The 434,060-nt window shown below is 52.5% G+C and overlaps 1 protein-coding gene across 9 annotated transcripts; it reads right to left on the minus strand.

The window, feature by feature from the left end:
• Nucleotides 1-36,350: 36,350 nt before the first annotated feature.
• STON2 (stonin 2) lies at nucleotides 36,351-315,404 on the minus strand. Of its 9 annotated transcripts, XM_073638157.1 has the most exons (5): nucleotides 315,274-315,404; nucleotides 273,227-273,316; nucleotides 39,738-41,552; nucleotides 38,569-38,771; nucleotides 36,352-36,870 (listed from the first exon to the last, which is right to left on the minus strand). In XM_073638157.1, exons 3-5 carry the CDS (start codon nucleotides 41,515-41,517, stop codon nucleotides 36,787-36,789), a joined length of 2,067 nt encoding a protein of 688 aa, XP_073494258.1. In that variant the 5' UTR covers nucleotides 41,518-41,552; nucleotides 273,227-273,316; nucleotides 315,274-315,404; the 3' UTR covers nucleotides 36,352-36,786. The 9 variants fall into 9 exon arrangements, with proteins under 9 accessions (XP_073494254.1, XP_073494256.1, XP_073494257.1 ...); XM_073638153.1 differs by lacking the exons at nucleotides 273,227-273,316; nucleotides 315,274-315,404 and adding an exon at nucleotides 237,764-237,881 and having other exon boundaries at nucleotides 36,351-36,870; XM_073638155.1 differs by lacking the exons at nucleotides 273,227-273,316; nucleotides 315,274-315,404 and adding an exon at nucleotides 105,237-105,365 and having other exon boundaries at nucleotides 36,351-36,870.
• Between the last annotated feature and the right edge of the window lie 118,656 nt (nucleotides 315,405-434,060).

A 434,060-nucleotide genomic window follows, 5' to 3' on the forward strand; every position in this document is an offset into this window, starting at 1 on the left:
CTGTTCCCATGGCACAGAGGGGGCACTGTTACCATGTGGAGGCACAGAGGGGGCACTGTTCCCATGTGGAGGCACAGAGGGGGCACTGTTCCCATGGCACAGAGGGGGCACTATTACCATGCGGAGGCACAGAGGGGGCACTATTACCATGCGGAGGCACAGAGGGGGCACTATTACCATGCGGAGGCACAGACGGGCCACTATTACCATGCGGAGGCACAGAGGGGGCACTGTTACCATGCGGAGGCACAGAGGGGGCACTATTACCATGCGGAGGCACAGAGGGGGCACTGTTACCATGCGGAGGCACAGGGGGGGCACTATTACCATGCGGAGGCACAGAGGGGGCACTATTACCATGTGGAGGCACAGAGGGGGCACTATTACCATGTGGAGGCACAGAGGGGGCAATATTACCATGTGGAGGCACAGAGGGGGCACTATTACCATGTGGAGGCACAGAAGGGGCACTGTTACCTTGTGGAGGCACAGAGGGGGCACTGTTACCATGTGGAGGCACAGAGGGGGCACTGTTCCCATGTGGAGGCACAGAGGGGGCACTATTACCATGCGGAGGCACAGAGGGGGCACTATTACCATGCGGAGGCACAGAGGGGCACTATTACCATGCGGAGGCACAGACGGGCCACTATTACCATGTGGAGGCACAGAGGGGGCACTATTACCATGCGGAGGCACAGAGGGGGCGCTATTGCCATGCGGAGGCACAGAGGGGGCACTATTACCATGCGGAGGCACAGAGGGGGCACTATTACCATGCGGAGGCACAGAGGGGGCACTATTACCAGGCGGAGGCACAGAGGGGGCACTATTACCATGTGAAATCACAGAGGGGGCACTATTACCATGTGGAGTCACAGAGGGGGCACTATTACCATGTGGAGGCACAGAGGGGGCACTATTACCATGTGGAGTCATAGAGGGGGCACTTTTACCATGTGGAGGCACAGAGAGGGCACTGTTACCATGTGGAGGCACAGAGGGGGCACTGTTACCATGTGGAGGCACAGAGGGGGCACTGTTACCATGTGGAGGCACAGAGGGGGCACTGTTACCATGTGGAGGCACAGAGGGGGCACTGTTACCATGTGGAGGCACAGAGGGGGCACTATTACCATGTGGAGGCACAGAGGGGGCACTATTACCATGTGGAGGCACAGAGGGGGCACTATTACCATGTGGGGGCATAGAGGGGGCACTATTACCATGTGGAGGCATAGAGGGGGCACTATTACCATGTGGAGGCACAGAGGGGGCACTATTACCATGTGGAGGCACAGAGGGGGCACTATTACCATGCGGAGGCACAGAGGGGCACTATTACCATGCGGAGGCACAGAGGGGGCACTATTACCATGCGGAGGCACAGAGGGGGCACTATTACCATGCGGAGGCACAGAGGGGGCACTATTACCATGCGGAGGCACAGAGGGGGCACTATTACCATGCGGAGGCACAGAGGGGGCACTATTATCATGCGGAGGCACAGAGGGGGCACTGTTACCATGTGGAGGCACAGAGGGGGCACTGTTACCATGTGGAGGCACAGAGGAAGCACTGTTACCATGTGGAGGCACAGAGGGGGCACTGTTACCATGTGGAGGCACAGAGGGGGCACTGTTACCATGTGGAGGCACAGAGGGGGCACTGTTCCCATGGCACAGAGGGGGCACTGTTACCATGTGGAGGCACAGAGGGGGCACTGTTCCCATGTGGAGGCACAGAGGGGGCACTGTTCCCATGGCACAGAGGGGGCACTATTACCATGCGGAGGCACAGAGGGGGCACTATTACCATGCGGAGGCACAGAGGGGGCACTATTACCATGCGGAGGCACAGACGGGCCACTATTACCATGCGGAGGCACAGAGGGGGCACTGTTACCATGCGGAGGCACAGAGGGGGCACTATTACCATGCGGAGGCACAGAGGGGGCACTGTTACCATGCGGAGGCACAGGGGGGGCACTATTACCATGCGGAGGCACAGAGGGGGCACTATTACCATGTGGAGGCACAGAGGGGGCACTATTACCATGTGGAGGCACAGAGGGGGCAATATTACCATGTGGAGGCACAGAGGGGGCACTATTACCATGTGGAGGCACAGAGGGGGCACTGTTACCTTGTGGAGGCACAGAGGGGGCACTGTTACCATGTGGAGGCACAGAGGGGGCACTGTTCCCATGTGGAGGCACAGAGGGGGCACTATTACCATGCGGAGGCACAGAGGGGGCACCATTACCATGCGGAGGCACAGAGGGGGCACTATTACCATGCGGAGGCACAGACGGGCCACTATTACCATGTGGAGGCACAGAGGGGGCACTATTACCATGCGGAGGCACAGAGGGGGCGCTATTGCCATGCGGAGGCACAGAGGGGGCACTATTACCATGCGGAGGCACAGAGGGGGCACTATTACCATGCGGAGGCACAGAGGGGGCACTATTACCAGGCGGAGGCACAGAGGGGGCACTAATACCATGTGAAATCACAGAGGGGGCACTATTACCATGTGGAGTCACAGAGGGGGCACTATTACCATGTGGAGGCACAGAGGGGGCACTATTACCATGTGGAGTCATAGAGGGGGCACTTTTACCATGTGGAGGCACAGAGAGGGCACTGTTACCATGTGGAGGCACAGAGGGGGCACTGTTACCATGTGGAGGCACAGAGGGGGCACTGTTACCATGTGGAGGCACAGAGGGGGCACTGTTACCATGTGGAGGCACAGAGTGGGCACTGTTACCATGTGGAGGCACAGAGGGGGCACTATTACCATGTGGAGGCACAGAGGGGGCACTATTACCATGTGGAGGCACAGAGGGGGCACTATTACCATGTGGAGGCACAGGGGGGGCACTATTACCATGTGCAGTCACAGAGGGGGCACTATTACCATGTGGAGGCACAGAGGGGGCACTATTACCATGTGGAGGCATAGAGGGGGCACTATTACCATGTGGAGACACAGAGGGGGCACTATTACCATGTGCAGTCACAGAGGGAGCACTATTACCATGTGCAATCACAGAGGGGGCACTATTACCATGTGGAGTCATAGAGGGGGCACTGTTACCATGTGGAGGCACAGAGAGGGCACTGTTACCATGTGGAGGCACAGAGAGGGCACTGTTACCATGTGGAGGCACAGAGGGGGCACTGTTACCATGTGGAGGCACAGAGGGGGCACTGTTACCATGTGGAGGCACAGAGGGGGCACTGTTACCATGTGGAGGCACAGAGTGGGCACTGTTACCATGTGGAGGCACAGAGGGGGCACTATTACCATGTGGAGGCACAGAGGGGGCACTATTACCATGTGGAGGCACAAAGGGGGCACTATTACCATGTGGAGGCACAGAGGGGGCACTATTACCATGTGCAGTCACAGAGGGGGCACTATTACCATGTGGAGGCACAGAGGGGGCACTATTACCATGTGGAGGCACAGAGGGGGCACTATTACCATGTGCAGTCACAGAGGGGGCACTATTACCATGTGGAGGCACAGAGGGGGCACTATTACCATGTGGAGGCACAGAGGGGGCACTATTACCATGTGCAGGCACAGAGGGGGCACTATTACCATGTGGAGGCACAGAGGGAGCACTATTACAATGTTGGAGTGCTATTACATATGGAGGCAAAAAGGGGCACTACTATACAGGGCCGGCTCCAGGTGTTTCTGGGCCCCGTGCGAAAGAGTCTCAGTGGCCCCTTTAACACATGCCACGATTCATAACCCACAGATACCGCAGAGAAATATATATATATAGTACAATGCCGTAGATTTCATTTCTTACATTACATGAGTGATATAACGCTCTATACAGGATACTGGCCCCCATATAACGCTCCATAAAAGATACTGGCCCCCATATAACACTCCATGCAAAATACTGGCCCCCATATAACGTTCCATACAAGATTCTGGCCCCCATATAACACTCCATGCAAAATACTGGCCCCCATATAACGTTCCATACAAGATTCTGGCCCCCATATAATGCTCCGTACAGAATACTGGCCCCCATATAACGCTCCGTACAGGATACTGGCCCCCATATAACGCTCCGTACAGGATACTGGCCCCCATATAACGCTCCGTACAGGATACTGGCCCCCATATAATGCTCCATGCAGGCTGTTCCCCCCTTATATAATGCCCCATGCAGGATGTCACCCCCGATATAACGCCCCATGCAGGATGTCACCCCCCATACAATGCCCCATGCAGGATGTCACCCCCAATATAATGCCCCATGCAGGATGTCCCTTTCCCCCCCATATAATGCCCCATGCAGGATGTCCCTTTCCCCCCCATATAATGCCCCATGCAGGATGTCCCTTTCCCCCCCATATAATTCCCCATGCAGGATGTCCCTTTCCCCCCCATATAATGCCCCATGCAGGATGTCCCTTTCCAACCCCATATAATGCCCCATGCAGGATGTCCTTTTCCCCCTATATAATCCCCCATGCAGGATGTCCCCCCCCCATATAATGCCCCATGCAGGATGTCCTTTTCCCCCCATATAATGCCCCATGCAGGATGTCACCTCTCCCCCACATATAATGCCCCATGCAGGATGTCCCTTTCCCCCCCATATAATGCCCCATGCAGGATGTCCCTTCCCCCCCCCATATAATGCCCCAAGCAGGATGTCCCTCCCCCCCCCCCATATAATGCCCCATGCAGGATGTCCTTTTCCCCCCATATAATGCCCCATGCAGGATGTCACCTCTCCCCCACATATAATGCCCCATGCAGGATGTCCCTTTCCCCCCCATATAATGCCCCATGCAGGATGTCCCCCCCCCCATATAATGCCCCATGCAGGATGTCCTTTTCCCCCCATATAATGCCCCATGCAGGATGTCACCTCTCCCCCACATATAATGCCCCATGCAGGATGTCCCTTTCCCCCCCATATAATGCCACATGCAGGATGTCCCCCCCCCCATATAATGCCCCATGCAGGATGTCCCTTCCCCCCCCCATATAATGCCCCATGCAGGATGTCCCTCCCCCCCCATATAATGCCCCATGCAGGATGTCCTTTTCCCCCCATATAATGCCCCATGCAGGATGTCACCTCTCCCCCACATATAATGCCCCATGCAGGATGTTCCTTTCCCCCCCATATAATTCCCCATGCAGGATGTTCCTTTCCCCCCCTGCCTATGACGGTTCAGGGGAGGGCACGGTGGAAAGACGTCACCGCACCCTCTGACCTGAGACATGACAGGTAGCGCACAGCAGGAAGAAAGCGGATCTGCAGAGGCACGGGGAGAGGTAAGTATCCGGCAGCCGGGGCCCAGAGCAAACGGGAGAGAAGGGCGGGTGCTGGCACCGCTCTCCTCCGCCCATAGCCCGGCGGGGTGCCCGACCGCGAGTGGAACCCCCGCCTGCTCAGGGCCCCGGCACTTGCCCGGGTGCGGACGCCGGCCCTGATACTATATGTGGGGGCACAGAGGTGCACTGTTACCTGTGTAGTTACACAGGGGGAGCTATTACCGTCCATATGGGGGCACTGTTATTGGGGTGCACAAAATGTGAGTATTATTAGTGTGTAGGACATCAGTGGGAGGTCTTACTCCTGGGGCACTGGGGTTCGGTATAGTATTATGCTGTTTCTGTACAGGTGGGAAAAGTGCGGACCCCAAGACGTCTGTGACATTCTGCAGACATGAGCGGTGGAAGGATGAAGCTGCCGGCGCCAAATGGAGAGAATCAGCAGGAAGCCACTGGTGGTCCCAAATCTGTGCACTATACCCCGAGCGCCGCTGGGGTCTGCTCTCTAGCACTGTGTGGTCAGATGGGGTCTCACTATCGCGGTGTTATCAGGTTATGGTCTGGCGCCATTATCGGTACAGTAGTATCGATACTTTATCTGTAGAGCAGACGATAAATCAATAGGAAAAGCAGCGACCCTATCTGATGTATCAGCCGATGCGGTAGCGCTGAGAGCCGGAGCCCCGCAGCCACCGGCAGAGGAGCCACAGGCCCCGCAGCCACCGGCAGAGGAGCCACAGGCCCCGCAGCCACCGGCAGATGAGCCACAGGCCCCGCAGCCACCGGCAGAGGAGCCACAGGCCCCGCAGCCACCGGCAGATGAGCCACAGGCCCCGCAGCCACCGGCAGAGGAGTCACAGGCCCCGGAGCCACAGGCAGATGAGCCACAGGCCCCGCAGCCACCGGCAGATGAGCCACAGGCCCCGCAGCCACCGGCAGATGAGCCACAGGCCCCGGAGCCACAGGCAGATGAGCCACAGGCCCCGCAGCCACCGGCAGACGAGCCACAGGCCCAGCAACCACCGGCAGAGGAGTCACAGGCCCCGCAGCCACAGGCAGATGAGCCACAGGCCCCGCAGCCACCGGCAGATGAGCCACAGGCCCCGCAGCCACCGGCAGATGAGCCACAGGCCCCGGAGCCACAGGCAGATGAGCCACAGGCCCCGCAGCCACCGGCAGACGAGCCACAGGCCCAGCAACCACCGGCAGAGGAGTCACAGGCCCCGCAGCCACAGGCAGATGAGCCACAGGCCCAGCAGCCACAGGCAGATGAGCCACAGGCCCCGCAGCCACCGGCCCCGCAGCCACCGGCAGATGAGCCACAGGCCCCGCAGCCACCGGCAGAGGAGCCACAGGCCCCGCAGCCACCGGCAGATGAGCCACAGGCCCCGTAGCCACCGGCAGATGAGCCACAGGCCCTGCAGCCACCGGCAGACGAGCCACAGGCCCCGCAGCCACCGGCAGAGGAGCCACAGGCCCCGCAGCCACAGGCAGATGAGCCACAGGCCCCGCAGCCACCGGCAGATGAGCCACAGGCCCCGTAGCCACCGGCAGATGAGCCACAGGCCCTGCAGCCACCGGCAGACGAGCCACAGGCCCCGCAGCCACCGGCAGAGGAGCCACAGGCCCCGCAGCCACCGGCAAACGAGCCACAGGCCCCGCAGCCACAGGCAGATGAGCCACAGGCCCCGCAGCCACCGGCAGAGGAGCCACAGGCCCCGCAGCCACCGGCAGAGGAGCCACAGGCCCCGCCTCCATTGCATCTCCAGGATAATTTGCATCTGGTCTCAAAGCTTGATTTCTCAACGCTATTACATCGATTACTACAGGACGAGCATCATCTGTACTAGGACAGGCACCGCCACCTAGAGGCCACCGGGGAAACTACACTGAGCACAGTCCGGGATCAGTCTCATACTAATGCTCCGACTCCAGCCTGCACCAGCCTCCAGCACATACACCAGCCTCCAGCCTGCCCCAGCCTCCAGCACATACACAAGCCTCCAGCACATACACCAGCCTCCAGCACATACACCAGCCTCCAGCCTGCCCCAGCCTCCAGCACATACACCAGCCTCCAGCACATACACCAGCCTCCAGCCTGCCCCAGCCTCCAGCACATACACCAGCCTCCAGCCTGCCCCAGCCTCCAGCACATACACCAGCCTCCAGCCTGCCCCAGCCTCCAGCACATACACCAGCCTCCAGCCTGCCCCAGCCTCCAGCACATACACCAGCCTCCAGCACATACACCAGCCTCCAGCCTGCCCCAGCCTCCAGCACATACACCAGCCTCCAGCACGTACACCAGCCTCCAGCACATACACCAGCCTCCAGCCTGCCCCAGCCTCCAGCACATACACGAGCCTCCAGCACATACACCAGCCTCCAGCACATACACCAGCCTCCAGCCTGCCCCAGCCTCCAGCACATACACGAGCCTCCAGCACATACACCAGCCTCCAGCCTGCCCCAGCCTCCGGCACATACACCAGCCTCCAGCACATACACCAGCCTCCAGCCTGCCCCAGCCTCCAGCACATACACGAGCCTCCAGCACATACACGAGCCTCCAGCACATACACCAGCCTCCAGCACATACACCAGCCTCCGGCACATACACCAGCCTCCAGTCTGCCCCAGCCTCCAGCACATACACCAGCCTCCAGCACATACACGAGCCTCCAGCACATACACCAGCCTCCAGCACATACACCAGCCTCCAGCACATACACCAGCCTCCAGTCTGCCCCAGCCTCCAGCACATACACCAGCCTCCAGCACATACACCAGCCTCCAGCACGTACACCAGCCTCCAGCACATACACCAGCCTCCAGCACATACACCAGCCTCCATCACATACACCAGCCTCCATCACATACACCAGCCTCCAGCCTGCCCCAGCCTCCAGCACATACACCAGCCTCCAGCACATACACGAGCCTCCAGCACATACACGAGCCTCCAGCACATACACCAGCCTCCAGTCTGCCCCAGCCTCCAGCACATACACCAGCCTCCAGCACATACACCAGCCTCCAGCACGTACACCAGCCTCCAGCACATACACCAGCCTCCAGCACATACACCAGCCTCCAGCACATACACCAGCCTCCAGTCTGCCCCAGCCTCCAGCACATACACCAGCCTCCAGCACATACACCAGCCTCCAGCCTGCCCCAGCCTCCAGCACATACACAAGCCTCCAGCACATACACCAGCCTCCAGCACATACACCAGCCTCCAGCCTGCCCCAGCCTCCAGCACATACACCAGCCTCCAGCACATACACCAGCCTCCAGCCTGCCCCAGCCTCCAGCACATACACCAGCCTCCAGCCTGCCCCAGCCTCCAGCACATACACCAGCCTCCAGCCTGCCCCAGCCTCCAGCACATACACCAGCCTCCAGCCTGCCCCAGCCTCCAGCACATACACCAGCCTCCAGCACATACACCAGCCTCCAGCCTGCCCCAGCCTCCAGCACATACACCAGCCTCCAGCACGTACACCAGCCTCCAGCACATACACCAGCCTCCAGCCTGCCCCAGCCTCCAGCACATACACGAGCCTCCAGCACATACACCAGCCTCCAGCACATACACCAGCCTCCAGCCTGCCCCAGCCTCCAGCACATACACGAGCCTCCAGCACATACACCAGCCTCCAGCCTGCCCCAGCCTCCGGCACATACACCAGCCTCCAGCACATACACCAGCCTCCAGCCTGCCCCAGCCTCCAGCACATACACGAGCCTCCAGCACATACACGAGCCTCCAGCACATACACCAGCCTCCAGCACATACACCAGCCTCCGGCACATACACCAGCCTCCAGTCTGCCCCAGCCTCCAGCACATACACCAGCCTCCAGCACATACACGAGCCTCCAGCACATACACCAGCCTCCAGCACATACACCAGCCTCCAGCACATACACCAGCCTCCAGTCTGCCCCAGCCTCCAGCACATACACCAGCCTCCAGCACATACACCAGCCTCCAGCACGTACACCAGCCTCCAGCACATACACCAGCCTCCAGCACATACACCAGCCTCCATCACATACACCAGCCTCCATCACATACACCAGCCTCCAGCCTGCCCCAGCCTCCAGCACATACACCAGCCTCCAGCACATACACGAGCCTCCAGCACATACACGAGCCTCCAGCACATACACCAGCCTCCAGTCTGCCCCAGCCTCCAGCACATACACCAGCCTCCAGCACATACACCAGCCTCCAGCACGTACACCAGCCTCCAGCACATACACCAGCCTCCAGCACATACACCAGCCTCCAGTCTGCCCCAGCCTCCAGCACATACACCAGCCTCCAGCACATACACCAGCCTCCAGCACGTACACCAGCCTCCAGCACATACACCAGCCTCCAGCACATACACCAGCCTCCATCACATACACCAGCCTCCAGCCTGCCCCAGCCTCCAGCACATACACCAGCCTCCAGCACATACACGAGCCTCCAGCACATACACCAGCCTCCAGCACATACACCAGCCTCCAGCACATACACCAGCCTCCAGCCTGCCCCAGCCTCCAGCACATACACCAGCCTCCAGCACATACACCAGCCTCCAGCACGTACACCAGCCTCCAGCACATACACCAGCCTCCAGCCTGCCCCAGCCTCCAGCACGTACACCAGCCTCCAGCACATACACCAGCCTCCAGCCTGCCCCAGCCTCCAGCACATACACGAGCCTCCAGCACATACACCAGCCTCCAGCACATACACCAGCCTCCAGTCTGCCCCAGCCTCCGGCACATACACCAGCCTCCAGCACATACACCAGCCTCCAGTCTGCCCCAGCCTCCAGCACATACACCAGCCTCCAGCACATACACCAGCCTCCAGCACGTACACCAGCCTCCAGCACATACACCAGCCTCCAGCACATACACCAGCCTCCATCACATACACCAGCCTCCAGCCTGCCCCAGCCTCCAGCACATACACCAGCCTCCAGCACATACACGAGCCTCCAGCACATACACCAGCCTCCAGCACATACACCAGCCTCCAGTCTGCCCCAGCCTCCAGCACATACACCAGCCTCCAGCACATACACCAGCCTCCAGCCTCCAGCACATACACCAGCCTCCAGCACATACACGAGCCTCCAGCACATACACCAGCCTCCAGCACATACACCAGCCTCCAGTCTGCCCCAGCCTCCAGCACATACACCAGCCTCCAGCACATACACCAGCCTCCAGCACATACACCAGCCTCCAGTCTGCCCCAGCCTCCAGCACATACACCAGCCTCCAGCACGTACACCAGCCTCCAGCACGTACACCAGCCTCCAGCACATACACCAGCCTCCAGTCTGCCCCAGCCTCCAGCACATACACCAGCCTCCAGTCTGCCCCAGCCTCCAGCACATACACCAGCCTCCAGCACGTACACCAGCCTCCAGCACATACACCAGCCTCCATCACATACACCAGCCTCCAGCACATACACCAGCCTCCAGCACATACACCAGCCTCCAGCCTGCCCCAGCCTCCAGCACATACACCAGCCTCCAGCACATACACCAGCCTCCAGCACATACACCAGCCTCCAGTCTGCCCCAGCCTCCAGCACATACACCAGCCTCCAGCACATACACCAGCCTCCAGCACATACACCAGCCTCCAGCCTGCCCCAGCCTCCAGCACATACACCAGCCTCCAGCCTGCCCCAGCCTCCAGCACATACACCAGCCTCCAGCACATACACCAGCCTCCAGCACATACACCAGCCTCCAGCCTGCCCCAGCCTCCAGCACATACACCAGCCTCCAGCCTGCCCCAGCCTCCAGCACATACACCAGCCTCCAGTCTGCCCCAGCCTCCAGCACGTACACCAGCCTCCAGCACGTACACCAGCCTCCAGTCTGCCCCAACCTCCAGCACGTACACCAGCCTCCAGCCTGCCCCAGCCTCCAGCACATACACCAGCCTCCAGCACGTACACCAGCCTCCAGCACGTACACCAGCCTCCAGCACATACACCAGCCTCCATCACATACACCAGCCTCCAGCACATACACCAGCCTCCAGCACGTACACCAGCCTCCAGCACATACACCAGCCTCCATCACATACACCAGCCTCCAGCACATACACCAGCCTCCAGCACGTACACCAGCCTCCAGCACGTACACCAGCCTCCAGCACATACACCAGCCTCCAGCACGTACACCAGCCTCCAGTCTGCCCCAACCTCCAGCACGTACACCAGCCTCCAGCACGTACACCAGCCTCCAGCACATACACCAGCCTCCAGTCTGCCCCAACCTCCAGCACATACACCAGCCTCCATCACATACACCAGCCTCCAGCACATACACCAGCCTCCATCACATACACCAGCCTCCATCACATACACCAGCCTCCAGCACATACACCAGCCTCCATCACATACACCAGCCTCCAGCACATACACCAGCCTCCAGCACGTACACCAGCCTCCATCACATACACCAGCCTCCATCACATACACCAGCCTCCAGCACATACACCAGCCTCCAGCACGTTCACCAGCCTCCAGCACGTACACCAGCCTCCATCACATACACCAGCCTCCATCACATACACCAGCCTCCAGCACATACACCAGCCTCCATCACATACACCAGCCTCCAGCACATACACCAGCCTCCAGCACGTTCACCAGCCTCCAGCACGTACACCAGCCTCCATCACATACACCAGCCTCCATCACATACACCAGCCTCCAGCACGTACACCAGCCTCCAGCACATACACCAGCCTCCATCACATACACCAGCCTCCAGCACGTACACCAGCCTCCAGCACATACACCAGCCTCCATCACATACACCAGCCTCCAGCACGTACACCAGCCTCCAGCACATACACCAGCCTCCAGCACATACACCAGCCTCCAGCACGTACACCAGCCTCCAGCACGTACACCAGCCTCCAGTCTGCCCCAACCTCCAGCACGTACACCAGCCTCCAGCACATACACCAGCCTCCAGCACGTACACCAGCCTCCAGCACATACACCAGCCTCCAGCACATACACCAGCCTCCAGTCTGCCCCAACCTCCAGCACGTACACCAGCCTCCAGCACATACACCAGCCTCCAGCACGTACACCAGCCTCCATCACATACACCAGCCTCCAGCACATACACCAGCCTCCAGCACGTACACCAGCCTCCAGCACATACACCAGCCTCCAGCACATACACCAGCCTCCAGCACATACACCAGCCTCCAGCACGTACACCAGCCTCCAGTCTGCCCCAATCTCCAGCACGTACACCAGCCTCCAGCACGTACACCAGCCTCCAGTCTGCCCCAACCTCCAGCACGTACACCAGCCTCCAGCACATACACCAGCCTCCAGCACGTACACCAGCCTCCAGCACGTACACCAGCCTCCAGCACATACACCAGCCTCCAGTCTGCCCCAACCTCCAGCACGTACACCAGCCTCCAGCGCGTACACCAGCCTCCAGCGCGTACACCAGCCTCCAGCATGTACACCAGCCTCCAGCATGTACACCAGCCTCCAGCACATACACCAGCCTTCAGTCTGCCCCAGCCTCCAGCGCGTACACCATCCTCCAGCCTGCCCCGGCCTCCAGCACGTACACCAGCCTCCAGCCTGCCCCAGCCTCCAGCACGTACACCAGCCTCCAGCACATACACCAGCCTCCAGCACATACACCAGCCCCCAGCACGTACACCAGCCTCCAGCACATACACCAGCCTTCAGTCTGCCTCAGCCTCCAGCGCGTACACCAGCCTCTAGCACGTACACGAGCCTTCAGTCTGCCCCAGCCTCCAGCGCGTACACCATCCTCCAGCCTGCCCCGGCCTCCAGCACGTACACCAGCCTCCAGCCTGCCCCAGCCTCCAGCACGTACACCAGCCTGCCCCAGCCTCCAGCACATACACCAGCCTCCAGTCTGCCCCAGCCTTCAGCACGTATACCAGCCTTCAGCACGTACACCAGCCTCCAGTTTGCTCAAGCACATACAGCAGCCTCCAGTCTGCCCCAGCCTCCAGCACATACACCAGCCTCCATCACATACACCAGCCTCCAGCACATACACCAGCCTCCAGCACGTACACCAGCCTCCAGCACGTACACCAGCCTCCAGCACATACACCAGCCTCCAGCACGTACACCAGCCTCCAGTCTGCCCCAACCTCCAGCACGTACACCAGCCTCCAGCACGTACACCAGCCTCCAGCACGTACACCAGCCTCCAGCACATACACCAGCCTCCAGTCTGCCCCAACCTCCAGCACATACACCAGCCTCCATCACATACACCAGCCTCCAGCACATACACCAGCCTCCATCACATACACCAGCCTCCATCACATACACCAGCCTCCAGCACATACACCAGCCTCCATCACATACACCAGCCTCCAGCACATACACCAGCCTCCAGCACGTACACCAGCCTCCATCACATACACCAGCCTCCATCACATACACCAGCCTCCAGCACATACACCAGCCTCCAGCACGTTCACCAGCCTCCAGCACGTACACCAGCCTCCATCACATACACCAGCCTCCATCACATACACCAGCCTCCAGCACATACACCAGCCTCCATCACATACACCAGCCTCCAGCACATACACCAGCCTCCAGCACGTTCACCAGCCTCCAGCACGTACACCAGCCTCCATCACATACACCAGCCTCCATCACATACACCAGCCTCCAGCACGTACACCAGCCTCCAGCACATACACCAGCCTCCATCACATACACCAGCCTCCAGCACGTACACCAGCCTCCAGCACATACACCAGCCTCCATCACATACACCAGCCTCCAGCACGTACACCAGCCTCCAGCACATACACCAGCCTCCAGCACATACACCAGCCTCCATCACATACACCAGCCTCCAGCACGTACACCAGCCTCCAGCACGTACACCAGCCTCCAGCACGTACACCAGCCTCCAGTCTGCCCCAACCTCCAGCACGTACACCAGCCTCCAGCACATACACCAGCCTCCAGCACGTACACCAGCCTCCAGCACATACACCAGCCTCCAGCACATACACCAGCCTCCAGTCTGCCCCAACCTCCAGCACATACACCAGCCTCCAGTCTGCCCCAACCTCCAGCACGTACACCAGCCTCCAGCACATACACCAGCCTCCAGCACGTACACCAGCCTCCATCACATACACCAGCCTCCAGCACATACACCAGCCTCCAGCACGTACACCAGCCTCCAGCACATACACCAGCCTCCAGCACATACACCAGCCTCCAGCACATACACCAGCCTCCAGCACGTACACCAGCCTCCAGTCTGCCCCAATCTCCAGCACGTACACCAGCCTCCAGCACGTACACCAGCCTCCAGTCTGCCCCAACCTCCAGCACGTACACCAGCCTCCAGCACATACACCAGCCTCCAGCACGTACACCAGCCTCCAGCACGTACACCAGCCTCCAGCACATACACCAGCCTCCAGTCTGCCCCAACCTCCAGCACGTACACCAGCCTCCAGCACATACACCAGCCTCCAGCACGTACACCAGCCTCCATCACATACACCAGCCTCCAGCACATACACCAGCCTCCAGCACGTACACCAGCCTCCAGCACATACACCAGCCTTCAGTCTGCCCCAGCCTCCAGCGCGTACACCATCCTCCAGCCTGCCCCGGCCTCCAGCACGTACACCAGCCTCCAGCCTGCCCCAGCCTCCAGCACGTACACCAGCCTCCAGCACATACACCAGCCTCCAGCACGTACACCAGCCTCCATCACATACACCAGCCTCCAGCACATACACCAGCCTCCAGCACGTACACCAGCCTCCAGCACATACACCAGCCTTCAGTCTGCCTCAGCCTCCAGCGCGTACACCAGCCTCTAGCACGTACACGAGCCTTCAGTCTGCCCCAGCCTCCAGCGCGTACACCATCCTCCAGCCTGCCCCGGCCTCCAGCACGTACACCAGCCTCCAGCCTGCCCCAGCCTCCAGCACGTACACCAGCCTGCCCCAGCCTCCAGCACATACACCAGCCTCCAGTCTGCCCCAGCCTCCAGCACGTATACCAGCCTTCAGCACGTACACCAGCCTCCAGTTTGCTCAAGCACATACAGCAGCCTCCAGTCTGCCTCAGCCTCCAGCACATACACTGGCCTCCAGTCTGCCCCAGCCTCCAGCACATACACCAGCCTCCAGTCTGCCTCAGCCTCAAGCACGTACACCAGACTCCAGTCTTCCTCAGCCTCCAGCGCGTACACCAGCCTCCAGCGCATACACCAGCCTCCTGCACATACTCCAGCCTCCAGCCTGCCCCAGCCTCCAACGCGTACACCAGCCTCCAGCCTGCCCCAGCATCCAAAGCGTACACCAGCCTCCAGCCTGTCCCAGCCTCCAGCACGTATACACCAGCCTCCAGCCTGCCACAGCCTCCAGCACGTACACCAGCCTCCAGTCTGCCCCAGCCTCCAGCAAGTACACCAGCCTCCAATCTGCCCCAGCCTCCAGCGCATACACCAGCCTCCAGTCTGCTTCAGCCTCCAGCACGTACACCAGCCTCCAGTCTGCTCAGCCTCCAGCGTGTACACCAGCCTCCAGCGCGTACACCAGCCTCCAGCACATACACCAGCCGCCAGTCTGCTCCAGCCTCCAGCACATACACCAGCCTCCAGCCTGCCCCAGCCTCCAGCGCGTTCACCAGCCTCCAGTGCATACACCAGCCTCCAGTCTGCCTCAGCCTCCAGCGCGTACACCAGCCTCCAGCATGTACACCAGCCTCCAGTCTGCCCCAGCCTCCAACACGTACACCAGCCTCCAGCACATACACCAGCCTCCAGTCTGCCTCAGCCTCCAGCGCGTTCACCAGCCTCCAGCACATACACCAGCCTCCAGTCTGCCTCAGCCTCCAGCGTGTACACCAGCATCCAGCATGCCCCAGCCTCCAGCGCGTACAACAGCCTCCAGCCTGCCCCAGCCTCCAGCGCCTACACCAGCCTCCAGCCTGCCCCAGACTCCAGCATGTACACCAGCCTCCAGCCTGCTCCAGCCTCCAACACATACACCAGCCTCCAGTCTGCCCCAGCCTCCAGCACATACACCAGCCTCCAGTCTGCTCCAGCCTCCATCACATACACCAGCCTCCAGTCTGCTCCAGCCTCCAGCACATACACCAGCATCCAGCCTGCCCCAGCCTCCAGCGCGTTCACCAGCCTCCAGTGCATACACCAGCCTCCAGTCTACCTCAGCCTCAAGCACGTACACCAGCTTCCAGTCTTCCTCAGCCTCCAGCACGTATACCAGCCTCCAGCACGTACAACAGCCTCCAGTCTGCTCAAGCACATACACCAGCCTCCAGTCTGCCCCAGCCTCCAGCACATACACCAGCCTCCAGTCTGCCCCAGCCTCCAGCACATACACCAGCCTCCAGTCTGCCCCAGCCTCCAGCACATACACCAGCCTCCAGCACATACACCAGCCTCCAGTCTGCCTCAGCCTCAAGCACGTACACCAGCTTCCAGTCTTCCTCAGCCTCCAGCACGTACACCAGCCTCCAGCGCGTACACTAGCCTCCAGCACGTACACCAGCCTCCAGCCAGCCCCAGCCTCCAGCGCGTACACCAGCCGCCAGCGTATACACCAGCCTCCAGCCTGCCCCAGGCTCCAACGCGTACACCAGCCTCCAACCTGTCCCAGCCTCCAGCACGTACACCAGCCTCCAGCCTGCCCCAGCCTCCAGCGCATACACCAGCCTCCAGCCTGCCCCAGCCTCCAGCAAGTACACCAGCCTCCAGTCTGCCCCAGCCTCCAGCATGTACACCAGCCTCCAACCTGCCCCAGCCTCCAGCAAGTACACCAGCCTCCAGTCTGCCCCAGCCTCCAGCATGTACATCAGTCTCCAACACGTACAACAGCCTCCAGTCTGTCCCAGCCTCCAGCCTACCCCAGCCTCCAGCATGTACACCAGCCTCCAGCATGTACACCAGCCTCCAGCCTGCCCCAGCCTCCAACGCGTACACCAGCCTTCAGCCTGTCCCAGCCTCCAGCCTGCCCCAGCCTCCAGTCTGCCCCAGCCTCCAGCATGTACACCAGCCTCCAGTCTGCCCCAGCCTCCAAGCGCGTACACCAGCCTCCAGTCCACTTCAGCCTCCAGCGCATACACCAGCCTCCAGCCTGCCCAAGCCTCCAGCACGTACACCAGCCTCCAGCACGTACACCAGCCTCCAGCCTGCCCCAGCCTCCAACGCGTACACCAGCCTCCAGCCTGTCCCAGCCTCCAGCCTGCCCCAGCCTCCAGCGTGTACACCAGCCTCCAGTCTGCCCCAGCCTCCAGCGGGTACACCAGCCTCAAGCACGTACACAAGCCTCCAGCACATACACCAGCCTCCAGTCTGCCTCAGTCTCCAGAGCGTGTACCAGCCTCCAGCACGTACACCATCCTCCAGCCTGCCCCGGCCTCCAGCACGTACACCAGCCTCCAGCCTGCCCCAGCCTCCAGCACGTACACCAGCCTGCCCCAGCCTCCAGCACATACACCAGCCTCCAGTCTGCCCCAGCCTCCAGCACGTATACCAGCCTTCAGCACGTACACCAGCCTCCAGTTTGCTCAAGCACATACAGCAGCCTCCAGTCTGCCTCAGCCTCCAGCACATACACTGGCCTCCAGTCTGCCCCAGCCTCCAGCACATACACCAGCCTCCAGTCTGCCTCAGCCTCAAGCACGTACACCAGACTCCAGTCTTCCTCAGCCTCCAGCGCGTACACCAGCCTCCAGCGCATACACCAGCCTCCTGCACATACTCCAGCCTCCAGCCTGCCCCAGCCTCCAACGCGTACACCAGCCTCCAGCCTGCCCCAGCATCCAAAGCGTACACCAGCCTCCAGCCTGTCCCAGCCTCCAGCACGTATACACCAGCCTCCAGCCTGCCACAGCCTCCAGCACGTACACCAGCCTCCAGTCTGCCCCAGCCTCCAGCAAGTACACCAGCCTCCAATCTGCCCCAGCCTCCAGCGCATACACCAGCCTCCAGTCTGCTTCAGCCTCCAGCACGTACACCAGCCTCCAGTCTGCTCAGCCTCCAGCGTGTACACCAGCCTCCAGCGCGTACACCAGCCTCCAGCACATACACCAGCCGCCAGTCTGCTCCAGCCTCCAGCACATACACCAGCCTCCAGCCTGCCCCAGCCTCCAGCGCGTTCACCAGCCTCCAGTGCATACACCAGCCTCCAGTCTGCCTCAGCCTCCAGCGCGTACACCAGCCTCCAGCATGTACACCAGCCTCCAGTCTGCCCCAGCCTCCAACACGTACACCAGCCTCCAGCACATACACCAGCCTCCAGTCTGCCTCAGCCTCCAGCGCGTTCACCAGCCTCCAGCACATACACCAGCCTCCAGTCTGCCTCAGCCTCCAGCGTGTACACCAGCATCCAGCATGCCCCAGCCTCCAGCGCGTACAACAGCCTCCAGCCTGCCCCAGCCTCCAGCGCCTACACCAGCCTCCAGCCTGCCCCAGACTCCAGCATGTACACCAGCCTCCAGCCTGCTCCAGCCTCCAACACATACACCAGCCTCCAGTCTGCCCCAGCCTCCAGCACATACACCAGCCTCCAGTCTGCTCCAGCCTCCATCACATACACCAGCCTCCAGTCTGCTCCAGCCTCCAGCACATACACCAGCATCCAGCCTGCCCCAGCCTCCAGCGCGTTCACCAGCCTCCAGCACGTACAACAGCCTCCAGTCTGCTCCAGCCTCAAGCACATACACCAGCCTCCAGTCTGCCCCAGCCTCCAGCACATACACCAGCCTCCAGTCTGCCCCAGCCTCCAGCACATACACCAGCCTCCAGTCTGCCCCAGCCTCCAGCACATACACCAGCCTCCAGCACATACACCAGCCTCCAGTCTGCCTCAGCCTCAAGCACATACACCAGCTTCCAGTCTTCCTCAGCCTCCAGCACGTACACCAGCCTCCAGCGCGTACACTAGCCTCCAGCACGTACACCAGCCTCCAGCCAGCCCCAGCCTCCAGCGCGTACACCAGCCTCCAGCGTATACACCAGCCTCCAGCCTGCCCCAGGCTCCAACGCGTACACCAGCCTCCAACCTGTCCCAGCCTCCAGCACGTACACCAGCCTCCAGCCTGCCCCAGCCTCCAGCGCATACACCAGCCTCCAGCCTGCCCCAGCCTCCAGCAAGTACACCAGCCTCCAGTCTGCCCCAGCCTCCAGCATGTACACCAGCCTCCAACCTGCCCCAGCCTCCAGCAAGTACACCAGCCTCCAGTCTGCCCCAGCCTCCAGCATGTACATCAGTCTCCAACACGTACAACAGCCTCCAGTCTGTCCCAGCCTCCAGCCTACCCCAGCCTCCAGCATGTACACCAGCCTCCAGCATGTACACCAGCCTTCAGCCTGTCCCAGCCTCCAGCCTGCCCCAGCCTCCAGTCTGCCCCAGCCTCCAGCATGTACACCAGCCTCCAGTCTGCCCCAGCCTCCAAGCGCGTACACCAGCCTCCAGTCCACTTCAGCCTCCAGCGCATACACCAGCCTCCAGCCTGCCCAAGCCTCCAGCACGTACACCAGCCTCCAGCACGTACACCAGCCTCCAGCCTGCCCCAGCCTCCAACGCGTACACCAGCCTCCAGCCTGTCCCAGCCTCCAGCCTGCCCCAGCCTCCAGCGTGTACACCAGCCTCCAGTCTGCCCCAGCCTCCAGCGGGTACACCAGCCTCAAGCACGTACACAAGCCTCCAGCACATACACCAGCCTCCAGTCTGCCTCAGTCTCCAGAGCGTGTACCAGCCTCCAGCACGTACACCAGCCTCCAGCACATACACCAGCCTCCAGTCTGCCCCAGCCTCCAGCACATACACCAGCCTCCAGTCTGCCTCAGCCTCCAGCACGAACACCAGCCTCCAGGACGTACACAAGACTCCAGTCTGTCCCAGCCTCCAACGCGTACACCAGCCTCCAGTCTCCCCCAGCCTCCAGCGCGCACACCAGCCTCCAGCCTGCCCCAGCCTCCAGCATGTATACCAGCCTTCAGTCTTCCGCAGCCTCCACAGCACGTACAGCAGCCTCCAGCCTGCCCCACCCTCCAACATGTACACCAGCCTCCAGCCTGTCCCAGCCTCCAGCATGTACACCAGCCTCCAGTCTGCCCCAGCCTCCAGCATGTACACCATCCTGCCCCAGCCTCCAGCCTGCCCCAGCGCGTACACCAGCCTCCAGCATGTACACCAGCCTCCAGCCTGCCCCAGCCTCCAACGCGTACACCAGCCTTCAGCCTGTCCCAGCCTCCAGCCTGCCCCAGCCTCCAAGCGCGTACACCAGCCTCCAGTCTGCCCCAGCCTCCAGCACGTACAACAGCCTCAGCCTCCAGCGCATACACCAGCCTCTAGCACGTACACCAGCCTCCAGTCTGCCCCAATCTCCAGCACGTACACCAGCCTCCAGCGCATACACCAGCCTCTAGCACGTACACCAGCCTCCAGTCTGCCCCAGCCTCCAACGCGTACACCAGCCTCCAGCCTGCCCAAGCCTCTAGCGTGTACACCAGCCTCCAGCCTGCCCCAGCCTCTAGAGCGTACACCAGCCTCCAGCCTGCCCCAGCCTCCAGCGTGTACACCAGCCTCCAGCCTGCCCAAGCCTCCAGCACATACACCAGCCTCCAGTCTGCCCCAGCCTCCAGCACGTACACCAGCCTCCAGTCTGCCCCAGCCTCCAGCACGTACACCAGCCTCCAGTCTGCCCCAGCCTCCAGCATGTACACCAGCCTCCAGTCTGCCCCAGCCTCCAGCACGTACACCAGCCTCCAGTCTGCCTCAGCCTCAAGCACGTACACCAGCCTCCAGTCTGCCCCAGCCTCCAGCAAGTACACCAGCCTCCAGTGTTCCTCAGCCCCCAGCGCGTACACCAGCCTCCAGCGTGTACACCAGTCTCCAGCGCCTGCCCCAGCCTCCAGCGCATTCACCAGCCTCCAGCGCATACACCAGCCTCCAGCCTGCCCCAGCCTCCAACGCGTACACCAGCCTCCAGACTGTCCCAGCCTCCAGCAAGTACACCAGCCTCCAGCCTGCCCCAGCCTCCAGCGCGTACACCAGCCTCCAACCTGCCCCAGCCTCCAGCACGTACACCAGCCTCCAGTCTGCCCCAGCCTCCAGTATGTACAGCAGCCTCCAACATGTACACCAGCCTCCAGCCTGTCCCAGCCTCCAGCATGTACAGCAGCCTCCAACATGTACAGCAGCCTCCAGCCTGTCCCAGCCTCCAGCACGTACACCAGCCTCCAGCACGTACACCAGCCTCCAGCATGTACACCAGCCTGCCCCAGCCTCCAGCATGTACACCAGCCTCCAGCATGTACACCAGCCTGCAGCCTGCCCCAGCCTCCAACGTGTACACCAGCCTTCAGCCTGTCCCAGCCTCCAACCTACCCCAGCCTCGTCTGCCCCAGCCTCCAAGCACGTACACCAGCCTCCAGCACATACACCAGCCTCAATTCCACTTCAGCCTCCATCGCTTACACCAGCCTCCAGCACGTACACCAGCCTGCAGTCTGCTCCAGCCTCCATCACATACACCAGCCTCCAGTCTGCCCCAGCCTCCAGCACATACACCAGCCTCCAGTCTGCCCCAGCCTCCAATCTGCCCCAGCCTCCAGCACATACACCAGCCTCCAGTCTGCCCCAGCCTCCAGCACATACACCAGCCTCCAGTCTTCCAGCACATACACCAGCCTCCAGTCTGCTCCAGCCCCCATCACATACACCAACCTCTAGGCTACTCCAGCCTCCAGCATGTACACTAGCCTCCAGTCTGCTCCAGCACATACACCAGCCTCCAGCCTGCCCCAGCCCCCAGCGTGTTCACCAGCCTCCCCCAGTCTCCAGCGTGTACACCAGCCTCCAGCCTGCCCCAGCCTCCAGCGCATACACCAGCCTCCAGCCTGCCCCAGCCTCCAGCACGTACACCAGCCTCCAGAGTGTACACCAGCCTCCAGCACATACACCAGCCTCCAGCACGTACACCAGCCTCCAGCACATACACCAGCCTCCAGCACATACACCAGCCTCCAGCCTGCCCCAGCCTTCAGCACGTACACCATCCTGCCTCAGCCTCCATCACATACACCAGCCTCCAGCCAGCCCCAGCCTCCAGCACGTACATCAGGCTCCAGTCTGCTTCAGCCTCCAGCACGTACACCAGCCTCCAGTCTGCCTCAGCCTCCAGCGTGTACAACAGCCTCCAGCGCGTACACCAGCCTCCAGCGCGTACACCAGCCTTCAGTCTGCCCCAGCTTTCAGCACATACACCAGCCTCCAGTCCGCCTCAGCTTCCAGCACATACACCTGCCTCCAGTCTGCCTCAGCCTCCAGCACATACACCAGCCTCCAGTCTGCCTCAGCCTCCAGCACATACACCAGCCTCCAGTCTGCCTCAGCCTCCAGCACATACACCAGCCTCTAGTCTGCCCCAGCCTCCAGCACATACACCAGCCTCCAGTCTGTTCCAGCCTCCATCACATACACCAGCCTCCAGTCTGCTCCAGCTCCCAGCTAGTACACCAGCCTCCAGCACATACACCAGCCTCCAGTCTGCCCCAGCCTCCAGCCTGCCCCAGCATCCAGCACGTTCTCCAGCCTCCAGTGCATACACCAGCATCCAGTCTGCCTCAGCCTCCAGCGCGTACACCAGCCTCCAGCACGTACACCAGCCTCCAGTCTGCCCCAGCCTCCAGCACGTACACCAGCCTCCAGCCTGCCCCAGCCTCCAGCACGTACACCAGCCTCCAGTCTGCCCCAGCCTCCAGCGCGTACACCAGCCTCCAGCACGTACACCAGCCTCCAGCATGTACACCAGCCTCCAGTCTGCCCCAGCCTCCAGCACGTACACCAGCCTCCAGCCTGCCCCAGCCTCCAGCACGTACACCAGCCTCCAGAGTGTACACCAGCCTCCAGCACATACACCAGCCTCCAGCACGTACACCAGCCTCCAGCACGTACACCAGCCTCCAGTCTGCCTCAGCCTCCAGCACGTACACCAGCCTCCAGCCTGCCCCAGCCTTCAGCACGTACACCAGCCTCCAGCCAGCCCCAGCCTCCAGCACGTACACCAGCCTCCAGTCTGCTTCAGCCTGCAGCACGTACACCAGCCTCCAGTCTGCCTCAGCCTCCAGCGTGTACACCAGCCTCCAGCGCGTACACCAGCCTCCAGTCTGCCCCAGCCTCCAGCACGTACACCAGCCTCCAGCGCGTACACCAGCCTCCAGTCTGCCCCAGCCTCCAGCACATACACCAGCCTCCAGCACATACACCAGCCTCCAGTCTGCCTCAGCCTCCAGCACATACAACAGCCTCCAGTCTGCCTCAGCCTCCAGCACGTACACCAGCCTCCAGCGCGTACACCAGCCTCCAGTCTGCCCCAGCCTCCAGCACATACACCAGCCTCCAGCACATACACCAGCCTCCAGTCTGCATCAGCCTCCAGCACATACACCAGCCTCCAGTCTGCCTCAGCCTCCAGAACATACACCAGCCTCCAGTCTGCCCCAGCCTCCAGCACATACACCAGCCTCTAGTCTGCCCCAGCCTCCAGCACATACACCAGCCTCCAGTCCGCCTCAGCTTCCAGCACATACACCAGCCTCCAGCACATACACCAGCCTCCAGTCTGCCTCAGCCTCCAGCACATACACCAGCCTCCAGTCTGCCTCAGCCTCCAGAACATACACCAGCCTCCAGCACATACACCAGCCTCTAGTCTGCCCCTACCTCCAGCACATACACCAGCCTCCAGTCTGCTCCAGCCTCCATCACATACACCAACCTCCAGTCTGCTCCAGCCTCCAGCAAGTACACCAGCCTCCAGCACATACACCAGCCTCCAGCCTGCCCCAGCATCCAGCACGTTCTCCAGCCTCCAGTGCATACAGCAGCATCCAGTCTGCCTCAGCCTCCAGCGCGTACACCAGCCTCCAGCGCGTACACCAGCCTCCAGTCTGCCCCAGCCTCCAGCACGTACACCAGCCTCCAGTCTGCCCCAGCCTCCAGCACGTACACCAGCCTCCAGTCTGCCTCAGCGTCAAGCACGTACACCAGCCTCCAGTCTTCCTCAGCCCCCAGCGCATACACCAGCCTCCAGCACATACACCAGCCTCCAGTCTGCCTCAGCCTCCAGCACATACACCAGCCTCCAGTCTGCCTCAGCCTCCAGAACATACACCAGCCTCCAGTCTGCCCCAGCCTCCAGCACATACACCAGCCTCTAGTCTGCCCCAGCCTCCAGCACATACACCAGCCTCCAGTCCGCCTCAGCTTCCAGCACATACACCAGCCTCCAGCACATACACCAGCCTCCAGTCTGCCTCAGCCTCCAGCACATACACCAGCCTCCAGTCTGCCTCAGCCTCCAGAACATACACCAGCCTCCAGTCTGCCCCAGCCTCCAGCACATACACCAGCCTCTAGTCTGCCCCTGCCTCCAGCACATACACCAGCCTCCAGTCTGCTCCAGCCTCCATCACATACACCAGCCTCCAGTCTGCTCCAGCCTCCAGCAAGTACACCAGCCTCCAGCACATACACCAGCCTCCAGCCTGCCCCAGCCTCCAGCACATACACCAGCCTCCAGCCTGCCCCAGCATCCAGCACGTTCTCCAGCCTCCAGTGCATACAGCAGCATCCAGTCTGCCTCAGCCTCCAGCGCGTACACCAGCCTCCAGCGCGTACACCAGCCTCCAGCAAGTACACCAGCCTCCAGTCTGCCCCAGCCTCCAGCACGTACACCAGCCTCCAGTCTGCCCCAGCCTCCAGCACGTACACCAGCCTCCAGTCTGCCTCAGCCTCAAGCACGTACACCAGCCTCCAGTCTTCCTCATCCCCAGCGCGTACACCAGCCTCCAGCGCGTACACCAGCCTCAGCTTCCAGCGCATGCACCAGCCTCCAGCGCATACACCAGCCTCAGCTTCCAGCGCATGCACCAGCCTCCAGCACGTACACCAGCCTCCAGCCTGCCCCAGCCTCCAACGCGTACACCAGCCTCCAGACTGTCCCAGCCTCCAGCAAGTACACCAGCCTCCAGCCTGCCCCAGCCTCCAGCGCGTACACCAGCCTCCAACCTGCCCCAGCCTCCAGCACGTACACCAGCCTCCAGTCTGCCCCAGCCTCCAGCATGTACAGCAGCCTCCAACATGTACACCAGCCTCCAGCCTGTCCCAGCCTCCAGCCTGCCCCAGCCTCCAGCACATACACCAACCTCTAGTCTGCCCCAACCTCCAGCTCATACACCAGCCTCCAGTCTGCTCCAGCCTCCATCACATACACCAGCCTCCAGTCTGCTCCAGCCTCCAGCAAGTACACCAGCCTCCAGCACATACACCAGCCTCCAGCCTGCCCCAGCCTCCAGCACGTTCTCCAGCCTCCAGTGCATACAGCAGAATCCAGTCTGCCTCAGCCTCCAGCGCTTACACCAGCCTCCAGCACGTACACCAGCCTGCAGTCTGCTCCAGCCTCCATCACATACACCAGCCTCCAGCACATACACCAGCCTCCATCACATACACCAGCCTCCAGCACATACACCAGCCTCCAGCCTGCCCCAGCCTCCAGCACGTACACCAGCCTGCAGTCTGCTCCAGCCTCCATCACATACACCAGCCTCCAGTCTGCCCCAGCCTCCAGCACATACACCAGCCTCCAGTCTGCCCCAGCCTCCAGTCTGCCCCAGCCTCCAGCACATACACCAGCCTCCAGTCTGCCCCAGCCTCCAGAACATACACCAGCCTCCAGTCTGCTCCAGCCTCCATCACATACACCAGCCTCCAGTCTGCTCCAGCCCCCATCACATACACCAGCCTCCAGGCTACTCCAGCCTCCAGCATGTACACTAGCCTCCAGTCTGCCCCAGCCTCCAGCACATACACCAGCCTCCAGCCTGCCCCAGCCTCCAGCACGTTCACCAGCCTCCAGCCTGCCCCAGTCTCCAGCGTGTACACCAGCCTCCAGCCTGCCCCAGCCTCCAGCGCATACACCAGCCTCCAGCCTGCCCCAGCCTCCAGCACGTACACCAGCCTCCAGAGTGTACACCAGCCTCCAGCACATACACCAGCCTCCAGCACGTACACCAGCCTCCAGCACGTACACCAGCCTCCAGTCTGCCCCAGTCTCCAGCACGAACACCAGCCTCCAGCCTGCCCCAGCCTCCAGCACGTACACCAGCCTCCAGTCTGCTTCAGCCTCCAGCACGTACACCAGCCTCCAGTCTGCCTCAGCCTCCAGCGTGTACAACAGCCTCCAGCGCGTACACCAGCCTCCAGTCTGCCTCAGCCTCCAGCGTGTACAACAGCCTCCAGCGCGTACACCAGCCTCCAGCACATACACCAGCCTCCAGTCCGCCTCAGCCTCCAGCACATACACCAGCCTCCAGTCTGCCTCAGCCTCCAGCACATACACCAGCCTCCAGTCTGCCTCAGCCTCCAGCACATACACCAGCCTCCAGTCTGCCTCAGCCTCCAGAACATACACCAGCCTCCAGTCTGCCCAGCCTACAGCACATACACCAGCCTCTAGTCTGCCCCAGCCTCCATCACATACACCAGCCTCCAGTCTTCTCCAGCCTCCATCACATACACCAGCCTCCAGTCTGCTCCAGCCTCCAGCAAGTACACCAGCCTCCAGCACATACACCAGCCTCCAGCCTGCCCCAGCATCCAGCACGTTCTCCAGCCTCCAGTGCATACACCAGCATCCAGTCTGCCTCAGCCTCCAGCGCGTACACCAGCCTCCAGCGCGTACACCAGCCTCCAGCACGTACACCAGCCTCCAGCACGTACACCAGCCTCCCGTCTGCCTCAGCCTCCAGCACGTACACCAGCCTCCAGTCTGCCCCAGCCTCCAACGCATACAACAGCCTCCAGCCTGCCCAAGCCTCCAGCGTGTACACCAGCCTCCAGCATGACCCAGCCTCCAGCGCGTACACCAGCCTGCCCCAGCCTCCAGCGCGTACACCAGCCTCCAGCCTGCCCCAGCCTCCAGCACGTACACCACCCTCCAGCCTGCCCCAGCCTCCAGCACGTACACCAGTCTCCTACCTGCCCCAGCCGCCAGCATATACACCTGCCTCCAGTCTGCCCCAGCCTCCAGCACATACACCAGCCTCCAGTCTGCCCCAGCCTCCAGCACGTACACCAGCCTTCAGTCTGCTCAAGCACATACACCAGCATCCAGTCTGCCCCAGCCTCCAGTCTGCCCCAGCCTCCAGCACATACACCAGCCTCCAGTCTGCCCCAGCCTCCAGCACATACACCAGCCTCCAGTCTGCCCAGCCTCCAGCACATACACGGGCCTCCAGCACATACATCAGCCTCCAGTCTGCCTCAGCCTCAAGCACGTACACCAGCCTTCAGTCTTCCTCAGACTCCAGCGCGTACACCAGCCTCCAGCCTGCCCCAGCCTCCAGCACGTACACCAGCCTCCAGCGCATACACCAGCCTCCAGCACGTACATGAGCCTCCAGCCTGCCCCAGCCTCCAACACATACACAAGCCTCCAGCCTGTCCCAGCCTCCAGCACGTACACCAGCCTCCAGTCTGCCCCAGCCTTCAGCACGTACACCAGCCTCCAGCGCGTACACCAGCCTCCAGTCTGCCCCAGTCTCCAGCATGTACAGCAGCCTCCAACACGTACACCAGCCTCCAGGCTGTCCCAGCCTCCAGCCTGCCCCAGCCTCCAGCATGTACACCAGCCTCCAAAGCATACACCAGCCTTCAGCCTGTCCCAGCCTCCAGTCTGCCCTAGCCTCCAGCATGTACACCAGCCTGCCCCAGCCTCCAGTCTGCCCCAGCCTCAAAGCGCGTACACCAGCCTCCAGCACATACACCAGCCTCCAGTCCACTTCAGCCTCCAGCGCATACACCAGCCTCCAGCCTGCCCCAGCCTCCAGCATGTACACCAGCCTCCAGCCTGCCCCAGCCTCCAGCACGTACACCAGCCTCCAGCACGTACACCAGCCTCCAGTCTGCCCCAGCCTCCAGCATGTACACCAGCCTGCCCCAGCCTCCAGCATGTACACCAGCCTCCAGCCTGCCCCAGTCTCCAGCCTGCCCCAGCATCCAGTGCGTTCACCAGCCTGCCCCAGCCTCCAGTCTGCCTCAGCCTCCAGCGCGTACACCAGCCTCCAGTCTGCCTCAGCCTCCAGCGCGTACACCAGCCTCCAGCGCGTACACCAGCCTCCAGCATGTACACCAGCCTCCAGCGCGTACACCAGCCTCCAGCATGTACACCAGCCTCCAGCATGTACACCAGCCTCCAGCACATACACCAGCCTCCAGTCTGCCCCAGCCTCCAGCACATACACCAGCCTCCAGCCTGCCCCAGCCTCCAGCACGTACACCAGCCTCCAGTCTGCCCCAGCCTCCAGCGCGTACACCAGCCTCCAGTCTGCTTCAGCCTCCAGCACATACACCAGCCTCCAGTCTGCTTCAGCCTCCAGCACATACACCAGCCTCCAGTCTGCCTCAGCCTCCAGCACATACACCAGCCTCCAGTCTGCCTCAGCCTCCAGAACATACACCAGCCTCCAGTCTGCCCCATCCTCCAGCACATACACCAGCCTCTAGTCTGCCCCAGCCTCCAGCACATACACCAGCCTCCATCATATACACCAGCCTCCAGTCTGCTCCAGCCTCCATCACATACACCAGCCTCCAGTCTGCTCCAGCCTCCAGCATGTACACCAGCCTCCAGCGCGTACACCAGCCTCCAGCCTGCCCCAGCCTCCAGCAAGTACACCAGCCTCCAGCCTGCCCCAGCCTCCAGCATGTACACCAGCCTCCAGCCTGCCCCAGCCTCCAGCACATACACCAGCCTCCAGTCTGCCCCAGTCTCCAGCACGTACACCAGCCTCCAGTCTGCTCAAGCACATACACCAGCCTCCAGTCTGCCCCAGCCTCCGGTCTGCCCGAGCCTCCAGCACATACACCAACCTCCAGCCTGCCCCAGCCTCCAGCGCGTACACCAGCCTCCAGCGCGTACACCAGCCTCCAACCTGCCCCATCCTCCAGAACATACACCAGCCTCCAGTCTGCTCCAGCCTCCATCACATACACCAGCCTCCAGTCTGCTCCAGCCTCAATCACATACACCAGCCTCCAGTCTGCTTCAGCCTCCAGCGCTTACACCAGCCTCCAGCCTACCCCAGCCTCCAGCACGTACACCAGCCTCCAGCCTGCCCCAGCATCCAGCACATACACCAGCCTCTAGTCTGCTCCAGCCTCCATCACATACACCAGCCTCCAGTCTGCTCCAGCCTCCATCACATACACCAGCCTCCAGTCTGCTCCAGCCTCCAGCATGTACACCAGCCTCCAGCCTGCCCCATCCTCAAGCACGTACACCAGCCTCCAGCCTGCCCCAGCCTCCAGCATGTACACCAGCCTCCAGCATGTACACCAGCCTCCAGCACATACACCAGCCTCCAGTCTGCCCCAGTCTCCAGCAGGTACACAAGCCTCCAGTCTGCTCAAGCACATATATCAGCCTCCGGTCTGCCCCAGCCTCCAGCACATACACCTGCCTCCTGTCTGCCCCAGCCTCCAGCACATACACCAGCCTCCAGCACATACATCAGCCTCCAGCACATACACCAGCCTCCAGTCTGCCTCAGCCTCAAGCATGTACACCAACCTCCAGCACATACACCAGCATCCAATCTGCCCCAGCCTCCAGTCTACCCCAGCCTCCAGCACATACACCAGCCTCCTGTCTGCCCCAGCCTCTAGCACATACACCAGCCTCCAGTCTGCCCCAGCCTCAAGCACGTACACCAGCCTCCAGTCTTCCTCAGGCTCCAGCGCGTACACCAGCCTCCAGCACGTACACCAGCCTCCAGGCTGGACCCAGCCTCCAGTCTGCCTCAGCCTCCAGCACGTACACCAGCATCCAGCACGTACACCAGCCTCCAGCCTGCCCCAGCCTCCAGCGCGTACACCAGGCTCCAGCCTGCCCCAGCCTCCAGCGCGTACACCAGCCTCCAGCCTGCCCCAGCCTCCAGCATGTACACCAGCCTCCAGTCTGCCCCAGCCTCCAACACGTACACAAGCCTCAAGCCTGTCCCAGCCTCCAGCCTTCCCCAGCCTCCAGCACATACACCAGTCTCCAGTCTGCCCCAGCCTCCAGTATGTACACCAGCCTGCCCCAGCCTCCAGCGTGTACACCAGCCTCCAGCCTGCCCCAGCCTCCAACACGTACACCAGCCTTCAGCCTCCAATCTGCCCAGCCTCCAAGCGCGTAAACCAGCCTCCAGCACGTACACCAGCCTCCAGTCCGCTTCAGCCTCCAGCGCTTACACCAGCCTCCAGTCTGCCCCAGCCTCCAGCACATACACCAGCCTCCAGTCTGCTCCAGCCTCCATCATGTACACCAGCCTCCATCACATACACCAGCCTCCAGTCTGCCCCAGCCTCCAGCACATACCCCAGCCTCCAGCCTGCCCCAGCCTCCAGCACGTACACCAGCCTCCAGTCTGCCCCAGCCTCCAGCATGTACACCAGCCTGCCCCAGCCTCCAGCATGTACACCAGCCTCCAAAGCATACACCAGCCTTCAGCCTGTCCCAGGCTCCAGCCTGCCCCAGCCTCCAGTCTGCCCTAGCCTCCAGCATGTACACCAGCCTGCCCCAGCCTCCAGTCTGCCCCAGCCTCCAAGCGCGTACACCAGCCTCCAGCACATACACCAGCCTCCAGTCCACTTCAGCCTCCAGCGCATACACCAGCCTCCAGCCTGCCCCAGCCTCCAGCATGTACACCAGCCTCCAGCCTGCCCCAGCCTCCAGCACGTACACCAGCCTCCAGCACGTACACCAGCCTCCAGTCTGCCCCAGCCTCCAGCATGTACACCAGCCTGCCCCAGCCTCCAGCATGTACACCAGCCTCCAGCCTGCCCCAGCCTCCAACGCGTACACCAGCCTTCAGCCTGTCCCAGCCTCCAGCCTGCCCCAGCCTCCAGTCTGCCTCAGCCTCCAGCACGTACACCAGCATCCAGCACGTACACCAGCCTCCAGCCTGCCCCAGCCTCCAGCGCGTACACCAGCCTCCAGTCTGCCCCAGCCTCCAACACGTACACAAGCCTCAAGCCTGTCCCAGCCTCCAGCCTTCCCCAGCCTCCAGCACATACACCAGCCTCCAGTCTGCCCCAGCCTCCAGTATGTACACCAGCCTGCCCCAGCCTCCAGCGTGCACACCAGCCTCCAGCCTGCCCCAGCCTCGAACGCGTACACCAGCCTCCAGTCTGCCCAGCCTCCAAGCGCGTAAACCAGCCTCCAGCACGTACACCAGCCTCCAGTCCGCTTCAGCCTCCAGCACATACACCAGCCTCCAGTCTGCTCCAGCCTCCATCATGTACACCAGCCTCCATCACATACACCAGCCTCCAGTCTGCCCCAGCCTCCAGCACATACCCCAGCCTCTAGTCTGCCCCAGCCTCCAGCACATACACCAGCCTCTAGTCTGCCCCAGCCTCCAGCACATACACCAGCCTCCAGTCTGCCCCAGCCTCCAGCACATACACCAGCCTCCAGCACATACACCAGCCTCCAGTCTGCTCCAGCCTCCATCACATACACCAGCCTCCAGTCTGCTCCAGCCTCCATCACATACACTAGCCTCCAGCACATACACCAGCCTCCAGCCTGCCCCAGCCTGCCCCAGTCTCCAGCCTGCCCCAGCATCCAGTGCGTTCACCAGGCTCCAGTGCATACACCAGCCTCCAGTCTGCCTCAGCCTCCAGCGCGTACACCAGCCTCCAGCATGTACACCAGACTCCATCGCGTACACCAGCCTCCAGCATGTACACCAGCCTCCAGTCTGCCCCAGCCTCCAGCACATACACCAGCCTCCAGCCTGCCCCAGCCTCCAGCACGTACACCAGCCTCCAGTCTGCCCCAGCCTCCAGTGCGTACACCAGCCTCCAGTCTGCTTCAGCCTCCAGCACATACACCAGCCTCCAGTCTGCTTCAGCCTCCAGCACATACACCAGCCTCCAGTCTGCCTCAGCCTCCAGCACATACACCAGCCTCCAGTCTGCCTCAGCCTCCAGAACATACACCAGCCTCCAGTCTGCCCCATCCTCCAGCACATACACCAGCCTCTAGTCTGCCCCAGCCTCCAGCACATACACCAGCCTCCATCATATACACCAGCCTCCAGTCTGCTCCAGCCTCCATCACATACACCAGCCTCCAGTCTGCTCCAGCCTCCAGCATGTACACCAGCCTCCAGCGCGTACACCAGCCTCCAGCCTGCCCCAGCCTCCAGCAAGTACACCAGCCTCCAGCCTGCCCCAGCCTCCAGCATGTACACCAGCCTCCAGCCTGCCCCAGCCTCCAGCATGTACACCAGCCTCCAGCCTGCCCCAGCCTCCAGCACATACACCAGCCTCCAGTCTGCCCCAGTCTCCAGCACGTACACAAGCCTCCAGTCTGCTCAAGCACATACACCAGCCTCCAGTCTGCCCCAGCCTCCGGTCTGCCCGAGCCTCCAGCACATACACCAGCCTCCAGCCTGCCCCAGCCTCCAGCGCGTACACCAGCCTCCAGCGCGTACACAGGCCTCCAACCTGCCCCATCCTCCAGAACATACACCAGCCTCCAGTCTGCTCCAGCCTCCATCACATACACCAGCCTCCAGTCTGCTCCAGCCTCAATCACATACACCAGCCTCCAGTCTGCTTCAGCCTCCAGCGCGTACACCAGCCTCCAGCCTACCCCAGCCTCCAGCACGTACACCAGCCTCCAGCCTGCCCCAGCATCCAGCACATACACCAGCCTCTAGTCTGCTACAGCCTCCATCACATACACCAGCCTCCAGTCTGCTCCAGCCTCCATCACATACACCAGCCTCCAGTCTGCTCCAGCCTCCAGCATGTACACCAGCCTCCAGCCTGCCCCAGCCTCCAGCACGTACACCAGCCTCCAGCCTGCCCCAGCCTCCAGCATGTACACCAGCCTCCAGCCTGCCCCAGCCTCCAGCACATACACCAGCCTCCAGTCTGCCCCAGTCTCCAGCACGTACACAAGCCTCCAGTCTGCTCAAGCACATACACCAGCCTCCGGTCTGCCCCAGCCTCCAGCACATACACCAGCCTCCTGTCTGCCCCAGCCTCCAGCACATACACCAGCCTCCAGCACATACATCAGCCTCCAGCACATACACCAGCCTCCTGTCTGCCTCAGCCTCAAGCATGTACACCAACCTCCAGCACATACACCAGCCTCCTGTCTGCCCCAGCCTCCAGCACATACACCAGCCTCCAGCACATACATCAGCCTCCAGCACATACACCAGCCTCCAGTCTGCCTCAGCCTCAAGCATGTACACCAGCCTCCAGCACATACACCAGCCTCCAGCACATACATCAGCCTCCAGCACGTACACCAGCCTCCAGTCTTCCTCAGGCTCCAGCGCGTACACCAGCCTCCAGTTTGCTCAAGCACATACAGCAGCCTCCAGTCTGCCTCAGCCTCCAGCACATACACTGGCCTCCAGTCTGCCCCAGCCTCCAGCACATACACCAGCCTCCAGTCTGCCTCAGCCTCAAGCACGTACACCAGACTCCAGTCTTCCTCAGCCTCCAGCGCGTACACCAGCCTCCAGCGCATACACCAGCCTCCAGCACATACTCCAGCCTCCAGCCTGCCCCAGCCTCCAACGCGTACACCAGCCTCCAGCCTGCCCCAGCATCCAAAGCGTACACCAGCCTCCAGCCTGTCCCAGCCTCCAGCACGTATACACCAGCCTCCAGCCTGCCACAGCCTCCAGCACGTACACCAGCCTCCAGTCTGCCCCAGCCTCCAGCAAGTACACCAGCCTCCAATCTGCCCCAGCCTCCAGTCTGCTTCAGCCTCCAGCACGTACACCAGCCTCCAGTCTGCTCAGCCTCCAGCGTGTACACCAGCCTCCAGCGCGTACACCAGCCTCCAGCACATACACCAGCCTCCAGTCTGCCCCAGTCTCCAGCACGTACACAAGCCTCCAGTCTGCTCAAGCACATACACCAGCCTCCAGTCTGCCCCAGCCTCCGGTCTGCCCGAGCCTCCAGCACATACACCAGCCTCCAGCCTGCCCCAGCCTCCAGCGCGTACACCAGCCTCCAGCGCGTACACAGGCCTCCAACCTGCCCCATCCTCCAGAACATACACCAGCCTCCAGTCTGCTCCAGCCTCCATCACATACACCAGCCTCCAGTCTGCTCCAGCCTCAATCACATACACCAGCCTCCAGTCTGCTTCAGCCTCCAGCGCGTACACCAGCCTCCAGCCTACCCCAGCCTCCAGCACGTACACCAGCCTCCAGCCTGCCCCAGCATCCAGCACATACACCAGCCTCTAGTCTGCTCCAGCCTCCATCACATACACCAGCCTCCAGTCTGCTCCAGCCTCCATCACATACACCAGCCTCCAGTCTGCTCCAGCCTCCAGCATGTACACCAGCCTCCAGCCTGCCCCAGCCTCCAGCACGTACACCAGCCTCCAGCCTGCCCCAGCCTCCAGCATGTACACCAGCCTCCAGCCTGCCCCAGCCTCCAGCACATACATCAGCCTCCAGTCTGCCCCAGTCTCCAGCACGTACACAAGCCTCCAGTCTGCTCAAGCACATACACCAGCCTCCGGTCTGCCCCAGCCTCCAGCACATACACCAGCCTCCTGTCTGCCCCAGCCTCCAGCACATACACCAGCCTCCAGCACATACATCAGCCTCCAGCACATACACCAGCCTCCAGTCTGCCTCAGCCTCAAGCATGTACACCAGCCTCCAGTCTTCCTCAGGCTCCAGCGCGTACACCAGCCTCCAGCACGTACACCAGCCTCCAGGCTGGACCCAGCCTCCAGCGCGTACACCAGCCTCCAGCGCATACACCAGCCTCCAGCACGTACACCAGCCTCCAGCCTGCCCCAGCCTCCAACGCGTACACCAGCCTCCAGCCTGTCCCAGCCTCCAGCCTGCCCCAGCCTCCAGCACGTACACCAGCCTCCAGTCTGCCCCAGCCTCCAGCATGTACACCAGCGTGCCCCAGCCTCCAGCCTGCCCCAGCCTCCAGCATGTACACCAGCCTCCAGCCTGCCCCAGCCTCCAGCATGTACACCAGCCTGCCCCAGCCTCCAAGCGCATATGCCAGCCTCCAGTCCACTTCAGCCTCCAGCGCTTACATCAGCCTCCAGTCTGCCCCAGCCTCCAGCACGTACACCAGCCTCCAGTCTGCTCCAGCCTCCATCACGTACACCAGCCTCCAGTCTGCTCCAGCCTCCAGCACATACACCAGCCTCCAGCACATACACCAGCCTCCATCACATACACCAGCCTCCAGCACATACACCAGCCTCCAGCCTGCCCCAGCCTCCAGCGCGTACACCAGCCTCCAGCGCGTACACAGGCCTCCAACCTGCCCCATCCTCCAGAACATACACCAGCCTCCAGTCTGCTCCAGCCTCCATCACATACACCAGCCTCCAGTCTGCTCCAGCCTCAATCACATACACCAGCCTCCAGTCTGCTTCAGCCTCCAGCGCGTACACCAGCCTCCAGCCTACCCCAGCCTCCAGCACGTACACCAGCCTCCAGCCTGCCCCAGCATCCAGCACATACACCAGCCTCTAGTCTGCTCCAGCCTCCATCACATACACCAGCCTCCAGTCTGCTCCAGCCTCCATCACATACACCAGCCTCCAGTCTGCTCCAGCCTCCAGCATGTACACCAGCCTCCAGCCTGCCCCAGCCTCCAGCACGTACACCAGCCTCCAGCCTGCCCCAGCCTCCAGCATGTACACCAGCCTCCAGCCTGCCCCAGCCTCCAGCACATACACCAGCCTCCAGCCTACCCCAGCCTCCAGCACATACACCAGCCTCCATCACATACACCAGCCTCCAGCACATACACCAGCCTCCCGCGGGTACCCCAGCCTCCCACACATCCTTCCATCTGATTTTCCTTTTGATAGTAAACACAGCACAACATTCGGCTTCTGGTCCTTTTAATGAACATTAGAATGGAGATTTTGCTCATTGTGCCCTGCCGCCCCTCCCCAGGTTACGACCAGTCTCAGAATTGTCCCTTCTATGGAGGAAGGCGAGTACGGACGGGTTGTGTGATTTTCCGCCCTGTAGTGCAGCTCTGCGTGTTTTTCCGCCTTCTTGGTCCTCTATCAATGTCTTCTACAGTTTCCTTCTCTAGTGCAAATACAACGTCTAATGTTATCAGTCTGTTTCCCATTAATGTTCATGAATGAGCGGCCATCAGGATTTAACATTGTAAAGTTACTTGTCATCCTGCCCAGGAAAGACGGAGCCCTGGGACATGTGGCTCTGGTGATGGGCACCTGGGCTCAGCTTTGTGCCCGTCTCCTGCCACCATTACTGCTGCAGATATTGCTTCACCCCAGTTTCCTGGTCATCTACTGTGCAATGCATTCAGCAGGATTCTCCACAGGCTCGTCCTCAGCCTCAGGGTTCAGAGTTTTCTTTTGCTCAATTTCCACCTGATCATAGGAAGGGAAGAATTAGAATAAGGCTGCAACCATACATAGAGAAGTCAATGGATCGGGGGCCGCAGTGGGCACAGAAACGCAACCCCGTGTCTCCATTTATGTAGTTCAAGACTGGATCAGGTTCCCAGCTTACAGTGTCCATTTTAGGACATGATCAGATATCAAAATCAAACATCAGAATGATGTCAGTTTGAGCCTAAATACCCTGTCTGACGAGTGATCCTGACGAGTGATTTTGACGAGTGACTTTTACAACTGTAATAATAATAAAAAAAATTGTCACTGTTCGCTGATGGGACTTGAACCCAAAATTCTGTGTCCAGACACCAGTGCACTAACCACTGAGCTATTAACTCAGTTGTAAAAACCTATGAGTTCTATTTGGTTATGTGATTTTCAGTGCAAACTTGTCTAAAACTGATTGGGACTTATGCACAGACTGCAAGCAAGCCAAATCCAAATGATGATTGATTCTGATGTGTGAGTCTGATGTGTGACTTTCTTCAAACATCAGAATCACAATGACTTTTAGTCACCCTGAGTATTTTCATGGTTGATCTCATAAGACAAGAAAAGCTGCCAGTTATTATCATTTGACTGGATAGCCCAATGCTGAGGCATCAGCCTCTGAAACTACAGTGCCAGAGTTCAAATCCTGATAGGAAGAAGAATATATATATTTATTTTTTTAATTATGACTGTTTAGCACACAAACTACAGGGGTGTTTTACTTTTAATATCTGACACTCTGTCATCCTGACGTGTTAAGAGTTTCAGACACGCTGTCTATTTGCATGGTAAATTACATAGCCAAAGTAAATTGGGAGTTTGCAGCCAGTACTTGGGTGGATGGAAATAAAAATTTACAATAAAGACATTTTATCATTAGACCCCTTTAAGAAATGATGCAAATATAAAGTCACTTGGAAATAGATATGTAGTAAATTATTACCTCCCAATTTACTTTGGCTATGTAATTTACCATGCAAATAGACAGCGTGTCTGAAACTCTTAACACGTCAGGATGACAGAGTGTCAGATATTAAAAGTAAAACACCCCTGTAGTTTGTGTGCTAAACAGTCATAATTAAAAAAAGAAATATATATATTCTTATTCCTATCAGAATTTGAACTCTGACACTGTAGTTTCAGAGGCTGATGCCTCAGCATTGCGCTATCCAGTCAAATGATAATAACTGGCAGCTTTTCTTGTCTTATGAGATCAACCATGAAAATACTCAGGGTGACTAAAAGTCATTGTGATTCTGATGTTTAAAGAAAGTCACACATCAGACTCGCACATCAAAATCAAACATCATTTGAATTTGGCTTGCTTGTAGTCTGTGCATAAGTCCCAATGAGTTTTAGACAAGTTTGCACTGAAAATCATATAACGACATAGAACTCTCAGGATTTTACAACTGAGTATATAGCTCAGTGGTTAGTGCACTGGCTTCTGGACATAGAATTTTGGGTTCAAGTCCCATTAGCGAACAGTGACATTTTTTATTATTATTACAGTTGTAAAAGTCACTTGTCAGAACCACTTGTCAGACAGGGTATTTAGCCTCAAACTGACATCATTCTGATGTTTGATTTTGATATCTGATCATGTCCTAAAATGGACACTGTACCAGCTAGTCTCTAACATATCTTGTGGTGGTCTCAGGATTTTCGGCATTTTCTTACCTTGTAGTAGTAATGAGCAGAGTACTTCACCCACTTCTTGATTTCCGTCCTTTCCTCTACGGAAATGGATCGCACCGCTGTCTTGGAGGCAGATGCTGCAGGCATAGAAAATTCCACCTCCACGTACTTGGCAAAGATTGAGGGCACTTCCCTGTCTGAACCCAACTCCAAGTGGCAGTAGAAGCAGTGTGGGTGACACCATCCTAGGAGAGACGAAATCCATGTCAAGTATTACTGGGACTTACGGCGCCAGTGAGACGCTTGATACATCTTAGCTACATTAAAAATATATTTATTTTTGTTTAGCTAAAGGGGGATTATTACATGCTAATCCTCCCTAATCTGGAGGGGTACTGACCACACAGTCAACCTACAATCAACTAACCTCCTAGATTTCACCTACACAAGGCCTAAAGAGCCATCACCAAATCCAGAGAGCCACCAACGCAAACACGTGAAAGCCATCAATCCCACCCTAAGAGCTACCAACTCTACAGAGCCACTAAAACAAACCATTGAAAGCTATCAATTTTGAGAGCCACATCTACGCTAAGAGACACCAACTCTAGAAACCACCAATCCTTGGGGTCCAGTAACATAAGAAGCCACCACAACTCTGAGAGCACCCAGCTCTTGAGAGCTACCAACTCTACAGAGCCACTAAAACAAACCATTGAAAGCTATTAACTTTGAGAGCCACATCTACGCTAAGAGACACCAACTCTAGAAACCACCAATCCTTGGGGTCCAGTTACATAAGAAGCCACCACAACTCTGAGAGCAACCAGCTCTTGAGAGCTATCAACTTTAGAGAGCTATTAACACCAACCTCCGAAAGCCACTTTCCCTTGAGAGCCACCACTACTCTAGGAGCCAACAACTCCAGAGACTCACTAAAACCAATTCTTGACAGCTACCAGCCCCTGGGACCCACTAACTCCAGAACCCAGAACTCTAACCCTTTAGAACCAGCGACTCCAGAGAGACACCAACCACCAGGGTTCTGAAATTCTTAAAAGAAATCCAACTCTAGAGCCTGAACTGATCCCCACATTGACTACAGATGATTCTAAGGGCTGTTTTTCCAAGGTTTTGGTAACCCAGCAAACCTCGAATACTTTGATTTTAATATAAAATATTGTCAGTGCATGACAGACACTTGTCCTCACCTGAGTTTTTGTCAGGAAGTCTGCTAATCCTCCATACAATGGCGTTATATGCGTGTTCATATTTTGCAGTTCCCAGTGTAACTCTCATAGCTGGCTCTGAACCAGAGTAGCTGGGAGAACCGAAACTGGCCTCCCTATTGACTTTAGCTTTTAGTGATCTCTCCCCAAGTACACTGTCTCTTCGGAAATAGTTCACCCACTCTGATGGCACTGGGTGTCGGATAGTGACGTTTTCGCAAGGAACCTGGGACAGACTGTCTCTGTTAGAAGAGAAGCCAGTAGACATGACCACCCAACTCTGCAGCTCGACCTCTGCTCCACGAACACAGGCCATAGTTCTGAGGGTGAAGGGCAAAGTCTTTTCAGAAAACACAGTCCGGAACCTCATTAACTCAAACCTACAGGCATCAAGTGGGGTGAACAGAACAGTTCTGGAGCCAAGGAAAGCCTCTTCATCTACTGACGAATGGAATTGGCAGTCATGTAGTCTCACCCACTTGGTTGTTGTAGTTGGCATTATGTCATGCCTGGAGACAACTTCATTGCCTTTGATGAGAACATCGTTGAGTCCTATCCTGCAGTCCGTCATCCCTGAGATAAAACTGAGAACATGGACGTGTGTGACCACAGAGCAATGAAGAAGCTGGTTGTCCCTCTTGGCCAGAATTCCTCTAAACTCATCTCTGACATTTATGGTGATCTCCTCCTCAATGTAATTCTGGTGAATGGTGCTGAGGTCCACTGTGGCCGGAAGATGGAACAAAACATCTTGCACGGTGGAGATAAAGCTAATAAAGTCCGTATAGTCAACTGTCCCCAGCTTTATCACCTGCTCCCTCTCTCCTGGGTGAGTGACTAGCGGCATTGGCTGATATTTGCGTTTCTCCCTGTATAATACTCGGTCAATGCGGATGGTGTGAATCCTTCCACTCTCGTCATAGTTTTGGAGCTTTGGCTCTGAGATCTCATGGTTGACCTCCAGTTTAAATTCTCGGAATGGTTTTTCCAAACCCTTCTCATAGAACAGCTGCAGGAATCCAGCTTCATTGACCTTCACATAGATAGGACCCCAGTGTCTAGAAGACATAATGTTCTTTTTCTCCGGAATTCTCAGCAGCATTGGCCATCCTTCTTTTAGCTGAGGCTTTGTGAAAGATAAAGAGGGGCCGATGGGTTCATCAAACTTCAAGGGGTCATCTGGTAGAGAAGGGCTACCAGGAGAATCTGGGTCCTCTATCTGAATCTGCTTGAGTTGTTCCACCACATCAGCTTGTAAGACCTTCTTCCGATAATCTTCAAACTGTTCCGTATCGAGCTCCTCAGCAAGAATGGAGATGGACTTTCTTTGGCTGGACCCTGGCCCACTGGATAATGAGGAGTGTTGAGAGCGTTTCTCCTGCTCCTCAAAGAAGGAGCTAAATGGATTAATAGGGGATGGCTGGACATCCTTCAAGGCCTCGTCAAGAAAAGGATTAGGAGCCTTGGGAGGAGTGGAATTTAAGGAAAGCTGTCTGTGCAATGTGGAAAAGTCAAGTCTCTGAGTCCTAGAGAGGTCAATCAGTGAGCTCTTGGGTCGCTCTCTTTTTTTTAAGACTTTGACATTATTCAAGTTGCTGTCAGGGATAGGGGGGGATTGTGGACTGTCCATAGGTTTCTGGGGAGAATCTTCAGGACTAGGTGCTATAATTTCATCTTCAAAGGTGACCCAACTGGGGAACCGAGTTCTTGTGCATGACTTCGGATGACCATTGACTGTGCTGGGCCAGTTTATAGATTCCATGTCTAGGTCTTCATCTTCCTGGAAAGAAGAGTCATCTGGAAGAAGAACAAACAACATAACTGTTAATAGCGTTGTGGATGTCTCTAATGTCTGAGGGATAGGAGAGGAATTAGCAGTATAGCAATAATCAAAGAGAAGAAATACAGCAAATATCACACAGTGCTCCAACCTTCAACTATTGGTGACTGCAGACAGAATCTTATCATGTATCTCTGCATACAGGGAGCTCCCCCTAGTGGTGGCTGCAGACAGGATCTTATCATGTATCTCTATATACAGGGAGCTGCCCCTAGTGGTGGCTGCAGACAGAATCTTATCATGTATCTCTATATACAGGGAGCTCCCCCTAGTGGAGGCTGTAGACAGAATCTTATCACGTATCTCTGTATACAGGGAGCTCCCCCTAGTGGTGACTGCAGACAGAATCTTATCATGAATCTCTGTATACAGGGAGCTCCCCCTAGTGGTGGCTGCAGACAGGATCTTATCATGTATCTCTGTATACAGGGAGATCCCCCTAGTGGTGGCTGCAGACAGGATCTTATCATGTATCTCTGTATACAGGGAGCTCCCCCTAGTGGAGGCTGTAGACAGAATCTTATCATGTATCTCTGTATACAGGGAGCTCCCCCTAGTGGTGGCTGCAGACAGAATCTTATCATGAATCTCTGTATACAGGGAGCTCCCCCTAGTGGTGGCTGCAGACAGGATCTTATCATGTATCTCTGTATACAGGGAGATCCCCCTAGTGGTGGCTGCAGACAGGATCTTATCATGAATCTCTGTATACAGGGAGCTCCCCCTAGTGGTGGCTGCAGACAGGATCTTATCATGTATCTCTGTATACAGGGAGCTCCCCCTAGTGGTGGCTGCAGACAGGATCTTATCATGTATCTCTGTATACAGGGCGCTCCCCCTAGTGGTGGCTGCAGACAGGATCTTATCATGAATCTCTGTATACAGGGAGCTCCCCCTAGTGGTGGCTGCAGACAGGATCTTATCATGTATCTCTGTATACAGGGAGCTCCCCCTAGTGGTGGCTGCAGACAGGATCTTATCATGTATCTCTGTATACAGGGAGATCCCCCTAGTGGTGGCTGCAGACAGGATCTTATCATGTATCTCTGTATACAGGGCGCTCCCCCTAGTGGTGGCTGCAGACAGGATCTTATCATGTATCTCTGTATACAGGGAGCTCCCCCTAGTGGTGGCTGCAGACAGGATATTATCATGTATCTCTGTATACAGGGAGCTCCCCCTAGTGGTGGCTGCAGACAGAATCTTATCATGTATCTCTGTATACAGGGAGCTCCCCCTAGTGGTGGATGCAGACAGGATCTTATCATGTATCTCTGTATACAGGGAGCTCCCCCTAGTGGTGGCTGCAGACAGGATCTTATCATGTATCTCTGTATACAGGGAGATCCCCCTAGTGGTGGCTGCAAACAGGATCTTATCATGTATCTCTATATATAGGGAGCTCCCCCTAGTGGTGGCTGCAGACAGAATCTTATCATGTATCTCTGTATACAGGGAGCTCCCCCTAGTGGTGGCTGCAGACAGGATCTTATCATGTATCTCTGTATACAGGGAGCTCCCCCTAGTGGTGGCTGCAGACAGGATCTTATCATGTATCTCTGTATACAGGGAGATCCCCCTAGTGGTGGCTGCAGACAGGATATTATCATGTATCTCTGTATACAGGGAGCTCCCCCTAGTGGAGGCTGTAGACAGAATCTTATCATGTATCTCTGTATACAGGGAGCTCCCCCTAGTGGTGGCTGCAGACAGAATCTTATTATGTATCTCTGTATACAGGGAGATCCCCCTAGTGGTGGCTGCAGACAGGATCTTATCATGTATCTCTGTATACAGGGAACTCCCCCTAGTGGTGGCTGCAGATAGAATCTTATCATGTATCTCTGTATACAGGGAGCTCCCCCTAGTGGTGGCTGCAGACAGGATCTTATCATGTATCTCTGTATACAGGGAGATCCCCCTAGTGGTGGCTGCAGACAGGATATTATCATGTATCTCTGTATACAGGGAGCTCCCCCTAGTGGAGGCTGTAGACAGAATCTTATCATGTATCTCTGTATACAGGGAGCTCCCCCTAGTGGTGGCTGCAGACAGAATCTTATTATGTATCTCTGTATACAGGGAGATCCCCCTAGTGGTGGCTGCAGACAGGATCTTATCATGTATCTCTGTATACAGGGAGCTCCCCCTAGTGGTGGCTGCAGACAGAATCTTATCATGTATCTCAGTATACAGGGAGCTCCCCCAAGTGGTGGCTGCAGACAGGATCCTATCATGTATTTCTGTATACAGGGAGCTCCCCCTAGTGGTGACTGCAGACAGATCTTATCATGTATCTCTGTATACAGGGAGCTCCCCCTAGTGGTGGCTGCAGACAGAATCATATAATGTATCTATGTATACAGGGAGCTCCCCCTAGTGGTGGCTGCAGACAGAATCTTATCATGTATCTCTGTATACAGGGAGCTCCCCCTAGTGGTGGCTGCAGACAGTATCTTATCATGTATCTCTGTATACAGGGAGCTCCCCCTAGTGGTGGCTGCAGACAGAATCTTATCATGTATCTCTATATACAGGGAGCTCCCCCTAGTGGAGGCTGTAGACAGAATCTTATCATGTATCTCTGTATACAGGGAGCTCCCCCTAGTGGTGGCTGCAGACAGGATCTTATCATGTATCTCTGTATACAGGGAGCTCCCCCTAGTGGTGGCTGCAGACAGAATCTTATCATGTATCTCTGTATACAGGGAGCTCCCCATAGTGGTGGCTGCAGACAGAATCTTATCATGTATCTCTATATACAGGGAGCTCCCCCTAGTGGTGGCTGCAGACAGAATCTTATCATGTATCTCTAAATACAGGGAGCTCCCCCTAGTGGAGGCTGTAGACAGAATCTTATCATGTATCTCTGTATACAGGGAGCTCCCCCTAGTGGTGACTGCAGACAGAATCTTATCATGAATCTCTGTATACAGGGAGCTCCCCCTAGTGGTGGCTGCAGACAGGATCTTATCATGTATCTCTGTATACAGGGAGATCCCCCTAGTGGTGGCTGCAGGCAGGATCTTATCATGTATCTCTATATATAGGGAGCTCCCCCTAGTGGTGGCTGCAGACAGAATCTTATCATGTATCTCTATATACAGGGAGCTCCCCCTAGTGGAGGCTGTAGACAGAATCTTATCATGTATCTCTGTATACAGGGAGCTCCCCCTAGTGGTGGCTGCAGACAGGATCTTATCATGTATCTCTGTATACAGGGAACTCCCCCTAGTGGTGGCTGCAGACAGAATCTTATCATGTATCTCTGTATACAGGGAGATCCTCCTAGTGGTGGCTGCAGACAGGATCTTATCATGTATCTCTGTATACAGGGAGCTCCCCCTAGTGGTGACTGCAGACAGAATCCTATCATGTATCTCTGACAGAATCCTATCATGTATCTCTGTATACAGGGAGATCCCCCTAGTGGAGGCTGTAGACAGAATCTTATCATGTATCTCTGTATACAGGGAGCTCCCCCTAGTGGTGTCTGCAGACAGAATCTTATTATGTATCTCTGTATACAGGGAGCTCCCCCTAGTGGTGGCTGCAGACAGGATCTTATCATGTATCTCTGTATACAGGGAACTCCCCCTAGTGGTGGCTGCAGATAGAATTTTATCATGTATCTCTGTATACAGGGAGCTCCCCCTAGTGGTGGCTGCAGACAGAATCTTATCATGTATCTCAGTATACAGGGAGCTCCCCCAAGTGGTGGCTGCAGACAGGATCCTATCATGTATTTCTGTATACAGGGAGCTCCCCCTAGTGGTGACTGCAGACAGATCTTATCATGTATCTCTGTATACAGGGAGCTTCCCCTAGTGGTGGCTGCAGACAGAATCATATAATGTATCTATGTATACAGGGAGCTCCCCCTAGTGGTGGCTGCAGACAGTATCTTATCATGTATCTCTGTATACAGGGAGCTCCCCCTAGTGGTGGCTGCAGACAGAATCTTGTCATGTATCTCAGTATACAGGGAGCTCCCCCTAGTGGTGGCTGCAGACAGGATCCTATCATGTATCTCTGTATACAGGGAGCTCCCCCAAGTGGTGGCTGCAGATTGGATCCTATCATGTATATCTGTATACAGGGAGCTCCCCCTAGTGGTGGCTGCAGACAGGATATTATCATGTATCTCTGTATACAGGGAGCTCCCCATAGTGGTAGCTGCAGACAGGATCCTATCATGTATCTCAGTATACAGGGAGCTCCCCCTAGTGGTGGCTGCAGACAGGATCTTATCATGTATCTCTGTATACAGGGAGCTCCCTCTAGTGGTGGCTGCAGACAGAATCTTATCATGTATCTCTGTATACAGGGAGCTCCCCCTAGTGGTGGCTGCAAACAGGATCCTATCATGTATCTCTGTATACAGGGAGCTCCCCCTAGTGGTGGCTGCAGACAGGATCCTATCATGTGTCTCTGTATACAGGGAGCTCCCCCTAGTGGTGGCTGCAGACAGGATCTTATCATGTATCTCTGTATACAGGGCGCTCCCCATAGTGGTGGCTGCAAACAGGATCCTATCATGTATCTCTGTATACAGGGAGCTCCCTCTAGTGGTGGCTGCAGACAGAATCTTATCATGTATCTCTGTATACAGGGAGCTCCCCCTAGTGGTGGCTGCAAACAGGATCCTATCATGTATCTCTGTATACAGGGAGCTCCCCCTAGTGGTGGCTGCAGACAGGATCCTATCATGTATCTCTGTATACAGGGAGCTCCCTCTAGTGGTGGCTGCAGACAGAATCTTATCATGTATCTCTGTATACAGGGAGCTCCCCCTAGTGGTGGCTGCAGACAGAATCTTATCATGTATCTCTGTATACAGGGAGCTCCCTCTAGTGGTGGCTGCAGACAGAATCTTATCATGTATCTCTGTATACAGGGAGCTCCCCATAGTGGCTGTAGACAGGATATTATCATGTTTCTCTGTATACAGGGAGCTCCCCCTAGTGGTGACTGCAGTCAGGATCTTATTGTGCATCTCATCAGGTATCTTGCCCCCCGCCAGCTATAAAGCTATATAACGACATCACTGGGGCTGAGGGAGGCCACGCTTCTATCTGACACCTTCTGTCTGGCTCAGTCCATATAACCTGAGAATGTGAAGGGTAAGAAGATTTGGCTCCTCAGTGTGACGGGTGGTCCGGTGCCTCTGGGACAAGTGTTTTCTGGAGTTTTGGGAGGTCTTGGAATCCCGATGTTCCCAGGCCGGGGGCCGGTGGAGTAAACAGGAAGCGACGTCCCAGAATCTCCCATCCGCAGTGTCAGGAAGAGGCAGAGACCGGAGCGGGAAGTGTGAGCCGAGGTCGGGGCCTCCGATGTCAGGCCGGGGGACGAGCACCATCATGGCGCTTCCTTAATGAATTCTGGATAAATGATACTTAGAAGCCGACCAGAAACTGATCTGTGGGGTCTTCACAGCGAAACTCAATGGTGTCACTGCGGCCATTGCCCCCCGCCTATCCCATGTACTACAGGCTCATCACATCGCATAGGCCGAGGGGCAAAGGCTGAAAGATCTGCCCAAAGCAACCAATCACACAGCGGCTTTCATTTTTCAAAAGCAGAAGATAAAATGAAAGCATTGCTTTGATTGGCTGTTGTGGGCAATAAAGAAAGTGAACATCATTTGTATCTAATCCTCTCCTGTGTGATACTGTCTGCTGAGCCGTGTATCTAATCCTCTCCTGTGTGATACTGTCTGCTGTGCAGTGTATCTAATCCTATCCTGTGTGATACTGTCTGCAGAGCCGTGTATCTAATCCTCTCCTGTGTGATACTGTCTGCTGAGCCGAGTATCTAATCCTATCCTGTGTGATACTGTCTGCAGAGCTGTGTATCTAATCCTCTCCTGTGTGATACTGTCTGCTGAGCCGAGTATCTAATCCTATCCTGTGTGATACTGTCTGCAGAGCCGTGTATCTAATCCTCTCCTGTGTGATACTGTCTGCTGAGCCGAGTATCTAATCCTCTCCTGTGTGATACTGTCTGCTGAGCCGAGTATCTAATCCTCTCCTGTGTGATACTGTCTGCTGAGCTGTGTATCTAATCCTCTCCTGTGTGATACTGTCTGCAGAGCCGTGTATCTAATCCTATCCTGTGTGATACTGTCTGCTGAGCCGTGTATCTAATCCTATCCTGTGTGATACTGTCTGCAGAGCCGTGTATCTAATCCTCTCCTGTGTGATACTGTCTGCTGAGCCGAGTATCTAATCCTATCCTGTGTGATACTGTCTGCTGAGCCGTGTATCTAATCCTATCCTGTGTGATACTGTCTGCTGAGCCGAGTATCTAATCCTATCCTGTGTGATACTGTCTGCAGAGCCGTGTATCTAATCCTCTCCTGTGTGATACTGTCTGCTGAGCCGTGTATCTAATCCTATCCTGTGTGATACTGACTGCTGAGCCGAGTATCTAATCCTATCCTGTGTGATACTGTCTGCAGAGCCGTGTATCTAATCCTCTCCTGTGTGATACTGTCTGCTGAGCCGAGTATCTAATCCTATCCTGTGTGATACTGTCTGCTGAGCCGTGTATCTAATCCTATCCTGTGTGATACTGTCTGCTGAGCCGAGTATCTAATCCTATCCTGTGTGATACTGTCTGCAGAGCCGTGTATCTAATCCTATCCTGTGTGATACTGTCTGCTGAGCCGTGTATCTAATCCTCTCCTGTGTGATACTGTCTGCTGAGCCGAGTATCTAATCCTATCCTGTGTGATACTGTCTGCTGAGCCGTGTATCTAATCCTCTCCTGTGTGATACTGTCTGCTGAGCCGAGTATCTAATCCTATCCTGTGTGATACTGTCTGCTGAGCCGTGTATCTAATCCTCCCCTGTGTGATACTGTCTGCTGAGCTGTGTATCTAATCCTATCCTGTGTGATACTGTCTGCTGAGCCGTGTATCTAATCCTATCCTGTGTGATACTGTCTGCTGAGCTGTGTATCTAATCCTATCCTGTGTGATACTGTGTGCTGAGCTGTGTATCTAATCCTATCCTGTGTGATACTGTCTGCTGAGCCGTGTATCTAATCCTATCCTGTGTGATACTGTCTGCTGAGCCGAGTATCTAATCCTATCCTGTGTGATACTGTCTGCAGAGCCGTGTATCTAATCCTCTCCTGTGTGATACTGTCTGCTGAGCCGAGTATCTAATCCTATCCTGTGTGATACTGTCTGCTGAGCCGTGTATCTAATCCTCTCCTGTGTGATACTGTCTGCTGAGCCGAGTATCTAATCCTCTCCTGTGTGATACTGTCTGCTGAGCCGTGTATCTAATCCTATCCTGTGTGATACTGTCTGCTGAGCCGAGTATCTAATCCTATCCTGTGTGATACTGTCTGCAGAGCCGTGTATCTAATCCTCTCCTGTGTGATACTGTCTGCTGAGCCGAGTATCTAATCCTATCCTGTGTGATACTGTCTGCAGAGCCGTGTATCTAATCCTCTCCTGTGTGATACTGACTGCTGAGCCGAGTATCTAATCCTATCCTGTGTGATACTGTCTGCAGAGCCGTGTATCTAATCCTCTCCTGTGTGATACTGTCTGCTGAGCCGAGTATCTAATCCTATCCTGTGTGATACTGTCTGCTGAGCCGTGTATCTAATCCTATCCTGTGTGATACTGTCTGCTGAGCCGAGTATCTAATCCTATCCTGTGTGATACTGTCTGCAGAGCCGTGTATCTAATCCTCTCCTGTGTGATACTGACTGCTGAGCCGAGTATCTAATCCTATCCTGTGTGATACTGTCTGCTGAGCCGAGTATCTAATCCTATCCTGTGTGATACTGTCTGCTGAGCCGTGTATCTAATCCTCTCCTGTGTGATACTGTCTGCTGAGCCGAGTATCTAATCCTATCCTGTGTGATACTGTCTGCTGAGCCGAGTATCTAATCCTATCCTGTGTGATACTGTCTGCTGAGCTGTGTATCTAATCCTATCCTGTGTGATACTGTCTGCTGAGCCGAGTATCTAATCCTATCCTGTGTGATACTGTCTGCAGAGCCGTGTATCTAATCCTCTCCTGTGTGATACTGTCTGCTGAGCCGAGTATCTAATCCTATCCTGTGTGATACTGTCTGCTGAGCCGTGTATCTAATCCTCTCCTGTGTGATACTGTCTGCTGAGCCGAGTATCTAATCCTCTCCTGTGTGATACTGTCTGCTGAGCCGTGTATCTAATCCTATCCTGTGTGATACTGTCTGCTGAGCCGAGTATCTAATCCTATCCTGTGTGATACTGTCTGCAGAGCCGTGTATCTAATCCTCTCCTGTGTGATACTGTCTGCTGAGCCGAGTATCTAATCCTATCCTGTGTGATACTGTCTGCAGAGCCGTGTATCTAATCCTATCCTGTGTGATACTGTCTGCTGAGCTGTGTATCTAATCCTCTCCTGTGTGATACTGTCTGCTGAGCCGTGTATCTAATCCTCTCCTGTGTGATACTGTCTGCTGAGCCGTGTATCTAATCCTCTCCTGTGTGATACTGTCTGCAGAGCCGTGTATCTAATCCTATCCTGTGTGATACTGTCTGCTGAGCCGTGTATCTAATCCTATCCTGTGTGATACTGTCTGCAGAGCCGTGTATCTAATCCTATCCTGTGTGATACTGTCTGCTGAGCCGTGTATCTAATCCTATCCTGTGTGATACTGACTGCTGAGCCGTGTATCTAATCCTATCCTGTGTGATACTGTCTGCAGAGCCGTGTATCTAATCCTATCCTGTGTGATACTGTCTGCTGAGCCGTGTATCTAATCCTATCCTGTGTGATACTGTCTGCTGAGCTGTGTATCTAATCCTCTCCTGTGTGATACTGTCTGCAGAGCCGTGTATCTAATCCTATCCTGTGTGATACTGACTGCTGAGCCGTGTATCTAATCCTATCCTGTGTGATACTGTCTGCTGAGCCGTGTATCTAATCCTATCCTGTGTGATACTGTCTGCTGAGCCGTGTATCTAATCCTATCCTGTGTGATACTGTCTGCTGAGCTGTGTATCTAATCCTCTCCTGTGTGATACTGTCTGCAGAGCCGTGTATCTAATCCTATCCTGTGTGATACTGACTGCTGAGCCGTGTATCTAATCCTATCCTGTGTGATACTGTCTGCTGAGCCGTGTATCTAATCCTATTCTGTGTGATACTGTCTGCTGAGCCGTGTATCTAATCCTATCCTGTGTGATACTGTCTGCTGAGCCGTGTATCTAATCCTATCCTGTGTGATACTGTATGCGGAGCCGTGTATCTAATCCTATCCTGTGTGATACTGTCTGCGGAGCCGTGTATCTAATCCTCTCCTGTGTGATACTGTCTGCTGAGCCGTGTATCTAATCCTCTCCTGTGTGATACTGTCTGCTGGGCCGTGTATCTAATCCTATCGTGTGTGATACTGTCTGCTGAGCCGTGTATCTAATCCTATCCTGTGTGATACTGTCTGCTGAGCCATGTATCTAATCCTATCCTGTGTGATACTGTCTGATGAGCCGTGTATCTAATCCTATCATGTGTGATACTGTCTGCTGAGCTGTGTATCTAATCCTCTCCTGTGTGATACTGTCTGCTGAGCCGTGTATCTAATCCCCTTCTGTGTGATACTGTCTGCTGAGCCGTGTATCTAATCCTATCCTGTGTGATACTGTCTGCTGAGCCGTGTATCTAATCCTATCCTGGGTGATACTGTCTGCTGAGCTGTGTATCTAATCCTCTCCTGGGTGATACTGTCTGCTGAGCTGTGTATCTAATCCTCTCCTGTGTGATACTGTCTGCTGAGCTGTGTATCTAATCCTCTCCTATGTGATACTGTCTGCTGAGCCGTGTATCTAATCCTCTCCTGTGTGATACTGTCTGCAGAGCTGTGTATCTAATCCTATCCTCTGTGATACTGTCTGCTGAGCCGTGTATCTAATCCCCTTCTGTGTGATACTGTCTGCTGAGCCGTGTATCTAATCCCCTTCTGTGTGATACTGTCTGCTGAGCCGTGTATCTAATCCTATCCTGTGTGATACTGTCTGCTGAGCCGTGTATCTAATCCCCTTCTGTGTGATACTGTCTGCTGAGCCGTGTATCTAATCCTATCCTGTGTGATACTGTCTGCTGAGCCGTGTATCTAATCCCCTTCTGTGTGATACTGTCTGCTGAGCTGTGTATCTAATCCTATCCTGTGTGATACTGTCTGCTGAGCCGTGTATCTAATCCCCTTCTGTGTGATACTGTCTGCTGAGCCGTGTATCTAATCCTATCCTGTGTGATACTGTCTGATGAGCCGTGTATCTAATCCCCTTCTGTGTGATACTGTCTGCTGAGCCGTGTATCTAATCCTATCCTGTGTGATACTGTCTGCTGAGCCGTGTATCTAATCCCCTTCTGTGTGATACTGTCTGCTGAGCCGTGTATCTAATCCTATCCTGTGTGATACTGTCTGCTGAGCTGTGTATCTAATCCTCTCCTGTGTGATACTGTCTGCTGAGCCGTGTATCTAATCCTATCCTGTGTGATACAGTCTCCTGAGCAGTGTACCTAATCCCCTCTTGTGTGATACTGTCTGCTGAGCCGTGTATCTAATCCTATCCTGTGTGATACTGTCTGCAGAGCCGTGTATCTAATCCTGTCCTGTGTGATACTATCTGCTGAGAAGTGTATCTAATCCTATGCTGTGTATCTAATCCTGTGTGATACTGTCTGCTGAGCTGTGTATCTAATCCTATCCTGTGTGATACTGTCTGCTGAGCCGTGTATCTAATCCTGTGTGATACTGTCTGCTGAACCGTGTATCTAATCCTATCCTTTGTGATACTGTCTGCTGAGCTATGTATCTAATCCTATCCTGTGTGATACTGTCTGCTGAGCCGTGTATCTAATCCTGTGTGATACTGTCTGCTGAGCCGTGTATCTAATCCTCTCCTGTGTGATACTGTCTGCTGAGTTGTGTATCTAATCCTATCCTGTGATACTGTCTGCTGAGCCGTGTATCTAATCCTATCCTGTGTGATACTGTCTGCTGAGTTGTGTATCTAATCCTATCCTGTGATACTGTCTGCTGAGCCGTGTATCTAATCCTCTCCTGTGTGATACTGTCTGCTGAGTTGTGTATCTAATCCTATCCTGTGATACTGTCTGCTGAGCCGTGTATCTAATCCTATCCTGTGTGATACTGTCTGCTGAGCCGTGTATCTAATCCCCTTCTGTGTGATACTGTCTGCTGAGCTGTGTATCTAATCCTATCCTGTGTGATACTGTCTGCAGAGCTGTGTATCTAATCCTATCCTGTGTGATACTGTCTGCTGAGCCGTGTATCTAATCCCCTTCTGTGTGATACTGTCTGCTGAGCCGTGTATCTAATCCTATCCTGTGTGATACTGTCTGATGAGCCGTGTATCTAATCCCCTTCTGTGTGATACTGTCTGCTGAGCCGTGTATCTAATCCTATCCTGTGTGATACTGTCTGCTGAGCCGTGTATCTAATCCCCTTCTGTGTGATACTGTCTGCTGAGCCGTGTATCTAATCCTATCCTGTGTGATACTGTCTGCTGAGCTGTGTATCTAATCCTCTCCTGTGTGATACTGTCTGCTGAGCCGTATATCTAATCCTATCCTGTGTGATACCGTCTCCTGAGCCGTGTATCTAATCCTATCCTGTGTGATACTGTCTGCAGAGCCGTGTATCTAATCCTGTCCTGTGTGATACTATCTGCTGAGAAGTGTATCTAATCCTATGCTGTGTATCTAATCCTGTGTGATACTGTCTGCTGAGCTGTGTATCTAATCCTATCCTGTGTGATACTGTCTGCTGAGCCGTGTATCTAATCCTGTGTGATACTGTCTGCTGAACCGTGTATCTAATCCTATCCTTTGTGATACTGTCTGCTGAGCTATGTATCTAATCCTATCCTGTGTGATACTGTCTGCTGAGCCGTGTATCTAATCCTGTGTGATACTGTCTGCTGAGCCGTGTATCTAATCCTATCCTGTGTGATACTGTCTGCAGAGCCGTGTATCTAATCCTGTCCTGTGTGATACTATCTGCTGAGAAGTGTATCTAATCCTATGCTGTGTATCTAATCCTGTGTGATACTGTCTGCTGAGCTGTGTATCTAATCCTATCCTGTGTGATACTGTCTGCTGAGCCGTGTATCTAATCCTGTGTGATACTGTCTGCTGAACCGTGTATCTAATCCTATCCTTTGTGATACTGTCTGCTGAGCTATGTATCTAATCCTATCCTGTGTGATACTGTCTGCTGAGCCGTGTATCTAATCCTGTGTGATACTGTCTGCTGAGCCGTGTATCTAATCCTCTCCTGTGTGATACTGTCTGCTGAGTTGTGTATCTAATCCTATCCTGTGATACTGTCTGCTGAGCCGTGTATCTAATCCTATCCTGTGTGATACTGTCTGCTGAGTTGTGTATCTAATCCTATCCTGTGATACTGTCTGCTGAGCCGTGTATCTAATCCTCTCCTGTGTGATACTGTCTGCTGAGTTGTGTATCTAATCCTATCCTGTGATACTGTCTGCTGAGCCGTGTATCTAATCCTATCCTGTGTGATACTGTCTGCTGAGTTGTGTATCTAATCCTATCCTGTGATACTGTCTGCTGAGCCGTGTATCTAATCCTCTCCTGTGTGATACTGTCTGCTGAGCCGTGTATCTAATCCTATCCTGTGTGATACTGTCTGCTGAGCCGTGTATCTAATCCTCTCCTGTGTGATACTGTCTGCTGAGCCGTGTATCTAATCCTCTCCTGTGTGATACTGTCTGCAGAGCCGTGTATCTAATCCTCTCCTGTGTGATACTGTCTGCTGAGCCGTGTATCTAATCCTCTCCTGTGTGATACTGTCTGCTGAGCCGTGTATCTAATCCTCTCCTGTGTGATACTGTCTGCTGAGCCGTGTATCTAATCCTATCCTGTGTGATACTGTCTGCTGAGCTGTGTATCTAATCCTATCCTGTGTGATACTGTGTGCTGAGCTGTGTATCTAATCCTATCCTGTGTGATACTGTCTGCTGAGCCGTGTATCTAATCCTATCCTGTGTGATACTGTGTGCTGAGCTGTGTATCTAATCCTATCCTGTGATACTGTCTGCTGAGCCGTGTATCTAATCCTATCCTGTGTGATACTGTCTGCTGAGCTGTGTATCTAATCCTATCCTGTGATACTGTCTGCTGAGCAGTGTATCTAATCCTATCCTGTGTGATACTGTCTGCTGAGCCGTGTATCTAATCCTCTCCTGTGTGATACTGTCTGCTGAGCCGTGTATCTAATCCTCTCCTGTGTGATACTGTCTGCAGAGCCGTGTATCTAATCCTATCCTGTGTGATACTGTCTGCAGAGCCGTGTATCTAATCCTATCCTGTGTGATACTGTCTGCTGAGCCGTGTATCTAATCCTATCCTGTGTGATACTGTCTGCTGAGCCGTGTATCTAATCCTATCCTGTGTGATACTGTCTGCTGAGCCGTGTATCTAATCCTATCCTGTGTGATACTGTCTGCTGAGCCGTGTATCTAATCCTCTCCTGTGTGATACTGTCTGCTGAGCCGTGTATCTAATCCTATCCTGTGTGATACTGTCTGCTGAGCCGTGTATCTAATCCTCTCCTGTGTGATACTGTCTGCTGAGCCGTGTATCTAATCCTCTCCTGTGTGATACTGTCTGCAGAGCCGTGTATCTAATCCTATCCTGTGTGATACTGTCTGCTGAGCCGTGTATCTAATCCTATCCTGTGTGATACTGTCTGCTGAGCCGTGTATCTAATCCTCTCCTGTGTGATACTGTCTGCTGAGCCGTGTATCTAATCCTATCCTGTGTGATACTGTCTGCTGAGCCGTGTATCTAATCCTATCCTGTGTGATACTGTCTGCTGAGCCGTGTATCTAATCCTATCCTGTGTGATACTGTCTGCTGAGCCGTGTATCTAATCCTCTCCTGTGTGATACTGTCTGCTGAGCCGTGTATCTAATCCTATCCTGTGTGATACTGTCTGCTGAGCCGTGTATCTAATCCTATCCTGTGTGATACTGTCTGCTGAGCTGTGTATCTAATCCTATCCTGTGATACTGTCTGCTGAGCCGTGTATCTAATCCTATCCTGTGTGATACTGTCTGCTGAGCCGTGTATCTAATCCTCTCCTGTGTGATACTGTCTGCTGAGCCGTGTATCTAATCCTCTCCTGTGTGATACTGTCTGCTGAGCCGTGTATCTAATCCTCTCCTGTGTGATACTGTCTGCAGAGCCGTGTATCTAATCCTATCCTGTGTGATACTGTCTGCAGAGCCGTGTATCTAATCCTATCCTGTGTGATACTGTCTGCTGAGCCGTGTATCTAATCCTCTCCTGTGGGATACTGTCTGCTGAGCCGTGTATCTAATCCTATCCTGTGTGATACTGTCTGCTGAGCTGTGTATCTAATCCTATCCTGTGTGATACTGTCTGCTGAGCCGTGTATCTAATCCTATCCTGTGTGATACTGTCTGCTGAGCTGTGTATCTAATCCTATCCTGTGTGATACTGTCTGCTGAGCCGTGTATCTAATCCTATCCTGTGTGATACTGTGTGCTGAGCTGTGTATCTAATCCTATCCTGTGATACTGTCTGCTGAGCCGTGTATCTAATCCTATCCTGTGTGATACTGTCTGCTGAGCCGTGTATCTAATCCTCTCCTGTGTGATACTGTCTGCTGAGCCGTGTATCTAATCCTATCCTGTGTGATACTGTCTGCTGAGCCGTGTATCTAATCCTATCCTGTGTGATACTGTCTGCTGAGCCGTGTATCTAATCCTCTCCTGTGTGATACTGTCTGCTGAGCCGTGTATCTAATCCTATCCTGTGTGATACTGTCTGCTGAGCCGTGTATCTAATCCTCTCCTGTGTGATACTGTCTGCTGAGCTGTGTATCTAATCCTCTCCTGTGTGATACTGTCTGCTGAGCCGTGTATCTAATCCTATCCTGTGTGATACTGTCTGCTGAGCCGTGTATCTAATCCTCTCCTGTGTGATACTGTCTGCTGAGCCGTGTATCTAATCCTATCCTGTGTGATACTGTCTGCTGAGCCGTGTATCTAATCCTCTCCTGTGTGATACTGTCTGCTGAGCCGTGTATCTAATCCTATCCTGTGTGATACTGTCTGCTGAGCCGTGTATCTAATCCTCTCCTGTGTGATACTGTCTGCTGAGCTGTGTATCTAATCCTCTCCTGTGTGATACTGTCTGCTGAGCCGTGTATCTAATCCTATCCTGTGTGATACTGTCTGCTGAGCCGTGTATCTAATCCTCTCCTGTGTGATACTGTCTGCTGAGCCGTGTATCTAATCCTCTCCTGTGTGATACTGTCTGCTGAGCCGTGTATCTAATCCTATCCTGTGTGATACTGTCTGCTGAGCCGTGTATCTAATCCTCTCCTGTGTGATACTGTCTGCTGAGCTGTGTATCTAATCCTCTCCTGTGTGATACTGTCTGCTGAGCCGTGTATCTAATCCTCTCCTGTGTGATACTGTCTGCTGAGCCGTGTATCTAATCCTCTCCTGTGTGATACTGTCTGCTGAGCCGTGTATCTAATCCTCTCCTGTGTGATACTGTCTGCTGAGCTGTGTATCTAATCCTCTCCTGTGTGATACTGTCTGCTGAGCCGTGTATCTAATCCTCTCCTGTGTGATACTGTCTGCTGAGCCGTGTATCTAATCCTCTCCTGTGTGATACTGTCTGCAGAGCCGTGTATCTAATCCTCTCCTGTGTGATACTGTCTGCTGAGATGTGTATCTAATCCTCTCCTGTGTGATACTGTCTGCTGAGCTGTGTATCTAATCCTATCCTGTGTGATACTGTCTGCTGAGCCGTGTATCTAATCCTATCCTGTGTGATACAGTCTGCTGAGCTGTGTATCTAATCCTCTCCTGTGTGATACTGTCTGCTGAGCCGTGTATCTAATCCTCTCCTGTGTGATACTGTCTGCAGAGCCGTGTATCTAATCCTCTCCTGTGTGATACTGTCTGCTGAGCTGTGTATCTAATCCTCTCCTGTGTGATACTGTCTGCTGAGCTGTGTATCTAATCCTCTCCTGTGTGATACTGTCTGCTGAGCCGTGTATCTAATCCTATCCTGTGTGATACTGTCTGCTGAGCCGTGTATCTAATCCTCCCCTGTGTGATACTGTCTGCTGAGCCGTGTATCTAATCCTATCCTGTGTGATACTGTCTGCTGAGCCGTGTATCTAATCCTATCCTGTGTGATACTGTCTGCTGAGCCGTGTATCTAATCCTATCCTGTGTGATACTGTCTGCTGAGCCGTGTATCTAATCCTATCCTGTGTGATACTGTCTGCTGAGCTGTGTATCTAATCCTATCCTGTGTGATACTGTCTGCTGAGCCGTGTATCTAATCCCCTTCTGTGTGATACTGTCTGCTGAGCCGTTTATCTAATCCTCTCCTGTGTGATACTGTCTGCTGAGCTGTGTATCTAATCCTATCCTGTGTGATACTGTCTGCTGAGCCGTGTATCTAATCCTATCCTGTGTGATACTGTCTGCTGAGCCGTGTATCTAATCCTCTCCTGTGTGATACTGTCTGCTGAGCAGTGTATCTAATCCTCTCCTGTGTGATACTGTCTGCTGAGCCGTGTATCTAATCCCCTTCTGTGTGATACTGTCTGCTGAGCCGTGTATCTAATCCTATCCTGTGTGATACTGTCTGCTGAGCTGTGTATCTAATCCTCCCCTGTGTGATACTGTCTGCTGAGCCGTGTATCTAATCCTCCCCTGTGTGATACTCTCTGCTGAGCCGTGTATCTAATCCTCTCCTGTGTGATACTGTCTGCTGAGCCGTGTATCTAATCCTATCCTGTGTGATACTGTCTGCTGAGCCGTGTATCTAATCCTCTCCTGTGTGATACTGTCTGCTGAGCCGTGTATCTAATCCTCCCCTGTGTGATACTGTCTGCTGAGCTGTGTATCTAATCCTCTCCTGTGTGATACTGTCTGCTGAGCCGTGTATCTAATCCTCTCCTGTGTGGTACTGTCTCCTGAGCCGTGTATCTAATCCTCTCCTGTGTGATACTGTCTGCTGAGCTGTGTATCTAATCCTCTCCTGTGTGATACTGTCTGCTGAGCCGTGTATCTAATCCTCTCCTGTGTGATACTGTCTGCTGAGCCGTGTATCTAATCCTCTCCTGTGTGATACTGTCTGCTGAGCCGTGTATCTAATCCTCTCCTGTGTGATACTGTCTGCTGAGCCGTGTATCTAATCCTCTCCTGTGTGATACTGTCTGCTGAGCCGTGTATCTAATCCTCCCCTGTGTGATACTGTCTGCTGAGCTGTGTATCTAATCCTATCCTGTGTGATACTGTCTGCTGAGCTGTGTATCTAATCCTCTCCTGTGTGATACTGTCTGCTGAGCCGTGTATCTAATCCTCTCCTGTGTGATACTGTCTGCTGAGCTGTGTATCTAATCCTCTCCTGTGTGATACTGTCTGCTGAGCCGTGTATCTAATCCTCTCCTGTGTGATACTGTCTGCTGAGCTGTGTATCTAATCCTCTCCTGTGTGATACTGTCTGCTGAGCCGTGTATCTAATCCTCTCCTGTGTGATACTGTCTGCTGAGCCGTGTGTCTAATCCTATCCTGTGTGATACTGTCTGCTGAGCCGTGTATCTAATCCTCCCCTGTGTGATACTGTCTGCTGAGCCGTGTATCTAATCCTCTCCTGTGTGATACTGTCTGCTGAGCCGTGTATCTAATCCTCCCCTGTGTGATACTGTCTGCTGAGCCGTGTATCTAATCCTCTCCTGTGTGATACTGTCTGCTGAGCCGTGTATCTAATCCTCCCCTGTGTGATACTGTCTGCTGAGCCGTGTATCTAATCCTCTCCTGTGTGATACTGTCTGCTGAGCTGTGTGTCTAATCCTATCCTGTGTGATACTGTCTGCTGAGCCGTGTATCTAATCCTATCCTGTGTGATACTGTCTGCTGAGCCGTGTGTCTAATCCTATCCTGTGTGATACTGTCTGCTGAGCCGTGTGTCTAATCCTCCCCTGTGTGATACTGTCTGCTGAGCCGTGTATCTAATCCTATCCTGTGTGATACTGTCTGCTGAGCTGTGTATCTAATCCTATCCTGTGTGATACTGTCTGCTGAGCCGTGTATCTAATCCTCTCCTGTGATACTGTCTGCTGAGCCGTGTGTCTAATCCTATCCTGTGTGATACTGTCTGCTGAGCCGTGTATCTAATCCTCTCCTGTGTGATACTGTCTGCTGAGCCGTGTATCTAATCCTATCCTGTGTGATACTGTCTGCTGAGCCGTGTATCTAATCCTCTCCTGTGTGATACTGTCTGCTGAGCCGTGTATCTAATCCTATCCTGTGATACTGTCTGCTGAGCCGTGTATCTAATCCTCTCCTGTGTGATACTGTCTGCAGAGCCGTGTATCTAATCCTCTCCTGTGTGATACTGTCTGCTGAGCCGTGTGTCTAATCCTATCCTGTGTGATACTGTCTGCTGAGCCGTGTATCTAATCCTCTCCTGTGTGATACTGTCTGCTGAGCCGTGTATCTAATCCTGTCCTGTGTGATACTGTCTGCTGAGCCGTGTATCTAATCCTCCCCTGTGTGATACTGTCTGCTGAGCCGTGTATCTAATCCTATCCTGTGTGATACTGTCTGCTGAGCCGTGTATCTAATCCTCTCCTGTGTGATACTGTCTGCAGAGCCGTGTATCTAATCCTCTCCTGTGTGATACTGTCTGCTGAGCCGTGTATCTAATCCTCTCCTGTGTGATACTGTCTGCTGAGCCGTGTATCTAATCCTATCCTGTGTGATACTGTCTGCTGAGCCGTGTATCTAATCCTATCCTGTGTGATACTGTCTGCTGAGCCGTGTATCTAATCCTCTCCTGTGTGATACTGTCTGCAGAGCCGTGTATCTAATCCTATCCTGTGTGATACTGTCTGCTGAGCCGTGTATCTAATCCTCCCCTGTGTGATACTGTCTGCTGAGCCGTGTATCTAATCCTATCCTGTGTGATGCTGTCTGCTGAGCTGTGTATCTAATCCTATCCTGTGTGATACCGTCTGCTGAGCTGTGTATCTAATCCTATCCTGTGTGATACTGTCTGCTGAGCCGTGTATCTAATCCTCTCCTGTGTGATACTGTCTGCTGAGCCGTGTATCTAATCCTATCCTGTGTGATACTGTCTGCTGAGCTGTGTATCTAATCCTCCCCTGTGTGATACTGTGGCGCCCCTGCAGGTTCGGTCACCACAGAGGTATTGCATCTCACCCAGAGATCTGGTACCTCACTCTCAGGTAAGTACAGCTCAGGACCCTAACACCTGCATCCACTACACCACATTTCCGGGGGACAGGGCGAGATTGCTCCTACGGGAGAGCACAGTCCCTGATCCCTGGCTGGAGTGGGGGGAACCAATTAGAGAGGGGGAACTATGTAGTGGATGGGTGGAGGATGTAGATCCTGGGAGCACTGGAGTAGGAGTATAAGTACGGGAGCCATCTTAGATTAGTGTTGAGTTCTAGTGATGGGTAAAATGTGATTTTTTGGTGAGCCGGCTCTTTTGGCTCCGAAAACGGCTCTTCATTTCCTATTACCTTTGGCTTTAAATTTGAAGCCAAATTCTGGTATGTTTTAACCCATGATTGTATACCTTTTAGTAAAAATCTACACATGTGCCAATTTGACATAAAACAGAATAGTTTCCAGAATAACCAGATTTTATATTATTTGCTGTAAAAACTTTAACAAACACAAAATGAAGATGCAAAATACCAACAAGATCCTAATTATCAGTGCCACATTGTAAAGCTGCGTTCACACTTGGCGAATTCGCTGTGGGCTGTCTGCTGCAAACAGTCTGCAGCAAAACTGCAGTGTGAACTGTGGCATCTGCATCCAGGCGGATTTAGATAAGGAATTTGCTGCGGAATTCACCCGTCCATTGACTGCAATGAATTTCGCATCTCGGATACTCGGCACATATTCACATGCTGCTGCTGCTGAAGCCAATTTCACACCTCATGTCAGATTCTGAATTTTTCCACGAAGTGAGAATGTGTTTTGGATAAAGACCATTGCCACTGTTGGCTTCTGTAAATGCCATGGCATGTCCACGCTGATGATCTGCATGGAAACTGCGCTGCAAATCCACAAAGTGTGAAGGCCGCCTAAAATTGTCTTTAGGGCCCATTGGATAGATAAACTAAGTGCCATAGCTTGGATGGACTGATGCAGTTTATTTCCTCTGTTATTATCTGTTTTTTTGGTGTCCCATCAAGGACCAACGTCTTTTGCCATCACTAATATAATGTCATTAAAGGGGTTGGATCACATGGGCATTAGTGTCATTAATTGAAGAGAACTTTTTAAAATAGGTTTATTCTCCATATACTTATTTTAAAAATTCTGCTTCAATCCTGCTGGTATTCCATAAAACCCTATGGAACTGTTTACATGGGTTTCCATGGAAGTTGTCCTGTGCCGGAGCCCTATTCCGGATGCGACCATGTTGTCGGGCAGCGCTCGCTGACTGAGCGCATGGACCATGCAGCCCCCGAGCCTGCGATCCAGTGATGCTCCATCCAGCCATGGTGTGTCTGCAGAGGAGATCCCTATCTGCCCATATGCATCGCTGGATCATTCAAGTGAATGGGAGAGAACAAGGGACGCACATTTACATCCGCTGTTTCTCCCTCGCTCAGCGAGGATTTACAAGCTGGCGGGAAATAACTAGAATCAGGCTAAATCCAGATGTCAGTGTTCCTTTAATAAACTGCCTGCCTGCTGCTTGTCACAGATTGGAGGGGGGCGGGGCTGTGAGTCAGTGCTATGTGCGGCAGCAGGAGGAGCAGCCATTCTCAGGATCAGAGTGACTACTGCCGGGAGGGAGGGGCCGGGAGGGGCGGGGCAAGAGGGGAGGGGCCGGGGCCAGAGGGGAGGGAGGGCCGGGGCCAGAGGGGAGGGAGGGGAGGGAGGGCCGGGGCCAGAGGGGAGGGAGGGGCCGGGGCCAGAGGGGAGGGAGGGGCCGGGGCCAGAGGGGAGGGGCCGGGGCCAGAGGGGAGGGAGGGCCGGGGTCTGAGGGGAGGGAGGGGAGGGAGGGCCGGGGTCTGAGGGGAGGGAGGGGAGGGAGGGCCGGGGTCTGAGGGGAGGGAGGGGAGGGAGGGCCGGGGCCAGAGGGGACTGACTGTAGAACGTGAACTGGCAAAGAGCCGTTTAAATTTCAGTTGGCTCCCTGCCAGGAGCCGACTCATATGATTCACTATAAAGAGCCGGCTCGTTCAGGAGCTACCCATCACTATTGAGTTCCAGTGAGACAGACTGAGGTGAAGACAGGGAGCAGGGGCTCTGCAAGAGCTCTGCTCCACAGGCGGGCCTAGTCAGGAGGCCTGAGCCTGAAGGAGAAGGGAGAGATAAGGGGAGCAGAAGAGGCTCCAGGACAGAAGAGAAGGGACCCTAGGGGTACGGGCCTTGCAGCAAGCCACCCGTATGCCCGCCGCTACCGGGAGGTAGGGGGGTCAGGCCAGAAAAGGGGAATCGGTCCCTCAACTAGCCAAGAGCTACAAAGCCCAACTAGAGAACCGGAGGCTGCAGCATTTCATATACCGCAGACCATAAGTCCATTCCAGTGTGCTAGGAAGGTAGCCACATAGGACCACGGGGACGGAACACACGTCGCCCACTAAGGCCCACACCGGACAGGAGTGCTACTAGGTGTGAGGTGCAGGGAGAAGGCCAGAGAGGACACACAGAAGGGGGTCCTGATAGATACTCTGGAGATATCTGAGGGTCGCCCGAGCCCCTCACTGCGTGAGCACAGGACGCCGTGGGCTCTTACACTGGCCCTGTAACTGGAACTGCTTAAACCGTGAGTAAAGGATCTGGGACTGCATCATCTGGACTCTGTGATTATTCTTCCACCGTGACACCTTGTACCATCACCACCATCATCCACTCCCGCTGCCTTGAAGCTACACTTCTCCTGTGGGGAGTCACATCACCTTGCTGCACACACCATCAGCTTCAGCGGACTGCTCCGCAGCGGCGGTTCCCAATAACCGCAATCCACAGGTGGCGTAGTCGGACTATACATAAACTACCCTGGTTTGACCACCCTGGGTCACGGACCGGGTCGCCGCCACGGTGACTACAACCCCCAGCATCTACAGGTCCGGCTCCGGGTGCCCCACGGCCCAGGGGGCGCGTCAATACTGTCTGCTGAGCCGTGTATCTAATCCTGTCCTGTATGATACTGACTGCTGAGCCGTGTATCTAATCCTCTCCTGTGTGATACTGTCTGCTGAGCCGTGTATCTAATCCTATCCTGTGTGATACTGTCTGCTGAGCCGTGTATCGAATCCTATCCTGTGTGATACTGTCTGCTGAGCCGTGTATCTAATCCTCTCCTGTGTGATACTGTCTGCTGAGCCGTGTATCTAATCCTCTCCTGTGTGATACTGTCTGCTGAGCCGTGTATCTAATCCTCTCCTGTGTGATACTGTCTGCTGAGCTGTGTATCTAATCCTCTCCTGTGTGATACTGTCTGCTGAGCCGTGTATCTAATCCTCTCCTGTGTGATACTGTCTGCTGAGCTGTGTATCTAATCCTCTCCTGTGTGATACTGTCTGCTGAGCCGTGTATCTAATCCTGTCCTGTATGATACTGACTGCTGAGCCGTGTATCTAATCCTCTCCTGTGTGATACTGTCTGCTGAGCCGTGTATCTAATCCTCTCCTGTGTGATACTGTCTGCTGAGCTGTGTATCTAATCCTCTCCTGTGTGATACTGTCTGCTGAGCCGTGTATCTAATCCTCTCCTGTGTGATACTGTCTGCTGAGCTGTGTATCTAATCCTCTCCTGTGTGATACTGTCTGCTGAGCCGTGTATCTAATCCTGTCCTGTATGATACTGACTGCTGAGCCGTGTATCTAATCCTCTCCTGTGTGATACTGTCTGCTGAGCCGTGTATCTAATCCTCTCCTGTGTGATACTGTCTGCTGAGCTGTGTATCTAATCCTATCCTGTGTGATACTGTCTGCTGAGCTGTGTATCTAATCCTCTCCTGTGTGATACTGTCTGCGGAGCTGTGTATCTAATCCTATCCTGTGTGATACTGTCTGCTGAGCTGTGTATCTAATCCTCTCCTGTGTGATACTGACTGCTGAGCCGTGTATCGAATCCTATCCTGTGTGATACTGTCTGCTGAGCCGTGTATCTAATCCTCTCCTGTGTGATACTGACTGCTGAGCCGTGTATCGAATCCTATCCTGTGTGATACTGTCTGCTGAGCTGTGTATCTAATCCTCTCCTGTGTGATACTGTCTGCTGAGCTGTGTATCTAATCCTCCCCTGTGTGATACTGTCTGCTGAGCCGTGTATCTAATCCTCTCCTGTGTGATACTGTCTGCTGAGCCGTGTATCTAATCCTATGATTTCTGGGGTCAGGGCTGCTGTGATACGAGGGGGGACCGGTCGGCGGCCGCTCATTTCTGGAGGTAATTGGGCGATGACTGTTGGGTCAATGCTCCTCGGCGGCCGCAGAGCGAGGGAACCGGAGCGTCGCCAGCGCCATAAACTGAAGAGGGAACCTGACCCTGAGCCGATTATACAGTCATGGCCGAAAGTGCTGGCACCTGGAAATTGTTCCAGAAAATGGAGTCTTTCTCCCAGAACATTATCACAATTGAACATCTTTTGTTATACACAGGTTTATTTTCTTTGTGTGTATTGGAACAACACAAAAAAACTGATGGAAAAAAGGCAAATTGGACACAATTTCACACCGAGCCCCAAAATGGGCAGGAACAAAATTGTTGGCACCTTTTCAAAATTGTGGGTAAACAACTTTGTTTCCAGCATGTGATGCTCGTTCACACTCACCTGTGGCAAGTAACAGGTGTGGGCAATATGAAAATCACACCTGAAACCAGATAAAAGGGGAGAGGTTGACTCAATCTTTGCATTGTGTGTCTGTGTGTGCCACACTAAGCATGGAGAACAGAAAGAGGAGAAGAGAACTGTCTGAGGACTAGAGAACCAAAATTGTTGAACAATATTAACAATCTGAAGGTTACAAGTCCATCTCCAGAGATCTTGATGCTCCTTTGTCCACGGTGCGCAACATAATGAAGAGGTTTACAACCCATGGCACTGCACCTAATCTCCCTGGACATGGACAGCAGAGAAAAACTGATGAAAGGTTGCAACGCAGGATAGTCCGGATGGTGGATAAGCAGCTCCAAGCAAAATCCACAGATTATTGTGTTATTCCAATACACAAAGGAAATAAATCTGTGTATAACAAAGCATGTGGGATTGTAATAATGTTCTAAAAGACATACTTCATTTAATGGTGCCAACACTTTTGGAAATGACTATATAGCTACACCCTTGTAATGCAGCGACTTGCTGGCATTACGGTAATGGTCCAGGATGTGTTTTACCTGACCATGTACCTTCCCCCCTCTGGTCACATGACTGTGACATAGCACAGGTCCTGTGCGCACAGAATGTCTGTCTGATCACATGACTGTGACATCAGCAAGGTCCTGTCTGTGTGTGTGTGCACGGGATGGATATATAAACCCTGCTTGATGGGAGACAGGTGTGTTCGGTGTGTTGGGCGTGAGGCCTGTTCCCCGTGTGTGGGGGACACCGTGATACCGTGAAGCCTGGCAGCCTGAAAGGTCGAGGCTGGATCTTGTGTAGATGCCAGTGGCCTTGGAAGGCAGCGGCTTTGGAGGATAAGCGTCCTGAAAGGCGCAGACTGGATGTGAGTGAAAACATACCAGTAGCCTTCGAAGGTACGAGGGCTGGAGACCCCCACCTGGGAAGCCTAAAAGTGGAAGTGGTGGCAAACTAAACCTGGAACCGTTAAGACCCTGCAGAAGGTAAAAGCGGTACGTTATATGGACATTGTGATATATATGGACATTGTTATAGTTTGCTGAAGCCAAGTGGGCATAGCTGCCACTGGAAAGGCTCGTGGACTTTATATGTGTGAACTGCGGTTTATGAAGTGCAATAATAAACTGCTGAATTGAGAAATACCGGAAAGACCTTGCTGGTGTGCATTAATTGACCCGGTGCAGCGAGCATCCCCCATTATGATGACTAGTGCTGCCTTACACCCTGTACATATATATCCACTGGGTCACACTTGGCTTCTAACAAGCTTGACCTGGCTGATAACAGAGAATGCACAGTGGCTCTGGTGCAAACATAAAGCTGTGCACAGCAGCAGCCGGGTGGGTGCTCTCAGGCATCTGGCAGCAGCCAGGCAAATGCTCTCAGGCATCTGGCAGCAGCCGGGCAGGTGCTCTCAGGCATCTGGCAGCAGCTGGGAGGGTGCTCTCAGGCAGCAGCTGGGAGGGTGCTCTCAGGCATCTGGCAGCAGTCGGGAGGGTGCTCTCAGGCATCTGGCAGCAGCTGGGCGGGTGCTCTCAGGCATCTGGCAGCATCTTGCCAGTTGGCTTCCATCTTTGGGGATGCACCTGACAGTGGCATGGAGGGTGTCACATTCCCTCTGGCTTGTGGCCGCCATACTGCGGTGCAGCCATTAGTCGTGGCGCCATGTGCGGAGCACATGTGTCGGCTCAGATCCACAGATATGACGGAAATGAGTGCGGTTTCTAGACAGGATCCAAACTCGGCCCCGGCCTTAACCCCTTACTGACACGTCCTCCTCATTCACAGATGTGAACCTCCGGCTAATGGCAAGAAATGCAGCAGATTGTGACACGAGGGTCTCCTGGAAGCTGCGGTGTCACTGCCTCATCGTTTGCTGCTCCGCACAGCAGCACATCTCATCCCAGTGTAACGTGCTGCAGAGGGCAGCGGTTCACATTATGGATGGTGGCCACATCCCAAAAAGCAAATCACAAAATCTGTCACTGGATGGCGGTAAGAGAGCCCCAAACACAACATGGCGGCATGTGAAGACCCTGCAGACGGCGGCAGCAGCGTCCGCTCATCATCCCCAACTAACTGGACCTGAACCGGTACACAGAACAGAACCTTGATCCCAACACACCAAGAAGCTCGCTGGCACACTGTGACGGATCCTCAGAGAGCAGCACAGGACACCCGGAGATCACAGTGCTCCTATTACTGATTATAGGGGGCACTTATTGATTCCGGCCGACTCCTCTTGCCCATGACTGCATGTTATAGAAAATATTAAGGATTTCTCCAAAACCCTCGTTACCCTTCCTCTGTACTATTTGTCACAGTAGAAAAGCTGGCAATCTACGGAGTTGTCTCTCTGCAAATTAGCACACACCGGAGAAGTGGCTAATAGGCAAATGCTAGCACAAAGGGAGCTACTAACTCAGTTAACATACGAGTGTATTTTCTATTGGCTCCGGCCTGTGATAAATATACACCTAGTTGAGAAGGACGTAGTCCTGGCTTCAAAAGAATTCTCTCTCACCCCCAGTGCATTCCCCTTTGGCTCAACAGAAATCTACAGTCTCGCTGGTGCCGACACAAAATACAGAATATCGGAAGTTCTATACTTCCAATAATAATGGGACACATATTTTTAGCGGCAGGGTCAGCTAAGGAACAATATGCATAGTATTCCGTAGCAGTGAACCCCTCCGGTGAGCTGTGGCGCAAAAGTACCAGAATAGTACCATGTGTAGTCTCTAAGGAAAGGTAAATTCGTAATAAAGAATATGGCATCACTTGCAAGCTTCTGTGATCAACCGGCAATAAGTTATCGTGGAAGTTAGATATTTTAATAAAAATATGAAGGCTGGAGCCCAGCCCACGTGATGTCATCACAGTTTTCATAAACACTGCCTCCCTTTTGGATTAGATATAACATTTAAAGGGAATCTGTCACCCCCCTGGGCGATATCAGACCTCTACTATGGGCATACAGGGTATAGAAAAGTAAATATACACATACCTCTATGGCCCATAGCAGAGGTCTGATTGCAGAGAAAAGCACTTTAATCAATTATTTTTCCCACAGGCTTGGTGTCCAGGGGACGTCAAACAATCCCCGCCTATCTATTTATTATTCCCCTAAATCCCCGCCTCTCTGCTTAATTATCATAACCCCCCCCGCTTTGCTTCATGCTGGCCCCGTCTACCTGTGCTCTGCGCCGCAGGTTTCTATTGCGCAGGCGCCGGGGGGGGGTCACTGTCACTTTCGGCACCTGCGCAATAGAAACCTGCGGCGCAGAGCACAGGTAGACGGGGCCAGCATGAAGCAAAGCGCGCTCTATGTGAGCAGCGCTTTGCGCATGCCCGGAAGTCAGGGAGCACAGGGAACGTAACAGGGCCCTGTGACATGCAGGGTAGGGGGGGGATATGATAATTAAGCAGAGAGGCAGGGATTTAGGGGAATAATAAGCAGATAGGAGGATTTCTTGCAGTCCCCCGGACGCTAAGCCTGTGGAAAAAATAATTGATTAAAGTGCTTTTCTCTGCTATCAGTACTCTACTTTGGGCCATACAGGTATGTATAGATTTACTTTTCTATACCCTGTTTCTCCATAGTAGAGGTCTGATATCGCCCAGGGGGTGACAGATTCCCTTTAATAGTCCTGTTTCTTTTGCTCTGTAATCGTTCCTCCCCCAAAGCCATATACGCTACCAGAAAGCAGGCGTCCGATCAGGCCTGTATTATATTTTAAGATTGATCGGTGGTGGCAGCAAATAATATTAATTGGGCTATTGTGAAGCTGACAGTGAGAGTACGGCGGCGTATACACATATTCCATGCGTTGGAATCCGGAGGTGTGTACGCCATACGCTCACTGGTCGCTTGCCAATAGCTACGTATTGAGTAATCGGGATCGTGTGTGTGCTTGAATCCCTGATGTTCCTGACAAATCTTGACAGAGTGATGGCAGCGGTGGGATATTGTGTGATCTCCCCGGTGTCGTCCCTGTGAAGCCCTGACACTGCATATGTGGGTGCCATCTATACACGGTGTGCAGAGTCGCCTCAGAATAACAGAGGATATGGGCAGTCACAGGAAGGGGCAAGAAGGGGAGGGGAAGGAAAGGAGGGAGAAGGGACAGGGAGGGGGAAGGGAGGGGCAAGACTGGGCAGGAGGGGAAGGATGGGGCAGGAAGGGGAAGGGCAGGAGGGGACAGGAAGGGGAAGGGCAGGAGGGGGCAGGAAGGGTCAATAGGGACAGGAAAAGGCATGAAGGGTCAATAGGGGGCTGGAAGTAACAGGAAGGGGCAGAAAGCGGCAGGCATTCACCCCCTCTCCCATCCGACGCTCATAGGGGCCATTGACATACTATTCAGCTCAGTTGTGATGTGTTGCAGCCAAAACAATGAGTCCAGGCTGCAGAGCATCGCAGGTCACAGCAGCTCTAAGTGCAGAACATTGCACTGACCCTTTCTGCCACCATCGTTTCTCCATGAATTTTCTCCGGGCCGGAGAAGAAAGCGCGGAGTCTGAATATAGGACAACGCAGCAGAAAACTGGAGCGTCAGCTCTGCAGCCGGGGGTCAGAGATAACATATATAACCCCCCCCTCCTGTATATTATACAGAGATAACCGCCCCCCCCGTATATTATACAGAGATAACCGCCCCCCCCGTATATTATACAGAGATAACCGCCCCCCCCGTATATTATACAGAGATAACCGCCCCCCCCGTATATTATACAGAGATAACCGCCCCCCCGTATATTATACAGAGATAACCGCCCCCCCGTATATTATACAGAGATAACCGCCCCCCGTATATTATACAGAGATAACCGCCCCCCCCGTATATTATACAGAGATAACCGCCCCCCCGTATATTATACAGAGATAACCGCCCCCCCGTATATTATACAGAGATAACCGCCCCCCCCGTATATTATACAGAGATAACCGCCCCCCCCGTATATTATACAGAGATAACCGCCCCCCCGTATATTATACAGAGATAACCGCCCCTCCTGTATATTATACAGAGATAACCGCCCCCCCCGTATATTATACAGAGATAACCGCCCCCCCGTATATTATACAGAGATAACCGCCCCCCGTATATTATACAGAGATAACCGCCCCCCCGTATATTATACAGAGATAACCGCCCCCCCCGTATATTATACAGAGATAACCGCCCCCCCGTATATTATACAGAGATAACCGCCCCTCCTGTATATTATACAGAGATAACCGCCCCCCCGTATATTATACAGAGATAACCGCCCCCCCGTATATTATACAGAGATAACCGCCCCCCCGTATATTATACAGAGATAACCGCCCCCCCCATATATTATACAGAGATAACCGCCCCCCCGTATATTATACAGAGATAACCGCCCCTCCTGTATATTATACAGAGATAACCGCCCCCCCCGTATATTATACAGAGATAACCGCCCCCCCGTATATTATACAGAGATAACCGCCCCCCCCGTATATTATACAGAGATAACCGCCCCCCGTATATTATACAGAGATAACCGCCCCCCCCGTATATTATACAGAGATAACCGCCCCCCCCGTATATTATACAGAGATAACCGCCCCCCCGTATATTATACAGATAACCGCCCCCCCGTATATTATACAGAGATAACCGCCCCCCGTATATTATACAGAGATAACCGCCCCCCCCGTATATTATACAGAGATAACCGCCCCCCGTATATTATACAGAGATAACCGCCCCCCCCGTATATTATACAGAGATAACCGCCCCCCCGTATATTATACAGATAACCGCCCCCCCGTATATTATACAGAGATAACCGCCCCCCGTATATTATACAGAGATAACCGCCCCCCCCCGTATATTATACAGAGATAACCGCCCCCCGTATATTATACAGAGATAACCGCCCCCCCCGTATATTATACAGAGATAACCGCCCCCCCGTATATTATACAGATAACCGCCCCCCCGTATATTATACAGAGATAACCGCCCCCCTGTATATTATACAGAGATAACCGCCCCCCCCGTATATTATACAGAGATAACCGCCCCCCCCGTATATTATACAGAGATAACCGCCCCCCGTATATTATACAGAGATAACCGCCCCCCCCGTATATTATACAGAGATAACCGCCCCCCCGTATATTATACAGATAACCGCCCCCCCGTATATTATACAGAGATAACCGCCCCCCTGTATATTATACAGAGATAACCGCCCCCCCCGTATATTATACAGAGATAACCGCCCCCCCGTATATTATACAGAGATAACCGCCCCCCCCCCGTATATTATAGAGATAACCGCCCCCCCCGTATATTATACAGAGATAACCGCCCCCCCGTATATTATACAGAGATAACCGCCCCCCCGTATATTATACAGAGATAACCGCCCCCCCGTATATTATAGAGATAACCGCCCCCCCGTATATTATACAGAGATAACCGCCCCCCTGTATATTATACAGAGATAACCGCCCCCCCCGTATATTATACAGAGATAACCGCCCCCCCGTATATTATACAGAGATAACCGCCCCCCCGTATATTATACAGAGATAACCGCCCCCCCCGTATATTATACAGAGATAACCGCCCCCCCGTATATTATACAGAGATAACCGCCCCCCCCTGTATATTATACAGAGATAACCGCCCCCCGTATATTATACAGAGATAACCGCCCCCCCGTATATTATACAGAGATAACCGCCCCCCCGTATATTATACAGAGATAACCGCCCCCCCCGTATATTATACAGAGATAACCGCCCCCCCGTATATTATACAGAGATAACCGCCCCCCCCGTATATTATACAGAGATAACCGCCCCCCCCTGTATATTATACAGAGATAACCGCCCCCCCCCCGTATATTATACAGAGATAACCGCCCCCCCCGTATATTACAGAGATAACCGCCCCCCCCGTATATTACAGAGATAACCGCCCCCCCCGTATATTACAGAGATAACCGCCCCCCCGTATATTACAGAGATAACTGCCCCCCCCGTATATTATACAGAGATAACCGCCCCCCCCCGTATATTATACAGAGATAATCGTCCACTGTGAATTATACTATCAGAGGACAGCTGCCCCTTCTCCCCACTTCCTGCTTGCTCAGTCCTTTCTCCCCACTTCCTGCTTGCTCAGTCCTTTCTCCCCACTTCCTGCTTGCTCAGTCCTTTCTCCCCGCGTCGTGCTTGCTCAGTCCCTTCTCCCCGCGTCCTGCTTGCTCAGTCCTTTCTCCCCGCGTCGTGCTTGCTCAGTCCCTTCTCCCCGCGTCGTGCTTGCTCAGTCCTTTCTCCCCGCGTCGTGCTTGCTCAGTCCCTTCTCCCCGCGTCGTGCTTGCTCAGTCCCTTCTCCCCGCGTCGTGCTTGCTCAGTCCCTTCTCCCCGCGTCGTGCTTGCTCAGTCCCTTCTCCCCGCGTCGTGCTTGCTCAGTCCTTTCTCCCCGCGTCCTGCTTGCTCAGTCCTTTCTCCCCGCGTCCTGCTTGCTCAGTCCTTTCTCCCCACTTCCTGCTTGCTCAGTCCTTTCTCCCCGCGTCGTGCTTGCTCAGTCCTTTCTCCCCGCGTCGTGCTTGCTCAGTCCTTTCTCCCCGCGTCCTGCTTGCTCAGTCCCTTCTCCCCGCGTCGTGCTTGCTCAGTCCTTTCTCCCCGCGTCGTGCTTGCTCAGTCCTTTCTCCCCGCGTCGTGCTTGCTCAGTCCTTTCTCCCCGCGTCGTGCTTGCTCAGTCCCTTCTCCCCGCGTCGTGCTTGCTCAGTCCCTTCTCCCCGCGTCGTGCTTGCTCAGTCCCTTCTCCCCGCGTCGTGCTTGCTCAGTCCCTTCTCCCCGCGTCGTGCTTGCTCAGTCCCTTCTCCCCGCGTCGTGCTTGCTCAGTCCTTTCTCCCCGCGTCGTGCTTGCTCAGTCCTTTCTCCCCGCGTCGTGCTTGCTCAGTCCCTTCTCCCCGCGTCGTGCTTGCTCAGTCCCTTCTCCCCGCGTCGTGCTTGCTCAGTCCCTTCTCCCCGCGTCGTGCTTGCTCAGTCCCTTCTCCCCGCGTCGTGCTTGCTCAGTCCCTTCTCCCCGCGTCGTGCTTGCTCAGTCCCTTCTCCCCGCGTCGTGCTTGCTCAGTCCCTTCTCCCCGCGTCGTGCTTGCTCAGTCCCTTCTCCCCGCGTCGTGCTTGCTCAGTCCCTTCTCCCCGCGTCGTGCTTGCTCAGTCCCTTCTCCCCGCGTCGTGCTTGCTCAGTCCCTTCTCCCCGCGTCGTGCTTGCTCAGTCCTTTCTCCCCGCGTCCTGCTTGCTCAGTCCTTTCTCCCCACTTCCTGCTTGCTCAGTCCTTTCTCCCCACTTCCTGCTTGCTCAGTCCTTTCTCCCCGCGTCGTGCTTGCTCAGTCCTTTCTCCCCGCGTCGTGCTTGCTCAGTCTCACACTCCTGTACAGGACCCTCCCGCTGCCCCAGGTGAGAGTCCTGGTTTGGAAACCGTCCACGAGGCTCCTGAGTCTTAACACGCCCGAGTATCAGTAGGTGAAGGCCGCAGGCGGTGACACTCAGGAGCTGAAATCCTTCATTGTTCCCCAAAACAAAGTCTGACGCTATTAACTCTTTATGTGCAGTAATAATTTGAGCCGTAAGCAGCGGCCGAGACAGAAATCAAGGCTGTACAATCCTGTACCGTAGTGTGAGCAGGAGATAAGCGGCAAATGAGAAGCGTCACAGCGAGATGCAGAGTTCTGCGACTGTCTAACACAATGTCTGTCTGATCTCTGCACGCTGTCAGTGAATTACAACATTCAGAGGCGGAAACATTGTCTGTATCCAGTTTACACAATCCTCTGTGAGCTCAACATAGCAGAGCACAAGTCTCTCCTGTCCGTACAGCGTGCCGTGCGTCAGTCCGGGATCTTCATCTGAGGATCGACTAGATGCAATTGTGACAAGTCCTCAGCTGTAGAAGTGTCAGGGCAGGTTTTCAGCTTCTAGATGTCAAAGAGAAAGTTCTCATTCACAGACGGCAGCAGAGTTACTGCTGATAGTAAGAACTGGTGCAGAGTATCAGGAGCGCCGGGGATCGGGAGCGCCGGGGATCGGGAGCGCCAGGGAACGGGAGCGCTGGGGATCGGGAGCGCCAGGGAACGGGAGCGCCGGGGATCAGGAGCACAGAGGAACGGGAGCGCCGGGGATCAGGAGCACAGAGGAACGGGAGTGCCGGGGATCGGGAGCACAGAGGAACGGGAGCGCCGGGGATCAGGAGCACAGAGGAACGGGAGTGCCGGGGATCGGGAGCACAGAGGAACGGGAGAGCCGGGGATCGGGAGCACAGAGGAACGGGAGCGCCAGGGATCAGGAGCACAGAGGATCGGGAGCACAGAGGATAGGGAGCGCCGGGGAACGGGAGCGCCGGGGATCAGGAGCGCAGAGGATAGGGAGCACAGAGGATAGGGAGCGCCGGGGATCAGGAGCACAGAGGATTGGGAGCACAGAGGATCGGGAGCGCCGGGGATCAGGAGCACAGAGGATAGGGAGCGCCGGAAAACGGGAGCGCCGGGGATCGGGAGCGCAGAGGATCGGGAGCACAGAGGATATGGAGCGCCGGAAAACGGGAGCGCCGGGGATCAGGAGCACAGAGGAACGGGAGCGCCGGCGATCGGGAGCACAGAGGAACGGGAGCGCCGGGGATCGGGAGCGCCAGGGAACGGGAGCGCTGGGGATCGGGAGCACAGAGGAACGTGAGCGCCGGGGATCAGGAGCACAGAGGAACGGGAGCGCCGGTGATCAGGAGCACAGAGGAACGGGAGCGCCGGTGATCAGGAGCACAGAGGAACAGGAGCGCCGGGGATCGGGAGCACAGAGGAACGGGAGCGCCGGGGATCGGGAGCACAGAGGAACGGGAACGCCGGGGATCGGGAGCACAGAGGAACGGGAGCGCCGGGGATCAGGAGCACAGAGGAACGGGAGCGCCGGGGATCAGGAGCACAGAGGAACGGGAGCGCCGGGGATCGGGAGCGCCAGGGAATGGGAGCGCAGAGGATAGGGAGCACCGGGGATCAGGAGCACAGAGGATCGGGAGCACAGAGGATAGGGAGCGCCGGGGAACGGGAGCGCCGGGGATCAGGAGCACAGAGGATCGGGAGCACAGATGATAGGGAGCGCCGGAAAACGGGAGCGCCGGGGATCAGGAGCACAGAGGAAAGGGAGCGCCGGGGATCAGGAGCACAGAGGAACGGGAGCGCCGGGGATCAGGAGCACAGAGGAACGGGAGCGCCGGGGATCAGGAGCACAGAGGAACGGCAGCGCCGGGGATCAGGAGCACAGAGGAACGGCAGCGCCGGGGATCAGGAGCACAGAGGATAGGGAGCGCCGGAAAACGGGAGCGCCGGGGATCAGGAGTGCAGAGGATAGGGAGCGCCGGCGATCAGGGGCACAGAGATTCGGGTGCACAGAGGATAGGGAGCGCCGGGGATCGGGAGCGCAGAGGATCGGGAACACAGAGGATAGGGAGCGCCGGAAAACAGGAGCGCCGGGGATCAGGAGCGCCGGGGATAGGGAGCACAGAGGATAGGGAGCGCCGGGGAACGGGAGCGCCGGGGATCAGGAGCACAGAGGATAGGGAGCGCTGGGAACGGGTGCACAGAGGAACGGGAGCGCCGAGGATCAGGAGCACAGAGGAACGGGAGCGCCGGGGATCAGGAGCACAGAGGAACGGGAGCACAGAGGAACGGGAGCGCCGGGGATCAGGAGCACAGAGGAACGGGAGTGCCGGGGATCAGGAGCACAGAGGAACGGGAGAGCCGGGGATCGGGAGCACAGAGGAACGGGAGCGCCAGGGATCAGGAGCACAGAGGATAGGGAGCGCCGGGGAACGGGAGCGCCGGGGATCAGGAGCGCAGAGGATAGGGAGCAAAGAGGATAGGGAGCGCCGGGGATCGGGGGCACAGAGGATCGGGGGCACAGAGGATCGGGAGCGCCGGGGATCAGGAGCACAGAGGATAGGGAGCGCCGGAAAACGGGAGCGCCGGGGATCGGGAGCGCAGAGGATCGGGAGCACAGAGGATAGGGAGCGCCGGAAAACGGGAGCGCCGGGGATCGGGAGCACAGAGGAACGGGAGCGCCGGGGATCAGGAGCACAGAGGAACGGGAGCGCCGGCGATCGGGAGCACAGAGGAACGGGAGCGCCAGGGAACGGGAGCGCCGGGGATCGAGAGCACAGAGGAACGGGAGCACAGAGGAACGGGAGCGCCGGTGATCAGGAGCACAGAGGAACGGGAGCGCCGGTGATCAGGAGCACAGAGGAATGGGAGCGCCGGGGATCGGGAGCACAGAGGAACGGGAGCGCCGGGGATCGGGAGCGCCGGGGATCGGGAGCACAGAGGAACGGGAACGCCGGGGATCGGGAGCACAGAGGAACGGGAGCGCCGGGGATCAGGAGCACAGAGGAACGGGAGCGCCGGGGATCAGGAGCACAGAGGAACGGGAGCGCCGGGGAATGGGAGCGCAGAGGATAGGGAGCGCCGGGGATCAGGAGCACAGAGGATCGGGAGCACAGAGGATAGGGAGCGCCGGGGAACGGGAGCGCCGGGGATCAGGAGCACAGAGGATCGGGAGCACAGAGGATAGGGAGCGCCGGGGAACGGGAGCGCCGGGGATCAGGAGCACAGAGGAACGGGAGCGCCGGGGATCAGGAGCACAGAGGAACGGGAGCGCCGGGGATCAGGAGCACAGAGGAACGGGAGCGCCGGGGATCAGGAGCACAAAGGATAGGGAGCGCCAGGAAACGGGAGCGCCGGGGATCAGGAGTGCAGAGGATAGGGAGCGCCGGCGATCAGGGGCACAGAGATTCGGGAGCACAGAGGATAGGGAGCGCCGGGGATCGGGAGCGCAGAGGATCGGGAGCGCCGGAAAACAGGAGCGCCGGGGATCAGGAGCGCCGGGGATAGGGAGCGCCGGGAAACGGGAGCGCCGGGGAATGGGAGCGCCGGGGATCAGGAGCACAGAGGATAGGGAGCGCTGGGGAATGGGTGCACAGAGGAACGGGAGCGCCGGGGATCAGGAGCACAGAGGAACGGGAGCGCCGGGGATCAGGAGCGCTGGGGAACGGGAGCGCCGGGGATCAGGAGCGCAGAGGAACAGGAGCACAGAGGAACGGGAGCGCCGGGGATCAGGAGCGCTGGGGATCAGGAGCGCAGAGGATTGGGAGCACAGAGGAAACGGGCACGCCGGGGATCAGGAGCGCAGAGGATCGGGAGCACAGAGGATAGGGAGCGCCGGAAAACGGGAGCGCCGGGGATCAGGAGCGCAGAGGATCGGGAGCACAGAGGATAGGGAGCGCCGGGGTACAGGAGTACCGGGGATCAGGAGCACAGAGGATAGGGAGCGCCGGGGAACGGGAGCACAGAGGAACAGGAGCGCCGGGGAACGGGAGCACAGAGGAACAGGAGCACAGAGGAACGGGAGCGGCGGGGATCAGGAGCACAGAGGATAGGGAGCGCCGGGGAATGGGAGCGCCGGGGATCGGGAGCACAGAGGATCGGGAGCACAGAGGATCGGGAGAACAGAGGATAGGGAGCGCCGGGGAACGGGAGCGCCGGGGATCAGGAGCGCAGAGGATAGGGAGCACAGAGGAACAGGAGCGCAGAGGATCGAGAGCACAGAGGATAGGGAGCGCCGGAAAATGGGAGCGCCGGGGATCAGGAGCGCAGAGGATCGGGAACACAGAGGATAGGGAGCGCCGGGGATCGGGAGCGCCGGGGATCGGGAGCACAGAGGATCGGGAGCACAGAGGATAGGGAGCGCCGGGGATCGGGAGCGCCGGGGATCGGGAGCGCAGAGGATCGGGAGCACAGAGGATAGGGAGCGCCGGGGAACGAGAGCGCCGGGGAACAGGAGCACAGAGGAACGGGAGCGCAGAGGAACGGGAGCGCCGGGGATCAGGAGCGCAGAGGATCGGGAGCACAGAGGATAGGGAGCGCCGGGGAACGGGAGCGCCGGGAAACGGGGGCGCAGAGGATCAGGAGCGTCGGGGAACAGGAGCACAGAGGATCAGGAGCGCAGGAGCTTTTCGCCTGGTTTCTGCTCACTGCTGTGGCAGAAAGGACAGGGTTAATTCATGGAAATCGTATGCAGCTGCAGAAAGGTCACAAACTGCAAGTGCCCAGCAGCTCAGAGATAGCGCAGGGTCTGCCCGCAGGAGGCACCGCTCCCACAGTCTCACATCTATACTGCTCTCCTGCCAGTCTGCTGCACCTGATACAAGCCTCATACCCCTGGTGTCCGTCTCTTACCAATACTCCCCCCAGTGTATGCCTCGTACCGATACCACCCCCCCCCAAAGTGTTTGCTTTGTACCAATACTCCCCGGTGTCCGCCTCCCAGTACCGATGTCCCCCGATGTCTGCCTCCCAGTACCGGTGTCCGCTGCTCAGTACCGATGTCCCCCAGTGTCCGCCTCCCAGTACCGATGTCCCCCGATGTCTGCCTCCCAGTACCGGTGTCCGCTGCTCAGTACCGATGTCCCCCAGTGTCCACCTCCCAGTACCGGTGTCCGCCTCCCAGTACCGGTGTCCCCCGGTGTCTGCCTCCCAGTACCGATGTCCCCCGGTGTCTGCCTCCCAGTACCGATGTCCCCCGGTGTCTGCCTCCCAGTACCGATGTCCCCCGGTGTCTGCCTCCCAGTACCGATGTCGCCCGGTGTCTGCCTCCCAGTACCGATGTCCCCCGGTGTCTGCCTCCCAGTACCGATGTCCCCCGGTGTCTGCCTCCCAGTACCGATGTCCCCCGGTGTCTGCCTCCCAGTACCGATGTCCCCCGGTGTCTGCCTCCCAGTACCGATGTCCCCCGGTGTCTGCCTCCCAGTACCGGTGTCTGCCTCCCAGTACCGGTGTCTGCCTCCCAGTACCGGTGTCTGCCTCCCAGTACCGGTGTCTGCCTCCCAGTACCGGTGTCTGCCTCCCAGTACCGGTGTCTGCCTCCCAGTACCGGTGTCCCCCCCGGTGTCTGCCTCCCAGTACTGGTGTCCCCCCGGTGTCTGCCTCCCAGTACCGGTGTCCCCCCGGTGTCCGCCTCCCAGTACCGGTGTCCCCCCGGTGTCCGCCTCCCAGTACCGGTGTCCCCCCGGTGTCCGCCTCCCAGTACCGGTGTCCCCCCGGTGTCCGCCTCCCAGTACCGGTGTCCCCCCGGTGTCCGCCTCCCAGTACCGGTGTCCCCCCGGTGTCCGCCTCCCAGTACCGGTGTCCCCCCGGTGTCCGCCTCCCAGTACCGGTGTCCCCCCGGTGTCCCCCCGGTGTCCGCCTCCCAGTACCGGTGTCCCCCCGGTGTCCGCCTCCCAGTACCGGTGTCCCCCCGGTGTCCGCCTCCCAGTACCGGTGTCCCCCCGGTGTCCGCCTCCCAGTACCGGTGTCCCCCCGGTGTCCGCCTCCCAGTACCGGTGTCCCCCCGGTGTCCGCCTCCCAGTACCGGTGTCCCCCCGGTGTCCGCCTCCCAGTACCGGTGTCCCCCCGGTGTCCGCCTCCCAGTACCGGTGTCCCCCCGGTGTCCGCCTCCCAGTACCGGTGTCCGCCTCCCAGTACCGGTGTCCCCCCGGTGTCCGCCTCCCAGTACCGGTGTCCCCCCGGTGTCCGCCTCCCAGTACCGGTGTCCCCCCGGTGTCCGCCTCCCAGTACCGGTGTCCCCCCGGTGTCCGCCTCCCAGTACCGGTGTCCCCCCGGTGTCCGCCTCCCAGTACCGGTGTCCCCCCGGTGTCCGCCTCCCAGTACCGGTGTCCCCCTGGTGTCCGCCTCCCAGTACCGGTGTCCCCCCGGTGCCCGCCTCCCAGTACCGGTGTCCCCCCGGTGCCCGCCTCCCAGTACCGGTGTCCCCCCGGTGTCCGCCTCCCAGTACCGATGTCCCCCGGTGTCCGCCTCCCAGTACCGGTGTCCGCCTCCCAGTACCGGTGTCCCCCCGGTGTCCGCCTCCCAGTACCGATGTCCCCCGGTGTCCGCCTCCCAGTACCGGTGTCCCCCCGGTGTCCGCCTCCCAGTACCGATGTCCCCCGGTGTCCGCCTCCCAGTACCGGTGTCCCCCCGGTGTCCGCCTCCCAGTACCGGTGTCCCCCCGGTGTCCGCCTCCCAGATGTCTGATATATCTCAGTACCTCTCACGTTGATTCCAGCCTGGAGTGAGCATTGCACCTGCTAATTGAAACCCCTGAGAGGAAAGGGTTAATAAAGCTGAGTATGATGTGTAAGATGGGTGAGGGTGGTGGTCTGTGGGCTGGATGCGGGGAGGGGGGTTCCCCCATTCATTGTGATTCTGATCCCCAGCCCCCACCGCAGGATCCCTGACACAACAGATACAAAGAGCCAGCGAGCAGGAATCCGCCACCTGTTACTATGGCAGCCAAGGGGGAATCTGCTCTGTTCTATGGAGGAGCCTGGGAAATTGTGCCACACACCCAGAAAGGGCGGCAGGGAGCGGGCGCAGGGGGCCACCCTGCTGCCAGACACTGAGACTGGCCAGGAGGGTCACTGCCATCTGTGCCCACTGCACACAGACAGTAAGTGCCAGTCTTAAAGGAAACGGAAAGGTATCTGCATAAGCGCAAGTGTGAGGGTGGAGAGCACTCAAGAGGAGCATGTGTAGGTGCGGGTGGAGAGCACTCAAGAGGAGCATGTGTAGGTGCGGGTGGAGAGCACTCAAGAGGAGCATGTGTAGGTGCGGGTGGAGAGCACTCAAGAGGAGCATGTGTAGGTGAGGGTGGAGAGCACTCAAGAGGAGCATGTGTAGGTGCGGGTGGAGAGCACTCAAGAGGAGCATGTGTAGGTGCGGGTGGAGAGCACTCAAGAGGAGCATGTGTAGGTGCGGGTGGAGAGCACTCAAGAGGAGCATGTGTAGGTGAAGGTGGAGCGCACTCAAGAGGAGCATGTGTAGGTGAGGGTGGAGAGCACTCAAGAGGAGCATGTGTAGGTGCGGGTGGAGAGCACTCAAGAGGAGCATGTGTAGGTGCGGGTGGAGAGCACTCAAGAGGAGCATGTGTAGGTGAGGGTGGAGAGCACTTAAGAGGAGCATGTGTAGGTGCGGGTGGAGAGCACTCAAGAGGAGCATGTGTAGGTGCGGGTGGAGAGCACTCAAGAGGAGCATGTGTAGGTGAGGGTGGAGCGCACTCAAGAGGAGCATGTGTAGGTGAGGGTGGAGCGCACTCAAGAGGAGCATGTGTAGGTGAGGGTGGAGAGCACTCAAGAGGAGCATGTGTAGGTGAGGGTGGTGAGCACTCAAGAGGAGCATGTGTAGGTGCGGGTGGAGCGCACTCAAGAGGAGCATGTGTAGGTGCGGGTGGAGCGCACTCAAGAGGAGCATGTGTAGGTGAGGGTGGAGCGCACTCAAGAGGAGCATGTGTAGGTGAGGGTGGAGAGCACTCAAGAGGAGCATGTGTAGGTGAGGGTGGAGCGCACTCAAGAGGAGCATGTGTAGGTGAGGGTGGAGCGCACTCAAGAGGAGCATGTGTAGGTGAGGGTGGAGCGCACTCAAGAGGAGCATGTGTAGGTGCGGGTGGAGAGCACTCAAGAGGAGCATGTGTAGGTGAGGGTGGAGAGCACTCAAGAGGAGCGCGCGCATGAGGTGGGGAGAGCACTCGTGAGGAGCGCTCGTGTGAGGGGGAGAGCACTCGTGAGGAGCGCTCGTGTGAGGGGTAGAGCACTCATGAGGAGCGCGCGTGTGAGGGGGAGAGCACTCGTGAGGAGCGCGCGTGTGAGGGGGAGAGCACTCGTGAGGAGCGCGCGTGTGAGGGGGAGAGCACTCGTGAGGAGCGCGCGTGTGAGGGGGAGAGCACTCGTGAGGAGCGCGCGTGTGAGGGGGAGAGCACTCGTGAGGAGCGCTCGTGTGAGGGGGAGAGCCATCGTGAAGAGCGCTCGTGTGAGGGGGAGAGCCATCGTGAGGAGCGCTCGTGTGAGGGGGAGAGCACTCGTGAGGAGCGCGCTCGTGTGAGGGGGAGAGCACTCGTGAGGAGCGCGCTCGTGTGAGGGGGAGAGCACTCGTGAGGAGCGCGCTCGTGTGAGGGGGAGAGCACTCGTGAGGAGCGCGCTCGAGTGAGGGGGAGAGCACTCGTGAGGAGCGCGTTCGAGTGAGGGGGAGAGCACTCGTGAGGAGCGCGTTCGAGTGAGGGGGAGAGCACTCGTGAGGAGCGCGCTCGCGTGAGGGGGAGAGCACTCGTGAGGAGCGCGTGTGAGGGGGATAGCGCTCGTGAGGAGCGCGTGTGAGGGGGATAGCGCTCGTGAGGAGCGCGTGTGAGGGGGATAGCGCTCGTGAGGAGCGCGTGTGAGGGGGAGAGCGCTCGTGAGGAGCGCGTGTGAGGGGGATAGCGCTCGTGAGGAGCGCGTGTGAGGGGGAGAGCACTCGTGAGGAGCGCGCTCGAGTGAGGGGGAGAGCACTCGTGAGGAGCGCGTGTGAGGGGGAGAGCGCTCGTGAGGAGCGCGTGTGAGGGGGATAGCGCTCGTGAGGAGCGCGTGTGAGGGGGAGAGCGCTCGTGAGGAACGCACGTGTGAGGGGGAGAGCACTCGTGAGGAGCGTGCACGTGTGAGGAGCGTGCACGTGTGAGGAGACAGCACTCGTGAGGAGCGTGCGCGTGTGAGCACTCATGAGGAGCGTGCACGTGTGAGGGAGAGAACTCATGAGAAGCATGCACGTGTGAGGGGAAGATCATGCATGAGAAGCACGTACGAGGGGAGAACATGCACAAGAAAGGGGGGCCATGCACAAAAAATAAGCAAGAATAATGTGTGAGAGGGATTGCACACAAAAAGTGTACACGAGAAGTGCGTATGAGAGGGAGAGCGCCCAGGAAAAGCATGTGTGAATGGGGGGGGAGTGAACATGTAGGGGAGCACACACACAAAGCATGCATGAGAAGTGTGTGAGGGGAACAGCATGCACGTGATGCGCATGAGAGGGAGAGCGCACACAGAAAGCATACACGAGAAGTGCCTGTGAGGCTGAGAGCGCACACGAGAAGTGTGTGTGATAAGGGGGAGCATGCACGAGCAGCGCGTGTGATGAGGGAGAGCGCGCACCTGAGGAAGAGGGTGCACACAAGAAGTGCGCATAAAAGCTCACACAAGTGCCGCACGTGTGAACTGAACATAAGGACTGCTCGTCGGTTAGCATTTTTCAGTTTCTCCAAATAATAGCAATAGGTTGCACCAAAATAAGCGCATGCTTCCATGTGTGAACGAGGCCGTGTAGCTCGCCACCCGCCACCCATCTTCTGCTCCCAGATGAAATCCAATATCCCCATCAATAACCAGCGCTCACCTGGTGAATGGCGCTGGGGCATCGCACCTCATCGTGAACCTTCTCTGATTGTAATGGATTCAATATGATCAGTCAGGAGATACAATTGTTAATATCCGGCCTGGCAGCGCAGGGTTAACAGCGTCCCCTCCCTTTGGCAGAGAAGATTCATCTAAAGGATGAGGGATCCACAGCTGCAAACGTCCTCACCCATCTGATGACATCACCACCCAACCTGTGATGTCACCAGCAACTGGGGCGCCAAAAATGCTCCGCTACGAAGCCCAAGAACAACAGGACAAACCCAGTGACTCATGCTAGTTGGGGAAAACAGCAGTGTGGGGAGGGGCAGCTCCATGGTGCCACCGGCAGGAGGGCGACTATCTTTCTCCAGCCACAGACAGGCAGATGTACTGACGCGTTCAGCCATGATCTGTAGCCTGCAGCACAGCAATGTATATGAACAGGCGCATACTGGGCACATTTCTGCCTCTATACATGTCTGACATGATGTGGAGCTGCAGGTCCAGAGCTCAGTGGGTGTCGCTCCCTCAGTGCCATGTCTGGGACTGCTGCTCAGAAGTCTCCTAACATGCCATAGGTAAGGAGAACACAGGTATATAGACAGCTGGATATACAGGTATATAGACATCTGGATATACGAGTATACAGACAGCTGGATATATTCAGGTGTAAGGGATTCACAAGGATTCGTGCGCACACGATCCCGATTACTCACTATGTAGCTATCGGCAAGCGAGCAGTGAGCGTATGGGGTACACAGCTCCGGATTCCAACGCATGGAATACGTGTATACGCCGCTGTACGGTCATTGCCAGCTTCACGATAGCCCAGGTACGAACATTCGCTGGCACCACTGATCAATTTTAAAATGTAATACAGACCTGATCGGACGCCTGTATATAGATAGACATCTGGATATACAGGTATATAGACATCTGGATATACAGGTATACAGATTTATAGACAGCTGGATATATGGGTATACAGGTATATAGACAGCTGTATATACAGGTATACAGACATCTGGATATACGAGTATACAGGTGTAAGGGATTCACAGGAATTTGTGTGCACACGATCCTGATTACTCACTAAGTAGCTATCGGCAAACGACCAGTGAGCATATGGCGTACACAGCTCCGGATTCCAACGCATGGAATATGTGTATATGCCCCCGTACAGTCATTGCCAGCTTCACAATAGCCCAAGTACAATTATTCGCTGCCACCACTGATCAATTTTAAAATATAATACAGGCCTGATCGGACGCCTGTATATAGATAGACATCTGGATATACAAGTATACAGGTATATAGACATCTGGATATACGGGTATACAGGTACATAGACAGCTTGATATACGGGTATACAGTCATGGCCAAATGTTTTGAAAATGACACCAAAATGATATTTTCCCATGATCTGCTGGCCTCTGGTTTTTATTAGTGTTTGTCTGATGTTTATATCACATACAGAAATATAATTGCAATCATATTATGAGTACCAATAGGTTATATTGACAGTTAGAATGAGTTAATGCAGCAAGTCAATATTTGCAGTGTTGCCCCTTCTTCTTCAAGACCTCTGTAATTCTCCCTGGCTGCTCTCAATCAACTTTTGGACCAAATCCTGACTGATAGAAGTCCATTCTTGCATAATCAATGCTTGCATTTTGCTAGAACTTGTTGGTTTTTGTTTGTCCACCCGTCTCTTGATGATTGACCACAAGTTCTCAATGGGATTAAGATCTGGGGAGTTTCCAGGCCATGGACCCAAAATCTCTATGTTTTGTTCCATGAGCCATTTAGTGATCACCTTTGCTTTATGGCAAGGTGCTCCATCATGCTGGAAAAGGCATTGTTGGGCGCCAAACTGCTCTTGGACGGTTGGGAGAAGTTGCTCTTGGAGGACATTCTGGTACCATTCTTTATTCATGGCTGTGTTTTTAGGCAAGACTGTGAGTGAGCCGATTCCCTTGGCTGAGAAGCAACCCCACACATGAATGGTTTCAGGATGCTTTACAGTTGGCATGAGACAAGACTGGTGGTAGCGCTCACCTCTTCTTCTCCGAATAAGCTGTTTTCCAGATGTCCCAAACAATCGAAAAGGGGATTCATCAGAGAAAATGACTTTGCCCCAGTCCTCAGCAGTCCACTCCCTGTACCTTTTGCAGAATATCAGTCGGTCCCTGATGTTTTTTCTGGAGAGAAGTGGCTTCTTTGCTGCCCTCCTTGAAACCAGCCCTTGCTCAAAGAGTCTCCGCCTCACAGTGCGTGCAGAAGCACTCACACCAGCCTGCTGCCATTCCTGAGCAAGCTCGGCACTGCTGGTAGTCCCATCCCGCAGCTGAAACAGTTTTAAGATACGGTCCTGGCGCTTGCTGGTCTTTCTTGGGCGCCCTGGAGCCTTTCTGACAACAATGGAAGCTTTCTCCTTGAAGTTCTTGATGATGCGATAGATTGTTGACTGAGGTGCAATCTTTGTAGCTGCGATACTCTTCCTTGTTAGGCCATTTTTGTGCAGTGCAATGATGGCTGCACGTGTTTCTTTAGAGATAACCATGGTTAACTGAAGAGAAACAATGATACCAAGAACCAGCCTCCTTTTAAAGTGTCCAGTGATGTCATTCTTACTTAATCATGACTGATTGATCGCCAGCCCTGTCCTCATCAACACCCACACCTGTGTTAATGGATCAATCACTAAAACGATGTTAGCTGCTCCTTTTAAGGCAGGACTGCAATGATGCTGAAATGTGTTTTGGGGGTAAAAGTTCATTTTCTGGGCAAATATTGACTTTGCAAGTCCAGTAATTGCTGTTAAGCTGATCACTCTTTGACATTCAGGAGTATATGCAAATTGCCATTACAAAAAATGAAGCAGTAAACTTTTGAAAAATTACTATTTGTCTCATTCTCAATACTTTTGGCCATGACTGTACAGTCATGGCCAAATGTTTTGAAAATGACACCAAAATGATATTTTCCCATGATCTGCTGGCCTCTGGTTTTTATTAGTGTTTGTCTGATGTTTATATCACATACAGAAATATAATTGCAATCATATTATGAGGACCAATAGGTTATATTGACAGTTAGAATGAGTTAATGCAGCAAGTCAATATTTGCAGTGTTGCCCCTTCTTCTTCAAGACCTCTGTAATTCTCCCTGGCATGCTCTCAATCAACTTTTGGACCAAATCCTGACTGATAGCAGTCCATTCTTGCATAATCAATGCTTGCATTTTGCTAGAACTTGTTGGTTTTTGTTTGTCCACCCGTCTCTTGATGATTGACCACAAGTTCTCAATGGGATTAAGATCTGGGGAGTTTCCAGGCCATGGACCCAAAATCTCTATGTTTTGTTCCATGAGCCATTTAGTTATCACCTTTGCTTTATGGCAAGGTGCTCCATCATGCTGGAAAAGGCATTGTTGGGTGCCAAACTGCTCTTGGACGGTTGGGAGAAGTTGCTCTTGGAGGACATTCTGGTACCATTCTTTATTCATGGCTGTGTTTTTAGGCAAGACTGTGAGTGAGCCGATTCCCTTGGCTGAGAAGCAACCCCACACATGAATGGTTTCAGGATGCTTTACAGTTGGCATGAGACAAGACTGGTGGTAGCGCTCACCTCTTCTTCTCCGAATAAGCTGTTTTCCAGATGTCCCAAACAATCGAAAAGGGGATTCATCAGAGAAAATGACTTTGCCCCAGTCCTCAGCAGTCCACTCCCTGTACCTTTTGCAGAATATCAGTCGGTCCCTGATGTTTTTTCTGGAGAGAAGTGGCTTCTTTGCTGCCCTCCTTGAAACCAGCCCTTGCTCAAAGAGTCTCCACCTCACAGTGAGTGCAGAAGCACTCACACCAGCCTGCTGCCATTCCTGAGCAAGCTCGGCACTGCTGGTAGTCCCATCCCGCAGCTGAAACAGTTTTAAGATACGGTCCTGGCGCTTGCTGGTCTTTCTTGGGCGCCCTGGAGCCTTTCTGACAACAATGGAAGCTTTCTCCTTGAAGTTCTTGATGATGCGATAGATTGCTGACTGAGGTGCAATCTTTGTAGCTGCGATACTCTTCCTTGTTAGGCCATTTTTGTGCAGTGCAATGATGGCTGCACGTGTTTCTTTAGAGATAACCATGGTTAACTGAAGAGAAACAATGATACCAAGAACCAGCCTCCTTTTAAAGTGTCCAGTGATGTCATTCTTACTTAATCATGACTGATTGATCGCCAGCCCTGTCCTCATCAACACCCACACCTGTGTTAATGGATCAATCACTAAAACGATGTTAGCTGCTCCTTTTAAGGCAGGACTGCAATGATGCTGAAATGTGTTTTGGGGGTAAAAGTTCATTTTCTGGGCAAATATTGACTTTGCAAGTCCAGTAATTGCTGTTAAGCTGATCACTCTTTGACATTCAGGAGTATATGCAAATTGCCATTACAAAAAATGAAGCAGTAAACTTTTGAAAAATTACTATTTGTCTCATTCTCAATACTTTTGGCCATGACTGTACAGGTATATAGACATCTGGATATACGAGTATAAAGGTGTAAGGGATTCACAGGGATTAGCGCGCACGCAATCCCGATTACTCACTACGTAGCTATCGGCAAGCGACCAGTGAGCGTATGGCGTATACAGCTCCGGATTCCAACGCATGAAATATGTATATACGCCCCCGTACCGTCATTGCCAGCTTCACAATAGCACAAGTACGATTATTCACTGCCACCACCTATCAATTTTAAAATATAATACAGGCCTGATCGGACGCCTGCTTTCTGGTAGCATATATGGCTTCGGGGGAGGAACGATTACAGGAAAAAAGAAACAGGGCTATTAAATTTTATATTTAATCCAAAAGGGAGGCAGTGTTAGGAAAAATATACAAAAGGTTTTACGAAAGGAGACATTACAATACAGAATATACAGTTACACAAATAAAATGGGATCAAAGAAGAACTTACTAAAAAGATCGCAGAGACGATTCCGTTTAGCTTGAGGGAAGCGCTCCAATGCCCGTTCAGCGAACGTGACCCGCGCTACACATAAATATGTAATTTCCAACATGAGTACTGACCCATCCTCAGCTGGGTCTTTCATATTGAAGGGGGGGGGGCTGCCCACACACCCACTGTGATGACATCACGTGGGCTGGGCTCCACCCTTCATATTGTTATTAAAATCTCTAACTTCTGGGATAACTTCTCGCTGGTTGATCGCAAAAGCTTGCAAGTGACGCCATGTTCTTTATTACAAATTTACCTTTCATTAGAGACTACACATGGCATAGCTGCGGTCCGTTATTCTGGTACTTTTGCGCCACAGCTCTCCGGAGGGGCCCACAGCTATGGAAAAGTAGGCATATTGTTTGTTAGCTGACCCTGCCACTAAAAATGTGTCCCATTATTATCGTATATAACTTCTGATATTCCATATTTCACGTCGGTGCCGGCGAGACTGCAGATTTCTGTCGAGCAAATGGGGGATGCCCTGGGGGTGAGAGAGAATTCTTTTGAAGCCAGGACTACATCCTTCTCAACTAGGTGTATATTTATCACAGGCCGGTACCACTAGAAAATATACTTGTATGTAAATTGGGTTAGTAGCTCCCATTGTGCTAGCATTTGCCTATTAGCCACTTCTCCGGTGTGTGCTAATTTGCAGAGAGACAGCTCCGTAGATTGCCAGCTTTTCTACTGTGACAAACAGTACAGAGAGGGAATGAGGAGTTTGGGAGAAATTCTTAATATTTCTATGACAACAGGTATATAGACAGCTGGCTATACGAGTATACAGGTATATAGACAGCTGGCTATACTAAGTATACAGGTATATAGACAGCTGGATATACGGGTATACAAGTATATAGACAGCTGGCTATACGAGTATACAGGTATATAGACAGCTGGCTATACGAGTATACAGGTATATAGACAGCTGGATATACGGGTATACAGACAGCTGGATATACGGGTATACAGGTATATAGACAGCTGGGCATACGAGTATACAGGTATATAGACACCTGAGCATGAGTATACAGGTATATAGACAGCTGGACATACGAGTATACAGGTATATAGACAGCTCCGTAGATTGCCAGCTTTTCTACTGTGACAAACAGTACAGAGGGGGAATGAGGAGTTTGGGAGAAATTCTTAATATTTCTATGACAACAGGTATATAGACAGCTGGCTATACGAGTATACAGGTATATAGACAGCTGGCTATACGAGTATACAGGTATATAGACAGCTGGCTATACGAGTATACAGGTATATAGACAGCTGGATATACGGGTATACAGACAGCTGGATATACGGGTATACAGGTATATAGACAGCTGGGCATACGAGTATACAGGTATATAGACACCTGAGCATGAGTATACAGGTATATAGACAGCTGGACATACGAGTATACAGGTATATAGACAGCTCCGTAGATTGCCAGCTTTTCTACTGTGACAAACAGTACAGAGGGGGAATGAGGAGTTTGGGAGAAATTCTTAATATTTCTATGACAACAGGTATATAGACAGCTGGCTATACGAGTATACAGGTATATAGACAGCTGGCTATACGAGTATACAGGTATATAGACAGCTGGCTATACGAGTATACAGGTATATAGACAGCTGGATATACGGGTATACAGACAGCTGGATATACGGGTATACAGGTATATAGACAGCTGGGCATACGAGTATACAGGTATATAGACACCTGAGCATGAGTATACAGGTATATAGACAGCTGGACATACGAGTATACAGGTATATAGACAGCTCCGTAGATTGCCAGCTTTTCTACTGTGACAAACAGTACAGAGAGGGAATGAGGAGTTTGGGAGAAATTCTTAATATTTCTATGACAACAGGTATATAGACAGCTGGCTATACGAGTATACAGGTATATAGACAGCTGGCTATACGAGTATACAGGTATATAGACAGCTGGCTATACGAGTATACAGGTATATAGACAGCTGGATATACGGGTATACAGACAGCTGGATATACGGGTATACAGGTATATAGACAGCTGGGCATACGAGTATACAGGTATATAGACAGCTGAGCATGAGTATACAGGTATATAGACAGCTGGACATACGAGTATATAGAGAGCAGGACATACATATAAGTCCTGAAATATAATTTTTTTTTATAGTAATCTGCAGGGTTTCAAGTATAAAAAATGTATAAAAAAAAAACTGCTGAAGGGGTCTCTGGACAGAAAGTCTCCTGCACCCTTTGGCAGCCTTCCTGACAGTAAACAGAGAATCGCTATGGAAAGTGACTGAGCTTGTGTGTCCTCCAGCGCTCGGCTCATCAGTAGGAGGGCACTGAGCTTGTGTGTCCTCCATCGCTCGGCTCATCAGTAGGAGGGGACTGAGCTTCTGTGTCCTCCATCGCTCGGCTCATCAGTAAGTGGGGACTGAGCTTGTGTGTCCTCCAGCCCTCGGCTCATCTGTAGGAGGGGACTGAACTTGTGTGTCCTCCAGCACTCTGCTCATCAGTAGGAGGGGACTGAGCTTCTGTGTCCTCCAGCGCTCGGCTCATCAATAGGAGGGGACTGAGATTGTGTGTCCTCCATCGCTCGGCTCATCAGTAGGAGGGGACTGAACTTGTGTGTCCTCCATCGCTCGGCTCATCAGTAAGTGGGGACTGAGCTTGTGTGTCCTCCATCGCTCGGCTCATCAGTAAGTGGGGACTGAGCTTGTGTGTCCTCCATCGCTCGGCTTATCAGTAGGAGGGGACAGAACTTGTGTGTCCTCTAGCGCTCGGCTCATCAGTAGGAGGGGACAGAACTTGTGTGTCCTCCAGCGCTCGGCTCATCAGTAGGAGGGCACTGAGTGTGTGTCCTCCATTGCTCGGCTCATCAGTAGGAGGGCACTGAGTGTGTGTCCTCCATCGCTCGGCTCATCAGTAGGAGGGCACTGAGTGTGTGTCCTCTAGCGCTCGGCTCATCAGTAGGAGGGGACTGAGCTTGTGTGTCCTCCAGTACTCGGCTCATCAGGTGGAGGGGACTGAGCTTGTGTGTCCTCCAGTACTCGGGTCATCAGGTGGAGGGGACTGAGCTTGTGTGTACTCCAGCACTCGGCTCATCAGGTGGAGGGGACTGAGCTTGTGTGTCCTCCAGTACTCGGCTCATCAGGTGGAGGGGACTGAGCTTGTGCGTCCTCCAGTACTCGGCTCATCAGGTGGAGGGGACTGAGCTTGTGTGTCCTCCAGTACTCAGCTCATCAGTAGGAGGGGACTGAGCTTGTGTTTCCTCCAGTACTCGGGTCATCAGGTGGACCTGTACATTGTTATACACTGTGAACACCAGGGGGCATCATACTATGTCAGTAAATGTCACAACTCTGCATTGATGCAAAGTTTATCCGACTGCGGAGCGATTGTAGGAGAGAAAAGTACAATATCCTGTTCTCTGTAACCAGCTCTTTCAATTTGGGGGAGGGTTTAAAAAGGAATCGGGTGGGGAAGGTAGCTTTGTAGTTGGCGCATTTTTTGGATTGAATGACTCAAAGACAATAAATGTGGATCACAATGATAATGGCGGCGCTAAAAGACAGAATAAAAACTGCACTGAATACACCCTGCTTGTGAATGCAAAAACAGTGTCAAAACTGCACTGTGTGTTCTGCGCTCTACTGCCCTGCAGTGATTCTGATCTTAAAGGGAATCTGCCGCCCCGGGGCGCTGTCGGCGGTTACTATGGGCACACGGGTGATGGCGTTGTTACGATAGTCCTCCCTGGAGCCTCATAGCTGCGTCTTGCTGCTGCGAAATAGACTTTTAATCTTCTATGTTATTTTGTTCTTCCAGACTCTGGGGCGCGCGGTGCCTCCGGTGTTAGTGCCACCCCCCATCATCAGTGCCACCCCCCCCATCATCAGTGCCAGTGCACTTCTCCACTCTGCTATGCGCAGTGGCTTCACAGTTCTTCTGCGCAGAATACTTGAGTAGCAAAGACTCGCTGGAGCAGAAGAATGGTGAAGCCACTGCACATAGCAGAGTGGAGAAGTGCACTGGCACTGATGATGGGGGGGGTGGCACTGATGATGGGGGGGTGGCATCTGTATGCCCATAGTAACAGCTTCCAGCGTCCGGGGGTGAAGATTCCCTTTGCGTTTAGGAGATTGCACTGCGAGCAGTTTCCCCGCACACATTTGCTGTCTTGCTCCGGTCTACACTTGGCTCCATCTTTTTTCCTACTTTAAATTCTTTTCACAAGTGACAGAACAGGTTTTTCTGGTGTGGAGGCAGCTTGGCCCAGAGAGGATAATGTCACCGCACTGAATGTGGGGTGGCTGGAGCCAGCAGCAACATCCGCTGCCCCCGGCGCCCTCACAATGCCCGATTCAGGCCAAAGCGTGTGGCCCGTGGGAGCGCTGACATCGTCCAGAGAGGCAAGGTGCACCCCCCCACCACCACCAGTTACCCCCCGACCGCAATCACCCCCCCTCCCCCAATCACCCCACCGGCCGCAATTACCTCCTCCGGCCGCAATCACCCCCCCGGCCGCAATCACACCCCCCGGCCGCAATCACCCCCCCTCCCCCAATCACCCCACCGAAAGCAATTACCTCCTCCGGCCGCAATCATCACCCCCTCCCCCAATCACCCCACCGGCCGCAATTACCTCCTCCGGCCGCAATCATCCCCCCCGACCGCAATCACCCCCCCTCCCCCAATCACCCCACCGAAAGCAATTACCTCCTCCGGCCGCAATCACCACCCCCTCCCCCAATCACCCCACCGGCCGCAATTACCTCCTCCGGCCGCAATCATCCCCCCCGACCGCAATCACCACCCCCTCCCCCAATCACCCCACCGGCCGCAATTACCTCCTCCGGCCGCAATCATCCCCCCCGACCGCAATCACCCCCCCCCTCCCCCAATCACCCCACCGGCCGCAATTACCTCCTCCGGCCGCAATCATCTCCCCCGACCGCAATCACCCCCCCTCCCCCAATCACCCCACCGGCCGCAATTACCTCCTCCGGCCGCAATCACCCCCCCCCCGACCGCAATCACCACCCCCTCCCCCAATCACCCCACCGGCCGCAATTACCTCCTCCGGCCGCAATCATCCCCCCCGACCGCAATTACCTACTCCGGCCACAATCACCCCCCCCCCCGACCACAATCACCCCCCCTCCCCCAATCACCCCACCGGCCGCAATCATCCCCCCGACCGCAATCACCACCCCCTCCCCCAATCACCCCACCGGCCGCAATCATCCCCCCCGACCGCAATCACCACCCCCTCCCCCAATCACCCCACCGGCCGCAATTACCTCCTCCGGCCGCAATCACCCCCCCCGACCGCAATCACCCCCCCTCCCCCAATCACCCCACCGGCCGCAATTACCTCCTCCGGCCGCAATCATCCCCCCCGACCGCAATCACCCCCCCTCCCCCAATCACCCCACCGGCCGCAATTACCTCCTCCGGCCGCAATCATCCCCCCCGACCGCAATCACCCCCCCTCCCCCAATCACCCCACCGGCCGCAATTACCTCCTCCGGCCGCAATCATCCCCCCCGACCGCAATCACCACCCCCTCCCCCAATCACCCCACCGGCCGCAATTACCTCCTCCGGCCGCAATCACCCCCCCCCCCGACCGCAATCACCACCCCCTCCCCCAATCACCCCACCGGCCGCAATTACCTCCTCCGGCCGCAATCATCCCCCCGACCGCAATCACCACCCCCTCCCCCAATCACCCCACCGGCCGCAATTACCTCCTCCCGGCCGCAATCATCCCCCCCGACCGCAATCACCACCCCCTCCCCCAATCACCCCACCGGCCGCAATTACCTCCTCCGGCCGCAATCACCCCCCCGGCCGCAATCACACCCCCCCCGGCCGCAATCACCCCCCCCCCAGCCGCAATCACCCCCCCTCCCCCAATCACCCCACCGAAAGCAATTACCTCCTCCGGCCGCAATCACACCCCCCCGGCCGCAATCACCCCCCCCGGCCGCAATCACCCCCCTCCCCCAATCACCCCACCGAAAGCAATTACCTCCTCCGGCCGCAATCACCACCCCCTCCCCCAATCACCCCACCGACAGCAATTACCTCCTCCGGCCGCAATCACACCCCCCCCCCGGCCGCAATTACCTCCTCCGGCCGCAATCACCCCCCTCCCCCAATCACCCCACCGGCCGCAATTACCTCCTCCGGCCGCAATCATCCCCCCCGACCGCAATCACCACCCTCCCCCAATCACCCCACCGGCCGCAATCATCCCCCCGACCGCAATCACCACCCCCTCCCCCAATCACCCCACCGGCCGCAATTACCTCCTCCGGCCGCAATCACCCCCCCCCCCCGACCGCAATCACCACCCCGGCCGCAATTACCTCCTCCGGCCGCAATCATCCCCCCCGACCGCAATCACCCCCCCCCCTCCCCCAATCACCCCACCGGCCGCAATTACCTCCTCCGGCCGCAATCATCTCCCCCGACCGCAATCACCCCCCTCCCCCAATCACCCCACCGGCCGCAATTACCTCCTCCGGCCGCAATCACCCCCCCCCGACCGCAATCACCACCCCCTCCCCCAATCACCCCACCGGCCGCAATTACCTCCTCCGGCCGCAATCATCCCCCCCGACCGCAATTACCTACCCCGGCCACAATCACCCCCCCCCCGACCACAATCACCCCCCCTCCCCCAATCACCCCACCGGCCGCAATCATCCCCCGACCGCAATCACCACCCCCTCCCCCAATCACCCCACCGGCCGCAATCATCCCCCCCGACCGCAATCACCACCCCCTCCCCCAATCACCCCACCGGCCGCAATTACCTCCTCCGGCCGCAATCACCCCCCCGACCGCAATCACCCCCCCTCCCCCAATCACCCCACCGGCCGCAATTACCTCCTCCGGCCGCAATCATCCCCCCCGACCGCAATCACCCCCCCTCCCCCAATCACCCCACCGGCCGCAATTACCTCCTCCGGCCGCAATCATCCCCCCCGACCGCAATCACCCCCCCTCCCCCAATCACCCCACGGGCCGCAATTACCTCCTCCGGCCGCAATCATCCCCCCCGACCGCAATCACCACCCCCTCCCCCAATCACCCCACCGGCCGCAATTACCTCCTCCGGCCGCAATCACCCCCCCCCCGACCGCAATCACCACCCCCTCCCCCAATCACCCCACCGGCCGCAATTACCTCCTCCGGCCGCAATCATCCCCCCCGACCGCAATCACCACCCCCTCCCCCAATCACCCCACCGGCCGCAATTACCTCCTCCGGCCGCAATCATCCCCCCCGACCGCAATCACCACCCCCTCCCCCAATCACCCCACCGGCCGCAATTACCTCCTCCGGCCGCAATCCACCCCCCCCCGACCGCAATCACCACCCCCTCCCCCAATCACCCCACCGGCCGCAATTACCTCCTCCGGCCGCAATCACCCCCCCCCGACCGCAATCACCACCCCCTCCCCCAATCACCCCACCGGTCGCAATTACCTCCTCCGGCCGCAATCATCCCCCCGACCGCAATTACCTCCTCCGGCCACAATCACCCCCCCCCCCGACCGCAATCACCCCCCCCTCCCCCAATCACCCACCGGCCGCAATCACCACCCCCTCCCCCAATCACCCCACCGGCCGCAATGACCTCCTCCGGCCGCAATCACCCCCCTCCCCCAATCACCCCCCAGCCGCAATTACCTCCTCCGGCCGCAATCACACACCCACCGGACACCCCCGGCCGCAATCACCCCCCCCCCGGCCGCAAATACCTCCTCCGGCCGCAATCACCCCCCCCCGGCCGCAATCACCCCCCCTCCCCCAATCACCCCCCCCCCGGCCGCAATTACCTCCTCCGGCCGCAATCACCCCCCCCCCCGGCCGCAATCACACACCCCCCCCCGGCCGCAATCACCCCCCCCCGCCGCAATCACACCCCCCCCCGGCCGCAATCACACCCCCCCCGGCCGCAATCACCCCCCCTCCCCCAATCACCCCCCGGCCGCAATTACCTCCTCCGGCCACAATCACCCCCCCCCCCGACCGCAATCACCCACCCTCCCCCAATCACCACCCCCTCCCCCAATCACCCCCCCCCCCCCCGGCCGCAATCACCACCCCCTCCCCCAATCACCCCACCGGCCGCAATGACCTCCTCCGGCCGCAATCACCCCCCCCCCCGGCCGCAATCACACCCCCCCGGCGCAATCACCCCCCCTCCCCCAATTACCTCCTCCGGCCGCAATCACCCCCCCTCCCCCAATTCACCTCCTCCGGCCGCAATCATCCCCCCCGACCGCAATCACCCCACTGGCCGCAATTACCTCCTCCGGCCGCAATCACCCCCCCTCCCCCAATCACCCCACCGGCCGCAATTACCTCCTCCGGCCGCAATCACCACCCCCCCGGCCGCAATCACCCCCCCTCCCCCAATCACCCCACCGACAGCAATTACCTCCTCCGGCCGCAATCTTTCCCCCCCCCGGCCGCAATCAACCTCCCTCCCCCATCACCCCACCGACAGCAAATACCTCCTCCGGCCGCAATCACCCCCCCCTCCCCCAATCACCCCACCGAAAGCAATTACCTCCTCCGGCCGCAATCACCACCCCCTCCCCCAATCACCCCACCGGCCGCAATTACCTCCTCCGGCCGCAATCACCCCCCCCCGACCGCAATCACCCCCCCTCCCCCAATCACCCCACCGGCCGCAATTACCTCCTCCGGCCGCAATCATCCCCCCCGACCGCAATCACCACCCCCTCCCCCAATCACCCCACCGGCCGCAATTACCTCCTCCGGCCGCAATCACCCCCCCCCCCGGCCGCAATCAACCTCCCTCCCCCAATCACCCCACCGACAGCAATTACCTCCTCCGCCGCAATCACACCTCCCCCGGCCGCAATCACACACCCCCGGCCGCAATCACCCCCCCCCAGGCCGCAATTACCTCCTCCGGCCGCAATCACCCCCCCTCCCCCAATCACCCCACCGACAGCAATTACCTCCTCCGGCCGCAATCACACCCCCCCGGCCGCAATCACCCCCCCCCCAGGCCGCAATTACCTCCTCCGGCCGCAATCACCCCCCCTCCCCCAATGAAAGCAATTACCTCCTCCGGCCGCAATCACCACCCCCTCCCCCAATCACCCCACGGCCGCAATTACCTCCTCCGGCCGCAATCACCCCCCCCCCGGCCGCAATCAACCTCCCTCCCCAATCACCCCACCGACAGCAATTACCTCCTCCGGCCGCAATCACCCCCCCCCCCGGCCGCAATCACCCCCCCCCCGGCCGCAATCAACCTCCCTCCCCCAATCACCCCACCGACAGCAATTACCTCCTCCGGCCGCAATCACCCCCCCCTCCGGCCGCAATCACACACCCCCCCGGCCGCAATTACCTCCTCCGGCCGCAATCACCCCCCCCCTCCCCCAATCACCCCACCGAAAGCAATTACCTCCTCCGGCCGCAATCACACCCCCCCCGGCCGCAATCACACACCCCCAGCCGCAATCACCCCCCCCCCCAGGCCGCAATTACCTCCTCCGGCCGCAATCACCACCCCCTCCCCCAATCACCCCACCGACAGCAATTACCTCCTCCGGCCGCAATCACCCCACCGGCAGCAATTACCTCCTCTGGCCGCAATCACCCCCCGACCGCAATCACCCCACCGACAGCAATTACCCCCCCCGGCCGCAATCACCTCCCCACCCAGGCCGCAATTACCTCTTCCGGCCGCAATCACCCCACCGACAGCAATTACCTTCTCCGGCCGCAATCACCCCACCGACAGCAATTACCTCCTCCGGCTGCAATCACCCCCCCGGCCGCAATCACCACCCCTCCCCCAATCACCCCACCGACAGCAATTACCTCCTCCGGCCGCAATCACCCCCCCGGCCGCAATCACCCCACCGACAGCAATTACCTCCTCCCGGCCGCAATCACCCCACCGACAGCAATTACCTCCTCCGGCCGCAATCACCCCCCCGGCCGCAATCACCCCCCCCTCCCCCAATCACCCCACCGACAGCAATTACCTCCTCCGGCCGCAATCACACCCCCCCGGCCGCAATCACCCCCCCCCCCCAGGCCGCAATTACCTCTTCCGGCCGCAATCACCCCCCCCGGCCGCAATCACCCCACTGACAGCAATTACCTCCTCGGCCGCAATCACCCCACCGACAGCAATTACCTCCTCGGGCCGCAATCAACCCCCTCCCCCAATCACCCCACCGACAGCAATTACCTCCTCCGGCCGCAATCACACCTCCCCCACCCCGGCCGCAATCCACCCCCTCCCCCAATCACCCCACCGACAGCAATTACCTCCCCCGGCCGCATCACCCCCCTCCCCCAATCACCCCCCCGGCCGCAATTACCTCCCCCGGCCGCAATCAACCCCCCTCCCCCCAATCACCCCACCGACAGCAATTACCTCCTCCGGCCGCAATCACCCCCACGGCCGCAATCAACCCCCTCCCCCAATCACCCCACCGACAGCAATTACCTCCCTCCGGCCGCAATTACCTCCCCCGGCCGCAATCAACCCCCCTCCCCCAATCACCCCACCGACAGCAATTACCTCCTCCGGCCGCAATTACCTCCTCCGGCCGCAATCAACCCCCCTCCCCCAATCACCCACCGCAGCATTTACCTCCTCCGGCCGCAATTACCTCCTCCGGCCGCAATCACCCCCACCGGCCGCAATCAACCCCCCTCCCCCAATCACCCCACTGACAGCAATTACCTCCTCCGGCCGCAATTACCTCCTCCGGCCGCAATCATCCCCCCCGGCCGCAATCACCCCCCCCCCGGCCGCAATCAACCTCCCTCCCCCAATCACCCCACTGAAAGCAATTACCTCCTCCGGCCGCAATCACCACCCCCTCCCCCAATCACCCCACCGGCCGCAATTACCTCCTCCGGCCGCAATCACCCCCCCCCCCGGCCGCAATCAACCTCCCTCCCCCAATCACCCCACCGACAGCAATTACCTCCTCCGGCCGCAATCACACCCCCCCCCCGGCCGCAATTACCTCCTCCGGCCGCAATCACCCCCCCTCCCCCAATCACCCCACCGGCCGCAATTACCTCCTCCGGCCGCAATCATCCCCCCCGACCGCAATCACCACCCCCTCCCCCAATCACCCCACCGGCCGCAATTACCTCCTCCGACCGCAATCATCCCCCCCGACCGCAATCACCACCCCCTCCCCCAATCACCCCACCGGCCGCAATTACCTCCTCCAGCCGCAATCACCCCCCCCCCGACCGCAATCACCACCCCCCGGCCGCAATTACCTCCTCCGGCCGCAATCATCCCCCCCGACCGCAATTACCTACTCCGGCCACAATCACCCCCCCCCCCCCGACCACAATCACCCCCCCTCCCCCAATCACCCCACCGGCCGCAATCACCCCCCCCCGACCGCAATCACCACCCCCTCCCCCATCACCCCACCGGCCGCAATCATCCCCCCCGACCGCAATCACCACCCCCTCCCCCAATCACCCCACCGGCCGCAATTACCTCCTCCGGCCGCAATCACCCCCCCCCCGACCGCAATCACCCCCCTCCCCCAATCACCCCACCGGCCGCAATTACCTCCTCCGGCCGCAATCATCCCCCCCGACCGCAATCACCCCCCCTCCCCCAATCACCCCACCGGCCGCAATTACCTCCTCCGGCCGCAATCATCCCCCCGACCGCAATCACCCCCTCCCCCAATCACCCCACCGGCCGCAATTACCTCCTCCGGCCGCAATCATCCCCCCCGACCGCAATCACCACCCCCTCCCCCAATCACCCCACCGGCCGCAATTACCTCCTCCGGCCGCAATCACCCCCCCCGACCGCAATCACCACCCCCTCCCCCAATCACCCCACCGGCCGCAATTACCTCCTCCGGCCGCATCATCCCCCCCGACCGCAATCACCACCCCCTCCCCCAATCACCCCACCCGGCCGCAATTACCTCCTCCGCCGCAATAACCCCCCCCCGACCGCAATCACCACCCCCTCCCCCATCACCCCACCGGTCGCAATTACCTCCTCCGGCCGCAATCATCCCCCCGACCGCAATTACCTCCTCCGGCCACAATCACCCCCCCCCCCCCCCCCCGACCGCAATCACCCCCCCTCCCCCAATCACCCCACCGGCCGCAATCACCACCCCCTCCCCAATCACCCCACCGGCCGCAATCACCACCCCCTCCCCCAATCACCCCACCGGCCGCAATGACCTCCTCCCGGCCGCAATCACCCCCCTCCCCCAATCACCCCCCCAGCCGCAATTACCTCCTCCGGCCGCAATCACACACCCCCCGGCCGCAATCACACACCCCCCGGCCGCAATCACCCCCCCGGCCGCAATTACCTCCTCCGGCCGCAATCACCCCCCCCCGGCCGCAATCACCCCCCCTCCCCCAATCACCCCCCCCGGCCGCAATTACCTCCTCCGGCCGCAATCACCCCCCCCCCCCGGCCGCAATCACACACCCCCCCCGGCCGCAATCACCCCCCCCCCGGCCGCAATCACACCCCCCCCCGGCCGCAATCACACCCCCCCCGGCCGCAATCACCCCCCCGGCCGCAATTACCTCCTCCGGCCACAATCACCCCCCCCCCCCGACCGCAATCACCCACCCTCCCCCAATCACCACCCCTCCCCAATCACCCCCCCCCCGGCCGCAATCACCACCCCCTCCCCCAATCACCCCACCGGCCGCAATGACCTCCTCCGGCCGCAATCACCCCCCCCCCGGCCGCAATCACACCCCCCCGGCCGCAATCACCCCCCCTCCCCCAATTACCTCCTCCGGCCGCAATCACCCCCCCTCCCCCAATCACCTCCTCCGGCCGCAATCATCCCCCCCGACCGCAATCACCCCACCGGCCGCAATTACCTCCTCCGGCCGCAATCACCCCCCCTCCCCAATTCACCCCACCGGCCGCAATTACCTCCTCCGGCCGCAATCACCCCCCCCCGGCCGCAATCACCCCCCCTCCCCCAATCACCCCACCGACAGCAATTACCTCCTCCGGCCGCAATCACCCCCCCCCCCCCCGGCCGCAATCAACCTCCCTCCCCCAATCACCCCACCGACAGCAAATACCTCCTCCCGGCCGCAATCACCCCCCCTCCCCCAATCACCCCACCGAAAGCAATTACCTCCTCCGGCCGCAATCACCACCCCCTCCCCAATCACCCCACCGGCCGCAATTACCTCCTCCGGCCGCAATCACCCCCCCCCCCCCGACCGCAATCACCCCCCCTCCCCCAATCACCCCACCGGCCGCAATTACCTCCTCCGGCCGCAATCATCCCCCCCGACCGCAATCACCACCCCCTCCCCCAATCACCCCACCGGCCGCAATTACCTCCTCCGGCCGCAATCACCCCCCCCCGGCCGCAATCAACCTCCCTCCCCAATCACCCCACCGACAGCAATTACCTCCTCCGGCCACAATCACACCTCCCCCCCGGCCGCAATCACACACCCCCGGCCGCAATCACCCCCCCCAGGCCGCAATTACCTCCTCCGGCCGCAATCACCCCCCCTCCCCCAATCACCCCACCGGCCGCAATTACCTCCTCCGGCCGCAATCACCCCCCTCCCCAATCACCCCACCGACAGCAATTACCTCCTCCGGCCGCAATCACACCCCCCCGGCCGCAATCACCCCCCCCCCCAGGCCGCAATTACCTCCTCCGGCCGCAATCACCCCCCCCTCCCCCAATTAAAGCAATTACCTCCTCCGGCCGCAATCACCACCCCCTCCCCAATCACCCCACCGGCCGCAATTACCTCCTCCGGCCGCAATCACCCCCCCCCCCGGCCGCAATCAACCTCCCTCCCCCAATCACCCCACCGACAGCAATTACCTCCTCCGGCCGCAATCACCCCCCCCCCGGCCGCAATCACACCCCCCCCTCCGGCCGCAATCACACACCCCCCCGGCCGCAATTACCTCCTCCGGCCGCAATCACCCCCCCTCCCCCAATCACCCCACCGAAAGCAATTACCTCCTCCGGCCGCAATCACACCCCCCCGGCCGCAATCACACACCCCCAGCCGCAATCACCCCCCCCCCCAGGCCGCAATTACCTCCTCCGGCCGCAATCACCACCCCCTCCCCCAATCACCCCACCGACAGCAATTACCTCCTCCGGCCGCAATCACCCCACCGGCAGCAATTACCTCCTCTGGCCGCAATCACCCCCCCCCCCCGGCCGCAATCAACCCCCCTCCCCCAATCACCCCACCGACAGCAATTACCCCCCCCGGCCGCAATCACCTCCCCACCCAGGCCGCAATTACCTCCTTCCGGCCGCAATCACCCCACCGACAGCAATTACCTCCTCCGGCCGCAATCACCCCCCCGGCCGCAATCACCACCCCTCCCCCAATCACCCCACCGACAGCAATTACCTCCTCCGGCCGCAATCACCCCCCGGCCGCAATCACCCCACCGACAGCAATTACCTCCTCCGGCCGCAATCACCCCACCGACAGCAATTACCTCCTCCGGCCGCAATCACCCCCCGGCCGCAATCACCCCCCCTCCCCCAATCACCCCACCGACAGCAATTACCTCCTCCGGCCGCAATCACACCCCCGGCCGCAATCACCCCCCCCCCCAGGCCGCAATTACCTCTTCCGGCCGCAATCACCCCCCCGGCCGCAATCACCCCACCGACAGCAATTACCTCCTCCGGCCGCAATCACCCCACGACAGCAATTACCTCCTCCGGCCGCAATCACCCCACCGACAGCAATTACCTCCTCCGGCCGCAATCACCCCCCGGCCGCAATCACCCCACCGACAGCAATTACCTCCTCCGGCCGCAATCACACCCCCCCAGGCCGCAATTACCTCTTCCGGCCGCATCAAACCCCCCTCCCCAATCACCCCACCGACAGCAATTACCTCCTCCGGCCGCAATCACACCTCCCCCCACCCCGGCCGCAATCACTCCCCTCCCCCAATCCCCCCCGGCCGCAATCACCCCACTTGCCGCAATCACCCCCCACCGCAATCACCCCACTTGCCGCAATCACCCCCCCCGTCCGCAATCACCGCACTTGCCGCAATCACCCCCCCCCCCCGTCCGCAATCACCGCACTTGCCGCAATCACACCCCCCCGGCCGCAATCACCCCCCGGCGTCCGCAATCACCACCCCCCCGTCCGCAATCACCCCACTTGCCGCAATCACCCCCCCGTCCGCAATCACCCCACTTGCCGCAATCACACCCCCCCCGGCCGCAACCCCCCCCCGGCCGCAATCACCCCCCCGGTGTCCGCAATCACCCCACTTGCCCACTTGCCGCAATCACCCCCCCCCCGTCCGCAATCACCCTCCCCCGGCCGCAATCACCCCCACGGCGTCCGCAATCACCCCACTTGCCGCAATCACCCCCCCCGTCCGCAATCACCCCACTTGCCGCAATCACCCCCCCCCGCAATCACCCCACTTGCCGCAATCACCCCCCCGTCCGCAATCACCCCACTTGCCGCAATCACCCCACTTGCTGCAATCACCCCCCCCGTCCGCAATCACCCCCCCCGTCCGCAATCACCCCACTTGCCGCAATCACCCCCCCCGTCCGCAATCACCCCACTTGCCGCAATCACCCCCCCCCCGCAATCACCCCCCCCCGCAATCACCCCACTTGCCGCAATCACCCCCCCGTCCGCAATCACCCCACTTGCCGCAATCACTCCCCCCCGTCCGCAATCACCCCCCCCCCGTCCGCAATCACCCCACTTGCTGCAATCACCCCCCCCCCCGTCCGCAATCACCCCACTTGCCGCAATAACCCCCCCATCCGCAATCACCCCCCGTCCGCAATCACCCCACTTGCTGCAATCACCCCCCCCCCCCGTCCGCAATCACCCCACTTGCCGCAATCACCCCCCCCCCGTCCGCAATCACCCCACTTGCTGCAATCACCCCCCGTCCGCAATCACCCCACTTGCCGCAATCACCCCCCCCCGTCCGCAATCACCCACTTGCCGCAATCACCCCCCCCCCCCCCGTCCGCAATCACCCCCCCCCCCCGTCCGCAATCACCCCCCAGATCACGTGATCACCTCTCAGCCAACACCACTTGTCTGAAGAGCTGACACTCGCGGGACGCCGAGCAGACAGAGGAGCAGCCCCAGAAACTGCGATCTAACCACTGGATGGTGCGGACAGCCCCCCAGCACGGACCCCAACCCCCCACCCAGCACCGGACCCCAACCCCCCCTCAATGTTCAGAAAATCTTCCGAAAGTCGGTCCCAAGCAACAAATCGCTTCCCCCAAAGAAGTCAGAAGACTGAAAGTCGATCGATCACATGATTTCTAAAAACTGCGAGCCCCCCTCCGTCCCCTGGACCCCTCCCTGATCATTTCCAGTCCAGTTTATGGTAGTGCCGGGACTTACCTGAGCCCAAACTGCAGCGGCCGAATCCCCGAGCAGATCTCATCTACCAGCACAGAGCCTGTCCCTACATCACTGCCGCCACCCTGCGCTGTGCAGAGCTGTGTGTGTGTGCGCTGTGCAGAGCTGTGTGGGGTGAGCTGTACGCTGTGCGGAGCTGTGTGTGTGCGCTGTGCAGAGCTGTGTGTGTGTGCGCTGTGCAGAGCTGTGTGTGTGTGTGCTGTGCAGAGCTGTATGTGTGTGCGCTGTGCAGAGCTGTGTGTGTGTGTGCTGTGCAGAGCTGTATGTGTGTGTGCTGTGCAGAGCTGTGTGAGCTGTGCAGAGCTGTGTGTGTGTGTGTGCTGTGCAGAGCTGTATGTGTGTGTGCTGTGCAGAGCTGTGTGTGTGTGTGCTGTGCAGAGCTGTATGTGTGTGCGCTGTGCAGAGCTGTGTGTGTGTGCGCTGTGCGGAGCTGTATGTGTGTGTGCTGTGCAGAGCTGTATGTGTGTGAGCTGTGCGGAGCTGTATGTGTGTGAGCTGTGCAGAGCTGTATGTGTGTGAGCTGTGCAGAGCTGTATGTGTGTGAGCTGTGCAGAGCTGTATGTGTGTGAGCTGTGCGGAGCTGTATGTGTGTGAGCTGTGCAGAGCTGTATGTGTGTGAGCTGTGCGGAGCTGTATGTGTGTGAGCTGTGCAGAGCTGTATGTGTGTGAGCTGTGCAGAGCTGTATGTGTGTGAGCTGTGCGCTGTGCAGAGCTGTGTGTGTGAGCTGTGCGGAGCTGTATGTGTGCGCTGTGCGGAGCTGTGTGTGTGTGCGCTGTGCAGAGCTGTGTGTGTGTGTGCTGTGCAGAGCTGTATGTGTGTGTGCTGTGCAGAGCTGTATGTGTGTGTGCTGTGCAGAGCTGTATGTGTGTGAGCTGTGCGGAGCTGTATGTGTGTGAGCTGTGCAGAGCTGTATGTGTGTGAGCTGTGCGCTGTGCAGAGCTGTGTGTGTGTGCGCTGTGCGGAGCTGTGTGTGTGCGCTGTGCGGAGCTGTGTGTGTGTGTGCTGTGCAGAGCTGTATGTGTGTGTGCTGTGCAGAGCTGTGTGTGTGTGTGCTGTGCAGAGCTGTATGTGTGTGCGCTGTGCAGAGCTGTGTGTGTGTGTGCTGTGCAGAGCTGTATGTGTGTGTGCTGTGCAGAGCTGTGTGAGCTGTGCGCTGTGCAGAGCTGTGTGTGTGTGTGCTGTGCAGAGCTGTATGTGTGTGTGCTGTGCAGAGCTGTGTGTGTGTGTGTGCTGTGCAGAGCTGTATGTGTGTGAGCTGTGCGGAGCTGTATGTGTGTGAGCTGTGCAGAGCTGTATGTGTGTGAGCTGTGCAGAGCTGTATGTGTGTGAGCTGTGCGCTGTGCAGAGCTGTGTGTGTGCGCTGTGCGGAGCTGTATGTGTGTGCGCTGTGCGCTGTGCGGAGCTGTGTGTGTGAGCTGTGCGCTGTGCAGAGCTGTGTGTGTGTGCGCTGTGCAGAGCTGTGTGTGTGAGCTGTGCGGAGGTGTGTGTGTGAGCTGTGCGCTGTGCGGAGCTGTGTGTGTGAGCTGTGCGGAGCTGTGTGTGTGAGCTGTGCGAAGCTGTGTGCGTGAGCTGTGCAGAGCTGTGTGTGTGCGCTGTGCAGAGCTGTGTGTGAGCTGTGCGCTGTGCAGAGGTGTGTGTGTGTGTGAGCTGTGCGCTGTGCAGAGCTGTGTGTGTGAGCTGTGCGCTGTGCAGAGCTGTGTGGGGTGAGCTGTGCGCTGTGCAGAGCTGTGTGGGGTGAGCTGTGCAGAGCTGTGTGGGGTGAGCTGTTCGCTGTGCAGAGCTGTGTGGGGTGAGCTGTGCAGAGCTGTGTGTGTGAGCTGTGCGGAGCTGTGTGTGTGCGCTGTGCGGAGCTGTATGTGTGCGCTGTGCGGAGCTGTGTGTGTGTGCGCTGTGCAGAGCTGTGTGTGTGTGTGCTGTGCAGAGCTGTATGTGTGTGTGCTGTGCAGAGCTGTATGTGTGTGTGCTGTGCAGAGCTGTATGTGTGTGAGCTGTGCGGAGCTGTATGTGTGTGAGCTGTGCAGAGCTGTATGTGTGTGAGCTGTGCGCTGTGCAGAGCTGTGTGTGTGTGCGCTGTGCGGAGCTGTGTGTGTGCGCTGTGCGGAGCTGTGTGTGTGTGTGCTGTGCAGAGCTGTATGTGTGTGTGCTGTGCAGAGCTGTGTGTGTGTGTGCTGTGCAGAGCTGTATGTGTGTGCGCTGTGCAGAGCTGTGTGTGTGTGTGCTGTGCAGAGCTGTATGTGTGTGTGCTGTGCAGAGCTGTGTGAGCTGTGCGCTGTGCAGAGCTGTGTGTGTGTGTGCTGTGCAGAGCTGTATGTGTGTGTGCTGTGCAGAGCTGTGTGTGTGTGTGCTGTGCAGAGCTGTATGTGTGTGCGCTGTGCGGAGCTGTGTGTGTGTGCGCTGTGCGGAGCTGTATGTGTGTGTGCTGTGCAGAGCTGTATGTGTGTGAGCTGTGCGGAGCTGTATGTGTGTGAGCTGTGCGGAGCTGTATGTGTGTGAGCTGTGCAGAGCTGTATGTGTGTGAGCTGTGCAGAGCTGTATGTGTGTGAGCTGTGCGCTGTGCAGAGCTGTGTGTGTGCGCTGTGCGGAGCTGTATGTGTGTGCGCTGTGCGCTGTGCGGAGCTGTGTGTGTGAGCTGTGCGCTGTGCAGAGCTGTGTGTGTGTGCGCTGTGCAGAGCTGTGTGTGTGAGCTGTGCGCTGTGCAGAGCTGTGTGTGTGAGCTGTGCGGAGGTGTGTGTGTGAGCTGTGCGCTGTGCGGAGCTGTGTGTGTGAGCTGTGCGGAGCTGTGTGTGTGAGCTGTGCGGAGCTGTGTGCGTGAGCTGTGCAGAGCTGTGTGTGTGCGCTGTGCAGAGCTGTGTGTGAGCTGTGCGCTGTGCAGAGCTGTGTGTGAGCTGTGTGGTGTGCAGAGCTGTGTGGGGTGAGCTGTGCGCTGTGCAGAGCTGTGTGGGGTGAGCTGTGCAGAGCTGTGTGTGTGCGTTGTGCTGAGCTGTGCGCTGTGCGGAGCTGTGTGGGGTGAGCTGTGCGCTGTGCGGAGCTGTGTGTGTGAGCTGTGCGCTGTGCGGAGCTGTGTGGGGTGAGCTGTGCGCTGTGCGGAGCTGTGTGTGTGAGCTGTGCACTGTGCAGAGCTGTGTGTGTGCGCTGTGCGGAGCTGTGTGTGTGCGCTGTGCGGAGCTGTGTGTGTGCGCTGTGCTGAGCTGTGTGTGTGCGCTGTGCTGAGCTGTGTGTGTGCGCTGTGCTGAGCTGTGTGTGTGCGCTGTGCTGAGCTGTGTGTGTGCGCTGTGCTGAGCTGTGTGTGTGCGCTGTGCTGAGCTGTGTGTGTGAGCTGTGCGGAGCTGTGTGTGTGAGCTGTGCGCTGTGCGGAGCTGTGTGTGTGTGTGCGCTGTGCAGAGCTGTGTGGGGTGAGCTGTGCGCTGTGCGGAGCTGTGTGTGTGAGCTGTGCGCTGTGCGGAGCTGTGTGTGTGTGCTGTGCAGAGCTGTGTGTGTGCGCTGTGCAGAGCTGTGTGTGTGCGCTGTGCGGAGCTGTGTGTGTGCGCTGTGCGGAGCTGTGTGTGTGCTGTGCGGAGCTGTTTGTGTGCGCTGTGCAGAGCTGTGTGTGTGCGCTGTGTGTGCGCTGTGCAGAGGTGTCTGTGTGCGCTGTGCGGAGCTGTGTGTGTGTGAGCTGTGCGCTGTGCGGAGCTGTGTGTGTGTGAGCTGTGCGCTGTGCGGAGCTGTGTGTGTGCGCTGTGCGGAGCTGTGTGTGTGCGCTGTGCTGAGCTGTGTGTGTGCGCTGTGCGGAGCTGTGTGTGTGAGCTGTGCAGAGCTGTGTGTGTGCGCTGTGCGGAGCTGTGTGTGTGCACTGTGCGGAGCTGTGTGTGTGCGCTGTGCGGAGCTGTGTGTGTGCGCTGTGCGGAGCTGTGTGTGTGAGCTGTGCAGAGCTGTGTGTGTGAGCTGTGCGGAGCTGTGTGTGAGCTGTGCGGAGCTGTGTGTGTGCGCTGTGCGGAGCTGTGTGTGTGAGCTGTGTGTGTGAGCTGTGCAGAGCTGTGTGTGTGAGCTGTGCGGAGCTGTGTGTGTGCGCTGTGCGGAGCTGTGTGTGTGAGCTGTGCGGAGCTGTGTGTGTGAGCTGTGTGTGTGAGCTGTGCGGAGCTGTGTGTGTGAGCTGTGTGTGTGAGCTGTGCGGAGCTGTGTGTGTGCGCTGTGCGGAGCTGTGTGTGTGCGCTGTACGGAGCTGTGTGTGTGCGCTGTACGGAGCTGTGTGTGTACGCTGTGCGGAGCTGTGTGTGTACGCTGTGCGGAGCTGTGTGTGTACGCTGTGCGGAGCTGTGTGTGTGCGCTATGCAGAGCTGTGTGTGTGCGCTATGCAGAGCTGTGTGCGTGCGCTGTGCAGAGCTGTGTGCGTGCGCTGTGCAGAGCTGTGTGCGTGAGCTGTGCTGAGCTGTGTGCGTGCGCTGTGCTGAGCTGTGTGCGTGCGCTGTGCTGAGCTGTGTGCGTGCGCTGTGCGGAGCTGTGTGCGTGCGCTGTGCGGAGCTGTGTGCGTGCGCTGTGCGGAGCTGTGTGCGTGCGCTGTGCGGAGCTGTGTGCGTGCGCTGTGCGGAGCTGTGTGCGTGCGCTGTGCTGAGCTGTGTGCGTGCGCTGTGCGGAGCTGTGTGCGTGCGCTGTGCGGAGCTGTGTGCGTGCGCTGTGCGGAGCTGTGTGCGTGCGCTGTGCGGAGCTGTGTGCGTGCGCTGTGCGGAGCTGTGTGCGTGCGCTGTGCGGAGCTGTGTGCGTGCGCTGTGCGGAGCTGTGTGCGTGCGCTGTGCGGAGCTGTGTGCGTGCGCTGTGCGGAGCTGTGTGCGTGCGCTGTGCGGAGCTGTGTGCGTGCGCTGTGCGGAGCTGTGTGCGTGCGCTGTGCGGAGCTGTGTGCGTGCGCTGTGCGGAGCTGTGTGCGTGCGCTGTGCAGAGCTGTGTGCGTGCGCTGTGCAGAGCTGTGTGCGTGCGCTGTGCAGAGCTGTGTGCGTGCGCTGTGCAGAGCTGTGTGCGTGCGCTGTGCAGAGCTGTGTGCGTGCGCTGTGCAGAGCTGTGTGCGTGCGCTGTGCAGAGCTGTGTGCGTGCGCTGTGCAGAGCTGTGTGCGTGCGCTGTGCAGAGCTGTGTGCGTGCGCTGTGCAGAGCTGTGTGCGCGGAGCTGTGTGTGCACGCTGTGCGGAGCTGTGTGTGCGCGCTGTGCGGAGCTGTGTGTGCGCGCTGTGCGGAGCTGTGTGTGTGCGCGCTGTGCAGAGCTGTGTGTGTGCGCGCTGTGCAGAGCTGTGTGTGTGCGCGCTGTGCAGAGCTGTGTGTGTGCGCGCTGTGCAGAGCTGTGTGTGTGTGCGCTGTGCGGAGCTGTGTGTGTGAGCTGTGCGCTGTGCGGAGCTGTGTGTGTGTGAGCTGTGCGCTGTGCGGAGCTGTGTGTGTGTGAGCTGTGCGCTGTGCGGAGCTGTGTGTGTGTGTGCGCTGTGCGGAGCTGTGTGTGTGTGAGCTGTGCGCTGTGCGGAGCTGTGTGTGTGTGTGCGCTGTGCGGAGCTGTGTGTGTGCGCGCTGTGCGGAGCTGTGTGTGTGCGCGCTGTGCGGAGCTGTGTGTGCGCTGTGCGGAGCTGTGTGTGCGCGCTGTGCGGAGCTGTGTGTGCGCGCTGTGCGGAGCTGTGTGTGTGCGCTGTGCAGAGCTGTGTGGGGTGAGCTGTGCAGAGCTGTGTGTGTGTGAGCTGTGTGGTGTGCAGAGCTGTGTGGGGTGAGCTGTGCGCTGTGCAGAGCTGTGTGGGGTGAGCTGTGCGCTGTGCAGAGCTGTGTGGGGTGAGCTGTGCGCTGTGCAGAGCTGTGTGGGGTGAGCTGTGCGCTGTGCAGAGCTGTGTGGGGTGAGCTGTGCGGAGCTGTGTGTGTGCGCTGTGTTGAGCTGTGTGTGAGCTGTTTGTGTGCGCTGTGCGGAGCTGTGTGTGTGAGCTGTGCGGAGCTGTGTGTGTGAGCTGTGCGGAGCTGTGTGTGTGCGCTGTGCTGAGCTGTGTGTGTGCGCTGTGCGGAGCTGTGTGTGCGCGCTGTGCGGAGCTGTGTGTGCGCGCTGTGCGGAGCTGTGTGTGCGCTGTGCGGAGCTGTGTGTGTGCGCTGTGCAGAGCTGTGTGGGGTGAGCTGTGCAGAGCTGTGTGTGTGTGAGCTGTGTGGTGTGCAGAGCTGTGTGGGGTGAGCTGTGCGCTGTGCAGAGCTGTGTGGGGTGAGCTGTGCGCTGTGCAGAGCTGTGTGGGGTGAGCTGTGCGCTGTGCAGAGCTGTGTGGGGTGAGCTGTGCGCTGTGCAGAGCTGTGTGTGAGAGCTGTGCGGAGCTGTGTGTGTGCGCTGTGCTGAGCTGTGTGTGAGCTGTTTGTGTGCGCTGTGCGGAGCTGTGTGTGTGAGCTGTGCGGAGCTGTGTGTGTGAGCTGTGCGGAGCTGTGTGTGTGCGCTGTGCTGAGCTGTGTGTGTGCGCTGTGCGGAGCTGTGTGTGTGAGCTGTGCGGAGCTGTGTGTGTGCGCTGTGCTGAACTGTGTGTGTGAGCTGTGCGCTGTGCGGAGCTGTGTGTGTGAGCTGTGCGGAGCTGTGTGTGTGCGCTGTGCGGAGCTGTGTGTGTGAGCTGTGCGCTGTGCGGAGCTGTGTGTGTGGGCTGTGCGGAGCTGTGTGTGTGAGCTGTGCGCTGTGCGGAGCTGTGTGTGTGCGCTGTGCGGAGCTGTGTGTGTGAGCTGTGCGGAGCTGTGTGTGTGCGCTGTGCGGAGCTGTGTGTGTGAGCTGTGCGCTGTGCGGAGCTGTGTGTGTGCGCTGTGCGGAGCTGTGTGTGTGAGCTGTGTGCTGTGCGGAGCTGTGTGTGTGCGCTGTGCTGAACTGTGTGTGTGAGCTGTGCGGAGCTGTGTGTGTGCGCTGTGCGGAGCTGTGTGTGTGAGCTGTGCGCTGTGCGGAGCTGTGTGTGTGCGCTGTGCTGAGCTGTGTGTGTGAGCTGTGCTGAGCTGTGTGTGTGAGCTGTGGGCTGTGCGGAGCTGTGTGTGTGCGCTGTGCGGAGCTGTGTGGAGCTGTGTGTGTGCGCTGTGCTGAGCTGTGTGTGTGCGCTGTGCGGAGCTGTGTGTGTGCGCTGTGCGGAGCTGTGTGTGTGCGCTGTGCGGAGCTGTGTGTGTGCGCTGTGCGGAGCTGTGTGTGTGCGCTGTGCTGAGCTGTGTGTGTGCGCTGTGCGGAGCTGTGTGTGTGCGCTGTGCTGAGCTGTGTGTGTGTGCGCTGTGCTGAGCTGTGTGTGTGCGCTGTGCTGAGCTGTGTGTGTGCGCTGTGCTGAGCTGTGTGTGTGCGCTGTGCTGAGCTGTGTGTGTGCGCTGTGCGGAGCTGTGTGTGTGCGCTGTGCTGAGCTGTGTGTGTGAGCTGTGCTGAGCTGTGTGTGTGAGCTGTGGGCTGTGCGGAGCTGTGTGTGTGCGCTGTGCGGAGCTGTGTGGAGCTGTGTGTGTGCGCTGTGCTGAGCTGTGTGTGTGCGCTGTGCGGAGCTGTGTGTGTGCGCTGTGCGGAGCTGTGTGTGTGCGCTGTGCGGAGCTGTGTGTGTGCGCTGTGCTGAGCTGTGTGTGTGCGCTGTGCGGAGCTGTGTGTGTGCGCTGTGCTGAGCTGTGTGTGTGTGCGCTGTGCTGAGCTGTGTGTGTGCGCTGTGCTGAGCTGTGTGTGTGCGCTGTGCTGAGCTGTGTGTGTGCGCTGTGCGGAGCTGTGTGTGTGCGCTGTGCGGAGCTGTGTGTGTGAGCTGTACGCTGTGCGGAGCTGTGTGTGTGCGCTGTGCTGAACTGTGTGTGTGAGCTGTGCGCTGTGCGGAGCTGTGTGTGTGAGCTGTGCGGAGCTGTGTGTGTGCTGTGCGGAGCTGTGTGTGTGAGCTGTGCGCTGTGCGGAGCTGTGTGTGTGGGCTGTGCGGAGCTGTGTGTGTGAGCTGTGCGCTGTGCGGAGCTGTGTGTGTGCGCTGTGCGGAGCTGTGTGTGTGAGCTGTGCGGAGCTGTGTGTGTGCGCTGTGCGGAGCTGTGTGTGTGAGCTGTGCGCTGTGCGGAGCTGTGTGTGTGCGCTGTGCGGAGCTGTGTGTGTGAGCTGTGTGCTGTGCGGAGCTGTGTGTGTGCGCTGTGCTGAACTGTGTGTGTGAGCTGTGCGCTGTGCGGAGCTGTGTGTGTGCGCTGTGCGGAGCTGTGTGTGTGAGCTGTGCGCTGTGCTGAGCTGTGTGTGAGCTGTGGGCTGTGCGGAGCTGTGTGTGTGCGCTGTGCGGAGCTGTGCGGAGCTGTGTGTGCGCGCTGTGCGGAGCTGTGCGGAGCTGTGTGTGTGCGCTGTGCTGAACTGTGTGTGTGAGCTGTGCGCTGTGCTGAGCTGTGTGTGTGCGCTGTGCGGAGCTGTGTGTGTGAGCTGTGCGCTGTGCAGAGCTGTGTGTGTGTGAGCTGTGCGCTGTGCGGAGCTGTGTGTGTGTGAGCTGTGCGCTGTGCAGAGCTGTGTGTGTGTGTGCGCTGTGCGGAGCTGTGTGTGTGTGAGCTGTGCGCTGTGCAGAGCTGTGTGTGTGTGTGTGCGCCGTGCGGAGCTGTGTGTGTGTGAGCTGTTAAGAGCTGTGTGTGTGAGCTGTGTGTGTGTGCGCTGTGCGGAGCTGTGTGTGCGCTGTGCGGAGCTGTGTGTGTGTGCGCTGTGCGGAGCTGTGTGTGCGCGCTGTGCGGAGCTGTGTGTGTGAGCTGTGCGGAGCTGTGTGTGTGAGCTGTGCGCTGTGAGCTGTGCAGAGCTGTGTGTGTGAGCTGTGCGCTGTGCGGAGCTGTGTGTGTGCGCTGTGCAGAGCTGTGTGTGCGCGCTGTGTGGAGCTGTGTGTGCGCTGTGCGGAGCTGTGTGTGTGAGCTGTGCGGAGCTGTGTGTGTGAGCTGTGCGCTGTGCAGAGCTGTGTGTGTGTGAGCTGTGCTGAGCTGTGTGTGTGAGCTGTGCGCTGTGCGGAGCTGTGTGTGTGCGCTGTGCAGAGCTGTGTGTGTGCGCTGTGCGGAGCTGTGTGTGTGCGCTGTGCGGAGCTGTGTGTGCGCTGTGCAGAGCTGTGTGTGTGCGCTGTGCAGAGCTGTGTGGGGTGAGCTGTGCGCTGTGCAGAGCTGTGTGGGGTGAGCTGTGTGGTGTGCAGAGCTGTGTGGGGTGAGCTGTGCGCTGTGCAGAGCTGTGTGGGGTGAGCTGTGCGCTGTGCAGAGCTGTGTGGGGTGAGCTGTGCGCTGTGCAGAGCTGTGTGGGGTGAGCTGTGCAGAGCTGTGTGGGGTGAGCTGTGCAGAGCTGTGTGGGGTGAGCTGTGCGCTGTGCAGAGCTGTGTGGGGTGAGCTGTGCGCTGTGCAGAGCTGTGTGTGTGAGCTGTGCGCTGTGCGGAGCTGTGTGTGTGAGCTGTGCGGAGCTGTGTGTGTGCGTTGTGCTGAGCTGTGTGTGAGCTGTTTGTGTGCGCTGTGCGGAGCTGTGTGTGTACGCTGTGCTGAGCTGTGTGTGTACGCTGTGCTGAGCTGTGTGTGTACGCTGTGCTGAGCTGTGTGTGTGAGCTGTGCGGAGCTGTGTGTGTGAGCTGTGCGGAGCTGTGTGTGTGCGCTGTGCTGAGCTGTGTGTGTGCGCTGTGCGGAGCTGTGTGTGTGAGCTGTGCGCTGTGCGGAGCTGTGTGTGTGCGCTGTGCTGAACTGTGTGTGTGAGCTGTGCGGAGCTCTGTGTGTGCGCTGTGCGGAGCTGTGTGTGTGAGCTGTGCGCTGTGCGGAGCTGTGTGTGTGGGCTGTGCGGAGCTGTGTGTGTGAGCTGTGCGCTGTGCGGAGCTGTGTGTGTGCGCTGTGCGGAGCTGTGCGGAGCTGTGTGTGTGCGCTGTGCGGAGCTGTGTGTGTGAGCTGTGCGCTGTGCGGAGCTGTGTGTGTGCGCTGTGCGGAGCTGTGTGTGTGAGCTGTGTGCTGTGCGGAGCTGTGTGTGTGCGCTGTGCTGAACTGTGTGTGTGAGCTGTGCGGAGCTGTGTGTGTGAGCTGTGCGCTGTGCGGAGCTGTGTGTGTGCGCTGTGCTGAGCTGTGTGTGTGAGCTGTGCTGAGCTGTGTGTGTGAGCTGTGCGCTGTGCGGAGCTGTGTGTGTGCGCTGTGCTGAACTGTGTGTGTGAGCTGTGCGCTGTGCGGAGCTGTGTGTGTGAGCTGTGCGGAGCTGTGTGTGTGCGCTGTGCGGAGCTGTGTGTGTGAGCTGTGCGCTGTGCGGAGCTGTGTGTGTGAGCTGTGCGCTGTGCGGAGCTGTGTGTGTGCGCTGTGCGGAGCTGTGTGTGTGAGCTGTGCGGAGCTGTGTGTGTGCGCTGTGCGGAGCTGTGTGTGTGAGCTGTGCGGAGCTGTGTGTGTGCGCTGTGCGGAGCTGTGTGTGTGTGTGCGCTGTGCGGAGCTGTGTGTGTGCGCTGTGCGGAGCTGTGTGTGTGAGCTGTGCGCTGTGCGGAGCTGTGTGTGTGCGCTGTGCTGAGCTGTGTGTGTGAGAGCTGTGCTGAGCTGTGTGTGTGAGCTGTGGGCTGTGCGGAGCTGTGTGTGTGCGCTGTGCGGAGCTGTGTGGAGCTGTGTGTGTGCGCTGTGCTGAGCTGTGTGTGTGCGCTGTGCTGAGCTGTGTGTGTGCGCTGTGCGGAGCTGTGTGTGTACGCTGTGCTGAGCTGTGTGTGTGCGCTGTGCTGAGCTGTGTGTGTGCGCTGTGCTGAGCTGTGTGTGTGCGCTGTGCTGAGCTGTGTGTGTGCTGAGCTGTGTGTGTGCGGAGCTGTGTGTGTGCGGAGCTGTGTGTGTGCGGAGCTGTGTGTGTGCGGAGCTGTGTGTGTGCGCTGTGCTGAGCTGTGTGTGTGCGCTGTGCTGAGCTGTGTGTGTGCGCTGTGCGGAGCTGTGTGTGTGCGCTGTGCTGAGCTGTGTGTGTGCGCTGTGCTGAGCTGTGTGTGTGCGCTGTGCTGAGCTGTGTGTGTGCGCTGTGCTGAGCTGTGTGTGTGCGGAGCTGTGTGTGTGCGGAGCTGTGTGTGTGCGGAGCTGTGTGTGTGCGGAGCTGTGTGTGTGCGCTGTGCTGAGCTGTGTGTGTGCGCTGTGCTGAGCTGTGTGTGTGCGCTGTGCTGAGCTGTGTGTGTGCGCTGTGCGGAGGTGTGTGTGAGCTGTGCGGAGCTGTGTGTGTGAGCTGTGCGGAGCTGTGTGTGTGAGCTGTGCGGAGCTGTGTGTGTGCGCTGTGCTGAGCTGTGTGTGTGAGCTGTGTGTGTGCGCTGTGTGTGTGCGCTGTGCAGAGGTGTGTGTGTGCGCTGTGCAGAGCTGTGCGCTGTGCTGAGCTGTGTGTGTGAGCTGTGCGGAGCTGTGTGTGTGAGCTGTGCGCTGTGCTGAGCTGTGTGTGTGAGCTGTGCGCTGTGCGGAGCTGTGTGTGTGAGCTGTGTGGAGCTGTGTGTGTGCGCTGTGCTGAGCTGTGTGTGTGCGCTGTGCTGAGCTGTGTGTGTGTGTGTGTGTGTGCGCTGTGCGGAGCTGTGTGTGTGTGTGTGTGCGCTGTGCGGAGCTGTGTGTGTGTGTGTGCGCTGTGCGGAGCTGTGTGTGTGTGTGCGCGGAGCTGTGTGTGTGCGCTGTGCGGAGCTGTGTCCGTGTGTGGGCTGTGCGGAGCTGTGTGTGTGCGCTGTGCGGAGCTGTGTGTGTGCGCTGTGCGGAGCTGTGTGTGTGCGCTGTGCGGAGCTGTGTGTGTGCGCTGTGCTGAGCTGTGTGTGTGTGTGTGCGCTGTGCGGAGCTGTGTGTGTGCGCTGTGCAGAGCTGTGTGTGTGCGCTGTGCAGAGCTGTGTGTGTGCGCAGTGCAGAGCTGTGTGTGTGCGCAGTGCAGAGCTGTGTGTGTGCGCTGTGCGGAGCTGTGTGTGTGCGCTGTGCGGAGCTGTGTGTGTGCGCTGTGTGTGCGCTGTGTGTGCGCTGTGCGCTGTGCAGAGCTGTGTGGGGTGAGCTGTGCGCTGTGCAGAGCTGTGTGTGTGTGAGCTGTGTGGTGTGCAGAGCTTTGTGGGGTGAGCTGTGCGCTGTGTAGAGCTGTGTGGGGTGAGCTGTGCAGAGCTGTGTGGGGTGAGCTGTGTGGGGTGAGCTGTGCAGAGCTGTGTGGGGTGAGCTGTGCGCTGTGCAGAGCTGTGTGGGGTGAGCTGTGCGCTGTGCAGAGCTGTGTGGGGTGAGCTGTGCGCTGTGCAGAGCTGTGTGGGGTGAGCTGTGTGGGGTGAGCTGTGCAGGGTGAGCTGTGCGCTGTGCAGAGCTGTGTGGGGTGAGCTGTGCGCTGTGCAGAGCTGTGTGGGGTGAGCTGTGCAGAGCTGTGTGTGTGCGCTGTGCGGAGCTGTGTGTGTGCGCTGTGCGGAGCTGTGTGTGTGCGCTGTGCGGAGCTGTGTGTGTGAGCTGTGCGGAGCTGTGTGTGTGAGCGGTGTGTGTGAGCTGTGCAGAGCTGTGTGTGTGAGCTGTGCGGAGCTGTGTGTGTGTGAGCTGTGCGGAGCTGTGTGTGTGTGAGCTGTGCGGAGCTGTGTGTGTGCGCTGTGCGAAGCTGTGCGGAGCTGTGTGTGTGCGCTGTGCGGAGCTGTGTGTGTGCGCTGTGCGGAGCTGTGTGTGTGCTCTGTGCGGAGCTGTGTGTGTGAGCTGTGTGTGTGAGCTGTGTGTGTGCGCTGTGCTGAGCTGTGTGTGTGCGCTGTGCTGAGCTGTGTGTGTGCGCTGTGCGGAGCTGTGTGTGTGTGCGCTGTGCGGAGCTGTGTGTGTGTGCGCTGTGCTGAGCTGTGTGTGTGCGCTGTGCTGAGCTGTGTGTGTGCGCTGTGCTGAGCTGTGTGTGTGCGCTGTGCTGAGCTGTGTGTGTGAGCTGTGCGCTGTGCGGAGCTGTGTGTGTGCGCTGTGCTGAGCTGTGTGTGTGAGCTGTGCGCTGTGCGGAGCTGTGTGTGTGAGCTGTGCGGAGCTGTGTGTGTGAGCTGTGCGCTGTGCGGAGCTGTGTGTGTGCGCTGTGCTGAACTGTGTGTGTGACCTGTGCGCTGTGCGGAGCTGTGTGTGAGCTGTGCGGAGCTGTGTGTGTGCGCTGTGCTGAGCTGTGTGTGTGCGCTGTGCTGAGCTGTGTGTGTGTGTGTGCGCTGTGCGGAGCTGTGTGTGTGTGCGCTGTGCGGAGCTGTGTGTGTGTGCGCTGTGCGGAGGTGTGTGTGCGCTGTGCGGAGGTGTGTGTGCGCTGTGCGGAGCTGTGTGTGTGTGTGCGCTGTGCGGAGCTGTGTGTGTGCGCTGTGCGGAGCTGTGTGTGTGCGCTGTGCGGAGCTGTGTGTGTGCGCTGTGCAGAGCTGTGTGTGTGCGCTGTGCAGAGCTGTGTGTGTGCGCAGTGCAGAGCTGTGTGTGTGCGCTGTGCGGAGCTGTGTGTGTGCGCTGTGCGGAGCTGTGTGTGTGCGCTGTGCGGAGCTGTGTGTGTGCGCTGTGCGGAGCTGTGTGTGTGCGCTGTGTGTGCGCTGTGCAGATCTGTATGGGGTGCGCTGTGCGCTGTGCAGAGCTGTGTGTGTGTGAGCTGTGTGGTGTGCAGAGCTGTGTGGGGTGAGCTGTGCGCTGTGCAGAGCTGTGTGGGGTGAGCTGTGCGCTGTGCAGAGCTGTGTGGGGTGAGCTGTGGGGAGCAGAGCTGTGTGGGGTGAGCTGTGTGGGGTGAGCTGTGCAGAGCTATGTGGGGTGAGCTGTGCGCTGTGCAGAGCTGTGTGGGGTGAGCTGTGCGCTGTGCAGAGCTGTGTGGGGTGAGCTGTGCGCTGTGCAGAGCTGTGCGGGGTGAGCTGTGCGCTGTGCAGAGCTTTGTGGGGTGAGCTGTGCAGAGCTGTGTGGGTTGAGCTGTGCGCTGTGCAGAGCTGTGTGGGGTGAGCTGTGCGGAGCTGTGTGTGTGCGCTGTGCGGAGCTGTGTGTGTGCGCTGTGCAGAGCTGTGTGTGTGCGCTGTGCGGAGCTGTGTGTGTGTGCGCTGTGCGGAGCTGTGTGTGTGCGCTGTGCGGAGCTGTGTGTGTGTGTGCGCTGTGCGGAGCTGTGTGTGTGAGCTGTGCAGAGGTGTCTGTGTGCGCTGTGCGGAGCTGTGTGTGTGCGCTGTGTGGAGCTGTGTGTGTGCGCTGTGTGGAGCTGTGTGTGTGCGCTGTGCGGAGCAGTGTGTGTGCGCTGTGCGGAGCAGTGTGTGTGCGCTGTGCGGAGCAGTGTGTGTGCGCTGTGCGGAGCAGTGTGTGTGCGCTGTGCGGAGCAGTGTGTGTGCGCTGTGCGGAGCAGTGTGTGCGCGCTGTGCGGAGCAGTGTGTGCGCGCTGTGCGGAGCAGTGTGTGCGCGCTGTGCGGAGCAGTGTGTGTGCGCTGTGCGGAGCAGTGTGTGTGCGCTGTGCGGAGCAGTGTGTGTGCGCTGTGCGGAGCAGTGTGTGCGCGCTGTGCGGAGCAGTGTGTGCGCGCTGTGCGGAGCTGTGTGTGCGCGCTGTGCGGAGCTGTGTGTGTGAGCTGTGCGGAGCTGTGTGTGTGCGCTGTGCGGAGCTGTGTGTGTGCGCTGTGCGGAGCTGTGTGTGTGAGCTGTGTGTGTGCGCTGTGCGGAGCTGTGTGTGTGCGCTGTGCTGAGCTGTGTGTGTGCGCTGTGCTGAGCTGTGTGTGTGCGCTGTGCTGAGCTGTGTGTGTGCGCTGTGCTGAGCTGTGTGTGTGCGCTGTGCTGAGCTGTGTGTGCGCGCTGTGCTGAGCTGTGTGTGTGCGCTGTGCGGAGCTGTGTGTGTGTGAGCTGTGCGCTGTGCGGAGCTGTGTGTGTGTGCGCTGTGCTGAGCTGTGTGTGTGCGCTGTGCTGAGCTGTGTGTGTGCGCTGTGCGGAGCTGTGTGTGTGAGCTGTGCTGAGCTGTGTGTGTGAGCTGTGCGGAGCTGTGTGTGTGAGCTGTGCGCTGTGCGGAGCTGTGTGTGTGAGCTGTGCGGAGCTGTGTGTGTGCGCTGTGCTGACCTGTGTGTGTGAGCTGTGCTGAGCTGTGTGTGTGAGCTGTGCGCTGTGCGGAGCTGTGTGTGAGCTGTGCGGAGCTGTGTGTGAGCTGTGCGGAGCTGTGTGTGTGCGCTGTGCTGAGCTGTGTGTGTGCGCTGTGCGCTGTGCGGAGCTGTGTGTGTGTGTGCGCTGTGCGGAGCTGTGTGTGTGTGTGCGCTGTGCGGAGCTGTGTGTGTGTGTGCGCTGTGCGGAGCTGTGTGTGTGTGTGCGCTGTGCGGAGCTGTGTGTGTGCGCTGTGCGGAGCTGTGTGTGTGCGCTGTGCGGAGCTGTGTGTGTGCGCAGTGCAGAGCTGTGTGTGTGCGCTGTGCGGAGCTGTGTGTGTGCGCTGTGCGGAGCTGTGTGTGTGCGCTGTGCGGAGCTGTGTGTGTGCGCTGTGCGCTGTGCAGGGCTGTGTGTGTGTGAGCTGTGTGGTGTGCAGAGCTGTGTGGGGTGAGCTGTGCGCTGTGCAGAGCTGTGTGGGGTGAGCTGTGCGCTGTGCAGAGCTGTGTGGGGTGAGCTGTGCGCTGTGCAGAGCTTTGTGGGGTGAGCTGTGCTGAGCTGTGTGTGTGAGCTGTGCGCTGTGCGGAGCTGTGTGTGTGCGCTGTGCAGAGCTGTGTGTGTGCGCTGTGCGGAGCTGTGTGTGTGCGCTGTGCGGAGCTGTGTGTGCGCTGTGCAGAGCTGTGTGTGTGCGCTGTGCAGAGCTGTGTGGGGTGAGCTGTGCAGAGCTGTGTGTGTGTGAGCTGTGTGGTGTGCAGAGCTGTGTGGGGTGAGCTGTGCGCTGTGCACAGCTGTGTGGGGTGAGCTGTGCGCTGTGCACAGCTGTGTGGGGTGAGCTGTGCGCTGTGCACAGCTGTGTAGGGTGCAGAGCTGTGTGGGGTGAGCTGTGCGCTGTGCAGAGCTGTGTGGGGTGAGCTGTGTGGGGTGAGCTGTGCGCTGTGCAGAGCTGTGTGGGGTGAGCTGTGTGGTGTGCAGAGCTGTGTGGGGTTAGCTGTGCAGAGCTGTGTGGGGTGAGCTGTGCGCTGTGCAGAGCTGTGTGGGGTGAGCTGTGCGCTGTGCAGAGCTGTGTGGGGTGAGCTGTGCAGAGCTGTGTGTGTGTGAGCTGTGCGCTGTGCAGAGCTGTGTGTGTGTGAGCTGTGCGCTGTGCAGAGCTGTGTGGGGTGAGCTGTGCGCTGTGCAGAGCTGTGTGTATGTGAGCTGTGCGCTGTGCAGAGCTGTGTGTCTGTGAGCTGTGTGCTGTGCAGAACTGTGTGGGGTGAGCTGTGCGCTATGCAGAGCTGTGTGTGTGTGAGCTGTGCGCTGTGCAGAGCTGTGTGTCTGTGAGCTGTGCGCTGTGCAGAGCTGTGTGTGTGAGCTGTGCGCTGTGCAGAGCTGTTTGTGTGTGAGCTGTGCGCTGTGCAGAGCTGTGTGTGAGCTGTGCAGAGCTGTGTGGGGTGAGCTGTGCGCTGTGCAGAGCTGTGTGTGTGTGAGCTGTGCGCTGTGCAGAGCTGTGTGTGTGTGAGCTGTATGCTGTGCAGAGCTGTGTGGGGTGAGCTGTGCGCTGTGCTGAGCTGTGTGGTGTGAGCTGTGCGCTGTGCAGAGCTGTGTGTGGTGAGCTGTGCAGAGCTGTGTGTGTGTGAGCTGTGCGCTGTGCAGAGCTGTGTGTGTGTGAGCTGTGCGCTGTGCCGAGGTGTGTGTGTGAGCTGTGCAGAGCTGTGTGTGTGTGACCTGTGCGCTGTGCAGAGCTGTGTGTGGTTAGCTGTGCGCTGTGCAGAGCTGTGTGGGGTGAGCTGTGCGCTGTGCAGAGCTGTGTGGGGTGAGCTGTGCGCTGTGCAGAGCTGTGTGGGGTGAGCTGTGCGCTGTGCAGAGCTGTGTGGGGTGAGCTGTGCGCTGTGCAGTGCTGTGTGGGGTGAGCTGTGCGCTGTGCAGAGCTGTGTGGGGTGAGCTGTGCGCTGTGCAGAGCTGTGTGGGGTGAGCTTTGCGCTGTGCAGAGCTGTGTGGGGTGAGCTGTGCGCTGTGCAGTGCTGTGTGGGGTGAGCTGTGCGCTGTTCAGAGCTGTGTGGGGTGAGCGGTGAGCTGTGCAGAGCTTTGTGTGTGAGCTGTGCGCTGTGCAGAGCTGTGTGGGGAGAGCTGTGCAGAGCTGTGTGGGGTGAGCTATGCGCTATGCAGAGCTGTGTGTGTGAGCTGTGCGCTGTGCAGAGCTGTGTGTGAGCTGTGCGCTGTGCAGAGCTGTGTGTGTGTGAGCTGTGCTCTGTGCAGAGCTATGTGTGTGTGAGCTGTGCTCTGTGCAGAGCTGTGTGAGCTGTGCGCTGTGCAGAGGTGTGTGTGTGAGCTGTGAGCTGTGCGCTGTGCAGAGCTGTCGGGTGAGCTGTGTGGGGTGCGCTGTGCAGAGCTGTGTGGGGTGAGCTGTGCGCTGTGCAGAGCTGTGTGGGGTGAGCTGTGCGCTGTGCAGAGCTGTGTGGGGTGAGCTGTGCACTGTGCAGAGCTGTGTGGGGTGAGCTGTGCGCTGTGCAGAGCTGTGTGGGGTGAGCTGTGCGCTGTGCAGAGCTGTGTGGGGTGAGCTGTGCGCTGTGCAGAGCTGTGTGGGGTGAGCTGTGCAGAGCTGTGTGGGGTGAGCTGTACAGAGCTGTGTGGGGTGAGCTGTGTGGGGTGAGCTGTGCGCTGTGCAGAGCTGTGTGTGGAGTGAGCTGTGCGCTGTGCAGAGCTGTGTGGGGTGAGCTGTGCGCTGTGCAGAGCTGTGTGTGGAGTGAGCTGTGCGCTGTGCAGAGCTGTGTGGGGTGAGCTGTGCGCTGTGCAGAGCTGTGTGTGTGAGCTGTGCGCTGTGCAGAGCTGTGTGGGGTGAGCTGTGCACTGTGCAGAGCTGTGTGGGGTGAGCTGTGCGCTGTGCAGAGCTGTGTGGGGTGAGCTGTGCGCTGTGCAGAGCTGTGTGGGGTGAGCTGTGAGCTGTGCAGAGCTGTGTGGGGTGAGCTGTGCGCTGTGCAGAGCTGTGTGGGGAGATCTGTGTGTGTGTGTGAGCTGTGCAGAGCTGTGTGTGTGTGTGAGCTGTGCACTGTGCAGAGCTGTGTGGGGTGAGCTGTGCGCTGTGCAGAGCTGTGTGGGGTGAGCTGTGCGCTGGGCAAAGCTGTGTGGGGTGAGCTGTGCGCTGGGCAGAGCTGTGTGTGTGAGCTGTGCGCTGTGCCGAGCTGTGGGGTGAGCTGTGCAGAGCTGTGTGTGTGAGCTGTGAGCTGTGCGCTGTGCAGAGCTGTGTGGGGTGAGCTGTGCGCTGTGCAGAGGTGTGTGTGTGTGTGAGCTGTGCGCTGTGCAGAGCTGTGTGTGTGAGCTGTGCGCTGTGCAGAGCTGTGTGGGGTGAGCTGTGCGCTGTGCAGAGCTGTGTGGGGTGAGCTGTGCAGAGCTGTGTGGGGTGAGCTGTTCGCTGTGCAGAGCTGTGTGGGGTGAGCTGTGCAGAGCTGTGTGTGTGAGCTGTGCAGAGCTGTGTGGGGTTAGCTGTGCAGAGGTGTGTGTGCGAGCTGTGCGCTGTGCAGAGCTGTGTGGGGTTAGCTGTGCAAAGGTGTGTGTGTGTGTGTGAGCTGTGCGCTGTGCAGAGCTTTGTGGGGTGAGCTGTGCGCTTTGCAGAGCTGTGTGTGTGTGAGCTGTGCGCTTTGCAGAGCTGTGGGGTGAGCTGTGCCGAGGTGTGTGTGTGAGCTGTGCAGAGCTGTGTGGGGTGAGCTGTGTGGTGTGCAGAGCTGTGTGGGGTGAGCTGTGCGCTGTGCAGAGCTGTGTGGAGTGAGCTGTGCGCTGTGCAGAGCTGTGTGGGGTGAGCTGTGCGCTGTGCAGAGCTGTGTGGGGTGAGCTGTGCGCTGTTCAGAGCTGTGTGGGGGGAGCTGTGCGCTGTGCAGAGATTTGTGGGGTGAGCTGTGCAGAGCTGTGTGTGTGTGAGCTGTGCACTTTGCAGAGCTGTGGGGTGAGCTGTGCAGAGGTGTGTGTGTGTGAGCTGTGTGGGGTGAGCTGTGCAGGGTGAGCTGTGCGCTGTGCAGAGCTGTGTGGAGTGAGCTGTGCGCTGTGCAGAGCTGTGTGGGGTGAGCTGTGCGCTCTGCAGAGCTGTGTGGGGTGAGCTGTGCGCTGTTCAGAGCTGTGTGGGGTGAGCTGTGCGCTGTGCAGAGATTTGTGGGGTGAGCTGTGTGTGTGAGCTGTGCAGAGCTGTGTGTGTGAGCTGTGCGCTGTGCAGAGCTGTGTGTGTGTGAGCTGTGTGGTGTGCAGAGCTGTGTGGGGTGAGCTGTGCGCTGTGCAGAGATTTGTGGGGTGAGCTGTGCAGAGCTGTGTGTGTGAGCTGTGCAGAGCTGTGTGTGTGAGCTGTGCGCTGTACAGAGCTGTGTGTGTGAGCTGTGCGCTGTGCAGAGCTGTGTGTGTGAGCTGTGCGCTGTACAGAGCTGTGTGTGTGAGCTGTGCGCTGTGCAGAGCTGTGTGTGTGTGAGCTGTGTGGTGTGCAGAGCTGTGTGGGGTGAGCTGTGCGCTGTGCAGAGCTGTGTGGGGTGAGCTGTGCAGAGCTGTGTGGGGTGAGCTGTGCGCTGTGCAGAGCTGTGTGGGGTGAGCTGTGCGCTGTGCAGAGCTGTGTGGGGTGAGCTGTGCGCTGTGCAGAGCTGTGTGGGGTGAGCTGTGCGCTGTGCAGAGCTGTGTGGGGTGAGCTGTGCAGAGCTGTGTGGGGTGAGCTGTGCGCTGTGCAGAGATTTGTCGGGTGAGCTGTGCAGAGCTGTGTGTGAGCTGTGCGCTGTACAGAGCTGTGTGTGTGAGCTGTGTGCTGTGCAGAGCTGTGGGGTGAGCTGTGTGTGTGTGAGCTGTGCGCTGTGCAGAGCTGTGTGGGGTGAGCTGTGCGCTGTGCAGAGATTTGTCGGGTGAGCTGTGCAGAGCTTTGTGTGTGAGCTGTGCGCTGTACAGAGCTGCGTGTGTGAGCTGTGTGCTGTGCAGAGCTGTGGGGTGAGCTGTGTGTGTGTGAGCTGTGCGCTGTGCAGAGCTGTGTGGGGTGAGCTGTGCGCTGTGCAGAGCTGTGTGGGGTGAGCTGTGCGCTGTGCAGAGCTGTGTGGGGTGAGCTGTGCGCTGTGCAGAGCTGTGTGGGGTGAGCTGTGCGCTGTGCAGAGCTGTGTGGGGTGAGCTGTGCGCTGTGCAGAGCTGTGTGGGGTGAGCTATGCGCTGTGCAGAGCTGTGTGTGGTTAGCTGTGCAGAGGTGTGTGTGTGAGCTGTGCGCTGTGCAGAGCTGTGTGGGGTTAGCTGTGCAGAGGTGTGTGTGTGTGTGTGAGCTATGCCCTGTGCAGAGCTGTGTGGGGTGAGCTGTGCACTGTGCAGAGCTGTGTGTGTGCGACCTGTGCAGAGCTGTGTGTGTGAGCTGTGCACTGTGCAGAGCTGTGTGTGTGTGACCTGTGCAGAGCTGTGTGTGTGTGAGCTGTGCAGAGCTGTGTGTGTGTGAGCTGTGCGCTGTGCAGAGGTGTGTGTGTGTGAGCTGTGCGCTGTGCAGAGCTGTGTGGGGTGCGCTGTGCAGAGCTGTGTGGAGTGAGCTGTGCGCTGTGCAGAGCTGTGTGGGGTGAGCTGTGCGCTGTTCAGAGCTGTGTGGGGTGAGCTGTGCGCTGTGCAGAGATTTGTGGGGTGAGCTGTGCAGAGCTGTGTGGGGTGAGCTGTGCGCTGTGCAGAGCTGTGTGTGTGTGTGAGCTGTGCGCTGTGCAGAGCTGTGTGTGTGTGAGCTGTGCGCTGTGCAGAACTGTGTGGGGTGAGCTGTGCGCTATGCAGAGCTGTGTGTGTGTGAGCTGTGCGCTGTGCAGAGCTGTGTGTCTGTGAGCTGTGCGCTATGCAGAGCTGTGTGTGTGTGAGCTGTGCGCTGTGCAGAGCTGTTTGTGTGTGAGCTGTGCGCTGTGCAGAGCTGTGTGTGAGCTGTGCGCTGTGCAGAGCTGTGTGTGTGTGAGCTGTGCGCTGTGCAGAGCTGTGTGGGGTGAGCTGTGCGCTGTGCAGAGCTGTGTGTGTGTGAGCTGTGCGCTGTGCAGAACTGTGTGGGGTGAGCTGTGCAGAGCTGTGTGTGTGTGAGCTGTGCGCTATGCAGAGCTGTGTGTGTGTGAGCTGTGCGCTGTGCAGAGCTGTGTGTCTGTGAGCTGTGCGCTATGCAGAGCTGTGTGTGTGTGAGCTGTGCGCTGTGCAGAGCTGTTTGTGTGTGAGCTGTGCGCTGTGCAGAGCTGTGTGTGAGCTGTGCGCTGTGCAGAGCTGTGTGGGGTGAGCTGTGCGCTGTGCAGAGCTGTGTGTGTGTGAGCTGTGCGCTGTGCAGAGCTGTGTGTGTGTGAGCTGTATGCTGTGCAGAGCTGTGTGGGGTGAGCTGTGCGCTATGCTGAGCTGTGTGGTGTGAGCTGTGCGCTGTGCAGAGCTGTGTGGGGTGAGCTGTGCGCTGTGCAGAGCTTTATGTGGGGTGAGCTGTGCACTGTGCAGAGCTGTGTGGGGTGAGCTGTGCAGAGCTGTGTGGGGTGAGCTGTGCGCTGTGCAGAGCTGTGTGGGGTGAGCTGTGCGCTGTGCAGAGCTGTGTGGGGTGAGCTGTGCCGAGGTGTGTGTGTGAGCTGTGCAGAGCTGTGTGTGAGTGAGCTGTGCGCTGTGCAGAGCTGTGTGTGGGTCAGCTGTGCCGAGGTGTGTGTGTGAGCTGTGCAGAGCTGTGTGTGTGTGAGCGGTGAGCTGTGCAGAGCTGTGTGGGGTGAGCTGTGCGCTGTTCAGAGCTGTGTGGGGTGAGCGGTGAGCTGTGCAGAGGTTTGTGTGTGAGCTGTGAGCTGTGCGCTGTGCAGAGCTGGGTGGGGTGAGCTGTGCGCTGTTCAGAGCTGTGTGGGGTGAGCGGTGAGCTGTGCAGAGCTTTGTGTGTGAGCTGTGCGCTGTGCAGAGCTGTGTGGGGAGAGCTGTGCAGAGCTGTGTGGGGTGAGCTGTGCGCTGTACAGAGCTGTGTGGGGTGAGGTGTGCAGAGCTGTGTGGGGTGAGCTATGCGCTATGCAGAGCTGTGTGTGTGAGCTGTGCGCTGTGCAGAGCTGTGTGTGTGTGAGCTGTGCTCTGTGCAGAGCTGTGTGTGTGTGAGCTGTGCTCTGTGCAGAGCTGTGTGTGTGTGAGCTGTGCTATGTGCAGAGCTGTGTGAGCTGTGCGCTGTACAGAGCTGTGTGTGTGAGCTGTGCGCTGTGCAGAGCTGTGTGGGGTGAGCTGTGCGCTGTGCAGAGCTGTGTGTGGTGAGCTGTGCAGAGCTGTGTGTGTGTGAGCTGTGCGCTGTGCAGAGCTGTGTGTGTGTGAGCTGTGCGCTGTGCAGAGCTGTGTGTGTGTGAGCTGTATGCTGTGCAGAGCTGTGTGGGGTGAGCTGTGCGCTATGCTGAGCTGTGTGGTGTGAGCTGTGCGCTGTGCAGAGCTGTGTGGGGTGAGCTGTGCGCTGTGCAGAGCTTTATGTGGGGTGAGCTGTGCACTGTGCAGAGCTGTGTGGGGTGAGCTGTGCAGAGCTGTGTGGGGTGAGCTGTGCAGAGCTGTGTGGGGTGAGCTGTGCAGAGCTGTGTGGTGTGCAGAGCTGTGTGGGGTGAGCTGTGCGCTGTGCACAGCTGTGTGGGGTGAGCTGTGCGCTGTGCACAGCTGTGTGGGGTGAGCTGTGCGCTGTGCACAGCTGTGTGGGGTGAGCTGTGCGCTGTGCACAGCTGTGTGGGGTGAGCTGTGCGCTGTGCAGAGCTGTGTGGGGTGAGCTGTGCAGAGCTGTGTGTGGTGAGCTGTGCAGAGCTCTGTGTGTGTGAGCTGTGCACTGTGCAGAGCTGTGTGTGTGTGAGCTGTGCGCTGTGCAGAGCTGTGTGTGTGTGAGCTGTGCAGAGCTGTGTGTGTGTGAGCTGTGCGCTGTGCAGAGCTGTGTGGGGTGAGCTGTGCGCTGTTCAGAGCTGTGTGGGGTGAGCGGTGAGCTGTGCAGAGCTGTGTGGGGAGAGCTGTGCAGAGCTGTGTGGGGTGAGCTGTGCGCTGTACAGAGCTGTGTGGGGTGAGGTGTGCAGAGCTGTGTGGGGTGAGCTATGCGCTATGCAGAGCTGTGTGTGTGAGCTGTGCGCTGTGCAGAGCTGTGTGTGTGTGAGCTGTGCTCTGTGCAGAGCTGTGTGTGTGTGAGCTGTGCCATGTGCAGAGCTGTGTGAGCTGTGCGCTGTGCAGAGGTGTGTGTGTGAGCTGTGAGCTGTGCGCTGTGCAGAGCTGTGGGGTGAGCTGTGCGCTGTGCAGAGCTGTGTGGGGTGAGCTGTGCGCTGTGCAGAGCTGTGTGGGGTGAGCTGTGCGCTGTGCAGAGCTGTGTGGGGTGAGCTGTGCGCTGTGCAGAGCTGTGTGGGGTGAGCTGTGCTATGTGCAGAGCTGTGTGAGCTGTGCGCTGTGCAGAGGTGTGTGTGTGAGCTGTGAGCTGTGCGCTGTGCAGAGCTGTGGGGTGAGCTGTGCGCTGTGCAGAGCTGTGTGGGGTGAGCTGTGCGCTGTGCAGAGCTGTGTGGGGTGAGCTGTGCGCTGTGCAGAGCTGTGTGGGGTGAGCTGTGCGCTGTGCAGAGCTGTGTGGGGTGCGCTGTGCAGAGCTGTTTGGGGTGAGCTGTGCGCTGTGCAGAGCTGTGTGGGGTGAGCTGTGCAGAGCTGTGTGGGGTGAGCTGTGCGCTGTGCAGAGCTGTGTGGGGTGAGCTGTGCAGAGCTGTGTGGGGTGAGCTGTGCAGAGCTGTGTGGGGTGAGCTGTACAGAGTTGTGTGGGGTGAGCTGTGCAGAGCTGTGTGGGGTGAGCTGTGCGCTGTGCAGAGCTGTGTGGGGTGAGCTGTACAGAGTTGTGTGGGGTGAGCTGTGCAGAGCTGTGTGGGGTGAGCTGTGCGCTGTGCAGAGCTGTGTGGGGTGAGCTGTGCGCTGTGCAGAGCTGTGTGTGGGGTGAGCTGTGCGCTGTGCAGAGCTGTGTGGGGTGAGCTGTGCAGAGCTGTGTGGGGTGAGCTGTGCGCTGTGCAGAGCTGTGTGGGGTGAGCTGTGCGCTGTGCAGAGCTGTGTGGGGTGAGCTGTGCGCTGTGCAGAGCTGTGTGGGGTGAGCTGTGCGCTGTGCAGAGCTGTGTGTGTGTGTGCGCTGTGCAGAGCTGTGTGTGTGTGTGAGCTGTGCGCTGTGCAGAGCTGTGTGTGTGTGAGCTGTGCACTGTGCAGAGCTGTGTGGGGTGAGCTGTGCGCTGTGCAGAGCTGTGTGGGGTGAGCTGTGCAGAGCTGTGTGGGGTGAGCTGTGCGCTGTGCAGAGCTGTGTGGGGTGAGCTGTGCGCTGGGCAGAGCTGTGGGGTGAGCTGTGCAGAGCTGTGTGTGTGAGCTGTGCGCTGTGCAGAGCTGTGTGGGGTGAGCTGTGCGCTGTGCAGAGCTGTGGGGTGAGCTGTGCAGAGCTGTGAGTGTGAGCTGTGCGCTGTGCAGAGCTGTGTGGGGTGAGCTGTGCGCTGTGCAGAGGTGTGTGTGTGTGTGTGTGTGTGTGAGCTGTGCGCTGTGCAGAGCTGTGTGGGGTGAGCTGTGCGCTGTGCAGAGCTGTGTGGGGTGAGCTGTGCTCTGTGCAGAGCTGTGTGGGGTGAGCTGTTCGCTGTGCAGAGCTGTGTGGGGTGAGCTGTGCAGAGCTGTGTGTGTGAGCTGTGCGCTGTGCAGAGCTGTGTGGGGTGAGCTGTGCGCTGTGCAGAGCTGTGTGTGTGTGAGCTGTGCGCTGTGCAGAGCTTTGTGGGGTGAGCTGTGCGCTGTGCAGAGCTGTGTGTGTGTGTGAGCTGTGCGCTGTGCAGAGCTGTGTGTGTGTGTGAGGGGTGAGCTGTGCAGAGCTGTGTGTGTGAGCTGTGCGCTGTGCAGAGCTGTGTGGGGTGAGGTGTGCGCTGTGCAGAGCTGTGTGGGGTGAGCTGTGCGCTGTGCAGAGCTGTGTGTGTGTGAGCTGTGCGCTGTGCAGAGCTGTGTGGGGTGAGGTGTGCGCTGTGCAGAGCTGTGTGTGTGTGAGCTGTGCAGAGGTGTGTGTGTGTGAGCTGTGCGCTGTGCAGAGCTCTGTGGAGTGAGCTGTGCGCTGTTCAGAGCTGTGTGGAGTGAGTTGTGCGCTGTGCAGAGCTGTGTGGGGTGAGCTGTGCGCTGTACAGAGCTGTGTGTGTGAGCTGTGCGCTGTGCAGAGCTGTGTGGGGGTGAGCTGTGCGCTGTGCAGAGATTTGTCGGGTGAGCTGTGCAGAGCTGTGTGTGTGAGCTGTGCGCTGTACAGAGCTGTGTGTGTGAGCTGTGAGCTGTGCAGAGCTGTGTGGGGTGAGCTGTGCAGAGCTGTGTGGGGTGAGCTGTGCGCTGTGCAGAGCTGTGTGTGTGTGTGAGCTGTGCGCTGTGCAGAACTGTGTAGGGTGAGCTGTGCGCTGTGCAGAGCTGTGTGTGTGTGTGAGCTATGCGCTGTGCAGAGCTGTGTGTGAGCTGTGCGCTGTGCAGAGCTGTGTGTGTGTGAGCTGTGCGCTGTGCAGAGCTGTGTGTGTGTGAGCTGTGCAGAGCTGTGTGTGTGTGAGCTGTGCGCTGTGCAGAGCTGTGTGTGAGCTGTGCGCTGTGCAGAGCTGTGTGTGTGTGAGCTGTACGCTGTGCAGAGCTGTGTGGGGTGAGCTGTGCGCTGTGCAGAGTTGAGTGGGGTGAGCTGTGCGCTGTGCAGAGCTGTGTGGGGTGAGCTGTGCGCTGTGCAGAGCTGTGTGGGGTGAGCTGTGCGCTGTGCAGAGCTGTGTGGGGTGAGCTGTGCGCTGTGCAGAGCTGTGTGGGGTGAGCTGTGCAGAGCTGTGTGGGGTGAGCTGTGCGCTGTGCAGAGCTGTGTGGGGTGAGCTATGCAGCGCTGTGTGGGGTGAGCTGTGCAGAGGTGTGTGTGTGAGCTGTGCGCTGTGCAGAACTGTGTGTGTGGTGAGCTGTGTGGGGTGAGCTGTGCACTGTACAGAGCTGTGTGGGGTGAGCTGTGCAGAGCTGTGTGGGGTGAACTGTGCGCTGTGCAGAGCTGTGTGGGGTGAGCTGTGCAGAGCTGTGTGGGGTGAGCTGTGCAGAGCTGCGTGGGGTGAGCTGTGCACAGCTGTGTGGGGTGAGCTGTGCGCTGTGCAGAGCTGTGTGGGGTTAGCTGTGCGCTGTGCAGAGCTGTGTGGGGCGAGCTGTGCGCTGTGCAGAGCTGTGTGGGGTGAGCTGTGCAGAGCTGTGTGGGGTGAGCTGTGTGCTGTGCAGAGCTGTGTGGGGTGAGCTGTGCGCTGTGCAGAGCTGTGTGGGGTGAGCTGTGCGCTGTGCAGAGCTGTGTGGGGTGAGCTGTGCGCTGTGCAGAGCTGTGTGGGGTGAGCTGTGCAGAGCTGTGTGGGGTGAGCTGTGCGCTGTGCAGAGCTGTGTGGGGTAAGCTGTGCAGAGCTGTGTGGGGTGAGCTGTGCACTGTACAGAGCTGTGTGGGGTGAGCTGTGCAGAGCTGTGTGGGGTGAGCTGTGAGCTGTGCAGAGCTGTGTGGGGTGAGCTGTGCGCTGTGCACAGCTGTGTGGGGTGAGCTGTGCAGAGCTGTGTGGGGTGAGCTGTGCGCTGTGCAGAACTGTGTGTGTGGTGTGCTGTGCACTGTACACAGCTGTGTGGGGTGAGCTGTGCGCTGTGCAGAGCTGTGTGGGGTGAACTGTGCGCTGTGCAGAGCTGTGTGGGGTGAGCTGTGCAGAGCTGTGTGGGGTGAGCTGTGCAGAGCTGCGTGGGGTGAGCTGTGCACAGCTGTGTGGGGTGAGCTGTGCGCTGTGCAGAGCTGTGTGGGGTGAGCTGTGTGGGGTGAGCTGTGCGCTGTGCAGAGCTGTGTGGGGTGAGCTGTGCAGAGCTGTGTGGGGCGAGCTGTGCGCTGTGCAGAGCTGTGTGGGGTGAGCTGTGCAGAGCTGTGTGGGGTGAGCTGTGTGCTGTGCAGAGCTGTGTGGGGTGAGCTGTGCGCTGTGCAGAGCTGTGTGGGGTGAGCTGTGCGCTGTGCAGAGCTGTGTGGGGTGAGCTGTGCGCTGTGCAGAGCTGTGTGGGGTGAGCTGTGCAGAGCTGTGTGGGGTGAGCTGTGCGCTGTGCAGAGCTGTGTGGGGTGAGCTGTGCGGAGGTGTGTGTGTGAGCTGTGCGCTGTGCAGAACTGTGTGGGGTGAGCTGTGCGGAGGTGTGTGTGTGAGCTGTGCAGAGGTGTGTGTGTGAGCTGTGCGGAGCTGTGTGTGTGAGCTGTGCGGAGCTGTGTGTGTGTGCGCTGTGCGGAGCTGTGTGTGTGTGCGCTGTGCGGAGCTGTGTGTGTGAGCTGTGCGCTGTGCGGAGCTGTGTGTGTGCGCTGTGCGGAGCTGTGTGTGTGCGCTGTGCGGAGCTGTGTGTTGCGCTGTGCAGAGCTGTGTGTGCGCTGTGCAGAGCTGTGTGTGCGCTGTGCAGAGCTGTGTGTGCGAGCTGTGCAGAGCTGTGTGTGTGTGAGCTGTGCGCTGTGCAGAGCTGTGTGTGTGTGCGCTGTGCGGAGCTGTGTGAGCTGTGCGCTGTGCAGAGCTCTGTGTGTGTGCGCTGTGCGGAGCTGTGTGTGTGTGCGCTGTGCAGAGCTGTGTGTGTGTGAGCTGTGCGCTGTGCGGAGCTGTGTGTGTGCGCTGTGCTGAGCTGTGTGTGAGCTGTGCGGAGCTGTGTGTGTGTGCGCTGTGCGGAGCTGTGTGTGTGTGCGCTGTGCGGAGCTGTGTGTGTGTGCGCTGTGCAGAGCTGTGTGTGTGTGAGCTGTGCGCTGTGCGGAGCTGTGTGTGTGAGCTGTGCGGAGCTGTGTGTGTGAGCTGTGCGCTGTGCAGAGCTGTGTGTGTGCGCTGTGCAGAGCTGTGTGTGTGAGCTGTGCGCTGTGCAGAGCTGTGTGTGTGTGCGCTGTGCAGAGCTGTGTGTGTGTGAGCTGTGCGCTGTGCGGAGCTGTGTGTGTGAGCTGTGCGGAGCTGTGTGTGCGCGCTGTGCGGAGCTGTGTGTGCGCTGTGCGGAGCTGTGTGTGCGCGCTGTGCGGAGCTGTGTGTGCGCGCTGTGCAGAGCTGTGTGTGCGCGCTGTGCGGAGCTGTGTGTGCGCTGTACGGAGCTGTGTGTGTGAGCTGTGCGCTGTGCAGAGCTGTGTGTGTGTGTGAGCTGTGCGCTGTGCAGAGCTGTGTGTGTGTGCGCTGTGCGGAGCTGTGTGTGTGCGCTGTGCGGAGCTGTGTGTGCGCGCTGTGCGGAGCTGTGTGTGTGCGCTGTGCAGAGCTGTGTGTGTGCGCTGTGCGGAGCTGTGTGTGTGCGCTGTGCGGAGCTGTGTGTGTGCGCTGTGCAGAGCTGTGTGTGCGAGCTGTGCGCTGTGCAGAGCTGTGTGTGTGTGTGCGCTGTGCGGAGCTGTGTGTGTGTGAGCTGTGCGCTGTGCGGAGCTGTGTGTGTGCGCTGTGCGGAGCTGTGTGTGTGCGCTGTGCGGAGCTGTGTGTGTGCGCTGTGCGGAGCTGTGTGTGTGTGTGTGCGCTGTGCTGAGCTGTGTGTGTGAGCTGTGTGGAGCTGTGTGTGTGTGCGCTGTGCGGAGCTGTGCAGAACTGTGTGGGGTGAGCTGTGCGGAGCTGTGTGTGAGCTGTGCAGAGGTGTGTGTGTGAGCTGTGCAGAGCTGTGTGGGGTGAGCTGTGCGCTGTGCAGAGCTGTGTGGGGTGAGCTGTGCGCTGTGCAGAGCTGTGTGGGGTGAGCTGTGTGTGTGAGCTGTGCGCTGTGCAGAGCTGTTTGGGGTGAGCTGTGCGCTGTGCAGAGCTGTGTGTGTGTGAGCTGTGCGCTGTGCAGAGCTGTGTGGGGTGAGCTGTGCGCTGTGCAGAGCTGTGAGGGGTGACCTGTGCGCTGTGCAGAGCTGTGTGGGGTGAGCTGTGCGCTGTGCAGAGCTGTGTGGGGTGAGCTGTGCACTGTGCAGAGCTGTGTGGGGTGAGCTGTGCAGAGCTGTGTGGGGTGAGCTGTGCAGAGCTGCGTGGGGTGAGCTGTGCAGAGCTGCGTGGGGTGAGCTGTGCGCTGTGCACAGCTGTGTGGGGTGATCTGTGCGCTGTGCACAGCTGTGTGGGGTGAGCTGTGCAGAGCTGTGTGGGGTGAGCTGTGCGCTGTGCACAGCTGTGTGGGGTGAGCTGTGCGCTGTGCAGAGCTGTGTGGGGTGAGCTGTGCGCTGTGCAGAGGTGTGTGTGTGAGCTGTGCAGAGCTGTGTGGGGTGAGCTGTGCGCTGTGCAGAGCTGTGTGGGGTGAGCTGTGCGCTGTGCAGAGCTGAGTGGGGTGAACTGTGTGTGTGAGCTGTGCGCTGTGCAGAGCTGTGTGGGGTGAGCTGTGCGCTGTGCAGAGCTGTGTGGGGTGAGCTGTGCGCTGTGCAGAGATGTGTGGGGTGAGCTGTGCGCTGTGCAGAGCTGTGTGGGGTGAGCTGTGCGCTGTGCAGAGCTGTGTGGGGTGAGCTGTGCGCTGTGCAGAACTGTGTGTGTGGTGAGCTGTGCACTGTGCAGAGCTGTGTGGGGTGAGCTGTGCAGAGCTGTGTGGGGTGAGCTGTGCAGAGCTGTGTGGGGTGAGCTGTGCAGAGCTGTGTGGGGTGAGCTGTGCAGAGCTGTGTGGGGTGAGCTGTGCAGAGCTGCGTGGGGTGAGCTGTGCACAGCTGTGTGGGGTGAGCTGTGCGCTGTGCACAGCTGTGTGGGGTGAGCTGTGCACAGCTGTGTGGGGTGAGCTGTGCGGTGTGCACAGCTGTGTGGGGTGAGCTGTGCGCTGTGCACAGCTGTGTGGGGTGAGCTGTGCGCTGTGCACAGCTGTGTGGGGTGAGCTGTGCGCTGTGCAGAGCTGTGTGGGGTGAGCTGTGCGCTGTGCAGAGCTGAGTGGGGTGAGCTGTGTGTGTGAGCTGTGCGCTGTGCAGAGCTGTGTGGGGTGAGCTGTGCGCTGTGCAGACCTGTGTGGGGTGAGCTGTGCGCTGTGCAGAGCTGTGTGGGGTGAGCTGTGCGCTGTGCAGAACTGTGTGTGTGGTGAGCTGTGCACTGTGCAGAGCTGTGTGGGGTGAGCTGTGCAGAGCTGTGTGGGGTGAGCTGTGCAGAGCTGTGTGGGGTGAGCTGTGCAGAGCTGCGTGGGGTGAGCTGTGCACAGCTGTGTGGGGTGAGCTGTGCGCTGTGCACAGCTGTGTGGGGTGAGCTGTGCGCTGTGCACAGCTGTGTGGGGTGAGCTGTGCGCTGTGCAGAGCTGTGTGGGGTGAGCTGTGCGCTGTGCAGAGCTGTGTGGGGTGAGCTGTGCAGAGCTGTGTGTGGTGAGCTGTGCAGAGCTGTGTGTGTGTGAGCTGTGCGCTGTGCAGAGCTGTGTGTGTGTGAGCTGTGCGCTGTGCAGAGCTGTGTGTGGGTGAGCTGTGCCGAGGTGTGTGGGTGAGCTGTGCAGAGCTGTGTGGGGTGAGCTGTGCAGAGCTGTGTGGGGTGAGCTGTGCAGAGCTGTGTGGGGTGAGCTGTGCGCTGTGCAGAGCTGTGTGGGGTGAGCTGTGCGCTGTGCAGAGCTGTGTGTGGGTGAGCTGTGCCGAGGTGTGTGGGTGAGCTGTGCCGAGGTGTGTGTGTGAGCTGTGCAGAGCTGTGTGTGTGTGAGCTGTGCAGAGCTGTGTGTGTGTGAGCTGTGCGCTGTGCAGAGCTGTGTGGGGTGAGCTGTGCGCTGTGCACAGCTGTGTGGGGTGAGCTGTGCGCTGTGCACAGCTGTGTGGGGTGAGCTGTGCGCTGTGCACAGCGGTGTGGGGTGAGCTGTGCGCTGTGCAGAGCTGTGTGGGGTGAGCTGTGCAGAGCTGTGTGTGTGTGAGCTGTGCACTGTGCAGAGCTGTGTGTGTGTGAGCTGTGCGCTGTGCAGAGCTGTGTGTGTGTGAGCTGTGCGCTGTGCAGAGCTGTGCGTGTGTGAGCTGTGCGCTGTGCAGAGCTGTGCGTGTGTGAGCTGTGCGCTGTGCAGAGCTGTGTGTGGGTGAGCTGTGCCGAGGTGTGTGTGTGAGCTGTGCAGAGCTGTGTGTGTGTGAGCTGTGCGCTGTGCAGAGCTGTGTGGGGTGAGCTGTGCGCTGTGCAGAGCTGTGTGGGGTGAGCTGTGCGCTGTGCAGAGCTGTGTGGGGTGAGCTGTGCGCTGTGCAGAGCTGTGTGTGTGAGCTGTGCGCTGTGCAGAGCTGTGTGGGGTGAGCTGTGCGCTGTTCAGAGCTGTGTGGGGTGAGCTGTGCAGAGCTGTGTGTGTGTGAGCTGTGCGCTGTGCAGAGCTGTGTGAGCTGTGCGCTGTGCAGAGCTGTGAGCTGTGCGCTGTGCAGAGCTGTGGGGTGAGCTGTGCGCTGTGCAGAGCTGTGTGGGGTGAGCTGTGCGCTGTGCAGAGCTGTGTGGGGTGAGCTGTGCGCTGTGCAGAGCTGTGTGGGGTGAGCTGTGCGCTGTGCAGAGCTGTGTGGGGTGAGCTGTGCAGAGCTGTGTGGGGTGAGCTGTGCGCTGTGCAGAGCTGTGTGGGGTGAGCTGTGCAGAGCTGTGTGGGGAGAGCTGTACAGAGCTGTGTGGGGTGAGCTGTGTGGGGTGAGCTGTGAGCTGTGCAGAGCTGTGTGTGGGGTGAGCTGTGCGCTGTGCAGAGCTGTGTGGGGTGAGCTGTGCGCTGTGCAGAGCTGTGTGTGTGAGCTGTACGCTGTGCAGAGCTGTGTGTGTGAGCTGTGCGCTGTGCAGAGCTGTGTGTGTGTGTGAGCTGTGCGCTGTGCAGAGCTGTGTGTGTGTGAGCTGTGCGCTATGCAGAGCTGTGTGGGGTGAGCTGTGCGCTGGGCAGAGCTGTGTGGGGTGAGCTGTGCGCTGTGAAGAGCTGTGTGTGTGTGAGCTGTGCGCTGTGCCGAGCTGTGGGGTGAGCTGTGCAGAGCTGTGTGTGTGAGCTGTGCGCTGTGCAGAGCTGTGTGGGGTGAGCTGTGCGCTGTGCAGAGCTGTGTGTGTGAGCTGTGCACTGTGCAGAGCTGTGTGGGGTTAGCTGTGCAGAGGTGTGTGTGTGAGCTGTGCGCTGTGCAGAGCTGTGTCGGGTGAGCTGTGCGCTGTGCAGAGCTGTGTGTGTGAGCTGTGCGCTGTGCAGAGCTGTGTGGGGTTAGCTGTGCAGAGGTGTGTGTGTGTGTGAGCTGTGCAGAGCTTTGTGGGGTGAGTTGTGCGCTGTGCAGAGCTGTGTGTGTGTGAGCTGTGCGCTGTGCAGAGCTGTGTGTGTGAGCTGTGCGCTGTGCAGAGCTGTGTGGGGTGAGCTGTGCAGAGCTGTGTGGGGTGAGCTGTTCGCTGTGCAGAGCTGTGTGGGGTGAGCTGTTCGCTGTGCAGAGCTGTGTGGGGTGAGCTGTGGGGTGAGCTGTGCGCTGTGCAGAGCTGTGTGGGGTTACCTGTGCAGAGGTGTGTGTGTGAGCTGTGCGCTGTGCAGAGCTGTGTGGGGTGAGCTGTGCAGAGCTGTGTGGGGTGAGCTGTGCGCTGTGCAGAGCTTTGTGGGGTGAGCTGTGCGCTGTGCAGAGCTGTGTGTGTGTGAGCTGTGCGCTGTGCAGAGCTGTGGGGTGAGCTGTGCAGAGGTGTGTGTGTGTGAGCTGTGCGGAGCTGTGTGTGTGTGAGCTGTGCGTTGTGCAGAGCTGTGTGGGGTGAGCTGTGCGCTGTGCCGAGCTGTGTGGGGTGAGCTGTGCGCTGTGCAGAGCTGTGTGGGGTGAGCTGTGCGCTGTGCAGAGCTGTGTGTGTGTGAGCTGTGCGCTGTGCAGAGCTGTGTGGGGTGAGCTGTGTGTGTGTGAGCTGTGCGCTGTGCAGAGCTGTGTGGGGTGAGCTGTGTGTGTGTGAGCTGTGCGCTGTGCAGAGCTGTGCGCTGTGCAGAGCTGTGTGTGTGTGAGCTGTGCACTGTGCAGAGCTGTGTGTGTGTGAGCTGTGCGCTGTGCAGAGCTGTGTGTGTGTGAGCTGTTCGCTGTGCAGAGCTGTGTGTGTGTGAGCTGTGCTCTGTGCAGAGCTGTGTGTGTGTGAGCAGTGCTCTGTGCAGAGCTGTGTGAGCTGTGCGCTGTGCAGAGGTGTGTGTGTGAGTTGTGAGCTGTGCGCTGTGCAGAGCTGTGGGGTGAGCTGTGCGCTGTGCAGAGCTGTGTGGGGTGAGCTGTGCGCTGTGCAGAGCTGTGTGGGGTGAGCTGTGCGCTGTGCAGAGCTGTGTGGGGTGAGCTGTGCACTGTGCAGAGCTGTGTGGGGTGAGCTGTGCAGAGCTGTGTGGGGTGAGCTGTGCGCTTTGCAGAGCTGTGTGGGGTGCGCTGTGCAGAGCTGTTTGGGGTGAGCTGTGCACTGTGCAGAGCTGTGTGGGGTGAGCTGTGCGCTGTGCAGAGCTCTGTGGGGTGCGCTGTGCAGAGCTGTGTGGGGTGAGCTGTGCGCTGTTCAGAGCTGTGTGGGGTGAGCTGTGCGCTGTGCAGAGATTTGTGGGGTGAGCTGTGCGCTGTACAGAGCTGTGTGTGTGAGCTGTGCGCTGTTCAGAGCTGTGTGGGGTGAGCTGTGCGCTGTGCAGAGCTGTGTGTGTGTGTGAGCTGTGCGCTGTGCAGAGCTGTGTGGGGTGAGCTGTGCGCTGTGCACAGCTGTGTGGGGTGAGCTGTGCGCTGTGCACAGCTGTGTGGGGTGAGCTGTGCGCTGTGCACAGCTGTGTGGGGTGAGCTGTGCGCTGTGCAGAGGTGTGTGTGTGAGCTGTGCAGAGCTGTGTGGGGTGAGCTGTGCGCTGTGCAGAGCTGTGTGGGGTGAGCTGTGCGCTGTGCAGAGCTGAGTGGGGTGAGCTGTGTGTGTGAGCTGTGCGCTGTGCAGAGCTGTGTGGGGTGAGCTGTGCGCTGTGCAGAGCTGTGTGTGTGTGAGCTGTGCGCTGTGCAGAGATGTGTGGGGTGAGCTGTGCGCTGTGCAGAGCTGTGTGGGATGAGCTGTGCGCTGTGCAGAGCTGTGTGGGGTGAGCTGTGCGCTGTGCAGAACTGTGTGTGTGGTGAGCTGTGCACTGTGCAGAGCTGTGTGGGGTGAGCTGTGCAGAGCTGTGTGGGGTGAGCTGTGCAGAGCTGTGTGGGGTGAGCTGTGCAGAGCTGTGTGGGGTGAGCTGTGCAGAGCTGTGTGGGGTGAGCTGTGCAGAGCTGCGTGGGGTGAGCTGTGCACAGCTGTGTGGGGTGAGCTGTGCGCTGTGCACAGCTGTGTGGGGTGAGCTGTGCACAGCTGTGTGGGGTGAGCTGTGCGCTGTGCACAGCTGTGTGGGGTGAGCTGTGCACAGCTGTGTGGGGTGAGCTGTGCGCTGTGCAGAGCTGTGTGAGGTGAGCTGTGCGCTGTGCAGAGCTGTGTGGGGTGAGCTGTGTGTGTGTGAGCTGTGCGCTGTGCAGACCTGTGTGGGGTGAGCTGTGCGCTGTGCAGACCTGTGTGGGGTGAGCTGTGCGCTGTGCAGAGCTGTGTGGGGTGAGCTGTGTGTGTGTGAGCTGTGCGCTGTGCAGAGCTGTGTGGGGTGAGCTGTGCGCTGTGCAGAACTGTGTGTGTGGTGAGCTGTGCACTGTGCAGAGCTGTGTGGGGTGAGCTGTGCAGAGCTGTGTGGGGTGAGCTGTGCAGAGCTGCGTGGGGTGAGCTGTGCGCTGTGCACAGCTGTGTGGGGTGAGCTGTGCGCTGTGCACAGCTGTGTGGGGTGAGCTGTGCGCTGTGCAGAGCTGTGTGGGGTGAGCTGTGCAGAGCTGTGTGTGGTGAGCTGTGCAGAGCTGTGTGTGTGTGAGCTGTGCACTGTGCAGAGCTGTGTGTGTGTGAGCTGTGCGCTGTGCAGAGCTGTGTGTGTGTGAGCTGTGCGCTGTGCAGAGCTGTGTGTGGGTGAGCTGTGCGCTGTGCAGAGCTGTGTGTGGGTGAGCTGTGCCGAGGTGTGTGGGTGAGCTGTGCCGAGGTGTGTGTGTGAGCTGTGCAGAGCTGTGTGTGTGTGAGCTGTGCGCTGTGCAGAGCTGTGTGGGGTGAGCTGTGCGCTGTGCAGAGCTGTGTGTGGGTGAGCTGTGCCGAGGTGTGTGGGTGAGCTGTGCCGAGGTGTGTGTGTGAGCTGTGCAGAGCTGTGTGTGTGTGAGCTGTGCGCTGTGCAGAGCTGTGTGGGGTGAGCTGTGCGCTGTGCACAGCTGTGTGGGGTGAGCTGTGCGCTGTGCAGAGCTGTGTGTGTGAGCTGTTCGCTGTACAGATCTGTGTGTGTGAGCTGTGCGCTGTGCAGAGCTGTGTGGGGTGAGCTGTGCGCTGTACAGAGCTGTGTGGGGTGAGCTGTGCAGAGCTGTGTGGGGTGAGCTGTGCAGAGCTGTGTGTGTGTGAGCTGTGCGCTGTGCAGAGCTGTGTGAGCTGTGCGCTGTGCAGAGCTGTGGGGTGAGTTGTGCAGAGGTGTGTGTGTGAGCCGTGCGCTGTGCAGAGCTGTGGGGTGAGCTGTGCGCTGTGCAGAGCTGTGTGGGGTGAGCTGTGCGCTGTGCAGAGCTGTGTGGGGTGAGCTGTACGCTGTGCAGAGCTGTGTGGGGTGAGCTGTGCGCTGTGCAGAGCTGTGTGGGGTGAGCTGTGCAGAGCTGTGTGGGGTGAGCTGTGCGCTGTGCAGAGCTGTGTGGGGTGAGCTGTGCAGAGCTGTGTGGGGAGAGCTGTACAGAGCTGTGTGGGGTGAGCTGTGTGGGGTGAGCTGTGAGCTGTGCAGAGCTGTGTGTGGGGTGAGCTGTGCGCTGTGCAGAGCTGTGTGGGGTGAGCTGTGCGCTGTGCAGAGCTGTGTGTGTGAGCTGTACGCTGTGCAGAGCTGTGTGTGTGAGCTGTGCGCTGTGCAGAGCTGTGTGTGTGTGTGAGCTGTGCGCTGTGCAGAGCTGTGTGTGTGTGTGAGCTGTGCACTGTGCAGAGCTGTGTGTGTGTGAGCTGTGCGCTATGCAGAGCTGTGTGGGGTGAGCTGTGCGCTGGGCAGAGCTGTGTGTGTGTGAGCTGTGCGCTGTGCCGTGCTGTGGGGTGAGCTGTGCAGAGCTGTGTGGGGTGAGCTGTGCGCTGTGCAGAGCTGTGTGTGTGAGCTGTGCGCTGTGCCGAGCTGTGGGGTGAGCTGTGCAGAGCTGTGTGTGTGAGCTGTGCGCTGTGCAGAGCTGTGTGGGGTGAGCTGTGCGCTGTGCAGAGCTGTGTGTGTGTGCGCTGTGCAGAGCTGTGTGTGTGTGAGCTGTGCGCTGTGCAGAGCTGTGTGTGTGAGCTGTGCGCTGTGCAGAGCTGTGTGGGGTTAGCTGTGCAGAGCTTTGTGGGGTGAGCTGTGCGCTGTGCAGAGCTGTGTGTGTGTGAGCTGTGCGCTGTGCAGAGCTGTGTGTGTGAGCTGTGCGCTGTGCAGAGCTGTGTGGGGTGAGCTGTGCAGAGCTGTGTGGGGTGAGCTGTTCGCTGTGCAGAGCTGTGTGGGGTGAGCTGTTCGCTGTGCAGAGCTGTGTGGGGTGAGCTGTGCGCTGTGCAGAGCTGTGTGGGGTTACCTGTGCAGAGGTGTGTGTGTGAGCTGTGCAGAGCTGTGTGGGGTGAGCTGTGCAGAGCTGCGTGGGGTGAGCTGTGCACAGCTGTGTGGGGTGAGCTGTGCGCTGTGCACAGCTGTGTGGGGTGAGCTGTGCGCTGTGCACAGCTGTGTGGGGTGAGCTGTGCGCTGTGCAGAGCTGTGTGGGGTGAGCTGTGCGCTGTGCAGAGCTGTGTGGGGTGAGCTGTGCAGAGCTGTGTGGGGAGAGCTGTACAGAGCTGTGTGGGGTGAGCTGTGTGGGGTGAGCTGTGAGCTGTGCAGAGCTGTGTGTGGGGTGAGCTGTGCGCTGTGCAGAGCTGTGTGGGGTGAGCTGTGCGCTGTGCAGAGCTGTGTGTGTGAGCTGTACGCTGTGCAGAGCTGTGTGTGTGAGCTGTGCGCTGTGCAGAGCTGTGTGTGTGTGTGAGCTGTGCGCTGTGCAGAGCTGTGTGTGTGAGCTGTGCACTGTGCAGAGCTGTATGGGGTTACCTGTGCAGAGGTGTGTGTGTGAGCTGTGCGCTGTGCAGAGCTGTGTGGGGTTAGCTGTGCAGAGGTGTGTGTGTGTGTGAGCTGTGCAGAGCTTTGTGGGGTGAGCTGTGCGCTGTGCAGAGCTGTGTGTGTGTGAGCTGTGCGCTGTGCAGAGCTGTGTGTGTGAGCTGTGCGCTGTGCAGAGCTGTGTGGGGTGAGCTGTGCAGAGCTGTGTGGGGTGAGCTGTTCGCTGTGCAGAGCTGTGTGGGGTGAGCTGTTCGCTGTGCAGAGCTGTGTGGGGTGAGCTGTGCGCTGTGCAGAGCTGTGTGGGGTTACCTGTGCAGAGGTGTGTGTGTGAGCTGTGCAGAGCTGTGTGGGGTGAGCTGTGCAGAGCTGCGTGGGGTGAGCTGTGCACAGCTGTGTGGGGTGAGCTGTGCGCTGTGCACAGCTGTGTGGGGTGAGCTGTGCGCTGTGCACAGCTGTGTGGGGTGAGCTGTGCGCTGTGCAGAGCTGTGTGGGGTGAGCTGTACGCTGTGCAGAGCTGTGTGGGGTGAGCTGTGCAGAGCTGTGTGGGGAGAGCTGTACAGAGCTGTGTGGGGTGAGCTGTGTGGGGTGAGCTGTGAGCTGTGAAGAGCTGTGTGTGTGAGCTGTGCAGAGCTGTGTGTGGGGTGAGCTGTGCGCTGTGCAGAGCTGTGTGGGGTGAGCTGTGCGCTGTGCAGAGCTGTGTGTGTGAGCTGTATGCTGTGCAGAGCTGTGTGTGTGAGCTGTGCGCTGTGCAGAGCTGTGTGTGTGTGTGAGCTGTGCGCTGTGCAGAGCTGTGTGTGTGTGTGAGCTGTGCACTGTGCAGAGCTGTGTGTGTGTGAGCTGTGCGCTATGCAGAGCTGTGTGGGGTGAGCTGTGCGCTGGGCAGAGCTGTGTGGGGTGAGCTGTGCGCTGTGAAGAGCTGTGTGTGTGTGAGCTGTGCGCTGTGCCGTGCTGTGGGGTGAGCTGTGCAGAGCTGTGTGGGGTGAGCTGTGCGCTGTGCAGAGCTGTGTGTGTGAGCTGTGCGCTGTGCCGAGCTGTGGGGTGAGCTGTGCAGAGCTGTGTGTGTGAGCTGTGCGCTGTGCAGAGCTGTGTGGGGTGAGCTGTGCGCTGTGCAGAGCTGTGTGTGTGAGCTGTGCGCTGTGCAGAGCTGTGTGGGGTTAGCTGTGCAGAGGTGTGTGTGTGTGTGAGCTGTGCAGAGCTTTGTGGGGTGAGCTGTGCGCTGTGCAGAGCTGTGTGTGTGTGAGCTGTGCGCTGTGCAGAGCTGTGTGGGGTGAGCTGTGGAGAGCTGTGTGGGGTGAGCTGTTCGCTGTGCAGAGCTGTGTGGGGTGAGCTGTTCGCTGTGCAGAGCTGTGTGGGGTGAGCTGTGGGGTGAGCTGTGCGCTGTGCAGAGCTGTGTGGGGTGAGCTGTGCAGAGCTGCGTGGGGTGAGCTGTGCACAGCTGTGTGGGGTGAGCTGTGCGCTGTGCACAGCTGTGTGGGGTGAGCTGTGCGCTGTGCAGAGCTGTGTGGGGTGAGCTGTGCGCTGTGCGCTGTGCAGAGCTGTGTGGGGTGAGCTGTGCGCTGTGCAGAGCTGTGTGGGGTGAGCTGTGCAGAGCTGTGTGTGGTGAGCTGTGCAGAGCTGTGTGTGTGTGAGCTGTGCACTGTGCAGAGCTGTGTGTGTGTGAGCTGTGCGCTGTGCAGAGCTGTGTGTGTGTGAGCTGTGCGCTGTGCAGAGCTGTGCGTGTGTGAGCTGTGCGCTGTGCAGAGCTGTGCGTGTGTGAGCTGTGCGCTGTGCAGAGCTGTGTGTGGGTGAGCTGTGCCGAGGTGTGTGGGTGAGCTGTGCCGAGGTGTGTGTGTGAGCTGTGCAGAGCTGTGTGTGTGTGAGCTGTGCGCTGTGCAGAGCTGTGTGGGGTGAGCTGTGCGCTGTGCAGAGCTGTGTGGGGTGAGCTGTGCGCTGTGCAGAGCTGTGTGTGGTGAGCTGTGCAGAGCTGTGTGTGTGAGCTGTGCAGAGCTGTGTGTGTGAGCTGTTCGCTGTACAGATCTGTGTGTGTGAGCTGTGCGCTGTGCAGAGCTGTGTGGGGTGAGCTGTGCGCTGTACAGAGCTGTGTGGGGTGAGCTGTGCAGAGCTGTGTGGGGTGAGCTGTGCAGAGCTGTGTGTGTGTGAGCTGTGCGCTGTGCAGAGCTGTGTAAGCTGTGCGCTGTGCAGAGCTGTGGGGTGAGTTGTGCAGAGGTGTGTGTGTGAGCCGTGCGCTGTGCAGAGCTGTGGGGTGAGCTGTGCGCTGTGCAGAGCTGTGTGGGGTGAGCTGTGCGCTGTGCAGAGCTGTGTGGGGTGAGCTGTGCGCTGTGCAGAGCTGTGTGGGGTGAGCTGTGCGCTGTGCAGAGCTGTGTGGGGTGAGCTGTGCAGAGCTGTGTGGGGTGAGCTGTGCGCTGTGCAGAGCTGTGTGGGGAGAGCTGTACAGAGCTGTGTGGGGTGAGCTGTGTGGGGTGAGCTGTGAGCTGTGCAGAGCTGTGTGTGGGGTGAGCTGTGCGCTGTGCAGAGCTGTGTGGGGTGAGCTGTGCGCTGTGCAGAGCTGTGTGTGTGAGCTGTACGCTGTGCAGAGCTGTGTGTGTGAGCTGTGCGCTGTGCAGAGCTGTGTGTGTGTGTGAGCTGTGCGCTGTGCAGAGCTGTGTGTGTGTCAGCTGTGCGCTATGCAGAGCTGTGTGGGGTGAGCTGTGCGCTGGGCAGAGCTGTGTGGGGTGCGCTGTGAAGAGCTGTGTGTGTGTGAGCTGTGCGCTGTGCCGTGCTGTGGGGTGAGCTGTGCAGAGCTGTGTGTGTGAGCTGTGCGCTGTGCAGAGCTGTGTGGGGTGAGCTGTGCGCTGTGCAGAGCTGTGTGTGTGAGCTGTGCACTGTGGAGAGCTGTGTGTGTGAGCTGTGCACTGTGCAGAGCTGTGTGGGGTGAGCTGTGAGCTGTGCAGAGCTGTGTGGGGTGAGCTGTGCGCTGTGCAGAGCTGTGTGTGTGAGCTGTGCGCTGTGCCGAGCTGTGGGGTGAGCTGTGCAGAGCTGTGTGTGTGAGCTGTGCGCTGTGCAGAGCTGTGTGGGGTGAGCTGTGCGCTGTGCAGAGCTGTGTGTGTGAGCTGTGCACTGTGCAGAGCTGTGTGGGGTTACCTGTGCAGAGCTGTGTGTGTGAGCTGTGCACTGTGCAGAGCTGTGTGGGGTTACCTGTGCAGAGCTGTGTGTGTGAGCTGTGCGCTGTGCAGAGCTGTGTGGGGTGAGCTGTGCGCTGTGCAGAGCTGTGTGTGTGAGCTGTGCACTGTGCAGAGCTGTGTGGGGTTACCTGTGCAGAGCTGTGTGTGTGAGCTGTGCACTGTGCAGAGCTGTGTGGGGTTACCTGTGCAGAGCTGTGTGTGTGAGCTGTGCGCTGTGCAGAGCTGTGTGGGATGAGCTGTGCGCTGTGCAGAGCTTTGTGGGGTGAGCTGTGCGCTGTGCAGAGCTGTGTGTGTGTGAGCTGTGCGCTGTGCAGAGCTGTGGGGTGAGCTGTGCGCTGTGCAGAGCTGTGTGGGATGAGCTGTGCGCTGTGCAGAGCTTTGTGGGGTGAGCTGTGCGCTGTGCAGAGCTGTGTGTGTGTGAGCTGTGCGCTGTGCAGAGCTTTGTGGGGTGAGCTGTGCGCTGTGCAGAGCTGTGTGTGTGAGCTGTGCGCTGTGCAGAGCTGTGTGGGGTGAGCTGTGCGCTGTGCAGAGCTGTGTGTGTGAGCTGTGCACTGTGCAGAGCTGTGTGGGGTTACCTGTGCAGAGCTGTGTGTGTGAGCTGTGCACTGTGCAGAGCTGTGTGGGGTTACCTGTGCAGAGCTGTGTGTGTGAGCTGTGCGCTGTGCAGAGCTGTGTGGGATGAGCTGTGCGCTGTGCAGAGCTTTGTGGGGTGAGCTGTGCGCTGTGCAGAGGTGTGTGTGTGTGAGCTGTGCGTTGTGCAGAGCTGTGTGGGGTGAGCTGTGCGCTGTGCCGAGCTGTGTGGGGTGAGCTGTGCGCTGTGCAGAGCTGTGTGGGGTGAGCTGTGCGCTGTGCAGAGCTGTGTGTGTGTGAGCTGTGCGCTGTGCAGAGCTGTGTGGGGTGAGCTGTGTGTGTGTGAGCTGTGCGCTGTGCAGAGCTGTGTGGGGTGAGCTGTGTGTGTGTGAGCTGTGCGCTGTGCAGAGCTGTGTGTGTGTGAGCTGTGCGCTGTGCAGAGCTGTGTGTGTGTGAGCTGTGCACTGTGCAGAGCTGTGTGTGTGTGAGCTGTGCGCTGTGCAGAGCTGTGTGTGTGTGAGCTGTTCGCTGTGCAGAGCTGTGTGTGTGTGAGCTGTGCTCTGTGCAGAGCTGTGTGTGTGTGAGCAGTGCTCTATGCAGAGCTGTGTGAGCTGTGCGCTGTGCAGAGGTGTGTGTGTGAGTTGTGAGCTGTGCGCTGTGCAGAGCTGTGGGGTGAGCTGTGCGCTGTGCAGAGCTGTGTGGGGTGAGCTGTGCGCTGTGCAGAGCTGTGTGGGGTGAGCTGTGCGCTGTGCAGAGCTGTGTGGGGTGAGCTGTGCACTGTGCAGAGCTGTGTGGGGTGAGCTGTGCAGAGCTGTGTGGGGTGAGCTGTGCGCTTTGCAGAGCTGTGTGGGGTGCGCTGTGCAGAGCTGTTTGGGGTGAGCTGTGCACTGTGCAGAGCTGTGTGGGGTGAGCTATGCGCTGTGCAGAGCTCTGTGGGGTGCGCTGTGCAGAGCTGTGTGGGGTGAGCTGTGCGCTGTTCAGAGCTGTGTGGGGTGAGCTGTGCGCTGTGCAGAGATTTGTGGGGTGAGCTGTGCGCTGTGCAGAGCTGTGTGTGTGAGCTGTGCGCTGTACAGAGCTGTGTGTGTGAGCTGTGCGCTGTGCAGAGCTGTGTGGGGTGAGCTGTGCGCTGTGCAGAGCTGTGTGTGTGTGTGAGCTGTGCGCTGTGCAGAACTGTGTGGGGTGAGCTGTGCGCTATGCAGAGCTGTGTGTGTGTGAGCTGTGCGCTGTGCAGAGCTGTGTGTCTGTGAGCTGTGCGCTGTGCAGAGCTGTGTGTCTGTGAGCTGTGCGCTGTGCAGAGCTGTTTCTGTGTGAGCTGTGCGCTGTGCAGAGCTGTGTGTGAGCTGTGCGCTGTGCAGAGCTGTGTGTTTGTGAGCTGTGCGCTGTGCAGAGCTGTGTGGGGTGAGCTGTGCGCTGTGCAGAGCTGTGTGTGTGTGAGCTGTGCGCTGTGCAGAGCTGTGTGGGGTGAGCTGTGCGCTGTGCTGAGCTGTGTGTGGTGAGCTGTGCAGAGCTGTGTGTGTGTGAGCTGTGCACTGTGCAGAGCTGTGTGTGTGTGAGCTGTGCGCTGTGCAGAGCTGTGTGTGTGTGAACTGTGCGCTGTGCAGAGCTGTGTGTGTGTGAGCTGTGCCGAGGTGTGTGTGTGAGCTGTGCAGAGCTGTGTGGGGTGAGCTGTGCGCTGTGCAGAGCTGTGCGCTGTGCAGAGCTGTGTGTGTGTGAGCTGTGCGCTGTGCAGAGCTGTGTGTGAGCTGTGCGCTGTGCAGAGCTGTGTGTGTGTGAGCTGTGCTCTGTGCAGAGCTGTGTGTGTGTGAGCTGTGCCGAGGTGTGTGTGTGAGCTGTGCAGAGCTGTGTGGGGTGAGCTGTGCGCTGTGCAGAGCTGTGTGTGTGAGCTGTGCGCTGTGCAGAGCTGTGTGTGTGTGAGCTGTGCGCTGTGCAGAGCTGTGTGTGTGTGAGCTGTGCGCTGTGCAGAGCTGTGTGTGTGTGAGCTGTGCTCTGTGCAGAGCTGTGTGTGTGTGAGCTGTGCTCTGTGCAGAGCTGTGTGAGCTGTGCGCTGTGCAGAGGTGTGTGTGTGAGCTGTGCGCTGTGCAGAGCTGTGGGGTGAGCTGTGCGCTGTGCAGAGCTGTGTGGGGTGAGCTGTGCGCTGTGCACAGCTGTGTGGGGTGAGCTGTGCGCTGTGCAGAGCTGTGTGGGGTGAGCTGTGCACTGTGCAGAGCTGTGTGGGGTGAGCTGTGCAGAGCTGTGTGGGGTGAGCTGTGCGCTGTGCAGAGCTGTGTGGGGTGCGCTGTGCAGAGCTGTTTGGGGTGAGCTGTGCGCTGTGCAGAGCTGTGTGGGGTGAGCTGTGCGCTGTGCAGAGCTCTGTGGGGTGAGCTGTGCGCTGTGCAGAGCTGTGTGGGGTGAGCTGTGCGCTGTGCAGAGCTGTGTGGGGTGAGCTGTGTGGGGTGAGCTGTGCGCTGTGCAGAGCTGTGTGGGGTGAGCTGTGTGGGGTGAGCTGTGCGCTGTGCAGAGCTGTGTGGGGTGAGCTGTGTGGGGTGAGCTGTGCGCTGTGCAGAGCTGTGTGGGGTGAGCTGTGCGCTGTGCAGAGCTGTGTGGGGTGAGCTGTGTGCTGTGCAGAGCTGTGTGGGGTGAGCTGTGTGGGGTGAGCTGTGCGCTGTGCAGAGCTGTGTGGGGTGAGCTGTGTGGGGTGAGCTGTGCGCTGTGCAGAGCTGTGTGGGGTGCGCTGTGCAGAGCTGTGTGGGGTGAGCTGTGTGGGGTGAGCTGTGCGCTGTGCAGAGCTGTGTGGGGTGAGCTGTGTGGGGTGAGCTGTGCGCTGTGCAGAGCTGTGTGGGGTGAGCTGTGCGCTGTGTGGGGTGAGCTGTGTGGGGTGAGCTGTGTGGGGTGAGCTGTGTGGGGTGAGCTATGAGCCGTCATTCATGGAAGCATTTGTTCCCTTTCATGTGAGTGCTGGGAGGACACAGACTGGAGAGAATAATGAGGAGGGAGTCGCTGCTCGGCAGAGTGTCAGCTCCTGGGCCCAGTGCACTGACTGACCTGTAGCCTCCGTCAAATATAAAGCGAGAACAATCTGATAATAGCAAAGTGGGAAAAACCGAAAGAAAGAGCGATGATTACTGCGACACCGTCACACCGCGCCCCGAACACAAACAGGAAAATGGGGGCAAAAGTCACCTGTGGAGCCGCCTGAGAAACCAACTGACACCCGGGAGGCAGGAAAGAGGCCGAGACCCCGACACCCGGGGAGGAGCAGGATCAGAACTCACATTACTAAACTAGTAGGACAGTAATCAGTAGTGGGACAGTAATCATTGGTAGGACAGTAATCAGTGGTAGGACAGTATTCAGTGGTAGGACAGTAATCAGTGGTAGGACAGTATTCAGTGGTGGACAGTAGTCAGTGGTAGGACAGTAATCAGTGGTGGGACAGTAATCAGTGGTAGGACAGTAATCAGTGGTAGGACAGTATTCAGTGGTGGACAGTAGTCAGTGGTAGGACAGTAATCAGTGGTGGGACAGTAATCAGTGGTAGGACAGTAATCAGTGGTAGGACAGTATTCAGTGGTAGGACAGTAATCAGTAGTGGGACAGTAATCAGTGGTAGGACAGTAATCAGTGGTAGGACAGTAATCATTGGTAGGACAGTAGTCAGTGGTAGGACAGTAATCAGTGGTAGGACAGTAATCAGTGGTAGGACAGTATTCAGTGGAAGGACAGTAATCAGTGGTAGGACAGTAATCAGTGGTAGGACAGTATTCAGTGGAAGGACAGTAATCAGTAGTGGGACAGTAATCAGTGGTAGGACAGTAATCAGTGGTAGGACAGTAATCATTGGTAGGACAGTAATCAGTGGTAGGACAGTAATCAGTGGTAGGACAGTAATCAGTGGTAGGACAGTATTCAGTGGAAGGACAGTAATCAGTAGTGGGACAGTAATCAGTGGTAGGACAGTATTCAGTGGTAGGACAGTAATCAGTAGTGGGACAGTATTCAGTGGTAGGACAGTAGTCAGTGGTAGGACAGTAGTCAGTGGTAGGACAGTAATCAGTAGTAGGACAGTAATCAGTGGTAGGACAGTAATCAGTAGTGGGACAGTAATCAGTAGTAGGACAGTATTCAGTGGTAGGACAGTAATCAGTAGTGGGACAGTAATCAGTGGTAGGACAGTAATCAGTGGTAGGACAGTAGTCAGTAGTAGGACAGTAATCAGTGGTGGACAGTAATCAGTAGTAGGACAGTAATCAGTAGTGGGACAGTAATCAGTGGTAGGACAGTAATCAGTGGTAGGACAGTAATCAGTGGTAGGACAGTAGTCAGTAGTAGGACAGTAATCAGTAGTGGGACAGTAATCAGTGGTAGGACAGTAATCAGTGGTAGGACAGTAATCATTGGTAGGACAGTAGTCAGTGGTAGGACAGTAATCAGTGGTAGGACAGTAATCAGTAGTGGGACAGTAATCAGTAGTGGGACAGTAATCATTGGTAGGACAGTAATCAGTAGTAGGACAGCAATCAGTGGTAGGACAGTAATCAGTAGTAGGACAGTATTCAGTGGTAGGACAGTAATCAGTAGTGGGACAGTAGTCAGTAGTAGGACAGTAATCAGTGGTGGGACAGTAGTCAGTAGTAGGACAGTAATCAGTAGTAGGACAGTAATCAGTGGTAGGACAGTATTCAGTGGTAGGACAGTAATCAGTGGTAGGACAGTAATCAGTGGTAGGACAGTAATCAGTGGTGGGACAGTAGTCAGTAGTAGGACAGTAATCAGTAGTAGGACAGTAATCAGTGGTAGGACAGTAATCAGTGGTAGGACAGTAATCAGTAGTAGGACAGTAATCATTGGTAGGACAGTAGTCAGTGGTAGGACAGTATTCAGTGGTAGGACAGTAATCAGTGGTAGGACAGTAATCAGTGGTAGGACAGTAATCAGTGGTGGGACAGTAGTCAGTAGTAGGACAGTAATCAGTAGTAGGACAGTAATCAGTGGTAGGACAGTAATCAGTGGTAGGACAGTAATCAGTAGTAGGACAGTAATCATTGGTAGGACAGTAATCAGTGGTAGGACAGTAATCAGTGGTAGGACAGTAATCATTGGTAGGACAGTAGTCAGTGGTAGGACAGTATTCAGTGGTAGGACAGTAGTCAGTAGTAGGACAGTAATCAGTAGTAGGACAGTAATCAGTGGTAGGACAGTAATCAGTGGTAGGACAGTAATCAGTAGTGGGACAGTATTCAGTGGTAGGACAGTAGTCAGTGGTAGGACAGTAGTCAGTGGTAGGACAGTAATCAGTAGTAGGACAGTAATCAGTGGTAGGACAGTAATCAGTAGTGGGACAGTAATCAGTAGTAGGACAGTATTCAGTGGTAGGACAGTAATCAGTAGTGGGACAGTAATCAGTGGTAGGACAGTAATCAGTGGTAGGACAGTAATCAGTGGTAGGACAGTAGTCAGTAGTAGGACAGTATTCAGTGGTGGACAGTAATCAGTAGTAGGACAGTAATCAGTAGTGGGACAGTAATCAGTGGTAGGACAGTAATCAGTGGTAGGACAGTAATCAGTGGTAGGACAGTAGTCAGTAGTAGGACAGTAATCAGTAGTGGGACAGTAATCAGTGGTAGGACAGTAATCATTGGTAGGACAGTAGTCAGTGGTAGGACAGTAATCAGTAGTGGGACAGTAATCAGTAGTGGGACAGTAATCAGTAGTGGGACAGTAATCATTGGTAGGACAGTAATCAGTAGTAGGACAGCAATCAGTGGTAGGACAGTATTCAGTGGTAGGACAGTATTCAGTGGTAGGACAGTAATCAGTAGTGGGACAGTAATCAGTAGTAGGACAGTAATCAGTAGTGGGACAGTAATCAGTAGTGGGACAGTAATCATTGGTAGGACAGTAATCAGTAGTAGGACCGCAATCAGTGGTAGGACAGTAATCAGTGGTAGGACAGTATTCAGTGGTAGGACAGTATTCAGTGGTAGGACAGTATTCAGTAGTGGGACAGTAATCAGTAGTGGGACAGTAATCATTGGTAGGACAGTAATCAGTGGTAGGACAGTAGTCAGTGGTAGGACAGTAATCAGTGGTAGGACAGTATTCAGTGGTAGGACAGTAATCAGTGGTAGGACAGTAGTCAGTGGTAGGACAGTAATCAGTAGTAGGACAGTATTCAGTGGTAGGACAGTAATCAGTAGTGGGACAGTAGTCAGTAGTAGGACAGTATTCAGTGGTAGGACAGTAATCATTGGTATGACAGTAATCAGTAGTAGGACAGTAATCAGTAGTAGGACAGTAATCAGTAGTGGGACAGTAATCAGTGGTAGGACAGTAATCAGTGGTAGGACAGTAATCAGTGGTAGGACAGTAGTCAGTAGTAGGACAGTAATCAGTAGTAGGACAGTAATCAGTAGTGGGACAGTAATCAGTGGTAGGACAGTAATCAGTGGTAGGACAGTAATCAGTGGTAGGACAGTAATCATTGGTAGGACAGTAATCAGTAGTAGGACAGCAATCAGTGGTAGGACAGTAATCAGTGGTAGGACAGTATTCAGTGGTAGGACAGTAATCAGTAGTGGGACAGTAATCATTGGTAGGACAGTAATCAGTGGTAGGACAGTAGTCAGTGGTAGGACAGTAATCAGTGGTAGGACAGTATTCAGTGGTAGGACAGTATTCAGAGGTAGGACAGTAATCAGTAGTAGGACAGTAATCAGTGGTAGGACAGTAATCAGTAGTGGGACAGTAATCGGTGGTAGGACAGTAATCAGTGGTAGAACAGTAATCAGTGGTAGGACAGTATTCAGTGGTAGGACAGTAATCAGTGGTAGGACAGTAATCAGTGGTGGGACAGTAATCAGTGGTGGGACAGTAATCAGTAGTGGGACAGTAATCAGTGGTAGGACAGTAATCAGTAGTAGGACAGTATTCAGTGGTAGGACAGTATTCAGTGGTAGGACAGTATTCAGTGGTAGGACAGTAATCAGTAGTGGGACAGTAATCAGTAGTAGGACAGTAATCAGTGGTAGGACAGTATTCAGTAGTGGGACAGTATTCAGTGGTAGGACAGTAATCAGTGGTAGGACAGTATTCAGTGGTAGGACAGTAATCATTGGTAGGACAGTAATCAGTAGTGGGACAGTAATCAGTAGTGGGACAGTAATCAGTAGTAGGACAGTAATCAGTGGTAGGACAGTAATCAGTAGTAGGACAGTAATCAGTGGTAGGACAGTAATCAGTGGTGGGACAGTATTCAGTGGTGGGACAGTAATCAGTAGTAGGACAGTATTCAGTGGTAGGACAGTAATCAGTAGTGGGACAGTAATCATTGGTAGGACAGTAATCAGTGGTAGGACAGTAGTCAGTGGTAAGACAGTAGTCAGTGGTAGGACAGTAGTCAGTGGTAGGACAGTAATCAGTGGTAGGACAGTATTCAGTGGTAGGACAGTAATCAGTGGTAGAACAGTAGTCAGTGGTAGGACAGTAATCAGTGGTAGAACAGTAGTCAGTGGTAGGACAGTAATCAGTAGTAGGACAGTATTCAGTGGTAGGACAGTAATCAGTAGTGGGACAGTAGTCAGTAGTGGGACAGTAATCAGTGGTAGGACAGTATTCAGTGGTAGGACAGTAATCAGTAGTAGGACAGTAGTCAGTGGTAGGACAGTAATCAGTGGTAGGACAGTATTCAGTGGAAGGACAGTAATCAGTAGTGGGACAGTAATCAGTGGTAGGACAGTATTCAGTGGTAGGACAGTAATCAGTAGTGGGACAGTATTCAGTGGTAGGACAGTAGTCAGTGGTAGGACAGTAATCAGCGGTAGGACAGTAATCAGTAGTGGGACAGTAATCAGTAGTAGGACAGTATTCAGTGGTAGAACAGTAGTCAGTGGTAGGACAGTATTCAGTGGTAGGACAGTAATCAGTAGTAGGACAGTATTCAGTGGTAGGACAGTAATCAGTGGTGGGACAGTAATCAGTGGTAGGACAGTAATCAGTGGTAGGACAGTAATCAGTGGTGGGACAGTAATCAGTAGTGGGACAGTAATCAGTGGTAGGACAGTAATCAGTGGTAGGACAGTATTCAGTGGTAGGACAGTATTCAGTGGTAGGACAGTATTCAGTGGTAGGACAGTAATCAGTGGTGGGACAGTATTCAGTGGTGGGACAGTAATCAGTGGTAGGACAGTAATCAGTGGTAGGACATTATTCAGTAGTGGGACAGTATTCAGTGGTAGGACAGTAATCAGTGGTAGGACAGTATTCAGTGGTAGGACAGTAATCAGTAGTGGGACAGTAATCATTGGTAGGACAGTAATCAGTAGTGGGACAGTAATCAGTAGTGGGACAGTAATCAGTAGTAGGACAGTAATCAGTAGTGGGACAGTAATCAGTGGTAGGATAGTAATCAGTAGTAGGACAGTAATCAGTGGTAGGACAGTAATCAGTGGTGGGACAGTATTCAGTGGTAGAACAGTAATCAGTAGTGGGACAGTAATCAGTAGTAGGACAGTAATCAGTGGTAGGACAGTATTCAGTAGTGGGACAGTATTTAGTGGTAGGAGAGTAATCAGTGGTAGGACAGTAATCAGTGGTAGGACAGTATTCAGTGGTAGGACAGTAATCAGTAGTAGGACAGTATTCAGTAGTGGGACAGTAATCAGTGGTAGGACAGTATTCAGTAGTAGGACAGTATTCAGTGGTAGGACAGTAGTCAGTGGTAGGACAGTAGTCAGTAGTAGGACAGTAATCAGTAGAAGGACAGTAATCAGTGGTAGGACAGTATTCAGTGGTAGAACAGTAGTCAGTGGTAGGACAGTATTCAGTGGTAGGACAGTATTCAGTGGTAGGACAGTAATCAGTAGTGGGACAGTAATCAGTGGTAGGACAGTAATCAGTGGTAGGACAGTATTCAGTGGTAGGACAGTAATCAGTGGTAGGACAGTAATCAGTGGTAGGACAGTATTCAATGGTAGGACAGTAATCAGTAGTGGGACAGTAATCAGTAGTAGGACAGTATTCAGTAGTGGGACAGTATTTAGTGGTAGGACAGTAATCAGTGGTAGGACAGTAATCAGTAGTAGGACAGTAATCAGTAGTGGTACAGTAATCAGTAGTAGGACAGAAATCAGTGGTAGGACAGTATTCAGTGGTACGACAGTAATCAGTAGTGGGACAGTAATCAGTGGTAGGACAGTAATCAGTAGTAGGACAGTATTCAGTAGTGGGACAGTAATCAGTGGTAGGACAGTATTCAGTGGTAGGACAGTATTCAGTGGTAGGACAGTAATCAGTGGTAGGACAGTAATCAGTAGTGGGACAGTAATCAGTAGTAGGACAGTAATCAGTAGTGGGACAGTAATCATTGGTAGGACAGTAATCAGTGGTAGGACAGTAATCAGTAGTGGGACAGTAATCATTGGTAGGACAGTAATCAGTGGTAGGACAGTAATCAGTAGTGGGACAGTAATCAGTAGTGGGACAGTAATCAGTAGTAGGACAGTAATCAGTGGTAGGACAGTATTCAGTGGTACGACAGTAATCAGTAGTGGGACAGTAATCAGTGGTAGGACAGTAATCAGTAGTAGGACAGTATTCAGTAGTGGGACAGTAATCAGTGGTAGGACAGTATTCAGTGGTAGGACAGTAATCAGTGGTAGGACAGTAATCAATGGTGGACAGTAATCAGTAGTGGGACAGTAATCAGTAGTAGGACAGTAATCAGTAGTGGGACAGTAATCATTGGTAGGACAGTAATCAGTGGTAGGACAGTAATCAGTAGTGGGACAGTAATCAGCAGTAGGACAGTAATCAGTAGTGGGACAGTAATCAGTAGTGGGACAGTAATCAGTGGTAGGACAGTAGTCAGTGGTAGGACAGTATTCAGTGGTAGGACAGTATTCAGTGGTAGGACAGTAATCAGTGGTAGGACAGTAGTCAGTGGTAGGACAGTAATCAGTAGGACAGTAATCAGTAGGACAGTAATCATTGGTAGGACAGTAATCAGTAGTGGGACAGTAATCATTGGTAGGACAGTAATCAGTAGTAGGACAGTAATCAGTAGTGGGACAGTAATCATTGGTAGGACAGTAATCAGTAGTAGGACAGTAATCAGTAGTGGGACAGTAATCAGTGGTAGGACAGTATTCAGTGGTAGGACAGTAATCAGTAGTGGGACAGTAATCAGTAGTGGGATAGTAATCAGTAGTAGGACATTAATCAGTAGTAGGACAGTAATCAGTGGTAGTACAGTATTCAGTGGTAGGACAGTATTCAGTAGTAGGACAGTAATCAGTGGTAGGACAGTAATCAGTGGTAGGACAGTAATCAGTAGTGGGACAGTAATCATTGGTAGGACAGTAATCAGTAGTTGGACAGTATTCAGTAGTGGGACAGTAATCAGTGGTAGGACAGTATTCAGTGGTAGGACTGTAATCAGTGGTAGGACAGTATTCAGTGGTAGGACAGTATTCGGTAGTGGGACAGTAATCAGTGGTAGGACAGTAATCAGTGGTAGGACAATAATCAGTAGTGGGACAGTAATCAGTAGTGGGACAGTAATCATTGGTATGACAGTAATCAGTAGTAGGACAGTAATCAGTGGTAGGACAGTAATCAGTAGTGGGACAGTAATCAGTAGTGGGACAGTAATCATTGGTAGGACAGTAATCAGTAGTGGGACAGTAATCAGTGGTAGGACAGTAATCAGTGGTAGGACAGTATTCAGTGGTGGGACAGTAATCATTGGTAGGACAGTAATCAGTAGTAGGACAGTAATCAGTAGTGGGACAGTAATCAGTGGTAGGACAGTAATCAGTGGTAGGACAGTATTCAGTGGTGGGACAGTAATCAGTAGTGGGACAGTAATCAGTAGTGGGACAGTAATCAGTGGTAGGACAGTAGTCAGTGGTAGGACAGTATTCAGTGGTAGGACAGTATTCTGTGGTAGGACAGTAATCAGTGGTAGGACAGTAGTCAGTGGTAGGACAGTAATCAGTAGGACAGTAATCAGTAGGACAGTAATCAGTAGTAGGAGAGTAATCAGTGGTAGGACAGTAATCAGTAGTAGGACAGTAATCATTGGTAGGACAGTAATCATTGGTAGAACAGTAATCAGTAGTGGGACAGTAATCAGTGGTAGGACAGTAATCAGTGGTAGGACAGTAATCAGTTGTGGGACAGTAATCATTGGTAGGACAGTAATCAGTAGTAGGACAGTAATCAGTAGTGGGACAGTAATCGGTAGTGGGACAGTAATCAGTAGTAGGACATTAATCAGTGGTAGGACAGTATTCAGTGGTAGGACAGTATTCAGTAGTAGGACAGTAATCAGTGGTAGGACAGTAATCAGTAGTGGGACAGTAATCATTGGTAGGACAGTAATCAGTAGTTGGACAGTATTCAGTAGTGGGACAGTAATCAGTGGTAGGACAGTATTCAGTGGTAGGACAGTAATCAGTGGTAGGACAGTAATCAGTGGTAGGACAGTATTCAGTAGTGGGACAGTAATCAGTGGTAGGACAGTAATCAGTAGTGGGACAGTAATCAGTAGTGGGACAGTAATCATTGGTATGACAGTAATCAGTAGTAGGACAGTAATCAGTGGTAGGACAGTAATCAGTGGTAGGACAGTAATCAGTAGTGGGACAGTAATCAGTAGTGGGACAGTAATCATTGGTAGGACAGTAATCAGTAGTAGGACAGTAATCAGTAGTGGGACAGTAATCAGTGGTAGGACAGTAATCAGTGGTAGGACAGTATTCAGTGGTGGGACAGTAATCATTGGTAGGACAGTAATCAGTAGTAGGACAGTAATCAGTAGTGGGACAGTAATCAGTGGTAGGACAGTAATCAGTGGTAGGACAGTATTCAGTGGTAGGACAGTAATCAGTAGTGGGACAGTAATCAGTAGTAGGACAGTAATCAGTAGTAGGACAGTAATCAGTGGTAGGACAGTATTCAGTAGTAGGACAGTAATCAGTGGTAGGACAGTAATCAGTGGTAGGACAGTAATCAGTAGTGGGACAGTAATCATTGGTAGGACAGTAATCAGTAGTTGGACAGTATTCAGTAGTGGGACAGTAATCAGTGGTAGGACAGTATTCAGTGGTAGGACAGTAATCAATGGTAGGACAGTAATCAGTGGTAGGACAGTAATCAGTAGTGGGACAGTAATCATTGGTAGGACAGTAATCAGTAGTAGGACAGTAATCAGTGATAGGACAGTAATCAGTGGTAGGACAGTATTCAGTGGTAGGACAGTAATCAGTAGTGGGACAGTAATCAGTAGTGGGACAGTAATCAGTGGTATGACAGTATTCAGTGGTAGGACAGTAGTCAGTAGTAGGACAGTAATCAGTGGTAGGACAGTAATCAGTGGTAGGACAGTATTCAGTGGTAGAACAGTAGTCAGTGGTAGGACAGTATTCAGTGGTAGGACAGTATTCAGTGGTAGGACAGTAATCGGTGGTAGGACAGTATTCAGTGGTAGGACAGTAATCAGTGGTAGGACAGTAATCAGTGGTAGGACAGTAATCAGTAGTGGGACAGTAATCATTGGTAGGACAGTAATCAGTAGTAGGACAGTAATCAGTAGTGGGACAGTAATCAGTGGTAGGACAGTAGTCAGTGGTAGGACAGTAATCAGTGGTAGGACAGTCATCAGTAGTAGGACAGTAATCAGTGGTAGGACAGTATTCAGTAGTGGGACAGTAATCAGTGGTAGGACAGTAATCAGTGGTAGGACAGTAATCAGTGGTGGGACAGTAATCAGTGGTGGGACAGTAATCAGTGGTGGGACAGTAATCAGTGGTGGGACAGTATTCAGTGGTAGGACAGTAATCAGTAGTGGGACAGTAATCAGTGGTAGGACAGTAATCAGTGGTAGGACAGTATTCAGTAGTGGGACAGTATTCAGTAGTAGGACAGTAATCAGTGGTAGGACAGTATTCAGTGGTAGGACAGTAATCAGTAGTAGGACAGTAATCAGTGGTGGGACAGTAATCAGTGGTGGGACAGTATTCAGTGGTAGGACAGTAATCAGTAGTGGGACAGTAATCAGTAGTAGGACAGTAATCAGTGGTAGGACAGTATTCAGTAGTGGGACAGTAATCAGTGGTAGGACAGTATTCAGTGGTAGAACAGTAATCAGTAGTAGGACAGTAATCAGTGGAAGGACAGTATTCAGTGGTAGGACAGTAATCAGTGGTAGGACAGTAATCAGTAGTGGGACAGTAATCATTGGTAGGACAGTAATCAGTAGTTAGACAGTATTCAGTAGTGGGACAGTAATCAGTGGTAGGACAGTATTCAGTGGTAGGACAGTAATCAGTGGTAGGACAGTAATCAGTGGTAGGACAGTATTCAGTGGTAGGACAGTATTCAGTGGTAGAACAGTAATCAGTAGTAGGACAGTAATCAGTGGTAGGACAGTATTCAGTAGTAGGACAGTAATCAGTGGTAGGACAGTATTCAGTCGTAGGACAGTATTCAGTCGTAGGACAGTATTCAGTGGTAGGACAGTAATCAGTGGTAGGACAGTAATCAGTAGTGGGACAGTAATCATTGGTAGGACAGTAATCAGTAGTTGGACAGTATTCAGTAGTGGGACAGTAATCAGTGGTAGGACAGTATTCAGTGGTAGGACAGTAATCAGTGGTAGGACAGTAATCAGTAGTGGGAAAGTAATCAGTGGTAGGACAGTATTCAGTAGTGGGACAGTATTCAGTAGTGGGACAGTATTCAGTAGTGGGACAGTAATCAGTGGTAGGACAGTATTCAGTAGTGGGACAGTAATCAGTGGTAGGACAGTAATCAGTGGTAGGACAGTATTCAGTGGTAGGACAGTAATCAGTGGTAGGACAGTAATCAGTGGTGGACAGTAATCAGTAGTGGGACAGTAATCAATGGTAGGACAGTAATCAGTAGTAGGACAGTAATCAGTAGTGGGACAGTAATCATTGGTAGGACAGTAATCAGTGGTAGGACAGTATTCAGTGGTAGGACAGTATTCAGTGGTAGGACAGTAGTCAGTGGTAGGACAGTATTCAGTGGTAGGACAGTATTCAGTAGTAGGACAGTAATCAGTGGTAGGACAGTAATCAGTAGTGGGACAGTAATCAGTAGTGGGACAGTAATCAGTGGTAGGACAGTAATCAGTGGTAGGACAGTAATCAGTGGTAGGACAGTATTCAGTGGTGGGACAGTAATCAGTGGTGGGACAGTAATCAGTGGTAGGACAGTAATCAGTGGTAGGACAGTATTCAGTGGTAGGACAGTAATCAGTGGTAGGACAGTATTCAGTAGTGGGACAGTAATCAGTGGTAGGACAGTAATCAGTGGTAGGACAGTATTCAGTGGTAGGACAGTAATCAGTGGTAGGACAGTATTCAGTAGTAGGACAGTATTCAGTAGTAGGACAGTAATCAGTGGTAGGACAGTAATCAGTGGTAGGACAGTATTCAGTGGTAGGACAGTAATCAGTAGTGGGACAGTATTCAGTAGTGGGACAGTAATCAGTGGTAGGACAGTATTCAGTGGTAGGACAGTAATCAGTGGTAGGATAGTATTCAGTGGTAGGACAGTATTCAGTAGTAGGACAGTAATCAGTGGTAGGAAAGTAAGCAGTGGTAGGACAGTAATCAGTAGTTGGACAGTATTCAGTAGTGGGACACTAATCAGTGGTAGGACAGTATTCAGTGGTAGGACAGTAATCAGTAGTGGGACAGTATTCAGTAGTGGGACAGTAATCAGTGGTAGAACAGTATTCAGTAGTAGGACAGTAATCAGTGGTAGGATAGTAATCAGTGGTAGGACAGTATTCAGTAGTAGGACAGTAATCAGTGGTAGGACAGTAGTCAGTGGTAGGACAGTATTCAGTAGTGGGACAGTATTCAGTAGTGGGACAGTAATCAGTGGTAGGACAGTATTCAGTAGTGGGACAGTATTCAGTGGTAGGACAGTAATCAGTGGTAGGACAGTAATCAGTGGTAGGACAGTAATCAGTGGTGGACAGTAATCAGTAGTGGGACAGTAATCAGTGGTAGGACAGTAATCAGTAGTAGGACAGTAATCAGTAGTGGGACAGTAATCATTGGTAGGACAGTAATCAGTGGTAGGACAGTAATCAGTAGTGGGACAGTAATCAGTAGTAGGACAGTAATCAGTGGTAGGACAGTATTCAGTGGTAGGAGAGTAATCAGTAGTGGGACAGTAATCATTGGTAGGACAGTAATCAGTAGTAGGACAGTAATCAGAAGTGGGACAGTAATCAGTGGTAGGACAGTAGTCAGTGGTAGGACAGTAATCAGTGGTAGGACAGTAATCAGTGGTAGGACAGTATTCAGTGGTAGGACAGTAATCAGTAGTGGGACAGTAATCAGTAGTGGGACAGTAATCAGTGGTAGGACAGTAATCAGTAGTGGGACAGTAATCAGTAGTGGGACAGTAATCAGTAGTGGGACAGTAATCAGTGGTAGGACAGTAATCAGTGGTAGGACAGTATTCAGTGGTAGGACAGTAATCAGTAGTGGGACAGTAATCAGTAGTGGGACAGTAATCAGTGGTAGGACAGTAATCAGTGGTAGGACAGTAGTCAGTGGTAGGACAGTATTCAGTGGTAGGACAGTAATCAGTAGTAGGACAGTAATCAGTGGTAGGACAGTAATCAATGGTAGGACAGTATTCATTGGTAGGACAGTAATCAGTGGTAGGACAGTAGTCAGTGGTAGGACAGTAATCAGTGGTAGAACAGTAATCAGTATGACAGTAATCAGTAGTAGGACAGTAATCAGTGGTAGGACAGTAGTCAGTGGTAGGACAGTAGTCAGTGGTAGGACAGTAATCAGTGGTAGAACAGTAATCAGTATGACAGTAATCAGTAGTAGGACAGTAATCAGTGGTAGGACAGTAATCAGTAGTAGGACAGTAATCAGTAGTGGGACAGTAATCAGTAGTGGGACAGTAATCAGTGGTAGGACAGTAATCAGTGGTAGGACAGTAATCAGTAGTGGGACAGTAATCATTGGTAGGACAGTAATCAGTAGTAGGACAGTAATCAGTAGTGGGACAGTAATCAGTGGTAGGACAGTAGTCAGTGGTAGGACAGTAATCAGTGGTAGGACAGTATTCAGTGGTAGGACAGTAATCAGTAGTGGGACAGTATTCAGTAGTGGGACAGTAATCAGTGGTAGGACAGTATTCAGTAGTAGGACAGTAATCAGTGGTAGGATAGTATTCAGTGGTAGGACAGTAATCAGTGGTGGAACAGTAATCAGTGGTAGGACAGTAATCAGTAGTGGGACAGTAATCAGTAGTGGGACAGTAATCATTGGTAGGACAGTAATCAGTGGTAGGACAGTAGTCAGTGGTAGGACAGTAGTCAGTAGTGGGACAGTAATCAGTAGTGGGACAGTAATCATTGGTAGGACAGTAATCAGTGGTAGGACAGTAGTCAGTGGTAGGACAGTAATCAGTGGTAGGACAGTAATCAGTGGTAGGACAGTATTCAGTGGTAGGACAGTAATCAGTAGTGGGACAGTAGTCAGTAGTGGGACAGTAATCAGTAGTGGGACAGTAATCATTGGTAGGACAGTAATCAGTGGTAGGACAGTAGTCAGTGGTAGGACAGTATTCAGTGGTAGGACAGTAATCAGTGGTAGGACAGTAGTCAGTGGTAGGACAGTAATCAGTAGTAGGACAGTATTCAGAGGTAGGACAGTAATCAGTAGTGGGACAGTAGTCAGTAGTAGGACAGTAATCAGTGGTAGGACAGTAATCAGTGGTAGGATAGTATTCAGTGGTAGGACAGTAATCAGTAGTAGGACAGTAGTCAGTGGTAGGACAGTAATCAGTGGTAGTACAGTATTCAGTGGTAGGACAGTAATCAGTAGTGGGACAGTAATCAGTGGTAGGACAGTATTCAGTGGTAGGACAGTAATCAGTAGTGGGACAGTATTCAGTGGTAGGACAGTATTCAGTGGTAGGACAGTAGTCAGTAGTAGGACAGTAATCAGTAGTAGGACAGTAATCAGTAGTAGGACAGTAATCAGTGGTAGGACAGTATTCAGTGGTAGAACAGTAGTCAGTGGTAGGACAGTATTCAGTGGTAGGACAGTATTCAGTGGTAGGACAGTAATCAGTGGTAGGACAGTATTCAGTGGTAGGACAGTAATCAGTGGTAGGACAGTAATCAGTGGTGGGACAGTATTCAGTGGTAGGACAGTAATCAGTAGTGGGACAGTAATCAGTGGTAGGACAGTAATCAGTGGTAGGACAGTATTCAGTAGTGGGACAGTATTCAATAGTAGGACAGTAATCAGTGGTAGGACAGTATTCAGTGGTAGGACAGTAATCAGTAGTAGGACAGTAATCAGTGGTAGGACAGTAATCAGTGGTGGGACAGTATTCAGTGGTAGGACAGTAATCAGTAGTAGGACAGTAATCAGTAGTGGGACAGTAATCAGTGGTAGGACAGTATTCAGTAGTGGGACAGTATTCAGTGGTAGGACAGTATTCAGTGGTAGGACAGTATTCAGTGGTAGGACAGTAATCAGTGGTAGGACAGTATTCAGTGGTAGAACAGTAATCAGTGGTAGGACAGTAATCAGTGGTAGGACAGTATGCAGTAGTGGGACAGTATTCAGTGGTAGGACAGTATTCAGTGGTAGGACAGTATTCAGTAGTAGGACAGTAATCAGTGGTAGGACAGTAATCAGTGGTAGGACAGTATTCAGTGGTAGGACAGTAATCAGTGGTAGGACAGTAATCAGAGGTAGGACAGTAATCAGTGGTAGGACAGTAATCAGTAGTGGGACAGTAATCAGTAGTGGGACAGTAATCATTGGTAGGAGAGTAATCAGTGGTAGGACAGTAGTCAGTGGTAGGACAGTATTCAGTGGTAGGACAGTAATCAGTGGTAGGACAGTATTCAGTGGTAGGACAGTAATCAGTGGTAGGACAGTAGTCAGTGGTAGGACAGTAATCAGTGGTAGGACAGTATTCAGTGGTAGGACAGTAATCAGTAGGACAGTAATCAGTAGTAGGACAGTAATCAGTGGTAGGACAGTAATCAGTAGTAGGACAGTAGTCAGTAGTAGGACAGTAATCAGTAGTAGGACAGTAATCATTGGTAGGACAGTAATCAGTAGTGGGACAGTAATCAGTAGTGGGACAGTAATCAGTGGTAGGACAGTATTCAGTGGTAGGACAGTAATCAGTAGTGGGACAGTAATCATTGGTAGGACAGTAATCAGTAGTAGGACAGTAATCAGTAGTGGGACAGTAATCAGTGGTAGGACAGTAGTCAGTGGTAGGACAGTAGTCAGTGGTAGGACAGTAATCAGTAGTAGGACAGTATTCAGTGGTAGGACAGTAATCAGTAGTGGGACAGTAATCATTGGTAGGACAGTAATCAGTGGTAGGACAGTAATCAGTGGTAGGACAGTATTCAGTGGTAGGACAGTAATCAGTAGTGGGACAGTAATCATTGGTAGGACAGTAGTCAGTGGTATGACAGTAATCAGTAGTAGGACAGTAATCAGTAGTAGGACAGTAATCAGTAGTGGGACAGTAATCAGTGGTAGGACAGTAGTCAGTGGTAGGACAGTAATCAGTGGTAGGACAGTAATCAGTGGTAGGACAGTATTCAGTAGTAGGACAGTAATCAGTGGTAGGACAGTAGTCAGTGGTAGGACAGTAATCAGTGTTGGACAGTATTCAGTGGTAGGACAGTAATCAGTGGTAGGACAGTAATCAGTGGTAGGACAGTAGTCAGTGGTAGGACAGTAGTCAGTGGTAGGACAGTATTCAGTGGTAGGACAGTAATCAGTGGTAGGACAGTATTCAGTGGTAGGACAGTAATCAGTAGTGGGACAGTAATCAGTAGTGGGACAGTATTCAGTGGTAGGACAGTAGTCAGTGGTAGGACAGTAGTCAGTGGTAGGACAGTAATCAGTGGTAGGACAGTATTCAGTGGTAGAACAGTAGTCAGTGGTAGGACAGTATTCAGTGGTAGGACAGTATTCAGTGGTAGGACAGTAATCAGTGGTAGGACAGTATTCAGTGGTAGGACAGTAATCAGTGTTAGGACAGTATTCAGTGGTAGGACAGTATTCAGTGGTAGGACAGTAATCAGTGGTAGGACAGTAATCAGTGGTACGACAGTATTCAGTGGTAGGACAGTAATCAGTAGTGGGACAGTAATCAGTGGTAGGACAGTAATCAGTGGTAGGACAGTAATCAGTAGTGGGACAGTATTCAGTGGTAGGACAGTAATCAGTGGTAGGACAGTAATCAGTGGTAGGACAGTATTCAGTGGTAGAACAGTAGTCAGTGGTAGGACAGTATTCAGTGGTAGGACAGTAATCAGTGGTAGGACAGTAATCAGTGGTAGGACAGTAATCAGTGGTGGGACAGTAATCAGTGGTGGGACAGTAATCAGTGGTAGGACAGTATTCAGTGGTAGAACAGTATTCAGTGGTAGGACAGTATTCAGTGGTAGGACAGTAATCAGTGGTAGGACAGTATTCAGTGGTAGGACAGTAATCAGTGGTAGGACAGTATTCAGTGGTAGGACAGTATTCAGTGGTGGGACAGTAATCAGTGGTGGGACAGTAATCAGTGGTGGGACAGTAATCAGTGGTAGGACAGTATTCAGTGGTGGGACAGTATTCAGTGGTAGGACAGTAATCAGTGGTAGGACAGTAATCAGTGGTAGGACAGTATTCAGTGGTGGGACAGTAATCAGTGGTGGGACAGTAATCAGTGGTAGGACAGTATTCAGTGGTGGGACAGTATTCAGTGGTAGGACAGTAATCAGTGGTAGGACAGTAATCAGTGGTAGGACAGTATTCAGTGGTAGGACAGTATTCAGTAGTAGGACAGTAATCAGTGGTGGGACAGTATTCAGTGGTAGGACAGTAATCAGTGGTAGGACAGTATTCAGTGGTGGGACAGTAATCAGTGGTGGGACAGTAATCAGTGGTAGGACAGTATTCAGTGGTAGAACAGTAGTCAGTGGTAGGACAGTATTCAGTGGTAGGACAGTATTCAGTGGTAGGACAGTATTCAGTGGTAGGACAGTAATCAGTGGTAGGACAGTATTCAGTGGTAGGACAGTAATCAGTGGTAGGACAGTATTCAGTGGTAGGACAGTATTCAGTGGTGGGACAGTAATCAGTGGTGGGACAGTAATCAGTGGTGGGACAGTAATCAGTGGTAGGACAGTATTCAGTGGTGGGACAGTATTCAGTGGTGGGACAGTAATCAGTAGTAGGACAGTAATCAGTAGTGGGACAGTAATCAGTGGTAGGACAGTAATCAGTGGTAGGACAGTATTCAGTAGTGGGACAGTATTCAGTGGTAGGACAGTAATCAGTGGTAGGACAGTAATCAGTGGTAGAACAGTAATCAGTGGTAGGACAGTAATCAGTGGTGGGACAGTGTTCAGTGGTAGGACAGTAATCAGTAGTGGGACAGTAATCAGTAGTAGGACAGTATTCAGTAGTGGGACAGTAATCAGTGGTAGGACAGTATTCAGTGGTAGAACAGTAATCAGTAGTAGGACAGTAATCAGTGGTAGGACAGTATTCAGTGGTAGGACAGTAATCAGTGGTAGGACAGTAATCAGTAGTGGGACAGTAATCAGTAGTTAGACAGTATTCAGTAGTGGGACAGTAATCAGTGGTAGGACAGTAATCAGTGGTAGGACAGTATTCAGTGGTAGGACAGTAATCAGTAGTAGGACAGTATTCAGTGGTAGGACAGTATTCAGTGGTAGAACAGTAATCAGTGGTAGGACAGTAATCAGTGGTAGGACAGTATTCAGTAGTGGGACAGTAATCAGTGGTAGGACAGTATTCAGTAGTAGGACAGTATTCAGTGGTAGGACAGTATTCAGTAGTAGGACAGTAATCAGTGGTAGGACAGTAATCAGTGGTAGGACAGTATTCAGTGGTAGGACAGTAATCAGTAGTAGGACAGTATTCAGTGGTAGGACAGTATTCAGTGGTAGAACAGTAATCAGTGGTAGGACAGTAATCAGTGGTAGGACAGTATTCAGTAGTGGGACAGTAATCAGTGGTAGGACAGTATTCAGTAGTAGGACAGTATTCAGTGGTAGGACAGTATTCAGTAGTAGGACAGTAATCAGTAGTAGGACAGTAATCTGTAGTGGGACAGTAATCATTGGTAGGACAGTAATCAGTAGTAGGACAGTAATCAGTAGTAGGACAGTAATCAGTAGTAGGACAGTAGTCAGTAGTAGGACAGTAATCAGTAGTAGGACAGTAATCATTGGTAGGACAGTAATCAGTAGTAGGACAGTAATCAGTAGTGGGACAGTAATCAGTGGTAGTACAGTATTCAGTGGTGGGACAGTAATCAGTGGTAGGACAGTAGTCAGTAGTAGGACAGTAGTCAGTAGTAGGACAGTATTCAGTGGTAGGACAGTATTCAGTAGTAGGACAGTAATCAGTAGTGGGACAGTAATCATTGGTAGGACAGTAATCAGTAGTAGGACAGTATTCAGTGGTAGGACAGTATTCAGTGGTAGGACAGTAATCAGTGGTAGGACAGTAGTCAGTGGTAGGACAGTAATCAGTAGTGGGACAGTAATCATTGGTAGGACAGTATTCAGTGGTAGGACAGTATTCAGTAGTAGGACAGTAATCAGTAGTTGGACAGTAATCATTGGTAGGACAATAATCAGTAGTAGGACAGTATTCAGTAGTAGGACAGTAGTCAGTAGTAGGACAGTAATCAGTAGTAGGACAGTAATCAGTAGTGGGACAGTAATCATTGATAGGACAGTAATCAGTAGTAGGACAGTAATCAGTAGTGGGACAGTAATCATTGATAGGACAGTAATCAGTAGTAGGACAGTAATCAGTAGTAGGACAGTAATCAGTAGTGGGACAGTAATCATTGATAGGACAGTAATCAGTAGTAGGACAGTAATCAGTAGTGGGACAGTAATCATTGGTAGGACAGTAATCAGTAGTAGGACAGTATTCAGTAGTAGGTCAGTAATCAGTGGTAGGACAGTATTCAGTGGTAGGACAGTAATCAGTGGTAGGACAGTAGTCAGTGGTAGGACAGTAATCAGTAGTGGGACAGTAATCATTGGTAGGACAGTAATCAGTGGTAGGACAGTATTCAGTGGTAGGACAGTATTCAGTAGTGGGACAGTAATCATTGGTAGGACAGTAATCAGTAGTAGGACAGTAATCAGTGGTAGGACAGTAATCAGTAGTAGGACATTATTCAGTAGTAGGACAGTATTCAGTAGTGGGACAGTAATCATTGGTAGGACAGTAATCAGTAGTAGGACAGTAATCAGTAGTAGGACAGTAATCAGTGGTAGGACAGTATTCAGTGGTAGGACAGTAATCAGTAGTAGGACAGTAATCAGTGGTAGGACAGTAGTCAGTGGTAGGACAGTAATCAGTGGTAGGACAGTAGTCAGTAGTAGGACAGTAATCAGTAGTAGGACAGTATTCAGTGGTAGGACAGTAATCAGTAGGACAGTAATCAGTAGTAGGACAGTAGTCAGTAGTTGGACAGTAGTCAGTAGTTGGACAGTATTCAGTGGTTGGACAGTATTCAGTGGTTGGACAGTATTCAGTGGTGGGACAGTAATCAGTGGTGGACAGTAATCAGTGGTAGGACAGTATTCAGTAGTGGGACAGTAATCAGTGGTAGGACAGTAATCCGTGGTAGGACAGTATTCAGTAGTAGGACAGTAGTCAGTAGTAGGACAGTAATCAGTGGTAGGACAGTATTCAGTAGTATGACAGTAATCAGTAGTGGGACAGTAATCATTGGTAGGACAGTAATCAGTGGTAGGACAGTATTCAGTGGTAGGACAGTAATCAGTGGTAGGACAGTATTCAGTGGTAGGACAGTAATCAGTGGTAGGACAGTAATCAGTAGTGGGACAGTAATCATTGGTAGGACAGTAATCAGTAGTAGGACAGTAATCAGTAGTGGGACAGTAATCATTGGTAGGACAGTATTCAGTGGTAGGACAGTAATCAGTAGTAGGACAGTAAGCAGTAGTGGGACAGTAATCAGTAGTAGGACAGTAATCAGTAGTGGGACAGTAATCAGTGGTAGGACAGTAATCAGTGGTAGGACAGTAATCAGTGTTAGGACAGTATTCAGTAGTGGGACAGTAATCATTGATAGGACAGTAATCAGTAGTGGGACAGTAATCAGTAGTGGGACAGTAATCAGTAGTAGGACAGTAATCAGTGGTAGGACAGTATTCAGTGGTAGGACAGTAGTCAGTGGTAGGACAGTAGTCAGTGGTAGGACAGTAATCAGTGGTAGGACAGTAGTCAGTAGTAGGACAGTAATCAGTGGTAGGACAGGATTCAGTGGTAGGACAGTAATCAGTAGGACAGTAATCAGTAATAGGACAGTAATCAGTAGTAGGACAGTAATCAGTGGTAGGACAGTAATCAGTGGTAGGACAGTAGTCAGTGGTAGGACAGTATTCAATAGTTGGACAGTAATCAGTGGTGGGACAGTAATCAGTAGTAGGACAGTAATCAGTGGTAGGACAGTAATCAGTAGTAGGACAGTAGTCAGTAGTAGGACAGTAATCAGTAGTAGGACAGTAATCATTGGTAGGACAGTAATCAGTAGTAGGACAGTAATCAGTAGTAGGACAGTAATCAGTAGTGGGACAGTAATCATTGGTAGGACAGTATTCAGTGGTGGGACAGTAATCAATGGTAGGACAGTAGTCAGTAGTAGGACAGTAGTCAGTAGTACGACAGTAATCATTGGTAGGACAGTAATCAGTAGTAGGACAGTAATCATTGGTAGGACAGTATTCAGTGGTAGGACAGTATTCAGTGGTAGGACAGTATTCAGTAGTAGGACAGTAATCAGTAGTGGGACAGTAATCATTGGTAGGACAGTAATCAGTATTAGGACAGTATTCAGTAGTAGGACAGTATTCAGTAGTGGGACAGTAATCATTGGTAGGACAGTAATCATTGGTAGGACAGTAATCAGTAGTAGGACAGTAATCAGTGGTAGGACAGTATTCAGTGGTAGAACAGTAATCAGTAGTAGGACAGTAATCAGTGGTAGGACAGTAATCAGTAGTAGGACATTATTCAGTAGTAGGACAGTAATCAGTAGTAGGACAGTAATCAGAAGTAGGACAGTAATCAGTGGTAGGACAGTATTCAGTGGTAGGACAGTAATCAGTGGTAGGACAGTATTCAGTAGTAGGACAGTATTCAGTAGTAGGACAGTAATCAGTGGTAGGACAGTAATCAGTAGTAGGACAGTAATCAGTGGTAGGACAGTAATCAGTGGTAGGACAGTATTCAGTGGTAGGACAGTAATCAGTGGTAGGACAGTAATCAGTGGTAGGACAGTAGTCAGTGGTAGGACAGTAGTCAGTAGTAGGACAGTATTCAGTGGTAGGACAGTATTCAGTGGTAGGACAGTAATCAGTAGGACAGTAATCAGTAGTAGGACAGTAGTCAGTAGTTGGACAGTAGTCAGTAGTTGGACAGTATTCAGTGGTTGGACAGAAATCAGTGGTGGGACAGTAATCAGTGGTGGACAGTAATCAGTGGTAGGACAGTATTCAGTAGTGGGACAGTAGTCAGTAGTAGGACAGTAATCAGTGGTAGGACAGTATTCAGTAGTAGGACAGTAATCAGTAGTGGGACAGTAATCATTGGTAGGACAGTAATCAGTAGTAGGACAGTAATCAGTAGTGGGACAGTAATCATTGGTAGGACAGTAATCAGTAGTAGGACAGTAATCAGTAGTGGGACAGTAATCAGTGGTAGGACAGTAATCAGTAGTGGGACAGTAATCATTGGTAGGACAGTAATCAGTAGTAGGACAGTAATCAGTGGTAGGACAGTATTCAGTGGTAGGACAGTAATCAGTAGTAGGACAGTAGTCAGTGGTAGGACAGTAATCAGTGGTAGGACAGTAGTCAGTGGTAGGACAGTAATCAGTGGTAGGATAGTATTCAGTGGTAGGACAGTATTCAGTGGTAGGACATTAATCAGTAGGACAGTAATCAGTAGTAGGACAGTAGTCAGTAGTTGGACAGTAATCAGTAGTGGGACAGTAATCAGTAGTTAGACAGTATTCAGTAGTTAGACAGTATTCAGTAGTGGGACAGTAATCAGTGGTAGGACAGTAATCAGTGGTAGGACAGTATTCAGTGGTAGGACAGTAATCAGTAGTAGGACAGTATTCAGTGGTAGGACAGTATTCAGTGGTAGAACAGTAATCAGTGGTAGGACAGTAATCAGTGGTAGGACAGTATTCAGTAGTGGGACAGTAATCAGTGGTAGGACAGTATTCAGTAGTAGGACAGTATTCAGTGGTAGGACAGTATTCAGTAGTAGGACAGTAATCAGTGGTAGGACAGTAATCAGTGGTAGGACAGAAATCAGTGGTAGGACAGTAATCAATAGTGGGACAGTAATCATTGGTAGGACAGTAATCAGTAGTTGGACAGTATTCAGTAGTGGGACAGTAATCAGTGGTAGGACAGTATTCAGTGGTAGGACAGTAATCAGTAGTGGGACAGTAATCAGTGGTAGGACAGTATTCAGTAGTGGGACAGTAATCAGTGGTAGGACAGTATTCAGTAGTGGGACAGTAATCAGTGGTAAGACAGTATTCAGTGGTAGGACAGTATTCAGTGGTAGGACAGTAATCAGTAGTGGGACAGTAATCAGTGGTAGGACAGTAATCAGTGGTAGGACAGTAGTCAGTGGTATGACAGTAATCAGTAGTAGGACAGTAATCAGTGGTAGGACAGTAATCAGTAGTAGGACAGTAATCAGTAGTGGGACAGTAATCATTGGTAGGACAGTAATCATTGGTAGGACAGTAATCAGTAGTGGGACAGTAATCAGTGGTAGGACAGTAGTCAGTGGTAGGACAGTAATCAGTGGTAGGACAGTAATCAGTAGTAGGACAGTATTCAGTAGTGGGACAGTAATCAGTAGTGGGACAGTAATCATTGGTAGGACAGTAATCAGTGGTAGGACAGTAGTCAGTGGTAGGACAGTATTCAGTGGTAGGACAGTATTCAGTGGTAGGACAGTAATCAGTGGTAGGACAGTAGTCAGTGGTAGGACAGTAATCAGTGGTAGGATAGTAGTCAGTGGTAGGACAGTAATCAGTGGTAGGACAGTAATCAGTAGGACAGTAATCAGTAGTAGGACAGTAATCAGTGGTGGGACAGTAATCATTGGTAGGACAGTAATCAGTAGTGGGACAGTAATCAGTAGTAGGACAGTAGTCAGTAGTAGGACAGTAATCAGTAGTAGGACAGTAATCAGTAGTAGGACAGTAATCTGTAGTGGGACAGTAATCATTGGTAGGACAGTAATCAGTAGTAGGACAGTAATCAGTAGTAGGACAGTAATCAGTAGTAGGACAGTAGTCAGTAGTAGGACAGTAATCAGTAGTAGGACAGTAATCATTGGTAGGACAGTAATCAGTAGTAGGACAGTAATCAGTAGTGGGACAGTAATCATTGGTAGGACAGTATTCAGTGGTGGGACAGTAATCAGTGGTAGGACAGTAGTCAGTAGTAGGACAGTATTCAGTGGTAGGACAGTATTCAGTAGTAGGACAGTAATCAGTAGTGGGACAGTAATCATTGGTAGGACAGTAATCAGTAGTAGGACAGTATTCAGTGGTAGGACAGTATTCAGTGGTAGGACAGTAATCAGTGGTAGGACAGTAGTCAGTGGTAGGACAGTAATCAGTAGTGGGACAGTAATCATTGGTAGGACAGTATTCAGTGGTAGGACAGTATTCAGTAGTAGGACAGTAATCAGTAGTTGGACAGTAATCATTGGTAGGACAATAATCAGTAGTAGGACAGTATTCAGTAGTAGGACAGTAGTCAGTAGTAGGACAGTAATCAGTAGTAGGACAGTAATCAGTAGTGGGACAGTAATCATTGATAGGACAGTAATCAGTAGTAGGACAGTAATCAGTAGTGGGACAGTAATCATTGATATGACAGTAATCAGTAGTAGGACAGTAATCAGTAGTAGGACAGTAATCAGTAGTGGGACAGTAATCATTGGTAGGACAGTATTCAGTGGTAGGACAGTATTCAGTAGTAGGACAGTAATCAGTAGTGGGACAGTAATCATTGGTAGGACAGTAATCAGTAGTAGGACAGTAATCAGTAGTGGGACAGTAATCATTGGTAGGACAGTATTCAGTGGTAGGACAGTATTCAGTAGTAGGACAGTAATCAGTAGTGGGACAGTAATCATTGGTAGGACAGTAATCAGTAGTAGGACAGTATTCAGTAGTAGGACAGTAATCAGTGGTAGGACAGTATTCAGTGGTAGGACAGTAATCAGTGGTAGGACAGTAGTCAGTGGTAGGACAGTAATCAGTAGTGGGACAGTAATCATTGGTAGGACAGTAATCAGTGGTAGGACAGTATTCAGTGGTAGGACAGTATTCAGTAGTGGGACAGTAATCATTGGTAGGACAGTAATCAGTAGTAGGACAGTAATCAGTAGTAGGACAGTAATCAGTGGTAGGACAGTATTCAGTGGTAGGACAGTAATCAGTAGTAGGACAGTAATCAGTGGTAGGACAGTAATCAGTAGTAGGACATTATTCAGTAGTAGGACAGTATTCAGTAGTGTGACAGTAATCATTGGTAGGACAGTAATCAGTAGTAGGACAGTAATCAGTAGTAGGACAGTAATCAGTGGTAGGACAGTATTCAGTGGTAGGACAGTAATCAGTAGTAGGACAGTAATCAGTGGTAGGACAGTAGTCAGTGGTAGGACAGTAATCAGTGGTAGGACAGTAGTCAGTAGTAGGACAGTAATCAGTAGTAGGACAGTATTCAGTGGTAGGACAGTAATCAGTAGGACAGTAATCAGTAGTAGGACAGTAGTCAGTAGTTGGACAGTATTCAGTGGTTGGACAGTATTCAGTGGTTGGACAGTAATCAGTGGTGGGACAGTAATCAGTGGTGGACAGTAATCAGTGGTAGGACAGTATTCAGTAGTGGGACAGTAATCAGTGGTAGGACAGTAATCCGTGGTAGGACAGTATTCAGTAGTAGGACAGTAGTCAGTAGTAGGACAGTAATCAGTGGTAGGACAGTATTCAGTAGTATGACAGTAATCAGTAGTAGGACAGTAATCATTGGTAGGACAGTAATCAGTGGTAGGACAGTATTCAGTGGTAGGACAGTAATCAGTGGTAGGACAGTATTCAGTGGTAGGACAGTAATCAGTGGTAGGACAGTAATCATTAGTGGGACAGTAATCATTGGTAGGACAGTAATCAGTAGTAGGACAGTAATCAGTAGTGGGACAGTAATCATTGGTAGGACAGTATTCAGTGGTAGGACAGTAATCAGTGTTAGGACAGTATTCAGTAGTGGGACAGTAATCATTGATAGGACAGTAATCAGTAGTGGGACAGTAATCAGTAGTGGGACAGTAATCAGTAGTAGGACAGTAATCAGTGGTAGGACAGTATTCAGTGGTAGGACAGTAGTCAGTGGTAGGACAGTAGTCAGTGGTAGGACAGTAATCAGTGGTAGGACAGTAGTCAGTAGTAGGACAGTAATCAGTGGCAGGACAGGATTCAGTGGTAGGACAGTAATCAGTAGGACAGTAATCAGTAATAGGACAGTAATCAGTAGTAGGACAGTAATCAGTGGTAGGACAGTAATCAGTGGTAGGACAGTAGTCAGTGGTAGGACAGTATTCAATAGTTGGACAGTAATCAGTGGTGGGACAGTAATCAGTAGGACAGTAATCAGTAGTAGGACAGTAATCAGTGGTAGGACAGTAATCAGTAGTAGGACAGTAGTCAGTAGTAGGACAGTAATCAGTAGTAGGACAGTAATCATTGGTAGGACAGTAATCAGTAGTAGGACAGTAATCAGTAGTAGGACAGTAATCAGTAGTGGGACAGTAATCATTGGTAGGACAGTATTCAGTGGTGGGACAGTAATCAGTGGTAGGACAGTAGTCAGTAGTAGGACAGTAGTCAGTAGTACGACAGTAATCATTGGTAGGACAGTAATCAGTAGTAGGACAGTAATCATTGGTAGGACAGTATTCAGTGGTAGGACAGTATTCAGTGGTAGGACAGTATTCAGTAGTAGGACAGTAATCAGTAGTGGGACAGTAATCATTGGTAGGACAGTAATCAGTAGTAGGACAGTATTCAGTAGTAGGACAGTATTCAGTAGTGGGACAGTAATCATTGGTAGGACAGTAATCATTGGTAGGACAGTAATCAGTAGTAGGACAGTAATCAGTGGTAGGACAGTATTCAGTGGTAGGACAGTATTCAGTGGTAGAACAGTAATCAGTAGTAGGACAGTAATCAGTGGTAGGACAGTAATCAGTAGTAGGACATTATTCAGTAGTAGGACAGTAATCAGTAGTAGGACAGTAATCAGAAGTAGGACAGTAATCAGTGGTAGGACAGTATTCAGTGGTAGGACAGTAATCAGTGGTAGGACAGTATTCAGTAGTAGGACAGTAATCAGTGGTAGGACAGTAATCAGTAGTAGGACAGTAATCAGTGGTGTACAGTAATCAGTAGTAGGACATTATTCAGTAGTAGGACAGTAATCAGTAGTAGGACAGTAATCAGAAGTAGGACAGTAATCAGTGGTAGGACAGTATTCAGTGGTAGGACAGTAATCAGTGGTAGGACAGTATTCAGTAGTAGGACAGTAATCAGTGGTAGGACAGTAATCAGTAGTGGGACAGTAATCAGTGGTGGACAGTAATCAGTGGTAGGACAGTAATCAGTGGTAGGACAGTAATCAGTAGTAGGACAGTAATCAGTGGTAGGACAGTATTCAGTAGTAGGACAGTAATCAGTGGTAGGACAGTAATCAGTAGTAGGACAGTAATCAGTGGTAGGACAGTATTCAGTGGTAGGACAGTAATCAGTGGTAGGACAGTAATCAGTGGTAGGACAGTAGTCAGTGGTAGGACAGTAGTCAGTAGTAGGACAGTATTCAGTGGTAGGACAGTATTCAGTGGTAGGACAGTAATCAGTAGGACAGTAATCAGTAGTAGGACAGTAGTCAGTAGTTGGACAGTAGTCAGTAGTTGGACAGTATTCAGTGGTTGGACAGAAATCAGTGGTGGGACAGTAATCAGTGGTGGACAGTAATCAGTGGTAGGACAGTATTCAGTAGTGGGACAGTAGTCAGTAGTAGGACAGTAATCAGTGGTAGGACAGTATTCAGTAGTAGGACAGTAATCAGTAGTGGGACAGTAATCATTGGTAGGACAGTAATCAGTAGTAGGACAGTAATCAGTAGTGGGACAGTAATCATTGGTAGGACAGTAATCAGTAGTAGGACAGTAATCAGTAGTGGGACAGTAATCAGTGGTAGGACAGTAATCAGTAGTGGGACAGTAATCATTGGTAGGACAGTAATCAGTGGTAGGACAGTAATCAGTGGTGGGACAGTAGTCAGTGGTAGGACAGTAATCAGTGGTAGGACAGTAATCAGTGGTAGGACAGTAATCAGTGGTAGGACAGTATTCAGTAGTGGGACAGTAATCAGTAATGGGACAGTAATCAGTAGTGGGACAGTAATCAGTAGTAGGACAGTAATCAGTAGTAGGACAGTAATCAGTGGTAGGACAGTATTCAGTGGTAGGACAGTAATCAGTAGTAGGACAGTAGTCAGTGGTAGGATAGTAATCAGTGGTAGGACAGTAGTCAGTGGTAGGACAGTAATCAGTGGTAGGATAGTATTCAGTGGTAGGACAGTATTCAGTGGTAGGACATTAATCAGTAGGACAGTAATCAGTAGTAGGACAGTAGTCAGTAGTTGGACAGTAGTCAGTAGTTGGACAGTAATCAGTGGTAGGACAGTAATCAGTGTTGGGACAGTAATCAGTGGTGGACAGTAATCAGTGGTAGGACAGTATTCAGTAGTGGGACAGTATTCAGTGGTAGGACAGTAATCAGTGGTAGGACAGTATTCAGTAGTTGGACAGTAATCAGTGGTAGGACAGTAATCAGTAGTAGGACAGTAATCAGTGGTGGACAGTAATCAGTGGTAGGACAGTAGTCAGTAGTGGGACAGTAATCAGTAGTGGGACAGTAATCAGTGGTAGGACAGTATTCAGTAGTTGGACAGTAATCAGTAGTTGGACAGTAATCAGTAGTGGAACAGTAATCAGTGGTGGACAGTAATCAGTGGTAGGACAGTAATCAGTGGTAGGACAGTATTCAGTAGTGGGACAGCAATCAGTGGTAGGACAGTAATCAGTAGTGGGACAGTGATCAGTGGTAGGACAGTAATCAGTAGTAGGACAGTATTTAGTGGTAGGACAGTAGTCAGTAGGTGGACAGTAATCAGTAGGTGGACAGTATTCAGTGGTAGGACAGTATTCAGTGGTAGGACAGTAATCAGTGGTAGGACAGTAATCAGTGGTAGGACAGTAGTCAGTGGTAGGACAATAGTCAGTAGTAGGACAGTAATCAGTAGTAGGACAGTAATCAGCGGTAGGACAGTAATCAGTAGGTGGACAGTATTCAGTGGTAGGACAGTAATCAGTGGTAGGACAGTAATCAGTGGTAGGACAGTAGTAGGACAGTAATCAGTAGGTGGACAGTATTCAGTGGTAGGACAGTAATCAGTAGTAGGACAGTAATCAGTGGTAGGACAGTAATCAGTAGTGGGACAGTAATCAGTAGTGGGACAGTAATCAGTGGTGGACAGTATTCCGTGGTAGGACAGTAATCAGTAGTGGGACAGTAATCAGTAGTGGGACAGTAATCAGTGGTGGACAGTATTCCGTGGTAGGACAGTAATCAGTGGTAGGACAGTAGTCAGTAGTAGGACAGTAATCAGTGGTAGGACAGTAATCAGTGGTAGGACAGTATTCAGTGGTAGGACAGTAATCATTGGTAGGACAGTAATCAGTGGTAGGACAGTAATCAGTAGTGGGACAGTAATCAGTAGTGGGACAGTAATCAGTGGTAGGACAGTAATCAGTAGTGGGACAGTAATCAGTGGTAGGACAGTAATCAGTGGTAGGACAGTAATCAATAGTGGGACAGTAATCAGTGGTAGGACAGTATTCAGTGGTAGGACAGTATTCAGTGGTAGGACAGTAATCATTGGTAGGACAGTATTCAGTGGTAGGACAGTAATCAGTAGTAGGACAGTAATCAGTGGTGTACAGTATTCAGTAGTAGGACAGTATTCAGTAATAGGACAGTAATCAGTGGTAGGACAGTAATCATTGGTAGGACAGTAATCAGTGGTAGGACAGTAATCAGTAGTGGGACAGTAATCAGTAGTGGGACAGTAATCAGTGGTAGGACAGTAATCAGTAGTGGGACAGTAATCAGTGGTAGGACAGTAATCAGTGGTAGGACAGTAATCAGTAGTGGGACAGTAATCAGTGGTAGGACAGTATTCAGTGGTAGGACAGTATTCAGTGGTAGGACAGTAATCATTGGTAGGACAGTATTCAGTGGTAGGACAGTAATCAGTAGTAGGACAGTAATCAGTGGTAGGACAGTAATCAGTGGTGTACAGTATTCAGTAGTAGGACAGTATTCAGTAATAGGACAGTAATCAGTGGTAGGACAGTAATCATTGGTAGGACAGTAATCAGTAGTAGGACAGTATTCAGTGGTAGGACAGTAATCAGTAGTAGGACAGTAATCAGTTGTGTACAGTATTCAGTGGTAGGACAGTAATCAGTGGTAGGACAGTATTCAGTAGTGGGACAGTAATCAGTAGTGGGACAGTATTCAGTGGTAGGACAGTATTCAGTGGTAGGACAGTAATCAGTGGTAGGACAGTAATCATTGGTAGAACAGTATTCAGTGGTAGGACAGTATTCAGTGGTAGGACAGTAATCAGTAGTAGGACAGTAATCAGTGGTGTACAGTATTCAGTAGTAGGACAGTATTCAGTAGTAGGACAGTAATCAATGGTAGGACAGTAATCATTGGTAGGACAGTAATCAGTGGTAGGACAGTAATCAGTAGTAGGACAGTAATCAGTGGTGTACAGTATTCAGTGGTAGGACAGTAATCAGTGGTAGGACAGTAATCAGTAGTAGGACAGTAATCAGTGGTAGGACAGTAATCATTGGTAGGACAGTAATCAGTAGTAGGACAGTAATCAGTGGTAGGACAGTAATCAGTGGTAGGACAGTATTCAGTGGTAGGACAGTAATCAGTGGTGTACAGTATTCAGTGGTAGGACAGTAATCAGTGGTGTACAGTATTCAGTGGTAGGACAGTAATCAGTGGTAGGACAGTAATCAGTAGTAGGACATAATCAGTAGTAGGACAGTAATCAGTGGTAGGACAGTATTCAGTGGTAGGACAGTAATCATTGGTAGGACAGTAATCAGTAGTAGGACAGTAATCAGTAGTAGGACAGTAATCAGTGGTAGGACAGTAATCAGTGGTAGGACAGTATTCAGTGGTAGGACAGTATTCAGTGGTAGGACAGTAATCAGTAGTAGGACAGTAATCAGTGGTGTACAGTATTCAGTGGTAGGACAGTAATCAGTGGTAGGACAGTAATCAGTAGTAGGACAGTAATCAGTGGTAGGACAGTAGTCAGTGGTAGGACAGTAATCAGTGGTAGGACAGTAATCAGTAGTAGGACAGCAATCAGTAGTAGGACAGCAATCAGTGGTAGGACAGTAATCAGTAGTAGGACAGTAATCAGTGGTAGGACAGTAGTCAGTGGTAGGACAGTAATCAGTGGTAGGACAGTAATCAGTAGGACAGTAATCAGTAGGAGAGTAATCAGTAGTAGGACAGTAATCAGTGGTAGGACAGTAATCAGTAGTAGGACAGTAGTCAGTAGTAGGACAATAATCAGTAGTAGGACAGTAATCAGTAGTAGGACAGTAATCATTGGTAGGACAGTAATCAGTAGTAGGACAGTAATCAGTAGTGGGACAGTAATCATTGGTAGGACAGTATTCAGTGGTGGGACAGTAATCAGTGGTAGGACAGTAGTCAGTAGTAGGACAGTAGTCAGTAGTAGGACAGTAATCATTGGTAGGACAGTAATCAGTAGTAGGACAGTAATCATTGGTAGGACAGTATTCAGTGGTAGGACAGTATTCAGTGGTAGGACAGTATTCAGTGGTAGGACAGTAATCAGTAGTGGGACAGTAATCATTCGTAGGACAGTAATCAGTAGTAGGACAGTAATCAGTAGTAGGACAGTATTCAGTAGTGGGACAGTAATCATTGGTAGGACAGTAATCAGTAGTAGGACAGTAATCAGTGGTAGGACAGTATTCAGTGGTAGGACAGTAATCAGTGGTAGGACAGTAGTCAGTGGTAGGACAGGAATCAGTAGTGGGACAGTAATCATTGGTAGGACAGTATTCAGTGGTAGGACAGTATTCAGTAGTAGGACAGTAATCAGTAGTGGGACAGTAATCATTGGTAGGACAGTAATCAGTAGTAGGACAGTAGTCAGTAGTTGGACAGTAGTCAGTAGTTGGACAGTATTCAGTGGTTGGACAGTAATCAGTGGTGGGACAGTAATCAGTGGTGGGACAGTAATCAGTGGTGGACAGTAATCAGTGGTAGGACAGTATTCAGTAGTGGGACAGTATTCAGTGGTAGGCCAGTAATCAGTGGTAGGACAGTAATCCGTAGTAGGACAGTATTCAGTATTAGGACAGTAGTCAGTAGTAGGACAGTAGTCAGTAGTTGGACAGTATTCAGTGGTTGGACAGTAATCAGTGGTGGGACAGTAATCAGTGGTGGGACAGTAATCAGTGGTGGACAGTAATCAGTGGTAGGACAGTATTCAGTAGTGGGACAGTATTCAGTGGTAGGACAGTAATCAGTGGTAGGACAGTAATCCGTGGTAGGACAGTATTCAGTATTAGGACAGTAATCAGTAGTGGGACAGTAATCATTGGTAGGACAGTAATCAGTAGTAGGTCAGTAATCAGTAGTGGGACAGTAATCATTGGTAGGACAGTAATCAGTAGTAGGACAGTAATCAGTAGTGGGACAGTAATCAGTGGTAGGACAGTAATCATTGGTAGGACAGTAATCAGTGGTAGGACAGTAATCAGTGGTAGGACAGCAATCAGTGGTGGGACAGTAGTCAGTGGTAGGACAGTAATCAGTGGTAGGACAGTATTCAGTAGTGGGACAGTAATCAGTAATGGGACAGTAATCAGTAGTGGGACAGTAATCAGTAGTGGGACAGTAATCAGTAGTAGGACAGTAATCAGTAGTAGGACAGTAGTCAGTGGTAGGACAGTAATCAGTAGTAGGACAGTAGTCAGTGGTAGGACAGTAATCAGTGGTAGGACAGTAGTCAGTAGTAGGACAGTAATCAGTAGTAGGACAGTATTCAGTGGTAGGACAGTAATCAGTGGTAGGACAGTAATGAGTGGTAGGACAGTATTCAGTGGTAGGACAGTAATCAGTGGTAGTACAGTAATCAGTGGTAGGACAGTATTCATTGGTAGGACAGTATTCAGTGGTAGGACAGTAATCAGTAGGACAGTAATCAGTAGTAGGACAGTAGTCAGTAGTAGGACAGTAGTCAGTAGTTGGACTGTATTCAGTAGTTGGACAGTAATCAGTGGTAGGACAGTAATCAGTGGTGGGACAGTAATCAGTGGTGGACAGTAATCAGTGGTAGGACAGTATTCAGTAGTGGGACAGTATTCAGTGGTAGGACAGTAATCAGTGGTAGGACAGTATTCAGTAGTTGGACAGTAATCAGTGGTAGGACAGTGATCAGTAGTAGGACAGTAATCAGTGGTGGACAGTAATCAGTGGTAGGACAGTAGTCAGTAGTGGGACAGTAATCAGTAGTGGGACAGTAATCAGTGGTAGGACAGTATTCAGTAGTGGGACAGTAATCAGTGGTGGACAGTAATCAGTGGTAGGACAGTAATCAGTGGTAGGACAGTATTCAGTAGTGGGACAGCAATCAGTGGTAGGACAGCAATCAGTGGTAGGACAGTAATCAGTAGTGGGACAGTAATCAGTCGTAGGACAGTAATCAGTAGTAGGACAGTATTTAGTGGTAGGACAGTAGTCAGTAGGTGGACAGTATTCAGTGGTAGGACAGTATTCAGTGGTAGGACAGTAATCAGTGGTAGGACAGTATTCAGTGGTAGGACAGTAATCAGTGGTAGGACAGTAATCAGTAGTGGTACAGTAATCAGTGGTAGGACAGTAATCAGTGGTAGGACAGTAGTCAGTGGTAGGACAGTAGTCAGTAGTAGGACAGTAATCAGTAGTAGGACAGTAATCAGCGGTAGGACAGTAATCAGTAGGTGGACAGTATTCAGTGGCAGGACAGTAATCAGTGGTAGGACAGTAATCAGTGGTAGGACAGTAGTAGGACAGTAATCAGTAGGTGGACAGTATTCAGTGGTAGGACAGTAATCAGTAGTAGGACAGCAATCAGTGGTAGGACAGTAATCAGTAGTGGGACAGTAATCAGTGGTGGACAGTATTCAGTGGTAGGACAGTAATCAGTAGTGGGACAGTAATCAGTAGTGGGACAGTAATCAGTGGTGGACAGTATTCCGTGGTAGGACAGTAATCAGTGGTAGGACAGTAATCAGTAGTAGGACAGTATTCAGTGGTAGGACAGTAATCAGTGGTAGGACAATAATCAGTAGTGGGACAGTAATCAGTGGTGGACAGTATTCAGTGGTAGGACAGTAATCAGTAGTGGGACAGTAATCAGTAGTGGGACAGTAATCAGTGGTAGGACAGTAATCAGTGGTAGGACAGTAATCAGTGGTAGAACAGTAATCAGTGGTAGGACAGTATTCAGTAGTGGGACAGTAATCAGTAATGGGACAGTAATCAGTAGTGGGACAGTAATCAGTAGTAGGACAGTAATCAGTAGTAGGACAGTAATCAGTAGTGGGACAGTAATCATTGGTAGGACAGTAATCAGTAGTAGGACAGTAATCAGTAGTGGGACAGTAATCAGTGGTAGGACAGTAATCATTGGTAGGACAGTAATCAGTGGTAGGACAGCAATCAGTGGTGGGACAGTAGTCAGTGGTAGGACAGTAATCAGTGGTAGGACAGTAATCAGTGGTAGGACAGTAATCAGTAATGGGACAGTAATCAGTAGTCGGACAGTAATCAGTAGTCGGACAGTAATCAGTAGTAGGACAGTAATCAGTAGTAGGACAGTAATCAGTGGTAGGACAGTATTCAGTGGTAGGACAGTAATCAGTAGTAGGACAGTAGTCAGTGGTAGGACAGTAATCAGTGGTAGGACAGTAGTCAGTAGTAGGACAGTAATCAGTAGTAGGACAGTATTCAGTGGTAGGACAGTAATCAGTGGTAGGACAGTAATCAGTGTTAGGACAGTATTCAGTGGTAGGACAGTAATCAGTGGTAGGACAGTAATCAGTGGTAGGACAGTATTCAGTGGTAGGACAGTATTCAGTGGTAGGACAGTAATCAGTAGGACAGTAATCAGTAGTAGGACAGTAGTCAGTAGTAGGACAGTAGTCAGTAGTTGGACTGTATTCAGTAGTTGGACAGTAATCAGTGGTAGGACAGTAATCAGTGGTGGGACAGTAATCAGTGGTGGACAGTAATCAGTGGTAGGACAGTATTCAGTAGTGGGACAGTATTCAGTGGTAGGACAGTAATCAGTGGTAGGACAGTAATCAGTAGTTGGACAGTAATCAGTGGTAGGACAGTAATCAGTAGTAGGACAGTAATCAGTGGTGGACAGTAATCAGTGGTGGGACAGTAATCAGTGGTAGGACAGTATTCAGTAGTTGGACAGTAATCAGTGGTAGGACAGTAATCAGTAGTGGGACAGTAATCAGTGGTGGACAGTAATCAGTGGTAGGACAGTAATCAGTGGTAGGACAGGAATCAGTGGTAGGACAGTATTCAGTAGTGGGACAGCAATCAGTGGTAGGACAGCAATCAGTGGTAGGACAGTAATCAGTAGTGGGACAGTAATCAGTCGTAGGACAGTAATCAGTAGTAGGACAGTATTTAGTGGTAGGACAGTAGTCAGTAGGTGGACAGTAATCAGTAGGTGGACAGTATTCAGTGGTAGGACAGTATTCAGTGGTAGGACAGTAATCAGTGGTAGGACAGTAATCAGTAGTGGTACAGTAATCAGTGGTAGGACAGTAATCAGTGGTAGGACAGTAGTCAGTGGTAGGACAGTAGTCAGTCGTAGGACAGTAATCAGTAGTAGGACAGTAATCAGCGGTAGGACAGTAATCAGTAGGTGGACAGTATTCAGTGGTAGGACAGTAATCAGTGGTAGGACAGTAATCAGTGGTAGGACAGTAGTAGGACAGTAATCAGTAGGTGGACAGTATTCAGTGGTAGGACAGTAATCAGTAGTAGGACAGCAATCAGTGGTAGGACAGTAATCAGTGGTGGGACAGTAATCAGTGGTGGACAGTAATCAGTGGTAGGACAGTATTCAGTAGTGGGACAGTATTCAGTGGTAGGACAGTAATCAGTGGTAGGACAGTATTCAGTAGTTGGACAGTAATCAGTGGTAGGACAGTTATCAGTAGTAGGACAGTAATCAGTGGTGGACAGTAATCAGTGGTAGGACAGTAGTCAGTAGTGGGACAGTAATCAGTAGTGGGACAGTAATCAGTGGTAGGACAGTAATCAGTGGTAGGACAGTAATCAGTGGTAGGACAGTAGTAGGACAGTAATCAGTAGTGGGACAGTAATCAGTCGTAGGACAGTAATCAGTAGTAGGACAGTATTTAGTGGTAGGACAGTAGTCAGTAGGTGGACAGTATTCAGTGGTAGGACAGTATTCAGTGGTAGGACAGTATTCAGTGGTAGGACAGTAATCAGTGGTAGGACAGTAATCAGTAGTGGTACAGTAATCAGTGGTAGGACAGTAATCAGTGGTAGGACAGTAGTCAGTGGTAGGACAGTAGTCAGTAGTAGGACAGTAATCAGTAGTAGGACAGTAATCAGTGGTAGGACAGTAATCAGTAGGTGGACAGTATTCAGTGGTAGGACAGTAATCAGTGGTAGGACAGTAATCAGTGGTGGGACAGTATTCAGTGGTGGGACAGTAATCAGTGGTGGGACAGTAATCAGTGGTGGGACAGTAATCAGTAGTGGGACAGTAATCAGTAGTAGGACAGTATTTAGTGGTAGGACAGTAGTCAGTAGGTGGACAGTAATCAGTAGGTGGACAGTATTCAGTGGTAGGACAGTATTCAGTGGTAGGACATTAATCAGTGGTAGGACAGTAATCAGTAGTGGTACAGTAATCAGTGGTAGGACAGTAGTCAGATGTAGGACAGTAGTCAGTGGTAGGACAGTAGTCAGTGGTAGGACAGTAATCAGTAGTAGGACAGTAATCAGTGGTGGACAGTAATCAGTGGTAGGACAGTAGTCAGTAGTGGGACAGTAATCAGTAGTGGGACAGTAATCAGTGGTAGGACAGTATTCAGTAGTTGGACAGTAATCAGTGGTAGGACAGTAATCAGTAGTGGGACAGTAATCAGTGGTGGACAGTAATCAGTGGTAGGACAGTAATCAGTGGTAGGACAGTAATCAGTGGTAGGACAGTATTCAGTAGTGGGACAGCAATCAGTGGTAGGACAGCAATCAGTGGTAGGACAGTAATCAGTAGTGGGACAGTAATCAGTCGTAGGACAGTAATCAGTAGTAGGACAGTATTTAGTGGTAGGACAGTAGTCAGTAGGTGGACAGTATTCAGTGGTAGGACAGTATTCAGTGGTAGGACAGTATTCAGTGGTAGGACAGTAATCAGTAGTGGTACAGTAATCAGTGGTAGGACAGTAATCAGTGGTAGGACAGTAGTCAGTGGTAGGACAGTAGTCAGTAGTAGGACAGTAATCAGTAGTAGGACAGTAATCAGCGGTAGGACAGTAATCAGTAGGTGGACAGTATTCAGTGGTAGGACAGTAATCAGTGGTAGGACAGTAATCAGTGGTAGGACAGTAGTAGGACAGTAATCAGTAGGTGGACAGTATTCAGTGGTAGGACAGTAATCAGTAGTAGGACAGCAATCAGTGGTAGGACAGTAATCAGTAGTGGGACAGTAATCAGTGGTGGACAGTATTCCGTGGTAGGACAGTAATCAGTAGTGGGACAGTAATCAGTAGTGGGACAGTAATCAGTGGTGGACAGTATTCCGTGGTAGGACAGTAATCAGTGGTAGGACAGTAATCAGTAGTAGGACAGTATTCAGTGGTAGGACAGTAATTAGTGGTAGGACAGTAATCAGTGGTAGGACAATAATCAGTAGTGGGACAGTAATCAGTGGTGGACAGTATTCAGTGGTAGGACAGTAATCAGTAGTGGGACAGTAATCAGTAGTGGGACAGTAATCAGTGGTAGGACAGTAATCATTGGTAGGACAGTAATCAGTGGTAGGACAGTAATCAGTGGTAGGACAGTATTCAGTAGTGGGACAGTAATCAGTAATGGGACAGTAATCAGTAGTGGGACAGTAATCAGTAGTAGGACAGTATTCAGTGGTAGGACAGTAATCAGTAGTAGGACAGTAGTCAGTGGTAGGACAGTAATCAGTGGTAGGACAGTAGTCAGTGGTAGGACAGTATTCAGTGGTAGGACAGTAATCAGTGGTAGGACAGTAATCAGTGGTAGGACAGTATTCAGTGGTAGGACAGTAATCAGTGGTAGGACAGTAATCAGTGGTAGGACAGTATTCAGTGGTAGGACAGTATTCAGTGGTAGGACAGTAATCAGTGGTAGGACAGTAATCAGTGGTAGGACAGTATTCAGTGGTAGGACAGTAATCAGTAGGACAGTAATCAGTAGTAGGACAGTAGTCAGTAGTAGGACAGTAGTCAGTAGTTGGACTGTATTCAGTAGTTGGACAGTAATCAGTGGTGGGACAGTAATCAGTGGTGGACAGTAATCAGTGGTAGGACAGTATTCAGTAGTGGGACAGTATTCAGTGGTAGGACAGTAATCAGTGGTAGGACAGTATTCAGTAGTTGGACAGTAATCAGTGGTAGGACAGTAATCAGTAGTAGGACAGTAATCAGTGGTGGACAGTAATCAGTGGTGGACAGTAATCAGTGGTAGGACAGTAGTCAGTAGTGGGACAGTAATCAGTGGTGGACAGTATTCCGTGGTAGGACAGTAATCAGTAGTGGGACAGTAATCAGTAGTGGGACAGTAATCAGTGGTGGACAGTATTCCGTGGTAGGACAGTAATCAGTGGTAGGACAGTAATCAGTAGTAGGACAGTATTCAGTGGTAGGACAGTAATTAGTGGTAGGACAGTAATCAGTGGTAGGACAATAATCAGTAGTGGGACAGTAATCAGTGGTGGACAGTATTCAGTGGTAGGACAGTAATCAGTAGTGGGACAGTAATCAGTAGTGGGACAGTAATCAGTGGTAGGACAGTAATCATTGGTAGGACAGTAATCAGTGGTAGGACAGTAATCAGTGGTAGGACAGTAATCAGTGGTAGGACAGTATTCAGTAGTGGGACAGTAATCAGTAATGGGACAGTAATCAGTAGTGGGACAGTAATCAGTGGTAGGACAGTATTCAGTGGTAGGACAGTAATCAGTAGTAGGACAGTAGTCAGTGGTAGGACAGTAATCAGTGGTAGGACAGTAGTCAGTGGTAGGACAGTATTCAGTGGTAGGACAGTAATCAGTGGTAGGACAGTAATCAGTGGTAGGACAGTATTCAGTGGTAGGACAGTAATCAGTGGTAGGACAGTAATCAGTGGTAGGACAGTATTCAGTGGTAGGACAGTATTCAGTGGTAGGACAGTATTCAGTGGTAGGACAGTAATCAGTGGTAGGACAGTAATCAGTGGTAGGACAGTATTCAGTGGTAGGACAGTAATCAGTAGGACAGTAATCAGTAGTAGGACAGTAGTCAGTAGTAGGACAGTAGTCAGTAGTTGGACTGTATTCAGTAGTTGGACAGTAATCAGTGGTGGGACAGTAATCAGTGGTGGACAGTAATCAGTGGTAGGACAGTATTCAGTAGTGGGACAGTATTCAGTGGTAGGACAGTAATCAGTGGTAGGACAGTATTCAGTAGTTGGACAGTAATCAGTGGTAGGACAGTAATCAGTAGTAGGACAGTAATCAGTGGTGGACAGTAATCAGTGGTGGACAGTAATCAGTGGTAGGACAGTAGTCAGTAGTTGGATAGTAATCAGTAGTGGGACAGTAATCAGTGGTAGGACAGTAATCAGTAGTGGGACAGTAATCAGTGGTAGGACAGTAATCAGTAGTGGGACAGTAATCAGTGGTAGGACAGTAATCAGTGGTAGGACAGTAATCAGTGGTGGACAGTAATCAGTGGTAGGACAGTAATCAGTGGTAGGACAGTATTCAGTGGTAGGACAGTAATCAGTAGTGGTACAGTAATCAGTGGTAGGACAGTAATCAGTGGTAGGACAGTAGTCAGTGGTAGGACAGTAGTCAGTAGTAGGACAGTAATCAGTAGTAGGACAGTAATCAGCGGTAGGACAGTAATCAGTAGGTGGACAGTATTCAGTGGTAGGACAGTAATCAGTAGTAGGACAGCAATCAGTGGTAGGACAGTAATCAGTATTAGGACAGCAATCAGTGGTGGACAGTATTCCGTGGTAGGACAGTAATCAGTAGTGGGACAGTAATCAGTAGTGGAACAGTAATCAGTGGTGGACAGTATTCCGTGGTAGGACAGTAATCAGTGGTAGGACAGTAATCAGTAGTAGGACAGTATTCAGTGGTAGGACAGTAATTAGTGGTAGGACAGTAATCAGTGGTAGGACAATAATCAGTAGTGGGACAGTAATCAGTGGTGGACAGTATTCAGTGGTAGGACAGTAATCAGTGGTAGGACAGTAATCAGTAGTGGGACAGTAATCAGTAGTGGGACAGTAATCAGTGGTAGGACAGTAATCATTGGTAGGACAGTAATCAGTGGTAGGACAGTAATCAGTGGTGGGACAGTAGTCAGTGGTAGGACAGTAATCAGTGGTAGGACAGTAATCAGTGGTAGGACAGTATTCAGTAGTGGGACAGTAATCAGTAATGGGACAGTAATCAGTAGTGGGACAGTAATCAGTAGTAGGACAGTAATCAGTAGTAGGACAGTAATCAGTGGTAGGACAGTATTCAGTGGTAGGACAGTAATCAGTAGTAGGACAGTAGTCAGTAGTAGGACAGTAATCAGTGGTAGGACAGTAATCAGTGGTGGGACAGTAATCAGTGGTGGACAGTAATCAGTGGTAGGACAGTATTCAGTAGTGCGACAGTATTCAGTGGTAGGACAGTAATCAGTGGTAGGACAGTATTCAGTAGTTGGACAGTAATCAGTGGTAGGACAGTAATCAGTAGTAGGACAGTAATCAGTGGTGGACAGTAATCAGTGGTAGGACAGTAGTCAGTAGTGGGACAGTAATCAGTAGTGGGACAGTAATCAGTGGTAGGACAGTAATCAGTAGTGGGACAGTAATCAGTGGTGGGACAGTAATCAGTGGTGGGACAGTAATCAGTGGTGGGACAGTAATCAGTAGTGGGACAGTAATCAGTAGTGGGACAGTAATCAGTGGTAGGACAGTAATCAGTAGTGGGACAGTAATCAGTGGTAGGACAGTAATCAGTCGTAGGACAGTAATCAGTAGTGGGACAGTAATCAGTAGTGGGACAGTAATCAGTGGTAGGACAGTATTCAGTGGTAGGACAGTATTCAGTGGTAGGACAGTAATCAGTGGTAGGACAGTAATCATTGGTAGGACAGTATTCAGTGGTAGGACAGTATTCAGTGGTAGGACAGTAATCAGTAGTAGGACAGTAATCAGTGGTGTACAGTATTCAGTAGTAGGACAGTATTCAGTAGTAGGACAGTAATCAATGGTAGGACAGTAATCATTGGTAGGACAGTAATCAGTGGTAGGACAGTAATCAGTAGTAGGTCAGTAATCAGTGGTGTACAGTATTCAGTGGTAGGACAGTAATCAGTGGTAGGACAGTAATCAGTGGTAGGACAGTATTCAGTGGTAGGACAGTAATCAGTGGTGTACAGTATTCAGTGGTAGGACAGTAATCAGTGGTGTACAGTATTCAGTGGTAGGACAGTAATCAGTGGTAGGACAGTAATCAGTAGTAGGACAGTAATCAGTGGTAGGACAGTATTCAGTGGTAGGACAGTAATCATTGGTAGGACAGTAATCAGTAGTAGGACAGTAATCGGTGGTAGGACAGTAATCAGTGGTAGGACAGTATTCAGTGGTAGGACAGTAATCAGTAGTAGGACAGTAATCAGTGGTGTACAGTATTCAGTGGTAGGACAGTAATCAGTGGTAGGACAGTAATCAGTAGTAGGACAGTAATCAGTGGTGTACAGTATTCAGTGGTAGGACAGTAATCAGTGGTAGGACAGTAATCAGTGGTAGGACAGTAATCAGTGGTGTACAGTATTCAGTGGTAGGACAGTAATCAGTGGTAGGACAGTATTCAGTGGTAGGACAGTATTCAGTGGTAGGACAGTAATCAGTAGTAGGACAGTAATCAGTGGTGTACAGTAATCAGTGGTAGGACAGTAATCAGTGGTAGGACAGTAATCAGTGGTAGGACAGTAATCAGTGGTGTACAGTATTCAGTGGTAGGACAGTAATCAGTGGTAGGACAGTATTCAGTGGTAGGACAGTATTCAGTAGTAGGACAGTAATCAGTGGTAGGACAGTATTCAGTGGTAGGACAGTATTCAGTGGTAAGACAGTATTCAGTGGTAGGACAGTAATCAGTGGTGTACAGTATTCAGTGGTAGGACAGTAATCAGTGGTAGGACAGTATTCAGTGGTAGGACAGTAATCAGTGGTAGGACAGTATTCAGTAGTAGGACAGTAATCAGTGGTAGGACAGTAATCAGTAGTAGGACAGTAATCAGTGGTGGACAGTAATCAGTGGTAGGACAGTAATCAGTGGTAGGACAGTATTCAGTGGTAGGACAGTATTCAGTGGTAGGACAGTAATCAGTGGTAGGACAGTATTCAGTAGTAGGACAGTAATCAGTGGTAGGACAGTAATTAGTGGTGTACAGTAATCAGTGGTAGGACAGTAATCAGTGGTAGGACAGTAATCAGTGGTAGGACAGTATTCAGTAGTAGGACAGTAATCAGTGGTAGGACAGTATTCAGTGGTAGGACAGTATTCAGTGGTAGGACAGTAATCAGTGGTAGGACAGTATTCAGTAGTAGGACAGTAATCAGTAGTAGGACAGTAATCAGTGGTGTACAGTATTCAGTGGTAGGACAGTAATCAGTGGTAGGACAGTAATCAGTGGTAGGACAGTAATCAGTGGTGTACAGTATTCAGTGGTAGGACAGTAATCAGTGGTAGGACAGTATTCAGTGGTAGGACAGTATTCAGTAGTAGGACAGTAATCAGTGGTAGGACAGTATTCAGTGGTAGGACAGTATTCAGTGGTAAAACAGTATTCAGTGGTAGGACAGTAATCAGTGGTGTACAGTATTCAGTGGTAGGACAGTAATCAGTGGTAGGACAGTATTCAGTGGTAGGACAGTAATCAGTGGTAGGACAGTATTCAGTAGTAGGACAGTAATCAGTGGTAGGACAGTAATCAGTAGTAGGACAGTAATCAGTGGTGGACAGTAATCAGTGGTAGGACAGTAATCAGTGGTAGGACAGTAATCAGTAGTAGGACAGTAATCAGTGGTAGGACAGTATTCAGTAGTAGGACAGTAATCAGTGGTAGGACAGTATTCAGTGGTAGGACAGTATTCAGTGGTAGGACAGTATTCAGTGGTAGGACAGTAATCAGTGGTAGGACAGTATTCAGTAGTAGGACAGTAATCAGTGGTAGGACAGTAATTAGTGGTGTACAGTAATCAGTGGTAGGACAGTATTCAGTAGTAGGACAGTATTCAGTAGTAGGACAGTAATCAGTGGTAGGACAGTAGTCAGTGGTAGGACAGTATTCAGTGGTAGGACAGTAAACAGTAGTAGGACAGTATTCAGTAGTAGGACAGTAATCAGTGGTAGGACAGTATTCAGTGGTAGGACAGTATTCAGTGGTGTACAGTATTCAGTGGTAGGACAGTAATCAGTGGTAGGACAGTATTCAGTGGTAGGACAGTAATCAGTGGTAGGACAGTAATCAGTAGTAGGACAGTAATCAGTAGTAGGAGAGTAATCAGTGGTAGGACAGTATTCAGTGGTAGGACAGTAATCAGTGGTAGGACAGTAATTAGTGGTAGGACAGTAATCAGTGGTAGGACAGTAATCAGTGGTAGGACAGTATTCAGTGGTAGGACAGTAATCAGTGGTGGGACAGTAATCAGTAGTAGGACAGTAATCAGTAGTGGGACAGTAATCAGTGGTGGACAGTATTCAGTGGTAGGACAGTAATCAGTGGTGTACAGTATTCAGTGGTAGGACAGTAATCAGTGGTAGGACAGTAATCAGTAGTAGGACAGTAATCAGTGGTAGGACAGTATTCAGTGGTAGGACAGTATTCAGTAGTGGGACAGTAATCAGTATTAGGACAGTAATCAGTGGTAGAACAGTATTCAGTGGTAGGACAGTAATCAGTGGTAGGACAGTATTCAGTGGTAGGACAGTAATCAGTGGTAGGACAGTATTCAGTGGTAGGACAGTATTCAGTGGTGGGACAGTAATCAGTAGTGGGACAGTAATCAGTGGTAGGACAGTAATCAGTGGTGTACAGTATTCAGTGGTAGGACAGTAATCAGTAGTGGGACAGTAATCAGTGGTAGGACAGTAATCAGTAGTAGGACAGTAATCAGTGGTAGGACAGTAATCAGTGGTAGGACAGTAATCAGTGGTAGGACTGTAATCAGTAGTAGGACAGTAATCAGTGGTGTACAGTATTCAGTGGTAGGACAGTAATCAGTGGTAGGACAGTAATCAGTAGTAGGACAGTAATCAGTAGTAGGACAGTAATCAGTGGTAGGACAGTAATCAGTAGTAGGACAGTAATCAGTGGTGTACAGTATTCAGTGGTAGGACAGTAATCAGTGGTAGGACAGTAATCAGTAGTAGGACAGTAATCAGTGGTGGACAGTATTCAGTGGTAGGACAGTAATCAGTGGTAGGACAGTAATCAGTGGTAGGACTGTAATCAGTAGTAGGACAGTAATCAGTAGTAGGACAGTAATCAGTGGTGTACAGTATTCAGTGGTAGGACAGTAATCAGTGGTGGACAGTAATCAGTAGTAGGACAGTAATCAGTGGTAGGACAGTATTCAGTGGTAGGACAGTAATCAGTGGTAGGACAGTAATCAGTAGTGGGACAGTATTCAGTAGTAGGACAGTAGTCAGTAGTAGGACAGTAATCAGTGGTAGGACAGTATTCAGTAGTAGGACAGTAATCAGTGGTAGGACAGTATTCAGTAGTAGGACAGTAGTCAGTAGTAGGACAGTAATCAGTGGTAGGACAGTAATCAGTAGTAGGACAGTAGTCAGTAGTAGGACAGTATTCAGTAGTAGGACAGTAGTCAGTAGTAGGACAGTAATCAGTGGTAGGACAGTAGTCAGTGGTAGGACAGTAATCAGTAGTAGGACAGTAATCAGTAGTGGGACAGTATTCAGTAGTAGGACAGTAGTCAGTAGTAGGACAGTAATCAGTGGTGTACAGTATTCAGTAGTAGGACAGTAATCAGTGGTGGACAGTAATCAGTAGTAGGACAGTATTCAGTGGTAGGACAGTAATCAGTGGTAGGACAGTAATCAGTGGTAGGACAGTATTCAGTGGTAGGACAGTAATCAGTGGTGGACAGTAATCAGTAGTAGGACAGTAATCAGTGGTGGACAGTATTCAGTGTCGGGACATTACGGTGCAGTAAACTCCAGTGCACCCACGTACAGTACCAAACATTATACCATCTCACACAATTCCCTGTAAGCGCCTCTTACCTCAGTAAGGCTCATCCTGGGCCTCCTGGTTCATGGGTAGAATACAAGGCTTGCAGTGAAGTCTGACACAAAACAGCTTTCTGTCACAGGCTGTGGAGCCGCATGAGGAGCCCTCTGGGCGCTGTGATGGCGGCCATTAGACAGACATATAGCATGATAACACGACCTCACAAAAGATGACGACTGAGCAGATCATCAGCCGGAATGTTACTGACTGTATCAGTCATAATTATGTGTAATAATGGACGGGGGGAACACGGAGCTCACAGGAGCAGTAAGAGGCGGTGCAGCACACGTACAGCCAGATACGGCTCCTCACCACCCCCATCCACCTGCGTCTCCTGCTGCTCCGCACCGTCATGTCCCGACCTGTCCCGTCTACTGCTGGGTCTGAGCTCAGCTTCTAGTGTCTCCACTGACGGGACGGACAAGCTCCAGCCTGCAGAACCCAGACTGTCCTCCACATGAAGAGCTCTGCACCTACCCTGCCTCACAACAGGGCTCCCCTAATGTACAGTATATATAGAATCCTGTATTATCCTCCAGAGCTGCCCTCACTATTCTGCTGATGCAGTCACTGTGTACATACATTACATTACTGATCCTGAGTTACCTCCTGTATTATACTCCAGAGCTGCGCTCACTATTCTGCTGATGCAGTCACTGTGTACATACATTACATTACTGATCCTGAGTTACATCCTGTATTATCCTCCAGAGCTGCACTCACTATTCTGCTGATGCAGTCACTGTGTACATATGTAGCGCCCCGAGGGTTCGGTTGCTACAGGGGTATTGCACCTCAACCAGAGGTGTGATATTCCACTCCCAGGTAAGGATGGAGTGTGGATCAGGGCTCAGTTAGCTGCATACATACACTTACACACTCCCCATTTCTGGGGGACAGCTCGACGGTGCTCCCATTTATTGCAGGCACAACTGTCCATGTCCCTGGCTGGAGTGGGGAGGGGGGAGAGAACCCAATGATGTAGGAGCAGAGGGGACGGTTTCTGGAGCATAGGAAGAAGCTCATTGGGTGCAGGTCACCTGAGCTCAGACACAGAGGCAGATAAAAGGTGGGAGCCATCTTTAGTCAGTGGTCAGTTGAGAGAAGTAGTTCAGCCAGAGAGGGCTGACTGGGAGCTGTGGCTCAGCCTGAGCTCAGCTCCACGAGGCAGGCCTGGGGAGAAGGCCGGGGCCAGAGAGGAGAAGAGAAGAAGGAGAAGGAAGGAAAGAGGACAGACAGAGGAGTAGAAAGGCTCCAGAAACGAGAAGGCAGAAGGGACCCTAACAGAGAGCAGAACGGACAGCAACCGTTACAAGCCCGCGTTATATCGGGTGAAGGGTCAGGCTGTGGAAGGGTACCGGATTCCCAAGTTGGTGGAGGTAAATTATCCCTCAGCCAAAAACCGGAGGTCGTGATCATCTATTGGTGCGACCCCTCGCTACACCCGCTAGGAAGGCACCACATAGGGTCAGGGAAACTGGCGCCAAGTTTCACCAAGAGAAGGCCCGAGGCAGCTGGACAGAAGCGTGGTCACTGGTGGGGCACGAGAGGTCAGAGAAAGGATAGAAGGGGGTCCTGTGCCATACTCCTGAACTACCTGGGGGTTGATCGAGCCCCTCACCTGGTGGAAGCAGCATGGCTTGGGCAGTCATTGCTGACAGAAGTGACTTGGATACCAACTGTGAGTAAAAGGCCTGAACTGCACCATTGGATTCTGTTATTTATGCTGCGCCGGCACCACCACCCCCAGCATCCTCGCACATTGCGCTGAGGCTATACTCTTCCCGTGGAGCGTTATCCTATCCCTGTGCTGCACACCAACACCAGCCTCAGCGGTCTGCCTTGCAGCGGCGGTCATCCCTGACCGCAATCCACGGGTGGCGTAGTCGGACATTCATAACTCTACAAAAAGACTGCAACAGCATTTGGTCTGACCACCCTGAGCCACGGGATCGGGTTGCCACTACTACCCCCATCATCACTGAAGGCCGGTTCCGGGTGCCCCATGGCCCAGGGGGCGAGTCACATACATTACTGATCCTGAGTTACATCCTGTATTATCCTCCAGAGCTGCACTCACTATTCTGCTGGTACAGTTACTGTGTACATACATTACATTACAGATCCTGAGTTACATCCTGTATTATACTCCAGAGCTGCACTCACTATTCTGCTGGTGCAGTCACTGTGTACATACATTACATTACTGATCCTGAGTTACATCCTGTATTATACCCCAGAGCTGCACTCACTATTCTGCTGGTGCAGTCACTGCGTACATACATTACATTACTGATCCTGAGTTACATCCTGCATTATACTACAGAGCTGCACTCACTATTCTGCTGGTGCAGTCACTGTGTACATACATTACATTACTGATCCTGAGTTACATCCTGTATTATACTCCAGAGCTGCACTCACTATTCTGCTGGTGCAGTCGCTGTGTACATACATTACTGATCCTGAGTTACCTCCAGTATTATACTCCAGAGCTGCACTCACTATTCTGCTGGTGAAGTCACTGTGTACATACATTACATTACTGATCCTGAGTTACCTCCTGTATTATACTCCAGAGCTGCACTCACTTTTCTACTGGTGCAGTCACTGTGTACATACATTACATTACTGATCCTGAGTTACATCCTGTATTATCCTCCAGAGCTGCACTCACTATTCTGCTGGTGCAGTCATTGTGTACATACATTACATTACTGATCCTGAGTTACATCCTGTATTATCCTCCAGAGCTGCACTCACTATTCTGCTGGTGCAGTCACTGTGTTCATACATTACATTACTGATCCTGAGTTACATCCTGTATTATACTCCAGAGCTGCACTCACTTTTCTACTGGTACAGTCACTGTGTACATACATTACATTACTGATCCTGAGTTACATCCTGTATTATCCTCCAGAGCTGCACTCACTATTCTGCTGGTGCAGTCATTGTGTACATACATTACATTACTGATCCTGAGTTACATCCTGTATTATCCTCCAGAGCTGCACTCACTATTCTGCTGGTGCAGTCACTGTGTTCATACATTACATTAATATAGGATGTAACTCAGGATCAGTACACTCCAGAGCTGCACTCACTATTCTGCTGGTGCAGTCACTGTGTAAATACATTACATTACTGATCCTGAGTTACATCCTGTATTATCCCCCAGAGCTGCACTCACTATTCTGCTGGTGCAGTCACTGTGTTCATACATTACATTACTGATCCTGAGTTACATCCTATATTACACTCCAGAGCTGCACTCACTATTCTGCTGGTGCAGTCACTGTGTATATACATTACATTACTGATCCTGAGTTACATCCTGTATTATACTCCAGAGCTGCACTCACTATTCTGCTGGAGCAGTCACTGTGTACATACATTACTGATCCTGAGTTACATCCTGTATTATACTCCACAGCTGCGCTCACTATTCTGCTGGTGCAGTCACTGTGTACATACATTACATTACTGATCCTGAGTTACATCCTGTATTATACTCCAGAGCTGCACTCACTATTCTGCTGGTGCAGTCACTGTGTACATACATTACATTATTAATCCTGAGTTACCTCCTGTATTATACTCCAGAGCTGCACTCACTATTCTGCTGGTGCAGTCACTGTGTACATACATTACATTACTGAGTTACATCCTGTATTATACTCTAGAGCTGCACTCACTATTCTGCTGGTGCAGTCACTGTGTACATACATTACATTACTGATCCTGAGTTATATCCTGTATTATACTCCAGAGCTGCACTCACTATTCTGCTGGTGCAGTCACTGTGTGCATACATTACATTACTGATCCTGAGTTACATCCTGTATTATACTCCAGAGCTGCACTCACTATTCTGCTGGTGCAGTCACTGTGTACATACATTACATTACTGATCCTGAGTTACATCCTGTATTATACTCCAGAGCTGCACTCACTATTCTGCTGGTGCAGTCACTGTGTACATTCATTACATTAATGATCCTGAGTTACATCCTGTATTATACTCCAGAGCTGCACTCACTATTCTGCTGGTGGAGTCACTGTGTACATTCATTACATTAATGATCCTGAGTTACATCCTGTATTATACTCCAGAGCTGCACTCACTATTCTGCTGGTGCAGTCACTGTGTACATACATTACATTACTGATCCTGAGTTACCTCCTGTATTATACTCCAGAGCTGCACTCACTATTCTGCTGGTGCAGTCACTGTGTGCATACATTACATTACTGATCCTGAGTTACATCCTGTATTATACTCCAGAGCTGCACTCACTATTCTGCTGGTGCAGTCACTGTGTGCATACATTACATTACTGATCCTGAGTTACATCCTGTATTATACTCCAGAGCTGCACTCACTATTCTGCTGGTGGAGTCACTGTGTACATTCATTACATTAAAGATCCTGAGTTACATCCTGTATTATACTCCAGAGCTGCACTCACTATTCTGCTGGTGCAGTCACTGTGTACATACATTACATTACTGATCCGGAGTTACACCCTGTATTATACTCCAGAGCTGCACTCACTATTCTGCTGGTGCAGTCACTGTGTATATACATTACATTACTGATCCTGAGTTACATCCTGTATTATACTCCAGAGCTGCACTCACTATTCTGCTGGTGCAGTCACTGTGTACATACATTACATTACTGATCCTGAGTTACATCCTGTATTATACTCTAGAGCTGCACTCACTATTCTGCTGGTGCAGTCACTGTGTACATACATTACATTACTGATCCTGAGTTATATCCTGTATTATACTCCAGAGCTGCACTCACTATTCTGCTGGTGCAGTCACTGTGTGCATACATTACATTACTGATCCTGAGTTACATCCTGTATTATACTCCCGAGCTGCACTCACTATTCTGCTGGTGCAGTCACTGTGTACATACATTACATTACTGATCCTGAGTTACATCCTGTATTATACTCCAGAGTTGCACTCACTATTCTGCTGGTGCAGTCACTGTGTACATACATTACATTACTGATCCTGAGTTATATCCTGTATTATACTCCAGAGCTGCACTCACTATTCTGCTGGTGCAGTCACAGTGTACATACATTACATTACTGATCCTGAGTTACATCCTGTATTATACTCCCGAGCTGCACTCACTATTCTGCTGGTGCAGTCACTGTGTACATACATTACATTACTGATCCTGAGTTACATCCTGTATTATACTCCAGAGTTGCACTCACTATTCTGCTGGTGCAGTCACTGTGTACATACATTACATTACTGATCCTGAGTTACATCCTGTATTATACTCCAGAGCTGCACTCACTATTCTGCTGGTGGAGTCACTGTGTACATTCATTACATTAATGATCCTGAGTTACATCCTGTATTATACTCCAGAGCTGCACTCACTATTCTGCTGGTGCAGTCACTGTGTACATACATTACATTACTGATCCTGAGTTACACCCTGTATTATACTCCAGAGCTGCACTCATTAGTCTGCTGGTGCAGTCACTGTGTACATACATTACATTACTGATCCGGAGTTACACCCTGTATTATACTCCAGAGCTGCACTCACTATTCTGCTGGTGCAGTCACTGTGTATATACATTACATTACTGATCCTGAGTTACATCCTGTATTATACTCCAGAGCTGCACTCACTATTCTGCTGGTGCAGTCACTGTGTACATACATTACATTACTGATCCTGAGTTACATCCTGTATTATACTCTAGAGCTGCACTCACTATTCTGCTGGTGCAGTCACTGTGTACATACATTACATTACTGATCCTGAGTTATATCCTGTATTATACTCCAGAGCTGCACTCACTATTCTGCTGGTGCAGTCACTGTGTGCATACATTACATTACTGATCCTGAGTTACATCCTGTATTATACTCCAGAGCTGCACTCACTATTCTGCTGGTGCAGTCACTGTGTACATACATTACATTACTGATCCTGAGTTACATCCTGTATTATACTCCAGAGCTGCACTCACTATTCTGCTGGTGGAGTCACTGTGTACATTCATTACATTAATGATCCTGAGTTACATCCTGTATTATACTCCAGAGCTGCACTCACTATTCTGCTGGTGCAGTCACTGTGTACATACATTACATTACTGATCCTGAGTTACACCCTGTATTATACTCCAGAGCTGCACTCACTATTCTGCTGGTGCAGTCACTGTGTACATACATTACATTACTGATCCTGAGTTACCTCCTGTATTATACTCCAGAGCTGCACTCACTATTCTGCTGGTGCAGTCACTGTGTGCATACATTACATTACTGATCCTGAGTTACATCCTGTATTATACTCCAGAGCTGCACTCACTATTCTGCTGGTGCAGTCACTGTGTACATACATTACATTACTGATCCTGAGTTACATCCTGTATTATACTCCAGAGCTGCACTCACTATTCTGCTGGTGCAGTCACTGTGTACATACATTACATTACTGATCCTGAGTTACATCCTGTATTATACTCCAGAGCTGCACTCACTATTCTGCTGGTGGAGTCACTGTGTACATACATTACATTACTGATCCTGAGTTACATCCTGTAATATACTCCAGAGCTGCACTCACTATTCTGCTGGTGCAGTCACTGTGTACATACATTACATTACTGATCCTGAGTTACATCCTGTATTATACCCCAGAGCTGCACTCACTATTCTGCTGGTGCAGTCACTGTGTACATACATTACATTACTGATCCTGTGTACATCCTGTATTATACCCCAGAGCTGCACTCACTATTCTGCTGGTGCAGTCACTGTGTACATACATTACATTACTGATCCTGAGTTACATCCTGTATTATACTCCAGAGCTGCACTCACTATTCTGCTGGTGCAGTCACTGTATACATACATTACATTACTGATCCTGAGTTACCTCCTGTATTATACTCCAGAGCTGCACTTACTATTCTGCTGGTGCAGTCACTGTGTACATACATTACATTACTGATCCTGAGTTACCTCCTGTATTATACTCCAGAGCTGCACTCACTATTCTGCTGGTGCAGTCACTGTGTACATACATTACATTACTGATCCTGAGTTACATCCTGTATTATACTCCAGAGCTGCACTCACTATTCTGCTGGTGCAGTCACTGTGTACATACATTACATTACTGATCCTGAGTTACATCCTGTATTATACTCCAGAGCTGCACTCACTATTCTGCTGGTGCAGTCACTGTGTACATACATTACATTACTGATCCTGAGTTACATCCTGTATTATACTCCAGAGCTGCACTCTCTATTCTGCTGGTGCAGTCACTGTGTACATACATTACATTACTGATCCTGAGTTACCTCCTGTATTATACCCCAGAGCTGCACTCACTATTCTGCTGGTGCAGTCACTGTGTACATACATTACATTACTGATCCTGAGTTACCTCCTGTATTATACCCCAGAGCTGCACTCTCTATTCTGCTGGTGCAGTCACTGTGTACATACATTACATTACTGATCCTGAGTTACATCCTGTATTATACTCCAGAGCGGCACTCACTATTCTGCTGGTGCAGTCACTGTGTACATACATTACATTACTGATCCTGAGTTACATCCTGTATTATACTCCAGAGCTGCACTCACTATTCTGCTGGTGCAGTCACTGTGTACATACATTACATTACTGATCCTGAGTTACATCCTCTATTATACTCCAGAGCTGCACTCACTATTCTGCTGGTGGAGTCACTGTGTACATACATTACATTCCTGACCCTGAGTTATATCCTGTATTATCCTCCAGAGCTGCACTCACTATTCTGCTGGTGCAGTCACTGTGTACATACATTACATTACTGATCCTGAGTTACCTCCTGTATTATACTCCAGAGCTGCACTCACTATTCTGCTGGTGCAGTCACTGTGTACATACATTACATTACTGATCCTGAGTTACCTCCTGTATTATACTCCAGAGCTGCACTCACTATTCTGCTGGTGCAGTCACTGTGTACATACATTACATTACTGATCCTGAGTTACATCCTGTATTATACCCCAGAGCTGCACTCACTATTCTGCTGGTGGAGTCACTGTGTACATACATTACATTACTGATCCTGAGTTACATCCTGTATTATACTCCAGAGCTGCACTCACTATTCTGCTGGTGCAGTCACTGTGTACATACATTACATTACTGATCCTGAGTTACATCCTGTATTATACTCCAGAGCTGCACTCACTATTCTGCTGGTGCAGTCACTGTGTACATACATTACATTACTGATCCTGAGTTACATCCTGTATTATACTCCAGAGCTGCTCTCACTATTCTGCTGGTGCAGTCACTGTGTACATACATTACATTACTGATCCTGAGTTACATCCTGTATTATACTCCAGAGCTGCACTCACTATTCAGCTGGTGCAGTCACTGTGTACATACATTACATTACTGATCCTGAGTTACATCCTGTATTATACTCCAGAGCTGCACTCACTATTCTGCTGGTGCAGTCACTGTGTACATACATTACATTACTGATCCTGAGGTACATCCTCTATTATACTCCAGAGCTGCACTCACTATTCTGCTGGTGCAGTCACTGTGTACATACATTACATTACTGATCCTGAGTTACACCCTGTATTATACTCCAGAGCTGCACTCACTATTCTGCTGGTGCAGTCACTGTGTATATACATTACATTACTGATCCTGAGTTACATCCTGTATTATACTCCAGAGCTGCACTCACTATTCTGCTGGTGCAGTCACTGTGTACATACATTACATTACTGATCCTGAGTTACATCCTGTATTATACTCCAGAGCTGCACTCACTATTATGCTGGTGCAGTCACTGTGTACATACATTACATTACTGATCCTGAGTTACATCCTGTATTATACTCCAGAGCTGCACTCTCTATTCTGCTGGTGCAGTCACTGTGTACATACATTACATTACTGATCCTGAGTTACCTCCTGTATTATACCCCAGAGCTGCACTCACTATTCTGCTGGTGCAGTCACTGTGTACATACATTACATTACTGATCCTGAGTTACATCCTGTATTATACTCCAGAGCTGCACTCTCTATTCTGCTGGTGCAGTCACTGTGTACATACATTACATTACTGATCCTGAGTTACACCCTGTATTATACTCCAGAGCTGCACTCACTATTCTGCTGGTGCAGTCACTGTGTATATACATTACATTACTGATCCTGAGTTACATCCTATATTATACTCCAGAGCTGCACTCACTATTCTGCTGGTGCAGTCACTGTGTACATACATTACATTACTGATCCTGAGTTACATCCTGTATTATACTCCAGAGCTGCACTCACTATTCTGCTGGTGCAGTCACTGTGTACATACATTACATTACTGATCCTGAGTTACATCCTGTATTATACTCCAGAGCTGCACTCTCTATTCTGCTGGTGCAGTCACTGTGTACATACATTACATTACTGATCCTGAGTTACCTCCTGTATTATACCCCAGAGCTGCACTCACTATTCTGCTGGTGCAGTCACTGTGTACATACATTACATTACTGATCCTGAGTTACATCCTGTATTATACTCCAGAGCTGCACTCTCTATTCTGCTGGTGCAGTCACTGTGTACATACATTACATTACTGATCCTGAGTTACATCCTGTATTATACTCCAGAGCGGCACTCACTATTCTGCTGGTGCAGTCACTGTGTACATACATTACATTACTGATCCTGAGTTACATCCTGTATTATACTCCAGAGCTGCACTCTCTATTCTGCTGGTGCAGTCACTGTGTACATACATTACATTACTGATCCTGAGTTACATCCTCTATTATACTCCAGAGCTGCACTCACTATTCTGCTGGTGGAGTCACTGTGTACATACATTACATTCCTGACCCTGAGTTATATCCTGTATTATCCTCCAGAGCTGCACTCACTATTCTGCTGGTGCAGTCACTGTGTACATACATTACATTACTGATCCTGAGTTACCTCCTGTATTATACTCCAGAGCTGCACTCACTATTCTGCTGGTGCAGTCACTGTGTACATACATTACATTACTGATCCTGAGTTACCTCCTGTATTATACTCCAGAGCTGCACTCACTATTCTGCTGGTGCAGTCACTGTGTACATACATTACATTACTGATCCTGAGTTACATCCTGTATTATACCCCAGAGCTGCACTCACTATTCTGCTGGTGGAGTCACTGTGTACATACATTACATTACTGATCCTGAGTTACATCCTGTATTATACTCCAGAGCTGCACTCACTATTCTGCTGGTGCAGTCACTGTGTACATACATTACATTACTGATCCTGAGTTACATCCTGTATTATACTCCAGAGCTGCACTCACTATTCTGCTGGTGCAGTCACTGTGTACATACATTACATTACTGATCCTGAGTTACATCCTGTATTATACTCCAGAGCTGCACTCACTATTCTGCTGGTGCAGTCACTGTGCGCATACATTACATTACTGATCCTGAGTTACATCCTGTATTATACTCCAGAGCTGCACTCACTATTCTGCTGGTGCAGTCACTGTGTACATACATTACATTACTGATCCTGAGGTACATCCTCTATTATACTCCAGAGCTGCACTCACTATTCTGCTGGTGCAGTCACTGTGTACATACATTACATTACTGATCCTGAGTTACACCCTGTATTATACTCCAGAGCTGCACTCACTATTCTGCTGGTGCAGTCACTGTGTACATACATTACATTACTGATCCTGAGTTACCTCCTGTATTATACTCCAGAGCTGCACTCACTATTCTGCTGGTGCAGTCACTGTGTGCATACATTACATTACTGATCCTGAGTTACATCCTGTATTATACTCCAGAGCTGCACTCACTATTCTGCTGGTGCAGTCACTGTGTGCATACATTACATTACTGATCCTGAGTTACATCCTGTATTATACTCCAGAGCTGCACTCACTATTCTGCTGGTGGAGTCACTGTGTACATTCATTACATTAATGATCCTGAGTTACATCCTGTATTATACTCCAGAGCTGCACTCACTATTCTGCTGGTGCAGTCACTGTGTACATACATTACATTACTGATCCGGAGTTACACCCTGTATTATACTCCAGAGCTGCACTCACTATTCTGCTGGTGCAGTCACTGTGTATATACATTACATTACTGATCCTGAGTTACATCCTGTATTATACTCCAGAGCTGCACTCACTATTCTGCTGGTGCAGTCACTGTGTACATACATTACATTACTGATCCTGAGTTACATCCTGTATTATACTCTAGAGCTGCACTCACTATTCTGCTGGTGCAGTCACTGTGTACATACATTACATTACTGATCCTGAGTTATATCCTGTATTATACTCCAGAGCTGCACTCACTATTCTGCTGGTGCAGTCACTGTGTGCATACATTACATTACTGATCCTGAGTTACATCCTGTATTATACTCCAGAGCTGCACTCACTATTCTGCTGGTGCATTCACTGTGTACATACATTACATTACTGATCCTGAGTTACATCCTGTATTATACTCCAGAGCTGCACTCACTATTCTGCTGGTGCAGTCACTGTGTACATACATTACATTACTGATCCTGAGTTACACCCTGTATTATACTCCAGAGCTGCACTCATTATTCTGCTGGTGCAGTCACTGTGTACATACATTACATTACTGATCCGGAGTTACACCCTGTATTATACTCCAGAGCTGCACTCACTATTCTGCTGGTGCAGTCACTGTGTATATACATTACATTACTGATCCTGAGTTACATCCTGTATTATACTCCAGAGCTGCACTCACTATTCTGCTGGTGCAGTCACTGTGTACATACATTACATTACTGATCCTGAGTTACATCCTGTATTATACTCTAGAGCTGCACTCACTATTCTGCTGGTGCAGTCACTGTGTACATACATTACATTACTGATCCTGAGTTATATCCTGTATTATACTCCAGAGCTGCACTCACTATTCTGCTGGTGCAGTCACTGTGTGCATACATTACATTACTGATCCTGAGTTACATCCTGTATTATACTCCAGAGCTGCACTCACTATTCTGCTGGTGCAGTCACTGTGTACATACATTACATTACTGATCCTGAGTTACATCCTGTATTATACTCCAGAGCTGCACTCACTATTCTGCTGGTGCAGTCACTGTGTACATACATTACATTACTGATCCTGAGTTACACCCTGTATTATACTCCAGAGCTGCACTCATTATTCTGCTGGTGCAGTCACTGTGTACATACATTACATTACTGATCCGGAGTTACACCCTGTATTATACTCCAGAGCTGCACTCACTATTCTGCTGGTGCAGTCACTGTGTATATACATTACATTACTGATCCTGAGTTACATCCTGTATTATACTCCAGAGCTGCACTCACTATTCTGCTGGTGCAGTCACTGTGTACATACATTACATTACTGATCCTGAGTTACACCCTGTATTATACTCCAGAGCTGCACTCATTATTCTGCTGGTGCAGTCACTGTGTACATACATTACATTACTGATCCGGAGTTACACCCTGTATTATACTCCAGAGCTGCACTCACTATTCTGCTGGTGCAGTCACTGTGTATATACATTACATTACTGATCCTGAGTTACATCCTGTATTATACTCCAGAGCTGCACTCACTATTCTGCTGGTGCAGTCACTGTGTACATACATTACATTACTGATCCTGAGTTACATCCTGTATTATACTCTAGAGCTGCACTCACTATTCTGCTGGTGCAGTCACTGTGTACATACATTACATTACTGATCCTGAGTTACATCCTGTATTATACCCCAGAGCTGCACTCACTATTCTGCTGGTGCAGTCACTGTGTACATACATTACATTACTGATCCTGAGTTACATCCTGTATTATACTCCAGAGCTGCACTCACTATTCTGCTGGTGGAGTCACTGTGTACATACATTACATTACTGATCCTGAGTTACACCCTGTATTATACTCCAGAGCTGCACTCACTATTCTGCTGGTGCAGTCACTGTGTACATACATTACATTACTGATCCTGAGTTACACCCTGTATTATACTCCAGAGCTGCACTCACTATTCTGCTGGTGCAGTCACTGTGTACATACATTACATTACTGATCCTGAGTTACCTCCTGTATTATACTCCAGAGCTGCACTCACTATTCTGCTGGTGCAGTCACTGTGTGCATACATTACATTACTGATCCTGAGTTACATCCTGTATTATACTACAGAGCTGCACTCACTATTCTGCTGGTGCAGTCACTGTGTGCATACATTACATTACTGATCCTGAGTTACATCCTGTATTATACTCCAGAGCTGCACTCACTATTCTGCTGGTGCAGTCACTGTGTACATACATTACATTACTGATCCGGAGTTACACCCTGTATTATACTCCAGAGCTGCACTCACTATTCTGCTGGTGCAGTCACTGTGTACATACATTACATTACTGATCCTGAGTTACATCCTGTATTATACTCCAGAGCTGCACTCTCTATTCTGCTGGTGCAGTCACTGTGTACATACATTACATTACTGATCCTGAGTTACCTCCTGTATTATACCCCAGAGCTGCACTCACTATTCTGCTGGTGCAGTCACTGTGTACATACATTACATTACTGATCCTGAGTTACATCCTGTATTATACTCCAGAGCTGCACTCTCTATTCTGCTGGTGCAGTCACTGTGTACATACATTACATTACTGATCCTGAGTTACATCCTGTATTATACTCCAGAGCGGCACTCACTATTCTGCTGGTGCAGTCACTGTGTACATACATTACATTACTGATCCTGAGTTACATCCTGTATTATACTCCAGAGCTGCACTCACTATTCTGCTGGTGCAGTCACTGTGTACATACATTACATTACTGATCCTGAGTTACATCCTCTATTATACTCCAGAGCTGCACTCACTATTCTGCTGGTGGAGTCACTGTGTACATACATTACATTCCTGACCCTGAGTTATATCCTGTATTATACTCCAGAGCTGCACTCGCTATTCTCTGGTGCAGTCACTGTGTACATACATTACTGATCCTGAGTTATATCCTGTATTATACTCCAGAGCTGCACTCACTATTCTGCTGGTGCAGTCACTGTGTACATACATTACATTACTGATCCTGAGTTACCTCCTGTATTATACTCCAGAGCTGCACTCACTATTCTGCTGGTGCAGTCACTGTGTACATACATTACATTACTGATCCTGAGTTACCTCCTGTATTATACTCCAGAGCTGCACTCACTATTCTGCTGGTGCAGTCACTGTGTACATACATTACATTACTGATCCTGAGTTACATTCTGTATTATCCTCCAGAGCTGCACTCACTATTCTGCTGGTGCAGTCACTGTGTACATACATTACATTACTGATCCTGAGTTACCTCCTGTATTATACTCCAGAGCTGCACTCACTATTCTGCTGGTGCAGTCACTGTGTACATACATTACATTACTGATCCTGAGTTACCTCCTGTATTATACTCCAGAGCTGCACTCACTATTCTGCTGGTGCAGTCACTGTGTATATACATTACATTACTGATCCTGAGTTACATCCTGTATTATACTCCAGAGCTGCACTCACTATTCTGCTGGTGCAGTCACTGTGTACATACATTACATTACTGATCCTGAGTTACATCCTGTATTATACTCCAGAGCTGCGCTCACTATTCTGCTGGTGCAGTCACTGTGTACATACATTACATTACTGATCCTGAGTTATATCCTGTATTATACTCCAGAGCTGCACTCACTATTCTGCTGGTGCAGTCACTGTGTACATACATTACATTACTGATCCTGAGTTACATCCTGTATTATACTCCAGAGCTGCACTCACTATTCTGCTGGTGCAGTCACTGTGTACATACATTACATTACTGATACTGAGTTATATCCTGTATTATACTCCAGAGCTGCACTCACTATTCTGCTGGTGCAGTCACTGTGTACATACATTACATTACTGATCCTGAGTTACATCCTGTATTATACTCCAGAGCTGCGCTCACTATTCTGCTGGTGCAGTCACTGTGTACATACATTACATTACTGATCCTGAGTTACCTCCTGTATTATACTCCAGAGCTGCACTCACTATTCTGCTGGTGCAGTCACTGTGTACATACATTACATTACTGATCCTGAGTTACATCCTGTATTATACTCCAGAGCTGCACTCACTATTCTGCTGGTGCAGTCACTGTGTACATACATTACATTACTGATCCTGAGTTACCTCCTGTATTATACTCCAGAGCTGCACTCACTATTCTGCTGGTGGAGTTTCATCAGTATAAATAGTGAGCACAGCTCTGGAGAATACAGGAGTGCTGATGTATAGTATTCCTTCTTGTGCATTGTATGTTGGTGTTCGGGGAGCCCACGGATTCACACGCTGACAGCTGCTGTTACACAGACTGTAAGGTCGGCTGTACTGACTGGTTCACCTGACCTGTCCGCGGGGGAAGAGGTCGCGCGCAGTGGATATTTTGTATGCCCTTTTGATGTGATTACCTTGGAGGAGCCTCATGGTGTCCGGTCGCCCTGTCCGGTGTCTTGGGGATGACTGAGACTACACAGGTCTGCAACACTAATAATGGAGCCCCCCTCCCCCAGAAAAAAACAGCCCCTCACCCCCACCCCAGTCACTGGTCTGTACTGATTCACTCTACAGGAGGCCAATCCCACCTCCATCTCACAGACCCCCCCTGTACTCACACCTGTCTCTACACCCCCTCCCCCGCCAGACACTTAACACAAGTACACACATCAGTGACAAGACCCATGACCCGACGCACCAGACACACACACGACCCGTGACCCGGCTTCCCCAACACACACGACCCGTGACCCCCCAACACACACACACAACCCATTGCCCGGCTCCCCAGAGACACACACGACCTGTGACCCGGCTCCCCCAACACACGACCCTTGACCCGACACACACACACGACCCGTGACCCGGCTCCCTCAGCACATGACCAGTGACCCAACACACACACGACCCGTGATCCAGTTCCCCAGACACACGACCCGTGACCCGACACACACTCACGACCCGTGACTCGGCTCCCCCAACACACGACCCGTGACTCGACACACACACACACACACGACCAGTGACCCGGCTTCCCCAACACACGACCCGTGACCCGACACACACACACACACGACCCGTGACCCGGCTACCCCAACACACAACCCGTGACCCAACACACACACACGACCCGTGACCCAGCTCACCCAACACACGACCCGTGACCCGGCTCCCCCAACACACGACTTGTTACCCGACACACACACACGACCCGTGACCCGACACACACACACGACCCGTGACCCGACTCTCCCAACACACGACCCGTGACCCGACACACACAACCCGTGACCCGACACACACACGACCCGTGATACGGCTCCCCAGACACACACACAACCCGTGATACGGCTCCCCAGACACACACACGACCCGTGATACGGCTCACGAGACACACACACAACCCGTGACCCGGCTCCCTCAGCACATGACCAGTGACCCAACACACACACGACCCGTGACCTGGCTCCCCCAACACACGACCCGTGACCCGACTCCCCCAACACAAGACCCCTGACCCGGCTCCACCAACACACGACCCGTGACCCGACACACACACACACGACCCATGACCCTGCTCCCCCAACACACGACCCATGACCCGGCTCCCCCAACAGACGACCCGTGACCCGGCTCCCAGACACACACATGACCCGGCTCCCCCAACACATGACCCGTGACCCGACACACACACACGACCCGTGATCCGGCTCTCCTGACACACACACGACCCGTGATCCCCAACACACACACACGACCCGTGACCCGGCTCCCCCAACACACGACCCGTGACCCGGCTCCCCCTACACACGACCCGTGACCCGGCTCCCCCAACACACGACCCGTGACCCGGCTCCTCCAAAACACGACCCGAGACCCGGCTCCCCAGACACACACACGACCCGTGACCCGGCTTCCCCAAAACACGACCCGAGACCCGGCTCCCCCAACACACGACCCGTGACCCGTCTCCCCAGACACACACACGACCCGTGACCCGGCTCCCCCAAAACACGACCCGAGACCCGGCTCCCCAGACACACACACGACCCGTGACCCGTCTCCCCAGACACACACACGACCCGTGACCCGTCTCCCCAGACACACACACGACCCGTGACCCGACACACACACACGACCCGTGACCCAGCTCCCCCAACACACGACCCGTGACCGGTCTCCCCAGACACACACACGACCCGTGACCCGGCTCCCCCAAAACACGACCCGAGACCCAGCTCCCCAGACACACACGACCCGTGATACGGCTCCACAGACACACACACGACCCGTGACCCAGCTCCCCCAAAACACGTGACCCGTCTCCCCAGACACACACATGACCCGTGACCCGGCTCCCCCAAAACACGACCCGAGACCCGGCTCCCCAGACACACACGACCCGTGATACGGCTCCCCAGACACACACACGACCCGTGATACGGCTCCCCAGATACACACACGACCCGTGACCCGACACACACACAACCCGTGACCCGACTCCCCCAACACACGACCCGTGACCCGGCTCCCTCAGCACATGACCAGTGACCCAACACACACACGACCCGTGACCCGTCTCCCCAGACACACACACGACCCGTGACCCGGCTCCCCAGACACACACACATGACCCGTGACCCGGCTCCCCCAAAACACGACCCGAGACCCGGCTCCCCAGACACACACGACCCGTGATACGGCTCCCCAGACACACACACGACCCGTGATACGGCTCCCCAGATACACACACGACCCGTGACCCGACACACACACGACCCGTGACCCGACTCCCCCAACACACGACCCCTGACCCGGCTCCTCCAAAACACGACCCGTGACCCGGCTCCCCAGACACACACACGACCCGTGACCCAGCTCCCCCAAAATACGATCCGTGACCCGACACACACACGACCCGTGACCCGACTCCCCCAACACACGACCCGTGACCCGGCTCCTCCAAAACACGACCCGTGACCCGGCTCCCCAGACACACACACGACCCGTGACCCGGCTCCCCCAAAACACGACCCGAGACCCGGCTCCCCCAACACACGACCCGTGACCCGTCTCCCCAGACACACACACGACCCGTGACCCGGCTCCCCCAAAACACGACCCGAGACCCGGCTCCCCAGACACACACACGACCCGTGACCCGTCTCCCCAGACACACACACGACCCGTGACCCGTCTCCCCAGACACACACACGACCCGTGACCCGTCTCCCCAGACACACACACGACCCGTGACCCGTCTCCCCAGACACACACACGACCCGTGACCCGACACACACACACGACCCGTGACCCGGCTCCCCAGACACACACGACCCGTGATACGGCTCCCCAGACACACACACGACCCGTGACCCGGCTCCCCCAAAACACACGACCCGTGACCCATCTCCCCAGACACACACATGACCCGAGACCCGGCTCCCCCAAAACACGACCCGAGACCCGGCTCCCCAGACACACACGACCCGTGATACGTCTCCCCAGAAACACACACGACCCGTGATACGGCTCCCCAGATACACACACGACCCGTGACCCGACACACAAACAACCCGTGACCCGACTCCCCCAACACACGACCCGTGACCCGGCTCCCTCAGCACATGACCAGTGACCCAACACACACACGACCCGTGACCCGTCTCCCCAGACACACACACGACCCGTGACCCGACTCCCCCAAAACACGACCCGAGACCCGGCTCCCCAGACACACACGACCCGTAATACGGCTCCCCAGACACACACACGACCCGTGATACGGTTCCCCAGATACACACACGACCCGTGACCCGACACACACACGATCCGTGACCCGACTCCCCCAACACACGACCCCTGACCCGGCTTCCTCAGCACATGACCAGTGACCCAACACACACACGACCCGTGATCCGGCTCCCCAGACATACACACGACCCGTGACCCGACTCCCCCAACACACGACCCATGACCCGGCTCCCCCAACAGACGACCCGTGACCCGGCTCCCCCAACACACGACCCGTGACCCGGCTCCCCCAACACACGACCCGTGACCCGACTCCCCCAACACACGACCCGTGACCTAGCTCCCCCAACACACGACCCGTGACCCGACACACACACGACCCGTGACCCGACTCCCCAGACACACACACGACCCGTGACCCGGCTCCCCCAAAACACAACCCGAGACCCGGCTCCCCAGACACACACACGACCCGTGATCTGGCTCCCCAGACACACACACGACCCGTGACCCGGCTCCCCCAAAACATGACCCGAGACCCGGCTCCCCCAACACACGACCCGAGACCCGGCTCCCCCAACACACGACCCGTGACCCAGCTCCCCCAACACACGACCCGTGACCCAGCTCCCCCAACACACGACCCGTGACCCGGCTCCCCAGACACACACACGACCCGTGACCCGGCTCCCCAGACACACACATGACCCGTGACCCGGCTCCCCCAAAACACGACCCGAGACCCGGCTCCCCCAACACACGACCCGTGACCCGACACACACACGACCCGTGAACCGACTCCCCAGACACACACACGACCCGTGACCCGGCTCCCCCAAAACACGACCCGAGACCCGGCTCCCCAGACACACACACGACCCGTGACCCGGCTCCCCCAAAACACGACCCGAGACCCGGCTCCCCAGACACACACACGACTCGTGATCTGGCTCCCCAGACACACACACGACCCCTGACCCGGCTTCCTCAGCACATGACCAGTGACCCAACACACACACGACCCGTGATCCGGCTCCCCAGACATACACACGACCCGTGACCCGACTCCCCCAATACACGACCCATGACCCGGCTCCCCCAACAGACGACCCGTGACCCGGCTCCCCCAACACACGACCCGTGACCCGGCTCCCCCAACACACGACCCGTGACCCGACTCCCCCAACACACGACCCGTGACCTAGCTCCCCCAACACACGACCCGTGACCCGACACACATACGACCCGTGACCCGACTCCCCAGACACACACACGACCCGTGACCCGGCTCCCCCAAAACACGACCCGAGACCCGGCTCCCCAGACACACACACGACCCGTGATCTGGCTCCCCAGACACACACACGACCCGTGACCCGGCTCCCCCAAAACATGACCCGAGACCCGGCTCCCCCAACACACGACCCGAGACCCGGCTCCCCCAACACACGACCCGTGACCCGGCTCCCCAGACACACACACGACCCGTGACCCGGCTCCCCAGACACACACATGACCCGTGACCCGGCTCCCCCAAAACACGACCCGAGACCCGGCTCCCCAGACACACACACGACCCGTGATCTGGCTCCCCAGACACACACACGACCCGTGACCCGGCTCCCCCAAAACATGACCCGAGACCCGGCTCCCCCAACACACGACCCGAGACCCGGCTCCCCCAACACACGACCCGTGACCCGTCTCCCCAGACACACACACGACCCGTGACCCGGCTCCCCCAAAACACGACCCGAGACCCGGCTCCCCAGACACACACACGACCCGTGACCCGTCTCCCCAGACACACACACGACCCGTGACCCGTCTCCCCAGACACACACACGACCCGTGACCCGTCTCCCCAGACACACACACGACCCGTGACCCGTCTCCCCAGACACACACACGACCCGTGACCCGACACACACACACGACCCGTGACCCGGCTCCCCAGACACACACGACCCGTGATACGGCTCCCCAGACACACACACGACCCGTGACCCGGCTCCCCCAAAACACACGACCCGTGACCCATCTCCCCAGACACACACATGACCCGAGACCCGGCTCCCCCAAAACACGACCCGAGACCCGGCTCCCCAGACACACACGACCCGTGATACGTCTCCCCAGAAACACACACGACCCGTGATACGGCTCCCCAGATACACACACGACCCGTGACCCGACACACAAACAACCCGTGACCCGACTCCCCCAACACACGACCCGTGACCCGGCTCCCTCAGCACATGACCAGTGACCCAACACACACACGACCCGTGACCCGTCTCCCCAGACACACACACGACCCGTGACCCGACTCCCCCAAAACACGACCCGAGACCCGGCTCCCCAGACACACACGACCCGTAATACGGCTCCCCAGACACACACACGACCCGTGATACGGTTCCCCAGATACACACACGACCCGTGACCCGACACACACACGATCCGTGACCCGACTCCCCCAACACACGACCCCTGACCCGGCTTCCTCAGCACATGACCAGTGACCCAACACACACACGACCCGTGATCCGGCTCCCCAGACATACACACGACCCGTGACCCGACTCCCCCAACACACGACCCATGACCCGGCTCCCCCAACAGACGACCCGTGACCCGGCTCCCCCAACACACGACCCGTGACCCGGCTCCCCCAACACACGACCCGTGACCCGACTCCCCCAACACACGACCCGTGACCTAGCTCCCCCAACACACGACCCGTGACCCGACACACACACGACCCGTGACCCGACTCCCCAGACACACACACGACCCGTGACCCGGCTCCCCCAAAACACAACCCGAGACCCGGCTCCCCAGACACACACACGACCCGTGATCTGGCTCCCCAGACACACACACGACCCGTGACCCGGCTCCCCCAAAACATGACCCGAGACCCGGCTCCCCCAACACACGACCCGAGACCCGGCTCCCCCAACACACGACCCGTGACCCAGCTCCCCCAACACACGACCCGTGACCCAGCTCCCCCAACACACGACCCGTGACCCGGCTCCCCAGACACACACACGACCCGTGACCCGGCTCCCCAGACACACACATGACCCGTGACCCGGCTCCCCCAAAACACGACCCGAGACCCGGCTCCCCCAACACACGACCCGTGACCCGACACACACACGACCCGTGAACCGACTCCCCAGACACACACACGACCCGTGACCCGGCTCCCCCAAAACACGACCCGAGACCCGGCTCCCCAGACACACACACGACCCGTGACCCGGCTCCCCCAAAACACGACCCGAGACCCGGCTCCCCAGACACACACACGACTCGTGATCTGGCTCCCCAGACACACACACGACCCCTGACCCGGCTTCCTCAGCACATGACCAGTGACCCAACACACACACGACCCGTGATCCGGCTCCCCAGACATACACACGACCCGTGACCCGACTCCCCCAATACACGACCCATGACCCGGCTCCCCCAACAGACGACCCGTGACCCGGCTCCCCCAACACACGACCCGTGACCCGGCTCCCCCAACACACGACCCGTGACCCGACTCCCCCAACACACGACCCGTGACCTAGCTCCCCCAACACACGACCCGTGACCCGACACACATACGACCCGTGACCCGACTCCCCAGACACACACACGACCCGTGACCCGGCTCCCCCAAAACACGACCCGAGACCCGGCTCCCCAGACACACACACGACCCGTGATCTGGCTCCCCAGACACACACACGACCCGTGACCCGGCTCCCCCAAAACATGACCCGAGACCCGGCTCCCCCAACACACGACCCGAGACCCGGCTCCCCCAACACACGACCCGTGACCCGGCTCCCCAGACACACACACGACCCGTGACCCGGCTCCCCAGACACACACATGACCCGTGACCCGGCTCCCCCAAAACACGACCCGAGACCCGGCTCCCCAGACACACACACGACCCGTGATCTGGCTCCCCAGACACACACACGACCCGTGACCCGGCTCCCCCAAAACATGACCCGAGACCCGGCTCCCCCAACACACGACCCGAGACCCGGCTCCCCCAACACACGACCCGTGACCCGACACACACACGACCCATGAACCGACTCCCCAGACACACACACGACCCGTGACCCGGCTCCCCCAAAACACGACCCGAGACCCGGCTCCCCAGACACACACACGACCCGTGACCCGGCTCCCCCAAAACACGACCCGAGACCCGGCTCCCCAGACACACACACGACTCGTGATCTGGCTCCCCAGACACACACACGACCCGTGACCCGGCTCCCCCAAAACATGACCCGAGACCCGGCTCCCCCAACACACGACCCGAGACCCGGCTCCCCCAACACACGACCCGTGACCCAGCTCCCCCAACACACGACCCGTGACCCGACTCCCCAGACACACACACGACCCGTGACCCGGCTCCCCCAAAACACGACCCGAGACCCGGCTCCCCAGACACACACACGACCCGTGACCCGGCTCCCCCAAAACACGACCCGAGACCCGGCTCCCCAGACACACACACGACCCGTGACCCGGCTCCCCCAAAACACGACCCGAGACCCGGCTCCCCAGACACACACGACCCGTGATACGGCTCCCCAGACACACACACGACCCGTGATACGGCTCCCCAGATACACACACGACCCGTGACCCGACACACACACAACCCGTGACCCGACTCCCCCAACACACGACCCGTGACCCGGCTCCCTCAGCACATGACCAGTGACCCAACACACACACGACCCGTGACCCGTCTCCCCAGACACACACACGACCCGTGACCCGGCTCCCCCAAAACACGACCCGAGACCCGGCTCCCCAGACACACACGACCCGTGATACGGCTCCCCAGACACACACACGACCCGTGATACGGCTCCCCAGATACACACACGACCCGTGACCCGACACACACACGACCCGAGACCCGACTCCCCCAACACACGACCCCTGACCCGGCTCCTCCAAAACCCGACCCGTGACCCGGCTCCCCAGACACACACACGACCCGTGACCCGGCTCCCCCAAAACACGATCCGTGACCCGACACACACACGACCCGTGACCCGACTCCCCCAACACACGACCCGTGACCCGGCTCCTCCAAAACACGACCCGTGACCCGGCTCCCCAGACACACACACGACCCGTGACCCGGCTCCCCCAAAACACGACCCGAGACCCGGCTCCCCCAAAACACGACCCGAGACCCGGCTCCCCAGACACACACACGACCCGTCTCCCCAGACACACACGTGACCCGTCTCCCCAGACACACACACGACCCGTGACCCGACACACACACACGACCCGTGACCCGGCTCCCCAGACACACACGACCCGTGATACGGCTCCCCAGACACACACACGACCCGTGACCCGGCTCCCCCAAAACACACGACCCGTGACCCGTCTCCCCAGACACACACATGACCCGTGACCCGGCTCCCCCAAAACACGACCCGAGACCCGGCTCCCCAGACACACATGACCCGTGATACGGCTCCCCAGATACACACACGACCCGTGACCCGACACACACACAACCCGTGACCCGACTCCCCCAACACACGACCCGTGACCCGGCTCCCTCAGCACATGACCAGTGACCCAACACACACACGACCCGTGACCCGTCTCCCCAGACACACACACGACCCGTGACCCGGCTCCCCCAAAACACGACCCGAGACCCGGCTCCCCAGACACACACGACCCGTGATACGGCTCCCCAGACACACACACGACCCGTGATACGGCTCCCCAGATACACACATGACCCGTGACCCGACACACACACGACCCGTGACCCGACTCCCCCAACACACGACCCCTGACCCGGCTTCCTCAGCACATGACCAGTGACCCAACACACACACGACCCGTGATCCGGCTCCCCAGACACACACACGACCCGTGACCCGACTCCCCCAACACACGACCCATGACCCGGCTCCCCCAACAGACGACCCGTGACCTGGCTCCCAGACACACACATGACCCGGCTCCCCCAATACATGACCCGTGACCCGACACACACACACGACCCGTGACCTGGCTCCCCCAAAACACGACTCGAGACCCGGCTCCCCAGACACACACACGACCCGTGACCCGGCTCCCCCAAAACACGACCCGAGACCCGGCTCCCCAGACACACACATGACCCGTGATCCAGTTCCCCAGACACACACACGACCCGTGATCCAGTTCCCCAGACACACACACGACCCGTGATCCAGTTCCCCAGACACACACACACACACATGACCCGTGATCCAGTTCCCCAGACACACACACACACACATGACCCGTGATCCAGTTCCCCAGACACACACACACACACATGACCCGTGATCCAGTTCCCCAGACACACACACACACACATGACCCGTGATCCAGTTCCCCAGACACACACACACACACATGACCCGTGATCCAGTTCCCCAGACACACACACACACACATGACCCGTGATCCAGTTCCCCAGACACACACACACACACATGACCCGTGATCCAGTTCCCCAGACACACAGGCTCACAGAAACTGAATCTTATTAGATAAATTAAAGTTCAACTTTTATTAAATATCTTTTAAAATCCTATTCTCATTATTAAAACAACAAACCCCACTATCAGTGCACAATACAGAAAATGAAGAGGGGTGCCCCTGACCCTGCATTGGCACGACCTAGCCCTACCTTGCAGCGGAGGTTGGCACCCTATATCCTGCGCTATGGCGCCCCCGCTCCTCGACGACTCACCCTACTCTCCCTACATCACCCTATAGGGACAGTAAACAGTTAGGAAAGTGCAAATAGTGCAAAAAGACTTTTTGAGGTAGAGTCGTATTGTTTTATTTCATCAGAGAGCAAACGGTAGAAAAATGATTATGTCTGCAGCCCTGATCAGTGCAATCAGCTGCAGACATACCAGTAAAGAAGAGAAACTAAGAAGTATGCTCTGGAGATTTAGTCCTATATATATTTCAGTGGTAAAGAATGAAATCCATTAATATGGAATATCAGATTCATAATATAATTATAAGTTTGCGGACCAGAAAAATTAGAATATCAAAAATTCAATAACATGCAATGTCAGGATGAATCCAATCCAGATTATCATAACTAGGATATCCAACGCCAGCGACTCAGAATCACTAATGATAACATGACTGCAAGTTTCTGATTACACATATAATGTTTATACACAATACCATACTCCAAGCATGAATGAATATATGGCCTAACCAACCCAAATGACAACTCGACGCGTTTCTCCTTTAAAAGGTTCATCAGGAGTAGTTAATCAGGCAGAGTTTATGTATAATTATCCAAGAAAGAAAACTACTTATCTGGATCCCATGCTTCTTCTGACCCAGATTTCGAAAGACCCAGCCTCATAGTAGGGTGTTTGAGGAGTCCAGGGTAAATCCCTCGCAGTCCCAGTATCTATCAGGATAATTTCTTGGATAACATGCATACATTACATTACTGATCCTGAGTTACCTCCTTTATTATACTCCAGAGCTGCACTCACTATTCTGCTGGTGCAGTCACTATGTACATACATTACATTACTGATTCTGAGTTACATCCTGTATTATACTCCAGAGCTGCACTCACTATTCTGCTGGTGCAGTCACTGTGTACATACATTACATTACTGATCCTGAGTTACCTCCTGTATTATACTCCAGAGCTGCACTCACTATTCTGCTGGTGCAGTCACTGTGTACATACATTACATTACTGATCCTGAGTTACCTCCTGTATTATACTCCAGAGCTGCACTCACTATTCTGCTGGTGCAGTCACTGTGTACATACATTACATTACTGATCCTGAGTTACCTCCTGTATTATACTCCAGAACTCCACTCACTATTCTGCTGGTGCAGTCACTGTCTACATACATTACATTACTGATCCTGAGTTACATCCTGTATTATACCCCAGAGCTGCACTCACTATTCTGCTGGTACAGTCACTGTGTACATACATTACATTACTGATCCTGAGTTACCTCCTGTATTATACTCCAGAGCTGCACTCACTATTCTGCTGGTGCAGTTACTGTGTGCATACATTACTGATCCTGAGTTACCTCCTGTATTATACTCCAGAGCTGCACTCCCTATTCTGCTGGTGCAGTCACTATATACATACATTACATTACTGATCCTGAGTTACATCCTGTATTATACTCCAGAGCTGCACTCACTATTCTGCTGGTACAGTCACTGTGTACATACATTACATTACTGATCCTGAGTTACCTCCTGTATTATACTCCAGAGCTGCACTCACTATTCTGCTGGTGCAGTCACTATATACATACATTACATTACTGATCCTGAGTTACATCCTGTATTATACTCCAGAGCTGCACTCACTATTCTGCTGGTACAGTCACTGTGTACATACATTACATTACTGATCCTGAGTTACATCCTCTATTATACTCCAGAGCTGCACTCACTATTCTGCTGGTGCAGTTACTGTGTACATACATTACATTACTGATCCTGAGTTACCTCCTGTATTATACTCCAGAGCTGCACTCACTATTCTGCTGGTGCAGTCACTGTGTACATACATTACATTACTGATCCTGAGTTACCTCCTGTATTATACTCCAGAGCTGCACTCACTATTCTGCTGGTGCAGTCACTGTGTACATACATTACATTACTGATCCTGAGTTACCTCCTGTATTATACTCCAGAGCTCCACTCACTATTCTGCTGGTGCAGTCACTGTCTACATACATTACATTACTGATCCTGAGTTACATCCTGTATTATACCCCAGAGCTGCACTCACTATTCTGCTGGTACAGTCACTGTGTACATACATTACATTACTGATCCTGAGTTACCTCCTGTATTATACTCCAGAGCTGCACTCACTATTCTGCTGGTGCAGTTACTGTGTGCATACATTACTGATCCTGAGTTACCTCCTGTATTATACTCCAGAGCTGCACTCACTATTCTGCTGGTGCAGTCACTATATACATACATTACATTACTGATCCTGAGTTACCTCCTGTATTATACTCCAGAGCTGCACTCACTATTCTGCTGGTGCAGTTACTGTGTACATACATTACTGATCCTGAGTTACCTCCTGTATTATACTCCAGAGCTGCAGTCACTATTCTGCTGGTGCAGTCACTGTGTACATACATTACATTACTGATCCTGAGTTACCTCCTGTATTATACTCCAGAGCTGCAGTCACTATTCTGCTGGTGCAGTCACTGTGTACATACATTACATTACTGATCCTGAGTTACATCCTTTATATTATACTCCAGAGCTGCACTCACTATTCTGCTGGTGCAGTTACTGTGTACATATGACGCGCCCCTGGGCCTGCTGTGTCGTGCGGCATCGCGCGCACGGGGGCTTACCCGGAGCCGGATCAGATGGGGGTAGTAGTCTCGTGGCGGTGACCCGGTCCGTCCCCAGGGAGTCAAACTGAGCGGCAGTCTTTAGCAGTAGATGTTAGAATGTTCGACTACGCCACCCGTTGAATGCGGCTATGAAGCCGCCGCTGCAGGGCAGACCGCTGAGGCCGGTGGTAAGGTTGTTCAGCGTAGCTGGTAGAACCCCCAACGGGAGGGGTATGGCCTCAGGGCAGCAGATGTGGAGATTGTGGTAGTGATGGTGCAGCAAGGAAGCTCAGAGACGTGTGGTGCAGTTCAAGGCTTTTACTCACAGGTGTTGCTCCGGTCACTTCGGCCAGCAGTGACCACCCGAGCCGTGCTGCGTCCACCAGGTGCGGGACTCGGCCAACCCCCAGGCAGTTCCAGAGCGTGGTCCCAAGCTCCCCTCTATTCCTTCCTACGGGCCGTCCTCACCAGGGACCCACCTTTGTCCGGCTCCCTCGGGTCTTTTGGGTGGCGAAACCTTTCCCGGCTTCCCTGACCCTATGCGTGGTTTGCCTTCCTGGTGGATATGGTGAGGGGTCGCGCCAAAACTTGTCCACGACCTCCGGTTCCTGGCTAAGGATGTTTTGCCTCCACCAGCTTGGGATCCGGTACCCTCTTCTGCCAACCCTTCACCCGTCTTAGTTCACTTGTGGGATCTCAGGGTTCCCTCTAATTGTGTCTCTGGGCCTTTCACTGGGTTTTTCCTCTTCTTCCTCTTTCTCTGCGCTTCAGGCCTGGCCCTGGAGCTGGGCCCAGCCGGAGCCACAGCTCCCTGTCAGCCCTCTCTGGCTGAACTCTCCCTCAGCTTCTCCTCAGACTCAACCCTGTCTCAAGATGGTGCCCACCTCTTATACTCCCTCTGACACCCGAGCCCAGGTGACTAGCACCCAATGGGCTCCTTCCTATGCCCAGAGTCCCTCCCCTGTCTGCTCCTACACTACTGGGATGTTCCTCCCCCCCTCCCACTCCAGCCAGGGACAGACGCTGTCGTACCTGCACATCTACCTAGTGGGAGTACCGTTGTTCTGTCCCCCGGAAATGGGATGAGTGTAGTGCATGCAGCTAACTGAGCTCGGTCCCACACTCCATCCTTACCCGGGAGTGGAATACCACACCTCTGGATCGAGGTGCAATACCCCTGTAGCAGCCGAGCCCTCGGGGTGCTACATTCCCCCCTGGTAAATCACAGCACGTCCTCGGGCTGTAAAAGAATAAAACAAAACATACAAAAATTTTTTAAAGTACACACTAACATATAAAACATTATAAAAAACATTATCAGAAAAATATAACGTTACAGGTAACTTTTTTTTTTTAGATTACTATCTTAGCAGCATAAACTTTTGATATTAAACTTTTCCATATAAAGCATTCTTGTTCCTCCGGCCACGGTGCAACTTATGACCGGGTAAAGTGCAACAGTCACTAGAGAAAAACAGTTCTTTATAAAACCAAAAGGGGGCGCTTTAGGAAGCGCAACTATTTACAGGGTATGGCCGCTCTCAGTCCTCGGCCAGTGGGGAATAAGGAAAATGGCTGCTCACAGTCCTCAGCCTGGTTAGGGATGGGGCACACAGGAAACAGTCCCTTTAAACAGTTCCACACTAGTCCCAACGGGGACCATACTCTGATTAGCAGCATGTCAAGTACCCTTACGGGTAACTATTTACAGTACTTTATTTGGGCTACTTCCCTTCAGTAGCGGTGTCTTCTCCTTGTCTCCGCCTGAGGATAGTCTTCAGACCCGTCCGGGTCCTCTTGATCTTCCTCCCACTGTAACTCCTCCTCAGTCAACCGATGCACGTGAAGGGCGTATGGTCCTTTGGCACACTGGTGCCGGGTGAAGGTAACCTCATCACGTCCTCGGTGTCCCTCCGGCAGGTGAGACTCGACATCCCTGCGGGTGACAAAGACATCGCCGGGGGTTCTGTGATCCCGGATAAAGCCCCAGCCATGCTCCAACTGGAACTTTATTACGGTCCCGTTGGCGCGGGGACCGTGGGCCGCACGGGGGTTTCGTCGGGCCCGGCGTTTCTGCTCCGCGCTTTGGACCTGCAGCTGTTCCTCGCGGATCCGCCTCTCTCGCCGTTCTCTCCCAAAGACCTCTAGCTGTTGATGGCAGCACTCCTCACGCCGGGCTGCGGCCGCCCGGGTTTCCTTGGTGAACTCCATGAGGTCCTCACCGGTCGGATCCCACGCAAATTGGGCCTCTTCCAATGGGAGCGGGACTATGTTGGCGGGCGCCGGAGCCGGGATCAGAGGCTCACACTGGGGCCACTCCTTCCGGAGTCGGGGGTTGACGTACTCCGGTGGCCACACGAAGGACTGCCCATCCGGGCAAGTGTGCTGCGTGAATAGGTCTTCACCCCGGGGGCAGCACTGTGGAGGTTGAGGGCGCGGTGGGGGCAGCGGCGCCCGGATTCACCAGGCCTTGCGACCAGGCCGGTGGCACTCTGAAGGTGAAGGGTACTGTGGAGACGGCGGCGCCCTGGGGTACTCGGCCCTGCGACCAGGACGGTGGCGCTGTGGAGGTAGAGGGCGCTGTGGAGACTGCGGCGCCCGGGGGTACTCGGCCCTGCGACCAGGCCGGGGGCTCTTCCTCTTTTGCCGCGCTCAGGGTCAAGGGGCGTGGCGTAACAGAGGGCACGACCGCGGCTCCTGCCGCTTGAGGCCTAGTTGGAAGCAGCGGCGGTGCGGCAACGGGCGCGGTAAGTGGAACTTCGGGCTCTGCGACGGGGAGCTGGGGCAGGCTTGCGGCTACGGGGTGATGACGTCCCCATTACCTGCTTCCATCTCTGCGGCTCCCTCCGCGTCGTCGTCTCCGGCCTCCGTTCCTCCTGCACCATCCTCAGGGGCAGACACGCTCCACGTTGCGGGTGGCATCCTCTGCTGGCGGGTTCCAGCCTGCTGGACCATCTCTCTCCTCCACTCGGCCAGCGCTTCTTGCTGTACCCGGGCCATCTTCCGGGCCAAGGCCTCCAGCGCGGTCTGTGCACGCTCCCGATTTCTGGGGAGCTGTGCCAGGATCTCCACCAGGCCTTCTGGGGTGGCAGCCTGCAACATGTTCCGGACCACAGGGTCGGTGCTGATCGACTCTCCCTCCATCTCCGGGTGCGATCTGTCCAGACTCCTCCAGGCCGCACCCATCTTCTTGGTTTTGTTCTGTATCCGCCCCCATTGAGGGTGGTCCCGGGGCAACTTAGTGATTGTCAGTTCCAGGGGCAGCCCTCTCACACTGATGGACATTTCTATCATTGCAGTCTCTGCTGGTGGGGGCGGTTTCCGCTTTTGGCGCCATTCCTTAACCTGGCCCACGATGGGAGGTGGCCTCTTGCCACCCTCTGGCACGCCCACAATGGAGTCCGCTCTGCCAGGGCGGGAAATCGTCTCAGATGGCGGGAATCGTCTCCTTATGGCGGGAAACTCCGTGGATGGCGGGAAAAGGCTGCAGATGGCGGGCAAACGGCGGGAAACGACCCGAGATGGCGTCCGATGGCGGGAACCCTCTGGAATTGGCGGGAGACTCCTTTTTACGGTAAATGTGAACTTTTCTTCAGGCACGCAGTACCCGGTGGTTGCGGGCACGTAATCCTGCCGACTACGCCAAAGTTGACGCGCCCCTGGGCCTGCTGTGTCGTGCGGCATCGCGCGCACGGGGGCTTACCCGGAGCCGGATCAGATGGGGGTAGTAGTCTCGTGGCGGTGACCCGGTCCGTGCCCAGGGAGTCAAACTGAGCGGCAGTCTTTAGCAGTAGATGTTAGAATGTTCGACTACGCCACCCGTTGAATGCGGCTATGAAGCCGCCGCTGCAGGGCAGACCGCTGAGGCCGGTGGTAAGGTTGTGCAGCGTAGCTGGTAGAACCCCCAACGGGAGGGGTATGGCCTCAGGGCAGCAGATGTGGAGATTGTGGTAGTGATGGTGCAGCAAGGAAGCTCAGAGACGTGTGGTGCAGTTCAAGGCTTTTACTCACAGGTGTTGCTCCGGTCACTTCGGCCAGCAGTGACCACCCGAGCCGTGCTGCGTCCACCAGGTGCGGGACTCGGCCAACCCCCAGGCAGTTCCAGAGCGTGGTCCCAAGCTCCCCTCTATTCCTTCCTACGGGCCGTCCTCACCAGGGACCCACCTTTGTCCGGCTCCCTCGGGTCTTTTGGGTGGCGAAACCTTTCCCGGCTTCCCTGACCCTATGCGTGGTTTGCCTTCCTGGTGGATATGGTGAGGGGTCGCGCCAAAACTTGTCCACGATCTCCGGTTCCTGGCTAAGGATGTTTTGCCTCCACCAGCTTGGGATCCGGTACCCTCTTCTGCCAACCCTTAACCCGTCTTAGTTCACTTGTGGGATCTCAGGGTTCCCTCTAATTGTGTCTCTGGGCCTTTCACTGGGTTTTTCCTCTTCTTCCTCTTTCTCTGCGCTTCAGGCCTGGCCCTGGAGCTGGGCCCAGCCGGAGCCACAGCTCCCTGTCAGCCCTCTCTGGCTGAACTCTCCCTCAGCTTCTCCTCAGACTCAACCCTGTCTCAAGATGGTGCCCACCTCTTATACTCCCTCTGACACCCGAGCCCAGGTGACTAGCACCCAATGGGCTCCTTCCTATGCCCAGAGTCCCTCCCCTGTCTGCTCCTACACTACTGGGATGTTCCTCCCCCCCTCCCACTCCAGCCAGGGACAGACGCTGTCGTACCTGCACATCTACCTAGTGGGAGTACCGTTGTTCTGTCCCCCGGAAATGGGATGAGTGTAGTGCATGCAGCTAACTGAGCTCGGTCCCACACTCCATCCTTACCCGGGAGTGGAATACCACACCTCTGGATCGAGATGCAATACCCCTGTAGCAGCCGAGCCCTCGGGGTGCTACACATACATTACTGATCCTGAGTTACCTCCTGTATTATACTCCAGAGCTGCACTCACTATTCTGCTGGTGCAGTCACTATATACAAACATTACATTACTGATCCTGAGTTACCTCCTGTATTATACTCCAGAGCTGCACTCACTATTCTGCTGGTGCAGTCACTGTGTACATACATTACATTACTGATCCTGAGTTACATCCTGTATTATACTCCAGAGCTGCACTCACTATTCTGCTGGTGCAGTCACTGTGTACATACATTACATTACTGATCCTGAGTTACATCCTGTATTATACTCCAGAGCTGCACTCACTATTCTGCTGGTGCAGTCACTGTGTACATACATTACATTACTGATCCTGAGTTACATCCTGTATTATACTCCAGAGCTGCACTCACTATTCTGCTGGTGCAGTCACTGTGTACATACATTACATTACTGATCCTGAGTTACATCCTGTATTATACTCCAGAGCTGCACACACTATTCTGCTGGTGCAGTCACTGTGTACATACATTACATTACTGATCCTGAGTTACATCCTGTATTATACTCCAGAGCTGCACTCACTATTCCGCTGGTGCAGTCACTGTGTACATACATTACATTACTGATCCTGAGTTACATCCTGTATTATACTCCACAGCTGCACTCACTATTCTGCTGGTGCAGTCACTGTGTACATACATTACATTACTGATCCTGAGTTACCTCGTGTATTATCCTCCAGAGCTGCACTCACTATTCTGCTGGTGCAGTCACTGTGTACATACATTACATTACTGATCCTGAGTTACATCCTGTATTATAGTCCAGAGCTGCACTCACTATTCTGCTGGTGCAGTCACTGTGTACATACATTACATTACTGATCCTGAGTTACATCCTGTATTATACTCCAGAGCTGCACTCACTATTCTGCTGGTGCAGTCACTGTGTACATACATTACATTACTGATCCTGAGTTACATCCTGTATTATACCCCAGAGCTGCACTCACTATTCTGCTGGTGGAGTCACTATGTACATACATTACATTACTGATCCTGAGTTACATCCTGTATTATACTCCAGAGCTGCACTCACTATTCTGCTGGTGCAGTCCCTGTGTACATACATTACATTACTGATCCTGAGTTACATCCTGTATTATACTCCAGGGCTGCACTCACTATTCTGCTGCTGTAGTCACTGTGTACATACATTACATTACTGATCCTGGGTTACATCCTGTATTATACTCCAGAGCTGCACTCACTATTCTGCTGGTGCAGTCACTGTTTACATACATTACATTACTGATCCTGAGTTATATCCTGTATTATACTCCAGAGCTGCACTCACTATTCTGCTGGTGCAGTCACTGTGTACATACATTACATTACTGATCCTGAGTCACCTCCTGTATTATACTCCAGAGCTGCACTCACTATTCTGCTGGTGCAGTCACTGTGTACATACATTACATTACTGATCCTGAGTTATATCCTGTATTATACTCCAGAGCTGCACTCACTATTCTGCTGGTGCAGTCACTGTGTACATACATTACATTACTCATCTTGAGTTACCTCCTGTATTATACTCCAGAGCTGCACTCACTATTCTGCTGGTGCAGTCACTGTGTACATACATTACATTACTCATCTTGAGTTACCTCCTGTATTATACTCCGGAGCTGCACTCACTATTCTGCAGCTGTAGTCACTGTGTACATACACTACATTACTGATCCTGAATTACATCCTGTATTATACTCCAGAGCTGCACTCACTATTCTGCTGGTGCAGTCACTATGTACATACATTACATTACTGATCCGGAGTTACATCCTGTATTATACTCCAGAGCTGCACTCACTATTCTGCTGGTGCTGTCACTGTGTACATACATTACATAACTGATCCTGAGTTACTTCCTGTATTATACTCCAGAGCTGCACTCACTATTCTGCTGGTGCAGTCACTGTGTACATACACTACATTACTGATCCTGAGTTACCTCCTGTATTATACTCCAGAGCTGCACTCACTATTCTGCAGCTGTAGTCACTGTGTACATACATTACATTACTGATCCTGAGTTACCTCCTGTATTATACTCCAGAGCTGCACTCACTATTCTGCTGGTGCAGTCACTGTGTACATACATTACATTACTGATCCTGAGTTACATCCTGTATTATACTCCAGAGCTGCACTCACTATTCTGCTGGTGCAGTCACTGTGTACATACATTACATTACTGATCCTGAGTTACATCCTGTATTAAACTCCAGAGCTGCACTCACTATTCTGCTGGTGCAGTCACTGTGTACATACATTACATTACTGATCCTGAGTTACCTCCTGTATTATACTCCAGAGCTGCACTCACTATTCTGCTGGTGCAGTCACTGTGTACATACATTACATTACTGATCCTGAGTTACATCCTGTATTAAACTCCAGAGCTGCACTCACTATTCTGCTGGTGCAGTCACTGTGTACATACATTACATTACTGATCCTGAGTTACATCCTGTATTAAACTCCAGAGCTGCACTCACTATTCTGCTGGTGCAGTCACTGTGTACATACATTACATTACTGATCCTGAGTTACCTCCTGTATTATACTCCAGAGCTGCACTCACTATTCTGCTGGTGCAGTCACTGTGTACATACATTACATTACTGATCCTGAGTTACATCCTGTATTATACCCCAGAGCTGCACTCACTATTCTGCTGGTGCAGTCACTGTGTACATACATTACATTACTGATCCTGAGTTACATCCTGTATTAAACTCCAGAGCTGCACTCACTATTCTGCTGGTGCAGTCACTGTGTACATACATTACATTACTGATCCTGAGTTACCTCCTGTATTATACTCCAGAGCTGCACTCACTATTCTGCTGGTGCAGTCACTGTGTACATACATTACATTACTGATCCTGAGTTACATCCTGTATTATACTCCAGAGCTGCAATCACTATTCTGCTGGTGCAGTCACTGTGTATATACATTACATTACTGATCCTGAGTTACATCCTGTATTATACTCCAGAGCTGCACTCACTATTCTGCTGGTGCAGTCACTGTGTACATACATTACATTACTGATCCTGAGTTACCTCCTGTATTATACTCCAGAGCTGCACTCACTATTCTGCTGGTGCAGTTACTGTGTACATACATTACTGATCCTGAGTTACCTCCTGTATTATACTCCAGAGCTGCACTCACTATTCTGCTGGTGCAGTCACTGTGTACATACATTACATTACTGATCCTGAGTTACATCCTGTATTATACTCCAGAGCTGCACTCACTATTCTGCTGGTCCAGCCGCTCCCTCTCTCCTCACACACATATTATACATATATACACAATAATAAGAACTTACACTACAGACTTCTGGTCTGGTTACCAAAGAAAATAATAACCACAAACAATAAATAAAATAAACATAAACAAAATAAACAATAGCTGACAAATATATACAAACTTTTTTTTTTTTAATTAATATAAAATAAATACTAACTATACAAATATATACAAGACAAAACAAAACCCCCCACACTGGAGCCCACCAGTCCCTCCCCGGCACTGACCTGAGAGCTGCTCCTGCGTCTCATGCCTCAGTCCATGTCCAACGTCCATAGGCCAGATCAGGCAGTGCCAGTTTTTCACCCAAATAACCAGTGTCCCACAAGATGAACCCACCTCCCCCCTTTTCCCTCCACCCAACCTAACACCTCCACCCAAACCCATATATACAATATATACAGAAACAAACAATACAATAACCACAACTGACAAAGCCCAAGTTCAGCGCCTGCAGCCCTACATCACTGTCTACTGATCAATAAAACAAAAATCTATGGTGTCAGCAGCAGCCCACCACCAGGAGAGATGACCAGACTAGGGCACACTAAAAGAAAAGCCCCTCCAGAGGAGAGCGGCCCTCCGTGTACCCAGTCTCTCATACTCCAGAGAACGCACCTTCACCAGGTCACCGAGTATGGTCCTAAACACATCGTCCACTGGGAGGATTTTCCGCTGCGTCGATACTAAGCACCGTGCGTTCCACGTGTGATACCTAACCACTGCGCTAACTAGAAATAAGGTGCAGTGGTCCCGACCACCCAGGTCCCCAAATGCTCCATAGGCCCATTCCGCATAAGAGAGACCGGCCAGCCGGGGCCAGCCAATGGAGGCGCCCACCCTGTTGTACACCTCTGTGTTAAAGGGACAACGAAGCAGGAAGTGGTCCATGCTTTCAAGCATGGTACCACAATGCTCCCGAGGACAGTTCCTGTCCTCAGAGCTCCTACACTTCAGATTGTCCCTCACACACAGTTTCCCATGGAAGCAGCGCCAAGCCAAGTCCCAAAACTACGAGGGGATCCTGATAGAATTCAAAAGATGCAGACCCACCCCAAGATCCCGACTTAGGCAATCCCTGAGCGCCAGAGGCCTCTGAAAATGGGTCAACAGAACCCTTTTGTCAAGGAGCTTCCTTGGCAGAGTCCTGACCTCCCACATTCCCAGACCCCACCGGCAAATTACCTTCAGAACCAGGGTAGCGTAAGCCGGGAGATGTCCATGCGGTGTGCGTAGATCCTTCACTTGCCCTCCTGTCTCCCATTCCTGGAAGAAAGGCTGAAACTATCCCTTACTGGAGAATACCCACAGAGGAGCCCTCTCTTTCCAGAGGTTTGCAATATTGATCTTAATGAAGGTATTCACAAGGAATACCACAGGGTTGACCATACCCAACCCTCCTAGTCTCCTCGTACGGTAAGTATCCTCCTTCTTGACCAGGTTCAGTCTATTCCTCCATAACAGTTAGAAGAACAAACTGTAGATCCGAGTCCAGAGAGGCTCCGGCAAGATGCACACACTGCCCAGATAGATCAGCAAAGGGAGCAGGTAAGTATTGATCAGGTTTACCCTTTCCCTTAGGGTCAAAGACCAACCCTTCCATTGGTTCACCTTCTGAGTGACGATCTCTAGCCTGCTGTCCCAATTTTGTTTGGGTTAATCCCCCTGGCCAAATTCGATGCCAAGAATTTTTGCAGAGACTTTGGGTCCTGGAAGGGTGTCCGGGAGATCAAAACCAGGATCTCCTCCTCCCAGCCAGAGACTCTCACATTTATCCCGGTTGATCTTAGACCCGGATGTCTCCGAGTAGCGATTTACCTCTGACATCAGCCACTCTGCCTCCCCATCAGAGGAAACAAAAACGGTGACGTCATCAGCATACGCCACCACTCTCAGAGTGGCTTCCGGTGCTGCCCGGTCCATCCCGATCCCAGCCAACGGTCCACGCTCCACCCTCCTAAGAAGTGGGTCAATCGCAAACACGTACAGCAGCGGGCTCAAGGGACAACCCTGGCGAACACCACACCCAACCTCAAAAGAGCTGTCAATCCAACCGTTCACAAGCGGGAACCTCTCTGCCCCAGCATACAAGGTCTTAAGCCAATCGACAAACCCCCCCGGCAGGCCATATCTCAGAAGGACAGACCAGAGGTACTCATGATTAACCCGATCAAACGCTTTTGCCTGGTCCAATGACAGCATGTACCCCTTCCAGTGGCCAGCCCTACCCTGCTCCACCGCCTCTCGGACACAGAGTACAGCACTAATTGTACTGCGGCCCGAAACAGAGCAATGCTGGGCCCCCGAAAGGAGTCGGGGCACAAATTTCACCAGCCGATTAAACAGCACCTTTACCAAAACCTTCCTGTCTGCATTGAGAAGCGCTATGGGACGCCAATTCTCAATGCAAGATGGGTCCTTACCCTTTGACAAGATGATCAGGGCAGACCTCCTGATTGACTTTGGCAGAGTGCCCGAGGAAAGACACTCATTGAATACCTCAGTCAAGAGGGGAACCAAGGCGTCCTTAAAGGTCTTATAGAATTCAGATGTTAAGCCATCTGGACCGGGAGATTTCCTTAGGGCAAGCCCTTCAATCGCCAGCTTAACTTCCCTGATCATCTCTGTCAAAACGCCAGAGAGGGGTCTACCCCTGGTTCGGGGACTGCTTCAGCCAGAAAAGCCGACATCTCATCCCAATCCAGATCCCTCTTCCCCAAGAGGTGCGAGTAGAAGGATTTGACGACCTCCAGGATCACTGATCTGGATCTTTTCTGGGGCCCCGCAGTGTCAACCATAACCTGTTACGGGCAATGTGGTTTCCTACCTGATGGCTTCCAACTTCCCACTTACCCCGGGATCCCATGATCCCGTCCCTGAAATAAAGACTCTACAACATGTTATTTGTTGGATAAATTTGGCCACAGCGGCCGTTTATTAACAAACAACAAATAACAAACAAAATAACAATGAGATTATATATATATATATATATATATATATATATATATATATATATATATATAAATATATGGAGGGAGGGTTCTTGGAGCTAATAGATCTGGCTTTAAATTAACTATAAAAATCAACCGCCATGTTACCCTCAGCCGTTCAGCACCAGCTCGAGGGCAACAAAACTTCCACATTCCGTGAAAGACCAACCAACTAAATGCTCCCGAGGTAAAACCCCGTCCAGAGCCCAGAACCGACTGCCAGATCACCCCCCACTCAATTTAAATGACCTGGAATTTTTTCCCAATTCCTTCCACCGACAATTCGGTACCATCTCCAAGAACCCAACCCCCCGCCAACCACGAACAGCCCTGAAACCTTAGGCTCGTGAGTGCCCCAAAGCCACCAACGCCCTTTCACTCCCCTCCTGTATTGCAAATGCCCAAAGATCCAAACCGATACCATTGAGATGAACACCGTCCTTCAACCAAAAATTACCAACCCCCGATTCCAACTCAAAGTGCCTAACACTTATGCCACCATTCCTTGACACAAAACTGGATACGGCCCTATTTAATTTCACTCTCGCTCTATTTATTCCTTTTTCCGATCTGACCGCCCGCCATTTCTTCCTGGGCACTATATCTGACCACACTGTCAGAACCCCCGGGAACGAAGTCCACAATCTCAAAAAATTGAAACGGATATCCCGAATCAACTCTGTCACGGGCCTTGCCCCCAAATCGTTCCCTCCCAAATGCACAACCAGAATATCCGGTGTTCTGTCCAATCTTGCCGCTTTATGAAATTCCGACAAAAACCGGCTCCATACCATCCCCCTAAAACCTAGCCACCTTATAACCACTTGTACCCTCGGAAAGGCCAATTGCCTACCGTCACGCCTTACGTCAGCACTCAGCGCCCCCCAATGCACATACGAATGCCCAAAAATCCAAGCTAATGAGGGAACGCCACATAAAAGAATAATAAACAAGCATATTCAACAACTCGCAAATAACAAAAACCTGCGGTATTTAATGCCGAACATACGTCAAATAACGATCCGAACTCCACCTGCAAATCCGCTTTATCACCTCTGCCTCCAAGCCGCGCCTATCAGCCTCAGACGCTGCGCTAATCCTAAAGGAATGCGAACCATAAACACCTGGGCTAAGGCCCAACTCCTGCACCCCCTTTTTTAGGACCGCTATAAACTGGAAACGGGAAAGAAATGACCCGTCGCAATGACGTAACAGTTGGACGGATCTACCTGACCACACTTGCCAATAAACCTCCAAGCACCTTCTTGGACACATCAGAGCTCCGTCCACTCTACCCAAAATGACGCGCTTACCTCTACCCAATTGATCAGTTTTTGAGCGTCTAATCCAAAAATCGGTACCCCAGGCCCAGCAACTCATGTCTTCGGCTAATAAACCTCCCTCCCTATTCCTGCTGGGGGCAACCAACTCGCCTACCCTCATCGCCTCACAAAAAAAGCTAAGGAAAAGGCTAACTTAAACAGAGCCGCCTCGAAAGTAGAACAAGAAATCCTTTCCAAAACCAGACCTAACCTTTCCAACATACTAAACGTGACTGGCCTACGCTTATCCAAACTCTTGCTACCTTTTCGAAAACCTTTAAGTGCCTGCTTTACCAAAAAGGATTTAGTAATATCAGTCAAACCCTGTAACTTGAAACCGAATGCGAGGCCAGCAACAAATTTACTAATGCCAGATGCCGACCACCCTAAGTACGCAGCCTTACCAACCAAAAACAAGACCGCCAACGTCCTATCCTCGTCACTCTCTATTGCCCCCCAATACGACACCCAGCTTTGCCATACTCGCCACGATGCCTCGTAAGCAGACCAGGTTGAACTCGCCACTGACTCCTGGATCAATCTTCCGGCTCGTCCGTAATCAACTGCTACAACTGCGAAGGGCATTCCACTCCTGCGACTTCTGCCTCTGGTGCCAGTGCATGGAAACGCTCCCATAGGAAACGAGACAAAGCATCCGCTATAGAATTTTGGACACCTGGCACATGCACCGCCGAAATCCACACATTCAACTCCAAACACCGGAGTACCAGCTCCTTGACCAGCTTAATAACCGGAGGAGATGAGGCCCACAAGCTGTTAATCACTGCCACAACACCCATATTATCACAGTGGAACCTGGCTCTCCGATTCAAAAAGAACTCACCCCAAATCGAAACTGCGACTACAATTGGGAATAATTCCAACAGAGCGAGATTCTTTGTAAGACCCCTCTCTTTCCATGAATCGGGCCATTTTCCCACGCTCCACTTTCCCTTACAAAAAGCTCCATAGCTAGCATAGCCAGCAGCGTCCGTGTAAATCTCGTAATCAAAGCTGTTCAAAAACTCCTGCTGAATCAATGACCTGCCATTGTAATTGTCCCAAAAACGCTTCCACACCAACAAATCCTCTCTGTGCTCTCTATTCAGAAGAATAAAATGATGCGATGCCCGCACTCCCGCAGTTACCCTTGACAACCTGCGACAAAATATTCTGCCCATAGGCATGATCCTACAAGCAAAGTTCAATCTCCCTAGCAGCGACTGGAGCTCCTTCAATGTCACCTTCCGCAATTTACCAATTCGCTCGACCTCCTGCCTGAGTAACAATAATTTATCCTCGGGCAATCGACATTCCATGCGTTCCGTATCAATCAATATTCCCAAAAAAACTCAATACAGTACAAGTACCTTCGGTTTTCTCTTTAGCCAAAGGGACCCCAAAACGTTCCGCAACCCACACCATGGCTGCTAACAAATTACCACAGACAAACGAATCTGTGGGACCTATGAACAAAAAATCATCCAGGTAATGAATAACAGACTGCACGCCTGCAACATCCCTGACCACCCATTCCAGAAAAGTACTGAAAGTTTCAAACAAGGAACATGAAATAGAACAGCCCATAGGCAAACACCTATCCAGGTAATAACATTTGCTCCAAAAACAACCCAAAAGCAGAATGCTAGCTGAGTGAACCGTAAGTAGCCTAAAAGCTGATTCAATGTCAGTTTTTGCTAACAATGACCCAGGCCCGTACCTACGAACCCATGACACTGCCGCATCAAATGATGTGTATTCAACCGAACATAATTCCGGCGCTATACCGTCATTGACCGAACAACCTTTCGGGTACGACAAATGCTGGATCAGGCGAAATTTATTCGGCTCCTTCTTAGGCACTACCCCCAAAGGAGAAATGATCACACCTTCAACCGGTAGACTATCAAAAGGCCCCGCCATACGACCTAACTCCACTTCCTTCGCCAACTTAACACCGACAACCTCTGGATGCAACAAAGCAGACCTCAAATTCTTAACAGAAAAAGGAACCGTATGGTCAGGAGGCGGGATCCTGAAACCTTCCAAAAAACCATCACTAATAATCCTGGCCTTCGATTGATCAGGATATCTACTTAGAAAGGGGGCCATCCCTAGCAGATTCACTGGAGTCACCCCCTTGACCGGTACCCACAGACATCCTTCCTTTTCCTTTTTTGAAGCATTTTGCTGCCCCATGGGAGCTCCCGTTGCAATGGGAACAAACGTGCTTGAACTTACAGCCGTTCCCATATTTGCACTGGCCGTCATTAAATTGCCAGCACGTTCCCGACTTCTCTTTTCCTCCCTGTGCTCCCTGACTACCTCCACCCGTTCCCGACGATTGACTCCCGCTTCCTCCGCTCCCGTGAAAGGACTGCCCGTATCTAGCAGGGGCCATCACTTTTAACCAAAGGCCAATATCTTTCTGATCCCACTTAATCTCAGGCCGCACCGCCTTCCTTTGCCTGAATTGCTCGTCGTACCTCAGCCATGTTTGTCCCCCATAAGTACGATGCGCTTCCCCAATCGCATCTAAGTAACAGAATAAACCCGAGCAATTTTCAGGAAACTTTTCCCCAATGACCACGGCCAATATTGCGAATGCTTGAAGCCAATTTGCAAAAGTCTGAGGGATCAAGCGCCACCAGCGCTTCTCCTCCTCTTCCTTTTTGCTATCATCCTTCCTTCCCTTGTCTAAATTAAACTTCTCCAAGGGAAGGAGGGAGAAAATTTTGACGTATTCATCACGCCAAATCTTCTCCTTCACCTCTTTTTTTAAATGTGCCCCCAGTGGTCCCTCGAAGCACACATACACCTCACCTTTTGCCCAGCTTCACCGTATCGCCCTTGTCCTTTTCCGTTTGAACCGATACCGAAACGCCCGTAGACGCTACCTCTGTGCCCACCGCAGACCCTACCGTAACGCAACTGGGTTGCAGCAACACCTCCTGGCCTGGCAACCAGGCTCCTACGGGGGATGCCCTTGACCCACCCGCTGCCCCGCTCTCCATTCTAAGCAAAATCTTTGACATGCTATGCAAGATATCCCTAATCCCTGATACCTCTGCACCCCCGAGACCGCCTAAACTCCTCCCCTCTGGCCCTGGAAACTGAACACTACCTCCCCCTAGCAAAACAGCCCCTACGGGCAACAAACAAGACATATAATCATACTCACGCAGCTGAGCAGGTGCTGTGTGCCTGCCAGCCGGAATTCCTGAGTCCTGACGATCACCACTTCCGTCACGGTCACCGCTGGAATCAGATACTTCTGTGTCCATTCGCCACTCAAGGCCCGCGCCCCTGGCCTCCACGTCACCAGGGGGGGGGACCTGAATGGTCACGGATGCTGCAAACTGTCTTCTCCTCGACGCTCGCCTCCCGCCAGACTGTCTTATACTCCTAGATGCAGCTCTGGGTCTCCTCCGGCTACTAGACCCAGATGCACGTGCCTGGTCCGTGCTGCCAGAACGGACGCTGCCAGGCAGCGCGGTGTCGCTGCACGCCGCTCCATCCCTTCTGCGTCGTCCATGTGAGCCAGGCAGCAGTGGTTCCCTGGACTGCTTCCCGCCCGCAGATGCTTGCCTCCCTGGTGTCATAGTGGTCCTCCCAACAGGGGCATCGCCAGTGGCGCCTGCCGCTTTCTGCGCTGCTCCCCCGATCATCCTGGGCCCTCTCCCCTCGTTATGGCCCCCACCGCTGGTGGCAGCTGGCCTGTGCGGCCCAGCTGCAATGCACGTGCGCCGCTCGGCCGGGGCCCGGAACTCCGGCTCCAGCGACATTGTTCCTGCCGGGCGCACATCCAGTGCGGACGTCATTTCCGGTGCGGCCCTGACTTCCGGTGCGGGCCGCGCTCCTCGCTGTGCAGCGCCTATAGGCCGGCTGGATGGATTCCTGCCGGGGCGAGCGTGGCCGGCAGGGACCGCACCATCTCGCTCTCCCCCCGCAGGGTCCCCGGAAGGGCTCCGGAGCCTGTGCCTGTTGCGCGTGGATACCTCCGGTGACAGTCTCTCCGGGGGCCGGGTACTCCTACTCCTTCTCACAGCTCCGTACGGCACCTCCATATTTTCGGCTGCTACCAGCAAGGCAGAAAGCTTGGCCTCAAGCCATCTCCCCCTCCATGACCTGGCAACGTCTCTGAGTTGGCCCACCAGGGATTCGACGGACGCCATCTCTGGTAATCACTCTGCTGCTCCTCAGGGAATGGCGGTTTTCCCGCACTTTTCCCTATATATGCACCTCTCCCACTACCCGCCCCCAACTTCCCCTTATCCAATCCCCAAGACAGCTTTAATCAAAAGGGGGGGGGGGTTAAACCTCCAGGCCAACCCCGGTCATGGGTGGCTTCCCCCTAGCTGTGCTGTCTCCAGCCCCCTTCTGTCCTGTAACAACTTTACTATTCACTGACATCTTGCAGTTTCTGTAAGGGTCGGGCGAGCGGTACTTCCCGTAATCCCTCTCAAAAACCAAAGATGCGTGTCTATCATACTGACACCTCATTAGCAAAGATTTCACTCTGGAGATCTCCTCGCAGCTACCTCCAGTTGAGACAAGATGCTCGAGTTTCCTCCTCAGGAGCTGATACAGGCGGTACCTGTCCAGGCTCCTGAGGCTCGAGAGCTGGCGGAAGAATCTCGCCACCCTTTTCTTAAACATCTCCCACCACTCTGACTTACTACTACAAAGATCCAGTAAGGGTACCTGGCTCTGAAGAAAATCCTCAAAGGACTGTCTTATCTCCGCTTCTTCCAAGAGAGACGAATTGAGCCTCCAAAAGCCTCTTCCCATCCGGGGGGTCTCTGTAACATTCAGGGAAAACAAAATCAAACAGTGATCGGAGAACTCCACCTCAACAACAGATACTGCTGAAGAGACGGCTTCCTCCTTTAAATAAAACCTGTCTATCCTGGACCTACAGTTACCTCTATGATAGGTGAACCCCTCGTGGCCTGCGGTGTGCCGGATGTGGACAGGGTAATGGGATGTATCAGAAGAGGTATAGCTGCAAAGGAGGAGAACATTGTTCTTCCACTGTACAAAGCACTGGTCAGACCACACTTGGAATACTGTGCTCAGTTATGGGCCCCAATATATAGAAAGGATAGAAATGAGCTTGAAAAGGTACAAAGGAGGGCAACAAAATTAATAAAGGGAATGGAGGGACTGCAATACCCAGAGAGGTTGGCAAAACTAGGACTATTCAGCCTGGAAAAGAGAAGGTTGAGGGGGGACATAATAAATGTGTACAAATATGTTAGGGGACAGTATAGAGACCTTGCCCGGGATTTGTTCAAAAGGAGGGATATTACGGTAACAAGAGGGCACTCACTAAGACTGGAAGAGAAAAGGTTTCAGCACCAGCATAGGAAGGGGTTCTTTACGGTAAGAGCAGTGAGAATATGGAATTCACTGAGTGAGGAGACGGTAATGTCGGAGTCACTAAACCAGTTCAAGCGGGGACTGGATGCTTTTCTAGATACCAGGCAGATTTCAGCGTATACTTAAAAATAGAATAAAATAGTAGGTTGATACAGGGATTTATTCTGACTGCTGGTTTCAGAGTCGGGAGGGAATTTTTCCTCAGGTGAAGATTGGCCAAATCATTTGGGGTTTTTGCCTCCTCTGGATCAACTTTAGCAATTACAGAACTAACAGGTCGAACTTGATGGACGCAAGTCTTTATTCGGCTTTACTAACAATGTAACTATGGACATCCACCAGGCGAGCCTCACTAGCTATTCTATTAAGGGCGACGCTATCATAAGTCAGCTTGTCTCTGGAACCTCCTCTATCCCGGGGCCTCAAAACAGTGTTGAAGTCCCCTCCAAAGACGACCTGCCGACTCGTACAAAGGTAGGGCTTGATCCTTATAAAGAGACACTTCCGGTCCCACTTAGATTGGGGACCATAGATGTTAATGAGCCGGAGCTCTTGTCCCTTCATGAGGACATCTAATATCAGGCACCTCCCCATTTCTAACTCAATAACCCGTCGGCATTCTACTGGTGCGGTAAAAAGGACCGCCACTCCGCTATACGGCTCGGCCACAAGAGACCAATAGGAGGGCCCGAGTCTCCACTCCCTCTTAGCTATAAACACCTCTGCCATATTTGGCAGCCTGGTCTCTTGCAAAATGAAAATGTCAGCTTCAACCCGGCTGAGAAAATCAAAGGCCGCAAATCTAGCCATATTTGACTTAATGCTGGCGACATTAATGGACGCCAGCGTCAACGGAGTGGGTACCGCCATCATTGGTGATTCAGTTAGATGGCTTTCTTCTTCCCACTTCCCTTACCCTCTGCTTCAGACGAGGAATCTTTGCCCCTCTTTAATGACACAGAGGTGTCCATTTCAGCATTTTTACTTCTTTTCTCGTCCTCGTCTCCGGACTCTGGGCCAGTCCCTCCCCCCAAGGACCTTGCATCCCCAGGAGAAGGAGACTCGGCGCCCCCTGTAAGCTCTGCCGAAGCCGGAACCTCACCCTCAGCCTCTTCCTCAGAGGAAGAGATGTTATCAAGGGCTTGGAAGCGGTTAGAAAGACCAACAAGAGGGGAGTCAGTTTTACCTTCCCTGGGTACCTTGGTCAGAGCGGGAGAAGATGTTTTATCTCCCTTCTTTCTCTTCTTTTTGGTGCCGAGCTTACGCTTGTTCTCTGGCCACCGCTTATTATCCTCATCCATACTTTCATAATGGGAGGATTCTGAGGCAGAGGCAGTTTCCTCCCTGTGGATCCTCCTGACCTCCTCATCCAACTCATCATCCCTCGGGGCCTCAGCAGCAAGACTGGCATCCAGGACAGGGGCTGCCCCGGTAGTCTGGGGCTCGCCCCGCTCCCTCTCCTGTCTGCGCTTGTCTAGACGCCTCAGCTGGGCAGGTATCTTTTTATTGCTATTCTCCCCTGGCCCCTCAGCTCCCCCACCCCTGCTAGTCCCCTCCCCAGCAGAATCGGCCTCACGGCTTTCTTCCACCGGGGTCTTGACTGCATTAGCAAAGGACCGAGGACAACGGCTGAATGGGTGACCTAACTCACCACACAGGTGGCACCTGATCTCCACACAAGAGGCAGCAAGATGGCCGACACCCCCACACAACGCGCATTTCTGCACGGTGCAGTTTGCACTGAAGTGTGTGGGGTCGCCGCACCTGTGACAGAGCTTCGGTTGCCCCTGGTAGAAGACCAGGATACGATCCCTACCCAAGAAGGCAGACGATGGAATGTGGGCAACCGTACCACCTGAACGCTTAAGTTTTACCATAAACGTCCAGGCCCCTGACCAGATACCAAACTCATCGCGGTTTTTCTTTGGCATCTCCACCACCTCTCCATACCGACCAAGCCACGTCATGATGTCATAGCAAGAAAGCGACTCGTTACGAGTCATCACGGTCACTTTCTTGATCTGGTTTTGGCGAGACACTGCCTGAACGGCAAAGTCTCGCCAGCCGGGCTCATTTTTTGCCAACTCATAATTCGCCCAGAAGAGCTCAAGCCCCTCCGGCCGAACAAAGCTGACATCAAACTCAGGCGTGGAATAGGGATGTATCAAGGCGTAGATGTCAATCGCCTTGAAGCCCATCCTCAGCAGGAGCTCCACAACTTTAGACCTTGGAGGACATGCATCACTGCCCCTCCACCGAAGACGGACCACATTTCTACGCACACTGCCTGGCCCGGCTGTTGGGAGGGACCACACTGTATCTCCCCCTTTTTGCTCTCGGAAGTAGAGATGAGCGTTGTTCTACTCGAACTGTTCGCCAATCTCAAATTCGAGCTGTTTTGGGTGGTGTTCGAGCCGTTCGGCGAACACGAACAATTTGAGAAAAATTCGGCTGTTCGAGGTTATGTTCGATAACTGTTCGTACACCAAAATCATAACTGGATTTTTTCTCAGTAATGATGAAAATTAATGTTAATACGCAGTTTGAGTGTACAGCGGGGTGGGGGGAGGGGCAGGGGATGGATCTCTGCAGGAACAATGAAGATCTCCATTTTTTTTTTCTCTTTCCCGCATTTACAGTGGGGAGGTGCAATCTGTCAGCCTATCAGCAGCGCACACACGGAGCGAAGTGCTTTTTTTCACACAAGCAAGGGCATGTGTCATTGGCAGTGTATGTCACATGTCCTTGCCCTATAAGACCAAGCCATTTTCCCCGTCGCCACCATTTTCTCACTGCTGCAGCTGCGTGTTAGACGGCACCGCTGTTGCTGTGTGCGCTATACCTTGTTAATTTCAAGCCAATTTTCGCACAAATATACAGATAGCTTGGGAGTAGGGAATAGTTGTGATTGCAGTCCTTTTAAGGACTAGGTTACAGCATTTCCTACGACTTTTATCAGGCAGGTCTGTGCTCTTAAATAGATAGATTGTGGGAGTAAAGACTAATTGTAATTGGAGTCCTTTTCAGGACTAGGTTACATCAGTTCCTATCAGTTTTTGCCAGGCAGGTCTGTGCCAGTGCTGTGCAAGTTTTTTTCACAGCATTTGGCTGAATCTAGCAAAGCTAATCCTTTTTGGCCTATTGCAGAGTGTGTTAGTCAGTGGAGTAGCCTATCTGTGTTGCAAGATATAACACCTGTGTATAGAATACCAATTTTTTTACTGCACCTAGTGAAGTAAAATCTTTTGGGCATAGCATCATTCTATTAGTCCATCTATACTGACCTCCATCAGGTTGCAAACTGAATATATTTTTTTCTGCATCTACCTCTGAAAAAATATTGGGCTTCTAGCTGTGTGTGGGACTTGTTCTATTAGTCCATCTATACTGACCTCCATCAGGTTGCAAACTGAATATAATTTTTTTCTGCATCTAACCCAGCCAATAGTTTTGGCCTAATACCACAGTTTGGCCACTCAGCTCTGCTCGGTTACCATCCATTGTTTTTTTGTGCAAACAACTCCAGAGTTGTGAATTAGTTAACCACCAAAATGAGTGGAAAAAGGCCTGCTGCTGGTGGAAAGGGGAATAGGCGTGTTGGGAAGGGGAAAAAAGGTTGTGTCCGTGGGGTAGGTGTTAAAGCAACAGTAACATCTGCAGAAGAAAGACCATCTTCCAGCCAAACTAAAATGTCTACTTCTTTTAGCGGACAATGTGATAAGATCCCTTTCTTACGGCCACGCCAATCGCTACAAATTCCAGATGAGGCACAAAAACAGCAGGTGCTTCAACGGATATCAAGTGCTCCTTTAAGTGGGCTCTCCTCCACATCAACTTCAATATCACAAATACTCCAGTCCTCAAAGGTGTCACCCAAATCGCACTTGCTTCCTCACAGCTCCCAAATCTCCAGCTGCCCGTCTGAGTATGAGGTAGAACAGATGGTTGAGTCTGCAGAGCTGTTTACTCATACTATAGCCTGGGAATCAGAGGTCGACTCCAGAGCTTCTGTGAATCCAGACGAGGAAATGATCTGCACTGATGCCCAGAATCTTTATGAGTCGGATCCAGGACCAGACGCAGAAGGTTCTGACCATAATGTAGACCCTCATTCCCAAACTGTAACTCCTGTTGGTGGAGACAATGAGGAAGACGATGATAAGACTCAAATACCTGATTGGAGCGACAACTTTAGTTTTTTGTCAGGGCAGGAACAGGTTGGCTCTGAGGACGACGGGTGTGATAACGCACAGGGTGATGATGATGAGGTCGGAGATCCCACTTACTGTCAACCCACAGTCAGCCAAGAGATGAGGTCAGCAGAGGAGGTGGAGGAAGATGCTAGTGACGACGAGGTCAGGTTGCGCCTTCCTGGACAGAGACGTAGTACTGGAAGCACGTCAACAACTGCATCCTCAAACACAACTCTGCCTCTCACCACAAGTCGTGGTGGCTCTTCAGGTCGCATGGGTGCTAAGCCTTGCATAGCCTGGGCATTTTTTCAGATCGATAAAGATGACCCAACTCGTGTTATCTGTAACATTTGTCAGCAAAAGCTAAGTAGAGGCCAAAAAATACATAGTTTGAGTACTTCATGCATGAACCGGCACATGGACATGAAGCATAAGTTGCAGTGGGAAGCTCAGTGTGCTACAATGCGGCCTAGCCGGCCGGGCCAATCACCGTCTGCCATATCTTGTGCATCCGCGGCCTCTTCATCCTCTGTGACTGGGGGGACAGCAGTCACACCTGTTTTGGGGCGCAGACCTGCCACCTCTTTACCCGCAACAGCCAGCGTGATTGGCAGGTCATCATTTTCTTTGGAGGTGGTAACACCAGCTGGTGTTGAGCGCTGTCCGACATCGATAGCACCACCTTTGGATCAAGGCAACCTAACATGTCCGCCTGCATCTTCCTCACAGACCGGCAGTTTGCCGGGGACACCCTTATCAACCCCGTCTAAGCACAATAGCCAGCCCTCGGTCCCTCAGATGTGGACAAGTAAAAGACCATTTCCTCCTAGCCATGAGAAAGCTAAGAGGTTGAATTTCACCATCTGCAAGTTCTTGGCTACAGAAATGCTGCCTTTCCGCCTGGTGGACACAGAGGATTTTCGAGACCTTATGTCCGTCGCAGTGCCCCAGTACCAGATGCCCAGTCGGCACTACTTCTCAAAGAAAGGTGTGCCTGCGCTCCACCAGCATGTCGCACACAACATCACCGCTTCTTTGAGAAACTCTGTGTGTGACAGGGTGCATTTCACCACAGACACTTGGACGAGTAGGCATGGACAGGGGCGTTACATGTCGCTGACTGGGCACTGGGTAACTATGGTGACAGCAGGACAAGGGGCTGCTGTCCAAGTCTTGCCGTCCCCACGAGTTGTGCGTCAATCCTCTTTATGTCATTTTTCCTCCACTGCTTCTGCCTCCTCAACCTCCTCTCGGTCTTCCACCTGCACCCAAAGCCTGTCTGGTCATGCCACAAGCTTTCTAACTGCGCAGAAGGGATCCTGCACACCTCCTTACTATGCTGGCAGTAGGGCTCAACGTCATCAGGCGGTTTTTACATTGAAATGTCTGGGAAATGTGAGTCACACAGCTGAGGAGTTGTGGTCAGCTCTGGAGAACCAATTTCATGAATGGTTGTCTCCACTGGACCTGAAACCAGGGAAGGCCGTGTGCGACAATGCTGCAAACCTGGGTGTGGCCCTTCGCCGGGGCAATGTCACACACGTGCCTTGTATGGCTCACGTGTTGAACCTGGTTGTCCAGCAATTTTTAGCCCACTATCCCAGACTAGATGGCCTTCTGCAGAGGGCACGGTCGCTGTGTGCTCACTTTCGCCGTTCGCATCCCGCAGCTCAGCGACTTACATCTCTACAGAAGTCGTTGGGCCTGCTACTTCACCGGCTAAAATGCGATGTGCCTACCCGGTGGAATTCAACTCTGCACATGTTGCAGCGACTGTGGCAGCACCGACAAGCCCTGGTGCAATACGTTCTGACGTATAGCCTGGGCCAACGAGATCCAGAGGTGGGGCAAATCACGCTGGAGGAGTGGTCTCAGATCAGGGACCTATGCACCCTTCTGCACAGTTTTGAAATGGCGACGAAGATGTTTAGTGCTGACGATGCCATTATCAGCATGACTATTCCGGTGATTTACATGCTGGAGCACATGTTAAACAGAATTCGGAGTCAGGTGGTGGCACAAGAGGAGGTGGAGGAAGTAGAGGAGGAGGAGTTGTATGCGGAAGGGCTAACATCTGCAAGGTCCAGACGGTCGGCAGCACCAGGGCGGCAGGCATGTGAGGGTGGGGGAGATGGTTTTACCAGGGCGCATGGTAGCAGCCAAACTGTTGAGGAAGGTGCAGGAGCCGAGGAAGAAGTGGAGGACGAACTGATGGAAGACTCATCAGATGAGGGAGACCTTGATCACATTTCTGTTGTGCGAGGTTGGGGGGAGAGGACAGAGGAAGGAAGCATGATTGTTACCTCGCCACCAACACAACAGGGACTTGGTGCTCCTGGATGCGCAACACACATGAGTGCCTTCTTGCTGCACTACCTGCAACATGACCCTCGAATTGTGAGAATTAGAAATAATCCTGACTACTGGGTTGCCACACTGTTAGATCCCCGGTACAAAAGTAAATTTGCAGAAATTATTCCTGCCATAGAAAGGGATGCACGCATGCAGGAGTATCAGCAGAGACTGTTGCAGAATCTTACATGTGCTTTTCCACAAAATACCAGTGGTGCACGTAGTGAATCTCACAGTTCCAACTTGCCAACCGTGGGACCGTCAAGTGTTCAGCACTCAAACCGTGACAGAACCACAGTATCTGCTGGTAACATCAATTTTGCGGAATCATTTCACCACTTTTTTAGCCCATCCTTTGCAAGGCCACAGGAGACAAGAAGTCTGACACATAGTCAACGCCTAGAGACGATGGTACAGGAGTATCTCCAAGTAAACATTGAAGCCACGACTGTGTCACTGGACCCTTGCTCTTTTTGGGCTTCCAATCTGGATAAATGGCCGGAGCTAGCCACTTACGCCTTGGAGATCTTGTCATGCCCCGCAGCCAGCGTTCTGTCTGAACGTGTGTTCAGCGCTGCTGGTGGTGTGCTGACAGATAAGCGCACGCGGCTCTCCACTGATAATGTAGACAGACTCACGTTCATAAAGATGAACAAATCATGGATCCGAAACGACTTTTCTACCCCTGTGTCATCCTGGGGAGAGTAAAAGCTTGATGATTGGTTAAAATCACCCTACCAACCGTTTTAAGCTTTCAAATTACTAATCATGTTTATCTGTATCTTGGCTGGAAAATAATTTGGGCTTTGTAGCAGTGTGCAGCACTGATTCTATTAGGCCATCTATAATAAGCTCCACCAGATTTAAAATTACTAATCATGTTTATCTGTATCTTGACTGGAAAATAATTTGGGCTTTGTAGCAGTGTGCAGCACTGATCCTATTAGGCCATCTATACTAAAGCTTCACCAGATTTAAAATTAATAATAATTTTTAGCTGCATCTAGCCCGGAAAATAATTTTGGGGCTCCGAGATGCGCAAGACACATAAGTGCCTTCTTGCTGCACTACCTGCAGCATGACCCTCATATTGTCAGAATTCGAAGTAATCATGACTACTGGGTTGCCACACTCTTAGATCCCCCAAACTTTTCGATCAACCTTTTCATTTTAATAAAGACCAAAAAAATGGTCATTTTTGAAATTCTAAGCATTAGCAGGTTGTTAGAAACTGAAATCAAACAGTTTTCAACTCAAAACTTTATTCTAGGTGATGTTACATTTTCACATAGGACCCCTTGTTCGAAAGGAGCTTCTGAACTCTCTCGTCCATTGAATTTGTCAGGTTTTGGATGGTTTCTGCTTCAATTGTTTTGCATGAGGACAGAATACCCTCCCAGAGCTGTTGCTTAGATGTGAACTGCCTCCCGCCATCATAGACACTCCTTTTAATGATGCTCCAAAGGTTCTGAATGGGGTAGAGGTCAGGGGAGCATGGGGGCCACACCATAAGTTTGTCCCCTTTTATGCCCATATCAGCCAGAGATGCAGATGTTTTATGTGCAGCATGAGATGGTGCATTATCATGCAGAAAAATGATCTTGCTGTGAAATACACGGTTCTTCTTCTTGAACCATGGCAGGAAGTGCTGTTTGAGAAAATCCACATACATTATGGAGTTCATCTTTAGCGCCTTCAGGGATCCTAAAGGGGCCGACAATCTCTCTCCCCATGATTCCAGCCCAAAACATTACTCCACCTCCTCCTTGTTGGCGCTGTAGCCGTGTTTACGTGGGGTGTCCATCAACCAGCCATCCTCCACTCCATCCATCTGGACCATCGAGCGCTGCACGGCACTCATCCGTGAACAAAACAGTTTTGAAATCAGTCTTCATGTAATGTTTGGCCCACTGGAGCCGTTTCTGCTTGTGTGAAGTGGATAGAGGAGGTCGACAGGATGGCGTATGCACAGCTGCAAACCTCTGAAGGACCCTGCATCTTGTTGTTCGGGGGACGTTGGAGGCACAAGCAGCTTCAAAAACTTGTCTGCTGCTATGACAAGGCTTTTTTGCCGCTGCTCTTTCAACCTGACGTAATTGCCTGTAGGAAAGAGTCCTCAATTTGCCCTTATCAGCACGCACACGTGTGTACTGTGAATCAGCTACATACTTCTTGATTGCCAAGACACTTCATCCTGATCATCGCACAATGTTGATTGTAGTCATGCCTTGACCTAAACACTCCACAATTTGTTGCTTCTCAGCAGCCGACACATCCTTTTTCTTTCCCATTTTGGCAGAAAATGTAGGCTGCTTAATAATGTGAGAGAGCCTTCTTAAGTAGTCTTGCCTTTTATTGGACACCCCTGCCAAACTAATTAGCACAGGTGTCTGCAATTGCTTACAGTGATATAAAGAGCCCTGACACACATCACCATCAATGAGTTTAACTGACAAACAAACAAATTCTTCCCTTATCACTCCTAAACACTTTTTGCATAATAATTTGGAACGCGGTGTACATGTGCTTTTCCACAAAACACCAGCGGTTCACGTAGTGAATCTTACAGTTCTAACTTGCCAACCGTGGTCTGTATGGAGTTGTTCAATAAAGGGCCCAAAATTAAGATAACATAGATGGGAGAGGTCTCTATGAATAGGAATTCCTAAGTATTTGATACCCTGTGAGGGCCAGGCAAAGGGAAAGTTGGACTGGATGGAATCCTATATGGATTTGGGGAGGGAGACATCGAGGGCCTCAGACTTCGCTGCATTGATTTTAAAATTTTACCATGTAACAAAGTGATCTATTTCAGCCATAACAGCATGGATGGATATATGTGATTGAGTGATATATACTAGGACATCATCAGCAAATAGAGAGCACTTGTACTCGGTGCCTCCCACCTCAATCCACCTAATATTGGGGTTATGGCGAATTGATGAGAGCAGGTGCTCCGTCACTAGGATGTATAAGAGAGGGGACAGAGGACATCCCTGCCTTGTCCCATTGGTGATTGTGAAAGGTGATGAAAATGTTCTGACGCACCCCCTGGGCCTTGGGACACCCGGAGCCGGACCCTTTTTGGTGGATGCTGGTGGTTGTAGTCTCCGTGGCGGCAACCCGGTTCCGTGGCTCAGGGCGGTCAAACCAGTGGCGGAACTATTTATGTGGTTTTGATGTTTAAATGTCCGACTACGCCACCCGTGGATTGCGGTCAGAGTGAACCGCCGCTGCAGGGCAGACCGCTGAGGCTGGTGTTGTGGGTGCAGCAGAGCGTAGCATAACTCCCCACGGGAGGAGTATAGCCTCAGGGCAGTGTATGCGGAGGATGGGGGTGATGGTGCAGGGCAGCAGCAGTAACGACACGGAGTCAGTGATGCAGTTCAGGGCCTTTACTCACAGTTCTTATTATCCAGACCACGTCTGCAGGTAACGGCTGCCCACGTCGTACTGTGCTCACCAGGTGAGGGGCTCAGACAACTCCCAGATAACTTTGGAGTGCTTCACAGGACCCCCTTTGTGTGTCCTTTGTCTGGCCTTTCTTACCAACCCTTCTGTCCGGCTGCCTCGGGCCTCCTCTTGGTAAACTTGGCGCCAGTTTCCCTGACCCTATGTGGTGCCTTCCTAGCGGGTGTAGCAAGGGGCTGCGCCACATAAAATGTCACAGCCTCCTGTTTCTAGCTGAGGGTCGTTTCCTGCCTCCACTAGTTTCGGGGACTGGTCTCCCCCTTTGGCCTGACCCCTCCACTCAGGTGGATTCGGGCGTGCGGTGGCGACTCGCCCGTCCGCACCCCTGAGATCCCTTCGTTCCTCGTTCCTGGAGCCTTCTCCGCTCCTCTTCCTTCCTTCTCCCTCTTCCAGGCCTGAGCCTCTGTTACTAGGCCCGCCTCCGGAGCAGAGCTCATGCAGAGCCCCTGCTCCCTGTCACTTGTGCTCAGACTTCTCTGCACTGAACTAAGATGGTGCCCACCTTTTATACTCCCTTCTCAATGCACCCAGGAACTGCTTCCTCCCTGCTCCTGCACTACAGGGTTCCCCTTCCTCAGTGTTCCCTCCCCCCACTCCAGCCAGGGACAGGGACTGTCGTGCCCATCTCAGGGGCATATTGGTCGCCCTGCCCCACGGCAATGTGGTGTAATGCATGCAGGTGTCGGGTCCTGATCCACACTACATCCTTACCTGAGAGTGAGATATCACACCTCTGGGTGAGGTGCAATACCTCTGTAGCAACCGAGCCCTCAGGGTGCTACAGTTCCATTTATCTTCAGCCTAGGTGACGTATTGCGATACAGGGCCGTGATTTTGGCTATAAAAGGGTCCCCTAGACCCCTACCCCAAGCTTTTTAAGAGAATCATATATGGCGTGCCAGGAGACTCTATGGAATGCTTTCTCAGCATCCAACGAGAGTATCTAATTACAAATTTTTAACTGCATCTGTGGCACCCCAGGGGTCTGGTTCCCACAGTAATAGCAATATTACGTCTGTGAGCAGGTGGGAGGTTTCCTGGTCAGACATCCTATGCATGCCACACTTCCTGCCCAGTCCTGGGAGGGGAAGAAGTTCCCCTATATAAAGCTGGGGCTGAGGCAGGGTTAGAGAGAAAGAGCAGAGAACACAGACAGAGACACAGTCTGGTCTGGAGAGGAGCAGCAATAGGAAAGAAAGATCAGGAGCTCTGTGGGAGCTGTACTAAAAGAGGTTAGGGGCTGGAAGCTGTAGAGCTCGCCCTGATTGAAGAGTTCTTACCGGACCCGGAGTCCGAGGCTGTGGGGACTAATCCTTACCCAGCAGCAGAAACCGCCCGGCAGGGGATTTCAGGTCCTCTGGCCAAGAAACCCGAAGGCACGGTCACACGCAAGGGACCAGCACCGCGACATGGAGCGGAAGCTACCAAAAGGCCCCGAGTCACCGGCCATACGGGTGAGCACCACACGGTACACTCAGGGACGTGGGCTACTTTTATCAGCCTCTAGCAAGGTAGCCAGAAGAGTACGATTAGTTGGGGAGGCCTACAACTCCACCTGGCCAGGGGAGATTCCATCTGCTCACGGACTGACCAGGCCCCGATCGCTAGCCAGTACTCCGGGAGGGTCTACCTTTGCCACCAGTAAAGACCCTGAACTACACCGCACCGTCTCTGAGTGTTTCATCATCCACGTCCGCTGCCCTGAGGCCATACCCCTCCCGTTGGGGGTTATACCATCCCCGCTGCACAATCGTATCACCGGCCTCAGCGGTCTGCCCTGCAGCGGCGGTCTCATGACCGCATTCAACGGGTGGCGTAGTCGAACATTCTAACATCTACTGCTAAAGACTGCCACTCAGCTTGACTCCCTGGGCACGGACCGGGTCACCGCCACGAGACTACTACCCCTATCAGATCCGGCTCCGGGTAGGCCCCCGCGTGCGCAACGCTACTCAGCACAGGCCCAGGGGCGCGTCACATCTAGCCCAGGAAATACTTTGTGCCTAGTAGCAGTGTCTGCTAGTCAGCGGATTATCCCGGCTGTTAAGCAAGCTACACCACCTGTAGTTTGGACACTTCATTTTTTCAAAGGAAATGCTTCGGGACCACGGGATACTCAGGGAAGAGCATCAGGAGGCACCCCAAGGCATAGGGGCTGGGACTGGCACTAGGATGCCTTGCGGTGGACAGCCGAGCTCGATCCTTATAAAAGCTTTTTAACTGCAGCAGCTTTAGTGGACGCTACTGGAGCTGGAATTACGCGGCTGCTGGCATGAGACTTGCCCTCCAATAGATCCTTGTAAATGGATTTAAAGTGTATTCATTCAAATTAGAGAGACAATTTAAATTAAAAAGCTTAGAGCTGCCTCCACCACAGGGGGGCTCGCTCGACCCACCAGCGGACAGGCACCAATATTGGGAGAGGGGGGCTGGCCGTCAGGGTTCACCGCGGCTCTGGCACAAACCCGGCGACACGGAGGTGGCACGGGCAGGAGCGGACTGGCCGTGTCGGCTTCTCACTTTTTGGATTTTAGAAGGGCATGACATGCCTATATCTGTGTCTCCCCCTCCTTTTACTCCTCCACCTCTTTTCTTTTCGCATGACTATATGTACTTGTCACTTTTCCATGTGTTAGTTGTGTCTTCTGAGCAGTTTGTCAGCTTTTGGACACCTTTGAAGGTGTTTTCTATGTGTTTCTATGTGTTTTTGTTTGCCTGCCATTGGTTTTAACGGTGTTCGAAGGTGTTCGACGAACAGTTCGACGAACAGTTCGGCGAACACACGGGTGTTCGACGAACCGAACCGAACTCGAACACTACGGGGGTGGCTCAACACTACTCGGAAGGCCCCGAGGCCATGCCTCTCTATCCAGAAGGATAGATCAACCTCTCGACCCTCTACCATTAGTGATCTCTCCCCCTTCTTTAGAGCCTCCAGAAGGCGCCGTTGCAACATGCCGTCCCCAAAGCCCGGAGACGAGGAGGATGCCCTATTTGCCCCGGAGGTGACACTGGCATAACTCCGGACAGGTGTTGCCACCCCCGGGGGGGCAACCGGACCAGTGACCACGTCAGCCCCAACAGTATCACCATTACCCACCTCCATCTCACCCTCCACCAAACCAGCAGCCACACCACTAGACAATGAATTATCCTCATTCACCTCCACCACCACATTCATTCCTGCTGGACCAGTAACAATGGTGGATGACCTTTTGACCTCCGCATCAGGCACAAGGGGCTCAGTCACCTCCATAGAACTGGAGGCGACCTCACCCCCGGTCTTATGTGTGCCCTCCACATCATCGGTCGGTAATTTCCGCTGTTTGGCATTTGGTATAATGTGCCGCTGATCTCTAGCTGCAGTTAGGCGCCGCTGATCTTTAGCATCAGGATCTTCCGGACCAGCGATGCCAACACAAAATAGCACTTTCGTGGGAGGACCGGAACGCTCAGCCCCAACTGCCCCCTCACACTGCCGTCGCTTCTCAACTAAGTGATCAGCGGCAACAGCATTCAGAGGTGCCGAGGCTACCGGAGCTGCCCCCGACACCGGGCTGCTCCCCCCTCCCACTGAGGAGCGCACCACAGCATCGTGGCCTGATGGAACGCCCGCCGCCGGGCCGCCCTCACTGTCCAGCCTCTCGGCTGATGCACCTCCTGCTGCGTCCCCACTACTACAAGCAGAGACGGAGCTCTGCGCCTCACTACCGCGCTCTGTAATCTCCCCGCGCCTTTGCACCGGATCCACAGCAGAACCCGGGCTGGGCTGGGCAACGGGGCTTATACAGCGAGCTGAGCCTGTCGCCGACTCAGGGGGTACAGGGAGGGGGGCATATACGTATCTTACCGCCTCCTGCAGCTTTGGCTTGGTCTTCTTTGCCTTTTTGTGGCCCCCAGGTGCCTCTTCTGGTAGATCGTCACCAAGATGGAAGTTTTGGAGGCACACTGGGGACTCCAGGAGCTTAATCTCCGCCATTAGCGCCCCTCCCTGGCCGCTGCTGTCACTGTCCTCCCCAGAGCCGGCAGAACTGCGACCGGATGTCACTGTCGCCTGTCCTGCAGGGAGCTCGCTGCACGTGGCCTGCGGGTGACTTTGCAGGCTGCCAGGTGGGGCTTCCTGCTGGTCATCATCACTCTCATCATCCACCTGGCTCTCAGGCTGCAGCCCTATCTGCCTTTACTCTCTGGTATCAGCCATTTCTCTAAAGCGGTCTTCATTTATAAGTTTTTCTTTGAAAGGACCACTCTGCTCCCTGATGGTGGCTTTCCTAAGTTCCAGGCGTTGAATTTCACTGCTCAGTCTTTTTACCTCGGCTTGGAGCTTGGCCTTCCTTGGTTTGGAGGCCCCCGCAGCTTTGGCGCTTGTGCAGTGCAGCTCCTCCCGGAGCCTCCTGATGAGCTTACTGGCATCTTCATACTCACGGAGGCAGATCATGACCCGGGAGGCATAGGTGGACACAGACTCCCGGGGTCCCTGCTGCGCCCACCCCCCCTCAGGGAGGTCGGCCTCACCTCCGTGAGCACTCAGCTTTCCTCCGGAAGGAGCGCCATCTTGCACGCCGCTGTCAGGCTTTTCCTCCATGCTGGAAGCCTTGCGGCTTCTGGGGGTCTCCACAATCCCGGGGGGAGTAGGAGCCACATTGCTGCGACTCCTGGTGCAGCGTCTCACCCCCGAGTCCTCTGATGTGCAGGCCGGTTGCTGGTTTCGTCTGCCCCCCGCCGGCCTGGTTCGGGAAGCAGAAGCCTGGGACTTGGCTCCTTCACTCATCCCAGAAACCAGCTCTCCCTCCGGGAAAGAGAGAGAGCAGGTCCCCAGGTGGAGAGGTGTCGGTTCTCAGAGATCAGGAGCTCACAGCAGGATCTGCAGCCACCACCCCTGTAATCAGCACACTGACTAGCAGCTGATCAGAGCTGCACCCAGTATGCTGCTGGTGCAGTCACTGTGTACAGACATTACATTACTGATCCTGTACTGATCCTGAGTTACCTCCTGTATTATACTCCAGAGCTGCACTCACTATTCTGCTGGTGCAGTCACTGTGTACATACATTATATTACTGATCCTGTACTGATCCTGAGTTACCTCCTGTATTATACTCCAGAGCTGCACTCACTATTCTGCTGGTGCAGTCACTGTGTACATACATTATATTACTGATCCTGAGTTACATCCAGTATTATACTCCAGAGCTGCACTCACTATTCTGCTGGTGCAGTCACTGTGTACATACATTACATTACTGATCCTGTACTGATCCTGAGTTACCTCCTGTATTATACTCCAGAGCTGCACTCACTATTCTGCTGGTGCAGTCACTGTGTACATACATTACATTACTGATCTTGAGTTACATCCTGTATTATACTCTAGAGCTGCACTCACTATTCTGCTGGTTCAGTCACTGTGTACATACATTACATTACTGATCCTGAGTTACCTCCTGTATTATACTCCAGAGCTGCACTCACTATTCTGCTGGTACAGTCACTGTGTACATACATTACATTACTGATCCTGAGTTATATCCTGTATTATACTCCAGAGCTGCACTCACTATTCTGCTGGTGCAGTCACTGTGTACATACATTACATTACTGATCCTGAGTAACATCCTGTATTATACTCCAGAGCTGCACTCACTATTCTGCTGGTGCAGTCACTGTGTACATACATTACATTACTGATCCTGAGTTACATCCTGTATTATACCCCAGAGCAGCATTCACTATTCTGCTGGTGCAGTCACTGTGTACATACATTACATTACTGATCCTGAGTTACATCCTGTATTATACTCCTGTTATGATCAGCTACAAGCACTAAGGAAAGAAAGGAGATCTGTCCCTACAATAGAACTAAACTGGATCCCTACGATGTAACGGGGAACCTGATCCTGCGATCAGACCCGCTAAAGTCCTCAGCTAGTCTGTAAGAAGACCTATAGATGTGAGGGAGGGATCCCTACAAGAACTAGGGACTGGGATAAAGTTGGACACCTCCTAGCAGAGATTGTAGCAGTAAAAGACAAACACACAACAAAGAACATAGAGGTCAGAAGACCTAGCAAAACTAACAGAGAAAGGTAACAGAGCACCAAGCTAGCTCAAGAGTAGTAATTACAATGAAGTCCAGCAAGGCCAGGAGGGCGGAGCCGGATTAAATAGGCAAAAAAGGTCATGTGACCAGCAAAGGAAAAAAAACAACAGGAGAGTTCTAACAGTACCCCCTCTTCTAAGAGGATCCTCCGGATCCCCTAGGCCCGGGCTTATCAGGAAACCTCCTGTGAAACGCTCTGATAAGTCTGGAAGCAGAAACATCATCTGCCCTCACCCATGAGTTATCCTCAGGACCGAAAGCTTTCCAAGCAATGAGATACTGCAAACTCCCCCTATACCGTCTAGAATTTAGGATGCGGGAAATTTCATATTCCCCGTCCTCCACCACCAGAGGAACAGTGGCAGAGGCGTCTCTATCTGATACATCAGCTTTTTTCAATAGAGAAACATGAAACACAGGATTAATCTTCCAGGAGGTAGGAACCTCCAACCTAACAGCAGATTGGTTAACTACCTGAAGCACCTTAAAGGGCCCTACAAACTTGGGACCCAATTTTTTAGAAGGAATCCTGAACCGCAGATTCTTAGAGGACAACCAAACCATGTCACCAACCGTAAACAAAACCTCTTGCCGTTTCCTATCAAAGTACCTCTTAGATTTTTTGTTAGCCTCTTGAAGATTACCACGCACATCCGTCCAAACTCTCTCCAAATCACCGGAAAAACTCTCCTCCTCAGGCACAGCCGATACCAATTTGGAGAATGACCCAAAAGACGGATGTCTCACAGAACAAAAAAAAAAAGGCGAACACCCAGCAGAAGAGGATGTATGGTTGTTAAGAGCAAATTCAGCAAGCGGCAGAAACTCAGACCACCCCTCCTGATTGTCTGCCACAAAACAACGCAAGAACTGCTCAACATCCTGGTTTTTCCTTTCTGTCTGGCCATTAGACTCAGGATGATATCCAGATGAAAACGACAAATGAACTCCCAACCTGTCACAAAAGGCACACCAAAAACGAGCCACGAACTGAGGTCCCCTATCAGAAACAATGTCAGTAGGAACACCATGGAGTCTGACAATTTCCTTGACAAAGGCCTTAGCGAGTGTCTTAGCGCAGGGCAGTTTGATGAAGGGAACCAAGTGACACATCTTGCTAAAACGGTCCACGACCACCCAGATGACCGTGAAACCCTCAGAGGGGGGAAGGTCAGTAATAAAGTCCATAGCCAGATGTGTCCAAGGTGCACTAGGAACCTCCAGAGGGCAAAGCAACCCCGCAGCAGGAGCATGCGAAGACTTGGATCTAGCACACACAGTACATTGGCGCACCCACTTAATGACTTCCTTCTGCCATCCAGGCCACCAAAAACTGCGACCCACAAGTCTCTTGGTCTCAGAAATTCCAGGATGACCTGCCAACCGAGACTCATGACACTCAACAAACAAATCTCTCCTAAAGGTCCTAGGCACAAACAACCTCCCATGGGGAGCGTTAGATGGGGCATTCTCCTGAGCTTTAAGAATCTCATCCTCCAAAACGGAGTCCAAAGCAGCTATCACAACACCTTCTTGTAAAATGTTCTCCTCTTTCTCAGCACCGACTATGGGAGAAAAGCTGCGAGACAAGGCATCCGCTTTAACATTCTTAGTACCTGGGATGTAAGTAACGGAAAAATTAAACCGCGAGAAAAAAAGTGCCCACCTAGCCTGACGGGCATTCAGGCGCTTGGCAGCATCAAGATAGATCAGATTTTTATGATCAGTGAAAACCTGAATGGGAAATTCCGCACCTTCCAAGAAGTGGCGCCAGTGTTCAAATGCGAGTTTAATCGCCAGCAATTCCCGATTACCAATATCGTAATTCAGTTCAGTCTCAGAAAATTTTTTTGAAAAAAAGGCACAGGGATGTACTCCATCCTTGCTTTCCTGAGACATCACCGCACCAACCCCCACCGAAGAAGCATCAACCTCAACCAAAAACGGCTTAGTCACATCAGGCTGCATAAGGATGGGAGCAGAGGTGAACCTCTCCTTGAGATACACAAAAGCTTCAATGGCCTCAGAAGACCACTGAACCGCATCAGCACCTTTCCTGGTGAGATCAGTCAGAGGTTTGACAATACTAGAAATTTTTTTTATGAATTTTCTATAGTAATTGGCGAAACCCAAAAACCTCTGTATAGATTTCAAACCAATAGGCCTAGGCCATTCCTGAACCGCCTGAACCTTCACAGGGTCCATCTCAAAGCCCTCGCTGGAGATAATGTAGCCCAAAAAACTAATTCTCTGTACAGCGAACTCACATTTCTCCAGCTTAGCAAAAAGCGAATTGTCCATTAATAACTGTAATACCTCACGTACGCTCCGCCAATGAGACTCCAGATCCGGCGAATAAATCAAAATGTCATCCAAATACACAACCACATTTTTGCCGATCAAAGGTCTAAGGATGTCATTAATCAGATTCTGGAAAAATGCAGGAGCATTAGTAAGACCAAAAGGCATAACCAGATTCTCAAAATGACCCACAGGAGTGTTAAAAGCAGTCTTCCATTCATCACCCTCCTTCATGCGCAACAGATTGTATGCCCCCTTAAGGTCAATTTTAGAGAACCACTTGGCCCCCACTAACTGGTTAAACAGATCAGGAATCAATGGCAGTGGGTAAGGATTGCGTACAGTAATTTTATTAATCTCACGAAAATCCAGACATGGACGTAAACCGCCGTCCTTTTTTTTAACAAAAAAAATCCAACCGCCACAGGAGACTTAGAGGGCCTAATGTGACCGGCGGCCAAACTTGTCTGTATGTATTCCTCCAAAGCCTTCCTCTCAGGAATAGTAATGTTAAATAAACGACTCTTAGGAAGAGTCGCTCCAGGGACAAATTCAATAGAACAATCATAGTCTCTATGGGGAGGCAAAACCTGCGATTCTTTCTCAGAAAAAACTCTCCAAAAATCCTGAATAGGAACAGGCAATTCTCCCCTATCCACAGCTGCAATACGCCCGTTACAACACTTGTCATAACATTTATGGCTCCAGGACTTAATTTCATTGGTAGACCAATCCAGTACAGGATTGTGACATTTTAACCAGGGTAACCCCAATATTACTGGAGAAGGCAAGTTATTCAAAACTACCAAATCCAATTTCTCATGGTGAACACCATTAATAGTGAGAGGAAATTCACAGACCTTATGAGTAACACTCTTCAAGGGGGAGCCATCCACAGAAACCACAGCAATATGGGATGACAAAGGTTTGGGTTTTAATCTAAGTTTTTCCAAGAATCCCCCATCAATCACATTCAGAGTAGAACCACAATCCACAAATATCCGAAATTCAATTAATTCTTCCCGAACAGCAGTAGTAGCAGAAAGAAATACCCCCTTAGTATTTAAACAGGCAATACGGGCGTAACTGACCTTTTTTTTTTTCTTTGTTCATACGAAGCACACAGTTCTTAATAAAATGGTCAGATTTCCCGCAATAAAAGCACAAGCCTTCAGAAAGCCTGCGGTCTTTTTCCTGAGAGCGGGGTGCCATCGCTCCAATCTCCATCGGCTCTCCAAAGTCAGTACAGACCCTCTCAAGACTCGGAGCTGACATGGCAGAGGATTTACTCTCATTAACCCTTGCACGCAGTCTCCTGTCCACCCGTATAGCTAATTACATTGCCTCCTGCAAGTTTCCAGGTGTGGGATAAGCAATCAGCAAATCCTTAACCCTTTCACCTAGTCCTGCAAGAAACAAACTTTTCAAAGCTGAATTGTTCCACCCTACCTGGGCCGACCACCGACGGAAGTGAGAACAATATTTTTCCACATTACCTGATCCCTGCCTCAGATTTCTCAATTCAGACTCAGCAGATGAGACACGGTCAGGATCATCGTACAACAAACCCAAAGCAGAAAAAAAACTATCCACTGATCTAAAGCATGGATCACTAGGTTGGAGAGAGAAGGCCCATCCCTGAGGTTCTTTGCGCAAAAGTGACATTATGAACCATATGCGCTGTGATTCATCACCAGAGGATCCGGGTCTTAAACGAAAATACAATAAACAAGCATTGTTAAAAGAAAAAAAATCTTGTTGTTCACCAAAAAATAAATCAGGCAGACGTACCTTTGGTTCCACAAAATGTGCTCCAGAACAGCTACTCACGTGTTGTTGGAGCTCGGCCACCTCCAGAGAGAGTCCCTGCAGGCGTTGAGCCAAATCTTGAACCGACACCATGATGGAAACTGGAAGTCTTTCCTTAGAGATATATTTGGGCTGGACTTACTGTTATGATCTGCTACAAGCACTAAGGAAAGAAAGGAGATCTGTCCCTACAGTAGAACTAAGCTAGATCCCTACGATGTAACGGGGAACCTGATCCTGCGATCAGACCCGCTAAAGTCCTCAGCTAGTCTGTAAGAAGACCTATAGATGTGAGGAAGGGATCCCTACAAGAACTAGGGACTGGGATAAAATTGGACACCTCCTAGCAGAAATTGTAGCAGTAAAAGACAAACACACAACATAGAACATAAAGGTCCGAATACCTAGCAAAACTAACAGAGAAAGGTAACAGAGCACCAAGCTAGCTCAAGAGTAGTAATTACAATGAAGTCCAGCAAGGCCAGGAGGGCGGAGCCGGATTAAATAGGCAAAAAAGGTCATGTGACCAGCATAATAGAAAAAAAACAACAGGAGAGTCTAACAACTCCAGAGCTGCACTCACTATTCTGCTGGTGCAGTCATTGTGTACATACATTACATTACTGATCCTGAGATACCTCCTGTATTATACTCCAGATCTGCACTCACTATTCTGCTGGTACAGTCACTGTGTACATACATTACATTACTGATCCTGAGTTAAATCCTGTATTATACTCCAGAGCTGCACTCACTATTATGCTGGTGCAGTCACTGTGTACATACGTTACATTACTGATAATGAGTTACATCCTGTATTATACCCCAGAGCTGCACTCACTATTCGGCTGGAGGAGTCACTGTGTACATATATTACATTACTGATCCTGAGCTACATCCTGTATTATACTCCAGAGCTGCACTCACTATTCTGCTGATGCAGTCACTGTGTACATATATTATATTACTGATCCTGAGTTACTTCCTGTATTATACTCCAGAGCTGCACTCACTATTCTGCTGGTGCAGTCACTGTGTACATACATTACATTACTGATCCTGAGTTACATCCTGTATTATACTCCAGAGCTGCACTCACTATTCTGCTGGTGCAGTCACTGTGTACATACATTACATTACTGATCCTGAGTTATATCCTGTATTACACTCCAGAGCTGCACTCAATATTCTGCTGGTGCATTCACTGTGTACATACATTACATTACTGATCCTGAGTTACATCCTGTATTATACTCCAGAGCTGCACTCACTATTCTGCTGGTGCAGTCACTGTGTACATACATTACATTACTGATCCTGAGTTACATCCTGTATATACCCCAGAGCTGCACTCACTATTCTGCTGGTGCAGTCACTGTGTACATACATTACATTACTGATCCTGAGTTACCTCCTGTATTATAGCCCAGAGCTGCACTCACTATTCTGCTGGTGCAGTCACTGTGTACATACATTACATTACTGATCCTGAGTTACATCCTGTATTATACTCCAGAGCTGCACTCACTATTCTACTGGTGCAGTCACTGTGTACATACATTACATTACTGATCCTGAGTAACCTCCTGTATTATACTCCAGAGCTGCACTCACTATTCTACTGGTGCAGTCACTGTGTACATACATTACATTACTGATCCTGAGTTACATCCTGTATTATACTCCAGAGCTGCACTCACTATTCTGCTGGTGCAGTCACTGTGTACATACATTACATTACTGATCCTGAGTTACATCCTGTATTATACTCCAGAGCTGCACTCACTATTCTGCTGGTGCAGTCACTGTGTACATACATTACATTACTGATCATGAGTTATATCCTGTATTATACTCCAGAGCTGCACTCACTATTCTGCTGGTGCAGTCACTGTGTAAATACATTACATTACTGATCCTGAGTTATATCCTGTATTATACTCCAGAGCTGCACTCACTATTCTGCTTGTGCAGTCACTGTGTACATACATTACATTACTGATCCTGAGTTACATCCTGTATTATACTCCAGAGCTGCGCTCACTATTCTGCTGGTGCAGTCACTGTGTACATACATTACTGATCCTGAGTTACATCCTGTATTATACTCCAGAGCTGCACTCACTATTCTGCTGGTGGAGTCACTGTGTACATACATTACATTACTGATCCTGAGTTACATCCTGTATTATACTCCAGAGCTGCACTCACTATCCTGTTGGTGCAGTCACTGTGTACATACATTACATTACTGATCCTGAGTTACATCCTGTATTATACTCCAGAGCTGCACTCAATATTCTGCTGGTGCAGTCACTGTGTACATACATTACATTACTGATCCTGAGATACATCCTGTATTATACTCCAGAGCTGCACTCACTATTCTGCTGGTGCAGTCATTGTGTACATACATTACATTACTGATCCTGAGTTACATCCTGTATTATACTCCAGAGCTGCACTCAATATTCTGCTGGTGCAGTCACTGTGTACATACATTACATTACTGATCCTGAGATACATCCTGTATTATACTCCAGAGCTGCACTCACTATTCTGCTGGTGTAGTCACTATGTACATACATTACATTACTGATCCTGAGTTACCTCCTGTATTATATTCCAGAGCTGCACTCACTATTCTGCTGGTGTAGTCACTATGTACATACATTACATTACTGATCCTGAGTTACATCCTGTATTATAGCCCAGAGCTGCACTCACTATTCTGCTGGTGGAGTCACTGTGTACATACATTACATTACTGATCCTGAGGTACATCCTGTATTATACTCCAGAGCTGCACTCACTATTCTGCTGGTGCAGTCACTGTGTACATACATTACATTACTGATCCTGAGTTACCTCCTGTATTATACTCCAGAGCTGCACTCACTATTCTGCTGGTGTAGTCACTATGTACATACATTACATTACTGATCCTGAGGTACATCCTGTATTATACTCCAGAGCTGCACTCACTATTCTGCTGGTGCAGTCACTGTGTACATACATTACATTACTGATCCTGAGTTACCTCCTGTATTATACTCCAGAGCTGCACTCACTATTCTGCTGGTGTAGTCACTATGTACATACATTACATTACTGGTCCTTAGTTACATCCTGTATTATACTCCAGAGCTGCACTCACTATTCTGCTGGTGCAGTCACTGTGTACATACATTACATTACTGATCCTGAGGTACATCCTGTATTATACTCCAGAGCTGCACTCACTATTCTGCTGGTGCAGTTACTGTGTACATACATTACATTACTGATCCTGAGTTACCTCCTGTATTATACTCCAGAGCTGCACTCACTATTCTGCTGGTGTAGTCACTATGTACATACATTACATTACTGATCCTGAGTTACCTCCTGTATTATATTCCAGAGCTGCACTCACTATTCTGCTGGTGCAGTCACTGTGTACATACATTACATTACTGATCCTGAGTTACCTCCTGTATTATACTCCAGAGCTGCACTCACTATTCTGCTGGTGCAGTCACTGTGTACATACATTACATTACATTACTGATCCTGAGTTACATCCTATATTATACTCCAGAGCTGCACTCACTATCCTGTTGGTGCAGTCACTGTGTACATACATTACTGATCCTGAGTTATATCCTGTATTATACTCCAGAGCTGCACTCACTATTCTGCTAGTGCAGTCACTGTGTACATACATTACATTACTGATCCTGAGTTACATCTTGTATTATACTCCAGAGCTGCACTCACTATTCTGCTGGTGCAGTCAGTGTGTACATACATTACTGATCCTGAGTTACATCCTGTATTATACTCCAGAGCTGCACTCACTATTCTGCTGGTGGAGTCACTGTGTACATACATTACATTACTGATCCTGAGTTACATCCTGTATTATACTCCAGAGCTGCACTCACTATTCTGCTGGTGCAGTCACTGTGTACATACATTACTGATCCTGAGTTACCTCCTATATTATACTCCAGAGCTGCACTCTCTATTCTGTTGGTGCAGTCACTGTGTACATACATTACTGATCCTGAGTTACCTCCTGTATTATACTCCAGAGCTGCACTCACTATTCTGCTGGTGCAGTCACTGTGTACACACATTACATTACTGATCCTGAGTTACCTCTTGTATTATACTCCAGAGCTGCACTTACTATTCTGCTGGTGCAGTCATTGTGTACATACATTACATTACTGATCCTGAGTTACCTCCTGTATTATACTCCAGAGCTGCACTCACTATTCTGCTGGTGCAGTCTCTGTGTACATACATTACATTACTGATCCTGAGTTACATCCTGTATTATACTCCAGAGCTGCACTCACTATTCTGCTGGTGCAGTCACTGTGTACATACATTACATTACTGATCCTGAGTTTCATTCTGTATTATACTCCAGAGCTGCACTCACTATTCTGCTGGTGCAGTCACTGTGTACATACATTACATTACTGATCCTGAGTTACATTCTGTATTATACTCCAGAGCTGCACTCACTATTCTGCTGGTGCAGTCTCTGTGTACATACATTACATTACTGATCCTGAGTTACATCCTGTATTATCCTCCAGAGCTGCACTCACTATTCTGCTGGTGGAGTCACTGTGTACATACATTACATTACTGATCCTGAGTTTCATTCTGTATTATACTCCAGAGCTGCACTCACTATTCTGCTGGTGCAGTCACTGTGTACATACATTACATTACTGATCCTGAGTTACATTCTGTATTATACTCCAGAGCTGCACTCACTATTCTGCTGGTGCAGTCTCTGTGTACATACATTACATTACTGATCCTGAGTTACCTCCTGTATTATACTCCAGAGCTGCACTCACTATTCTGCTGGTGCAGTCACTATGTACATATATTACGTTACTGATCCTGAGTTACCTCCTGTATTATATTCCAGAGCTGCACTCACTATTCTGCTGGTGCAGTCACTGTGTACATACATTACATTACTGATCCTGAGAAACCTCCTGTATTATAATCCAGAGCTGCACTCACTATTCTGCTGGTGCAGTCACTGTGTACATACATTACATTACTGATCCTGAGTTATATCCTGTATTATACTCCAGAGCTGCGCTCACTATTCTGCTGGTGCAGTCACTGTGTACATACATTACATTACTGATCCTGAGTTACCTTCTGTATTATACTCCAGAGCTGCACTCACTATTCTGCTGGTGCAGTCACTATGTATATATATTACGTTACTGATCCTGAGTTACCTCCTGTATTATATTCCAGAGCTGCACTCACTATTCTGCTGGTGCAGTCACTGTGTACATACATTACATTACTGATCCTGAGTTATATCCTGTATTATACTCCAGAGCTGCACTCACTATTCTGCTGGTGCAGTCACTGTGTACATACATTACATTACTGATCCTGAGTTACATCCTGTATTATACTCCAGAGCTGCACTCACTATTCTGCTGGTGCAGTCACTGTGTACATACATTACATTACTGATCCGGAGTTACCTCCTGTATTATACTCCAGAGCTGCACTCACTATTCTGCTGGTGCAGTCACTGTGTACATACATTACATTACTGATCCTGAGTTGTATCCTGTATTATACTCCAGAGCTGCACTCACTATTCTGTTGGTGCAGTCACTGTGTACATACATTACTGATCCTGAGTTGTATCCTGTATTATACTCCAGAGCTGCACTCACTATTCTGCTGGTGCAGTCACTGTGTACATACATTACATTACTGATCCTGACTTACATCCTGTATTATACTCCAGAGCTGCACTCACTATTCTGCTGGTGCAGTCACTGTGTACATACATTACATTACTGATCCTGAGTTACCTCCTGTATTATACTCCAGAGCTGCACTCACTATTCTGCTGGTGCAGTCACTGTGTTCATACATTACATTACTGATCCTGAGTTACATCCTTTATTATACTCCAGAGCTGCACTCACTATTCTGCTGGTGCAGTCACTGTGTGCATACATTACATTACTGATCCTGAGTTACATCCTGTATTATACTCCAGAGCTGCACTCACTATTCTGCTGGTGGAGTCACTGTGTACATATATTACATTACTGATCCTGAGTTATATCCTGTATTACACTCCAGAGCTGCACTCACTATTCTGCTGGTGGAGTCACTGTGTACATACATTACATTACTGATCCTGAGTTACCTCCTGTATTATACTCCAGAGCTGCACTCACTATTCTGCTGGTACAGTCACTGTGTACATACATTGCATTACTGATCCTGAGTTACATCCTTTATTATACTCCAGAGCTGCACTCACTATTCTGCTGGTGCAGTCACTGTGTACATACATTACATTACTGATCCTGACTTACATCCTGTATTATACTCCAGAGCTGCACTCACTATTCTGCTGGTGCAGTCACTGTGTTCATACATTACATTACTGATCCTGAGTTACATCCTTTATTATACTCCAGAGCTGCACTCACTATTCTGCTGGTGCAGTCACTGTGTACATACATTACATTACTGATCCTGACTTACATCCTGTATTATACTCCAGAGCTGCACTCACTATTCTGCTGGTGCAGTCACTGTGTTCATACATTACATTACTGATCCTGAGTTACATCGTGTATTATACTCCAGAGCTGCACTCACTATTCTGCTGGTGCAGTCACTGTGTTCATACATTACATTACTGATCCTGAGTTACATCCTGTATTATACTCCAGAGCTGCATTCACTATTCTGCTGGTGGAGTCACTGTGTACATATATTACATTACTGATCCTGAGTTATATCCTGTATTATACTCCAGAGCTGCACTCACTATTCTGCTGGTGGAGTCACTGTGTACATACATTACATTACTGATCCTGAGTTACCTCCTGTATTATACTCCAGAGCTGCACTCACTATTCTGCTGGTACAGTCACTGTGTACATACATTGCATTACTGATCCTGAGTTACATCCTGTATTATACTCCAGAGCTGCACTCACTATTCTGCTGGTGCAGTCACAGTGTACATACATTACATTACTGATCCTGACTTACATCCTGTATTATACTCCAGAGCTGCACTCACTATTCTGCTGGTGCAGTCACTGTGTACATACGTTACATTACTGATCCTGAGTTACATCCTGTATTATACTCCAGAGCTGCACTCACTATTCTGCTGGTGCAGTCACTGTGTACATACATTACATTACTTATCCCGAGTTACATCCTGTATTATACTCCAGAGCTGCACTCACTATTCTGCTGGTGCAGTCTCTGTGTACATACATTACATTACTGATCCTGAGTTATATCCTTTATTATACTCCAGAGCTGCACTCACTATTCTGCTGGTGCAGTCACTGTGTTCATACATTACATTACTGATCCTGAGTTGCATCCTTTATTATACTCCAGAGCTGCACTCACTATTCTGCTGGTGCAGTCACTGTGTGCATACATTACATTACTGATCCTGAGTTACATCCTGTATTATACTCCAGAGCTGCACTCACTATTCTGCTGGTGGAGTCACTGTGTACATATATTACATTACTGATCCTGAGTTACATCCTGTATTATACTCCAGAGCTGCACTCACTATTCTGCTGGTGGAGTCACTGTGTACATACATTACATTACTGATCCTGAGTTACCTCCTGTATTATACTCCAGAGCTGCACTCACTATTCTGCTGGTACAGTCACTGTGTTCATACATTGCATTACTGATCCTGAGTTACATCCTGTATTATACTCCAGAGCTGCACTCGCTATTCTGCTGGTGCAGTCACTGTGTACATACATTACATTACTGATCCGGAGTTATATCCTGTATTATACTCCAGAGCTGCACTCACTATTCTGCTGGTGCAGTCACTGTGTACATACATTACATTACTGATCCTGAGTTACATCCTGTATTATACTCCAGAGCTGCACTCACTATTCTGCTGGTGTAGTCACTGTGTACATACATTACATTACTGATCCTGCGTTACATCCTGTATTATACTCCAGAGCTGCACTCACTATTCTGCTGGTGCAGTCACTGTGTACATACATTACATTACTGATCCTGAGTTACATCCTGTATTATACTCCAGAGCTGCACTCACTATTCTGCTGGTGCAGTCACTGTGTACATACATTACATTACTGATCCTGAGTTACATCCTGTATTATACTCCAGAGCTGCACTCACTATTTTGCTGGTGCAGTCACTGTGTACATACATTACATTACTGATCCTGAGTTACATCCTGTATTATACCCCAGAGCTGCACTCACTATTCTGCTGGTGCAGTCACTGTGTACATACATTACATTACTGATCCTGAGTTACCTCCTGTATTATACTCCAGAGCTGCACTCACTATTCTGCTGGTGCAGTCACTGTGTACATACATTACATTACTGATCCTGAGTTACATCCTGTATTATACTCCAGAGCTGCACTCACTATTCTGCTGGTGGAGTCACTGTGTACATACATTACATTACTGATCCTGAGTTACATCCTGTATTATACTCCAGAGCTGCACTCACTATTCTGCTGGTGCAGTCTCTGTGTACATACATTACATTACTGATCCTGAGTTACATCCTGTACTATACTCCAGAGCTGCACTCACTATTCTGCTGGTGCAGTCTCTGTGTACATACATTACATTACTGATCCTGAGTTACATCCTGTATTATACTCCAGAGCTGCACTCACTATTCTGCTGGTGCAGTCACTGTGTACAGACATTACATTACTGATCCTGAGTCACCTCCTGTATTATACTCCAGAGCTGCACTCACTATTCTGCTGGTACAGTCACTGTGTACATACATTACATTACTGATCCTGAGTTACATCCTGTATTATACTCCAGAGCTGCACTCACTATTCTGCTGGTGCAGTCACTATATACATACATTACATTACTGATCCTGAGTTACATCCTGTATTATACTCCAGAGCTGCACTCACTATTCTGCTGGTGCAGTCACTGTGTACATACATTACATTACTGATCCTGAGTTACATCCTGTATTATACTCCAGAGCTGCACTCACTATTCTGCTGGTGCAGTCACTGTGTACATACATTACATTACTGATCCTGAGTTACATCCTGTATTATACCCCAGAGCTGCACTCACTATTCTGCTGGTGCAGTCACTGTGTACATACATTACATTACTGATCCTGAGTTACATCCTGTATTATACCCCAGAGCTGCACTCACTATTCTGCTGGTGCAGTCACTGTGTACATACATTACATTACTGATCCTGAGTTACATCCTCTATTATACTCCAGAGCTGCACTCACTATTCTGCTGGTGCAGTCACTGTGTACATACATTACATTACTGATCCTGAGTTATATCCTGTATTATACTCCAGAGCTGCACTCACTATTCTGCAGGTGCAGTTACTGTGTACATACATTACATTGCTGATCCTGAGTTACATCCTCTATTATACTCCAGAGCTGCACTCACTATTCTGCTGGTGCAGTCACTGTGTACATACATTACATTACTGATCCTGAGTTATATCCTGTATTATACTCCAGAGCTGCACTCACTATTCTGCAGGTGCAGTCACTGTGTACATACATTACATTACTGATCCTGAGTTACATCCTGTATTATACCCCAGAGCTGCACTCACTATTCTGCTGGTGCAGTCACTGTGTACATACATTACATTACTGATCCTGAGTTACCTCCTGTATTATACTCCAGAGCTGCACTCACTATTCTGCTGGTGCAGTCACTGTGTACATACATTACATTACTGATCCTGAGTTACATCCTGTATTATATTGCAGAGCTGCACTCACTATTCTGCTGGTGCAGTCACTGTGTACATACATTACATTACTGATCCTGAGTTACCTCCTGTATTATACTCCAGAGCTGCACTCACTATTCTGCTGGTGCAGTCACTGTGTACATACATTACATTACTGATCCTGAGTTACATCCTGTATTATACCCCAGAGCTGCACTCACTATTCTGCTGGTGCAGTCACTGTGTACATACATTACATTACTGATCCTGAGTTACATCCTCTATTATACTCCAGAGCTGCACTCACTATTCTGCTGGTGCAGTCACTGTGTACATACATTACATTACTGATCCTGAGTTATATCCTGTGTTATACTCCAGAGCTGCACTCACTATTCTGCAGGTGCAGTTACTGTGTACATACATTACATTACTGATCCTGAGTTACATCCTCTATTATACTCCAGAGCTGCACTCACTATTCTGCTGGTGCAGTCACTGTGTACATACATTACATTACTGATCCTGAGTTACCTCCTGTATTATACTCCAGAGCTGCACTCACTATTCTGCTGGTGCAGTCACTGTGCACATACATTACATTACTGATCCTGAGTTACATCGTGTATTATACTCCAGAGCTGCACTCACTATTCTGCTGGTGCAGTCACTGTGTACATACATTACATTACTGATCCTGAGTTACATCCTGTATTATACTCCAGAGCTGCACTCACTATTCTGCTGGTACAGTCACTGTGTACATACATTACATTACTGATCCTGAGTTACATCGTGTATTATACTCCAGAGCTGCACTCACTATTCTGCTGGTGGAGTCACTGTGTACATACATTACATTACTGATCCTGAGTTACATCCTGTATTATACTCCAGAGCTGCACTCACTATTCTGCAGGTGCAGTCACTGTGTACATACATTACATTACTGATCCTGAGTTACATCCTGTATTATACTCCAGAGCTGCACTCACTATTCTGCAGGTGCAGTCACTGTGTACATACATTACCAGGGGCGGACACAGACTGTAGTGGGCCCCTGTGCAAGAAATTACAAAGTTATGTAAACATAACCCCCCCCATATGCAGCTCTCATCCCCCCCCATGCATCTCTCATCCCCCCCATGTGCATCTCTCATCCCCCCCATGTGCATCTCTCACCCCCCCATGTGCATCTCTCACCCCCCCATGTGCATCTCTCACCCCCCCATGTGCATCTCTCATCCCCCCCATGTGCATCTCTCACCCCCCCATGTGCATCTCTCATCCCCCCCATGTGCATCTCTCACCCCCCCATGTGCATCTCTCACCCCCCCATGTGCATCTCTCATCCCCCCCATGTGCATCTCTCACCCCCCCATGTGCATCTCTCACCCCCCCATGTGCATCTCTCACCCCCCCATGTGCATCTCTCACCCCCCCATGTGCATCTCTCACCCCCCCATGTGCATCTCTCATCCCCCCCATGTGCATCTCTCACCCCCCCATGTGCATCTCTCACCCCCCCATGTGCATCTCTCATCCCCCCATGTGCATCTCTCACCCCCCCATGTGCATCTCTCATCCCCCCCATGTGCATCTCTCACCCCCCCATGTGCATCTCTCACCCCCCCATGTGCATCTCTCACCCCCCCATGTGCATCTCTCACCCCCCCATGTGCATCTCTCACCCCCCCATGTGCATATCTCACCCCCACCATGTGCATCTCTCATCCCCCCCATGTGCATATCTCACACCCCCCCATGTGCATCTCTCACCCCCCCATGTGCATATCTCACCCCCCCATGTGCATATCTCACACCCCCCCATGTGCATCTCTCATCCCCCCCATGTGCATCTCTCACCCCCCCATGTGCATCTCTCATCCCCCCCATGTGCATCCCTCACCCCCCCCCTTGTGCATCCCTCACCCCCCCATGTGCATCTCTGATTCCCCCCTGTGCATCTCTCATCCCCCCCATGTGCATCTCTCATCCCCCCCATGTGCATCTCTCATCCCCCCCATGTGCATCTCTCATCCCCCCCATGTGCATCTCTCATCCCCCCCATGTGCATCTCTCATCCCCCCCATGTGCATCTCTCATCCCCCCATGTGCATCTCTCATCCCCCCCCATGTGCATCTCTCATCCCCCCCATGTGCATCTCTCATCCCCCCCATGTGCATCTCTCATCCCCCCCATGTGCATCTCTCATCCCCCCCATGTGCATCTCTCATCCCCCCCATGTGCATCTCCCATTCCCCCCATGTGCATCTCCCATTCCCCCCATGTGCATCTCTGATTCCCCCCACTCCTAGTTAATTAATTGTATTTAAATAAAATAAAACTTGTTATACTTACCCCCATGCGATCCCTGCAGAATCCTGGCGCTCGTCCACGTCGCTGCCACCAGGCTCTCCTGACGTTCGGCCATGTGACGGCACCACATACATAGCCATCAGCTTTTGTTTTGGCCAAAAGATTTTTAAAGCCGCCAACACAAGGTAGACTCTTCTGGCCGGGCCCTACTCTAACCTATTAAAATTTTCTTAAAATATCCAATACTCTTTTTAGATATATTTTTATTTAGTTTTCTTTAAGGGAATGTGTCATATACATTTTTTTTTTAAATGACCAATAATACCACATACAGGGAATACCGCCACACCATGACCAGACCACATATTACCACAACATAGTGACCGAATAATACCACACAGAAGGGAGAAAAACTGCCACACCATGACCAGACCACATATTACCACCACATTACTAATATTACCACCACACTACTAATATTACCATAAGTGTCATTATACACGGGAGCTCTATACATGGTATGTATAATGTAAGTGTCCAGGTAATCTAGTGATCACCAGTGACATTATACACAGGAGCTCTGTATATAGTGTCAGTGTACAGGTAATACAGTGATCACCAGTGACATTATACACAGGAGCTCTGTATATAGTGTACAGGTAATACAGTGATCACCAGTGACATTATACACAGGAGCTCTGTATATAGTGTCAGTGTACAGGTAATACAGTGATCACCAGTGACATTATACACAGGAGCTCTGTATATAGTGTACAGGTAATACAGGGATCACCAGTGACATTATACACAGGAGCTCTGTATATAGTGTACAGGTAATACAGTGATCACCAGTGACGTTATACACAGGAGCCCGGTACATAGTATATAGTGTATGTGTACATGTAATACACTGACTCACTGGTGACGTCTCTAGGTGAAGTCCTTCAGCTACGCTTTTCTCCTTCATCCAGCACAGACCGCCATCACGTCTTCCAGCCAGGACTCGTCTCTGCATAAAATAACACACAGTTATCTAGAGCACATTCCCCAACTTCTACATTACGCAGCTGAATACAGACGTGCATCCACCATCAATATATGGTTAGTTATTATGCAACCTACCATTCCAAATATAAATTGTAATCCACCACGGTGCCCCCATCAACTGTAAATAGGCACTCAATATATAATTTAATTAGAACCTCTACTCTTTCCGTCAATTTGTTACCAGTTACACTCCTGCATCCCCAAAGCCCCCTACTCTATACTTCCTGCTCCCCACATTCATTATTTACATGCACCCCCTGCCCCAATTCATTATATCATGTCCGTGCTCTCCCCACCCCATCATCATTTACTCTCCCCCACCCCACATTCATTATGTGCAGCTCATTATCCCCCTACTCCCAATTCCCCCATGTGCAGCTCATTTTCTCCCAATTCCCCCATGTGCAGCTCTCATCCCCCCCATGTGCACATCTCTCATCCCCCTCCCCCACATGTGCCCCTCTCTCATCCCCCCATGTGCATCTCTCACCACTTCCATGTGCACATCTCTCATCCCCCTCCACCACATGTGCACCTCTCTCACCCCCCTCCACCACATGTGCCCCTCTCTCATCCCCCTCCCCCACATGTGCACCTCTCTCATCCCTCTCCCCCCCCATGTGCCCCTCTCTCATCCCCCTCCCCCACATGTGCACCTCTCTCACCCCCCTCCACCACATGTGCCCCTCTCTCATCCCCCTCCACCACATGTGCACCTCTCTCACCCCCCTCCACCACATGTGCACCTCTCTCACCCCCCTCCACCACATGTGCCCCTCTCTCATCCCCCTCCCCCACATGTGCACCTCTCTCATCCCTCTCCCCCCCATGTGCATCTCTCACCCCCCCATGTGCATCTCTCACCCCCCCCATGTGCATCTCTCATCCCCCCCATGTGCATCTCTCACCCCCCCATGTGCATCTCTCACCCCCCCATGTGCATCTCTCACCCCCCCATGTGCATCTCTCACCCCCCCATGTGCAGCTCTCATCCCCCCCATGTGCACATCTCTCATCCCCCTCCCCCACATGTGCCCCTCTCTCATCCCCCCATGTGCATCTCTCACCACTCCCATGTGCACATCTCTCATCCCCCTCCACCACATGTGCACCTCTCTCACCCCCCTCCACCACATGTGCCCCTCTCTCATCCCCCTCCACCACATGTGCACCTCTCTCATCCCCCTCCCCCACATGTGCCCCTCTCTCATCCCCCTCCACCACATGTGCACCTCTCTCATCCCCCTCCACCACATGTGCACCTCTCTCACCCCCCTCCACCACATGTGCCCCTCTCTCATCCCCCTCCACCACATGTGCACCTCTCTCATCCCCCTCCCCCACATGTGCCCCTCTCTCATCCCTCTCCCCCACATGTGCACCTCTCTCATCCCCCTCCCCCACATGTGCACCTCTCTCACCCCCCTCCACCACATGTGCCCCTCTCTCATCCCCCTCCACCACATGTGCACCTCTCTCACCCCCCTCCACCACATGTGCCCCTCTCTCATCCCCCTCCCCCACATGTGCACCTCTCTCACCCCCCTCCACCACATGTGCCCCTCTCTCATCCCCCTCCACCACATGTGCACCTCTCTCATCCCCCTCCACCACATGTGCACCTCTCTCACCCCCCTCCACCACATGTGCACCTCTCTCATCCCTCTCCCCCACATGTGCACCTCTCTCATCCCTCTCCCCCACATGTGCACCTCTCTCATCCCTCTCCCCCACATGTGCACCTCTCTCATCCCTCTCCCCCACATGTGCACCTCTCTCATCCCCCTCCCCCACATGTGCACCTCTCTCATCCCCCTCCCCCACATGTGCACCTCTCTCATCCCTCTTCCCCACATGTGCACCTCTCTCACCCCCCTCCACCACATGTGCACCTCTCTCACCCCCCTCCACCACATGTGTCCCTCTCTCATCCCCCTCCACCACATGTGCACCTCTCTCACCCCCCTCCACCACATGTGCCCCTCTCTCATCCCCCTCCACCACATGTGCACCTCTCTCATCCCTCTCCCCCACATGTGCCCCTCTCTCATCCCTCTCCCCCACATGTGCACCTCTCTCACCCCCCTCCACCACATGTGCACCTCTCTCACCCCCCTCCACCACATGTGCCCCTCTCTCATCCCCCTCCCCCACATGTGCACCTCTCTCATCCCTCTCCCCCCCATGTGCATCTCTCACCCCCCCATGTGCATCTCTCACCCCCCCATGTGCATCTCTCATCCCCCCCATGTGCATCTCTCACCCCCCCATGTGCATCTCTCACCCCCCCATGTGCATCTCTCACCCCCCCATGTGCATCTCTCACCCCCCCCCATGTGCAGCTCTCATCCCCCCCATGTGCACATCTCTCATCCCCCTCCCCCACATGTGCCCCTCTCTCATCCCCCCATGTGCATCTCTCACCACTCCCATGTGCACATCTCTCATCCCCCTCCACCACATGTGCACCTCTCTCACCCCCCTCCACCACATGTGCCCCTCTCTCATCCCCCTCCACCACATGTGCACCTCTCTCATCCCCCTCCCCCACATGTGCCCCTCTCTCATCCCCCTCCACCACATGTGCACCTCTCTCATCCCCCTCCACCACATGTGCACCTCTCTCACCCCCCTCCACCACATGTGCACCTCTCTCACCCCCCTCCACCACATGTGCACCTCTCTCACCCCCCTCCACCACATGTGCCCCTCTCTCATCCCCCTCCCCCACATGTGCACCTCTCTCACCCCCCTCCACCACATGTGCCCCTCTCTCATCCCCCTCCACCACATGTGCACCTCTCTCATCCCCCTCCACCACATGTGCACCTCTCTCACCCCCCTCCACCACATGTGCACCTCTCTCATCCCTCTCCCCCACATGTGCACCTCTCTCATCCCTCTCCCCCACATGTGCACCTCTCTCATCCCTCTCCCCCACATGTGCACCTCTCTCATCCCTCTCCCCCACATGTGCACCTCTCTCATCCCCCTCCCCCACATGTGCACCTCTCTCATCCCCCTCCCCCACATGTGCACCTCTCTCATCCCTCTTCCCCACATGTGCACCTCTCTCACCCCCCTCCACCACATGTGCACCTCTCTCACCCCCCTCCACCACATGTGTCCCTCTCTCATCCCCCTCCACCACATGTGCACCTCTCTCACCCCCCTCCACCACATGTGCCCCTCTCTCATCCCCCTCCACCACATGTGCACCTCTCTCACCCCCCTCCACCACATGTGCCCCTCTCTCATCCCCCTCCCCCACATGTGCACCTCTCTCACCCCCCTCCACCACATGTGCCCCTCTCTCATCCCCCTCCACCACATGTGCACCTCTCTCACCCCCCTCCACCACATGTGCCCCTCTCTCATCCCCCTCCACCACATGTGCACCTCTCTCACCCCCCTCCACCACATGTGCCCCTCTCTCATCCCCCTCCCCCACATGTGCACCTCTCTCACCCCCCTCCACCACATGTGCCCCTCTCTCATCCCTCTCCCCCACATGTGCCCCTCTCTCATCCCTCTCCCCCACATGTGCACCTCTCTCATCCCTCTCCCCCACATGTGCACCTCTCTCATCCCCCTCCCCCACATGTGCACCTCTCTCATCCCTCTCCCCCACATGTGCACCTCTCTCATCCCTCTCCCCCACATGTGCACCTCTCTCATCCCCCTCCCCCACATGTGCACCTCTCTCATCCCCCTCCCCCACATGTGCACCTCTCTCATCCCCCTCCCCCACATGTGCACCTCTCTCATCCCTCTCCCCCACATGTGCACCTCTCTCATCCCCCTCCCCCACATGTGCACCTCTCTCATCCCTCTCCCCCACATGTGCACCTCTCTCATCCCCCTCCCCACATGTGCACCTCTCTCATCCCCCTCCCCCACATGTGCACCTCTCTCATCCCTCTCCCCCACATGTGCACCTCTCTCATCCCTCTCCCCCACATGTGCACCTCTCTCATCCCTCTCCCCCACATGTGCACCTCTCTCATCCCCCTCCCCCACATGTGCACCTCTCTCATCCCTCTCCCCCACATGTGCACCTCTCTCATCCCTCTCCCCCACATGTGCACCTCTCTCATCCCTCTCCCCCACATGTGCACCTCTCTCATCCCTCTCCCCCACATGTGCACCTCTCTCACCCCCCTCCACCACATGTGCCCCTCTCTCATCCCTCTCCCCCACATGTGCACCTCTCTCATCCCTCTCCCCCACATGTGCACCTCTCTCATCCCTCTCCCCCACATGTGCACCTCTCTCATCCCTCTCCCCCACATGTGCACCTCTCTCACCCCCCTCCACCACATGTGCCCCTCTCTCATCCCTCTCCCCCACATGTGCCCCTCTCTCATCCCTCTCCCCCACATGTGCACCTCTCTCATCCCTCTCCCCCACATGTGCACCTCTCTCATCCCCCTCCCCCACATGTGCACCTCTCTCATCCCTCTCCCCCACATGTGCACCTCTCTCATCCCTCTCCCCCACATGTGCACCTCTCTCATCCCCCTCCCCCACATGTGCACCTCTCTCATCCCCCTCCCCCACATGTGCACCTCTCTCATCCCCCTCCCCCACATGTGCACCTCTCTCATCCCTCTCCCCCACATGTGCACCTCTCTCATCCCCCTCCCCCACATGTGCACCTCTCTCATCCCTCTCCCCCACATGTGCACCTCTCTCATCCCCCTCCCCACATGTGCACCTCTCTCATCCCCCTCCCCCACATGTGCACCTCTCTCATCCCTCTCCCCCACATGTGCACCTCTCTCATCCCTCTCCCCCACATGTGCACCTCTCTCATCCCTCTCCCCCACATGTGCACCTCTCTCATCCCCCTCCCCCACATGTGCACCTCTCTCATCCCTCTCCCCCACATGTGCACCTCTCTCATCCCTCTCCCCCACATGTGCACCTCTCTCATCCCTCTCCCCCACATGTGCACCTCTCTCATCCCTCTCCCCCACATGTGCACCTCTCTCATCCCTCTCCCCCACATGTGCACCTCTCTCATCCCCCTCCCCCACATGTGCACCTCTCTCATCCCTCTCCCCCACATGTGCACCTCTCTCATCCCTCTCCCCCACATGTGCACCTCTCTCATCCCCCTCCCCCACATGTGCAACTCTCTCATCCCCCTCCCCCACATGTGCACCTCTCTCATCCCTCTCCCCCACATGTGCAACTCTCTCATCCCTCTCCCCCACATGTGCACCTCTCTCATCCCTCTCCCCCACATGTGCACCTCTCTCATCCCTCTCCCCCACATGTGCACCTCTCTCATCCCCCTCCCCCACATGTGCAACTCTCTCATCCCTCTCCCCCACATGTGCACCTCTCTCATCCCCCCCCATGTGCACCTCTCTCATCCCTCTCCCCCACATGTGCATCTCTCATCCCCCCACTCCTAGTTAATTGTATTTTAAATAAAATAAAACTTGTTATACTTACCCCCATGCGATCCCTGCAGAATCCTGGCGCTCGTCCAAATCGCTGACACCAGGTTCTCCTGACTTCCGGCCATGTGACGGCGCCGTCACATGACCGGAAGTCAGGGGAATCATGAAGGCGCTGCCGCAGAAGCGCAGCGCTGAGATGTCCCGGACTCGGCGCTTAGCATGGGGCCAGGGGCCCCATGAGGAGAGAGACGCAAAAGAGGGGGGCCCCTACCGGCCGGGCCCCATACTGGAGTCAGGGCAGTCATGCCCTGATGGCGGCCCTGCTGGAGGGGCCCCCTCTCCCTCGGGGCCCAAGTTCAATGAACCGGTTGCACGGGCGGTAGTTCCGCCCCTGTACATTACATTACTGATCCTGAGTTACATCCTGTATTATACTCCAGAGCTGCACTCACTATTCTGCTGGTGCAGTCACCGTGTGCATACATTACATTACAGATACTGAGTTACATCCTGTATTATACTCCAGAGCTGCACTCACTATTCTGCTGGTACGGTCACTGTGTGCATATATTACATTACTGATCCTGAGTTACATCCTGTATTATACCCCAGAGCTGCACTCACTATTCTGCTGGTGCAGTCACTGTGTACATACATTACATTACTGTTCCTGAGTTATCTCCTGTATTATACTCCAGAGCTGCACTCACTATTCTGCTGCTGGAGTCACTGTGCACATACATTACATTACTGATCCTGAGTTACATCCTGTATTATACTCCAGAGCTGCACTCACTATTCTGCTGGTGCAGTCACTGTGTACATACATTACATTACTGATCCTGGGTTACACCCTTTATTATACTCCAGAGCTGCACTCACTATTCTGCTGGTGCAGTCACTGTGTACATACATTACATTACTGTTCCTGAGTTATCTCCTGTATTATACTCCAGAGCTGCACTCACTATTCTGCTGGTGCAGTCACTGTGTACATACATTACATTACTGATCCTGAGTTACCTCCTGTATTATACTCCAGAGCTGCACTCACTATTCTGCTGCTGGAGTCACTGTGCACATACATTACATTACTGTTCCTGAGTTATCTCCTGTATTATACTCCAGAGCTGCACTCACTATTCTGCTGGTGCAGTCACTGTGTACATACATTACATTACTGATCCTGAGTTACCTCCTGTATTATACTCCAGAGCTGCACTCACTATTCTGCTGCTGGAGTCACTGTGCACATACATTACATTACTGATCCTGAGTTACATCCTGTATTATACTCCAGAGCTGCACTCACTATTCTGCTGGTGCAGTCACTGTGTACATACATTACATTACTGATCCTGAGTTACATCCTTTATTATACTCCAGAGCTGCACTCACTATTCTGCTGGTGCAGTCATTGTGTACATACATTGCATTACTGATCCTGAGTTACCTACTGTATTATACTCCAGAGCTGCACTCACTATTCTGCTGGTGCAGTCACTGTGTACTTACATTACATTACTGATCCTGAGTTACATCCTGTATTATACTCCAGAGCTGCACTCACTATTCTGTTGGTGCAGTCACTGTGTACATACATTACTGATCCTGAGTTATATCCTGTATTATACTCCAGAGCTGCACTCACTATTCTGCTGGTGCAGTCACTGTGTACATACATTACATTACTGATCCTGAGTTACCTCCTGTATTATACTCCAGAGCTGCACTCACTATTCTGCTGGTGCAGTCACTATGTACATACATTACATTACTGATCCTGAGTTACCTCCTGTATTATACTCCAGAGCTGCACTCACTATTCTGCTGGTGCAGTCACTGTGTACTTACATTACATTACTGATCCTGAGTTACATCTTGTATTATACTCCAGAGCTGCACTCACTATTCTGCTGGTGCAGTCAGTGTGTACATACATTACATTACTGATCCTGAGTTACATCCTGTATTATACTCCAGAGCTGCACTCACTATTCTGTTGGTGCAGTCACTGTGTACATACATTACTGATCCTGAGTTACCTCCTGTATTATACTCCAGAGCTGCACTCACTATTCTGCTGGTGCAGTCACTGTGTACGCACATTACATTACTGATCCTGAGTTACATCCTGTATTATACTCCAGAGCTGCATGCACTATTCTGCTGGTGCAGTCACTGTGTACATACATTACATTACTGATCCTGAGTTACATCCTGTACTATACTCCAGAGCTGCACTCACTATTCTGCTGGTGCAGTCACTCTGTACATACATTACATTACTGATCCTGAATTACATCCTGTATTATACTCCAGAGCCGCACTCACTATTCTGCTGGTGCAGTCACTCTGTACATACATTATATTACTGATCCTGAGTTACATCCTGTATTATACTCCAGAGCGGCACTCACTACTCTGCTGGTGCAGTCACTGTGTACATACATTACATTACTGATCCTGAGTTACATCCTGTATTATACTCCAGAGCTGCACTCACTATTCTGCTGGTGCAGTCACTGTGTACATACATTACATTACTGATCCTGAGTTACATCCTTTATTATACTCCAGAGCTGCACTCACTATTCTGCTGGTGCAGTCATTGTGTACATACATTACATTACTGATCCTGAGTTACCTACTGTATTATACTCCAGAGCTGCACTCACTATTCTGCTGGTGCAGTCTCTGTGTACATACATTACATTACTGATCCTGAGTTACATCCTGTATTATACCCCAGAGCTGCACTCACTATTCTGCTGGTGCAGTCACTGTGTACATACATTACATTACTGATCCTGAGTTACATCCTGTATTATACTCCAGAGCTGCACTCACTATTCTGCTGGTGCAGTCACTGTGTACATACATTACATTACTGATCCTGAGTTACATCCTGTATTATACTCCAGAGCTGCACTCACTATTCTGCTGGTGCAGTCACTGTGTACATACATTACATTACTGATCCTGAGTTTCATTCTGTATTATACTCCAGAGCTGCACTCACTATTCTGCTGGTGCAGTCACTGTGTACATACATTACATTACTGATCCTGAGTTACCTCCTGTATTATACCCCAGAGCTGCACTCACTACTCTGCTGGTGCAGTCACTGTGTACATACATTACATTGCTGATACTGAGTTACATCCTGTATTATACTCCAGAGCTGCACTCACTATTCTGCTGGTGCAGTCACTGTGTACATACATTACATTACTGATCCTGAGTTACATCCTGTATTATACTCCAGAGCTGCACTCACTATTCTGCTGGTGCAGTCACTGTGTACATACATTACATTACTGATCCTGAGTTACATCCTGTATTATACTCCAGAGCTGCACTCACTATTCTGCTGGTGCAGTCATTGTGTACATATATTACATTACTGATCCTGAGTTACATCCTGTATTATACTCCAGAGCTGCACTCACTATTCTGCTGGTGCAGTCATTGTGTACATATATTACATTACTGATCCTGAGTTACATCCTGTATTATACTCCAGAGCTGCACTCACTATTCTGCTGGTGCAGTCACTGTGTACATACATTACATTACTGATCCTGAGTTACATCCTGTATTATACCCCAGAGCTGCACTCACTATTCTGCTGGTGCAGTCACTGTGTACATACATTACATTACTGATACTGAGCTACATCCTGTATTATACTCCAGAGCTGCACTCACTATTCTGCTGGTGCAGTCACTGTGTACATACATTACATTACTGATCCTGAGTTTCATTCTGTATTATACTCCAGAGCTGCACTCACTATTGTGCTGGTGCGGTCATTGTGTACATACATTACATTACTGATCCTGAGTTACCTCCTGTATTATACTCCAGAGCTGCACTCACTATTCTGCTGGTGCAGTCTCTGTGTACATACATTACATTACTGATCCTGAGTTATATTCTTTATTATACTCCAGAGCTGCACTCACTATTCTGCTGGTGCAGTCACTGTGTACATACATTACATTACTGATCCTGAGTTACATCCTGTATTATACTCCAGAGCTGCACTCACTATTCTGCTGGTGCGGTCATTGTGTACATACATTACATTACTGATCCTGAGTTACCTCCTGTATTATACTCCAGCGCTGAACTCACTATTCTGCTGGTGCAGTCTCTGTGTACATACATTACATTACATTACTGATCCTGAGTTATATCCTGTATTATACTCCAGAGCTGCACTCACTATTCTGCAGCTGTAGTCACTGTGTACATACATTACATTACTGATCCTGAGTTACCTCCTGTATTATACTCCAGAGCTGCACTCACTATTCTGCTGGTGCAGTCTCTGTGTACATACATTACATTACTGATCCTGAGTTATATCCTGTATTATACTCCAGAGCTGCACTCACTATTCTGCTGGTGCAGTCTCTGTGTACATACGTTACATTACTGATCCTGAGTTACATCCTGTATTATACTCCAGAGCTGCACTCACTATTCTGCTGGTGCAGTCTCTGTGTACATACATTACATTACTGATCCTGAGTTACATCCTGTATTATACTCCAGAGCTGCACTCACTATTCTGCTGGTGCAGTCACTGTGTACATACATTACATTACTGATCCTGAGTTATATTCTTTATTATACTCCAGAGCTGCACTCACTATTCTGCTGGTGCAGTCACTGTGTTCATACATTACATTACTGATCCTGAGTTGCATCCTGTATTATACTCCAGAGCTGCACTCACTATTCTGCTGGTGCAGTCACTGTGTATATACATTACATTACTGATCCTGAGTTACATCCTGTATTATACTCCAGAGCTGCACTCACTATTCTGCTGGTGCAGTCTCTGTGTACATACATTACATTACTGATCCTGAGTTACATCCTGTATTATACTCCAGAGCTGCACTCACTATTCTGCTGGTGCAGACTCTGTGTACATACATTACATTACTGATCCTGAGTTACATCCTGTATTATACTCCAGAGCTGCACTCACTATTCTGTTGGTGCAGTCTCTGTGTACATACATTACATTACTGATCCTGAGTTACATCCTGTATTATACTCCAGAGCTGCACTCACTATTCTGCTGGTGCAGTCACTGTGTACATACATTACATTACTGATCCTGAGTTATATTCTTTATTATACTCCAGAGCTGCACTCACTATTCTGCTGGTGCAGTCTCTGTGTACATACATTACATTACTGATCCTGAGTTGCATCCTGTATTATACTTCAGAGCTGCACTCACTATTCTGCTGGTGCAGTCACTGTGTACATACATTGCATTACTGATCCTGAGTTACATTCTGTATTATACCCCAGAGCAGCACTCACTATTCTGCTGGTGCAGTCACTGTGTACATACATTACTGATCCTGAGTTACCTCCTGTATTATACTCCAGAGCTGCACTCACTATTCTGCTAGTGCAGTCACTGTGTACATACATTACATTACTGATCCTGAGTTACCTCCTGTATTATACTCCAGAGCTGCACTCACTATTCTGCTGGTGCAGTCACTGTGTACATACATTACATTACTGATCCGGAGTTACATCCTGTATTATACTCCAGAGCTGCACTCACTATTCTGCTGGTGCAGTCACTGTGTACATACATTGCATTACTGATCCTGACTTACATCCTGTACTATACTCCAGAGCTGCACTCACTATTCTGCTGGTGCAGTCACTGTGTACATACATTACATTACTGATCCTGAGGTACATCCTGTATTATACTCCAGAGCTGCACTCACTATTCTGCTGGTGCAGTCACTGTGTACATACATTACATTACTGATCCTGAGTTACCTCCTGTTTTATACTCCAGAGCTGCACTCACTATTCTGCTGGTGCAGTCACTGTGTACATACATTACTGATCCTGAGTTACATCCTGTATTATACTCCAGAGCTGCACTCACTATTCTGCTGGTGCGGTCACTGTGTGCATATATTACATTACTGATCCTGAGTTACATCTTGTATTATACCCCAGAGCTGCACTCACTATTCTGCTGGTGCAGTCACTGTGTACATACATTACATTACTGATCCTGAGTTACATCCTGTATTATACTCCAGAGCTGCACTCACTATTCTGCTGGTGCAGTCACTGTGTACATACATTACATTACTGATCCTGAGTTACATCCTGTATTATACTCCAGAGCTGCACTCACTATTCTGTTGGTGCAGTCACTGTGTACATACATTACATTACTGATCCTGAGATATATCCTGTATTATACTCCAGAGCTGCACTCACTATTCTGCTGGTGGAGTCACTGTGTACATACATTACATTACTGATCCTGAGTTACATCCTGTATTATACTCCAGAGCTGCACTCACTATTCTGTTGGTGCAGTCACTGTGTACATACATTACATTACTGATCCTGAGTTACATCCTGTATTATACTCCAGAGCTGCACTCACTATTCTGCTGGTGCAGTCACTGTGTACATACATTACATTACTGATCCTGAGTTACATCCTGTATTATACTCCAGAGCTGCACTCACTATTCTGCTGGTGGAGTCACTGTGTACATACATTACATTACTGATCCTGAGTTACATCCAGTATTATACTCCAGAGCTGCACTCACTATTCTGCTGGTGCAGTCATTGTGTACATACATTACTGATCCTGAGTTACATCCTGTATTATACTCCAGAGCTGCACTCACTATTCTGCTGATGCAGTCACTGTGTACGTACATTACATTACTGATCCTGAGTTACCTCCTGTATTATACTCCAGAGCTGCACTCACTATTCTGCTGGTGCAGTCACTGTGTTCATACATTACATTACTGATCCTGAGTTACATCCTGTATTATATTCCAGAGCTGCACTCACTATTCTGCTGGTGCAGTCACTGTGTACATACATTACATTACTGATCCTGAGTTACATCCTGTATTATACCCCAGAGCAGCACTCACTATTCTGCTGGTGCAGTCACTGTGTACATACATTACATTACTGATCCTGAGTTACCTCCTGTATTATACTCCAGAGCTGCACTCACTATTCTGCTGGTGGAGTCACTGTGTACATACATTACATTACTGATCCTGAGTTATATCCTGTATTATACTCCAGAGCTGCACTCACTATTCTGCTGGTGCAGTCACTGTGTACATACATTACATTACTGATCCTGAGTTACATCCTGTATTATACTCCAGAGCTGCACTCACTATTCTGCTGGTGCAGTCTCTGTGTACATACATTACATTACTGATCCTGAGTTACATCCTGTATTATACTCCAGAGCTGCACTAACTTTTCTGCTGGTGCAGTCACTGTGTACATACATTACTGATCCTGAGTTACATCCTGTATTATACTCCAGAGCTGCACTCACTATTCTGCTGGTGCAGTCTCTGTGTACATACATTACATTACTGATCCTGAGTTACATCCTGTATTATACCCCAGAGCTGCACTCACTATTCTGCTGGTGCAGTCACTGTGTACATACATTACATTACTGATCCTGAGTTGCCTCCTGTATTATACTCCAGAGCTGCACTCACTATTCTGCTGGTGCAGTCACTGTGTACATACATTACATTACTAGTCCTGAGTTACATCCTGTATTATACTCCAGAGCTGCACTCACTATTCTGCTGGTGCAGTCACTGTATACATACATTACATTACTGATCGTGAGTTACATCCTGTATTATACTCCAGAGCTGCACTCACTATTCTGCTGGTGCAGTCTCTGTGTACATACATTACATTACTGATCCTGAGTTACATCCTGTATTATACCCCAGAGCTGCACTCACTATTCTGCTGGTGCAGTCACTGTGTACATACATTACATTACTGATCCTGAGTTACCTCCTGTATTATACTCCAGCGCTGCACTCACTATTCTGCTGGTGCAGTCACTGTGTACATACATTACATTACTGATCCTGAGTTACATCCTTTATTATACTCCAGAGCTGCACTCACTATTCTGCTGGTGGAGTCACTGTGTACATACATTACATTACTGATCCTGAGTTACATCCTTTATTATACTCCAGCGCTGCACTCACTATTCTGCTGGTGGAGTCACTGTGTACATACATTACATTACTGATCCTGAGTTACATCCTTTATTATACTCCAGAGCTGCACTCACTATTCTGCTGGTGCAGTCTCTGTGTACATACATTACATTACATTACTGATCCTGAGTTACATCCTGTATTATACTCCAGAGCTGCACTCACTATTCTGCTGGTGCAGTCTCCGTGTACATACATTACATTACTGATCCTGAGTTACATCCTGTATTATACTCCAGAGCTGCACTCACTATTCTGCTGGTGCAGTCTCTGTGTACATACATTACATTACTGATCCTGAGTTACATCCTGTATTATACTCCAGAGCTGCACTCACTATTCTGCTGGTGCAGTCACTGTGTACATACATTACATTACTGATCCTGAGTTACATCCTGTATTATACTCCAGAGCTGCGCTCACTATTCTGCTGGTGCAGTCTCTGTGTACATACATTACATTACTGATCCTGAGTTACATCCTGTATTATACTCCAGAGCTGCACTCACTATTCTGCTGGTGCAGTCACTGTGTACATACATTACATTACTGATCCTGAGTTATATTCTTTATTATACTCCAGAGCTGCACTCACTATTCTGCTGGTGCAGTCACTGTGTTCATACATTACATTACTGATCCTGAGTTGCATCCTGTATTATACTCCAGAGCTGCACTCACTATTCTGCTGGTGCAGTCACTGTGTATATACATTACATTACTGATCCTGAGTTACATCCTGTATTATACTCCAGAGCTGCACTCACTATTCTGCTGGCGCAGTCTCTGTGTACATACATTACATTACTGATCCTGAGTTACATCCTGTATTATACTCCAGAGCTGCACTCACTATTCTGCTGGTGCAGACTCTGTGTACATACATTACATTACTGATCCTGAGTTACATCCTGTATTATACTCCAGAGCTGCACTCACTATTCTGTTGGTGCAGTCTCTGTGTACATACATTACATTACTGATCCTGAGTTACATCCTGTATTATACTCCAGAGCTGCACTCACTATTCTGCTGGTGCAGTCACTGTGTACATACATTACATTACTGATCCTGAGTTATATTCTTTATTATACTCCAGAGCTGCACTCACTATTCTGCTGGTGCAGTCTCTGTGTACATACATTACATTACTGATCCTGAGTTGCATCCTGTATTATACTTCAGAGCTGCACTCACTATTCTGCTGGTGCAGTCACTGTGTACATACATTACATTACTGATCCTGAGTTACATTCTGTATTATACCCCAGAGCAGCACTCACTATTCTGCTGGTGCAGTCACTGTGTACATACATTACTGATCCTGAGTTACCTCCTGTATTATACTCCAGAGCTGCACTCACTATTCTGCTAGTGCAGTCACTGTGTACATACATTACATTACTGATCCTGAGTTACCTCCTGTATTATACTCCAGAGCTGCACTCACTATTCTGCTGGTGCAGTCACTGTGTACATACATTACATTACTGATCCTGAGTTACCTCCTGTATTATACTCCAGAGCTGCACTCACTATTCTGCTGGTGCAGTCACTGTGTACATACATTACTTTACTGATCCTGAGTTACATCCTGTATTATACTCCAGAGCTGCACTCACTATTCTGCTGGTGCAGTCACTGTGTACATACATTACATTACTGATCCTGAGTTACATCCTGTATTATACTCCAGAGCTGCACTCACTATTCTGCTGGTGCAGTCACTGTGTACATACATTGCATTACTGATCCTGACTTACATCCTGTATTATACTCCACAGCTGCACTCACTATTCTGCTGGTGCAGTCACTGTGTACATACATTACATTACTGATCCTGAGGTACATCCTGTATTATACTCCAGAGCTGCACTCACTATTCTGCTGGTGCAGTCACTGTGTACATACATTACATTACTGATCCTGAGGTACATCCTGTATTATACTCCAGAGCTGCACTCACTATTCTGCTGGTGCAGTCACTGTGTACATACATTACATTACTTATCCTGAGTTACCTCCTGTTTTATACTCCAGAGCTGCACTCACTATTCTGCTGGTGCAGTCACTGTGTACATACATTACTGATCCTGAGTTACATCCTGTATTATACTCCAGAGCTGCACTCACTATTCTGCTGGTGCAGTTACTGTGTACATACATTACATTACTGATCCTGAGTTACATCCTGTATTATACTCCAGAGCTGCACTCACTATTCTGCTGGTGCGGTCACTGTGTGCATATATTACATTACTGATCCTGAGTTACATCTTGTATTATACCCCAGAGCTGCACTCACTATTCTGCTGGTGCAGTCACTGTGTACATACATTACATTACTGATCCTGAGTTACATCCTGTATTATACTCCAGAGCTGCACTCACTATTCTGTTGGTGCAGTCACTGTGTACATACATTACATTACTGATCCTGAGTTACATCCTGTATTATACTCCAGAGCTGCACTCACTATTCTGCTGGTGGAGTCACTGTGTACATACATTACATTACTGATCCTGAGTTACATCTTGTATTATACTCCAGAGCTGCACTCACTATTCTGCTGGTGCAGTCACTGTGTACATACATTACATTACTGATCCTGAGTTACATCCTGTATTATACTCCAGAGCTGCACTCACTATTCTGCTGGTGCAGTCAGTGTGTACGCACATTACATTACTGATCCTGAGTTACATTGTGTATTATACTCCAGAGCTGCACTCACTATTCTGCTGGTGCAGTCACTGTGTACATACATTACATTACAGATCCTGAGTTACATCCAGTATTATACTCCAGAGCTGCACTCACTATTCTGCTGATGCAGTCACTGTGTACATACATTACATTACTGATCCTGAGTTACATCCTTTATTATACTGCAGAGCTGCACTCACTATTCTGCTGGTGCAGTCATTGTGTACATACATTACTGATCCTGAGTTACAACCTGTATTATATTCCAGAGCTGCACTCACTATTCTGCTGGTGCAGTCACTGTGTACATACATTACATTACTGATCCTGAGTTACATCCTGTATTATACCCCAGAGCAGCACTCACTATTCTGCTGGTGCAGTCACTGTGTACATACATTACATTACTGATCCTGAGTTACCTCCTGTATTATACTCCAGAGCTGCACTCACTATTCTGCTGGTGGAGTCACTGTGTACATACATTACATTACTGATCCTGAGTTATATCCTGTATTATACTCCAGAGCTGCACTCACTATTCTGCTGGTGCAGTCACTGTGTACATACATTACATTACTGATCCTGAGTTACATCCTGTATTATACTCCAGAGCTGCACTCACTATTCTGCTGGTGCAGTCTCTGTGTACATACATTACATTACTGATCCTGAGTTACATCCTGTACTATACTCCAGAGCTGCACTCACTATTCTGCTGGTGCAGTCTCTGTGTACATACATTACATTACTGATCCTGAGTTATATCCTGTATTATACTCCAGAGCTGCACTCACTATTCTGCTGGTGCAGTCACTGTGTACATACATTACATTACTGATCCTGAGTTACATCCTGTATTATCCTCCAGAGCTGCACTCACTATTCTGCTGGTGCAGTCACTGTGTGCATACATTACATTACTGATCCTGAGTTACCTCCTGTATTACACTCCAGAGCTGCACTCACTATTCTGCTGGTGCAGTCTCTGTGTACATACATTACATTACTGATCCTGAGTTACATCCTGTATTATACTCCAGAGCTGCACTCACTATTCTGCTGGTGTAGTCACTGTGTACATACATTACATTACTGATCCTGAGTTATATTCTTTATTATACTCCAGAGCTGCACTCACTATTCGGCTGGTACAGTCTCTGTGTACATACATTACATTACTGATCCTGAGTTACATCCTGTATTATACTCCAGAGCTGCACTCACTATTCTGCTGGTGCAGTCACTGTGTACATACATTACTGATCCTGAGTTACATCCTGTATTATACTCCAGAGCTGCACTCACTATTCTGCTGGTGCAGTCTCTGTGTACATACATTACATTACTGATCCTGAGTTACATCCTGTATTATACTCCAGAGCTGCACTCACTATTCTGCTGGTGCAGTCACTGTGTACATACATTACATTACTGATCCTGAGTTGCCTCCTGTATTATACTCCAGAGCTGCACTCACTATTCTGCTGGTGCAGTCACTGTGTACATACATTACATTACTGATCCTGAGTTACATCCTCTATTATACTCCAGAGCTGCACTCACTATTCTGCTGGTGCAGTCACTGTGTACATACATTACATTACTGATCCTGAGTTACATCCTGTATTATACTCCAGAGCTGCACTCACTATTCTGCTGGTGCAGTCACTGTGTACATACATTACATTACTGATCCTGAGTTACATCCTGTATTATACCCCAGAGCAGCACTCACTATTCTGCTGGTGCAGTCACTGTGTACATACATTACATTACTGATCCTGAGTTAAATCCTGTATTATACTCCAGAGCTGCACTCACTATTCTGCTGGTGCAGTCACTGTGTACATACATTACATTACTGATCCTGAGTTACATCCTGTATTATACCCCAGAGCTGCACTCACTATTCTGCTGGTGCAGTCACTGTGTACATACATTACATTACTGATCCTGAGTTACATCCTGTATTATACTCCAGAGCTGCACTCACTATTCTGCTGGTGCAGTCACTGTGTACATACATTACATTACTGATTCTGAGTTACATCCTGTATTATACTCCAGAGCTGCACTCACTATTCTGCTGGTGCAGTCACTGTGTACATACATTACATTACTGATCCTGAGTTACATCCTGTATTATACTCCAGAGCTGCACTCACTATTCTGCTGGTGCAGTCACTGTGTACATACATTACATTACTGATCCTGAGTTACATCCTGTATTATACTCCAGAGCTGCACTCACTATTCTGCTGGTGCAGTCACTGTGTACATACATTACATTACTGATCCTGAGTTACATCCTGTATTATACTCCAGAGCTGCACTCACTATTCTGCTGGTGCAGTCACTGTGTACATACATTACATTACTGATCCTGAGTTACATCCTGTATTATACTCCAGAGCTGCACTCACTATTCTGCTGGTGCAGTCACTGTGTACATACATTACATTACTGATCCTGAGTTACATCCTGTATTATACTCCAGAGCTGCACTCTCTATTCTGCTGGTGCAGTCACTGTGTACATACATTACATTACTGATCCTGAGTTACATCCTGTATTATACTCCAGAGCTGCACTCACTATTCTGCTGGTGCAGTCACTGTGTACATACATTACATTACTGATCCTGAGTTACATCCTGTATTATACTCCAGAGCTGCACTCTCTATTCTGCTGGTGCAGTCACTGTGTACATACATTACATTACTGATCCTGAGTTACATCCTGTATTATACTCCAGAGCTGCACTCACTATTCTGCTGGTGCAGTCACTGTGTACATACATTACATTACTGATCCTGAGTTACATCCTGTATTATACTCCAGAGCTGCACTCTCTATTCTGCTGGTGCAGTCACTGTGTACATACATTACATTACTGATCCTGAGTTACATCCTGTATTATACTCCAGAGCTGCACTCTCTATTCTGCTGGTGCAGTCACTGTGTACATACATTACATTACTGATCCTGAGTTACATCCTGTATTATACTCCAGAGCTGCACTCTCTATTCTGTTGGTGCAGTCACTGTGTACATACATTACATTACTGATCCTGAGTTACATCCTGTATTATACTCCAGAGCTGCACTCTCTATTCTGCTGGTGCAGTCACTGTGTACATACATTACATTACTGATCCTGAGTTACATCCTGTATTATACTCCAGAGCTGCACTCACTATTCTGCTGGTGCAGTCACTGTGTACATACATTACATTACTGATCCTGAGTTACATCCTGTATTATACTCCAGAGCTGCACTCACTATTCTGCTGGTGCAGTCACTGTGTACATACATTACATTACTGATCCTGAGTTACATCCTGTATTATACTCCAGAGCTGCACTCTCTATTCTGCTGGTGCAGTCACTGTGTACATACATTACATTACTGATCCTGAGTTACATCCTGTATTATACTCCAGAGCTGCACTCACTATTCTGCTGGTGCAGTCACTGTGTACATACATTACATTACTGATCCTGAGTTACCTCCTGTATTATACCCCAGAGCTGCACTCACTATTCTGCTGCTGCAGTCACTGTGTACATACATTACATTACTGATCCTGAGTTACATCCTGTATTATACTCCAGAGCTGCACTCACTATTCTGCTGGTGCAGTCACTGTGTTCTTACATTACATTACTGATCCTGAGTTACATCCTGTATTATACTCCAGAGCTGCACTCACTATTCTGCTGGTGCAGTCACTGTGTACATACATTACATTACTGATCCTGAGTTACATCCTGTATTATACTCCAGAGCTGCACTCACTATTCTGCTGGTGCAGTCTCTGTGTACATACATTACATTACTGATCCTGAGTTACATCCTGTACTATACTCCAGAGCTGCACTCACTATTCTGCTGGTGCAGTCTCTGTGTACATACATTACATTACTGATCCTGAGTTATATCCTGTATTATACTCCAGAGCTGCACTCACTATTCTGCTGGTGCAGTCACTGTGTACATACATTACATTACTGATCCTGAGTTACATCCTGTATTATCCTCCAGAGCTGCACTCACTATTCTGCTGGTGCAGTCACTGTGTGCATACATTACATTACTGATCCTGAGTTACCTCCTGTATTACACTCCAGAGCTGCACTCACTATTCTGCTGGTGCAGTCTCTGTGTACATACATTACATTACTGATCCTGAGTTACATCCTGTATTATACTCCAGAGCTGCACTCACTATTCTGCTGGTGTAGTCACTGTGTACATACATTACATTACTGATCCTGAGTTACATCCTGTATTATACTCCAGAGCTGCACTCACTATTCTGCTGGTGCAGTCACTGTGTACATACATTACATTACTGATCCTGAGTTACATCCTGTATTATACCCCAGAGCAGCACTCACTATTCTGCTGGTGCAGTCACTGTGTACATACATTACATTACTGATCCTGAGTTAAATCCTGTATTATACTCCAGAGCTGCACTCACTATTCTGCTGGTGCAGTCACTGTGTACATACATTACATTACTGATCCTGAGTTACATCCTGTATTATACCCCAGAGCAGCACTCACTATTCTGCTGGTGCAGTCACTGTGTACATACATTACATTACTGATCCTGAGTTAAATCCTGTATTATACTCCAGAGCTGCACTCACTATTCTGCTGGTGCAGTCACTGTGTACATACATTACATTACTGATCCTGAGTTACATCCTGTATTATACCCCAGAGCTGCACTCACTATTCTGCTGGTGCAGTCACTGTGTACATACATTACATTACTGATCCTGAGTTACATCCTGTATTATACTCCAGAGCTGCACTCACTATTCTGCTGGTGCAGTCACTGTGTACATACATTACATTACTGATTCTGAGTTACATCCTGTATTATACTCCAGAGCTGCACTCACTATTCTGCTGGTGCAGTCACTGTGTACATACATTACATTACTGATCCTGAGTTACATCCTGTATTATACTCCAGAGCTGCACTCACTATTCTGCTGGTGCAGTCACTGTGTACATACATTACATTACTGATCCTGAGTTACATCCTGTATTATACTCCAGAGCTGCACTCACTATTCTGCTGGTGCAGTCACTGTGTACATACATTACATTACTGATCCTGAGTTACATCCTGTATTATACTCCAGAGCTGCACTCACTATTCTGCTGGTGCAGTCACTGTGTACATACATTACATTACTGATCCTGAGTTACATCCTATATTATACTCCAGAGCTGCACTCACTATTCTGCTGGTGCAGTCACTGTGTACATACATTACATTACTGATCCTGAGTTACATCCTGTATTATACTCCAGAGCTGCACTCTCTATTCTGCTGGTGCAGTCACTGTGTACATACATTACATTACTGATCCTGAGTTACATCCTGTATTATACTCCAGAGCTGCACTCACTATTCTGCTGGTGCAGTCACTGTGTACATACATTACATTACTGATCCTGAGTTACATCCTGTATTATACTCCAGAGCAGCACTCACTATTCTGCTGGTGCAGTCACTGTGTACATACATTACATTACTGATCCTGAGTTACATCCTGTATTATACTCCAGAGCTGCACTCTCTATTCTGCTGGTGCAGTCACTGTGTACATACATTACATTACTGATCCTGAGTTACATCCTGTATTATACTCCAGAGCTGCACTCACTATTCTGCTGGTGCAGTCACTGTGTACATACATTACATTACTGATCCTGAGTTACCTCCTGTATTATACTCCAGAGCTGCACTCTCTATTCTGCTGGTGCAGTCACTGTGTACATACATTACATTACTGATCCTGAGTTACATCCTGTATTATACTCCAGAGCTGCACTCACTATTCTGCTGGTGCAGTCACTGTGTACATACATTACATTACTGATCCTGAGTTACATCCTGTATTATACTCCAGAGCTGCACTCTCTATTCTGCTGGTGCAGTCACTGTGTACATACATTACATTACTGATCCTGAGTTACATCCTGTATTATACTCCAGAGCTGCACTCTCTATTCTGTTGGTGCAGTCACTGTGTACATACATTACATTACTGATCCTGAGTTACATCCTGTATTATACTCCAGAGCTGCACTCTCTATTCTGCTGGTGCAGTCACTGTGTACATACATTACATTACTGATCCTGAGTTACATCCTGTATTATACTCCAGAGCTGCACTCACTATTCTGCTGGTGCAGTCACTGTGTACATACATTACATTACTGATCCTGAGTTACATCCTGTATTATACTCCAGAGCTGCACTCACTATTCTGCTGTTGCAGTCACTGTGTACATACATTACATTACTGATCCTGAGTTACATCCTGTATTATACTCCAGAGCTGCACTCTCTATTCTGCTGGTGCAGTCACTGTGTACATACATTACATTACTGATCCTGAGTTACATCCTGTATTATACTCCAGAGCTGCACTCACTATTCTGCTGGTGCAGTCACTGTGTACATACATTACATTACTGATCCTGAGTTACATCCTGTATTATACCCCAGAGCTGCACTCACTATTCTGCTGCTGCAGTCACTGTGTACATACATTACATTACTGATCCTGAGTTACATCCTGTATTATACTCCAGAGCTGCACTCACTATTCTGCTGGTGCAGTCACTGTGTTCTTACATTACATTACTGATCCTGAGTTACATCCTGTATTATACTCCAGAGCTGCACTCACTATTCTGCTGGTGCAGTCACTGTGTACATACATTACATTACTGATCCTGAGTTACATCCTGTATTATACTCCAGAGCTGCACTCGCTATTCTGCTGGTCCAGCCGCTCTCTCTCTCCTCACACACATATTATACATATATACACAATAATAACTACCTACACTGTGACATCTGGTCCGGTTACCAAACAAATAATAACAATATAATAAACAATAACCGACAAATTATATACAAACTAATATATACATTATTTTTTTCTTTTTTTTTTTTTTAATAAATAAAATAAAATAAATACTAACTATACAAATATATACAAGACAAAACAAAACCCCCCACACTGGAGCCCACCAGTCCCTCCCCGGCACTGACCTGAGAGCTGCTCCTGCGTCTCATGCCTCAGTCCATGTCCAACGTCCATAGGCCAGATCAGGCAGTGCCAGTTTTTCACCCAAATAACCAGTGTCCCACAAGATGAACCCACCTCCCCCCTTTTCCCTCCACCCAACCTAACACCTCCACCCAAACCCATATATACAATATATACAGAAACAAACAATACAATAACCACAACTGACAAAGCCCAAGTTCGGCGCCTGCAGCCCTACATCACTGTCTACTGATCAATAAAACAAAAATCTATGGTGTCAGCAGCAGCCCACCACCAGGAGAGGAGACGACCAGACTAGGGCACACTAAAAGAAAAGCCCCTCCAGAGGAGAGCGGCCCTCCGTGTACCCAGTCTCTCATACTCCAGAGAACGCACCTTCACCAGGTCACCGAGTATGGTCCTAAACACATCGTCCACTGGGAGGATTTTCCGCTGCGTCGATACTAAGCACCGTGCGTTCCACGTGTGATACCTAACCACTGCGCTAACTAGAAATAAGGTGCAGCGGTCCCGACCACCCAGGTCCCCGAATGCTCCATAGGCCCATTCCGCATAAGAGAGACCGGCCAGCCGGGGCCAGCCAATGGAGGCGCCCACCCTGTTGTACACCTCTGTGTTAAAGGGACAACAAAGCAGGAAGTGGTCCATGCTTTCAAGCATGGTACCACAATGCTCCCGAGGACAGTTCCTGTCCTCAGAGCTCCTACACTTCAGATTGTCCCTCACACACAGTTTCCCATGGAAGCAGCGCCAAGCCAAGTCCCAAACCTTCGAGGGGATCCTGATAGAATTCAAAAGATGCAGACCCACCCCAAGATCCCGACTTGGGCAATCCCTGAGCGCCAGAGGCCTCTGAAAATGGGTCAACAGAACCCTTTTGTCAAGGAGCTTCCTTGGCAGAGTCCTGACCTCCCACATTCCCAGACCCCACCGGCGAATTACCTTCAGAACCACGGTAGCGTAAGCCGGGAGATGTCCATGCGGTGTGCGGAGATCCTTCACTTGCCCTCCTGTCTCCCATTCCTGGAAGAAAGGCTGAAACCATCCCTTACAGGAGAATACCCACGGAGGAGCCCTCTCTTTCCAGAGGTCTGCAATATTGATCTTAATAAAGGTATTTGTAGTGCCGGCGTCCCTGCCCTCTGCTAGGCAGGGACGCTGTTCCCCTCACCTCTCTGCTCCGTGCCCGGCGTCCTCCTCCCGCTCTGCTGGCAGCGCGCGCTCCTTCCCGGCCACTGTGCTTAGGGCGCGCGCGCTCTCCCTCCCTCTTAAAGGGGCCGCGCGCCGTCCTAAGGAGTCCCCGGCCAATGGCCGGAGGACTTCACCATATATAAGGCACCTCCTCCAAAATGGAGGTGCCCGAGCAATGTTGTTGCACTGTTCACTACTCTGCTTCAGCCCTCAGGTCCCGTTGCCAGTTACCTGCCAGATACCTGCCAGATTCCTGTCAGCTTGCTGTCTTATTCCTGCCTGATATTCTGCTACCTGCCTGCTAGCCTGAGGTCCGACGGTCTGCCTTACTACTCCTGTCAGTCTGTCTAAGGACCAGCTTGCCCGCTCACCTGGGAGCGCACATCAGCTACCTGCCTGCTTGCCTGAGGTCCGACGGTCTGCCTTCCAACTCCTGTCAGTCTGTCTAAGGACCAGCTTGCCCGCTCACCTGGGAGCGCACATCTGCTATCTGCCTGCTAGCCTACCTGGAGGCTCCGCCGTCACGTGCTGTGACCACCTGCCTGTCCAGTGACTCCTGCCCGCTCACCTGGGAGCGCTCATCTGCTGCCTGTCTCCTAGCCTACCTGGAGGCTCTGCCGTCACGTGCTGTGACCACCCGCCTGTCCAGAGACTTCTGCCCGCTCACCTGGGAGCGCTCATCTGCCGCCTGTCTGTTGGTCTTCCTGGAGGCTCCGCCGTCACATGCCGTGACCACCCGTTTATCCAGAGACTCTCGCCTGCTCACCTGGGAGCTCACGTCTACCATCAGCCGCCACAGGTCGTACCAACCCTTTACCCAGAGACTGCCCCGGTCACTTGCCGTGACCATCTGCCCGTTCATCCAGAGACTGCCCCAGTCACTTGCCGTGACCATCTGCCCATTCATCCAGAGACTGCCCCGGTCACTTGCCGTGACCATGTGCCCGTTCATCCAGAGACTGCCCCGGTCACTTGCCGTGACCTCCTGCCCGTTCTTCCAGAGACTGTCCCGGTCATCTGCTGTGACTGCCTGCCTGGTTGCCACCCGCTCCCTTACAAGGACCGCCCCCTTGTATAGTAGCTCAGAGGTTCCGCCTCCCAGACCCGTTACAGTATTCACAAGGAATACCACAGGGTTGACCATACCCAACCCTCCTAGTCTCCTCGTACGGTAAGTAACCTCCCTCTTGACCAGGTTCAGTCTATTCCTCCATAACAGTTGAAAGAACAAACTGTAGACCCGAGTCCAGAGAGGCTCCGGCAAGATGCACACACTGCCCAGATAGATCAGCAAAGGGAGCAGGTAAGTTTTGATCAGGTTTACCCTTTCCCTTAGGGTCAAAGACCAACCCTTCCATTGGTTCACCTTCTGAGTGGCGATCTCTAGCCTGCTGTCCCAATTTTGTTTGGGGTAATCCCCCTGGCCAAATTCGATGCCAAGAACTTTTGCAGAGACTTTGGGTTCTGGAAGGGTGTCCGGGAGATCAAAACCAGGATCTCCTCCTCCCAGCCAGAGACTCTCACACTTATCCCGGTTGATCTTAGACCCGGATGCCTCCGAGTAGCGATTTACCTCTGACATCAGCCATTCTGCCTCCCCATCAGAGGCAACAAAAACGGTGACGTCATCGGCATACGCCACCACTCTCAGAGTGGCTTCCGGTGCTGCCCGGTCCATCCCGATCCCAGCCAACGGTCCACGCTCCACCCTCCTAAGAAGTGGGTCAATCGAAAACGCGTACAGTAGCGGGCTCAAGGGACCACCCTGGCGAACACCACACCCAACCTCAAAAGAGCTGCAAATCCAACCGTTCACAAGCGGGAAACTCTCTGCCCCAGAGTACAAGGTCTTAAGCCAATCAACGAACCCCCCCGGCAGGCCATACCTCAGAAGGACAGACCAGAGGTACTCATGATTAACCCGATCAAACGCTTTTGCCTGGTCCAATGACAGCATGTACCCCTTCCAGTGGCCAGCCCTCCCCTGCTCCACCGCCTCTCGGACACAGAGCACAGCACTAATCGTACTGCGGCCCGGAACAGAGCAATGCTGGGCCCCCGAAAGGAGCTGGGGTGCAAATTTCACCAGCCGATTAAACAGCACCTTTGCCAAAACCTTCCTGTCTGCATTGAGAAGCGCTATGGGACGCCAATTCTCAATGCAAGATGGGTCCTTACCCTTTGACAAGATGATCAGGGCAGACCTCCTCATTGACTTTGGCAGAGTGCCCGAGGAAAGACACTCATTGAATACCTCATTCAAGAGGGGAACCAAGGCGTCCTTAAAGGTCTTATAGAATTCAGATGTTAAGCCATCCGGACCGGGAGATTTCTTCAGGGCAAGCCCTTCAATCGCCAACTTAACTTCCTCTTCCCTGATCATCTCTGTCAAAACGCCAAAAGAGGGGTCTACCCCTGGTTCGGGGACAGCTTCAGCCAGAAAAGCCGATATCTCATTCCATCCCAGATCCCTCTTCCCCAAGAGGTGCGAGTAGAAGGATCTGACGACCTCCAGGATCCCTGATCTGGATCTTTTCAGGGACCCCGCAGTGTCAACCAGTCCTGTAACAACTTTACTATTCACTGACATCTTGCAGTTTCTGTAAGGGTCGGGCGAGCGGTACTTCCCGTAATCCCTCTCAAAAACCAAAGATGCGTGTCTATCATACTGACACCTCATTAGCAAAGATTTCACTCTGGAGATCTCCTCGCGGCTACCTCCAGTTGAGACAAGATGCTCGAGTTTCCTCCTCAGGAGCTGATACAGGCGGTACCTGTCCAGGCTCCTGAGGCTCGAGAGCTGGCGGAAGAATCTTGCCACCCTTTTCTTAAACATCTCCCACCACTCTGACTTACTACTACAAAGATCCAGTAAGGGTACCTGGCTCTGAAGAAAATCCTCAAAGGACTGTCTTATCTCCGCTTCTTCCAAGAGAGACGAATTGAGCCTCCAAAAGCCTCTTCCCATCCGGGGGGTCTCTGTAACATTCAGGGAAAACAAAATCAAACAGTGATCGGAGAACTCCACCTCAACAACAGATACTGCTGAAGAGATGGCTTCCTCCTTTAAATAAAACCTGTCTATCCTGGACCTACAGTTACCTCTATGATAGGTGAACCCCTCGTGGCCTGCGGTGTGCCGGATGTGGACATCCACCAGGCGAGCCTCACTAGCTATACTATTAAGGGCGACGCTATCATAAGTCAGCTTGTCTCTAGAACCTCCTCTATCCCGGGGCCTCGTGACAGTGTTGAAGTCCCCTCCAAAGACGACCTGCCGACTCGTAAAAAGGTACGGCTTGATCCTCATAAAGAGACACTTCCGGTCCCACTTAGATTGGGGACCATAAATGTTAATGAGCCGAAGCTCCTGTCCCTTCATGAGGACATCTAATATCAGGCACCTCCCCATTTCTAACTCAATAACCCGTCGGCATTCTACCGGTGCGGTAAAAAGGACCGCCACTCCGCTATACGGCTCGGCCGCAAGAGACCAATAGGAGGGCCCGAGTCTCCACTCCCTCTTAACTATAAACACCTCTGCCATATTTGGCAGCCTGGTCTCTTGCAAAAAGAAAATGTCAGCTTCAACCCGGCTGAGAAAATCAAAGGCCGCAAATCTAGCCATGTTTGACTTAATGCTGGCGACATTAATGGACGCCAGCGTCAACGGAGTGGGTACCGCCATCATTGGTGATTGAGTTAGATGGCTTTCTTCTTCCCACTCCCCTTATCCTCTGCCTCAGAGGAGGAATCCTTCCCCCTCTTTAATGACACAGAGATGTCCATTCCCACATTTTTCCTTCTTTTTTCGTCCTCGTCTCCGGACTCTGGGCCAGTCCCTCCCCCCAAGGACCTTGCATCCCCAGGAGAAGGAGACTCGGCGCCCCCTGTAAGCTCCGCTGAAGCCGGAACCTCACCCTCGGCCTCCTCCTCAGAGGAAGAGATGTTACCAAGGGCTTGGAACCGGTTAGAAAGACCAACTAGAGGGGAGTCGGTTTTACCTTCCTTAGGTACCTTGGTCAGAGCGGGAGAAGATGTTTTATCTCCCTTCTTTTTCTTCTTTTTGGTGCCGAGCTTACGCTTGTTCTCTAGCCACCGCTTATTATCCTCGTCCATACTTTCATAATGGGAGGATTCTGAAGCAGAGGCAGTTTCCTCCCTGTGGATCCTCCTGACCTCCTCATCCAACTCATCATCCCTCGGGGCCTCAGCAGCAAGACTGGCATCCAGGACAGGGGCTGCCCCGGTAGTCTGGGGCTCGCCCCGCTCCCTCTCCTGTCTGCGCTTGTCTAGACGCCTCAGCTGGGCAGGCGTCTTTTTATTGCTTTTCTTCCCTGGCCCCTCAGCTCCCCCACCCCTGCTAGTCCCCTCCCCAGCAGAATCGGCCTCACGGCTTACTCCCACCGGGGTCTCGACTGCATTAGCAAAGGAGCGAGGACAACGGCTGAATGGGTGGCCTAACTCACCACACAGGTGGCACCTAATCTCCACACAAGAGGCGGCAAGATGGCCGACACCCCCACACAACGCGCATTTCTGCACGGTGCAGTTTGCACTGAAGTGTGTGGGGTCGCCGCACCTGTGACAGAGCTTCGGTTGCCCCTGGTAGAAGACCAGGATACGATCCCTACCCAGGAAGGCAGACGATGGAATGTGGGCAACCGTACCACCTGAACGCTTAAGTTTTACCATAAACGTCCACGCCCCTGACCAGATACCAAACTCATCGCGGTTTTTCTTTGGCATCTCCACCACCTCTCCATACCGACCAAGCCACGTCATGATGTCATAGCAAGAAAGCGACTCCTTACGAGTCATCACAGTTACTTTCTTGATCTGGTTTTGGCGAGACACTGCCTGAACGGCAAAGTCTCGCCAGCCGGGCTCATTTTTTGCCAACTCATAATTCGCCCAGAAGAGCTCAAGCCCCTCCGGCCGAGCAAAGCTGACATCAAACTCAGGCGTGGAATAGGGATGTATCAAGGTGTAGATGTCAATCGCCTTGAAGCCCATCCTCAGCAGGAGCTCCACAACTTTAGACCTTGGAGGACATGCATCACTGCCCTTCCACCGAAGACGGACCACATTCCTACGCACACTGCCTGGCCCGGCTGTTGGGAGGGACCACACTGTATCTCCCCCTTTTTGCTCTCGGAAGGCCCCGAGGCCATGCCTCTCTATCCAGAAGGATAGATCAACCTCTCGACCCTCTACCATTAGTGATCTCTCCCCCTTCTTTAGAGCCTCCAGAAGGCGCCGTTGCAACATGCCGTCCCCAAAGCCCGGAGACGAGGAGGATGCCCTATTTGCCCCGGAGGTGACACTGGCATAACTCCGGACAGGTGTTGCCACCCCCGGGGGGGCAACCGGACCAGTGACCACGTCAGCCCCAACAGTATCACCATTACCCACCTCCATCTCACCCTCCACCAAACCAGCAACCACACCACTAGACAATGAATTAGCCTCATTCACCCCCACCACCACATTCATTCCTGCTGGACCAGTAACAATGGTGGATGACCTTTTGACCTCCGCATCAGGCACAAGGGGCTCAGTCACCTCCATAGAACTGGAGGCGACCTCACCCCCGGTCTTATGTGTGCCCTCCACATCATCGGTCGGTAATTTCCGCTGTTTGGCATTTGGTATAATGTGCCGCTGATCTCTAGCTGCAGTTAGGCGCCGCTGATCTTTAGCATCAGGATCTTCCGGACCAGCGATGCCAACACAAAATAGCACTTTCGTGGGAGGACCGGAACGCTCAGCCCCAACTGCCCCCTCACACTGCCGTCGCTTCTCAACTAAGTGATCAGCGGCAACAGCATTCAGAGGTGCCGAGGCTACCGGAGCTGCCCCCGACACCGGGCTGCTCCCCCCTCCCACTGAGGAGCGCACCACAGCATCGTGGCCTGATGGAACGCCCGCCGCCGGGCCGCCCTCACTGTCCAGCCTCTCGGCTGATGCACCTCCTGCTGCGTCCCCACTACTACAAGCAGAGACGGAGCTCTGCGCCTCACTACCGCGCTCTGTAATCTCCCCGCGCCTCTGCACCGGATCCACAGCAGAACCCGGGCTGGGCTGGGCAACGGGGCTTATACAGCGAGCTGAGCCTGTCGCCGACTCAGGTGGTACAGGGAGGGGGGCATATACGTATCTTACCGCCTCCTGCAGCTTTGGCTTGGTCTTCTTTGCCTTTTTGTGGCCCCCAGGTGCCTCTTCTGGTAGATCGTCACCAAGATGGAAGTTTTGGAGGCACACTGGGGACTCCAGGAGCTTAATCTCCGCCATTAGCGCCCCTCCCTGGCCGCTGCTGTCACTGTCCTCCCCAGAGCCGGCAGAACTGCGACCGGATGTCACTGTCGCCTGTCCTGCAGGGAGCTCGCTGCACGTGGCCTGCGGGTGACTTTGCAGGCTGCCAGGTGGGGCTTCCTGCTGGTCATCATCACTCTCATCATCCACCTGGCTCTCAGGCTGCAGCCCTATCTGCCTTTGCTCTCTGGTATCAGCCATTTCTCTGTAGCGGTCTTCATTTATAAGTTTTTCTTTGAAAGGACCACTCTGCTCCCTGATGGTGGCTTTCCTAAGTTCCAGGCGTTGAATTTCACTGCTCAGTCTTTTTACCTCGGCTTGGAGTTTTGCCTTCCTTGGTTTGGAGGCCCCCGCAGCTTTGGCGCTTGTGCAGCGCAGCTCCTCCCGGAGCCTCCTGATGAGCTTACTGGCATCTTCATACTCACGGAGGCGGATCATGACCCGGGAGGCATAGGTGGACACAGACTCCCGGGTTCCCTGCAGCGCCCAACCCCCCTCAGGGAGGTCGGCCTCACCTCCGTGAGCACTCCGCTTTCCTCCGGAAGGAGCACCATCATGCACGCTGCTGTCAGGCTTTACCTCCATGCTGGAAGCCTTGCGGCTTCTAGGGGTCTCCACAATCCCGGGAGGAGTAGGAGCCACATTGCTGCGACTCCTGGTGCAGCGTCTCACCCCCGAGTCCTCTGATGTGCAGGCCGGTTGCTGGTTTCGTCTGCCCCCCGCCGGCCTGGTTCGGGAAGCAGAAGCCTGGGCCTTGGCTCCTTCACTCATCCCAGAAACCAGCTCTCCCTCCGGGAAAGAGAGAGAGCAGGTCCCCAGGTGGAGAGGTGTTGGTTCTCAGAGATCAGGAGCTCACAGCAGGATCTGCAGCCACCACACCCGTAATCACCACACTGACTAGCAGCTGATCAGAGCTGCACCCAGTATGCTGCTGGTGGAGTCACTGTGTACATACATTACATTACTGATCCTGAGTTACATCCTGTATTATACTCCAGAGCTGCACTCACTATTCTGCTGGTGCAGTCACTGTGTACATACATTACATTACTGATTATGAGTTATATCCTGTATTATACTCCAGAGCTGCACTCACTATTCTGCTGGTGCAGTCACTGTGTACATTCATTACATTACTGATCCTGAGTTACATCCTGTATTATACTCCAGAGCTGCACTCACTACTCTGCTGGTGCGGTCATTGTGTACATACATTACATTACTGATCCTGAGTTATATTGTAACATACCTGGCGGCGTCCTTGCATGGTGGTCCATCTCCCACTGTGCAAGAGGGCGCACTTGATCTCCTGTCCAGAATGTCTCTCTGGCTTCCCTCCATGCTGTCTGTTTGTGTCTGTTTCTGCTGCTTAAGGGCGGCGCCCGATCACTTCCTGCCTTTTGTACCTGCTGTGGGTCACACCCCTTGTGCGTCCTCAGCCTATTGCTGTCTGTCACTTGGTATATAGCTCAGCAGCTCCCTTCTATCCCTGCCTGAGCATAGTGTTTCCTTCAGTGTGTGCTTGCACTCTGAAGGTGCCAGGTCCCGTCTCTTGTCTCCTGCTTTTTGTATCAGTTCCCGTGTCTGAACTGAGTCCTGTATTTCTCCTGCTTTGCGGTATCAGCTCCCGTGTCTGAACTGAGTCCTTTCTGTGTTCTCTTGTCTGACCTGTCTGAACACGCTCCTTGCCTGTTCGTTCCGCCTTCTAGTGGCCGATTTCCTAGACCCGCTCCTGTGTCTGGTCTGTCCTGTCTGAACACGCTCCTTGCCTGTTCGTTCCGCCTCTCTGGGGGCCGTATTCCCAGACCCGCTCCTGTATCCCTCTGCAGTGTCGGTCTCCTCCGTACACTCAGTTCCAGTCTGAACTCTCTCCTGTCCTTTACCTGTTTTGCCTCTATGTCCGTTCCCTTCCTTTTTCTGCAGAGTCTGAACTCGTACCTAACTCCTGCTTGTTGTCTCTGCAAGTACTGTGTGAGTATCTGGCTCTGTCTTTCCCTTCCTGTCTGTTCCGTGTGAACAGAGCCCTGTCCTCCCTGCTCAGCCTTGTCCGCACTCTAGCTGTGCTTGCCTGTAACCCTCTGCCTGTATTGTTCCTTAGTCCCGGTGTGTACTGGGTCCTATCCCGCCTGTGTTCCTACCTGCTAGTGCCTCCCTGTCTACACTCTAGCTGTGCTTGTCTTTACCCCCCTGCCTGCATACCCGCCTGCCTGCATACCAGTCGTGCCTGCCTATACCCACCAGTCTGTGTGCCAGCCTACCAGCCTGTTCCTGTATTCCTCTGTGTGGGTCAACAGCCGTGTCCGGGGTCTGTCCTGGAGTAGCACCTGGTCCCTCTGCTCGGTTCCTCCTTGGTGCACTGGCGTCGTATGCCGTCGTGCGACCCTGGTCGGATCGGGTGAATACCTAGTCACGCCCCTCCAGGCATTCACTCTCCGGCACGGTCCAGTGGAATCACTACCAATCACACGCACACGCCGCTTAGCCCGGGCGTGTGCATAACATATATTCTGTATTATACTCCAGAGCTGCACTCACTATTCTGCTGGTGCAGTCACTGTGTACATACATTACATTACTGATCCTGAGTTACCTCCTGTATTATACTCCAGAGCTGCACTCACTATTCTGCTGTTGCAGTCTCTGTGTACATACATTACATTACTGATCCTGAGTTACATCCTGTATTATACCCCAGAGCTGCACTCACTATTCTGCTGGTGCAGTCACTGTGTACATACATTACATTACTGATCCTGAGTTACATCCTGTATTATACTCCAGAGCTGCACTCACTATTCTGCTGGTGCAGTCACTGTGTACATACATTACATTACTGATCCTGAGTTTCATTCTGTATTATACTCCAGAGCTGCACTCACTATTCTGCTGGTGCAGTCACTGTGTACATACATTACATTACTGATCCTGAGTTACCTCCTGTATTATACCCCAGAGCTGCACTCACTATTCTGCTGCTGCAGTCACTGTGTACATACATTACATTACTAATCCTGAGTTACATCCTTTATTATACTCCAGAGCTGCACTCACTATTCTGCTGGTGCAGTCATTGTGTACATACATTACATTACTGATCCTGAGTTACCTCCTGTATTATACCCCAGAGCTGCACTCACTATTCTGCTGCTGCAGTCACTGTGTACATACATTACATTACTAATCCTGAGTTACATCCTTTATTATACTCCAGAGCTGCACTCACTATTCTGCTGGTGCAGTCACTGTGTACATACATTACATTACTGATCCTGAGTTACCTCCTGTATTATACCCCAGAGCTGCACTCACTATTCTGCTGCTGCAGTCACTGTGTACATACATTACATTACTGATCCTGAGTTACATCCTGTATTATACTCCAGAGCTGCACTCACTATTCTGCTGGTGCAGTCACTGTGTACATACATTACATTACTGATCCTGAGTTTCATTCTGTATTATACTCCAGAGCTGCACTCCCTATTCTGCTGGTGCAGTCACTGTGTACATACATTACATTACTGATCCTGAGTTTCATTCTGTATTATACCCCAGAGCTGCACTCACTATTCTGCTGCTGCAGTCACTGTGTACATACATTACATTACTGATCCTGAGTTACATCCTGTATTATACTCCAGAGCTGCACTCACTATTCTGCTGGTGCAGTCACTGTGTACATACATTACATTACTGATCCTGAGTTACCTCCTGTATTATACCCCAGAGCTGCACTCACTATTCTGCTGCTGCAGTCACTGTGTACATACATTACATTACTGATCCTGAGTTACATCCTTTATTATACTCCAGAGCTGCACTCACTATTCTGCTGGTGCAGTCATTGTGTACATACATTACATTACTGATCCTGAGTTACCTCCTGTATTATACTCCAGAGCTGCACTCACTATTCTGCTGGTGCGGTCATTGTGTACATACATTACATTACTGATCCTGAGTTACCTCCTGTATTATACTCCAGAGCTGCACTCACTATTCTGCTGGTGCAGTCACTGTGTACATACATTACATTACTGATCCTGAGTTATATTCTTTATTATACTCCAGAGCTGCACTCACTATTCTGCTGGTGCAGTCACTGTGTACATACATTACATTACTGATCCTGAGTTAAATCCTGTATTATACTCCAGAGCTGCACTCACTATTCTGCTGGTGCGGTCATTGTGTACATACATTACATTACTGATCCTGAGTTACCTCCTGTATTATACTCCAGAGCTGCACTCACTATTCTGCTGGTGCAGTCTCTGTGTACATACATTACATTACTGATCCTGAGTTACATCCTGTATTATACTCCAGAGCTGCACTCACTATTCTGCTGGTGCAGTCACTGTGTACATACATTACATTACTGATCCTGAGTTATATTCTTTATTATACTCCAGAGCTGCACTCACTATTCTGCTGGTGCAGTCACTGTGTACATACATTACATTACTGATCCTGAGTTACATCCTGTATTAAACTCCAGAGCTGCACTCACTATTCTGCTGGTGCAGTCACTGAGTACATACATTACATTACTGATCCTGAGTTACCTCCTGTATTATACCCCAGAGCTGCACTCACTATTCTGCTGGTGGAGTCAATGAGTACATACATTACATTACTGATCCTGAGTTACATGCTGTATTATACTCCAGAGCTGCACTCACTATTCTGCTGGTGCAGTTACTGTGTACATTACATTACTGATCCTGAGTTACATCCTGTATTATACTCCAGAGCTGCACTCACTATTCTGCTGGTGCAGTCACTGTGTACATACATTACATTACTGATCCTGAGTTATATCCTGTATTATACTCCAGAGCTGCACTCACTATTCTGCTGGTGGAGTCACTGTGTACATATATTACATTACTGATCCTGAGTTATATCCTGTATTATACTCCAGAGCTGCGCTCACTATTCTACTGGTGCAGTCACTGTGTACATACATTACATTACTGATCCTGAGTTACATCCTGTATTATACTCCAGAGCTGCACTCACTATTCTGCTGGTGCAGTCACTGTGTACATTACATTACTGATCCTGAGTTATATCCTGTATTATACCCCAGAGCTGCACTCACTATTCTGCTGGTGCAGTCACTTTGTACATACATTACATTACTGATCCTGAGTTACCTCCTGTATTATACTCCAGAGCTGCACTCACTATTCTGCTGGTGCAGTCACTGTGTACATACATTACATTACTGATCCTGAGGAACATTCTGTATTATACTCCAGAGCTGCACTCTCTATTCTGCAGGTGCAGTCACTGTGTACATACATTACATTACTGATCCTGAGTTACATCCTGTATTATACTCCAGAGCTGCACTCACTATTCCGCTGGTGCAGTCACTGTGTACATACATTACATTACTGATCCTGAGTTACCTCCTGTATTATACTCCAGAGCTGCACTCACTATTCTGCTGGTGCAGTCACTGTGTACATACATTACATTGCTGATCCTGAGTTACCTCCTGTATTATACCCCAGAGCTGCACTCACTATTCTGCTGGTGCAGTTACTGTGTACATACATTACATTACTGATCCTGAGTTACCTCCTGCAATATACTCCAGAGCTGCACTCACTATTCTGCTGGTGCAATCACTGTGTACATACATTACATTACTGATCTTGAGTTACATCCTGTATTATACTCCAGAGTTGCACTCACTATTCTGCTGGTGTAGTCACTGTGTACATACATTACATTACTGAGCCTGAGTTACATCCTGTATTATACTCCAGAGCTGCACTCACTATTCTGCTGGTGCAGTTACTGTGTACATACATTACATTACTGATCCTGAGTTACATCCTGTATTATACTCCAGAGCTGCACTCACTATTCTGCTGGTGCAGTCACTGTGTACATACATTACATTACTGATCCTGAGTTACCTCCTGTATTATACTCCAGAGCTGCGCTCACTATTCTGCTGGTGCAGTCACTGTGTACATACATTACATTACTGATCCTGAGTTACATCCTGTATTATACTCCAGAGCTGCACTCACTATTCTACTGGTGCAGTCACTGTGTACATACATTACATTACTGATCCTGAGTTACATCCTGTATTATACTGCAGAGCTGCACTCACTATTCTGCTGGTGCAGTCACTGTGTACATACATTACATTACTAATCCTGAGTTACATCCTGTATTATACTCCAGTGCTGCACTCACTATTCTACTGGTGCAGTCACTGTGTACATACATTACATTACTGATCCTGAGTTACATCCTGTATTATACTGCAGAGCTGCACTCACTATTCTGCTGGTGCAGTCACTGTGTACATACATTACATTACTGATCCTGAGTTACATCCTGTATTATACTCCAGAGCTGCACTCACTATTCTGCTGGTGCAGTCACTGTGTACATACATTACATTACTGATCCTGAGTTACATGCTGTATTATACTCCAGAGCTGCACTCACTATTCTGCTGGTGCAGTTACTGTGTACATTACATTACTGATCCTGAGTTACATGCTGTATTATACTCCAGAGCTGCACAAACTATTCTGCTGGTGCAGTTACTGTGTACATTACATTACTGATCCTGAGTTACATGCTGTATTATACTCCAGAGCTGCACTCACTATTCTGCTGGTGCAGTTACTGTGTACATACATTACATTAGTGATCCTGAGTTACATCCTGTATTATACTCCAGAGCTGCACTCACTATTCTACTGGTGCAGTCACTGTGTACATACATTACATTACTGATCCTGAGTTACATCCTGTATTATACTGCAGAGCTGCACTCACTATTCTGCTGGTGCAGTCACTGTGTACATACATTACATTACTGATCCTGAGTTACATCCTGTATTATACTCCAGAGCTGCACTCACTATTCTGCTGGTGCAGTCACTGTGTACATACATTACATTACTGATCCTGAGTTATATCCTGTATTATTCTCCAGAGCTGCACTCACTATTCTGCTGGTGCAGTTACTGTGTACATCCATTACATTACTGATCCTGAGTTACCTCCTGTATTATACTCCAGAGCTGCACTCACTATTCTGCTGGTGCAGTTACTGTGTACATTACATTACTGATCCTGAGTTATATCCTGTATTATACTCCAGAGCTGCACTCACTATTCTGCTGGTGCAGTCACTGTGTACATACATTACATTACTGATCCTGAGTTATATCCTGTATTATACTACACAGCTGCACTCATTATTCTGCTGGTGCAGTTACTGTGTACATACATTACATTACTGATCCTGAGTTATATCCTGTATTATTCTCCAGAGCTGCACTCACTATTCTGCTGGTGCAGTTACTGTGTACATACATTACATTACTGATCCTGAGTTACCTCCTGTATTATACTCCAGAGCTGCACTCACTATTCTGCTGGTGCAGTTACTGTGTACATTACATTACTGATCCTGAGTTATATCCTGTATTATACTCCAGAGCTGCACTCACTATTCTGCTGGTGCAGTCACTGTGTACATACATTACATTACTGATCCTGAGTTACATCCTGTATTATACTTCAGAGCTGCACTCACTATTCTGCTGGTGCAGTCACTGTGTACATACATTACATTACTGATCCTGAGTTACATACTGTATTATACTCCAGAGCTGCACTCACTATTCTGCTGGTGCAGTTACTGTGTACATTACATTACTGATCCTGAGTTATATCCTGTATTATACTCCACAGCTGCACTCATTATTCTGCTGGTGCAGTTACTGTGTACATACATTACATTACTGATCCTGAGTTATATCCTGTATTATTCTCCAGAGCTGCACTCACTATTCTGCTGGTGCAGTTACTGTGTACATCCATTACATTACTGATCCTGAGTTACCTCCTGTATTATACTCCAGAGCTGCACTCACTATTCTGCTGGTGCAGTTACTGTGTACATTACATTACTGATCCTGAGTTACATCCTGTATTATACTCCAGAGCTGCACTCACTATTCTGCTGGTGCAGTCACTGTGTACATACATTACATTACTGATCCTGAGTTATATCCTGTATTATACTCCACAGCTGCACTCATTATTCTGCTGGTGCAGTTACTGTGTACATACATTACATTACTGATCCTGAGTTATATCCTGTATTATTCTCCAGAGCTGCACTCACTATTCTGCTGGTGCAGTTACTGTGTACATCCATTACATTACTGATCCTGAGTTACCTCCTGTATTATACTCCAGAGCTGCACTCACTATTCTGCTGGTGCAGTTACTGTGTACATTACATTACTGATCCTGAGTTATATCCTGTATTATACTCCAGAGCTGCACTCACTATTCTGCTGGTGCAGTCACTGTGTACATACATTACATTACTGATCCTGAGTTACATCCTGTATTATACTTCAGAGCTGCACTCACTATTCTGCTGGTGCAGTCACTGTGTACATACATTACATTACTGATCCTGAGTTACATACTGTATTATACTCCAGAGCTGCACTCACTATTCTGCTGGTGCAGTTACTGTGTACATTACATTACTGATCCTGAGTTATATCCTGTATTATACTCCACAGCTGCACTCATTATTCTGCTGGTGCAGTTACTGTGTACATACATTACATTACTGATCCTGAGTTATATCCTGTATTATTCTCCAGAGCTGCACTCACTATTCTGCTGGTGCAGTTACTGTGTACATCCATTACATTACTGATCCTGAGTTACCTCCTGTATTATACTCCAGAGCTGCACTCACTATTCTGCTGGTGCAGTCACTGTGTACATACATTACTGATCCTGAGTTACATCCTGTATTATACTCCAGAGCTGCACTCACTATTCTGCTGGTGCAGTCACTGTGTACATACATTACATTACTGATCCTGAGTTATATCCTGTATTATTCTCCAGAGCTGCACTCACTATTCTGCTGGTGCAGTTACTGTGTACATCCATTACATTACTGATCCTGAGTTACCTCCTGTATTATACTCCAGAGCTGCACTCACTATTCTGCTGGTGCAGTCACTGTGTACATACATTACTGATCCTGAGTTACATCCTGTATTATACTCCAGAGCTGCACTCACTATTCTGCTGGTGCAGTCACTGTGTACATACATTACATTACTGATCCTGAGTTACATCCTGTATTATACTCCAGAGCTGCACTCACTATTCTGTTGGTGCAGTCTCTGTGTACATACATTACATTACTGATCCTGAGTTACATCCTGTATTATACTCCAGAGCTGCACTCATTATTCTGCTGGTGCAGTTACTGTGTACATACATTACATTACTGATCCTGAGTTATATCCTGTATTATTCTCCAGAGCTGCACTCACTATTCTGCTGGTGCAGTTACTGTGTACATCCATTACATTACTGATCCTGAGTTACCTCCTGTATTATACTCCAGAGCTGCACTCACTATTCTGCTGGTGCAGTCACTGTGTACATACATTACTGATCCTGAGTTACATCCTGTATTATACTCCAGAGCTGCACTCACTATTCTGCTGGTGCAGTCACTGTGTACATACATTACATTACTGATCCTGAGTTACCTCCTGTATTATACTCCAGAGCTGCACTCACTATTCTGCTGGTGCAGTCACTGTGTACATACATTACATTACTGATCCTGAGTTACATCCTCTATTATACTCCAGAGCTGCACTCCCTATTCTGCTGGTGCAGTCACTGTGTACATACATTACATTACTGATCCTGAGTTATATCCTGTATTATTCTCCAGAGCTGCACTCACTATTCTGCTGGTGCAGTCACTGTGTACATACATTACATTACTGATCCTGAGTTACATCCTGTATTATACTCCAGAGCTGCACTCACTATTCTGCTGGTGCAGTCACTGTGTACATACATTACATTACTGATCCTGAGTTACCTCCTGTATTCTACTCCAGAGCTGCACTCACTATTCTGCTGGTGCAGTCACTGTGTACATACATTACATTACTGATCCTGAGTTACCTCCTGTATTATACTCCAGAGCTGCACTCACTATTCTGCTGGTGCAGTCACTGTGTACATACATTACATTACTGATCCTGAGTTACATCCTGTATTATACTCCAGAGCTGCACTCACTATTCTGCTGGTGCAGTCACTGTGTACATACATTACATTACTGATCCTGAGGTACATCCTGTATTATACTCCAGAGCTGCACTCTCTATTCTGCTGGTGCAGTTACTGTGTACATACATTACATTACTGATCCTGAGTTATATCCTGTATTACCAGGTGAGAACAATCAGAGGAATGGTATAATAGAAACAAGTCACTAGTTCTGCATTTATCACAGACTCCTGAGAAAAGATCCTGACGGAGTACTGACAGTGGGGCTGTGGCCGTACCCCCGTATATGCCTAGTTTCTCAGATGACCGCTCTCTATCTTTGGCGGACGCTGTGGATAGAATCCGCTGCTCCTTTATTGGGGGAGATGAGCGTGTACCATGGTACTGAATAATCGGACACATCAGCAGGTTCCCGGGACCCCTGTGTGGCCCTCACCACCTGTCAGGGCCGCGCTGTACGCCGTGTACAGTATCTGTGTTGCAGACGCTGTATGTTGGTGCTGTACAGACACCAGAAATTAGTATATACAATCACTGTGTAATAATCTGCAGCTTTATGGACCCTTAATCCTCGGCGTACCCCTCTACTAATGATGTTACATTGATTTCATGAAGTTTGGAAGTTATCATATTTCTAGTGGTTCAAAAACAAAAGACTAAACTGTAATAATCTGCAGATCGCTGGAGAAGACAGTGGTGTAATAATCTGCAGATCGCTGGAGAAGACAGTGGTGTAATAATCTGCAGATCTCTGGAGAAGACAGTGGTGTAATAATCTGCAGATCTCTGGAGAAGACAGTGGTGTAATAATCTGCAGATCTCTGGAGAGGTCAGTGTTGTAATAATCTGCAGATCTCTGGAGAGGTCAGTGTTGTAATAATCTGCAGATCTCTGGAGAGGTCAGTGTTGTAATAATCTGCAGGTCTCCTGGTTATCTCTGCTATTAACCCTGTGTGATCCTTACCTGCGGTTCAGTCGTACCGTGAGTCGCGGTGCGGAGAATCCACAGCGTCTTATGTGTCGGTGGTGACAGCTGAGTGGATGTGGGGTGTGAAATAACTGGGACTTGATATGTGTGGGCGTACAGAACTGAATCTCCAGCCTGCACCTCACACTGAGCGTGCGCTGCGAGGGCTCACACTGTACAGATACACTGTGATTACACCACCCCAGGACTGTACACTGCGGGGGGCTCACACTGTACAGATACACTGTGATTACACCACCCCAGGACTGTACACTGCGGGGGGCTCACACTGTACAGATACACTGTGATTACACCACCCCAGGACTGTACACTGCGGGGGGCTCACACTGTACAGATACACTGTGATTACACCACCCCAGGACTGTGCACTGCGGGGGGCTCACACTGTACAGATACACTGTGATTACACCACCCCAGGACTGTACACTGCGGGGGGCTCACACTGTACAGATACACTGTGATTACACCACCCCAGGACTGTACACTGCGGGGGGCTCACACTGTACAGATACACTGTGATTACACCACCCCAGGACTGTACACTGCGGGGGGCTCACACTGTACAGATACACTGTGATTACACCACCCCAGGACTGTACACTGCGGGGGGCTCACACTGTACAGATACACTGTGATTACACCACCCCAGGATAGTACACTGCGGGGGGCTCATACTGTACAGATACACTGTGATTACACCACCCCAGGACTGTACACTGCGGGGGGCTCATACTGTACAGATACACTGTGATTACACCACCCCAGGATAGTACACTGCGGGGGGCTCATACTGTACAGATACACTGTGATTACACCACCCCAGGATAGTACACTGCGGGGGGCTCATACTGTACAGATACACTGTGATTACACCACCCCAGGATAGTACACTGCGGGGGGCTCATACTGTACAGATACACTGTGATTACACCACCCCAGGACAGTACACTGCGGGGGGCTCATACTGTACAGATACACTGTGATTACACCACCCCAGGATAGTACACTGCGGGGGGCTCACACTGTACAGATACACTGTGATTACACCACCCCAGGCTGTACACTGCGGGGGCTCACACTGTACAGATACACTGTGATTACACCACCCCAGGCTGTACACTGCGGGGGCTCACACTGTACAGATACACTGTGATTACACCACCCCAGGACTGTACACTGCGGGGGGCTCACACTGTACAGATACACTGTGATTACACCACCCCAGGGCAGTACACTGTAAGAGGCTCACACTGTACAGATACACTGTGATTACACCACCCCAGGACTGTACACTGCGGGGGGCTCACACTGTACAGATACACTGTGATTACACCACCCCAGGACTGTACACTGCGGGGGGCTCACACTGTACAGATACACTGTGATTACACCACCCCAGGACTGTACACTGCGGGGGGCTCACACTGTACAGATACACTGTGATTACACCACCCCAGGACTGTGCACTGCGGGGGGCTCACACTGTACAGATACACTGTGATTACACCACCCCAGGACTGTACACTGCGGGGGGCTCACACTGTACAGATACACTGTGATTACACCACCCCAGGACTGTACACTGCGGGGGGCTCACACTGTACAGATACACTGTGATTACACCACCCCAGGACTGTACACTGCGGGGGGCTCACACTGTACAGATACACTGTGATTACACCACCCCAGGACTGTACACTGCGGGGGGCTCACACTGTACAGATACACTGTGATTACACCACCCCAGGACTGTACACTGCGGGGGGCTCATACTGTACAGATACACTGTGATTACACCACCCCAGGATAGTACACTGCGGGGGGCTCATACTGTACAGATACACTGTGATTACACCACCCCAGGACAGTACACTGCGGGGGGCTCATACTGTACAGATACACTGTGATTACACCACCCCAGGATAGTACACTGCGGGGGGCTCACACTGTACAGATACACTGTGATTACACCACCCCAGGCTGTACACTGCGGGGGCTCACACTGTACAGATACACTGTGATTACACCACCCCAGGCTGTACACTGCGGGGGCTCACACTGTACAGATACACTGTGATTACACCACCCCAGGACTGTACACTGCGGGGGGCTCACACTGTACAGATACACTGTGATTACACCACCCCAGGACTGTACACTGCGGGGGGCTCACACTGTACAGATACACTGTGATTACACCACCCCAGGCTGTACACTGCGGGGGCTCACACTGTATAGATACACTGTGATTACACCACCCCAGGACTGTACACTGCGGGGGGCTCATACTGTACAGATACACTGTGATTACACCACCCCAGGATAGTACACTGCGGGGGGCTCACACTGTACAGATACACTGTGATTACACCACCCCAGGCTGTACACTGCGGGGGCTCACACTGTACAGATACACTGTGATTACACCACCCCAGGACTGTACACTGCGGGGGCTCACACTGTACAGATACACTGTGATTACACCACCCCAGGACTGTACACTGCGGGGGGCTCACACTGTACAGATACACTGTGATTACACCACCCCAGGACTGTACACTGCGGGGGGCTCACACTGTACAGATACACTGTGATTACACCACCCCAGGCTATACACTGCGGGGGCTCACACTGTACAGATACACTGTGATTACACCACCCCAGGGCTGTACACTGCGGGGGGCTCATACTGTACAGATACACTGTGATTACACCACCCCAGGATAGTACACTGCGGGGGGCTCACACTGTACAGATACACTGTGATTACACCACCCCAGGCTGTACACTGCGGGGGCTCACACTGTACAGATACACTGTGATTACACCACCCCAGGACTGTACACTGCGGGGGGCTCACACTGTACAGATACACTGTGATTACACCACCCCAGGCTGTACACTGCGGGGGCTCACACTGTACAGATACACTGTGATTACACCACCCCAGGACTGTACACTGCGGGGGGCTCACACTGTACAGATACACTGTGATTACACCACCCCAGGACTGTACACTGCGGGGGGCTCACACTGTACAGATACACTGTGATTACACCACCCCAGGACTGTACACTGCGGGGGCTCATACTGTACAGATACACTGTGATTACACCACCCCAGGCTGTACACTGCGGGGGCTCACACTGTACAGATACACTGTGATTACACCACCCCAGGACTGTGCACTGCGGGGGGCTCACACTGTACAGATACACTGTGATTACACCACCCCAGGGCTGTAAACTGCGGGGGGCTCACACTGTACAGATACACTGTGATTACACCACCCCAGGATAGTACACTGCGGGGGGCTCACACTGTACAGATACACTGTGATTACACCACCCCAGGCTGTACACTGCGGGGGCTCACACTGTACAGATACACTGTGATTACACCACCCCAGGACTGTACACTGCGGGGGGCTCACACTGTACAGATACACTGTGATTACACCACCCCAGGCTGTACACTGCGGGGGCTCACACTGTACAGATACACTGTGATTACACCACCCCAGGACTGTACACTGCGGGGGGCTCACACTGTACAGATACACTGTGATTACACCACCCCAGGACTGTACACTGCGGGGGGCTCACACTGTACAGATACACTGTGATTACACCACCCCAGGACTGTACACTGCGGGGGCTCATACTGTACAGATACACTGTGATTACACCACCCCAGGCTGTACACTGCGGGGGCTCACACTGTACAGATACACTGTGATTACACCACCCCAGGACTGTGCACTGCGGGGGGCTCACACTGTACAGATACACTGTGATTACACCACCCCAGGGCTGTAAACTGCGGGGGGCTCACACTGTACAGATACACTGTGATTACACCACCCCAGGGCTGTACACTGCGGGGGGCTCACACTGTACAGATACACTGTGATTACACCACCCCAGGCTGTACACTGCGGGGGGCTCACACTGTACAGATACACTGTGATTACACCACCCCAGGACTGTACACTGCGGTGGGCTCACACTGTAGAGATACACTGTGATTACACCACCCCAGGACTGTACACTGCGGGGGGCTCACACTGTACAGATACACTGTAATTACACCACCCCAGGGCTGTACACTGTGGGGGGCTCACACTGTACAGATACACTATGAATACACCACCCCAGGACTGTACACTGCGGGGGCTCACACTGTACAGATACACTGTGATTACACCACCCCAGGACTGTACACTGCGGGGGGCTCACACTGTACAAATACACTGTGATTACACCACCCCAGGCTGTACACTGCGGGGGGCTCACACTGTACAGATACACTGTGATTACACCACCCCAGGGCTGTACACTGCGGGCGGCTCACACTGTACAGATACACTTTGATTACACCACCCCAGGGCTGTACACTGCGGGGGGCTCACACTGTACAGATACACTGTGATTACACCACCCCAGGGCTGTACACTGCGGGGGGCTCACACTGTACATATACACTGTGATTACACTACCCCAGGACTGTACACTGCGGGGGGCTCACGCTGTACAGATACACTGTGATTACACCACCCCAGGGCTGTACACTGGGGGGGCTCACACTGTACAGATATGTAGCACCCTGAGGATTCGGCTGCTACAGGGGTATTACACCTCAAGCCAGAGGTGTGGTATTCCACTCCCGGGTAAGGATGGAGTGTGGAACTGAGCTTAGAAGGCTGCATGCACTACATACATCCCATTTCCGGGGGACAGAACGAAAGTACTCCCACCAGTATATGTGCAGGTACGACAGCGTCTGTCCCTGGCTGGAGTGGGAGGGGGGTGGAACATCCCAGTAGTGTAGGGGCAGATAGGGGGAGTAGTCTTGGTAAATGTAAGAGCTCATTGGGTGCTGGTCACCTGAGCTCACACATAGAGGGAGTATATAAGGTGGGCACCATCTTAGGACAGGGTCAGTCAGTGAGAGTCTTTAGCCTGAGGAGCAGAGCAGAGGAGTTCAGCCAGGAGGGCTGACAGGGAGCTGTGGCTCCGGCTGGGCCCAGCTCCAGAACAGAGCCTGCTGAGAGAGAGAGAGAGGAGTGAGAAGGACCCAGAGAGGAAACAAGAAGGAACCCCAAGATCCCAGAATAAGGACAGAAGGGTGAAGGGTTGGCGCACAAGGGTACCGGAACCCAAGCTGGCAGAGGCCAAAACGAACCTTAACCAGGAACCGGAGGTTGTGGGCAGGATCTGCCACGACCCTCACCAAATCCACTAGAAAGGCACACCGAGCATAGGGTCAGGGAGCCCAGAGGAGGCTTGACCACCAAGAGACCCGAGGGAGCCGGCCAAAAGTGGATCCCTGGTGGGAACGGCCAGAGGAGGGGAGAGTCAGAAAGGAGCTCAGGACCACGCTCCAGAATTGCCTGGGGGTTGGCCGAGTCCAGGACCTGGTGGACGCAGCACGGCTCGGGTGGTCACTCAAGGCCAGAGTGACCAAAAGAACACCAGTAAGTAAAAGCCCTGAACTGCATCTCCTGACTCTGAGTCTCCTTGCTGCACCTTCACAACCACCATCCTCCACGTCTGACCCCCTGAGGCTATACCCCTCCCGTTGGGGGTTATACTACCACAGCTGCACACACACCACCAGCCTCAGCGGACCATCCTGCAGCGGTGGCCTTTTGACCGCAAATCAACGGGTGGCGTAGTCGACACTAAGAACATCTGCAAGGACTGCCGCACACTGAGTTTGACACCCTGGGCACGGACCGGGTCACAGCCACTCGGAGACTACAACCCCCATCTGATCCGGGTATCCCTAACAACATGGCCCAGAGGGCGCGTCAGATACACTGTGATTGTACCACCCCAGGGCTGTACACTGCGGGGGGCTCACACTGTACAGATACACTGTGATTACACCACCCCAGGGCTGTACACTGCGGGGGGCTCACACTGTACAGATACACTGTGATTACACAACCCCAGGGCTGTACACTGCGGGGGGCTCACACTGTACAGATACAATGTGATTACACCACCCCAGGACTGTAAACTGCGGGGGCTCACACTGTACAGATACACTGTGATTACACCATCCCAGGGCTGTACACTGCGGGGGGCTCACACTGTACAGATACACTGTGATTACACCACCCCAGGACTGTACACTGCGGGGGGCTCACACTGTACAGATACACTGTGATTACACCACCCCAGGGCAGTACACTGCGGGGGGCTCACACTGTACAGATACAATGTGATTACACCACCCCAGGACTGTAAACTGCGGGGGCTCACACTGTACAGATACAATGTGATTACACCACCCCAGGACTGTACACGGCGGGGGGCTCACACTGTACAGATACACTGTGATTACACCACCACAGGGCTGTACACTGCGGGTGGCTCACACTGTACAGATACACTGTGATTACACCACCCCAGGGCTGTACACTGCGGGGGGCTCACACTGTACAGATACACTGTGATTACACCACCCCAGGACTGTACACTGCGGGGGGCTCACACTGTACAGATACAATGTGATTACACCACCCCAGGGCTGTACACTGCGGGGGGCTCACACTGTACAGATACACTGTGATTACACCACCCCAGGCTGTACACTGCAGGGGGTTCACACTGTACAGATACACTGTGATTACACCACCCCAGGGCTGTACACTGCGGGGGGCTCACACTGTACAGATACACTGTGATTACACCACCCCAGGCTGTACACTGCGGGGGCTCACACTGTACAGATACACTGTGATTACACCACCCCAGGCTGTACACTGCGGGGGCTCACACTGTACAGATACACTGTGATTACACCACCCCAGGACAGTACACTGCGGGGGCTCACACTGTACAGATACACTGTGATTACACCACCCCAGGACAGTACACTGCAGGGACTCATACTGTACAGATACACTGTGATTACACCACCCCAGGGCTGTACACTGCGGGGAGCTCACACTGTACAGATACACTGTGATTACACCACCCCAGGGCTGTACACTGTAGGAGGCTCACACTGTACAGATACACTGTGATTACACCACCCCAGGACAGTACACTGCAGGGACTCATACTGTACAGATACACTGTGATTACACCACCCCAGGGCTGTACACTGCGGGGAGCTCACACTGTACAGATACACTGTGATTACACCACCCCAGGGCTGTACACTGCGGGGGGCTCACACTGTACAGATACACTGTGATTACACCACCCCAGGGCTGTACACTGCGGGGGGCTCACACTGTACAGATACACTGTGATTACACCACCCCAGGGCTGTACACTGCGGGGAGCTCACACTGTACAGATACACTGTGATTACACCACCCCAGGACTGTACACTGCGGGGGGCTCACACTGTACAGATACACTGTGATTACACCACCCCAGGACTGTACACTGTGGGGGGCTCACACTGTACAGATACACTGTGATTACACCACCCCAGGGCTGTACACTGCAGGGGGATCACACTGTACAGATACACTGTGATTACACCACCCCAGGGCTGTACACTGCGGGGGGCTCACACTGTACAGATACACTGTGATTACACCACCCCAGGACAGTACACTGTAAGAGGCTCACACTGTACAGATACACTGTGATTACACCACCCCAGGACTGTGCACTGCGGGGGCTCACACTGTACAGATACACTGTGATTACACCACCCCAGGATTGTATACTGCGGGAACTCACACTGTGATTACACCACAACAGGACAGTACACTGCGGGGGGCTCACACTGTACAGATACACTGTGATTACACCACCCCAGGGCTGTACACTGCGGGGAGCTCACACTGTATAGATACACTGTGATTACACCACCCCAGGGCTGTACACTGCGGGGGGCTCATACTGTACAGATACACTGTGATTACACCACCCCTGGGCTGTACACTGCGGGGTCTCACACTGTACAGATACACTGTGATTACACCACCCCAGGGCTGTACACCGCGTGGGGCTCACACTGTACAGATACACTGTGATTACACCACCCCAGGACTGTACACTGCGGGGGGCTCACACTGTACTGATACACTGTGATTACACCACCCCAGTACTGTAAACTGCGGGGGCTCACACTGTACAGATACACTTTGATTACACCACCCCAGGACTGTACACTGCGGGGGGCTCACACTGTACAGATACACTGTGAATACACCACCCCAGGACAGTACACTGCGGGGGCTCACACTGTACAGATACACTGTGATTACACCACCCCAGGGCTGTACACTGCGGGGGGCTCACACTGTACAGATACACTGTGATTACACCACCCCAGGGCTGTACACTCTGGGGGGCTCACACTGTACAGATACACTGTGATTACACCACCCCAGGACTGTACACTGCGGGGGCTTACACTGTACAGATACACTGTGATTACACCACCCCAGGACTGTACACTCTGGGGGGCTCACACTGTACAGATACACTGTGATTACACCACCCCAGGACTGTACACTGCGGGGGCTTACACTGTACAGATACACTGTGATTACACCACCCCAGGACTGTAAACGGCGGGGGCTCACACTGTACAGATACACTGTGATTACACCACCTCAGGGCTGTATACTGCGGGGGGCTCACACTGTACAGATACACTGTGATTACACCACCCCAGGACTGTACACTGCGGGGGGCTCACACTGTACAGATACACTGTGATTACACCACACCAGGACTGTACACTGCGGGGGGCTCACACTGTACAGATACACTGTGATTACACCACCCCAGGACAGTACACTGTAAGAGGCTCACACTGTACAGATACACTGTGATTACACCACCCCAGGACTGTACACTGCGGGGGCTCACACTGTACAGATCGACTGTGATTACACCACCCCAGGACTGTACACTGCGGGGGGCTCACACTGTACAGATACACTGTGATTACACCACCCCAGGACTGTACACTGCGGGGACTCACACTGTACAGGTACACTGTGATTACACCACACCAGGACAGTACACTGCGGGGGGCTCACACTGTACAGATACACTGTGATTACACCACCCCAGGACTGTACACTGCGGGGACTCACACTGCACAGGTACACTGTGATTACACCACCCCAGGACTGTACACTGCGGAGTCTCACACTTTACAGATACACTGTGATTATACCACCCCAGGACTGTACACTGCGGGGGCTCACACTGTACAGATACACTGTGATTACACCACCCCAGGACAGTACACTGTAGGAGGCTCACACTGTACAGATACACTGTGATTACACCACACCAGGACAGTACACTGTGGGGGGCTCACACTGTACAGATACACTGTGATTACACCACCCCAGGGCAGTACACTGTAAGAGGCTCACACTGTACAGATACACTGTGATTACACCACCCCAGGACTGTACACTGCGGGGGCTCACACTGTACAGATACACTGTGATTACACCACCCCAGGACTGTACACTGCGGGGGGCTCACACTGTACAGATACACTGTGATTACACCACCCCAGGACTGTACACTGCGGGGACTCACACTGTACAGATACACTGTGATTACACCACACCAGGACAGTACACTGCGGGGAGCTCACACTGTACAGATACACTGTGATTACACCACCCTAGAACTGTACACTGCGGGGACTCACACAGTACAGATACACTTTGATTACACCACCCCAGGACTGTACACTGCGGAGCCTCACACTGTACAGATACACTGTGATTACACCACCCCAGGACAGTACACCGCGGGGGGCTCACACTGTACAGATACACTGTGATTACACCACCCCAGGACTGTACACTGCGGGGGGCTCACACTGTACAGATACACTGTGATTACACCACCCCAGGACAGTACACTGCAGGGGACTCACACTGTACAGATACACTGTGATTACACCACCCCAGGACAGTACACTGTAAGAGGCTCACACTGTACAGATACACTATGATTACACCACCCCAGGGCTGTACACTGCAGGGGGATCACACTGTACAGATACACTGTGATTACACCACCCCAGGGCTGTACACTGCGGGGGGCTCACACTGTACAGATACACTGTGATTACACCACCCCAGGACAGTACACTGCGGGGGGCTCACACTGTACAGATACACTGTGATTACACCACCCCAGGGCTGTACACTGCAGGGGGCTCACACTGTACAGATACACTGTGATTACACCACCCCAGGACAGTACACTGTGGGGGGCTCACACTGTACAGATACACTGTGATTACACCACCCCAGGACTGTACACTGTGGGGGGCTCACACTGTACAGATACACTGTGATTACACCACCTCAGGGCTGTACACTGTGGGGGGCTCACACTGTACAGATACACTGTGATTACACCACCCCAGGACAGTACACTCTGGGGGGCTCACACTGTACAGATTCACTGTGATTACACCACCCCAGGGCTGTACACTGCGGGGGGCTCACACTGTACAGATACAATGTGATTACACCACACCAGGACTGTACACTGCGGGGGGCTCACGCTGTACAGATACACTGTGATTACAACACCCCAGGACAGTACACTGTAAGAGGCTCACACTGTACAGATACACTGTGATTACACCACCCCAGGACAGTACACTGTAAGAGGCTCACACTGTACAGATACACTGTGATTACACCACCCCAGGACTGTACACTGCGGGGGCTCACACTGTACAGATACACTGTGATTACACCACCCCAGGACAGTACACTGTAAGAGGCTCACACTGTACAGATACACTGTGATTACACCACCCCAGGACAGTACATTGTAAGAGGCTCACACTGTACAGATACACTGTGATTACACCACCCCAGGACTGTGCACTGCGGGGGCTCACACTGTACAGATACACTGTGATTACACCACCCCAGGACTGTACACTGTGGGGACTCACACTGTACAGATACACTGTGATTACACCACACCAGGACAGTACACTGCGGGGGGCTCACACTGTACAGATACACTGTGATTACACCACCCCAGGACTGTACACAGCGGGGACTCACACTGTACAGATACACTGTGATTACACCACCCCAGGGCTGTACACTGCGGAGTCTCACACTGTACAGATACACTGTGATTACACCACCCCAGGACTGTACACTGCGGGGGCTCACACTGTACAGATACACTGTGATTACACCACCCCAGGACAGTACACTGTAGGAGGCTCACACTGTACAGATACACTGTGATTACACCACACCAGGACAGTACACTGTGGGGGGATCACACTGTACAGATACACTGTGATTACACCACCCCAGGACTATGCACTGCCGGGGGCTCACACTGTACAGATACACTGTGATTACACCACCCCAAGACAGTACACTGCGAGCGCTCACTCTGTACAGATACACTGTGATTACACCTCCCCAGGACAGTACACTGCGGGGGGCTCACACTGTACAGATACACTGTGATTACACCTCCCCAGGACAGTACACTGCGGGGGGCTCACAATGTACAGATACACTGCGATTACACGACCCCAGGACTGTACACTGTGGGGGGCTCACACTGTACAGATACACTGTGATTACACCACCCCAGGACAGTACACTGCGGGGAGCTCACACTGTACAGATACACTGTGATTACACCACCCCAGGACTGTACACTGCGGGGGGCTCACACTGTACAGATACACTGTGATTACACCACCCCAGGGCTGTACACTGCGGGGGCTCACACTGTACAGATACACTGTGATTACACCACCCCAGGACTGTACACTGCGGGGGGCTCACACTGTACAGATACACTGTGATTACACCACCCCAGGACAGTACACTGCGGGGAGCTCACACTGTACAGATACACTGTGATTACACCACCCCAGGACTGTACACTGCGGGGGGCTCACACTGTACAGATACACTGTGATTACACCACCCCAGGGCTGTACACTGCGGGGGGCTCACACTGTACAGATACACTGTGATTACACCACCCCAGGACTGTACACTGCGGGGAGCTCACACTGCACAGATACACTGTTATTACACCACCCCAGGGCTGTACACTGCGGGGGACTAACACTGTACAGATACACTGTGATTACACCACCCCAGGACTGTACACTGTGGGGGGCTCACACTGTACAGATACACTGTGATTACACCACCCCAGGACAGTACACTGCGGGGGCTCATACTGTACAGATACACCGTGATTACACCACCCCAGGACTGTACACTGCGGGGGGCTCACACTGTACAGATACACTGTGATTACAGCACCCCAGGACTGTACACTGCGGGGGGCTCACACTGTACAGATACACTGTGATTACAGCACCCCAGGACTGTACACTGCGGGTGCTCACACTGTACAGATACACTGTGATTACACCACCTCAGGGCTGTACACTGCAGGGGGATCACACTGTACAGATACACTGTGATTACACCACCCCAGGGCTGTACACTGCGGGGGGCTCACACTGTACAGATACACTGTGATTACACCACCCCAGGACAGTACACTGTAAGAGGCTCACACTCTACAGATACACTGTGATTACACCACCCCAGGACTGTACACTGCGGGGGCTTACACTGTACAGATACACTGTGATTACACCACCCCAGGACTGTAAACTTCGGGGGCTCACACTGTACAGATACACTGTGATTACACCACCTCAGGGCTGTACACTGCGGGGGGCTCACACAGTACAGATACACTGTGATTACACCACCTCAGGGCTGTACACTGCGGGGGGCTCACACTGTACAGATACACTGTGATTACACCACCCCAGGACAGTACACTGTAAGAGGCTCACACTGTACAGATACACTGTGATTACACCACCCCAGGACTGTACACTGCGGGGGCTCACACTGTACAGATACACTGTGATTACACCACCCCAGGACTGTACACTGCGGGGGGCTCACACTGTACAGATACACTGTGATTACACCACCCCAGGACTGTACACTGCGGGGACTCACACTGTACAGATACACTGTGATTACACCACCCCAGGACTGTACACTGCGGAGTCTCACACTGTACAGATACACTGTGATTATACCACCCCAGGACTGTACACTGCGGGGGCTCACACTGTACAGATACACTGTGATTACACCACCCCAGGACAGTACACTGTAGGAGGCTCACACTGTACAGATACACTGTGATTACACCACACCAGGACAGTACTCTGTGGGGGGCTCACACTGTACAGATACACTGTGATTACACCACCCCAGGACTGTGCACTGCCGCGGGCTCACACTGTACAGATACACTGTGATTACACCACCCCAAGACAGTACAATGCGAGGGCTCACACTGTACAGATACACTGTGATTACACCTCCCCAGGACAGTACACTGCGGGGGGCTCACACTGTACAGATACACTGTGATTACACCTCCCCAGGACAGTACACTGCGGGGGGCTCACACTGTACAGATACACTGTGATTACACCACCCCAGGACTGTACACTGCGGGGGGGCTCACATTGTACAGATACACTGTGATTACACCACCCCAGGGCTGTACACTGCGGGGGGCACACACTGTACAGATACACTGTGATTACACCACCCCAGGACTGTACACTGCGGGGGCTCACACTGTACAGATACACTGTGATTACACCACCCCAGGACTGTGCACTGCGGGGGCTCACACTGTACAGATACACTGTGATTACACCACCCCAGGACAGTACACTGCGGGGAGCTCACACTGTACAGATACACTGTGATTACACCACCCCAGGACTGTACACTGCGGGGGGCTCCCACTATACAGATACTCTGTTATTACACTACCCCAGGACTGTGCACTGCGGGGACTCACACTGTACAGATACACTGTGATTACACCACACCAGGACAGTACACTGCGGGGGCTCACACTGTACAGATACACTGTGATTACACCACCCCAGGACAGTACACTGTGGGGGGCTCACACTGTACAGATACACTGTGATTACACCACCCCAGGACTGTACACTGTGGGGGGCTCACACTGTACAGATACACTGTGATTACACCACCTCAGGGCTGTACACTGTGGGGGGCTCACACTGTACAGATACACTGTGATTACAGCACCCCAGGACAGTACACTCTGGGGGGCTCACACTGTATAGATACACTGTGATTACACCATCCCAGGGCTGTACACTGCAGGGGGCTCACACTGTACAGATTCACTGTGATTACACCACCCCAGGGCTGTACACTGCGGGGGGCTCACACTGTACAGATACAATGTGATTACACCACACCAGGACTGTACACTGCGGGGGGCTCACGCTGTACAGATACACTGTGATTACAACACCCCAGGACAGTACACTGTAAGAGGCTCACACTGTACAGATACACTGTGATTACACCACCCCAGGACAGTACACTGTAAGAGGCTCACACTGTACAGATACACTGTGATTACACCACCCCAGGACTGTACACTGCGGGGGCTCACACTGTACAGATACACTGTGCTTACACCACCCCAGGACAGTACACTGTAAGAGGCTCACACTGTACAGATACACTGTGATTATGACGCGCCCCCTGGGACATATTCCTTTTTGAGGGGAATACCCGGCACCGGATCAGATGGGGGGTTGTAGTCTCCGAGCGGCTGTGACCCGGCCCCGTGCCCAGGGCGTCAAACTCAGTGTTATGTGGCAGCTTTACAGATGTTACTAAAGTTCTTTTGTGTCGACTACGCCACCCGTTGTGATGCGGTCACTGTGGCCGCCGCTGCAGCAGGGTCCGCTGAGGCTGATGGTGGATGCGCAGCTTGGTGGGATAACCCCCAACGGGAGGGGTATAGCCTCAGAGGGGACAGGCGCAGAGGATGGGGGTTGTGATGGTGCGGTGCAGCCGGCAATGAAGACAGACTCGGGTTGTGCAGTTAAGGGTGTTTACTTACTGCAGATGTTGTACTGGTCACTCCAGCTGCTAGTGACCACCCGAGCCGTGCTGCGTCCACCAGGTCCTGGATCCAGCCAACCCCCAAACAAGTCCGGAGCGTGGCCCTGAGCTCTCCCTCTGTCCTTTCTTCAGCCGTCCCCACCAGTGATTCACCTAGGTCCAGCTCCCTCGGGCCTTCTGTTGGGACACCCTTGGCCCTGGGTTCCCTGACCCTTCATGTGGTGTGCCTTCGGGGTGAATGTGATGGGTGACCGTGGCAAACGCTGCCCACGATCTCCGGTCTCTGGCTAGGGATTGTTTTTGCCCCCACCAGCTTGGGTTCCGGTACCCTTTTGCTGACTCCTCACCCGGTGCTCTAATTTGGGTTCTTGGGTCCCTTCTGTTTTCCCCTCTGGGTACTCCTTCTTTGCTCCTCTCTCACTCAGGGTCTCTCTCTCTTGCTGCAGGCTGACTTCCTCTCTGCTTGCTGTCTTGCTGTCTGCTCCTCTGCAGCTGTCTTGCTCTCTGCGCCTGACTTGTTCTCTGCATCTGACTCTCTGCGTCTGACCCTGATTCTAGTTGGTGCCCACCTTATATACACCCTCTATGTGTGAGCTCAGGTGACCAGCACCCAATGAGCTCCTATCTTTACCCAGGCTGCTCCCCCTATCTGCCCCTACACTACATGGGATGTACCACCCCCCTCCCACTCCAGCCAGGAACAGGCTCGGTTGTACCTGCACATTTCTAAGTGGGAGTACCGTCGGCCTGCTCCTCTGAAATGGGATGTATGTAGTGCATGCAGTCTATCTGAGCTCAGTTCCACACTCCATCCTTACCCGGGAGTGGAATATCACACCTCTGGGTTGAGGTGCAATACCCCTGTAGCAGCCGAATCCTCAGGGTGCTACATTCCCCCCTGGTAAATCACAGCACGTCCTCGGGCTGTAAAGACATAAATAACACCAAAACATACAAAATTTTTCATATAAACATATAAAACATATAAAACATTATATATATAAAACTTTTTTATATAAAACATTCTCGTAGACTTCTCTTGTCTCTGGTTCCTCCTCCGGACACTGGGCAACGTGTGTCCGGGAAAAGTGCGACAGTCTCTTAGAAAAACTGGTTTTCCTATAAAACCGGTAGGGGGCGCTTTAGGAAGCGCAACTATATACAGGGAAAGTTGGCCGCTCTCAGTCCTCGGCCAGGTAGAGGGAAGGGAATGGCTGCTCACAGTTCTCAGCCTGTGGGATGAAGGGGTTAACGGGTAACAGTTCACTGGTCCCAACGGGGACTATATATATATGTATCAACAGTTTCAGTTTCTTTATACCCCCCCATTGGGTAACTTATTTACATCACTTGCTCTGCCGCACTCAACGGCGTCTTCCTCCTGCTCTTTGCTTACAGCTGGTTGTTACTTCAGACCCGTCCGGGTCCTCTTGCTCCTCCTCCCAGACGCGGCACCCTTGGTATTGCGGGCGCGGGCGCGGTGGTGGTGGCGCCCGGGTTGCCCAGGCCTTGCGGCCAGGCCTGGGGCACCTGGAAGGTGAAGGGCACCGTTAATACGGCGGCGCCCTGGGCTACCTGGCCTTGCGGCCAGGCCGGAGGCTCCGCGGAGGTAGGGGGCGCTGTTGGTGATGCGGCGCCCGGGGGTACTAGGCCTTGCGACCAGGCTGGTGGTATTTCCTGCTTTGTCACGCTCCGGGTCGAGGCGCGTGACGTCACAGGGGTCGCGGCGGCGGCTTCCGGTTGGGGCCTAGTCTGCGTCGGTGACATGGCGTTTTCGGGCACAGCAGGGGGACTTTCGGGCTCTGCGACGGGGAGCTGGGGCAGGTAAGCGGTGTCACGGCTTGGGGTATAGGCGTCCCCTTTACCTGCCTCCATGCGTTCGGCTCCCTCCTCGGCGCCGTCTCCGGCCTTGGGTCCTCCCGCGCCATCCTCAGAGGCGGTCTGCTTCCTCTTCCAGGGTAGCGTGCTCCGCTGACTGGTCTCTGCGTGCTGAGCCATCTCCCGGCTCCACTCCGCCAGTATCTCCCGCTGTACCCAGGCCATCCTCCGTGCGAGGCCCTCCAGGGCAGTTTGTGCACACTCCCGGTCTCGGGGGAGCTGTGCAAGGACCTCCACTAGGCCTAGTGGGGTCGTGGTGTCCAGCAGGCTCCTGACCAACGGGTCGGTGCTGCTCTGCTCTTCTTCCAGCAGGCTCCTGGCCAGCGGGCCGGTGCTGCTCTGCTCTCTGGACATCTCCGGGTGAGCTTTTCTGCTGCTCCTTTCCAGGCTTCCTGCCTCCGGGTGCGCTCGCTCCAGACTGCTCCAAGCGACACCCATCTTTTCTCTTCTCTCTCGTCTCCTCCCACTTAGAGGGCGGTCCCGGGGCAACTCGGTGACTGTCAGCTCCAGGGGTAGTTCTTTCACGCTGACAGACACCTCCAGCATCACAGTCTCTGTTGGTGGGGGCGGTTTCCACTTTTGGCGCCATTTTCTGTCCCGGCCCACGATGGGAGGTGGCCTCTTGCCCTCCTTTGGCACGCCCATAATGGCGTCCGCTGCTCTTCCAAGGCGGGAAATCTGCGGTTTTGGCGGGAAGCGTCGCCCAGTGGCGGGAAACTCTGCAGATGGCGGGAACAAACTGGAAATGGCGGACAATCGGCGGGAAACGACTGGTGATGGAGTCCGATGGCGTGGACCCTCCGGAACCGGCGGGAGACTTCTTTCTGAGGTAAACTTGCACTTTTCTTCAGGCACGCAGTACCCGGGTGTTGCGGGCACGTAATCCTGCCGACTACGCCAAAGTTGACGCGCCCCCTGGGACATATTCCTTTTTGAGGGGAATACCCGGCACCGGATCAGATGGGGGGTTGTAGTCTCCGAGCGGCTGTGACCCGGCCCCGTGCCCAGGGCGTCAAACTCAGTGTTATGTGGCAGCTTTACAGATGTTACTAAAGTTCTTTTGTGTCGACTACGCCACCCGTTGTGATGCGGTCACTGTGGCCGCCGCTGCAGCAGGGTCCGCTGAGGCTGATGGTGGATGCGCAGCTTGGTGGGATAACCCCCAACGGGAGGGGTATAGCCTCAGAGGGGACAGGCGCAGAGGATGGGGGTTGTGATGGTGCGGTGCAGCCGGCAATGAAGACAGACTCGGGTTGTGCAGTTAAGGGTGTTTACTTACTGCAGATGTTGTACTGGTCACTCCAGCTGCTAGTGACCACCCGAGCCGTGCTGCGTCCACCAGGTCCTGGATCCAGCCAACCCCCAAACAAGTCCGGAGCGTGGCCCTGAGCTCTCCCTCTGTCCTTTCTTCAGCCGTTCCCACCAGTGATTCACCTAGGTCCAGCTCCCTCGGGCCTTCTGTTGGGACACCCTTGGCCCTGGGTTCCCTGACCCTTCATGTGGTGTGCCTTCGGGGTGAATGTGATGGGTGACCGTGGCAAACGCTGCCCACGATCTCCGGTCTCTGGCTAGGGATTGTTTTTGCCCCCACCAGCTTGGGTTCCGGTACCCTTTTGCTGACTCCTCACCCGGTGCTCTAATTTGGGTTCTTGGGTCCCTTCTGTTTTCCCCTCTGGGTACTCCTTCTTTGCTCCTCTCTCACTCAGGGTCTCTCTCTCTTGCTGCAGGCTGACTTCCTCTCTGCTTGCTGTCTTGCTGTCTGCTCCTCTGCAGCTGTCTTGCTCTCTGCGCCTGACTTGTTCTCTGCATCTGACTCTCTGCGTCTGACCCTGATTCTAGTTGGTGCCCACCTTATATACACCCTCTATGTGTGAGCTCAGGTGACCAGCACCCAATGAGCTCCTATCTTTACCCAGGCTGCTCCCCCTATCTGCCCCTACACTACTTGGGATGTACCACCCCCCTCCCACTCCAGCCAGGAACAGGCTCGGTTGTACCTGCACATTTCTAAGTGGGAGTACCGTCGGCCTGCTCCTCTGAAATGGGATGTATGTAGTGCATGCAGTCTATCTGAGCTCAGTCCCACACTCCATCCTTACCCGGGAGTGGAATATCACACCTCTGGGTTGAGGTGCAATACCCCTGTAGCAGCCGAATCCTCAGGGTGCTACAATTACACCACACCAGGACAGTACACTGCGGGGGGCTCACACTGTACAGATACACTGTGATTACACCACCCCAGGGCTGTACACTGCGGGGGCTCACACTGTACAGATACACTGTGATTACACCACCCCAGGACTGTACACTGCGGGGGCTCACACTGTACAGCTACACTGTGATTACACCACCCCAGGACTGTGCACTGCGGGGGCTCACACTGTACAGATACACTGTGATTACACCACCCCAGGACTGTACACTGTGGGGACTCACACTGTACAGATACACTGTGATTACACCACACCAGGACAGTACACTGTGGGGACTCACACTGTACAGATACACTGTGATTACACCACACCAGGACAGTACACTGCGGGGGGCTCACACTGTACAGATACACTGTGATTACACCACCCCAGGACTGTACACAGCGTGGACTCACACTGTACAGATACACTGTGATTACACCACCCCAGGGCTGTACACTGCGGAGTCTCACACTGTACAGATACACTGTGATTACACCACCCCAGGACTGTACACTGCGGGGGCTCACACTGTACAGATACACTGTGATTACACCACCCCAGGACAGTACACTGTAGGAGGCTCACACTGTACAGATACACTGTGATTACACCACACCAGGACAGTACACTGTGGGGGGATCACACTGTACAGATACACTGTGATTACACCACCCCAGGACTATGCACTGCCGGGGGCTCACACTGTACAGATACACTGTGATTACACCACCCCAAGACAGTACACTGCGAGCGCTCACTCTGTACAGATACACTGTGATTACACCTCCCCAGGACAGTACACTGCGGGGGGCTCACACTGTACAGATACACTGTGATTACACCTCCCCAGGACAGTACACTGCGGGGGGCTCACAATGTACAGATACACTGCGATTACACCACCCCAGGACTGTACACTGTGGGGGGCTCACACTGTACAGATACACTGTGATTACACCACCCCAGGGCTGTACACTGCGGGGGGCTCACACTGTACAGATACACTGTGATTACACCACCCCAGGACTGTACACTGCGGGGGCTCACACTGTACAGCTACACTGTGATTACACCACCCCAGGACTGTGCACTGCGGGGGCTCACACTGTACAGATACACTGTGATTACACCACCCCAGGACAGTACACTGCGGGGAGCTCACACTGTACAGATACACTGTGATTACACCACCCCAGGACTGTACACTGCGGGGGGCTCACACTGTACAGATACACTGTGATTACACCACCCCAGGGCTGTACACTGCGGGGGCTCACACTGTACAGATACACTGTGATTACACCACCCCAGGACTGTACACTGCGGGGGGCTCACACTGTACAGATACACTGTGATTACACCACCCCAGGACTGTACACTGTGGGGGGCTCACACTGTACAGATACACTGTGATTACACCACCCCAGGACAGTACACTGCGGGGAGCTCACACTGTACAGATACACTGTGATTACACCACCCCAGGACTGTACACTGCGGGGGGCTCACACTGTACAGATACACTGTGATTACACCACCCCAGGGCTGTACACTGCGGGGGCTCACACTGTACAGATACACTGTGATTACACCACCCCAGGACTGTACACTGCGGGGGGCTCACACTGTACAGATACACTGTGATTACACCACCCCAGGACAGTACACTGCGGGGAGCTCACACTGTACAGATACACTGTGATTACACCACCCCAGGACTGTACACTGCGGGGGGCTCACACTGTACAGATACACTGTGATTACACCACCCCAGGGCTGTACACTGCGGGGGGCTCACACTGTACAGATACACTGTGATTACACCACCCCAGGACTGTACACTGCGGGGGCTCACACTGTACAGATACTCTGTGATTACACCACCCCAGGACTGTACACTGCGGGGAGCTCACACTGCACAGATACACTGTTATTACACCACCCCAGGGCTGTACACTGCGGGGGACTAACACTGTACAGATACACTGTGATTACACCACCCCAGGACTGTACACTGTGGGGGGCTCACACTGTACAGATACACTGTGATTACACCACCCCAGGACAGTACACTGCGGGGGCTCATACTGTACAGATACACCGTGATTACACCACCCCAGGACTGTACACTGCGGGGGGCTCACACTGTACAGATACACTGTGATTACAGCACCCCAGGACTGTACACTGCGGGGGGATCACACTGTACAGATACACTGTGATTACAGCACCCCAGGACTGTACACTGCGGGTGCTCACACTGTACAGATACACTGTGATTACACCACCTCAGGGCTGTACACTGCAGGGGGATCACACTGTACAGATACACTGTGATTACACCACCCCAGGGCTGTACACTGCGGGGGGCTCACACTGTACAGATACACCGTGATTACACCACCCCAGGGCTGTACACTGCGGGGGGCTCACACTGTACAGATACACTGTGATTACACCACCCCAGGACAGTACACTGTAAGAGGCTCACACTGTACAGATACACTGTGATTACACCACTCCAGGACTGTACACTGCGGGGGCTTACACTGTACAGATACACTGTGATTACACCACCCCAGGACTGTAAACTTCGGGGGCTCACACTGTACAGATACACTGTGATTACACCACCTCAGGGCTGTACACTGCGGGGGGCTCACACAGTACAGATACACTGTGATTACACCACCCCAGGACTGTACACTGTGGGGGGCTCACACTGTACAGATACACTGTGATTACACCACCCCAGGACAGTACACTGTAAGAGGCTCACACTGTACAGATACACTGTGATTACACCACCCCAGGACAGTACACTGTAAGAGGCTCACACTGTACAGATACACTGTGATTACACCACCCCAGGACTGTACACTGCGGGGGCTCACACTGTACAGATACACTGTGATTACACCACCCCAGGACTGTACACTGCGGGGGGCTCACACTGTACAGATACACTGTGATTACACCACCCCAGGACTGTACACTGCGGGGACTCACACTGTACAGATACACTGTGATTACACCACACCAGGACTGTACACTGCGGAGTCTCACACTGTACAGATACACTGTGATTATACCACCCCAGGACTGTACACTGCGGGGGCTCACACTGTACAGATACACTGTGATTACACCACCCCAGGACAGTACACTGTAGGAGGCTCACACTGTACAGATACACTGTGATTACACCACACCAGGACAGTACTCTGTGGGGGGCTCACACTGTACAGATACACTGTGATTACACCACCCCAGGACTGTGCACTGCCGGGGGCTCACACTGTACAGATACACTGTGATTACACCACCCCAAGACAGTACAATGCGAGGGCTCACACTGTACAGATACACTGTGATTACACCTCCCCAGGACAGTACACTGCGGGGGGCTCACACTGTACAGATACACTGTGATTACACCTCCCCAGGACAGTACACTGCGGGGGGCTCACACTGTACAGATACACTGTGATTACACCACCCCAGGACTGTACACTGCGGGGGGGCTCACATTGTACAGATACACTGTGATTACACCACCCCAGGGCTGTACACTGCGGGGGGCACACACTGTACAGATACACTGTGATTACACCACCCCAGGACTGTACACTGCGGGGGCTCACACTGTACAGATACACTGTGATTACACCACCCCAGGACTGTGCACTGCGGGGGCTCACACTGTACAGATACACTGTGATTACACCACCCCAGGACAGTACACTGCGGGGAGCTCACACTGTACAGATACACTGTGATTACACCACCCCAGGACTGTACACTGCGGGGGGCTCCCACTATACAGATACTCTGTTATTACACTACCCCAGGACTGTGCACTGCGGGGACTCACACTGTACAGATACACTGTGATTACACCACACCAGGACAGTACACTGCGGGGGCTCACACTGTACAGATACACTGTGATTACACCACCCCAGGACAGTACACTGTGGGGGGCTCACACTGTACAGATACACTGTGATTACACCACCCCAGGACTGTACACTGCGGGGGGCTCACACTGTACAGATACACTGTGATTACACCACCCCAGGACAGTACACTGCGGGGCTCATACTGTACAGATACACTGTGATTACACCACCCTAGGGCTGTACACTGCGGGAGGCTCACACTGTACAGATACACTGTGATTACACCACGCCAGGGTTGTACACCGCGGGGGGCTCACACTGTACAGATACACTGTGATTACACCACCCCAGGACTGTACACTGCGGGGGTCTCACACTGTACAGATACACTGTGATTACACCACCCCAGGGCTGTACACTGCGGGGGGCTCACACTGTACTGATACACTGTGATTACACCACCCCAGGACTGTAAACTGCGGGGGCTCACACTGTACATATACACTTGGATTACACCGCCCCAGGACTGTACACTGCGGGGGGCTCACACTGTACAGATACACTGTGAATGCACCACCCCAGGACAGTACACTGCGGGGGCTCACACTTTACAGATACACTGTGATTACACCACCCCAGGACTGTACACTGCGGGGGGCTCACACTGTACAGATACACTGTGATTACACCACCCCAGGACAGTACACTGCGGGGGGCTCACACTGTACAGATACACTGTGATTACACCACCCCAGGGCTGTACACTGCGGGGGGCTCACACTGTACAGATACACTGTGATTACACCACCCCAGGACAGTACACTGTAGGAGGCTCACACTGTACAGAAACACTGTGATTACACCACACCAGGACAGTACACTGTGGGGGGCTCACACTGTACAGATACACTGTGATTACACCACACCAGGACAGTACACTGTGGGGGGCTCACACTGTACAGATACACTGTGATTACACCACCCCAGGGCAGTACACTGTAAGAGGCTCACACTGTACAGATACACTGTGATTACACCACCCAGGACTGTACACTGCGGGGGGCTCACACTGTACAGATACACTGTGATTACACCACCCCAGGACTGTACACTGCGGGGACTCACACTGTACAGATACACTGTGATTACACCACACCAGGACTGTACACTGCGGGGGCTCACACTGTACAGATACACTGTGATTATACAACCCCAGGACTGTACACTGCGGGGGCTCACACTGTACAGATACACTGTAATTACACCACCCCAGGACAGTACACTGTAGGAGGCTCACACTGTACAGATACACTGTGATTACACCACCCCAGGACTGTGCACTGCGGGGGCTCACACTGTACAGATACACTGTGATTACACCACCCCAAGACAGTACACTGCGAGGGCTCACACTGTACAGATACACTGTGATTACACCTCCCCAGGACAGTACACTGCGGGGGGCTCACACTGTACAGACACACTGTGATTACACCTCCCCAGGACAGTACACTGCGGGGGGCTCACACTGTACAGATACACTGTGATTACACCACCCCAGGGCTGTACACAGCGGGGGGCACACTGTACAGATACACTGTGATTACACCACCCCAGGACTGTACACTGCGGGGGCTCACACTGTACAGATACACTGTGATTACACCACCCCAGGACTGTGCACTGCGGGGGCTCACACTGTACAGATACACTGTGATTACACCACCCCAGGACAGTACACTGCGGGGAGCTCACACTGTACAGATACACTGTGATTACACCACCCCAGGACTGTGCACTGCGGGGGCTCACACTGTACAGATACACTGTGATTACACCACCCCAGGACTGTACACTGTGGGGACTCACACTGTACAGATACACTGTGATTACACCACACCAGGACAGTACACTGTGGGGACTCACACTGTACAGATACACTGTGATTACACCACACCAGGACAGTACACTGCGGGGGGCTCACACTGTACAGATACACTGTGATTACACCACCCCAGGACTGTACACAGCGTGGACTCACACTGTACAGATACACTGTGATTACACCACCCCAGGGCTGTACACTGCGGAGTCTCACACTGTACAGATACACTGTGATTACACCACCCCAGGACTGTACACTGCGGGGGCTCACACTGTACAGATACACTGTGATTACACCACCCCAGGACAGTACACTGTAGGAGGCTCACACTGTACAGATACACTGTGATTACACCACACCAGGACAGTACACTGTGGGGGGATCACACTGTACAGATACACTGTGATTACACCACCCCAGGACTATGCACTGCCGGGGGCTCACACTGTACAGATACACTGTGATTACACCACCCCAAGACAGTACACTGCGAGCGCTCACTCTGTACAGATACACTGTGATTACACCTCCCCAGGACAGTACACTGCGGGGGGCTCACACTGTACAGATACACTGTGATTACACCTCCCCAGGACAGTACACTGCGGGGGGCTCACAATGTACAGATACACTGCGATTACACCACCCCAGGACTGTACACTGTGGGGGGCTCACACTGTACAGATACACTGTGATTACACCACCCCAGGGCTGTACACTGCGGGGGGCTCACACTGTACAGATACACTGTGATTACACCACCCCAGGACTGTACACTGCGGGGGCTCACACTGTACAGCTACACTGTGATTACACCACCCCAGGACTGTGCACTGCGGGGGCTCACACTGTACAGATACACTGTGATTACACCACCCCAGGACAGTACACTGCGGGGAGCTCACACTGTACAGATACACTGTGATTACACCACCCCAGGACTGTACACTGCGGGGGGCTCACACTGTACAGATACACTGTGATTACACCACCCCAGGGCTGTACACTGCGGGGGCTCACACTGTACAGATACACTGTGATTACACCACCCCAGGACTGTACACTGCGGGGGGCTCACACTGTACAGATACACTGTGATTACACCACCCCAGGACTGTACACTGTGGGGGGCTCACACTGTACAGATACACTGTGATTACACCACCCCAGGACAGTACACTGCGGGGAGCTCACACTGTACAGATACACTGTGATTACACCACCCCAGGACTGTACACTGCGGGGGGCTCACACTGTACAGATACACTGTGATTACACCACCCCAGGGCTGTACACTGCGGGGGCTCACACTGTACAGATACACTGTGATTACACCACCCCAGGACTGTACACTGCGGGGGGCTCACACTGTACAGATACACTGTGATTACACCACCCCAGGACAGTACACTGCGGGGAGCTCACACTGTACAGATACACTGTGATTACACCACCCCAGGACTGTACACTGCGGGGGGCTCACACTGTACAGATACACTGTGATTACACCACCCCAGGGCTGTACACTGCGGGGGGCTCACACTGTACAGATACACTGTGATTACACCACCCCAGGACTGTACACTGCGGGGAGCTCACACTGCACAGATACACTGTTATTACACCACCCCAGGGCTGTACACTGCGGGGGACTAACACTGTACAGATACACTGTGATTACACCACCCCAGGACTGTACACTGTGGGGGGCTCACACTGTACAGATACACTGTGATTACACCACCCCAGGACAGTACACTGCGGGGGCTCATACTGTACAGATACACCGTGATTACACCACCCCAGGACTGTACACTGCGGGGGGCTCACACTGTACAGATACACTGTGATTACAGCACCCCAGGACTGTACACTGCGGGGGGATCACACTGTACAGATACACTGTGATTACAGCACCCTAGGACTGTACACTGCGGGTGCTCACACTGTACAGATACACTGTGATTACACCACCTCAGGGCTGTACACTGCAGGGGGATCACACTGTACAGATACACTGTGATTACACCACCCCAGGGCTGTACACTGCGGGGGGCTCACACTGTACAGATACACCGTGATTACACCACCCCAGGGCTGTACACTGCGGGGGGCTCACACTGTACAGATACACTGTGATTACACCACCCCAGGACAGTACACTGTAAGAGGCTCACACTGTACAGATACACTGTGATTACACCACTCCAGGACTGTACACTGCGGGGGCTTACACTGTACAGATACACTGTGATTACACCACCCCAGGACTGTAAACTTCGGGGGCTCACACTGTACAGATACACTGTGATTACACCACCTCAGGGCTGTACACTGCGGGGGGCTCACACAGTACAGATACACTGTGATTACACCACCCCAGGACTGTACACTGTGGGGGGCTCACACTGTACAGATACACTGTGATTACACCACCCCAGGACAGTACACTGTAAGAGGCTCACACTGTACAGATACACTGTGATTACACCACCCCAGGACAGTACACTGTAAGAGGCTCACACTGTACAGATACACTGTGATTACACCACCCCAGGACTGTACACTGCGGGGGCTCACACTGTACAGATACACTGTGATTACACCACCCCAGGACTGTACACTGCGGGGGGCTCACACTGTACAGATACACTGTGATTACACCACCCCAGGACTGTACACTGCGGGGACTCACACTGTACAGATACACTGTGATTACACCACACCAGGACTGTACACTGCGGAGTCTCACACTGTACAGATACACTGTGATTATACCACCCCAGGACTGTACACTGCGGGGGCTCACACTGTACAGATACACTGTGATTACACCACCCCAGGACAGTACACTGTAGGAGGCTCACACTGTACAGATACACTGTGATTACACCACACCAGGACAGTACTCTGTGGGGGGCTCACACTGTACAGATACACTGTGATTACACCACCCCAGGACTGTGCACTGCCGGGGGCTCACACTGTACAGATACACTGTGATTACACCACCCCAAGACAGTACAATGCGAGGGCTCACACTGTACAGATACACTGTGATTACACCTCCCCAGGACAGTACACTGCGGGGGGCTCACACTGTACAGATACACTGTGATTACACCTCCCCAGGACAGTACACTGCGGGGGGCTCACACTGTACAGATACACTGTGATTACACCACCCCAGGACTGTACACTGCGGGGGGGCTCACATTGTACAGATACACTGTGATTACACCACCCCAGGGCTGTACACTGCGGGGGGCACACACTGTACAGATACACTGTGATTACACCACCCCAGGACTGTACACTGCGGGGGCTCACACTGTACAGATACACTGTGATTACACCACCCCAGGACTGTGCACTGCGGGGGCTCACACTGTACAGATACACTGTGATTACACCACCCCAGGACAGTACACTGCGGGGAGCTCACACTGTACAGATACACTGTGATTACACCACCCCAGGACTGTACACTGCGGGGGGCTCCCACTATACAGATACTCTGTTATTACACTACCCCAGGACTGTGCACAGCGGGGACTCACACTGTACAGATACACTGTGATTACACCACACCAGGACAGTACACTGCGGGGGCTCACACTGTACAGATACACTGTGATTACACCACCCCAGGACAGTACACTGTGGGGGGCTCACACTGTACAGATACACTGTGATTACACCACCCCAGGACTGTACACTGCGGGGGGCTCACACTGTACAGATACACTGTGATTACACCACCCCAGGACAGTACACTGCGGGGCTCATACTGTACAGATACACTGTGATTACACCACCCTAGGGCTGTACACTGCGGGAGGCTCACACTGTACAGATACACTGTGATTACACCACGCCAGGGCTGTACACCGCGGGGGGCTCACACTGTACAGATACACTGTGATTACACCACCCCAGGACTGTACACTGCGGGGGTCTCACACTGTACAGATACACTGTGATTACACCACCCCAGGGCTGTACACTGCGGGGGGCTCACACTGTACTGATACACTGTGATTACACCACCCCAGGACTGTAAACTGCGGGGGCTCACACTGTACATATACACTTGGATTACACCGCCCCAGGACTGTACACTGCGGGGGGCTCACACTGTACAGATACACTGTGAATGCACCACCCCAGGACAGTACACTGCGGGGGCTCACACTTTACAGATACACTGTGATTACACCACCCCAGGACTGTACACTGCGGGGGGCTCACACTGTACAGATACACTGTGATTACACCACCCCAGGACAGTACACTGCGGGGGGCTCACACTGTACAGATACACTGTGATTACACCACCCCAGGGCTGTACACTGCGGGGGGCTCACACTGTACAGATACACTGTGATTACACCACCCCAGGACAGTACACTGTAGGAGGCTCACACTGTACAGAAACACTGTGATTACACCACACCAGGACAGTACACTGTGGGGGGCTCACACTGTACAGATACACAGTGATTACACCACACCAGGACAGTACACTGTGGGGGGCTCACACTGTACAGATACACTGTGATTACACCACCCCAGGGCAGTACACTGTAAGAGGCTCACACTGTACAGATACACTGTGATTACACCACCCAGGACTGTACACTGCGGGGGGCTCACACTGTACAGATACACTGTGATTACACCACCCCAGGACTGTACACTGCGGGGACTCACACTGTACAGATACACTGTGATTACACCACACCAGGACTGTACACTGCGGGGGCTCACACTGTACAGATACACTGTGATTATACAACCCCAGGACTGTACACTGCGGGGGCTCACACTGTACAGATACACTGTAATTACACCACCCCAGGACAGTACACTGTAGGAGGCTCACACTGTACAGATACACTGTGATTACACCACCCCAGGACTGTGCACTGCGGGGGCTCACACTGTACAGATACACTGTGATTACACCACCCCAAGACAGTACACTGCGAGGGCTCACACTGTACAGATACACTGTGATTACACCTCCCCAGGACAGTACACTGCGGGGGGCTCACACTGTACAGACACACTGTGATTACACCTCCCCAGGACAGTACACTGCGGGGGGCTCACACTGTACAGATACACTGTGATTACACCACCCCAGGGCTGTACACAGCGGGGGGCACACTGTACAGATACACTGTGATTACACCACCCCAGGACTGTACACTGCGGGGGCTCACACTGTACAGATACACTGTGATTACACCACCCCAGGACTGTGCACTGCGGGGGCTCACACTGTACAGATACACTGTGATTACACCACCCCAGGACAGTACACTGCGGGGAGCTCACACTGTACAGATACACTGTGATTACACCACCCCAGGACTGTACATTGCGGGGGGCTCACACTGTACAGATACACTGTGATTACACCACCCCAGGACTGTACACTGCGGGGACTCACACTGTACAGATACACTGTGATTACACCACACCAGGACAGTACACTGCGGGGGCTCACACTGTACAGATACACTGTGATTACACCACCCCAGGACTGTACACTGCGGGGGGCTCACACTGTACAGATACACTGTGATTACAGCACCCCAGGACTGTACACTGCGGGGGGCTCACACTGTACAGATACACTGTGATTACAGCACCTCAGGGCTGTACACTGCAGGGGGATCACACTGTACAGATACACTGTGATTACACCACCCCAGGGCTGTACACTGCGGGGGGCTCACACTGTACAGATACACCGTGATTACACCACCCCAGGGCTGTACACTGCGGGGGGCTCACACTGTACAGATACACTGTGATTACACCACCCCAGGACTGTACACTGTAAGAGGCTCACACTGTACAGATACACTGTGATTACACCACCCCAGGACTGTACACTGCGGGGGCTTACACTGTACAGATACACTGTGATTACACCACCCCAGGACTGTAAACTTCGGGGGCTCACACTGTACAGATACACTGTGATTACACCACCTCAGGCTGTACACTGCGGGGGGCTCACACAGTACAGATACACTGTGATTACACCACCCCAGGACTGTACACTGTGGGGGGCTCACACTGTACAGATACACTGTGATTACAACACCCCAGGACAGTACACTGTAAGAGGCTCACACTGTACAGATACACTGTGATTACACCACCCCAGGACTGTACACTGCGGGGGCTCACACTGTACAGATACACTGTGATTACACCACCCCAGGACTGTACACTGCGCGGGGCTCACACTGTACAGATACACTGTGATTACACCACCCCAGGACTGTACACTGCGGGGACTCACACTGTACAGATACACTGTGATTACACCACACCAGGACTGTACACTGCGGAGTCTCACACTGTACAGATACACTGTGATTATACCACCCCAGGACTGTACACTGCGGGGGCTCACACTGTACAGATACACTGTGATTACACCACCCCAGGACAGTACACTGTAGGAGGCTCACACTGTACAGATACACTGTGATTACACCACACCAGGACAGTACTCTGTGGGGGGCTCACACTGTACAGATACACTGTGATTACACCACCCCAGGACTGTGCACTGCCGGGGGCTCACACTGTACAGATACACTGTGATTACACCACCCCAAGACAGTACACTGCGAGGGCTCACACTGTACAGATACACTGTGATTACACCTCCCCAGGACAGTACACTGCGGGGGGCTCACACTGTACAGATACACTGTGATTACACCTCCCCAGGACAGTACACTGCGGGGGGCTCACACTGTACAGATACACTGTGATTACACCACCCCAGGACTGTACACTGCGGGGGGGCTCACATTGTACAGATACACTGTGATTACACCACCCCAGGGCTGTACACTGCGGGGGGTACACACTGTACAGATACACTGTGATTACACCACCCCAGGACTGTACACTGCGGGGGCTCACACTGTACAGATACACTGTGATTACACCACCCCAGGACTGTGCACTGCGGGGGCTCACACTGTACAGATACACTGTGATTACACCACCCCAGGACAGTACACTGCGGGGAGCTCACACTGTACAGATACACTGTGATTACACCACCCCAGGACTGTACACTGCGGGGGGCTCACACTATACAGATACTCTGTTATTACACTACCCCAGGACTGTACACTGCAGGGGCTCACACTGTACAGATACACTGTGATTACACCACACCAGGACAGTACACTGCGGGGGCTCACACTGTACAGATACACTGTGATTACACCACCCCAGGACAGTACACTGTGGGGGGCTCACACTGTACAGATACACTGTGATTACACCACCCCAGGACTGTACACTGCGGGGGGCTCACACTGTACAGATACACTGTGATTACACCACCCCAGGACAGTACACTGCGGGGGGCTCACACTGTACAGATACACTGTGATTACACCACCCCAGGGCTGTACACTGCGGGGGGCTCACACTGTACTGATACACTGTGATTACACCACCCCAGGACTGTAAACTGCGGGGGCTCACACTGTACATATACACTTGGATTACACCGCCCCAGGACTGTACACTGCGGGGGGCTCACACTGTACAGATACACTGTGAATGCACCACCCCAGGACAGTACACTGCGGGGGCTCACACTTTACAGATACACTGTGATTACACCACCCCAGGACTGTACACTGCGGGGGGCTCACACTGTACAGATACACTGTGATTACACCACCCCAGGACAGTACACTGCGGGGGGCTCACACTGTACAGATACACTGTGATTACACCACCCCAGGGCTGTACACTGCGGGGGGCTCACACTGTACAGATACACTGTGATTACACCACCCCAGGATAGTACACTGTAGGAGGCTCACACTGTACAGATACACTGTGATTACACCACCCCAGGACTGTACACTGCGGGGACTCACACTGTACAGATACACTGTGATTACACCACACCAGGACTGTACACTGCGGAGTCTCACACTGTACAGATACACTGTGATTATACCACCCCAGGACTGTACACTGCGGGGGCTCACACTGTACAGATACACTGTGATTACACCACCCCAGGACAGTACACTGTAGGAGGCTCACACTGTACAGATACACTGTGATTACACCACACCAGGACAGTACTCTGTGGGGGGCTCACACTGTACAGATACACTGTGATTACACCACCCCAGGACTGTGCACTGCCGGGGGCTCACACTGTACAGATACACTGTGATTACACCACCCCAAGACAGTACACTGCGAGGGCTCACACTGTACAGATACACTGTGATTACACCTCCCCAGGACAGTACACTGCGGGGGGCTCACACTGTACAGATACACTGTGATTACACCTCCCCAGGACAGTACACTGCGGGGGGCTCACACTGTACAGATACACTGTGATTACACCACCCCAGGACTGTACACTGCGGGGGGGCTCACATTGTACAGATACACTGTGATTACACCACCCCAGGGCTGTACACTGCGGGGGGCACACACTGTACAGATACACTGTGATTACACCACCCCAGGACTGTACACTGCGGGGGCTCACACTGTACAGATACACTGTGATTACACCACCCCAGGACTGTGCACTGCGGGGGCTCACACTGTACAGATACACTGTGATTACACCACCCCAGGACAGTACACTGCGGGGAGCTCACACTGTACAGATACACTGTGATTACACCACCCCAGGACTGTACACTGCGGGGGGCTCACACTATACAGATACTCTGTTATTACACTACCCCAGGACTGTACACTGCAGGGGCTCACACTGTACAGATACACTGTGATTACACCACACCAGGACAGTACACTGCGGGGGCTCACACTGTACAGATACACTGTGATTACACCACCCCAGGACAGTACACTGTGGGGGGCTCACACTGTACAGATACACTGTGATTACACCACCCCAGGACTGTACACTGCGGGGGGCTCACACTGTACAGATACACTGTGATTACACCACCCCAGGACAGTACACTGCGGGGGGCTCACACTGTACAGATACACTGTGATTACACCACCCCAGGGCTGTACACTGCGGGGGGCTCACACTGTACTGATACACTGTGATTACACCACCCCAGGACTGTAAACTGCGGGGGCTCACACTGTACATATACACTTGGATTACACCGCCCCAGGACTGTACACTGCGGGGGGCTCACACTGTACAGATACACTGTGAATGCACCACCCCAGGACAGTACACTGCGGGGGCTCACACTTTACAGATACACTGTGATTACACCACCCCAGGACTGTACACTGCGGGGGGCTCACACTGTACAGATACACTGTGATTACACCACCCCAGGACAGTACACTGCGGGGGGCTCACACTGTACAGATACACTGTGATTACACCACCCCAGGGCTGTACACTGCGGGGGGCTCACACTGTACAGATACACTGTGATTACACCACCCCAGGATAGTACACTGTAGGAGGCTCACACTGTACAGAAACACTGTGATTACACCACACCAGGACAGTACACTGTGGGGGGCTCACACTGTACAGATACACTGTGATTACACCACCCCAGGGCAGTACACTGTAAGAGGCTCACACTGTACAGATACACTGTGATTACACCACCCCAGGACTGTACACTGCGGGGGGCTCACACTGTACAGATACACTGTGATTACACCACCCCAGGACTGTACACTGCGGGGACTCACACTGTACAGATACACTGTGATTACACCACACCAGGACAGTACACTGCGGGGGGCTCACACTGTACAGATACACTGTGATTACACCACCCCAGGACTGTACACTGCGGAGTCTCACACTGTACAGATACACTGTGATTATACCACCCCAGGACTGTACACTGCGGGGGCTCACACTGTACAGATACACTGTAATTACACCACCCCAGGACAGTACACTGTAGGAGGCTCACACTGTACAGATACACTGTGATTACACCACCCCAGGACAGTACACTGTAGGAGGCTCACACTGTACAGATACACTGTGATTACACCACACCAGGACAGTACACTGTGGGGGGCTCACACTGTACAGATACACTGTGATTACACCACCCCAGGACTGTGCACTGCCGGGGGCTCACACTGTACAGATACACTGTGATTACACCACCCCAAGACAGTACACTGCGAGGGCTCACACTGTACAGATACACTGTGATTACACCTCCCCAGGACAGTACACTGCGGGGGGCTCACACTGTACAGACACACTGTGATTACACCTCCCCAGGACAGTACACTGCGGGGGGCTCACACTGTACAGATACACTGTGATTACACCACCCCAGGGCTGTACACTGCGGGGGGCACACACTGTACAGATACACTGTGATTACACCACCCCAGGACTGTACACTGCGGGGGCTCACACTGTACAGATACACTGTGATTACACCACCCCAGGACTGTGCACTGCGGGGGCTCACACTGTACAGATACACTGTGATTACACCACCCCAGGACAGTACACTGCGGGGAGCTCACACTGTACAGATACACTGTGATTACACCACCCCAGGACTGTACATTGCGGGGGGCTCACACTGTACAGATACTCTGTGATTACACCACCCCAGGACTGTACACTGCGGGGGGCTCACACTGTACAGATACACTGTGATTATACCACCCCAGGACTGTACACTGCGGGGACTCACACTGTACAGATACACTGTGATTACACCACACCAGGACAGTATACTGCGGGGGCTCACACTGTACAGATACACTGTGATTACACCACCCCAGGGCTGTACACTGCAGGGGGATCACACTGTACAGATACACTGTGATTACACCACCCCAGGACTGTACACTGTGGGGGGCTCACACTGTACAGATACACTGTGATTACACCACCCCAGGACAGTACACTGTAGGAGGCTCACACTGTACAGATACACTGTGATTACACCACCCCAGGACAGTACACTGCGGGGGCTCACACTGTACAGATACACTGTGATTACACCACCCCAGGGCTGTACACTGCGGGGGGCTCACACTGTACAGATACACTGTGATTACACCACGCCAGGGCTGTACACCGCGGGGGGCTCACACTGTACAGATACACTGTGATTACACCACCCCAGGACTGTACACTGCGGGGGGCTCACACTGTACAGATACACTGTGATTACACCACCCCAGGGCTGTACACTGCGGGGGGCTCACACTGTACTGATACACTGTGATTACACCACCCCAGGACTGTAAACTGCGGGGGCTCACACTGTACAGATACACTTTGATTACACCACCCCAGGACTGTACACTGCGGGGGGCTCACACTGTACAGATACACTGTGAATACACCACCCCAGGACAGTACACTGCGGGGGCTCACACTTTACAGATACACTGTGATTACACCACCCCAGGACTGTACACTGCGGGGGGCTCACACTGTACAGATACACTATGATTACACCACCCCAGGACAGTACACTGCGGGGGGCTCACACTGTACAGATACACTGTGATTACACCACCCCAGGGCTGTACACTGCGGGGGGCTCACACTGTACAGATACACTGTGATTACACCACCCCAGGACAGTACACTGCGGGGGCTCACACTGTACAGATACACTGTGATTACACCACCCCAGGACAGTACACTGTGGGGGGCTCACACTGTACAGATACACTGTGATTACACCACCCCAGGGCTGTACACTGCGGGGGGCTCACACTGTACAGATACACTGTGTTTACACCACCCCAGGACTGTAAACTGCGGGGGCTCACACTGTACAGATACACTGTGATTATACCACCTCAGGGCTGTACACTGCGGGGGGCTCACACTGTACAGATACACTGTGATTACACCACCCCAGGACTGTACACTGTGGGGGGCTCACACTGTACAGATACACTGTGATTACACCACCCCAGGACTGTACACTGTGGGGGGCTCACACTGTACAGATACACTGTGATTACACCACCCCAGGACAGTACACTGTAAGAGGCTCACACTGTACAGATACACTGTGATTACACCACCCCAGGACTGTACACTGCAGGGGGATCACACTGTACAGATACACTGTGATTACACCACCCCAGGGCTGTACACTGCGGGGGGCTTACACTGTACAGATACACTGTGATTACACCACCCCATGACAGTACACTGTGGGGGGCTCACACTGTACAGATACACTGTGATTACACCACCTCAGGGCTGTACACTGCGGGGGGCTCACACTGTACTGATACACTGTGATTACACCACCTCAGGGCTGTACACTGCGGGGGGCTCACACTGTACAGATACACTGTGATTACACCACCCCAGGACAGTACACTGTGGGGGGCTCACACTGTACAGATACACTGTGATTACACCACCCCAGGACTGTAAACTGCGGGGGGCTCACACTGTACAGATACACTGTGATTACACCACCCCAGGACTGTACACTGCGGGGGCTCATACTGTACAGATACATTGTGATTACACCACCCCAGGGCTGTACACTGCAGGGGGATCACACTGTACAGATACACTGTGATTACACCACCTCAGGGTTGTACACTGCGGGGGGCTCACACTGTACAGATACACTGTGATTACACCACCCCAGGGCTGTACACTGCGGGGGCTTACACTGTACAGATACACTGTGATTACACCTCCTCAGGGCTGTACACTGCAGGGGGATCACACTGTACAGATACACTGTGAATACACCACCCCAGGGCTGTACACTGCGGGGGGCTCACACTGTACAGATACACTGTGATTACACCACCCCAGGACTGTACACTGCGGGGGGCTCACACTGTACAGATACACTGTGATTACACCACCCCAGGACAGTACACTGCGGGGGGCTCACACTGTACAGATACACTGTGATTACACCACCCCAGGGCTGTACACTGCGGGGGGCTCACACTGTACTGATACACTGTGATTACACCACCCCAGGACTGTAAACTGCGGGGGCTCACACTGTACATATACACTTGGATTACACCGCCCCAGGACTGTACACTGCGGGGGGCTCACACTGTACAGATACACTGTGAATGCACCACCCCAGGACAGTACACTGCGGGGGCTCACACTTTACAGATACACTGTGATTACACCACCCCAGGACTGTACACTGCGGGGGGCTCACACTGTACAGATACACTGTGATTACACCACCCCAGGACAGTACACTGCGGGGGGCTCACACTGTACAGATACACTGTGATTACACCACCCCAGGGCTGTACACTGCGGGGGGCTCACACTGTACAGAAACACTGTGATTACACCACACCAGGACAGTACACTGCGGGGGGCTCACACTGTACAGATACACTGTGATTACACCACCCCAGGACAGTACACTGTAGGAGGCTCACACTGTACAGAAACACTGTGATTACACCACACCAGGACAGTACACTGTGGGGGGCTCACACTGTACAGATACACTGTGATTACACCACCCCAGGGCAGTACACTGTAAGAGGCTCACACTGTACAGATACACTGTGATTACACCACCCCAGGACTGTACACTGCGGGGGGCTCACACTGTACAGATACACTGTGATTACTCCACCCCAGGACTGTACACTGCGGGGACTCACACTGTACAGATACACTGTGATTACACCACACCAGGACAGTACACTGCGGGGGGCTCACACTGTACAGATACACTGTGATTACACCACCCCAGGACTGTACACTGCGGAGTCTCACACTGTACTGATACACTGTGATTATACCACCCCAGGACTGTACACTGCGGGGGCTCACACTGTACAGATACACTGTAATTACACCACCCCAGGACAGTACACTGTAGGAGGCTCACACTGTACAGATACACTGTGATTACACCACCCCAGGACTGTGCACTGCCGGGGGCTCACACTGTACAGATACACTGTGATTACACCACCCCAAGACAGTACACTGCGAGGGCTCACACTGTACAGACACACTGTGATTACACCTCCCCAGGACAGTACACTGCGGGGGGCTCACACTGTACAGACACACTGTGATTACACCTCCCCAGGACAGTACACTGCGGGGGGCTCACACTGTACAGATACACTGTGATTACACCACCCCAGGGCTGTACACTGCGGGGGGCACACACTGTACAGATACACTGTGATTACACCACCCCAGGACTGTACACTGCGGGGGCTCACACTGTACAGATACACTGTGATTACACCACCCCAGGACTGTGCACTGCGGGGGCTCACACTGTACAGATACACTGTGATTACACCACACCAGGACAGTATACTGCGGGGGCTCACACTGTACAGATACACTGTGATTACACCACCCCAGGACAGTACACTGTCCGGGGCTCACACTGTACAGATACACTGTGATTACACCACCCCAGGACTGTACACTGCGGGGGGCTCACACTGTACAGATACACTGTGATTACACCACCCCAGGACAGTACACTGCGGGGGCTCATACTGTACAGATACACTGTGATTACACCACCCCAGGGCTGTACACTGCGGGGGGCTCACACTGTACAGATACACTGTGATTACACCACGCCAGGGCTGTACACCGCGGGGGGCTCACACTGTACAGATACACTGTGATTACACCACCCCAGGACTGTACACTGCGGGGGGCTCACACTGTACAGATACACTGTGATTACACCACCCCAGGGCTGTACACTGCGGGGGGCTCACACTGTACTGATACACTGTGATTACACCACCCCAGGACTGTAAACTGCGGGGGCTCACACTGTACAGATACACTTTGATTACACCACCCCAGGACTGTACACTGCGGGGGGCTCACACTGTACAGATACACTGTGAATACACGACCCCAGGACAGTACACTGCGGGGGCTCACACTTTACAGATACACTGTGATTACACCACCCCAGGACTGTACACTGCGGGGGGCTCACACTGTACAGATACACTATGATTACACCACCCCAGGACAGTACACTGCGGGGGGCTCACACTGTACAGATACACTGTGATTACACCACCCCAGGGCTGTACACTGCGGGGGGCTCACACTGTACAGATACACTGTGATTACACCACCCCAGGACAGTACACTGTGGGGGGCTCACACTGTACAGATACACTGTGATTACACCACCCCAGGACAGTACATTGCGGGGGGCTCACACTGTACAGATACACTGTGATTACACCACCCCAGGACAGTACACTGTGGGGGGCTCACACTGTACAGATACACTGTGATTACACCACCCCAGGGCTGTACACTGCGGGGGGCTCACACTGTACAGATACACTGTGATTACACCACCCCAGGACTGTAAACTGCGGGGGCTCACACTGTACAGATACACTGTGATTATACCACCTCAGGGCTGTACACTGCGGGGGGCTCACACTGTACAGATACACTGTGATTACACCACCCCAGGACTGTACACTGTGGGGGGCTCACACTGTACAGATACACTGTGATTACACCACCCCAGGACTGTACACTGTGGGGGGCTCACACTGTACAGATACACTGTGATTACACCACCCCAGGACAGTACACTGTAAGAGGCTCACACTGTACAGATACACTATGATTACACCACCCCAGGGCTGTACACTGCAGGGGGATCACACTGTACAGATACACTGTGATTACACCACCCCATGACAGTACACTGTGGGGGGCTCACACTGTACAGATACACTGTGATTACACCACCTCAGGGCTGTACACTGCGGGGGGCTCACACTGTACTGATACACTGTGATTACACCACCTCAGGGCTGTACACTGCGGGGGGCTCACACTGTACAGATACACTGTGATTACACCACCCCAGGACAGTACACTGTGGGGGGCTCACACTGTACAGATACACTGTGATTACACCACCCCAGGACTGTAAACTGCGGGGGGCTCACACTGTACAGATACACTGTGATTACACCACCCCAGGACTGTACACAGCGGGGGGCTCACACTGCACAGATACACTGTGATTACACCTCCCCAGGGCTGTACACTGCAGGAGGATCACACTGTACAGATACACTGTGATTACACCACCCCAAAGCTGAACACTGCGGGGGGCTCACACTTTACAGATACACTGTGATTACACCACCCCAGGACAGTACAATGCGGGGGGCTCACACTGTACAGATACATTGTGATTACACCACCCCAGGACAGTACACTGTGGGGAGCTCACACTGTACAGATACACTGTGATTACACCACCCCAGGACTATACACTGCGGGGGCTCACACTGTACAGATACACTGTGATTACACCACCCCAGGACAGTACACTGCAGGGGACTCACACTGTACAGATACACTGTGATTACACCACCTCAGGACTGTGCACTGCGGGGGGCTCACACTGTACAGATACACTGTGATTACACTACCCCAGGGCTGTACACTGCGAGGGATCGAACTGTAAAGATACACTGTGATTACACCACCCCAGGACTGTACACTGCGGGGGGCTCACACTGTACAGATACACTGTGATTACACCACCCCAGGAGTGTACGCTGCGGGGGCTCACACTGTACAGATACACTGTGATTACACCACCCCAGGACAGTACACTGTAGGAGGCTCACACTGTACAGATACACTGTGATTACACCACCCCAGGGCTGTACACTGTGGGGGGCTCACACTGTTCAGATACTCTGTGATTACACCACCCCAGGGCTGTACACTGCGGGGGGCTCACACTGTACAGATACACTGTGATTACACCACCCCAGGACAGTACACTGCGGGGGGCTCACACTGTACAGATACACTGTGATTACACCACCCCAGGACAGTACACTGTGGGGGGCTCACACTGTACAGATACACTGTGATTACACCACCCCAGAACTGTACACTGCTAGGGGCTCACACTGTACAAATTCACTGTGATTACATCACCCTAGCACTGTACACTGCGGGGGGCTCACACTGTACAGATACACTGTGATTACACCACCCCAGGACTGTACACTGCGGGGGCTTACACTGTACAGATACACTGTGATCACACCACCCCAGGACTGTAAACGGCGGGGGCTCACACTGTACAGATACACTGTGATTACACCACCTCAGGGCTGTACACTGCAGGGGGCTCACACTGTACATTTACACTGTGAATACACCACCCCAGGGCTGTACACTGCGGGGGCTCACACTGTACAGATACACTGTGATTACACCACCCCAGGGCTGTACACTGCTAGGGGCTCACACTGTACAAATACTCTGTGATTACACCACCCCAGGACTGTACACTGCAGGGGGCTCACACTGTACATTTACACTGTGAATACACCACCCCAGGGCTGTACACTGCGGGGGGCTCACACTGTACAGATACACTGTGATTACACCACCCCAGGGCTGTACACTGCGGGGGCTCACACTGTACAGATACACTGTGATTACACTGCGGAGGCTCACACTGTACAGATACACTGTGAATACACCACCCCAGGGCTGTACACTGCGGGGGGCTCACACTGTACAGATACACTGTGATTACACCACCCTAGGACAGAACACTGTAAGAGGCTCACACTGTACAGATACACTGTGATTACACCACCCCAGGACTGTACACTGCGGGGGCTCACACTGTACAGATACACTGTGATTACACCACCCCAGGACTGTACACTGCGGGGGCTTACACTGTACAGATACACTATGATTACACCACCCCAGGACTGTGCACTGCGGGGGCTCACACTGTACAGATACACTGTGATTACACCACCCCAGGACTGTACACTGCGGGGACTCACACTGTACAGATACACTGTGATTACACGACACCAGGACAGTACACTGGGGGGGCTCACACTGTACAGATACACTGTGATTACACCACCCCAGGACTGTACACTGCGGGGACTCACACTGTACAGATACACTATGATTACACCACCCCAGGACTGTACACTGCGGAGTCTCACACTGTACAGATACACTGTGATTACACCACCCCAGGACTGTACACTGCGGGGACTCACTCTGTACAGGTACACTGTGATTACACCACCCCAGGGCTGTACACTGTAGGAGGCTCACACTGTACAGATACACTGTGATTACACCACACCAGGACAGTACACTGTGGGGGGCTCACACTGTACAGATACACTGTGATTACACCACCCCAGGACTGTGCACTGCTGGGGGCTCACACTGTACAGATACACTGTGATTACACCACCCCAAGACAGTACACTGCAGGGGGCTCACACTGTACAGATACACTGTGATTACACCACCCCAGGACTGTAAACTGCGAGGGCTCACACTGTACAGATACACTGTGATTACACCAACCCAGGACTGTGCACTGCGGGGGCTCACACTGTACAGATACACTGTGATTACACCACCCCAGTACAGTACATTGCGGGGGGCTCACACTGTTCAGATACACTGTGATTACACCACCCAAGGGCTGTACACTGCGGGGGGCTCACACTGTTCAGATACACTGTGATTACACCACACCAGGACAGTACACTGCGGGGGGCTCACACTGTACAGATTCACTGTGATTACACCACCCCAGGACAGCACATTGCGGGGGCTCACACTGTACAGATACACTGTGATTACACCTCCCCAGGGCTGTACACTGCGGGGGGATCACACTGTACAGATACACTGTGAAAACACCACCCCAGGGCTGTACACTGCGGGGGGCTCACACTGTACAGATACACTGTGATTACACCACCCCAGGACTGTACACTGCGGGGGGCTCACACTGTACAGATACACTGTGATTACACCACCCCAGGGCTGTACACTGCAGGAGGATCACACTGTACAGATACACTGTGATTATACCACCCCAAAGCTGAACACTGCGGGGAGCTCACACTGTACAGATACACTGTGAATACATCACCCCAGGACTGTACACTGCGGGGGACTCACACTGTACAGATACACTGTGATTACACCACCCCAGGGCTGTACACTGCGGGGGCTCACACTGTACAGATACACTGTGATTACACCACCCCAAATCTGAACACTGCGGGGGGCTCACACTGTACAGATACACTGTGATTACACCACCCCAGGACAGTACACTGCGGGGGGCTCACACTGTACAGATACACTGTGATTACACCACCCCAGGACAGTACACTGCGGAGGGCCCACAATGTACAGATACACTGTGACTACACCACCCCAGGACTGTGCACTGCGGGGGGCTCACACTGTACAGATACACTGTGATTACACCACCCCAGGACAGTACACTGTAGGAGGCTCACACTTTACAGATTCACTGTGATTACACCACCCCAGGACAGTACATTGCGGGGGGCTCACACTGTTCAGATACACTGTGATTACACCACCCCAAGACAGTACACTGCGAGGGCTCACACTGTACAGATACACTGTGATTACACCTCCCCAGGACAGTACACTGCGGGGGGCTCACACTGTACAGACACACTGTGATTACACCTCCCCAGGACAGTACACTGCGGGGGGCTCACACTGTACAGATACACTGTGATTACACCACCCCAGGGCTGTACACTGCGGGGGGCACACACTGTACAGATACACTGTGATTACACCACCCCAGGACTGTACACTGCGGGGGCTCACACTGTACAGATACACTGTGATTACACCACCCCAGGACTGTGCACTGCGGGGGCTCACACTGTACAGATACACTGTGATTACACCACCCCAGGACAGTACACTGCGGGGAGCTCACACTGTACAGATACACTGTGATTACACCACCCCAGGACTGTACATTGCGGGGGGCTCACACTGTACAGATACTCTGTGATTACACCACCCCAGGACTGTACACTGCGGGGACTCACACTGTGCAGATACACTGTGATTACACCACACCAGGACAGTACACTGCGGGGGCTCACACTGTACAGATACACTGTGATTACACCACCCCAGGACAGTACACTGTGGGGGGCTCACACTGTACAGATACACTGTGATTACACCACCCCAGGACTGTACACTGCGGGGGGCTCACACTGTACAGATACACTGTGATTACACCACCCCAGGACAGTACACTGCGGGGGCTCATACTGTACAGATACACTGTGATTACACCACCCCAGGGCTGTACACTGCGGGGGGCTCACACTGTACAGATACACTGCGGGGGGCTCACACTGTTCAGATACACTGTGATTACACCACCCAAGGGCTGTACACTGCGGGCGGCTCACACTGTTCAGATACACTGTGATTACACCACACCAGGACAGTACACTGCGGGGGCCTCACACTGTACAGATACACTGTGATTACACCACCCCAGGACAGCACATTGCCGGGGCTCACACTGTACAGATACACTGTGAATACACCACCCCAGGACAGTGCACTGCGGGGGGCTCACACTGTACGGATACACTGTGAATACATCACGCCAGAGCTGTACACTGCGGGGGGCTCACACTGTACAGATACACTGTGATTACACCACCCCAGGGCTGTACACTGCGGGGGGTTCACACTGTACAGATACACTGTGATTACACCACCCCAGGACAGTACACTGTAGGAGGATCACACTGTACAGATACACTGTGATTACACCACCCCAGGACAGTACACTGCGGGGGGCTCACACTGTAAAGATACACTGTGATTACACCTCCCCAGGGCTGTACACTGCAGGGGGATCACACTGTACAGATACACTGTGAAAACACCACCCCAGGGCTGTACACTGCGGGGGGCTCACACTGTACAGATACACTGTGATTACACCACCCCAGGACTGTACACTGCGGGGGGCTCACACTGTACAGATACACTGTGATTACACCACCCCTGGGCTGTACACTGCAGGAGGATCACACTGTACAGATACACTGTGATTATACCACCCCAAAGCTGAACACTGCGGGGGGCTCACACTGTACAGATACACTGTGAATACATCACCCCAGGACTGTACACTGCGGGGGGCTCACACTGTACAGATACACTGTGATTACACCACCCCAGGCTGTACACTGCAGGAGGATCACACTGTACAGATACACTGTGATTACACCACCCCAAATCTGAACACTGCGGGGGGCTCACACTGTACAGATACACTGTGATTACACCACCCCAGGACAGTACACTGCGGGGGGCTCACACTGTACAGATACACTGTGATTACACCACCCCAGGACAGTACACTGTGGGGGGCTCACACTGTACAGATACACTGTTATTACACCACCCAGAACTGTACACTGCGGGGGCTCACACTGTACAAATACACTGTGATTATATCACCCCAGGACTGTACACTGCGGGGGGCTCACAATGCACAGATACACTGTGACTACACCACACCAGGACAGCGCACTGCGGGGGGCTCACACTGTACAGATACACTGTGATTACACCACCCCAGGACTGTACACTGCGGGGGGCTCACACTGTACAGATACACTGTGATTACACCACCCCAGGACAGTACACTGTAGGAGGCTCACACTTTACAGATTCACTGTGATTACACCACCCCAGGACAGTACATTGCGGGGGGCTCACACTGTTCAGATACACTGTGATTACACCACCCCAGGACTGTACACTGCGGGGGGCTCACACTGTTCAGATACACTGTGATTACACCACACCAGGAAAGTACACTGCGGGGGGCTCACACTGTACAGATACACTGTGAATACACCACCCCAGGACAGTGCACTGCGGGGGGCTCACACTGTACAGATACACTGTGAATACATCACGCCAGAGCTGTACACTGCGGGGGGCTTACACTGTACAGATACACTGTGATTACACCACCCCAGGGCTGTACACTGCGGGGGGTTCACAGTGTACAGATACACTGTGATTACACCACCCCAGGACAGTACACTGTGTAACGGGTCTGGGAGGCGGAACCTCTGGGCTACAATACAAGGGGGCGGTCCTTGTAAGGGAGCGGGTGGCGACCAGGCATGCAGTCACAGCAGGTGACCGGGACAGTCTCTGGGTGTACGGGCAGGAGGTCACGGCAAGTGACCGGGACAGTCTCTGGATGAACGGGCTGGAGGTCACGGCAAGTGACCGGGGCAGTCTCTGGGTGAACGGGCTGGAGGTCACGGCAAGTGACCGGGGCAGTCTCTGGGTGAACGGGCTGGAGGTCACGGCAAGTGACCGGGGCAGTCTCTAGGCAAAGGGTAGGTACGACCTGTGATGGCTGAACCTCCAGGTAGGCTAGCAAGGCAGATGGAGGATGTGTGCTCCCAGGTGAGCAAGCGAGAGTCTCTGGAATAGCAGGTGGTCACAGCACGTGACGGCGAAGCCTCCAGGTAGGCAAGCAGGCAGGTAGCGGAGAAGCGCTCCCAGGTGAGCGGGCAAGAGTCTCTGGAATAGCTGGTGGTCACAGCACGTGACGGCGGAGCCTCCGGGCAGGCAAGCAGGCAGGTAGCGGAGAAGCGCTCCCAGGTGAGCGGGCAAGAGTCTCTGGAATAGCTGGTGGTCACAGCACGTGACGGCGGAGCCTCCGGGCAGGCAAGCAGGCAGGTAGCGGAGGAGCGCTCCCAGGTGAGCGGGCAAGCTGGTCCATAGACAGACTGACAGGAGTAGAAAGGCAGACCGTCGGACCTCAGGCTAGCAAGCAGGCAGGTAGCTGATGTGCGCTCCCAGGTGAGCGGGCAAGCTGGTCCTTAGACAGACTGACAGGAGTTGTAAGGCAGACCGTCGGACCTCAGGCTAGCAAGCAGGTAGCAGGAATAACAGGCAGGAAACAGACAGCAAACTGGCAGGACTCTGGCAGGAATCAGGCAGGTAACTGGCAGGTAACTGGCAACGGGACCTGAGGGCTGAAGCAGAGTAGAACAGTGCAACAGCATTGCTCGGGCACCTCCATTTTGGAGGAGGTGCCTTATATATGGTGAAGTCCTCCGGCCATTGGCCGGGGACTCCTTAGGACGGCGCGCGCGGCCCCTTTAAGAGGAAGGGAGAGCGCGCGCGCGCCCTAAGCACAGTGGCCGGGAAGGAGCGCGCGCTGCCAGCAGAGCGGGAGGAGGACGCCGGGCACGGAGCAGGGAGGTGAGGGGAACAGCGTCCCTGCCTAGCAGAGGGCAGGGACGCCGGCGCTACAGTACCCCCCCCCTTTAGGCCCCCCCTTTTTTAGGCCAGACAGAAATTTAGCAAGGATAAGAGGGGCATGGATGTTCTCCCGGGGCTCCCACGTTCTCTCCTCAGGACCAAACCCCTTCCAATCTACTAGAAAAAAGGTCTTTCCTCTTACCCTTTTGGTGGCAAGAATGTTCTCTACCTCAAACTCGTCCTCAGCAGAAACCGGAGCAGGAGGCGTACCTGTAGACTTGGAAAAAGAGTTAAGTACCACAGGTTTGAGGAGAGATACATGGAAGGAGTTAGGGATCCGTAAGTTGGCCGGGAGTTTCAATTTATAGGCCACCGGGTTGATCTGACTGATGACCTCCAGGGGGCCGATGAACCGAGGCCCTAACTTGTAAGAAGGTATCTTGAGTCGGACATATTTAGATGAGCGCCAGACTTTATCTCCGGAACGAAATTGTGGAGGATCCAGGCGTTTTTTGTCAGCGTGTCTTTTCATCCGTTCGGACGACTGAAGGAGTGCGGATCGGGTACTCTCCCAAATGGAGGAAAATTTGCCAACGAGAGATTCCGCAGCCGGGTTGTCCACAGAGGTGGAGACAGGAAAAGGAATCCGAGGATGCTGACCGAAGACTACAAAAAACGGGGATTTTGAGGAGGATTCGCTCTCGTGATTGTTATAAGAGAACTCGGCCCATGGTAGGAGATCCACCCAGTCTGAATGATGGGCATTAACGAAGTGCCGGAGGTAACTGGTCAGGTTCTGATTGATCCGCTCCACTTGACCATTGGACTGTGGGTGGTAAGCGGAAGAGAAGTCCAGGGTGACGTCTAGCAGTTTACAAGTGGCTCTCCAGAAGCGTGAGGTGAACTGTACCCCACGATCCGACACGATGTGGAGGGGCAGGCCATGAAGACGGAAGATGTGACGAATAAAGTCTTTAGCTAGCTCGGGTGCAGACGGGAGGCCTGGCAGGGGAACGAAATGAGCCATCTTGGAGAAGCGGTCAGCGACCACCCAAATGACCGTACAACCGGCAGAGACTGGGAGGTCTGTTATAAAGTCCATAGCAATATGCTGCCAGGGGGCAGCAGGTACTGGGAGCGGAAGGAGGCGACCGGCTGGCAGATGTCTCGGAACCTTGTTGCGGGCGCAGGACACACAGGCAGAAACAAAGTCTATTACGTCCTTGTGCAGGGTAGGCCACCAGTAGTGCCGGGTAATAAGCTGGAGGGTCTTTTTCTGACCGGCATGGCCAGCCAGTTTAGACGAGTGACCCCAGTGAAGGATCTTCTCCCGATCAGGTACTGATACGAACGTCTTTCCGGGAGGGAGACGATTTAGACTCACGGGAGCCACCTGCATTACTCTGGCGGGATCGATGATGTGTTTCGGATCTTCCTCGAGATCAGACACCAGAAAGGATCGAGACAAGGCGTCCGCCTTGACGTTTTTGTCAGCCGGGCGAAAATGAAGAACAAAATCAAAGCGAGCAAAAAACAAGGACCACTGGGCTTGGCGCGGGTTAAGTCTCTGGGCATGCTGGAGGTAAGCCAAGTTCTTGTGGTCAGTGTAAATTATTACCGGGTGAAGAGCCCCCTCGAGCAGGTAACGCCACTCCTCCAATGCCAGTTTGATGGCCAATAACTCTCGGTCTCCTATGGAATAATTGCGCTCTGAGGAGGAGAACAGTTTAGAGAAGAAGCCGCAAGTTACCATCCTCCCGGAAGATGATTTTTGAGTAAGTACCGCTCCGGCTCCAGAGGAGGAGGCGTCAACTTCCAGGAAGAACTGCTTGTTGCCGTCCGGGCGATGCAGCACCGGGGCGGAAGAGAAGGCCTGTTTTAAGGAAAGAAAGGCCTCCTCTGCTTCGGGCGGCCACTCTTTGGGATTAGGACCCTTACGGGTGAGCGCGGAAATTGGGGCAGTCCGGGAAGAGAAGTGTGGTATGAAGAGGCGGTAGTAGTTGGCGAAGCCCAGGAACCGCTGAATGGCCTTCAACCCCTCCGGTCGAGGCCATTTCTCGATGGCAGACAGTTTCTCTGGATCCATTCGTAGGCCGGTCTGAGAAATAATGTAGCCCAAAAACGGAAGCGAGGTCTGCTCAAAGAGGCACTTCTCGTATTTAGCGAAGAGGTGATTCTACCTGAGCCTGAGCAGGACCTGACGAACGTCCCTCCGGTGAGTCTGGAGATCCGGAGAGAAGACCAAGATGTCGTCCAGGTACACCACTACGCAGGAGTAGAGAAGGTCCCGGAAGATGTCATTGACCAACTCTTGAAAGACGGCAGGAGCGTTACAGAGACCAAAGGGCATTACCAGATATTCATAGTGGCCGTCCCGGGTGTTGAATGCCGTCTTCCATTCATCCCCCTGACGGATACGAACCAGGTTGTACGCCCCACGGAGGTCCAGTTTGGTGAAGATTCTAGCCCCTCTCAGACGGTCAAATAACTCCGGAATGAGCGGAAGGGGGTACTTATTCTTCACCGTGATTTGGTTAAGGCCTCTATAGTCTATACAGGGACGGAGAGAGCCGTCCTTCTTTTTTACGAAGAAGAAGCCTGCTCCCGCCGGGGAGGTAGATTTCCGGATGAATCCCCTGGCCAGATTCTCCTCAATATATTCGGACATCGCCCGGGTCTCAGCAGCGGATAATGGATAAATACGCCCACGGGGAGGAGTAGTACCGGGTAACAGGTCGATAGGGCAGTCGTATGGTCTATGAGGGGGTAGTGTCTCTGCTTCCTTTTTATTAAAGACATCAGCATAAGACCAATAAGGAATCGGAAGTCCAGGTAGATTAGCTGGGGTAGGAGAAGGACGGACGGGATGGACGGGAACCAGACAGGTCTTATGGCAGTCCTGTCCCCAGCGAAGGACTTCTCCGGTCTGCCAGTCAAGCACGGGTGCATGTCTCTGGAGCCAAGGTAGACCTAGCAAGAGGGCGTGAGAGAGTCCAGGCAGAACATGAAAGGAGATACTCTCAGAATGCAGCATTCCCACCTGTAGAGTAATGGATCGGTGATGAGTTGGATGGGGCGTGGTAAGAGACCCCCATCCACGGCAGCAACAGACAAGGGTACAGCCAGAGGTTTGGTGGGGATGCGGTATTTCTCTACCAGGGACTGTGAAATAAGATTCCCGGCTGCTCCAGAGTCCAGTTGGGCTAGTTCGAAATAACGGTTCTCCCCGCAGACGATTGAAACTGACAGCAGCAGAGATGGAGAGGATTTATTCTTGTCTAGGTCGACCTCTCTGAGCGAACCTAGACACAGGCGTTTCCCGACCTCTCTGGGCAGGCACGGATCCGGTGCTCCTTACTGCCACAGTAGAAGCAGCTCCCCTCGGCACGGCGTAAGTCCTGACGGGTTTTGACCATCTTGGTCTGGTCGACCTGCATAGACTCAGGAGAGTGTACCTGGGGAGAGACGGAGGGAGTGACGGGTTTCTGAAAGGTAGGAGCTAGACGTGGAAACCTCCTCTCACGGGTGACCTCTTTGGCACGCTCCTGGAACCGTAGGTCAATCCGGGTGGCAAGAGTTAATAGGTCATCGAGAGTGGTAGGAATGTCCCGACCGGCAAGTTCATCTTTAATACGGCCGGACAGACCCTCCCAGAAGACAGATACCAGAGCGTCGTTATCCCAGGCCAGCTCCGAGGCAAGGGTACGGAACCGTATGGCATATTGGCCCACGGTGAGACTTCCCTGACGGAGGCGTAGCAGAGATGATGCGGATGAGGTCTTCCGTCCGGGTTCGTCGAAGACTTTCCGGAAAGCCGTGAGGAAGGCAGGCAAGTCGGACACCAGGGGGTCTCCTCTCTCCCATAGAGGATTTAGCCAGGCCAGGGCCTCCCCGGTGAGATGGGACATGATGAAGGCAATTTTGGCCCGGTCGGAGTTAAACTGGTGGGACAATAGTTCAAAGTGCAGGGTGCACTGATTTATGAAGCCCCGAGCCTGGGCGGAGTCGCCTCCGAAGCGAGGAGGTGCAGAAAGCCGGGGTCCGGGGTAGGATACCATGGTATTGGTGGGCAGCGGAGCTGCCGGGTTGCGAGTCATGGCACTGGTGGTGGTTGCTGGTGGAGCAGTCAGAGTATCCAGGCGAGAATTGACATTCCGCAGGTGACCCAGGATGGACTCCTGTTGGGACCTATGACGGGACAGTTCATGACAGAGGTCCGAGAGCGAGGGAGCTTGGGTGCCACCGGGTTCCATGGCCCGAGCAAACTGTAACGGGTCTGGGAGGCGGAACCTCTGAGCTACTATACAAGGGGGCGGTCCTTGTAAGGGAGCGGGTGGCGACCAGGCAGGCAGTCACAGCAGGTGACCGGGACAGTCTCTGGGTGTACGGGCAGGAGGTCACGGCAAGTGACCGGGACAGTCTCTGGATGAACGGGCTGGAGGTCACGGCAAGTGACCGGGGCAGTCTCTGGGTGAACGGGCTGGAGGTCACGGCAAGTGACCGGGGCAGTCTCTAGGTAAAGGGTAGGTACGACCTGTGATGGCTGAACCTCCAGGTAGGCTAGCAAGGCAGATGGAGGATGTGTGCTCCCAGGTGAGCAAGCGAGAGTCTCTGGAATAGCAGGTGGTCACAGCACGTGACGGCGAAGCCTCCAGGAAGGCAAGCAGGCAGGTAGCGGAGAAGCGCTCCCAGGTGAGCGGGCAAGAGTCTCTGGAATAGCTGGTGGTCACAGCACGTGACAGCGGAGCCTCCGGGCAGGCAAGCAGGCAGGTAGCGGAGAAGCGCTCCCAGGTGAGCGGGCAAGAGTCTCTGGAATAGCAGGTGGTCACAGCACGTGACGGCGGAGCCTCCAGGAAGGCAAGCAGGCAGGTAGCGGAGAAGCGCTCCCAGGTGAGCGGGCAAGAGTCTCTGGAATAGCTGGTGGTCACAGCACGTGACGGCGGAGCCTCCGGGCAGGCAAGCAGGCAGGTAGCGGAGGAGCGCTCCCAGGTGAGCGGGCAAGCTGGTCCATAGACAGACTGACAGGAGTAGAAAGGCAGACCGTCGGACCTCAGGCTAGCAAGCAGGCAGGTAGCTGATGTGCGCTCCCAGGTGAGCGGGCAAGCTGGTCCTTAGACAGACTGACAGGAGTTGTAAGGCAGACCGTCGGACCTCAGGCTAGCAAGCAGGTAGCAGGAATAACAGGCAGGAAACAGACAGCAAACTGGCAGGACTCTGGCAGGAATCAGGCAGGTAACTGGCAACGGGACCTGAGGGCTGAAGCAGAGTAGACAGTGCAACAACATTGCTCGGGCACCTCCATTTTGGAGGAGGTGCCTTATATATGGTGAAGTCCTCCGGACATTGGCCGGGGACTCCTTAGGACGGCGCGCGCGGCCCCTTTAAGAGGAAGGGAGAGCGCGCGCGCACGCCCTAAGCACAGTGGCCGGGAAGGAGCGCGCGCTGCCAGCAGAGCGGGAGGAGGACGCCGGGCACGGAGCAGGGAGGTGAGGGGAACAGCGTCCCTGCCTAGCAGAGGGCAGGGACGCCGGCGCTACACACTGCAGGAGGATCACACTGTACAGATACACTGTGATTACACCACCCCAAAGCTGAACACTGCGGGGGGCCCACACTGTACAGATACACTGTGAATACATCACCCCAGGACTGTACACTGTGGGGGGCTCACACTGTACAGATACACTGTGATTACACCACCCCAGGGCTGTACACTGCAGGAGGATCACACTGTACAGATACACTGTGATTACACCACCCCAAATCTGAACACTGCGGGGGGCTCACACTGTACAGATACACTGTGATTACACCACCCCAGGACAGTACACTGTGGGGGGCTCACACTGTACAGATACACTGTGATTACACCACCCCAGGGCTGTACACTGCAAGGGATCACACTGTACAGATACACTGTGATTACACCACCCCAGAACTGTACACTGCTAGGGGCTCACACTGTACAAATACACTGTGATTACATCACCCCAGGACTGTCCACTGCGGGGGGCCCACAATGTACAAATACACTGTTATTACACCACCCCAGGATGGTATACTGCAGGGGATCACACTGTACAGATACACTGTGAATACACCACCCCAGGACTGTACACTGTGGGGGCTCACACTGCACAGATACACTGTGACTACACCACACCAGGACAGCGCACTGCGGGGGGCTCACACTGTACCAGATACACTGTGATTACACCACCCCAGGACTGTACACTGTGGGGGGCTCACACTGTGTGGATAAACTGTGATTACATCACCCCAGGACTGTGCACTGCGGGGGGCTCACACTGTACAGATACACTGTGATTACACCACCCCAGGACAGTACACTGTAGGAGGCTCACACTTTACAGATTCACTGTGATTACACCACCCCAGGAGTGTACGCTGCGGGGGGCTCACACTGTACAAATACTCTGTGATTACACCACCCCAGGACTGTACACTGTAGGAGGCTCACACTGTACAGATACACTGTGATTACACCACCCCAGGACTGTACACTGCAGGGGGCTCACACTGTACAGATACACTGTGAATACACCACCCCAGGGCTGTACACTGCGGGGGCTCACACTGTACAGACACACTGTGAATACAACACCCCAGGGCTGTACACTGCGGGGGGCTCACACTGTACAGATACACTGTGATTACACCACCCCAGGACAGAACACTGTAAGAGGCTCACACTGTACAGATACACTGTGATTACACCACGCCAGGACTGTACACTGCGGGGGCTTACACTGTACAGATACACTGTGATTACACCACCCCAGGACTGTGCACTGCGGGGGCTCACACTGTACAGATACACTGTGATTACACCACCTCAGGACTGTACTCTGCGGGACTCACACTGTACAGATACATAGTGATTACACCACACCAGGACAGTACACTGCGGGGGGCTCACACTGTACAGATACACTGTGATTACACCACCCCAGGGCTGTACACTGCGGGGGCTCACACTGTACAGATACACTGTGATTACACCACCCCAGAACTGTACACTGCGGGGACTCACACTGTACAGATACACTATGATTACACCACCCCAGGACTGTACACTGCGGATTCTCACACTGTACAGATACACTGCGATTACACCACCCCAGGACTGTACACTGCGGGGACTCACTCTGTACAGGTACACTGTGATTACACCACCCCAGGGCTGTACACTGTAGGAGGCTCACACTGTACAGATACACTGTGATTACACCACACCAGGACAGTACACTGTGGGGGGCTCACACTGTACAGATATGACGCGCCCCTGGGCCTGTGTCGCGCTGCGTTGCGCACGCGGGAGCTTATCCGGAGCCGGATCTGTTTAGGGTTGTAGTCTCGTGGCGGTGACCCGGTCCGTGCCCAGGGAGTCAAACTGGACGGCAGTCTGCTAGCGGTAGAAAATGGTTGATGACTACGCCACCCGTTGAATGCAGCCAGGGGGCTGCTGCTGCAGGGCAGACCGCTGAGGCCGGTGGAAGGATGGTGCAGCGTGATAGTATAACCCCCAACGGGAGGGGTATGGCCTCAGGGCAGCCGACGTGGATGATGGGGGTAGCAGGAACCACTCAGAGACGGTATGGTAGCGTTCAGGGTCTTTACTGGTAACAACGATAGACCCTCCCGGAGTACTTGCTAGCGAACGGGGCCTGGTCAGTCCTTGAGCAGATGGGATCTCCCCTGGCCAGGCGTAGTTGTAGGCCTCCCAAGCTGACTGTACTCTTCTGGCTACCTTGCTAGAAGCTGATGTAAGTAGCCCACGTCCCTGAGTGTACCGTGTGGTGCTCACCCGTATGGCCGGTGACTCGGGGCCTTCTAATGGCTTCCGCTCCACGATGGCGGTGCTGGTCCCACGCGTGTGACCGGGCCTTCGGGCTTCTGGGCCAGGGGACCTGAAATCCCCTGCCTGACGGATTCTGCTGCTGGGTAGAAGTTAGTCCCCACAGCCTCGGACTCCGGGTCCGGTAAAGAATCTTCTTAGTCAGGGCGAGCTCTTTAGCTGCCAGCCCCTGACTCCTTGTGACTCTGCTGCTTCCTATGCTGCTCTTGTCTCTACTCTTCCTGGACTCACTAACCCTGCCTCAGCCCCGGGTTTATACAGGGGAAGTTCTTCCCCTCCCAAGGCTGGGCAGGAGGTGTGGCATGCACAGGATCCCTGACCAAAGGACCTCCCACCTGCTCTCAGACGTAATATCTCTATCACTGTGACAACCAGACCCCTGGGGTGTCACACTCCCCCCTAGTGAAATTTAGTACTCCGGGACTAAACACTTTTTAGAAAAATATAACAAGGTATATCAAAGAACAATAAAATACAATAAGGAAACACAATAAGATGGTCACGGATGTCCGCAACCGGGTGCAGTCTTTGAAGAAAAGCAAAGGTGTCCATTTCACCAACACAGGGAGACGTAACCAGGTAGGGGTCTGTCCTACCCCGAGTCCTTAACAGTCTCTAGTCCATCCTGGGTTACGCTCCAACTATATACAAAGGATTCCCGGTAAATCCACCGAAGACTCCTAAAAACAACTAGAAACACAAAATTACACACAAGCAACAATAAACAGGTAAACATTGTAAAACAACTTAAACATTTAGATCCTCCAACGTGCGGGTAACTGGCCTCTAGTGGCCCTAGTGGACCTACGGAGCTGACTGTCTGGCCCTGAACTACAGGGTGTAGGAGCTGTCAAGGGTAAACTGGGCAGCTGTCTACCGGCTCTTTGTCTCACTAGGGGTACGGCAGGCTCACTATAAGCAGAGGGTGGATTCTCCTGTTCCGCTTGGGTGGAGTCTTCTGCCTCCTGGACCGGCTGCTCTTCCAGCTCTACCCGTTGCTCCGTAGGTTCTTGGGATGATGGTTGGAGGAAGGTGAGTACGGGTACCACAACTGCACCATTGACTTGAGTCCAAGACCGAGGGAAGTCCCCGAGCACGGTACTAACCATATCTTCCCTTTCTTCCACGGGTCGATGGTCTTCCTGTTCCTCCTCAGGGTTCCTCAGTTGTTCGGGGCACTTCTTCAGGTGGTCCCGGGATACAATGGCTGTGGTTTCCCCTCCGTCTTTACTGATGGTACAGACCTTCGGGTTCTCGTGGCTTGAGGGCAGTACGGTGTACGGGTCCTTCTCCCACTGGTCGTCCAACTTGTGGAGCCGTCTCTTCCTCTTCAAGACCTGCTCTCCGGGTACCAGGGGAACAGCGGGAGCATACTGGTTGTAAGTCTTCTCTTGTCTTTCCCTAGCCTGACAGAGACTTCGCTCCACGCTCTCCTGTACTTTCCGGTACTGCTGCTGCCTCTCTGTGTCCCAGTCCGTTTCTGGTGAAGTGTCCTCGGGCGTCAGGACTCCCATTTCCAGGTCAACAGGTAACTTACCAGGTCTTGCCCTCATTAGGTAAGCCGGGGTACAGTTGGTGGAACCTACCGGGATGTGGTTGTATAGGTCCACCAGATCGGGCAACTTCTCAGGCCACAGACTGCGTTCTTCCAGGGGCAACGTTTTTAGAAGATCCATTACCACCTGGTTCATTTTCTCACAAAGTCCATTAGTTTGCGGATGGTAGGGTGTCGTCCTTATCTTCCGGCAGCCATACAGATTGCAGAATTCCTGGAAGACCTCCGCTTCAAAGGCAGGTCCCTGGTCCGTCAGCACTTGGTCCGGGTACCCGTGTGGACGGCAAAAGTGCTGCTGGAAGGCTCTAGCTGCTGTTCGAGCCGTTAAGTCCTTGACGGGGACGACAACCAGAAACCGGGAGTAATGATCCACGATGGTTAACGCGTAGACGTAGCCACTTCTGCTGGGGGTCAGTTTTACATGATCCAAGGCTACCAGTTCCAACGGTTGCCGGGTGACGATGGACTGCAGGGGAGTCTTCTGGCTGGCCCGGTCCTTCCTTCTCAGATTGCACGGGCCACAGTCTCTGCACCACTTCTCGATGGTTCCCCTCATGCCTACCCAGTGGAACCGCTCGCGCAGCAGGAACTCCAGCTTTTTCCACCCGAAGTGTCCAGCTCCGTCGTGGTATGCCTCCATCACCATGGCTGCGTCTCTTCGTGGCACCACTACTTGCCAGAGTAGTTCATGCGTCCTGGAGTTAACCATTCTGCGGCACAACTTCCCCTTGTAAAGGAACAGTCGACTCTTCTCTGCCCATAGTTGTTTGGCTTCCTCTGGAGCGTCTGATTCCAGGCTAGCCTCCGGGCGAGTCAGCATCTCCTTCACCAGTCGGACGGCAGGGTCGCTGTCTTGCGTTTCCGCCCAGTTGTAGTGAGGTAAGGGGTTCAACGTAGCAGCCTGCTTACTCCTTACCCGGTGGGAATACTGGATAGTCGCATGACGGTGGAACGCAGGGAGTTCAACTTCTTCCAGTCCCTCCGGATCTTCTCCTCCGTCCGGCAGGTTGGGCATCCTGGACAGGGCGTCCGCGTTGGTATTGGAGCGCCCTGCCCGGTATTTAATTGTGAACTCGTAGTTGGACAGACGGGCCATCCACCTCTGCTCCAGGGCACCGAGTCTTGCCGTATCCAGGTGTGTCAGCGGGTTGTTATCCGTGTATACGGTGAACCGGGAAGAAGCGAGGTAATGCCTAAAGCGCTCGGTGACTGCCCATACCACGGCCAGGAACTCTAGCTTAAATGAGCTGTAATTTTCGGGGTTCCTTTCGGTGGGTCGCAGTTTTCGGCTGGCATAGGAGATTACTCGTTCTCTCCCCTGCTGAATCTGGGACAGTACGGCTCCTAGCCCGATGTTACTGGCGTCGGTGTAGAGGATGAAGGGCTGGCTATAGTCCGGGTACGCCAAGATTTCATCCCCCGTGAGGGCCATCTTCAGCTGGCGGAAGGACTCTTCTTCTAGCTTTTCCCATTTGAAGGGCGGCTTCTGGTTCTTGGCCTTCCGGGACTGGCCTATCAGGAGGTCCTGCATAGGTGCTGCCTTTTTGGTGAAACCGGGAATAAACCTTCGGTAGTAGCCTACCAACCCTAGGAACTGCCGCACTTCTTTTACGCTGGAGGGGCTTGGCCATCCCTTAATTGCGGTGATCTTATCGGGGTCGGGAGCCACTCCGTCAGCGCTCACCACGTGTCCCAGGTATTGCACCTTTGGTTTCAGGAGGTGACACTTGGAGGGTTTCACCTTTAGGCCGTAACTCGCCAGAGCTTCGAACACCTCCGCCAGGTGTTTCAGGTGGTCCTCATAAGTTTTGGAGTATACGATGACATCGTCCAGGTACAACAGGACCGTCTCGAAGTTTCTGTGGCCCAGACAGCACTCCATTAATCGTTGGAAGGTTCCTGGGGCGTTGCAGAGTCCGAACGGCATGCAGGTGAACTCGCTAAGTCCCATCGGGGTGGTGAATGCGGTCTTCTCCCGGTCCGCCTCTGCTACAGGAACCTGCCAGTACCCGCTAGTGAGATCCAAGGTAGAGAAGAAGTTAGCAGATCTTAAAGCAGCCAATGACTCCTCTATCCTTGGTAAGGGGTACGCATCCTTGTGTGTGATACGGTTGATTTTCCGGTAATCTACACACATCCTCATGGTGTTGTCTTTCTTTTTGACTAAAACTAGTGGGGCTGCCCAGGGGCTACAGCTATCCCGGATTACCCCAGCCTCCTTCATGTCTCTAAGCATCCCCTTGGCGTGTTGGTAATGTGCAGGGGGTACGGGTCGATACCTCTCTTTTATGGGAGGATGATCTCCCGTGGGGATGCGGTGTTCTACCCCCTTGACTCGCCCGAAGTCTAACGGGTGTTTACTAAACACTCTCTCATACTCTTGAACCACCCGATAGACTCCTTGTTTCTGGTGTGAGGGAGTGGAGTCAGTACCCAGATGTAGTTGCTGACACCAGTCCTCCATGTCTTTCTTAGAGCCGTTACCTTCCTCCGGGTGAGATGGAGGCAAGGGTTCCACAGATTGTATAGAATTTTGATTAGTGGTATATAATTTGGCTAGCGTGGCATACCGGGGCAGGTACACTTCCCTCTCCCCGATATTTATTATGCGAACGGGCACCCTCCCATGGCGTACATTGACCACCCCCCGTGCTGTCAAAATGGTGGGCCTACTGTCTGAGTAAACTGGTTCTACCATTGCCTGGTAATCTCTACCTCTCAGACCAATAGCTGCCCGGCACCAAATCATCATTTCACTTTTTGGGGGCATGGCAATAGGAAAAGGGTCACACATTCTTACGCTACCAATCTCACCGCCGGAGAGTTCCACTTGTTGCCGTTGCATCAGTGCCCGGATCTCTTTCTGGAGCACCCGCTGCTCGCCGGAGCTGGCATTCTTGGCAACCTGCTGTAAAAGGAAAATCACCTCTGCAAGACAATTTTCAATTACATTAGTTCCTAGAGTTATTTTTGGGTGACTCTCATGTTTGTCAATATCTACAATGATCAGTCCCTGTGCGGCCAGTTCGACTCTACCAATTTTGATGGTCACCTCTTTAAATCCGATCTGTGGCACGGGCTGACCATTGCTGGCGATGATACTCAAGTCGTCGTCAGGGTAGCGGGTAATATCCGAGTCATTCCAGTACTGCTTGAAGAGCACGTACGGGATGGTGGTGACCTGTGACCCGGTGTCCAGTAGGGCACTCATGGGAATGCCATCCAGTACCACAGGCAAGACTGGACGTCCTCCCACATATCTGTCGCGCCAGTTCGATGGGCCTGGTGATCTTTTTCCTGGGGGTTGGCCCTCTACCCCAGGTTGTGCCCGTTTAAAGAACAGTACCTTTCCATATGTCCGGGTTGATTGCAGCGGCGGCAGATGGGTCGTCCGTCCTCGCTGTATCGGTCACTGGGTCTTCCTCTGGCCGGTGGGGTCCTCCTTGGTCGACGCCACGGGATGTCCTCCGGTCCGGATGCCAGCTGGATCTTCCCTGGAGTGGAAACCTGTAAAGACTGCACAGTTCGGGTTAGCGCAGCAACGCTTTTAGCTAGCTCTTGGACCTGATGGTGTAGGTCTGGAGCCGGGTCATTGTCCAAAGCCTGCGCATCAGCTCCCACAGGCCCTGCTGACAAGGGCGCCGCCTCCTGGTAGTAAGTGGTAGTGGGGCGGCTGTGGGTCACAACGCCACCTGGTGCCGGTTCTCGGAGCACCCGGATGGCTCTGTCCTTGAACTGTGCAAATTCTAGATGAGGGTCCTGTAAGGCCATTGCCCGCAACTGGGTGCGGTGGGCATTGCAATATAAACCCTCTATAAATTGTTCGGTCAACAGCCTGTCCTCGTTTCCCACTCCATTAGGGTCGGTCTGCTTAATGGCCCTCAGGGCCTCTTGTAGGTTGAGTGCATAGTCCCTTATACTCTCATGCGCTCGCTGCTTGCACCCGTAGAATCTAAGTTTAATCTCGGATGAGGTGCGGGTATCAAAGGTGTCCTTCAGCCGGGTTAGTATCCCTGCGACAGTCTTCCTCCCAGGTGGCCAGGATTTTACTTCCCTTTTGGCTGCCCCAGTTAGTTGGGCCACCAGGATGCTCACTTTTTGCTCTTCTGTGAGGGGGTACACCTGGAAGAGGCTATCCAGCTTTTCTCTAAAGTCATGCAGGGTATGTGACTCCCCTGAGTACTGGGGTAGCCAAGCTGCTCCCGGGATATAGGGCATGGTGAAGGGCATAACTGCAACAGCGGTAGCGCTGGCGGGGGTTGAGGCAGTGGAGCTCTCCTCCGTATCCGACATCTTCCTCCCCCCTAGTGGACCGTGGCCTACCTTGCGATGATCCTGTTCCGTAGGCCGCGGCTCCGCAGTGGATCGTCAGGGTTGAGGACCTTCCGTCGCGCTCCTGTGACGTCGGCGTCTGCTGGGCTCCTTCCAGGACCTTACGCAACGTCCGGACGTGAGGCGGGGCTTCAGTTCTCGCGCGCTTTCGGAGTCCACGCCCCTCTTCTTCCCGCGCGGCGTCCTCAAGATGGCGTCCAATGGCGGGAAAACTCCACGGATGGCGGGAAGAAGGCTGAAGATGGCGCCGGATGGCGGGAAACTTCACCGATGGCGGGAAGAAGGCTGAAGATGGCGCCGGATGGCGGGAATCTTCACCGATGGCGGGAATCTTCACCACTGGTAAGTTTGAACAGTCTTTGCTTTTCAGGCACGCAGTACCCGGTGGTTGCGGGCACGTGATCCTGCCGACTACGCCAAAGTTGACGCGCCCCTGGGCCTGTGTCGCGCTGCGTTGCGCACGCGGGAGCTTATCCGGAGCCGGATCTGTTTAGGGTTGTAGTCTCGTGGCGGTGACCCGGTCCGTGCCCAGGGAGTCAAACTGGACGGCAGTCTGCTAGCGGTAGAAAATGGTTGATGACTACGCCACCCGTTGAATGCAGCCAGGGGGCTGCTGCTGCAGGGCAGACCGCTGAGGCCGGTGGAAGGATGGTGCAGCGTGATAGTATAACCCCCAACGGGAGGGGTATGGCCTCAGGGCAGCCGACGTGGATGATGGGGGTAGCAGGAACCACTCAGAGACGGTATGGTAGCGTTCAGGGTCTTTACTGGTAACAACGATAGACCCTCCCGGAGTACTTGCTAGCGAACGGGGCCTGGTCAGTCCTTGAGCAGATGGGATCTCCCCTGGCCAGGCGTAGTTGTAGGCCTCCCAAGCTGACTGTACTCTTCTGGCTACCTTGCTAGAAGCTGATGTAAGTAGCCCACGTCCCTGAGTGTACCGTGTGGTGCTCACCCGTATGGCCGGTGACTCGGGGCCTTCTAATGGCTTCCGCTCCACGATGGCGGTGCTGGTCCCACGCGTGTGACCGGGCCTTCGGGCTTCTGGGCCAGGGGACCTGAAATCCCCTGCCTGACGGATTCTGCTGCTGGGTAGAAGTTAGTCCCCACAGCCTCGGACTCCGGGTCCGGTAAAGAATCTTCTTAGTCAGGGCGAGCTCTTTAGCTGCCAGCCCCTGACTCCTTGTGACTCTGCTGCTTCCTATGCTGCTCTTGTCTCTACTCTTCCTGGACTCACTAACCCTGCCTCAGCCCCGGGTTTATACAGGGGAAGTTCTTCCCCTCCCAAGGCTGGGCAGGAGGTGTGGCATGCACAGGATCCCTGACCAAAGGACCTCCCACCTGCTCTCAGACGTAATATCTCTATCACTGTGACAACCAGACCCCTGGGGTGTCACAGATACACTGTGATTACACCACCCCAGGACTGTGCACTGCCGGGGGCTCACACTGTACAGATACACTGTGATTACACCTCCCCAGGACAGTACACTGCGGGGGCTCACACTGTACAGATACACTGTGATTACACCACCCCAGGACTGTGCACTGCGGGGGCTCACACTGTACAGATACACTGTGATTACACCACCCCAGGACAGTACATTGCGGGGGGCTCACACTGTTCAGATACACTGTGATTACACCACCCCAGGGCTGTACACTGCGGGGGCTCACACTGTACAGATACACTGTGAATACACCACCCCAGGACAGTGCACTGCGGGGGGCTCACACTGTACAGATACACAGTGAATACATCACGCCAGAGCTTTACACTGCGGGGGGCTCACACTGTAGAGATATACTGTGATTACACCACCCCAGGGCTGTACACTGCGGGGGGTTCACACTGTACAGATACACTGTGATTACACCACCCCAGGACAGTACACTGTAGGAGGCTCACACTGTACAGATACACTGTGATTACACCACCCCAGGACAGTACACTGCGGGGGCTCACACTGTAAAAATACACTGTGATTACACCTCCCCAGGGCTGTACACTGTAGGGGGATCACACTGTACAGATACACTGTGAATACACCACCCCAGGGCTGTACACTGCGGCGGGCTCACACTGTACAAATACACTGTGATTACACCACCCCAGGACTGTACACTGCGGGGGGCTCACACTGTACAGATACACTGTGATTACACCACCTCAGGGCTGTACACTGCAGGAGGATCACACTGTACAGATACACTGTGATTACACCACCCCAAAGCTGAACACTGCGGGGGGCTCACACTGTACAGATACACTGTGAATACATCACCCCAGGACTGTACACTGCGGGGGGCTCACACTGTACAGATACACTGTGATTACACCACCCCAAAGCTGAACACTGCGGGGGGCTCACACTGTACAGATACACTGTGATTACACCACCCCAGGATAGTACACTGCGGGGGGCTCACACTGTACAGATACACTGTGATTACACCACCCCAGGACAGTACACTGTGGGGAGCTCACACTGTACAGATACACTGTGATTACACCACCCCAGGTCTGTACACTGCGGGGGGCTCACACTGTACAGATACACTGTGATTACACCACCCCAGGGCTGTACACTGCGGGGGTTCACACTGTACAGATACACTGTGATTACACCACCCCAGGACAGTACACTGTAGGAGGCTCACACTGTACAGATACACTGTGATTACACCACCCCAGGACAGTACACTGCGGGGGGCTCACACTGTAAAAATACACTGTGATTACACCTCCCCAGGGCTGTACACTGCAGGGGGATCACACTGTACAGATACACTGTGAATACACCACCCCAGGGCTGTACACTGCGGGGGGCTCACACTGTACAAATACACTGTGATTACACCACCCCAGGACTGTACACTGCGGGGGGCTCACACTGTACAGATACACTGTGATTACACCACCTCAGGCCTGTACACTGCAGGAGGATCACACTGTACAGATACACTGTGATTACACCACCCCAAAGCTGAACACTGCGGGGGGCTCACACTGTACAGATACACTGTGAATACATCACCCCAGGACTGTACACTGCGGGGGGCTCACACTGTACAGATACACTGTGATTACACCACCCCAAAGCTGAACACTGCGGGGGGCTCACACTGTACAGATACACTGTGATTACACCACCCCAGGGCTGTACACTGCAGGGGGCTCACACTGTACAGATACACTGTGATTACACCACCCCAGGATAGTACACTGCGGGGGGCTCACACTGTACAGATACACTGTGATTACACCACCCCAGGACAGTACACTGTGGGGAGCTCACACTGTACAGATACACTGTGATTACACCACCCCAGGACTGTACACTGCGGGGGGCTCACACTGTACAGATACACTGTGATTACACCACCCCAGGTCTGTACACTGCGGGGGGCTCACACTGTACAGATACACTGTGATTACACCACCCCAGGGCTGTACACTGCGGGGGCTCACACTGTACAGATACACTGTGATTACACCACCCCAGGACAGTACACTGTAGGAGGCTCACACTGTTCAGATACTCTGTGATTACACCACCCCAGGACTGTACACTGCGGGGGGCTCACACTGTACAGATACACTGTGATTACACCACCCCAGGGCTGTACACTGCGGTGGGCTCACACTGTACAGATACACTGTGATTACACCACCCCAGGACAGTACACTGTGGGGAGCTCACACTGTACAGATACACTGTGATTACACCACCCCAGGGCTATACGCTGCGGGGGCTCACACTGTACAGATACACTGTGATTACACCACCCCAGGGCTGTACACTGTAGGAGGCTCACACTGTTCAGATACTTTGTGATTACACCACCCCAGGGCTGTACACTGCGGGGGGCTCACACTGTACAGATACACTGTGATTACACCACCCCAGGACAGTACACTGCGGGGGGCTCACACTGTACAGATACACTGTGATTACACCACCCCAGGACTGTACTCTGCGGGACTCACACTGTACAGATACACTGTGATTACACCACACCAGGACAGTACACTGCGGGGGGCTCACACTGTACAGATACACTGTGATTACACCACCCCAGGGCTGTACACTGCGGGGGCTCACACTGTACAGATACACTGTGATTACACCACCCCAGAACTGTACACTGCGGGGACTCACACTGTACAGATACACTATGATTACACCACCCCAGGACTGTACACTGCGGATTCTCACACTGTACAGATACACTGCGATTACACCACCCCAGGACTGTACACTGCGGGGACTCACTCTGTACAGGTACACTGTGATTACACCACCCCAGGGCTGTACACTGTAGGAGGCTCACACTGTACAGATACACTGTGATTACACCACACCAGGACAGTACACTGTGGGGGGCTCACACTGTACAGATACACTGTGATTACACCACCCCAGGACTGTGCACTGCCGGGGGCTCACACTGTACAGATACACTGTGATTACACCTCCCCAGGACAGTACACTGCGGGGGCTCACACTGTACAGATACACTGTGATTACACCACCCCAGGACTGTGCACTGCGGGGGCTCACACTGTACAGATACACTGTGATTACACCACCCCAGGACAGTACATTGCGGGGGGCTCACACTGTTCAGATACACTGTGATTACACCACCCCAGGGCTGTACACTGCGGGGGCTCACACTGTACAGATACACTGTGAATACACCACCCCAGGACAGTGCACTGCGGGGGGCTCACACTGTACAGATACACAGTGAATACATCACGCCAGAGCTTTACACTGCGGGGGGCTCACACTGTAGAGATATACTGTGATTACACCACCCCAGGACTGTACACTGCGGGGGGCTCACACTGTACAGATACACTGTGATTACACCACCCCAGGTCTGTACACTGCGGGGGGCTCACACTGTACAGATACACTGTGATTACACCACCCCAGGGCTGTACACTGCGGGGGTTCACACTGTACAGATACACTGTGATTACACCACCCCAGGACAGTACACTGTAGGAGGCTCACACTGTACAGATACACTGTGATTACACCACCCCAGGACAGTACACTGCGGGGGGCTCACACTGTAAAAATACACTGTGATTACACCTCCCCAGGGCTGTACACTGCAGGGGGATCACACTGTACAGATACACTGTGAATACACCACCCCAGGGCTGTACACTGCGGGGGGCTCACACTGTACAAATACACTGTGATTACACCACCCCAGGACTGTACACTGCGGGGGGCTCACACTGTACAGATACACTGTGATTACACCACCTCAGGCCTGTACACTGCAGGAGGATCACACTGTACAGATACACTGTGATTACACCACCCCAAAGCTGAACACTGCGGGGGGCTCACACTGTACAGATACACTGTGAATACATCACCCCAGGACTGTACACTGCGGGGGGCTCACACTGTACAGATACACTGTGATTACACCACCCCATAGCTGAACACTGCGGGGGGCTCACACTGTACAGATACACTGTGATTACACCACCCCAGGGCTGTACACTGCAGGGGGCTCACACTGTACAGATACACTGTGATTACACCACCCCAGGATAGTACACTGCGGGGGGCTCACACTGTACAGATACACTGTGATTACACCACCCCAGGACAGTACACTGTGGGGAGCTCACACTGTACAGATACACTGTGATTACACCACCCCAGGACTGACACTGCGGGGGGCTCACACTGTACAGATACACTGTGATTACACCACCCCAGGTCTGTACACTGCGGGGGGCTCACACTGTACAGATACACTGTGATTACACCACCCCAGGGCTGTACACTGCGGGGGCTCACACTGTACAGATACACTGTGATTATACCACCCCAGGACAGTACACTGTAGGAGGCTCACACTGTTCAGATACTCTGTGATTACACCACCCCAGGACTGTACACTGCGGGGGGCTCACACTGTACAGATACACTGTGATTACACCACCCCAGGGCTGTACACTGCGGTGGGCTCACACTGTACAGATACACTGTGATTACACCACCCCAGGACAGTACACTGTGGGGAGCTCACACTGTACAGATACACTGTGATTACACCACCCCAGGGCTGTACACTGTAGGAGGCTCACACTGTTCAGATACTTTGTGATTACACCACCCCAGGGCTGTACACTGCGGGGGGCTCACACTGTACAGATACACTGTGATTACACCACCCCAGGACAGTACACTGCGGGGGGCTCACACTGTACAGATACACTGTGATTACACCACCCCAGGACAATACAGTGTGGGGAGCTCACACTGTACAGATACACTGTGATTACACCACCCCAGGGCTGTACACTGTAGGAGGCTCACACTGTTCAGATACTTTGTGATTACACCACCCCAGGGCTGTACACTGCGGGGGGCTCACACTGTACAGATACACTGTGATTACACCACCCCAGGACAGTACTCTGCGGGGGGCTCACACTGTACAGATACACTGTGATTACACCACCCCAGGACTGTACTCTGCGGGACTCACACTGTACAGATACACTGTGATTACACCACACCAGGACAGTACACTGCGGGGGGCTCACACTGTACAGATACACTGTGATTACACCACCCCAGGGCTGTACACTGCGGGGGCTCACACTGTACAGATACACTGTGATTACACCACCCCAGGGCTGTACACTGCGGGGACTCACACTGTACAGATACACTATGATTACACCACCCCAGGACTGTACACTGCGGATTCTCACACTGTACAGATACACTGCGATTACACCACCCCAGGACTGTACACTGCGGGGACTCACTCTGTACAGGTACACTGTGATTACACCACCCCAGGGCTGTACACTGTAGGAGGCTCACACTGTACAGATACACTGTGATTACACCACACCAGGACAGTACACTGTGGGGGGCTCACACTGTACAGATACACTGTGATTACACCACCCCAGGACTGTGCACTGCCGGGGGCTCACACTGTACAGATACACTGTGATTACACCTCCCCAGGACAGTACACTGCGGGGGCTCACACTGTACAGATACACTGTGATTACACCACCCCAGGACTGTGCACTGCGGGGGCTCACACTGTACAGATACACTGTGATTACACCACCCCAGGACAGTACATTGCGGGGGGCTCACACTGTTCAGATACACTGTGATTACACCACCCCAGGGCTGTATACTGCGGGGGCTCACACTGTACAGATACACTGTGAATACACCACCCCAGGACAGTGCACTGCGGGGGGCTCACACTGTACAGATACACAGTGAATACATCACGCCAGAGCTTTACACTGCGGGGGGCTCACACTGTAGAGATATACTGTGATTACACCACCCCAGGGCTGTACACTGCGGGGGGTTCACACTGTACAGATACACTGTGATTACACCACCCCAGGACAGTACACTGCGGGGGCTCACACTGTAAAAATACACTGTGATTACACCTCCCCAGGGCTGTACACTGCAGGGGGATCACACTGTACAGATACACTGTGAATACACCACCCCAGGGCTGTACACTGCGGCGGGCTCACACTGTACAAATACACTGTGATTACACCACCCCAGGACTGTACACTGCGGGGGGCTCACACTGTACAGATACACTGTGATTACACCACCTCAGGGCTGTACACTGCAGGAGGATCACACTGTACAGATACACTGTGATTACACCACCCCAAAGCTGAACACTGCGGGGGGCTCACACTGTACAGATACACTGTGAATACATCACCCCAGGACTGTACACTGCGGGGGGCTCACACTGTACAGATACACTGTGATTACACCACCCCAAAGCTGAACACTGCGGGAGGCTCACACTGTACAGATACACTGTGATTACACCACCCCAGGATAGTACACTGCGGGGGGCTCACACTGTACAGATACACTGTGATTACACCACCCCAGGACAGTACACTGTGAGGAGCTCACACTGTACAGATACACTGTGATTACACCACCCCAGGACTGTACACTGCGGGGGGCTCACACTGTACAGATACACTGTGATTACACCACCCCAGGTCTGTACACTGCGGGGGGCTCACACTGTACAGATACACTGTGATTACACCACCCCAGGGCTGTACACTGCGGGGGTTCACACTGTACAGATACACTGTGATTACACCACCCCAGGACAGTACACTGTAGGAGGCTCACACTGTACAGATACACTGTGATTACACCACCCCAGGACAGTACACTGCGGGGGGCTCACACTGTAAAAATACACTGTGATTACACCTCCCCAGGGCTGTACACTGCAGGGGGATCACACTGTACAGATACACTGTGAATACACCACCCCAGGGCTGTACACTGCGGGGGGCTCACACTGTACAAATACACTGTGATTACACCACCCCAGGACTGTACACTGCGGGGGGCTCACACTGTACAGATACACTGTGATTACACCACCTCAGGCCTGTACACTGCAGGAGGATCACACTGTACAGATACACTGTGATTACACCACCCCAAAGCTGAACACTGCGGGGGGCTCACACTGTACAGATACACTGTGAATACATCACCCCAGGACTGTACACTGCGGGGGGCTCACACTGTACAGATACACTGTGATTACACCACCCCAAAGCTGAACACTGCGGGGGGCTCACACTGTACAGATACACTGTGATTACACCACCCCAGGGCTGTACACTGCAGGGGGCTCACACTGTACAGATACACTGTGATTACACCACCCCAGGATAGTACACTGCGGGGGGCTCACACTGTACAGATACACTGTGATTACACCACCCCAGGACAGTACACTGTGGGGAGCTCACACTGTACAGATACACTGTGATTACACCACCCCAGGACTGACACTGCGGGGGGCTCACACTGTACAGATACACTGTGATTACACCACCCCAGGTCTGTACACTGCGGGGGGCTCACACTGTACAGATACACTGTGATTACACCACCCCAGGGCTGTACACTGCGGGGGCTCACACTGTACAGATACACTGTGATTATACCACCCCAGGACAGTACACTGTAGGAGGCTCACACTGTTCAGATACTCTGTGATTACACCACCCCAGGACTGTACACTGCGGGGGGCTCACACTGTACAGATACACTGTGATTACACCACCCCAGGGCTGTACACTGCGGTGGGCTCACACTGTACAGATACACTGTGATTACACCACCCCAGGACAGTACACTGTGGGGAGCTCACACTGTACAGATACACTGTGATTACACCACCCCAGGGCTGTACACTGTAGGAGGCTCACACTGTTCAGATACTTTGTGATTACACCACCCCAGGGCTGTACACTGCGGGGGGCTCACACTGTACAGATACACTGTGATTACACCACCCCAGGACAGTACACTGCGGGGGGCTCACACTGTACAGATACACTGTGATTACACCACCCCAGGACAATACAGTGTGGGGAGCTCACACTGTACAGATACACTGTGATTACACCACCCCAGGGCTGTACACTGTAGGAGGCTCACACTGTTCAGATACTTTGTGATTACACCACCCCAGGGCTGTACACTGCGGGGGGCTCACACTGTACAGATACACTGTGATTACACCACCCCAGGACAGTACACTGCGGGGGGCTCACACTGTACAGATACACTGTGATTACACCACCCCAGGACTGTACTCTGCGGGACTCACACTGTACAGATACACTGTGATTACACCACACCAGGACAGTACACTGCGGGGGGCTCACTCTGTACAGATACACTGTGATTACACCACCCCAGGGCTGTACACTGCGGGGGCTCACACTGTACAGATACACTGTGATTACACCACCCCAGGGCTGTACACTGCGGGGACTCACACTGTACAGATACACTATGATTACACCACCCCAGGACTGTACACTGCGGATTCTCACACTGTACAGATACACTGCGATTACACCACCCCAGGACTGTACACTGCGGGGACTCACTCTGTACAGGTACACTGTGATTACACCACCCCAGGGCTGTACACTGTAGGAGGCTCACACTGTACAGATACACTGTGATTACACCACACCAGGACAGTACACTGTGGGGGGCTCACACTGTACAGATACACTGTGATTACACCACCCCAGGACAGTACATTGCGGGGGGCTCACACTGTTCAGATACACTGTGATTACACCACCCCAGGGCTGTGCACTGCGGGGGCTCACACTGTACAGATACACTGTGATTACACCACCCCAGGACAGTACATTGCGGGGGGCTCACACTGTTCAGATACACTGTGATTACACCACCCCAGGGCTGTATACTGCGGGGGCTCACACTGTACAGATACACTGTGAATACACCACCCCAGGACAGTGCACTGCGGGGGGCTCACACTGTACAGATACACAGTGAATACATCACGCCAGAGCTTTACACTGCGGGGGGCTCACACTGTAGAGATATACTGTGATTACACCACCCCAGGGCTGTACACTGCGGGGGGTTCACACTGTACAGATACACTGTGATTACACCACCCCAGGACAGTACACTGCGGGGGCTCACACTGTAAAAATACACTGTGATTACACCTCCCCAGGGCTGTACACTGCAGGGGGATCACACTGTACAGATACACTGTGAATACACCACCCCAGGGCTGTACACTGCGGCGGGCTCACACTGTACAAATACACTGTGATTACACCACCCCAGGACTGTACACTGCGGGGGGCTCACACTGTACAGATACACTGTGATTACACCACCTCAGGGCTGTACACTGCAGGAGGATCACACTGTACAGATACACTGTGATTACACCACCCCAAAGCTGAACACTGCGGGGGGCTCACACTGTACAGATACACTGTGAATACATCACCCCAGGACTGTACACTGCGGGGGGCTCACACTGTACAGATACACTGTGATTACACCACCCCAAAGCTGAACACTGCGGGAGGCTCACACTGTACAGATACACTGTGATTACACCACCCCAGGATAGTACACTGCGGGGGGCTCACACTGTACAGATACACTGTGATTACACCACCCCAGGACAGTACACTGTGAGGAGCTCACACTGTACAGATACACTGTGATTACACCACCCCAGGACTGTACACTGCGGGGGGCTCACACTGTACAGATACACTGTGATTACACCACCCCAGGTCTGTACACTGCGGGGGGCTCACACTGTACAGATACACTGTGATTACACCACCCCAGGGCTGTACACTGCGGGGGTTCACACTGTACAGATACACTGTGATTACACCACCCCAGGACAGTACACTGTAGGAGGCTCACACTGTACAGATACACTGTGATTACACCACCCCAGGACAGTACACTGCGGGGGGCTCACACTGTAAAAATACACTGTGATTACACCTCCCCAGGGCTGTACACTGCAGGGGGATCACACTGTACAGATACACTGTGAATACACCACCCCAGGGCTGTACACTGCGGGGGGCTCACACTGTACAAATACACTGTGATTACACCACCCCAGGACTGTACACTGCGGGGGGCTCACACTGTACAGATACACTGTGATTACACCACCTCAGGCCTGTACACTGCAGGAGGATCACACTGTACAGATACACTGTGATTACACCACCCCAAAGCTGAACACTGCGGGGGGCTCACACTGTACAGATACACTGTGAATACATCACCCCAGGACTGTACACTGCGGGGGGCTCACACTGTACAGATACACTGTGATTACACCACCCCAAAGCTGAACACTGCGGGGGGCTCACACTGTACAGATACACTGTGATTACACCACCCCAGGGCTGTACACTGCAGGGGGCTCACACTGTACAGATACACTGTGATTACACCACCCCAGGATAGTACACTGCGGGGGGCTCACACTGTACAGATACACTGTGATTACACCACCCCAGGACAGTACACTGTGGGGAGCTCACACTGTACAGATACACTGTGATTACACCACCCCAGGACTGTACACTGCGGGGGGCTCACACTGTACAGATACACTGTGATTACACCACCCCAGGTCTGTACACTGCGGGGGGCTCACACTGTACAGATACACTGTGATTACACCACCCCAGGGCTGTACACTGCGGGGGCTCACACTGTACAGATACACTGTGATTACACCACCCCAGGACAGTACACTGTAGGAGGCTCACACTGTTCAGATACTCTGTGATTACACCACCCCAGGACTGTACACTGCGGGGGGCTCACACTGTACAGATACACTGTGATTACACCACCCCAGGGCTGTACACTGCGGTGGGCTCACACTGTACAGATACACTGTGATTACACCACCCCAGGACAGTACACTGTGGGGAGCTCACACTGTACAGATACACTGTGATTACACCACCCCAGGGCTATACGCTGCGGGGGCTCACACTGTACAGATACACTGTGATTACACCACCCCAGGACAATACAGTGTGGGGAGCTCACACTGTACAGATACACTGTGATTACACCACCCCAGGGCTGTACACTGTAGGAGGCTCACACTGTTCAGATACTTTGTGATTACACCACCCCAGGGCTGTACACTGCGGGGGGCTCACACTGTACAGATACACTGTGATTACACCACCCCAGGACAGTACACTGCGGGGGGCTCACACTGTACAGATACACTGTGATTACACCACCCCAGGACTGTACACTGCGGGGGGCTCACACTGTACAGATACACAGTGATTACCCCACCCCAGGGCTGTACGCTGCGGGGGGCTCACACTGTACAGATACACTGTGATTACACCACCCCAGGGCTGTACACTGCGAGGGATCACACTGTACAGATACACTGTTATTACACCACCCCAGAACTGTACACTGCTAGGGGCTCACACTGTACAAATACACTGTGATTACATCACCCCAGGACTGTACACTGCGGGGGGCCCACAATGTACAAATACACTGTTATTACACCACCCCAGGATGGTATACTGCAGGGGATCACACTGTACAGATACACTGTGAATACACCACCCCAGGACTGTACACTGTGGGGGCTCACACTGCACAGATACACTGTGACTACACCACACCAGGACAGCGCACTGCGGGGGGCTCACACTGTACCAGATACACTGTGATTACACCACCCCAGGACTGTACACTGTGGGGGGCTCACACTGTGTGGATAAACTGTGATTACATCACCCCAGGACTGTGCACTGCGGGGGGCTCACACTGTACAGATACACTGTGATTACACCACCCCAGGACAGTACACTGTAGGAGGCTCACACTTTACAGATTCACTGTGATTACACCACCCCAGGACAGTACATTGCGGGGGGCTCACACTGTTCAGATACACTGTGATTACACCACCCCAGGGCTGTACACTGCGGGGGGCTCACACTGTTCAGATACACTGTGATTACACCACACCAGGAAAGTACACTGCGGGGGGCTCACGCTGTACAGATACACTGTGATTACACCACCCCAGGACAGTACACTGCGGGGGCTCACACTGTACAGATACACTGTGAATACTCCACCCCAGGACAGTGCACTGCGCGGGGCTCACACTGTACAGATACACTGTGAATACATCACGCCAGAGCTGTACACTGCGGGGGGCTCACACTGTACAGATACAATGTGATTACACCACCCCAGGGCTGTACACTGCGGGGGGTTCACACTGTACAGATACACTGTGATTACACCACCCCAGGACAGTACACTGCGGGGGGCTCACACTGTAAAGATACACTGTGATTACACCTCCCCAGGGCTGTACACTGCAGGGGGATCACACTGTACAGATACACTGTGAAAACACCACCCCAGTGCTGTACACTGTGGGGGGCTCACACTGTACAGATACACTGTGATTACACCACCACAGGACTGTACACTGCGGGGGGCTCACACTGTACAGATACACTGTGATTACACCACCCCAGGGCTGTACACTGCAGGAGGATCACACTGTACAGATACACTGTGATTACACCACCCCAAAGCTGAACACTGCGGGGGGCTCACACTGTACAGATACACTGTGAATACATCACCCCAGGACTGTACACTGCGGGGGGCTCACACTGTACAGATACACTGTGATTACACCACCCCAGGGCTGTACACTGCAGGAGGATCACACTGTACAGATACACTGTGATTACACCACCCCAAATCTGAACACTGCGGGGGGCTCACACTGTACAGATACACTGTGATTACACCACCCCAGGACAGTACACTGCGGGGGGCTCACACTGTACAGATACACTGTGATTACACCACCCCAGGACAGTACACTGTGGGGGGCTCACACTGTACAGATACACTGTGATTACACCACCCCAGGGCTGTACACTGCGAGGGATCACACTGTACAGATACACTGTTATTACACCACCCCAGAACTGTACACTGCTAGGGGCTCACACTGTACAAATACACTGTGATTACATCACCCCAGGACTGTCCACTGCGGGGGGCCCACAATGTACAAATACACTGTTATTACACCACCCCAGGATGGTATACTGCAGGAGATCACACTGTACAGATACACTGTGAATACACCACCCCAGGACTGTACACTGTGGGGGCTCACACTGCACAGATACACTGTGACTACACCACACCAGGACAGCGCACTGCGGGGGGCTCACACTGTACCAGATACACTGTGATTACACCACCCCAGGACTGTACACTGTGGGGGGCTCACACTGTGTGGATAAACTTTACATCACCCCAGGACTGTGCACTGCGGGGGGCTCACACTGTACAGATACACTGTGATTACACCACCCCAGGACAGTACACTGTAGGAGGCTCACACTTTACAGATTCACTGTGATTACACCACCCCAGGAGTGTACGCTGCGGGGGGCTCACACTGTACAAATACTCTGTGATTACACCACCCCAGGACTGTACACTGTAGGAGGCTCACACTGTACAGATACACTGTGATTACACCACCCCAGGACTGTACACTGCAGGGGGCTCACACTGTACAGATACACTGTGAATACACCACCCCAGGACTGTACATTGCAGGGGGCTCACACTGTACAGATACACTGTGAATACACCACCCCAGGACTGTACACTGCGGAGGGCTCACACTGTACAGATACACTGTGATTACACCACCCCAGGCTGTACACTGCGGGGGCTCACACTGTACAGATACACTGTGATTACACCACCCCAGGAGTGTACACTGCGGAGGCTCACACTGTACAGATATACTGTGAATACACCACCCCAGGGCTGTACACTGTGGGGGGCTCACACTGTACAGATACACTGTGATTACACCACCCCAGGACAGAACACTGTAAGAGGCTCACACTGTACAGATAGACTGTGATTACACCACCCCAGGACTGTACACTTCGGGGGCTCACACTGTACAGATACACTGTGATTACACCACGCCAGGACTGTACACTGCGGGGGATTACACTGTACAGATACACTGTGATTACACCACCCCAGGACTGTGCACTGCGGGGGCTCACACTGTACAGATATACTGTGATTACACCACACCAGGACAGTACACTGCGGGGGGCTCACACTGTACAGATACACTGATTACACCACCCCAGGGCTGTACACTGCGGGGGCTCACACTGTACAGATACACTGTGATTACACCACCCCAGAACTGTACACTGCGGGGACTCACACTGTACAGATACACTATGATTACACCACCCCAGGACTGTACACTGCGGATTCTCACACTGTACAGATACACTGTGATTACACCACCCCAGGACTGTACACTGCGGGGACTCACTCTGTACAGGTACACTGTGATTGCACCACCCCAGGACTGTACACTGCGGGGACTCACTCTGTACAGATACACTGTGATTACACCACACCAGGACAGTACACTGTGGGGGGCTCACACTGTACAGATACACTATGATTACACCACCCCAGGACTGTGCACTGCCGGGGGCTCACACTGTACAGATACACTGTGATTACACCACCCCAAGACAGTACACTGCGAGGGCTCACACTGTACAGATACACTCTGATTACACCTCCCCAGGACTGTGCACTGCGGGGGCTCACACTGTACAGATACACTGTGATTACACCACCCCAGGACAGTACATTGCGGGGGGCTCACACTGTTCAGATACACTGTGATTACACCACCCCAGGGCTGTACACTGCGGGGGCTCACACTGTACAGATACACTGTGAATACACCACCCCAGGACAGTACACTGCGGGGGGCTCACACTGTACAGATACACAGTGAATACATCACGCCAGAGCTGTACACTGCGGGGGGCTCACACTGTACAGATATACTGTGATTACACCACCCCAGGGCTCTACACTGCGGGGGGTTCACACTGTACAGATACACTGTGATTACACCACCCCAGGATAGTACACTGTAGGAGGCTCACACTGTACAGATACACTGTGATTACACCACCCCAGGACAGTACACTGCGGGGGGCTCACACTGTAAAAATACACTGTGATTACACCTCCCCAGGGCTGTACACTGCAGGGGGATCACACTGTACAGATACACTGTGAATACACCACCCCAGGGCTGTACACTGCGGGGGGCTCACACTGTACAAATACACTGTGATTACACCACCCCAGGACTGTACACTGCGGGGAGCTCACACTGTACAGATACACTGTGATTACACCACCTCAGGGCTGTACACTGCAGGAGGATCACACTGTACAGATACACTGTGATTACACCGCCCCAGGGCTGTACACTGCAGGTGGCTCACACTGTTCAGATACTCTGTGATTACACCACCTCAGGACTGTACACTGCGGGGGGCTCACACTGTACAGATACACTGTGATTACACCACCCCAGGACAGTACACAGTGGGGAGCTCACACTGTACAGATACACTGTGATTACACCACCCCAGGGCTGTACACTGCGGGGGGCTCACACTGTACAGATACACTGTGATTACACCACCCCAGGGCTGTACACTGCGGGGGGCTCACACTGTACAGATACACTGTGATTACACCACCCCAGGGCTGTACACTGCGGGGGGCTCACACTGTACAGATACACTGTGATTACACCACCCCAGGACTGTACACTGCGGGGGGCTCACACTGTACAGATACACTGTGATTACACCACCCCAGGTCTGTACACTGCGGGGGGCTCACACTGTACAGATACACTGTGATTACACCACCCCAGGGCTGTACACTGCGGGGGTTCACACTGTACAGATACACTGTGATTACACCACCCCAGGACAGTACACTGTAGGAGGCTCACACTGTTCAGATACTCTGTGATTACACCACCCCAGGACTGTACACTGCGGGGGGGTCACACTGTACAGATACACTGTGATTACACCACCCCAGGGCGGTACACTGCGGTGGGCCCACACTGTACAGATACACTGTGATTACACCACCCCAGGACAGTACACTGTAAGAGGCTCACACTGTACAGATACACTGTGATTACATCACCCCAGGACTGTACACTGCGGGGGGCTCACACTGTACAGATACACTGTGATTACATCACCCCAGGACTGTACACTGCGGGGGGCCCGCAATGTACAAATACACTGTTATTACACCACCCCAGGATGGTACACTGCAGGGGGATCACACTGTACAGATACACTGTGAATACACCACCCCAGGACTGTACACTGTGGGGGCTCACACTTTACAGATACACTGTGACTACACCATACCAGGACTGCGCACTGCGGGGGGCTCACACTGTACCAGATACACTGTGATTACACCACCCTAGGACTGTACACTGTGGGGGGCTCACACTGTGTGGATAAACTGTGATTACATCACCCCAGGACTGTACACTGTAGGAGGCTCACACTTTACAGATACACTGTGAATACACCACCCCAGGGCTGTACACTTCGGGGGGCTCACACTGTACAGATACACTGTGATTACACCACCCCAGGGCTGTACACTGCGGGGGCTCACACTGTACAGATACACTGTAATTACACCACCCCAGGCTGTACACTGCGGGGACTCACATTGTAGAGATGCACTGTGATTACACCACCCCAGGACTATACACTGCGGGGGGCTCACACTGTACAGATACACTGTGATTACACCACCCCAGGGCTGTACACTGCGGGGGCTCACACTGTACAGATACACTGTGATTACACCACCCCAGGACTATACACTGCGGGGGGCTCACACTGTACAGATACACTGTGATTACACCACCCCAGGGCTGTACACTGCGGGGGCTCACACTGTACAGATACACTGTGATTACACCACCCCAGGACTATACACTGCGGGGGCTCACACTGTACAGATACACTGTGATTACACCACCCCAGGCTGTACACTGCGGGGGCTCACACTGTACAGATACACTGTGATTACACCACCCCAGGGCTGTACACTGCGGGGGGCTCACACTGTACAGATACACTGTGATTACACCACCCCAGGGCTGTACACTGCGGGGGGCTCACACTGTACAGATACACTGTGATTACACCACCCCAGGACTGTACACTGCGGGGGGCTCACACTGTACAGATACACTGTGATTACACCACCCCAGGACAGTACACTGTAGGAGGCTCACACTGTTCAGATACTCTGTGATTACACCACCCCAGGACTGTACACTGCGGGGGGCTCACACTGTACAGATACACTGTGATTACACCACCCCAGGGCTGTACACTGCGGTGGGCTTACACTGTACAGATACACTGTGATTACACCACCCCAGGACAGTACACTGTGGGGAGCTCAGACTGTACAGATACACTGTGATTACATCACCCCAGGACTGTACACTGCGGGGGGCTCACACTGTACAGATACACTGTGATTACATCACCCCAGGGCTATACGCTGCGGGGGCTCACACTGTACAGATACACTGTGATTACACCACCTCAGGGCTGTACACTGCGGGTACTCACACTGTAGAGATACACTGTGATTACACCACCCCAGGACTATACACTGCGGGGGCTCACACTGTACAGATACACTGTGATTACACCACCCCAGGCTGTACACTGCGGGGGCTCACACTGTACAGATACACTGTGATTACACCACCCCAGGGCTGTACACTGCGGGGGGCTCACACTGTACAGATACACTGTGATTACACCACCCCAGGGCTGTACACTGCGGGGGGCTCACACTGTACAGATACACTGTGATTACACCACCCCAGGACTGTACACTGCGGGGGGCTCACACTGTACAGATACACTGTGATTACACCACCCCAGGACAGTACACTGTAGGGGGCTCACACTGTACAGATACCCTGTGATTACACCACCTCAGGACTGTACACTGTGGGGGGCTCACACTGTTCAGATACTCTGTGATTACACCACCCCAGGGCTGTACACTGCAGGGGGCTCACACTGTACAGATACACTGTGATTACACCACCCCAGGACAGTACACTGCGGGGGGCTCACACTGTACAGATACACTGTGATTACACCACCCCAGGACTGTACACTGCGGGGGGCTCACACTGTACAGATACACTGTGATTACACCACCCCAGGGCTGTACGCTGCGGGGGGCTCACACTGTACAGATACACTGTGATTACACCACCCCAGGGCTGTACACTGTGAGGGATCACACGGTACAGATACACTGTTATTACACCACCCCAGAACTGTACACTGCGGGGGGCTCACACTGTACAAATACACTGTGATTACATCACCCCAGGACTGTACACTGCGGGGGGATCACACTGTACAGATACACTGTGAATACACCACCCCAGGACTGTACACTGTGGGGGCTCACACTGTACAGATACACTGTGACTACACCATACCAGGACTGCGCACTGCGGGGGGCTCACACTGTACCAGATACACTGTGATTACACCACCCCAGGACTGTACACTGTGGGGGGCTCACACTGTGTGGATAAACTGTGATTACATCACCCCAGGACTGTACACTGTAGGAGGCTCACACTTTACAGATTCACTGTGATTACACCACCCCAGGAGTGTACGCTGCGGTGGGCTCACACTGTACAAATACTCTGTGATTACACCACCCCAGGGCTGTACACTGCGGGGGGCTCACACTGTACAGATACACTGTGATTACACCACCCCAGGACTGTACACTGTAGGAGGCTCACACTGTACAGATACACTGTGATTACACCACCCCAGGACTGTACACTGCAGGGGGCTCACACTGTACAGATACACTGTGAATACACCACCCCAGGGCTGTACACTTCGGGGGGCTCACACTGTACAGATACACTGTAATTACACCACCCCAGGGCTGTACACTGCGGGGGCTCACACTGTACAGATACACTGTAATTACACCACCCCAGGCTGTACACTGCGGGGGCTCACACTGTACAGATACACTGTGATTACACCACCCCAGGGCTGTACACTGCGGGGGGCTCACACTGTACAGATACACTGTGATTACACCACCCCAGGGCTGTACACTGCGGGGGGCTCACACTGTACAGATACACTGTGATTACACCACCCCAGGGCTGTACACTGCAGGGGCTCACACTGTACAGATACACTGTGATTACACCACCTCAGGGCTGTACACTGCGGGGACTCACACTGTAGAGATACACTGTGATTACACCACCCCAGGACTATACACTGCGGGGGGCTCACACTGTACAGATACACTGTGATTACACCACCCCAGGGCTGTACACTGCGGGGGCTCACACTGTACAGATACACTGTGATTACACCACCCCAGGACTATACACTGCGGGGGCTCACACTGTACAGATACACTGTGATTACACCACCCCAGGCTGTACACTGCGGGGGCTCACACTGTACAGCTACACTGTGATTACACCACCCCAGGGCTGTACACTGCGGGGGGCTCACACTGTACAGATACACTGTGATTACACCACCCCAGGACTGTACACTGCGGGGCTCACACTGTACAGATACACTGTGATTACACCACCCCAGGACTGTACACTGCGGGGGCTCACACTGTACAGATACACTGTGATTACACCACCCTAGGACTGTACACTGTGGGGGGCTCACACTGTACAGATACACTGTGATTACACCACCCCAGGACTGTACACTGCGGGGGCTCACACTGTACAGATACACTGTAATTACACCACCCCAGGCTGTACACTGCGGGGGCTCACACTGTACAGATACACTGTGATTACACCACCCTAGGACTGTACACTGTGGGGGGCTCACACTGTACAGATACACTGTGATTACACCACCCCAGGACTGTACACTGCAGGGGGCTCACACTGTACAGATACACTGTGATTACACCACCCCAGGACTGTGCACTGCGGGGGCTCACACTGTACAGATACACTGTGATTACACCACCCCAGGACTGTACACTGTGGGGGGCTCACACTGTACAGATACACTGTAATTACACTGTAGCGCCCCGAGGGTTCGGTTGCTACAGAGGTATTGCATCTCAACCAGATGTGCGATATCTCACTTCCAGGTAAGGATGGAGTGTGGATCAGGACCCCGACACCTGCATGCATTACACCACATTTCCAGGGGGCAGGGCGACCGATATGCTACAAGTGGAGCACGACAGTCCCTGTCCCTGGCTGGAGTGGGGAGAGGGAACACCGAGGAAGGGGAACCCTGTAGTGCATAGGTGGGAGAGAGCAGTTCCTGGGTGCACTGAGAAGGAGGTATAAAAGGTGGGCACCACCTTAGTTCTGTGTTCAGTCAGAGAGAAGAAGTGACAGAGTAAGGGCCTCTGCATGGGGCTCTGCTCCGGAGGCGGGCCCAGCCTGTGAGGCCCAGCCATCACTGAAAGAGCAAGGAGAGAGAGTTGAGAGTAAGAGAAGACAGGGAGCAGAGGCTCAGACCGAGCTCTGCTCCGCAGGCAGGCCTGAGAGAGCGGCCGGAGCCTGGAGGAAGGAGAAGGAAGGAAGAGGAGCGGAGGAGGCTCCAGGAACAAAGAATGAAGGGACCCCAGGGGTGTGGACCGGCGAGTCGCCACCACACGCCCGAATCTACCTGCGTAGGGGGGGTCAGGCCAAAGGGGGAGACCAGTCCCCGAAACTAGTGGAAGCGGGGAACTACCCTCAGCTAGAAACCGGAGGCTGTGACATTTTATGTGGCGCAGCCCCTCGCTACACCCACTAGGAAGGCACCACATAGGGTCAGGGAAACGGCACCAACGTTTACCCGAGAAGGCCCGAGGCAGCCGGACAGAAACGTGGTCACTGGTGGGGTATGACAGGCCAGAGAAAGAACACACAAAGGGGGTCCTGTGAAACGCTCCAAAGTTATCTGGGACTCGGCCGAGCCCCTCACCTGGTGAGCACAGTGCGACGAGGGACGTTATGACCAGCTGGAGTAACGTGGATAAAGAACTGGGAGTAAATACCCTGGACTGCATTACAGGACTCTGTGTCGTTACTGCTGCTACCGGGCGCCATCACCGCCAACATCCGCACTCGCTGCCCTGAGGCTATACTCCTCCCGTGGGGAGGCGTAGTCGGACATTCAGCATATAGACTGGCTGTTTGGTTTGACCGACCTGGGCACGGACCGGGTCGCCGCCACGGAGACTACAACCCCCAGCATCACACGGGTACCCGGCTCCGGGTATTCCCCCACACACACGGCCCAGGGGGCGCGTCAACACCACCCCAGGATTGTACACTGCGGGGGCTCACACTGTACAGATACATTGTGATTATGACTCGCCCCCTGGGCCGTGGGGCACACGGATCCGGGCAATAGGGGAACGATGGGGGTAGTAGTGGCAACCCGGTTTCGTGGCTCAGGGTGGTCAGACCAATGGTAGTCTGCTATGTGCTGTTGATATTGTCCGACTACGCCACCCGTGGATTGCGGTTATTAGGAACCGCCGCTGCAAGGCAGTCCCCTGAGGTTGATGGTATGTGCAGCTGAGATTGTATAACTCCCCACGGGAAGAGTGTAACCCCAGGGCAGTGCAGTGGATGGTGGGGGTGATGGTGCAGGGAGTCCCAGTACCGTTAGTGCTGGAGGAGCGAAAGAGTACACAGACAACGTACTACAGTCCAATGCCTTTTACTCACAGTTCAGATTCTCCGGGTCACTTCTGTACAGGTAGTGACCACCCAAGCCGTGCGGTGTCCACCAGGTGAGGGGCTCGGTCAACCCCCAGGCAGTTCAGGAGCATGGCCCAGGACCCCCTTTTATCCTTTCTCTGGCCTGCCTCACCAGTGACCCACTTTTGTCCAGCTGCCGCGAACTCGTGCGGGTAAACGTGGATCCCGTTCCCCACTGTTCTATGTAGTGCCTTCCTAGGAGGTTTAATGAGGTGTCGCACCAATAAATGATCACGACCTCCGGTCTTTGGCTGAGGGTTGTTTCTCCTCCACCAACTTTGGATCCGGTACCCTTAATCTACCTGACCCTTCACCCGGTATTCTCGTGGGTTCTTAGGGTCCCTTCCACCTTCTTGTTCCTGAGCCCCTCTGTTCCTCTGTCTCTTCTTCTCCTTTTCTGTTCCTTCTTCTTCTCCTTTCTCGTGGAGCTGGGCTGAGAAGGAACCACAGCTCCCCTTCACCTCTCCTCTCTCTCCACTCCACTCTCCTCCTCGGCCTCTCACTAGGCCCACTCCTGAGTAGAGCTCCTACAGAGCCTCTACTCCCTGTCTTCTCCTCTCACTGAACAGACAGACTGAACTGCTGACCTAAGATGGTGCCCACCTTTTATACCTCCCTCTAGCCATGGGCCCAGGTGACCAGCAACCAATGGGCTCCTTACTATGCTCAGGAACCAACCCCTATCTGCTCTTACACCACTGGGTGTTCCACCCCCCTCCCCACTCCAGCCAGGGACATGGTCTGTCGTGCCTGCAATTCTGTCTAATGGGAGCACAGTTGAGTTGTCCCTCGGAAATGGGGTGTGTGTGCTGTATGCAGCTAACTCACCCCTGGTCCATACTCCATCCTTACCTGGGAGTGGAATACCACACCTCTGGTTGAGGTGCAATACCCCTGTAGCGGCCAAACCCTCGGGGCGCTACAATTACACCACCTCAGGACAGTACACTGCAGGGGGCTCACACTATACAGGTACACTGTGATTACACCACCCTATGGCTGTACAATGTGGGGGGCTCACACTGTACAGATACACTGTTATTACACCACCCCAGGACATTACACTGTGGGGGTTCACACTGTACGGTTACACCGTGATTACACCACCCCAGGAGTGTACACTTGGGGGGGGGCTCACACTGTACAGATACACTGTGAATACACCACCCTATGGCTGTACACTGTGGGGGGATCACAGTGTACATATACACTGTGATTACACCACCCCAGGGCTGTACACTGCGGGGGGCTCACACTGTATAGATACACTGTGATTACACAACCCTATGGCTGTACACTGTGGGAGGCTCACAGTGTACGGATACACTGTGATTACACCACCTCAGGACTATACACTGCAGGGGGATCACACTGTACAGATACACTGTGATTACACCACTCCAGATCTCTAGTCTCTGGAGCAGATTCCTGATATCCTCCTGTCTTTGGAGCTGATTCCTGATGTCCTCGCTGTCTCTGGATCAGATTCCTGATGTCGTCCTGTCTCAGGAGAAGATTCCTGATGACCTCCTGTCTCTGGATCATATTCCTGATGTCCTCCTGTCTCTGGAGAAGATTCCTGATGCCTTCAACCCTCTGGAGCAGATTCCTGATGCCCTCCTGTCTCTGGAGCAGATTCCTGGTGTCCTTGCTGTCTCTGGAGCACATTCCTGATATACTTCCTGTCTCTGGAGCTGATTCCTGATGTCCTTTCTGTCTCTGGAGCAGATTTCTGATGTCTCTGCTGTCTCTGGAGCAGAGTACTGATGCGCTTGGTGTCTCTGGAGCAGATTCCTAAGGTCCTCGCTGTCTCTGGAGCAGAATCCTCATGCCCTCGCTATCTCTGGAGCAGATTCCTGATGTCCTCGCTGTCTCTGGAGCAGATTCCTGATGTCCTCCTGTCTCTGGAGCAGATTCCTGATTTCATTTTTGTCTCTGGAGTAGATTCCTGATGTCCTTGCTGTCTCTGAGGCAGAGTCCTGATGCCCTCGTTGTCGCTGTAGTAGATTTCTGATGTCCTCCTGTCTCTGGAGCAGATTCCTGATGCCCTTGCTGTCTCTGGAGCACATTCCTGATGTCCTTTCTGTCTCTGAAGCAGATTTCTGATGTCTTTGCTGTCTCTGAAGCAGAGTACTGATGCTCTCGTTGCCTCTGGAGCGGATTCCTGAAGCCCTCGATATCTCTGGAGCAGATTCCTGATGTCCTCCTGTCTCTGGAGCAGATACCTGATGTCCTCGCTGTCTCTGTAGCACATTCGTGATGCGCTTGGTGTCTCTGGAGTAGATTCCTGATGCCCTCCTGTCTCTGGAGCAGATTCCTGATGCCCTCCTGTCTCTGGAGCAAAGTACTGATGCTATCACTGACTCTGGAGCGGATTAATGATGCCCTCACTATCTCTGGAGCAGGTTCCTGATGTCCTCCTGTCTCTGGAGCAGGTTCCTGATGTCCTCCTGTCTCTGGAGCAGGTTCCTGATGTCCTCCTGTCTCTGGAGCAGATTCTTTTGAGGGAGGGCACCAACGTCCCTTCACGGTTGACCAAGTGAGTGTCAAATTATTATGCTGATTGCGCAATCCAACAGAAAACCAGATGGAGGCAATGCTCTGTATGGGAGGATTCAGAGAATCTCTAATCCCTTTTATTTCTACTTAGCATTTTATATTGTTTTAAGATTATCAATGGCCAATCACCTACAGCCATACTACAGGCTTGAACCAATGTTAGTACAATTATTACGGAAATACACATATGGTCATATTATCGTTAGTTCGGCGCAGGATGGAAATTTACAAGGTTACCCATCCTGGCTCAGACTAGTCAGATAACGGGAACAGGGTGTTTCACAGAATGTTCTTGTGAGAAAAGGTTAGTGTGAGAAAGTTGCATGAGAAAAGAAGGAAAGAATGTATGTTATGCAAGGAGTGATAATAACATGATTTTAAAGCAAGCAGACAAAATGGAGTTGCTCTAGCATGAGTATCAATATGTCCTTTACACTTGGATAGCATGAATATTAATATGTCCTTTACATTCCCCCCTAAAAATTATGTTATTATCAACAATAGAGGTGCTTTCCCAGGGTCATGCTTTGAGCCTGAGGGACATTGGTCTTCACTCAATTAGTGCCCTTGTTACCAATCGAGGCTGTCGCGGCATGTCCATTCCCCCTTGTTTGTTGAAATAATCATAAAGCTCAGATCTTGAGACATGAGGTTGGTCGGGGCAAGCGGGTAAAGGTCATCATTCCCTTGTCATCCAGGTCCTCAATGCTGGTTACACCTGGGAGGTCCGTGTACAGTAGCACTGGATGTTGGTTGACAGCGTCCTCCTTCCTCTCTGATTACTGGCAGGTTTTCCTCATGCAAAATGGGATACAATAAAAGACTAGTTTTAGTAAAACATATATTAACAAGACGCAAGCAGCAATATGCAACACTCCTTGTAATATTCCAGCAATCCATCCACCAATCCCTTTAAACCAATTAGCAGGATTTAAAAAGGAGAATGTATCAGACCACCAACTGTCTTTGGTCAATTCATTATGTTTGTTATACTCTTCCCTGAGTTTCCTAATGTCTTCCATTTTAGTCTTTAACCGTATGGTAGAGTCGGGGTCAATATAGTGACAACAGGCTGGGCCTATAACCTGACACATCCCTCCTGGAGCTGCTGTCAAATAGTCCAGCACTAAAGTATGTTGATTGGCTACTATAATAAGTTGATTCTGCACCGCAACAGTAGTATTAATTACTTCCAATACACTCCAAATCTGGTCATCTAAGCAATCAGTGACTTCCACTAATTTGTCCCACATTTGTGTTACCATAGGGTAGAGGAAGACAGTACTGGCTATCATATTGGGTATACTCATTTATACTAAATGAGGTCTTCCTGATGGGTGTGGGGTGTTGTCCTTGGCACGTTTATAGATGGTATGAAGAGGGATGGCTCTCATATCTACTTTACTATGGGGAATAAGATAAGTGGCTGGAGTTAGCCGGGCCAACGTACAAGTCCCCCCTACTCCGACTGGGAGCCATCTGTACGCATTATTCCCACAGACCCAATATGTGGCTGATGGCAGATCCCATAAAACAGAGTGCTGTAATACTAACTTATGTACCAAATCGATAAAAACGGTGTTATTTGATAACATACACCACAAAGATGTTTGTCCCAGGGGGCTACAATATCCAACATCCGTGGTGGGACGGCTTGTATACTTTTTTTGATCAAAAATAGTTCACTAAGTACCCTATATTTATTATGCAACTTTGCTTTACATTTATATATAATGATGGTAGGGTATGAGATATATTTTTGTCTTTTGTCTTTTGTAGGTTTTGTTTCTTTTTTGCTAGTGTGAACATGCTCCTATTTCTTGCATGTCTACCATCTTAGACCTCAGTTCACATTGCCTGGTTTTTTAATATCCAACATCCAGATTGCCACATGTTGGATCACTAGGCTTATATTCAGAGGATTCATGTTTTACTGCTGTTGGGGTCTTCAGGAGCACTTGGTATGGTCCGTCATACAATGGTTCTAGTCCGTGTTTCCGAACATGCCTCTTCACATACACATAATCTCCAGGCCTGAGGGTATGGCAACCTTCTGCATCAGCTGGATCTGGAATAGAAGATGATACTAACGCATGGGTGTTAGCTAAGGCTTTGACAAGCTGAATCACATATTGCACAACATGATCTGTTTCTTCTGATAATTGTTGTGGGGTAAATCTAGCTATGGCTGGTTGTGACCCAAATAGTATCTCATAGGGTGACAGTTTGTGTTTCCCTATGGGGGTGGTGCATATGGGAAGAAGCTCAGGCCACTGGGCCGTAGTCTCCTGCATCATTTTGGTTAATTGCCTTTTCAGTGTGCCATTCAATCTCTCCACCTTGCCGTTTGACTGTGGATGGTAAGGAGTATGCAGCGCCACTGTTGATCCAATCATGGTAAGTATTTCTTGATATACGCATGAGGAAAAGGCTGGTCCTTGATCACTTTGGATAACATCTGGGACTCCATACCGGCAAACAACTTCAGAGACCAGCTTCTTGGCGGTAGTCTCACAGGAGAACCTGCAGTCGTGACAAAGCCTCTCCTTGCCCAGATCTCCCCAAAATCATGTGCAATCCCGAAGGCGTATCTCGAGTCAGTAAATATATTCACACGTTTTCCTTCGGCCTGTTGACAAGCAGCAATCAGGGCTTTGAGCTCTGCTTCCTGTGCTGACATACTGGGAGGTAAGTTTGCAGCCTCTACCAAAGTATCTTCAGTTGTGACAGCATATCCAGTATGAAACCTGCCAGAGGTGTCAGCATATCTGGATCCATCCGTATATAACATAAGTTCTGGATCATCCAAGGGTACTTCCGCCACTAAAACAAGTGGCGTTGACTCCGCAGTAATTTGTTCCAAACAGTCATGTGGTGGAGCCTCTTTCCCCTCTCCTTCAGGTGCAGGCAGCAGGGTGGCCGGGTTGATGGTGGTGCACCGGTGTAACTTCACATTTTATGGCAAAATCAACGAACACTGCAGCCACAGGTGTCTCTGTGTGGACAGATGTTTAGGTTGCTGTAAAGCCAGAACAGCCACAATATCGTGTGGAGCATAAATGTGAGTCTCATGTCCAAGGATGATGTCCGCCGTCTTTTCAAGTAACTGCTGTGTGGCGTGAACCGCTCGTGGACAGCTGGGGGAGGCCCTAGCTACCGGGTCCAAATGCGCTGAGTAATACCCGACTGGGCGCTGCTTTGTACAGTGTCTCTGCGTGAGTACTCCGGCTGCATGCCCTCCCGTCTCAGAGACATACAAATGGAAAGGTTGAGCATAGTCCGGGTTTCCAAGGGCAGGGGCTGTCATTATCCTTGACTTTAGTTGCTAAAAAGGCTTGTTGCAGCAGTTCTTGGTGGTCCTTGTTGTTTACATCAGCCAGAGTGTCTTTTAATGCATCATATAGGGGCTGCATCAGACGTGAGGCGTCTGGGATCCATTGTCTGCAATATGTACATAGTCCAAGAAACCGTTGCAGCTCTATGGGATCTTTTGGTAATGGTAGCAGGTAGATGGCCGTCTTCCTTTCTTCTGTGAGATGTCTGGCACCCTGAGTAAGGCAGTAGCCTAAGAAGACCACTTGACCGAGGCAGAACTGAAGTTTCGAGGCTGAGACTCGACAATTCAGTTCTGCTAGATGCTTGAGGAGGCTAACACTGGCCCTGATGGACATTTGCTCCATGGGGGCACACAAAAGAAGATCATCCACGTATTGTAAAAGTACTACCTCAGAGTTGTCCAGCTGCCACGGCAGCTGACAGCTAGACATGTTCTTTGCAAACTGATTAGGCAAAGATACCAATGGCTAACACAGAAAACCCTTTTGTCTATTTATCTTAAAAGATCATCTTTGTATGTTATATGTGTCAAATATGACTATTATAGAGTGCCCATAAAAAGTGACCTAGTGCCCGTAGAAATCTTCATTTATCATGATTATTTGTTCCACACCTTCTTATTAAAGACGATAATCTTTCACTACTGAATATATAATATATAGGTGTGGACTTGAACAAAAACAACCTATACACAATAAGTCACTAATCTTAAAAACAGCAGGAAAAAATTGTAGGTGGGACCTATGAATTCATATCTACTGTTTCCCAAACTACATCAATATACTACATATATGTCAAGGGCACAAACCTATACGAGGAGTCCTTAATCAAATATATTCACATATTATAGTATGATATTCCTATAATTAACAATGTTAATCTCACTCATAGTTTGATTTTACATAATAAACTGATACTCCATTGCAGATACTTTTTCATGACAATAACATAATCAAAATAGGACTTATCTTATATAGGTTTTAGGTTGCCCCCAACATTCCTCCAAACTCCTCGACGCGTTTCCCCGTTGATTAATGTTTCATCAGGAGAACATCATCCTCCAAAGAGCGTAGTGAAAGATTATCGTCTTTAATAAGAAGGTGTGGAACAAATAATCATGATAAATGAATATTTCTACCGGCACTAGGTCACTTTTTATGGGCACTCTATGTATGTTATATGTGTCAAATATGACTATTAAAGATTATCTTTTAAGATAAATAGACAAAAGGGTTTTCTGTGTTAGCTGTTAAAATTATTCCCTTTATATACAGAATCAAGACTATGTGATCTCAAAGATACCGATGGAAATAAATGGCAGGGCTAGGGTTGGGACCGCATGAAGCTGTGATGCGTATGCTATGGTGTTTTGAATTGTTTCTGTAAGCAGGTGTTGTGACCTGGGTACATCCAGGGGATCATATTTTGGTCCCACCGCATGTATAACATACTGACATGATGATCTTCATCATACATATTTCGGGTGTAGTGTGTATTGCTGCCTGTATTCCGGGTGTGCCAAGATGGCCGCCACCAAAGGGACATCGGGTCAGAGGCCGGAGGTGATGCAATGGGTGTAGCAACATGGCCGCTGCAGGAAGGGTTGGAACTTTGGGCGGACATAGGTATAACAGATGAGGATGGGGCACTAGCAGTGGCTTGGGTAGTAGCAAGGGGTAGGCCTCTTGGACGGGGTGCGTGACATGCAACACAATAATCTGCTAACAATGGATTCTGCTGGCCACAATTAGTACAGGTCCATCCCCCCCTGTCTGCCATTATCGGACGGTGGCTGGAGAGCAGTATCTTTGTAATACACATAACATGGCATCTTTCCCTTATTGTCTGCATTTTATTCCTCCACCCACCCTTCTTTGGCAAATTCTCTGCTGTTCTATACCAAGCCAAAGCTATTTGTAACAATCCTTTATCTTCTAACTTGCCCTTTTTCTTCTTCAAAATTAACCGGTCCTTATCTGGTAGCTCGCATATTTTAGTTAACTGTTTAAGTTTCTGCACATACTTTTTCCCTTCTTTCGATAAACTCAGCGCAGCCTATTTTCCACATGTATGCACTTTCCAACAAGCCATTTATCTATCTCGTACTGTAATCTACCCACCCGGATACGACCCACACAATTACATTACTCTTTTGGTTTTCTCTACTTATTTCCTTCCTTCTATTTCAACATACCCTTTGTTAGAACCTTGCTGTTAGGTTTTTTTTCCTTTGCTGGTCACATGACCTTGTTGGCCTATTTAGTCCTGCTCCGCCCTTCTGGCTTTGCTGGACTTCATTGTATATCTACTTTCTAGCTAGCCTGTGCTCTGTATCTAACTCTGTTAGTTTGCTTGGTCTACGGACCTCTATGTTCTATCTATTTTGTTTGTTCGTCTGTCTGCTACTATTTCTGTTAGGAGGTGTCCCATATTCCTCCCAGTCCTTAGTACTTGTAGGGATTCCCTCCCCACATCTATAGGTCTTCGTACAGACTAGATTAGGACTTTAGCAGGTCTGATCGCAGGATCAGGTTCCCTGTTACATCGTAGGGATTCAGCTGAGTCTCATAGTAGGGACAGATCTCCTCTCTTTCCTTAGCTTTGGTAGCAGAACATAACAGTAAGTCCAGCCAGCAAATTCTCTAAGGAAAGATTTTTCTGTTCCATCATGGTGTCGGTTCAGGATTTGGCTCATCGCCTGCAGGGACTCTCTCTGGAGGTGGCCGAGCTCCGTCAGCACGTGAGTAACTGTCCTGGAGCACATTTCTTGGAGCCTAAGGTATGTTTGCCGGATTTGTTTTTTGGTGAACACCGAGAATTTTTTTCATTTAAAAATGCTTGCTTATTGTATTTTCGTTTGAGACCTAAGTCCTCTGGGGATGAATCCCAGCGCGTAGGGTTCATAATGTCACTTTTGCGCAAAGAGCCTCAGGAGTGGGCCTTTTCTTTGCAACCTAGTGATTCATGCTTCAGATCAGTGGATAGTTTTTTTTCTGCTTTGGGACTATTATATGATGATCCTGACCGTGTCGCATCAGCTGAGACTGAGTTGAGACGTCTAAAACAAGGATCGGGTAATGTGGAAAAATATTGTACACATTTTCGTCGTTGGTCCACTCAAACAGGGTGGAACGATTCTGCTCTGAAAAGTCTATTTCTTGCTGGGCTCAGTGAAAGGGTTAAAGACCTGCTAATTGCTTATCCTACACCTGAAGATTTGCAACAGGCTATGCAATTAGCTATACGGGTGGATAGAAGACTGCGTGCTAGGGTTAATGAGAGCAAATCCTCTGCTATGTCAGTTTCTGGTTATGATAATGTGTGTACTAACAGTGGTGAACCGATGGAGATTGGATCGGTGGCACCTCGCTCTCAAGAAAAAGACCGTCGTTTTTCGCAAGGCTTGTGTTTCTACTGCGGAAAATCTGGTCATTTGATTAAAGGCTGTGAGCTTCGTATGAAGAAAGAAAAAAAAATGGTCAGTCACGCCCGTATTGCCTGTTTAAATTCCAAGGGTGTATTTTTAGCTGCTTCCACGATTGCTCAGGAAAAATTAATGGAATTTCGGGTGTTTGTTGATTGCGGGTCTACACTGAATGTAATTGATGGGGGATTCGTGGAAAAACTCAATTTAAAACCTGAACCTTTGTCATCCCCCATTGCTGTGGTTTCTGTGGATGGCTCCCCTTTGAAGAATATTACTCTCAAGGTCTGTGAATTTCCTCTCACTATTAATGGTGTTCACCATGAGAAATTGGATTTGGTAGTGTTGAATAACTTGCCTTCTCCAGTAATATTGGGTTTGCCCTGGTTAAAATTTCACAATCCTGTACTGGATTGGTCTACCAGTGAAATTAAATCCTGGAGCCATAAATGTTATGACAAGTGTTGTAACGGGCGTATTGCAGCTTTGGATAGGGGAGAATTGCCTGTTCCTATTCAGGATTTTTGGAGAGTTTTTTCTGAGAAGGAATCGCAGGTTTTGCCTCCCCATAGAGACTATGATTGTTCTATTGAATTTGTCCCTGGAGCGACTCTTCCTAAGAGTCGTTTATTTAACCTTACTATTCCTGAGAGGAAGGCTTTGGAGGAATACATACAGACAAGTTTGGCCGCCGGTCACATTAGGCCCTCTAAGTCTCCTGTGGCGGTTGGATTTTTTTTTGTAAAAAAAAAGGACGGCGGTTTACGTCCTTGTCTGGATTTTCGTGAGATTAACAAAATTACGGTACGCAATCCTTACCCACTGCCATTGATTCCTGATCTGTTTAACCAGTTATTGGGGGCCAAGTGGTTCTCTAAAATTGACCTTAAGGGGGCATACAATCTGTTGCGCATGAAGGAGGGTGATGAATGGAAGACTGCTTTTAACACTCCTGTGGGTCATTTTGAGAATCTGGTTTTGCCTTTTGGTCTTACTAATGCTCCAGCATTTTTTCAGAATCTTATTAATGACATCCTTAGACCTTTGATCGGTAAAAATGTGGTTGTGTATTTGGATGACATTTTGATTTATTCGCCAGATCTGGAGTCTCATTGGCGGAGCGTGCGTGAGGTATTACAGTTATTAATGGACAATTCGCTTTTTGCTAAGCTGGAGAAATGTGAGTTCGCTGTACAGAGAATTAGTTTTTTGGGCTACATTATCTCCAGCAAAGGTTTTGAGATGGATCCGGTTAAGGTTCAGGCTGTGCAGGAATGGCCTAGGCCTATTGGTTTGAAATCGATACAGAGGTTTTTGGGTTTCGCCAATTACTATAGAAAGTTCATAAAAAAATTTTCTAGTATTGTCAAACCTCTGACTGATCTCACCAGGAAAGGTGCTGATGCGGTTCAGTGGTCTTCTGAGGCCATTGAAGCTTTTGTGTATCTCAAGGAGAGGTTCACCTCTGCTCCCATCCTTATGCAGCCTGATGTTACTAGGCCGTTTTTGGTTGAGGTTGATGCTTCCTCTGTGGGGGTTGGCGCAGTATTGTCTCAGGATAACGGGGATGGATTACATCCCTGTGCCTTTTTTTCAAAAAAATTTTCGGAGACTGAATTGAATTACGATATTGGTAATCGGGAATTATTGGCTATTAAACTCGCATTTGAACACTGGCGCCACTTCTTGGAAGGTGCGGAATTTCCCGTTCAGGTTCTTACGGATCATAAAAATCTGATATATCTTGATGCTGCCAAGCGCCTGAATGCCCGTCAGGCTAGGTGGGCACTGTTTTTCTCGCGGTTTAATTTCTCCGTTACTTACATCCCTGGTACTAAGAATGTTAAGGCGGATGCCTTGTCTCGCAGTTTTTCTCCCATAGTCGGTGCTGAGAAAGAGGAAAACATTTTACAAGAAGGTGTTGTGATAGCTGCTTTAGACTCCGTTTTGGAAGATGAGATTCTTAAAGCTCAGGAGAATGCCCCATCTAACACTCCTCATGGGAGGTTGTTTGTGCCTGAGACCTTTAGGAGAGATTTGTTTGTTGAGTGTCACAAATCTCGGTTGGCAGGTCATCCCGGAATCTCTGAGACCAAGAGACTGGTGGGTCGCAGTTTTTGGTGGCCTGGATGGCAGAAGGAAGTCATTAAGTGGGTGCGCCAATGTACTATATGTGCTAGATCTAAGTCCTCACATACTCCTGCTGCGGGGTTGCTTTGTCCTTTGGAGGTCCCCAGTGCTCCTTGGACACATTTGGCTATGGACTTTATAACTGACCTTCCCCCCTCTGAGGGTTTTACTGTCATCTGGGTGGTCGTGGACCGCTTTAGCAAGATGTGTCACTTGGTTCCCTTCGTCAAACTGCCCTGCGCTAAAACTCTCGCTAAGGCCTTTGTCAAGGAAATTGTCAGACTTCATGGCGTTCCTACTGACATTGTTTCTGATAGGGGTCCTCAGTTCGTGGCTCGTTTTTGGCGTGCCTTTTGTGACAGGTTGGGAATTCATTTGTCGTTTTCGTCCGGATATCATCCTGAATCTAATGGCCAGACAGAAAGGAAAAACCAGGATGTTGAGCAGTTCTTGCGTTGTTTTGTGGCAGACAATCAAGAGGGGTGGTCTGAGTTTCTGCCACTTGCCGAATTTGCTCTGAACAATCATACATCTTCTTCTGCTGGTTGTTCGCCTTTTTTTTTGTTGTTCTGGGAGACATCCGTCGTTTGGGTCGTTCTCCAAGTTGGGATCTGCCGTGCCTGAGGAGGAGAATTTTTCCGGTGATTTGGAAAGAGTTTGGACGGATGTGCGTGGTAATCTTCAGGAGGCCAACAGAAAATCTAAAGACTACTTTGATAGGAAACGACAGGAGGTTTTGTTCGCTGTTGGTGACATGGTTTGGTTGTCCTCTAGGAATCTGCGGTTGAGGATTCCTTCTAAGAAATTGGGTCCCAAGTTTGTAGGGCCCTTTAAGGTGCTTCAGGTTGTCAACCAATCTGCTGTTAGGTTGGAGGTTCCTACCTCCTGGAGAATTAATCCGGTCTTTCATGTCTCTCTGTTAAAAAAGCTGTTGTGTCGGATGGTGACGCCTCTGCCTCTGTTCCTCCGGTGGTGGAGGACGGGGAATATGAAATTTCTCGCATCCTTGACTCCAGACGGTATAGAGGTAGTTTGCAGTATCTTGTGGCCTGGAAAGGTTTCGGACCCGAGGATAACTCTTGGGTGAGGTCAGATGATGTTTCCGCGTCCAGACTTATCAGAGCGTTTCACAGGAGATTTCCTGATAAGCCTGGTCCTAGGGGATCCGGAGGATCCTTTTAGAAGGGGGGGTACTGTTAGAACCTTGCTGTTAGGTTTTTTTTCCTTTGCTAGTCACATGACCTTGTTGGCCTATTTAGTCCTGCTCCGCCCTTCTGGCTTTGCTGGACTTCATTGTATATCTACTTTCTAGCTAGCCTGTGCTCTGTATCTAACTCTGTTAGTTTGCTTGGTCTACGGACCTCTATGTTCTATCTATTTTGTTTGTTCGTCTGTCTGCTACTATTTCTGTTAGGAGGTGTCCCATATTCCTCCCAGTCCTTAGTACTTGTAGGGATTCCCTCCCCACATCTATAGGTCTTCGTACAGACTAGATTAGGACTTTAGCAGGTCTGATCGCAGGATCAGGTTCCCTGTTACATCGTAGGGATTCAGCTGAGTCTCATAGTAGGGACAGATCTCCTCTCTTTCCTTAGCTTTGGTAGCAGAACATAACACCCTTCATCACAAATCTCATGTGCAACTTTCCTAAACTTTTCAGCGTCTTCCAACAATCCACAGTCAACTAATCTTCCCCTTTTCTGACGAATTCCTTCGTCCCACAATGCAGGCTTAAGTCTGCCCTGCACGGGAAAATTTAACACCTTAAACACTTTTGGTGCATTCTTAAATTACCTCTTCCCTTCTCGTCCGACTATGATATTCATCACATCCTCTCCCTCCTGCAGGGGAGACAATTTCTTTCTGCTCCACGGAAACATTGATTAATCACTACAACTGACAAAAGATCCTTGATTTGTGCATAGCATGAGTCCGGCCGTACCTCATCCGCTGTTCCACTGACTTCACTTCACCCCCTCCAGTCGGGGGAGTCTCGAACGGCCAGATGAAAGGAGGAGAACTCTCGTCCGCAGCTCTCCGGACACTAGATATATGTATATCTGTGTGCGTGTCCTACACAATCTTCGATCACCTGCCGCGACTGAACCTAACAGTGTTCAGTCACCTAAGGATCTTTGTCAGAAGTTAAGGAAGATTCACACAATATTCACTTGTCAATCCGAGGTGATACTGCTTTGAAAGTTATCAATATCAGACCCCTAATGGGACTACACCCCTTATAGTCTCACCTTTGACTATATCCAACCAAGACGTCCAGAGATACTGCAAACAACCACACACCACGTGGAAACCACGCCAAATGGTCAGTATCACTAGTAAAGAACTCGTGCACTTACCGTGGCTTTTTGTGGGGGATGATCAGTCCCAATTCCAGTGGGGGAGGCTGAAAGCAAGTCTCTCTATGTGGACGTCCAGGGGTGGTGCGGCGTCCCTGGTTAGGGATCCGAGTCACGGCACCAAGCTGTTGAGGGAGGGCATCAACGTCCCTTCACGGTTGACCAAGTGAGTGTCAAATTATTATGTTGATTGCGCAATCCAACAGAAAACCAGACGGAGGCAATGCTCTGTATGGGAGGATTCAGAGAATCTCTAATCCCGTTTATTTCTACTTAGCATTTTATATTGTTTTGAGTTTATCAATGGCCAATCACCAACAGCCATACTACAGGCTTGAACCAATGTTAGTACAATTATTACGGAAATACACATATGGTCATATTATCGTTAGTTCGGCGCAGGATGGAAATTTCAAGGTTACCCATTCTGGCTCAGACTAGTCAGATAACGGGAACAGGGTGTCTCACAGAATGTTCTTGTGAGAAAAGGTTAGTGTGAGAAAGTTGCATGAGAAAAGAAGGAAAGAATGTATGTTATGCAAGGAGTGATAATAACATGATTTTAAAGCAAACAGACAAAATGGAGTTGCTCTAGCATGAATATTAATATGTCCTTTACATTTCCTGATGTAATCACTGTTTCTGGAGCAGATTCCTGATGTCCTTTCAGCCTCTGAAGCAGAGTACTGATGCTCTCGCTGTCTCTGAAGTTGATTTTTGATGCCATCGCTATCTCTGAGGCAGATTCCTGATGTCCTTCTGTCTCTGGAGCAGATTCCTGATGCGCTTGGTATCTCTGGAGCAGATTCCTGCTGCCCTCACTGTCTCTGGAGCAGATTCCCGATGCCCTCGCTATCTCTGGAGCAGATTCCTGCTGCCCTCACTGTCTCTGGAGCAGATTCCCGATGCCCTCGCTAACTCTGGAGCATATTCCTGATTTCCTCCTGTCTCTGGAGAAGATTCCTGATACCATCCTGTCTCTGGAGCAGATTCCTGATGCCCTCCTGTCTCTGCAGCAGATTCCTGATGCCCTCCTGTCTCTGCAGCAGATTCCTGATGCCCTCCTGTCTCTGCAGCAGATTCCTGATACCCTCCTGTCTCTGGAGCAGATTCCTGATGCCCTCGCTGTCTCTGGAGCAGATTCCTGATATCCTTGCTGTCTCTGGAGCAGATTTCTGATGTCCTCCTGTCTCTGGAGCAGATCTCTGATGTCCTTGGTGTCTCTGGAGCCGATTCCTGATGTCCTCCTGTCTCTGGAGCAGATTCCTGATGTCCTCCTGTCTCTGCAGCAGATTCCTGATACCCTCCTGTCTCTGGAGAAGATTCCTGATGCCCTCCTGTCTCTGGAGCAGATTCCTGATGCCCTCCTGTCTCTGCAGCAGATTCCTGATGCCCTCCTGTCTCTGCAGCAGATTCCTGATGCCCTCCTGTCTCTGCAGCAGATTCCTGATGCCCTCCTGTCTCTGCAGCAGATTCCTGATGCCCTCCTGTCTCTGGAGCAGATTCCTGATGCCCTCGCTGTCTCTGGAGCAGATTCCTGATATCCTTGCTGTCTCTGGAGCAGATTTCTGATGTCCTCCTGTCTCTGGAGCAGATCTCTGATGTCCTTGGTGTCTCTGGAGCCGATTCCTGATGTCCTCCTGTCTCTGGAGCAGATCCCTGATGTCCTCCTGTCTCTGGAGCAGATTCCTGATGTCCTCCTGTCTCAGGAGCAAATTCCTGATGTCCGTGCTGTCTCTGGAACAGATTTCTGATGTCCTTGCTGTCTCTGGAGCACATTCCTGATGTCCTTTCTGTCTCTGAAGCAGACTTCTGATGTCTTTGCTGTCTCTGGAGCAGAGTACTGATGCTCTCGTTGCCTCTGGAGCGGATTCCTGAAGCCCTCGATATCTCTGGAGCAGATTTCTGATGTCCTCCTGTCTCTGGAGCAGATACCTGATGTCCTTGCTGTCTCTGGAGCAGATTCGTGATGCGCTTGGTGTCTCTGGAGTAGATTCCTGATTTCCTCCTGTCTCTGAAGCAAATTCCTGATGTCCTCGCTGTCTCTGGAGCAGATTCCTGATGTCCATGCTGTCTCTGGAGCAGATTCCTGATGTCCATGCTGTCTCTGGAGCACATTCCTGATGTCCTTGCTGTCTCTGGAGCACATTCCTGATATCCTTGCTGTCTCTGGAGCAGATTTCTGATGTCTTTGCTGTCTCTGGAGCAGAGTACTGAAATGTTTGGTGTCTCTGGAGTAGATTCCCAATGTCCTTGCTGTCTCTGAGGCAGAGTCCTGATGCCCTCATTGTCTCTGGAGTAGATTCCTGATGTCCTCCTGTCTCGGGAGCAGATTCATGATGCCCTTGCTGTCTCTGGAGCAGATTCCTGATGCCCTTGCTGTCTCTGGAGCAGATTCCCGATGCCCTCTTGTCTCTGGAGCAGATTCCTGAAGCCCTCCTGTCTCTGGAGCAGATTCCTGATGCCCTCCTGTCTCTGGAGCAGAGTACTGATGCCCTCCTGTCTCTGGAGCAGAGTACTGATGCTCTCGCTGTCTCTGGAGAGGATTCCTGATGTCATCGCTATCTCTGGAGCAGGTTCCCGATGTCCTCCTGTCTCTGGAGCAGATTCCTGATATCCTCTTGTCACTGGAACAGATTCCTGATTCGCTTGGTGTCTCTGGAGCAGATTCCTGATGCCCTCCTGTATCTGGAGCAGATTCCTGATGTCCTCGCTGTCTCTGGAGCAGATTCCTGATGTCCTCGCTGTCTCTGGAGCAGATTTCTGATGTCCTTGTTGTTTCTGAAGCAGATTCCTGATGTCCTCGCTGTCTCTGGAGCAGATTCCTGATGCCCTCCTGTCTCTGGAGCAGATTCCTGATGCCCTCCTGTCTCTGGAGCAGATTCCTGATGCCCTCCTGTCTCTGGAGCAGATTTCTGATGCCTTCCTGTCTCTGGAGCAGTGTACTGATGCTCTCGCTGTCTCTGGAGCAGATTCCTGATGTCCTGCTGTCTCTGCATCAGATTCCTGATGTCCGCGCTGTCTCTGGAGCAGATTCCTGATGTCCTCCTGTCTCTGGAGAAGATTCCTGACGCCTTCAACCCTCTGGAGCAGATTCCTGATGTCCTCACGTCTCTGGAGCAGATTCCTGATATCCTTGCTGTCTCTGGAACAAATTCCTGATGTCCTTGCTGTCTCTGGAGCAGATTTCTGATGTCCTTGTTGTTTCTGAAGCAGATTCCTGATGTCCTCGCTGTCTCTGGAGCAGATTCCTGATGTCCTTGCTGTCTCTGGAGCAGATTCCTGATATCCTTGCTGTCTCTGGAAGAAATTCCTGATGTCCTCGCAGTCTCTGGAGCAGATTCCTGATGTCCTCGCTGTCTCTAGAGCAGATTCCTGATGTCCTTGCTGTCTCTGGAACAGATTCCTGATGTCCTTGCTGTCTCTGGAGCAGAGTACTGATGCACTTGTTGTCTCTGGAGTAAATTCCTGATGTTGTTACTGTCTCTGGAGCAGATTCTTGATGTCCTCGCTGTCTCTGGAGTAGATTCCTGATGTCCTTGCTGTCTGTGGATCAGAGTCCTGATGCCCTCATTGTCTCTGGATCAGAATCCTGATGCCCTCGTTGTCTCTGGATCAGAATCCTGATGCCCTCGTTGTCTCTGGATCAGAGTCCTGATGCCCTCGTTGTCTCTGGATCAGAGTCCTGATGCTCTCGTTGTCTCTGGATCAGAGTTCTGATGCCCTTGCTGTCTCTTTAGCAGATTCCTGATGCCCTTCTGTCTCTGTAGCAGATTACTGATGTCCTCCTGTCTCTGGAGCAGATTACTGATTCCCTCCTGTCTCTGGAGAAGATTCCTGATGTCCTCCTGTCCCTGGAGCAGATCCCTGATGTCCTTGCTGTCTCTGGAGCAGATTCCTGATATCCTCGCTGTCCCTGGAGCAGATTCCTGATGCCCTCGTTGTCTCTAGAGCAGATTCCTGATGTCCTCCTGTCTCTGGAGCAGAGTACTGATGCTCTCGCTGCCTCTGGAGTGGATTCCTGATGTCCTCGCTGTCTCTGGAGCAGATTCCTAATGCCCTCCTGTCTCTGGAGCAGAGTTCTGATGCCCTCCTGTCTCTGGAGCAGATTCCTGATGTCCTTGCTGTCTTTGGAGCAGATTGCTAATGTCCTTGCTGTTTCTGGAACAATTTCATGATGTCCTTGCTGTCTCTGGAGCAGATTCCTGATGTCCTTGCTGTTTCTGGAACAATTTCATTATGTCCTTGCTGTCTCTGGAGCAGATTCCTGATGTCCGTATTGTGTCTGGATCAGATTCCTGATGTCCTCCTGTCTCTGGAGCAGATTCCTAATGCCCTCCTGTCTCTGGAGCAGAGTCCTGATGCCCTCCTGTCTCTGGAGCAGATTCCTGATGTCCTTGCTGTCTCTGGAGCAGATTCCTGATATTCTCGCTGTCTCTGGAGCAGATTCCTGATACCCTCCTGTCTCTGGAGCAGAGCACTGATGCTCTCGCTGTCTCTGGAGAGGATTCCTGATGTCATCGCTATCTCTGGAGCAGGTTCCCGATGTCCTCCTGTCTCTGGAGCAGATTCCTGATATCCTCTTGTCACTGGAACAGATTCCTGATTCGCTTGGTGTCTCTGGATCAGATTCCTGATGCCCTCCTGTATCTGGAGCAGACTCCTGATGTCCTCGCTGTCTCTGGAGCAGATTCCTGATGTCCTCGCTGTCTCTGGAGCAGATTTCTGATGTCCTCGCTGTCTCTGGAGCAGATTCCTGATGTCCTCGCTGTCTCTGGAGCAGATTCCTGATGCCCTCCTGTCTCTGGAGCAGATTCCTGATGCCCTCCTGTCTCTGGAGCAGATTTCTGATGCCTTCCTGTCTCTGGAGCAGTGTACTGATGCTCTCGCTGTCTCTGGAGCAGATTCCTGATGTCCTGCTGTCTCTGCATCAGATTCCTGATGTCCGTGCTGTCTCTGGAGCATATTCCTGATGTCCTCCTGTCTCTGGAGAAGATTCCTGATGCCTTCAACCCTCTGGAGCAGATTCCTGATGTCCTCATGTCTCTGGAGCAGATTCCTGATATCCTTGCTGTCTCTGGAACAAATTCCTGATGTCCTTGCTGTCACTGGAGCAGATTCCTGATGTCCTTGCTGTCTCTGGAGCAGATTCCTGATATCCTTGCTGTCTCTGGAAGAAATTCCTGATGTCCTCGCAGTCTCTGGAGCAGATTCCTGATGTCCTCGCTGTCTCTAGAGCAGATTCCTGATGTCCTTGCTGTCTCTGGAACAGATTCCTGATGTCCTTGCTGTCTCTGGAGCAGAATCCTGATGCCCTCGTTGTCTCTGGAGCAGATTCCTGATGTCCTTGCTGTCTCTGGAGCAGAGTACTGATGCACTTGTTGTCTCTGGAGTAAATTCCTGATGTTGTTACTGTCTCTGGAGCAGATTCTTGATGTCCTCGCTGTCTCTGGAGTAGATTCCTGATGTCCTTGTTGTCTGTGGATCAGAGTCCTGATGCCCTCATTGTCTCTGGATCAGAATCCTGGTGCCCTCGTTGTCTCTGGATCAGAGTCCTGATGCCCTCGTTGTCTCTGGATCAGAGTCCTGATGCTCTCGTTGTCTCTGGATCAGAGTTCTGATGCCCTTGCTGTCTCTTTAGCAGATTCCTGATGCCCTTCTGTCTCTGTAGCAGATTACTGATGTCCTCCTGTCTCTGGAGCAGATTACTGATTCCCTCCTGTCTCTGGAGAAGATTCCTGATGTCCTCCTGCCTCTGGAGCAGATTCCTGATGTCCTCCTGTCCCTGGAGCAGATCCCTGATGTCCTTGCTGTCTCTGGAGCAGATTCCTGATATCCTCGTTGTCTCTGGAGCAGATTCCTGATGCCCTCGTTGTCTCTAGAGCAGATTCCTGATGTCCTCCTGTCTCTGCAGCAGAGTACTGATGCTCTCGCTGCCTCTGGAGTGGATTCCTGATGTCCTCGCTGTCTCTGGAGCAGATTCCTAATGCCCTCCTGTCTCTGGAGCAGAGTTCTGATGCCCTCCTGTCTCTGGAGCAGATTCCTGATGTCCTTGCTGTCTTTGGAGCAGATTGCTAATGTCCTTGCTGTTTCTGGAACAATTTCATGATGTCCTTGCTGTCTCTGGAGCAGATTCCTGATGTGCTTGCTGTTTCTGGAACAATTTCATTATGTCCTTGCTGTCTCTGGAGCAGATTCCTGATGTCCGTATTGTGTCTGGATCAGATTCCTGATGTCCTCCTGTCTCTGGAGCAGATTCCTAATGCCCTCCTGTCTCTGGAGCAGAGTCCTGATGCCCTCCTGTCTCTGGAGCAGATTCCTGATGTCCTTGCTGTCTCTGGAGCAGATTCCTGATATCCTCGCTGTCTCTGGAGCAGATTCCTGATACCCTCCTGTCTCTGGAGCAGAGCAGTGATGCTCTCGCTGTTTCTGGAGAGGATTCCTGATGTCATCGCTATCTCTGGAGCAGGTTCCCGATGTCCTCCTGTCTCTGGAGCAGATTCCTGATATCCTCTTGTCACTGGAACAGATTCCTGATTCGCTTGGTGTCTCTGGATCAGATTCCTGATTCGCTTGGTGTCTCTGGATCAGATTCCTGATGCCCTCCTGTATCTGGAGCAGACTCCTGATGTCCTCGCTGTCTCTGGAGCAGATTCCTGATGTCCTCGCTGTCTCTGGAGCAGATTCCTGATGTCCTCGCTGTCTCTGGAGCAGATTCCTGATGCCCTCCTGTCTCTGGAGCAGATTCCTGATGCCCTCCTGTCTCTGGAGCAGATTTCTGATGCCTTCCTGTCTCTGGAGCAGTGTACTGATGCTCTCGCTGTCTCTGGAGCAGATTCCTGATGTCCTCGCTGTCTCTAGAGCAGATTTCTGATGTCCTTGCTGTCTCTGGAACAGATTCCTGATGTCCTTGCTGTCTCTGGAGCAGAATCCTGATGCCCTCGTTGTCTCTGGAGCAGATTCCTGATGTCCTTGCTGTCTCTGGAGCAGAGTACTGATGCACTTGTTGTCTCTGGAGTAAATTCCTGATGTTGTTACTGTCTCTGGAGCAGATTCTTGATGTCCTCGCTGTCTCTGGAGTAGATTCCTGATGTCCTTGCTGTCTGTGGATCAGAGTCCTGATGCCCTCATTGTCTCTGGATCAGAATCCTGATGCCCTCGTTGTCTCTGGATCAGAGTCCTGATGCCCTCGTTGTCTCTGGATCAGAGTCCTGATGCTCTCGTTGTCTCTGGATCAGAGTTCTGATGCCCTTGCTGTCTCTTTAGCAGATTCCTGATGCCCTTCTGTCTCTGTAGCAGATTACTGATGTCCTCCTGTCTCTGGAGCAGATTACTGATTCCCTCCTGTCTCTGGAGAAGATTCCTGATGTCCTCCTGCCTCTGGAGCAGATTCCTGATGTCCTCCTGTCCCTGGAGCAGATCCCTGATGTCCTTGCTGTCTCTGGAGCAGATTCCTGATATCCTCGTTGTCTCTGGAGCAGATTCCTGATGCCCTCGTTGTCTCTAGAGCAGATTCCTGATGTCCTCCTGTCTCTGCAGCAGAGTACTGATGCTCTCGCTGCCTCTGGAGTGGATTCCTGATGTCCTCGCTGTCTCTGGAGCAGATTCCTAATGCCCTCCTGTCTCTGGAGCAGAGTTCTGATGCCCTCCTGTCTCTGGAGCAGATTCCCGATGTCCTTGCTGTCTTTGGAGCAGATTGCTAATGTCCTTGCTGTTTCTGGAACAATTTCATGATGTCCTTGCTGTCTCTGGAGCAGATTCCTGATGTCCTTGCTGTTTCTGGAACAATTTCATTATGTCCTTGCTGTCTCTGGAGCAGATTCCTGATGTCCGTATTGTGTCTGGATCAGATTCCTGATGTCCTCCTGTCTCTGGAGCAGATTCCTAATGCCCTCCTGTCTCTGGAGCAGAGTCCTGATGCCCTCCTGTCTCTGGAGCAGATTCCTGATGTCCTTGCTGTCTCTGGAGCAGATTCCTGATATCCTCGCTGTCTCTGGAGCAGATTCCTGATACCCTCCTGTCTCTGGAGCAGAGCAGTGATGCTCTCGCTGTCTCTGGAGAGGATTCCTGATGTCATCGCTATCTCTGGAGCAGGTTCCCGATGTCCTCCTGTCTCTGGAGCAGATTCCTGATATCCTCTTGTCACTGGAACAGATTCCTGATTCGCTTGGTGTCTCTGGATCAGATTCCTGATTCGCTTGGTGTCTCTGGATCAGATTCCTGATGCCCTCCTGTATCTGGAGCAGACTCCTGATGTCCTCGCTGTCTCTGGAGCAGATTCCTGATGTCCTCGCTGTCTCTGGAGCAGATTCCTGATGTCCTCGCTGTCTCTGGAGCAGATTCCTGATGTCCTCGCTGTCTCTGGAGCAGATTCCTGATGCCCTCCTGTCTCTGGAGCAGATTCCTGATGCCCTCCTGTCTCTGGAGCAGATTTCTGATGCCTTCCTGTCTCTGGAGCAGTGTACTGATGCTCTCGCTGTCTCTGGAGCAGATTCCTGATGTCCTGCTGTCTCTGCATCAGATTCCTGATGTCCGCGCTGTCTCTGGAGCATATTCCTGATGTCCTCCTGTCTCTGGAGAAGATTCCTGACGCCTTCAACCCTCTGGAGCAGATTCCTGATGTCCTCACGTCTCTGGAGCAGATTCCTGATATCCTTGCTGTCTCTGGAACAAATTCCTGATGTCCTTGCTGTCACTGGAGCAGATTCCTGATGTCCTTGCTGTCTCTGGAGCAGATTCCTGATATCCTTGCTGTCTCTGGAAGAAATTCCTGATGTCCTTGCTGTCACTGGAGCAGATTCCTGATGTCCTTGCTGTCTCTGGAACAGATTCCTGATGTCCTTGCTGTCTCTGGAGCAGAATCCTGATGCCCTCGTTGTCTCTGGAGCAGATTCCTGATGTCCTTGCTGTCTCTGGAGCAGAGTACTGATGCACTTGTTGTCTCTGGAGTAAATTCCTGATGTTGTTACTGTCTCTGGAGCAGATTCTTGATGTCCTCGCTGTCTCTGGAATAGATTCCTGATGTCCTTGCTGTCTGTGGATCAGAGTCCTGATGCCCTCATTGTCTCTGGATCAGAATCCTGATGCCCTCGTTGTCTCTGGATCAGAGTCCTGATGCCCTCGTTGTCTCTGGATCAGAGTCCTGATGCTCTCGTTGTCTCTGGATCAGAGTTCTGATGCCCTTGCTGTCTCTTTAGCAGATTCCTGATGCCCTTCTGTCTCTGTAGCAGATTACTGATGTCCTCCTGTCTCTGGAGCAGATTACTGATTCCCTCCTGTCTCTGGAGAAGATTCCTGATGTCCTCCTGCCTCTGGAGCAGATTCATGATGTCCTCCTGTCCCTGGAGCAGATCCCTGATGTCCTTGCTGTCTCTGGAGCAGATTCCTGATATCCTCGTTGTCTCTGGAGCAGATTCCTGATGCCCTCGTTGTCTCTAGAGCAGATTCCTGATGTCCTCCTGTCTCTGGAGCAGAGTACTGATGCTCTCGCTGCCTCTGGAGTGGATTCCTGATGTCCTCGCTGTCTCTGGAGCAGATTCCTAATGCCCTCCTGTCTCTGGAGCAGAGTTCTGATGCCCTCCTGTCTCTGGAGCAGATTCCTGATGTCCTTGCTGTCTTTGGAGCAGATTGCTAATGTCCTTGCTGTTTCTGGAACAATTTTATGATGTCCTTGCTGTCTCTGGAGCAGATTCCTGATGTCCTTGCTGTTTCTGGAACAATTTCATTATGTCCTTGCTGTCTCTGGAGCAGATTCCTGATGTCCGTATTGTGTCTGGATCAGATTCCTGACGTCCTCCTGTCTCTGGAGCAGATTCCTAATGCCCTCCTGTCTCTGGAGCAGAGTCCTGATGCCCTCCTGTCTCTGGAGCAGATTCCTGATGTCCTTACTGTCTCTGGAGCAGATTCCTGATATCCTCGCTGTCTCTGGAGCAGATTCCTGATACCCTCCTGTCTCTGGAGCAGAGCACTGATGCTCTCGCTGCCTCTGGAGTGGATTCCTGATGTCCTCGCTGTCTCTGGAGCAGATTCCTAATGCCCTCCTGTCTCTGGAGCAGAGTCCTGATGCCCTCCTGTCTCTGGAGCAGATTCCTGATGTCCTTGCTGTCTTTGGAGCAGATTGCTGATGTCCTTGCTGTTTCTGGAACAATTTCATGATGTCCTTGCTGTCTCTGGAGCAGATTCCTGATGTCCTTATTGTGTCTGGATCAGATTCCTGATGTCCTCCTGTCTCTGGAGCAGAGTACTGATGCTCTTGCTGCTTCTGGAGTGGATTCCTGATGTCCTCACTGTCTCTGGAGCAGATTCCTAATGCCCTTCTGTCTCTGGAGCAGAGTCCTGATGCCCTCCTGTCTCTGGAGCAGATTCCTGATGTCCTTGCTGTCTTTGGAGCAGATTGCTGATGTCCTTGCTGTTTCTGGAACAATTTCATGATGTTCTTGCTGTCTCTGGAGCAGATTCCTGATGTCCTTGCTGTTTCTGGAACAATTTCATTATGTCCTTGCTGTCTCTGGAGCAGATTCCTGATGTCCTTATTGTGTCTGGATCAGACTCCTGATGTCCTTGCTGTCTTTGGAGCAGATTGCTGATGTCCTTGCTGTTTCTGGAACAATTTCATGATGTTCTTGCTGTCTCTGGAGCAGATTCCTGATGTCCTTGCTGTTTCTGGAACAATTTCATTATGTCCTTGCTGTCTCTGGAGCAGATTCCTGATGTCCTTATTGTCTCTGGATCAGATTCCTGATGTCCTCGCTGTCTCTGGAGCATATTCCTGATGCCCTCCTGTCTCTGGAGAAGATTCCTGATGCCCTCTGGAGCAGATTCCTGATGCCCTCCTGTCTCTGGAGCAGATTCCTGACGTCCTTGCTGTCTCTGGAACAAATTCCTGATGTCCTTGCTGTCTGTGGAGCAGATTCCTGATGTCCTTGTTGTCTCTGGAGGAGATTCCTGATGTCCTCGCAGTCTCTGGAACAGATTCCTGATGTCCTTGCTGTCTGTAGAGCAGATTCTTGATGTCCTTGCTGTCTCTGGAACAGATTCCTGATGTCCTTGCTGTCTCTGGAGCAGAATCCTGATGCCCCCATTGTCTCTGGAGCAGATTCCTGATGTCCTTGCTGTCTCTGGAGCAGATTCCTGATGTCCTTGCTGTCTCTGGAGCAGATTCCTGATGTCCTTGCTGTCTCTGGAGCAGATTTCTGATTCCTTGCTGTCTCTGGAGCAGAGTACTGATGCACTTGCTGTCTCAAGTGAGTCATCAATCCCTCGCAGTCTCTGGAACAGATTCCTGATGTCCTTGCTGTCTATAGAGCAGATTCTTGATGTCCTTGCTGTCTCTGGAACAGATTCCTGATGTCCTTGCTGTCTCTGGAGCAGAATCCTGATGCCCCCATTGTCTCTGGAGCAGATTCCTGATGTCCTTGCTATCTCTGGAGCAGATTCCTGATGTCCTTGCTGTCTCTGGAGCAGATTCCTGATGTCCTTGCTGTCTCTGGAGCAGAGTACTGATGCACTTGCTGTCTCAAGTGAGTCATCAATCCCTGTGACAGATTTTTTCCTGTGTGGAGGGTTCACTGATGGTCATACATTTTTGTTCCTGGACCCTTCAATGTTTTTGTGATGTGAAGTTGTCTTTAAATATGATGACTTTCATATTTTTTGTTGTGTCCTGGAGCACAGAAATTTTTGGCTGCAGGTTGATGGGTCACATTTTCTGTAATCTTATGGCAATGAGATCTCATCTTCGCTGTCAGTTCCTGTCCTGTTTCTCCAGCATAGATACCCTCAATATGACAAATAGTGCACATAATTAAGTACACCCCATTGGCAGAGGAACATACAAATGGCCTGAGTCATAGCCTCCCCCAAAGACAGGAGTGGAGGATGCAAGGCCAGAGCGTCCTTAAGAGTATCCGTAAGGCCACAGCGCAACTGATACCTGAGAGCAGCATCGTTCCAAAAAACCTCAGAGGACAATTGCTGGAACTCCGAATTATAATCCTCAGCGGTATGGCCCCCCTGCATCAGGTTCGTGATCTTAGCCTCTGCGACCTGGACCCTGTCAGGTTCGTCATAGATCATACCTAAAGCGTCAAAAAAGGCGTCGATAGAAGACTTCTGGGGCTAGTGGGGACAAAGAGAATGCCGAAGTCTGAGGACCCCCACGCAATAGGGACATGATTATACCCACCCACTGGGACTCATCCCCCGAAGACCAGGGTCGTAGAGTAAAAAATAATTTACAGCTCTCCCTGAACACCCTAAATTGATCCCTCCCCCCAAAAAAATGTCGGGAAGTGCCACAACTGGTTCTGGGGAGGTCAACTGTACGTCAGTGGGTCCAGAAGACATAACTACTGCCGCTATCGGAGAGCTTTGGAAAGCACCCAGAGTACTAAACTGACCCTGCAGCTGGGACTGTGAGGATTCCAGCCTCTGGAGATTCCTGGCCAGATCCTGAACCATCTGGGTCAGATTCGTCACCTGGTCATGCAGTGCACGAATTGGATCCATTGGTGAAGGGAAAAAATATATATATGGCCAGATGTAACATGACGCGAGTCACTAACTCACGGAGCGACCGTGGGGCAGATAGTCAGATGTTCTGGGGTCAATACCAAGAGAGCACATAGATACCAAGGAAAAAGACAGAGGCGTAAGTCAGGTCACAGTCCAGGGTCAATACCAAGAGAAAGTGGAACAAAGCCAAAGGACAAGACAAGGGGGTAGTCAGAACACGGTCCAAAGGGTCAGGCAGCAGAAGATCAGAACAACAGAATGAGGCAAACACTCACCAGGAAGCACAAACTATGTCTGGCAGGGAACAGAGGCAGTCAGCTCAGTTAAATAGCTTGGGCAATTTCCTGAACACAGAACACCTGAAGAAGGTCCCGCACATCCCAGTCAAAGATTGGACAGCCAAGATGTCAATCAAGGCACTGACAGCTCGGCTTGCCATTCACAGGATTGGATAGCCAAGCTGTCCATCAACACACAGCAGGAACCAGTTTCAATAGGACAACATAGCAATCCCACACTGAGTGCAGGAATCCGTGATACACTGACTGTGGAGCTGAGTCCCATGAGGTTGGGGTGGTTAGGGATCTGCTCCACCTGGTGATAATAGAGTGGGACTTCAGTCTGTTCTGGGACTGGTAGCGGAAAGTGGGGGTACAAGTGTCTCAACCAGGAGCCTGTTACATCGTGATGCATCACCGTCGCAGTCAGAGGCAGATAACTTTCCCCTGTGTGTCCTTGCGGGGGACGAAGACGAGGTGGTGACCCTGGAGGACGAGGTTCCGGACTTGGGGGTATCTGGGGGGAACTTTGGTACTGCACAGATGCAGGATCTTACTTTGCAGTATGCCTTTGACAATGTATCTGTGATCAATGGGCTTGCTCAAGATCCGGGGGCTGACACCAGGTTCCCATATTTTTCACTTAAAGGGGAGCTTCTTTGACGTGACCCCTGGGCCGTGGGGTACCTGCTGCCGGGCCGGTAGATGCTGGGGGTTGTAGTCACAGTGGCGGTGACCCGGTCCGTGACCCAGGGCGGTCAATCCAAGGGGAGTTTATAGGGGTTTTATTAAAGAGTACGACTACGCCACCTGTGGAGTGCGGCTAAAGGGGGCCGCCGCTGCGGAACAGTCCTCTGAAGCTGGTGGTTTTGCAGCAATGATGTTATAACTGCCCACAGGAAGAGTTAGCTCCAGGGCAGCATGTGGATGATGGTGGTTGTGCAGGTTGTGCTGGGCGTTGTAGTGCTGTGAGTGCTGGCACAGCAAGGAACACAGAGACAAGATAGTGCAGTCCCAGGGTCTTTACTCACGGTTATTGCAGTTCAAGTTACAGGTACCAGTGCAACTTCCCTCAGCGTGCTGTGCTTACTCAGTGAGGGGCTCAGTCCACCCCCAGATAGCTCCGGAGTACTTATCAGTACCCCCTTCTGTGTCCTTTCTCTGGCCTCTTCTCTGCACCTCACACCTAGTGACTCCAATCCGGTATCCTCGGGCCTTGGCGGGCGACGTATGTTCCGTCCCCTGGGTCCTATATGGCTACCTTCTCGGTGAGACTGACGTGGACTTGTGGCTACAGGACTTGAAATACTGCAGCCTCCGGTTTCTAGCTGAGACTTGCAATCTTCTACTAGTTGAGGGACCCGGTTCCCTTCTTCAGGCCTGACCCCTCCACCTCCCGGTAGATTCGGGCGTACGGGTGGCCTCCAGCACTGCCCGTACCACTGGGATCCCTTCTTCTCCTTCTGGAGCCTTCCTTGCTCCTCTCTCCTTCTCCTTCAGTCCTGGGCCTCACAGGCTAGGCCCGCCTCTGGAGCAGAGCTCATACAGAGCCTCTGCTCCTGTCACTTCTCCTCCTCTGACTAGTCTGTCTTTCTAAGATGGTTCCCTCTTTTATACAGCTTCCTTTCAAGTGCTCCCCTGATCTACATCCTACACCCACACCCACTACATGGTTCCCCCTTACTGTAGTTCCCCCCACTCCAGCCAGGGATCAGGGACTGTGCTCTCCCGTAGGAGCAATCTCGCCCTGCCCTCTGGAAATGTGGTGTAGTGAATGCAGGTGTTAGGGTCCTGAGCTGTACTTACCTGAGAGTGAGATACCACACAACTGGGCGAGATGCAATACCTCTGTGGCGATGGAAACCCTCAGGGGCGCCACATCTTTATCGGGTCACTAACCCAAAAAGGGAAGTAATAGAGCAGTTGGTAGTGTCGGTACCCTATAGGGGTAGAGTGTTAGTTCTGGCCCATTCTCACATCTTGGGTGGCAAGACTAGGGAGCGAGTCCTACAGAGGTTCTACTGGCCTGGATGTCACTGGGAGACTGTGAACTACTGCCAGTACTGTCTCACCTGTCAGCTAATGGCTCCCGTGTCCCATTTCCGCAGCCCCTAGTGCCGTTACCTATCATAGAGGTCCCATTTGACCGGATTGCCATAGACCTTGTCGGGCCCCTGGTGAAATCCAGACGGGGGCACCAATACATACTGGTTGTATTGGACTATGCAACTCGGTATCCAGAAGCGGTACCATTAAGGAATTCCTCCGCCAGAAGTATCGCCAGTGAACTAGTGCATATTTTCTCCCGGATGAGTCTGCCAAAAGGAGATCCTCATGGACCAAGGATCTCCTTTTATGTCAAAGGTTATGAGGAAGCTGTGTAAGGCTCTCCAAATTACACAACTCTGAACATCTGTATACCACCCACAGATGGACGGACTGGTAGAGCGTTGCAACAAGACCATGAAGTCGATGTTGAAGAAAGTTGTGGAGAAGGATGGGCGAGACTGGGATTGCCTGTTGCCATACCTGTTGTTCTCCATTAGGGAAGTTCCCCAGAGCTCTACAGGGTTCTCACCGTTTGAACTGCTATACGGACAACACCCTCTGGGACTTCTGGACATAGCAAAGGAGACCTGGGAAACAGAGGTTACCCCCCACCAGAGTGTCATCGAACATGTGGCCCAAATGCAGGACCGGATCGAAAGGGTGATGCCAATCATGAAGGAGAGCCTTCTACAGGCACAAGAAGCCCAGGCGAGGTTCTACAATCGGGCGGCCTGGCTGAGACAATTCAGCCCGGGAGATCGGGTGTTAGTGTTGGTGCCCACGGTCGAGAGTAAGTTTCTGGCTATATGGCAAGGACCGTGTGAAGTGGTTGAGAAGCTGAGTGAAGTTAATTACAAAGTCCACCAGCTGGGTAGAAGGAAGCCATACCAAATCTACCACATCAATTTAATTAAGCCGTGGCGGGACAAGGAACTGGTGGAAGCTACGTGTATATGGGCCAATCCTGAAGCCAGGGTCGAGGATGTCACAGTGGCAGAGACACTGTCACTGGCCCAAAAACAGCAGTGCGAGAACTCTTGCAGAAAAACCGAGACCTCTTCTCAGAATTGCCCGGATGTACGCACGTTGTGGAGAATGAGATCCTAACGGAACCGCACGTATGGGTGAACCAGAGGCCGTATCGAATTCCTGAGGCCCGCCTCCAAGGAGGTGAGGAGAATGTTGAGCCTGGGCATTATCGAGGAGTCTAAGAGGAGCTGGTCCAGCCCAATTGTTCTTGTACCCAAGCCGGACGGAGAATGGCATTTCTGTAATGATTACAGGAAGCTATTGAGAGGCTGGGGCCTGCCAGGTACATCACTACTCTGGACCTAACAAAATGGTACTGGCAAATTCGCCTGGCCCCAGGTGCCAAGGAGAAAACGGCCTTCTCTACGCCAGATGGGTGTTTTCAATACACCAGGATGCCGTTCGAACTACAGGGAGCCCCAGCTACTTTCCAGAGGGCCATGGACCGGATTCTGGGCTCACATAAGAAATACGCTGCCGCTTACCTGGACGACATCGTGATTTTCAGCCCAGATTGGGGAACCCACCTTCAGAAGGTCCAGGCAGTACTGGAGGCATTGAGAAATGCCAGGTTTAGCATAAACTCAAGAAAATGTGCCATAGGAAAGGAAGAGGTGAAATACTTGGGCTACGTGGTTGGAAGGGGCGAAATAAAACTGCAAATGAACAAGGTGGAGGCAATCCAGAAATGCCCACAACCAGCCTTCAAGAAATAGGTATGGGCCTTTCTGGGAATCGTGAGGTATTATCGGTGATTTATCCCGAATTTCGCCACAATAGCGGCATCCCTGACCGACCTACTTAGAGGTATGAAGACTGCGATGGCCAAGTGGTCTTCTGAGGCAAGAATAGCATTCCAGGAGCTGAAACGCGCCCTATGTAACCAGAGTTTGTGCTCTAGACGGATGGGTGGTGGACACCCTTAGGTACTACCTGTTTGGCTGCAAATTCAGACTACTCTTAGACCATGCCCCCCTGAGATGGATGAGGGAAAGGATGGGGAAAAATACCCGGGTGAACAGGTGGTTCCTGGCCCTCCAGGACTTTAGGCCCAGGATACTGCATGCTAATGCTGATGCCCTGTCCAGACTTCCCTGTCTAAGGAGTGAAGGTGCCAAAACCCCAGGTTTTGGGCAGAGAGGGGGAATATGTGACAAAGTCACTGGCAAGGTGTCGGAAGGGAGATATGTGTCACTGAGGCTGTTGGCCTCAGTGACGTGAAAACATGGACGTTTCTCCTGCACATTAGGTGCAGGGAGGGTTAACGGCCTAAGTTTACAGGGGAAGGTTTTTAGTTGGTGACGAAGTGCAGGGCGGGACGTCATCCACCCTATCTCCAATCCAGGGAGTGCTCTGGGCTTTAAATAGCCAACCTGGACACTCAGATGTGTTCAGTATTTGGAGTCTGGAGGCCAGCTCCAGAGAGAGGAGCTTGTGTTGTGTTGTGCTTAGCTGAACAGTGTGTTTTTGCTAATCCTGAGTGGCCAGACTCTGGCCGGTGCAAGGACTCTGCTGGACATTTTTTTAGTTTGTTTTGTCATTATGCCAGATGGGCTATGTTTAATTTTTCATTAACTTTGCATTGGTTTATGCCACTTAATAAACCAACTGAAAATTTAAAGAGACAGTGTTCTGCGTTTACCTTCATGTGCAGCCGAGTGAGCGGATCTACCACATAAGTTTATGGTGGGATGGAAGATATTCAATCTTTCAAGGACTTTTATATGCTCTTGTTCAGACTCCGTCCAGATTATTAATATCTCATAATTGCAACGGAAGTAGGCCAAGGGTTTGATGGAGCAGGATGATAAAAAGTAATTTTCCAGTTTAGCCATAAAAAGGTTGTCATACTGGGGGTCATTGTACTACCCACAGCAGCTCCGGTACGTTGTTAGTACAGATCCTCACCAAAACAGAAAAAAGTTATGTCTGAGTATAACTCTGGCGCGTTTTAATACAGACTCAGAAGGGTCCACCTGTGTGTAATTTCTTCTTAGTATAACTGCAGCTGTTCTGTGAAGGCCTTGTGTCAATTGTTTATGACATTAGGGATCAAACAGTATCATGAAAACAAAGGAGCCCACCAGACAGGTCAGGGATAAACCTGTGGGGAAGAGGAAACCAGGATTAGGTTATAAGCCATAGCCCAAGCTCTGTACATCTCACTGAGCTCTGTTCAATCCATCCTCCAAAAATGGAAGGAGTATGGCACAACAGCAAACCTACCAGGACATCGCCGTCCACTGAAACTGAGATCCCAAGCAAGGAGAACATTAATTAGAGAAGCAGTTAATAGGCCCATGGTCACTGGAGGAGCTGCAGAGATCCACAGCTCAGGGGGAGAATCTGTTCACAGGACATCTATTAGTTGTGTACTCCACAAATCTGGCTATTATGGAAGAGCAGCCAGAGAAGCCATTTTTGAAAGCCATAAGAAGTCCCGTTTGCAGAAAGCCATGTAGGGTACAAAGTGAGCATGTGGAAGAAGGTGCTTTGGTCAGGCGAGACCGAAGGAGAACTTTTTTAGCTAAATTCAAAATGCTTTGTGTGCTGGAAAACGAACACTGCACATCACCCTGTAATCACCATCCCCACCGTCAAGCAAGGTGGTGGTGTGACACTGAGTCACTTTTCACGGCCAAGCCGTGAGACAGGATAGTCAAGGAGTCTAAAGTCAAAAGCCAGGAGGGTACGTCATAAGCAGAGGGAAGAGACAAAGGCGTAGTCAGATAACGTTCCGTTGGTCAGAATACCAGGAGGATAGCGGATCAGAGCGGAAGGGGTTAAACAGACGGATGATCAGAACAAGGTCCAAGGTCAGGCAGCAGAAGATCAATAAACAGAACGCAAGACACAGAGCACAATCCTCACACAGGCTGAATGTACGTCTAGCAGAGGTCTGGGAGAAACAGCCCAGTTAAGTAGCCTGGCAGTCACCTAGAATAATGAACACCTGAAAATAGCCAACGCCTCCCAATCCCAGATTGGACAGCCGAGCTGTCAATCACCATACTGACAGCTTTATCACGCCCCTGCACCAGATTGGATGGCCGAGCTGTCAATCAAAGTACTGACAGCTCCAGCACGCCCCTGTACAAGATTGGACGGCTGAGCTGTCAATAACTGCATCCCAGAAACAGTGAGGGGTGGAACCGTGGCAGAATCATGCTGTAGGGAGGCTTTTCTTCAGCAGGGGCAGGGAAGCCGGTCAGAGTTGATGGGAAGTTGAATGGAGCTAAACATACATTACATTACTGATCCTACACTGATTCTGAGTTACACTTTGTACTATATTGCAGTATGGTGGCTCAGTGGTTAGCAGTTCAGCCTTGCAGCGCTGGGGTCCTGGGTTCAAATCCCATCAAGGACGACATCTGCAAGGATGTGTGGGTTTCCTCCAGTTTCCTCCCACACTCCAAAGACTGATAGGGAATCTAGATTGTGAGCCCCATTGGGGACAGTGATGATAATGTCTGTAAAGTGCTGTGGAATTAATGGCGCTATATAAGTGAGGAACATAAATATATAAAATAAATGATACCACATTAGATGTTATATGGTGCTTGGTGAGAACTTTACAGAATACAATACCTGTGCAGACACAGAACCAGCAGCATGTTGTCTGTGTGTAGAGTATTTCAGCATCATCTATGTGCTGTCCTTTTTAAAAAAGATAATCCATTTTTCATACAGAATTTGTATAGAATTTTAATGTATAGACAAAACCATAACTTACATCAGGTGCAGGGGAGGGGCGCTGCATCCTGAATGTGTAAGAACATCATTCTGAGAAAATCAAATGCATGACAGTGAGAACTCGGTGTGAATGTGATGAGCTGGTGATGTGCAGCAGCCCTTCCACATCGTCGTGCGGCAGCCCTTCCACATCGCCGTGCGGCAGCCCTTCAACATCGCCGTGCGGCAGCCCTTCAACATCGCCGTGCGGCTGCCCTTCCACATCGCCGTGCGGCAGCCCTTCCGCATCGTCGTGCGGCTGCCCTTCCACATCGCCGTGCGGCAGACCTTCCACATCGCCGTGCGGCTGCCCTTCCACATCGCCGTGCGGCAGCCCTTCCGCATCGTCGTGCGGCTGCCCTTCCACATCGCCGTGCGGCAGACCTTCCACATCGCCGTGCGGCAGCCCTTCAACATCGCCGTGCGGCAGCCCTT

Source organism: Phyllobates terribilis, unplaced genomic scaffold (genome assembly GCF_046119375.1).
Source record: "Phyllobates terribilis strain yellow unplaced genomic scaffold, ASM4611937v1 Scaffold_7__3_contigs__length_470593459, whole genome shotgun sequence".
NCBI lineage: Eukaryota > Metazoa > Chordata > Amphibia > Anura > Dendrobatidae > Phyllobates > Phyllobates terribilis.

Coding starts and splice junctions, on each gene's coding strand:
- STON2 (XM_073638154.1), bottom strand. CDS start 46,866: ATGGGAGATTCTGGGACGTCGCTTCCTGTTTACTCCACCGGCCCCCGG. Junction 41,553..46,703: donor CTTACCCTTCACATTCTCAG/GTTATATGGACT, acceptor TTCTTCTTCCAG/ATGACTCTTCTTTCCAGGAA. Junction 36,871..38,568: donor CTGCTCATTACTACTACAAG/GTAAGAAAATGC, acceptor TCCTATGATCAG/GTGGAAATTGAGCAAAAGAA.